Raw genomic sequence first — 525,895 nt, 5'->3', positions numbered from 1 at the left:
GTGTTATTGGATTTTGCCTGTAGTGATTTGAACATGAAGTAGCTCAAGTGCATTGTCCTGTTTGACCAGCCTTGAGGTATATTTTATTTTTGATGTAAATCGAGACACCTCCACCTTTAGTCACTGTCTGTGTAGTAGTTCATCTAAATGTGTGGAAGGCATTATAAATTTACACTGTGAGTGTGCTGTCCACAGCTTTGAACCATGTGTCAGTGACCGTACAGATGTCAGCATTCTCTAGGGTAAAGAGAGCTTCTAGGGAGTGGAGTTTTATGTTTAGACTCCTAGCATTGAGTAGTAATATTTTTAGATTTTCTTGGTTTTGAATTGCAGTGTCAGAAGTACTTTCAGTTTGGCATTGCCTAAAAAAGGCACTATGGGGGAAGACAATGTTTTAGCTAATATTCAAAAGCATAAATGGGAGAGGTGCAGACTATCCCTGGCAAAGCAGCATGGTTTGTTGACCACCTCTTTCCATGCTGACAAATATTTAACCCCCTTTAGAATGACACCCACCAGAAACTAAGCCAATTATTAAAGTCAGTCATCTTTTGTTCGTATTGTGGCATCCTCCTTGTAGAAGATAAAATGCTGCTCAGGGCTAGTGTCATACCAGCCTGAGACACATATTCTGAGAGCTCCATGGTGTCTTTCTCTTCATATAGTCTAGGAAGGCATGTCTGAGGTCATTTACACCCACATGGACTATGACTGAGTCATATTGGTACTTTTGGTCCATTGACATGAGTGCATGCACAATGTGGTAGATTCTAGCCCTTGATAAGAAACTGACTGTGACTATCTTCTTACTCACCTTGGTGAGAGGGACATCAGTGTATCTCATGATGGAATGTCCAATGATGGGAATGTTGGATTGTGTGGTGGCTTCCCTTATGGGTTTAGAAGTAGAGGCTCCATGAAATGAGGATGTATGTGTTGATGTGGGTGTTGTTTCGAAAGACTGTATTTGGGGCTGCTGAGGGTATTTATCATGTGTACTTCATATAGAAGGTCTTTGGAGTTTAGGAAGATTACATTTAAGTGCCTCAGCATATGTGGGTCTATATGTCTGCTTTGAATTGTGTGTGATGGGTGCAGCGTGTGTACTTCTGACAACCCTACTGACATTAGAAGTACTTTTATGTGACAGCTTTGCCTCCTGTGACATTGTGTAAATGTCTCTCACATACCATATCAGTTTGTTTGAAAATTAACTGTAAACATGAGGCAATCTCTACATTGCCTCAGGATGCCCATATCTACCAAGCTGGTAACAGAGATACTGGGAAATTCATATCCATGGCAACAGACCCTTTTTAATTGATTAGACAGTTGGTGTGAGAATATAAAGCAACATCAGGATTATCTGGTTTGCAAATCTGGGGATAGTCACTGCAAACTAGTTGTCCTGCATGCACCTAGGTATTGGTGAAACTTCAACAGTTCTTTTACAGGAAATATGTCAGTGCCTATACAGTGCCAAACCCTTGAGGGGGAACTAAAAACTAGACCCTGAAATTTTAGGAATGAAGTATTAAAGCAGATATTCTGAAGTTAGAAATAAATCAAGCAGTACTTAATAACAAATAATTAGCTTGTGAAGAATGATGAAAAGAGGGGAGTCACATGAATGGCTATTGCCTGACTACTACTAGTGCCAGTCTCACCACAGCTTCACTGTGCTGGGATACAATACTCCTTTGCTTCTTCTTTCACCAGTCTATCACCAGTCTACAGCCTTGTCCCAGATATTGTAAGGGTCTGTAGGCTTGTTGTAGCCTTTTCCTGGTAGATGCCTTGAATAGCAACCAGACTAATCAGACACTCACTGCCTAACCAGAAACAGTCAGAAATCAATGTACTCTGCTCATTCTCTCACCAGGAACACAATATAAGCACAGATTCAACACTGGCACCTGTGAAGCAGTTATTAGGCTTTCTGGTGATCAGATAAATAATGTCCCTGTTCTCCTTCTCTCATCAGGAGAAAGCAGATGCACCAATCCCAAGATGACTACTGAGAAGCAGAATATGGGTGCTTCAATAATTCATGGTCTTGTAATAGATGTTGCAGATTTTAAAGGTACGATGGAAAATTGGTTAATATCTGAAGCACTAAGCAGTTAGATATGAAAGTGGGGGTAACAAGCTTTTAAAAGAACAAGATAGATTGAAAGGGGATGGGCACTTTGTATTCTGGTTCTATGGAATACAGTGGGATGGCTAATAAATTTAAATAGTTGAAGGGGAGTGATTTCACAAAATGATAATTTTGTTCTTACAACAGCCAATGAAAGGGTAGAGGGAAGGAGATATGTGATCAAATTAACATAAGGGACAGGCAACTAGAAAGATAATTGAGTTTAAAATCACAAGAGCACCAGAGTAGGAGTATGGGAAAAATGTCTGCATGACTCACAAGAGACACAGCTGTGGTCTCTTTCCTAGTTTTAATATGCAATTAAAAGCAGAATACAAGTAAAATGCAGTGTAAAGAAAGTAATGGAACAGAGTTAAGCTGCAGTTGTGGGTGCTGCCAGGGAAGAATAATGTGTTCGCTGATTTGATGAAATGTGATTTCAGATTGCAAGCTATGTTGTAATCAGATTCTTGTGGTTGATTTGTTTGGAAGATAAAATGTGTTATAAGATTTCTTGGAATACTACAGTATCTTTCAAGGTTTATTCTGAATATGTCACATGGATTACCTAATGAAACGGCAAACAGTCAAATAAATGAACCAAAAAAGATAGATCAGAAAAGATCAAACACCAAAACAACAAATAAAATACAATTAAAAGTATTAAATCCAAGAGGTAAAGGCACCAGGAAAGGAGATAATCACAACGAAACTAATCAAAACACTCAACTTTATTAAAAATAAATAAACGTCATAAACGCTTAACTATAATCACCATGTTTTCATCTTTCGCGTAGCAAAGACTTCATCAGATGTAAAAAAAAACAGTAGTACACTTCATTAAATACCTTCCCTACCATCCCTAAATTATTCAATAAAGAATTTAATAATGAATAATCATACCATTGTTAACGTCATTACCCCAACTAGTGCAATTATGTCAAACTTCCAAACAACATAATGTTAAATGGTTTTTACAATCAGTCTCCCTAAAAAACTAATGCTTAAAATAAAATTTGTAAATAATTGCATATATAAAGATAGCTATAAGTAATAAAGAGAATACAATAAACATGAACATGATAGTTACTACATATCCCACAATTTAAATGTAGTGTAAAAACTCCATCTATTGGCTACACTAATTATAACAGATTAAATGAAAAATAAAATAGTGGAATCCAATAAATAATGTAACCATGATCTATAAAAGCTCATTAAAAACCTCTTTAAAAAGCTCTTTAAAAAAAACTCTTTAAAAATTGTTGCAACATAGTTATTACAAAAACCTAGTAAGTCTTATTTCCATAAATAGGACCTGAATGAATGAAACAAAAGAATCAATTGAAATTGTGAAACAGCTTTTCCTTATCCAAAGGTGATAGCCTTTTTGTTACTACAACTTAGCTGCTCTCATTTTAAGGAGGGGGGGGGTACAATGGAAATATTCTCATTAAGCCCGGGAGACATGTTAGCTTGTAACATAATTTGCCACCAGAGCTCTCTGTATTCGATCCTGTCTTCCCATGACCTCCCTCTTACATCTTGTTTCACCTCAAGGACAAAAAATAAAAACCTATCCTTAATGCATTCCTTAGAATGTTTATATAAAGCATTGTTTTCCTTCCCTATTTTATGTTATAATAGTGTTCATGCATTCTTTTCTTGAGCTTACATTCCATTTTACTGACATAAAATGCTTCACAGCCTTCAAACATGGCTAAGTAAACCAAACCAAAGGAATGACAGTTAAAATAATTCCTTCCTTCAATAATTTTACCCCTACTAGCTAAGAACACCCTCTCTTTGTTCAAAATATATGAACACTGGGAGCAAGCGCCACATTTAATATTCCTTTTCTTCTAGCATGTATAGTCTTTTTCATATTAATGTCCTTTTCTAAAAGCTCTTTTAAGTTTTGTGCCCTCTTGTATATAACTTTAACCAGCTCTTTAGGAATCTCTACAATGTCAGTTAACCCAATAAACCTTTCCCATTCCCTTTCAATAATATTCTTGACAATGTGTACCTTCCCACTAAATTCCGTAACAAGGCCTTTACTAAAAGTTTTTTCTTGGTTCATAACCATGTGCCTTCCAATGTCACCCCCATGGATGCTCTCGCCTAAAATTGGCCTAAATCTATCTTTTCTCCCTTCGACTACTTCTCGTTTGACATCCTGTATCAAGTTGAGGGGATATCCTCTTTCTGTAAATAGGCCTTCTAAAAATTCACATTCATCATTAAAGTCAGTGACCATAGAGGTCATTCTGCTAGCTCTCACATATTGTCCTTTTACAATGTTTCTTTTTTGAAGAAATGGATGGGCACTTGCATAATGCAGGTAAGAATTAGAAAATGTATCTTTCCTATGTATCTTAGATTTAAAGCCCCCATCACTTTTAAAAATAGCAACATCCAAGTATTGTAAGACATCATAGGAATAGCTATATGTAAACTTCAGAAAGTCTGTAGTATTTCCCAAGTAGCTATTAAATTCCTTCAATTTATCTAAACAGACTGTCCAAAGAATACATGTATCATCTAGGTACCTCTTGTATAATACCCAACAATTTATATATCTTGAGTGAAAAATAAATCTCTTTTCCCAAGTTGCCAAAACTATGTTGGCATAGGTGGCGGTGCAAGTAGCATTCATAGCCACCCCATGTATTTGTTGGAAAAATTCGCCTCCGAAGTAAATATAATTGTTTTTTAGTACTAAATCCATTAAATTTAAACATGCCATCTGCTCGCTATGCTGTAAGTTTTTATCCTTAAATAAAGATTCTTCAAAAAATTCCATATCCTTGTCGTGTGGACTACTAGTAAACAAATCTATTATATCTATTGTTACAAATATAATGTTGTTCCCATATAACTCCTGCTTTACATTCCTTAGAAAATCCCAAGAATCTTTTAAAATACCATTGTCACTCATCCATAACGTTTGTTAATTTTGCGTCTGCATATTTAGCTAAAGGTGCTATCTTGGACCCTTCTGTGGCTACAATGGGCCTAAGTGGTGGGTCATGTTTATTTTTGTGAACCTTAGCTATTCCAAAAATAGAGGGGATTTTAGGTCTGTCATTTTTCATATATTTATGGGTGCCCTGATCAATTAATCCCTCCATCAACATGTCACTTATGGCAATGTCTATCTTGTTATATGAAATATTTATTTTGTTCTTAGAAACTCTTGTATATTTACCTGTTATCACCTAAAATAGCATTCATTTTACCCTCATAAAGTTTTAGGTCCAAAATTACTGCTCACCCACCTTTATCAGGTTTCATAATCCTGATTTCCTTGTTTTTTCCAAGTTCTTCTAGTACGTTTTTCCCCAGTAGTTAAATTGGGCCTATATTTACCTTTTGAGAGCTCATTTCTAATCTTTTTCTCCAATGTAGCCTCAGAAGTTCTAGGTTGAGAGTGTAGAGGTGGGTTAAACTCACTTTTCCTTCCTACATTGTCCTTCTTAACCTTTGATTGTTGTGGTAAAACAAGGCCCAAGTTAATTTTTCACAAACAGCTTAAGATCCAGAATAACCTTTATAAGATCGCATTTCTTTTGTGGAATAAACTTGAGCCCTTTGGATAACAAACTAAAATGGTTGACTGTTAAATCCAAATTACTATAATTAAAAATATTAAAATTATTACACGTATATCTATACCCAGCTGAGAGTTGTAACAAACAACAAGCTATAAAGCAATCATGTAGACTCAATGTAGGTATTCCCTGCGAATTCAAAACCTATTAGAATACAGCTATGGAAACTTCTGTACACAGAAACGATGTTAGGGGCTGCAGTTTCTCTTATACATGTGTATGTGCAACAGGACCTAGTTTATGCTGCTGCTGCTGCTAATAGTTCTCAGCCAAGAAGGAAAATGGTATCTAGTCCCCATTTAGCTTCCCATGGTATGCAGGAGGTGGAAATGGTAGAGTTCTACAGGGTGGATACAGGCTCACTACAAGGACTTTGTCATCCGCAATTGAGACCAAGGGCAAATCAAGAGGAACCAATACCTGTGGAAACTAAGGTATGTGAAGCACTTAGAAGCACTTAGAATATTAGCTACAGGAACCTTTTTGAAACCAACAGGAGATATGATGGAGGTGTCACAGGCATCAGCATCCAGGATCCTACAACAATTCCTGAATGCTATGCTGCAACATGCCAGTAATTATATACAGTTTCCCCATACAACCAAGGACAGAGCAGCAACTATGCAGAATTTCTACCCTATAGGACACTTCCCTGAAGTTGGGTCTACCTGATAATATCGTAAGCTGACATTGTTGAAGATGGATTCATCGAGACAACATCCATAAAAACCCACTTCATCAACAGACTGGATGAATGAAATCCTTTCCAGGGTAAGTAACCTTTTGGCCGTGAAAGTGAACTTTGCCCTTTCCCAAACTGTAGTGTGAACTCGGAGTTGGTATATTTAACTGGGGGGTGTGGGGGGTTTTGAGTGTTCCAGTGTTGGGTTTGTGTGTGTTTGGGTGACTAAGCTGGAGTTTTGCGGGGAATTGTGTGTCATTTGACAGTCACACTGATTTGTACAGATGCTTGCGTTGAAAATGTATCAACAGTGTTATTATAACTGATTAAATGCGTATGTTTAAACAAATAATTCTGGGAGGGAAGATTGGGAGTTTTGGGGATTGTTCTGTAGCTTTCAGGTGCTGTGGCACATCTTAGCAAAGGTCTGAGTGTGTATTGTACCAGAGTTAGGTGATCAAATGTGATGTCAATCTATAACCAGCACCAAGAGGATAGAACTGCCACAACAGTTTGTTTTGTTTTCTTTGGAACCTGATATCAAAGATCAATGTCAGTTATCACAGTTCAGTTCAGTTAAGTTTAAGTAGAAGCTCATCACCTTGCCGTGTGGAAGTAAGCATCTCAGCATCCCATTTTGCTTTACTGTATTAATTAAGTTAGCTATGGAACAGTTATTCTTTAGACAGTCGGGAAATACCATGAGATTAGTTAATTACTGTTTTTCTGCATGTTTGTGAATCTGTCCAACTGTGTTATTTTATTTGTTCTGTGATTGAAACTCTGATGTTTATTGTACTTATTATTCTCACGTCTTCTATTTTATTTATTATTAAACATTTTTATACCTTTCATTGTCATTGGTCTTTTAGATTATACTTTTAACATTTTGAGAGTACTTGTACTTATTTTAGTGATGCCTTGGTCACTTGAAAAAGCCTTGCTGCTTTGGGTATACTCTACCATTTATATTAGTATTGATTTTACTCAGTATAATTGGATACCCTTGTAAGAGTCTTAGAGTGGCTGACTCTTGGCAGCATGGTTACCTTATAGTCTGGGCAGAAGTACCAACCTTTCCCAGGAGTGTGTGTGTGTGTGTGTGTGTGTGTGTGTGTGTGTGTGTGTGTGTGTGTGTGTGTGTGTGTGTGAAAATCAAATATGCAGGTGTGGGTCTGTCAGTTACATGGAACTGGGACACAGTGCTCCAAAGTGAGTCTTGTTTGGGATCTGGGGAGACAGTGAGTCCAGTCCCAGGTCTGGAGTATGTTCTCTGTGTGGTCTTGGGGGAAATTGTGATTGATGCAGACAGCTGCATTTGAAAATACTGTGTAACTCCATTCCTGTTCTTAGTGACCATCTCTCACTGGAGTCAGTGGTGAGGACTGAGGTTCTTTGATTACTGGTCTGGGGTAGAGAGACTGCCACAATGCTCCCCACCTAAGGGGGTAAAGCCTGCATTCTATGCACATATATGCAGGAACACTGATTACATGCAACATTCACAACTGTTACTTACCCATGTAATGGCTGTGTACTGCTAGCATCACACAGATTTAGCCTTGAAGTAAAATACTTGTAACTGTTGGACTATCAAGGTAAGTGTTGAAATTGGAATATGAAAATAAATGTCTAAGAACACAAATGAATGGCAGATCTTTTGACCCAACCCAGTTTGGTTTCATCAAGGGCAGGTCATGCCTACTCAACCTGGTGGACCTCTTTGAGAAGATCACCAAAGTGATCGATGAGGGCAAAATGGTTCACACTGCTTACCTTGACCTGGTCAAGGCATTCGACACAATACCCCACTCACACAGTGTTAACAAACTCAGCAGGCTAGGTACAAGCCTGTTTATCACCCGGTGGATAGCCAACTGACTCACAGACAGGACCCAGGAAGTTAAAATGTGGGAGTCTGCCTTTACAAAAATGTCAGTCACGAATAGAGTCCCTCAGGGGTCAGTCCTTTGACCAGTCCTTTTTGACATTTATTTCTCTGAAGTCAAGGCCAATGTCAGTGATCTCTGGCTGACTAAATTTGCAGGTGATTGAAAATTAGGAGCTGTCATTGAATCCCACATCAACACAAATGCTCTCCAGGAAGGGCTGACACAGGCAAACTACTATTGTCAGAGCCATGGACTAAAACTAAATGCCAAAAAATGCATAATAGTATCCTTTGAGAAGTCATCCAACCCTGGTAACTATCATATTGACAACAAGGCCCTTAGAGTTGACCCAGTAGTCATGAACTTGGGGACCCATATAGACTGTAATTTAGCCTTTGACCATCATGTGTGTACAGTAGTGAAGAAATCACTCTGTGTCGCACAACTTATAAACAAGGGTATGGCATCGAGGTCCAATGAAGCCATTGTTCCACTGTATTCAGAATTCATCAGCCCTAATATTGGGTACAATGCCCACTTTGGTATGTAACTAGCCAGGCATATCCAACAAATGGAACATCCACACAGGTTCCTCACTAAAAGAATACAGGGTGTTATTTAAATGCCCTGTGTAGACCACCTCAAGGCCCCATCACTTTATTCTGTCTCTTACAGGCTGTTGAGGGAAGATCTATGCCTGGCATACAGGATATTGTCAGACCCATTTTGGTGGACCTCCTGCATATCAGCAAAACAAACAGCACCAGAATTACCAATTCTAAAGACTTAAACCTTGTCTGTGATATAAATAGGACCTGCTGGAGAGACAGGAATGTATCTCAAAGACTACCCTGTCTCTGGAACAGGCTCCCCATCCAAGTGAAGCAGACTTCCTTTCTAACCCAATTCAAGTGTAATTTCGAAAATTGGATGGGAACAGGAAATGTATCCCTGGCTTGGCACTTGTGTCTTTAAATGACACAGGCAACTGTAAATGATCAATCTCCCAGGCCCCTGCTTACTCTTATCAAGGGTATCAGAACTTGTCTGAGATTTGGAATGCATGGCTAGGCTTAAAAAGGCCCTTGTGGTTGTTAACCTAGTAAATACCTATGAACCTATGAATCTATAAATTTCCCTGTGGCATTGTAAAGTCAGACTTGTGTTGTAGTACTTGTGCTAAGCACTGAGTTCTCTAGTTGGTGTGCTTAATTAGGTAGAGGTTCTAATCTCACTGCAGTCAACGTGTGTGTGTGTGTGTGTGTGTGTGTGTGTGTGTGTGTGTGTGTGTGTGTGTGTGTGTGTGTGTGTGTGGTCAGAAGAGCATAACTGTGTATCCTACTATCAGCAATACAGTCGTATGGAGTACAGATATTTTGACAGTTGCACATGCCTACACATCCATTTCATATAGGCCTCCCAACATCTTCTCTCAAACATGCAGTGATGATGTTGTCCACTATAAATTGATCTGCATTATAAAAGACAGACTTGTGTTGTGGTGCTTGCTTTAAGAACTGAGTTCTCTAGCTGGTGCACTTAGGGGTTCTAATCTCACTGAAGGCAACTGGTGTGTGTGTGTGTGTGTGTGTGTGTGTGTGTGTGTGTGTGTGTGTGTGTGTGTGTGTGTGTGTTTTTGTGTGTGTGTTCACTTGGTTGACATTCAAGAGACAATTTTAGACCAGCATGTGAAACACTCCTACTACCATCTTCTTCTCACCAGACACTGCTGATGTCATCAGCTATAAAATGTTGTCTGACACAGTAAAAGCCAGACTTGTGCTGCAGCACTTGCATTAAATACTGTGCTCTGTAAATAGGTAGGGTTTCTACTCTCACTGCAGTCATCCGGTGTGTGTGTTCACTTGCTTGACATTCAAGAGACATTTTAGACTACGTCTCACCAGACATTGCTGATGTCATCATCTATAAAGTGTTATCTGACACTCTAAAAGCCAGACTTGTGCTGTGGCACCTGTGTTAAGTACTGTGCTCTGTAGATAGTCAGGTAGGGGTTCTAGTCTCACCACAGTCAAATGGCTTGTGTTTGTGTGCAGCAATCAGTATGGTGATAATTTTAGAATGGCATTTGAATCCACAGCTATGTCAGACCCTCTTGAACATATTCTTGAACATACACTGATGATGTCATCCTGTATAAAGTGCACACTGACATTTTTCAAGTCAAACTTGTGCTGTGGTACTAATGTTAAGTACTATGTTCGCCATCTTCTATAACTAGCTTTTTAGGGGTTCTGATCTGACAGCAGGCAAGCTGAGTGTATACATTCAAACATTACTTTTGAGACAATTTTACATGGAGATGTGACTCCATATCCATGTCAGACGCTCCTCCCAAGATGTTCTTCTGAGCATACAGTAATGCTATCATACTCCATAAAGTGAAAAATGACAGTGTTAAACTCAGACATATGTGGTGTTGCTAGTGTTACATTGCATGCCATTAATCTTTTATACTTAACAGATGTAATGTTCAAATTAGTCTCAGTCTACTGCTGTGTGTACGTGTGTGGTTGGTGGTACATTGTGGTCATTGTATGCTATTTGCAATCACTATTCATTTCACTACCACTTAGGAGAACATTTATCATAGCCCCATGCATCCACATCCTCTTTTGTCCTATGGCCACATGACATCCTTCCTGCAGGGGGGTGGAGGATGTCCTTGTGTCAAGTATGCATGCACACATCATGACCCAGAGTCCTTCCATGAGCCTCTGCAAGTCATCTCCAGACCACTGCCAATTGTGTCATGGTGTGGTGCACATGCCCAATATGGACAGTGGTAGTATGTAATGCAATCCAATAAATACACATATATACACAATATGCTTACTATCTTCCATCATATAGATATAGAGAGTGTATCTTAAATGGTATAATAATGGCTAGGATTTTATGTGATGTTGGTCATTAGCCTAATAATGTCTTATGACCCTGTAAACAGTTGTCACATCAATGATGCTGTCATTGACATGGGTTATGTTGAGGTGTGGATGTACAGCATGGCTACAATAGGGTATTACAGTCTGTGACATGAGCTAATGTATTGATGGCCATTGCTACCATTTCATTTCATGCTCCTTCTATAACATCTGTAGTAATATGCCTCCTGAGAACTGTTGATATGGTATGATACACTTTTATGTATATTGTTGCCTTATTAGACATGTTGTAGTGGCACAGATCAACATTCTCCACAGTTCTCATTCCACCATCACAGTGACACTTGCAGTATGGCACAGGTGTGCATGTGACTACCTACCATCATTTAGTACTCTGTAACAGACATTAATGTAAACTCATATTGATTACATGTGTACGTAAGTCTTGTTTCATCCACATGATGTAATTCTGTGATATCCACAACAATATTATGTTTTGATTAGATTGCAGCCTTGTGGAATTCATGGTATGTGCAGCTGTGTTGCTGTTCCCAAGGATTATTGAGATGGCCAGCAGCACCATAGTGTGACTAGTAGTATGTGTGTTAGGAAATGTTCTGCACAAGCCACAGACAACCGATCTGTAATGTGTCCATATATGGTATGAGGATGCTCACAAACAGCTTTCACATGAAACACATATAGGCATATGTTGTGCAATTAATGTAATTACATGACATTAAAACAGCTGTTTGTAATGCACGACCAACATTGTATTTGGAAGTATTTTCACAAATTGTTTATTTCAAGAAATGTGAATGTTAAGGGGAATACACAATTAGACACAGAGCTATTTGTGGATGCCACAAGACATGCTCAACCAGAGGAAACAGACAGCCTGCTAGCTGACAGTTTGTCTCACACTTCACCCCTTTCTCACCTCTGGCCATCAGCCAAAGTATACATGCAAACATTACTCTGTTTTTATTCACAGGAGGGCAGCTCATCTATGCCCTCTCTATAGCTAATAGCACAGAATCAATGGGCCCTGACAACATCACAGGTTGCCTACAGTGTGCCTTAAAACCTGACCTAGCAGTTGGATCAGTAAAACATAGCCTCTGGACAGTCTATGTTCTCACAGAAGGATGTACAGCAACATGCATCCATCTGACCAGGGGGAACCATCACCTGATGAATGGAGTTATAGACCCATATTCCTGTCTCTCCTCATCTGTGAGGTAGACCAATGAATCATCATGGACCTTATCAAATAGGACACATATCCCAACTGTGTACTAAACTGATGTTTGATTTGTTAAGGCTACATCATGTCTGTTACATGTTTGATGTCTTCAAGAAGGTCACCAAGGACATGCATGAGGAAAACACTATCATCCTTCATAACCTGACCTGGCCAAGGCATCTGAAACAAATCTACGCTCAGATATTATAAAGAAACTGTCTCAAGTGGGCATGAAGACCTATGCCACCAAGTGGGTGGATAACTGGATCACATACATGACAGATAATGTCAAAGTGTGTGAAATCACCTCTCCCTAGAGCCCAGTGACCAGGCCCATACTTCAGGATTCTGTACTAGGCCTTTTCCATTCATTATTCAAGTTTCAGAAGTCAAAACTAACTTACACGTTGTTTGTCTAATGTGGAGGACTGCAAATTGTGGACAATAAATGAATCCAAGATTTGTGTTGGTATAATGCAGATAGTATTAACACACATAAAGTATTGTTGCCAGAGCCATAGAGACACAGTACATGAATAAAAATCATGGGGGGAGTACTTCCTTTATGAAAGCAAATACACAACCTAATTACAATATAGACAGCACACCTCTATGAGCAGACCAAGTGGTATGTCACCTGTGTACTCAGGTAGATGGCATGCGGGACCTCTATCAGCACGTGCCCACAGTGGTGACTAACTCCTTGTATGTAACACAACTCCTGATATGTGCAGGACATCCACATCATAGGACATTATAGTCCCATGGTTCTCAGCCGTCATCACACCAATAATTGATGTACCTTTTTGCATGTACCTCCCAACACATCTTCCAGGGATGAGTTACTCAAGTGTATCACATTTGCCACAATGAGCTCCCATCCATCTTATTAGCCATAACTAAGTATTCTTTTTAATGCATACATTAGGAGTTGACAGTGCAGAACCCCCTTCAAGGTGTTATACAAGATGCATGTGTGATAAGTGTTCCTGTGATGCACACAGTAAATACATAGCTGATTGACAACATTGATGGCATGAGTTACATTCATGAATGTGTGGATTGTGACATATATATGCCAAGCAAACCTGTCAGCTAGCCAGGATTACTCATAATTTAAACTACAGGTGTAACAGTATACCTCTTAACACCTCTGAAAGATGTTAAATTTTGAGGAAGGTGTGCTTGATACTGACAAATCATGACATTGTACAAGTATGCTTTTGAAGAACCATGTATAAAAACTCACAATCATATATTTATGTCAATAATACAGATTAATTGTGGTATTATTCTGATATTGTCCGTGATTGTGCATGCTTGTGTCTACTGTTGTCCATGAGCCTGTGGTTAGTGTCCCACTTGATTGAGACGTATACTGACATTACATTCATATTCAGACAACTTAATTTTCCCGGTTTACATGCATTTGGTCGTGCGACTAAAGGTCAATCTGTTGGAATTCTGAACCTAAATGTCGAATCTCGTACACGCGATTGCTCATAATGTCATGCACAACATCAAATTCGAAATTCCTAATCGCACAACCACCGCAACAAGCACTACCATGGGTCGAGGGGGGGGTATAGTAGCCTGGCCGGTGTTTGGTAATCTCGGGTTTGACATCCGCAGCTTCAACATTCCGTGATCCTGCGATTCTGCTTTCTACATGTTCGCATTCAGACATCGGCCGTTCGCTCAAATGCATGTATACCAATTTGCACATCTTCATAATATGCACCCACCCCTATTGAATATACTGTTCTTGATAAATGTTTTCTCCAGTAATCATGTCAGGATGCTTATATCACAGATAATCTAATCCATTGATATGTGACAGTCGCATAATATACAATAACTGCGTGGTGATATGACTATACCTACACAAGTTGTAAACAGCAGTACATACTGTATCATGTCAATATGCGATTACTGTTCATGCTACAACTGTCTTGTCTTTGAGGTGCATGTACACTGACATGCCCTCATCTGCTGTACATTACCATGTATCACCTGTCCTCTGCCCCTGTATTTATCTCTACAATTTATGTGTGTGGCCCTTTTCAATACACACACTTCACAGGAATAAGTATTTATAGTAAAGTCTATGTACCCTTGCTGATCACTAACAAAAGTATTATTCAGTATGTCTAAAACAGGTTTCCACAGTACTCTGTACTGACTATACTTTCTTATATTGTGTTAGAACTTTATACATTACTTTATAATAAACTCTGGTAGTCATTGCGGCTGTCTGGCCAATCCTGCAGAACTAGTCTGCCCACAGGTAAATGGGTTTATATGTTTGCAGGTGTTCATGGTGCTTTATGCAGTTTCCTGTCTGGCAACAATGTTGGTGGCCACGAAGCTGTGCTTGTATTTATGCAAGCACAATGCGCAGTATGTATATCCAATTAGCACTGCAGCTCATCGTGCAAACACATAAACTCCATGTAGGCTTCACACTAAACCTACGCAGAGCTTATTGACTTTCCATGAATGGCTTCTCTCTCTCTCTCTCTCTCTCTCTCTCTCTAACTCATTCCATCCAGTACAGCTGTTTTGAATGTGTACCTTTAACTCCCAGTGGCCATGGCTTCAGCCTTTAAAAAATGAAGTTATCACCTTACAATTCTAACAAATAATAATTGACATAGGTCAAATATCAATACAATAGTGTTTGCCATCATGTATGCTTCAAGATAAAATAGTCCGATACCTTGTATGTAGCATGGTTTTTAAATTATTAATGCAAATATGAACAAGCAATATTTGATGCCTAGAGGCACAATGGGAGTTAACTGCAGATGCACTTGGAGACATCTCTTGGATGTAATGAGTTAAGGAAATAAGAATTTCTAGTGCATGAGAGTAATGTCTCACAAGTTTGCATTTTTAATGAGGGGAGAGGGGGAGATGTAGAATCTCTCTTTCTTTGTTAGTATGTTAGCTTTAGTAAAGGGAACTGATTCTCACTTGGGGGTGGGTTGAAGCAGTGAGACATTTCCTTTATAAGCAGTGCTTGGTCTCTTAAAACTGTTATATAAGCTAAATATGCCTGTCAGCACACTTGATAAGGAGAATTAAGCCTCTGAAACGAGCCACTGTAATCAAACTTTTTTCTTCATTTCCTTAAAATTCTTTACCTAAAAGTATTTGTTTTGAAGTTTGCCTAATTGTATACAGTTTGTTTATGCAGCAGTACTTAGGTTGGCAATGTATTTCTTCATTGTGCAATTTGGAAGTACAGTGCAGGTTGGAACTATAGAGAAACTCTGTGAGAGCATGTTTGTCTATGGTAATGTGGAAGGGTAAGGGCAAGGGTGGATAGTTATAAAGAACATCAGCATGAATAAGTTCCCTAAATGGCTCATTAAGAAACATCATGAGGGAGTCAAAAGAGTGGCCAAAGTTAAAGGCATGGACTCTTAAAAGCACAGACAATAAATAAAATAAAATGGGGAGTTAAGGATTACCAGCATGGAATGTGAATGCATTGGTCCATAGCAATAAGCTAAGTGGAATTTTAACAGTTGTAAAGTAAATGTTGTTATGCTCCTAGAAACACATCTCATTAGAGAAGAACATGAAAGAATAATAAAAGGAGTATTTAAGATTGTATTTTTTCTTCAATACAGATTCAAAGTGATGGTTTTATTCCTTAAAGGTTCATGGGTTATAATAGATGAGGAGTTATTAGACAAATGTGGGAGACATGTTGCTGTACTGGGTGACTGATTATGAAATAGGATAACGTTAGTCTCAATAGATATTTATCTCCAAAAACTTCTAGCAGGTTAGTGTGTTGCTAAGGAGAACTGGAACATGCATCCTCCACAGCTGGCAAGATTCTGCTCTAGGACTCCATGTCAGGCCTGGAAGAGAGATGCCTTTTCTTTTCCTTGGACAGAAATGTTCCTGCATGCTTTTCCACCCTTTCTAATAATATCCAGGGTACCTTCTGAAGATTCAGAAGGAATCCACCAAGTTCATTGTGGTGACTCTCTTCTGATCCAGGCAGCCATGGTTTTGTCATTGTGGTGACTCCCTTCTGGCCCAGGCCACCATGGTTCTCCTTCTTTTGGAAATGATCAGGGTAATTACCACAAGCTTCATCACAGAGTGGACCTACTCACATAAGAATAGGGTGTTTGATACACATGGCTAGGCTTATATAGGCCCTAGGGCCAATAGCCTAGAACCTACCTATGAACCTATGAACACCAATCAACTTCAAGTGACTGCCTGGATGATAGGTTCTTAATTCCTTTTAGGCATCTGTTTACTGAGGATGTGCAAGTGCTAAAGGAGGCAAGAAAGCCTGCTACTAGAAAATCATATACTAGCAAATGGAAAAAGGTTTTCTCATTGGTTCCAGTAACATAACCAGCACCCATTCAGGGCTAGTTGTTCCCTGGTTTTACAATATTTGTGTGAGTTACTACTCTATGGCCTTTCTTACTTCTTTGTCAATGTTCATCTATCAGCCATTTCAGCGTGTCTGCTCATGGATCCTCTTCTTTCAGTACATTCTCATGTCAAAATGTTTGAGGTTCATAACTTGAAAAACAGTTTTACTGATTTCTCTGACTTCTGCAAGAAGGGTATCTGAGTTGCAAGTTCATTATGGTGAGTCAACACTATCTCATTTTCAACATGGACAGGGTTTTTGAGAGCTAATCCTTCTTTTATGCCTAAAGCGATATCCAAGTTTACTTTAAACAAAACTGTCCAGCTCCCTGTTTTCATAGACAATTCAAGTACTATCTTGACAGAACTAAATCATTCAGATATTCAGATCAGTTGTTCATTTCTTGTAAAGGTAAGATAACCTGTGTTGAAACAGACTCTTTCCAAATGGTTGTCTACTACTATTACCTTTTGTTATACTCACCACAGTAAAACTATTCCAGGCAGCGTCAAGGACCACACTACCAAGGCCTTGGCTTAATCTATGGATTTAGGGAAAGGGTTTGATTCTAAAAGTATTCTAGATGCTGCAACTTGGTCCTCTGTACATACTTTAAAAGCACTACAAACTTGATTCCTTCACTAGCTCTAGATCAGGCTGTGTAAGGACCATTCTCTAGGGACTCCTAGACTCATCCTTTTACCTACCAAAGTAGTAAGCTAGGGCAGTGTACCTATATCTCTATGGCTACTGCAGCAGTGATCAATAAGATGAACATAGTATGTTGTGCAAGTAAATTTACCATAACAGTAGATGTTCAAATTGATCAGTGTTCCAGTACCTGTTCCCTCCTCTATTCCCCTTGTTTTTGGTGTGTTGTTTATGCCACAGTGTGGTTATTCATTTTTGTTGTTCCTAGCATTGTCCTTTCAGGGCTCAGCCTCCCTCTCTGTTGGCATGAAAGCTGTGAAGGGTTGGTGCCCAAACTTGTCTTTAGTCAACTCAGCTTGAGCTGCCTGACAGTTTGGATGTGTGGAAGGTGCCCTGAAACTTTGGAAGATGACCATCTGTTATATCCTTGGCAGAATATAACCCATATAGCTAAGGCTACTACTGCAGTGATCATTCAAACATCTACTGTTATGGTAACTTTACTTGCATAACTGTACTTTCTTGTTTACATCTATGTGGACAGCTGCAGGGTGGCCTGTTAGAAAGAGGAGATAACACCTACTACAAATGCTCACATCCCACCTCCAACTCATCTTCTTTAATAAAAGTAAAAGGTGCCACAGCCACTTAAAACATCTTGGGCTAGCTTCAAATTTTTACCGTCAAGATGCCCTGTTTTGTTCAAATTGCTCAGAATATCACAGCCACAGTGCTTCTTTATGCCTTCCATGGCATTCTGTTATCTTCATTGTCCTTAACAACCAACAGCAGCACAGGGAAGACTTCACTGAAGGCAACATTTATACATGGATCTGTTCCTCTGGTGGTTCACTATTGCTTGTATATCCTTTGCTGCCATATACCCACCATAGTGTGCCTGCCCTGTGTGCCAGACTATGTGCTCATACAGTTCAGCAGTCCAGTGTAGAGGTAACATTTATACATGGATCTGTTCCCTGGTGGTTAACTATTGCTTGTATATCCTTTCCTGCCATATACCCACCACAGTGTGCCTGCCCTGTGTGTCAGACTATGTGCTCATACAGTTCAGCAGTCCGCTGTAGAGGTAACATTTATACATGGATCTGTTCCACTGGGGTTCACTATTACTTGTATATCCTTTGCTGCCATATACCCAGCATAGCCTGCCTGCCCTGTCTGCCAGACTATGTGTTCATACAGTTCAGCAGTCCAGTGTAGAGGTAACATTTATAGAGGGATCTGTTCCTCTGGGGGTTCACTATTGCTTGTATATCCTTTCCTGCCATATACCCAGCATAGCCTGCCTGCCCTGTGTGCCAGACTATGTGCTCATACAATCCAGCAGTCCAGTGGGTAACATTTACACATAGATCTGTTCCTCTTGGGGTTCACTATGGCTTATGTATCCTTTCCTGCCATAATCTCAACATAGCCTGCCTGCCCTGTGCACCACCACAATGTGATTTCACTGCATACCTTTTTTTACTTTTGTGTGGAGTGTTGCTGCACACAGACACCACTGTGCACTGTGGTTAGTTGTGCATTTGTCATATAACCCACTAGCTATATTGCTGTCCTGTGTCACTCCTGTCCTTGTCTTTGTTTAACTCATTGCATGTCCCAGCATGGGATCGTGCTGATTGGTCAGCTGGCTGAGTGCCACAGCTTGGTCACATTCACTGAATTAGCCTATAGAGACGCATGTTGTTTGCTTACAGCTGGCTCTACTTTTTTCTGTACATGTAGTGTATCTCATACTCATTTAACTGCTAAGATTGCTTTCATGCTTGCTTGCAGCACTCTGACCTATCACTTGATACTTTCACATTTCTTTTCACAGAAGACTGCAGTCAGTGCCTCTACCGCATTGCATTTTTATATTCTCCATTGATAGTTATGCTGGGGAGTGACACTGTACTTCTACAGCAGCATGTGCATGTATGATGCTGGTTACATGCAGAGATGAGAAGCTCTACTGAAAACTAATCAAGTCACAGCATTACAATGCTGACTTGTACAAGTGTGTACAGTCAGTGGACTCTTCAACAAACTGGTCATCACAGTGATAGTCCTTGATCAGTCAACTACTAAGTACCCCCTTCATTAGAAAAAGTGAGTTGCCCTAAGCTACTCTCCCCATAGACACCTAGGTACTGATGAACTGATACCAACACTGGTGGGGGAAGACACACTGGCAGCTGAGGTGTTCCTGCTATGACACCCCTTATAGCTTTGACCTAACTGGGCCATAAAGCAATACTCTGTATTGCCTTGGATTCCACTGCCTTAGGTCTCAGCTATCTAGGGTTGAAGCCCTGAGAGAGAGGGATGCTACTGTGAATCTCAGTGTCAACTCCCCCCTTCAGAACTCAGTACTAAAGCTTTGGCTCAAAGTCTCCATTTGCTCTGATGACATCAGTGTTGAAAGAGATAGGGAAGCATTCAGCATCAAAGTTGTCAGCAGCTCCAGTGACAACAAAGGTGCTCCAGTTCAAGTTGGATCCAATAACACTGGAATCAAAGGACAGACCAGTACAGATTCAGGAAGTAGAGGGGTATGATGGCTAGTGCTTGGTACCTTCCCAATGGATGGTACTAGGATAAACCAAGCTGGATTTGCATCCTCAAGAACTTTCTCATCATCTTGTCAACATTTACCTCCATGAGACTTCAAGACAAATGAGTATATGATGCCACAGATGGTGGTCTGGAGTATTTTCTTTCCTGAAGAATAGGGGAGTGCAATGTGGCCCCAAGGAGTATCTAGCTCTTGGAGAAGGAGATTGGACCTGAGGAGTCATTGGATCTGCTCTTCAAGCATTTTTCATGTTGGGTCTGAACTTAGCTGTTGGCTTCAGAGAGAGGTTTTTGACAGTCTTAACTGGAGATTTACTCTTTTTTAACCCTTTTATCCATATCCTTGTCTGCCTCCTTCTCTTTTTCTTCTCCTTATCCTTCGATTTAGGCCAGTCTTGTTTCTTGAAAGGGGATGCAGAAGAGGTTGAAGGAGTACCTCCTGTCTGTGCTGGAAGAAACCCCTTAAGAACTAACTTGTTTCTTCTCATCCGAAGGGCCCTGGAACTAAACACAGCATAGGCTGGTAAATTGGCTGGTAAATCTCTCTTTGACTGCTCTATTGCCAGAACCTGGAATTCACTTCCAACCCACTTAACTGCCACCACCTCTACTTCCCAAGTTAAAAAACTTCTTAAAACCCACTACACCAATAACTAGCTCTGCTCATGTTACTCCCCAGATTAGTCCATACCATTGCACTGTTGCTAGGATTCAGCTATGAATCAAAAGGTTCTCCCCAAGTCCAACTTGTAAAAATAACTAAATGGGAATTAGATTACTACCACATGTTAGACAATGTAAACCTTTACGATGTATATACTAATTTATTCTTAACATACATGGCTTTGTTTTCTTCTTTATGACTAATTCTTTCCCCTTTAAACTGCAGTAGGGCTGGGAGCCTTCTCCCAAGACCTACCTATCCTCAATTTCTTTTTTTTTTTTTTTGTAAACATGTTTTGTACTATGTTTCCATATTCGAGACTGTTTTTAGCTACTTTTTTCTGTATTAATATTTGGAGCTTTTCTCCCCAGGCGTCCACTGAAAATGGACCTGTGTCCAGTTGGACTTTCCCTGTCAACAAACGTAAAATAAAATAATAATAAAAATAAAAGGACTAGCAGTCCACATTCAAGTGTGCAGCGCCCAAGCAATGCACATACATGGAGGGTGGCTCCTGGGGTGGGAGTTGATATCCACCTTCGGAACACTTTTTGAATTTGGAGGATTCAGACATGGTGAGAACAGTGGAAAATCCTAGAGGAAAAAATGAGGATAATCCAAAACAGAGAGTCCTACTCACTAAATTAATATTACTATTACGGCTATTATTGTTATTATTATTATTATTATTATTTACCAAGACAGATTCTGGCCAAAAGGCTGGAAAAATGCAGAAGAAAAAGAAGAGGAGAGAAAAGCAGCAACTGCACCAATAAATTATATAAAGCTACGCCTAACAGGAAGTCTTGGGTGATGGACAGATTCGAAGGGTGTCTATGGTTCAGCTACCTTTGCTTTAAGGTCACTGAATTTTTGGCACATTTCTGAAGACTTCAGATGGATTTAATTAAGAAGTTGTCAAATATCCTCTCAGGATCTGTCCCTGAAGAAGTTCAGACATCTGTAGCTTCTCATTTGGCTACCCTGCAATCCATTTCTAATTATTCCATGAGGTTAGTTTTGCATGTAGCTGAAGAAACCTCAAGGACAGTAGATATCGGCATTTCCACTACGAAGTATGCCTGGATACGCTTATGTGGAGCCCTTCAAGTCATCATTTGTCAATACCCCCATTGACGGACATCTCAGTTTGGTGACAAAGTTAAGGACACACTATCCAGGTGTGAAAAGAATGGAAAGACCCTGTCTGCTGTGGGCATACATTTTTCAACCCCTCAAAGATCCTTTACTAGGAATTAATGAGATGGTAATAAGATGTGGTTTAAAAAGTCTCAGGGTCCATTCCAGGACAGACCTAGAGGAAGTTCCCCCAGAGGCAGAGGAGGGAACACGAATGGATGAGGATGACCCCATGGTAGAGGTGACCCACAAAACCAAGGCCCCAGAGATTCTTTCTCTGGCAAAGACTACTAGCACTTCTGAAAGGAGGTTGATTGTCCACCTCTGGAGGCAATCAGGGGTCAATTATCTCTGCACAAGAGAGCCTGGCTAGAATTAACAAATGATACTTGGCTGCAGAGGATTATATCCAGAGGTTACATAATTTCATTTTCCTTTCCTTCTCCAATATCAAGAAAAATCCTTGATGTTCTACCAGTCAGAAGGAACAAGCAGCAATTCAAATCCAAAGGCTGTTAAAAAACAGACTTATTAAAGAGGTCTTGCCAGACTAGTTATTTTTATTGCCAAAGAAAACAGGGGACTGCAGACCTATTTTGGATCTCAGCAACTTAAACAAGTCAGTTTGATGAACCAAGTTTCAGATGGTTATGCTTCAGTCCATTCTCCCATTTCTGGGCAAGGACAACTGCATGTGCTCCATTGACCTTCAGGATGCCAACTATTACATAAAGATGAACAGATGATCCAGAAGGTATTTACACTTATGGCTGGGAGCCACTCATTACCAGTTCAGAGTTCTGCCCTCTGGTCTCACCACAGCCCCAGGGTGTTTACTAAGTGTATGGCAGTTGTGGCAGCTCAGAGACTGTAAGGATTCCGGGTGTTTCCATATTTAGATGACTGGCTCATTTCCACTCCGACTAGGTATCAACTGATAAGGGCAAGACATCAGGTTCTTCAGACATGCTCTCTTCTGGGGATAACCATAAACTACAAGAAGTCTCAATTTCAACCAATTCAGATGCAGTCCATAGCAGCAATTGTCAGCAGCAACACAAAAGTCAACCATAGCTTTATTACAATTTTCAGGAGTTCATACTGTAAGATCGCAGGTCAGAAAGATAATCTGCAGTACACCAAGATTTCATGCCGTCTGGTCCTTCAGGCTGTAGGCTCAATAGCAATGGCAATAGCATTAGTATCTTTAGCCAGATTTTTACATGGGAATTCTTCAATGGATGCTAGGCACAATGGTCAATTCTTTACCAGTTCATGTCTTATCAGATTTGATTCACTCAGATATGCAACAGAGATCTCAGATGCTAGATTCAATCAGACCAGGTTCTACAATGCTGTTTATTTATTCCCCTTCAGCCCAAGGCCATAGTGACCATGGACACTTCCCAGTCAGGGTGGGGGGGGCATTTTCTGGGAAAAACAGTCCAAGGCACTTGGTACCCCAAACAGGCCAACATGCATATCAATGTCTAGAGATGAGAGCAGTGCTTTTTAGCACTTACCAGCAAGCTTTCCAGGATACTGTCTCTCTGGAAACAATTGCTATTAAACTGGACAACATGTCAGTAGTTTGGTACATCAACCAACAAGGGGGAACTAGATCTTACCTTGTGCCAGAAACTCTCACAGTGTGGCAATGGATGATCTCATCCAACTACTTTCTTATAGCAATGTACATGCCAGGGAAATCCCATGTGATAGCAGACAAACTGAGCAGGTGCATTCTTTTACCCCATAAATGGTCCCGCAACAAGAATGTCATGGAAGTGATTTTCCATCAATAGGGTCCAACCTTGCTGTAATATGTTTGCTTCTCCCTAAGAAACAACAAATGCAGCCAGCTACTTTAACCTAATCTGCCCATGGAGAAATCATGCTTCAAGGGATGCTCTACTTCACGACTGCCCCCAGTCTACTCTATGCTTCTCCACCCATTCTGCTAATTCCAAATTTCCTACAGAAAGCTGCTGGCCTCAATAAATTTGGTTCCAGAGTTGGCCTCACTTGCTTCATCTACCTTTGATTCTGGATCCGACTCTAGACCTCCTGTCTCACCTGACAGGCATGATTATTCCAAACATGACCAACCTCAGGCTGACTTCTGGCTTGTCCAGTTCCATTAATAGCCAGACAACCTATGCTTTCTTCTCCAGTCCATCAAATACCTTCTACCATAAAAGTCTATTCTAGCATATGGAAGAGGTTTGTTCACTGGGCTCATCAAAATAATATTGAACCTTTATCAGCCCCAATACCTACCGTATCCTTGAAATTTTTGACCCATCTCTTTAAAGAAGGCGCTTTGGTTTATCAACCATTAAAGTTCAATTATTGCCTTACATATCAAATTTTATATTGGTTTTGATGGTTCTTCTGTTGCCAGCCTCATAAATTGCATAGAAACCTTCATTGAAAGGTGCTCTCTTCTTCTGAGACCTCTTCCTCCATGGGATCTGAATCTGTAGTACTGCCAGGCGCTCTTACTCAATCACCCTTTGAACCAGCAGCCACATGTGACCTTACATATCTTTCACCAAGACAACAATTTTTCTGGTAGCTATCACCTCTGCCAGAGATGATAGAATTTCAGAGCTCAAGCTTTTGTCCTCTGAAAAAAAGAGCTTGTATCCTTGATTTTTCACAAGCATGGAGTTACATTACATACTAATGCATCCCTTCCTTCCTAAAAGGTAATTGTCAAAATCTAATATAAACCAGTCCATTAATTTGCCAATGTTCTTTCTAAATTTCTAACAAGGGTGAATACGTTACAATTATTGGGCGATCACAAGGCAATTACATTTCTATCTACCAAGAACAAAAGACATCAAAGCACGTGGTGTTTGTTTCATTTGTAGAAATCAAACTGGGAAAACCAGTTACTTGATGTTACCTTTATCTGAATGGTTGACTGATTGCATTTCATTTGTTTATAACTTCAAATTGGGCGTTACTCTGCACCAAAACCATTACAGGCCCATTCTATTAGATCTACAGCTGCATACCCTCAGCTTTCAATCCAAAATATCCATAGATGATATGTGTTCAGCAATGGCAGAGTTACTCCTCATACATTTATTACTTGTTACAAGCTGGATCTGGTCTCCAGAGGTAAAAGCATCCATTGGCTCAATGGCGCTCAGGAATATCCTCCCTTAGAGGTCCACCTTTGATTTTTAGGTAGCTGGGGACTATTGTCCCATCTATTGAGGATAGAATGAAATTGACAACATCAGAGGAAACAGACAGCCTGCTAGCTGACAGTTTGTCTCACACTTCACCCCTTTCTCACCTCTGGCCATCAGCCAAAGTATACATGCAAACATTACTCTGTTTTATTCACAGGAGGGCAGCTCATCTATGCCCTCTCTATAGCTAATAGCACAGAATCAATGGGCCCTGACAACATCACAGGTTGCCTACAGTGTGCCTTAAAACCTGACCTAGCAGTTGGATCAGTAAAACATAGCCTCTGGACAGTCTATGTTCTCACAGAAGGATGTACAGCAACATGCATCCATCTGACCAGGGGGAACCATCACCTGATGAATGGAGTTATAGACCCATATTCCTGTCTCTCCTCATCTGTGAGGTAGACCAATGAATCATCATGGACCTTATCAAATAGGACACATATCCCAACTGTGTACTAAACTGATGTTTGATTTGTTAAGGCTACATCATGTCTGTTACATGTTTGATGTCTTCAAGAAGGTCACCAAGGACATGCATGAGGAAAACACTATCATCCTTCATAACCTGACCTGGCCAAGGCATCTGAAACAAATCTACGCTCAGATATTATAAAGAAACTGTCTCAAGTGGGCATGAAGACCTATGCCACCAAGTGGGTGGATAACTGGATCACATACATGACAGATAATGTCAAAGTGTGTGAAATCACCTCTCCCTAGAGCCCAGTGACCAGGCCCATACTTCAGGATTCTGTACTAGGCCTTTTCCATTCATTATTCAAGTTTCAGAAGTCAAAACTAACTTACACGTTGTTTGTCTAATGTGGAGGACTGCAAATTGTGGACAATAAATGAATCCAAGATTTGTGTTGGTATAATGCAGATAGTATTAACACACATAAAGTATTGTTGCCAGAGCCATAGAGACACAGTACATGAATAAAATCATGGGGGGAGTACTTCCTTTATGAAAGCAAATACACAACCTAATTACAATATAGACAGCACACCTCTATGAGCAGACCAAGTGGTATGTCACCTGTGTACTCAGGTAGATGGCATGCGGGACCTCTATCAGCACGTGCCCACAGTGGTGACTAACTCCTTGTATGTAACACAACTCCTGATATGTGCAGGACATCCACATCATAGGACATTATAGTCCCATGGTTCTCAGCCGTCATCACACCAATAATTGATGTACCTTTTTGCATGTACCTCCCAACACATCTTCCAGGGATGAGTTACTCAAGTGTATCACATTTGCCACAATGAGCTCCCATCCATCTTATTAGCCATAACTAAGTATTCTTTTTAATGCATACATTAGGAGTTGACAGTGCAGAACCCCCTTCAAGGTGTTATACAAGATGCATGTGTGATAAGTGTTCCTGTGATGCACACAGTAAATACATAGCTGATTGACAACATTGATGGCATGAGTTACATTCATGAATGTGTGGATTGTGACATATATATGCCAAGCAAACCTGTCAGCTAGCCAGGATTACTCATAATTTAAACTACAGGTGTAACAGTATACCTCTTAACACCTCTGAAAGATGTTAAATTTTGAGGAAGGTGTGCTTGATACTGACAAATCATGACATTGTACAAGTATGCTTTTGAAGAACCATGTATAAAAACTCACAATCATATATTTATGTCAATAATACAGATTAATTGTGGTATTATTCTGATATTGTCCGTGATTGTGCATGCTTGTGTCTACTGTTGTCCATGAGCCTGTGGTTAGTGTCCCACTTGATTGAGACGTATACTGACATTACATTCATATTCAGACAACTTAATTTTCCCGGTTTACATGCATTTGGTCGTGCGACTAAAGGTCAATCTGTTGGAATTCTGAACCTAAATGTCGAATCTCGTACACGCGATTGCTCATAATGTCATGCACAACATCAAATTCGAAATTCCTAATCGCACAACCACGCAACAAGCACTACCATGGGTGGGGGGTATAGTAGCCTGGCCGGTGTTTGGTAATCTCGGGTTTGACATCCGCAGCTTCAACATTCCGTGATCCTGCGATTCTGCTTTCTACATGTTCGCATTCAGACATCGGCCGTTCGCTCAAATGCATGTATACCAATTTGCACATCTTCATAATATGCACCCACCCCTATTGAATATACTGTTCTTGATAAATGTTTTCTCCAGTAATCATGTCAGGATGCTTATATCACAGATAATCTAATCCATTGATATGTGACAGTCGCATAATATACAATAACTGCGTGGTGATATGACTATACCTACACAAGTTGTAAACAGCAGTACATACTGTATCATGTCAATATGCGATTACTGTTCATGCTACAACTGTCTTGTCTTTGAGGTGCATGTACACTGACATGCCCTCATCTGCTGTACATTACCATGTATCACCTGTCCTCTGCCCCTGTATTTATCTCTACAATTTATGTGTGTGGCCCTTTTCAATACACACACTTCACAGGAATAAGTATTTATAGTAAAGTCTATGTACCCTTGCTGATCACTAACAAAAGTATTATTCAGTATGTCTAAAACAGGTTTCCACAGTACTCTGTACTGACTATACTTTCTTATATTGTGTTAGAACTTTATACATTACTTTATAATAAACTCTGGTAGTCATTGCGGCTGTCTGGCCAATCCTGCAGAACTAGTCTGCCCACAGGTAAATGGGTTTATATGTTTGCAGGTGTTCATGGTGCTTTATGCAGTTTCCTGTCTGGCAACAATGTTGGTGGCCACGAAGCTGTGCTTGTATTTATGCAAGCACAATGCGCAGTATGTATATCCAATTAGCACTGCAGCTCATCGTGCAAACACATAAACTCCATGTAGGCTTCACACTAAACCTACGCAGAGCTTATTGACTTTCCATGAATGGCTTCTCTCTCTCTCTCTCTCTCTCTCTCTCTAACTCATTCCATCCAGTACAGCTGTTTTGAATGTGTACCTTTAACTCCCAGTGGCCATGGCTTCAGCCTTTAAAAAATGAAGTTATCACCTTACAATTCTAACAAATAATAATTGACATAGGTCAAATATCAATACAATAGTGTTTGCCATCATGTATGCTTCAAGATAAAATAGTCCGATACCTTGTATGTAGCATGGTTTTTAAATTATTAATGCAAATATGAACAAGCAATATTTGATGCCTAGAGGCACAATGGGAGTTAACTGCAGATGCACTTGGAGACATCTCTTGGATGTAATGAGTTAAGGAAATAAGAATTTCTAGTGCATGAGGTAATGTCTCACAAGTTTGCATTTTTAATGAGGGGAGAGGGGGAGATGTAGAATCTCTCTTTCTTTGTTAGTATGTTAGCTTTAGTAAAGGGAACTGATTCTCACTTGGGGGTGGGTTGAAGCAGTGAGACATTTCCTTTATAAGCAGTGCTTGGTCTCTTAAAACTGTTATATAAGCTAAATATGCCTGTCAGCACACTTGATAAGGAGAATTAAGCCTCTGAAACGAGCCACTGTAATCAAACTTTTTTCTTCATTTCCTTAAAATTCTTTACCTAAAAGTATTTGTTTTGAAGTTTGCCTAATTGTATACAGTTTGTTTATGCAGCAGTACTTAGGTTGGCAATGTATTTCTTCATTGTGCAATTTGGAAGTACAGTGCAGGTTGGAACTATAGAGAAACTCTGTGAGAGCATGTTTGTCTATGGTAATGTGGAAGGGTAAGGGCAAGGGTGGATAGTTATAAAGAACATCAGCATGAATAAGTTCCCTAAATGGCTCATTAAGAAACATCATGAGGGAGTCAAAAGAGTGGCCAAAGTTAAAGGCATGGACTCTTAAAAGCACAGACAATAAATAAAATAAAATGGGGAGTTAAGGATTACCAGCATGGAATGTGAATGCATTGGTCCATAGCAATAAGCTAAGTGGAATTTTAACAGTTGTAAAGTAAATGTTGTTATGCTCCTAGAAACACATCTCATTAGAGAAGAACATGAAAGAATAATAAAAGGAGTATTTAAGATTGTATTTTTTCTTCAATACAGATTCAAAGTGATGGTTTTATTCCTTAAAGGTTCATGGGTTATAATAGATGAGGAGTTATTAGACAAATGTGGGAGACATGTTGCTGTACTGGGTGACTGATTATGAAATAGGATAACGTTAGTCTCAATAGATATTTATCTCCAAAAACTTCTAGCAGGTTAGTGTGTTGCTAAGGAGAACTGGAACATGCATCCTCCACAGCTGGCAAGATTCTGCTCTAGGACTCCATGTCAGGCCTGGAAGAGAGATGCCTTTTCTTTTCCTTGGACAGAAATGTTCCTGCATGCTTTTCCACCCTTTCTAATAATATCCAGGGTACCTTCTGAAGATTCAGAAGGAATCCACCAAGTTCATTGTGGTGACTCTCTTCTGATCCAGGCAGCCATGGTTTTGTCATTGTGGTGACTCCCTTCTGGCCCAGGCCACCATGGTTCTCCCTTCTTTTGGAAATGATCAGGGGTAATTACCACAAGCTTCATCACAGAGTGGACCTACTCACATAAGAATAGGGTGTTTGATACACATGGCTAGGCTTATATAGGCCCTAGGGCCAATAGCCTAGAACCTACCTATGAACCTATGAACACCAATCAACTTCAAGTGACTGCCTGGATGATAGGTTCTTAATTCCTTTTAGGCATCTGTTTACTGAGGATGTGCAAGTGCTAAAGGAGGCAAGAAAGCCTGCTACTAGAAAATCATATACTAGCAAATGGAAAAAGGTTTTCTCATTGGTTCCAGTAACATAACCAGCACCCATTCAGGGCTAGTTGTTCCCTGGTTTTACAATATTTGTGTGAGTTACTACTCTATGGCCTTTCTTACTTCTTTGTCAATGTTCATCTATCAGCCATTTCAGCGTGTCTGCTCATGGATCCTCTTCTTTCAGTACATTCTCATGTCAAAATGTTTGAGGTTCATAACTTGAAAAACAGTTTTACTGATTTCTCTGACTTCTGCAAGAAGGGTATCTGAGTTACAAGTTCATTATGGTGAGTCAACACTATCTCATTTTCAACATGGACAGGGTTTTGAGAGCTAATCCTTCTTTTATGCCTAAAGCGATATCCAAGTTTACTTTAAACAAAACTGTCCAGCTCCCTGTTTTCATAGACAATTCAAGTACTATCTTGACAGAACTAAATCATTCAGATATTCAGATCAGTTGTTCATTTCTTGTAAAGGTAAGATAACCTGTGTTGAAACAGACTCTTTCCAAATGGTTGTCTACTACTATTACCTTTTGTTATACTCACCACAGTAAAACTATTCCAGGCAGCGTCAAGGACCACACTACCAAGGCCTTGGCTTAATCTATGGATTTAGGGAAAGGGTTTGATTCTAAAAGTATTCTAGATGCTGCAACTTGGTCCTCTGTACATACTTTTAAAAGCACTACAAACTTGATTCCTTCACTAGCTCTAGATCAGGCTGTGTAAGGACCATTCTCTAGGGACTCCTAGACTCATCCTTTTACCTACCAAAGTAGTAAGCTAGGGCAGTGTACCTATATCTCTATGGCTACTGCAGCAGTGATCAATAAGATGAACATAGTATGTTGTGCAAGTAAATTTACCATAACAGTAGATGTTCAAATTGATCAGTGTTCCAGTACCTGTTCCCTCCCTCTATTCCCCTTGTTTTTTTGGTGTGTTGTTTATGCCACAGTGTGGTTATTCATTTTTTGTTGTTCCTAGCATTGTCCTTTCAGGGCTCAGCCTCCCTCTCTCTGTTGGCATGAAAGCTGTGAAGGGTTGGTGCCCAAACTTGTCTTTTAGTCAACTCAGCTTGAGCTGCCTGACAGTTTGGATGTGTGGAAGGTGCCCTGAAACTTTGGAAGATGACCATCTGTTATATCCTTGGCAGAATATAACCCATATAGCTAAGGCTACTACTGCAGTGATCATTCAAACATCTACTGTTATGGTAACTTTACTTGCATAACTGTACTTTCTTGTTTACATCTATGTGGACAGCTGCAGGGTGGCCTGTTAGAAAGAGGAGATAACACCTACTACAAATGCTCACATCCCACCTCCAACTCATCTTCTTTAATAAAAGTAAAAGGTGCCACAGCCACTTAAAACATCTTGGGCTAGCTTCAAATTTTTACCGTCAAGATGCCCTGTTTTGTTCAAATTGCTCAGAATATCACAGCCACAGTGCTTCTTTATGCCTTCCATGGCATTCTGTTATCTTCATTGTCCTTAACAACCAACAGCAGCACAGGGAAGACTTCACTGAAGGCAACATTTATACATGGATCTGTTCCTCTGGTGGTTCACTATTGCTTGTATATCCTTTGCTGCCATATACCCACCATAGTGTGCCTGCCCTGTGTGCCAGACTATGTGCTCATACAGTTCAGCAGTCCAGTGTAGAGGTAACATTTATACATGGATCTGTTCCCCTGGTGGTTAACTATTGCTTGTATATCCTTTCCTGCCATATACCCACCACAGTGTGCCTGCCCTGTGTGTCAGACTATGTGCTCATACAGTTCAGCAGTCCGCTGTAGAGGTAACATTTATACATGGATCTGTTCCACTGGGGGTTCACTATTACTTGTATATCCTTTGCTGCCATATACCCAGCATAGCCTGCCTGCCCTGTCTGCCAGACTATGTGTTCATACAGTTCAGCAGTCCAGTGTAGAGGTAACATTTATAGAGGGATCTGTTCCTCTGGGGGTTCACTATTGCTTGTATATCCTTTCCTGCCATATACCCAGCATAGCCTGCCTGCCCTGTGTGCCAGACTATGTGCTCATACAATCCAGCAGTCCAGTGGGTAACATTTACACATAGATCTGTTCCTCTTGGGGTTCACTATGGCTTATGTATCCTTTCCTGCCATAATCTCAACATAGCCTGCCTGCCCTGTGCACCACCACAATGTGATTTCACTGCATACCTTTTTTTACTTTTGTGTGGAGTGTTGCTGCACACAGACACCACTGTGCACTGTGGTTAGTTGTGCATTTGTCATATAACCCACTAGCTATATTGCTGTCCTGTGTCACTCCTGTCCTTGTCTTTGTTTAACTCATTGCATGTCCCAGCATGGGATCGTGCTGATTAGTCAGCTGGCTGAGTGCCACAGCTTGGTCACATTCACTGAATTAGCCTATAGAGACGCATGTTGTTTGCTTACAGCTGGCTCTACTTTTTCTGTACATGTAGTGTATCTCATACTCATTTAACTGCTAAGATTGCTTTCATGCTTGCTTGCAGCACTCTGACCTATCACTTGATACTTTCACATTTCTTTTCACAGAAGACTGCAGTCAGTGCCTCTACCGCATTGCATTTTTATATTCTCCATTGATAGTTATGCTGGGGAGTGACACTGTACTTCTACAGCAGCATGTGCATGTATGATGCTGGTTACATGCAGAGATGAGAAGCTCTACTGAAAACTAATCAAGTCACAGCATTACAATGCTGACTTGGCCAAGTGTGTACAGTCAGTGGACTCTTCAACAAACTGGTCATCACAGTGATAGTCCTTGATCAGTCAACTACTAAGTACCCCCTTCATTAGAAAAAGTGAGTTGCCCTAAGCTACTCTCCCCATAGACACCTAGGTACTGATGAACTGATACCAACACTGGTGGGGGAAGACACACTGGCAGCTGAGGTGTTCCTGCTATGACACCTTATAGCTTTGACCTAACTGGGCCATAAAGCAATACTCTGTATTGCCTTGGATTCCACTGCCTTAGGTCTCAGCTATCTAGGGTTGAAGCCCTGAGAGAGAGGGATGCTACTGTGAATCTCAGTGTCAACTCCCCCCTTCAGAACTCAGTACTAAAGCTTTGGCTCAAAGTCTCCATTTGCTCTGATGACATCAGTGTTGAAAGAGATAGGGAAGCATTCAGCATCAAAGTTGTCAGCAGCTCCAGTGACAACAAAGGTGCTCCAGTTCAAGTTGGATCCAATAACACTGGAATCAAAGGACAGACCAGTACAGATTCAGGAAGTAGAGGGGTATGATGGCTAGTGCTTGGTACCTTCCCAATGGATGGTACTAGGATAAACCCAAGCTGGATTTGCATCCTCAAGAACTTTCTCATCATCTTGTCAACATTTACCTCCATGAGACTTCAAGACAAATGAGTATATGATGCCACAGATGGTGGTCTGGAGTATTTTCTTTCCTGAAGAATAGGGGAGTGCAATGTGGCCCCAAGGAGTATCTAGCTCTTGGAGAAGGAGATTGGACCTGAGGAGTCATTGGATCTGCTCTTCAAGCATTTTTCATGTTGGGTCTGAACTTAGCTGTTGGCTTCAGAGAGAGGTTTTTGACAGTCTTAACTGGAGATTTACTCTTTTTTAACCCTTTTATCCATATCCTTGTCTGCCTCCTTCTCTTTTTCTTCTCCTTATCCTTCGATTTAGGCCAGTCTTGTTTCTTGAAAGGGGATGCAGAAGAGGTTGAAGGAGTACCTCCTGTCTGTGCTGGAAGAAACCCCTTAAGAACTAACTTGTTTCTTCTCATCCGAAGGGCCCTGGAACTAAACACAGCATAGGCTGGTAAATTGGCTGGTAAATCTCTCTTTGACTGCTCTATTGCCAGAACCTGGAATTCACTTCCAACCCACTTAACTGCCACCACCTCTACTTCCCAAGTTAAAAACTTCTTAAAACCCACTACACCAATAACTAGCTCTGCTCATGTTACTCCCCAGATTAGTCCATACCATTGCACTGTTGCTAGGATTCAGCTATGAATCAAAAGGTTCTCCCCAAGTCCAACTTGTAAAAATAACTAAATGGGAATTAGATTACTACCACATGTTAGACAATGTAAACCTTTACGATGTATATACTAATTTATTCTTAACATACATGGCTTTGTTTTCTTCTTTATGACTAATTCTTTCCCCTTTAAACTGCAGTAGGGCTGGGAGCCTTCTCCCAAGACCTACCTATCCTCAATTTCTTTTTTTTTTTTTTGTAAACATGTTTTGTACTATGTTTCCATATTCGAGACTGTTTTTAGCTACTTTTTTCTGTATTAATATTTGGAGCTTTTCTCCCCAGGCGTCCACTGAAAATGGACCTGTGTCCAGTTGGACTTTCCCTGTCAACAAACGTAAAATAAAATAATAATAAAAATAAAAGGACTAGCAGTCCACATTCAAGTGTGCAGCGCCCAAGCAATGCACATACATGGAGGGTGGCTCCTGGGGTGGGAGTTGATATCCACCTTCGGAACACTTTTTGAATTTGGAGGATTCAGACATGGTGAGAACAGTGGAAAAATCCTAGAGGAAAAAAATGAGGATAATCCAAAACAGAGAGTCCTACTCACTAAATTAATATTACTATTACGGCTATTATTGTTATTATTATTATTATTATTATTATTTACCAAGACAGATTCTGGCCAAAAGGCTGGAAAAATGCAGAAGAAAAAGAAGAGGAGAGAAAAGCAGCAACTGCACCAATAAATTATATAAAGCTACGCCTAACAGGAAGTCTTGGGTGATGGACAGATTCGGGAAGGGTGTCTATGGTTCAGCTACCTTTGCTTTAAGGTCACTGAATTTTTTGGCACATTTCTGAAGACTTCAGATGGATTTAATTAAGAAGTTGTCAAATATCCTCTCAGGATCTGTCCCTGAAGAAGTTCAGACATCTGTAGCTTCTCATTTGGCTACCCTGCAATCCATTTCTAATTATTCCATGAGGTTAGTTTTGCATGTAGCTGAAGAAACCTCAAGGACAGTAGATATCGGCATTTCCACTACGAAGTATGCCTGGATACGCTTATGTGGAGCCCTTCAAGTCATCATTTGTCAATACCCCCATTGACGGACATCTCAGTTTGGTGACAAAGTTAAGGACACACTATCCAGGTGTGAAAAGAATGGAAAGACCCTGTCTGCTGTGGGCATACATTTTTCAACCCCTCAAAGATCCTTTACTAGGAATTAATGAGATGGTAATAAGATGTGGTTTAAAAAGTCTCAGGGTCCATTCCAGGACAGACCTAGAGGAAGTTCCCCCAGAGGCAGAGGAGGGAACACGAATGGATGAGGATGACCCCATGGTAGAGGTGACCCACAAAACCAAGGCCCCAGAGATTCTTTCTCTGGCAAAGACTACTAGCACTTCTGAAAGGAGGTTGATTGTCCACCTCTGGAGGCAATCAGGGGTCAATTATCTCTGCACAAGAGAGCCTGGCTAGAATTAACAAATGATACTTGGCTGCAGAGGATTATATCCAGAGGTTACATAATTTCATTTTCCTTTCCTTCTCCAATATCAAGAAAAATCCTTGATGTTCTACCAGTCAGAAGGAACAAGCAGCAATTCAAATCCAAAGGCTGTTAAAAACAGACTTATTAAAGAGGTCTTGCCAGACTAGTTATTTTTATTGCCAAAGAAAACAGGGGACTGCAGACCTATTTTGGATCTCAGCAACTTAAACAAGTCAGTTTGATGAACCAAGTTTCAGATGGTTATGCTTCAGTCCATTCTCCCATTTCTGGGCAAGGACAACTGCATGTGCTCCATTGACCTTCAGGATGCCAACTATTACATAAAGATGAACAGATGATCCAGAAGGTATTTACACTTATGGCTGGGAGCCACTCATTACCAGTTCAGAGTTCTGCCCTCTGGTCTCACCACAGCCCCCAGGGTGTTTACTAAGTGTATGGCAGTTGTGGCAGCTCAGAGACTGTAAGGATTCCGGGTGTTTCCATATTTAGATGACTGGCTCATTTCCACTCCGACTAGGTATCAACTGATAAGGGCAAGACATCAGGTTCTTCAGACATGCTCTCTTCTGGGGATAACCATAAACTACAAGAAGTCTCAATTTCAACCAATTCAGATGCAGTCCATAGCAGCAATTGTCAACACAAAGTCAACCATAGCTTTATTACAATTTTCAGGAGTTCATACTGTAAGATCGCAGGTCAGAAAGATAATCTGCAGTACCAAGATTTCATGCCGTCTGGTCCTTCAGGCTGTAGGCTCAATAGCAATGGCAATAGCATTAGTATCTTTAGCCAGATTTTACATGGGAATTCTTCAATGGATGCTAGGCACAATGGTCAATTCTTTACCAGTTCATGTCTTATCAGATTTGATTCACTCAGATATGCAACAGAGATCTCAGATGCTAGATTCAATCAGACCAGGTTCTACAATGCTGTTTATTTATTCCCCTTCAGCCCAAGGCCATAGTGACCATGGACACTTCCCAGTCAGGGTGGGGGGGGCATTTTCTGGGAAAAACAGTCCAAGGCACTTGGTACCCCAAACAGGCCAACTTGCATATCAATGTCCTAGAGATGAGAGCAGTGCTTTTAGCACTGCAAGCTTTCCAGGATACTGTCTCTCTGGAAACAATTGCTATTAAACTGGACAACATGTCAGTAGTTTGGTACATCAACCAACAAGGGGGAACTAGATCTTACCCCTTGTGCCAAGAAGCTCTCACAGTGTGGCAATGGGCAATCTCATCCAACCCCTTTCTTATAGCAATGCACATTCCATGGAAATCCAATGTGATAGCAGACAAACTGAGCAGGTGCATTCTTCTACCTCACGAATGGTCCCTCAACAGGAATGTCATGGAAGTGATTTTCCATCAATGGGTCCAGCCTTGCTGTAATATGTTTGCTTCTCCCCTAAACAACAAATGCAGCAGCTACTTTAACCTAATCTGCCCATGGAGAAATCGCCAAGGGATGCTCTACTTCACGACTGCCCCCAGTCTACTCTATGCTTCTCCACCCATTCTGCTAATTCCAAATTTCCTACAGAAAGCTGCTGGCCTCAATAAATTTGGTTCCAGAGTTGGCCTCACTTGCTTCATCTACCTTTGATTCTGGATCCGACTCTAGACCTCCTGTCTCACCTGACAGGCATGATTATTCCAAACATGACCAACCTCAGGCTGACTTCCTGGCTTCTCCAGTTCCATTAATAGCCAGACAACCTATGCTTTCTTCTCCAGTCCATCAAATACCTTCTACCATAAAAGTCTATTCTAGCATATGGAAGAGGTTTGTTCACTGGGCTCATCAAAATAATATTGAACCTTTATCAGCCCCAATACATAGTATCCTTGAAATTTTGACCCATCTCTTTAAAGAAGGCGCTGGTTTATCAACCATTAAAGTTCAATTAGTGCCCATATCAAATTTTTATATTGGTTTTGATGGTTCTTCTGTTGCAGCTCATAAATTGCATAAAACCTTCGTGAAAGGTGCTCTTCTTCTGAGACCTCTTCCTCCATGGGATCTGAATCTGGTACTGCAGACTCTTACTCAATCCCCCTTTGAACCAGCAGCTACATGTGACCTTACATATCTTTCCTGGAAGACAATTTTTTTTCTGGTAGCTATCACCTCTGCCAGATAAATTTCAGAGGCTCAAGCTTTGTCCTCTGAAAAAACATCCTTGATTTTTCACAAGCATGGAGTTACATTACATACTAATGCATCCTTCCTTCCTAAGGTGGTGTCAAAATCTAATATAAACCAGTCCATTAATTTGCCAATGTTCTTTCCTAAATTTCCTAACAAGGGTGAATACACGTTACAATTATTGGACGTCTACAGGCAATTACATTTCTATCTACCAAGAACAAAAGACATCAGAAAAACTGACCAATTGTTTGTTTCATTTGTAGAAATCAAACTGGGAAAACCAGTTGCCAGTGTTACCTTATCTAGATGGTTGACTGATTGCATTTCATTTGTTTATAACAAATTGGGCGTTACTCTACCAAAACCATTACAGGCCCATTCTACTAGATCTACAGCTACTTCCTCAGCTTTTTAATCCAAAATGTCCATATGATATATGTGCAGCAGCAACTTGAGTTACTCCTCATACATTTATTACTTGTTACAAGCTGGATCTGGTCTCCAGAGGTAAAGCATCATTTGGCTCAATGGCGCTCAGGAATATCCTCCCTTAGAGTCCACCTTTGATTTTAGGTAGCTGGGGACTGTGTCCCATCTGTTGAGGATAGAATGAAAATTGACAATTCACCATAACATTCCATCTGTGTTGTCCATTTTCATTCTTCCTCAACTCCCCTCCCACCAACCTCCGTCCTTGAATGCTTCTGAAAGAATGAATGGTTATAGGTCTTCTCTGACCTATATTTTTTATCTCCAGATATAGCCTTCTTCTCCTTCTTCTTCTTAGGATAATAATATTCCCATCCTACTAAAGTCAGCAAACAAGATCTGAGGTAATCGGGGTTGGTGTATTGTGGGTAAGTGAAGAGCTTGACAGTTCCTGGTGGCCACAAGCTTTAGCAATGGCCAAAATGGATCTGGGGGATCAGATCCAAACCCAACTGTTGAGGAAGAATGAAAATGGACAACACAGATGGAACATTATGGTGAGTACAAAACTTCTTTTTACTCTGTATACCCAGAGTGACACATCCACTAGCCAACCCTAATCAGACATTTTGTATTTCAACATATTTCTAAGAAAGATTTCAGGACTACAGGTCATAATACAGGTCAACTCTTTATTTGTAGCATGCAGTGTTTGTGTTAAAATGTTATGTTCACTCAGAAAAGAGGCTATTGTGAAGCATAAGCAGGTCCTTTGCCAGAGATGAAATGAAGCAATGAAAATCTTCTTTGCTGCATGACTTTATTCCTCTGACCCTGTCAAAATAAACCATGAAAAACAGTTAATATATTCTAAACATAAATATCTTTAATTTACATTTCTTCACAGTTAGCAAATACTCTTTAAGCAATGCAGAAAGAGCAAAAGCAATAAAATCATCATCATCATCATCCTTAACCCCCTTTTCCCCATTTTTTACATGGGGTTGGGGTGTTGAGTTAACTGTAGCCATGTCTCTTGATTCAGTGTTACACTCCTTCCTTCTTCAACACTCAGTGAAATAATACACTTTGCAAATACACTGGTTGAGTTAACCCTGGAAATTTGTTCATTCATCAGCTATTGCTTAGCCCATTAGCCTGTAGCTCTGACATTTATCATGTCTCTGCTGCAAACACTGACATTTAGTACCTCTCTGCTGTATACGTCTGTGTTAAAGCACGGTACAGTCTAGTTAGGTGATCCATCCATCCATCCATCCATCATCCATCCATCCATCCATCATCCATCCATCCAGCCAGCCACAACCCCTTTTTCCCAGTTTTGCACATGGGGACAGGGTGTCACTGAAACAGTGACAATCATCTAGAGCCAAGGTTTGTACCACTAGGTGGCTAGTCCTGCCGCAGTAGTTCTTCCACACCACTCGCTTGCACATATCATTCACTCACACCTACAGCCAATTTAGAGTGCATGTCTTTGAAATGTAGGAGGAAACCCACATGAACACAGGCAGGACATGCACACTCCACACAGAAGGCATCCCAGCGAAGAACCGAACCAGAGAACATCTTGCTATGAGGTGACAACACCTTGGAAATATTTGATAATACCATTTATGAGCTATCAACAAACGGACAGTGTGCAAACCTCAGCCATATTCATTGAATGCCTTTTCAGAACCTTCAAATGTGTTTATTTATGTGTCAATATACTTTGCAATTTGAAAAGTATGTGAATTTAGACTAATGTTGATCAGTTAAAAATTGACACCATAGAAATGTTAACACATTGTGCTAATGAGAACTCAACAAATGATATTCACCTTCAACAAATGTCTGACCTGGTAAAAATAAATGACAAAAAAACATTTTGTATCCACAAAACTGCACACCCAATGTTACATACACAAAAATGATAATCATGTTTATACATTTATGCAGGCTTAGCAGTGTAGAAGTATGAGCTTTAGTTTAACCTTAACACTGGGCTTAAACTCTGAAATGTAACAAAAGACACAGTTTACACCCAGAGCTGGAGAGAGTGACCAACAGACCAGAAGTACTTTTCCGAAATAGGGTATTAGAGCTAGTCATCATCCAAAAAAATACTTTATAATTTCCAAAACAGCTAAAACACAATGTAAAGCAACACATTTAAAAAAAAAATCAAATCACTCAACAAACCTATAGAAATGGTCTGGAAATTATCTGGTAACACAAATTGCTTTTTGCTGTAGCTAGAATCCCCTCTGTCTTCAAGCATCTTGTATAAGTCTGTATTAATGTTGTTGTGTCTTTCGGCTTTTCCCGGTTAGGGGTCGCCACAGCGGAACTCCGGTCCGCTAATGACTGGCAGTTGATTTTTACGTGCTGAGTTGCCAGCCCTAACGCACAACCTTCAACGAGGGTACGCCCATTCACGCATGTCTCCACGCAGAAGACGCTCTAGCTGAGAGTCGAACTGGACAGCGTCTTACTGTGAGGTGACAGAGCTACCGTATAAGTCTGTATTAATAAACTACTGAAACAAATAAAACATTGCTGCAGACTTAACCATCCGACTCTTATTTGACCCTAGACAAGTAACAGTAACTGGACTGGGATTTTCAGAGATTCATTTCTGTCTCTCTCTCTCTCTGATCCATGGAAACATCTCTGTCTCACCTTAAAGCTAACTAACCCATAAACTATTTGTAATGTTCCTATTAGCAGGGGAATTGAAGTAGCCTGCATTATTCTTTAAGACCATACAATCTTTGGACTAAAATGAAGTGTAGCAGGAAAATGATTTAGGAAGCAATGCCTGCTACTTAGAACCAGCTGCATCAGCCAATTACAAATTAATAACAATCTTTCAGTTGTAAAAACATAGCTGCTTAATCAAAACTGGGCTTCTGTTTTTGAATGCAGTTAGGAAGCAGTGGTTGACTGCAGAGTAATTTGTGACAGCTATAACCTTTATCAGTCCCATTTATACCTCTCATCTGCTGCGATTTAACATACTGCTATGATTTTGGCCCTTGGATCTGGCCTTTGCTTCTTATAAAGTCAAACTTATTTATAGGCACTGAAAGTGCTATAATTTAAAAAAAAAAACAGCACTATGATTTTTAAAGCTCAGAGGCTTGAGAGGTATGGTCCCATTCCTCTGTGATTGTAAGGGCTCTTTCATTAATTGCTGACAATAGGCTCAGATGTGTTTGCAAACATCCATGCTCAAAATTACATGAAATTATGCCAAAATATCCATGTCTTAATCTTCAAATCCATAGTAACAAATACTTTTGTTACTTGGAACTAAATGCCTTGGCTAATCACAAATTAGCAAAAAGCTGCATGCTTTAAAACATGTCTGCGTTCTGACACAAACAGACAACACATGTGCATGCACACACACACACACACACACACACACACACACACACAAACACGAACACACACACACGCATGCACGCACGCACGCACGTGCACACACACACACACACACACACACACACACACACACACACACACACACACACACACACACACACACACACACCAATCTTCAAGAAGGCAAGAAGGTGTAATTACTGTAAATGTGAAAGACAGGAGCTGTAAATCAAAGTTTTAACCTGAGAAAAGGTTGCCTTCTGCCTAGAAACCCTTTATTCATGCTATATTTTGTCTCTCTCCATGGCTAGAGTCAGCACTTAATCTTTAGATCTGTATGCAAAGTGCTTAAATATCTACCTTATCTGGACACTCTGACCTAAGCAGTGTATGTGAATGAGAAGCAGCAAATCCTGTTTAACACATTATGTCAGATGTCTTTCTGTATTACAAGTCATTCCCTTAAGGGCAACACTTATACAAACTTTTAAACAGCAATACCTGCAGAGAATTTGGGCCGCCTTCATTTCTGAGCTTCTAATTCTCCTCCTCCTCCAATGGTACTCTAATGTTAATTGGTGTTTCTTCAGCACTTTCTTGAGAAGAAAAACCATCACTGTTATGGAGAGCTGGCATTTGTTGTACTGGAGATTTGGGATTTACTACAATAGTTGTAGAAATGAAAGAATGATGGCATTCTTTGCCCACATCCTGTACGTGACAGCAGCTAGTCACCTGGCTGCTGTGTGTTACTGGAGAATCCTCGACATGATGGCAGTTACTCATGCAACTTCTGTGTTTTCTTCGAGAACCAGTATGAGGCCTAGGTGAGTACGATGTTTTCACAGTAGTTTGGTCTTGAGAAGTGCCAGCATGACTGTGGATTGCTGAAGAAGATTCTTGTTTCTGAGTAGTTATATCTTTTGGTTCACAGTCTTGTAATATGTGACGTGGTGCAGAAAACGTGCTCTGGCTGCCACATTCCTCAGAAGGCATTTCCTGGTAAACACTGACTGAGGGTAGATTGAACTTTCTTGCTAGGCCAGGTTGTGACTGTGTAGTATTTGGAAGTAGTGTTACCTCTGCACTGACATCTTCATAGTCACAATAAAGAGGTTGTGACACTTGTCTGAGTTTTCTTGATTCTTTGGCATGTTGTGTGGCTAAACAAAAAATAAACATATTCAGAAACTCAGGTTATTATTGGTGTTTCTGCTAGACTCCTATAACAAACAAGAAGTCTAAAAGAAACGTATATCTCAATACAGCTTTCTAATAAGGAGTTAAACATAAGAGAAAAAAGATAGCTCAAGAAACTTTTTTATTGTTTTTGTAGGCCACTGTCTGCTGACCATCAGGTTCCTGCTGTGGCCATGCCTGGTTATTCCTTCTCAGGGTGACATGCCAGTCAGAGTGTAGCCATTATCCTGGCAGTCATTAGGGGCTTTCCTTTTCCTTCTGGTCCCAAACCCTCCCCAGATGTGCCATGCTGCAACACATGACAGGAGCATGTAGCAGATCAGACCACCCCACATGTCAGGATAGGAAAGCTGACATCAGCCATTCATTGCCCCCTGGGTTCCACATCAGCTCTTCCAGGTTTCATTAGTTTACTCCTGGTCATCTGGGAAGTAGTCGAGGCATTTTATGCCAAGGAGTCTGCCTGCCGAAGGAACAGCTTTCGCATATTTTATTGGCATTTGCTATTTCCAAATTGCTATCTCTGTGGAACCCTAATTTGAAACTGTCTCATATAATGAAATCTGGGGGAAAATGTTTTGCTTCTCTGTTCACCACCACCACTTGCAGATTACTATATAATAGGTGCATTGACTATAATATTTCCTTCGTAACTGTACAAACAGGAAAAAAGCACAATGTGTGAGCCTCATGCAATGAAGAAGCAGTGGTCACATGGGATAGCCATATAGATGTTACAGATGAAGGAATAAGGGACATCTGTGTGGCACAAAGGGATGCAGCTGTTACTGCAGTTCCAGTGATCCACGCTCGAGTAGTGGACTTGACTGGCTAATGTCAGCTTAGCTTTATTTTGTGGACAGACCAAAAAAGGAACAACATTTTGGCCTGTCAATTGGTACAAATGCAATGCAACAATTCTGGCTGTATGAAGTATGCATGCATGTCCATGTGGGAAACAGAAAACTGGATACCTGAATGTGGAGTGCCTAAAGTTGTGAAGAAAATTGAGTGCCCAGAGAAAACTGACAGTGGCACAGAGAGGGCTTGAGTTCAGAGGAAACTGACTCAGGAAGCAACTCCAAATACAAAGTATCCAGAGATCTGGACATCCAAGCACTTAAGTGGCCCTTGGAGTAGAGAGGCAGTGGCCCCCTGGTACCAAGCCAAATTATGTTTTCAATACTCAGGTGATCAGCATTCCCTTAACTCTTAATAAAGTGGTAACATTTATATAATGGTGTTGTGATGCTGGTGATATGTTATATCTGTTGTTTGTGCCATCATTAAGCAAACCAACATTTCTTAAGAGAAAACTTTATGTTGTAAGAAACAATGAAAATGTGCTTTGCCTGATTATACTTACCAGCTGAAACTTGTGACTTAGTTAAGTATTCAACATCCACAGTCACTTCTACTTGATGATACAGGGTTTGATTCCTTGGCACAGGTGAAATATGACCACTCGTATCACTTACAAAGTGGTGATGGACAAGCTTTGCTTCAGGAGAAGCAGATTCTTTAGAAAAGTTGTTCTGTTCATCCTGTTCTTCTACAGTGTATTTAGATAGATACTCTTCAGTCTCATCTGGCTGTGGCACTTGGTCTGACTTGTCAGATGTTTCGTGGTCTACAGCTCTCACAGAAGGTACAGGGAGAGGTATTTCATAAGTGGTTGATGGTGATTGGGAGTGAACCCCTGTGGTCAGTTCTGCTTCTGGTTCTGCATTTAGAAGTAATACTTCAGAATGTTTAGTTTCCTGAGATAATACAGTGTCCAGTACAGACTTTACTATGGAAGCAGAAACATGTTCTACAGAAAATTTCTGTTGTTCGTGTCTAGCTTCAGAAACTGCCTCAACAAGTGGAACTTCTGTTTTGTTAGGAGTGATGTCTAATTCAGTCTCCTGAACATTGTAAGAAAGTGAAGGTACCACTGCAGTGGCTACTGGCTCTGCTACTGAAGGCCTTGAAAGATCTTGTTCAGCTTTGGTTACAGTTTCTTCAAGTGGAACTTCATAGGTGCCTAACGATTCTTGAAGCTTATTTACCTCCGTTTCTTCCTTTGTTGTCTTCAGTACTAATGTGGAACTTTCAGTTTTCCGAAGTAGTACAGAATCTAATATTGCTTGTTTTACATTTTCCTCAGAAGGCAGAGATGGATTTGTTGCATGAACTGAATGCAGAGAAAGGTGGTGAACTGAAAGGAATTGGCTAGCTGCTGTAACCTCACTGGGCCTTGGTGTTGAACTATAATCATCAGAAACTATACCACCATGTACAGAAGGAAACTGGATAGAGACTGTAGCCACAGTGGAAGCCAGTGGACTTTCCACACCTACTGATGTTTGCAGTGCTACTGTTTTCATTTCTGGTAGGGATGTTGGCATGGAAGTCACTGTTTAGAAGAGCATACAGAGCATTAGTTCACATGTTACTGGTTAAGCATTTACACACCTGTATTTATAGTTTATACTACTTTGGTTGTGGACAGATTTGTATCATCTACAATTCTATAGTTATAGACTTATGAAACTAGAATAAATCTTAAGGCAGTACTGTATGGATACAGTGACTTACCCTTACTTAACCCATTTTTCAAGTACCTGTATTTATAGTTTACACTACTTCAGTTCTGGATACATTTGTATCATCTACAATTCTATAGTTATAGACTTATGAAACTAGAATAAATCTTAAGCCGGTACTGTATGGCTACAGTGACTTACCCTTACTTAACCCTTTTTTTCAAGTACCTGTATTTATAGTTTACACTACTTCAATTCTAGACACATTTGTATCACCTACAACTCTATAGTTATAGACTTATGAAACTAGAATAAATCTTAAAGTGATACTGTATGGATACAGTGACTTACCCTTACTTAACCCTTTTTTCAAGTACCTGTATTTATAGTTTATACTACTTCAGTTCTGGATAAATTTGTATCATCTACAATTCTATAGTTATAGACTTATGAAACTAGAATAAATCTTAAAGTGATACTGTATGGATACAGTGACTTACCCTTACGTAACCTTTTTTTCAAGTACCTGTATTTATAGCTTATACTACTTCAGTTCTGGATACATTTATATCATCTACAATTTTATAGTTCTAGACTTATGAAACTAGAATAAATCTTAAGGCGATACTGTATGGATACAGTGACTTACCCTTATTTAACCCTTTTTTCAAGTACCTGTATTTATTGTTTATACTACTTCAGTTGTGGATACATTTGTATCATCTACAATTCTATAGTTATAGACTTATGAAACTAGAAAAAATCTTAAGCCGGTACTGTATGGATACAGTGACTTACCCTTACTTAACCCTTTTTTCAAGTACCTGTATTTATAGTTTATACTACTTCAGTTGTGGATACATTTGTATCATCTACAATTCTATAGTTATAGACTTATGAAACTAGAATAAATCTTAAGGCGGTACTGTATGGATACAGTGACTTACCCTTACTTAACCCTTTTTTTAAATACATTCATACTTGTGAGTCTGTGGTTAAATTAAAGCTAATCATTGCTTGAAAGTAATTGTCACTGGCCTTGCATATAGTGATGCATGTCTGCAGCAGTCTTAAATCAGTGAGCATTCCCAAAGAATTTGGCTCCATTTAATGTGTTATTATGTATGCCTTGCCAGATGAGGACAAAATGGTATTCTAGGTAGAATAACTAGGGCAGAATAGTAGTCTGGTTGGAATAAGTAAAAGAATCATTAAATCAGCATTTTATTAAATTCTCTACTGGTCTTTACAAAGTCAGCTTTGAGGCCTATGAAAATAATGACTAATTGAAGACTGCATTAATCCAGCGTATTGATTTTGGAATTTGTCATGGTTGTGAAAATTTCTACAGCCAAAGAAAGGCTAGTAATGAGATGCTGGGAACTGTGCTAATGCAAGATCAATTATTTACTGTTTTTATAAGCTTCAGCTATATAAAGCTCAGTAAATAATTTAATAAAGTGCTAATTCAGTAACTTAAGTCTTACTTAGTTATTTTAATTTGACTACCATTCTGACCTCCCCATCTGGAAACATATGAATAATATACACATTGAATAGATCTAAATTGTTTGGGAATGCCCGCTGGTTTAATGCTTAGACTGTTACACATATACATTACTTTATGCAATACACAAGAGGCCAGTGACAATTATTTTCATGTAGTAACTAGTTTTGATATCATCACATTTGGTTAAGTGAGGAGGGGTCTTGTATGGGTTTAGTATACTGATGTCAGCTAACACTTCTCCCGGACTCATGTTATAGTCTTTACTAAAAATACACTAACTTTACTGAGACTACATTACAAATACAGTTATATAACAACGTTGAGATGGAGTACCATGACTATGGTGCCTGACACTGGATGCTGTGTTAAAAGTAATTTACAGAACAATAAAGGGGTTGTTCAGTGACTGGAGAGGGAGAACATGTTTGTATAGCAGAAGCAAAATACTCTGAGGGGTAATGAATTTGCAAGTTAGAGTCAAGCTGCCATGATGCTCAGCATTTCTTACCCAAACAAACAAACAAACAAACAAACAAACAAACAGTGTAAAGTGAGGTAAGCAACAGCATGGAGGCAATACAAACCAAGCTGTGGAATTTTGATAGGAATGTTTGATATGTATATGAAAATACTCAAATTTGCCACCATTGGCATGTACAAACAAAGCAACAGCAACTTTGGCTATTATAGTTAGTTCCTATAGTTATAGGAAGACACTCCGTGCTTTGTCATGTGACAGGATGTGGTAAACAAAAATTACTGGAACCCTAGTATGTATGGAGCTGTAGCTTCTCAGCTGCTGGAAAGCTTCAGAGAACTCTAAAATTCCTTTCCTTCTGTGAATCCCAGAACATTGAGCACACTATTCCCAGAATTCCTGTGAATAATGAGAGGACATCATCTGTATCCCAGAGGGCCCTCATCTGTCAGTGTGCCTCAGTTCTGGAGGTCATAAGACAGGAACATCAATCCTATGGAGAGTGTATGTTGAGGAATATTAAACATATGGAGCTATGGAGAGTATGTGATAAAAAATTACAAGACCCAGTGCTTTAGGTTCCCTGTGCTCAAATGCCCACAAAGTAAAACCTGCATAGTGGGTTGAGAACAAAGTTGTACCAAGAAAAGAAAAAAAATGAACAATCGCTACTATTCAGTGAAACAAAGCCTGATGAAACAAGCCAAACCACAGTTAGTTAACCAGGCCTTCATCCAAAAAAAAAAACACTGATAACAAGCCGCGGTGGTGCAGCAGTAGCGTTGTCGCCTCACAGCAAGAGGTTCTCCCGTTCGATTCTCGGCTGAAGCACCTTCTGTGTGGAGTCTGCACATGTCCTCCCAGCGGACGAGTGCCATTCGAAAGACATGCGTGAAATGGGCCTCCCTTTGTTGAAGGTTGGGCGTCGAGCTGGCACCTCGGCACCATAAAAATCTACTGCCAATCATTAGCGGACCGGAGTTCTGCTGTGGCCACTCCTAACTGGGAAAAGCCGAAAGAAGAACTGATAACATTTACAGATTCTGACATGTTGTATGTTTATATAACAATGGCTACATTATTAGTTTATGTTGGTAACAGTGGTTACTAGTTTATAAAAATGGTTAATAGTTTAAAGCAACAACAACTTCAAATGAGTTCATCAAACTGAGCAGCATCTGATTTCCTGTAAATATTCTTGCCATTTTACACTGTAAAGAGCTAAAACTGAGCTACATTTTGTTATATTACCAGTGCCAATCTCTATAAACCACTGGCTTTCCTTACAATCAAAGCATCAGCATTTAAAATTAAGATTAAATAATTAACACTAATGCTTGAAAGGCAGTGTTGCCAAAACATGCAAGCAAGTGACCTGTAAGCACAATAGGTAGGATGTTTACCTCTCGTTAGGTAGTACTTCTTGTGTAGTTCATCCTCATTCAGGTATGGGTTTTCTGCAACAACATAAATATGTTAAAATCGTCAGTAAGGCAGGACTGCATATAACAATCAGCAATTATACTTTATATGTCTATACCTGTAAAATGTATAAATTAAATCAGAGCTATAACTTGGGCAGGGTAAGGGGGCAGCTGTTCCAGGCGCAAGCTGTCAGGGGCACAACTGGTACGTGCAGTATCATCCTAGATCAATGAACATCGATACTGCATATATGGCTCAGCCGACTACTAAAGCACTTGACATGAGGAGAGTGTGTGTGTGTGTGTGTGTGTGTGTGTGTGTGTGTGTGTGTGTGTGTGCGCGCATGCATGTGTGTCAGTTGCAGGAGTGAGATTTTTCTCATTTGCTTTTCAACTTTGAGTTGAGGTGGTGCTACTTTGGGATCTGCCCCAGGTGCCAGGTGAGCTAGCTATAGTTTTGCATTCGGACCTTATATGCAGAAGTATCATTACCAAAATTAGCAAATCCCACACAAGCACTGCTAGCCCTGTATAGAATTAACTATAAAACACTTTTGGCACATTAACAGCAGTAAGACTATTAGTTCTAGATTAAAAGTTGATGCACCAATGCAATTATTTTCAGAGTTCTCTGAAGGTGTTCATCAGGGTCTATATTACAACATTGAAATGTTGTAACATCAAACACCTAAACATCGACCTGTATTCATCGAAACTCATTTACGCGAATCGATGAATACTTACAGTGCAAAAAAAAAAAAAAAACTTGCCCCACAATCCAACGTAACTAACCTAACCTAAAACAAACCCACCCATGTGGGGGGCTTCACCCCCCCCCGATGTGGTGGGGCTAAGCAGCCCACACCCCCCTAACTAAATATACCAACTTTGAGATTGCACTACAGCAGAGAATAGGGCAACACCATGTAGTTGGCCAACTGCATCTTTGTCCTGGAAATATTCATCAAATTGCTTAAATGCTTTTCAATGAATATGGGTCGACCATCTGGTGTTCGATATTACGACATTTCGACGTCATAATATAGACCCATTCACCAAATGTAGAAAGGATTGAAGGAAGGATACCCCTAAAAATAAACAAATCTGACACACATTAAGTACTATCTGAACAGCTATCAGCTAATCACAGCAGATTTCTGTGAATCTATAGTTCATGCAAAAGAAACAATAATTGGTGATAATTTAACTGATCATTCAACATCCATTGACAATTAACCATCTCTGGCAGACTTCTCCTGGTATCTTAGCCCACTTCCAGAACCCAAGTTGGCTAAGGAGAAACCAGGGTTTGCTCCCTGTTAAATGAGGTTTTGGACTCTTTAAGTGCAGAGGTATTCTGTAGAATGGACTCTATCAGACTTAAAGGTAACAGGAATATAGCAGCTGGTAGTTCCCAAGGGCGTAACATCAGGCAGTTCGGGCAACGAACCATTCTTTTTTTCTAGCCTTCGAGGCATAAAGCAAACAAAGAGATGGCAAAAGCTTTTACCCTGATATCAATTATAGAACGTCTTCCAAAGCAATGAACTGAGTAATTTAACTTACAATACACTTGTTCCCACTGGGGTCTCTCAAGAAAATTCACATGTGGTTTAGAAGGCAAATGTCAGATGATGCATATTGTCTTAAGAGTTTAAAATGCTCCTTGATACAAGATTGTGAGTGTGTGCAAGTGGCCGTGCCATACTTCAGAAAGTCTTCCGTTCCCCTACCTGTCCACATTCTCGGGTACCATTCATATGTATAGGCTTGAAGTAGTTGGGCACAAGGTTCTCCTGGATGTCTCTTTCTTACCAATGTCATCCCTTTCCAGATATGGGTTAAGCAAGATGGATGTGCCACTGACCAGAGAAGAAACAACACTTCCAAAGCTCAGTTCTCATCTATGACCATAACCTCTTAAACTATGACCAAAACTGGTGACACATGACCTGGGTATAGCTTACATGGAAGCTGGGCACATGGTTGCTCTCAAACCTGGATGTATATTACATGGAAGCTGGTCCCATGGCTGCAGTCAGACCTGGGTGTAGATTACACAGAAGCTGGTCTCATGGCTGTTCTCAAACCTGGGTATAGCTTACATGGAAACTGGTCCCATAGTTGCTGTCAGACTCAGGTATAGATTACATGGAAGCTGGTCCCATGGCTGCTCGGAGACCTGGGTGTAGCTTACATGGAAGATGGTCTTGTGGCTGTTCTCAGACCTGGGTATAGCTTACATGGAAGCTGGTCCCATGGCTGTGGTCAGACCTGGGTGTAGATTACATGGAAGCTGGTCCCATGGCTGCTGTCAGACCTGGATACAGATTACATGGAAGCTGGTCCCATGGCTGCTCGCAGACTTGGGTGTAGCTTACATAGAAGCTGGTCCTGTGGCAGAAGTTAAGACAGAAAACACTGTGGTCCTCTTCCTCTTGGATCAGTTGCATATCATATATACTGTGTGTGTGGGGGGTGTTGGCTCTGCCCTGGGCACAAGCTGATAGGGGCAGTGATAGTATGCACTACCAGCATTGCTTTGTAAGCCATGAGGATGTCACAGCTTCATCAATGAATATTGATTCTGCATTTGTAGGTAGGGCTAAAGCACTGGCATGCTCAGTGTGATGTGATTTATGTCATCATTAAAACCATCATCAACCTCCTTTTTTCTCCCATCTTCTACATGGGGTCAGGGCATTGTGTCAGCTGTCACACTCTCTCTCGATTCAATGCCACTCTCCTACTTTCTTCAACACTCATGCCTGACTGTCACAGGTCTCATCTCACACAATCCATAGGTTCATAGGTAAGTACTAGGCTATTGGCCCTAGGGCCTGTATAAGCCTGGCCAAATGGTACCCTGGCTTTTGCCACCCAAGAAAATTATTTTCCTGTGCCCCTGTCAAGCAGAGCCACAGAAGTGATCCCCAGGGTGAATTTCCTATCTCCCATCCAATCATCAAGATTTTTCTTGAAGAGTGCTAATAAGGAGGTTTGTTTGATATACATAGGTAGTTTGTTCCAGACTATGGGAAGTCTCTGAGACAGGAATCTATCCCTCCAGCATGTTCTGTTTATTGTGGTGATAAGGTTTAGGTCCCTAGAGCGTGTAGCTCGGAGGGATTGGGATTTCTTTACCTGGAGCATGTCCAACAGCTCTGGGTTTGACATAGCTTTGTATGTTAGGCAGAGATCGCCTCTTTGCTGGACACCCTTGTTTCCTCTTGCCTTCTTCCTGTCTGGCCTAAATCTTCTTCACCAGATCATCTTCTGGTTTTCTGCACATGTCCCAAACCATCATACCACCATAATCTGCTCTCTTTGATCTTGTCTGCAATTGGAGCTACTTTGGCTTCTGTTCTTATGTCCTCATTTCTTCGTCTGTCCCACAGTGTGTATCCTACCACCCATGTCAGGCACTTCATCTCCATTACTTCTAGCTTCCTCAACTGCTCTCCCTTTACTACCCAGGTTTCTGTACCATACAATAGTACAGATCACACCACTGTTTTGTACACCTTACTTCTCAGCATCTTTGGCATTCTTCTATCATATACTACCCTGACACTCTGTGGTGAGGTGATTTATGTGTGGTGATTTCATTTTAAGCAAACTGCTTGTTACATTTTTAGAAAACATCTTGCCATACTTCTACAGTTTCAGAGCAAAAGGGTTGCCTTTTTCAAAATTTTCAATTTTTTATCTTTGGTTTTGAGAAGACGTTTCTTTCCACAACTTTGAATTGACACAAATGTCAGCTCAAGCACTGTGCAGGGCACCAGATGACCTAGCTATGGTTCTGACTTCAGTGTATAAGAACCAGTCTAAAAGCAGCCAAATGTAGTAAATCCCAGTAGAGCAGTGTGAGCATACCGTGTAGCGGGTGAGTACCAGAACCCTGAGTATAACATGTTACAGGTGAGTACTGGAACCCTGAACATAGCGTGTTATGGGTGAGTACTGGAACCCTGAGCATAATGTGTTACATGTGAGTACTGAAACCCTGTGCATAACATGCTATGAGTGAGTACCAGAACCCTGAACATAATGTGTTACAGGTGAGTACTGGAACTCTGAGCATAATGTGTTACGTGCAGTACTGGAAACCTGTTGATAACATGTTACAGGTGAGTACTGGAACCCTAGTATGTATGAAGCTGCAGCTTTCCAGCTGCTGGAAATCTTCAGGGAAGTCTGAAAAGAACTGCATCAATGCATCTGCTTTTAATATGGGTCTGGGAGAAGAGCAGATAGTCCTGCTGCTGGGAAGTTGTACTAAAATATGCCATCTTCTGATCTCCTCTACTGGGAAATTATAACTATGAATGTATATCATGTATACCTTCAGGTATAATGCAAACCCCTACATGACAGAGAGAGTCACTCAATTAATCAAATAATAACAGTTTCAAAAATGTTGTCAAGTTATTAACAAACCTGCTGTGTACTTCAGAAAATGAGAGAAATATACCACTGCAAATTCATTAATGCTTGGAGGATGTCGTGCAAAAATTGCTATGAGGAACCCCTTTAATTCTCTCTCTAGCTCATTTATCAGTCTAGGTGATGTTGTCATATTTTACTCTTCTTTCTTATGGACTATCTAAAAGAAAAGAGAAATTTGATCTTACAAATTCATTCAATAACAAGATTATTTCAGAGTGAGTTACAATGGATGTAGACACCTGGTTAAAAAATTAAACAGTACAACAGAGACACATACTGATTATTAAAAGTATTGTTTATTGATGTCAGTAAACAACTGACATAAAGTCATGATAACAGTATTGATGCATTTATCCCTGCCTTGAGCCCACTACTTAGTGGGAAAGACTCCAGCTCCCTTATGAGCCCGAAATGGATAAAAAGTAATAATAGAGTGAAACTAGAATAGCTTTTAAAATGCACTGATGACAGGCACAGCCATATTTCTAGTTCATCAGAGCCATAAAGGGCAATAAAAAGCCACAAATAAAGATCCATGATATAAAACAGTATGGTAACAATCTCAGAATTTCAAAGTCAATTACTTGAAGACAGGCTGAGCAGTGAGTTTTCAGCACTTGGTGACTGGGTGACCCCATGGGGTGATCTTTATGAGCACCTGGTGCCTGTGCGACCCACATAATCCAGCTGAAGTCAACCCAAAAACATTATGGGGAAAAGTCATGTGGACCATCATCTTCAAAGTGGCTGGGAAGCAGTAAAGTGGCAGCCAGAACTAATCCAGATTTAGATGGACTAGACTATAGATGTGGCATCTGGCTCTTGGGACATCTCACCTCACTGCTTGAGATGGAGCCATCACTTGTAAGAGAAGTCAAAAAGTACCTGCTAGAGTGAGTTTTTCACATCTCTTTGCACAGTATTGCTTCTTAAATCAAACATCTCAGACAGGATTGGGATCTTGCTTGCTCTGGAGCTGACCTTCAGAAAAGACTCCAGGTGGGTATAGGTATACTCACAGGCCCCTGTTGGGTGCCATTCAGCTGAAGTTTCTACCTGTAAATAAGGCAATCAGCTTAATATGACTGCAGGTTATGCATTGTACTGGGCCTTAATAAAGATGCTGAATATGATACCATCTATGGATTCAGTATTTTTACTTGGAGACTTCAGCACCCACATGAGGAGTGATGGGGAGGAATGGCTTGCCTGTTCTGAACCTGGATGGTTCCAACATAAGGATACCCTGCTCATAAGTGTACTTGGTACCAGTACACCTTTGGCAAAAAGTCTTTGCAGTCACGTTGTCACATCTGAGGCCACACATTCTGTCACCTGACTCAGAGATGCTCAGCTGTCAGCTCATTGATATTTGGTAGTAAGTTGGGTCCGATAACTGAAGAGTCGGTTGAAATGTCCTGGAAAATTCAAATGTGTAATGAAGGTATTCCAGAAATCCCTAGTTGATGCTTCTGTGGAAAAAGAGTTCAGTTCTCAACTCTAGAAGAGCTTCTGTCATACATCTGTGGAGGTCAGAGACATGAACGCACAGCACTTGTCATGAACCAAGAAAAATGCCCTGCATGCAATGCTAACAGGAGCACCCCTGAACTGAATACATAAGACCTGACAAACTAGGAAGGAAACTGTCTGTTGCAGTACTTATCAAGAAAAAGGAGCAAATGTCAGAGGAGTTTGGCCTAGCAAACTATCTGGTGACTCGGAATGGAAAGAAGGGATATCATCTACTGTGCTCAGCCATGGTGGAAAGAGAACATTGCTGAGAGGTAAAAAGAATGTTCTGCAGAGTTTATCAATCCAGAGGACATGTCTTGCTTTAAGAAGGCAGAAGCAGATAGTAGAAATGGATTGATTTCATTTGATGCCACAGTTCCCCTATTAATACAAAAGGTACTGGACTTTTCTGGGTTGCCACATTTAACATGCCTTTTTTGATATTAAATGGAAGATTTGGGAGCAGTATTTCTGTTCTGGCAAACTGCTCCTTCCAGAAGGGGGGCTTGCTCCAGTTTCAGATGGCTTCTATCTGAATTTCTCTGGAAAGTGTATGCCAAGACAATGCTAAGGAGGGTTTTTTCAACAGTCAAACCTCTGATTCATGAGCAGCAGAACAGATTTCATCCTGACCATGAAACAATGGGTCAGCTATTTGTCCTTGGACTGATATCTGAGGGGTCATGGGAGTTTGCCAGTACACTTTACATGTATTTTGTGGACTTGGGAAAGGCATATGACTGTGTACTCCATAAAGTGCCATATGATGTGTGAGAACAGTATAGGATCTCAGGGACACCATCCTTTGACATTTAGTCCTTGTACTTAATGACAGCGAGTTTGCCCTTCAGTTTGACATTAAGTTAAAGATGTTCAAGGTGAGTGTAACACTCTGCCAAGAATGCATCTTTTCAATGGTCTAAATTTTCACAGAATGTCCATATTTTTGTTCCATAGTTTTGGTCTGGTCCTCATAAAATTTTTAATTTTCTCGCATATCACAGAAGAATTAGATCACTACATATATTTGAGTTTTAGGCTTCATATCCTTCAAAAAATGCTCACTAACACAAATTCTGTTATTCTAGCAACTGTATAAGTTGATAAGAGCAATATTTAAAAGCTGTCCCTATTTTTGGGCCTTTGCCCACCCCACCCCAATTATTTTAGACTTTGTCCAGATTTCTTTTGATAAAAGACTAAGAGGTATGTAAAAAGTGTGCCTGGTCACATGTTCTGTTTCTGACTTAAACTAATATCGCAATGCCTTACCTTATCTCCAAGCAGGATAACACAAAAATAGAGGCCCCATTAAATCAAAGGATGTGATTATTTTAGCAGTGTATGATACAGAATACTGTAAAGCAGACTGCTTATCATGCATGCAGTTCTAATTAATGCTTCAGTTAGGAAAACAAAAAGACACAGAGTACCCAAGGCATACCTCTCAACTGTACACATTTTCACAGAATGTCCAGATTTTTGCCTCATATTTTTCATCTATTTTTCATAAAATTGTGGTTTTCTGGTTAATTTATGACAAATCATTCAAGATTGATGTTGGGAAATAATGACACACATTTGAGTTTCAGACTTCATACCCTTCAGAAAATTCATGCTAATGCAAAACCTTTTATTCTAACAACTAAGTTTGTAAGAGCAATATTTAAAAATGTCCCTATTTATGGGCCTTTGTCCCTCTTTTATTTATGGCTTTGTCTAGATTTCTTGCTCTAAGAGGATGAGAGGTATGCCGATGTGATATGATACCTTTTTGGACCAACATATGTTCTGAATTTAGGCAAGCTTTGAGACAGACAGGGAGCCTTCATAACGACTTATTAATGTTGTTAGATACAGTATTTAAATATCAGCCTGTCCAGTGCCTGGAAAGGGAAGTACATCAGGTCTTATCATCAGCTAGAAAGAAGCACTAGGAAAAAATACCGGTGTGAAAAAAGAAAGAAAAAAAATTGCAGCTGGGATGCTTAATATGACAACAACATTTCAGAGAAAGACACAGTGAGTGAGTATATCGCAAACATGGCCTTCTAAAGTTTTAGGCTTACACACACTCCCATGCAGCCACAAAAAACGCAAAAATAGAAGAGCTTAGAATTCGGTTGGCTTTTTATCAAATAAAAACAATCTTACCTGTAACGTTTCTAAGACCGCGCTCCATGTGTATCCAACAAGAACCAGTTTCAGTTTGTAAAGCTTTAAACTTCACATTCTTTATTAGGCTGACATCACAGAGCACCGGAACTGTGACGAAAAGTGAGCTCACAATGCAAGCCGGCAAAGCCAGTGACGTCAAACATTTGCGGCTGTCATTACCAGGAGAATGTCTCAATACCTGCTGGTAGGACAAACGGGCACAAGTCATGTCCAGGTGCTCCGATTGTGCACAAGTAAGGAATGCAAATTACCCAAGTGCAACACTACACTATCAGCTATTTGTATGTCTAAAATCAAATGCGCATTACTTTTCTCATTTCCTATTTTCAGTCTTTGACCCTAAATAAGTAATGTCAGCAGTTCATTCTCAGTGCAGATCTCATTGAAAATGTTCATTTTCACACAGAGACTGTACAATTGTAAGAGCCATGGGTTGTAGGAAACAGCACTGCTACCTGTTAGTACTGTTTCCACGTTGTAGCTCCTCACGTTGATCCGTGTATTTTCTGCAATGTCCTATATGTACTGCAAGGACAATCAGCTGCAGATGGGAAACAAATACCACAATCATTTCTTTTTTTTTGGCATTTCTGTTGGCAGCAGGTCAGTTTTTTGTTTGTGTGTTTTGGCATTGCTGCTGGTATCAGTTTAACAGCTCCATTTGTCTGAGAAGGAAGCAGATCTTTTTTCATAGATTAAAAACTACTAGACTAGCTGCCTTTGCATGACATTTTAAGCCTAGCTAATTTCCCTTTTGGTGCTTGAAATAACCATTCCCATTTGGTTATAGGTTGGCCTTACCCATCCCAATTATATATTAGCCTTAATGAGAATAACTGAGATCATACCATAGATAATTTGAGGAGAACCTATGTCTGGGATAAAGCATTTAGGGGCTGCCTCTGTCCGTTAGTAGTACGAGGGGAAGTCCTGGGATAAATTTTCTGTTTTCCATCCATAGATCCAAGTTGCACTTGAATATGGACAGGGATGAACTTTGGTTTATGTGGATGGGGGGGGGGGGGGTCTGTTCTAGAGCAGCCGTATCCTCTGTGAGATATACCTGTCCCTCCAGACCATTCTGTTGATGTTGCAGAAGAGGTTTAGATCCCTAGGCTGAGTATTTCTGATGGTATTTGACTTGCTCATGTGCAGTAAATCCATCAGTACTGATTCAGAAGATGCCTTGTGTCAGAAAAATATGTATTACTGTGTGTGCTTAATGCTAATTAGAAACTAAATGAGTTAATACGTTTTTCATTCTATTTTATATGCACTATTTTATATACAGCTTAGTTTTATATGAGACTAAAAGATGCTTTTGAATCTGCAGTGTGCTTTCTGAAATTTGCAAGATGCCCTCTGACGTAGTAACTGCTAGCACAGCAAAATTCATGTTTATGCCTTTTGGAAATGTATTTGAGAAGCAGGTGATTATCTGCTAGGTCAGGAAGCAATGAATGAACAATGTCATATCCTATAATGTAATGATTTTGAACAATTAGCTCTGTTCGAAGTATGAGAACACGCACAGCTGCAGAAGGAAGAGATAAAACAGACAAAGGACTGTTGGAGAAATGAACTGCAATCTCTACTTGCTTTGTGCTCAAATTAGCCATAGTACCTTGAATGGTAACATTGCATATATCTAACAGGTGGTAGCCAAGGCCACATTGTTTTTCTTAGGAAGTTTCTCACAAAAATTGATAGTACAAGCAGAATATTGTAAAAACAATCACTATGAAATGATGATGATAAAACTTGTGATTCACTACGTCAGCTTGGTAGGCAATGTCTTATTAGAAAATGTATTTCTCCCCGGGCCTCCGCTGAAAACAGGCTCTGTGGAACCTAGTCGGACATTCCCGGTCAACAAAATGTTAAATAAATAAAAAATAAATAAATAAAAATGCTTGCATTTCCTGATTCTAGTCAGACAAACTCTGTATTGGCATGTTTTTGTCTCCTTGCTGCAAGATTAAAGTGCCTTAACGTGAACCTACCGTGTATTGATCATTTTTAAAGTATATTCTTCCTTTGACAGATCGGTCCTTTGGACCGGAAACATATCTCTCACTCTAGCTCAGGTCAGAATTGGGCCCGGTGGCATGAACCCGTATGGAGAAGAAGCCACATCGGTTCTTCTGCTTTGAAAGACCTCCGACTGAATTGTCGTTCAAAAGAGGCCAGCCACTGTTTCTGATCTGCGATTGGAGGATGAGTCAACGTTCCGGTGGGATCAACACACGGAGGCTCAGGTAAGGAGGAATTTACCTTTTTTTCTGTTTTAGATCAGGGACTTGTTACAGTATTTTTGTTTTTGTCAGGGAGATTTGCAAGTGCAGATCAGGGACAAAAAAGATTGCTGTCTTGTCATAGATCAGAGAAACAGAATAGGTAGGCAGTTATTCTAGATAAACTGTGAAAGAAGGTATAAGTCATGGTACCACGTGATAAAAAGGGTTACGTAACAGTTTCTAACTTAGCTAAGGCAACATGGGAAATCAGTGCACAAAAAGTTCCCGAGACCCGCCCTTAACCGAAGACGCGAAATATATGCAATTACAGCATGCCGATAATGTTAGGTATTATACAAAATGGGTTAATAAATACAAATTTGATGGTAATTTAGATAAACCTTCACTTATTAAACTTGTTAGACAATAGTTAAAGAAATAGGTCCACGTAGGGTAAACGCTCCTAGCAAAAAGCAAAAGAAAATAACTCCAAAAGTAAAAATAACTAGGAGCAAAGCAATGAAGGGTTGGTATACTGCGATTGCAAGTTACATATATCCAAAGATGATCAAACTCAGTCCATAATCCTCCAATAAAATAAGTTTATTATGTGCACATTAAACACACGATGGTTAGCGCTTTCGCTTACAGCTTCATCAGACCAATTGAAAGCTCTCAACTGAAATGTTTAAATGTAACAAAAGGCGGGAACCAGTCATGGAAAACAAAGTCATTTAAAGACATATTCCAACATTTACAACATACATTAAAAACTAGCTCTTTACTTTAGCTGTTGGGATTTATATATTATAGATGACTTTGATTAGTCATGTTTTTATTTAGTTTTTAATGTAGGCAGTTGTTGCTTTGCTATTGAAGTTTGTGATGACTTGATGTTCATTATATGTCTTTGTACATATATTGTGGGATGTTATACATCCTTTTAAATATTTCTCCAGTCTTATGTGATGGATCACTATTTCCAATAGACTGGATATACATGTTTTAGCATTTTAAGTTTTAAACAGTCTATTTTGTAAATCGCAGTATACCAACCCTTCATTGCTTTGCTCCTAGTTATTTTTACTTTTGGAGTTATAAACTTGTTAGACAACTTAAAACAGACGCGGAAGGTCAGCTAAAAAAGCAACGACAATTAGGAGTCCCTCAGGCACACAGGTGGCTTGAGGAAGCAAACCGCAGGGAATAAAAGATTAAAAATTCAAAAGCAATGTTTTTCGATAAAGAAGACAATAACTTGGTAATAGCAACAGCCCCTCCACCCCTACCGCTTCCCTTACAAGAATATGAAGTGAGTGGACAAGCTGATCCACCACCACTATATCCAGCTATTCCTGCAAAACCAAAACCATTTGTCAGAGATCCTATCGAGACCAGGTCTCGAACACGCATTTTAAGAGGGGATATTGAATCGTATGAAATGAATAAAAATTCACAAGCTATGAGTGAAGAAGAGATATGTCCATTCATAGAAGTACCAAATCCACAAGCAGGATAGGCAGGACAGGACCCTACACTTCTAGTATATAGACCGTGGACACCGGAAGACATCCGGAAAGCCACAGAGGGAATTCCCCATCCAAAAGTTAATTTTAGAAGATTCTTAAAAGACTTACAGGGCATGAGGTTAAGTTACCATTTGAATGGAGAGGAAGTAGAGAAAGTAGTCAGACAAATCGTAGGTCCAGATTGGCACATGATCAGTGGCAACTGGAATCCCTGTGACGTAGAGTTTAGACCACTCCCACATAGTAATGCAGAACTGGATAACAGAGTGAAAGGTCTAACGGACCGAATCTCTGAGAAATGGAAGCCAAGGGCTGATTGGACTTGCATTAATCAATGCATACAACAAGAAGGTGAAACTGTTGATAGATATTATGCCAGATTGTTAGAATGTTTTAATAACCATTGTGGAATGCAAGTACCTGAAGACTAAACACATGATTCCCCATATGAGCAGCAGCTAAAGAATGCATTTTTGAAAGGCAGTATTGCACCCATTAGCAGCTTTATTACAAAGCACATGGTAGATCATCGTACAAGTAGATTACAGTCATTACTTGAATATGCAAGACATGCCGAAAGGCATTTTAATAGCAAAAAGAAAAAGAAAACTCAAGTATTTGCAGTAGAAGATGGATCAGAAGTCTTTGTAGTACAAACTGGGAAGAAGGGTAAGAAAAATGCCCAGGGAAACAAACAATCTGATAAACGATCAGAGGACTTTGAAGAGAGAAAGAAAAGGGGTGAATGTTTTAAATGTGGGAAAAGGGACATTTAGCAAGGGATTGCAGGCAAAATAAAAAGGTAACCACAGAAGACAAGGAGGGTGAGGATTGACTATATGGTAGTCAAGAATCACTGGAAAGGAATAAACAAGAAAAGACAAGTGCAAATGTGATAGAAGGGGTAGAGGATGTGACAGAAGAAATAGAGGATGTACATGAAATCACAAATAATGAAGAAAATGAAATTTTGGACTTAGCATTATTGAGTTTAGAGCTCTACTTAGCAGACACAAAACTGAAAGTTACACGTCTGGTAGAGGGGAGGGAAGTTAGATTCCTGTGTGACTCAGGGGCTTCACGGACCCTGATACATCCTTCCAAACTACCAGAAAATTCAGAATCACTTGACTACATATTAGTGAAAGCAGCTAATGGACAGCTGTATCGGGAGCCACTCTCCCACAACATAGCAATAACTGACCCAGTTTCAGGGATGACCCAGAAAAGCAAAATTGTTGTTTCTGCAAAACGCCCAGTGAATCTCTTGGGCAGAGACCTAATGCAGATATTTGGCATAGCCGTAGTTCCAACTATGCAGGGTATGGAAGCACAGCGACAAATGGATACATTTGTAGTGCGACCGGAGGGTGAAACATTTTATTGGTACAGCCAGGACTTGGTTACGACTGGTCCAGGGGCAGTAACCGAAGAACTGATGAACTTAGCCATCAGTAAATCCCCCTCCCTTGACACTGATAAACAGCATTTGTTGCATTGCACTCTATATTACTGTAGCAAGCCAGGACCTGATAAAGAATATGAGCAAGAACTGTTTAAAAACCATGCTAACAGATTAGTATTACGAAATTTGTACTGGGACACAGAAGGAAACAGTGTAGTGAGCTGTTCATTGCCCCAGGAATTCCTAGCACTTTACAAATCTAATTGATTACCACATGTGAGTTTAACTAAAGATAGAAATGTGAAGTGGGCAGACCTAGGAGAAAAAGTCACAAGGTGGGAAAAGCAGACAGAGTTAGAACTTTCTGAACAGGGAGTACAAAAGCAGAAACTAAATTGGATAACGCAGACACACCCAGCTGTACACTCACAGGCAAGTGAGGACAGCTGAGTAGCACTCTTATTAGAGGAAGAGGAAAAAGCCTTACAAGACATACCAGAGACTGTCTGGTCAACAGGGAAATCAGATGTAGGACTTATTCGTACAGCAGGACCAGTCACTATCACGCCAAAGTCAGCATTTAGACATCAAAAGAGACAGTATCCCTTGAGAAAGGATGCAGAAATGGGAATCAAACCTATAATAGCAGCCTTACATAAGGAAGGAGTCTTGATAGAATCTCCCGATTCACCATGCAATACACCCTTATTTCCTGTTAGAAAAGCAAATGGAGAATGGCGTATGGTCCAAGATTTACAAGCTATAAATGACGCAGTTATACCCAGGGCACCTACAGTGCCAGATCCACACACTTTATTAAATGATTTGAAACCTCAACAAAAGTATTTTTCTGTGGTAGATATTAGCAGTGCATTTTTCTCAATACCGATATACCCTGACAGCCAACATTGGTTTGCATTTACATTTCAGGGGAAAAGGTATACATATACGCGACTACCACAGGGATATTGTGAAAGTCCAACAATATTCGCACAGGAAATGGCAAGTAACCTGGCGGGATTTATCCCACCGAAAGGCAGTCAGATTTTACTTTATGTAGACGACATTCTGCTGGCAGCCCCCACCCAGCAAGAATGCAGAGAAGATACCATAGCATTGCTACAATTTTTAGCCACTCAAGGACACAAGGTAAACAAAAACAAACTGCAACTTTGGAAAAAACAGGTCAAATACCTGGGATATGTAACATCCAAAGAAGGCAGAATATTAGATGAAGACAGAAAAACAGCAATATTACAAGCACCTAAACCAACTACCAAAAAGGAAATGATGTCCTTCCTGGGTACTACTAACTTTTGTCGGAGTTGGATTCCAAACTATGCCTTGGAATCTGCTCCACTGACCAACTTGATATTCAAAAAGCCTATGGCAGCACAACATTTATTACAGTGGACACCAGAAGCAGAATCAGCTTTCTGCAAATTGAAACAACTGATAGCTTCTTCATTAGTTTTAGGATTACCTAACTATCATAAACTATTTTTCCAAACTGTAGATTGTAGGCAAGGTTATATGACATCAGTGTTAACACAACAGCATGGGGACAAACAACGCCCCATAGCTTACTATTCATCACAGCTGGACCCAGTGGCGCGATCCCTGCCCCACTGTGTACAAGCAATAGTCGCAGCTGCAATGGCAGTACAGGCTTCAGCCTCAGTAGTGTTGTTCCACCCTCTCACATTGAGAGTGCCTCATGCAGTCGCGATTATTTTACTGCAAGAAAAAGTAGCATATCTTTCTCCTGCTAGACATCTTTCCTGTATGACTATACTGTTGAGCCAACCTCATATGACAATTGAACAATGCACAACTTTGAATCCGTCAACCTTGCTCCCAACCCCTGCAGATGGCAAACCACACTGCTGTCTGCAGGAGATTGAGCAAAAGACACTACCTAGAAAAGATCTTACAGATGTTCTCTTGGATGATGCCGAGGTGACATATTATGTGGATGGCTCGTGCAGGAGGGGTCCTACAGGACAGAATCTATGCAGTCGTTTCTGATACTGAGATTTTAGAAGCAAAGTCTTTGCCGCATAACTTATCTGCACAAGCAGCAGAATTGATTGCTTTGACAAGGGCATGTACCTTGGCAAAAGGTAAATGAGTGAACATTTTTACTGACAGTCAGTATGCTTTTTCTACTGTACATGTTTTTGCACAGCAGTGGAAAAATAGAGGAATGATAACATCTACTGGTAAACCAATTAATCATGCGCAATTTATTTTAGACTTGTTAGACTTTATTCAGTTACCTAAGAAAGTAGCTATTTGTAAATGCATAGCTCATACCAAGCAACAGGATAGAATTTCAAAAGGTAATGCGAGGGCTGATACAGCTGCAAAACAAGCAGCTTCAGCTTCAGAAGTATTTCTTTTAAGTGAGGAATTACAACCATCTGAGATTTTAGACCTAGAAACGTTAAAAACAATGCAGACACTTACTACAAATGTAGAAAAACAAAAGTGGATAAAACGAGGAGCAATCCTTGAGAAGGGACTGTACATCTCCAAGGAAAGGAAACCAATTTTGCCATCTAACTTGTTTAGATATGCAGCTTTGTTGAGTCATGGGCAGTGCCATGTCTCAACAGGGGGGATGGTACAGTTAGTGAATCGAGTGTTTACGACGTATGGATTTACAAACTACACAAAAAAAATTTGTGCAGCATGCCATGTTTGTAACAAGTATCATGCACAAGGGGCATTAAAACCTAAGCAAGGGAGTTTCCCTACACCACCGTATCCATTCCATACTATTTGTATGGATTTTATAGAGCTGAATAAATGCGAAAATAAGAAGTACTACCTTGTCATTATAGATATGTTTTCCAAATGGGTGGAAGCTTTTCATACAAAAAATCCAGATGCAGCTACTGTTGCAAAAGTCCTCGTTAAAGAAATTATTCCTAGATTTGGCATACCAGAAAAGATTTATAGTGACAATGGCACACACTTTGTAAATCAAACTATACAACAACTTAGCTGTTATTTCGGGATTTCTCTGAAAAATCATTGCGCATACCACCCATAATCTGCAGGATTAGTAGAGAGGCACAATGGGGTTTTGAAAAACAAGCTTAGAAAATTGATTAGTGAAACACAAAAAAACTGGGTGCACTGTCTACCTCTGGCACTGTTGAGCATGAGAACTGTTCCAAATGCAAAAGGGTTAACTCCTTTTGAAATTCTGTTTGGGAGGGCATATTATACACCTCATTGGAAACCTCTCATGCCTGCAGAGCAGGAGGCTGACAGTTCACTTGCAGAGTATATGAGGTGATTTTTGAATAACAAACTTTTGCAGTTAAATTCTGTTTCAGATAAAGAACAAACCAGACCATCGGAAGCAGCAATAGTCCCAGGCATGTGGGTTTGGGTGAAGGTTGTGAAGAGAAAGAACTGGAGTTCTCCGAAGTGGAAGGACTGTACCGGGTACTACTGTCGACAACCACTGCAGTCAAGATCGCAGAGCAAGCGTCCTGAATTCATCTGACACACTGTAAACTGGTTAAGAACTTTGAACTGGACAAAAACCTTGTAACTGTTGTACAACGAGAACAAAATGACCAGGTATAGAGTAAACAGAGATGCAGAACAACCTCAGAAAATGTGCATGATTATTCTGATAGCTATACTGATAACATTGATCTTTTTGCTGTGGCCTTTCCTTTTCCCAGCCACAAGAGTTGAACTGAACAAACGTGATGCATTACTCATAGACTGGCATCCAAACTTTAACACTTACCAAGCAATTAAGTATGTGTATGCTGAGACTTTTAATGTTTCGAACTGCTGGATTTGCACAGCTATACCAATAGCATACAGGGGATTATTAATGACTGCTGTCCCCCTAGGGGTCAATGAGACCTGGGAAAACTTGATTTTTGATACTTCACCTGTGAAATCACAAGACAAAATAGCATTGTACCTACCTGTTACACAAAAAGGGATTGTATGTTTTTACAAGAATGACACTATTCAGGTGGGTTGGAGCAATTGCAATGTGACTGTTTCTTATAAATGTTATATTAAAGCCAGTAAGACTAAAACTATTTGTGATACAAATTATGATGCATATTTTGCGAAAATGCATAGAAATGTTGATGAGATACAACACAATCCTGTTCTTTTAAAGCAGCTTTCTATTATTGATAAGAAAATGTTTCATGCAGGGCAAGCTTATATCAATACTAAAGTAGAGAATTGTTATTTTGTTTGTGGGAAAAAAAGCATATAAATGGCTACCTGAGAATTGGTCCGGCAGTTGTTTTTTGGGTTACCTGGTTCTGGCCATACGACACACTGCAGCTTTGCCTCAGGGAAAAATTCAAAACATCAGAGAGGTCAGCAGTAAACCTAGAAGTCCAATCAAGAGACCCGAGAATCCAGTGGGACGAATCAAAGCAGGATGGAGAAACCATAACTCCGTAAAAAACAAAGATAAACTAACACACATGGACTTGAGTGACACCATTATATCATGGGCAGGCATAGCCCCTGCATATGTTGCAATGAAATCGATTTGGGAGCTGAGAAAACTGTCTAAACTTCTCGAAGTTATGAGCAATGCAACTTTTTCTGCTCTCGAATTAGTGACTGATGAACTGAATGCTATGAGAACTGCGGTGCTTCAGAACCGCATGGCTCTTGACTTCACCCTAGCGGCGAGAGGTGGTATGTGCACTTTAATCAAAGAATGCTGTTCGTATATTCCTGACAACCAGCACGAAATAAATGACCATCTTGAGGTGATCCAGCAAGTGTCGACCATGACCAAACCAGGCCCAAACCCTCTGACGGACTTTTTCCAGAATCTGTTTGGGGGGGGTGGGGTTCCATCCTAATGAATATCCTGATTGCCATTTGTGTAGGATTACTCCCATTTGGAGCATGCATTTGTTGTGGTATTCCCTGCATAAAAAAGTTAATCAAAGATTTTATACACATGTCAGTTTCTGAGACTTTGTATCAAAGTACTGAAATTGAAGAGTTGTTGAAAAGTGAAACACTTTCATAAGTTTAAACTGAATGACTCTCTTAACTGAAAATCCTGAATGGAAGAGGTTAGGAGAGGAAGCAAACTGTTTATTCTTTTGAAAAATAGAATTAAAAAGTATTAACAGGGGGGAAATGTCAGAAAAATATGTATTACTGTGTGTGCTTAATGCTAATTAGAAACTAAATGAGTTAACACGTTTTTCATTCTATTTTATATGCACTATTTTATATACAGCTTAGTTTTATATGAGACTAAAAGATGCTTTTGAAACTGCAGTGTGCTTTCTGAAACTTGCAATATGCCCTCTGACCTAGTAACTGCTAGCACAGCAAAATTCATGTTTATGCCTTTTGGAAATGTACTTGAGAAGCAGGTGATTATCTGCTAGGTCAGGAAGCAATGAATGAGCAATGCCATATCCTATAATGTAATGATTTTGAACAATTAGCTCTGTTCGAAGTATGAGAACATGCACAGCTGCAGAAGGAAGAGATAAAACAGACAAAGGACTGTTGGAGAAATGAACTGCAATCTATACTTGCTTTGCGCTCAAATTAGCCATAGTACCTTGAATGGTAACATTGCATATATCTAACCGGTGGTAGCCAAGGCCACTTTGTTTTTCTTAGGAAGTTTCTCACAAAAATTGATAGTACAAGCAGAATATTGTAAAAACAATCACTACGAAATGATGATGATAAAACTTGTGATTCACTACGTCAGCTTGGTAGGCAATGTCTTATTAGAAAATGTATAAAAATGCTTGCATTTCCTGATTCTAGTCAGACAAACTCTATTAGCACGTTTTTGTCTCCTTGCTGCAAGATTAAAGTGCCTTAAACTGAACCTACCATGTACTGATCATTTTTAAAGTATATTTTTCCTTTGACACCTTGTATCACAGACACAGGTCACCTCTTAGCAGTCTGTAGGATACAAAATATAGTGACAGGGCTTTAAGTCAGTCCATGTATGACTTGTTTAGGCCTTGTATCATTTTAGTAAGGTATCGCTGTGGGTGTCTGGTTGTTGCATGTGTCTGAACAGATACATACCAAAGGAGGCATTATATTCAATGACTGGCCTAATGAGGGCTGAGTAAAGGGGGACAATGACATCACTAGATCTAGACACAATTCCTTTGTTTATAAACTGTGCAATTTTGAAAATGAAGGACTTTATTACAATAGACATATGATGGTCAAAAGTCAGGTCATTGCCCAAATAAGTTCTCAAATCCTAAACAACTGGGTCAGCTCTTAGGGGCTTATTGTCAATTTCCCATTAAGTATTGCTTCATTCTGTTCATAGTGATAAGAATGCACACTTGCACACTTAAGCAATCCACTTTTTTTTTTAATGAGAGAGTTGGAATTGCCCTATTAGTATTTCATGTACGCACTAGAAATCTTTGCCTGAAAAGCAGATCTCAGTGCTTCACCGGCATGTTAAGGGGAGTTATTGCTCCCTATTTTCAGGGACAGATTTTCTCTTGCAGAGATTTCTATAATTACTTGCAGGACACCAGATACCTCTCTTTGCTATGGTAACTGCAAAGACTGCTGGCAGCAGCAATCCTGTCATTGCATTTTTAAGTATGAACTTATTAGAGGGGTTAGCTGGCTGCAGATCTCAGAAAATTCAAGTACTTTACTGGTGAATTATAATGTCTTTACTGTCTAGTACTGCCACCTTTTCAGATGCCCAAACTAGGATGATTTTACAGAAACTAAAATTCTGCAGGGCAGACTACACTGACAGCCAGTACAAATGACTGGAGTTCACTTTTTTGACTAAATGAAAGTGTATGCTGTAGAATGTGGGTTGTTTCTGTTGTTTTATATAATATTGTGGAAGGTCAGATTCAAAATAATTGATCTAATATTGCCCTTTTCATTCGTTCCTCAACTACTGAGGTCTCAGAGCCGATCTTGGATCTGATTTGGTTCATAGGTTCATAGATTAGTACTAGGCTAATTGTCCTTGTGAGTCATTTTTAAGCTTAGCCAATTATCCATTTTGAGACTCAAACCCTGCACTTTGTGTTTGTAAGGCAAACACCTTAACCATTAGACCACCCTCCTAACCCCTTGGTTTCAATTAGTATTGGTTGCAATTAGTAGTCTCTCAGATCAAACTGTAGAGCTCCTCCCACTACCCATAATGCCCTTATCAACCTGCAATATCATATCTCATTTGCTGCCATATCACTACAGATGTGGATCCTTCTCATAGAGCTTTAGGGTATATGTTATATTTTCAGTGAGTGCAGTTTCCTTGTGTTTTTCTTATAATCTTCATTTTTCTCATCACTTCTTCCTCCCTTACCTAGTTTTCATGAGTTTTTCTTTCACATTAGGGTTAAATATTAAATTGCTTTCCTTTCTCTTCTATATTTACTACCTAAGGTAGCTTTCAGTACCATTGTTGGTACTTTTTTCCCATCCCTTCTTTCTTCCTCTTTCTTTCTACCCTTTAGAGGGTATCCTGTTTACACTATCATTGATGCTTTGCTCTTTACATCATCATGGCTGATAAAATCACTGGTTTTAAGAAATGCACTTCCTGTGGCCACAAGATCCCAAACTCTGATGACCGCAGGGAATGCATCTATCGTGTGGGTGCTTCACACTTAAACACAGACTGCTCTATTTGTGCAAGATTTAATTCCAGGACTCTTAGTGACCATTGTAACAAACTGATTCTAAAGTGCTTGCTGCCATCTTCTTCTTCCTCTTCTTCTGCTCCAGGTACTTAACCCCCACCCTGCAAAACATCTAAGGCCTCTTTGGAGGTGAAGGAATCAAGAAAGTGGTCTCCAACTCACTCTTCTAAGTCAATTCCTTCTTCGGAGCCTCCTACTAAAGTTCAAAAGAAATCACATCTACCACCCTTGGATCTGAACTTAAAACACTTGGACTTAACATCCTCGAACCAACACCTTCACATTCTAATTCTCCAAGGACCCAGTCCCCAGAGTTCTCTCTCTGGAGCCTGTCTCTCCTCTGCTCCATTTTCCTTTCCTTCAGGACATCCCAAGGAGAGAGAGTCTGGACCCCAATCTACCATTTCCTCCATCAAGTCCTCCAGGAGCCTTTCTGAAGCCAAAGTGGATAGGATGATGAGGAAGTTCCTCATAGCTCAGATTCAGATGGGGGTTATCTTGGTTCCATCTCTCATTCGATCCATGAGCCTCCCTTCTGCTTCCCATACTGTGATTTGCCCTTCTCCAATTCAGTGGATGACTTTGGAGCCTTTGGATATGAGAATCCTGAGAGTGTTGGCATCGGATCTGTAGACAGCTAGGTCTTTGACTCAGACTGCTTCCTTGACTTGTCTGGCACTGCTTCCTTTGGACCAGGATGAGTCATGGAGCTGAAGCATCAACACTGGGTCTTGGGGGCTGGATTCCATGCTAAGGTTGTCAGAGCCTTCCCTGCCTCTTGAGGCTTTGGCATTAGGCATCTCAGATCCAACTTCCCCTTTGAGGCATGGGTCCTGGCAGGGTGAAGACATGGTGGCATCTGGACCTTTGGCTCCAAAGAGGCCAGCAACAGCTTTATCTGGTCCTTCTGCTTTTGAGGTGGTGGAGAATATCTTCTCTCATCCAAGAAACATAAATACTCTTCCTTCTCCAGATCCTACAGCCCTGCCTCCATTGGGTCTGAGTTCTGATACTCTCAGACCTATCTTACAGGGACATTCAGCTCCATCAAGTGTCCAGACAGTCCCCCTCAAGGACTTTCTTCTCTCTTCAGATGCCTCTCCAGACCATCCCACTGGGAAGGCTTCCCATAAGAGAATGTGCAAGAGGAGACACATAGACTCCCCTCAGGAGTCTGTCACTGAAGACACTGACTTTGATGAAAGGGAGGGGTCCCCCAGATCTCCACCAGATGATGTCTCCTTCAGAGACATCCTAGAAATTCTCAGCCAGAAAGGTGAATGGATCACTGATTCCCCTTCCCAGGAGGAGTCAGTGTTTCTAGAAATTTTTGGATCCAGCCCATCTACATCTTCGGTGACTCCCCAGGCTGATGAGATTATATTGCCAGGAGTGGAAGGAACCAGACACTGTAGAACCTATTCCCCATCATCTTGATAAGTTTTTTGCCCTCCCTAAGTACAGGTAACATTGACGCAAGGTAGTTCCTGTTGATGCCATGATTATGGCAACAGTCACAAAGAAGGAGCTGACAGAGCAGTACTCCGTCCATCCCACTACCAGTGAGTTCAGGGCATTGGGCAGATTTGGGAAGTGCATTTTTGCTTTACTGTCTCTGAACTACTTGACATATTTTACTAGGCTGCAGCAGGATTTGATTAAAGAGCTTTCCAAATCCCTCTTTGAGTCCATGTCCTTGGAGGACTACAAGAAATCTTCTTCACAACTGGCCACTCTTCTATCCATCTCTAATATGTCCATGAGGTTAATTTCCCATGCTGCTGAGGGTACCTCATAGGTGGCAGGTTCAGGCAGCCATTAGAAGACATGCCCGGATACACATGTACGACTTTGTGGAACCTTTCAAGTCTTCATTCATGAATGCTCCTTTTGATGGATAGACTTTGTTTGCCCCACTGTTAAAGAATCACTTTCCTGGAGTGAACAGGATGGAGATACCTTGTCTATTGTAGGGATACATTTTTCTATTCTTCAGTGATCCTTTTTCTGTGAATCAACAAGGAGATAAGAAAATGTAATTCCATAAGTCTCAGGGTCCTTTCCAAGAGTAATGTGGGGATGTCTCTCCCAGAAGCAGAGGGGGGAGCTCTAATGGAAGAAGCCATCCTCCCAGCAGGGGAGGCCCACATAACCAGTTTTCTGAGACTCCTTTTTGGATAAACCCTTTCAACACTCCTGAAAGGGTGCCTGAGGGGTGATTGTCTCTGTACCCAGACTCCTGGACATCAATAGCAAAAGATTCTTGGGTACTAAAAATCATATCCAGAGGTTATTTCATACCATTTTCACAGATTCCTCCCAAATAAAAGGAAAAGGCTTCCTATCATTCCATCCAGTCAGAGGGAGGCAGCTCTAGAAATTCAAAAGTTGCTAGACAAAGAGCCATCCAAGAGGTACCACCAGACCAGAAATGATTTGGAACTTACTCAAGATTCTTTTTAGTGCCAAAGAAAACAGGGGACCTGAGATCAATTCTGGACCTAATCAAAATGAATCAATTTGTAAAAAAATCAAAGTTCTGAATGGTCTTGGTTCAGTCCATTCTGTTGTTTCTACAAAAGAATGATTGGATGTGCTCTATCAATCTGCAGGATGCATACTACCACATCAGGATACACAGGTGATCCTGATGATTTCTACACTTTTGACTAGAGGCCAGTCACTACCCATTCAGAGCCCTGCTCACTGATTTCAACACAGTCCTCGAGGTGTTTACCAAATGTATGTCTCATTTGAGACTGCTAGGATTCTATTTCCATACCTAGACAACTGGCTCCTCACTACCTCAGCCAGATATATTCTAGAGAAATCCAGGGACTACTTGCTCCAGTTATGTCAATCTCTAGATATCTCAGTCAACATCTGCAAGTCTCATCTTTAACCCACTCAGAACCTGGAGAGCATAAGTGTTAATTTTAACACAGTCAGTTAGATAGCCCCCCTTCCATCACACTAAGTACAGACCATCAGGTGTCAAGTGGAGCAAATTATCATGCACCTTTCTCCCTCAGCCAGACTTATTCTTCAGGCCCTAGGATCAATGGCAGCAGCCATAACTTTGGTTACTATAGCCCATTTCTATATGCATATTCTATAATCGACTCTAGCTGTTCAATGGTCAATTCTTCACCAATCAAACTTACATGAGTATGCAAAGACCACCTACATTAGTGGATTCAGTCAGACGAAGTTTCCCAAGTCTGCCTTCTTGTTCTTCCCACCCCAATAGCCGTGGTAACCATGGATGCCTCCCAAATGGGGTGAGGGGGGCATTTCATAGGATGAACGGTCCAAGGCATGTGGTTCACAGAAGAGACCAATTCACACATCAGTGTCCTAGAGATAAGAGTGGTCCTCCTAGTGTTGCAGGCCTTCCAGGATGTCCTTGCTATTGGAATGATTGCAATACAAGCCAACAACATGTTTGTGGTTTGGTACATCAGCAAACAAGAGGGGGACTGAGCTTATCCCCTTTGTTGAGAGGAATGAGAGTGTGGCAGTGGGTGATCTACTCCAACTGCTTTCTTCTGGTAACACAGATACCAGGGAAATCCAAAGTGCTAGTGGCCAAACTCAGCAGGTCCATTCTGGTGCCTTATGAGTGGTGTTTCAATCAATCAGTGACAGAGAGGATTTTTCAGTGATGGGATTGACCTTGCTGCATTCTCTTTGCATCTCCCCATAACAAGTACAGCAGGTCCTTTGCCTTAATCCTCCATCCAGGGAAGTCACTGAGAGATGCACTAGTCCACATTTTGGCCCTCCAGTCTCCTTTATGCTTATCCCTGATATCTCTAATTTCCAAATTCTTAGAGAAGGCACTACAGTTCAAAAGCATGGTTATCCTCATTGCCCCCCTTTGGCCTCATCAAGTATGGTTCCCTTTCTTTTGGTCTCACTTTTCTATAGCCACCCTGAATACCGGACCCCAGTGCAGACCTTCTCTCTCATCCCACAAAGATGTTCCACCAGGACATTCCAGGCATCAAGCTGACTATACTGTTTCTCCAATTCCACTGATAGACAGCTCTGGCTTTCCTCCCCAGTCTGACAGATACTACTATCTTCTTTCAAGGCCTCTGCCAGGAAGATCTGCAAAAGTAAATAGAAAAGATTTTCTGTTTGGGCTCCCCAGAGAGAACTGTATCCCTTTACTATTCCTGCTTCTGCTGTCCTAGAGTTTTTAGCATCTGTTTTTCAAGAAGAAGCTATTTTCTCTACTATCAAAGTGTAATTGGCAGCAATAACTAATTTTCATTCAGGTGAAAATGCTTCTTCATTAGCTATTTCAAAATTGTGCAAAGCTTCACTTAAAGGTACCTTTTTGGTTATGCTACCACTGAAGGACACCACTCCACCATGGGATTTGACAGTTGTACTGCAAGATTTAACTCAGAGCCCTTTCAAACCATCAGCTAAATCAGATTTAAAAAATTTATCCTGGAAAAACGCCTTTCTAGTGGCCATTACTTCTGTGAGATGAGTTTCCAAACTCCAGACTTTCTCTTCCAAATCTCCATTTCTCATCTTCCACAAAGACATGGTGACCATATGGACCAATCTGTCTTTCTTGCCTAAAATAGCCTCAGATGATTATTAATCAAACCATTAATTTGCCTGCTTTCTTTCCCAGCCTTGCTAACAAAGATGAATACATGCTTCATCTTTTGGATGTACATAGACAACTCCATTTTTGCCTCTATAGAATGAAGGATTTCCTAAAGTTAGAGCAATTGTTTATTGCTTTTCCCCAGATAAAGTGGGTTCACCAGTTTCTAAAATTACCTTAATGAAATGGTTGACTGATTGCATTTTCTTTGTTTACAGTCAGTGAGGTCTGTCCCTACCTAGATCTCATAAAGCACAATCTACCCGATCTGTGGCTACATTATCAGTGTTCTGGTCTTGAAATTCTATTGATGACATTTGTGCAGCAGCTAACTTGTGTAATGCTCATAACTTTGTTGCTCATTACAAATTGGATTTGACTTTCAGAAACAGGGATGCCTGTAATTCTGCAATACTCTATAATATCCTTCCGTGAGGGCCACCCAAGGTTCATGTAGCTGGGGATTCTGACCCAAAAGTTGAAGAATGAATGAAAAGGACAACATCAGATATTAAAGTTATGTACTCACCATAACTATGCATCTATGTTGTCCATTTTCATTCTTCCTCAACTTCCCACTCCCCTTCCTCTTTTCATTTAGCTCCTGATATGACCTTATGGTTGTTGTGGATTTGAGCCCCAGTCTTCTAGTACTAGCCTTACCTTTGTCTTAACCCAGGTTTAATTATATCTGTGGCTTATGAGGAAGCAAACTCAGTCTGAGGTATTGCAAGGTTGACTGGGGCATTATGAGTAGTGGAAGGAACTCAAAAGTTGGATCTGAGAGTCTAGTAAATGTGACTGAGTCGGATCTGATGTCAGATCCAAGACCCCAATAGTTGAGGAAGAATGAAAATGGACAACACAGATGCATAGTTATGGTGAGTCCCTTTACTATTCCCTTTTTCTGGTACAAAGGGTGGGCACGAGTGTAAAAAATATATGAGTTCGAGAAAGTTTCTTTTCTATATACTGTTAAAGTAAAGCTACCCTCCTCCTTTCTAATAGTGATGTCTAAATAATTAATCTGTTCGTAGTCTATTTTATAGGTGAATTTTAAAAAGGAGGAGGATCTGGAGATATAATTAAAAAATTCCAAGAATCTTTCCTCTGTATCTACCCAAAATAGACAAATATCATCCAGGTAGCGTTTGTAAAAATTCCAGCATTTTTGCATACTCTGACCTCAGTATATGTTTCTCCTCCAAATGGGGAAAGCATAATATTGGCAGAGATGGGGGCACAGCTATCCCCAGTCGCTACACCCTGGAGTTGCTAAAAGAATTCACCTTCATAAAGTGTATAAAGTTGTTTCTTAAAACTACATCCATAAGTGTTAAAATCATGTAAAAGTCATTGCTACTAAACTTCTTGTACTTAACCAAAGCTTCCTAAAACCAACCCATACCTTCTCCATGTGGTATTGAGGTAAACAGATCGACTATATCAATAATAATAAAAATAACTTTGTCACTATGTAGGTTTGGTTTTATCCTTTTCAATAAATCCTAAGAATCTTTTAGTACACTAGCTCCCATCGAAGATATTTCTTTCAATTTGGAATCCAAAAGCTTTGTAAGTGGGGCAGTTACAGAGCCTTTAGAAGCCACTATGGGTCTCAAAGGGGGGTCTAGTATGTTTTTATCTACCTTCGGGATTCCAAATATGGAGGGAACCCTTGGCTTTTCTAAATGAAGATAACTGAACGTGTTAATATCAGTCGTCCCTTCCAACAATAAATCATTAAAAATAATAAATATTTTTTTTTGTTAGCAATATTAATTTCATTTAGAGAAACTCTTGTATATTTTGTACCCTTGTTTAATATTTCCATCATTTTTGCCTCATATATTATGTTGTCCATAAAAACTGTACCACCCCCTTTCTCAGGTCTCATTATTCTTAAAAGGTTATTGTTTCTAAGTTCATTTAATATTAATCTGTCTTCTCTCAAAAGGTTGGGTATTACCTTATTCTGTTCTGCACCCAATCTTAACACTTTTTCCAGTAAAGTCCCAAAATATTTTAGCTGTGGATTAAGAGATGGGTTAAAGTTACTCTTCCTTTTAAGTATACTGTCAGTCATTAAAGTTTTTCCCTGTCCTTGAAAAAAATAACTCCAAATTCTTTTTTCTTAAAAATAATTTTAAATCAATAATAAGCTTACTTACATCAGCTTTCTTTTGAGGGATAAATTTAAACCCTTTTGAAAATAATCTAAAATGTGTCTCATTTAATATTGTACTACTATAATTAAAAATGTGATAACCTTTAAAACTAAATTTGCATCCTTCATTTACAATGCTATCTTGTCCTGAAAAACCATAGTTTATCTGTTCCATTGTATTCCCCTTCCCTTTGTTGTAGTTGTAATGTATTGGTTGCCTGTTTTTCAATCTCTCCGACCTTCGGAGAGGGTCATATATATCATAGGAAGGTTTTCTTGTAGCATGACCTACATTATGCTCTTGCCCCTTATAATTAATATACTGCCTCCCTTCTCCTTCGAATAAGTCATTCCAGTTTCAATATTCCTAAATTCTGGGGTAATTGTTTTGCTCCAAAATGAAAAAAAGCCAGCACCCTGGAGAATCTAATATAATGATTTATTTAAACTGTTTCAACTAGACCGGTTTCAGCACAAGGCTTTCCTCAGTAGTACATAAAGATAACTGGGTCAGAGTCTTATATAGCTTCAACCAATTAGATTCATGACATCATTTCCTGTAGTTGATAAAGCAAAAAGAAGTTATAATAAATTATCACAGATAATCACATATAAATATTGATATACATCTATTGCAAAAAATATATGCAGTTAATATTTGTGTATATAGCATGATAATGCAAATTCAAATAATAGTTATAAGTAGCATAAAAATAAAATAGACATGATGATGGAGTTACTAGAAAGGAATAGTGAATGAAAAAGGTTAATATGCAGTAAGATACCATAAGAAATGGCAAAAAATAGTTGAACTGACTATTACATAATGCAAAGTCATAATTTATCATTTAGTCCTGGGGGAAAAAGTCCCCCAAGTTTTATTATCCACCTCTTCTCTTTTTTGTTAAGAATGTCATGCCACCCCACCTTGAAGGTTCGGTCACCAATAATCCGATCAATGATGGTAAATGAAAATTTGGCAGTGGAATGTTTGGTTGTGTGTCTGTATAGTGCATTGGTTATTCTCTGGTTCCTGATATCCCCTAAATGTTCCGAAATTCTGATGCGAAACTGCCTTGATGTTTGGCCAATGTAAAAGGCCTGACAGGTGCATGTGGCTAGGTAGACTATCCAGTCTGAACTGCAATTGCCAAAGAATTCAATATTAAATATTTGTCCTGTATTCTTACTGGTGAAGCTAGTGGTTTTGAAAATGTAGTTGCAAAAGCTACAGTGACCACAAGGGTAAATGCCAATTAATTTGTCTCCTGTGAGTGTCCTTTGTGTAAGATTATCATTCCTTGCGTTTATTCTTTTATAATGAGAAAAGTGAGAGCACAGGGATTTACCCTTTCTATATGAAAAATAGCATCGCTCACCTAAATAATCCTCCAAAAGGGGGTGCGAATTGAGTATGTTCCAATGGTTATTGATGATATTGATCAGATTCCTGCTATTCCGGCCATAGGTCATAACGAATCTGCATAGGTTGGAACCATTATCTCTTTTTCTTTTGTTATATTTTAAAAGAGAATCTCTAGGTTCGATATTACTGGATTGAATGGCTGAATGGATGATTTGTGGTGAATATCCTCTGGACAAAAATCTGTTTGTTAAGTCAGTTTGATGTTTGGTAAGGTCTTCCTGTGAGGAACATATTCTTTTTATCCTCAGAAACTGAGATTTTGGAATATTTTTGGTAATATGTTTGGGATGAAAGCTATCCGCATGTAAAAGAGTATTGAATTGTGGGAATTTTCTGTAGACAGATGTTTGAAGTGTATTATCTAATTGTCTTCTTAAATGAACGTCCAAAAAATGAATTTCATTCAAGTGATGTTCCTCCATAAATTCAATACCCCAGATATTTCCGTTCAAATATTCCATAAATTCCTGGAGGTATTCATTGCCTCCTTTCCAAACCAACCAACAATCGTCCAGGTATCTCCTCCATATATCGATTTCTGGTAGGTATATGTTGTGCATTGGATTGTATATGATGGTTTCTTCTATGTAGCCCATGAAAAGGTCTGCATAGATGGGTGCAAAAGATGCACCCATGGCTGTCCCTTGAAGTTGCCAATAGCAATCCTGTTGGAATTAGAACACATTTTTAGTCAAGATGTGTTCAGCCATACATACTAAAAGCATGTTCATTCCTGGCGGATATAGATTTGATTTGTTAAGCCAAAATTCCAATGCCATAAGACCTGCCCAATGAGGAATGCTAGTATATAAGGATGATACATCCTAGGTACACATGAGCCAATCCGGATCCAGCTGTGATTCTGTAACTATCTGCAAGAATTCAGTGGTGTCCTGTATTCTTGCACGAATCTGTGTGAGTAATGGTTTCAACTTCTCAGTTAGAAAGGCCGAAAGGGGTTCCGTAAGTGAACCAATGCCAGAAACAATTGGTCTACCGGGCGGTTGTTGTATGGATTTATGAATTTTTGGTAAGAGATATAAGTATTGTTTTCCAGGCTCTTTAACTGTCAGATGTGTTTTAATTTTCTCTGAAATTATACCAGCCTCAACTGCCTCTTCCAAAAATTGGTTTATTTCAGTTTGAAAACAAGGTGTAGGATCAATGTCCATCTTCATGTAGTGGTGATGATTGGATAACTGTCTGTAACCTTCACTTAGATAGTGATCATTGTCCATTACAACAACCGCACCCCCTTTATCTGCAGGAATAATGACAATATCAGTGTTGTTTTTAAGTTGTGTAAGAGCCAATTGTTCCTGTTGTGAAAGATTATTCCTCATAATATCTGTAGAACTAAAATGAAAATGTATATCCTTGATGACAGCCTGTTGAAAAACAGCAACATGTTTGTCCATAGGAGGTGTGAAAGAAGACTTATGAAATCTGAAATCAGATGATCTTTGAGTGTCATTGTTTTTGTCCTGTTGTTGGAAAAATATTCTGAGGTTAATCTTTCTACAAAATTCTAAAGTGTCAGATACCAAGGAGCTTTCATCAATAAAGAAACCAGGAATAAAACCGAGGCCTTTATTCAATAAAGCATGTTGTTCATCAGATAAAACATGTTTTGAGATGTTAAGTACATTAGTATGTTGTTCATTTACTTTACTTTTATTTGTTTTGCTCTCTGTATTCATTTAAATCTCTGTTTATTTTTCTCATTTTTCTACTTTATAAATTTTTACATTTCCCTTCTATCTTTTCCAAAATCTCATAATATCTAAATTCCTCATTGTCAATTGTAAACATCAAATGACTAATAATATTCTGGTTAACATATTCCAACTTACTAAGCACCTCATCAATCTCTTTTTAATTCTCCCTGACGATAGCTTTTACTATTTCAATCCCACATCTGTCAAAAATTTGTATTAATTCTTTATGAAAATCAGACCCTTCCTTAACCTTGTTAGGATATTTATAAACTCTTAATCCTTTTGGCACAATAGTTAGTTTAACACAGTCCCTGAGGTATGCATTCTATAAATCTAACATTTTATATTTGTACAACAAATCATCTAATTTAATCAAATTATTCGCATACATATCACTGTCTGAAGCAGTTTCATTCTGTACCATGTCATTAAACAAATATTTTCTGGAAATAACAGCTTTAAAGTCATGTTTGTATGCTGTAAACCAGTAATAAAACAGTCACCTTGTCCGTTGTTTGTTTTAGAACGCCCTGGATTAACACCTACACTTCCGTAATTCATTTTGCCCATGTTTTCCATTAAAATACTTGGAAAACCCTCACATTCAGCTTCATTGCCAATATTATGCTGTCCTGAAGGTATTTCCTTTCTATGGCCGTCGTTATGTCCATTCTGCACTCTATTTTCACCATTAGCAAACATTTCCTGGTTCCCAGGCAAGCTGAAAGCCAACAAAATCACTGATTGGCAGGCTGGAGTGAGTAAGTCAATTAATTGTGTCAATTGGCCAATCATTTTCCTGATCTGGCCCATTTCTCTACCTTTTTCTCTTCTATCACTCACAGTATCAGGTGCTCCCTCCATGTTCCCTAAATCAACGAACAAAACCAGAATGTGAAGAAATAAAAGTGCTCAAACCAACAGACACCAAAAATATTAAAAGAGCACTTGGGAAGGCCACACCAAACCTTGAGCTAAAATCCTTTAATAAATCCACAATAAAAGCTGGTAATGTGGCAAATGAACGCACATAAATGCTCACACTTCAAAATGCGCTTTTGTCAGAATAAAGATTTCCTCAGATGTATGCATACCTCATAATTGTGCCTTAGTTTATACTCAAAACAACAGAATGCAACCAATAGTATAAATGGGTCAATTAATCAATTGATGCATATGTTAAAACACTATAAAAATAAATATTTCTTATATTTTGTAATAAATAATCCTAAGTTTGATTGTCAGACATCAAACACCAGTATGACAGGAGGGGAGACTGGCATAGGACCCCAACTTCTGACATGAAATAGGAGCAGTTAGGTAAAAAACTCTTATTACAGCTGGTAGAGGTGGCAGGAGCAATGACTGCTGAGGACACCAATCACTGAGAAGCTGGGATAAGGAGGCTTGTACAGGACACCAATCACTGTTAAGCTGGAATGGGGAGACATACAAAAGACAGAAGCCACTGATAGGCTGGAATGGGGAGACTAACACAACAAACCAATCGCTGATAGACTGAAATAGGAAGGCTGACACAATTCACTGATCATTGATAGGCTGGAAACTGTACAAACTCTGAATCACAGTCCCCACTCTTAAAAGAATGAAGCTTCTGCTCAAACCACTGACATGGAGTCTTGTCCACTGTATATCTTCTTGTCTGCTTCTGATGATCTTCCTTCCACCCTCATATTCTACCAGCCTGCCTTGCTGCTCCTTCATATTCCTTAACTGGGTACATTTCCTCTTTTGTTGTTACTACTATTTAGTCCCAACTCTGCTTCCTTCCAGGGATTTTGCTTCCTATATGCATTGTTTTGCATTTCTATGCATTACTTTTGGATTATCACATAGATCTTTGATTATTTTTCTAATCTTGATGAGTCTTCTTGCATTTTTTCTCATCAACCTCTCCATCTGCTCCAGTGCAGAATATTGTGTCTTCACTAAAAAAGCAAACCTTTCATTCCAGTCCTTCCTACAGTTTATTTTGTATAACAGAGAAAAGGATCACCCCAGGACTGACCTCTTTGGTACCCTTCCTACAGTTCGTTTACTTATGTATTTATTTATTTATTTATTTATTTATTTATTTTGAAGACACTGAAAAAGAATAATCACAGAACTGATTTCTTTGGTATCCCACTGGTCATAAATTGGCTCCAGTAGTAAATCCTATGGAAAACCAAAGGTCATAGACCATGTTCAGTACTGACTTCTGCAGTACATCACTGGTCACAGACTGACCCCAGTAACAATTTTCTGTGTACCCTACTAGTCATGGACAGATTCTCTGATAGCCTACTGGTTATAAACAGCCGTAATCCTGATTCCTATAGTGGCTCACTACTCAAGGTCCAGTCCCTCACTGACTAATCCTGTGGCCACTGACTGGCCACACACAATATTAACTCCTGCGGTACCCCACTAGTCACATACTGTTCCTAGTACTGATTCTTTTGGTACCCTACTGATGACAGATTGATCCCTGTGGTACCCCAGTAGTCAAAGACCAACCCAATACTGCCTTCTCTGGTGCCCACTAGTCATGGACTGGCCCTGGTGTTTCCTGTGGTGCTCTACTGATCACAAATCAGACCCATTGCTGATAGTGTAGTACCTCACTGATCAACATTCTTTTATATAACTGGATTCTATTTATTATGACCTTTTACAGGTCTGATACTTACATAGTGAGCCATCATCTTCTTTCGGCTGTTCCCATTAGGGGTTGCCACAGCGGATCATCTGTTTCCATTTCTTTCTGTCCTCTGCATCTTGCTCTGTCACACCAACCACCTGCATGTCCTCTCTCACCACATCCATAAACCTTATCTTAGGCCTTCCTCTTTTCCTTTTACCTGGTAGCTTCATCCTTAGCATCTTTTTCCCAATATACTCAGCATCCCTCCTCAGCACATGTCCAAACCAACGTAATCTTGCCTCTCTGGCTTTGTCTCCAAACCTTCCAACCTGGGCTGAACCTCTAATATACTTATTCCTAATCCTGTCCACCCTCATCACACCCTCTGCAAATCTTAATATCTTTAACTCTGCCACATCCAGCTCTAACTCCTGCCTTTTTGTCAATGCCACTGTCTCCAACCCATATAACATAGCTGGTCTCACTACCCTCTTGCAGACCATCCCTTTCACTCTTACTGGTACTCGTCTGTCACAAATCACTCCTGACACTCTTCTCCACCCACTCCATCCTGCCTGTACTCTCATCTTCACCTCTCTTCCACACTCACCATTACTCTGAACTATTGATCCCAAGTATTTAAACTCATCCACCTTCGCCACCTCTACTCCTTGCATCCTCACCATTTCTCTATCCTCCCTCTCATTCACACACATATATTCTATCTTAGCCCTGCTGACCTTCATTCCTCTTCTCTCTACAGCATATCTCCATCTCTCCAGGATCTCCTCCACCTGTTCCCTACTCTCACTACAGATCACAATGCCATCTGCAAACATCATAGTTCACGGGGACTCCTGTCTGATCTTGTCTGTCAACCTGTCCATCACCATTGCAAATAAGAAAGGATTCAGAGCTAATCCTTGATGTAATTCCACCTCCACCTTAAATGCATCCATCACTCCCACCACAGCCATCACCGCTGTCACACTACCCTTGTACATATCCTGTACCACTCATATACTTCTCTGACACTCCCAACTTCCTCATACAATACCACAACTCCTCTCTAGGCATCCTGTCATATGCTTTATCTAAGTCTACAAAAACACAATGTGACTCCTTCTGACCTTCTCTGTACTTCTCCATCAACAATCTCAGAGCAAACATTGCATCTATAGTGCTCTTTCCCGGAAACCATACTGCTGATCACTAATCATCACATCCCTTCTTAACCTAGCTTCCACTACTCTTTCCCATAACTTCATGCTGTGGCTGATCAATTTATAATCCCTCTGTAGTTACTACAGCTCTGCACATCACCCTTATTCTTAAAAATCTGTACCAAAACACTTTTTCCTCCATTCCTCAGGCATCCTGTCACTTTTCAAAATTTCATTAAACAATCTGGTTAAAAACTCCACTGCCATTTCTCCTAAACACCTCCATGCTTCAACAGGTATGTCATCTGGACCAACAGCCTTTCCATTCTTCATCCTCTTCATAGCTATTCTTACTTCCTCCTTAATAATCCATTGCATTTCATGATTCACTATCAGCACATCATCCAACCTTCTCTCCCTCTCATTCTCTTCATTCATCAACCCCTCAAAGTACTCCTTCCATCTGCTCAACACACTCTCCTCACTTGTGAGTATGTTTCCCTCATTATCCTTTATTACCTTTACCTGCTGCACATCTTTCCTAGCTCGGTCCCCCTGTTTAGCAAATCAGTACAGGTCCTTTTCTCCCTCCTTAGTGTCCACCCTTTCATACAACTCTTCATACGCCTTATCCTTAGCCTTCACCACCTCTCTCTTTGCCACGCACTTCATCTCCTTATACTCCTGTCTACTTTCTTCATCTCTCTGACAATCCCACTTCTTCTTTACCAACCTCTTTCTCTGTATACTCTCCTGTATTTCCTCATTCCACCACCAGGTCTCCTTGTCATAGTGAGTATTCAGAGAAAACATAGTGACATGCTATTTTATGTCAGCCAGGCAAAAATAATGTTTAAGATCTAGTAATGATGAACATTTAAAGTGAGACTGTATAAACTGTTTAATATGTAAAATGAATGGTCATTTGAGTAAAATTTGTACTAAATTGTGGTGTACGTCTGTATGCATACTGCAGCCATTTCTTTTCAGAATGTCAGAAATATGTACGTTTATAAGATTTAGATGTGGATATTAAAGCTTTACTGACAGAAAAGAAAAGGATTAAAGTGAAGAAATACTAAATATAGAAGACTTAATGCCAGGTCCTTCTATAGATTTTCGCTGATGTTTCAGAACAGTATGATAAGCAATTTCTGCCATTAACAGATGGCTAACGTCTTTCAGAAAATGGATGCAGTGTAGAATAAAATGAGGGAAAATCTTCAGAGATTAGTAATAAGTTTTCAAAGTTAAAGTACATAGGGTGTGAAAAAAGATGGTGAATAATGATACTTTAAATAAACAAAGTAAAGGAGAGGAAACTAGGGGTCTTCAAGAGGAGGATTTGTGTGGTAGAAAGGTTCATAGGTTCATACTAGGCTAACTGCCTTTGTGGGCCATTTTAAGCCTAGCCATTTACCCCATTTGAGAATCAAACCTTGTACCTTGTGTTTGTAAAATAAACACCTTAACCATTATGCCAACTTCCCACCCACAATTATGCCAAGAAGAGGAAGAAAAAGCAACAATAAAGAGATGATATATATATATATATATATATATAGAGAGAGAGACAGAGAGACAGAGAGAGAGAGAGAGAGAGACAGAGAGAGAGAAGGGATGCAGCATGTAATAGAAGGAAGCGGGAAGGTTTGGCTTTTGGGATTACATGAACAATTAAATCCAAATATGTTTATTTTTGCTGGATATACAGGTAGATAAAATGAGTTAAATGGATTAAGACAAGTGAGTTACCTAAGCAGTTAAATCCATGTTTATTTATTTATTTATTTAGTAGATATAACTGTTCTGGAAGTTTGAAATGGAACGGAGAAGGATAGGGGTTGTTATAAGGTTCACTGGTTTATATGCACATCATAGAAAAGGGCAGGATTATGGACAACCTTTCTTTGTTGCCACTATTACACTTTTTAGGGTGATGGATTTAATTGTAAAGGAGAGAAATATTGTCATAAGTGAACAGAAAATGTGACTATTTGAGTAAATAATTGCAAATATTTTAGGGAGAATTAAGCCGTACTCATTAGCCACATGTTTGTTTCTAAACAATGGGTTATGGTAAAAGGAAGAATAGAATGTAGTGTTGGATTAAAAGTTGATTTGTCCTGATTTCTGAAAATAGATAATAAAACAGGCAAAGGTACTTATCAAATTTAAAACTAATAAAACTATCAAAATCAAAACTTAATAGAATAGTTGTGTTTATTAAGTAGAGATTAACTGTTTGGGATTTGTATGTATTGAGCTTTTATGGTGGAAGTGGTAAGCAAGGTTCAAGGTCAATGTTTAAGGAATGAACTGGTGATTTCAAAAAAACAGGTACAAGTGTTCAGAGAAAAGAAGCCAAAGTACATGTAAAATAACAAGCACACATGTAAATGTAAATGTAGATGAAAAGATGTCCATGTAAAATGACAAACTAAAGTAAGAAATAGAGGCAAATTAAAGTTCAGACTGATTTGGCTGTGACAGTGAATTTGGAAGACAAGCTCACAAGATGGAAAGACAAATGGTGAACATTGAGAAAAGTAAATACCACAGTGCTTTCATGGAGGCTGAAGGAAGAGGTTAAGAGGGATAGAAGTGAGGGTGATGAAAGATGACCAGATGGTGGTGATAAAGGGTGAGATAGCTTTTTGCCATGTTTTATATGGCAATGCATCAGAAGAACCATGATAAATAGGGCATATTGGCATTTATCAGGAGATCACACTATACATTGGATATGTGACACACTGTCATTATTTAGTGACATTTTGGAATCTGTCACTGATTTGTCAGAAAAATAAAATAAAAAAATAAAATAAAAATATGTCATCAGATTAAGCACTGTTTACACCATTTCATATTTTAAATATTGGAATAACCTTGATTCATTGTTAGAAAATATTGATTAAAAAAACATTGGTCGAAGTTATATAAGTCCAGATTTGAAAATATTGTATTAGATTATTTACTTTCATTCATTGTATCAGCTGTTACTCCTTTCTTTGTCTTGACTTGTATATGTGTATCTTAAAATTCAGTAACAATGTTTAAAAAATGAATTTCCAAGATAACTGCATACTGATCAAAAACTTAATTTCAGCTTTCACTGTGTGAAAAAAGAAACTGAGAAATATGAGCTTGCCAGCTTGAGTAAAATTCAGTTACTGGCTAGTAAGTACATTGGCTGGATACCAGCAAAGAAGAAATTTTGAGACCCTGAAAGAAAATTACCTAGAAAAGGTTAAGAGAAAACACTCATTATAGGTTCATAGGAGGTTACCAGGCTAATGGGTGATGGGAGGGGGAAATTCTTAGGAAAGACAGCCCAAGGCACATGGTCCCAACATGCATATCAATGTCCTAAAAATTACAGCAGTTCTCCTAGCATTGCAGACCTTCCAAGATTACCTCCCTTCAGGGACTATTTCAGTTCAAATGGACAATATGTCAGTGGTATGGTACATCAACAAACAAGGAGGAACCAGATCTTTCTCCTTATGTCGAGACATTCTGAGAGTGTGGCAGTGAGCGAGCTCATCCAATTGATTTCTGATAGCAATGCATATTCCAGGAAAATCCAACATGATAGACAAGTTGAACAGGCCCATTTTATTGCCTCACTAGTGGTCTCTCCACATGAGAGTTGTGGAAAAGATATTCCACGAATGGGGCCAGCCTTGCTGCAACATCTTTGCATCTCCCCTCAACAACAAGTGTAGCAAGTTCTTTGCCCTGATCCCCGACTGAGGGAATCACCAAGAGATGATCTCCTCCACAGTTGGCTCCCCCCGGTCTCCTCTGTGCTTACCCCAACCCCTCTAATCCCCAAGTTTCTCCAGAAAGCATCTCAAATGAAGATCGCCCCTTATTGGCCTCATCAGATTTGATTCAATTTTCTTTGTCCTCATTTACTTAACCCTCCATGGATTCTGGATCCAATTCCAGACCTCCGGACTCACCTGACATGATTCACCTAGATATTTTAGGCCTAAAGTTGACTACATGGTTTTTCCACTTCCATTGATAGCTAGACAAAACAGGCTCTCCTCCCCGTCCATCACATTTTTTTGTCTTCCCATAAAGCTTCCACTAGGAAGATTTACAGAAGTAAATGGAAAAGATTGTTTTTTGGGGGGGGCACAACAGAAAACATTGACCTTTTCAGCACCAGTACCTAAAGTTCTTAAGTTTTTGGCTCCAATTTTTAATGAAAAGGCTAGTTCCTCAACTATTAAAGTACAACCACCTGCCATTTCTTATTTTCATATAAGAGTAAACAATTCCACATTAGCTTCTTCAAAACCTTGTAAGGCCTTTATAAGGAGAACTTTTCTTCTGAGACTCCCTTTTAAAGATCATACTCCACCATGGGATTTGAATTTATTTTTATAAGCTTTGACTCAGTCTCCATTTGAACCATCAATAAAGTGTGAACTAAAATTTTAACTGGGAAAACTATCTTTTTAGTAGCCATAACCTCTGCTAGAAGAATCTCAGAACTTCAAGCCTTATCTTCGAAGCCTCATTTAATTTTCCATAAAGATAGGCTATCATAATGAACCAACCCATCCTTCCTTCCTAACATAGTGTCAGAATCCAACATTAATCAAGCTATCAGTCTTCTAGTTGTCTTTCCAAATTTTTTGAACAAAGGGGAATACATGTTACACTTATTGGATGTTCACAGACAGTCATGTTTCTATTTGCAAAGAACAAAAAAATTCAGAAAATCAGATCAATTATTTGTCTCCTTTTCAGAATCAAAACTGGGCAAGCCAGTTACCAAAGTAACTTTAGCCAAGTACCTAACTGATTACATTTCCTTTGTCTACAGCAAATTGGGTTTATATTTGCCAAAACTTTAGAGAGCTCATTCAACCGGGTCCATGGCAACTTCATCAGTATTTTTATCCATATTTTCCATGGATGATAGTTGTGTTGCTGCAACTTGGGCTAATCCTCATACTGTTATCACTCATTACAAGTTGGATCTGGTCTCTGGGGGAGACTTTGATTTTGACTTCTGTCTTTGGCTCAACAGTGCTCAGGAATAGCTTTCCTTAGAATCCACCAGGGCTTCACGTAGGTGGGGACTCTGTCCCACTTGTTAAGGAACAAATAGAAACTGACAACATCAGATAAAGAATTTATGTACTTACCATAACATTCCATCTGTGTTATCAATCTTCATTCCTCATCAACTCCCCTCCCTCTAACCCCCTACCATTTTGTTTGTGACTTCAGGAAGAACGAGAAGATGCTAAGGGAACCAATGTTCCTGCCTTTGAGCTCCAGATGTTGGTTTCTCTTATCATAGTTGTTCCTTGGTTCTTTATTAGCAATAAGGTCAGCAAACAAGATCTGAGATATGGAGGGGGACTAGAGCATGATGGGTAAGGGAGGAGCTTGAGAGTTTTCAGTATCCACAAGCTGTAAAAAGCATCCAAGTTGGATCCTAGGATCGGATTTGAACCCAGCTTTTGAGGAAGAAGGAAAATGGACAACAGAGAATTTATGGTGAGTACATAACTTCTTTTTATATATATTAACTAACAAAAATTTAGATTATACTCTCTCTCTCTCTCTCTATATATATATATATATATATATATAGATATAGATATAGATATAGATATCATATAAGCTTTATGTCATTCCACAGTTATATTTCCATTATGTGGTAAAATGCTGCTTTAATTCATGTTGAAATGGATGGCTTTTTCAGATGAATCTCAGACTAAAGGAAAGAGGTATTGTAGGGAAAAGGTACAATCATAGAGGCCATCCTCCAAGGATCAGTACTTGGGTTATTCTTTTTTCACTTTACATTAGCGATGTATGCCTTGATGTTTCCAGATTGCACAGTAATAGTGTAAGCAGACAAAATCAAGCATGTATTTTTCCTTTTTTGCAAAAAGCACCTCACACTGACTATTAAGCTCTGTCCTCTTGCCTCCTCCATGAATCTATCCCCCCTGACCAGAACTTTATAGCCTATTCACTAATGGAAGTTAGGGTTGAGCTAGCCAAGTCTCTTTGTATTGAGTGAGACTGGGGTTTTCTTTTTGAAGACCTTGGGCTCCTCTGCCCATGTGTGGTCAAACAAAAGGGATTGGCATCAATGTGCCCTCACAATGTGTATCCATACCTCCATGTACAATGCATCAACTGGCATTACCATCGCTTACAGACTGCATCCTCCGTGTGTGTGTCCCACTCTCCATCAGGATTTTAACCAATGAGTGTGTGCACAGATCCCTGTGCATACCCCAGGAAGAGACAAGCAGGCTAAATCTAATTCGTTTTCACCCCCCCCCCCCAACACACATACACACACACACACACACACACACACACACACACACACACACACACACACACACACACACCAGGTCCAGCAGCTTCCTGAACCAAACTCAGGTCATCTGCATCATAGTCGGGCCTTTTTCTTATTATGCCAATAGACCTGGCAGTCAGAATTCTTACAGGTCTAACATTGGCTATCTACTTATAAACCTATTTATTTACTCAAACGTTTTGAGGTTCTAATAGATCCCATTCCTAAGCCAAGGTATGATTAGACTTCATGAAATTAACATTGTTCCAGTCTTTGATGTTAGTTATGAGTGCTGTTCTCAGGACCTGCAACTTACCAAGAATTGCCTCCTTTACCAGTTCATATGTGATTACATCTATTGGTCACTTAAGTATGATTGTAAATTCTTTTTTTATTAGTCCTGTTATGCCCACTACTACAGGACCTGTCTGGGTATCTTTCTTCCATGTTGCTCTTGTCTGTTTGAAAACCCTGATATTTTATGATGTTGTATCTTTCTCTGTATGTAAGATACTATAATCAATGGATGTAGCAATTCAAGTGATCAATGCTACTTTTGTCTTTTTTTCCTAGACTACTATATCTGGCTTTCTTGCATCTGTTTTTTAATTGTTGATAATGGGAGATCTCGTGTGATATAAATTTTGTAATTGTTGATAATGCTTTGTGGTTCATGTTTCCATCTACATGTTCATCATTCATACTGCCTTGTGCCGTATGGATGTTGTGTCTGCAGAAACTCACACTGGCAACTTTCTAGAGCTCAGACTCCCCTCCTCTGACTCTCTGTGATAGGGGATTGGCTAAGCCCCTCCCATCAGGGGTAACCTTTTACTGCCAGATGTATGAATCACACAGTTGAATATCCCCAGCAGCCTACATTGGTAGATTTCAGTAACCCGACACAGATAAGATCCCTTTGGGAACTTCCTTTCACTTTATTATTATATACTTATTCCTTTCTGTTTTATTTTATATATATATATATATATATATATATATATATATATATATATATATATATATATATATATCTACCTGAGAAGACCGACAAGCCAAAACAACGACATTGAGATAACCAACACCAGAAGCAAATACCCGACAAGTGGAAATCCCATCACCGAAAACACTGACATGTAAAATATGTGTGCTTGCATTCGAGCGTGACTGTGTAAGTGTGCAATAGTGACGGACTTTAGGGTTAGGGTATGGGTAAGGTAAGTGTGCGATAGTGATGAACTTTAGGGTTAGAGTGCGGGTAAGATAAGTATGTGATAGTGACGGACTTTAGGGTTAGGGTGCGGGTAAGGTAAGTATACAATAGTGACGGACTTTAGGGTTAGGGTGCGGGTAAGGTAAGTGTGCGATAGTGACGGACCTTAGGGTTAGGGTTTGGGTTAAGATTAGTGCATAGATAGTTGTGTATGTAAGGTTTAGTGTAGATTTATGAGGTTTTGGACGTGCTTGTGTTGTGTGTGTGTTTTTTGGAACAGCGAATTCTTTTTGTTTTGTTAACTGTCAGGATTGTGCTTTGTCGGGCATGTCAACTTTCGTGTTTTTGCACTTTCATTCTTGTGGTGTCGGTGACCTCATTGTCAGCCTTTTGAGCTTTCGGTCTTATCAGGTAGACCCATATATATATATATATATATATATATATGTGTGTGTGTATATATATATATATATATATATATATATGTATATATATCTATATATATATATATATATATATATATATATGGGATCCAAACACATGCTCGACTAGCATATGTCTGAATCACAAAACATTGAACACACATAGAAGAAAGTGCTTAACATCAACACGCACTTCCATGTATGTGTGCATGTTTCATAGATCGGACTACAGTGCTGGTAAGGAAAAATTCCCTTTTCCCCACTGTAGTACGATCTCGAAGTGAGAATAATAAAGTAGGGGGGTGCATGGGTGCAAAGCCCCTGTGCAGAAATGTAGATTTTTTTTTTTTTGAACTACACATACATGGAAGCACTTTTCGATGTTAAGCACTTTCGTGTATGTGTGTTCGATGTTTTGTGATTCGGACATATGCTAGTCGAGCATGTGTCCTAGACCCATATATATGAAGCCAAACATGGGGAAGGGTCTTAATAACAAACTTTCCATCAAGCCGGTATTGGTGAATAGGCCCTTAGCAAGATAGGTTTTAATCAGGTATAGTTTTGATATTAGTTTATTTTAATAAATGTATTTATTATTTGATATTTTAGTTTGAGTCTCACAAAGGATAATTGGCTAGGCTTAAAAATGGCTCATAAGGGCAGTTAGCTTAGTACTAACTATGAACCTATGAACTGTATTAATATATTTGTACAATGGACTTTGAACTGTATTATATAATTTTATATATTCTTTATTCTGTTCTTTCTATATTAAGTATTTATAGAATCAAGGGCTTTTAATAGCTCCCTAATTGCTTCTACTTGCTGATTGGCTGTTCAGTCTTTTAAAATTACTGAAGTTTGGAGGTTTATTTGTCTAATGAAGCAGCTTTAGCTGCGAAAGCGCTCACTGTTTGTTTTTGGATTAAATCTTTAAATTTTACTGCTGTGTTCTGCTGCCTCCTTCGTTCTTAATATATATATAAATTACACACACACACACATATATATATGTAAATATATATATATATATATATATATATATATATATATATATATATATATGTATATATATATATATATATATATATATATATATATATATATATATATATCACTTACCCAACATCCCACATAACCGACATGCAAAACACAGAGCCGACAACACTGACATTGCACTACACCGACATCACACATACCTAACACACACAATACCATCACGTCAAAACCCCGACACACCTCCATAAAACATACATGGAACAACACACACAAACAACATTCAAAAGAAAAAACACAACACTCAACATAAAACTACCTAGTTCCCCTCACTCACACCCTGCCCACCATCTACATTAAACTAAACCCTTACCACTAAAACAAAACATACAATACAAATAAAAAGTCTAAAGCACTTACCTTCACATTTCATGTTCTTGCAGGGGGCTACATTCTCTTGCACCCCCATACTCCCTATAACTTAAATATATCAACTCTGAGATTGCCCAAAAATCTCCACAAGAGCGATTTTCCTGTTCCACTCATGTTGGACGGTTGAACATTCGAAAGTCAGCATTCTGCCGTGTCGATCATCTGACACGTCCAGCTTTTTGGCTCTGTGTTTCATGTGTCGGTCTACTGAGATTTCGGTAATCTCAAGTAGACTCATATATATATATATATATATATATATATATATATATATATGTGTGTTGTTGTTGTCTTTTGGCTTTTCCCAGTTAGGGATCGTCACAGCGGAACTTTGGTCTGCTAATGATTGGCAGTAGATTTTCACGGTGCCGAGTTGACAGCTCGACGCCCAACCTTCAACAAAGGCACGCCCATTCACGCATGTCTTTCGGAATGCCACTCGACCCGCAGGGAGTACATGCAGACTCCACACAGAAGGCACTCCCTGCACACTATCTGAGAATTGAACGGGAGAACCTCTTGCTGTGAGGCAACAACGCTACCGCTGCACCATCGCGTATATATATATATATATATATATATATATATATATATATATATATATATATATATAGGTTTACTATGAGACTATCGAAGTACAGAACAAAATCTATTCAGCTCTTCGATTCAGATTTGCGACATGCAGCATGTTAACTAGGACAAATTGTCAAAGTGCATATAGCAAAATATTAAAATTCACACTTTCAACATTCTGGGTTACATGTCTCTACTGCATATCGCATAATGTAATGTTTTTGCAGGGGGGGCTTTGCCCCCCTGCACCGCCCATGTGTGGGGCTGTGCCCTCCACACCACCTGCAAATAATGTATTCCAACTCTGAGATTGCACTACAGTGAGGAAAGGAATATTTCCCTATCCCCACTATACCGAGAGCTGCAGTCATAACTCAGATTACATATGTGTGAATACGCAGTGGCATTCACTAAACTGCATACTCGCAATAGTGCAGGTCAGCACAAACGGGAATCAACCAACTGTGGTTCGACATTCCCATTTTCGTTAAACCTGTCCTCATAATTTTTAAAGTAAACCTATATATATCTATATCTATCTATAGATATATATATATATATATATATATATATATATATATATATATATATATATATATATATTGGTCTATTTCAAATAATCGAAGTTTCAGAACTTCGAACATCATATGGTTGATGACCATATGATCAAAGTTTTGAAACTTTGAACATTCTGAATGGAGATCGCCATACAGCACAGAATGGGAAATTTACCATTTACCTTGCTGTAGTGTTATTTCAGACTTGGTATATTTAATTAGCAGGGGGTGTGGGGGTGCATGGGGGCTTGACCCCCCTGCAAAAATGTAAAAGAATTTTTTTTTGTTTTTATTTTTTTATTTCATTTGGTGGTTGTTGTTTCAAATGTTTGATCATATGGTCATCAACCATACGATGTTCGAACTTCTGAAACTTTGATCATCTGAAGAAGACCCATATATATATTTATATATATATATATATATATATATATATATATAGATATATAGATAGATATATTTATATATAAAACATTAATCCACAGGAAAACTTGTGCATATTGAGCATCAAAGTTGATGGCTGAGCCTCCTTAAAACCAAGAAAAAATAACTAAATTGTAAATAATCTTAGCTGAGACATCAATGTAATCAAGCAAGCCCTTACAACTTGTTTAGAAATTAGTACTTTTTTATTGAAAAGTAAAAATATATTAGATAGATGAGGTCTTTCGTCCTTAACAGAGCTTCATCAGATCTAACTTCAGTTTACTTCTTCATCATTATCAACCCCCTTTTCCCATTTTCTACATGGGGTCATGGTACTATGCTAATTGTCGCCATCTCTTTTGATTCAGTACCACACTCCTGCTTTCTTAGACACTCACGCTTGACTGTCGCAGATCTTTTGTCACACAGTCCATCTACCTCTTTGCTGGATATCCTCATTTCCTCTTACCTTCTTCCTGTCTCTCCCAAATCTTCCTCACCAGATTGTCTTCTGCTCTTCTGCATATGCGTCCAAACCAAGATAATCAGTTCTCTTTGATCTTTTCTGCAATTGGAGCTACTTTGACCTCTGTGGTTATGTCCTCATTTTTTCATCTGTCCCACAGTGTGCATCCTACCACCCTTCTCAGGCACTTCGTTTCCATCACCTCCAGCTTCCTCATCTGCTCTGCCTTTACTGCCCAGGTTTCTGTACCATACGGCAGTACTGGTCACACCACTGTCTTGTACATCATTCATTACACCTGAAACTCCATTCCATTTGGCTGCAGCCCCTCTGATTCTAGCTTTAACCTCTTCATTCATAAGTTCATAGATGAGTACTAGGCTAATGGCCATGGGGACTTTACAACCCTAGCCCATAGAAGTGCCCTGGAATTGTGCTACCTGTCATTAGTTCTCAGGGCCTCTATGAAGTTGAGCCACTGGAGTGATCCCTGGGGTGAACTTTCTATTTCTCATCCACTCATCAAGATTTCTCTTGAAGAGGGCTAGTGAGATGCTCTGCTTGACATGTATGGGAAGTCTATTCCAGAGCATGGTCAGTCTCTGGGCTATGGACCTGTCCCTCCAGCATGTTCTGTTGATTGTGGTAATGAGGTTGAGGTCTCTGGAGTGTGTGGTGTAGAGGGATTGGGATTTCTTTAGGTGCAGCATTCCTAACAGAGCTGGGTCAGACATGGCTTTGCAAGTCAAGCAGAGATCGCCTCTTAGTAGATGATATGAGACAGAGAATAGCTGAGGGTTTTTGAATCTGTCCATGTAGGACATGTATTTAAGGCCTAGGATCCTCTTCGTGAGGTAGTTTTGTGGCCTCTCCAACTGTTGCAGGTGTCTAGTGAGGTACATGCCAAATGGGGCATTATACTCTATGAGTGGTCTAGTGAGGGAAGAGTAGAGAGAAATGATGACCTCTTTCTTCCTGGATACAAAACCCTTGGTAATGAGATGTGCTACATAAAAGGACTTTCTAACCACAGTGGCAATGTGGTGGTCGAAGGAGAGGTTATTGTCAACCTGTGTCCCCAGATTTGTTATAATGCCTTCAATGTTCAGTGGGTTCCCATCGATGAGGTAATTAGTGGGAACTGAGTTTTTCCCAAAGGGGATGATAACGCATTTTTTGGCAATAAGTTTAAAGCCATGGTTTTGACACCAGTCAGTGGTCTCAGTGAGGCCTTTCTGTAGAATGTCTGCATCATTTGGGGAGTTAATAATGGCTCCCAGCTTGCAGTCATCTGTGAATTTGGTCAGCCAGAATCCCTCCATGTTGGCCTGGACTTCTGAGAAGTAGATGCCAAACAGGCAAGGACCCAGGATCTTCACACTGTGGGTTCTATCTGTGAGCCAGTTTGCAACCCACCTAAGGATATAGGGATTGAAGCCTAGTTGCTAAGTTTATCAATAATTCCTGAGTGAGAAATGGTATCAGAGGCCTTGGTCAGATCAAGATAGGCTGTATGAACTGCCTTACCTTCATCCACCGCTTTGGTGAATGACTCAAAGAAGTCAACCAGGTTGACCAGGCATGATCTACCTTTCACAAAACCAAATTGCGTGGGATATATATTTTGCAGATTCCCTGTATCCTTGTTAATTAGGTCCATGATGATGTGCTCCATAGTGTCACATATCAGACTCATCAGACTAATGGGGCGATGATTTACAGGGTCTGTAGTCACTCCTCCTTTATAGAGAAGGATGACTGTAGCAGTGTGCCATTTGGTAGGGACAAAACCTGAGGTGAGGCTGTGAGTGAACAGACCACAGATGTGGTGCCAGTTCACTTTATAATTCATGCAGAACACAGCCAAGGATATTGTCAGGTCCCACGGAAGCTGTATTCTTGGCCTTAGACAATGCAGCTTTAACCTGTGCTGCAATAATGCTGGGTGCCTGGTATTCCTTTAGTGGGGGAGAGAGGGGTAAGGTTGGCACTGAATCTGTCAGCCATTATGTTGGCAATATCTGTTGACTCAGTATAGGAGGTACCATTGTGCAGTAACTCAGAGCAAATCTGGGTATTGCTGTGGAGATTCTTGATATAACTATAGAAGGCTTTGTGGTTGCTTTTAGTGTCTGCAGCATTTCTGCCTTCATAACTGGCTTTGGAGGCTTTGATGAGGGATCTCAACTTTTTGTTGAGGCAAATAAGGGAATTTTTCCAGTCTTGGGACTTCACCTTTTTCTGCAACAGTTTCTTCCTTCTGTTGTAGAGTTTATTAATGGCAGGGGAGAACCAGACTGGCTTCCTGTTTTTGGAGGAGAGCATCTTGGGTCTGTTGGGTATGGCTAGTTCCATGCATTTATGTATGTGTTCATACAGTGCATTGTTGTATGATTCGGCAGTTATGCATTTATTTTCCATCGGCATAGGTGCCGTGAAGTTAGCCACCTCTGTTTTTAGGATTCCAAAGTCAGCTTTGGAGAAGTTTTTCATGGTGGATACCTTTGCGGCGGGTGTGGGTGAGATTTGGATTTCCATGGTGATTAGTTTGTGGTCAGATCTAAACAGGGAGGTAATGACTATTGGTATAGAGCAACGGTTGCCCATATTAGTAATAACCAGGTCAAGGATGCTACTTCCTCTAGTGGGGGTAAGAATGAGCTGGTCCAGGGCATTGGAACTGATGAATGCCAGGAAGTGTTGGACCAGGGTATTGGTGCATGAATAGTTTTCCAAGCTGATGAAGGGGTAGTTGAAGTCACCTAGTATGAGAGTGTTGGGTTGGATCTTAACAGTTTCCAGGGTGCTTAGGAATGTGGAGTGAGAGTCTTGGGACATGGTTGGGAAACTATAGCAGGCAACAACCTGAATTACCATCTTACCCAATGTTAGTTGTACCTGGAGTATCTCAGATGCGTTATGCTGGGCTACTAGTCCTGAGGTGTGCATATCCTTTATGAATATGGAGACACCACTTCCTGTGGAGCTTTGATCCATGTTCTGGGGCCAAAAGGTGTGGAATGAGTTATAGCCTGGTAGTGCAGAGGTGCTTCCTGCTGCTTTAATTCAGATCTCCGTTACAGCACAAATATCAATGTTCTCCATTTTGAGAAGTGCTTCAAGCGAATGCATCTTGAGATTTATACTTCAGTGACTTTCAATACAGAAAATTGTATGTGCACTAATAATTGGGCTTAAAACTGTGCACTAACAAATTACCCTACATTTAATAATAATTTTGAATTGAACTGAAAAAAAAATATGGAGCATATTGCATTTGATTTGACATCAATTAATGACTTTTTTGTTGCTGAGTTTTAACAGATAAGTCTAAAACTGAAGGTAGGTACTTTGTGAACTTCAAGCCCAAGCAAGCAGCACTAACTTCATCTGTTAGTCAGTTTCTTTTGTCTGTTTTAATGTTTAATGCCAAGAATAAGGTCTCACAAAAGTATGTTGTGATGCCTGTGCCCTGGCCCAGCAATCAAGGAACCTCAATCCTCACCACTAACACCAGAGAGGGAGTCTCATATAAGAGGAAAGGATAACAAATGCACACAGTAAAGTGAAATTTCTCTTAAGAGCACACAGAGATCAAAGTCAGTCTGGGGCTGGTTGCTCCCTTGCTCTCCAGGTCCCCAATAAGACTCCCCACTGGGACAGCTATAGGGTCCAGATCTCAGCCTAACTGGCAAGCTAACCTCCAGTACCCTCTCTGTCCAACCAGTGCTTCATGTTCCTGTCCAAGTAGCTCACACACACACACACACACACACACACACACACACACACACACACACACACACACACACACACACACACACTTTGAGATAAGTATTTATACAACTTCACAGACACTCCTGGGAAAGGCTGACACAGCTTTTCCAGCTGTGCCCCTATGCCCAGACTATTAGGTAGTAATTCCTGCCACCACCAGCTAATAATTATCAGATACCCAAAGGCCCTTAAAAGGGTGTCCAATTATGCCTGTGCAATATTATTATCCAATAGTAGTGTGACTAAGCAATCAAGGCTTATTGGAAGGACTTAGTACAGGATCACTTATAAGCATGCAATGTACTCTAGAGCTTAACTTATCTCTACATAAACCAGCCACAGTTGAAAAGGGTTTAAAATATTTAATAATAAATACTACAAACACAAGACAATACTACTACACCACAGTGCTATTCAAAAGTTTAGAGATCACACAGAAACGTAAAATAATTTCGTAGTACAGTTCTGACATAATAGAAAAACACTTAGTCTAATCTTTATAGTTCTAGCTATTTCTAGAAGAAAACACACTTCTAAGATAACGTACTTAAGACAACAGGCAGTGCTGTAGGTTGGATATCTAGACAAAAATGTTCAATAATCTCTGGTTCTCACTGTTTAAATTGAAACTGCAGTTCTGCTAAATGTTACATCATCTTTTACACCTTCATGGTCCCCAGGCCACACAGGAAACTGCATTTACACTCTTTTACACTTAGAGCAATAAAGGACATTCCACATGTAAATTCCAGTCATTAACTTTAGCCTTAAAACAATAGGCAGGAAGCCTTCATCTAGCCGGACCAAAGCCAAATTGTAAAACATCAAAGGCAGTGATGAAATAATTTTAATTTCAAAAGAAAGATTTGAAATGCTTGACTTAGTTTTCCTTACAGCAGATGGCAATGTTGCCACATTGTTAAAACAGCATGTCTTTACATTTAAGACACAAGCCTGTATTTTACATTTATATTTACGAATGCCAGAATTATGTATCAAATTCTATTTAGCTAGGCTAGCAGCCTTCACATCTCTCCCCCCAGAGACCTCAAGCTAGTTTTTCAAGTGACCCTTGATAAATGCTACATGAGAGGGTTAGGTCTATCTGGGTGTACCTCACCCCATTCCCTGTCTTGAGAGCCCATATGCATTAGCATTGCTAATCCCACTGCTGTGCTGCACCTAACTATCATATGCTTCCAACCCCAGGCTCCATCTTAGCAACTTGGCATTTTGCTGGCTGGCTCTGTTTAACCATATTAGGGGGTTGTGATCTGTCATTACAGTGAATTTTTTTCCATACAGATAAGGCTGAAGTTTCTGCAGTGCCCACACTATGGCTAGACATTCCTTTTCTACAGCTGCATAGCATTCCTCCCTGGGTTGGAGCCTACGACTGAGATAAACCACTGCTTGCTCTTCCCCCACTGAAGAAATCTGGCTAAGTACAGCCCACACCCCATGGTTCAAAGCATCCACTTGCACAACAAATTATTTGCTGTAATCTGGACTGGCTAACACAGGGGGTCCTTCCAAAGCTTCTTTAAGCTTCTGGAATGCCTGCTCACATGCTGGGGTCCACACTACCTTACCTGGCCTGTTCTTCCTTGTCAGGTCTGTGAGGGGAGCAGCTATGGTACTATAACTAGGGACGAACTTTCTGTAGTACCCTGCTGTCCTTAAGAATGCCCTCATCTGCTTTTTAGTAACAGGTGCAGGCCATGCCTGAATGGCTTCCATGTTGGTAGGTTCTGGCCTTATCTTACCACTTCCCACTCTAGCTCCTAGGTAGGAGACGTCTGCCATACCCACCTGACATTTGCTCAGCTTAATGATCAACCCTGCCCTCTGTAGTCTGTGCAACATCTCTTTAACATGCTGAAGGTGCTCTGGCCAGGAATGGCTGTAGATGGCAATATCATCTAGGTAAGCAAGAGCAAACCCTCCTGCTAGGATATTATCTACCAGCCTCTGGAAAGTCGCTGGGGCATTCTTCATCCCAAAGCGCATCTTTGTGAACTCATACAAGCCAAAAGGAGTCACAAAGGCTGACTTCTCTCTAGCACTGGGAGTCAAGGGCACCTGCCAGTAACCCTTGGTAAGATCAATGGTTGTAAGATACTTAGCCTCACCCAGCTGCTCTAGGGCCTCATCTGTCCTAGGCATGGGGTAAGCATCTGACTCTGTGTGACTATTTAATTTCCTGCAATCCACACATAACCTGGTGCTGCCATCATTCTTTGGCACCAGTACCACTGGGGAGGCCCAGGGACTGTTGGACTCTTGAATCACTCCTAGTTCCAACATCTCCTGTACCTCTTCCCTCAGAGTTTGTCTGACACTCTCAAGCACCCTATAAGGGGCCTAACTGATAGGTCTTTGGTGTCTTGTATACACCTGGTGCTGCACCAGGTGGGTCCCCAAATACCTGCAACACTGCTCAGATTTCTCAATCCTGGGTAGGAGATAGTTGCTGGGATATTGCTACCCCTTCAACTGAGGTGTCAGCCCGAGCCTCACTGAGGAGATCAGTCCCCAGATCTCTCTCAGACTCCTCCTGCAATCCACTGCAAATGCTCAGCACAAGGGCCTCCCTATCATGGTAAGGTTTCATCATGTTAACATGGTAGAATTTGTGCCCCTGCCATCTGCCTAGCAGTTCCATCATGTAGTTAACATCACTTACCTTTCTTACCACCTGGTAGGGTCCCTCCCAAGCTGCTTGCAGCTTATTGTGTCTGACAGGAGTGATAACCATTACCTGCTGCCCCACAGCATACTCTCTAGCTTGAGCATTTCTGTCATACCACACCTTTTTCTGTTGTTGGGCTTCTGCCAGGTTCTCCTGGGCCAAGCCTGTGAGTTCCCTGAGCCTTGTCCTGAGGTTTAGAACATATGCCACAACAGACACCTTGTGAGACTCACACTAACCTTCCCACTTATCTCGAATTAAAGCTAGAGGTCCCCTCACCCTATGCCCATAAAGCAACTCAAAGGGTGAAAAATCTGTGGATTCATGGGGAACCTCTCTGTAAGCAAACAACAGATGGGGCAAATATTTGTCCCACTCCCTCTTAAACTGATCTGCAAATGCCCGTAACATGGACTTGAATGTAGAGTTTAACCTCTCAACAAGGCTATTAGTCTGGGGATGGTAGGGGGTGGTGTTCGTGTGCTTCACCCTAAAAGACTTCCACAGACAAGCCAGCAGGTCTGACATGAAATTGGCACCTTGGTCAGTCAGTATTTCTTTTGGGAAATCCACCCTACTGAAAATCTCTAACAAAGCCTTTTCCACCTTCTCTGCCTCAATGGAGGACAAGGCCACTGCCTCAGGGTATTGTGCAGCATAATTCACTACCACTAGGATATACTTTTTCCCTGTGGAACTTGGGGTACTCAGAGGACCCACAATATCCATAGCTACCCTCTAAAATGGCTCCTCACTCACAGGCAAAGGCATCAAAGGAGCTCTTACCTTGTCTCCTGCCTTGCCTACCTTTTGGCACTGCTCACAGGTCCTGCAGTACCCTGTTACATCTCTGGAAATTCCAGGCCAATAGAAGTTGTGCATAATATGCCTCTTTGTATGTTTTATGCCCATATGACCTGCAAAGGGAATATCATGGGCTATGGTTAGAAGTGCCAGATGGTAGGCTCTAGGCACTACCAACTGCTGTAGTCTCACACCTTCTTGCCCTCCTTCAGGGGTCCACTCTCTGTACAGTAACCCTTTGTCCCAGTATACAGAATCCCCCGTCCCTTGAGAATCAGGTGCTGGCCTAGCTACCTGCCTCAGGCCTTGCAATGTAGGGTCTGAGAGCTGAGCCTTTCTCAACTCTCTCCTTGTAACCCTTCCCAGCTTCCCTTCCACAGAAAGTCTGGCATCCTCTGAAAGTGGTGCCTCACTGTCAGTCTGGGTACTACTACTCACCTCTACCTTTGCAGTTACCCTGTCCAAGGGAACATCAGTACCCACAAGCAGCTGTGGCTCACATACAGTCTCATTGCTACAGTGTAGCTCACACCCTGAAGTAACGACCTCACCAGTCCTTGCTGAAAGTATGCAGTCAGTCTGGGTCTCCCCCAGGCTACCAGACCCACATGCTTGTCTCCAAGCCTTACTGCATGTAACTGCATAAGTACATGGTACTGCCTCATCCAAATCCTTCCCTCTCCAGACATCTGCAGGATGGTAGTTTAGTACCCCTGTTGTCTCAAGACAACCCACTAGTGGGATTTTGTCTTTCCCACTTACTGGCTCCCTCACCTTTGGTTTCCCACCTTGCATCCATGGACACCTGTATGCCACATGGCCCCACTGTTTGCATTCAAAACATTTAACCCTAGCTTCTGGATGTGTACCTGAACTAGTGGCTTCCACTGCTACTGGCAGATTCTGTTGGGGCAGTCTGTGCTGCCCACCATGGGTTTCTTTAGACCCATGAGCAGTACTAGGGGTCCCCTTCCTGTGCAGGCCTGCCCTGCTTGCCAGGTATAGGTCTCCCTTCTTCCCCAACTCATCTGAAGTAGCACATTGTCTATCAGCTAACCAGATCCTCATGTCCTCAGGTAAAGTGCTAAGGGCTTGTTCCTTCATCAAAAGGTCTTCCAGCCCTTCAAAAGTGGTGACCTGACATCCACTCACCCAGCCATGAAAATAAGTGCTCAGTTCAGCAACATATTCACACGCACGTTCATCTGCCTTGCGTCTATGCTCACAAAACTTTTTCATATACATTTCAGGTGTTAGCGTAAAACATTCTAAAAGACATTTTTTACAGCAGTATAATCAAAACAGACAGAGTCAGGCATTTTTGACAAAAAAGTTACAGCTTTCCCATGGAGTAAGGGGGTCAGGAACCGTACCCAGAGCCTTTGGTCAACACTATACTGTTTGCATACCCTCTCAAACATATGAATGAAACTATCAAAATTATCCCCCTCTTTAAATTGTGGAAGAAATTTACTGACCTGTTGTGCTTCTGGGGTCCAGTTACTCCCTTCCCCATTACCTCCATGACTCTGGCGAAGAGTCAGTATTTCTCTCTCATGCCTCCTCTGACACTCCTTTTCTTTGGCTTCTATCTCCAAATGTCTGGCCTCCAACTCAAGTCTCCTAAGCTCCAGTTGGATATTTAAGTCCACTGCAGAAAGGTTGAGATGTCCATTCTCTGAGGATATTGCATCTCCACTGCCAGTCTGATTGTCCTTCGCAGAAAGGTTGAGCTGTCCATTCTCTGAGGATATTGTATCTCCACTGTCAGTCTGATTGTCCTCTTGGATGCTGTTTTCTGATGCAGCTCTAACCAAGACTGCAATCAGGTCTGCCTTAATCAGATTTCCATGCACCAGTCCATTAGCCTGGCACATCTCCACCAGCTGGCTCCTTGTCAGCTTTCCATACTTCTCTGCTGACATGCTGCCTGCTCACCCTGAGTAACTAAGCTAACAAAAGAAATAAAACAATTGTGATCTGAACTCTGAATATTCACTGCATGGTGGATTTAGAGTACAAAACACCTTCAGAGATCACTGTACATAAGCTACAGGATTCACTCTACCCACACCACTACAAGCCAGTTAGTATTTGCGAACTAATTAATATGTGATGTGGATATTGTACCACTGCCAAACACATGTGATGCCCGTGCCCTGGCCCAGCAATCAAGGAGCCTCAATCCTCACCACTAACACCAGAGAGGGCATCTCATATAAGAGGAAAGGATAACAAATACACACAGTAAAGTGCAATTTCCCTTAAGAGCACACAGAGATCACAGTCAGTCTGGGGCTGGTTGCTCCCTTGCTCTCCAGGTCCCCAATAATACTCCCCACTGGCACAGCTATAGGGTCCAGATCTCAGCCTAGCTGGCAAGCTAACCTCCAGTACCATCTCTGTCCAACCAGTGCTTCATGTCCCTGCCCAAGTAGCAGACACACACACACACACACACACACACACACACACACACACACACACACACACACACACACACACACACACATTTTGAGATAAGTATTTATACAACTTCACAGGCACTCCTGGGAAATGCTGACACAGCTTCTCCAGCTGCACCCCTATGCCCAGACTATTCGGTAGTAATTACTGCCACCACCAGCTCATAATTATCAGCTACCCAAAGGCCCTTAAAAGGGTGTCCAATTATTACTGTGCAATATTCTTATCCAATAGTAGTGTAACTTAAGCAATCAAGGATTATCGGAAGGACTTAGTACAAGATCACTTATAAGCATGCAATGTACTCTAGAGTTTAAATTATTTCTACATAAACCAGCCATAGTTGAAAAGGGTTTAAAAATATTTATTAATAAATACTAAAAACACAAGACAACACTACTACACCACAGTGCTATTAAAGAGTTCAGAGATCACACAGAAACTTAAAATAATTCAGTAGTACAGTTCTGACATAATAGAAAAACACTTAGTCTAATCTTTATAGTCCTAGCTATTTCTACAAGAAAGCACACCTCTAAGATAACTTACTTAAGACAACAGGCAGTGCTGTAGGTTGGATATTAAGACAAAAATGCTCCATAATCTCTGGTTCTCACTGTTTAAATTGAAACTGCAGTTCTGCTAAACATTACATCATCCTTTACACCTTCCTGATTCCCAGGCCACACAGAAACTGCATTTACATTCTTTTACACTTAGAGCAATAAAGAACATTCCACATGTAAATTCTGGTCATTAACTTTAGCCTTAAAACAATAGGCAGGAAGCCTTCATCTAGCCGGACCAAAGCTGAATTGTAAAACATCAAAGGCAGTGATGAAATAATTTTAATTTCAAAAGAAAGATTTGAAATGCTTGACTTAGTTTTCCTTACAGCAGATGGCAATGTTGCCACATTGTTGAAACAGCATTTCTTTACATTTAAGACACAAGCCTGTATTTTACATTTATATTTACAAATGCCAGAATTATGTATCAAATTCTATTTGGCTGGGCTGGCAGCCTTCAGCCATCTCTACCCAATCTTCACATCTGTAGAGGAAAAATTGTGAGTAAAGCCATTGATAAATTTTTAAGGGTGCTAAAAGTTTCAGGTATTTGGCTTGAAGCACTCAAAATTTTTTGTTTGTAGTGGCACTCTTCATTCTTCAGGTGGTTTCTTTCCAGATCCTCACGTTTAGACCTCAGGTCAACAAACACTTGTGTCCAGATGCTGGCCTGGTGCTCTGCTAACTGCAGCTCTAATCCTTTAATTTGTATCCATTACAAATCATTTAACTACATAATACTGTAGACAACTACGTCTGGATACTTAATTATTTTAATTGCCTGTTCTAAACATTTGAACTGATTAAGTCTTCCACCAAACTGATCAATTATTGAGTTTAAAATGTGCTGGCACTTTATATGCAAGGGCTCCATTTCAATTTGCACATCCGAGTTGACATCCTGGAAATATTTTTTTAGTCAAGGAAAATACCTATAAGTTTTAGTTACCACATCTCATTTAAAAATTTGAAGTTTATTTTCAAAGACTTTTATGTATCCAAACATAACATCAATACTTTTGCCAAAACCTTGTAACTTTAAGTTCATTTCATTCATATGAACTGAGAGGTCTGTAAAAACCATCAGTGTGCTGACCCATGTACAATCACTGAGCTGAAGAAACTGTTCCAAATTCTTATTCTGAACATATAACTTAATTTCTTCGTGGCACTTCACAAATCTTTCAAGGACTTTTCCTCGTCTCAGCCACCTCACATTGTTATGCATCAGCAGTCTGCTGTAAGTTGATTTAACTTCCTGCAATAGTGCAGACATTTATCACTATTAAATTCACTATTTTTGTTGCAACTGTCATTACATTAGGTAGTTCTGTGTATCCTACAGTGAAAAACTTAAAAACTTAAACTGATAAAGTTGAAAATAACAACTCGCCACGAGTACTAGAAAAGGTTTAATGGACATCCACAAAACGTAGCGCTTTCACCCGTCCACATACGGGTTTCATCAGAGTTTAGTTAATTTAGTTAATTGCAAGTTAACTGTGGACGGGTGAAAGCGCTAAGTTTTGTGGATGTCCATTAAACCTTTTCTAGTACTCATGGCGAGTTATTTTCAACTTTATCAGTTCTGTGTATCCTGCCTTGGCACACAACACCTCCTGGTGGGTAATGCAATGAAATGGCACAAGTGGATGCCCAATAGCTTCCATAAACAGTTACACAAACCCAAAGTTTTTTCCCACCATATTTGGTGACCAATCTGTTGTCACAGACACAATTTTAGACTTATCAATGCTTAGGTCACAGAACATTTTTAGAACAATTTTGCATATTTCGTTTCCTGATGTACTGATTGGCACTGTTTCCCACTTTACCAGCTCTTCTCTCATTGTCTGACTATTGCAAAATCCAGCAATGATGGCCAACCAAGCCAAAGAGGTGACATCAGTAGTTTTTTTCAAGACAAATCAAAAAATATTTGCAATTATTTAAGTCTCCTTTTAATTGATGTACTTCAGAGATCATTGTCATCACTCTATCTTTAATGGTATTTCTGATGAGAAGTAAATCAGAAATACGCTTAATAATAACATCTTTATTTTGCATATCTTGGGAAAAAAGCTGTACATTTTAGAAGAGTTCTTTTAATAAATTCTCCTGCACTGAGGGACTTCCCATGCTGAGCTATGGAGTCAGCAATGCTGAAAGTTGCTAATGTTAAATTTGTAAGGCCTCTTAAACATTTAAGTAAGTTATTTGATTGACACTCATTAAGGTGTAGCTGCTGAGAAATGTATTCCTTTCTTTCATCCTCACTTGTTTTCCAAAAGCCAGAGATGATTTGTTTCAAAATGTCTTTTTGCATTCCATGTTCTGCTTCTGCTGTTCCATGACATAATAATCACAATGATTTTGCTCTTTCTGTCAATAACCATACTTCTCAGTCCATGCATATTGAAAGCTTCTACCACTTCCTTTATCATTCATTCGGGATTTTTTAATTTGAGGTTCCCCCACAACAGGGCTAGAACATCAAAGAAATAAAAATTTACAACTTCTATAATTTTCTTAGTTTTCACAATTTCAGAATCCATTCCTCCTGACGTTTCATCATTCATGACATCTTCAGAGGAATTGCAAACGCTATGATTCTTATTTGTGTATAGTATCACATTTACATTCAGTAAATAGTACAATTTATTATTTTAATTTCATAAAGTTCTTGGCCATAAATTATACTGGCCAAGGTCTGTTGTTTTTGCTTTAACTTTTAACCTGGGAGGACAAATGTTAAAAGAACATTTTTCCTTCACAGCTGTACTGCTAAATAACTCAATTTGCTCATTTATGGAGGGATTGCTTTTTTTAAGCAAAGTGCCTCATACATTTCCAACCAGACCCTATCAGAATGTAAATTATTACACACATCCAGCAAGGTGGCTACTGTCCTCCTGCACTCCCTGTTATACACAATTTTAAGTTCCACTGCCTTATATTCTTACTGTGTTTGGGCTGTGAAGCCCCTGACAGCCATTAAACTCTCTAGATTTTTAATCTCTTTTTCTGTTAAAAAGAACTTGTTTATCACAAACATTTATTTTGTGAAAAATAAGTGGCATGAAATTATAATTATGTCTGCCATCGTCACACTGGGGGAGCGATTTGGTAGTGTGCATCCTTGTGTATCCTAAGACGAACACTCACCAAAATTATACCCATTTTGAATGCAGACAGGAAATCCAAGTGAAACAGCTACCATTCCCAAGCTGCCTTTCACTTTTCTCTTTCTCATACTGACAAATACATCACTTAATTCAAATAAATTGGAAAAAATAAAATAAACAAATAATCATTAGCTAGAGTACAAAATAAAATGATCCTCAATTAATATACAATAAAATAAGTCTATAAATCTAATTATTGTCATTATTAAGTGTAAACAGTCACCAGTTTTAGGAGGAATTAAGTGGGACATTTGAGAGGAATGTAAAACATCACATGCTTAGAAATGCAGATTACTTGCCCTTTGCAGAAGTGTAACCATGAAGAGAAAAGAATGTCAGCACTGCCCTCTGCAGACTCTCGAGACAGTACACCGAAATAGTCTTTGAGGTGAATAACTTCCTTACCTCTGTAGCGATGTTGTTGAACTGGCTCCTGGCACAAAATAATTCAATGCACTTCACACAAGCAACAAATGCAAAAGCTGATTTCAAACAAATGCACTTATTTGGAGACTTCAGTTGTAGATATCACGCTTGTGTCTTGAAAATGAGCTTTTGGTGCAGCGACTAAAGGTCAACTGAAATGTGCGGCTGCTGTGATGACAGATGATGTGCTGATGCAGATGGTTAGAATCAATTTTAAGCTCAGGGTGGTGCAGGGTCTCATGTTTCTTATATTTTTGTTTGTTTAATTTCTTTGGTAACTCGAGTATTGGTGAATGATGGCGTGTCACTCAAAACATCGTGGCATATCACCTTTGACACGTGCGTCATAGGTTTGCCATCACTGCACTAGCTACATTGGATGGGTATAGGGCAGATAAGCTATAACATAGTATCTACCAGTTAGGGGTAGATATGCAGTATAGGTATGATAGATGAGGCCTGTCCTACGTTAGCTTGGCCAAACTACATATAGCATACATTTATGACCTCAGCTCGAATGAATTGACAATGAACTATGTGTTAAAGCATATGGAAATAATCGTGTCATATAAAATGTAGTTAGATCTGATGAAGCTCTGTTAAAGGTGAAAGCACTCATCTATTTAATATATATTTTTTATTTTTCAATAAAGCAGTACTGATTTCTAAACAAGTTATAAGCGCTTGCTTGATTACTTTCATGTCTCAGCTGAGACTGGCTATAATTTGGGATTCTTTTTTCTTGGTTTTAAAGAGGCTCAGCCAGCAACTTCAATGCTTATGAAGCACAAGTTTTCCCAGTGGTTTAATGATTTCCTTAAGGATGGGAGGTGCCTTACCACTGTTTGCACCTCACTACAAGGATCTAAGGATCTGTTCATTTGTTTAAAAAAAATATATATATAAAAATATATACATATATATATATATATAGAGAGAGAGAGAGATGGGTCCACTTTGTAATTCTGAAATACTGAAATCTCAAATTTCAGTATTTTGAAACCACAAAGCTGAAAACCCCACCACAACTCATAAACTCGAAATCACACAACCGCGAAATTGAAAATCCCGCACCTACTCTACACATGCAGTACACATAAAAACATACACAGACCCCCCCAATCCACAATCAAACAAATACATCTAAACTACATGTAAGCAGTGAGGCAAGTCCCCCTGCACCCCTATGTGGGGGGCTGTGCTCCACACCCACCTACTTATATATTCTAACTCTGAGATCACACAAACAGAAACACAAATGAAACTCACATACACACATCTCACAGTCCCTCAAACACACACATAACAGTCACAGCACACACTTACACACACTAAACCCCTGACCAACATACTTACACACACACACACACACACACACACACACAAACACACACACACACACACACACACACACACACACACTTACCAAAACTAAACCAAAAAAATCCAAACACCGCACCGCCGGAAGCAGAAATTCAAAATATCCATGCTTCGGTATTTTGAATTTTGCACTTCTGCCAGTTTCAGAAATGTGAGTCCACGGCTTTGTAAGTTTGAAATACTGAAATTCGAGATTTCAGTATTTCAAATTTAGAAAGTGGACCCATATGTATATATACACTACTGTTAATTCTTTTCACAATTCTGACTTATTATTGTGTTGTCTGTAGCTTAATACTGCTTCTAAGTAGATGTGGGGCTTTTCTAAAATATTTTATAACTTCTTTTGGGAAACCAAAGTTCACTGGTATCAGATGAACATTAGGTCTCTTGTTTTGGTGGATTATCTGCTTCATTTTAAAGTTGTGACAGGAAAATATTGCATATTTTAACTTTTTTCTTCATTTTATGATATGTTCTAAATGTATAGCACTGTTATAGCAATTTTTATCATTAAATCACAATTATATTGCACCACTTTATTTGCACTTTCTGTACAGGTTTTTTTTTTCATTTCTGACAATCTAAAACAAAAAAGTGAGAAGGTCACACAGAACAACCGATCAGAAAAACTAAATGAAAACTCCAGCCAAGCTAGAGTTCACTTCAACTGAGTGACCTCTCAAACCTCCTGAATCAGGGACACATGGGATATATACAAATAACCCTTATGAACATCAGGTGTTTCAGCTATATGGTGATTCTGAGTGCCCATGACTTATAGGTTCATAGGTAGATACTAGGATATTGGCCCAAGGGCCTAAATAAGCCCAGCCAGCAAGTTTCTCTTGCTTATGCCACCCAAGAAAATTAATTTCCTGTGCCCCTGTCAGGCAGAGCCACAGAAGTGATCCCAGGGTGTATTCCCTATTTCCCATCCACTCATCAAGATTTTTCTTGAAGAGTGGTATTGAGAAACTTATTTATTTTTAAGTCGTTTCAATGGACAACTTCAGGCCAATAAAGCCAAACCACACTAGCTGTGGATATGCATATTTCAGCCTTGTTATAACCTCATTAGCACAGCACAAGCAGAGTGTTTGACTAAGTATATGAAATACAGGGCTGTTATACCCAGCTGATGTCCATTACCATTAGGGTGAATGTAAAATATCCCAACTCACAAACTAAAACAAAAAGTGAGAAGGTCACACAGAAAAAATATCAGAAAAACTAAATGAAAACTCCAGCCAAGCTAGAACTTCCACTGAGTGACCTCTCAAACCTCCTGAATCAGAGACACATGGGATATATGCAAATGCCCCTAATGAATATCAGATGTTTCAGCTATAGGTCAATTCTGTGTGCCCATGACTTATTTAATTTTAAGTTGTTTCAATAGACAACTTCAGGCCAATAAAGCCAAATCCCACTAGCTGTGGATATGCATATCACAGCCTTGTTATGACTTCAGCAACACAGCACAAGCAGAGTGTTTGACTAAGCATAAGAAACACATGACTGTTATACCCAGCTGATGTCCATTACCATTAGGGTGACTGTAAAATATCCCCACTCACAAACTAAAACAAAAAGTGAGAAGGTCACACAGAAGAAAAATCAGAAAAACCAAATGAAAACTCCAGCCAAGCTAGAACTTCCACTGAGTGACCTCTTAAACCTCCTGAATCAGAGGCACATGGGATATATACCAATAACCCTTATGAACATCAGGGGTTTCAGCTATATGGTGAGTCTGAGTGTCCATGACTTATTTATTTTTAAGTTGTTTCAATGAAAAGCTTCAGGCCAATAAAGCCAAACCCCACTAGCTGTGGATATGTATATTTTGCCTGTGTTATGACCACATCAGCACAGCACAAGCAGAGTGTTTGACTAAGCATTAGTAACACAGGGCTGTTATACACAGCTGATGTCCATTACAATTAGGGTGACTGCAAAATATCCCAACTAACAAACTAAAACAAAAAGCGAGAAGGTCACACAGAAATAACAATCAGAAAAACTAAATAAAAACTCCAGTCAAGCTAGAACTTCCACTGAGTGACCTCTCAAACCCCCTTAAATATAAATAAGTAATGGGCACTCAGAATCGCCATATAGCTGAAACACCTGATGTTCATAAGGGTCATTTGTATATATCCCATGTGCCTCTGATTCCAATTTCCGTTCCTGTTCATCTGGTCCTTTTCTTTACATTCCTTCTTTTCATATGTGTCTACTTCTGGCCGGTTTCCATTTCCACTTTGTTCCTAAATGTTTCTGCTAAACTAAGCAAATATGTCTCCTAGACTTTTTCTCTTCATGCTTTAGAACTTTCACTTGTTTTAGCTCTGTTGATGTCAGCAAATATGTATGCACAGTTGCAGATATACACATGTAGTCAATTTTGTGGAGGTTTATAACTCCTTCAGAATGAGGGATATGCAATCTTGGTATGCACAAGCTTTTATATATCATTTGATAAGCATGAAGCATTTTTTTTGTTTTTTTGTCCAATTGATTCAATACTTTTTGGGCCAGTCAGCCATATCAAAGCTGTAAGTTAGAACAGGAAGAGCAAATGTATTTATGGCTTAGATTTCACTCCTAGATGTCAAGGCAATTTTCACTATTAACTTAAGTATTCCTTACTAAGCTTTGATGTTCAGTATATTCATCATTGATGCAGAAGGTTATATCCTGATAAGGATAAACAGTTGGCCAAATTCCAGAGCTTAAGGGCACCTTTCACAAGTCAAAACCATTATCTAGCTTAGACAGAGATGAAAAGAGAAGTTTGGGTACAAAGTCCTTCAGAGCTTTCCTGCTGCTAAAGAGCATTCCTGTCGCTGGTGTTTGAGGCTTGAGAGTCAGCTAATACTATTTCATTGCTGGATAGGTAAGTTTCCTTCATGGAAAAAACTTTCTATTTTTTACTATTATGATAAAAGTGAACTTTTTCTGTGAAATTAATAATTATAAGCTGGGAAAAAGTTTATACAGTGTTGTATGACTTCTAGTAATATTTTAACAGGAGTGTGACTTTTTACTTTTGTGGGAAAAAGTCATTATAACTAACTTAAGACTATTTTTCTCTGGCAAAGGTTGTGTTATTTTACTTTTGAGGGTTGGAGTAAATGTTTAAGATGTTTTTCACTGTGTTATTTGGAGCAAACTTTAACTTTCTAATACATACCTGTTTCAATTATTACTGTTGCCAGGCTTCCTGGGAATCAGGCACCTTTTTTGGCTTTACCATAAAACAACTTACTATTTCCTCAGTTCTCCCTTCTTCCAGCAACAAAAAAGTGCCAATCATCCTTTGCCACTTCAGCAGGATTCCAAAGTGCCTCAGCTGCAGATGTGTGACTTTGGTTTGGCCATTTTTAGTTATTCACACCATTCATCTTTTTGTTTGGCTCCCTCTGGTGTTGTTCCTACAGCCACCATGGACCTGGGGTTAGACACTTTAGAGTGCCCTTGGTGGGCAAGGGAAAAACACTTTTGTTGGTCTTTGGAGAAGTAGCAAGAAATACATTTCTGCCTAGTCAGACTAGAATGCCTGTGTATAAGGAGGTCTTGTCTAAAGCAGGTCTGCCTCTTCAGAAATTCTTATTGAAAAGAAGCAAAAAATTAGACATATGTCTTCTCCTGTCTCAGTTACTTTGGACAGGAGTAATATATTGTGCTTAGCTCTGGATTTAGTTCATGCTCTAGACCTGTCCAGGTCTGGAATTTCTGGTAAAAGGAAATGGGATTCTTCATTTCTGTGGAGGTTCAAGATTTTGAAACATAAAATGATTGTGAAGGGGTAACTTCAGTTTTTTTCTTCTCAGATTTCTGATTCTGAGGAAAGTGTGGTTTCTGACAGTACCTTGAAGGATTTTCTTTTTTCTGAAACAATTTCCAGAATGAAATCAGGTGTTTCAGTGTGAGCATAATGATCTTTTACTATCTCTTAACATTGTTGTGTCATTCGGCTTTTCCCGGTTAGGGGTCGCCACAGCGAAATTCAGGTCCGCTAATGATTGGCAGTTGATTTTTACGTGCCGAGTTACCAGCCCTGATGCACAACATTCAATGAATGTACGCCCATTCACGCATGTCTCCAGGCAGATGACGCTCTAGCTGAGAATTGAACCGGAGAGCGTCTTACTGCAAGGCGACAATGCTACCGCAGCACCACACTATATCTTAACAAATATTATAATTTATTACCTAAATCTAACCCAATTCTTCCTGTTCTTCTAGCATTGCAGGATGTGTTTATTGTGCCTAACAACCAGCCTGCTGCCTCAAAGAAAGATAATAGATTGTATATTGACTGCTAACAGATTGTAACCCCAGATCAGACCCAGCAGTGATATCTCTAGTAAACCTATCTGTTGCTAAATATCTAGTTAATACCAATCCCTCCCCTTCTGAATGGGAAAGTTTTTGATAGATTAGGGAAAGTGTATTTGTCTGCTACATGTATAATTAGAATTCTCAATTGTCAAGTTTATTTATTTTTTTTTTATTTTTTAACATCAAGTTGTAGAACAAAAGAACTAGAAACTAATAATAAACATCAGCAATCAGGTTAAAAAGGACAACATAGTATAGGTTAAAAGCCCAGAGCAGTCTCCTAAATACATAAAATAGCTTGACTATCTAACACAGCAAAGTGCAGGGCATTCACCTGTTGCACAAATAATTTCACTATGTATAACACATCAGCTATTCTTGAAAAATACATTAGAATATAGACAATGAAACTATTAGGATTAAGCTACAAACTGAGCCTTTTAACTAAATGATATACATTTCAATAGTGTAGAATGAAGCTACAAACAGAGCCATATGTTAAAGTTTATGCTTACCTCTTTTGAGAATATGAGAAACATTATGACATATTTACTCTACTATTTAAAATGTGCTATATGTTATGATTCAGCTTATGCCACTTTCAGGACTGCTGCTACTATAACTGTTATGAAGACGTTTGCCCGGTTGCACTCTGAAAAACTTCTCAAGATGTTAAACTTGAAATTTTGAATTATCCCTTAGAAACAGAGGTAGTCTTTCGACCATCTGTTAAAAAGGTCCTTAAAAAGTGTGATGACAAATGCAAGCTGATTCAAGGTTGGCTAATTTTTCAGCCTTCCTTCTTTGCCAAGGAGTTTAATGCTACCTCTACAACCTTTTACAAAAACACAAAATAAGCAGGCACAACAAGCTTCTCTATTAAGCAGACTTTTAAAAAGCAGTGGTAGGGAGGAGTCAAAAGAAAGGAGGAGACCCACCTCTAAATGAAGGACAGGCTAGTAAGTCTAAATAACTATTTTCAGAATCCCTACCCTTCTCACCATGACAAATCCTTAATCCTTCCCAAAAATCTGAACCTCCACTGCAATCTTTGACAACAGAGAGTTTTAGACAAATGGGTTTTGAAAGTTTTCGTGGATGCATATGGTAGTGGGAATCTCTTCCTCCCTTTCAAGATATTCCTCCTCATCCACCTGATCAAGCTTCTCTTTTTCCCCGTCTTTCAGCATCTGCCAACTCGAAGGGAGAGATAGAAGCTGCCCCTCCTCCACAGACAGGAGAATATTTTTATTCAAGAATGTTTCTGATGCCAAACAAAGCTTTATGGAGACCAGTTCTAGAGCTTTCCTTTTAAAACAAATTTGTGACTGCCCCCAAGTTCGTAATGTTATCTTCTCACAACATGTTATCTCATTCACCATTTTTATTTGTTGACCCTAGATTTAAAAAATTCTTGCCATCACATTCCTGTAGCTCCACATTTTAGATGTTTCTTAATGTTTTCTGTGTCTGAATCACACTTTCAGTTCTCTGCATTACCCATTGAGATAGCCAAGGTTCCAAGGGTATTTACAAAGTGTCTAGGTCCAGTGATAGTTTACTGCAGACTACAAGGTATTCATATGTTTCTTATTTAGATGATGTGCATATATTTACTGTCTTTTTTGAAAGTGCCAGGAATCTCTTACTTGGGTGAGAGACCTCCTGCACAAAGTGGGGTTTCAGGTGAGCATTCAAAAGTCTTGTTTAATCCATTCATGTAAGACTGTTTTCTTGGGGTGTCTCCTAGATACCTCAGTTTTAAGAGCTTTTCTTCCACAGGAAAAAAGTAGATCTAAATCTAGATTTATTGATTTATTTGCATTTGTTTACTGGGAGGTCTACTTGGCCAGGGTGAGCCAGATTCATTAGAGGCCCAGGAAGAAAAGCTCCAAAAACAAACATAATAAAGCTACAGAATCAAAATAAATAAATCAAGCAGTGATGGTACAGAGCACATTGCAAAATACATAATACAATAAAATAGATAAACTCTAACATCTGTATTATTTATTCCGGAGGTGTTTTCCCACTCACACAAACATCTCAGAAAGACAATTTCTCAGGATTCTAGTTCTCATGGCATCTATGACTGTCATCATTCCTCTAGAAAGAATCCACATAAGAAAAATTCAGTGGTAACTAAAATCAGAATTGTCCAAACATCAACTTCCCCTGCCATACCAGATTCTAGTTTGGGGGTTAATGAGAAGGGAAATGTTTTGGTGAATGTAGAATAATGTGTGTTGTACCTTTAAGAAGCATTTCCAAGGACTGAACATGCATATAAATTGTAAGCACATGCTAGCTTCAGTGCCATTTTGATAAGTGCAGCCAGAGTGTGGACATGTATATGTATGTTAGCTAGTTTGTATATAAGCTAAAGTTATTTAGCCTCATTTCTTTTGTATTTGTATATAATAAAGCTGCTTGAATAAAAACTCACAATGTTCGTCTACTTCATCCTGACTAGATGAGTGACATAGTGTCAGAACTGTGATTCGAGAGATTGCTTTTCAGAGCCATGAGGTGATTTATTTATAAAAAAGATGAAACAGAGCATTATAAGGGCACAGAATGTATTACTAAGCAAATGGATAGCACAGAAATGTTTATCGAGCAAACAGGTAGCATAAAAAGTATATTCATTAAACAAAATGTTCGAAATTAAGCTATTTGACAAAAATGATTATCAGAAAAGCATAAAAAGGGCTCAGAGTTACCTCGGTATTGCAAAATGAGCATGTTTAAAGTAAAATGAGCATGTTTAGAGTTAAAATGAGCACACAAAAGTATAATGGGCATGAAAAAAGATTAAATGAGCAAAACAAAAATAACAAAGGGCAAAAAGGGCACATTAATCATAAATAAAGCAAGGGGACTGCATGTTTTTTGGCAAATTACTGTGTTTTGGCATAATTACTATTTTGCATTGTATTCACGACATAACTAGAGTTGTTCAAAGTATCTCCAAGTGTGTAAAAGTGCTTACAGTGCATGCTTATTACTGTGCATTTATTCTGAAGAGTTTGTGTATAAAGTGAAACTATTTCATAGAGTGCAGTTGAAATACAGCCATTTTGAAAAGTTTCTTGTGATGGGTGTGTCTATTTGCAGAAGAGCTGCCAGTACAGTAAGTTATTTAGCAAAGTACAGCCATTTTGGGGAAAGTTTCAGTGTGCTGTGTACTGTTTATTCACAAAGTGCAATTACTTTGAAATGTTCTTACTTTGAGCTTCTTCTGCCCAGTTTATTCACAAGGTGCAGTTATATGAAATGTTTCTTACACTGATAGGTGATTTCTTACAGTACAGTGATTTCAAGAGTATTACAGTACCCAGGGGACTTATTTTGCAAAGTTCAGTTATTCATACGAGGCTTATTGTGCTATTGGGTGTAGTTGCAAGTACTGGCATAAATTTCTGGCATATATGTATATGTGTGCATGTCCGTACAGTTACAAGGGGACTTGGTCACATTGTGTTTAGTATAATTTGTTGGCATGGCAGACAGATTTCAAAAACCATCACCACTTGTATTTGATCAGAATATTGCAGAGAACTGTTGAATATTTGAGCAAGAATATGATATATTTGTACAATTAGCTTATTCTGACAAAGATGCATGCACCAGAGCATTCATTTTGTTAAACCTAACTGGGTCAGAGACTATTGAAAGAGATTATCTACTTGATCTACATTTGTCGTACTGTGACTATTGAAAGAGGGCATTCATTTGCATATGTACCAGCAGTATATGAAGGTGAAGTGGCAAATCATCATATTGTTGTACAGGCTGAATCAAGGGAGACCCCAAGTGTTTGAAGCACAAATTTAGAGAAATGTGCAACCCCCAGACTAATGTTACATTAGAGAGGCATTTGTTTTACACAAGAGATCAAAGCCACGAGAAACTTTTGCAGCTTATATTACTGACCTGAGAAACAAAGCTAAAACAATTTGGTTTGGTGACTTAAAAGATAAGTTAATAAAGGACAGACTTGTGTGTGGTATTAATGGTGCTGCAGTGAGAAAGATTTTGCTTCATGACAGTGATTTAATGTTGAGTCATTCTAAGGGGATCCAATGTCTGTCTGCCTGGGATGACATGCTTGACAAGCCACGCTGCTTCGCAAGGGACGGCTTACACCTGTCACCCCTGGGCTTCCGGATATTGGCAAAGGCTCTTGCCACCCCCATAGTGCCTTTTTTAGGCAAGGCTCAAATGATAAACCTACCACCCTAGAAAACAAAAATGGAGAAAAACTAAGGGTAATACTGCTCAACGCCAGAAGTCTAAACCTCAAGATGCACGCCCTCGAGCCCTCCTCAGTATGGAGAACATCGATGTATGTGCTGTGACTGAAACCTGGTTCAAGGCTCCTGAGAGCACCCCAGCACTATCAGGTTATACCTCATATCATGCGTTCCGGCCCCAAAATCCGGACCGAACCACAAAAGGAGGGGGAGTATCCATATTCATAAAGGATACCCACACCTCCATGTTAGTGGCAACGCACGAAGCATCAGAGACCATCCAGGTGCAATTAACCATAGGTAAAACTGCCCTACAGTTTGTAACATGCTACAGACCACCTTCTCAAACTCAGGAAACTCACACAGCCTTCCTGAAGACACTGGAGAGTATGAATGTCTCTCCAAACACCATCATATTGGGTGACTTCAACTACCCAAACATAGACTGGGAACATTACTCAAGCCCCAACACCCTAGCCCAAAGGTTCCTTGAGTTCATAAACTCAAATGCTATGGAACAACTAGTCACCATTCCCACAAGAGGAGAAAATATACTAGACCTGATCATCACAAACATGGGGACAAAATGCTCCATACCGAAGTATATCCCTCATTGGTGAGATCAGACCATAAATTAATCTCACTGGAGATCCACATCCCGCCCCCACCCCAGCAAAAGACCACAGTGAAGAACTTCTCAAAAGCAAACTTCACACTTCTTAAGACTGGAGTGGTATCCTTCAAGGCCCCCGAGCCAGTGGAAACCACAACCCACGCTGCTGAAACCCTTACAAATGCCTTCTACAAGCACCTCCAGGAATGTATGGATCAAGCAATCCCTAATAAAATCAAGACCCTTTCCACCAAAGGCAGGCGCCCGGTCTGGTGGACTCCAGCCATAAACAAACTCTACAACAAGAGGAGAAAGCTACTACATGACAGAGCAAAATCCCTAAATGGGAAGGCATCTCTGATCAATACTAGCAAAAAACTACGATCACTCATAAAATCATCCAAGACCAACTTTGAGAGAAAAATCGTTAATGACACAAAAGACAATCATAAAGCCTTCTTTAGCTATGTTAGAAACCTGGGTGGAAACTCCCAGATATGCTCAGAATTAGTCCAAAATGATAAAACAATCACTGAACCCACAGACATTGCCAACATACTGGCAGACAGGTTCAGTGCAAATTTCTCCCCTCCCTCCCCCCCAAAAGGAGAAATATCTATCCCACCAGAGTCTAACCTCCCAAACATCTCAGATGCCCAGGTGAGAGCTGCTCTCTAAAGCAAAAACACAGCATCAATGGGACCGGATGGTGTCCCGGCTGTGTGCTACCTAACTCAATGAGGAACTAAACCCACACATAAGGCTGCTGTTTAATCTTAGCCTTACTACAGGATGCACCCAAAGAATGGCGACGGCAACTGTGGTCCCACTCCACAAAGGCGGTGCTTCTACAGACCCTGAAATTACCGCCCCATAAGCTTGACGAGCCTTGTCTGCAAAGCTATGGAGAGGATCATAATGGAACTCATAAATAAAGACATTGGGGACCTACAGACACTGGATCCTACCCAATTTGGCTTTGTCAAGGGCAGATCCTGCCTCTTGAACTTGGTCAACTTTTCAAACAGTCACTAAGGCCATTGATGAGGGTAAGGCAGTTCACACAGCCTACCTTGACCTAGCAAAAGCGTTCACACAATACCCCACTCGGGCATCATAGAAAAGCTCACCAGCTTAGATGTAAACCCATATGTCACAAGATGGGTTGCAAACTGGCTCAAGGACAGAACACACAGGGTTAGAGTTGCTGGTGCCATGTCAGACTCTAAGCCGGTCACGAGCGGTGTCCCACAGGGCTCAGTCCTGGGCCCCTCTTGTTCGGCATTTATTTTTCTGAAGTGCAGGCAAACATAGGGGATTGTGGCTGACAAAATTTGCAGATGACTGCAAACTGGGCACCATAATTGACACTCCATCAGACACAGACATCCTCCAGAAAGGTCTCATAGAAATGGATAACTGGTGCCAGAGCCATGGCCTTAAGCTAAATGCCAAAAATGTATAGTCATACCCTTTGGGAAAAACAAGGTAACCCCTAATTACCACATAGGTGGTAATCCATTAAACACGGAAGAAGTTATCAGGGACCTGGGGACCCAAGTTGACAGTAACCTCTCTTTGACACTCACATTGCCAAAGTGGTTAGGAAGACCTTCTACATTGCCCACCTGATCATGAAGGGATTCACATCCAGATCAGGAGAGGTCATTGTACCCTGTACTCTTCACTTATCAGACCAATGATTGAGTACAACGCCCCATTCGAATGTACCTTACCCGACACCTGCAGCAGTTGGAAAGACCCCAAAAGTTCCTCACCAAAAGGATAAAGGGGCTCAAACATATGTCATACGATGCCCGACTGAAGAAACTCCAGCTCTATTCAGTCACATACCGTCTGCTCAGAGGTGATCTGTGCCTGACATACAAGGCCATGTCCAACCCGAATTAATGGACATGCTCCACCTCAAAAATCCAAATCCACCAGAGCCACGAGAGCAAGAGACTTAAACCTCAACACGGATATAAATAGGACGTGCTGGAGGGACAGATTCATCACCCAGAGACTCCCTACACTGTGGAACAGAATCCCAGTCCATGTGAGGCAGAGCCCCTCACTGACTCTGTTCAAGAGAAATCTTGACGAGTGGATGGGAGATCGTAGGTTTACCCTGGGAATCATCTCTGTATCACTGCTGGACACAGGCACAGCAAACTAATGGGTATAGTATTCTCATCCTAAGGGGTGGTGAAAGCCACACACACTCTGGCTAGGCTTATAAATGCCCTAGGGCAGATAGCCTAGTATGAACCTATGAACCTATGAACCTATAAAACTATTGAGATTTGTCAAATCCATGAAGTTACAGAAATTCACACAAATATGCTTGCAAGTGATAAGAGCATGGTTTCAGTAGGCAACAGAGCAAATGTAGACAGCATGCAGCATGTGACTAACAGAAGCTGGCCTAAGCACATGGCAGCTGCAACCCCTGCAGATTTTTTCAGGTAAATCCCGTAGTCTTCTAGCAAATTCTATGACTCGCTCAGTAAAGAGAGCATGCTCAGTCCAGTACAAGGGTGAGTCAGCAAAACCCAAATCAATCTTTATTGTTAACTGTCACAACTGTGGTGCCAATCATGAGACTAAAAGAGAAAAATGCTTAGCATTTGGTCAACAATGCCAAAAGTATAAAAAAATGGAACCATTTTCAAAAGATCTGCAGATCAAGTAAACCTCACACAGTTATAAAAAAGGGTCGCTTGAAAAAGCTAGTTGACCATATGTAATGCTGCAAACCTACTTTCTACATAGATGGTGTATCAGTAATTGGTGAAAAGATTGATGCAATAGATTTATTGGCAAATAATTAAGTATTTTGTACTGTCCAAATCAATGGTAAATTCACCAAGCTCAAAGTGGACACTAGTTCAAAGTGTAATGTTATGTCAGCAGACACATTTGCTAAGGTGAGAGCTGGTGAACAACTAAATGTGCCCAGTTGTGCAAAACTTGTTGCTTAAGGAGGTGAAGAAATTCAGACTGAAGGCTCAGTAGTGCTTTCATGTTATGTGGCCAAGACCTGTTATAGATTATTATTCTATGTAGTTCAAATACCTGTGCAGTCAATACTGGGTCTCAGAGACAGTTTGAGAATGAATTCTGCTTTCTTTTAGCAAAGAAGTTCATCAAATAAGCGCAGTTGTATATTCCATGACGTTAGACCCTGAAGTCAGTCCAGTGGTCAGACCAGCAAGAAAAATTCCAATAGCTATGCAGGATAAAGTGAAAGCTCAATTGGATAAAATGGCGCAGCAAGGTGTAATTTGTCCAGTTACAGAACTTACTGAATGGGTTTCATCCATGGTAGCCACTCACAAAAAAGGCTCAGATGAAATCAGAATATGTATTGACCCAAGAGATTTGAACAAAGAATTAAAGAGACCACAGCATCCTATGCATACAGTTGAAGAGGTCACTGCTCTAATACCGAATGACATTGTTTTTTCAGTTTTGGATGCAAAAAGTTCAATTTGGCAAGTGATGCTTGATTTCAAATCTTCATTACTGACTACATTCAGTACCCAGTTTGGAAGGTAAATATTCCTCAGGATGCCATTTGGAATAAATTCTGCATGTGAAGTCTTCCAGCATGCAATGAAGCAACTTTTTTCAGGTTATCCTTGTGCCATAATAGTAGATGATTTATTGTCTGAAGGCAATTGAGAAGCAGAGCATGACAGAAATCTTAAGAGAGTTCTAGACAGTGTACATGAAGTGAACTTAAAGCTCAATCCTCTAAAGTGCAAATTCAGACTACCAGAAGTTACATGTGTAGGTCATTTATTTACCAGAACTGGCTTGAGACCAGACCCATCCAAGCAAGCAGCCATTCTTGAGATACCAGCACTGGATAATGTTCAAGCTCTATAATGTTTTCTTGGTGTGGTCAGCTATTTAGGCAAGTTTATACCAGACTTCAGTCAGTTGACAGCAGCTTTGAGAGAGCTAACATGCAAAAATGTTACATGATCTTAGTTAGAAGAACACCAGAAAGCATTTGAAGACCTTAAGCAGAAAATTTCTACCCAACCTACATTAAGATACTATGATATCACCAAACCAGTAACTCTTTCCTGTGATGCTTCGAAATTTGGTCTCAGCACAGCTATTCTTCAGAAAGACAGACTAGTAGCCTATGCATCTAGAACACTTACCTAAACTGAGATGCAATATGCACAAATCGTGAAAGAACTTTTGGTAATAGTATCTGCATGTCCAAGTTTCATGATTATATCTATGGTCGGGGTATTCAGATTGAAAGGTGGCTGGAGGAAGTAAACCGTAGGGAACAAAAAAACAAAGATTCAAAAGCAATGTTTTTAAATAGGGAGGATAATAACTTAGTAATAGCATTAGCACCTCCACCTCCCTTACCAGAATATGAAGCAAGTGAACAGATTAGTCCACCCCCACTATATCCTGCAGTCACTGAAGATAGAGATATTGTGAAATTAAAACTGACTAAAATTAGAGATCCCATCAGGACCAGCTCCCGAACAAAGGTAGGTAATTCAGAAGAAGGTATCGAGTTATGGCAAATAATTAAGAATTCACAATCTATAGGTGAAGAAGAAGAAATATGCCCGCTTATAGAAGTACCCAATCCTCAGGCAGGTCAAGACAATCAGGACCCAACTATCTTAGTGTATAGACCTTGGACTCTGGAAGATATCTGGAAAACTACTGAGGGAATTCCCCATCCAAAGGTTAATTTCAGAAAATTCTCAGAAGATTTACAAGGAATGAGGTTGAGTTATAACCTAAATGGAGAAGAAATAGAAAAAGTAGTTAGACAAACTGTAGGGCCAGATTGGTACATAATTAGTGGGAATTGGAATCCCCGTGACGCTGCACAAAGATCCCTCCCACATAGCAGCGCAGAATTAGACACCAGAGTAAAAGGTCTTACAGACCGCATCTCTGAAAAATGTAAACCTAGGGCAGACTGGACTTGCATTAATCAATGCATCCAACAAGAAGGTGAAACAATTGATCGGTATTATGCCAGATTGTTAGAATGTTTTAATAACCACTGTAGAATGCAGGTTCCTGAAGATCAAACACAAGATTCCCCATATGAACAGCAGTTAAAGAATGCATTTTTAAAAGGCAGTAGCACGCCTATAAGCAGTTTTATTACAAAACACATGGTAGACCATCGTACAAGCAGGTTACAATCATTACCTGAATATGCTAGGCATGCCGAAAGGCATTTTAATAGCAAAAAGAAAAAGAAAGCTCAAGTATTTTCTGTGGAAGATGGAGCAGAAGTTTATGTAGTACAGTCTGGGAAAAAAGGCAAGAATCAGTGATCAGAGGACTTTGAAGGGCGGAAAAAAAGGGGAGAATGTTTTAAATGCGGTAAAAAGGGACATTTGGCAAGGGAGTGCAAGAAAAACAAGAAGGCAACAATGGAAGACAAGGAGGGTGAGGACTGACTATATGGTAGTTAAGAATCACTAGAAGGGTCTAGCGAAGAAAGGACAAATGAGAATGTGATAGAGGGAGTAGAGGAAGGGCAGGAAGTTGGCAACAATGAAGAAAATGAAATATTAGACCTAGCTTTATTGAGCTTGGAGCTCTATTTAGCAGACACGAAACCAGAAGTTACACTCTTGGTAGAAGGGAAGGAGGTCAAATTTTTGTGTGACTCAGGGGCATCACGAACCCTGATACACCCCTCCAAACTACCAGAAAACACAGAGTCACCTGATCACATACTGGTCAAAGCAGCTAATGGACAGCTGTATCGGGAGCCCCTCTCCCATAACATTGCAATAACTGATCCAGTTTCAGGATTGACACAAAGAAGCAAAATTGTAGTTTCTGCAAAATGCCCAGTAAACCTCTTGGGCAGAGACCTCATGCAACTATTTGGTATAGCAGTAGTCCCAACCATGCAGGGTATGGAAGCACAGCGACAGATTAACACCTTTATAGTGCAATCGGAGGGTGAAATGTTTTATTGGTACAGCCAGGACTTGGTTATGACTGGTCCAGGGACTGTGACCAAAGAGTTAATGAACCTAGCCATCAGCAAGTTTCCCTCCCTTGACATTGATAAGCAAAACCTGTTGCACTGTACCCTGTATTATTGCAACATACCAGGACCTGATAAGGAATATGAGCAAGAGTTATTTAAGAATCATGCAAACAGATTGATATTGCGTAACCTGTACTGGGACACAGAAGGGAACAGTGCAGCCAGCTGTTCATTGCCCCAGGAGTTCTCTGCACTTTATAAATCTAATTGATTACCACATGTTAGCTTAACCAAAAACAGAAATATAGAATGGGCAGACCTAGGAGAAAAAGTCACGAGATGGGAGAAACAGACAGAACTAGAACTGTCAGAACAAGGAATACAAGTACAAAAGTTGAATTGGATAACTCAGACCAACCCAGCTGTGCACTTGCAGTCTGGCAAGGACAGCTGATTGACACTCCTATTAAAGGAGGAAGAGAATGCCTTACAAGACATACCAGAGACTCTCTGGTCAACAGGGAAATCAGATGTAGGACTCATTCGTACAGCGGGACCAGTTACTATCATGTCAAAGTCAGCATTCAGACCACAAAAAAGACAGTATCCCTTAAGAAAAGATGCAGAGGCAGGGATAAAATCTATTATAGCAGCCTTACTTAAAGGAGGGATACTAGTAGAATCTCCCGATTCACCATGTAACACATCCTTATTTCCAGTTAAAAAGGCCAATGGAGAATGGCGTATGGTCCAGGATTTACAAGCCATAAATGATGCAGTAATACCAAGGGCACCCACGGTGCCAGACCCACACACCCTGTTGAATGATTTAAAACCTCAACAAAAATATTTTTCTGTGGTAGACATCAGCAACGCGTTCTTTTCGATACCGATACACCCTGACAGCCAGTATTGGTTTGCATTTACATTTCAGGGGAAAAGGTATACATATACGCGACTACCACAGGGATATTGTGAAAGTCCAACGATATTCTCACAATAAATGGTAAGCAACTTGGTGGGATTCACCCCACCGAGAAGCAGTCAGATTTTACTTTATGTTGATGACATCTTGCTGGCGGCCCCCACCCAGCAGGATTGTAGAGAAGATACCATAGCACTTCTATGATTTTTAGCCACTGAGGGGCATAAGGTAAATAAAAATAAACTACAGCTTTGGAAAAAACAGGTCAAATACCTAGGATATGTAATATCCAAGGAAGATAGAATGTTAGATGAGGACAGAAAAATAGCAATTTTGCAAGCACCAAAACCCACTACCAAGAAGGAAATGATGTCCTTCCTGGGTACAACTAATTTTTGCCGGAGTTGGATTCCAAACTATGCCTTGGAATCTGCACCTCTGACTGACTTTATATATAAGAAGCCTATGGCAGTGCAGGATTTGTTACAGTGGACACCAGAGGCAGAATCTGCCTTCTGTAAACTAAAGCAGCTAATAGCGTCCTCATTAGTTCTGGGATTGCCAAACTACCATAAACGTTTTTTCCAAACTGTAGATTGCAAGCAGGGTTACATGACATCAGTGTTAACACAACAGCATGGGGATAAGCAACGCCCCATTGCTTACTACTCATCACAACTAGACCCAGTGGCACGGTCCTTACCCCACTGTGTACAAGCAGTTGTTGCAGCTGCAATGGAGTACAGGCTTCAGCTTCAGTAGTCTTGTTCCACCCTCTCACTTTGAGAGTACCTCATGCAGTCGCGATTATTTTACTACAAGAAAAGATGGCATATCTTTCCCCTACTAGGCATCTTTCCTGTATGACTATATTATTGAGCCAACCTCATATGACACTTGAGCGATGCACGACTTTAAATCCTTCTACTCTGCTCCAGACTCCTGCAGATAGCACACCACACTGCTGTCTGCAGGTAATTGAGCAAAAGACACTACCTAGAAAAGATCTCATGGATGTCCCCTTGGATGATGCCGAGGTGACATACTACGTGGATGGCTCTTGCAAAAGGGGTCCTGCAGGACAGAACCTAGTAGGATATGCAGTAGTTTCTGATACTGAGATTATAGAAGCAAAACCCTTACCACACAACTTATCTGCACAGGCAGCAGAATTGATTGCCCTGACACGGGCATGTACCTTAGCAAAGGGTAAATGTGTAAACATTTTTACTGATAGCCAGTACGCTTTTTCTACTGTACATGTTTTTGTGCAACAGTGGAAAAACCGGGGAATGATAACATCTACTGGCAAACCTATAAATCATGTGCAGCTTATTTTAGATCTTTTAGAATCTATTCAGTTACCTCAGAAAGTAGCCATTTGTAAATGCACAACTCACACCAGGCAACAAGATAGAATTTCAAAAGGTAATGCAAGAGCTGATACAGCTGCAAAACAAGCAGCCACAGAAGTATTTCTTTTAAATGAGGAATTACAACCCACTGAAACTTTAGATCTAGATATGTTAAAAACAATGCAGACACTCACTACGCAAGCTGAAAAATAGCGATGGATAAAACGAGGAGCAATCCTCGAAAAAGGGGCTGTACATCTCTAGAGAGGGAAAATTGATACTACCCTCTACTTTGTTCCGCTATGCAGCATTGTTGAGCCATGGGGCAGTGCCATGTCTCAACAGGGGGGATGGTACAGCTGGTGAACCAGGTGTTCACAACATACGGATTTACAAACTACTCTAAAAAATTTTGTTTGATGTGTCAGATTTGTAACAAACATCATGCACAGGGGAGATAAAGCCCAAACAAGGGAGTTTCCCCACACCACCATATCCATTTCACACTATTTGTATGGATTTCATAGAATTGAACAAATGTGAAAATAAGAAGTATTGTCTTGTCATTGTAGATATGTTTTCCAGATGGGTGGAAGCCTTTCCAACCAAAAATCCAGATGCAGCTACGGTAGCAAAAGTACTTGTCAAGGAAATCATTCCTAGGTTTGGTATTCCGAAAAGAATCTATACTATAGTGACAATGGTACACACTTTGTAAATCAAACCATACAGCAGTTGAGTAAGCATTTTGGTATTTCTTTAAAAAATCATTGTGCATACCATCCGCAATCTGCAGGGCTAGTTGAAAGGCATAATGGTATACTAAAAAAACAAATTGAGAAAATTAATAGCTGAGACAGGAAAAACCTGGTTGTACTGTTTACCCCTGGCACTGTTGAGCATGAGAACTGTCCCTACAGCAAAAGGATTGACTCCTTTTGAAAAACTATTTGGAAGGGCTTATTATACACCCCATTGGAAACTTTTCATGTCATCAGACCAGGAAGCTGATTTTACACTAGCTGAATATATGAAAAAGTTGTTGAGTTCTAAACATCTGTTGCAGTCAAATTCTGTTTCAGATAGGAAACAAACCGAAACATCAGAAGTGGCAGTGACGCCAGGAGACTGGGTGTGGATCAAAATTATCAAGAGAAAAAATTGGGCTTTGCCAAGGTGAGAAGGTCCCTACCAGGTGCTTCTTTCGACACCCACTGCAGTCAAGATAGCAGAACGAGCTTCGTGGATACACCTGATGCACTGCAAGCTGGTTAAGAACTTTGAGTTGGACAAAAATCTTACCTCTCCTTCAGGGCCCTCAGCACAAAGTCTGGCTACAAAGGGGGTCAGATCAATAGGACTGATCTGTCTCAACCCCAGTGAAGAAACCATCAGTGCTGAAGGTCCTATTAGGGCAGAGAGTAAGAGCACGTGTCCAAAGTAAAAATGATGGAATCCAGTAAGATCCAAATACACCTACTTGGAAGAGTCGGAGAAAACAGAAATGCAGAACAGCCATTTCCACAAAAATATTGCATAACCATCCTGTTGACTGTACTAGTGACAATAATCTTTTTGTTGTGGCCATTCCTTTTCTCAGCCACACAAATTGAACTGAACAAGCGTGCAGAGTGGTACCCAAACTTTAACACTTACCAGGCAATCAAATATGTGTATGCTGAAACCTTCAATGTTTCGAATTGCTGGATTTGCACAGCTTCACCAACAGCATATGGAGGTTACTGTTAACTTCAGTTCCCCTAGGAGCCAACAAGACCTGGGAAAACCTAATCCATGATACATCAGATGTCACATCACAAGATAAAGTAGCATTGCACTTGTCTGTTCGACAGACGGGAACTGTGTGTTTTTATAAGAATGATACAGTCAAGGTGGGTTGGAGCAATTGCAGTGTGACTTTTCCCTATATATGCTACACTAAACCTGAAAACATCGGATCCTATTGCAACACGACCTATGATTCATTTGTTGAACTGATGCATAGGACAATTGGTGAAGTAAAACATAATGCTGACCTCTATAAGGAACTGTCCATAATTGACAAAAAAATGTTTCATGCAGAGTCAGGGTATAGTAAAGTTACTACTAAAGTAGAAGATTGTTACTTTATATGCGGTAGAAAAACATATAAATGGCTACCTGAGAATTGGACCAGCAGTTGTTTAGTACCTGGTTCCGGCCATATGACACACAGCAGTTTTACCTCAAGGGAAAATTCGGAATGTTCGAGAAATCAAGAAGCCTGTCAATCCAGTGGGGCAAATCGATGCACGCTGGAAAAAACATCATGCTGTGGGCAATGGACTGTCACACTTGGACTTGAGTGATACAGTTATATCGTGGGCTGGTGTACTGCCAGCATATGGAGCAACGAAATCAATCTGGGAACTGAGAAAATTGTCTAAGCTTCTCGAAATAATGAGCAATGAAACCTTTCCTGTCCTAGAATTGGTGACTGATGAACTGACTGCCATGAGAACAGTGGTGCTTCAAAATCGCATGGCTGTTGACTACACCCTAGCGGTGAAAGGAGGTACGTGTGCTTTAATCCAGAAGGAGTGCTGTTCGTATATTCTTGACCACAAACACGAGATAGATAACCATCTTGAGGTGATTCAGCAGGTGTCAGCCATGACCAAACCAGGACCAAATCCATTGATAGACTTTTTCCAGAAATTGTTTGGGGGTTGGGGCAGCATCCTGATGAACATTCTGATTGCCATCTGTGTAGGAATAATCCTACTGGTGGTATGTGTGTGCTGCGGCATCCCCTGCATAAAAAGACTGATTAAAAATTTTATAGACATTTCAGTTTCAGAAACCTTATACCAAGATGCTGAACTTGAAGAATTGCTAAAAAACTGAAAATGCTTTCATGAGCTTAAACTAAATAACTCTCTTAACTGCAAATCCTGAGCAGGAAGAGGTTAGGGGAAGAGAAAACTGTTTATGCTTATCTTGAAAGTAGAATAAAAGTATTAAAAGGGGGAAATGTTAGAAAAATATATAATAGTAATATGCATGCTTAGTGCATTCGAGGTTTGAAAGGGTTAATACATTTATTTTGTTCACACTGCATGAATCTGCACAGCTATTAGAAACTTAACAATAGATATTTCATTTCTGCTAATGTCATGAAACTTAACAAAGAGACATTTCATTTCTGCTTATACCATGAGAAAATATGCAGCTGCTAGAAGCTTTGATAAAGAAAACAATAGATGCTTGAAAGTATAAACCATAGCCAGCATTACTTGTACTAAAGCTAGAAATGTACCTTGAATCTAGACAAAATGTAACACATGTATTAGAACTGTACAATTGAAGAACTGAAAAGTTAAGGTGGGCTAAAATAAGCCCAAGGCCAGGTTGTTTTTTCTCAAAATGTTTCTGCAAGACAGCAAATAATCCAACCATGTCAGCAATAAGTCTGGTAACAATTCCTGTGAAACATACAGAAAGCTGTGTCCAACCACGTCAGCAATAGAATAGTAACATTTTCTGTGTGACATGAAGATAACTGTATAAGAATAACATACTGATCATCGAAGAGCCAGACAAATCCTGTACCTACATGCTTTGTCTCCTTACTGCAAGTAATAAAGGGTGCCTTGCTTGAACATAATGTGCATTGGTCTTTGAAGTTTTTTCCTTTTACAAGTATGCAGTAGGACTAAACTGCATTTGCAAAAAGAACCACTTCATCTAAGTCAAGTTCCTGAACTACCTTGGTCAACAGTAGCCACTGATATATTTGATTGGAACAATCAGCATAATTTATTATTGGTAGACTCTTATTTAAAATGTTTTGAGATCAATTTACTATCCAACCCTATGTCCACTACTGTTATTTCCAAGCTGAAACATCATTTCAGTCCATGGTAGTCCACACAACATTATCTCTGACAATGGTACCCAATCTACCAGTCAGTTGTTTCAGAAATTTGCAATAGAATGGGACTTATTACATGTTACTAGAAGTCCAGAATATCCGCCATCAAATGGACTAGCTGAACGTGCAGTGCAGAGTACAAAGCAATTACTAGAGAAATCAAAGTATGACAATACCAATGTCTTTTTGAATTTACTCAATCTCAGAAACATACCCTGTGGCAATATACTTGGCTTGCCTGCTCAGAGACTTCTTTCTAGGCAAACCAGAACAACATTGTCTATAAGTTCCAGTTTATTAAGCCCTAAAGCTAAAAGCAACAAAGAAATAAAGCCCAATTATTCAAAAAGCATTCTTTCCAGAAGTCCAGTTATGACAAATCAAGCAAATTTCTTTGTCCATTGAAAGAAGGAGAGACAGTGAGGATGCAAACAACAAAAGGTTTTGACCGGCTTGGTCAAGTGATAAGTATATGTGCAGAGCCGAGATCCTATTTTGTAAAATCAGAGGGTATGGAGTACAGGAGAAATTGCAGGCATCTATTCCTGTATCAGAATCATTATTGCAGCATTGTTCCTGTGATACAGACTCTAGATCTCAGAGCAATAAAGACAATGTTCCTGTTCCAGAATGTGTCTTGACTCCTACTTTTGTTTCTGAAGAAGTTCCTGATGTCCCAAAGGTTGAATATTCAGCAGAAACAATCCCATTTGCTAAACCTAACTCTAATCTCTATGTTACATAATTTGGTTGCATACCCAGACCTAGTGTGAAATACGCATCAACTTGGACATGATTGCATATATGTATCTAGTTCTGTATAATTGCATGATAAAAAAGTATCTGTATCTATTACATGTCATTTAATGTCGTCAATATTGCATGACTCATTTCTCAAAGAGGGAGAATATAGAATAACATGTGTTGTACCTTTAAGAAGCATTTCCAAGGACCAAACGTGTATATAAATAGCAAGCACGTGCTAGCTTTAGTGCTATTTTGAGAAGTGCAGCTAGCTGTGAACATGTATATGTATGTTAGCTAGTTTGTATATAAGTTAGTTACTTAGCCTAATTTCATATGTGTTTGTATATAATAAAGCTGCTTAAAAAAGAACCCACAGTGCTCATCTACTTCATCCTGACTAGATAAGCGGCAGTGAAGAAACCAATTTTCTCTGAATCCAGGTCCCCCATATTCTCTTCTAACTCCAGCACAGTCTTGTTTGAGGAGCAATGTCCATGGGGATAAAGATGCAGGGTCTTTAGAACAGAAAGACTGACCAAAGCACATCAGTGTAAATGAGATGTTGGTACTCATAAATGCTGTCAATCTCGCAATTGTCTTTGGCCCCTGGGACCATTACAAGTGGCTACAGATAACACTACAGTGAATTTCCGGCCCCAAAATCCGGACAATACCAAGAAAGGAGGGGGGGGTATCCATATTCATCAAAGACACCCACACCTCAAGACTGGTGGCAACGCACGATGCATCAGAGACCATCCAGGTGCAATTAACCATAGGCAAGACTGCTCTGCAAATTGTAGCATGTTACAGGCCACCCTCACAAACTCAGGAACCTCACATGGCCTTCCTGAAAACACTAGAGGGGATAAATGTATCACCAAACACCATCATACTAGGTGACTTCAATTACCCTAATATAGACTGGGAACACTACTCAAGCCCAAACACCCTAGCCCAAAAGTTCCTGGAATTCATAAACTCAAATGCCATGGAACAACTAGTCACCATCCCCACAAGAGGAGAAAACATACTTGATCTCATCATCACGAACATGGGAGCACAATGTTCAACACCGAAGTATACCCTCACTGGTGAGATCAGATCACAAACTAATCTCGCTGGAGGTCCTCATCACCCCCACCTGAAATAAAAAGACCACAGTAAAGAACTTCTCAAAAGCCGACTTCACACTTCTAAAGACTAGTGTGGTCTCCTTTAAGGCTCCCGAGCCGGCGGAAAACAGTACTCAAGCCGCTGAATCACTTACAAATGCCTTCTACCAGCACCTGCAGGACTGCATGGATAAGGCAATCCCAAGCAAAACAAAGACTCTTTGTACCAAAGGCAAGCGTCCAGTCTGGTGGACCCCAGCCATAAACAAACTCTACAACAAAAGGAGGAAGCTACTACAAGATAGAGCAAAATCCTTAAAAGGTAAGACACCCTTGATCACTATAAGTAAAAAACTAAGAGCTCTCATAAAATCAACCAAAGCAAATTTTGAGAGAAAAATAGCTAAAGACTCAAAAGACAATTATAAGGCCTTCTTTAGCTATGTTAGAAACCTGGGAGGAAACTCCCAGATATGCTCAGAACTAGTTCAAAATGATGTGAAGATTACTGATCCTACAGACATTGCCAACATACTGGCTGACAGGTTCAGTGCAAACTTCTCCCCCCCTCCCCCCCAAAAGGAGAGATATCTATACCAAGCAATTGCAGCCCCCCAAACATCTCCAACGCCCAAGTGAGAACTGCTCTCCAAAGCAAAAACACAGCATCCATGGGACCTGATGGTGTCCCCGGCTGTGTGCTCCACGAACTCAACGAGGAATTAAACCCACAGCTAGGACAGCTGTTTAATCATAGTCTTACCTCTGGATACACTCCAGGAGTGGCGACTGCAACTGTGGTCCCACTTCACAAAGGCGGTGCCTCCACCGACCCTGGAAATTACCGCCCATTAGCTTGACAAGCCTTATCTGCAAAGCCATGGAGAGGATCATAATGGACCTCATAAATAAAGACATAGGGAATTTGCAGACTTTGGATCCATCCCAGTTTGGCTTTGTCAAAGGCAGATCATGCCTTCTAAACCTGGTTGACTTTTTCAAAACAGTCACCAAAGCCATTGATGAGGGAAAGGCAGTCCATACAGCCTACCTCGATCTGGCGAAGGTCTTCGATACAATACCCCACTCGGGTATCATTGAAAAACTCATCAGCTTAAATGTTAACCCATACATCACAAGATGGGTTGCAAACTGGCTGAGTGACAGAACCCACAGGGTCAGAGTTGCTGGCGCCATGTCAGACTCAAAGCCTGTCACAAGTGGTGTACCACAGGGCACAGTCCTGGGCCCACTCTTGTTTGGCATCTACTTTTCCGAAGTACAAGCAAACACAGGAGGGTTATGGCTGACAAAGTTTGCAGATGACTGCAAACTGGGCGCCATAGTAGAAAACACATCTGACACAGATATCCTTCAGAAGGGTCTCACAGAAACGGATAACTGGTGCCAGAGCCATGGCCTAAAGTTAAATGCCAAAAAATACATAGTCATACCCTTTGGGAAAAACAAGGTTACCCCTAGCTACCAAATAGGTGGCAATCCACTGAGCACAGAAGAAGTTATCAGGGACCTGGGGACCCAGGTTGATAGTAGTCTGTCATTCGACACCCATGTAGCTAAAGTAGTTAGGAAGACCTTCTACATTGCCCACCTTATCATGAAGGGATTCTCATCTAGATCAAGGGAGGTCATAGTCTCCCTCTATTCATCACTCATCAGACCAATGATTGAGTACAATGCCCCATTCGGAATGTATCTGACCCGACACTTGCAGCAGCTGGAGAGGCCACAAAAGTTCCTCACCAAAAGGATAAAGGGTCTCAAACATCTGTCCTATGCTGCCCGACTGAAAGAACTCCATCTCTATTCAGTCGCCACGCTTGCTCAGAGGTGACCTTTGCCTAACATACAAGGCCATGTCAAACCCAGATTTGATGAATATGCTTCACCTCAAAAATCTAGATCCATCAGAGCCACAAGGGCGGGAGACTTAAACCTCGACACGGCTATTAATAGGACGTGCTGGAGGGATAGATTCATCACCCAAAGACTCCCTATGCTGTGGAATAAAATCCCGGTATATGTGAGGCAGAGCACCTCGCTGGCCTTGTTCAAGAGAAATCTTGACCAATGGATGGGAGATCGCAGATATACCCCAGGGATTACCTCAGTGTCACTGCTCAACAGAGGCACAGCAAAATAATGGGTATAGTTCCCCATACTAAAGGGGTGGTGTAAGCCACAAAACTATGGGCTAGGCTTGTAAATGCCCTCGGGCAGATAGCCTAGTATGAACCTATGAACCTAAGTGATACATAAATAAATATGGGAAAACAGATTCTTTCACTACAGACTAATCATGGAAGTCTGGGATATACATTTTCAACATAACTGCATTCTATAAGCTTCTTACTTTTTGTCAGAGCAAACTTTTGTGGCAGACAAGCTGAACAGGACCAAGACAGACACTCCCAAATGAAAAACGATCTTCCAGAAATTGATCCAGATGTAGAAAACATATCAGATAGATCTTTTGCCTCCAAGCACAGCAATCAGTTGGAAACATTCTGCTCCAGGACTCCATGCAAACAAGCCTGAAAAACAGATATTTTTTTCTTTTCCTTGGACAGGAATACTCCTGCATGCTTTCCTACCCTTTCAACTACTATCCAAGATCATTTTGAAAATTCAGTTCCAAAGATTATTGTGTTGACTCCCTTCTGGCCCAGGCAACACTTTTATAAATGCCCAAGGGCACTTACCACAAGCTTCCTCACAGACTGCATCTACTCACAAAAGACAGGAGGTGTTTGATGCATCACATCTCCAAACAAATGCAACAAACTGTCTGAATGATAGACTGTTAATACTATGTATGCTCCTATTTTCTGAGGACATGCAGCAGGTATTGAAGGAGACAAGAAAACCTGTTGCTAGAAAATCATATATTACCAAATGGAAAGGATGTTCTAGTTGGTGCCAAGACAAGATTCTGGACCATTTTAAGATTAGTGTTTCTCTAGTTCTACATTATTCATGTAAGTTATTATCCTCTGGCCTGTCTTACTCCCATCAAGGTACATCTGTCTGCCATTTCAACATGTTTGTCCATGGATCCCCCTCTTTCAGTGAGAAAATGTTTTGAATGGGGTGCTACATACCAAGCCTCCTAGTGGCTCTCCCTGGGAATTTAATTTTATCTTGGAAAGATTAACTCTTGCTCCATTTGAAACAGCTCATCAGACTGATGTGAGGTTTTTAACATTGAAAACAGTTTTGTTGATTGCTCTGACTTCTGTAAGAAGCGTGTCTGAGTTGCAAGCTGTTACGCTACATCAGCCTTATCTTATTTTCCACAAAGGTAGTGTTTCCTTAAGAAATATCCTTCATCTATGCCTAAAGTTGTATCAGTGTTTACCTTGAGCCAAGCTATCCATCTCCCCAGCTACATTGCAGAACATAGAAAAATGAAAGAAAGAATGTTCCATATGTTTGATGTCCACAGACAACTCAGATGTTATCTTTGCAGAACAAAAACTTTCAGGAACTCTGATCAGATGTCCATTTCTTGTCAAAATAAGAAGAAAGGGCAACCTGTGTCAAAGGAGAATATTTCAAAGTGGTTGTGTCATGATTTTACTTTTGGTTATACCCACCACGATAAGTCAATTCCAGGCAGGACCAAGGCTTGTCTTAATCTTTGTTTTTTTTTTTTTGGAAATGGCTGTAATCTAGTATTCTAGAAGAAACAACTTGGTCATCTGTACATATCTTTAGAAAGCACTAAAAACTAGATTTCCTCTCCATGTATAGGTCAGGCTTTTGTTAGGACCATTGTCCAGGGTTTCTTGGACTCTCATCCTTCCTCCTCCCTGCCAGACTAAGCTAAGGTAGTTTTCCCATATAGCTAAGGCTACTGCAGCAGTGATCAATACAATGGATTTTGTACAGTTATACAAGTAAACTTACCATAATAGTAGATGTTCAGAGGTTCATAGGTAAGTACTAGGTTAGCTGTCCTTGTCGGACATTTTAAACCTAGCCAATTTCCCTCAAAGGTTAGACTCAAACCATTGATTGGAAGGATATATGCTAGATCGGACGTGAAAATTAAAGTGTGTGGGGTCCTCTCTGATAATTTCTGCTTGAGCAGAGGAACCAGGCAGGGGTGTCCTCTTTTCCCTTTGTTATTTGCATTATATTTAGAACCATTGGCAAAGGAAATAAGGGAATAAATTCAAGGATATAATTTGTATGGTAGTCAGGAAAAGTTGAGTCTATTTGCAGATGATATTATTCTATACTTGATAAAACCAGAAAGAGACATTACAGTGTTGTGGAACATTTTGAGACAATTTCAAATATTTTCAGGATACAACATTAATAAAGCTAAAACAAAGGCAATAGCAGTAAGTTATGTACCCACATATGAATTGGTTCAGCAATATCCATATTTATGGAAACATAAGATGAAGTATTTAGGAATATGGATTAAAAATGATTCTGGTGTGCAGCTAAGGATATTTGGGAAGAGACTAAACAAAACTTAATACAAAAACTGAGAAAATGGAAGCTTTGTTATATGGATACTGATAGTAAGATACAAGCAGTTAAAGTGTCTTCATCCCATTAGTCTTTTACACAGGTCAGGCATATTTTTATCAACCAGAGGAGAAGTTGTGGATAACAATTAATAAAGAGCTGAAGGACTTTATCTGGGAGGGGAAGGCAGCATAATTAAAGTGGGATAAGTTGAATCTTAGAATAGAACAGGACAGATTGAGATTACCTGATTTGAAGGGGTATTTCAGATCTACACAGTTGAGGCTCCTATACATAGCATAAGCAGAAGACTGTAATTCAAAGTGAAAAGGGCTGATAATGAATCAGGGATAAGCTCAAGAAACAAGGAGAGACTGTGATTTTGGATGCAGGCCTTTAAGGAGAATAACAATAATCATACAGAATATTATATCTATAAAGTAACAGAAAGTATCCTAAGAACTAAGCCAACATGGGAATGGAGAAATGAGATTCTGCTAATAGTGATCACAGGAATTAGGGATACAGACAACAGGCAAAACAGGGATAAATTTATTGGAGAAAACTAGCAAAAGAACCAAGGTATTCAGAGCAAATAACTAGAGAGAGGAATGATAGAATGGGAAGACACTAAGAATTTATTTGAACTGCAAGTTAGAGATTGCCTTCCATATCAAGGATTGATATCAAAGCATAAACAAAGAGAAAGAAATAGGGTGTCCTAAACAAAAGACCAGCACTTGTAGAGCTTTTAGTAGAATCTAGAAGAGTAGCTGCCATTAAAAAGGAATAATTAATAGAGCATATAAAGTATTGTATAATAACTATAAGAATCAATCAGAGGCGGTTAGAAAGTCTTGGTAAAAGAGACTGGATAAGCAATTCACACAGAAACAATGGGATTATATATGTATGTCTCACAAATATGCAACAAAACTCTAGAAGATTTATGATTTTTACTTGGAAATGTTTACATGGATATTTTTATACCCCAAGTAGACTCCAGAGAATTTTTCCTCAGGTAGACAGTAAATGTTGGAGGTGTGATGGGGAAGAAATAGGTAATTGGGAACATATTTTCTGGGAGTGTGGTGAGTTGGTGAACTTAAGGATTCTCTGTGGGATGCACTGTCAGAGATGCTGGGTGAGCAGATTGGTGTGATGAGGGAGATGATCTTTCTGAGCTACGATGCAGAATCAGAATTTTCTAGACATGGTAAGGCCTTGCTGTCTCTAATTATGGTAGCTGCCAAAACAGCATTTACTAGAAAATGGAAATCAAAATCTAAACAAGCTATACTAGAAGTAGTGAATATAGTAACAAAGATAAAAGAACTGGAATTGAGATCTTTAGAAAGGGGTAGGAGCAAACTACATAGGGAAAATGGGAATTGTGGGAACAATACATACAGGGAAGGAATGAGGTTTTAAAAAGACAGGACTTAAGCTATGTAATGTTTGACTGAAAATGATTGGGTAGATTGCAAGTGATATATAATGCTTGCAACTGGGAGTGTGTCAATATGGGTTGTGATGTAAAATGTTTGAAACTAGAATTGTGTCAGTGTGGTTTGTTTTCATTTATATAAATGCATGATTGCTTATGTCGTAAGTGATGGTTTAATAAAGATGTTTCTTTTTTTTTTTTTGAAAAAAAAGGTTCAGGAATTGAATAATTTATGTAATGTTGTTTAGGTTATATGATATATAACAATATATGTAAAGTATAATGTTTGTAAACGTTAGCATGTTATACAGTTTGATTACTTTTATTTAAATGTAAATTTGCCTATATCACAAGTGATAATTCAATAAAGGTGTTTAAAAAACAGGTGACAATCAAACCCTGTATGTTGTATCTGAGAGGAATGCACCTTAACCATTAAACCATCCCCAACCCCTAAGAGAATCATCCGGATTTGAACCCTGGCCCACCTGTGTTCTGAGCATGAACTCACTGCTCTTACACCGATGTTTGAATGATCACTGCTGCAGTAGCCACAGACTCCTTGTATCCCTTTTTGTATGCTTTTGCTGCCAAGGTGAGGGATTTTATGTTTATTTTCCTTATTATTGACTTTTTAAAGGCTCTAGCCTCCCTCTCTCATGTTTTCAGGAAAGTTCTGAGGGACTTTGCCCCCAAATCACTCTTTTCTGTAGGCATGCTGAAGGTGACTAATGGTTTGGATGAGTGGAAGGTACCCTTAAGTTTTGGAAGCTGGCAAGTTGTTATATCCTTAGCAGAGTATAACCCATATAGCTAAGACTACTGCAGCAGTGATCATTCGAACATCTACTAATATTAAGTTTAATCACACAATTGAACTTTCTCATGTGTTCATATTTTATTGATAACCTTTCATTTATTCCCAAATATTTATACACTCATTGAGCAGGCTGATATTTTCTTAATAATGCAGCTTTCCTTTTATAAATGCTGCTTTTGCACATTTATCAAGATGAAAAAAGAAATTGGGAGATAGTGGATAGTAATTCTGCCATTTTTTGTAAATTCAGTTATTAGCTAATAAGTATGTGGCCTGCATACCAGCAAAAAGAAAAGTTAGCCTGACAGAAACTAGAAAAGTTGAAGAAAAAACACAATGACTGGCAAAAACTCTGCAGCTGTTCAGCAAAAAGCAGTTCAAGCTCCTGGTTTGGTCGAAGATATGGCTTCTAGTAATTTAGATGAAAAAATAAATCAAATGTATTCAGAGCCAATAAAATAAATGAAATATTATAGGAGTATATCTACTCAGATAACAAACGGCTGAAAAATGGAAGACGCTTTAAACAGTTATTCAGATAAACTGACAAAACTGCAAAAATCAGAGGTCAAAATGAAGAAAAATACTGAATATGAAACTTTTCAAGCACAGCTGTTTCAAAAAACGTTAGAGTTAGAGGACAGAGCACACACAGAAAACCTGAGATTTTCTGCTGTAACAGAGAAACTGAAAGAAAAAGACTATACTGACTTTATGAAGGCACAGATAAACAACTGAACTGGTATTCCACAGCATGATTTGTTAATTGAAAGGGCACATTGTGTGTATGCTCCAAACCTGGACACTAGAAAGTAGCCAAGACCTGTATTAGTAAAGATGCAATCATACCAGCAAAAAAACTTAATTCTGACAAAACTGTGGCAGAATGGAAAAGTATTAAAACTGGAGACAGTAGAGTGCTTGTGGAAAAAAGATTATTCACTGTACACCAGACAGAAGAGGAGCAAATTTACCCCAGCAATCAGGGAAAGTCAAGAGGCAGGTGTGAGATTCAAGCTGCTGTACCCAGCAGTCTTCAGAATATTTTTGCTTGGAGGATCAAATACATTTTTGATGCAGAATAGGCTAAGGAGAAAACACAAATGTTTGTCCAACAAAAAGTGAGCCATCAAACAGAAGGGGACTCTGCTTCTCATTCTTCTGACAATAAAGATCATATAGAGACTTTGCCAGTGAAATATTTTCCAATATTCCAAAGGAAAATGTTTGATAGATAGAAAGGAAGCATAGACTATAAGAATCAGGAATTCCTTGAACTTGAACCAGAGTCTGGGATTGGGAGATGGAGATGAACAGGAATAATACCAGCAACACTGAAACTAGTTAATAAATGCAAGATTATAAAGCATCAATCACATTTGTGAAATATGGCTTTACAAGAAAAAGTGGCTGAGAAAGATAGGACTTGTTGACTTTGTTAAATTTGTATGTGAACTGAAAATCATATATCTCGCTTCATGTCATTGATGTTCAGAAGGACTCTTAAAAGAAAACAAAAGTAACTGTAAGTAAACAATGTTTGTTCTTAAAAGTATATGTATAAAGTGTTTCATTCTATAAATTATATTTTATATAGAAAAGCAGGTTTGCATAGTATGTAGTCACAGGTATCTAGAATGAAGGGGCAAGGGTATGTCTTTTCAGTGATTCCTGTATGTAATAAAGATACTAACATAAACAAGTACTTTCTAAAGAAATGTAGGCATTACAAAGTAAAAAGAGAAGAAAGACTGGACAAAAAGCATATTTAAGTTAATATACTGTAATCTAAGTTTGCTGGGGTGGGGATGTTGTGTTAAAATGCACTGATTATAATATAGGTAGATCTGACATGTTTTCTCTTACTTTTGCATAAGTGAATCTATGGAATAATGCCCTTGGCTTAATCTAAAATACATTTTTGTGTGTAAACATGTAGGTTTGAAAAATAAGAAAACATGGTGAATACACTCTCTTCCCTTTAGCAAATAATGTATAGAGTGAGTTGAGAAGTCTGCAGCTGATGACAGTTTTACATTCTGTTCTTTTGTTTCCATGGAAACAAGCTGATTATAGGTGCAGGCAATAAATCTATAGAGTTCTGAACATTGTTTGCTGAGAGAAATCTAAAATTAAAAGTACAAGGGTAAGCAGTTAAGTAAGAAATACAGTTTTAAATTATTGGAAGAGAATGAAAGATAGCAGCTTCCCAAGCAGTAAAAATACTCACTGTATAGTTTAGTTTTATTTAAATATACCCAGTGCACTTTTTCTTAAGGCTAAAAGTTAATGTTTTCTGAAAGCGTACAAGCAGTTTTTTACATCTGGGAGAGGAATAATGATAAGAAAAGGACAGATGGCAATTAGTGTAAGTGAGAACACAGGTGGTAACATGCATTTTAGCATGGATAACCTTAATTTTAGGTTAGGTAATGCCTGTAGTTGCACCTGTTAATTGTCCCAACTCAACAGGTACCTATAGTTGCATATCAGGAGAGTTGAACATCATTATTTGAAAATGTACATAGTTTTGTGTGTTTTGTTTTAATTAATAGGTTATGGGGTGTTCTGGGGGTAGTGTTTTTTTTTTTGAGGGCCATGAAAAATGTGACATAGGTTCAAATGGAGATGACAAGAAACAAATGTATGAAAGATTAGCCTGCCAGACATTAGTGGGTACATATAATACAAAAGTTGGAAATAAACATTTTAAAAAGCTGGCATGTATAATAGGTTGGAATAATAACTTCTTTTCCTAGTGGCTGACCTATCCATATTAATTTGGAATGTAAAGAGCCTCACAAGTATATACAAAAAGTTAAGAGTATTGAATTATATTAAGAAATGAGACTGCAAATATCAATGCTGCAAGAGACACATATGGAAAAATGAGCATTTGAATTTGATAAAGAAAGGATTTAGGATGGATATTCAGCAGAATATCATGGATAAAGGAAAATGGGAGTGAGTGTACTAATTACTGGAGGAGCTTCAATACTGATAGAAGAGAAAAAAAGATAATGATAGATTTGTGGCAGTAAAGGGATACTGGCAATGGAGGGGGATTACAATGGCATGTATTTATATTCCACCTAAAACTGCAATTATGGCACTTAAGAAAGTTTTGTGAGAAATAATCAGCTTTCAGCAAAGAATATTGCATATATGAGGGGACTAGAAATTGATTTGCAACAGTGAGGAGGTATCTGAGGGACCCAGATGGGACAGTATAACAAAAGAGGGTAGATTTCTGAAGAAATTTATGAAAATATTTGGTTTGGAAAACATGACTTCAGTAGTAGGAACTCAGAGATAATTTATACATTATTCCTCAAGGTACAATAATAGATCTAGTCTAGAAATAAATTACATTTTCACAGGAACAATTTCATTTAATTGTAAGCTTCTGCACATATCTAATAAGTATTTCAGCTCATGTGGTAATAAAAACAAAGATAAAATGCAGGACAATGAAGTACAGTTGAGACAGTGGTATTCCCCACTTACCTGGGGGAAAAGAGAGGAACGTAAAGAATGAGTGGTGGAAATTATTTGAGAGTATTAGGGAAGAAAGACATTTCTTCAGCAGTTATAGTTAGCGAGCATAGGGTAAAGTGAAAGTGGAGTGTGAAAATAGGTAGAAATAAAAGAAAAAGAAATATGGTTAAGAAGAAACAGGAATTATTTAGAAGGGCTGACAAAGATTAAACTATTGCAAAATAAGGGGAATCTCAAATAATAAGAACAGTACTAAAGAGAAAATAAGGAGTATAAAGATAATATACACTAGTTTAAAAATACTGGTGTTAAGCAGCCATTTTTGATAATAACTCCAGAGCACAAAAACTTTTAGAAAAAAATGCAAAACATTCAGGTACTCTCACAGCCTACCTTAATATCGTACCACCACTTATATCTACAACAATATCCACCAACTTTGCTGATTCCTGCAACCGGGCTCATATAGCCTATCACTCAGCTATTACACCTCCTAAACCTAGTCTCTGATCAATTCCTATATCTGCTTTGCAGCCACTGCATGAAGTGCCCTATATAAATTTTGCTAGCTGAAAACTACTCATATGGAATGCTCTCATGTATATACTCTGTATTACTTGTATAATATATTTGATTTGAGAATGATTACTTATGTACTGTGTGTTTCCCCAACTGTATAAGCTACCAATAATATGCACTAAATGTCTTTATTAATGTAGATTCTGTATTGTATGTGAAAGGTCTTATATATGGAGTTTTTCTCCCCAGGACTCCACTAAAAATGGAAACTTATGGGCTGGCCCAGCTGGACCATCCTGGGAAAAAATGCAAATAAATAAAATAAATAACTTAGGCAACAGAAAGTAGAAGGGGTTGTTGTCAACCTTAGGAAGCCTATAACAAGAAAAATAACCACATATCCTGTAGAGGTATTTGAGATATTTTTGGAATTTTTTTGAAAATATGTATAAAGCAGAGAACTACTAAAATTAAGAGCAGAAATTGAAATATTTATGGAAGATTTAATCATGCCAAGGTTAGATGTAGATAAGTCGCAACAATTAACAGTTAAGATAGGAGAACAAGAGATAAAAACAGTGACATAAAATCAATCTGCAGGAAAGTCTCCAGGATCAGATGGTATTCTTGTGAAAGTCTAGAAGCTAGGAGGAAAGAAAGTGATAAAGATCAGGAAAGGTTTTGTTCAATGGTATTTTAAAAGTAGGAGAAGCACCAACATCCTATGGCTGTAATACCTAAAGTCAATAAATACCTATCAGACCCAGCTTCATATAGGGGCATTTCACTTTTAAACTATGATTATAGTGTGTTTACATCTGCAATAGCTAAAAATGACAAATATGTTGCCAGAATTGATAGATATAAATCAGTGTGGTTTTGTGAAGGGGAGGCACACATTTGACAACATTAATAGAACAATGATGATCTGGAGGGATCCAAAAATAAAAAAGAATATATGTGATGTATAATGTTTGCAACTGGGAATATGTTAATTTGGGTTGTTTCCTTTTATATACGTAAATATATGCCTGGAGACCTTCCTGAAGCTTGATTATACATCATTGTTTTTATCTCATCACCTCCTATAACTGTTAGGTGTTAAGCCTTGTGTACCTCTACCCTTGGCATAATTAAATCTTCCATAAATATTTCCATTAGTATTCTTTCCTAATTTCCACATCTTCCTGTTGTATACACATTTTTTATATTTTTTCCAGAATAACTCTAAAACATCTACAGGAACTCTGCTTATTTTTGTTGTTATAGGTTCCCTATGTTTGGCAATAACCCTTTCAACATTCTATTACTTAAGTCATTGTGATAAAAGTTTTTGTGATCTGGAGCTGTTATCAAAAAATAGTTGCTTAACTGCAACCTTTCTAAACGTATGCATATTATCCAGATACTCCCTTACTTTCTCTTTAGCACTCAGCATTTGCTCCTCCTAAGGTTCTGTGAGATTCCCCTTATTTTGCAATACTTTATCCTTTGTCAGCCTCTCTAAGTAATTTCTATTACTTCTTAACCATATATCTTTCACTTTTATTTCAATCCCATTTTTAAATTCCATTTTCATTTTCATCCAGTCACAAGCTATAACGTCTGAAGACATTTCTATCTTTCTTAACAACTCTTTTTTTTACTTCATTACCCTGCATTTTTATCTAAGTTTTTATTGGTGTGTATTGTAAAATAGTTACTGGATGTGTGTCAAAGCTTTCAATTAAATTAATATGTTCCTGTGAAATATACTTTCTATCTAGTCTAGCCCAGTCATTGTACTTTGTGTAATAATATGCTAATTCTGTCTAAGTTCCTACTATGGAATTCATATCTTCCATACCAAATATTTTCATAAGTTCTTCAGAAATATACATCCTTTTGTTATAATGTCCCCCCTAGGTCCCTTGATACATCTTCACTATTTCAAATCAAATTCCAGTCCCCACCTATAAATAATAATCCCTGCTGAAAGCTGATTATTTCTCTCAAAATGTTCTTAAAAAACTTTATTAAATGTTAAAACTATTTCAAATCAAAATATAACATCTGACACAACATAGCAATATAAAACTATATACAAGATCCATCACAAAAATGTACATTAAACAAAACCATTAATACTTTTCCTTCCAATAAATCTCTAAGGTTTTGCCATGCTAAATATTTATGTATGATATTGATGTTTTCCAATAAACAGTTTGCAATTCTTTGTACATACAGTCTTAGCTCGGCAAACAAATTCAGTAAAAGGGAGGATATTTTTACTTTTCCAATTCTCTGTAATAATTTTACTGGCAATAACCAGAATTGATCAAAGGAGAAGCATTTGTGTATTTGGTATGGAATCTGTAATTGGGACATTAAATACAATCAAGGAATTTGTAACAGTACAATTGTCTGACCACAATGCTTTTTCAAAATTTCTGACTCTAACCAAAATGAAATAATAATTTTACATTTTATAACCACATGAAGCCAGTTTGTATCTAGAACCTCATGACATCTCCAACATTTTATTTTCTCTGTTTTATAAATTAAGGCAATCTTAACAGGAGTTAAAACAATTCTATGCAAGTACTGCCAAATCAAAATTCTCCAATAAAATGATGTAGTATTACCTACAAATTTCAAAGATAATTTTTATTTATATCTGAAAAAAAATCATTTTTTTGTTGAATAATTCTAATATGATAATTCAAAGAATATATGTTCAGTTCTTAAAATCCTATAAATTATTAATAAATAAAATTTATTTTTGGTGACAGCACTATTAATTTTGAAGAAAAATTCAAAAAAATTAGGGGTGGGTTTTGTATTCATACTTAACAGTAATTTTATTTTATTACTAATAAATTCCTTAAAGATTTGTATACTTAACCAATTATTTTACCTATATTATATCTAGCAAAAATGTAGCCAGCTGAATGTAATTTAGTACTATCTAGAAATTGATACCAACATTTTAAACAATTTTCTTTACGATCAAGCATTTTACTTAGATTAAATGATTCCAGACATCCATTACTATAGGCTCTAGGAAACATTAGAAAGAACATGTCTTTGTTAAAATAATTAGTGTCAATAACTCTCATGAATGTATTCATAATATAATTAACAAAAGGAAGAGAAATGGAATTATTTTTGGCCTTCATATAAAATTCTTTAAGAACCTAATATATTATATTGAGGCCAGAATGTAAATTAGTATTTATTTCAAGTTTATAGTTTGAAACTAAAAGTATTTCTTGTAAAAGTTTCCAATTTGAAATATGGGAAGAATTTAGCCAATGACTTATTATATTTACAATGGCCAACATAGCATATTATTCAATATTAGCAAAACCAATACCACCTCTTCCTAACTGTTTACATGTCAGTCAAAAGCTATTCTTGTTTTTTGGGGATACCACAAAAACTTAAAGTATTTAAGAATTTTTTGGATGAAAGTAAAATCAATTACTGTATATAGAAAACATTTTTGGTAAAAGTATAATTTTAATCAAGATAAGTCAGTCTTCCATTGTAAAAACATTTTATTCCAATTATCCATTAGTTGTAGTATTGTATCTATTAAGTTTTTATAAATTATTGAAACCAAATCTTTCCGACTCGATTTTATAATAATTCCCAAATATTTAAGTTACATATTGTCCCAATGAAATTCCTTGTAATTTTTAAGAAAGTATTTATTTTTATTAATAAGCAGTGTCGCTGTTTATTATTAAAACGTAAACATGAATTCTTCTCAAAATATTTTATTGAATTTAGAACATGTTCTAATGAAGATTTACTGTCACCACTTGTTAATAAGATGTCATAAAAATATAACTGAATTTTAGAAATATATCTATCAATGGAAACCCCCTTTATCTTTGTATTACTTCTAATAAAATTAGCAAAAGCAAACAACAAAGGAGACAAAGGGTGTCCTTGTTTTGCACCTTTTAATATTTTAAAGGAGCTAGATAAAAAGGATCCAATTTTAACAAAAGACAAATAGTTCTTATACAACTTCATTAGTAAATCTATAAATTGTAAATAGAAATTATATTCATTGAGCACTTTAAATAAATAAAACAAATTAATGGAATCAAAAGCTTTATCCAAATCTAAGCTTATAATCAAAAGTTTTTTCTTATTTTTATTAGCAACATATATTAATGAAAATAGTCTTATGTTATCATGTACTCTTCTATTTAAAATAAAACCAGCTTGATCATCTTCAATTAAACCTGGTATCATATGATTTAATATTTTCACCAGTATAGACATATAAATTGTATAATCAATGTTTAAAAGAAAAAAATGGGGTGATAGGAGGAGCATAGTTTTGGATCTTTATTCCATTTCAAAATAGGTGAAATCAATGAAAACGTCCAAAAAGAAGGAGTGTTTTACATATTTCTAACATCCTTGAATGCTTTTAACAGAATTTTAGTATATTATCAAGTATTATTTTATATAACTCAGAAATTATGCATTCAAGACAAGAGGCCTTATTATTCTTTAGATTTTTAATTTGTTCTTTTAGTTCCCTGAAAGATAATGATTTATCTAATGTTAAATTCTGCTCTTTATAGGTTCATACGTTGGTACTAGGCCATCAGTCCTAGAGCCTATGCAAGCCTAGCCATAACAATTTCCAATTCCCTGGATATTTCTTCTCACAATATTTACTTCTCCGGGCCCCTGTCTAGCAGGGTGACTGACATGATCCCGGGGTGAATTTCCTATCTCCCATCCAATCATCAAGGTTCCTTTTGAAGAGGGCCAATGAGGCGCTCTGCTTGACATTTATGGGCAGTCTATTCCAGAGTATGGGGAGTCTCTGGGTCAAGAACCTATCCCTCCAGCATGTTTTGTTCATTGTGATGACAAGGTTTAGATCCCTGGAGAATGTGGCTCTGAGGGATTGGGATTTCTTTAAGTGGAGCATGTCCAACAGCTCAGGTTTTGACATGGCCTTGTATGTTAAGCAGAGATTGCCTCTGAGTAGACAATATGCCACAGAGTATAGCTGGAGTTTTTTTAGACGGTCAGTATATGGCATCTGCTTTAGGCCTGTGATTCTTTTAGTGAGGTATTTATGTGGCCTTTCCAGCTGTTGCAGATGTCTTGTGAGGTACATACCAAACGGAGAATTATACTCTATAATGGGTCTAATGAGCGATGAGTGCAGTGGGACAATGACCTCCTTTTTTCTGGATGAAAAGCCCTTAGTGATGAGGTGTGCCACATAGAAGGATTTCCTGACTGTTGTGGTGATGTGGTTATCAAAAGTGAGACCACTGTCCACCTGTGTCCCTAAGTCTCTCATCACACTTTCGATGTTTAGCATCTGCCACCTATGTGGTAATTCATGGGTACATGTTTTTTCCAAAGGGGATAACTATACATTTCTTGGCATTAAGCTTGAGCCCAAGGCTCTGGTACCAGGCATCTGTTTCTGTAAGGCCTTTTTGTAGAATATCCACATCATTTTGGGATTCAATAATGGCTCCCAGTTTCCAGTCATCTGCAAACTTTGTTAGCCAGAGTCCCTTAGTGTTGGCCTGTACTTCAGAGAAGTAGATGCCAAACAAGAGTGATCCCAGGACTGAACCCTGAGGTACTCCACTTGTCCCTTATCTGGAGCTGGATTTGGAGTCGGCTACATTTACAGTCTGGGTTCTGTCAGTAAGCCAGTTGGCAACCCATCAAGTGACATAGGGATTTATGTCCAGTTTAGTAAGTTTATCTATAATTCCAGAGTGGGGGATGGTGTTGAAGGCCTTGGCGAGGTCCAGATAGGCTGTGTGGACCACCTTACCCTTGTCCACAGCTCTAGAGACTGATTCGAAGAAGTCAATCAGATTCAGGAGACAAGATCGGCCCTTCACAAACCCAAACTGGGTGGGGTCCAGTGTTTGAAGGTTGCCAATGTCTTTGTTTATAAGTTCCATGATAATGCGTTCCATGCCCTTGCAGATCAGGCTTGTCAGACTGATGGGATGGTAGTTCCCGGGATCCAAGGCGGATCCTCCCTTGTGGAGTGGGATAACTGTAGCTGTGTGCCACTCAGTGGGCACAAAGCCTGAGGCGAGGCTATGATTAAACATGACACTTAGGTGAGGTGCCAGTTCATTTTGTAGTTCATGTAGTACATAGCCTGGGAAGTCATCTGGTCCCATCAATGCTGTATTCTTAGCTTTGGAGAGTGCGGTTTCTACCTGTGTGGCCGTGATTATCGGAATTTGGCAATCTTTTGGTATTGAGATGGGCCCTTTAGGGGTGAGAAGGGGGTGAAGTTGGCACTAAATTGATCTGCCAAGATATTGGCAATATCCTTGGGATCAGTATATTTAATGCCATTCTGTTGTAGCTCAGAGCTGATCTGAGCATTGCCATTTAGATTCTTGACATAACTATAGAATGCCTTGTGGTTGTCTTTGGAATCTTTGGCAATTTTATTTTCGTAATTAGCTTTTGAGGATTTTATGAGGGATCTCAGATTCTTACTGAGGCTGGTGAGGGAGTTTTTTGCATCCTGGGGTTTTCCTCTTTTCTGCAACAGTTTCTTCCTTCTGTTGTATAGTTTGTTTATAGCAGGGGACCACCAGATTGGCTTCCTTTTTTTGGAGAAGAGCATTTTTTTCTATTTGGGATGGCACGATTCATGCACAAGTGGATGTGCTCGTACAGTGCCTTAGTGTAGGATTCTGCAGTCAAACTTCCAGATCCTGTCTGCGTGGGTGTTGTGAAGTTTGTCACTTCTGACTTCAGTAGCATGAAGTTGGCTTTGGAGAAGTTTTTTAAGGAGGTTTCCTTACTGGGGGGTGGGGGTGGGATGTGGATGCCAAAGGTGATTTGCTTATGGTCAGACCTGACCAATGAGGGGGTGACCACTGGTGTGGAGCATCTATCTCCCATGTTGGTAATGACCAGGTCCAGGATATTGGTTCCCCTGGTGGGACAATGGATTAGTTGATCCAGGGTGTTGGAATTTATGAATTCCATGAACCGTTGGAAAAGGAGTTGGTACCTGAGTAGTTTTCCCAATTAATGGCAGGGTAGTTGAAACCACCCAGTATTAGGGTGTTTGGTTGTATATTAATATTTTCCAGTATGTTTAGAAAGGTGTAGTGAGAATTTTGGGGTGTAGTGAGAATTTTGGGGCATGGTGGGTGATCTGTAGCAAGCAACAATTTGGATTGCAGTCTTACCTAGTATTAGTTGCACCTGGAGAATTTCAGATGCATTGTGTTGGGCAACTATCCTGGAGGTGTGAATATCCTTGGTGAATATGTACACTCCTCCACCTTTAGTGTTTCGGTTTTGGTTTTGTGACTGAAAAGTGTGGTAAGAATTGTAGCCTGGTATTGCAGGGGTTCTCTCTGGAGCCTTGAACCAGGTCTCATTTACTGCACAGATATCGATGTTCTCCATTTTTAGGAGTGCCTCGAGAAAGTGCATTTTGAGGTTTAGTGAACCAAATTCACCAAACTCCAGAAAAAAGGAGGCGGGAGACTCGACTGCAAAAACCACCTCAGTTTTTAATATAAGGATGACAATCCACACAACACAAACACGAAACACGAATAAAAATGTTGTTGATCCCAAAATCATGAACGCCTTCCTAATACATGCGTTTTCGTCCAAATGGACTTCATCAGATTACATTTTAAACTAAACCATACTTCTTTTATATCCATTCAAAAAAGCGTTAACCAATCAATTGTCAATGTGCTTTTAAAATCATCAAATAAGCCTCAAGTCTAATTAATAATTCATTATGTTGCTCTCGTTTTAATAATTCACTTAGCAGTTCATATAAACTTCATAAAAATCATCATTAAAAAAATATATGTTATTAAAAACTGTTTCTTCATATTAAAATAAAATAATCTATTTAATTTAAAATGTAATCTGATGAAGTCCATTTGGACGAAAACGCATGTATTAGGAAGGCGTTCATGATTTTGGGATCAACAACATTTTTATTCGTGTTTCGTGTTTGTGTTGTGTGGATTGTCATCCTTATATTAAAAACTGAGGTGGTTTTTGCAGTCGAGTCTCCCGCCTCCTTTTTTCTGGATTTTGAGGTTTAGACTTCTAGCATTGAGTAGCATTACTTTCAGATTTTGCATTCTTGTATCTGTTACGGTGGTGGTTTTATCCTTTGAACCTTGCCTAAAAAAGGCACTATAGAGGTGGCAAGAGCTTTAGCCAGTAACCTGAATCCCAGGGGTGACAGGTGCAGACCATCTCTGGCAAAGCATCATGGTTTGTCGATCATGTCTTCCCAGGCAGACAAATACTGGATCCCCTTTGAATGACACCAGGCGCTTAGCCAACTGTTGAAGTCAATCATTTTGTCCTTATACTGTGGTATCATTCTGAGTGAAGGCAGGATGCTACTCAGGGCTAGGGTCATACTTGGCTGGGTCACATGATCCAAGAGCTCTTCATTGTCGCTTTTCATGTAGTCCAGGCAGGTACGTCTCAAGTCATTCACTCCAGCATGGACAATGACAGAGTCGTATTTGTACTTGTTGTGGAGTGACTTGAGTGCATGTGTTATGTGGTGGATCCTGGCACCTGACAGACAGCTGACTGTAATTTTCTCCTTGTTCAGCCTGGTGAGTGGGACATCAGTGTGCCTGACTATAGAGTCACCTATGACTAAAGTGTTGGGTACATTGTCTTGCCTTCGGGGCTATTGTTGTGTGGCACACTGGTGTTGTGAGCTATATGTCACTTTGGTTGTGACTGGTGTTTGTGTTTCGGCTTCGAAGGTCCTTGTTGCTTGGACAGGTTAATGTTAAGGGCCTCTGCATATGTAAGTTTAGTGTTGCTATGTGTGGGTGTTGATGGGGTAGGTTTTGAAGGGCTATGAGTTGCTTGAGGTGTAATGCAGGTGTTAACCTTCTCTTCTTGACTGTCTAGCACAACCTTGGCCGTAGAGAGCTTAGCTTCCAGTTTGGCTATGTAAGTGCATCTCTCGCAGGTTGTAGTGTTGGGTGGTAGGAGGAGAGGATTGTCTGTGTACATGAGGCAGTTGTTGCACTGCCCCAGTATGCCCAGATTCACCAGGTGGACAGGAGAAATCACCAGAAGCTGACCCTTGGACATGCCTGTTTAGGTGCTTTTTTGTAAAGTTTAACAACTGTTTTCTCTTACCTTTGTAAGGTACTCTGCAATTATAGGCTGTTTAGTGTCTATGATTAATTTCTCCTTATTGACAAGGAGAGCTGAGTGCTTGAATCAGTTTCCGGCTTCCTAGTGCATTCCAGCAGGTTCTAGAGCAAGTGCTAGTCACAGGGGTTCAGATTTTAGTGCTACTACTGAGAAAGCAACTAGTTCTAAGGGAAAATTTGAAGAGCAGACTTTCTGGCACCTGGAATAGTTTAACTGTAGCCTCGCAGTGCTGCATGATGTGAAAAATGTGCAAACACATGCGTTTTTAAGCCAGAAAGTTGAAAGGGATAGAAATCAGCCCAAAAAGGCTAATAAAATTACAATTTCAGAGCTGGAAACCACTCCTCTAGCGTTAGATAGGCAGTACAATGCTCACCAGTCCCACTGGTAGGCAGTAGGACTTCCCTCTACCACAGCAAGGTCTGGATAGCTCTGAGCACAGAAAATAAAGTCCTGAGACAAGCAAAGCCTGGGATATGGACTGGTTAGAAAAGGTGGGAAACGAGCAAACAAGATAGTATTTTTTTTGTTGAAACAGGCTAAACAATGCAATAATACAGTAAATAAATACAGAAAAGGCTAACACATGAGTGTGTAGTCCTAAACAGTAAATGCAATTAAAACTCTACAAAATTAGCAATTTAAAACTTTTTAAATGAAGCAAGGCAAGTACACAACTGAAAAATGATTTAAGAGGCAGTAACACAGCAGAAAAAGTAGCTAGCCTACATATACAGAGAAGTCTATATATGCAGAAAAGCAGCTAAAACACACAAACACTTCAGATGCAGTGCAACCTAGAGCACTAGGCAATTACAGTTATATTAAATGCTCTAAAATATACTCTATATTTCCAAAATGTTTGAGAAGCACAGTCAGAACCAAGGAGATTCAGGCAAATTTTTCTTTTTTTTTAAAGGGAAAAAGGAGAAACAGAAGGCCTTATCAAATGTTCTCTCTGTATTAGGCAGAATGTGCTAATGACACTAGACTGGAAGGCGTGTCCCAGATCAGATTTACAGTAGGGGCAGGCATCTGCAAAGCCACCAAGTATAACAGCAAGACACCAACAGGGAGGGACGGTGGGGACAACAATACTAAAGCTATTATCCTACAGAGAATAAGCACTACAGAAAGCCACAAAATGAAAGTTTTTAACTTATGTTTTATATTTTCATTTAGAAAACTGTCAGTTTAATCACCATTATCTAAAGGTGATTTACTATTATTAATTAATTCATAATATTTTCTAAAACTTCCAAATATATCTTTTAAACCAGCAGCCTTCTTAAAGTTATTCTTAACTATACATGTAATCTATTTAATATGATTTATATTATTTAATCTGTTGATCTAATAGCTAATCTATGCAAGTTTTTGGGGGTTAATAGAATACAATTGTAATTTAAAATTTTTCATGTTTATTGAAATTGTATGATACAATACTTCTACATATTTCTGATGTAAGGCTTTCAATTCAGAATTTGCAATCTTATCATTGGATTTTAAGTTTAGTTTTAATTTATGTGTTTTGATGTAAAACATCTCTTTAACCCTCAACTTTCTTTTATAAAGATACCAACTCAATTCTGCCATATAAATAGGCTTTTAACATCTCCTACAAATAACATCAGTAACTTCACCAGTATTATCAAACTCCATAAATAAATGTAATTCATTTTAAAACATTCCTTAAATCCTTTAATTTTAGTCATATAAGCATAAATTATTTGACAGAGAACTTAACTGTTAGATATGTTATCAGGCAAAGGACAACAAATTATTACTACTTCATCAATTTTAGAATATAACTGCCTAGAAACAAAAATGTTGTCAATATTTGTTTGGGTGCCAAATCTAAATGAGTTATGTATGTTGTTAAGAGATTTTGACAATTTTAAATCATATATGCCTCATAAATTCATTGAATTTATAAAGTTGTCTAAATGTTTAGCAGCTGTAGATATTCTAGGTTTTTTATCTTTAGTAGTATATTTTCCTAATAAACTGCAATTAAAATCACCAGCCAATAAATGTTCCCTTTTTGAATATAAGGCTATAATATCTAAATAATTTTTAACCCCCTTAGAACCAATTCCAGGAATCCAGTAAACATTAACAAACATGTAATAAGTTTAATTAATTTCAGCTACTACCAATCCCAGCATATCATTCTTATCAGAATATCAGAATAAGTATTTAATTACCTTAGGCATAATGAATGACTTCTTCCAAAGTATAAGAATGCCTCTCTTTTTTATTAAAATGTGATCCCACAAGTATTGCATAATCTCTAAGTTAACAAATGAGTTAACACATGTTTCTTGTATAAAAAAACAATGTGAGCTTTATTTACTTTTAAATATTTGATTAAACTACTTCTTTTCATAGTATTATTAAGACCATTAACTTTTAATGAGATACGTTTATATACTGGCATCTTTAAAATAAAACTTTATTTATTTTTTTATTTTTATTGTTATTTTACATTTGTTGACCGGGCTAGTCTAACTGGATATATGTCCATTTTCAGTAGAGGCCCAGGGAGAAAAGCTCCACTACGACATTGTTCTAAAGAAACCAAAAAAATACTACATAGGAGTAACATATTTTAAAAATTAAAATTGATACAAAAAACAACTCAAAGAAAGCTAAAGTTATGGTTTTGAATCAAGGATCTACATCCAATTTTAACAAAATTTGTTATGGAAAAGTTCATTAAACTAACCATTAACATACCAATTATAAAAATATTACTCCCCCTAACATGGAATAAAATATTCCTGGTTTGATGAAGTAATCATGCAAACCACTCACAACTATCATCCTAGCACTACCCAATCTCAATCCATTGCTACTACGTCTAAGAATAAACTAAACATCAATACATATTAGCATATAAAGCTCAGACATATTTTATATATATATATATATATATATATATATATATATATATATATATATATATATATATATATATATATATATATATATATATATATATATAGATATAGATATATATTTTTCAAAAGTAAACTTCAATATAATATATCAGTTCTATCACTATCAAGCATATACCAACCCCTGGTTAATAACTATTACACCTACATAAATATCTATTTTAAGCAATATCAAAACTATATTAAACATTTGCCATTAACGTCAATGTAATTTAATAAGACTTTCTTACTAACCTAAAATGCATGTTCAGTTATTTAAAATTTTACTGAACTAAAATAATTAAATATCATGTTTTATATATATATATATATATATATATATATATATATATATATATATATATATATATATATATATATATATATATATATATATATATATATATACATACATACATATATATATATATATATATATATATATATATATATATATATATATATATATATATATATATACATAATTAATATGTTGTGTCTTTCGGCTTTTCCCGGTTAGGGGTCGCCACAGCGGTTCCGCTAATGATTGGCAGTTGATTTTTACGTGCCGAGTTGCCAGCCCTGACGCACAACCTTCAACGAAGGTACGCCCATTCACGCATGTCTACACGCAGAAGACACTCTAGCTGAGAATCGAACTGGACAGTGTCTTACTGTGAAGCGACAACACTACCGCAGCACCGCCACCGCGGACTCCTATATTAATTACTAAAAGAAAAGAAAATGTTTTATTACTTAAATCTTTCCACCTCTGCCACACCTGTAAGACTGCCTTAAAAATAGCGTTACATACAAATTATAAATGTACTAATTAAATTATAGTGTTTGATATTAAAATCACAGCACACCATGAGTACCAAATTTTAATCATTACTAGCCTTAAAAGTAAAACTATAATATAGTACTCAGAATCTATTGTTGCACTCTTATTGCAGCTAATGAATTTTATGATGTAATGTATTACAATGAGTATAATGTTTCACTTTAGCTAAAGCTTGTAATAAATTACAAAGGTGATGACAGTACTATTACTGTTCCCATAACTATTATTTAACCTGGCTATATATTACACTAATATGCTGCTACAGTTTTGAAATAAGGCTTCCCCTATTAAATTGCATGAAAATGTCAGTGTAAAATTTAATATCACATGTTCAAAAGCTATAAAAGACGCCATATGAGAATGTTAGTAATAAGGTATTATATAATAAATGCGTTCCTATCAGTTCATCGAAACTTCAGCAGTTTGAACACCATATGTTTGAACTATGAAGTTCGAAAACTGATTATCGCGAAGCCGCAGAACACTGAATTCTTTCCCAGGGAAAGAATTTGGTGGGCCATTTCTGTGGCTTCACGATTTTCAGCACTGTGGTGGAAAGGTGCGGGTCGGGTTCAAGTAAGTCTGCGATTGTGCAGACGTTAGGGTTAGTGCACGGGTTAGGTGAGTTAGCGTTAGGGCGCAGGTGAGGTGGGTGTGCAATAGTGACAGATTTTAGGGTTAGGGCAGGATTGGTGAGTTACGGTTAGGGCGAGGGTGAGTTGGGTGTGCGATACTGACATACTTTAAGGTTAGGGAGGGATAGGTGAGTTAGGGTTAGGGCACAGGTCAGGTGAGTGTGCGATAGTGATGGACCTTAGGGTTAGGGTTTGGGTTAAGGTAAGTGGATAGATAGTATATGTACAGTTTAGTGTAGGGTTAGATGTAGGATTTTAAGTGTATGTGTTTGGATTGCTGTTTTATTGGTGTGCTTGTGTTGTGTGTGTGTTTCTTGTAACAGCAATTTTTTTTTCCCTGGGAAAAAAATCGCTGCTCTAAGCCTTCGATGGTTTTGCACTTCGAGGTTAGAAGTTCAAACATATGGTGTTTGAACTTATGCCATTTCGTCGAAGTGATATAGACCCTAATAAACATCTTAAATAACCAAGATGTTACATGACACCAGTTGACATATAACAATGTTAGTAATAAGGTGCTATATAATAAACATCTTAAATAACCAAGATATTACATGACACCAGTTGACATATAACAAACCTATAAATTTGAATAAAAAAAACATTTTTCACAAAACATGTAGGTACTCTAGATAGGATGATAACAAATGTGATAACATCCTTAATGCAGTTCTATACTATCAGACTAAATCGAATCAACATTTCACTGAAAAGCTGAAATCATAAAGATGTTATAATTGATTAATTAGCCAAAAGGTTTCTGAAGCAAACTAAAGAAATCCAAGTCTTTTGGGAAACCTGACACTCCATCTGCACTGTAAACCAGTGCCCATCGATAAGGAAAACAGATAATACATGCTGAGATGTACTAAAATTACATAACTTTACGGACTGAGCTGTATCTATTCAATATTAAGTTCACCATATTGTTAATAAAGTGGTACATGGTTGCTATTTGGTCCATTTTTCCATCTGCTCTTGGGTAAGTGTCCTGCCTTCTGATAAAATTCAATAAAACTTGGTTATTCAAAAGAAAGTCAGCAATAGCAGCAATAGAACATGTCCTGTGTCATCAACACCAACCAACCCAGAACACCACATGAACAATCTTCCCTGATATCAACACAAACTCCATGCCAGTCATGTTTTCATATAACCTGCAACTAAGTCCTGCTGCATACACACACTAACCCCTATACGTTTTTATGACACTATCCACAAGGAAAACAAAACCAAAACAAAAAGTCAAAACACTTCACTGCATATACCAGCCGGGAAAGCCAACAATGAACAATACGTTAAAAGAATCCAGACTTGACACCTGGAGGGGAATCACCTTAAGCAAAATAGCAATACACACCTCCAAAAGAAAACCAGCAAAAATCTCCCAAGCAATTGTAATATGGGACCCATCAATAGCCATTATGTCATACTACACCACCAGGAATCAGAAGGCAATCCAACACGCAAACAATCCTTGTTAAATGCCAAAAGACAATGAACAGCATGCAGGAGCAACCAACAGCCATCACAACAAGGGACATACAAAACAGAGAATCGCTCAGGCGACATATAGATCCCATGACTGCCTATGCACATAAACTGAGAATGTCAAGAAAACACAACACAACTACCAGTTAAACATGAAGAGCTCAGCACTGCATAAGTCTCTTCTCCACAAAACATCACATGCCCTCCATATACCCTAACAGCTTATTTATAGTTACCTTTTTCCTCTATTATTTATCTTGCACTCTTCCCCTGGCCAAAACCCCGACCCATGCTCCCAACTGCAATGAAGAAAACCACCCTGCCATTTAGACTGCAAGTCATACCTCTCAACTTCTTAGCACAAAAAATCTGAAGAAAGCCAAAAGCAATGGGGGGAAGAAAGCCCCCAGAATAGGGACAAATCTCAAATAGTGCTTTCATAATCCCAGAAAGTTGCTAAAATAAAAGGCATTGTGTTAGCATGCATTTTCTGAAAGATGTGATGTCTGAGACCCAAATGCTTGTCATCATTTAATGAATTCAGGTCTCATTTATTTACCACAAAAAATCCCCAAAAACACAAATTCCATGATGAACAGACCAAAAATAAAGGCAAACATCTGGACACTCCATGAGAATCTGTACAGTTAAGAGGTATGCTGCAAGTTCAGACTGCCTACATAAAACGGATCAGAAAAAAAGCCTTTCCCTACCTTCACAACACATGCAATTCCCACAAATTCATCTCATCCTAGATTATTAACAATTTTGTAATGTTTTATTCAGGCTTAGCAAACCATGCAACATGTGTATGTTTCTGTGAAGTGAGAGCATGGGCAACCCTGCAACCCCTCTCCATGAATGCAAATAAGGAAATGAATGAAAAAAGGATGTAGGAACATACAAGTGAAATGTATCTCATCCTGCCAAGTCTGGAACCCAAGGGCCATAAAAACAAGTACAACACCTTTCAAGGAGATAACCAACCAGAGCCAGGAAAGCAGCTGTCAGTGTGCAAATCCACTAGCCTCCAAAGATGAAAGACTCTGTCTGTCTGTGTAAGATAGAACCAATGCAATTTAATATATTTACATTCAGTCCCTATCAGTCCCTATAGGAGAAGAGCGGCTACCCAAAATAAGTACTTGTAATTAAATGAAGGATTAATCCAAACCTTACAATTTCTAACAATATTCTACAAGTATTCACTTGTGAACTAAGAGGCACAGTTCTTACAGCTTGGTTCAATGTTTGGATGTGTATTCTTCCTATTCCCTCACAGATGAGAGCTGAAAGGTTACAAAACACTTCCTGTTTCATGATGAATATGAAACAGGCTGCTGCAGTGAGTACAGACAGTCTCATGGCTGCTTTCAAACTGTATTTTTCATAAAATCAATTGGCAAGGCAGGAAAACACAACAATAACAGCCTTTTAACTTGAAATGCAGCTTCTGACCACACAAGATGAGCCATGAATTAAGAAACATTATTAAAGCAACTTAGAAGCTACCCCATTTTCAAAAACAGTTGTTGAATCTTTCGGCTTTTCCCGATTAGGGGTCGCCACAGCGGAACCCCGGTCCACTAATGACTGGCAGCAGATTTTTACTTACCGAGTTGCCAGCCCTGACCTACAACCTTCAATGAAGGCACGCCCATTCACGTATGTCTCCACACAGAAGACGCTCTAGCTAAGAATTGAACAGGACAACGTCTTACTGTGAGGCGACAATGGTACCGCAGCACCACCACCACAGTCCCATTTTCAAAAACAGTGAACAAAAAAAAAGATAGAAAATTATTTAATACACTACAACCCACCAACTACCCCAATAAAATACTAAATAAACTAATGTCATTTTATTGTGTCCCCATAAATATGGGTATTGCTGGACCAATTCATGTGTAAGTACATAGTTTACAGCTAGAGTCTTTGTTTCACTGTCATTCATTTTATATCCTGAAAAGATATGAAACTGTCTCAATATGTTCAACAACACTGAAATTATCTTTTCTGGTATTATCAGATACAAAATAATATTGTCTACAAACAAAGCTGACTTTTCTTGATTACCATACTAATTATATCCCTGAATTTCTGAGTTCCTTATTTTCTTTGCCAATGGCTCTAAATATAAAGTAAATAGCAAATGAGAAAGAGAGCACCCCTGCCTGGTTTGTCTATTCAGACACAACTTGTCAGAAAGGAACTCTCTTGTTTTAATTTGTGCCTCAAATCCCTCATATAGCCACCTAGTTAACCATATTATTGTATCAGGGAATGCAAATTCTTCCACTGCCAACTCATAAAATCCAAGCTTACTCTGTTGAATGCTTTCTCTGCATCAAGACCCACAAACAACAGTGGCATTTCCTTATGCTCTGCTTCCATCTGAATCATCATTATTCTATTAATCTTGTCAAATGTTTGCCTCTCCTCCACAAAACCACATTAATCTGTAGCTATCAATTTTGGAAACACCTTTTCCATTCATTTAGCCATTATAGACATAATCACTTTATAATCTTGGTTTAAGCATGAAATTTGTTTATATGAAACCAGATCTGATTATTCTTTACCATCTTTAGGCATTACAACAACCATAGCTTTCTTCCAGGATGCGGGTGCTTCCCCTCCTGTTAAAATACCATTAAACAAAACCTTCCAGATCTTTATCACTTTCTTCCCTCCTGACTTCCAGACTTCCACAGGAATACCATCTCTTCCTGGAGATTTTCCTGCAGATTGATTTGTCGCCTTTTTATTTCATCTTCTCCTATCTTAACTGTTAACTGTTGAGCCTCACATACCCCTAAACTTGGCATACTTACGTTTTCCATAAATATTTCCATTTGTGTTCTTCTTCTTGATTTCCACATTTTCTTTCTGTTTTATGGAAATTTACATAACGTTTCCAAAATACCTCTACAGGATCTCTGGTTATTTTCTTGTTATAGGCACCTTAATTTTGGCAACAACCCTTTCTACTTTCTTTTGCCTAACTCATTGAGTTCAAAGTTTTTGTTCTCTCAGTTATTATAAAAAAAGACAGTTACTTAACAGTAATCTTTCTAAACTCATGCATATTATCCAGATACTCCCTTATTTTCTCTTTAGACCTCTGCAGTTGTGCCTCTTCTTTTTCTGTCAGACCCCCCTTATTCTGCAATACTTTAACCTTTGTCATCCCCTCTAAATGATTCCAGTTATGTCATAACCATATTTATTTTTTCTTTTATTTCTATCCTATTTTAAACTCCACTTTCACTATTGCACTCATTAGTTATAACTTCTGAAAAAAATTCTGTCTTCCCTACTAACTCCCAAAACTTTCCAATACTCATTTCTTAAAGTCCCCTCTTTTTAACATGTAGGAGGGAAGCACCAGTGTCTCATTTTTACTTCATTACCCTGCATTCTTATCTTAGTTGCTATTGGCGCATGATCTGAAATAGTTATTTGGATATCGAAGCTTTCAATTAAATACACATGTTTTAGTGGAATGTCATTTATCTCTAGTCTAGCCCAGTTATTGTACCTTGGGCAATAACAGGTAAACTCTCTCCAAATTCATACCATTGAATTCAAGTCTTCCATACCAAATATTTTCATAAACATCTTCAGAAATACACCCTATTTTGTTATATTTACCCTTTTAGGTCCCAAAGATAAATCCATTCTCCACCTATATATAATATTTTCTGCTGAGAGCTGATTATTTCTCTCAAAATGTTCTTAAGCTCCACAATAGCAGTTTTAGGTGGAATATAAATACATGCCCGCATAACCCTCCTTCCTTGCCAGTAGCCCCTTAGTACTACAAAGTTACCATCATTATCTTTTCCAGCATACAAGAACCACTCTTTCCCCCACCCCTTCCAGCATCTTATCAACAAATAATACCATAATTGAACACATAACCCATAGCAAACTCCTAGGGGTAGAAATTGACAACAACAGGCTTTACCAGAAAGGCTCATCCAGACACTGCTACACTTTGCTGTGAAGGAAAGGTTAGTTTGCTTTTATTTGTTGTATTTTGTATTGCTTTATTGCCTTTTTATATTTTGAATGCTGTGGTTTGTTTTCTTTACCTTGTGTTTTACTTGCATTCTGCTTTAACTGCATATTAAAACTTCAAAAGAGACCACAGCCCTGTCTCTTCTGAGTCACGCAGAAATTAGAACTGATCAAGTAAGGACTCATTCATAAGATAGAAGAGGTCACTTAAGGTTAATCATTTGTAAACTGAGGGGGTGGAGCTAGGAACTAAACCTTTTATTTAAGGGGTAAAATAAAACATTTCAGAGCTTTACCAGAAATGCTCATCCAGACTCTGCTACACTTTGCTGTGAAGGAAAGGTTTGTTTGCTTTTATTTGTTGCATTTTTTATTACTTTGTTGCCTTTTTATATTTTGAATACTGTGGTTTGTTTTCTTTACCTTGGGTTTTACTTGCATTCTGCTTTAACTGCATATTAAAACTTCAAAAGAGACCACAGCTCTGTCTCTTCTGAGTCAGGCAGAAATTAGAACTGATCAATTAAGGACTCATTCATAAGATAGAAGAGGTCACTTAAGGTTAATCATTTGTGAACTGATGGGGTCGAGCTAGGAACTACATCTTCTATTTAAGGGGTAAAATAAAACATTTCAGAACTTTACCAAAAAGACTCATCCAGACTCTGCTACACTTTGCTGTGAAGGAAAAGTTAGTTTGCTTTTATTTCTTGTATTTTGTATTACTTTACTGCCTTTTTATATTTTGAATACTGTGGTTTGTTTTCTTTACCTTGTGTTTTACTTGCATCCTGCTTTAACTGCATATTAAAACTTCAAAAGGGACCACACCTCTGTCTCTTCTGAGTCAGGCAGAAATTAGAACTGATCAATTAAGGACTCATTCATAAGATAGAAAAGGTCATTTAAGGTTAATCATTTGTGAACTGAGGGGGTGCAGCTATGAACTAAATCTTCTATTTAAGGGGTAAATTAAAACATTTCAGAGATTTACCAGAAAGGCTCATCCAGACACTGCTACATTTTGCTGTGAAGGAAAGGTTAGTTTGCTTTTATTTCTTGTATTTTGCATTACTTTACTGCCTTTTTATATTTTGAATAATGTGGTTTGTTTTCTTTACCTTGTGTTTTACTTGCATTCTGTTTTAACTGCATATTAAAACTTCAAAGAGACCACAGCTCTGTCTCTTCTGAATCAGGCAGAAAGGGGTAAAATAAAACATTTTAGAGCTTTACCAGAAAGGCTCATCCAGACTCTGTTACATTTTGCTGTGAAGGAAAGGTTAGTTTGCTTTTATTTGTTGTATTTTGCATTACTTTACTGCCTTTTTATATTTTGAATAATGTGATTTGTTTTCTTTACCTTGTGTTTTACTTGCATTCTGCTTTAACTGCATATTAAAACTTCAAAAGAGACCACAGCTCGGTCTCTTCTGAATCAGGCAGAAATTTATTCCCACCCCCCCACCCCCAGTTACAGTTGTCTTGTTAAATGCCACTGTCTTTCTAGTTGCCTGCCTCTTATGTTAATCTGACCGTATATCTCATTTTCTCTTTGCTATCACTGGCTTGTGTGAGTAATCACAAAATCATCATTTTTGAAATCCCTCCCCTTCAACTATTTAAATTTATTGACCATCCTACTGTCTTCCATAGTACCAGAATACAAAAGTGACCACCCCTTTCAATCCATCTTGCTGTTTTAAAAATAGTAACTCTCCACTAAACCTTAACTTTTTAAACAGGTAAAACTTAAGTTACCTACTTTCACATCTAACTTCTCTAGTCCACACTGCAGTGTGCATTTTTTTTCATCTTATATTTAAGCATCCCTGTGACTAGCACTTGCTCTAATACCTGCTGGAAAGCACTAGGAAGCCTTAAACTGATGCAAACACTCAACTCTCCTTATTAATAAGGACAAATTAATCATAGGCACTAAACAGCCTATAATTACAAAGTACCTTGCTAAGGTAAGGGAAAACAGCTTTTGTACTTTACAAAAAAAAAAAAAAAAAAAAAAGCACCAAACCAGGCATGTTCAAGGGTCAGCTTCTGGTGATTTCTCCTGTCCATCTGGTGAATCTGGGCATACTGGGGCAATGCAGCAATTGCCTCATGTACACAGACAACCCTGTCCTCCTACCACCCAACACTACAACCTGTGAGAGGTGCACTTACATAGCCAAAATGGAAGCAAAGCTCTCTCCACCCAAGATTGTGCTAGGCAGTCAAGAGGAGAAGGTTAACACCCACACTACACCTCAAGCAACACATAGCCCTTCTAAACCCACACCACCAACACCCACCTATAGCAACACTAAATTCACATATGCAGAGGCCCTTAACTGTAACCTGCCCAAGCAACAAGGACCTCAGAAGCTGAAATGCAAACAAACACCAGTCACAACCAAAGTGTCACATAGCTCACAATACCAGTGTGCCACCCAGCAAAAGCCCCTAAGGCAAGACAATGTACCTAACACTTTAGTCATAGGTGACTCTATAGTCCGGCACACTGATGTCCCACTCACCAGGTTGAACAAGGAGAAAATGACAGTCATCTGCCTGTCAGGTGCCAGAATCCACCACATAATGCATGCACTCAAGTCACTCCACAACAAGTACAAATATGACTCTGTCATTGTCCACGTTGGAGTGAATGACTTGAGACGCACCTCCCTGGACAACATGAAAAGAGACATGGAAGAGCTCTCAGATCATGTGGCCCAGGCAGGTATGACCCTAGCCCTGAGTAGCATCCTGCCTTCACCCAGAATGACACCACAATATAAGGAGAAAATGATTGACTTCAACAATTGGCTAAGCTTCTGGTGTCATTCAAAGGAGATCAAGTATCTGTCTGCCTGGGACGACGTGATCGACAGATCACAATGCTTTTCCAGAGATGGTCTGCACCTGTCGCCCCTGGGATTCAGGTTACTGGCTAAGGCTCTTGCCAACCCTATAGTGCCTTTTTTAGGCAAAGTTCAAAGGACCAAACCACCACCGTAACAGGTACAAGCATGCAAAATCTGAAGGTAATGCTACTCAATGCTACAAGTCTAAACCTCAAAATGCACTCTCTCGAGGCACTCCTAAAAATGGAGAACAACGATATCTGTGCAGTAACTGACACCTGGTTTAAGGTTCCAGAGAGCACCCCTGCAATATCAGGCTACAATTATTACCACACTTTTTGGCCACAAAACCAAGACCGAAACACTAAAGGTGGAGGAGTGTCAGTATTCACCAAGGATATTCACACCACCAGGCTAGTTGCCCAACACAATGCATCTGAAATTCTCCAGGTGCAACTAACACTAGGTAAGACTGCAATTCAAATTGTAGCTTGCTACAGATCCCCCACCATGCCCCAAGATTCTCACTACACCTTTCTAAACATACTGGAAAATATTAAGATAGAACCAAACACCCTAATACTAGGTGATTTTAACTACACTGCCATTAACTGGGAAAACTACTCGTGTACCAACACCTTTGCCCAACGGTTCTTGGGATTCATAAATGTCAACGCCCTGGATCAACTAATCCATTGTCTCACCAGGGGCTCCAATATCCTAGACCTGGTCATTACCAACATGGAAAATTGATGCTCCACACCTATGGTCACCCACTCATTAGTCAGGTCTGACCATAGGCTAATCACCCTTAACATCCACATCCCACCCCACTCCCAGTAAGGAAACCTCCATAAAAAACTTCTCCAAAGCCAACTTCATGCTACTCAAGTCAGTAGTGACAAACTTCATGACACCCATACAGACAGGAACTGAAAGTTCAACTGCTGAATCCTACACTAAGGCACTGTACGAGCACATCCACTCATGCATGAATCGTGCCATCACAAATAGAACCAAGATGCTCTCATCCTAAAAAAGGAAGCCAATCTGGTGGTCCCCTGCCATAAACAAACTTTACAACAAAAGGAAAAAACTGTTGCAGAAAAGAGGAAAATCCCAGGATGCAAAAAACTCCCTTACCAGCCTCAGTAAGAAACTGAGATCCCTCATAAAATCCTCCAAAGCTAGTTACAAAAATAAAATTGCCAAAGATCCCAAAGACAACCACAATGCATTCTATAACTATATCAAGAATCTAAATGTCAATGATCAGATCTGCTCTGAGCTAAAACAGAATGGCATTACATATACTGATCCCAAGGATATTGCCAATATCCTGGCAGATAGATTCAGTGCCAACTTCACCCCCCCTCTCACCCCTAAATGGCCCATCTCAATACCAAAAGATTGCCAAATTCCAGTAATAATGGCCACACAGGTAAAAAATGCACTCTCCAAAGCTAAGAATACAGCATCCGTGGAACCAGATGACATCCCGGGCTGTGTACTACATGAACTACAATATGAACTGGCACCTTACCTAGGTGTCATGTTTAATCATAGCCTCACCTCAGGTTTTGTGCCTACTGAGTGGCGCAGAGCTACAGTTATCCCACTCCACAAGGGGGGATCCACCTTGGATCCTGGAAACTACCATCCCATCAGTCTGACGAGCCTTATCTGCAAGGCCATGGAGCGTATTATCATGGAACTTATAAACAAAGACATTGGCAACCTTCAAACACTGGACCCCACCCAGTTTGGGTTCGTGTAGGGCTGATCTTGTCTCCTGAACCTGATTGACTTCTTCGAATCAGTCTCCAGAGCCATGGACGAGGGTAAGGCAGTCCACACAGCCTATCTGGACCTTGCCAAGGCCTTTGATACCATTCACCACTCTGAAATCATAGATAGACTTACTAATCTGAGCATTAATCCCTACGTCACTCGTAAAAGTAGCAGACTCCAAATCCAGCTCCAGACAAGTGACAAGTGGAGTACCTCAGGGTTCAGTCCTGGGACCGCTCTTGTTTGGCATCTACTTCTCTGAAGTACAGGCCAACACTAATGGACTCTGGCTATCAAAGTTTGCAGATGACTGCAAACTGGGAGCCATTACTGAATCCCCAAATGATGTGGATACTCTACAAAAGGGCCTTACAGAAACATATGCTTGGTGCCAGAGCCATGGGCTCAAGCTGAATGCCAAGAAATGTATAATTATCCCCTTTGGGAAAAAAACATGTACCCATGAATTACCACATAGGTGGCAGTACACTAAACACCAGAAGTGTGATAAGAGACTTAGGGACACAGGTGGACAGTGGTCTCACCTTCGATAACCACATCACCACAACAGTCAGGAAATCCTTCTATGTGGCATACCTCATCACTAAGGGCTTTTCATCCAGAAAAAGGGAAGTCATTGTCCCACTGTACTCATCCCTCATTAGACCCATTATAATATACAATGGCCCATTTGGTATGTACCTCTCAAGACATCTGCAACAACTGGAAAGGCCACAGAAATACCTCACTAAAAGAATCACAGGCCTAAAGCAGATGCCCTACGCTGACCACCTTAAAAAACTCCAGCTATACTCTGTCACATATCGTCTAGTCAGAGGCGATCTCTGCTTAACATACAAGGCCATGTCAAACCCAGAGCTGTTAGACATACTACACTTAAAGAAATCCCAATCCCTCAGAGCCACATACTCCAGGGATCTAAACCTTGTCATCACAATAAACAAAACATACTGGAGGGATAGTTTCCTGACCCAGAGACTCCACAGACTCTGAAATACACTGCCCATACATGTCAAGCACAACATCTCTTTGTCCCTCTTTAAAAGGAACCTTGACAATTGGACGGGAGAAAGGAAATTCACCCCAGGGATCACGTCAGTCGCCTTGTTAGACAGTGGTCCAGGGAAGTAAATAGTGTGGGTTGAAACGGCCAGGGAATTGTTATGGCTAGGCTTGTATAGGCCCTAGGGCTGATAGACTAGTACCAACCTATGAACCACAAAAGTGTAGATGAGATGTCTTTAAACAAAGTTGGTTTCTGGGATTTAAACGTAACCATAGCCTAATCTATTAAGTAAACAGTTTAATGGATTAAGACCAAACAAAACAGCAATGGTGAGAATGCCGATTTAATTTCTCCAAATGGTTAGTTTTTTTTTTTTTTTTTTGAATTAAAGGTCTTGAAATAGTAATGCTTCAGTCTTTGATGTTAGCCAAGAGTGCTCTTCTAAGCACACACAATGTTCCCAGAATTGCCTCCTTCTGCAATTCCTACAGATTTACATGTATTTTTAACATATTTAAGTATGATTGTAAATTAATTTTCAATAGTCATGTTGCTTCTGCTACCGCTGGATATATTTCTTCCATATTGCTCTCATTTCTGCTTGCAAATCCTGGTATTTTCAGATACTGTGTCTCAGATTAATTTCTCCAAGCCTTTTGGATTTCTAATACCAGGACAGGAATGAACCCCATTCCTAGGTCAATAGTATAATTAAAGTTCATAAAATTAGTATTGTTTTAGTATTTCATGTTAGCCAAAAGTGCTCTTCTGAGCACCCTCAATGTGCCCAGAATTGCCTCATTCTGCAATTTATACAGAGTTACACATACTGGTAGCATTTCTAAGCATGACTGTGGATTAATTTTTAGACTCATTACTCCTAGTACCATTGGAACTGTCTGGGTAACTTTCTTCCACATTGCTCTTGTTTCTGCCTCCAAATCCTGCATAAGATTGCCACTCTGTTGTCTCTGCCAAAAGGTATGGTGATGCTTCCGACTTGTACATGCATGACCCACACAGTAAGTCATTTATCCAGGTCAATTACTTTAGACATTTAACCTGGAGGACTATTTTAGATATCTAGGCGTGTGGATGGATTCAACACTCATACTCCAGTTTCCCACAGAGATGACTTAGTTATAATGAAAAGACATTCAAGACTTCATACATGATAGCTAGATGTCTTTCATTTCAGGGGAAAAAAGCAATCAAGAGTAGTGGTTTTGATTGCATCAGTGGACTATGGTTGGCCACCCATTGCTTTGAATAACCCACATAAAGATTTGAACAATGTTACCTTAAATAAATTTTTCAGGCCTATCTCCTTATCTGAAACAAATGGATATCACTACTCCTTATCACAGAAAGCTAGACAGCTGTCATTTACAGCAAAGGTTACATTCTTCTTAGTTAACTTTATTTATGGGCTCATAAGAGTAGATCATTTTCTTTCATTTACCAACATATTTCACTTCTGTTGCAGACATATTGCCTAAGATCACACAACCAGGGTGCGTTGACGTTATGTCGACTAGCTTCAAGTTGACAGAAAAGGCAGAGATCACTTCAAAATATAACTCCATTTGGCTGAAATCATATAGACAGTCACATTAAGAATTAAACAATTTTCATGGCATTGCATAAACGCCAGCTTAACACCCAAAAAAGAATACAAATGCAGTTGGTACAGGCGAAATTGTTAGGAACATCTTTCTCACACTATCTAGAAATTTAAGGGTATTTCTTCACGTGTAAGTCAGACATAACACTTGATATTCTTCACTCTCACTGCTGCAATACTCTATTGGGAGTGTCCTGCTAAGGACGCAGCACCCAGCCAGCTTGCAAAACTCTAACTCCTCCCCTCCTCACTCACCCTGGCTGCTGATAGGCTGCACCATTTTTAAAGGGAAGTATAGCAGCAACCAGAGTGAGGTAAATCTTCAGGATTTTACTGCCCACCTTGAAGTGAAGCACTGATCCTCTTATAAATATATTCATTGAATATTTTGTGGTATTTTTTCTGACCCACCTTAATTAAAAAAAAGAACAGCTATTTATGGTATTCCACATTAAGAATATTCTTCTGTCAGGGATTGTATGTGCTTCTCTGTTTACTTGGTTTATTTTTCAATTTTGTGTGGAAAACTGTAATTTTATAAAAGTATTAAGTATTTGGGCTGTGCTTTGACAGTTGGAATGTGTGTTTTTCTCACTTGTTTCTGTTTTTAACAGAATCAGAATGTTTTCACATTTCTGATGTAATAAATGTTCTGTGATATTTCTGACTTCAAGTTTAAGGTCTGGTGTCACAATTTTCAGTGTACTGCTTGTGTTCACTAGTCTGCAGTCATTTTTGTGTCTTTGGGGAAGGGAAGGGAAGTGTGCTGTTGTGCTTACTAGTGAATACATCTGATGTTGTCAATTTTCATTTTATCCTTGATGTATGAGTTCAGTTCTGATATCAGAACAGACTCAGCCATAACTACAGCTTGTGCAAGACAAAAACATTCAAACTTCACCTCTACCCACAATTCCTATCTCCCAATTACTTCAGATCTCATTTGCCACTTTTCTGGACAGACGCATTTTGTCAGAGCTCTTGAGTTTCTATTGTTTCTTAGGTAAAACTTTCTGATTTCATCCAGTTTTCTCTAACTTTTCTCTCCATTGTTTCCTTACCCTGTTCCTGTACCCTTTAGCTATCATTCGCCTTTTCTTTCATGAGCTTTAGTGTACTTCTTTGCTATCATTGTTGATAGTCTCTTTCTGTGCACTTTGGTGTACTTCATAAACTATCATTATTGACACTTTTCCTTTCCTTTCCTCTCCCATAAAAAAAAAAAAATCTGTCTCTGTCCTTCCTTCTCAACCTGATGTGTTTCCCTCCTCTCATTGCATGAGTGTATGCATGTGTGTGTGTGTCTGCCTTTCAACCTGTGTTTGGCTCCTTCTGGCTTTAAAAAAATGCCAGAAGTGCAGCCACAAGATTCCTTCATCTGATTTATACTTACTTTGTATATATTGTTTGGATCCTGTACATTTGCATTAGGACTGCAGTATCTGCCACGGGTTCAGCCACACAGCCCTTGTTACGAGAAGAAACTCATTTTGAAGGGTTTGATCCCCTCTGCCTTTGGAGAGGCCATATCTCTGATAAATAAGAGTAAGACAGATATTTCTTCCCCTTCTTCCTCATCTTCCTTGGAGAAGGGTAAAAAAGAAGAGTTTGTTGTTCCCGACTTCCCCATTGGCATTGACATCTAAGAAAATGAAATCCTCATTTCTGAAAGGCACCTTGGAACTGGAGGTCTCTGCCCCTAAGTGTTTGGTTCCAGCAATATCCCTGGCACCCACCACAGCTGCTATTACAAAACCTTTGATGCCGAAGATTTTGGTGCAGGAGAGTTTACTTGCTACTTCTTTGGCAGCACTGACTATGTTGGTGCAGACTGTGGAAGTTGAACAATGGGAAGTTTTACCTAGGACTATTTACTCCCTGTCTATTGACTCAGTTGTGGGTGAGCTACCAGAAGTTTTTCTTCAGAGACCAAAATCTTCCTCCCTGTAATCAATCCATTCCAGCATAAGACTAACAGAGCTGGATGTGGAGAGACTTGTGAATAAAATTTTGTGGGCGAGAGGACTTACAGGACTCCCTTTGGCTCCGACTCCCTTTTGGTCCAGGAACTGAGCATTCATTCACCCCTTTAAACACTCCTCCTCTGATCTCCTCTAAGGCCTCGGAGCTTACACTTCTGAGTCTTCTGGCACCAACTATATCAGTTCCTGAGATCTCCCTTTCTTCAGAACCAGTCGTTATCCTGAGATCTTTGGAGATTTTGGAACCGGAAACCTCCCAGAGCCATATCTGCCCTATCAGTTCCAAGGGGCAGGAGTCAACTCCAACATTTTTTGGAGCCATCCCTGCACCTCAGAGTATTGGCTTGGGTCAGTTCAGCCCCAGCTTCTATCTTGGGCAGTTTCTTTTGAGCAAGGGGTGACCTCCATTCTGAGGCAGTCTATTTCAGTTCTGGGCTCCCTCGCCTCTTTGGGGAGTCCATCCTTTGAGGAATGGAGAGGGCCCTGTCTCTTGCAGTGACTTAGTCATCCTTTTCCTCCTCAAAACAGATACTCTCCTCTGGCTCTGTTATTCGATCTGTCTCTCCATTGGGGCAGTGAGCGCTGAAGTCTCAGGTTTCTCAGACACAGATTCTGTCATCTTCTGACACCTCTCCAACTTATCCCCCTGAGGAGGTCCCTCAGAAGAAGAAGTGCAATAGGAAACACTAAGATTCCCCACAAGAAACGGCCACTGAAGATACTGATTTTTATGAGGGGGAAGAGTTCCCAAGGTCACCTCCTGAAGCTGTCTCCTTTGGAGACATCCTAGAACTTTTGAAACACAGGGATGACTGGAAGTCCCAAAACCCTTCCTTAGAGGAATCATTTTACCTGCAGGATTTGGTGCTTACCTGTCTACCTCTTGGGTGACTCTGCTTCACTGACAAACTCATCTAGGTGATTTCTCAGTGGGCATGGAAGGCTCCAAGCACCACTGAACCCATCCCTAAGAGACCAGACAAAATTTTATCTGCACCTGAGGATAAGCAGTTCTAGGCTGAAGATTTAGCAGTGGATGCCATAGTTGTAGTGGGCACCATGAAAAAGGAACTCGCTGAGGATAGTTCATCTATTCATCCACCCAACAGGTAGTCTCAGGTGATGGATAGATTTGGAAAGCGAGTTTATGCATCATCTACCTTCACCCTAAGGTCTTTGAATTTCCTGGCACATTTCACATGACTTCAAAGGGATCTGATCAAGGAGTTGTCAGATACCCCATCGGGAGCTATTACTGAGGGACAACAAGATAAAGTATCCTCCCAGTTAGCCACCCTGGAGTCTGTATCTAATTTGTCCACCAGGCTCATTCGCACACACAGCTGAGAGGACTCCAGAACAGTGGGTTAAGGTGCAAGCATAAGGAGACACACCTGGATGCACCTATTCTTTTTAGTGTCAAAAAAGACAGAGGACTGGAGACCAATTTTGGATCTGAGTGTGTTGAACAGATCAGTTTGACAAACAAAATTCTGGATGGCCACGGTACAGTCTATTCTGCCATTTTTGGGAAAATATGTCTGTCTGTGTTTGATAGATCTTCAGGATGCGTATTACCATATAAAAATGGAAAAGCACTCCAGGAAGTTCCTCTGTTTCCAGCTGGGAGCCAATCATTACCAATTCAGAATGCTGCCCTTTGGCCTCACCATGGCCCCCACTTGAGACTGCAGGGAATCCGGGTGTTTCTGTACTTGGATGACTGTCTCATTACTCCTCCGACCATGCATCACTTGATAGAAGCAGGGGATTACATTCTCAACACCTGTACATACCTAGGAATTACTGTAAATCATAAAAAATCTAAATTGACTCCAACTCAGAGTTCATAGTTTATAGTGACAGTTTTAAATACACAACAACCATAGCATCCCTTCCTTTGGCAATATTTCCAAGGTTCAGAAGATAGTCCACAGAAAGAGGGTTCCTGCTCAACTAATTCTGCAAGCTCTAGATTTGATGGCAGTGTCAATAACTCTAGCTCCCCTAGTCAAGTTTCACATAAGAATCTTACTATGGCTGCTAACATCTCAGTGGTCTATGCTACACCAACCCATGTTGGACCAGATTCTGATCACCAATCACTGCAAGAACGATCTACTTTGGTGGACTCCTCCCAAAGAAATTATCCTCAGCTGCCCCTTTGTCCTTCCAGAGCCCATGGCCATAGTGACTATGGATGCCTCCTAGAAGGGGTGGGGGGACTTTCAGTGCAAGACTGTCCAAGGCACTTGTTCCCCCTTAGAGGCCAACTTGCATATCAATGTTCTGGAGCCAAGAATGATGCTTCTAGCATTGCAGGCCTTTCAAACAGCTCTCCCTTGAGGAACAATTGCAATTCAAACAGACACTATGTCTGTAGTTTGCTACATCAACAAACAGGGAGGAACCAAGTCTTAACCTGTTTGTCAAGAAGCACTCAGAGTGTGGCAGTGGGCAAGGTCCTCCATCCTCCTTCTGATAGCAATGCATATTCCAGGGAGTTAAAGTGTGATTGAAGACAAACTGAGCAGATAGATGTGTCCTTCAGCCTCATGAGTGGTCTCTCAATCCAGAAATGGCAGAAAAGATTTTTCATCAGTAGGGCCAACCTTGCTGTGGCCTGTTTGCCCTTCCCCTAAACACCCAAGTGCAGCAATTACTTCACCCTGATTTCCCCTCCAGAGAAGTCACCAAGGGAAGCTGTTATCCACAATTCATCCCCCAGTTTACTGTATGCCTTTCCCGCAATAGCTCTAATTCCAAAATTCCTACAGAAAGCAATCAGGTTGAAAAGCAAAACAATTCTTATTGCCCCCTTTTGGCCTCAACTGATATGGTTCCCCCTTCTTTGGCCTTATCTGATCCAGCAACCTTGGACTCTGGACCCAGCACTAGGCCTTCTGTCCCATTCAGACAGACTAGTTTACCCCAGACATTTTGAACCTCAAGTTGAAAGTGTGGTTATTCCAATTCCATTAGTTGCCAGGCATCTAAACCTTTCCTCTGCGGTAGGCCAAATCCTCCTAGCTTCTCATAATCCTTCCACCAATAAACTATATACTAGTAAAGGGAAGAGATTCACCATTTGGGCTCATAAAAAAGATATTGACTCCTTCTCTGCTTCTATAGAAAATATTTTAGACTTCTTAGCCTCTCTTTTTAATACAGGAGCTTCTCCTTCTACCATCAGAATACAACTAGCAGCATTTCAAATTGCCATGATGGTTTGGAAGAATGTTCCTTAGCTTCGCATAGACTTTGTAAGTCCTTTTTAAAAGGGACACTTTTGTTGAAACTTCCTTTCAAAGACCCTATACCACCTTGGGATCTAAACCTAGTGTTGCAAACCGTTGTACATTCTTCCTTTGAACCTTCGGCAGACTGTGATCTGAGGTCTTTGTCATGGAAAACATTGTTTTTGGTGGCTATAACCTCTGCTAGAAGGATTTCAGAAATTCAGGCCTTATCATGTAAACCACCTTATCCAATTTTTCATAAAGACAGAGTTTCTTTACAAACAAACCTCTCCTTCCTACCCAAGGTAGTCTCAGAGTCTAATATCAATCAAGCTATCAATTTACTGGTATTCTTTCCAAATTTTTCCAATAGAGGTAAATACTCCTTGCATTTGCTAGATGTTCACAGACAATTGTGCTTCTATATTCACAGGACAAATGACATGAGAAAATCTGACCAATTATTTGTCTACTTTCCCAGTGCAAGGTTTGATAAGTCAGTCAGCAAGGTGACTCTAGCCAGATGGTTAAAGGACTGTATTCTCTTTATCTGTGTTAAGAAGAACATTGCTTTGCCTAGACCAGTGAAAGTGCATTTTACAAGATCTCTAGCCACTTCAGCAGTTTTCCAGTCCATAGCTTCAATGGATGATATATGTGCAGCAGCTACTTGGGCTTCTCCCCATACATTTATTACTCATTACAAATTGGATTTGGTCTCTAGGTGAAGTGCATCCTTTGATTCAATGGAGCTCAGGAATATCCTTCCTTGAATCCTCCCAAGATCTAAGTAGCAGGGGACTCTGTCTCATATGTCAAGCATAATATGAAACTTGATATCAGATAAAGAATTTATGTACCCACCATAATATTCCATCTCTGTTGTTCATTTGTTATTTATCCTCAACTCCCCTCCCTCCATCCCCGGCCTTCTGAGAACTTTGTGGCACAATGGATAATGTACCTTTAAGTTATTGTGACTTTTAAAGCATAGCAGATATGGCTTTCCTCGAGGCTTGCTTTAATATTATCCATATATTTTCTGCAAACTCGATCTGAGGTAATTGGAAGAGAGGGGCTGTGGGTAGAGATGAAGCTCAAGAGTTTTTGGCTTGCAAGAACTGTAGTAATAGCGAGTCAGCTCCAATATAAGAACTGAACCCATACATCAAGAATAAATGAAAATGGACAACACAGATGGAAAGTTATGGTGAGTACAAAACATCTTTTTAGTGCCTCACAGTGTTACCAAGCTTACTGCTTCAGCAACCAGGTTTAGTCTCTGACTACAGTATGAATAATATTGCCAGTCCTGCTTCTTCCACTCTGCTTGTACCTAAAAAGAAAAAAAACAAATCAAATTATTGTCTCAGCATACAGACAGTGACTCTGGCATGGCCAAAATTAGTTCCATAGACCACTCTCCTAATATCCTGACTCCATCTGGTGCAGCTGTAATGGCCACTATGGATCAGGCATTAGAAACATCATCTGGGACTGTTCCAATACCTGTTGCAGATATTCCTGTTTAGGTACTGGAGTTATCTGGGGAAACAGAATTCTTGCCATGGATCATAGACTGTCCCCTGACCACTCTCCCAGTAGGGATATTCCTATATAAAAGAAGAAGCATAAACTCAGTTACAGGGCAGATAATCAGGTTATTTCTGGGTTTGTCAAATGTTATATCTTTGGATAAGAATGTTTTGCAGTTAGTCAATTTTGGGGACTGTTTGCATTTTCATAGTTGTGTATATTTGGCCAGAGAACATAATGTTTTTTCAGAGGGTGAGGATTCTGATAGAGGCAGGGGTGATTTTCCAAAGGAATCCATCACCCAGAACTCTGACACTTCAGATAGTGAACCTGAAGTTAAACCTAGACAAGTGTTTTTCCTTTGCCAAGACTGTTGCTAGACTCAGGGATGTTTTTGCTTGGGAGCAAACAAAGCCCCCCCCCCCCCCCAGAACTGGACAGATTTTATAATGTATTAGAGGATGGGGTTCCTAATTCCTCACATTCTGCCAGCTCTAGAAAATATTTTTAAAGCTGCCTGCAAGGCTCCCGACTCACTGGCTGCAGTTACAAAGAAAACGTATAAGCAGTATAGGATTTCTTCAGATTATAAATGTATTTATTCTCAACTGTCAGTTGACCTCCTACAATAATTCCTGCAGTAACAGCTAACAAGAAACATTTGGCTTCCTGTAACCCAGTACCCTCTGATAACAAGGGCAAGTAGTTAGACAAACAAGGTAAGACACTGGTTGTCTCTACTATATTAACTTTTAGGATCATGAATTATCAGGACTATATGTAGAAGTGTGTGCTGAAATATCCTTAAAGTTTGGAATCATTTGCTGCTCCATTAGCTCAAGAAGGCAGGGCATGCTTAAATCAAGTTGTTTCTAACAACTCAATTTTCTAAACATGTTCTGAGAAGTCTGTATGATAGTGCTGACACTGTGTTTAGACCTTCTGCTTCTTCTGTGGTGTTGAGATTTGTTTGATTGCATAATCAAAATTTTTGTATTTGTGATTTGAAGTCTGACATTCTTAATTTTCACTTAGTCCAGATGTGGTAATTTGGACTTGCAACTACAGAGATCCCTAAACAGTGGGACGACAGAGGTAAATTTATGCATGGAGTTTCTAAGATCATTCAAATATCCAGGTTCATACCTTTCATTCTCTAAGTTCAAGAATTCTGGACAAAGCTAAAAATAATGGGGGGACAAAGGTGCAAAAATATGGACATATTTTAAATATTGTTCTTATAAACTTAGAAAGATGATAGAATAAAATATTTTGCATTAACATGTATTTTCTGAAGGAAATGAAGGCTGAAACACAAATTCTGTCATTATTTAGTGACTTCTGTCCTCAATAATTTTCCAGAAAACCTTACATTTTATGATGAACAAAACAAAAATATAAGGCAAAAATCTAACATTCTGCAAAAATCTGAACAGTTGAGAGGTATGTTTAGGTTCTTCCCTAACAAAGTGCCTTCTTAAATTTGAGGACAGAACAAACAGAAATCCCAGCCAGGATATTTTTGGTATCAAAGAAGGAGCATATGTGGAGACTTGGGTTATGTGAAAGTAGCAAAATTCAAGATGTTGACCCTTTAACCAGTGCTTGCACTGTTTCCATTCTGCTGTCTTATGGTAACACTAGATCTCAAAGATGCTTGCCAGTACATGCTCTTTGTTCAAAGTTTCAGGAAATTTCTAAGGTTTGCTGTATCTGCATCACATTTTCGATAGTCTACATTACCCTTTGGGGTCTCCACTGCACCTCAAGTTTTCACAAAATGCCTAGCCCCAGTGGTGGCTCACTGCAGATTGCAGGGCACCCACATTTTCCTTATTTAGACAACTCGTTTATTTTTGCAGATGTTTGAAGTCCTTAACAAAGTTGTCCAACGTCCTGTCACATTTGGAATTTTACTTGAACCTACAAAAGTCTTGTCCTATGCTTGTCTCACACCCTCTCACAAAATAGTCTTGTTGGGAGTCTGATAGATACACTCAGGAAAAAGGCCTTTTTTTTTTCAAAAGAAAATATGATAGCTTTTCCAGCAAATCTTTCTTAAATTTTTCTCAACAACCTCAAGCCCTTGCAAGACAATTTCTCAGGATTTTAGGCCTCACAGCATCCACAATCTTCATGATACCAGTTGCTAGATTACACATGAGAAAAATCCAATGGTAGCTAAAAAATTCTTGGACCTAGCACCTACACCTCTTGGACTTTCAGATTCCTGTGCTGGAATATGTGAGGTAAGAAATGCAGTGGTGGGGGGATCAAATGGCTCTCCACCCAGAACTTCCTTTCTGTGTTCCAACCCCAGTTCAACCTGTTCAGATGGACTCTCCTTATAATGCCTGGGGTATAGTTTTTTATGGGAGTAAAAATGCAAGGTCTATAGGATTCTTTGGACAACCCAAAGCAGATATAGTTTCTAGCAGTGATTCTTGTTTTGAAACTCAACACTATCTATGGGTTCTGGACCCTTTACAGGTGGTTAGAGACAATGCCACAGTGATGTAATATCTCAACAAAGAAGGGGGTACAATGTCATACCCTCTTTGCTGGCTGTGAGTTGATGCTTCAACCTTCTCTGATTCTTCAGTCCTCCTACATTCCATCAGAGCAAAACATTGTTGCAGACAGACTCAGTATTTCCTGGACAGACCATCATGAATGAAGATTTAATACAGTCTTGTTCTGGGACTTGATTCAGATGTGGGGAATACTTCAAGAAGACCTGTTCACCTCCTTGCAAAACAGACAACCAGACAAATTACTTTTGAGACATCCTTGCAGCCAAGCATGGAAATCAGATGGTCTGTCATTCTCCTGGTTAGGAATACTCCTGTATGCTTTTTCACCCTTTCCAATGATTTCCAAGGTATTTCTAAAGATTCAGAAAGAATTTCCAAAAATCATAGTGGTGACTCCTTTTTGGCCCTGGCAAAACTGGTTCTCCCTCCTTGTGGAATTTACCAAGGGCAATTACCACACACTTCCTCACAAACTGGATCTACTCACACAGCACAAGGGGATTTTTATACATGCTGATGTCAATCAACTATAGCTGACAGCATGGATGATTCAATTGTAATACCTTTTAAGTACACTTTTCATGAGAACATGCAGCAGGTAGTAAAGGAACCAGTAAAATCTGCTACTAATAAGTCTTATGTTGGCATATGGAAGAGATTTTCTAGTTGGTATCTTGCCAATCAAAAGGATTTTAAAAGGGAAATAGCATCTCTGGTCCTCAAATATATGTGCGAGCAGCTTAAAGATGGTATGTCTTTTCCTTCCATCAAGATGCATCTTGCAGCTATTGTTTTCAAATTCAGAGTTTTTAAATGGTCCATAACTTTTTTAAAAATAGTAAATGTCATAATAAAGCAAGGAAACCACATTTCAGTTTTACTTACAATAGCAGTCTCCATTAAATGATAATGCTCAATATTTTGTCTGTAAATGTCAATCGGTTGAACAACCCCATGAAAAGGAGTAGTGTTAACAAATATTTGATGCTACATAAAGCAGATCTTGCATTCATTCAAGAATTTCACTTAGTAATAGAAGACCTACAAATTAACATTTAAAGATTATAAGATTTTGATAAGTTCATACTTCAACCACAAGAGAAGAGGTGCCCTAATTTCACACAAACAAAATCAATGAGAATTCCAGAAATAGTTGACTCATACTCAAGCAATGATGGTACGCTTGCTTTAGTTACATTAAAACTAGATAAAAAGATGTACACTATCTGTAACACCTATTGGATACCAGGCATTGGGTGTAAAACATTTAGACACTATGACATGAAAGTCTAAAGGTGAGTTACTATTAGCAAGTGATTTTAATTGTATCTTGTCCTCCACTGATACTACAAGTTCTAAGCCCTTCAAGATGTCCCTTGTAGCCAAACACTTGAACAATATAAAAGACAGAAACCTAATTGACATTGATTGTATAAAAATATTGTTTTCCCTGAAATATTCTCATTACTCTTACAGATTTGGCATGCAGACCAACATAGACAAAGTCTATGTAACCAGTTCCTTATTGGCCAAAATTGACAATGTAGTGATGCCATCATGCCCTTTGTCTGACCATAATGCTATCACCTTCAGTGTAACACTTAATACTGACCCTTTAAACTTCAGCCAAAGACTACCTGCTTATCTAGTAACAGTACAAGGATTCAAAGCATGGGTTCTTAATGAAATAAAACTTTACCTAGATGTTAATAATAATGGATAGGTTTCAGGTATGATTCTATGGGACACTTTAAAGGTAGTCTTACATGGTAAAGTCAAACGTTGGCATAGAAATAAAAGTAAAACAATGAGATAAAAAAATAGTAGACATACAAAAAGAAATTGATGAACTAAAACTTACAATAAATGACAAATATGCAGTAGCTGACAAACATAAACTGAATAAGGAATATCAGGATATTATGCAGCTTAAAATATCAATAAATCTGGAAAAAATCAGATTACAATTTTACTCAATTAACCCCAAGAGTCTGCATAGGATTGTGATTAGATCTAAACATTTAAATGAAAAAAAACATATAAAAGAAATAATATACACTAGAAATAATCAGACCATTAAAGTTACAGATTTAAAAAACATATTACTGTGTTTTAAAAAAACATTATGAGAATATTAATAATAATTCATATACAAGGGATAAAAGTATAGACAACTTTGTTACAAATAATAGTCTAAAGAAATTATCTAAACATAATTTTAATAACACAGATAAACCATTTTCCTATAAAGAATTAAAGGAACAAATTAAAAAGTTTAAGACAAAAAAGGCACCAGGGCTGGATGGTTTAATTCCAGAATTTGACAAACTTTTATCTGATAATATCTTGAACATCTTACTCAATACATTTCAAGAAGTTAAAACTACAGCAAACATCCCTCCCTCATGGAAATATTCTATCATTTCTCCCATCTTAAAACCAAATAACGAACCTAACCTTTGTACATCATACAGACCAATATCTTTGCTTAACATCAATTACAAGATATTCATATCCATCTTAGCAGACAGATTAAACAATATTCTTCCAGAATTAATTCATGAAGACCAAACTGGGTTCATCAAGAACATTAAGGTACAAGACAATGTAATCAGATTACTTTCCGTAAATACTTAGAAACAAGAAAAAAATGAACTTTCTTTCTTAAGCCTTGACAAAGATAAAGCTTTCAACTCCCTAAGTTGGTCATGTCTGTTTAAAGCTCTGCAGAAATACAATTCTCCTCAAATGTTGCAGTATTAATTAAAAAAACTATATGAAAAGTCCAAATCCTATGTAAAAATTGGATCTTATTTATCCAGCCCATTTGAAATATTAAGGGGTACTAAACAGGGGTGCTTCCTCTCCCCATTACTCTTTGCCCTGGCCATTGAGCCTCTTGCAAATTGTATTAGGAATAATGACAATGTTAAAGGATATAAAGTGTCAGACAAATTATTTCCCAAGATGCAACGGTTTGCTGATGATCTACTTATAGCATCTAATGATACTGAAAATTCAGTAGATCACTTATTACATAATCTAAACTTCTTTGCAAACATCTCTGGTATGAAATTCAATCACAACAAAACTCAGACACTTCTAGTGAATAAAAATGTTACTATGAAACTTAGATAAAAAAGAAATATAAACTGGTGTGGCACACACATAAAATATTTAGGTCTCATTATTGAATCTAATTATAAAAAATCACTCACATCTAATTATTAAAAACTTATAAACTAAATTACAAATCTAACTGATAGTTGTAACAGATTGTTCTTCACATTTAAAGACAGACAAACCTTAATCAAAATGATACTGTTCCTTAAAATCTTATTAATTGGCCAAGCTTTAATAATTCCACCATCTGCCAAAATTAAAAAGAAAATAAATAATATATTACTCATCTTCCTTTGCTATCCCCAAAAACAAGAATTTCTCTTCTGTGGCACATCTTAAGCTGGGATGAAGGAGGCATAGGGTTCCAGAATACTGATTTTTACTTAAATTCTGCATTTATTGACATAGTGGGTGAGAGGGGCAACAGCCCCAGGTGCAAAGTGTTGGAGGGAGCGATCAGCCAATCCCAATTGCTGTTTAATGTAGTACAGGCTTTATGCATTTGCGGTCAAACCTAAGTGCTGTAGCACTCTATCTGTGGTCTAAACTACTTGCTACATTGTAGCAAACAGTTTGCTACAGTTTAAAAGTCATTTTTTTTTTTTTAACTAAAACCTGAACTCTGTGGTGCTGTATGCAGGCTGGGCATAAACTGAAGCAACTGCTTGCTACAGTTTAAAAGAAAAATATTTATTTTTTAGTAATATGTGCTACAGGAGGGTTGGGACAGAGCATAGAAATGGAACCTGAATGCCTGGGGGTTGGGGGGAGGGGCATTCATCTGACCACCTGGTTGGTGTGCCAGTAGAAGCAACGTCCATTGTTTTTGCTGGAGGAGTGCATAGATCTAACTGTCATAAGCCAATCACTTAGGCAGATTACACTGGAGTGCTTTCTTTTCTCTTCAATTGAGGAGCTGAGGAGTGAGGAGTTGGTTCATAGCACATGTCACACTAATTGAACCAGCTATGCTTCTCTTGTGTGTGTGGTGTGTGTGTGTTTATAAATGATCCTGTCATCAAATCTGAATCAAATGTTTCAAAGAGCAAACAAAAAAGCAATTATTTTAGAGCAAATCTAAAATGATTGATCAAATTCTAAAAAAAAAATGTTGTAGGGGGACAAGCCCCCTTGCACTACACATGTGGGGGGTTGTGTCCCCACACACACCCTACTAATCATATATATAACTAAGACTGAACAGAAGTGGAGCAAAGGCAAATTCCCAGACCCCACTCAAATGAGAACTTGCTTAGAAAGCAACCAGCAGGCTGAAAAAAAGTTAAAAAGAGGGTTTACTTTTATGGACTGCAATTATATATAAATATATATATATACATATAAAACACACACTCACACACAGATATAAGCCCATGCGAGCATATACATATATATGTGATTCCTCAATTTGGTTAACACAGCAAAATGTCGATAGGTGGTTAATCAACCACTTTTGGTTGACATTTGCAGATAACCAACAGGTGTGTTGGATTAATAATTCCTGTGTGGGAGAATATTCCCTTTCTTCAGGGACTGTGCGATCTTGGAGTTAGTATTTATAATTAGCAGGAAGTATGGAGGTGCAGGGGGCTTTCCCACTGGCATAATTTTTTTTTTTTTGCATGTGTTGAGAAATACCTTCAATGCATGAATATTTACATGTTGCTGGTGTCTGGGTTTTTTGACCACATTTAGTAGACTTATATATATATATATATATATATGCGTGTGTGTATGTATGTATGTGTATATATATATATATATATATATATATATATATACATGCACACACACATCTACTTCTAAAGCTGGAAGTTTCAAAACTTCGAACTTCAAATGGGCAAAACCAGAAGATCGAAGTTTTGAAACTTTGAAAACGAAATAAAAAAATTTTTTTTTTTTTTTTTTTTATGTTTGCCCCCTGCACACCCCCTGCTAAATAAATATAGCAACTCTGGGATCACTCTACAGTGAGGAAATTGGTAAATATCTGTTCTGTGCTGTATATTGATCTCTATTCAAAATGTTTGAAGTTTCAAAACTTCGATATAATGGTCTTGGCCATTTGAAGTTCAAAGTTTTGAAACTTAAAGCTTCTGATGGGGATCTATATACATAATATCACAGTCCATCAAGCATTAAAATGTGAGTTTATGCCAAAATTTCAAAATCAAACATCCAAATGACTGAAAAAGAAAACAAATAATTTATTTCTGATTGCTTAAGCCAAACCCTACAGAAAAAAAATTGAACAGTGATAATGTTAGGGAAAGGGAATTTTTGTAAGGTAAGGTATAAGGCTGGCGTTAGGAGCAGGGTTAGGGATAAGGTTATCACACATTCTGCCTGACCTTACTAATGTATTCTAATCATAACCTTAATGCTGCTCCTATCCCTAACTCCAGCACTATACCTTAGGTAATGAAAAACTCCACTAATCAAGACACCCAGACACAAACCATACACAACACCATGCAATCGTACCATTTTTTTTTTTTAATGTAAGATAGGCAATTTATTCATCAAGGGTTGCAGGCACTTAATTTGTAAATGAAATGCTGAAATATAAAGCTGTTTGCCAGTAGCAACTTCTCATTACTTATAAATTTCTTTAAAGTGGAAATACTCAGAATGACTTACTTCTGCAAAAATGATGCATAGTGACTGATATCAATGGATTGTAATGATAGCAATTTGAGTGGCTTTTTATGTTTGAAATGTTCAGAAATGGGCAGTTTTGTCATTATTGGTTCATACATTTTGTTTCATTGCTTACTGGAAAAATGTTCAAAACTACAAATTTAAAACACACTCTAACAAATGGTGCTGTATAATACAATGAATATAATTTAATACAGTCAGGAAGGTGAATCAAAAAACACCTGCATGTATGCATGGTCCTAAAAGTGTGTGGAAGGGGCCTATGGTTTGAAAACTGACAAAAGGTAAACTTAATTCGCTACTGGTCAGATGCATTTTTTTTTGCATGTAGGTTTCAATGCCATTTCAATGAATGTGAGTTTCCAGGACAGAGAACACTACTGTTAATGGCAAGTCTGTTTTCATTGTGAGACTGCAAATTTTTGTTTTGCAAATGTCTATCAGTATCTGTGTTATAAAATTTGAAATAAAATGTTTAAATTAAATCCAAACATCTGTAATCAATGTAGAATTAAAGAAGAAAATAATGACAGGTTTGAAGAGTGTTTATGGTAAATGGGGAGAAGCAGCCAAGTAATAGAACACTGGAATGGCTGCAGGACAGGCTGGGGGGCAGGTAGGTGTGTGTGTGTGTGTATGCTTGTGCCATGCCAATGGTAAGTAAAACAATTTTTGTTTTTTACAATATTCTATGAAACTCTTCATAATATAAATTGAATGTTTTCTAGTAAAGCATTTCTAGTTGTTCTTGAATGCGATAAAGATACTAAAGCAAACAGATACCTTTTTTCTCTTTCTTTCTTTCTTCTTTTTTCTGTATAAAGAAATGTAGACATTACAATGCTAGAAGAGAATAAAGTCTAAACAAAAGATGCTTAAGTTAATAGGCTGTAAGCTTGCATTGCTGAGGTGGGGGGTGAGGTGCAAAAGTACACAGATCATAATATATGCAGAGCTGATATGTTTTCCCTTACTTTTGCATAGGTGAATGTCCAGATTAAGACCCTTAGCTTAATCTAATAAATTTTAAGTGGAAACAAGTAAATATGAGAACACCAAATAAAACAAAATGCTGTTCTTTAGCAGTAAATGTTTTAGCTTGTCTTTTAGGCTGCAGCAGACAATTACATTTTTTTCTCTTGCATTTCCATGGAGATGAGCTAATAAAAGGGCAAAAAAGGCATAACAATGTTTTTTCAAGGCTAAAGTTAATCCCCATGATTTAATAAAATCTGTATAGGCACCATGTAGAGTCTACATGGAATGTGCCCATGTACACAGCCACGCTTCCCCTTGGCAGCGCACCATGCATATTAATGATGGCGTACTGCTGAGGGAGAGCATAGGAACAGGGATACTGAATCCATGTAGGGAGAAGTGTAGATGCTATTTGTGGTTGTGGATGCCTGGTCAGATGTTATGTACAGGGAGTGGCTCCCTGTAATGCTCACCACTACTGCTGAAATTCTGTGAATTGTTGTAAATGTATATTTTTATTAATTTCCCCCCTTTTTGTATGTTTGCATGGTGGGTTATGGCGCGGAGTGCAGCATTGCCAAGCTGTGTGCACATATAGACAGCTGACACCTGCTACACATCTAAAAATAGAAGCCAGATGTAATTTATCATAATTACATACATTTTTGAGACGGGGTGAGCAGGAGTCTAGGATCTTTACTGAGCTCCTAGTAAAGAATTATGAACCCAGGCTAATGCAGGGCAGTTTCCAGGGCTTGAAATGTAAGAAGGAGGCCTGGGACTGGATAGCCAGGGAACTTACCAGTGCTACTGGTATCCCCCACAGTGGTGAGCAGTGTCACCACCATTATGATGACGTGAAGAGGAGAAAGAGGGGAACCTTGGTCACCTGGGTCCAAAAGGCAAGAGATGGGCATGCCTCACAAATATGTAAGTATGTCTTCCACTGTTTTACCAAAATGCAAGCTGGATGGCTGCAGAACTGGTATACATAATGTAGTGCTTCTCTCCCAACAGCTGCAACTGATAGGATTTGCAATGTTGAGTCTCATGCTGGGCGCCTGGCCAGGTTGTGCCATGAATGTGGTAAGTACAGATTTATTATGCCAAATGTAGTGCAATAAGCAAGAAAGACTAAAGCATTTACTGCAATAAAGTTTACACAATAAAAACTGTAGTGCAATAAATGAGCAAGAAGAGCTGTAGTGCAATAAATGAACAGTAACAGCTGTATTTAAACAACACCAATAACAGTAAGCAAAATGGTGTATAGCAAGATTGTGTTGTCATAACCATTGCAGTAGAGCTGTATGCATTGCTTGTCTATGGTAAGGTTGCTGCAGTCAAGCGTAACATTGTAATAGCTTAGAATGCAAAACTAATATCAGTCATATAATGCTCTCTGTTCCTCCTACTCCAGGTAATAAAGGTATATGGGTGAGGTAGCCAACTCTATGGGCAGGTATTGTGTGTGAACTTCACAGTAATTTACCAGAAATTCCAATAAAGTGTTAAGCAGCAGTGTTGATTCCTAAATAAATCTGTCTTGATATATGCAGTATGGCTGTATTCCATACATGTGTGTTCTACTGTCATTGCAGTCAAGTATAACACTGCAATAGTTCTAGAACGCAAAACAAATATCCTGCAACATGTATTGCTCAACTCATAGTATGGTTCAAGGTTGTCTACAGGCCAATATCAATCACATAATGCTCTTATTTTCTCCCACTCCAGGAACAATTTGTATATGGTTGAGGTAGCCCATTTTATGAGCAGATATTGTGTTTAGATTTCACAGACACTTATCAGCAATACCAATAATGTGTTAAGCAGCCTTGTTGATTCCCAAATATATCTGTCTAAATATCTCCAGTCCAGCTGTATTCCTTGCATGTCTACAGTCAATTGTTACATTATTTGCAGATACCCTTGCAGTCACAGCTATTGGGGTCTATTCCTATGCCTGTCAACTAAGGCATGACGGCTGTCAGGTTTGTGTACTGTACACAAACATGCCTCTCAAGTGTCATGACTTCTCAATATTAAAACTGCCTAATCTGTCTGTTACAGGTGTACCAGAAAAATAATTACCTGGAATGCAATGTATTACCAAATCCACTTACAGAATACCTTGGTAATTACATAAGTCCACATTATATGAAACTGTTCTGTGTAGTTGTGTACCTGCATTTGTTATTGTTTGGCCCATACTGGACATGCTAACAGCTTGAGAGGTATGTACATGCTACATCAGCTACAGGAGAACTGTACTCAAAACTGACACTACACACCTGTAGAGTATTTATTATTGGTGTTTTCAGAGATATAATCCGGATTGTCAGTAATGGAATGTTTCTCTGTCTCTCCCCCATCCCTTATCTTCATTTATTTATTATTGTTATTTATTATTATGATTTAACGTTAACATATTTTGTTAAACTAACTATATTTTGGTAAACTGTGATTTATTATTGCTATGTGTTACTATGATTCAATATTAACATATATTTTAACTGTTTTGTTGGCATTATGGTTTAATTCTTAATGGCATGCTCTTAACATACTGACTGTTCTGTTACTTAATGTTGTGTTACATATAATATACATTAAAATGTATTTGGATTAATAACTATGATGTTCCATTCTGTTAATACTAACAATGGTTTGGTTATTACTAACCTTAACTTATTGTTATACCTCATTTACCCCAGCACGTCAAGGTAGGCCGGTTCTGGCTGATCCGACTGCCTTGCCTCCTCCATCTCTGGCACTGGGTCCCAGCACGTCTGAGACCCAGACTGGTGGTGCCCTCTCTGCTGCCCCTGCACTACCTACTGCATTGGGTAGTACCACCCCATGGGATGGGAACAGACCCCCCCTCTGGGAGTCATGGTGGAGGGGAAGTTGTCACCTGGGCTGAGCTGCTAGTTTTGGTGTGCAGGATAGTCTACTGTGGGTTTGACTGCCATCTGCACTGGATTGAAGACATGCTGGCCAATCTGGTGGGGCCGAAGTGCACAGTTGCTGTGCAAGAAATGGATAGCTATGGTTCTTTCTAATACCTGTCCTGCACATCCCTACCTGCCTTTCACTATGTTTCCCCCCCTGCTTGCACCTTATTTCACGACTTTCCTATTTCTCCATTTTTCTTTTCTTTCTATTTTTAGCACAACACTGTGTGACGCACCGTGTCTTGCAGCTTCACTAAGTTCAGCTAAATAGAGCTATATTGACTATATGTGTTTTTTTTTAAATTGTAATACACACTTACAAACAAAATAAACACGTCTCATATTTCGAACCCAAGACCTTTGCACCTGCAGACCACTGCATTAACCTACCACACCACACAACTCTTAATTAAAGCAGGTGGTTTAAACAAAACATAGTAATTGCCAGTTAGTTCTTAAGCCTGTTTCAGCAGAGCTGTACCTCATGCTGCTCCATGTAAACTTGATTAAAAAGTAATGGAAAAATAGGAGTGTACCTTGGCCTCTAGTGCAATAGTACATTACTAGAAAGCCAAAGACATAATGGATGTAAGTGAGGCCTGTGATAGCAGGTAAACATGTCCTTTATTAGCAACATGTAGAAAGACACCTGCTAAGGCATTAATGGCAAAATACATGACCAACTGGGACCCTGGTGCAGAAATACAGCCATATAAGCCATGCACATACTGATGGATGTAGAAAATGTATGTCACAGCCTGTATGTGTGCACATATATCTTGCAAATACAGCTGCTGTAGCAGTGACTCAGTAGCTCAGTTTGTTAAATGCCTTGCAAACAGTACATTTTTCCACACACAGTCCTGAGTTCAAATCCAGTGATGTGTAGCAGTGGAAGTACAGTATTGTGAAGCCAGCAATTAATAACTGAGTCATGCACTCTTTATCCTCACAATACATATCAAATGAAATGTCTGCTTTTCAGTGATGGAAGTCACAGGCTGCAGATGGAGAAGCACTTCACACATCCCTATAGCAAAAGTATAAGTGCATAAAGTATCACATCATGTATTAATATGCATTCACAGAAAAATTCAACACAGGTACTGTAAATGAGGGCCACTAATATCAGAGTGCACCACACAATCCTTTCAAACTCACAGTGCCAATTAGCATAGCTGCATGACTAACATACACATTTGAAGTTCCTGCTTGTAATAAGAACTGCCCTCATACATGCTTCAAATTACTACCAGACTGTAACACATGATCGGACAGTCACCCATATGGTGAACATATTGTTATATTTATCCCCCATGTTGCTCAAGGATACAACAAATGTGTTGCCTAGTACTCTGTTAGTGACACCATTGCCTAACATACTTATCTTAAACACATGCCTTAATTGGACTGGAAAGGATACCCTTAACCTGGGTCTGCCTCTTCAACAAAGCTGACACAGCTCCCACAGTTACTCCTAGAGTTTGTTGCCCTCCAAAGTGTTCACACTCTCTGACTATCCTATGCCTATTTTCCTGCAGCAGCAGCTGCAGCTTGTAGCACACCCATCTCTATGTAAAAGTTGCTGCTACAGTTCTACCCTCTGCAATGAAGAATTCTCCTCGCCTCAGTACTGTACAGCACAACATATCAGAAAGGGCCCCTAATCTACATGAAGACCTTATATATTGTACTGTGGTTGCACATAATTGGCTGATGATAGTACAAATCAGCTGTGTTGGCTGCAATTACCATTTCAGAACCACAGAGTGGTTAAGAGGCAATAATCTGCTGATGAGAAGCATGTTAAAAAGGCAAGTAGCTGGCTATGGGGAAACGGTCTGTACAAGACTTTCCTCACACAGAATATGCGTATGCAAAATATTAATTATCAGCAGAGGAATACTGCAGTCCATCAGGTATGTAACCTTTTTGTTTACATCAGGATGCAGATGTGTGAACACACTTACAGGGAAAAGGGATCACACTGATAAGCTGACATGTCAATGATCTCCAGATTTGTTACACCTACAGAGGGTGTGTAATACCTCAAATGTGGAATACATACTGTCAGTGTGGCACACTAGGCTCATAGGACTCCCCATTTATAGTGGTTGTAATTGCACACTGCTGTGTGTTTGGCACAGGTGTTTTGACATATTATCGGGGGGGGGTTGGCCCTTGGGGACACACTACAATAGACTCCAGTGTCAGCCATACCATTATACAGCAGTATCTGTCATGGAACACACAGGAATACCTGATTATCGATAGTATTCTAGTTGTATCCACATGCTTAGTATGTTTGCACACTGTGGAATATGACGTGTGATCCAGCAATGGATATTGCCACCCATTCTTTCCTTGCTCTATCTCTACATAGTGTACTTACATGTATGTGATCCTAATATGGGTTCCCATGTTGTTGTCTTTCAGGAAACATGTATACACGACACCGTGCAGCTTTCATAGATGCAGAGAAGTTGATACTGGAAGGGCTCCGGCAGTACCATGAAGTCCTACTGTCCAGGGAAGGCACAACAGGGAACAGCGGGAGGCACTGTGGGCTGACCTTGTCTATGATAGCAATGCCACAGGTCATCAGAACAGGACATATGAGTAAGTTCGACACCGAGCAATGGACATGATCAATACTGCACACAGAAGAGTGGCAGATGTAGCCAAGGATTGTGGTGCCACTGGTGGAGGGCCTGCAATGGAACAACCACTCTCTGCCACAGAGGAATTCCTGGCAAATCTACACACACAAGACAGCTCCCAGGCATCCATCACACCCTACATCGTGTATGTGGGTGCCACAGTTTCCATGGCAGAGGAACATGCAGGTAAGCTCAGGTTGATCAGCACTGCTATACTTGGCATTCAGTGTGCCAGAGCGTACATAGTCTTATGTGAGTGTCAGGTATGTCTTCTTTGGGGGGAAGGGTTTAACTGCAGTTTGACTGTCATGCACAGATTTTGAGCACTATAACAATTAACATAGTAACTACTATAATGTGAGACATATGGATGTATTACCATGCGGTGGTACTGATATTGCCTCTCCCTCTACTTTTCATGGGTCCATCAGATATTGCACATGCCTGTGGTCCTGCCCCTGATAAGCATATCACTGTTTTGTTATTGATGTATGTTTACAGCATTGTATTCCCTTGACTGTCATCCCAGGCCTGCTGCCTGCATTGCTGTACTGTTGGCATGATTGCCAAATGCACACATATTATCTGACTGTACACGTTAGACTCATACTTATGCCTTGTAGGTGTGATCACACTGATAGATGTGACAGTATTGTCAGGAAACTACAGTGTCATATGTGTCAGCTGTGCAAAGTCTAAACTAATGTCAACAGTGTACCTCACTGTTGCTGATGAGACTGCAGTGTAATGAGAGTTTATTTACAAGTAACTACAGCTGTTGGTGGGAAGTTTTCTTTCCTCAAGTCCTACTACACGAGGTTGGATTTTCAAGCTGTCGGTCATAATGATGACAGTGTATACAGCCTCACATATATAACAACATAGTACTGCAGAGCATAATAATGCAGGTGTACTGCTTTTCCCTTTCTTACCACAGGTGACTGAAAGGGTTGGGGTCTGTCCCCTACACAACCTGATGTCAGTGTCTCCTCAGACTCTGATGATGATGGTGGCCACAGTGAGGCACAGGTGGGGGTTTCAGGGGCTGAATCTGTCCCAGAGGTTGACATCCCTTTTCTGCCCTCATTGTCACTGCACACAGTTAGTATGCCCACACATACCCAGTCTCCAGAGGCCACAGATATTGATCAATCAGAGGGTGGGGACATTGAACAGGAACGTATGGCAACTATGACTCCAGAGTGTAGACACTGGCCACAGCCAAGAGCTGGTGAGGTTCCACACAGGCAGATTGGTAGGAGTGCTTGTAGGAGGTCTGCTCTCCATCCACCACCTGTTGCAGGTGTCACATCATGGGTTACTCGGCACATGTTTTGGGCTGTCATGGAGGCACAGGTATGTTCTGAATGGAACTCCAGATGTATGCTTATGGTTATGAATGTAGCACAGTCTAACATCGTGACTGCCCCTACAGCATTGGTGACACCCTGGATTGGTTCACTGATGCAGTGGACAGAATGTGTGCTGAGTATCTGTCTGGGACCCCACATTGCCTGTGCTGGAATGTCTGTTTGGAGTTGAGCATCAAGACTCATGGACGTAGGTCAGCAACCCCATCTGCTGAGAGTCCATATGGCTGTGCACAATCATACCCCCGTAGTGGCAGTACATCCTGTGCTACAGAGGGGAGTATGCTGTCCACACCAAGATGTGACAGGCCATGGGCTTGTGGTCCTGGGTGGTCCTGTAAAGAACACAGTCCCAGCACACAGCAATCACTGTCAGGTACTAGCACTGTTTCTGACCTTGGACATGGAGGTGTCAGTGCAACTCCTGGCAGAGCCAGCTCCCGTGTTCAGGGCTGGAGATGGTGAACTGTCAGCTCTACCATCTACAGTCCATAGCTGTCCAACATACACACATGTATGGCTAGCAATGAGCTTGATTGTGTACATGCACACACTCACACATGACTGTCAAATGCAGGTAACCTACAGACATACATCACCTTTCCATGGTCCATCTTACCTGCTTCTCTTCCTGACTCACACACATGCTGTCAGCTATTTGGGTCAGCCTATGCCTCCTGCACCCCCACACAACACCCTGTGCAAGTGATGATACCTGTGCCACATCCTTGTCATCCACACCACCAATGGAGAGAAATTAAGCTATGTGTCTGATGCACGGGGTGACTATATTAGTTAACATGTACTTGTGTAATGCAGTGCTGTTTTGCCGTGCCATTTGTAATGGTTATTGACAGATACTGTATGCTGGCAATTCTCATGAGTACGCCACATACTGTTGCTTACCTTATGTTGTATGATGTTGTAATGGCTGTACACTTACAAAATGAAAGGTGTGTCATGGACGTGTTTCTGTTTCAGGAGTCTGTTGGGAGAAACTGTGGGTACACAGTGGCAATATAGCAGCACAGGATGACATGTCAACATGGCAGATATATGTCTTCAGCAAGGTACAGCAGTATAACTGCATGGCTACATAGGTTCATATGTGTATAACAGGTTAACAAGGACAATGGTGTCATTCAGTGTACTCATGCATCCCTAATCTGTGAAAAGGTCTGATACCCTTGATAAGTGTCACCAAGGTTCTAGGAACTAAGACATCTACAAGCTGTGGAGCTGGAGATGACCCATCTACAGCTATCCTGTGTCCAGTACAGACAGTGGTCTGACACCAGTTATGATTGTTGTCTTCTGCATCCCACTGTTGACCTCAGCATGAGGTGTGTCACAACAGATGTGTGCTTCACATGCATGGGGGGATTCATGTAGGGTGTACGGGCTGTGTTACATACCTGTCTCTCCAGCATGTACTGTGTATGCCACAGTGATGTTGTAGGTGTGTAGAGCAGGTAATAAACATGTTAGTCCTTTCATGGATATGCAGAGGGTACAACATGGGATCTGACACCTCCCTCTCTGGAGCCATACACATCCCCTCCAAAGCATTTAGGTGACAGACTACACATGTATGGTTTTGACACGGACTCCATAGGATATGTTATCTACACTGTGTATTGGTGTACCATGGAACCTGTGTGGCTGCAACAGTTGTACGATATGCCTGTGTAGTGACATAGCAAGGGTGCCATTGCACACAATGATAGGTGTGATTACTGTCGCATGCAGTATACCAGTGACAGTCTGGGATTTCCATCCCATACCTGTCTGTATAGGTTGTACAACAGTGACTGCATCCCCACATCTGACCGACCATTGAAAAGGAAAGGCTACATTCCTCTCGGTGCCCATAACTCCATGTGTAATGGCTCAACTGTGTGCAGTGTGAAGACACTACAATATTTTCCAGGAGTGGATGTCTTCCCAAAGGATAGCATTGTGCAGTCCTTGACATGTAGTCTTTGTCAGTGGCTCAGACTACAACAGAATGTGTGTGTTAGGTCATCCTGGATAACTGATGGTTCTATGTGGGACATGGTGACAGCTCCTAATATGCAATCACCTGCTAATGTACTCAGTGAGAGGTCACTGACAGTGGCTGTGACTGTGTAGAGGGAATGGCTAGAAGGGGTATGCCAATAATAAAGAATGAAATATGAATGAATAAAGAAATAAAGACACTTGCCTATCCACCAGTTGCCATAACACTATATATATATATATATATATATATATATATATATATATATATATAATGTACACAGTTTCCAGCAAGGCCTGCTGGCCTACTATTGTCAAACACCTCCTTCTCAGACCATGATTGGTGGAGTGAGACATAATTCCATAATCCATTGCATAGTATAACAGGTAACTGGCTCCACCAGTTACAGTTGGTAGGTATGCTTTGGCCTTCAGCAAAAGTAACAGTGTGTGGTCCAGTGTCAGTCGGTGTACAACAGTGTTAGTGCTCATATCCATGCTAACTCCTCTCATGGCATTGCAGGTGACACTGCCTGGAACTACATGGAAGTTGTCCTCTGTGCACATACTTATTGCAGTTACCTCCAGAATGTTGTAAGAAGAGAGTCATGCAAGGCTGTACAGAGCACAATCAAACATATTAGGGAAGTGTAATATGTATACATTGTTTTACTTAGTCGTGCTGTGGTTCATTTGCCTAAAGGTTAGTCCAGGTCCGTACCTATGATGGCCTGGAACACTGCCGTGATATCCCCACACAGGGAACCACAGTATTGCACCATGTGTTTACCACTATGGGTGTCCACCACAGCCCCCCCAATGTGAGGTCCACCCTGGTGGGATCTGCCCACATATCAGTCTCCTTAAAACTACCAGCACAAACCCCTCCCTTGCAGACAATATAGACATATTTATTATTATTTACCTCCAATTACCTCCAGAATGTTGCAAGAAGAGAGTCATGCAAGGCTGTACAGAGCACAATCAAACACATTAGGAAAGTGTAATATGTATACATTGTTTTACTTAGTCATGCTGTGGCTCATTTGCCTAAAGGTTAGTCCAGGTCCATACCTATGATGCCCTGGAACACTGCCGTGATATCCCCACACAGGGAACCACGGTATTGCACCATGTGTTTACCACGATGGGTGTCCACCACAGCCCCCCCCCCAATGTGAGGTCCACCCTGGTGGGATCTGCCCTGATATCAGTCTCCTTAAAACTACCAGCACAAACCCCTCCCTTGCAGACAATATAGACATATTTATTATTATTTATTGACATTTGTTAACCAGGTAGGTTCAGCTGGGCCAGAGGTCCATTTTCAGCAGAAACCTGAGGAGAAAAGCTCCAGTTAAAAAAAAAAAAAAAATGAAGGATTACAAAGGTAACAAAATATAAAGTAGCAAAACCAAGTGACACTCCCAAAACATATTAGTACTTATTTGATCATAATCAAACATATTTACATTACCCTAAGAAATAAATCACAATGAAATAGATGAACTATTTTTGATATATGTACAAACAAGTTATATACATGTGATCAGATTTATTGCCTAGGCTTCCTAGGAAGGTATATTTGCTTACAGGAGCTCAGAGTGAAGAAGCACCATTAAACATATATGTCAACAAAGCCATGTATTACCTTCTGTGGGATGATTGCCATAGCTTTACTGCACTTCCCCCTACAGATGGAACAGGCAAGTATGCAGAGCTCTACACCAATGCATTTTGTCAGCAGCATCACAACTGCATGAACTCGGCAAACCATGACAGGAAACACATAGGCTCATTATGGCACAGCAAACCTGACTGGTGGACATCTGCCATTAGCAGGCTGTACAATAACAGGTGGACAGTGCTGTGTGACAGTTGGGGTGAATGTGTTCTCCCTAACATGGAGGTACAACCTCCTCAGCTAAAAGATGCACATAGTGTTGTTGTTATGTTGTGTAGACACAATAAATGACAAAATTAGCCACCCACACAATGCAGAACCACAAGGCACAGTGTAGTGGCATGTGTGACCTCAAAGGACAGGCCCAGATTGTTGGTGAAGTCATACATAATGCTGCTACATATGATGGGTCCTTATTCATACCTAACCTGTAGTCCCACACTGTCTGTGTCAACTATGCTCCCCTGTCCCCACCACATGTGAGACATGACATTCCTACAACCTCTCCCATAACTTCCATATTTACAGAGCAGTTCGTAACTGGCCTCTCAATGGAGGATACACAGCATCTATTGCACATGTTAACATTCCAGGCTACATCCCACATGTGATCTGGCAAGGATTACCAACTCCATTGAGAAAACCTTTCAATCATACTGAAACCACTGGCTCCATCCCAGCTGAGTGGACAACAGGAACTGTTATATCCCTGCACAGAGGTGGTGCATCCATGGACCAATATAACCATAGACCTCTTTGTCTAAGTATCCATGTCTGTATGCTTGTATGGGGCAATCATCATGGAGCTGATCAGCTCACATATCTATCATCAACACACAGCTGACTGTACACAGCTTATATATGTGACGGGGTAGCATGACTGTTACACATAGTAGACATGTCCAAGGCAGTCATCCAGGACCTGGGTGAGGTACCATATGTCAGGACATATGACCCCCTAGATAGAGCCAAGCCATCTGGCTATATCCCACACTCAGGCATCATTTACAAAGCACACACTTAAGCATCCATGATACTGTCATTTTAGGGGTCACTAAGTGTCCTATTGATGGCACACATATGCAACATAGGGACATCCACCTCCAATAGTTGATCTGTATGCAGTAATGTTCATCAGGGTGCAGTTCTGGGTCCTTCACTGCTTGGAAACCATTTAAGCACAATATATGTGACTACTGACTGTGGCTAAGGCTCTTACATTATTTCCAGTTGTTAAACAGCTATGTTCTGTTACCACATGTGAAACATTAATTTCAGAGTTACAACAGCAGTCAAATCAGTTGACAGAATCTCCTGTACAGCTTGTTATACCCTTTAGACAAAAGTGGAATAAAGCCACTGCACAGCACAAACCAGATAATGACAGGGACAAGGTTTATCGTGAACTGACAAAATAATTTAATAAACTTCTAAAACACAGACAAAATGAATTCAGAAAGTTTAGACAACATATACAACCACTTTTTCAGAACTGCATAAGAGCTTTAGAGTCAGAACAGGTTGCTAAGAAATATCAGGCAGCCCGTGCAGTACAGCTTGTTATACCCTTTAGACAAAAGTGGAATAAAGCCACTGCACAGCACAAACCAGATAATGACAGGGACAAGGTTTATTGTGAACTGACAAAATAATTTAATAAACTTCTAAAACACAGACAAAATGAATTCAGAAAGTTTAGACAACATATACAACCACTTTTTCAGAACTGCATAAGAGCTTTAGAGTCAGCAGAACAGGTTGCTAAGAAATATCAGACAGCCCGTGCAGAAGACAAATATGGTTAGTAAAGAGTTAAAGAAAGAAATTCCAGACCTTACACAGCATAAAAACTAAGCTGACAGTAAACAATTTACAGCACACTACTCCACATTTAGAAAATGGTTAGCATACACAACAGGATCTAATGTATGGACAGATGCCTTACTGAAATGCTTTTGAATTGTTATTCCCAAATGTTTTAAAACTTTCATTCAGTTAAAGCAAGACAGTTCTCAGTTAAACAGTGAAGTAGGACGTATGACAGCCATTGTCATGGCATATACACAAGGGCTGCCTCTCATAGCTAAGCTGTTAGATCATTTCAAAATCACCTTTTCAGATAAATTAATAAATTAGTGTTCCAGATAATCTGTCAAAAGGTAAAAAAAAGAAAAACAGAATGGTTCTAGTGCATAAAAATCAAATGAGAATAGTTAAAAGCAGTAAAGACATGAAGTCACAAACGTGACATGCATGTATTTTCTTTTCACCTAAAGTGCATCTGTTTAAACTACAGAAGAGCATAAGGCAGATAACAGCAGATGTAAATAAGGTAAATATCTTTGGTTTTAAATGTGTGTTAATTACGCCAATATCTCTTGTTTTTTTATAATTTTTGTAATTGTATAATAGCACCAAACATAGCAGAAACTCCAGCAGAACAAGTATACAAAAGTGATATTGCTAATATAAAGTTATACTGGGTGCATAATACTACAAATTTTATTTATTTAACCATGAAAATCTGACTTGGAACAAAGCCAATTTTCAGCAGAGGACAGGGGTGAAATGTTCAAGATGCACATCTTTGTAATGTGGGAGAAAACCATAACATCCGGACAAAATCCACACGAACACAGGGATGACATGCAGACTTTGCACAGAAGGCACACCCCAGCTGAGGATCGAACTTGAGAACCTTTTGCTGTGAGGTGACAATGCAACCACTGTACCACTGCACCATCCATAAAACCCAAGGTAACTTCTCTTGTCCTGAGGGACATACACCACAGAGTGTCACAGTCTGGGTAGCAGCCAGAGGGCAGGCATACATTCAACTCTCACAGTGTGAAGCAAATATAGCTTTACAAAACAATACTGCAATGAGATGCTGCATACTACATGACGAAAGAGCACTCTATCAGTTTTACACTGACTCTGTAAACAGTACTGCAAAAGGGACTAAAATAAAGGTACAAGAGGGAAATGTACTCATCTGTATTAATGATTCAGAAATCATTGGAAGACTGCCTTGCCTTTTTGGTATCAGAACCTTTAATAATAATTCCACAGCCAAGTTTGATCAAGTAATCAGGGTACCATCAACATGTATGGTAGTGAGACAAAAATACCAGAAAACAGTAATACATTTTAATGTTTCAGTAAATGTTTAATTAACAGGTTTCAGTTTAATATTAATATCACTAAGTTTGTAAACTGGACTAAGTGTACATTACAGTCCATGTATGTACAAATGCAGAAAAATTCTGTGCAAGCGAAACTAACGGAAAACAATAAATATGCTTGGCATATGCTGTACAGCAAATAGTTTAATATGTGAAAAAACATTCTCCAGTGTATAAACCATGTTTTCTACAGCGCTTTGTAAATCTGTGTAAACAGACAATTATGTCATCAAGTTTAAAAATGTTCAGAGAGACTGCTCCTCAATTTGTTTGTATTGTATAAGTTTTTCTAAGCAAACACCCTTTGTGGGATGTCTTAGTAATATCACTTATTTAGTGTAGCATAACAAAAGCTTACTTGTTTAAGTAGTCTGTTTTTATATTCTTTGTATGAGGTAATTAACAAAAGTAAACAGTTAATTCAACAAAAATAAGTTAATCAAGTTAGCAAAAAAGACAGAAGCAAACACAGCCCATAATTAGTGAAATATTTTACAGGATGGTCTGCAAAAGAAAAGGTTGTTAAAGTTGATTATACACCCAATTCTAGTAGTAATCTTTGATATACTAACTGTGTAAAACTGTGTTTTGACTTGTTGTATCAAAAAGAAAACAAAGTTTTGTTTCCTAATGTGTTTTCTATAAATTATGGTGAAAATTATGATCTGACCAAAGAATACATACCAATGTAATAAACCGTTTTGTGTGTTTTAAAAAAGGGAGAACTGTTAGATATATATTTAGACACTTATAATAGTGCATGTATGCTTCTGCTTGTTAAACTATATAGTAAAATATAGTCACTTAGATGCATGTACATTTCTGTTAGCATGTATACATTAAAGAGTTAAACTTCTCAACTAAAAAAATAGAAAATAAAAGGCATCCAACTCTGTGTAATACTAACATTCTGTGCCTGGTACAAGTTACAAGGAGAATTGCAGAATGGAAACCCAGGTGCAGGAATGAACAACTCCCTGCCTGTTGGAAACAGAAACTATTTCCTAACAGGAATGACTCCCTAAATGTTTAAGGTTGCCACATAATTCACCTTGAAAAAAAAAACAAAATGCAACTTAGCAATAAACTGAACATCAGGCAAATACCAAACTACTGACTTTAAAAGTTTCCAACAGACTGCATTACATCAAGCAAATTCCAAAGACTGCTTTCATAAAAAAGTATATAAAAAAGAACAGTGACTGAATGGTGTTAGATCTGATTTTTGTTAGATTTGATACATGTAGGAACACGTTTGTTCTGAGGTAACTGGAGAATGAAAAGCTATAATTCATACAGGGTTCCTATTAGATGACCGAAGACACATTCTTTCGAATGCGCCTTGGTCGAACTTGAAAAGACGAAAAGGCAAAATGATGAAGTGGCATATAAGCAAATTCTTTCCCTGGGAAAGAAATCGCTTGGCCGCGTCCATTAATTTGCCATTTTCATCACTGTAGTGCAATCTCGGAATTGGTATATTTAAGTACGGGGGAGTGGGGGACACAGACCCCCACATCAGGGGGTTTGGAGGGGTGAAGCCCCCCCACTTTATGTTATGTTTTAAGTGTGTTTTTTTTTTTTTTTTTTTTTGGAACAGCGATTTTTTTCCCTTGGAAAAAAAATCGCTGTTCTAAGCATTCCAGTTTGTAAGCTTTCGCTTACATGGGGTCAATAAATCATCTTTCGTTTTTCTAAGCATTTGATGATTTAATATAGACCCTTCATACATGCATTGAAAAGCTAAACTTGGTACATTAAAAGCTGTAAACTGTGTCATTTGTTACATAGACAAGTTATTTTATTAACTGTGCAAAAGTTAATACAGTGCTGAAAAAGTGCATTAATCAGATTTTGGTTTCAGCGAGCACCAGCATCCTTTGTCATAAATAACTTTTCACCACTGTGACTAATGATGATCACCTAGCAGCAGTAATAAGGGGCCCTATGCAGCAGGCTTGTGTACAGCATATGGATGCACAAGTAAAGAAGTGTTGTCTATCTCATATGCACAGGTAAAGAAGTATTGTCTAACTCAGAACTATGAACCATGAGCATGCATGCCATGATATCTGTGGGCTATGCTGTGTGGTGCATGGTCTGTTGCTGTTCATCCGACATTCATTCTCATCTTTAAATAATTGTCTTTTTATTTCAGAATAGGTACTCATATTGTTGTTTGTAAAAGTCATGCCTGAGTGCTCACTGACTCCAGTTTTGTGATGCTGTAGGGCATCATATAAGTAATAATCACATTTTTAACTGTTTTGTACAATAAATTCTAGTGAGATGGTTTACCTAAGCATGCACATACTGACTGCCCTCAAATGGTACAATTAATAACACAGTTAATTCAGTATCTAACAGGAGTTCATACTTTGTATTTGAATAAAAACATATATATTTTTTATATTGTGCACTGTTGTCTCAGTATAAGTATGTTGTCTGTTGAGGTACTGTACCTCCAATTATTTTATTTTTGCATACACAATAATTTGTGATGTCAAAGGCAAAAAAATATTACCACTTGTGTAGTGGTGAGGGTGAAGTATCAGCAGTGTTTGCTTACATGGAGAGATACTCATTTAATGTGTAATTTCTGTGTTTCCATGAAAACTAACTGCCAGCTGTAAGAATGGTAAGGCATACAGTATCAGTGTTAATGACGACAATCTTATGTTATGGCATACAGATTTATTTCCATAGTTCCTTGAGGTTTTAAGCAGTACCATTACTTCAGTGAAATGTATACAGTTGAAAAGAGTCCTAAGCACCCATCCCCCCTTTTTAAATAACTTATTCTTTCTTGAGTTAAATATTGGCCTATGTTTGTGAAGGTCAAATTATAGGTAACAGAAATGTCTCACTTGAATCACACTAGGTCAGAATCAAATGTGTCATATACATCTCCTAAAGATAGGCTAAGAGAGAGTGGAAGTGATTTTGAAATGGGGCTGTCATGAGAGCTGGATGGTGAGTTGGCCTGATGTCATGACCTACTTGATGCAGGTCATCTTACAGACACCAGTCTGACATTACTGTGGGAATATGATTGGATCTCGAATGAGAGGTTCTGCTAGGTATAGATTAAACATGCCCTACATGAAATCTTTTGTGCTTATTCCCCCCAACTAATTATAATACATTCTTGAGAAGCACTTGTAGTGTTACATGATCTGCCCCATGTGTCTGGACAGTACGCTGTCCTCTTCCCTTTCCAAGAGTGACTCCTTTTAGAGTCTGGTAAGCCCTGACTAGTGTACAAATGGAGGCAGCCATAGATGCTTGGTGTGCCACCATATGATGTATCAGTATGATCATGACATTAACCCTACTCTCTCCCAATTCCATGTAATGCTGAATACCCTGGAGGGCTCTGACCATTTTTTGCTGACTCTCTCTAGCAGTGCTGTGTCCCCTAACAAAGATACAGCACATTTGTTACTGGGCAGCCACTGCTTTATGTGTTTCCTGTGGTAGCTGCAATAAATTCTGCACCTGGCTCCCCTTTGTAAAGGTATTACCTCTGAATGTCTGCCATTATGAAGAATGTGTTTGTCTGGGTATGGAGATACTAGTGTAGAGGTGTATGTGTTGTCCTCCTGCACAATTGTGAGTATAATATCAGAATATGGTTGACTTTGTGTTGCACTGTCATTTCCTGCAGAGTTACTAACATGTTGGGTGTGAGACCCTACCAATTAGCTTGCACATTGTGTGCCACTTTCCTTAGGCATCACAAATATAACATAATCTTCAACAGCTATTCTGCTGCTAATATCCTACAAATGTATTGGTATTCTGGAACTATTTGCTTCTGCTGCTGTCTCTTTAAAAATTATTTGAAATAATTACTAATAAAGACGTAGCATACACTACAGTATGCTTATTAAGGTAGTATGGGGGTTACTTACCATGCACACTGCCTTCATATGAGGACACTTACCGTGCACACTGCCTTGTCATTTTTTGCAAATGTTAAAGGTTCACCAATTGATAGTAATTGTGTGTTTAATGTAATCATTCCATGTCAGCATTCACTTCTCTATATCAATAAATGTTATTGCTTTTAAACCAACCTTCCTGAGCAGACAAGTGTTGCTGCTAAAGATTTTGGTAACAGCCAGTGTCCATACCACCTCTAATTACTCCAGTACCATCATCTTCTGTGTCATAGTTGTCGCTCGTCTGGTCAGGATAAAACAGATGAATATCTGTGGGTTCTGTTCAAGCATCTTTATTATGTACAAACACATCAGGATTGAGGCTTAATAACTTTAACTTAGACAAACATAAAAAAACTAGCTATCACACTCATACATGCTCACTCTCTGGCTGCACTCTCAAACTGGCACTGAAGCTTGCAGTGCTTGCTACTTATGTGCACGTGCTGTCCTTGAAATGCTTCTTAAAAGTACAACACACACACACACACACACTGTTCTACATCCTCTCTCTTTGAGAAATGAGTCATGCATTATTAAGGACATTAATTGACATGCAATTGATACAAAATAATTCTTTGACATGCAATTATACAGAACTAAATACATATAGACAATTTTGTCCAGGTTTCTGTGTATTTCACACTAGGTCTGGACCAAATCATGTGACACAGAAATTAGAACTAGGTCTTGTAAGTGGGACTGCTCTGCTGAATCTTCAACTTTGGGGACATCAGGAATGGAAGTAGGACTTAAGACACATTCTGAAACAGGAACATTGTCTGGATTGCTTTGAGATTTAGAGTCTGTATCATAGGAACAATGCTGCGATATAGATTCAGGTACAGGAAGATGTATGCCATTTCCCCTGTACTCCACACCCTCAGATTCCACAAAGTAGGATCTCTGCTCTGCACATATACTTGTTACTTGACCAATCCAGTCAGTTTGTATCCTCACTGTCTCACCTTCTTTCAATTGACGAAGAAATCTGCTCGATTTATCATAGGTGGACTTCTGGAAAGAACACTTTCTGAATAGTTGGGCTTTGATTGTTCTGTTCTTTGTTTTAGGCCTCAACAAACTGGAACTGATAGGCAACGTTTTTCTGGTTTGCCTAGATAGGAGTATCTGAGCAGGCGAGCCAAGTATATCATCACAGGGTATGTTTCTGAGATTGAGTAAATTCAAAAAGACATTGGTATTTACCCCGCTTTGACTTCTCTAGTAATTGCTTTGCACTCTGTACTGCATGTTCAGCTAGTCCATTTGACTGTGGATATTCTGGATTATTAGTAACATCTACCATGTCCCATACTTTTGCAAATTTCTGAAACAACTGACTGGTTAATTGGGTACTATTGTCAGAAATAATTTTGTGTGGACAACCATGGACTGAGAAATGATGTTTCAACTTGGTGATAGCAGTGGACGTTAGGTTAGGTAGTAAACCGATCTCAAACCAGTTCGAATAAGAGTCTACCAACACTAAATAATGCTGATTGTCCCACTTGACTATATCAGTGGCTACTGTTGACCAAGGTAGTTCAAGAACTTGACTGAGCTGAAGTGGTTCTTTTTGCAAATGCGGTTTAGTACTATGTTTAGTACTATTGCATACTGAACAAGAAGAAAGTACTTTATCAATATCTTTTGTTACAGAAGGCCAAAATACTAGTCCTCTCACCCTTCTTTAGTAGATTCAGAACCTGGGTGACCATGATGCAACATCTGGATGTATTCACGTTGTAAGGAAGCAGGAACAACAATATTAGGACCTTTGGAAATAATGCCATGTTCCATCAACATCTCATCTCTCTAAGGAAAATAAGTTTGCACTTCAGGTGCTATACTAGATTGATTTAACTGCCATCCAACATTAATGCAATGGTTGAGCTTTTGCAAAACTGGATCAGTCTTTGTATGATCTCTCAGCTCATCAAGTCTCATGGTAGACACATTACACGTTTCCATGACATCAAAGTCAAAATTCTCTGCATTAAGCTGTTCCATTGTATTTCTGGGTGATCTGGATAAGGTGTCAGCCAGATAAAGATGTTGCCTTTTGGTATAGACCATTTTGAAGTTGTACTTTTGCAGTTTGAGCATCATTCTTTGTAATCTCACTGGAGTGGAATGCATAGCCTTCTTTAAAATAGTGACTAGAGATTGGTGATCAGTTTCAATCTGAAAAGCTTAACTATAAATATAATCATGAAAATTTGAACATGCAAATACTATCGCTAAAAGTTCTCTCTCAATTTGAGCATAGTGCATTTCAGTTTGGGTAAGAGTTCTAGAAGCATAGGCTACTGGTCTGCCTTCTTGAACAATAACTGCACCAAGACCAAATTTTGAAGCATCAAAGGAAAGAGTGACTGTTGACATCATAGTATCTTAATGTAGGTGGGGGTGGCAATTTTCTGCTTAAGGTCTTCAAGTGCTCTCTGGTGCTGTTCCAAGACCATGTAACATTTTGCAGAGCTGTCAACTCTGCTATAAACTTGCCTAAATAGTTGACCATATCAAGAAAATGTTGTAGAGATTGAACATTATCCAGTGCTGGCACCTCTAGAATGGCTGCTTGCTTGGATGGGTCTGCTCACAAGCCAGTGCTAGTAAATAAATGACCTACATATGTAACTTGTGGTAGTCTGAATTTGCACTTCAGAGGACTGAGCTTCAAATTCATTTCATGTGCTCTGTCTAGAACTTTCCTAAGGTTTCTGTGATGATCTGCTTCACCACTGCCTCCAACCAATAAATCATCTACTATTATGGTACAAGGATAACCTGAAAACATTTGTTCCATTGCATGCTGAAAGACTTCACTTGCACAGTTTATTCCAAATGGCATCCTAAGGAATTTATATCTTTCAAATGGGGTAATGAAAGTAGTCAGTATTGAAGATTTGCGATCAAGCATCACTTGCCAAAATGAACTTTTTGCATCCAAGACAGAAAAAACAGTGGCATTCAGTATTAGGGCTGAGACTTCCTCTATTGTACAGATAGAATGATGTGGTCTCTAATGCTTTGTTCAAATCTCTTGGATCAATGCATATTCTGATTTTGTATGAGCCTTTTTTATGGGCTGCTACCACGGACAACACCCATTCAGTTGGTTCTGTAACTGGACAAATTACACCTTGCTGCTCCATTTTATCCAACTGCGCTTTGACTTTATCCTGCATAGATATTTGAACTTTTCTTGCTGGTCTAACCACTGGACTGACTTCTGGGTCTAACTTCATAGAATACACAACTGGAAGTTTGCCTAACTTGTCATCGAAAACATCAACATACTCTGAGAAAATAGCTTCAGTAAAATTGGAACCGAGACATGTTTATATGATGAACTTTTGGTAAAGAAAAGCAGATTCATTCCCAGACTGTCTCTGAGACCCAACAATAACTGCACAGGTCTTTGAACTACATCGAATAGTAAGCTGCAGCAGTTTCTAGCCAAATAACATGAAAGCACTACTGAGCCTTCAGTTTGAATTTCTTCACCTCCATAAACAACAAGTTCGTCACAACTGGCCACATTAAGTTGCTCACCAACTCCCACCTTAGCAAATGTGTCTGTTGTTGTAACAGTACACATTGAACCAGTGTCTACTTTGAGCTCAGAGGATTTACCATTGATCTGGACAGTACAAAACACTTCATTCTTTGCCAACAAATCTACTGCATCAACCTTTTCACCAATTACTGATACAGCATCTACATAGAAAGTAGAGCTGCAGCTCTCTCTATGATCAACTTGCTATTTTAAGAGACTCTTCTTTATAACTGTGTGAGGTTTACTTGATTTGCAAAATTTTTGAAAATGGTTTCATTTTTTACACTTGTGGCATTGCTAACCAAATGCTAAGCACTTTTCTCTTTTAGACTCATGACTGGCACCAGAATTGCGACAGTTAACAATAAAGCTTGATTTGGGTTTTGCTGACTCACCCTTGTACTGCACTGAGCATGTCCTTCTCACTGAACTAGCCTTAGTACTTGCTGGAAAAACTATAGGTTTTACCTGCCACACCCACAAGGGTTACAGCTGCCATGTGCTTAAGCCTGCTTCTGCTAGACACATGTTGCATGCTGTCTACATTTGCTCTGGAGCCTGCTGAAACCATGCTCTTATTACTTACAAGCATACTTGTGTGCCTATCTGTAACTTCATGGATTTGACAAATCTCAATAGCTTTGCTCAGCATTAAATCACTGCCATGAAGCAAAATCTTTCTCACTGCAGCACTTCTAATACCACACACAAGCCTGTCCTGTACTAACTCATCTTTTAAGCCACCAAACCTACATGTTTTAGCTTTGTTTCTCAGGTCAGTAATATAAGCTGCAAAAGTTTCTCCTTGCTTTTGATCTCTTCTGTAAAACAAATGCCTCGCTAATGTAGCATTTGTCTGGGGGTTGCACATTTCCCTGAATTTGTGTTTCAAAGACTCAAGGTCCTCTCTTGATTCAGGCTGTACAGCAATATGACAGTTTTCCCCTTCTCCTTCATATACTGCTGGTGCACACATAAATGAATGCTCTCTATCAATGGCCTCTGACCCAGCTAGATTTAGCAAATTGAATGCTCTGGTGCATGCATCTTTGTCAGAATAAGCTGCTTGTATAAAAATATCATACTCTTGCTCAAATATTCTCCAATTTTCAGCAATATTCTGATCAAATACAAGTGGACCTGATCTGCAAAATGCATTTATGCGAGTACTTGTAACTATGCCCAATAGCACAACAAGCCTTTGAATAACTGAACTTTGTGAAATAAGTCTCTCGGGAACAAGAACGCTCTTGAAATCACTGTACTGTAAGAAATCACCTCTTATTAGTGTAAGAAACATTTCAAAATAAATTCATTGTGCAAATAAACTGGGTAGAAGAAGCTCAGAGTAAAAAACATTTAGAAATAACTGTACTTTGTGAATAAACAATACACAGCACACTGAAACTTTCCCAAAATGGCTGTACTTTGTTAAATAACTCTGTACAGTTCAAGAAACACTCTAATGGTGGCATTCTGTGAATAGACACACCCAGCACAAGAAACCTTTTGAAATGGCTGTATTTTGATTGCACTTTATGAAATAATTGCACTTTGCACATAAACTCTTCAGACTAAATGCAGTAATAAGCACACACTGTAAGCATTTTTACACACGTTGAGATACTTTGAATAACTCCAGTTATGCCCTGAACAGCTTCAATCAATGTGAAACAGTAGTTTATACCAAAACACAGTAATTTGCCAAAAAACATGCAGTTGCCTTGATTTATGCTTAATGTGTCCTTTTTGACCTTATTATATTCGTTTTACTTGTTTAATCTCTTTTCATGCCCATTATATTTTTCTTGTGCTTGTTTTACTTTAAACATGCCCATTTTACTTTAAACATTTATTTATTTTATTTTACATTTGTTAACCGTGCTAGTCCAACTGGATACATGTCCATTTTCAGTGGAGGCCCGAGGAGAAAAGCTCCACTATCTAATGCATAATAACAAAAATACATTCAAAGTACATAGGTAATTTAAGACACAACTAAAACAGGGATTTAAAATTACATAGGGAATTAAGACACAAGTAAAACAGGCATATAGGCTTTCCTTTCAGTAAGTTCAAAAAGGTGAATACAGAGACTATCAAATTTCTACAGTACAGGTAAAAGTACATAGGTAATTTGAGATTCAACTAAAACAGGCATTCATAATTACATAGGGAATTTAAGACTCAACTAAAACCATTTTACTTTAAACATGCTCGTTTTACTTTAAACTTTTTGTTCCTCTCACTTGCTTAATAATGCATTAAGCAACTTTGTAATGCTCCGTTTTATCTTTTTGATAAAATAAATCATTCATGCAAGTTTTCATTAGCTTTAGTGCATGCTTGTTTTACTTTAAACATGCCCATTTTACATTAAACATGCTTGTTTTACTTTAAACATGCTCGTTTTACTTTGTTTTACTTTAAACATGCCCATTTTACTTTAAACATGCTCGTTTTAAACATGCCCATTTTACTTTAAACATGCTCGTGTTACTTTAAACATGCCCGTTTTACTTTAAACATGCCCGTTTTACTTTAAACATGCCCATTTTTCTTTAAACATGCTCGTTTTACTTTAAACTTTTTGTTCCTCTCACTTGCTTAATAATGCATTAAGCGACTTTGTAATGCTCCGTTTTATCTTTTTGATAAAATAAATCATTCATGCAAGTTTTCATTAGCTTTAGTGCATTTCTGGCCCTTTTTTGTAGTCAGTTCACTTAGTTTACCTTCCCTGTTAACTCTGCATCTCATACCTTTGAAAACCATTCCCTCTATACATCCACACAACAGGCCACCCTAATAGAATACGTAGATGATTCTACTCATTTGCACATCTGACAACATAGTACATCTCCAAAAAATTACTCAAGAAGCATTAACAGCAACTGAAACATGTCCTCATAACTCACAACTCATGCTCAAGCCAAAAAAAGACCAGACTATACTTTTTTACACAAATTTCTCTCTCATAAAAAAGCAAAATTTAAAAGTCCTCTCTCTTGATAATGCAACCATTGAAGTCACTTCTCATAGCAAACTATTAGAGGTGATAGTGGATGATAATCTTACAATTGAACTGCATATACAAAACTGCATAAGAAAAACTCATCAAAAACTGAGGATGCTTTCCAAAGCCAAAACTTTTCTCGCAGATGCAACTAAAACTACACTTGCTACTACTTATCTCCTCCCCACACTTCTTTATGGTGTTCCCATCCTTACTAACCTCCAGGCTTCACAAAAAATAAAACTTCAACAATGCTGTAACAAAGTTGCTAAATTTTTAGCAAATACCCCTTCAGAACCCACCACTGTAAAGCACTAAAAAGCCTAAATTTATTTATTTTTTATTTATTTGCAGTTTATTAACCGTGATAGACCATTGGGCCAAGATGAGCCCTTTTTCAATGGAGGCCCGGGAAGAAAAGCTCCAAGTAAATACATGCATAAACAACAAAAACAAAGATCAGCAATAATTAATAATAATTATATAAAAATTAAAAACAGGATACTGCAACAGCAACAATCTGCACACAAGGAACATGCTTGGTCCTTGGGCTGGGTTTCCCTCTGTCTCTCAACAAGCCCCAAATAAGACTCCCCACTGACAGCTGTACAGCTGAGTCATCAGCCGAGTGTTCCAAGTCAAGTCCTCCTGCACCTCTCTATGAAACCAGTGCTCTGTGTCCCAGTTCCAAGTAGCTGACACATACACTCTGAGATTTTATTTTCGCGCACACACACACACACACACACCACACCCACACCTTGGAAAGGATGGCACAAATGTACCTGCTGTGCTCCTCTGCCCACACTATAACATATATACTGCCACCAGAACACCCCAAAGCCAGCTACTCTAAGACTCTTACAAGGGTACCCAATTATACTGATAATATTAATGCAAATGGTAGTGTTTGACCAATGCACCAAATAAATATACGTATTCTCATGGGTTAAAATATTCTCTAAAAGGCCAGCCATAATGAAAATTGTAAGTATATGTAATAATAAATAATAAAAAATGGAAATACTAAATATCCATTTACAGTAAACGCCAGAGTTTCAATCACAGGAAATATTAAAAATAAGACAGATGGAAAGGCTCACACAGATATAGAAAAACAATACTTAACCAATCTCACTATATTTTTCTTACTGATCTAAAGAATTATTACCCCCTAGTTCACTTACTAGAGCAAGGCAAGATGATGTAGATGAGTGGTCCTTCTTTGTCAGGTTTCACAAACAGACTGCCGAGAACTAAGTGACATTTCTCACTAATATCTAAATATCATTTTAGTGCTGGCCACAGAATGACATCACATCTGGCCATCTGACTCTGTTTCCCACACTACCCCGTTTACTAGAATCTTGAGCCACGATCTTAAACATATAGACGTTTGTTAAGATGTGTTACTGAATCTGGAAGCCATAAAACCATGTTAAAAACTTCCACCCTTACAGAGTAGCAATTAGTTCACCTCTAAGGACAACACAGCAGGATTACTAGTCCTGGTTTTCACAGACATCTTGTCTCTGGCTGTAATCTGAACTGTAAGATACAATTTTTATGGCCTACACCAGGCAATTTAATTTCAGACTATTTTTTTTCAAAGTTAGCTGGACTCAGATTAACCTCTTCTCATCCAGTATCCTCTGTTACAATATATTCATTTCAACAGTTACAATACAGTCTAATACACAGGTATATTTCGGCTCTATCTAGCAGGACCCACTATTGGTACATTTTTGACACAACCGCTTTACAAATACATTTCACCATGAACACCTGCACAAATCAGTTTATACAAATCACATATATTTCTTTACAAAACCCCAGCTAGCAATGCTGGCATATGTTACACATCCACTGCCTTACTTCTCCTGGCATAGCTGGCAATACCTCACATCATCACAAGCCTCCAATATTTTGCTAAGAGGTGCAAAAGATCCTTTCCAAAGGCAACAACCTTATATCTTACTCTGTCATGTGAGCGTGTATGGTGGGCTATGGGTTTATCGAATGCTAGTGCTCCTGTTGGAGAGCTGGAGGCTTGCTGGAAAAAGAAACCTCTTCTGACTGCAGAGAACTGTTCTGAAGATGAGTGTTGAACAGGGGAACTAGACTGAGATGTAAAAGTACCATGCTGACTTGGTGTACACTGGGCAGTTTTCCAAAATGTAGGGGTCTGAGAAACAGCAGAATCTTGTACAGGGGCCACCCTGACTAGTAAATATGGGGGTGGGGTGCAATAGCTACCGGAGGATTATCATTCTCTTCTGAAGTCTCTCTCTCTTTTTTTTTTTGGCAATCCCCAGTTTTTTTCCAAACCTGCCACTATAGGATAAAGGAATCCCTTTTTACTGGTCTGTACTGCCTTTTTTAACTTCTTTCACCTGTTGTAGCAACTTTTTATTAGTAGTTTGTAATCCCACACCAAAAATAAACCAACCAAGCAGATGAAGGCTGCCTTAAACCAGACAATAAATCCAATAAAAAATAGATAAGGCAGCTAAACATGGCTTAAAATCATCTACTTATTAAAAGACAAGTGCTTTCATACACACACACACTGCACTTCATCAGACCATAAAATAAAATCAAAACCAAACCATTTAAGAAATGCATTCAATAAAACAATTAAATTATTAAAAACAACAGCTTCAATAAATTTAGGGACAAGCCTTCAAAACAGGCTTTAAAGGCACACATCTATTCAAGCCTGGTCCTCTATGTGCTAGGAAATTAACTATCCATTTAGTCTCAGCCAGTTCTAACTTATTTTTCAAATCTCCCCCTCTTTTATCTATAACAATCAACTGTAAAGCAAGGAACACAAAACCATGTCCAGTATTATCATGCACGTGTTTATATAATGCACTGGTAAGGTCCTTTCTTTGTATATAAGCTAGATGCTCTAAAATATGGTCTTAAAAGAATGTGTGGTTTTTCCTATATAGACAATCAGAAAAACTCTCCTGCATGTAGGAAAACTGCATGGCAACAAATTATAAATCCACAAAACAAATGAATGCCAGCAGATGAGTAGGATCCAATAAATAATTTATTACAAAATAAATGACATCATATCAGACCGGTTTCGGCTGGCAAAAAATAGCACAGCCTTCTTCAGTGATGAAAAAAATAATCAAAAATGATGCATTTATATAGTAGCTAAACTACATCCTATTGGTGCAATTATAATTGCTCATTAAGTCCAGGTGTGAATAATGCTCCTAATATGGTAATCCATTTCTTTTCTTTAGTATCAAGCAAAGAATGCCATCCTGTCTTATTAAATCTATTGTCCCGTATTATATCAATAACTGTAAAAGAAAATTTGGCATTGGGATGTTTCAGACAATGTTTGAACAGAGCATTATTTGTTTTTTTTGTTCTAATATTGCTCATATGTTCTGAAATACGAAATCTTAAAGGCCTAGAAGTCTGGCCAACGTAAAAAGCACCACAGCTACATGTTACAAGGTAAACAAGCCATTCACTACTGCAGTTTGCAAAAAATGATCTCATAAACCCTCGGACAATTCCTGCTAGTAAACTCTTTTGTCTTGGCTATCTTGTCACAATTACTGCAATGTCCACAGGGAAAACATCCTACCACTCGTTCCCCGGTTAATGTTGTTTGAACAAAAGATGTATTGTCAGTATGATGTGTATGCTTGTAAAGATTAAAATGGGAAGCCAAATTTCTCCCTTTTCGAAAAGAGAACAAACATTTGTCAGATAATACCCCCGATAACTTGGGAATATTAGACAAAATATTCCAATTGGTATTTATACTATGCATTAAAACATTAGTATTCCTGGCATAAGTAGTCACAAACCTGATTGGCTGTGTGACACTGTTGTCCTTATTTTTATATTTCAAAAACTCTTCCCTGGAGCGTGTATTGACCCAATTGCTTGCTTTGATGACATGTCCCATAGGATAACCTCTATCACGGAATCTATTGATGAGATCAAGTCTATCTTTTTCAAAATCCTCTGGCTGAGAACAAATTCTTCTGGAACGAATAAATTGTGATTTGGGTATGTTTTTGGCAATGTGCGGAGAATGAAAGCTGGAGGCGTGAAGGACAGTGTTGTATTTGGGATATTTCCTAAATACTTGAGTAGCCAAAGTACCATCTTTCTGTCTATTTATTAGTACATCAAGAAAGGTAATTGTTTCAACATGATAGTTAATAGTAAATTGCAAACCCCATATGTTGTTAAGGTATGAAACAAATTCCATTAAGTACTCAGCATCTGCCCTCCACACCATCCAGCAATCATCCAAGTACCTCCTCCAAATATCAATTTCAGGGAGGTAAATATTATGGCTAACATCATATATGATATATTCTTCAATATAAGCCATAAAAAGGTCAGCATAAATGGGAGCAAAGGATGTTCCCATAGCCGTACCCTTCACCTGCCAAAAACATACATCTTCATAAAAAAACACATTCTGTGTTAAAACCAATTCAGCCATATGGACAAGAAAGGTATTGAAATCATCATCATAAATGCAAGCAATATTGAGCCAATAAGCTAAAGCATCCAGCCCCACTTGATGTGGTATATTCGTATAAAGGGCACTTATCCAGTGTACACATCAGCCAATCAGGTTCCAATTGGACATCAGAAATAATCTGTAAAAATTCAGTTGTATCCTGTAAACATGAACGAACATGTGTCAACAAAGGTTTAAGATGTTTAGTCAAATACAAAGATAATGGTTCAGTTAAATATCCACGGTCGGAAACAATAGGTCTTCCGGGCGGGTTGGTGGGGTGCTTATGAATTTTAGGAAGAAAATAAATGTATTGGTTGGTTGAATCAGAAATAGTTAACTGTTGTAAAGTGAAATCAGTAATGAGGCCAGTATCCCTAGCACAACAAAGAAAATCATCAATGTGTTGTTTAAATCTGTGTATAGGGCTGAGACACATTTTGACATAATATTTGTTATCTGATAACTGCCTCATGGCCTCATTATTGTAATCAATCCAATTCATGACAACCACTGCCCCACCTTTATCGGCAGAGATAATAACCAAATCCTTGTTTTGTGACAATTCATCCATAGCTTGTTTTTCATTTAAAGATAAATTATTAGATTTCAACCGAAACTCCGAACCATGGAAATGTAAATCTTTGAGAACCATGTTTTGAAACAATTGCACAACAGGATGCATAGGAGGCATATACTTAGACTTGTGATAAATAAATTTGTCCTCATCTGAAAAACCATCAACACCAAACTGTAATTTTAGATTTAATACTCTACAAAAAGCCAAAACATCCTGGACCAACCGGTCCTCAGAAACAACAAAACCAGGAATGAATGTAAGACCTTTGTTTAATATAGCAATATGAGTGGGGGACAAAACAAAATCAGATAGATTCAAAACATTTGAGTTGTCATTACTTATTTCTATGTCACCATTTGTAATAAGCTCTGAATATTCTGAACGTTTTTTATGTTTCCTGCCTCCACATTTGTATTTCCCCCTAAAGGGAAGGAACCTTGGGTTCGCTTGGGAATCGGAGAATCCAATGCTGGCTGCATATCACTGTCAGTATGTGATGAAACCTCATCAGTAGAGGAACCATTGGTGTTTGGTCTATTATGTAATATATAGTTAAAAACAAACACCGCTGAGCAAAACAATGGAGGATTGCAGTCTCATTTAAATCACAAGTAGCTCCTAAATCCAATAGCCAATGATGTAAATAATCCAAGTGCAGGCGAGGTATGTAAAAAGCAGGTTTATTAATAAAAAGAGGTGAGCGCTTTCGCATGAGCTTCTTCAGACCTATACAACTAAACTGTCTGTAAACATCAGTTTAAAAAGCCAAAATGGCGCCAAAATCCTGTCCATTATTTAAAGGTACATGGCTCATTAAAAATATCATGTAAAAAAGTCATATATAAAATTCCTATACACCATCATAAAACAGTACGGCATTTCAAAACAAAGCCATTCATATTCATATCCATTATTGGAATAAATGAATCAAAAGTATGTGTGACAGATGGGGGGGGGGGGAATTTTTTTAATAACATAACTATCAAAACATTGACAGAGCATCTATGCATATAAAGGTTCAAAAAGACCCTACTGGCCACAAAGTAAAAAACTCTTCATAGCCTCTTAACATCTTTTGGACAATAACCTTCTTGATTTCAGCAAAGGTCGCAGGGGAACCCTTCCATTGAGACCTGGGGTGATATCTGCCCTAAACTTAATAATCCAATGGATTTCCCTGGTCTCTGTATAATTGTTAATGTCCCCTCTCCTGTATGTCCTTGAGATCTGTTCCAAGATCCTGAACTTAAACGATGCTCTTGACCTTTGTCATTAGTATGTTTGGATAGTGCATTATGTGTAGTACCTCTCCTTGTGTGGTATACATGCTCACGAATCCTATCCCTCAGTGTCCTATTGGTCTTGCCTACATAGTAGGCTGGACAGACTGTGCAGCAGGCTAGGTAAACTACATCTCTGGACATACAATTGCCCTCGTCCTGATGTAGTAAATACCGAACCATATGGATATCGGAAGACAGGGTCGGTTTCTATATATGAACAAAATTGCATTTGTCATGTGGTCATGTAGGGACCCAACAAAGCAGGTGGATCATTATGGACCCTTGGGTAGCAGAGCAAACTCTTTAAGTTCTTTTTATTCCGTAAACGAATCTAGGTCAGTACCTGTAAGGCTCTTAATAGTTGGGTCAACTGATAAACGTGCCAATGCTTAGAGAAAATATCTTTAAGTGTACCTACATCCCTGGTGTAAAAATGGGAAATGCAATTCCATTGTCCATATTTGAACCGCCCTCTTGGCTATCAAGCCATCACTGGCCTCTCCAGATATTTCAACAGCACCATCTGAGAAATATGGTTTCGCTCTGTCTATCCTCAGATCTGCAATGCCGCCATCCCTCTGGAGATATCTAAGTGGTCATAGCCACGTTCCTCAATTGCTGCTAAGGTCTCCTAATTCACTTGCCAGATGACTGTCTAGGGTGTATATCTAGACATCCGCATTGATTGTCCCTTCACTATGTTCTTGTATACATAGCCAGGATGCATGCTCGACGATGCAGCAGTGTATTCCTATAGCAGGTCTTGCGATAGACACCCGTGTTGACTATCCCACAGGGTAATTTATCAACAAAGACATCTAAAAGGAATAGTGGTCTTCGACCAATCCATAGTAAACTTCAGAAAGGTGACAGACATGTTGATCTGTGTAAAGGACTCTAATTGTATTGTAGAGCCACTCCACAGAAGAGATCATCCACAAACGCCTATAGAATGGTACTGACTCCTGAAACAAACTATTCTGAAACAAAAGCTATGTTCCCACTCTGCCATCACCAAGTTGGCGTAGCTATTGGCAGGAAGTGCCCATAGCTACGCCATCCTTCTGCAGAAATCTTGTCATGGAAACAAAGATTGGATTCTAAAATAATAGCCAACAACATAAGAATCAAATCAACATCATACTTCAGAGGAGGTCGGTTCTCCTCAGATATGCACCTACCATTGCTCTACCTTCCTCATTGGGTATAACCGTAAATAAGGACTGAACGTCCATGGTGACCCATATGAGGTCTTCAATTCAGAACAAGTGTTGATATATTGGTAGAAATCCAACAAAACTGTCTGGTATCCTTAAGAATGAACCCATTGGCATCAACCAATGGTCTGAGTTGTGCCTCAACAAAAAGTGACAGGTTCAGTTGACCACCCTCTCCCTGCAACTATGGGTCTAAGAGGTGGACGTAGTGAATCCTTATGGATCTTTGGGAGACCCTGAATGGTAGGTAATAGATGAACCACATTGAAAAATTCATATAGAGAGGTATCAATAACACCATTATCAAAAGACCAAATAATATGGAGTATGCTCTCAATGATGCTGTCCACCCTATCATTGGTAATAGGAACATAAAACTTGTCATCAGCCAACATTAGTAGCATATCATTATTATACCTGTCCATGTCAAAACTACAATCCCACCTCCTTTGTCTGGTCGGATAATAATCTCCCTGTTGTTACGTAGGGAGTCCAAGGCCCACGTTGTATAAGGCTGAGGTTATATTTCCTTCTCCTGTTGCCAGATTCTGACCCATTCAACCTATATATCTCATCTTCTACCAGTTTGCTATATGCCGCAACCAGAGGGTGTATCGGAGGGAGGAATGTACTAAACACAGTGGTATTAGCCTTCATCTCTGTGCTGTTGAAGAAAACCTTCAGGGACAAATTCCTGACAAAAAGCTTAAAGTCTCTTAAAGTCTCTCAGATCTACTATCTGAGGTTGGAATAAAAGTGAGACCCTTAGAGAGGACTTGTGACTCATGTTCAGTCAAAGCATGACTAGACAAATTGAACACGAGTCCTAATGCTTCCCCTCCCACATTTTCTTGATTGTCCGGTTGGATGGACGATCCGGCGAAAGTTTCCTCTTGTACCTCCCCTTGGCATTCTGGAACGACTTCTCCTCGTTCGTAGGCACCCTGATGGGAAAAGGGTGTCTGCCATCCCTCTGAAGGGGAGAATGGTGAAAAGTGGCTCATGCCTGGACAACGATCACACTGGCTCCAACAGCAACATTGCAGGTACCGTTGCCAACGCTGTACCCATCGGAACGGACTCTGTGCTGGAGCCGACAGCTACCACCGACTTGGACCAACTGTCCCGCCTCTTGAACCAGTCGTTAGGAGGAAAGTTTCCTCCTATGCATCGAGTAGAGATCCTGATGGACGGGATCCCATTTCCCCCTTGGATTCCACTTTTCACCATTCTCCCCTTCAGAGGGATGGCAGACACCCTTTTCCCATCAGGGTGCCTACGAATGAGGAGAAGTCGTTCCAGAATGCCAAGGGGAGGTACAAGAGGAAACTTTCGCCGGATCGTCCATCCAACCGGACAATCAAGAAAATGTGGGAGGGGAAGCATTAGGACTCGTGTTCAATTTGTCTAGTCATGCTTTGACTGAACATGAGTCACAAGTCCTCTCTAAGGGTCTCACTTTTATTCCAACCTCAGATAGTAGATACGAAGAGACTTTAAGAGACTTTAAGCTTTTTGTCAGAATTTGTCCCTGAAGGTTTTCTTCAACAGCACAGAGATGAAGGCTAATACCACTGTGTTTAGGACACCTAGTACATTCCTCCCTCCGATACACCCTCTGGTTGCTGCATATAGCAAACTGGTAGAAGATGAGATATATAGGTTGAATGGGTCAGAATCTGGCAACAGGAGAAGGAAATATAACCTCAGCCTTATACAACGAGGGCCTTGGACTCCCTACGAACAACAGGGAGATTATTATCCACCAGACAAAGGAGGTGGGATTGTAGTTTTGACATGGACAGGTATAATAATGATATGCTACTAATGTTGGCTGATGACAAGTTTTATGTTCCTATTACCAATGATAGGGTGGACAGCATCATTGAGAGCATACGCCCATATTATTTGGTCTTTTGATAATGGTGTTATTGATACCTCTCTATATGAATTTTTCAATGTGGTTCATCCCCTATTACCTACCATTCAGGGTCTCCCAAAGATCCATAAGGATTCACTACGCCCACCTCTTAGACCCATAGTTGCAGGGAGAGGGTGGTCAACTGAACCTGTCACTTTTTGTTGAGGCACAACTCAGACCATTGGTTGATGCCAATGGGTTCATTCTAAGGATACCAGACAGTTTTTGTTGGATTTCTACCAATATATCAACACTTGTTCTGAATTGAAGACCTCATATGGGTCACCATGGACGCTCAGTCCTTATTTACGGTTATACCCAATGAGGAAGGTAGAGCAATGGTAGGTGCATATCTGAGGAGAACCGACCTCCTCTGAAGTATGATGTTGATTTGATTCTTATGTTGTTGGCTATTATTTTAGAATCCAATCTTTTGTTTCCATGACAAGATTTTTCAGAAGGATGGCGTAGCTATGGGCACTTCCTGTGCCAATAGCTACGCCAACTTGGTGATGGCAGAGTGGGAACATAGCTTTTGTTTCAGAATAGTTTGTTTCAGGAGTCAGTACCATTCTATAGGCGCTTTGTGGATGATCTCTTCCTTGTGTGGAGTGGCTCTACAATACAATTAGAGTCCTTTACACAGATCAACATGTCTGTCACCTTTCTGAAGTTTACTATGGATTGGTCAAGACCACTATTCCTTTTTAGATGTCTTTGTTGATAAATTACCCTGTGGGATAGTCAACACGGGTGTCTATCGCAAGACCTGCTATAGGAATACACTGCTGCATCGCTCGAGCATGCATCCTGGCTATGTATACAAGAACATAGTGAAGGGACAATCAATGCGGATGTCTAGATATACACCCCTAGACAGTCATCTGGCAAGTGAATTAGAGACCTTAGCAGCAATTGAGGGAACGTGGCTATGACCACTTAGATATCTCCAGAGGGATGGCGGCATTGCAGATCGGAGGATAGACAGAGCAAACCATATTTCTCAGATGGTGCTGTTGAAATATACGGAGAGGCCAGTGATGGCTTGGATAGCCAAGAGGGCGGTTCAAATATGGACAATGGAACTGCATTTCCCATTTTTACACCAGGGATGTAGGTACACTTAAAGATATTTTCTAAGCATTGGCACGCTTTTATCAGTTGACCCAACTATTAAGAGCCTTACAGGTACTCGACCTAGATTCGCATCGAATAAAAAGAACTTAAAGAGTTTGCTCTGCTACCCAAGGGTCCATAATGATCCACCTGCTTTGTTGGGTCCCTACATGACCACATGCATAAATGCAATTTTGTTCATATATAGAAACCGACCCTGTCTTCCGATATCCATATGGTTCGGTATTTACTACATCAGGACGAGGGGCAATTGTATGTCCAGAGATGTAGTTTACCTAGCCTGCTGCACAGTCTGTCCAGCCTACTATGTAGGCAAGACCAATAGGACACTGAGGGATAGGATTCGTGAGCATGTATACCACACAAGGAGAGGTACTACACATAATGCACTATCCAAACATACTAATGACAAAGGTCAAGAGCATCGCTTTAAGTTCAGGATCTTGGAACAGATCTCAAGGACATACAGGAGAGGGACATTAACAATTATACAGAGACCAGGGAAATCCATTGGATTATTAAGTTTAGGGCAGATATCACCCCAGGTCTCAATGGAAGGGTTCCCTGCACTTTGCTGAAATCAAGAAGGTTATTGTCCAAAAGATGTTAAGAGGCTATGAAGATTTTTTACTTTGTGGCCAGTAGGGTCTTTTTGAACCTTTATATGCATAGATGCTCTGTCAATGTTTTGATAGTTATGTTATTAAAAAAAAAAAATTCCCCCCCCCCCATCTGTCACACATACTTTTGATTCATTTATTCCAATAATGGATATGAATATGAATGGCTTTGTTTTGAAATGCCGTACTGTTTTATGATGGTGTATAGGAATTTTATATATGACTTTTTTACATGATATTTTTAATGAGCCATGTACCTTTAAATAATGGACAGGATTTTGGCGCCATTTTGGCTTTTTAAACTGATGTTTACAGACAGTTTAGTTGTATAGGTCTGAAGAAGCTCATGAAAGCGCCACCTCTTTTATTAATAAACCTGCTTTTTACATACCTCGCCTGCACTTGGATTATTTACATCATTGGCTATTGGATTTAGGAGCTACTTGTGATTTAAATGAGACTGCAATCCTCCATTGTTTTGCTCAGCGGTGTTTGTTTTTAACTATTTATCTTTGAGCTTGTTGTTCCGTTGAGCATTCACTCCACTGGTCCTCTTTATTCATTATTATGTAATATAGACCTGGGTTGCTTCCTTTTTGGTGTCTTGACCGGATGGGGATTAAAATGAACATGTTTGGAGGGAACACTAAATGGGTTAGCTCCCTGATAATCATTTTCATCCCGTTTGAATTTCCTAATTTTTCTTGATTTCAACTGTACCTCCAAATTGGTTAAATCATTCGTAATTTTGGTAAAATATTTTTGAAAAAACATTTCCCCTTCATATTTCTGCACTTCATTACTCAAATTCGTAACTGCATTAATTTCAGAATCAATGATTCTGTCATAGTATTTATCCAATGCCTCAACGAAAGACATAGTGGCTTGCTGTTGAATCATATACCACTGGTTAGTGAGTTCTTCATCTGGTTGACCAACATGTGGTTGTATACGAATCCGTAACCCCCTAGGCGTAATCCCTTTAGCCATATAGGCCTTAAAAAGTTTGGAATGCCAAACATTAGATCTTATTAGCTTCAAATGCTTATATAGATTATCAAATGCCAAACCACAGAGTGTTTCAGGCCCTAGGGAATCACTGGAAGAACTACCACTTGGACATACACCAAAAGCAGTCAAATCTGCTCTATCTGCAGATAATCCACTGACCAATTTCGAAAGATCCATGATGAAATTAATACAATTAGACAATAATGGCTAATATTCAATTCCCATGTCAATAAAAGGGAACAATAATAGCTAAAACTGAAAAAAATGACTATTTCAGTGCTACATTCCCTGAAATAAACAGCCAACAACCAAAATGTAATTACTGGAGCTCAACCAACCTGTAAGATAAAAATGAATCTCAGCATAATATAATTTGGGTAATGAAGGCAGAATATTGATCCCTAACAATATATAACACCAAGATATGTTAGAGAAATCAGGAAGCCAACCTCATAATAAATGGTCACTTATGGTTGTAAACACATCTGCTAAAACTAACAACCATCAAAAACAAAGATCTAATATTGGACAGCCCACCAGACACAAAGGGAACTATATAGTCTATATATTAAAAATTGTGAATATAAAGACAGCACATACCCTGCTGATAATCATAGAATAATAATCAAGACATCCCAAATTGCAAAATAATTCCTGAATTGAAGTAATATAACTCAAGGATACTACAACCTAATACAATACAAAAAATGTAGTGTGAAATAACTGAAAGTTATCTGATAAAAGCAATCAAAACATTTCAGTCATATAAACAAACCCCTGCCTGTATCACTTCAAATCCAGAAAAAGAAAAAAATCAGCTGAAAATGCATCATACACTGGATCTAAAATAATTGTTGATTATGCATATGGACATATAGTTATATAATAATCATAACACTAAAATAGTTGTTGTTGCAATATAACCATAAAATAATTGAAAAAAAGTCAATTATTAATAATAGCAAATGTCCAAATACCGCTGTTCACAAACTATAACCTAATGAAATCAACAGGCTTAGGGATATACTTGGCGCCAAAACTAGTGAGAAGCATTTACCGCACCAACTGATGTCTCAAACTCACAATTTAACAATGATGTCCTAATTACATGTAAGACCATAAGTCCCAAAAAATTACAAATGCCCAAAAGAAATCCTCAGTTTACCCTTGAAAACAGCTCCTATCTTTAGAAACTGAAATAAGGCAATATATGGTGAAGGCATAAACAGCCTGAATCAGACTAATGCCCATAGAAAACTAAATAACTTTCAACTAATGGACTCGTATACAAATAAACATTGATTGTGCATTACTAAACATGTTATAAAATTGTTATGATATAAAAATATATAAATTTACAAAAAACAGTCAAATGACTAGTTATAAATGTATAAGTCCAGAAAACAATGTCCATGGACCGTAGTTTAAATGTTGCAAGGCATATAAGTCGATCAAAATCTTGCTGGGCACATAATCTTATCAAGAAATACCCATAAAGCTGACAAATATTTGCCAATGCGCAACCTGCTGACGGTGCCCACAAAAACACAAGTCCCCAATAATTCAGATCCCAAAGATGTTGAAACCCTTTGACCAAAAAAACCAAAGAGTTCTGAAATGGGCTCATGATAGGGCTATTAAAGCAAAATTCCCATCACACAAGTTATTCCAAAGCACAGTACCAATAAACAGCAAATAGCGTTGGGGTAATTCCACCTAAATAAAAAACGCCCAAACAGTTGAGTTATATACCAGACCAAAGTCCACAGTTATAGTATGCACAAAATCGCGAGTTTCCAATAGTTCAATATTTCAAATTCCCAAGTTATTAAAGCCCATACGCAAAAGACGATTTCAAAATGGGCTCATAATTAGGCTGTTACAAAAAAAACTTTTGTCTCCCAAATTGTTCTGAGGCACCGTAAAAACAAAAGTAGACCGTAAAATGATACTGCCTTGACAATTGTATCAGAAACGCCCAACCAGTTAAATTACATGCCAAACCCAGGCCAACAGTTGTAATCCAAAAGCGTGGATGAAAAACGTCAAGCCAGGCCAACAGTCCCAAGCGAGTCCAAAATCCCGCACAAATTTGTGTGAACAATCAGGCACTCGAAATGCACTCAGTAAAAGGGCAACTCACCCGGATTCTTAGACATAAAACATTGTTCGATAGCATAGATGGAAGACGCCAGGCCAACCCTTCTGTGTAACAGCCAGAAGATAACATAAATAGTCCCAAACAAGTCCAAAATCCCTCACCAACTACTTGAACGACCAGGCACTCCAATTGCACTCTATTAAAAGAGCTGCTCACCCGAAAACATGGATGTAGAAGCTAAATTCACAAACAGAGATGGCTGCTAAAGAAAAATGCAGCCAGCATCGGATCCATGGTCCCCAGCAGGAAGGTGAAACAAGTAGCCAATCAGAAAAAACTCTCCTGCACGTAGGAAAACTGCATGGCAACAAATTATAAATCCACAAAACAAATGAATGCCAGCAGATGAGTAGGATCCAATAAATAATTTATTACAAAAAGAATGACATCATATCAGACCGGTTTCGGCTGGCAAAAAATAGCACAGCCTTCTTCAGTGATGAAAAAAATAATCAAAAATGATGCATTTATATAGTAGCTAAACTACATCCTATTGGTGCAATTATAATTGCTCATTAAGTCCAGGTGTGAATAATGCTCCTAATATGGTAATCTATTTCTTTTCTTTAGTATCAAGCAAAGAGTGCCATCCTGTCTTATTAAATCTATTGTCCCTTATTATATCAATAACCGTAAAAGAAAATTTGGCATTGGGATGTTTCAGACAATGTGTGAACAGAGCATTATTTGTTTTTTTTTGTTCTAATATTGCTCATATGTTCTGAAATATGAAATCTTAAAGGCCTAGAATATATATATATATATATATATATATATATATATATATATATATATATATATATATTCCTATATAGAAACATATGCAATCTTTGCACCACAGCAGATCAACCAAAAAAGTAGTAGTACAATCTGCATAGAATTTTGGTTCAAACCTATACCCATTAATAGGGTGCAGAATTTCTCATTTGAGATAAAAAATACAAGCTCTACACCTCCTACATAGGTATGTGCCCACCCTATCCAACCTTATCGTATATTTGGTTTATACTGTAAAGTCGAACGCTTCCTTATCAAATCCCTAAACATCAACCCATCCTTATCGAACCGCGAAAACATCGATCATTCAGAAGAGCAAAACCAGAAACGTTGAATCATCATGATTGGCCTTCAGTGGTATAGCTCCATAAGGTAAGTGTGCAACAGTTATGGACCTTAGAGTTAGGGTGAGGGTTAAGGTAAGTGCATAGATGGTAATGTATGTTAGATTTAGTGTAGGGTTTGGTTAAGCGTATGTGAGTGAATTATTTAGTTTGTTTGGGTTTAGCTTTTTAAGGTAAGTGTGCGACAGTTACGGACCTTAGGGTTAGGGTGCAGGTTAAATGCATACATGGTGGTATATGCAAGATTTAGTGTAGGGTTAGAAGTTGGGTTTAGTTTAGGGTTAGAGGCAGGGTTTTGGTTAGTGTATGTATGTGGTTTATTTAGTTTGTTTGTGTAGGTAGTATGTAGGGGTGGTGGGGTGGGACAAGTATGACAGTTTGACTTTTTGAATTTCGCGGTTTAGGGCTTTCAGTGTTTATGCGGTTCAATGAGGATGGGTCAACGTTTAGGGATTTTATCAGGCAAGCGTTCCAGTTTATAATATAGACCCCGTATATTAACTCTGACATGTAGCATAGCATAAGTCCCTTTTCAAAATTCACTTGTTCTTAAACCTAAAAGATGGACATGGACAAACCAATCCCCTAATATCACCATCAGCCAATAACATAGGCCAATTATCCCTAAGAATGTTGCAAACCTTACTTATATTGCTCATATAAGTCAAAGCAACCCTATTCCTACTCGACTTATGAGGCTTCTTATTGCTGTTGAGAATATTATGTACCACTTGTCTAGCTGAGTAGAAGGGCTTAGCCCTACCCTTATGGGCAACATTAAGATCACCCCATGCTCGAAAACACCTCATCACTACAATAGCCTCTAGCCTTAAGGTCACCCTGCAAGTATCCTACCACTCGGATGAATGCCCCATCATTAGTATGTAGCCTAGACATTCCATATGTCTGGCCCTTAATAACGTTATGAAAAATGTGGCTAGGGTGCATACTGGTACAGTGCAAAAGATTATTTCTACAACAAGGTTTCCTATAAAGTAAAGTTTCTACAGAACCAGTAGATGTCTTAATGACCTGCACATCCAAAAAAATATATCTTCTCAAATACCACATTTTTGGTAAATTTCAAATAAGAAGTAGTCGTATTCAAATAAAGCATAAATTCCTCCAAATCATACAATGAGCCTCCCGTAAAAGAAAAATGTCATCCACAAACCTTTTATATAATTTAACATAAGGGCTGAATCTATTTATACCAAGCACATATTCTTCTTCCCATTGTACCATCACAAGATTGGCGTAGCTATTAGCACAAGCCATGCCCATAGTTACGCCAATCTTCTGCCAATAAAAGCAGTCAGTAAACATAAAGATATTTTCAAGAATTGTTTCCAGTAAAAAGGAAATCAACACTACCATATCCGATGAATAGCAACTGTACTTTAAAAGAAACATCCTAACAACTTCTATACCCTCAAAATTGGGTCTAACCATAAATAATGTCAACACATCCAAAGTAACAAACCAAAAGTCAGAAATATCCATGTGGCCTACTGCTTCATACAAATCCCGTAAAAATGTTCAGTGTCTTTAAGCACAGAGGGGAACTTTAACAACCACTGGCCCAAGTTTATCCTGTACACAAATAGATAAGGGCTCAGTCAACCAGCCCCTCCCAGACATTATATGTTTAAATGTGGGTCTGTGGAAACCCTTATGAATTTTGGGGAGGCTATGTATGTAAGGAATGAGAAGAAAATAGATGACAAAATAAACGTACAGATCATAATTGAACATTCTACACATAAGAGCATCACATAAGTCATTATAAACTTTCTTAACCATTCTATCAACATCTGCTCTTGAAACAACTTCAAACATTAAATGATCATTTAACATTTCAATCATGATTTCATTATAGTATAATCTGTCTAGCATAACCGCTCCACCCTTATCTGCAGGACAGATTTGTATAGACTCATTAGTTTTCAGTTCATTAAGTGCCTTTCTTTCCTCAGGCACTAAATTACAAATTTTTTTATGAAATCTGGTGTCATCTGTCCCCAAAAGATCTATCTCACACAATTTAACAAATGATTCCAATGAGGGAACCAGAGCAGGGGAGAATACACGTGTTTTTTTTTTTAACTGGCAGCACCCAAAGGCTCTTCAACATTCACATTACCATACATTTTATTTAATATAATGTTCCTAGCAAAACATTGTAGATCTAACACAACATCACTATACACTGAAGGGCTCAAAGGAATAAATGACAAGGCCTTATTTAAAAGTCTTACTTGCACTTGTGTCAGAGTCTGTGATGATAAATCGACTACTAATGTCTCATTTGATCCAGCAGCTTCGGAAAAATCTTTCTCCCTCAATCCGGCGACATGTTTTTCCTCTTCCTCCCTTGACTCCGATACCACCCCTCCTTGGGTGTTTCTATACATCTGATAGTAACTGGAAGCCCCGGAAAAGGGTTAGCTGAACCTGCTGATGCTGAATTAAACTCTTTGCATCTTGCTCCAAACACGTGTTGACATTCAGGGCTATTATTCGCACACAGAGAAGCTGCACCAGCAGCAGTTACCGCATGATCCTCAGCAACAGCTTCATTGGCAGAAACAGTCTGATTAGGGGAGGGACCTTTACAACTCACACTTCCTTGTCTCTGTGAGGCCACTGAGATGTTTTTACGGGGGCCAAACAAAAAATATACCCTTTTCTAAAGTCTGTATAATCCATATGCAGTTTGTTCAATTTTTTGTTCCTTCAATCTGATTTCATACATCTAAACTGCATTATAAACTTCATCAATCCCCCAATCAAGCATTTCACAGGCAAATTTGATCTTGAACTCATTAAGTGTCTGCTCAATCTCTGAAAGTAACTCAAGCTTAGAGGACTTAAAATATTCAATAAGTAAGCACATGTAATTGAAACTGAGCTCTAAGTTAAGTGCTTGCCATCTCCACAACAATTCAGGATATGCCTCTCCATGCACAGGCATTTTAACCACATGGAGCCCTCTGGGAACTACTCTATGGTGCAGGTAAGCCTCCATATAAAACCTCTGCCATTGTAACTTTTTAACTTTAAACAACTTACTTTCTATTAGCTTAAGTGTAGAGAACAGTCCTTCCTGATCAAGGCATCCATCTTTGAACACATCATTGTCCTCAGCCAAATCAGCTCCGAGCAAAGGATTAACAGAGGCAGTCAATAAACCCAACAGCCAGTCATGCAATTTAAGATTACCATGAATCGCTGGGCTATAGCTCAGTTCAATATCAAGCCCTTCACCCATGCTCCACTCAGTTATGTCCAAAACGTTAGCAAACACCAAAAATAAACCAACCAATAAAAAAAAAAAAAAAAAAAAAAACAGATAAGGCAGCCAAACATGGCTTAAAATCATCTACTTATTAAAAGGTAAGTGCTTTCATAAACACACACTGCACTTCATCAGATCATAAAATAAAATCAAAACCAAACAATTTAAATAATACATTCAATACAACAATAATGAAATTAAATTTTTAAAAATAACAGCTTTAATGAATTGAGGGACGAGCCTTCAAAACAGGCTTTAAAGGCACACATCCATTCAAGCCTGATGCTCTATGTGCTAGGAATCTAACTATCCATTTAGCCTCAGCCAATTCTAACTTATTTTCCAAATCTCTCCCTCTCTTATCTATAACAATCAACTGTAAAGCAGTAAACACAAAACTATGTCCAGTACTATCATGCACGTGTTTATATAATGCACTGGTAAGGTCCTTCCTTCGTATATAACCTAGATTCTCTAAAATACTTCCTTTAAAAGAACATGTTGTTTTCCCTATACAGAAACGCATACAATCTTTGCACCAGGCCAGATAAACCAAAAAAGAAGTCTGAAGTCTCTCGCTCTTTTTTTGGCCATTCCCATTTTTTTTTCCAAACCTGCCATATTAGTATAAAGGGATCCCTTTTTACCGATCTGTACTGCTTTTTTAAGTTCTTTCATGTGTTGTAGCAACTTTTTATTAATGGTTTGTAATCCCCTTAATGCTGATTTATTTTCCCTTTTAAAAGAGCTTCAGTATACCAAGAATAAAATATTGCCCATTATTTTCCACTTACCTTGTTTTTCTTTTTTTAAAGGCCACAAAAGTGCCTCATGAAGAGGAACCTAGGCCTTAAACACATGTCCAACTCAGACAGACTCAAAAAACTCCAGCTATTCTCTGTCTCATATCATCTACTAAGAGGTGATCTCCGCTTGACTTACAAAGCCATGTGTGACCCAGTTCTGTTAGAAATGCTACATCTAAAGAAATCCCAATCCCTCCACACCACACACTCCAGAGACCTCAACCTCATTACCACAATCAACAAAACATGCTGGAGGGCCAGGTTCATAACCCAGAGACTGCCCATGCTCTGGAATAGACTTCCCATACATGTCAAACAGAGCACCCCACTGGGCCTCTTCAAGAGAAATCTTGATGAGTGGATGGGAAATAAAAATTTCACCCTGGGGATCACTCCAGTGGCTCTATTTGATAGAGGCACGGGCAACTAACGTTGGGTGGCATGATGCCAGGGCACTTCTATAGGCTAGGCTTGTAAAGGCTCCAAGGCCATTAACCTAGTATGATCCTATGAATCTATTAAATACCTTTCAAATTCTCTAATTTATTTTTACCATAAGTTCCATTTAATGGAACTACTTTTACCAGAGCAATTTTTAGTAAACTGAAAACACTTATTCAAATATTTACAACTTTTCTTTTCAGAATTATGATATATAAAATATGCAGGTGTTTTCTTTACAGGGATTTGATCCTACCTGCTTGACATTGTCCCCATTTTTTCTGTTAAGACTTACCTTGTAGATCCTGATAATTTAGAAAACAAAAATGATTACATTAATTCACACACAATTCAGGGTGGAAAAGGTAGAGCTTCTGTTTTTGTGTGATAACAGGAAAGGTTTTCATCAGCCTTTTCCCACAGCACCCCCTTGCTTTTGTCCCACCACAATCAGAATAACGGGGTGGATAGGTACTGTGCTCAGAACTGACCACTCGTTTGGACCCTCTTATGGTACTTTTCCACAGTCACACCTACGTCTCAACATGCTATGGGTTCATAACCTTGATTACCCGTACACCTACACCTATGTCAGAACATGGCATAGGCTAATGAACTTGATTTATCCACAGGCACACCTATGTCCTAGCATGAAATAGGCTCTTGAACTTGATATAGCTACACTTATAACTATGTCCCAGCATGCTACAGGCTTATGAATTTGATTTACCTTTAACTTAACCCTTTTCACTCGTATATTAAACAATACAAAACATCTCCCATGCATCTTACCTTTTAGTCTTTACTGCCCTCAACCCAAGGCATCTTCATGTGTTAATTTTTTTCTTTTGTTGTATGCGCATACACATTAATAAACGTTTCCTTATTTTCTATGGGGTCCTCCTATTATTAATTTACGTATACCTAACAAGCAAACTCAGTCATTCAACAGAACAGTTATTCACTCTTTCCTCTTGTTTAACTACAATTATCTGAGAGAGAAAAAAAAAAACATTTTTCAAAAATCCATTTCCCAATTTTCAGTCTAACATGTTTGCACACCCTGAATAGTTAGGTATGTGAATATCTGACTATTCCATACAAAGCAGCATGGAATTTACAGAAGAATTTTCTGTGTTGGGTCCTTGTAATTTATTCCAGACTGCCCTGCAGCAATACCAAAGTTCACAATCCATGTCATGGCACCAAATATTAAAGTTCAGAAATAAATAAGAGATTTTTATCTTTTAGTCGAGTCAAGAATAATACTTCAGGATGTGCAAAATACTTGTTTATTCCATAAACAGCACTGGGAGACTGCCTACTAAAAATTTCAGATCAGTCTCCAAGAGTAAAAGAAAATACTTCATTTATATACTTTTTCTTATCAATTTTATGCATGCAGAACTTTGATGTAACATAACTTTTAACAAAGAATACGGTTTGAATATTTTAGGTCCTAGTGATCCTCGCTTAGAGCTTCAAGTGAATACTTGACAATATGCCTTTTCAAACATAGACCACCTGTGCATAAGATTTATTGGCTTGCAACTTTAACATTTGGTACCAGTGCACACTATCTCACAGACATCCTTATAAAGACTCATCCCCCAGCCTGAGAAGGCCAACTGACACTTTTAAAGGGAGAGTGTCAAGATTATCTGCTACTGGCTTTGTTTTGGTTTAGCTGTCAGGTCATGTGATCTTAATGTTTACATTCAGGCAGCTCTTGATCTTATCAGGTTTCATTACCTTAGGGGATGGGTAAATTGCACCAGGAAATCCTAAGTTTCCTGTGTGTGCTCCTTTTATTTGCAGCCCATACTGACAGAAAAGTTTTATCACTTCTCTTCGAAATGCAGAGAAGCAGTACTTATAAGGCCTACCACTGTGTTTTCATTGTATCTAAATGGTTTATTCTTTAACTTGGCATGCAGACACAGCTGTGTACTTTTCACTATTTTGTGCAACTATCTAAAAAATATATGGCTAATGTTCTACACCAGGTTGATCAAATAGCTCCTTAATTTGTAACTGTAACAGCATTTGTGCCACAATTATCTGATATTGTCTTGCTGTTATATTTTAATCAATTGAAATTTCTTGCCTGTTTCACCTATACCTTACACTACTGTTATCACTGTACAGTCCCCTAACTTTTCTTTCTCCCTTTTGTTTCTTCTCCATCCATGTGCCACACTTTACTAATAAACACATACGTTTCTATCTCCTACTTTCCCTCTCTTGTAATTCCCCCTCCTCTCTCAATCCTGTACTATAAGATATGTATACTAAGTACATTATAATAAACAAAAAATATTTAACTATCAAGCAGAGTCATACCGATCTGAATCATATAACTGTAAAGCCCACTTGTCTCATGTATATAGTCTTTAGTAATATGTAATGTCTGTAATTAATGTGCAAATATGTTTCATCTAATATATGTAAAAATTGTGTGCTATTATTCTGTATTCTTTCTTGTATGTGAAAATGTTCATTGTTGCTCTGTAATAAGCTAGTGTAATATGCTAATTGTCTTTGAACCTTTTCTCCCCAGACTTCCACTGAATATGGGCACCCACCTAGTTACTTTCCAGTAATCAAATAAATAAACAAACATAGTTTGTAGCTGTTTGTATTTACTGTTCAAGAGAACAAGTACACAGGTTTCTTTTTGTAATCTGGTCTGGGACAATGTTCATTTACTTATCTAACTGCCCACTGAGGTTCTTTTTACATAAATGTCCAGACTAGCACCATGGTCATACTGGATATGTCAGTCCTTTTTTGTCGATGAATAATTCTGAAGTAACAGCTCAGTTGCAATGTTTTTGCCTACTTTTCCTCAGAAATAAAACAGACCAATACCTCATATGCACATATTATTCATCTGTGAATGATTAGTGTTACTTCTGGGTTGGACTAAGGAAGATAGCAGAACCAGAATGAGATGTAATTTTTAGGCAATGCAGTACACATCCATTAGAAAGGGATAGAGTGCAGGGACAAGTATGCCCCTTTCACAGTCTGTTGCTATGGGGGGTCTTACTGTTGTTAGTTATTTTGAAAAGGCCCAATTATAGGCATATCTCTCAACCTAGTAATGCAAGAAATTTGCAGAAAACCTAAAATAATGGGGTAACCAATGACGCAAGTATGGACAGGTTTTAAATATTGCTCTTATAAACTTAGAACAACAGGACTTGTATTACCACACACTGTTCGAAAGAAATAGTCTGAAAATAGAATGTATGTTATTATTTAGCATTTCTGGTCCTCAGTGATTTCCCAGAATAACGCAATTTTGATGATGAAGAGACCAAAAACACGGGGCATAAATATAGACATTCTGCAAAACAACAGACAGTTGAGAGATATGATTATTCGAGATGCCCTTAGGTGAGTAGTACAGGAAGCATTAGTGCTGATGGAGAAGGAACATTTCTGAATGCTAAAAAAACAAAAAACTCTGTTACATTATAAGCACTCAACAGCTAAGCCAAAGGGGCCACAATCAGATGACTGTAATGCGCATTAGATAGGATGCCACCCAAGTGCAAAGCACAGTCTTCTGTTTATGTACAGCCAAGGTCCATACCAGCCGAAAGGCCATTGTGGTGCAGTGCACAGATTTACACACAGGTAAATAAACTGGGCATGGTACACAGACACCGCAGGTGTGGTATGACAGTAGTAGCATCATAGGTACTGCCCAGAAAGAACATTCATCTTTAGACATATCATAACAAGTGCCACCACTATCACCACCACCCTTATCTCCCATGCATAGGTTATACCAACCAATAGACTTGACAAAGCCTATGTATGTGGTCCAAAAATCCCACTAAAGAAAATAAATCCAGTAAGGTATCCTTTCATACAATAAATGCATCTGAATAAAAAACAGCATGCACTTATTCTATATATGGTTTGTGCTTCCCTAACCTCTACCTTCTACACAATGAGATCCTCAGGGTACTGTCACTGCTAGTCATTATAACAGTGTCTACAATGTTTCTCTGTCCTTGGTATGCCAGTGGCTGAGAACACATCAGCCAGCTCCCACTGGCCATCAGATTAATGAAAGGAACCTTCACTTGTGGTTCTACTACCCTTTTCCCATTATGGGGGTGAAAATACATTATGATTTCTTTCTACTTCATCCAATACAAGGTGGTCTCCTTTGTACTCTAGCTTAAGTGGGCACTGCAAAGTAAACATTAATAAAACTGTGACCAGTCGCTGTCATTTGAGATAGTATATGGAAACCACACTCTCAGTTGTACTTAGTGCAACATGTAGGTGCAAAAAGGTGAGCTGTGCATACAAGTACAGCTTTTATATGTGTGGTATGTGGCAGTATCAGCCTGCACTTCATGTAGAAGATGCACAGCAGCAGCATAAAGATAATTTCGCTCATTCCTGCCAGCTGTCTCCATATGCATTCCTATCACTCAAGTGGGCACTAAGCAGGCAGATTGTGTCTTTGCACAACTCTGTATAAGAAATCTCACACCAATGGATTATTGATTCCTGAGCTATGAGGAAAATGGACTTTTCAGATGACATCCCCCCTCAGGAGGTCACATTGCTCTAACATTGTGCACTGAACTGTATTTGTTACACTCCCTGCCAATGTGATTCTTGTTGCTGAAGGATTTCTATCATATGCTTGCATTCCTGTGTGTATAGAGTGTACTTGAATGTGCTATGTGATCAAATATTACTCAGGCAACAAAGCTGTCTGAAGTATCTTCTCAGCCTGCCTCTATATATGCTTATACCTTCTAGAAAATGTATTCCCTTTAACTCTACTGTTGCACTCTTAAGACCAGTATCCATCACCAATGTTAGGAAAGGTAACCAGTATCTTCCCTATACATCAGTGTTGGCACTATGGTATTGGCATGTCTCTGCTTTTTTTTTTTTTTTTTTTTTTTACATGTGCCATTGTTCAACATGCACAAACAGGTGCTATCACACCACCCACCACCACGCCTGTGCTTCATCAGTAATCCCTGTTTGAAGTCCTGCATATATCCATTGTGTTCACAGATGGTAATATTGTTGATGGAAAACCACATATGTGACTTTTTCCTCCTTTTGAGGAAAATAATCCATTTTGTCACACTCTGCTGCAATGACCACCACCATTCCTGCCAAGACTGCTACAGTTGTCTAATCCTGGTTAGGGTGCACATTTGGGGTGGATGTGTGTATGTGTGGGCACCATTACATTGTTCAACGTTATTGCCAGTGCCACAGTGTTTACACTGGCAGGTCACCACTTCTTTTAATCAAGTGATGGTATCCAGCCATAAGTGCTCATGATACCTCAACAACTAAGTCCAACAAAGTACAGTCCAGCAATCAAACATCCCTGGCTGTGGATGTCCCTTGCCCTACATCTGAATGTAGCCATAGTGGCAGCAGGTACAGGCCATCACTGTACATGGGGGTTACAACACTCCTGAGTATACCATCCTTTTGAAAAGAGATGTTAAACTGAGGGACCCATCTGCCCGAGCTGGTGATAGTTCAAGTGGATGTAAAATATCCCATGACACCTATTCAAAAGAGTAGGGCAGGGTCCCTGATGCCCTGGCCAAATTTCCTGTAATAGTAGTATAAGTTCCACCACTGGTCTCCCCTGGAAAGAAACTACTAGCATAATGGGATTAACCTAGTTAACAAAGGATAAATAACTAAATGTAGTAGCACTGACACCAGACTGTCCATGTCATGTAGTAGCCCCAATATGTCTTCCCAGAAAATTGTATCTTATGCAGAACCCACAGATCACCATAGCAGCCCTCCATCATATATGTGTTGATTGACAGATATCTCTCTGTCCCTTGCCATGCATGCACATGATAACTTTACCAAGCATTGCCAAACTCCGCATCTTCTACAGCTTGCATTTTTTGTCTGCTGTAGCATTGACTAGATTCAGACCTGCTGAATCTGGTTAAATTGAGCTCTAAACCAGGCTATCTTGTTGGAGAGCACCCCACACCCTTGTGGCAGGATAGTGCAGTTAGGACTCACCTGATTGAAAGTTGCTGGGACAGGACTCCGTTTTAAGCTTTTTTATTGGTTAAATTATTTAATTCAGTTTGCTCACTGTTGCTACTTATGTTTATGCAGGTTTGAACTTGTTTTAATACAGTTCCGCAGAGTTAGGCAACCAGCCACTGCTCTGCTGTATTCATCTGTTTATACATAGTGCACCCTCCGTGCAGTGGGAGCAACCATTGGCAGTTATAGACATAAAAACTTCAGTAGATAAAATTTCCTTTAGCAGCTGCCCATGATCCTGCCAAGATGTCTTTAAATGGTGTTTAGCTGCTCAAAGAGCACATCAGCTGCACTTCTGCCCCTTAAACAGCTCCAAAACCACACAATCTACAATAGTCTCATCCATTTACAGAACCCCCACTAGTATAAACCCTTTATAGAGCACCTCATTAGTATAAACCCCATCCAGAGCACCCAGTTATACCACACCCTCCATTTTCTCTCCTCACTGTGAAAATAGGATTTAACTAGCATTATGGATGGTCAGTTTCCCTCCATTTCTCATACCAGCCTGATTGACATGGGTATCCTATGGCAGTGTAGCAACTGCCTCATGTATACTGAAAACCCTCTACTCCTAAATCACCCAAGTAGAATTTGAGAGAGCTGAATCTACAGTAAGAGACCCCTGAGGCAAAACACATCTAAAACAAACGTTTTAGTTGCAGGTGACTTTACTGTGAGACACACAGATGTCCCACTCCCCAGGCTGAACAAGGAGAAGGTTACAGTCAGCTGTCTATGGGGTGTCAGGATCCATAAGATCACACATGCACTCAAGTCTCTCAACAAGTACAGTTATGACTCTGTCATAATTCATCTCGGTGTGAATGACTTGAGATGTACCTCACTGGGCTATATGAAGAGAGACAAATGAATGTGCATGTCCCAGGTAGGTATGACCCTAGCCTTGAGCAGCATTCTACCCTCACCTAGGATGTTACTACATTATAAACAAAAAATGATTGACATCAACAACTGACTTAGTTCTGGTGTCATTCTAAGGAGATCCAGTTCCTGTCAGCCTGGGACGACATGCTTGATAGATCATGCTGCTTTGACAGAGATGTTCTTCACCTGTCACCGCTAGGCTTTCAGTTACTGGATAAGACACTCCCCCCCCCCATAGTGCCTCTTTTAGGCAAGGTCTCAAGAACAAAATTTCCGACTTGAAAATATCACTCACAAATAAAAGGTTATGCTGCTAAAAGCTAGGAGTTTAAATCAGAAGCTGCACTCTCTGAAAGCACTCCTTTCCCTGGAGGGTGTGGACATCTGCACAGTCACAGAAAATTGGTTCAGGGCCTGAAAGAGTACCCCACCCTTGCAAGGCTACAATGCCTACCACACTTTCAGATCAAAATGAACATGTGAAAACTAAAGGAGAAGTATCTATCTTCATCAAAGATAAACATACGTCTAGACTGGTTAGAAAGGAAAACTCCATGGAGTTACTCCCAGTTCATCTAACTATGGATAAGACCCTCCCCCTTTCAAGTCATCATTCGCTATAGGCCCTCTTTAATGAACCAACATGTTCATGTTGCTTATTTGGACCGACTTGACTCACTCAAATTACAACCAAATACTCTAGTCATGACCAGATGACTTAGTGGTTAAGATCTTCACCTCCCATGCACAAGGTGCATGGTTCAAGCCTAACCTCCGAGCAATGCCTGTTCGGAGTTTGCATGTTCACCCTGTGCATCCATAGGGTTTCTACCATGTCTGAAAAACATGCTGAGTGTTTCCATCTCAAACTCACCAATGAAGGGAGCTGTGGGCAGCAGCAGAGACACTACATGGTGCCCTATGGGGGGGGGGGAGAGTTGTACAAACCAACTGCTTTGGGCATCTACTGTGGTGTGCAGTATGCTCAAGATAAGAGAACATGGATCACAGACAGTGTGCCATGGCAGGGTTAGCCACTTGGTGTAAAATATGGCTCTAGGTGATTCGGTCATGTTGACTAATATCGCCAAAAAATGGGCATGGGTAGTTCCCGGTGATAAGTGGGCTGAGGATCCAGCATACTTTGACCTGCACCTGGGAGCATTGCTAATGGTGGAAGAGGTATATGTGCCCCTATTGGCCAGTTGTGTGCCCACCATAAAGCCAGCAGCCCTGGGTCAATAAGCTACTGACAGGCCAGTGTCTAGTTGCCCAGCCTGGGTTACCTGGGATAGCTGTGTTGAGCGAAAGGTGGACGTAAAACCAACCAACCTGCCAAACATGAACTGAGAATTGTTACACTTAATGTAGGTTCACTGACAGGATGCAGCTTGGAAGTGGATGACGTGATGTCAGGTGCCAGGATCTGACACATAATGCATGCACTCAGGTTGCTCAACAACAGGTACAAATATGACTCTGCCATTGTACATGTGGGTGTGAATGACCTGAGACATACCTCCCTGGACTACATGAAAAGAAACATGAAGGAGCTCTCAGATTATGTAGCCCAGGCGGGTATGACCCTAGCCCTGAGCAGTATCCTACCATTACCCAGAATGATACCACCGTACAAGCAGAAAATTATTGAGTTCAACAATTGGCTATGTTTCTGGTGTCATTCTAAGGGGATCCAGTATGTCTGCCAGGGATGACATAGTTTCATAGGTAGGTACTAGACTATTGGCCCTAGGGCATATATCAGCCTAGCCAAAAAGGTATGCTGGCTTTCGCCACCCAAGAAAATTATTTTCCTGTGCCCCTGTTGAGCAGAGCCACAGAGGCGATCCCTGGGATGAATTTCCTATTAACCTTCCAATCATCATGATTTTTCTTGAAGAGTGCTAATGAGCAACTTTGATATAGATAAGTAGTTTGTTCCAGAGTATGAGAAGTCTCTGGGACAGGAATCTATCCCTCCAGCATGTTCTGTTTATTGTGGTGACAAGGTTTAGGTCCCTAGAGTGTGTAGCTTGTAGGGATTGCGATTTCTTTAAGTGGACCATGTCCAACAGCTCTGGGTTTGACATAGCTTTGTATGTTAGGCAGAGATCATCTCTGAGTAGGCTATATGCAATGGAGTAAAGCTGAAGTTTTTTGAGATGGCCTGTGTAGGGCATCTGTTTCAGGCCAGCAATCCTCTTTGTAAGGTATTTCTGCAGCCTTTCCAGTTGTAAATGTCTTGTGAGGTACATACCAAAAGAGGCATTGCACTCTATAATGGGTCTAATGGGTGATGAGTAGAGGGGAACAATTACCTCTTTTTTCCTGGATGAGAAACTTTTTGTGATGAGGTGTGTCACATACAAGGATTTCCTGACTACTGTGGCGATGTGATCATCAAAGGAGAGACTACTGTCCACCTGTGTCACAAGGTCTCTTATCACACTTTTAGTGTTAAGTAGGCTACCACCTATGTGGCAGTTCATGGGTACAGAGTTTTTACCAAAAGGGATGACAATGCACTTTTTGTCATTAAGCTTGAGGCCATGGCTTTGACACCAGGCATCTGTCTCAGTGAGGCCCTTTTACAGGATGTCCACATCGTTAGGAGTTTCGATTATGGCTCCTAGTCTGCAGTGATTGACAGACCTCGATGCATTGCCAGAGATGCCCTGCATCTGTCACCCCTGGGCTTCCGGATAATACTGGTCAAGCTATTTCCACCCCTATAGTGCCTTTTTTTAGGCAGTGTTCCAAAAACCAAATTACCACCATAACAGCTATAAACAAATGCAATTTGAGGGTAATGTTGCTCAATGCTAGAAGTCTAAGTCTCAAAATGCACTCACTTGAAGCACTCTTTAAAATGGAGAACATCAACATTTGTGCCTTAACAGAGACCTGGTTCAAGGCTGCAGAAAGCACCTCTGCACTAGCAGACTATAATTCATTCCACACCTTTCGGCCCCAGAACTTAGATCTAAGCTCCAAAGGCAGTGGTGTCTCCATATTCATAAAGGATGTGAACACCTCCAGACTAGTAGCCCAAAATAACACATCAGAGATACATCAGGTGCAGCTAACATTTGGTAAGATAGCAATTCAGGTCATAGCCTGCTATACACATCCCCAACCATGTCCCAAGACTCGCACTCCATGTTCCTAAGCACCCTGGAGAATATTAGGTTCCAACCTAACACTGTCTTACTAGGCAACTTCAACTACCCCTCCATTAACTGGGTAAACTACTCATGTACCAATACACTTGTCCAACGTTTCCTGGAGTTCATTAATTCCAATGCCCTGGACCAGTTTGTTCTTACCCCCACTAGAGGTAGCAACATCCTGGACCTGGTCATTACTAACATGGACGACCGTTGCTCTACACCAACAGTCAGCTCCTCCCTGGTTAGATCCGACCACAAACTAATCACCTTGGAAATACACATCCCCCACCATCACAGCAAAGGTAACCACCATGAAAAACTTCTCTACAGCTAACTTTGGTCTCCTAAAAACAGAGGTGGCTAACTTCACGGCACCCATGCAAATGAAGAATAGTTGTGTGACTGCAGAATCATACACCAATCCACTGTACGAACACATATGCAAATGCATAGATCTCGCCATACACAACAGAACCAAGGCACACTCTTCCAAAGAAAGGAAGCCAATCTGGTAGTCCCCTGCAATACATTCTACAACAGAAGGAGGAAACTGATGCAGAATAAAGTGAAGTTCCAAGACTGGAAAAACTCTCTACCTCAACAAAAAATTGAGATCCCTCATCAAATCCTCTAAAGCTAGCTATGAAAACAGAATTGCAGCAGATAGTAAAGACAACCACAAGGCCTTCTTAATTATGTAAAGAATTTCAACGGCAATACCCAGATTTGCTCTGAGATACTGCACAATGGTACCTCCTATATCAAGCCAACAGATATTGCCAGTATACTGGCTGACAGATTCAGTGCCAACTTTACCCCCCCCTCCCCAAAGGACCAATCACAATACCAGTAGATTTCCAGGCACCCAGTATTACTGCTGCACAGGTTAAAACAGCCCCAAGGCCAAAAATACAGCTTCTATGGAACCTGACAATATCCCTGGTTGTGTTCTACATGACCTACAGTGTGAACTGGCACCTCACCTGTGTGACCTGCTCAATCACAGCCTCACCTCAGGCTTTGTCCCTGCCGAATGGTGCACTGCTACAGTCATCCCTCTCCACAAAGGAGGAGTGACTACAGACCCTGTGAACTATCTCCCCATTAGCCTGATGAGTCTGATATGCAAAGCTATGGAACGCATCATCATGGACCTAATAAACAAGGATATAGGGAATCTCCAAACTTTGGATCCCACACAGTTTGGTTTTGTGAAGGGTAGATCATGCCTGCTCAACTTGGTCGACTTCTTTGAGTCAGTCACCAGAGCTGTGGATGAAGGTAAGGTGGTTCATACAGCCTACCTTGATCTGGCCAAGGCTTTTGATACCATTCCCCACTCCGGAGTCATAGAAAAACTCACTAAGCTTGGCATCAACCCCTATATCACTAGGTGGGTTGCAAACTGGCTCACAGATAGAACCCACAGTATGAAAATAGCTGACTCCAAGTCAGACTGCCAATTAGTCACAAGTAGAGTCCCACAGGGTTTGGTCCTAGGTCCTCTCCTGTTTGGTATCTACTTCTCTGAAATCCAGGCCAACATGAAGGGACTCTGGCTGACAAAGTTCACAGACGATTGCAAGGTGGGAGCTATTATTAACTCCCCATGTGATGTTGACATCCTAGAGAATGGCCTCAGTGTGACTGACTGGTGTCAGACCCATGACCTTAACCTCAAGGCCAAAAAATGTGTCGTCATCCCCTTTGGGAAAAACCCAGTTCCCATGAATTACCACATTGATAGTAGTCCACTGAACACAGAAGGTGTTATATGAGATCTGGGAACACAGGTTGACAGCAACCTCTCTTTTGATCACCACATTGCCACTGTGGTCAGAAAGTCCTTCTATGTGCCACATCTCATTACTAAGGGTTTTGCATCCAGGAAGAAAGAGGTCATTGTCTCCCTCTACTCTTCCCTCATTAGGCCAATCATTGAGTACAATGCCCCATTTGGCATGTACCTTACTAGACACCTGCAACATCTGGAGAGGCCGCAAAAGTACCTCACAATGAGGATCCTAGGCCTTTAACACTTATCCTACATGGACAGACTCAAAAAACTCCAACTATTCTCAGTCTCATATCGCCTACTTAGAGGCGAACTCTGCTTGACTTACAAAGCCATGTCTGACCCAGCTCTGTTAGAAATGCTACATCTAAAGAAATCTCAATCCCTCCACACCACACAGTCCAGAGATCTCAACCTCATTACCACAATTAACAGAACATGCTGGAGGACAGGTTCATAACCCAGAGACTGCCCATGCTATGGAACAGACTTCCCATACATGTCAAGCAGAGCACCTCGCTGACCCTCTTCAAGAGAAATCTTGATGAGTGGATGGGAAACAGAAAATTCACCCTGGAGATAACATCAGTGGCTCTACTAGACAGAGGCACTGGGAACTACGGTTGGGTGGCACAATGCTGGGGTAGTCCTATGGCTAGGCTTGTAAAGGGCCCAGGACCATTAGCCTAGTACACACCTATGAACCTAGGATACGGAGGAGGCTGGACATCCTATGTATCCAAGAGACGAGATGGAAGGGCACTGCAGAAAAGCCACTTGGCTTTGGATCCAGAATTTACTACTCAGGTGGAGGGCAGGCTAGAAATGGCATAGGAATTGTCATGAGAGAGAGGCTTCAGAAGGCAGTAAGGAATATCATTTATCATCAGAATTAATGACAGACTAATGGCAGTCAGACTCCAGTGTAATGACAGGACAGTATTCATAATCTCAGCCTGTGCCCCACAGCAGGGTTGTGAGAGTGAAATAAAGAGTGCATTCAGACAGCAGTTGCAAGACCTACTAGATAAAGCAGGAGAACATGAATTGGTGTTGATAATGGGTGACTTGAATGCACATATCGGGAGAGACAGAACAGGATATGAGGACTGCCTGGGTCCACATGGGTTGGGCAACAGGAATAAAGAAGGAGAAGCCATTCTTGACTTCTGTCTGGCAAATGGCTTGATAGTAGCCAACACATGCTTCAGAAAAAGAGACAGTCACAAGATCACATACAAGAGTAGTCAACATGGAACTCAGGTAGATTGCCTCCTAGTAAGAAAAAGTCACTAGGGTAGAATCCATGATTGCAAAGTCATTCCAATGAAACAGTCAGCCCACAGCATAAACCACTAGTTGCCACAATCAGCTGCAATCAGTGGTCAGAGAGGGCTCTAACGTCAAGAGAGACCAGGCTGAAGACCTGGAAGTTGACTGGAGAGAAAGTACAACATTTCAAGTAATTACTCAGGGCTCTAGCACCCCAAGAAGAGGAGGAAATAGGTGGAGTTGAAGAAGATTGGCAGCACCTAAAACAGTATGTGTTAGGACTACAGAAAAGATATGTGACCGAGCCAGGTATGGAAATAAGGTACATAAGTAAAGCTGGTGGTGGAATGCAGAAGTCCAGGAAGTCGTCAAAAGAAAGAAAGAGTGCAGGAAGAAGTAGGAGGTAGAAAAGACTGACCAGGCTAGGAAGGACTACTGGTTGGCTAATAAAGAAGCTAAGAAAGAAGTTGCAATAGCAAAGAATAGGGCATTGGAGGCACTGTACTAGCTTCTAGAAAGTGATTCAGTAAGGGGCACAAAAACTATGTCAGGTTGCAAGGCAAAGACAGAAAGATAAACAAGATAGTCAGACACCCTTCATAAGGGATGCCAGCAACAACCTGCTCACCAGTCCAGAGGGCATCAAAGGTATTTCCTACAGCTTCTGAATGAAGAAAACCCCACAGAAGCTGTTGCCCCAGAAACAGCCTACGATGAGAGAAGAAGAGGAGCCCACCCTAGAAGATGTAATAACAGCACTAAGGAAGATGAAGTCAGGGAAAGCAGCAGGCTCAAGACGAGGTCACAGCAGATATGATAAAGATGCTGGGTGAGATAAAGGAGAAATGGCTCCTGAGGGTACTAATAGCAGTGTGGAGAGAAAGGTGTATCCTAGGCAACTGGAGAATAAGCATACTCATGCCAGTGTACAAGAACAAAGGGAACATCCACAACTGTGGGCAGTGCAGAGGCATCAAACTCCTATCACATTGCATGAAAGTTCTGGAGAGGGTGATTGATAAACAGATTTGCAGCACATAAGAATGTAAGCTGGGAGATGAGCAGTTTGAATTCAGATCAGGATGCAGCACAATTGACCCGATGTTTGCATCGAAACAGATACTTGAGAAGAAGCTAGAGATGATGAGACAGTCCAACTGGGCATTCCTAGACTTGGAGAAAGCATGTGACAAGGTCCCAAGAAAGCTGATCTGGGCAGTACTGCAGTGGTTTGAAGTCCCAGAAACATTGGTAGAATTAGTGCAGGTTATGTACAAGGACTCAATGACTCAAGTATGAAAGTGTTTGGCCTCACAGAGGGGTTCCCAGTGGGAGTGGGTGTACATCAGGTTTCAGATCCGAGCCCACTGCTGTTCATACTGGTGATGGACTACATTAGCAAACAGGTTGGAGGGGGGATCAACAAAGCTACTGTATGCAGATGATGTGGCAGTGCAGGCAGACACTGAGTTAGAACTTCAGCAAAGGATAGGAGAATGGAATGCAAAAAGACAGTGATAATGGCAGCAAATTGGGGAAATCAGAAGAAGCTAAGAATAGAGATAGAAGGGAAGATACTGGAACAGGTAAACAGCTTCAAGTATCTGGGAGGGGTAGTTGAGGAGAAGGGTAGTCTGAATGAAGAGGTCAAAGCTAGAATCAGAGGGGCTGCAGCCAACCGGCATAGAGTATTAGGTGTAATCTATGACAGAAGAATGCCAAAGAAGCTGAAAAGTAAGGTGTAAAAGACAGTGGTGCGGCCAGTACTACTGTATGGTACAGAAACATGGGCAGTAAAAGCAGAACAGCTGAAGAAGCTGGAGGTAATGGAAATGAAGTGCCTGAGAAGGGTGGTAGGATGCACAATGTGGAACAGATGAAAGAAATGAGGACATAAGAGCAGAAGCCAAAGTAGCTCCAATAGCAAAAAAAGATCAAAGAGAACAGATTATGATGGTTTGGGCACATGTGTAGAAAAGCAGAAGACAATCTAGTGAGGAAGATTTGGGACACACAGGAAGAAGGTAAGAGGAAGTGAGGATGTCCAGCAAAGAGGTGGATGGATTGTATGAAAGAAGATCTGCGACAGTCAGGCATGAGTTTTGAAGGAGGCAGGAGTGTAGTACTGAATCAGGAGAGTTGGCGACAGTTAACACGATACCCCGATCCCATGTAGAAAAAAAATGGGGAAAATTGGGGCTGATGATGATGACTCTAGTCATGGGGGATTTTAACTATCCCTCCATTGACTGGGAAACTTATACTAGTACCAACTTGCTCACACAAAGGTTCCTGGACTTTAACACTGATGTCCTGGAACAAATAGTATGCAGCCCCACATGGGGCTGAAATATTCCCAACCTGGTTCTCAACAACATGGGCGACCATTGCACCACCATAAGTATAGGAAACTCACTGGTTAAATCTGATCATAAATCAGTCACATTTGAAGTAGCTATAACACCTGAACCCCCTCTTAGGTGAAATCAGGCTAAAAAGTTCAGCAAAGCTAATCATACCCTCCTAAAGGCTAACATAAATCATTTCCTAGCTCCTGTTCCCATGGAGGGCATTAACAACTATACTAAGGTATGTACAAAAGCACTGTATAGACATTTACAGAAATGTATCGACACAGCTGTACCTGACAGAATCGCAACAAGATCCTCAAGAAAAAAAACAAGCCTTCCTGTGGACATGTAGCATTAAAAAGTTATACAACAACAGGAAGAAGTTGATGTCTAAGAAGAAAAGAGAGTGGTCCCAGCACTGGAAAAACACCCTCCTCTGCTTGAACAAATAAAAAAGATGACTTGTAAAGTCCTCTAAGGGCAACTTTGAAAAAAAATGTAGCAACCTTAGCTAAGGATAACCATATGTCCATAACTTAAAAAGAAGGACCCAGATGTGTACTGAACTAGCGGTGGATAGCATCACACAAATTGATCCTGCATAAACAGCTAACCTATTAGCTGACAGGTTTGGCAAAACATTTAACCCCCACCTCTTCCAAACATTCCAGAAAGCATTCCTTCTACATCTCCCCCACCTTGCATCTCCAAAGAGTAAGTCATTTATGCTCTTCTCCAAGGCCAAAAGCACAGCTTCTGTGAGACTAGATGGCATCTCAGGTTGCATTTTAAATGGTCTAAAACATGAGTTAGCAACTCCATTAGGTACTCTCTTCAACTACAGCCTGAGTATTGGCTTTGTCCTTGTTGAATGGAAAACAGCAACCATCATAGTCTTTCATAAAGGGGATACAGCAGCGGACCTGGGGAACTACAGACCCATAAGCTTATCTGTAAGGTCATGAAACTAATCATCATGGACCTTATAAATAAGGATGCAGGTGACCTCCAAACTTTCGATCCGACACAGTTTGGTTTTGCCAAGGGCAGGTCATGCCTGTTAAACCTGGTGGACTTCTTTGAAAATATCACGAGATCCATAAACGAATGCAAATCTGTGCCTACAGCCTACCTTGGCTTAGCCAAGGCCTTTGACACAATCACACATTCAAGCATCATTGATAAACTCTACCAATTTGAAATTAATCCTTACGTCATGTGGGCTGCTAACTGGCTCACTGACAGATCACACTCAGTCAAAGCTGGGAACTTTACCTCAACCAGCAGACCTGTCACCAGTGGGGATTCTACATGGGTCAGTGCTGGGCCCCCTATCATTTGCAATATACTTCTCAGAAGTTCAGACCAAAACAGAGGGACTGTGGCTGACTAAGTTTGCTGATGATTACAAATTAGGTGCAATCATCGAGTCCCCAAACAATGTCAATATACTTCAAGAGGGACTTGCACAAACCAGTGACTGGTACCAAAGCCATGGACTCAAACTCAATGCTAAAAATGCATTATCATCCCCTTCGGTAAAAACAGTATCCATGCAGACTATCATATAAGTAATAATACCCTATGTAACAACTCTGTAGTGAGAGACTTGGGAACACAAGCTGACTGTAGACTAAACTTTGACCACCATGTGTCTACTGTGGTAAGGAAGGCATTCTACATCGCATACCTCATTAGCAAGAGCAAAAGAGGTCATGACACACCTGTACTTGACCCTCATCAGGCCAGTAATTGAGTACAATGCTCCCTTTGGTATGCACCTTACCAGGCACCTGCAGCAACTTGAAAGATCTCAGAGATTTCTAACCAAGAAAATTCAGGGTCTCCAATACAACTGCACTGACTCAGCCATACCTGACAGAAATAAAACAAACTCCGCAAGGATGAGCAAACCTGTCTGGTGGACAACTGCCATTAAAAGGTTTTAAGGAAGAGGAAGAAATTGCTCTCTAAGAGTTAGAGGGAGCAAGCCCTAAACTGGAAACACTCCCTTTTCAGCGTAAACAAGCAAATAAGACTTCCTATGAATTTCTCCAAAGCAAACTACAAATTCAAATTAGCTTTCTCAAATAAGGATAACTACAAGGTGTTCTTTAGCCAACAGATTCTGTGAAAACTTCACTCCCCTGCCCCTACCACACTTACCCCAAGACATTCCTACAACCTGTCCTCTACCTTGTACCTCTAAAGAGTAGATCATGAATGCCCTCTACAAGGTCAAAAACACAGCATCCATGGGACCTGATAAAATCCCAGGCTGTGTCCTACATGGGCTCAAACAAGAACTAGCAATGCCATTGGGTACTATTTTCAATCGTATTCTAAGCACTGGCTTCATCCCAGCTGAATGGAAAAAGGCCACCATTATCCCCTTGCACAAAAGTGGTGTTTCCACTGACCCCAGGAACTACAGACCTATTAGCCTGACTAGCCTTATCTGCAAGGCCATGGACAGAATCATTATGGACCTTATCAACAAAGATATTGGTAATCTACAAACACTTAACCCTACTCAATATAGGTTTGTCAAAGTGAGATCATACCTGCTAAACATGGTGGACTTCGAGACTGTCACCAAGGCCCTCGATGAGGGGAAGTCTGTGCATACAGCCTACCTAGACTTAGCCAAGGCTTTTGACACTTTCCTCCACTCAGGCATAATTGACAAACTCACCCAGCTAGGTATCAACCTGTATATCATTATATGGGTCGTTAACCGACTCACTGATAGAACCCATATAGTCAAAATAGGGGAATCCAACTCCAACAACAGACCTGTAACCAGTGGTGTTCCACAGGGATCAGTCCTGGGACCTATACTGTTTGAAATATATTTCTCCAAAGTACAAGCTAAAACTAAAGGTCTGTGACTGACAGTTTGCTGATGACTGCAAACTGGGAGTGGTCATAGAATCTCCAAATTATGTCAACATCCTACAAGATGGTCTTAAACAAATGACTGTTGCCAAAGTCATGGCCTTAAACTCAATGCAAAAATGTATTATTTATTTTGATAATAGCAATGTTCCTGCTAACTACCACATGAATAACAACACCCTAAGTAGCCACCCAATGGTGAGATACCTGGGTACACAGGTTGACAGCAAGCTTACCTTTGATCACCATGTCTCCACAGTGGTAAGAAGGGCATTCTATATTGCTCATCTCATAAGTAAGGGCATTGTCTCAACAAAAAAAAAAAAAAAAAAAAAAGAAGTTATAACCTCCCTGTAGTCTTTCCTCATCAGGCCAATAACTGAGCATAATGCCCCTTTTGGTATGTACCTTTTCAAGCACCTGAAGCAATTGGAAAGACCACAAAGTTTCCTCACAAGGAAAATTCAAGGTCTTCAGCATCTGTCATAAGAGGATTGTCTGAAATCACTCTGACTTTATTCTGTTTCATACAGACTACTCAGAGGTCATCTCTGCCTTGCATATAAAGCAATCTTTGAACCTGCTTTATTGGAAATGCTGCATATCCACAAGTCAAATGGTACAAAGGTTACTCACTCTAAAGGCCTTGACCTGGTATGTGACATAATGGACTTTAGCAGAGTTCCGGTTCCTTTCTTCAAGGTCGTGGATTATTCTTTGCTTGTCTTTGGTTTTTTGTGCATTACTTCACATTAATAGAACCTGCTGGAGGGACAGATTTGTCTCCCAGAGGTTACCACACCTTTGGAACAGACTCCCACACCATGTCAAGCAGAGTACCTCATTGACATTCTTCAAACGCAATCTAGAAGATTGGATGGTTAACCATAAATTCACCCCAGAGGTTCCACCTATGTCCCTCTTGGACAGGGGTGATAGGCGGTGATTGTGGAAATAAGAGTAAAACTTGGCTAGGCTTGTAAGGGCCCTAGGGTCATTAGCCTAGTAACCTCCTATGATCCTATGTCATGCACTTTCAGACTGTAGTCACTGTTACTGTACTCAGTGTACAGACTACTAAAGTTGTGCCTGGATAAAGAGCAATCTTGGATCCAAATGTAATGGAAATGTTGCAAGTCAAATGGGATAAGGGTCACCCTCTCCAGGGACCTTAATCTGGACTGCGACATAAATAGAACCTGATGGTGCGATAGATATGTCTTTTAGAGGTTGTGATTCCTCTGGAATAGTCTACCAATTCACATCAAACAAAGCCCCTCTATGACCCTGTTTAAGTGTAGACTGCATGACTGGATGTGAAAAGTACAGTTGTGTACACTTACCATAAATGTAGATGTTTGAGTGTTTTCACTGTTGTGGTCATTACATTTGGGTAATCTGCTGGCAGGTTGCCCTCAGTCAGCCTGAATAACAAAGTCTTGGGTCCTGCATCGGTTGCTGTCTCTTCTTCAATAACGTCAGGTCATCAGGGGTATAAAACATGCAGCCGACGCCATTTTAATCAGTTTTTCTTGCCCCAGATGTCAGGTGCCCCCCAAATGGGGAGCAAATATATATATATATATATATATATATATATATATATATATATATATATATATATATATATATATATATATATATATATATATATACACACACACATATATATATATATATATATATATATATATATATATATATATATATATATATATATATATATATATATATATATATATATATATATATATATATATATATATATATATATATATATATACACACATACACACATATATATAAATGTATTTTAGAACACAACAAAATTTACCTCCAACTAAAAGCAAATACACCACAAAGGCTTTTGAGCATAGTGAAGGAAAGAAGAGGTATAATAATACAGAAGAAAGGGGGCTGGCGGGTGGGTAACCCGGACTGCAACAGTGAATACACTCGAACATCTACATTTATGGTAAGTGTACACAACTGTACTATGTTCTTCGTGTTTCACTGTTGCAGTCACTACATTTGGGTAGAATCCCAAAGCTATAGTTGGGAGGATAGAATTAAACAGCATTAGGAGCAGTTATAAGGCCAGCAGTCGCAAAGCCTGCCCTGGATTTAGAAAAGAGAGGTAAATGGTAATGTTTTGTGAAAGAATGAACTGAGCTCCAAGTAGCAGCTTCTAGAATGTCAATGGTAGGAACATCTCTGGGAAAGGCTGAAGAAGTAGAAGCAGCCCTGGTGGAATGGGATCTGATACCCTTGGGGACAGGTTTACCATGGTGCATGTAGCAGAAACAAATACAATGGCTTATCCATTTTGAAATAGTCTGCTTTGATATAGCCTTCCCCTCTGTTCCTGCAGCAAATGCCATCAGAAGTTGCTCAGACTTCCTTAGAGATTCTGTCCTGTTTAAGTAGAATTTTAGTTGTCTGTGTACATCCAATGAATGCAGAATCCGCTCCCCCGTGTTCTGCGGATTTGGGAAAAAAGTTGGCAGGTGAATGGTCTGGTTAAGCCACACTGGATACCACCTTAAGCATAGGTTGGTACTAGGCTATCGGCCCTAGGGCCTATGCAAGCCTAGCCATAACAATTCCCTGGATATTTCTTCCCACAATATTTACTTCTCTGGACACCTGTCTAGCAGGGTGACTGACATGATCCCCGGGGTGAATTTCCTTTCTTCCATCCAATCATCAAGGTTCCTTTTGAAGAGGGCCAATGAGGTGCTCTGCTTGACATGTATGGGCAGTCTATTCCAGAGTATGGGGAGCCTCTGGGTCAGGAACCTATCCTTCCAGCATGTTTTGTTCATTGTGATGACAAGGTTTAGATCCCTGGAGCGTGTTGCTCTGAGGGATTGGGATTTCTTTAAGTGGAGCATGTCCAACAGCTCAGGGTTTTACATGGCCTTGTATGTTAAGCAGAGATCGCCTCTGAGTAGACGATATGCCACAGAGTATAGCTGGAGATTTTTTTAGACGGTCAGCATATGGCATCTGCTTTAGGCCTGTGATTCTTTTAGTGAGGTATTTCTATGGCCTTTCCAGCTGCTGCAGATGTCTTGTGAGGTACATACCAAACAGGGCATTATACTCTATAATGGGTCTAATGAGGGATGAGTACAGTGGGACAATGACCTCCTTTTTTCTAGATGAAAAGCCCTTAGTGATGAGATGTGCCACATAGAAGGATTTCCTGACTGTTGTGGAGATGTGGTTATCGAAAGTGAGACCACTTTCCACCTGTGTCCCTAAGTCTCTCATCACACTTTCAATGTTTAGTATAAAAGGAGGATTGGTCCTGATGGCCACCCTGTCCAGGTAAAAGATAATGAAAGGCTCCACTACCATGAGAGCCTGTAGTTCTGAAATCCTTCTAGCTGAAGTGACTGCTAAAAGGAAGGCGGTCTTCCAAGAAAGAAATTTTATGTCTGCAGTAGAAGCTGGTTCAAAAGGAGGTAGGGTGAGTTTTTCCAGCACAAAATTGAGATCCCATGGAGGAGTCAGTGCTCTCCTGGGAGGTCTTAAAATTTGGGCCCTCTGAGGTACTGCTTTAGCAGGGGATGAGAAAAGAGAGGAGGCTCTGTGTTGTAATGAGCGGAGATGGCAGAGGCATGGATTTTTATAGAAGAAAAAGATAGGCCCTTGTGAAGCATCTCAGTTAAATATTGCAAATTCTGAGGAATATTGGGCATTGCTGTGTTTATTCCTTGTGCTTGGTTCCAAGCACAGAATCTTTTCCATTTATCAGCATAAGATTTTCTAGTACTAGGCCTTCTAGCCTCCAAAATGACATCCATCACAGGTTTACTGAGAGATGTGATTGGTGAAATTAGTTGATTAGCCATGTTTCAAAATTCAGAGTTTGGACCTGAATGTGCAGAATTTGATAGTTCTGCTGAGACAATAGATGAGGTGTCTGAGGCAAGTACCATGGAGGAAGGTGTGACATATCCCTAAGAAGCGGGTACCAGTGTCAGCGAGGCCAGTCCAGAGCAATCAGAATCATTTTTGTTTTTTCCTGTCTGACTTTTAGTAAAACCTTGGTGAGCAGAGGGGGAAAGGCATTGACTGATAGGTTTTTCCAGCTGAAGGATGGAGCATCCACTTTCCAAGCTTTTTTGTGATGAGTTCTTGTGCAGAATTTGTCCAATTGGTAGTTTTGGGGAGAGGCAAATAGATCTATGTCTGGGCTCCCCCATTTTTGTGTTAACATGCTGAAGATTTGTGGATCCAGTTTCCATTCGTGTAGGTCCATAAGATTTCTGCTTAGGTCGTCTACCAGAGTATTTTGCTTTCCTGGCAGGGATTGAGCTTGAAGATGTATTTGGTAAGTCAAGGCTGTGTTCCACAAGGCCATGGCTAGTCTGCAAAGGGGGTAGGAGTGGGTAACCCCCTGCTTGTTTATGTACCACATAGCTGTGGTATTGTCAGTCTTTATCAGTAGTTGTCCTGGATGAAGGAAGTCCTTGAAGGCTGTCAGAGCATTCTGTACAGCTAGCATTTCTTTCTGGTTGATATGTAGGTGCATTTGATTTGGGCTCCATTCACCCTGAATGCATCTCCCTGCCAGATGGGCTCCTCAAGCATAGTCTGATGCATCTGTAGTCGGGGTTTGGGTGGCAGGGGGTAGAATGAATGACAGTCCCTTGTTTTGGTGACATGCCTCTGCCCACCAAAGGAACTCCTGTTGCAGGCAAGGAATGAGAGGAATAATTGTTTCCAGGCTGTGACAATGTTGACTCCATAAGCTTTTTAGGTACCATTGTAGTTTCCTCATATGCAGTCTTGCATATGGAATTAGTAGAATGCAGGATGCCATGAACCCCAAAGCCTGCAGAATTTGTCTTGCAGATATCTGGGTTTTTGTTGCCACTTGTTTAAAGTATGTTGTCAATTGAATTTGTTTGTCTGGCATGAAGTAAGCCATCTGGGCAGTTGTATTCAAGCTTGCATCCAGGAATGTAATTATTTGAGAGGGTACCAGTTGTGATTTCTTTTAATTTATGGAGTACCCTAGGCATGTGAGAAGCCTTTTCACAAAAGCCAGATGTTGAGGAAGAGTGTCCTCATCCTCTGCCTGAATTAGACAATCGTCCAGATATGGATAAATTTGAATGTTTCTTTGTCTGCAAAATGCAATTACTGGTGGCAGGCACTTTGTGAAGACCCGGGGCACAGTAGATAAGCCAAAGGGCAGTGCAGAGAACTGGTAATGCAAATAGCCTGCTTTGAAGCGGAGGTATCCTCTGCAAGATTCCCCGATTGGGATATGCAGGTAAGCCTCTTAAGTCTAGAGTTACCAACCAGGTAATCTTGCCTAGCATAGGCAGTAGCTTTTGTAGAGTCAGCATCTTGAATTTTGGAATGTCCAGAAAAGTATATAGAATGGATAAGTCCAGAATTGGACGCCATGATTTGTCTTTTCTGGGTATCAGGAAAAGTCTTTAATAAAAAACTTGTCCTTTTTCCTTTTCTGGTACTGGTTGAATAGCCCCCATATCCATGAGGGACACGACTTGTTTCTGGGCCTCTGCCTACTGATTTAGGGGCAAATCTGGTCATCTGTTTGGAATTGGCAACATGTGGAAATGAAATCTGTACCCCTTGGAAACTATATTTAAGACCCACTTGTTGTGGGTAATTAGATACCACTTTTGAGCATGAAGGGCTAGTTTTCCCCCAAAGGGGCTGCCAAAAGATAAGTGCTTGGAAATGGCAGAGGAAAGTCATTGAGACAGTTTACCGTAGGGTGGTGCTTTGCTACTTCCAGATTTGGAGGTGGAGGCACCCTATTGTTTTGTCTTGCAAGATCATTGTGACTGAAACCTGGAGCCTTTGGAGTGTCTGGATTTGACCTGAGTGGCTCTGTTGTGCACTGGAAAGGACCAATTCTTAGTAGGCCAGTGCCTACTGAACCTGGGTGACTGCACTTGCAAGAAATATTTTACAGTTTGCATAGATTTAGCTTTGTCTTCCATCTTTTTTAAAACCTCTTCTACCTTATTACCAAACAGACTGTCCTGCTGTAAGGGAGCATCCAATTTAGCTTTAACATGACCAGGCAGATTTTGCTCCTTGAGCCAAGCATGTCTCCTTATCACAGATCCAGTTACAGCGGCCCTGGAAGAGGCCTCCAAGGAATCAAAACCACATTGCAAAGTATACTTTTCAACTTGTTCAGCTGAATGCAATAAATTCTGTATCTCTTTATTTTCCACACAATCAGAAATCAACATAATTTTCTTTTCAGTAAGCCCATGACATGCTGTTGATATTTAAGCATGTGAAATTGACAGTTTAAAGCCCTGATTTCCAGGGTTGCAGACGTATAAAGCTTCTTACCCCATCTATCCAGTGCCCTGGAGTCTCTATAAGAAGGGTTAGGATTTTTGGCTGTAGAAGCCTTAACACTCTTGGGACCCTGAGAAATAGTTTCAGGGTCAGCAGTAGAATTTTTGAAAAGAAATTTTGGGAGTCAGGAACCCTGTAATATCTGTCTGGCTTACTAGGAGCCAGAGGCAGGGAATCAGGAGCCATGCTGGATTCTGAGAAAACATCATCAACAATGTCTAAAACAGGAGGTATAGCCAAAGGCCTATACTGAAGAAGAAGAAGAAGAAGAAAATCCCTAAGCCTCTTTTTGGATTCTGAAAAGTCCTGACTCTCCCAGTGAAAATGTTCCCTTAAGGTATGCAAAGTCTCTCAAAAAGAAAAATCCTCAGCAGGAGACGCAGAAGGGATGGATTCCTCTGCATCAGAGTCCTCATAAGGGGAATAGAAAATTCCTGATCAGGAGAAATAGAAACCTGATCTGAAGATTCATAATCAGTGCCTTGCCTAGGCCTCTTAGCAGGAGGGGGTTGGGGACTTCTGATCAAGGTAATTAAATTCTCAGCCATCTTGATCATTTGTTTTTTAGGCATAGGGTTCTGAGCACATGGCTCATGCATCATTTTTGTAGACATAGAAGTAGGTTTTGGCCTTGTTTTTGATGATGGCGTTGGTCTAATATACAAATGTTTAGGCCTGAAAACACCCTCAGAAGCCGGTGCCAGCTCAGAGGCTCCGGACCCATCCAAGGGAGAGACATCCGCGGGTTCAATATTTGAAGAATCCCGCGGCATACTGGACTCCGAATGGGTTTCGGTAGAGGCCTGTGACTTGAAAGTAGCAGGCAACAGGGGCTGCAAAAGTGCCTCACTGAGTACCGGCAACTGGCTTAGGAGAAGCTTTGTCATCGGTTTTGGACCTAGACGGTCTGTCTTTGTCTTTCTTTGCGTTTTTTGTGAATTCCCATAGTCGGATTGCTAACCAACGAAATTTCAGGATAGTTAAATCTTGAACCAAAATACTTAGAAGCAAAAATATACCAACGCTTAATAGTGCGTTGGTTAAATTAGCACAAAACCGACAGCAAGGCACGTTGTGATCAGGGCCTAGGCAAGGAATACAGTACAAATGAAAATCCTTATGAGGTATTTGCTTCCCACAAGTAATACAATTATTCACTTTTACTGACATCGGTAAGGAGCAAGAAAAAGTTTCCCCAACAGGGTACTTAGCTTTAGTTTGAAGACTTCGGTTCTGAAACTCAAAAATGAAAATTTTAGGAGTTGGCCGACCAGCACTTGCAAACTGCTACTGCTTTGGGCACCACACAGCAAGAAAGACTGATTAAAATAGCGTCAGCTGCATGTTTTATACCCCTGACGACCTGACGTCATTGAAGAGGAGACATCAACTGATGCAGGACCCAAGACTTTGTTATTCAGGCCGACTGAGGGCAACCTGCCAGCAGATTACCCAAATGTAATGACTGCAACAGTGAAACACTAAGAACATCCATAAATTCCTGCCAGGGATTTCACCTATGATCCTCCTAGAAATGGGCAGTAATTGCTAACTATGATCTTGAGTTTAGGTAAGATCCTTTTTATTGGGTTTCTCTAGTATTATATTGGGTACACACAGCTAGGCCTATAAAGACCTTCAGGTCAATAGCCCATTAACCACCTATATAAAATCATATTATATAAATACACAAATAAGCAAATGCTCACCCAACATTCATAACAGTGAGATAAAATGGTAGGCTGTCAAATAAATGCAAAGCTTAAGAAAACCAGCTTGTCAGAAATAAAGTACCTGTCCTAACATATTCAGCAAATGGGCCTGCAGTGAAACTTTTTTAAAAGGTAGAACAATCTCAGTTACATACTGAAATAACTGCATACTCAAAGGGCAGTAAAAACTGTCAACCCATAAAAATGGAACTTGGAGTACAATGCATGGTTCAACATGAAATATAAAATATTATAACAGAAAGTATACTAAATACACAGCCCCTGCTTATTTAATCATTCAGTTGTACACAATGACTCTCCCAAACATAAAAATGGACACAACTGTAATGCCCACCAGTTAAGCACATCTACCAGCCACCTTCCATTCTCTCTACAAAAAGCTAGCACTACCCAAGCAACTTGCCTCAACTATACCCAATCTTAGAAGTTCCGAATTATTCTTTTAACAAAACCTGCTAAACCTAATTTATTCACGTGCCACAAAAGCTTCCACTGTGACTGAGTGTTCTCAACTGAGCTGAAGTCCAGAGGAGAGAAAAAGATCTCACCTCATACAGAGGTATACAAATCCCCCTAATAAAAAAAATAAAATATCCAAGGTTCACAACAGGTTTCACCCAGCCAAGAATAAAATCAGTACTTTGTGAATAATGCATTAAGCCCTGTTTAATAAATTCAAATAAATAAATGAATACATTTGAAAATGCCCACCATTAAGCTTCTTGATAAACCAAAACAAAGTAGTTAAAGTGAATATGGCTATTTTCACCTCAAATGGGACCTATTGTTTAATTTCCTGGTCCACAACCACAAACTATTAACAAGTACCAAGTGATGATGAAAGTAATCGTATAATATTTCAAATGCAAACTAATTTAGTCAAACTCCCTTTACCACACACAAAAGGGATGAGTACAATGTGTAGTTATTTTGTTTTATAATTTGAGTCAACTTTTTAAGAAACTTGACTTTGTATGAAGATTATAATTTCCAAATAAGTTAAATAATAAAAAGCAGTCCATATAGTTTGGAGTTACCTGATTGTAAACCTGTAACAGATACGGAAGAGGTATGGAAAACTTACAGTGAAAATCTGAGTAACAACAAATATCAGCTGTTCTGATGGAGAGCTGTAGCAACAGAATCTGGAGTGATGGGAAATGCAGTCATTTGAATTACTATCATCACAGTGCAAGAATGAAAACCTCATGGCATATCTGATGTGTTTGGTTGGGTTGAGCATACAACCTGGTATCACTTGATTGCCCAAAGTACAGATGCATAGCATGTAGGTATTGGTTATCTTTCTAGTAACCATGCAAGAATTTCATAGTTTTGCAGTGCACTGACCAGGATGTATACAGTATATATTTATAAAATTCATACATGACATTTTTGGGCCATCTATACAGCATCCACACACACAAATGCAGTGATCAGAAATGTTTCAAAACAGTCTGAAGTAGGCATACAGTTCAGCAAGAAACACTAATTTCTTAAATATGTGTACTTTACTAGTAATCACAATTCTTTTAGGTTTTATGAAAATGTGCATATGAGGTAACATGAAAGAAATATCTTATTAATGAGACTTAACACCTTAAAGGAGTAAGCAAGCTCAAATGCTAATAAGCCTAGTACTTATTGTACAGCAGGAACTTCTCATTGTTACATTTGTTAATGCCTGTTATGTACTTCACAGATAAAGATTCTAGTTGTCTACTGATGTACTATGTTCTTCATCTGTAAATATGTTGTAAGTAATTTCTATGTTAAATTGTTAATCACTATGTAATCCAATGTAACTACTGTCTGTTTATTTTACTGTGGAGCTTTTCTCCCCGGGCCTCCACTGAAAATGGACCCATGTCCAGTCGGACACTCCCGGTCAACAAATTTAAATAAAATAAATAAAATAAACAGCAGTAGTATAAGTGCCCATCAGAGGGTCATTTGTACTGCCAGCAGCTGTATTACCGCTCCCTTTTGCTTGCCTTCAGTTGTTCATTCTTTGTAAACTAACCCTTTCCCAGAATATAGAATTATCCTGCCCCTTGAGAATCAGCAGCCTTCCTGGCTATCTTTCTAAAATCCTGTAATGTAGGCTCCAAGAGCTGAGCCTGCCACATCTCTTCCTTTGAGACATTCTCTGGTTCCCCCTCTAAAGGAAATCTGGTTTGTTCTGACAGTGGTGTCTCATATCCAGGCTTGCTGCAACTACTTAACTCTCCCCTTGATAATCTCATCCAAGGAAAACCAAAAACCTCCAACAGATGGGGTTTATCTTCAGGCTCTTTATTACTGCCTAGCCTCCTGCACAATAGCAAAGGGTGCCACATTACAGACAACAGTGATCAAGAAAGTAGACATATATGCATGTAGCAACTTGTCTCTCAGCACCACACTAAAACAGTTAAAAAAACAGCACTAGTAAAATACACAAATTAAAGAAAACCAAAGGGCAGTGAGACATGACACAGCTCTCCATGCATATCACAAATGGAGTAAATGACACTTACAAAAACAAGTGAGTGATAAATAAATAACGTCTTTTTTGCATTTGGCAAGTCCCCCTGCATCCCACAACCCTGATACTTATACCAACTTCAAGACTGCTCTACAGTGGTGAAAGGGTAAACTCCCCTTTCCCCACTGTTCAGTCTCACACTAAAACAAAGCCTGCAGTGTTTGATCAGTTGATTTTCACTCAACTGTTCTGGCTTTTTTTGGTTTGATGATGTACCATTCAACCACCTCAATGACACCCCATAAATGTAGGTAAGACTCTGGTTTTAAGTGAAATCCTTCCGTATTCTCAAACGATACCTTTGCTCAAAAAAAGATTGGCCTTAACAGTTGGCTATACAGTTGGTGTCATTTGGGGGGGGGGTGCAGTGAGTCAGCATGGGAAGAAATACTAGACTATCTGTATTAATTTATCAGGTATGGCTTACACCTCACTTCCCAGGGCTTCTGCATACTAGCTAACACCTTTGCCTATCCTTTAGTGCTTTTTAGTCCAGATAATGGATCTCCTAGCCTAACAAAAACAAAACAAGTATCAGACAGTCTCTACTCAAAGCCAAGAGTCTAAATAATGACCTGCCTGATCTTGAGGCCCTGCTGCATTTGGAGCACATACATGTTTGTGTGTTATTACACAAACTTGGTTTAAAAGTACAAAAAGCACGCCCTCCATTCCAAGGTTTTGCATCTATCATACTTTTCATCCCAATGGTAACTGTGGTGAAGTATCTATTATTAATGGGGGACACACCACTTCTAGGCTAGCATTGCCACCTATCAATTTTTACGTTGGATAGTCCTTACTTGGGTAGTTGTATCCTGTGGTAAAACATAATGGACCGGATTTACGAAAGCTTGCATGGAGTTGTAGAGTAAGATGTCAGACAGCCAATATGTCTGCCGAGCGATCCAGCAACAGCCAGCAGGGGCGTGCAGGACAGCTTCTAAAGCTACTCTTGCACGGACAGCGTCATGGTATGCAAATTACCTCATTTGCTGCTGAAAGCTATGCAAATGAGGTAAATTTGCAATCCAGGAAACAATAACCTATCCGTGGAAGAGTAGTGTTATTTGCAGAAATGTACTCCACTGGTAACGGAGTACCGTTCTGCAAATTGCTAAACGGAGCTATGACAGCTCCAAATAAAGGATGCATCCAGTTGAGGAAGCATGCCAATGGCCAAATATAAGGCCATTGACATTTTTAAATGTTTAAAATTATTAAAATATAATTTTTTTTTCCCCGATCGCCGATGTTTAAGCATAGCGCAGCGCAAACGTGCGGAGCTTAAAAAAATAATAAAATAATTTAAAAATAGCCACAAATAGGCATTTTCACTAAAAAGCTTATCCTGCCATGCAGGTGAATGACAGGCTGAAGACAACATGGCCACTGAGTACTGGTTGCTAAGGGGGGAAGCTCAGTGTGAGAGATGTAACCAAGCATTAGTAGGCAATCCTGTGCAAATGAAGATAAGGATAGTGAATTCCAATTTTCCCCAGCATGTGAGCCATGTCCCAAGAGTTAAGTGTAGGGGTAGGTGAGTAGTAGAGTAGAAGATAGGTGACATCATGAGGGGGCATGTCAGAAAGGCTGTATGCTTATTGGAGCACAGTGTCCTGTGTTTGCCCTGAGTTGCTCAGGATTACAAGAGGCGTGTCTACAGTTGTCCTTTTTGAAAACAAGAAACCAAAGGTGTACGCCGTGAATATATCTGAAATTTCTTGCAAACGGGCATACAGCGTGTGCACGCGTGTGTACCAGTGTGCACGTGTTTGCGCGGCAGTGCCCTGGGCAGAAACAGAAAGGGAAAAGGAAGGAAAAGAAGTAGTAGGAAGTTAACCAAGGAGAACTAGCAGAGCTGCTAGGTGAAATATATCAGAATCAGCCAATTACACAGGCAACAGATTATCCCAGCCCAGCACTTTAAACTCTGCAAACAGCATTCTTCCCTGTTTTTTTTCCCCAAGAACTCTGCAACACTGCAGTATACAAAGAGGGAAAGCTTAAAAACTTTAAAGTCAGACAAAATGTTAGGGGCTGCTCTTGCTATCATAAACCAACATGTGCAAGATGCTGAGGGTGGTGATGTTGAGAATGCTGCTGAGCAACCCACAGTGAGGAGACGGAGAAGAGTGTACAGACCCAGAGTAACCTACCAGGGGCTACATGAGCTGGAGATAGTGGAGCGCTATAGGGTGGACAGAGACCTCCTGCAGCAAATTGTTGAGCTGTGCCGGCCACGCCTCACACACAGAACCAAGAGAGGGGAACCCATCCCAGTGGATACCAAGGTATGTGTTGGCCTAAGAATACTAGCTACAGGTACCTTCCAAAGACCAACTGGTGATATGATGGGGATTTCACAGGCATCAGCATGCAGGGTACTGCACCAGTTCCTGGATGCCATGTCAGTGAGCACATATATTTCCCCAATTCCAGTGAGGCACTGGCCAGCAATATGCATCTTTTCCACCAAATAGCAGAATACCCTGAGGTAGTGGGTGCAATAGACTGCACGCACATACACATCAAAGTACCACCCATTGAGCAGGGTAGGATCTACATCAACCACAAGGGCTTCCCCTCCATCAACTGCCAAGTCGTGTGCGATGCCCAGGGCATAATATTGAATGTGTGTGCTGGCTGCCCTGGAAGTTATCACGAGTCCCACATCTGGCATCTGACGCAGCTGTACCAAAGATTTGCCAATGGGGACATCCCTGATGGTCACCTAGTGGGGGATGTTGGATACGCACTGGAGCCGTGGCTTATGACACCCATCAGAAATGCACACACGCCCGAACAAGAACTCCATAATGAGGCACACGCACAAACAAGAAACATTATTGAGCGTGTGTTTGGGATGCTCAAGTCACGGTTCCAGTGCCTGGACACATCTGGTGGAGCCTTGCAGTACTCAGGAACTACATGTACCCAAATTGTCATGGTATGTGCCATGCTACACAATATGATCCTGCGAAAACAGCTGCAGCAGGAACAGCATGGGGCAGGGCCAAACAGCCCCTCACCACTGCCAAGGCCTGCACAGGCACAGCGTGACTCGGAGGACGAACAACCTGAGCCTGCCCCAGTAGGCAGAAGGAGGTGTGCCCAGTATGCCCTGGCCTTGGCAAAGAGGCAATGCATACCACATACACTGACTCAGTAGGAACCCTGGAAATGACACCTCTCTCTGACTCGCACATACAGTAAAAGGGATGTCTAACTTGACACTACCTGTTTTCAAACATGTATAGGGAGTGTACTACGTTCATCCAACATAGGCAGCCCTGCAGCACCACCTGAGGCATGAGTGCCCTATTTTAAGCAATATAAAGCACTGCTAAGCACATTTTACCAGTACTGAGCAAATTTAAATACAATTGCGCGTAGCTGCACACTGCGCTAACCAGCGCAACGTCGGGCAACGTTGAACAATGTTGGGCAAAGTCGGGTAAACATACTCACACCTGCTTTACTGTTCCTTAAGCAGTCTGGTCTGCCCAGCAGGAAAATAAAAAGAAGTGACAGGGCTCGAACTCAGGATACTGTGCACTATAGTCACAGTACTGAACCACTAAGCCATGACAGCATTTCACTGGCACAGACACAACTTATAAAATACAAAATGCACACCAAGTCACAAGTTGTAGTAAGCACCAAAACAGTTGTCACGATAAAAATCCACTATTGATTCAAGGTTGGCATAAACACTTTAATAAAATTGAAGCGCTTTTCGTCTACTACAGTTAGTAGACTTCCTCAGAACATAACAAGTAAACACTGTTAACACTCTTTAAATACCCTCTAAGGTGTCAGCTGATGCTAATTAAAGCAAGTTCATCCCCTATTACTTAAACAATAAAAATCCAATAAAAAAAACATTCAAAATAGTAGTATATAGATCCACTAAATGCATAATTAAAACAATAAAAAATTGTTTGATGAGATTTAATGTCTCATAACACAACCTATATAACGAACCCTTTTTTAAAATACAACTGGTATAACATGTCACAGATTAAACTGAGTTTATAGTGTTAACTTCATATTACTTGGCATTAACTTAACTACTTCATTTTAACGTCTCAGGTTTCTAAGTTTTAAAAGGCAATTGATTGAACATAAATCATTAAGCCCTGGAAATGCATAAGAATGCAATCTTATCTGCCACATCAGTTCCTTTTCTTCTAGCATTAAATTAAGGGGAACAATTTGCCCATTATTTAGTACTTGGTCGATTACTATGAACTTAAAGTGATGTTCTTTGTAAAGTGACTCATGTTTTGCTAACGCATTCTCTAATTTCCCTTTCTTTATTGCATATAGATGTTCATAAATTCTGTCCTGTAATCTACGTTCGGTCTTCCCAACGTAGAATCCAGGACATTGTTGACACATAGCTAAATACACCACCATACGGGAATTACAGTTAGTTCTATATTTCAAAAAATAAGTTCTCTCAGCTATAGTGAATTTATTTGTCTCCAAAATAGTGCTACATCTATTGCAATTTTGACATTTGAAAGTACCTGGAGTTTTAACAAACCTAGGAACAGGTTTTTCAAGTAACTTTTTCAAGTTATTACCTTTCCTAAAAGTAATTTCTGGTCTAGACCCCAATTTGTTATACATCAAGGGGTCCGTTTTGAATATCTCCCAGTTTTTTCGAATAAGGTCAACTATCATGTAACTGTCAATATTAAATGTCAATATAAGTCTAGGGTAAGTATCTCTAATACCAGGTTCCTTGTCAGGTGTCTCATTGTTGGATAACTCCAGTAAATTTAGTCGAGTATTAAAGTTATCTCCATCAGTTCCAGATGTTAACTCAATTTTATTGAGTAAAGGTTTGAATAACCCTGTGTTTCTTTTAACAGATACTTCCTCTATTAGTGAGTCAATCAATAGTGATGGATACTCACTAATAGAGGAAGTATCTGTTAAAAGAAACACAGGGTTATTTAAACCTTTACTCAATAAAATTGAGTTAACATCTGGAACTGATGAAGGAGATAACTTTAATACTAGACTAAATTTACTGGAGTTATCCAACAATGAGACACCTGACAAGGAACCTGGTATTAGAGATACTTACCCTAGACTTATATTGACATTTAATATTGACAGTTACATGATAGTTTACCTTATTCGAAAAAACTGGGAGATATTCAAAACGGACCCCTTGATGTATAACAAATTGGGGTCTAGACCAGAAATTACTTTTAGGAAAGGTAATAACTTGAAAAAGTTACTTGAAAAACCTGTTCCTAGGTTTGTTAAAACTCCAGGTACTTTCAAATGTCAAAATTGCAATAGATGTAGCACTATTTTGGAGACAAATAAATTCACTATAGCTGAGAGAACTTATTTTTTGAAATATAGAACTAACTGTAATTCCCGTATGGTGGTGTATTTAGCTATGTCAACAATGTCCTGGATTCTACGCTGGGAAGACCGAACGAGATTGCAGGACAGAATTTATGAACATCTATATGCAATAAAGAAAGGGAAATTAGAGAATGCGTTAGCAAAACATGAGTCACTTTACAAAGAACATCACTTTAAGTTCATAGTAATCGACCGTACTAAATAATGGGCAAATTGTTCCCCTAATTTAATGCTAGAAGAAAAGGAACTGATGTGAGATAAGATTGCATTCTTATGCATTTCCAGGGCTTAATGATTTATGTTCAATCAATTGCCTTTTAAAACTTAGAAACCTGAGACGTTAAAATGAAGTAGTTAGTTAATGCCAAGTAATATGAAGTTAACACTATAAACTCAGTTTAATCTGTGACATGTTATACCAGTTGTATTTTAAAAAAGGGTTCGTTATATAGGTTGTGTTATGAGACATTAAATCTCATCAAACAATTTTTTTATTGTTTTAATTATGCATTTAGTGGATCTATATACTACTATTTTGAATGTTTTTATTGATTTTATTGTTTAAGTAATAGGGGATGAACTTGCTTTAATTAGCATCAGCTGACACCTTAGAGGGTATTTAAAGAGTGTTAACAGTGTTTACTTGTTATGTTCTGAGGAAGTCTACTAACTGTAGTAGACGAAAAGCGCTTCAATTTTATTGAAGTGTTTATGCCAACCTTGAATCAATAGTGGATTTTTATCGTGACAACTGTTTTGGTGCTTACTACAACTTGTGACTTGGTGTGCATTTTGTATTTTACCAGTTTCCTGTTTCTTTACAGACACAACTTAACTCACTCACACATACCAGTTTGGGGGGGGGGGGGTCACATACCTAACAGTCACAGCCAGAAGGACAAATGTAGACAAACGCAAACACAAACAAATGCTGTATCATGCCCTCTGAAGAGGCATATGAGTAACCTCCCCCAGGCCTATGCAGACAGATAACAGCAGGCCAGGCAGTGTGATGTGGGTTGGGTAGGCTATGAAGTCACAAATTAATATGCGTGTAATTGGAAGCTAAGGCCTGTAGTGCAGTGGTATGCCTCAAGCCAGTACGATAGGCAACAGTACAGACTGAAATGGGTACCTGACATATCAGTGCAGGCTTAGCAAATGTGTATAAGTGTCAGGTGAACCCTTCATCCTATGTACACCCACAGTAACATAGGTTCATAGGTTTATACTAGGCTATCTGCCCTGAGGCATTTATAAACCTAGCCCAAAGTTTTGTGGCTTACGCCACCCCTTATATGAAAAAATACTGTGCCCATTAGTTTGTTGTGCCTCTGTCCAGCAGTGACACAGAGATGATTCCCGGGGTAAACCTACGATCTCCCATCCACAGGTCAAGATTTCTCTTGAACAGAGCCAGCGAGGTGCTCTGCCTCACATGGACCGGGATTTTATTCCACAGCATAGGGAGTCTCTGAGTAATAAATCTATCCCTCCAGCACGTCCTATTTATATCTGTGCTAAGGTTTAAGTCGCTTGCTCTAGTGGTTTTGGTGGATTTGGATTTTTTGAGGTGGAGCATGTCCATTAATTCTGGGTTGGACATGGCATTGTATGTCAGGCACATGTCACCTCTGAGCAGACGGTATGCGACTGAATAGAGCTGGAGTTTCTTCAATCTGGCAGCATATGACAGATTTTGGAGTCCCTTTATCCTTTTGGTGAGGAACTTTTGGGGTCTCTCCAATTGCTGCAGATGTCGGGTGAGATACATCCCGAATGGGGCATTGTACTCGATCATTGGTCTGATAAGTGAAGAGTACAGGGGAACAATGACCTCACTAGATCTGGATGTAAATCCCTTCATGGTCAGGTGGGCAATGTAGAAGGTCTTTCTAACCACTTTAGCAACGTGAGTGTCAAAAGAAAGGCCACTGTCAACCTGGGTCCCCAGGTCCCTGATAACCTCTTCTGTGCTTAGTGGATTGCCACCTATATGGTAGCTTGGGGTTCCCTTGCTTTTCCCGAAGGGTATGACTATACATTTTTTGGCGTTTAACTTCAGGCCATGGCTCTGGCACCAGCTATCTGTTTCCGTGAGTCCCTTCTGAAGGATATCCGTGTCCGATGCACTTTCCACTATGGCGCCCAGTTTGCAGTCGTCTGCAAACTTTGTCAGCCAAAGTCCTCCCATGTTGGCCTGTACTTCTGAGAAGTAGATGCTGAACAATAGGGGGCCAAGGACTGAGCAATGTGGGACACCACTTGTGACCGGCTTGGAGTCTGACATAGCGCCAGCAACTCTAACCCTGTGGGTTCTGTCCTTAAGCCAGTTTGCAACCCATCTTGTGACATATGGGTTTACATTTAAGCTGGTAAGTTTTTCTACAATACCCAAGTGGGGTATTGTGTCGAAAGCCTTTGCAAGGTCTAGGTAGGCTGTATGGACTGCCTTTCCCTCATCAATGGCCTTGGTGACTGTTTCGAAGAAGTCGACCAAGTTCAAAAGGCATGATCTGCCCTTGACAAAGCCAAACTGGTTCGGGTCCAATGTCTGCAAGTCCCCTATATCTTTGTTTATGAGCTCCATTATGATCCTCTCCATAGCTTTGCAGACTAGTGTGCCCCCCTGGGTAGAAATGTACAAATAATAGCTGTCCCCACTGTATGTAGAATGACTCATGGAAGCCCTGCAGGCACACTGTGCTTCCTGTCGATGTATAACACAAAGGTGAGCCCTGAAGTAAAAACCAACTTGATTTTCACACACACATATAGTATATATGCTCATACTGGGCATGCTCACACACACACTAATTTAGCAAATTTCAGTCAGCAACATACTGAAAGGTCATACTGGGCATGCTCACACACTTAGGCCATGTCTGAGTACAGCAGTGGGCCACACATATCTGGCAGTTGCAGTTCTTACTCCAGACACTTGTCACTATTCACCAATCCTGCCTTGTGCACACACACTCATATGAAAACAGACCCATATAATATATTGGACAACTGTCATAATCAAACTATGTACTCCAAGTACTTACGTTGTTCAAAGAAAGTGAAAAACCAAAGAAGATCAATAATACTCCAATCAGGATCATCAAGAAACAATGAGCACTCCTAACATTATCCAAGCCATGGTCAAAGAGTCCATAGAGAACCATGAAGCTGTCTTTCGCTATGTCATAAATATCAGTGTAAACTCATATATGTTCTGAGTCAGTGCAAACTGTTAATGAATACATGTACATGACTGATATTGCCAACATCTTGTCAGACAGGTTCATACATATTTACCCCCTTCTCACTGACAAAAGGGCTCATTATCATACCTGGAGATTGAGAAAACCCAGAAATCACATATACAATGGTTAAACAGCTTTTTCTAAACCTAAAAACACTGCGTGTATGGGATAACATGGTTTCCCTGGCTGTGTCATATGTGAACTCCAAAACAAACAGACCCTGCACCTGAACAGTCTGTTGAGACTCACCGTCTGTACAGGATATGAAACTGTTGAATCGGTTACAGCAATGTTTGGCACACTCCACGAGTGTTGGTGCACAACAGACCATGGGTACTATTGTCTTTTAAGCCTAATAAGCCTGATGTGCAAGGCCATGGAGTCCATCATTATGGAACTAATAAACAGAGCTATTGAGAGCCTACAAACACCCAACCCTACCCATTTTGGTTTGGTCAGGGGCAGATCATGGTTCCTAAACCTGTTAGACAGTTTTCAAGGCAGTCACCCAGGACATGCATCAATGAAATGAGCTACATACGGCCTACATAGACATTGAAAAGCCCTTTTCCAACATCCCACACACATGTTGTATCCACAAAATCAACAACCTGTGCATAAATACATATGTCATCTGATGGATTGCCAACTGGGGCACAGATAGATCCCACAAGGTAAGAATTGTGGTCTCCTGTTCAAACTGGTAACAACTGCTGTCCCCCATGGCTCAGTCCTGGGACCTCTCCTGTCTGGTGTATACTTTTCAGACATACAGTCAAACATGAGGGCTATGTTTAGCAAGGTTTGTGGATGACTGCAAAAAGGCTGTCATAATCGATGTTTGGGACAACAGAGACATCCTTAAAAAGGGTCTCAGTCAGACAGATGTGGTGTCAAACTTATGGGCTCAAGCTACAGTCATACAAATACCACATAGGTGCCAACACCCTAAATATGGAGGTAATAATATCTATGGAAACATGTGGATAGTCATCACTACTTCCAGAAACACATTCACAAAGTGGTTAGAAAATTATGCTACATGTTCCCACAAACTGCCAAGGTCTTTGCATGTAGGTCAAAGGAGGTTCCCTCTACTCATCAGTCATCAGACCCATCATAGAGTACCACAACACACTTGCGATGAATCTGACTAGGCGCCTTCAGCAGCTGGAGAGACCACTGACGTACCTCAACAAGAGCATTACTGGCCTCAAACAGTTGCCCCATGCAACAAGTCTGAATTTAACTCAATCTGTACTCTGTTGCATACTGTCTACTCAGGTGATCTCTGCCCAACAGGCAGGTCCATGTCCAATGCAGAACGGATGTACATGTGCTATCTGAAGTAACCCAAGCTCACCGTACTACATGCTCTAGGGATATCATCATCACAACAATAAATAGAACATGTTGGAGGGAAACATTAATAACTCACATACTTCCCTTTCTTTGGAGCAGGCTCCCTCCCAACCTACATTAAGCAGAGTCCCTCACTGACATTCTTCCAGAGGAGCCTTGATGAGTGTATGTGAAACTGAACTGTCACACCATGGATCACTTCATCAGCTCTACTACACAGAGGCCTAGGGAACTAACTCCATGGGTGGTGATAGCTGCACACTCTGACCATACTAATATATGATTTCAGGCAGATAGCCTATTACCTACCTATGTACATATATATATATATATATATATATATATATATATATATATATATATATATATATATATGTAGGGGGAACACAGTATAATAAGCCAAAGATGGATGGGCAGAGATGTGTGTAACAGGGTGACCATGACAGGGAGCCATCCAAGACTGTCCCACCCAACACACATCCCAATGGCACAAAAGACATGAGGTGCACATCTCACCCAGTGTACATAACAGCCACCAGTATCTGTAAGCATTACAGTGTATGTGGTCCATGTGCCTGCTGTACAACATGACAGTACAATGATGTACATATCTACTATCTGTAGATATGTACCTGTCATATAGTCTACTACATACCTATGAACCTATCTTCAATAAGGCATATGTTAGCCTAGGCAAGTTGTGCAGGTTTCATCACCCCATTGGGTAGTCTCCCAAGCCCTCGTTCTAATAGTTAGTACCCTAAGCCCCTTTCTAGTGGGGCTGCTGATGTGATGCCTGGCGTGAATTGTCCGTTTCCCATCCACTCATCAAGGTTCCTATTGAAGAGTGTCAGCAAGGGGCTCTGTCTGATGTACATTGGGACTCTGTTCCACAGTAAGGCAAGTGTCTGGGATGGTACTCTAGCCCACCAGCATATTGTATTCATTGTTATGATGAGGTTCATATCCCTGGAGTGTGTAGGGTGACTCAATTTTGTTATCTGTAGATGGAGCATGCTCAGCAGTTATGTGTTGAACATGGCTCTGTATGTTAGGCAGAGTGTGCCTCTGAGTAGGCGGTACGCAATGAAGAATAGATTTAGTTTTACCAGTTGTGTTGCATAACACAACTGTTTGAGGCCAGTAATCCTCTTGGTGATGTACCTCTGTGGTCTCTACAGCTGCTGGATATGTGTAGTCAAGTACATCCAAAATGGTGCATTGTACTCAATGATGGGTCTGATGACTTAAGAGTAGAGGGCCACCGCTACCTCTTTGGATCCTGATGCAAACCCTTTGTTGATTAGGTGGGCCACATAGGATTTCCCAATCACTTTGGCAACATGGTTGTCAAAGGAAAGATGACTATCTACTTGTGTCCCAAGATCCCTTATTATCTTGTCAGTTTTAAGGGAGTAACACCTATGTGGTAGTTTGTGTTTACTTTGTTTTCACCAAAGGGGATCACTATGCATTCCTCCACATTGAGCTTGAGGCCATGATTCTGACACCACACATCTGTCTCACAGAGTCCCTTCTGGAGAATATTTGTGTCATCCGGGGAATCTATTATGGCAAACACTTTACAGTTCCCGGCAAACTTAGTCAACCACAACCCTCCTGTGTTGGCATGTACATTTGAGAAGTCTATACCAAACAGGAGGGACCCCAGGACTGAACCCTGGGGGCCACCAGTTGTTACCGGTGTAGACTCTAACATGTAGCCAGCAACTCTTAGTTTGTGGAATCTATCTGGGAGCCAGTTTGCAATCCATCTTGTGATGTATGGATTCATGCCCAGGTTGGTGAGTTCATCTAGGATACCTGACTGGGGAATGGTGTCAAAGGCTGTAATTAGGTATAGGTAGGCTGTGTTGGGCTTATTTCAATCTGTAGCCTGGGTAATGGTCTCAAAGAAATCCACCCAGTCCAGGAGATGTGATCTGCATATGATGAAGCCAAACTGGGTGTGCTCAACTGTGTGAAGGTTCACAACCTCTTTATTGTTGACTTCCATTATGATTGGCTCCATTGCCTTAAAGAACGGACTCATCAGGCTCATAGAGCATGAATGCCAAGGGGTTTTTGTGGCCCCACCCCTGTGGAGTGTGACGAATGTTGCTGTGCAAAGTTCTATGGGTACATATCCTGTACAGAGCATGTAGAGAGAGAGGTGTAGGCATCCTTGATGAATATGGATACATCCCCACCCTATGTGCTATGATCCAGGTCCTGATGCTGGAAGGTATAGAATGAGTAGTATCCTGGTAGTGCTGGTGTGCTCTCCGGAGCCTTGAACTAGGTTTCTGTTACTGCACAGATATCAATATTATCCATACTGAGATGTGCCTCGAGTGTGTGCATCTGGAGGCTGAGATTTCTGGTAATGAGTAGCATTTAGCTAACTTTGTGGTTATTTGTGTTGGTTATGGGGTTTGGTTTGTCCTGAGAGACAGGAGTTCCACACCTGAAGTCAACGGCTCATTGGTCCCATCTGACCATAAGCTAATTACCCTACATATCCACATTCTGGACCCAACCCCCATTAAGGAAACCATGTTAAAAAATGTCTCCAAAGCCAACTTCATGCTTCTTAAGACAGAAGTGCTGAACTTCAGGACACCCATGCAGATGGACAATACTGTTAAGACTACTGAATCCTTCACAATTGCACTTTATAAGCACTTACATGAGTGTATGCATCATGCTATCCCAAACAGAACTAAGACGCTATCCTCCAAGAAAAGGAAGCCAATCTGGTGGTCCCCTGCCATAAACAAACTGTACAACAGAAGGAAGAAACGGTTGCAAAAAAGCATAAAATCCCATGAGTGGAGGAGCTCCCTGGTCAGCCTCAGGAAGAAGCTGCGATCCCTGATAAAATCCTCCAAAGCTAGTTACGAAAACAAAGTCAACACTGATTCTAAAGACAACCACAAAGCATTCTATAGCTATGTCAAGAATCTCAATGGCAACACTCAGATCTGCTCTGAGTTACAGCAGAATGACACTAAATATACAGACCCAACTGATATTGCCAACAGCAGATAGGATCAGTGCTAACTTTACCCCCCCCCCCTCTCACCCATGAAAGAGCACATCGCTATACCGGAAGAATGCAAGTTACTGTCATCATGGCTGCATAGGTAAAAATCACTCTCCAAAGCCAGGAACACAGCATCCATGGGACCAGATTACATCCCAGGCTGCGTTCTACATGAACTACAGAATGAACTGGCACCACACCTACATACCATGTTCAATCATAGCCTCACCTCAGGCTTTGTGCCTGCTGAATGGCGCACAATGATGGTTATCCCACTACACAAGGGGGGAGCCATCACGGACCCAGGGATCTAGCGCCCCATTAGCCTGATGAGCCTGGTCTGCAAGGCCATGGAATGTATCATCGTGGAACTTATAAACAAAGACAATGGTAATCTCCAAACTCTGGACCACAACCATTTTGGGTTTGTAAAAGTAAGATCATGTCTCCTAAACCTGATAGACTTCTTTGAAGCAGTCACCAAAGCCGTAGACAAGGGTAAGGTGGTTCACACAGCCTATCTAGATCTTGCCACAGCTTTCGACACCATCCTCCACTCTGGAATTATGGATAAACCCACTAAACTAGGTCTAAATCCCTATGTCACAAGAGGGGTTGCCAACTGGCTGACTGACACAACCCACACTGTGAAAGTAGCAGACTCCAAGTCCGACTTCAGACCAGTGACAAGTGGAGTACCACAGGGTTCAGTCCTGCATCCTGTCCTGTTTGGTATCTACTTCCCTGAAGTACAGGTTAACATGGAAGGTCTCTGGCTAATGAAGTTCCCAGAGGACTGCAAACTAGGAGCCATAATTGAGACTACTAACGATGTGGACATCCTACAAAAGGGCCTCACTGAGACAGATGCTTGGTGTCAAAAGCCATGGCCTCAAGCTCAATGCCAAAAAGTGCACTGTCATCCCCTTTGGTAAAAACACTGTACCCATGAACTACAACATAGGTGGCAGTATACTTAACACTGGAAGTGTGATACGATACCTTGGGACACAGGTGGACAGTAGACTCTCCTTTGATAATCACATTGCCACAGTAGTCAGGAAATCCTTCTACATTGCACACCTCATCACAAAAGGTGTCTCATGCAGAATAAAATAGGTCATTGTTCCCCTCTACTCATCACTCATTAGATCCATTATAGAGTACAATGCCCCTTTTGTTATGTACCTCACAGGACATCTACAACAACTGGAAAGCCTGCAGAAATACCTCAGAAAGAGGATTAGTGGCCTCAAATACATGCCATACACAGACCGTCTCAAAACGCTACAGCTTTACTCTGTGACATATTGCCTACTCAGAGGTGATCTCTGCTAACATACAAAGCTATGTCAAACACAGAGCTCTTGGACATGCTCCACTTAAAGAAATCCCAATCCCTCCGAACGTCGGCCCCAAAACCCAGACTGAAATACTAAAGGAGGGGCTGTATCCATTTTCATAAAGGATACCCACACCTCCAGGTAAGTGGCACAGCACGAGGCCTTGGAGACCATGCAAGTGCAACTAACATTGGGCAAAGCTGCTTATCAGATCGTAGCCTGCTATAGATCACATACCTTGTCTCAGGACCCTCACTCAGTATTCCTTGGAACACTGGGAAATATAAAGGTCCTACCAAACACCATGCTATGAGGAGATTTCAACTACACAAATACTGACTGGGAGAATTACTCGAGTACAAAGTCCTTTGCCCAATGCTTCCTAGAGTTTATAAACTCAAACGGCCTGGAACAGCTGGTCACCATGCCCACTAGAGGTGACAACATACTGGACCTGATCATCACCAACATGGGGGATCAGTGTTCCACACCAGAGGTAAACCTCTCACTGGTAATATCAGATCATGAAGTAATCACACTGGGCATCCACACTGCGAGCTCCCCCCCCCCCTCAACAAAACTACTGTGAAAAACTTTTCAAAAGCAAACTTCACACTTCAAGACCGAAGTGGAAAGTTTCAAAGCCCCCTTGCTACAGGATAATGCTATGCATACATGCTAATGCAGAATCCTTTACAAGTGCATTCTATGAGCATCTACAGGGATGCATGGATTGAGCCATCCCAATTAAAACCAAGACTCACTCCTCCAAAAAGAAGAAACCAATCTGTTGGTCCTTGCCCATAAATAAGCTATACAACAGAAGGAGGAAACTAACACATGATAGAGCAAAATTAAGGAAAGGCATCACTGATCATTATTAGCAAGAAACTACGATCGCTCATAAAATAATCCAAGTCCAGTTTCTAAAGAAAAATTGCCAAGGAATCTAAAGATAACCACAAAGCCTTCTTTAGCTATATCAAATATTTAGGTGGCAACTCTCAGATATGCTTTCAGCTACTACAAAATGGCAAAAAATACACTGAACCAACTGACATTGCCAACATCCTGGTGGGCAAGTTCAGTGCAAACTTCACCCCCCCCCTCACCCCCAAATGGGACCGTGTCCATCCCAGAAGAATGTAGAGCCCCAGACTTCATGGACATGAAGTTAAAAACAGCCCTCTCCAAAGCTAAGAACACAGCATCAATGGGACTGGATGGGGTCCCAGGCTGCGTCTTACATGAGCTCCAAAAGGAACTAAACTCTCACCTACATTTACTGTTCACACTCAACCTTACCACAGGCTATGTACCCAAAGAATGGTGTACAGCAACAGTTATCCCGCTCCGCAAAGGTGGTGCCACAACATAACCTGGGAACTATCGTCCTATAAGCCTGACCAGCCTGGTCTGCAAAGCTATGGAGCGAATTATCATGGAACTCATAAAAAGAGACATCGGGAACCTCCAGATACTGGACCCTACCCAATTTGGCTTTGTTAAAGGCAGATCCTGCCTCCTAAACCTAGTTGACTTCTTTGAAACAGTTACCAAGGCCATAGATGAAGGGAAGGTAGTCCACACAGCCTACCTGGACTTCATTAAGGCCTTTGACACCATTCCCCACTCTAGCATCATAGACAAGCTTACCAGTTTGAACATTAACCCCTATGTCACGAGATGGTTGGCCAACTGGCTCATGGATAGAGCACACATGGTCAGAGTTGCAGGTACCATGTCCGACTCTAAACCAGTCACAAGTGGCATCCCACAGGTCTCGGTCCTGGGACCCCTCCTGTTCAGTATATACATCTCTGAGGTACAGGCAAGCATGGGGAACTATGGCTGACCAAGTTCCCAGATGACTGTAAACTGGGGGGCCATAATCGACTCTCTGGATGACACAGACATCCTCCAGAAAGGTCTTACAGAGACAGATACCTGGTGTCAAAACCATGGCCTCAAGCTGAATGGCAAAAAATGCATAGTCATCCCCTTAGAAAAAACAAAGTGCCCACAAATTACCACATAGATGGTAATTCACTAGGTATGGAAAATGTAATTAGGGACCTGGGGACCCAGGTAGATAGTAACCTCTCCTTTGATAATCACATTGGCAAAGTGGTTAGTTATTCCTTCTATGTAGCCCACCTAATCATGAAAGGGTTCACCTTTAGATCAAGAGAGGTCATTGTTCCCCTCTACTCATCACTCATTAGGCCCATAATAGAGTACAATGCCCCATTTGGTATGCACCTTAATTGACACATGCAACAGCTGGTAAGACCACAGAAGTACTTCATCAAGAAGATCGTGGGCCTCAAAGAAATGCCCTATGCAGCTCAACTAAAGAAACTCCAGCTCTACTCGGTTGCTTACTGCCTGTTCAGATGTGATCTATTCCCGGCGTATAAGGCCATGTCCAACCCGGAATTAATGGACATGCTCCACCTCAAGAAAAACAAATCTCTTAGAGCCACATGCTCCAGTGAATTAAACCTCAGCAAAGCAATAAACAGGATATGCTGGAGGGATAGATTCCTGTCCCAGAGACTTCCCTCACTCTGGAATAGAATCCCAGTTGATGTTAGGCAGAGCCCCTTGCAGACTCTCTTCAAGAGGAATCTTGATGAGTAGATGGGAAATTGTAAATTTACCCCTGGGATCACTTCAGTGGCCCTGCTAGACAGAGGCCCAGGAAACTAATTTAAAAGGGAGGCAAAAGCCAACACATTCTGGCTAGGCTTATAAATGCCCTTGGGCAGATAGCCTTGTACCTACCTATGAACTTACACGCTCTAGGGACCTAAACCTGGTCACCACAATAAACAGAACATGCCGGAGGGATAGATTCCTGTCCCACAGACTTCACATACTCCAGAATAAACTACCTATCTATATCAAACAAAGCTCCTCATTAGCACTCTTCAAGGAAAATCTTGATTACTGGATGGGAAATAGGAACTTCAACCTGTGGATCACTTCTGTGTCTCTGCACGACAGTGGCACAGGAAAATAAATTTCTTGGGTGGCAAAAGCCAGGTACCTTTTTGGCTGGCCTTGTATAGGCCCCAGGGCCGATAGACTAGTACCTACCTATGAACCTTTGAGCCTTGCCTAAAAAAGGTAATACGGGGACAGCACAAACCTTGGCCAGTATTCAGAAGCATAGGGGTGACAGGCGCAAACTATCTGTAGTGAAGCAACAAGGCTTGTCTATCATGTCATCACAGGCAGACAGAGACTGGATCCCCTTTGAATGACACCAGAAGCTCAGCCAATTGTTGAAGTTTATCATATTTCTGTTATATTGCAGTATCACGTAAGTGAAGGTAAGATGCTACTCAAGGTTTGACCCTGTGTGTGCCAGCATGTGGTGCATCAACCCATATATGATATGGCCATGGCCTATGCATACAATACACTCGCAATACACCTAGTATGATAAGCCTGCTGAAGTTAGCAAATGTGAAAAAAATCTTTGTGTAAACTGTCAGCAAGAAATGTCTGTATTGCACCCTGTAACTCCATATTGCTTGCTGAAGTGTAACGACATACTTAGTTTGGATTAAGAACACCACACTTGCCAACTGTGTGCGTCTCCCTGGGGAGAAGCAACCTTTTTGGAGACTACTCAAACACCTGAAAAATGTATACTCGTCTTTGTCAAGTCCGATGATGTCACCATCCTATAAATATACCTGTGGAAAGGTGAAATCCCAGTAATGTGTATAATGCATCGTGTAAATGTGTACTGCTGTAGTATCATAATGTTGTTAGGTGGGGTTTGAATCCTGCACTTGCCAACTGTGTGCATCTCCATGGGGAGGAGCAACTTTATTGGAGACTACTCAAACACCTTAAAAGTGGTATACTCATCTTTGTCAAGTCCGATGATGTCACCATCCTACAAATATACCCGTGGAAAGATGAAATCTCAGTAATGTGTATAGCGCATCGTGTAAATGCATACTGCTGTAGTATCATAATGTAGTTAGGTAGGGGTTTGAATCCTGCACTTGCCAACTGTGTGTGTATGTGTATCTCCCTGGGGAGGAGCAACCTTTTTGGAGATTACTCAAACACCTTAAAAGTGGTATACTCATCTTTGTCAAGTCCGATGATGTCACCATCCTACAAATATACCTGTGGAAGGATGAAATCCCAGTAACGTGTATAGCGTGTCATGTAAATGCGTACTGCTGTAGTATCATAATGTAGGGGTTTGAATCCTGCACTTGCCAACTGTGTGTGTCTCCCTGGGGATGAGCAACCTTTTTGGAGACAACTCAAACACCTTAAAAGTGGTATACTCATCTTTGTCAAGTCCGATGATGTCACCATCCTACAAATATACCCGTGGAAAGATGAAATCTCAGTAATGTGTATAGCACGTCATGTAAATGCGTACTGCTGTAGTATCATAATGTAGTTAGGAAAGAGTTTGAATCTCACACTTGCTGACTGAGTGTGTGACACCGTTTGCCAGTGTGGAGTGAGTTTTGATTTTTATAGTATATGACATCACAATGACAACTGTATGTGCATTACACATGTAAGGTAGCTCTGGGGCAAATCCATATACATATATGTGACCTCAAGTATTTCATAGGTGGGTACTCTGCTTTCTACATGAATGCATGTGTTATCCTTGCCAGAGCGTGCTGGCACTTTCCAGACCTTAGGTCACTTCTGTATGCTTGTGACAAGCTTAGCCACTGCACTGATCCCTGGGCTATGGCTTCCGTTTCACATCCACTCATCACAGTTTCTATTGAAGAGTGTGAGTGAGGGTTTATGCTTGAGGTATATCTGAAACCTGTTCCAAAGCAAGCAAAGTCTGGCAAAGATGACTAATCATTATAGGTGTGCAACAACCTCTGTGGATCTGCATGCAAACCCTTTATTGCTTATGTGCTCCACAGAGGGATTTCCAAAACCCTTTGGTAATGTGATTATCAAAGGAGAGAGGACTTAACACATGACTCTATGTATACATTAGTACCTGTTCCACATTTTGGGGGCTACTACCTATGTGGTACTCTGGGGATACTTTGTTTTCTAAAAGTGGATAACTATGCTTTCTTAGGCTTATAGCTTTACAGCATGAGTTTGACACCAGGTATCTATCTGTATGATACCCTTTCAGAGGATGTGTGTGTCATCTGGAGAATAAAGTATAGCCCACAGTATGCATTTTCATCAAACGTGGGCAGACATATCCCTACTGTGTTTGCTTGTACCTAAGAAAGCTACATGCCAAAGAGGAGTGGTCCCAGGACTGAGTGCAGGTGAATACCACTTGTTACTGGCATAGAATAGTACATGGAGGCTGCAAATGTTACTGTGTGTCCTACATCTGTGCATCAGTTGTCAAGCCATCATCTAACAATCGTTTATGGTCAGTCTGTTGAGGTTATGTCTAATACCAGTATGTGGGATGGGTATGATTTGCTGGTGAGCTATAGCTTGGCTGTGTTGACCTCCTCTCCCTCACCTATAGCCTTGTTGACTGGCTTGAAGTCTACTATGTGTAGGAGCCATGATCTGGCCTTTAGAGAACCTAAGTAGGTATGGCGCAGTGTTTGCAGGTTCATAATGTCTCTGTTAATAAGTTCCATAATGCTGTACTCCACAGCCTTCCAGATAACATTGGTCTGGCTTATATGGTGAGAGTTTCCAGGACCTGTTGTAGTTCTACCCTTAATCAATTTATGTCAACATTTGCACTGGGTGTAACGAGGGTGTGGACAGGTTAAAGAATAAGTATATTAGAGGGTCAGGCCAGGTTTGAAGGTTAGTAGACCATGCCAGATAGGCAGGATTAAGTTGGTTTGTACATGTGCTGAGGAGGGATGCAGAGTATATTGTGAAATAGATGCCAAGGATGAAGCTGCCAGGTAACATGAAAAGAGGAATGCCTAAGATGAGGTTTATGGCTGTGGTGAGAGAGGACATGTAGGTAGATGGTGTGACAGCACAAGATTCAGAGGGCAGGAAGACATGGAAACAGATTATGTACTGTGGCGACCTCTAATGGGAGCATCTGAAAGGAGAAGAAGATGTTGTAGCTCAACTCTTGTGGACTGTGAACACCATTACCGTATGTCATTCCACATGTATGTAACCTGTACAGAGGCTCCATCTGGACAGAGCGTTTAGGTGAGTGGTGACTTCATATGTCAGCTTGTGTATGACAAAGCCAGGGACACTGTCCAGTACCACTACCACTGTGGTGTGGACCTTATTAAAGAGATGTTTTAACTAGAGTGTCTGTTAATCATCAGGTATTACATTCTGCAGGTCTGGAAATGTGGCCCTTGTATAGCGACAGGGTGGCGAAATCCGCATTTAAACTGTCTGACAAGGAATTGGCAATGTCAGTCAGATAAGTGTACTTTCTGACCATTTACATTAACTGTGACCCAATCTGAGATTTCCCCTGCAGATTATGAACAACAGTAAAGACAGCTTTAGTGTTGTCTTTGGAATTCTTGCCATTTTGTATTTTGAAGCTTGCCTTGTATGTTTATTGAGGGATTGAATTTTCTAAATGACACTGACCAGAGAGGTTATCCCTTCTTGGTATGTAACTCTTTTTTGGTATAACATCACACCTTCTATTATATATTTAGTTTATGGCAGGGGTCCATGAGACTAATGCACTTTTACTGTATAAGTGAGAATTTCTTGTGTTTGTGATAGCACAGCCCATGCAACCCTGTAGGTGAACAGTGTGCATTAATACAGGATTATGCAGCTGGGACACTGTTAACCTTAGTAATGCAAACCAATGACAGATAGGAACAACAGCATCACCCACAGCACAGTGTCAACTCGCGTCATACACACACATGCGTACTCAAGTTCCAAAACATGTGCAGTACAATGCATACTGGCCACCAATAGAAACTATGGAGTGTTAACTCTGGCCAATACAGGGCATGTCACCTTGCCCATGTGTCCAATATGCATGTACATGCAAACAGTGCACCTCCACCATGTTCACAAATGTACACCTGCAAACTTGTGCTGTACACACCCCACACTTACTGTCCACTGTATAACACATGCTGACACAACTAGACACATCAGCCAAGTGGCACATGGGCAAACAAAACACAACTGGAAAAAACACTGGTGGAAACAATACAGCATTGCTGATTACAGCTTTAATGCATCATATCTGCTCGGCTACACCTTCAAGGATATAATTACAATTTACTGCTGATAACATGCCACACATTCAACCATTGCTATACTTTATCAAAGTCACCCTGTGCATCAGCACCATGTTAGCCTGTTCCTGCATCAATGTTCCAGATGACAGGAGGTGGCACAGGTTTCATCATATGCACAGGGTGTGTTGTTGGTTTGCCAGAGGCCTACACTGAGCCATACAATCAACATGTGTGTATGTGAGTGTGTGTGTGAGTGCCATGAGTACTGTTATGGGCCAATGTTGATGTAATGTGTGCGGGTATGTGTTTGCCCTAGGTTTCTGGTTTACGTGTGTGTGTGTGTGTGTGTGTGTGTCTGCATGCACACAGTTCCACCATGTGGCTGCCATATATGGGGATTTGTGGGACAGCTACAGACTGTACCTGGCAGGCTTTACAGATCACCATCTCTGGCCATGGATACGGAATCTGTGCCTGGCAGGGGTGCTACAGACAGTATCAGGTACTAATCCAGACTGGGTACTATCCTCAGAGGATGACATATGTCCACTGGATCCATGACACTGCTGGGACTGGCCAGAGCCATGTGCACGTTGTCTTCTAGGATGGTCTATGGAAAGCCCCCCCAACATTGCTGGGGCTGGTACTGGCACTACGGGAGTCGCTGTGACTTGCTGGATGTCCACGGTGACCTCCAGCTGCTGATGTTGCTGGCATACGTCCACGTCGATGTCTCAACCGTCCCGCACTGTCCTGACACATGGACATGACATTGTGTAGGGCATCCAATGTCTCACCCCAACGTCTATCAATGACCTCAGTGTAATTACGTATGGCACCTGCTAGGTCATGGATACTGTGGTGGTGGTGCTGCAGTAGCATTGTCACCTCACAGTAAGACATTGTCCTGTTCGATTCTCAGCTAAAGCGTCTTCTGTGTGGAGACATGCATGAATGGGTGTACCTTCGTTGAAGGTTGTGCGCCACAGCTGGCAACTCAGCATGTAAAAATCTACTGCCAATCATTAGCGGACTGGAGTTCCATTGTGGCAACACCTAACCGGGAAAAGCTGAAAGACACAACAACAACAACCTGCTAGGTCATGGATACTGTCATTTACAGAGGTGTTATGAGCTCTCTGTGCCCTTAGTCCCTGTCTGGTGTACCGCTCCATTTGTGCCTGTGCTTCTATGACAGCCTGGAACATGTGTGCGGTTGAAAGAGTTGTGGCACGTCTGCCAGGGGCATGATGACCAGCACTGCTCTGACGAGAACCCCTGGGCATCTACCTATGTGGTACCATTCCAGACATCTGGCTATGGCTGCTGTGTCCTGATACATGTGCCATAGATACCACACTGTCCTGGCCAGTGCCAACCATACACTGTCCCTCAGCTAAGGGCAATGGTGATGATGGATGTATAGACAGTATGACTGTGTGCATGGATGGGGTGGGGACTTATGTACTGTCAACTGGTGGCCCAACAACAGACCCTGACAAACCTGCCTGTGCCTCAACACACCTATCCTCATGATCACTGTCTGTCTCAGTGACATCAGGTTCCCTGCTGTACTGAACCAGCCCCACCTCAGCACTTGTGAGAGAAAATCAGGAAACACACTAAGACCTGAACATGATGTCAGACCACATGCAGACATACACATGCACACACACAAATATACTCCTCCCTAAAGCAGACACACACACACACACACACACACACACACACACACACACACACACACAACACCAGCAATCTCAGAACATACACAATAGCAGGTGATGGTGGGGTACAGTATCACAAGCAAAACAGTCATATCACACATGTCAGCATGCAGGACAGGTGTTGCTCAACAGCATGCAGTGCAAGTGTAGATAGTCCTTGTTACTAACACTATACATGGCTTTGATGCATGTGATTTGTTATTAGGCGATTGGCCTCCCCCTGGAACGTGATTTGTTATTAGGTGATTGGCCTCCCCCTGAAACACAATGCATACATCGCCACAACATTGCTGTGCAAGTATTCAAAACTCTGTAATGTATTGAGCACCATAACTCACATGTCTACATACCATGGCTGGATGTATATCTGTGTGTCAGATAGGTATCCAATGCAGATTACAGCCTCTGTGTCTTTAAAATAATTGTGGACACAGTTTTAGCACATGCATGATGAGTATTCACACAACTTCATCAGTGGTGCATGTATAATTGATGGAATACCATTCGTCCACATACCCAATGTACAGTAGTTATGGTGAGTGTAGATCATATTGTGGACATGCCAGTGTCATCCATGACATGGCATGCTAAAACACAACTGCATATTTAAACATCACACATACCCAATGTGTGTCATATGACCTAGTCACTCAATAGCATCACAAGACATATATGTGCCAGTTGTGCAAATGGTGATTGGTATGCATATTGTTTAGAGGTGCATGTTTGCACACACACAACATTGAGGTGTATAGCAATGAAAGCTATGTGTAGTACTGTGGTTACAATAACTGGATGGGGTATAGTACCATAGGCCATTATCATGAAGCATCATTTGGTCACTCAAGGCTACAAATGTTTCCCAAACCAGCACTAATAATGCTGTACCGGAACTGTACTACCTTGGCTACATTCACCATTGCACAACCAGTTCTTACATGGGTTTGTAAGGAGGCCAGTAAGCAGCATTCCCTGACATGAATGTGTAGTGTGTTGCAGAGTGTTTGAATGTCCCATGATAGGCCTCTACCCCTCAGGTATATTATGTGTAATATGTGGATGGGATTTTTGATACTGGAGTGTGTCTTTACAGAGGGTTTGTGAATCCTTTATGTGTAGTATGTTAAAATGCTCGGTGTATGACATAGTTGTGTATGTTATGTGCATGTTCAGTATCAACTTTGCCTATCCAATGGTCACTACAGTGTAGCCACATTTGTTTGAGATGATCTGGGTATTGCACGTGTTTGAGACAGCTAATTACATTAGTGGGATGTGCGTGGTCTTACACCAAACATGCACAGCATGCATTATGGGTAGGTGTGTTACATGTGTACATGGCCTACACCTTAACTATGACATGCACTTTTTATTTACAATAATAAATGTAGAACACACTCACCAGCATCTGTCCACTGCCTTGATGTAATCCCAGAGGGACCTACATAGAGATGAGACAGTTTGTCAGTGGCCACAACTGTGGCATTGCTACTGTGTGTTTGCAATCTTACAGTAGAACAACAGTTTACATTCACAGGCATACAGATTATGTTGCAAATGATCAGTATTGCACAACAGGCTCCACATCTTCTAACTACACACTCCGCATCTCACATATGCATGATCTACCAATACAGATAGCAGTAATCTACAGATATGCCATGTTACCTGCATGCTCCATGTGTGGTTGCTGGGTGGCTCCAACCTCCATCATGGTGTATGTCTGCTACTGCTGTTGTTGTTGGGCAGGTGCCACGAGCAGCTCCTCCACTCTGGTGGGAGGGGGGGGTGGATATTAACACCACCTCCTGTTGCAAGCTGTTGTCTCCGCACATCAGAAGCACGCTGACAGACATGTCTGAGTAGATCACTGCAGTGGTGGCGTACCTGCTCATATGTCCAGTTATGCAGGCCTACCTCATTTACCCTCTGAACAACATCTTGCCACATTGCAGTATGCTCCTGCTGGTTCTGGCTGGTTCGTGAGAGCATTAGACTGTAGTGCTGAATCATACAGCTAGTAATGATCTCGTCTTCAGCACTACTATAGCTGGGATTTCTGTGATGTGCCATGATCCCTGGAAGACAAAGAAAAAAATATGCCTGAGAAAGTCATATGGCACATTCAACATTATACAGTACAGATATCACTGAACTGCCATATATAGCAACCTATTAGCTAACTGAGAGTAAAACACTTTAACTACCACTTATCACTGCTCACCCCACAACTGCTTGAATGTGTCTGGCTCACTCTATCTAATGTACCATGTTCTGCACAGCAACCAAATAAAATCACTATATAAGACTATACAAGAGTACCTGGCACACTATATGCAACACAATGCACCACCTAGCCACAGCAGATATACATCAAGCTGATGTGTAAAGAAATATGTCATCCATCACAATGAGTGTAAGGGCTAGTAAATGTATTACTATTATACCACACAACTTGTTAATGGCAAACCCGTGGCCAAAATATGTGCACAATTGGGAATATGGGTCGCATACTACTGTAGTCCACTATAAATGTTGCTAGATACGCAGTTATATGTTTTACCACACAAATGACAGAGCACATGTTACAGACATACCCACACACACATCAGACATAATTACAGGACACAAAGGTATGGCAACCCAGATAAGCTTTACGTGTGTACTATACAGTACTGTGTGTCAGTACTTACAAAACATTAATCTTGGGGAATGTAATCTGTGATGAATACAGGGACCACACAAAACAGTGGATGCAAGCAATGTGGACATACACCATACTTTGCTGTACAGGCCCAGAGCTTCAAGTAGTACTACGGTACACACAGGATTTGGATTCAACATCAGTACCAATCAATAATCATATATGTAGTGCTTTAGCCTCCAATGACACACCCCAGTTAAAACCAAGGGACTTAATCACACTGTATGCCATAGCACTTTTTCTGCCTAGCAACAGAATAGACAGCCTTTGCTGGGATCAAAGCAAGGACCCATAATAACATGACATAAACAGTTTCCCACTAAGCTATCACACAAATACATATCTTTGACATATTCACAAACACATAGACCATTACAGTCAGTCAACAGTACAGAGAATCTATTGCAACAAGTAGACGTAGGTGTGAATGAGTATTTTTGACGCTCTCTCTCTCTCTATATATATATATATATATATATATATATATATATACACACACACACATCCATTGGTGTACATATACATATATATGTAGGCACATATACATTTCACCTTTCGTAGTGGGAATATCAATTATACAAAGGATGTGAGGTGTACAGTAATGTAATAATGTTGCACAGTCTTGTGATAAATGCACTGAAAGTGTTCACAGCCCAGGTAGCTTTAGCAGGCCTCACTGGCGTCAACATTGCAAACTGAACAAACCACCCACACTGTTTAACCACCACATGTCATATACCAGCACTGTATGCTGTCTTGTTCATCACACACTAAAACCTATGCGCGTACTAACCTTCACCAACATATATATCTCCACCCTTCACAAATAGTTGCAATATGTCCCCTGCTGTATGCACATATACAGATGTGATTATATATGACACATATATATTTTGGCATGTACACACAAGGTCCACAGTGTTGTAAGTCCCTGGACCTCCCAGCTGAACTGTTGGGCCTTGCTGCTACACAAACAGGTGTCACATGTGAACACACAACATTAGAGGGGTATATATAGCTACAAATGTTAGATACGCATACTAGACTGCCACATCAGTTGCCAATGCCAAGCTACACTTTAATATGACTATCATGCATGTGTTGCTCTGTCACACCCATGTTTATATAATGGTAGCCCTAATTCCCCCAACAGCCATTGGCCACACTACTGTACAGAACACAGATAATATGGATCAGACTTTTAACATTTAATGCTGAGCTACACATTTCACAGTTATGTACCACTGCCCACAGGTACACACAGGATTGTCCATAGCAGTAGTTAAGCAGGACATCTGTGCACAGATAAGTACTGCTGCCACATATGAATGGTTCACATTATGTAGACTACTCTTCAAAAACATCTACTACATGCCAGTAAATACATGTGTCACATACCTTTCCTTTGTATGATTTGGTATTATTTATTTTTCCTTTTCTCTGTCTCTCTCTGCCAGTCTCTGCAATAGAGTAATTGAGTTTGTTGGCAGCAATTGCAGCTTGCTTTTATAGGTATTTGCACATGAGCATGTGATGGCCTCTGCACCAATTAGTGGCCACCATTTGCTAATTGCATGCAGCCTACTGTGTAGCAATTGCAGTAATCACTGTCACAGCAACCCAGTACTATAAATTGCTAACTCAGGTAGGCGTGGCCCTTTCAGCTTTCCAAGATGCAGATCATCCTTGTTTGCTGTGGACATCATTGTTTAAGGCAGAAGGTTGGTATAGTTCTTATATCAGAAGCCAGGGGTGTAGCCAATGATTTACATTTTGTACTCGGACCTAAATGTTGCTGCTTCCAGTACACACTCGTCAGTGTAGAAATGTACTCACCCCTCAAAATGCTAACCCAAGATACATGGGAATATGTACTTTATTTTCAAATTTTACAATTAACTGCCATACAAAGCTTATTACTGAGATGTATTCCTTTGGCACAAGAATTGTTTGAGAACTGCTATACTGTGAATATTCATTTACTCAGTTCTAAATAGCTTGTGCTTTTTCAGTGTTGACATTAGCACAAGCTGCTCAAGAAAACTGGACACATTTCAGTACTGTGAGTATGCTTACCTACATCCTTGGTAGACCCTGCACACACAGGTATATTCTACATTTGGGTAGGGGTGCAGAAGTACAGAGAGCGTACATATTATTGTGTGAATTGTATCTTGCTGGACTTACATGGTTGCTGTGTACATGTTAGTTTATCAAGGCATGTAGTCTGTCTGTGTAATTCCCAACTGTGGACCTATCCACATGGTAGCCAGAGATTAGCCTGTTATTCTTTGTCTGTGCACCACACAGGTCTTTTCAGCACTAGAGCAATGGCATTGTTACAGTTGGTTGCTACCAGTACATGGCTACATCCTTTTGTATTTCAGTGTTGTATTCCTACATAAGGGTATGCTTCCAGAACTCCTTCCAAAGCTATTTGCACAGTGTGTAACAGCAGAAAGGCTGCTATGCCTCTTTGTTTCTGCCTCTGCCAGACCTCTCAAACACTCAGGTACATATTTGAACAGACTCAGGGAAAAGTAGAGAAAAAGTCAGGGACACCTTTAAAATATTAGTGCCATTAAGTTGAGACTTTGAGAGAACCAGAGCATATGGACACCTTTTCTGAAGTAAAAAGTGTCTAACTCTTAATTATTGTCATTACTCATTACATGTAATTCACCACCTTTCTGGCCAAAGTCAGTAGTTTTCAGAGGGATTCAGAGGGATAGAGCTAAATTTTGTTTCAAACTCATGAACATCCCTGAAAATTAGGGGCAGTTGGGAGGTATGGCCTCTGCCCTAAACAGATATGCCAGTGTTTGTCCTGCTGTGATACTGTGTGGGGGTTGTAAAGTGATGGTGTAACATTATTTCCTGCTAGAATGGCTGCTTCTCTTACCACAGTCATGTAATGTAATCCCACAACAACTGTTGGTAAAGATCCACAGAACAAGTTGTGTGGTATGGCATTCCTATTTTTCCTTGACATTCACTCATTCTGATGCATGATATATTTATTTTAGCACCAACTTGTTGTATATCTACAATGGCTTAGTGGTACTTCATGCAGTGTAGTGTTTACAAGGTCCTGGGTTCAAGACTGACAAGGTGTTTTATTTTGCTGCTGAGCAGAATAAGGGCCCTCACATACAGAGTGACTAAGGCACTTTTAAGCAGATGTAAGCAGGTTTGTGCAATGCTTAGCTAAGCGCAAACAAGAGCACACTCATACAAACCCGCTAACTACTGCTTAATAGTGCTTAATCCCGCTAACCCTCACACTCATTTCTTTGAAAGAAAAGAATTTGGGGAGATAGGAAAGTACTGAAAAAGGGGCACAAAGAGGAAAAGACAGTAGGGAAAATAGCTTGGGATGTGCAGGACAGGTGTAGGGAAGGTCCACAGCTGCCCATTTCTTTAACAGCAACAGTTGTGCATATGGAATACATTTGGAGGTAAATATGAAACCTTCAACCCCTGAGAGAGGGGTGAGGGCAACAAAGTATGTTGTAATGCCAATTAAATTACATTTTATGTGTCCAGGGGACATGTGTGCAAAACGGGCAGCTATGTATGGGGCGTAATTTTTTTTTTTTTTTGGGAGCAGATTGCCCTTTTTTCAGGTGAGAGTGGAATGTGGGGTAGGGAAAGTAGGTATATTTGGGGGAGGTAGGTTGGGGAGGTAAACAGGCAAGACAAACAAGACACATACAGGGGCAGAATATGACACGTGGTGGTTGAACACCATTGACGGGTAGGGATGTTTGGAAATCGCAAGCCCATGAGCCCACAGATGGCAACAGTGGAACTGAGGTCCCCACCCATGGGCAGTCACCACTGCACCTTCACAGCCCAGAGGGTGGCTGTGCTGGGTCTGTGTAGGAGGGGCAGGCTGACTCGGGAGTTGTGCCACTCATGCCTCAAGCTGGCATAGAGGTTCTGCAACAGAATGCTCCATCTCTCTACGCACCACAGCCCGGACCGTTCGAAGGGTGATAGGTGGCCCTCCTCTGCCCACGCTTGCAGGGGGGGCCAAGTCCCATCCCCTGCAGCGCTTCCACCCGAAGGTGGCACAGGGCCAACGGAGGAGGAGGTCCCAGGCTGGGCACCGGACCTGCTGGTGCCAGGTGCCATGGCCAGCTGAGGTGGGACAGGCGGGTCCGCTAGGACCGGCCTTCCAATACGAACTATGTTTTGGAGAATTTAATCAAGATATAGGTTAGTAACAGTCAACAGCATTCCCAGTTAGTTATAATAGCATGCAGAAGTATTCCCATTGACCCAACATACCAGAGTTTCAACAGTTGAAAAGCAAGCATAACACATGCATATATAGAACAATAGTGGACAACAGCATGCAGATTTAATTGATGGCAACAGGCCACCAATATTGTGGTATTTGAACAGGGCACATGCATATAAATGAATGCAAATATTTATAAACCAATAGGACATGCCCCAACAAATGTTTTGAGATTAGACATACCCATTGAGGTGTGGAATTGCATTTTTATGCACATACAGTAGGGTGGAAAAGATAGCTCAATTAACAACTTATATATCCTTCTAGTTTACACTACACTACATTCCTATTAACTGCAGTTATATGTCCCTTATATGTATTATTACACTACCCAATGTCCTTCTATTGTGCAATTGGATTTTGTTAGATCATTATATATATATGAGCTGTATCTGACATACAAACTGTCCAGGATGCAGATGTTACTGCTACATATTTTGAGAGTTGCTCACACACACTACTGCTGTGAGCTCTACTTTCATATAATTATCTAGATATGTTCAGGTCATTATATGTTAACATCTCCCTACATTTCTGGCAGCACACTGACATTTCTGGGGAACACAATACCAAGCTACTCATGTGCCAGATTAACCTGTACAAGCTAGGCATGAACCAACAGTTAAGGGCTTTAAATATGCATAAAAGCTACTGGCACTCCCTTCATCCACTTTATATGGGCCTACCCAAGTGTGGGTTAACCAACACTGCTTAATACAACAGTACTATTTCTAAAATGCAACAGTACAACAACATATCAAAGAAAATCACACAGACCAGGAATTATACCTTTATTAAAGAATAATTACTAACCTGCCTGGTGATGCAGCCTTTGCAGCCTATTTCATGGGCTTGATGATTCATAGCCCGGACACCTGCAGCTGTGAAGTATATGCAGTGATAATGAGACATACCTATCCATAGTATAGGCAAGAATAGCAATTCTTAAATACTTAATACAATGGCTACTTATTCAGTACTTGGGCATTTGCCATCCCATGGGCCTCTTGGATCCACTGGTCCAGTTGATCCTCCTTGTGTCGCGTCAGGTCAGAGTAATGGTGCCTGACCTGCTCACCAGTCTGAGTAATGCCAGTGGCACTGGTGAGATCACGAGCTAGACAGTTCCAGGCCTCCGTTTTGTACGGAGTGCCCTGGTAGTGGCCCCGCAGGAGTCTTTCCTCATGATTGTGGACAAGGAGCCAAACCATTACTTTGGTCTCCTCAATGCCCCAATGTTGCAACCGAAATAGAGTGCCTTCTCCAATGCCGCCATGCTGACTGCAGAAGGGAGCTACAACCAGTTATGGCAAGTATCCCCGCCTGTGGAGCTTAAATATGCCTCATTTCCTGCACTTATTTGTGATTGGCCGGTTTGGAAAAAAACTCAGCTGTAGGCTCACCTGCTTAGCTGATGTTAGCAATATGTAATACTCCTTTGATATATATGTGTCTGTTGAAAGTGCATGGTTATGAAATGCTGTCATGGCTTAGTGGTTATGTACTGTGCCTATAGTGCACAGTATCCCGAGTTCGAGCCTTGTCAATGTTTTTTATTTTCCTATTGGCCAGACCTCAATGGTTAAGGTACAGTGAAGGAGGTGTGGCCGTGTTTAGCCAACTTTGCTCAGCGTTGCTCGACGTTGCCCGACATTGCTCTGGTTAGCACGGTGCACGGCTATGCACAAACATGTTCTGTTTGCGCTAGTTTGAGCAATGCGCAGCTCCACACAAAGACATTCTGCTAGTTAATGCAGTGCTCAGCTACGAGCAATTAAATATAAATATGCTCAATACTGGTAAAATATGCTTAGCATAGCTTAAAATAAGTTACTCATGCATCCGTATGAATAACCATTTCACCTTCCTTTAGATATATATATATATATATATATATATATATATATAAAATTCATTCACTACTACATATAACATTTCAATACTTTTTACAAAACTTTAAATAATACATGTCAGGAAATATTTTTGTATACAGATTTCCAACAGAAAATGAAAAGTGTAGTGGTGGAACTCGAACTGGGAATGCCTCGTCTTTGTGCGAAGGCTCTAACCACTACGCTATCGCTATTTCACTTCTAAGCAATAGTCAAACACGCGCAAATACAGGCAGCTATATTGGAAATGAAAAAAAAAAATTTTGTTTTACTTTTTATATTTGTACGGGGTTTACTATATGGGGGAGTTTAGTGTTAGAATGTACACATGTGAGCGGACTTGCTCATGTAACTAGACATTTTCTGTGTTTCAAACTTGCAGGGGCATGGATTTTTGGACTGATCGGCAGTCCAACACGCCCCCTACACTCGTCCACACTCAGTGTTAGTTTTAGAGTTGAGGCAGCGTGCCCTCATTAATATGCATGGTGCGCTGACATCTTACTCAGACTGGCTCTTCCGTGTAAGACTAAATTAGTCTTACATGGAAGATTAGTGAATCCTGGGGAATAAATGTCAAATGTTCTAAACTTTCATGACAAAAAGTGTTTCCCATGCTATCTCTAATAGATGCATAAAAACAACTACTTTGTATATGAGAAACCTAATATGTTATGAAGCAGCAGAAACAAATTTTGCAAGTTAAAGCTTTTAAATTTGCAAAATAAAAAAAAGTGAAGCTCAGTACTTTACAGTGTGTTTCCTGCAAGTCTCAAATTTAGAGAAACAATGTATCACTTTGGCCATTTGAAAATGTGGAACTCTTGAGACCCAGAAACTAAACTGACTGAGATGCAAATCACACTAAACAAGATGAAGTGTCAGATCATTACATTTTACAGGACTCCATCTATGCTTCCAGAAAATTGTGCAAGGTTCCTTAGACACACTGGATGGAGTCAATATCAATAACAATTACATTACCATAGGCTAGCATAGTATCTGTGTACTGTACGAGTAGTTACACAAGCAACTCGATGTGCACTTTGACAAGTGTATTGGCCTGGCAGTCCCAACCAAATCCAAACAAAATGGCAGGTTTAGAAGTAAATCAGCCTGGTTAACATTAAAAAAGATACTGAAGGAACTAAAACCATAATCAGGAAAACAAACGCATCCCAAGACCTAAGACTAGAATCAGAAGCTAAAGACAATTACAAATCCTTCTTTACTTATGTCAAGAAACTTGGGAATAACAACCAACATTGCTTAAAAGTTATCCAACATGGCACTAGCTACTCAGATCCAGTAGAGATAGCAGACATAATAGCAAATAACTGCAGTGCATATTTCATGCCCAAGACAACTGTACAAAACCTGTGTACCCCACAGAATCTCACTCACCTGATCATGATGAAAGAATACTTGTTAAAGGTACTCTTCAAAACAAAAAAAAAATCATCATCCATGGAGCCTGATGATATACCCAGTTGCCTGATAAACAGTAACAAATGTGCATTAGGTGAATTCCGACAGTGCTTAGCCACTAATGTTGCCCCTGATGTTCAACCCATCACAGACTTTGGAAACTACAGACCCATTAGCCTGATATGGCTCATCTACAAAGCAGTGTAACATATAACTGACCTAATTAACTATGATATAAAAAAAAATCTTAAAAGGCTTGACCCAAGAAATTCAGCTTTAAGGGTAGATCTTGTCTAATGAATATGGTCAACTTCTTTGAAAGAGTAATACATTCTGTGGACACTGGACATGCTGTCCATACAGCATACCTCAGCCAGACTAAGCCTTTTGACATAATACCACATGGTAACACAATAAACAAGTTGAATGAGCTCAAAACTCACACTTATGCAATTAGGTAAATAGAAAATAGGTTGAGGGATAGAACCCTCCTAGTGAGGCTGACAAGTACATTCTCAGTAAGCATGAAGGTGTCCAGTTGTGTTCTGCAACACTCCCTGCTAGGACCCCCACTATTCAGCATCTACTTCACAGATCTCCAAATTACAAATGAGGATCTCTGGCTTTCCAGTTTTGAAATTGACTGCAAACTTGGTGTCATCCTCAAGCCCCCCTCTGATATGCAAAAGCTCCAGCTAGAACTCACACATGTCAACAGCTGGTGCTCAAAAATGGGTTAGAACTAAATGCCCAAAAGTGCAACATCCTTACAGTTGGTAAACAATCCCTTCATCCATCTATGAAATGACAGACATTGGAACACGAGTCCACTGCCTTTGTCCATCACGTTGCAGATGTGGTTAAGAAATCTTTTTACCTGTCCAAGTATGAGTTATGCATTTCTTGGGTCATGGCTGGTGGCCTACAGCTTGCAAGAATATGATATGGGGCTTTACCTGTGGAAATATGAACATGGAGAAGCTCAAACACACCATCCTGTTTGACTAGTCTTGAGGTACTTTTGTTGTTAATATAGACTGAGTTACCTCCACCTTTGGTCCTTGCCTGAGCAGTAGCTGTCCTGAATGTGTGGAAGGCATTTTAGGTCCAAAAAACAACAATCAGCAACAAAAGGACCAAAAATACAGTGAACCAAGTCTCAGAAAAACAGTCCAAGAAGGAAAGCAAATACTCAGACTTGGAAATACCTGTAGGGTGATATTGAAGTGTATTAACCCACCAGTTAGTTTGCGCAGGAATGGGCATGGCCCATTTGACTGACAAGGCAGCAGGCAGAGTTTCAATATGTAAATACACCATGACTGACACTGAATCCATGCACACAATGAACTCCATCTCATCAAAATGATTACTTTCTCCTTTTTCAGGGGGGCAAGCCCTTCTGCGCCCCCACTGAACAAGTGTTGTGTAACGGTGCTGGCAATGCAAACAGTTTCAGCCGTTAATAACAGTATCATTTAGAGAAACAGTATTGTGGTGTGAACTCTGTTTGACTGACTGAAATGTGATGTACTACAGGAATTTTAGTTTTATGCCCCTATTAAAACATTTCTTATTTGGTAGTGAATGTCTACAATAAAACACTGGGTTGCTTTCGGCACAGACACTGAACATTATTTACATTGCAATGTGTTAGGTGGGGTTTGCTACTGCACATCTGGTGGGTTAATACACTTCAATATCATCCACCCGTAACATCTTTAAAGTTTAATAGCAAATTTGACATGCAGAGAATACAGCTTGCAGGTTGAGCTCTTCTTCAGTGCACAGGTATAACAATTAAGAGAAAAATTACATACAAAAAAAGATTATAGTCACATGATATAGTCAACCAATGGCCTCACAAAACTAATTAAAAGTATTAGTAGACATAAAAATCCTGCAACTGAGTCAGTAAAACCTTAAATACATAATTTGTAAATACAATCATTACAATAGAGCAAATATATATCAATATTCCTTCAAAACCTTTATTGAAAAAGAAAAAAAGAAAAAAAATGATTGAATTTGTAAAATTATAGTATACAATTAGTCTCTTAATTTAAGTGTCATACCTCTGCACTGAAGAAGGGTTCAACCTGAAAGCTGTACACTCTGCACATGAAATTTGCTATTAAACTTTTAAGAAGCTACAACTATTTCCAAGTCTGGGTATTTGTTTTGTTTTTTGGAAGGTGTTTGTTTCTTGAAAGGCATCTTAGCCCCGCATGGTGGTCTCCACTGCTTTAAACCATGTCTCAGTACCTGCACAGATAACATATTCTCCAGGGTGAGGAGAGCCTGGAGGGAGTGGAGTTTCTTGCTTAGGCTCCTGACATTGAGCAGTAACAAACTTAGATTCCCTTCAGTTGATTTTGTTATGCAGACTGGATGACATTTCCAAACAAGAGGTATTATCTGTGAGACACCAATCCATCCAGCATATTATATTTATTTTGCAAAAGAGATTGAGATCCATGAGCAGATGTTTATGATATAATTGAAAAAGCAAATGTGTAATAGATCTGACAAAACAGCGTCTGTTGATGCTCTATATGCAAGGTTGAGGTTGTCTCTTAATAGGCTGTGTGATAATAAGAAGAGGGACAAGATTTTGAGATGGCCTGCATAGACTTTACAGTTCTGGCCTTTGATTTTCTTAGTGAGAAAACACTACCGTTATTCTAGTTGTGACAAGTGTTTGGAGGGGTACATCACGAAAGGGGCATTATAGTCAGACAAGCCTAATGAGTGCTAAGTACAGTAGAACAAATATATCCCTGGATCTGTACTCATTACCTTTAGATGTAAGCTGTGAAGTGAAAAAGGACTTCCTTACAACAGTGGATATCTGATGATCAAAGGACAGTGCATTGTTGACAGAGGATCCCAGGAGTATGGATCTACAATTGTGGGACTGTACAGTATCTGCTGACCTCACAGAACCCAAATGGGGTGAAAGTTTTGAAACATGAAGGGAATACATCTGATTTCCCTGCTTAGTCCTGCAGAAGCATATCAACATCAAGCAAGAATGGAAATCAAACCAAAAGTAGATAAAAAAATCAGGCGACAACTGAATGTGCCAAAAAACAAAAGAAAGAATATAAGTTCAAGAATCAGCTAAGAAGGCAAGAAATGTGGAAAATGCATAAATATAGTTGTAAGTATAGAAAACTTCTTGAAGAACCTCATGTTGATCAGGATCAACAGGAGGAATGATTAAGGAGAGACGAATTTAAACCAAAATATGAAAGGTTAATATTGGTGGCCCAAGACAGTCGGTTACACACATGTTGGTTTACAAAGTCCATTGAACATGTGGGAGAAACACACAAATGTAGGTTTTGTAAAACAGAATTGGAAACAGTCACACACCTCATTGCTGGGTGTGACATACTAATGGCAGAAGGACTGTACACTGAAAGCCATAATAATGTGGCAAGACTGTTGCACTGGGGATTGTGTAAACATTATGGTATTGAAAAAGCTGAAAGACAGTGGAAGCATCAGCCTCACAGCATCATAGAAAATTATAAAGTCTACATCACATAGAATCATCCATTACCAACAGTTCAAAAGACAGATGCGAGAAAAAGTACAGTTTTGTACCTACCATAAATGTAGATGTTCGAAGATCCACATTGCTGCAGTCCTTACATATGGGGTAGTCCGCTGTCCTCGGTCGGCCCGAATACCAAAGTATTAGGCTGACGTCGGTCATGGGCACTCAGATCTGACATCAGAGCGTCAGGGTATTAAAGCGCATGACCGACGTCATATCCTCAGTCTTTTCTTGCCCCAGATGTCAGAAGGCCCTAAAAAGAAAGGCCACAGCCAAAAATAGAATACTTCCCAAAAGGCATGTACAAATAACAGCTACCACCCAAACCATACAACCATTCCAAACTACAGACAGGAAGGAGGGAGGGTAATTGGACTGCAGCAATGTGGATCTTCGAACATCTACATTTATGGTAGGTACAAAACTGTACTATGTTCTTCATCTCACATTGCTGCAGTCCTTACATATGGGTAGAATCCCAAAGCAAAGGTAAAGGGAGGCTGGCAAAATCATAAAGCATTGGGAGCTGCCAAAATGCCCTGTAAGATTGCAGTGGCAAACCCAGCCCTAGATTTGGAATAAAGAGGAAGGTGGTAATGTTTAGAAAAAGTATGCACTGAACTCCAAGTAGCTGCTTCCAAAATATCCTTAGTAGCTACTCCCCTTAAAAAAGCTGTAGAAGTGGCAGTAGCCCTAGTGGAGTGAGGCCTGATTCCAGCCGGAATCTCCTTACCATGGTGAGAATAACAAAAAGCAATACAAAAGCCAATCCACTTAGAAATAGTTTGTTTTGAAACAGGTTTCCCCTGAGAACCCAAAGCAAAAGAAACAAACAACTGCTGAGACTGTCTGAACCCTTTAGTCCTGCTCAAATAATAACGCAACTGCCTGTGAATATCCAAAGTGTGCAAAATTTTCTCCCCTTTATTTTGGGGATCTGCATAAAAAGTAGGCAAATTAATTGATTGGTTCAAGGCCACATTTGAAACCACTTTAGGCATAAAAGTAGGATTAGTACGCAGAGATACCCTATCCTTATGAAAAATTAGGAAGGGTTCAACTGCCATAAGAGCCTGTAATTCAGAAACCCTTCTAGCAGACGTAATGGCCAACAAAAAAGCAGTCTTCCAAGACAAAAACTTTAACTCAGCAGTAGCTGCAGGTTCAAAAGGAGGTAAAGTAAGTTTTTCCAACACAAAATTGAGATCCCAGGCAGGAGTAGGAGCTCTACGTGGGGTCTTATGTTCTTTGCCCCTCTAAGAAATTGCTTAAACAAAGGATGAGAGAATAATGGAGGGTCACAGTCATAGTGAGCAGAAATGGCTGCAGCATGCACTTTTATAGAGGAGAAAGACAAACCCTTGTCTAATAATTCTGTAAGATATTGAAGAGAAACACTTAAATCAGGCCTGGAAACATCAAAACCCTTTGTTTTGCTCCAAATTAAAAATCTCCTCCATTTATCAGCATACACTTTCCTTGTACTAGGCCTTCTGGCCTCCAAAATAACATTCAAAACTTGTTGTGGAAGCTGCGACCCTCCAGGTTCTAAAACAGAATATGCCAGGCTGTTAGATGCAGGGACTGAATCCTGACATTGAGGAAATGATTGCCCTCCTGTGACAAAAGGTGCAGAATCGAAGGCAAAGGCCATGGAGGCTCCCGTACTAAACTCCTCAGCAGAGGGTACCAGTGCTGTCGAGGCCAATCTGGAGCTATTAGAATCATGGAGGGCTTGTCTTGTCTGACCTTCAAGAGTACCTTGGGGAGGAGAGGCAGAGGCGGAAAGGCATAGACGTGAAGATTGCTCCAACTGAATGATAGAGCATCCACTTTCCAAGCTGTGGGATGGGAAACATTTTTGTGCAAAACTTTGGCAACTGGAAATTTAGTGGAGAAGCGAACAGATCTATGTCTGGAGTTCCCCATATCACTGTCAATTTTCGAAATACATGAGGATCCAATTTCCACTCGTGGGGATCCACTATCTGTCTGCTCAAAACATCTGCTAAGGAGTTCTGTGCTCCTGGTAGAAACCTTGCCTGAAGATTGAGGTGTGAGAGCAGTCTCCCACAAAATCATTGCTTGCCTGCAAAGAGGGTACGAATGGGTTCCCCCTTGCTTGTTGATGTACCACATGACAGTTGTGTTGTCTGTTTGAATCAACACTTGCCCTGGGTGAAGTAAATCCTTGAAAGCCATCAATGCAAATTGGACTGCTAACATCTCCTTCAAGTTGATATGTAAATGTTGAAGTCTGGCAGGCCACGTGTCTTGAACCCATTTTCCATTGAGGTGTGCTCCCCAAGCCTTGTCCGAGGCATCTGTCGTTAAAATCTGACTCGCCTCTGGTCGGGTCACAGAGAGTCCCTTGTTTAGGTGACATTCCTGAGCCCACCACAAAAATTCCTTTTGAATGCAAGGTATTATTTGAATGACAGTGTCCAGATCTTGGCAGTGTTGTGTCCATACATTTTTGAGATACCATTGTAGCTTCCTCATATGCAGTTTGGCATTGGGAAGCGCCAGAATACAAGATGCCATGAACCCCAAGGCTTGAAGGACTGTCCTTGCAGTCAGCCTGGACCGTAGAGACAATTGATGGAAGTAAAGAGAAAGGTTCTTTTGCTTGTCCGGGGTCAAAAAAGCCATCTGGGAAGCTGTATTCAGTCTCACACCCGGAAAGCACATTTCCTGAGAGGGTACTAGACTGGACTTTGTTTCATTCACAGAATACCCTAGGCACCTTAATACTGCCATCACATACTGTAGATGATGAAGTTCGTACTTGTCTTGAGCAAGAATCAGGCAATCGTCCAAATAAGGATAAATCTGTATTCCTCTTAACCGTAAGAAGGCTATCACTGGAGCCAGAACCTTTGTGAATACCCTGGGCGCAGTAGATAAGCCAAAGGGCAATGCAGAGAACTGATAATGTAAAGTCCCAGCCCGAAAACGCAGGTACCTCCTGCAACTGGGCCTGATAGGAACATGAAGATAAGCCTCTTTGAGATCCAGAGTTACCATCCAGTGATCTTTGCCCAACAGAGGTAGAAGTTGTTGCAACGTCAACATTTTGAATTTTGGAATGTCCAGGTATGTGTTGAGGATAGATAAATCCAAAATCGGCCTCCAAGTGTTTCCTTTCTTTGGTACTAGAAACAGGCGAGAATAAAATCCTAGGCCCACTTCTGACAGAGGGACCTGCTGTATAGCCCCCATTTGAAGAAGTAAAGAAATCTACTTGTGAGCCTCTACCCTTTGCTGAGGAGGAACGTCTGGCATTCCTTTGAAAGGAGGCAATGTATGGAAATAAAACTTGTAGCCTCGGTCTATAATGTCCAACACCCATTTGTCCTGGGAGACTAAAAGCCAGTTTTGCTTGAAGAGTGCCAACTTTCCTCCCAAAGGAGCTGCCAGACAGGAAGAATCTGGCAGCTGAAAATGCAGGTCATTGGGCCTGTTTACGAAAGGACTGGCCCCTGCCCTCACCTGTAGATTGTGCAGGTGAACTCCATGTTCTAGGCCTGAAAGTACTCTGAGCTCTGCCCCTACCACGTCTAGATCTACCCCTAGACTGTGAATCAGAAGAAGGATAAGCCCATCCCTTAGTAGGCCAATTCCTGCTAAACTTAGGAGGCTGCACTGTAAAAAATCTTTAACAGTCTGCATAGACTTAGCCTTGTCTTCCATTTTCTTCAAGACAGACTCCACAGGAGAACCAAACAAAACTTCAGACTGTAAAGGAGCATCCAAAATTCTAGTTTTAACATGCTCTGACAAATTCTGATCCTTAAGCCAGGCGTGCCTGCGAATAACTGAACCAGTGGCAGCCACCCTGGAAGAAGCCTGTAAAGCATCGAAACCACACTGCAAAGAATGCTTACCCACCTGTTCAGAGGCATGTACCAAATCCTGTAATTCTTTACACTCTATGCCCTCTGCCAAAGCATCCACTTTAGATTTTAGCTGAGTAAGGAGAAAATTCTGATACTTCAACATATGAAACTGGCAATTCAAATCCCTCATTGCTAAAGTGGAAGAGGTATACACTTTCTTACCCCATCTATCCAAAGCTCTAGCATCTTTATCCATAGGGACTGGATTCTTTACAACAGAAGCCCTGACACCCTTAGGTCCCTGGCTAATAGTTTCTGGGTCAGCCCTTGGGCTCTTATACAGATATTTATGAGCCTCAGGTACCCTGTAATACCTGTCTGGCTTAACTGGCGCAGGAGGCAGAGAGTCTGGATTAAGGGAAGCCTCGGAGAAAACATCCTGAACAACATCCAAAACAGGAGGTATAGCCAAGGGCCTATGTTGTGGTAAAAACAAAAATTCCCTAAGCCTCTTTCGGGAATCTGAGAAATCCTGACCTTCCCATTTAAAATGCTCCCTCATAGAATGCAGGGTTTCTGAAAAAGAAAAATCCTCTGGAGGAGAAGCAGACGGAGTGGAATCCTCTGCGTCTGAATCAGAATAAGGAGGAAAATCCTGAAGGTCTTCAGCCGAAGACTCTGAATAATCTGAAGCCTGCTCCAAACTTTCCACCTCTGGCTCCACCCTAGGTCTCTTATCAGGAGGGGGCATAGAACCTCTGATTAAAGAAATTAAATCTTCTGCCATTTTAAGCATGTGTTTTTTAGGCACAGAACCTGCAGAACTAGGACTGACACCCGTGGAAGGCAAACTAGGCCTGCCTTTGGAAGGAGCCTTAGAGACAGAAGGAGAAGGCCTAACCACCTTAGGCAAGGAAGGGAGAACAGCTACCTGAGAGGCCCCCTCAGCCTGACCTGACTCCTGAGAGGCCACATCCTGCAAAATTAAAGCCTCCCCCTGAGACTCAACTGAAACTTCGGCTGGATCCACAGATTCCACCGTAGTTTCTAAAGAACTGGCGTCCGGAACGGACGACTCATCTTGCCTGGACTTTAAAGATTTTTCTTTGCGCTTCTTCACGGTAGCGGGCGTCGGAGGATCCGACGGCATATTATAATTACACCGCTTACCGAAGGCAAGCCTAGCGCAATCTAACCTACGTTTAATGGTGCGCTTATTAAACCTAGCACAAAAGCGACACCCGACTACGCCGTGCTCAGGTCCCAAACAAGGAATACAAAGAGAGTGGTAATCCCTATGCGGTATCTGTTTCCCACAAGAAATACAATTATTCACTTTTTCTGACATCCGGAATTAACTGAGGCAAGAAAAAACAAAAATATTCCCCAACGGGGTACTTAGCCCAACTTGGTTTCGGTCTGAAACTCAGAATACGAAAATTTCAGAACGCCGAACGGCACTTGCAAACGCTGCTTCTGCATCAGACCATGCGGCAAAAAAGACTGAGGATATGACGTCGGTCATGCGCTTTAATACCCTGACGCTCTGATGTCAGATCTGAGCGCCCATGACCGACGTCAGCCTAATACTTTGGTATTCGGGCCGACCGAGGACAGCGGACTACCCCATATGTAAGGACTGCAGCAATGTGAGATGAAGAACATCCAGATATAGTGGTCCATGAAAAGAAGACAAAAGTAGCATGTCTTGCATAGAGAGAGACACAATGTCATAAAATATCAGGATTTGAATGCAGAAATGAGAGCTATGTGGAAGAAAGATACCCAGACAGTTCCAATAGTAGTAGGAGCAACGGGGTCTTATAAAAAAGAATCTACAGTTGTATTTAGATATGTTACCAGTACATGTTAACTCCATACTAATTGCAGGAGGAGTTAATACCTAGTAACATTAGGCTTTGTGCTCACTGAATGGCACACAGCAACAGTTATCCCAATCCACAAAGGAGGAGCTACCACTGATCCCGGGAACTATTGCCCTATTGGCCTGACCAGCCTGGTCTGTAAGGCCATGGAACGTATCATCATGGAACTCATAAGCAAAGACATTGGTAACCTCCAAACTCTGGACCCCACCCAATTCAGGTTTGTGAAAGGCAAATCATGCCTCCTGAACCTGATCGACTTCTTTGAGGCAGTCACCAAAGCCATAGATAAGTGTAAGGTGGTTCACACAGCCTATCTTGACCTCACCAAGGCTTTCAACGCCATCCCCCATTCTGGAATTATAGGTATAAATCCAGCTGTCTCACTGACAGAACCCACACTGTAAAAGTTGCAGACTCCAACTCTGACTTCAAACCAGTGACAAGTGGAGCACCACAGGGTTCAGTCCTGGGAACTCTCCTGTTTGGTATCTAGTTCTCTGAAGTACAGGCTAACACAGAAGGCCTTTGGCTAATGAAGAACGCAGATGACTGCAAACTAGGGGCCATAGTAGAGTCCCCAAATGATGTGGACATCCTACTGAGACAAATGCCTGGTGTCAGAGGCATGGCCTCAAGCTCAATGCCAAAAAGTACACTGTCATCCCCTTTGGTAAAAACTCAGTACCCATGACCTTACCACATAGGTGGCAGTCTACTTAATGCCGAATGTGTGAGAAGAGACCTTGGAATCCAGGTGGACACTAGTCTCTCCTTTGATAATCACATCGCCACATTAGTCAGGAAATGCTTCTACGTGGCACACCATCACAAAAGGGATCTTATCCAGGAAAAAAGGGGTCATTGCTCCCCTCTACTCGACACTCATTAGACCCATTATAGAGTAAAATGCCCGTTTTGGAATGTATTTCACAAGACATCTGCAGCAGCTGGAAAGGCCACAGAAGTACCTCACAAAGAGGATTACTGGCCTCAAACAGATGCCCTACACTGACAGTCTCAAAAAAACTCCAGCTTTACTCCGTAGTATATCGCCTACTCCGAGGTGATCTCTGCCTAACATATAAAGCTATGTCAAATCCAGATCTGCTGGACATGCTACACCTAAAGAAATCCCAATCCCTCTGAGCTACACGCTCTAGGGACCTAAACCTTGTCACCACAATAAACAGGACATGCTGGAGGGATAGATTCCTGTCCCAGAGACCTCCCATACTCTGGAACAAGCTACCCATTTATGTCAACCAAAGTTCCTCATTAGCACTCAAGAAAAATCTTAATGAGTGGATGGGAAATAAGAAATACAGCCCGGGGATCACTTTTGTGGCGCTGCTCGACAGGGGCAGGAAAATAACTTTCTTGGGTGGCATAAGCCAGGGAACCTTGTTGGTTAGGCTTACTTAGGCCCTTGGGCCGATAGCCTAGTACCTACCTATGAACATTACAGGTGTTGCGAAGAGCACTTCTGACTTGTAAAGACTGAAACAATACCATTTTCTTGAACTTTAATCGTACTTTCACTTAGGAATGGGGCCCATTCATGTCATGGTAATAGAAAGACAGAATCCAAGATTCCTAACTATGGGATCAATTTTCAGGGTTATGTTGTCAATGTGATACTTTCAAGAGAACTCATGCTTCCCAAAGGGTCTGATAACACCATGGAACAATTTTGCCAACTGATTGTAAGGGTTGTTCTGTTTGTAAATATTTTGATAAAGGTGTTTTTTTTTTATAACTAGATAGAAGCATGGTATATTTTTCCAAGTAACATTTTTAGCCCTGGTGGTTTAATAATGAATTATTAATCAAATATTTATTATGTATTGAAGTTATGATTTTTTAATATTCCTTACTGCTGTAACTTTAAGGAAGAAATTAATGTTTTAATTGATTAATTTACAGTGTTCTCCCATTGGCTGTATATGCTTCCATTTATTTCTTTATAAAGAAGAGATTTTTGTGCAATTTCGAACCTTGGACAGCAGTGAAATAAAGTTTAAGGTTGCCATTTTGTGTAATATTATGATTATTACTTTTTGGTGTTTATGTTTAGTCTGGTTTGAACACCAGCTCTTTGACTGGGGCAGTCCCTCTTGGAGGACTTTGCTGTCCTCTGGGGAGTTGATGAAGACACCAAGTTTGAAGTCATCAGCAAACTTGTTATCTGCAAATCCTTAACATTAGCTTTGTTAAAGAGGAGCAGTCTAAGGATTGAACCTTAGGGTACACCATTAGTGAAAGGTCATTTGGAGGAGGTATAGCTTCCCACCCTAACTTCCTTGGTTATAATTTTCTACCAATGAGTTAAATAGTGATTGACATTTAGCTGGGAAAGTTTATCTTCTATACTTGAGTATAGGATGGTGTCAAACTCCTTTGCAAGATCTAGATATGCAATACAGTGTAAACTGTTTTACCCCCATCCATTGCTTCAGTAACTTTTTTGAAAACATTGACTAGTTTAAGTAGGAAGGACCTGCCCTTGACAAATCTGAACTGTGTTGGGTCAAGATTATGTAGATTACCTATATCCATACATATTAATTTCATAATGGTGTTTTCCATAGCCTTACATATGAGACTGGTCAGGCTTATGGGTCTTTTGAAGTTTCACCTTTGTGCAAGGGAATGACGGTTGCTGTCCTACATTAATCTGGCATGAAGTCTGTTTGGAGGCTGATATTGAACAGTTTCTGTATGGGATTTGACAAGTCATGTTTCAGGCATAAGTGGACTGACTGCAGGGCACTATTTTGGAAAAATAAAGGTTTCTAGGTTTGATATGACATATATAAAGAAACAACTGCTATTTAAAGAATCAATTTATATTTTAAAATTTTATACTCTGTCCCCTAGAGAGTTAAATGAGGAGTGTAATTGGAGAATGCTTATTTAAATATTTGAGTGTGAAGTATTATAAAATACTTCACACAATTAAATATTTAAAGCAAGTGGTTTGTATTTTGTTTTACTCCTTGAAAGCTTTGGCCGAGATGTCAGAGTTTGAGTAAACCTGTTTTAGATTACTGACTGGTCGTTCTTTTATAAGTGGACTATTTGGCTATACTTTAGAAACACAGCGTCTTTACACCCAGGTGATGTCCATAACTTTAAGGTGCTTGCAAAATATCCCAACGAACATCCAAACCAAAGACTAAAAAAGTCACACAGACAAGCCAATTAGTAAAGAATACAAGAAAAACATATCAAAGCTAGAATTTTCACTGTTGTTGGTGTGTCTTTCGGCTTTTCCCGGTTAGGGGTCGCCACAGCAGAACTCCGGTCCGCTAATGATAGGCAGTAGATTTTTACATGCCAGGTTGCCAGCCCTGAAGCACAACCTTCAATGAAGGTACCCCATTCACACATGTCTCCACACAAAAGACGCTCTAGCTGAGAATCGAACAGGACGTCTTACTGTGAGGCGACAATGCTACCGCAGCACTATTACAGCAGATTTCTCTCAGCACAGATTCACATGAGAGTACTTCCAGCTGTTACCATTATCTTGCCAAAAGCTGTTAACAGCGAATACGGCAAGCTCAAACTTTAAACCGCAAAAACCCACTAATGTGAATGGCCAGGTCACCATTTTTTTTTCCTAGGGAAAAAAAATGGTGGACCAACTAAACACCACAGTCCATTTAAATTATTACAAAGTGGGGGGCTTTCCTTAGGGAAAAAATTGGTGACCTGGCCATTCGTGTTAGTGAGTTTTTGTGGTATGAAGTTCACTGTTGTTGTATTCGCTGGAAACAGCTTTTGGCAAGATAATACAGAGTACTGTTCTACCTATTTTGTCTCCTTCTCCAATCTGGTCTTTGGTTTCAAATCACTTGGATCCAAGAATTACAGAGCTGTTCATGCTGGATCTGAAGAGTGCCGTATCTTCCACTCCAATACCACCTTTGAGTGGATCAGGGGTGTCGAAGCCATACCTTTGTTTCTGGATCCGAGGTATTGGGAGTTGACTCCAAAGTTGGAGCCATCTCTGCCCCTCGGAGCTACAGCATTGGATAGCTCAGCTCTGAATCCTGCCATGAGTGAGCTGCCTTCAGGTCAGATGCTGCCAATGGTCTGGAAGTGCGTCTTCTCATCACCATCATCCTCCTTCTCTCCGGGATATTCTGCTTCTGAGGTAGTGGAGAGAGTTTTCTCTGCTTCTAGAGTAGAATTATTCCTCCCCCTTAGATCTTTCATCCCAAACCCATCTGTCTTTTTGTCGACCCTCAACATTCTACTCCACAAGGATGGTCAGTTCAAAGTCTCTTGGCTATCCAGCAGGGTATACTCATATCTTCTGATACTTCTCTGGAACAACCCACTGAGGAAGTCCCTAAGAAGAGAAAGTGCAAAAGGAGGCACTTAGACTCCTCTCAAGGGTCAATCACAGAAGATAATGATTTTGATGAGACAGAAGGGTCCCCAAGATCACCACCTAATGACATCTCCTTTAGAGACATCCTGGAGATCCTCAAACAAATGGGTGGCTGGTCTACTGACAACCCTTCCCAAGATGAAGTCTTTGGAGCTGGCCCATCTGCCTCCTGGGTAACTCCACCCATTGATAAGCTCATTGATTTGATCTTTCAGTGGGCATGGAAGGAACCTGACTGATCTATAAGAGACCAGACAGAATCCTGGCACCATCCAAAGCTAAGGAATTCTGGAGTAAATGAGTACCAGTAGATGCCAAGGTTGTAGAAGTGACCACAAAAAAGGAGCTCGCAGAAAACAGTTTATCTGTTCATCCCCCTAAATGGGAGTCTAGGGTGCCAAACAGATTCAGGAAGCACGTATATGCTTCAACGATTTTTGCACTTAGGTCAATGAATTACTTGACACACTTCACCAGATTTCAGAGAGATTTGATTAAAGAACTCTCCAAATCCTTCTCCGGGACCATTACTCCTGAGGTAGAGACCTCTACTGCCTCACGGTTGGCTACACTACACTCCATTTTAAATTCACCCATGAGGCTCATTTTACATGCAGCTGAAGGTACCTCAAGGTTGGCAGGTTAAGGCACTTCCATTGACAGACATGTCTGGATGCACCTGTGTGATTTTGGGGAACCTTTCAAGTCCTCCATTGTCAATGCTCTTTTTGATGAAACGTCTTTGTTTGGCTCCAAGGTAAAGATGCACTATCCAGGTGTAAGCAAGATGGAAAGACCCTGTGTGCAGTGGGCATACATTTTTTGACTCCTCAAAAGACCTTTTCTAGGAATCAAAATGGTGGTCAAAAATTGTGGTTCAGAAAGTCCCAGGCTCCTTTCCATGATCCACATGAAGAAAGTTTCCCCAGGGCCAGAGGGTGGAACTCTAATGAAGACACCACCCACATGACAGAGGAGTACTGCAGAACCAAGGATCTAGGGACACATTCTCTGACAGATCCTACCAGTGCTCTTGAAAAGAGGCCCAATTGTCCACGTCTAGACGCAGTTGGGGGTTATCTGTCCATGCACCAGAGAGCATTGCTATAGATTACAGAAGATACATGGGTGCAGAGGATTTCCAGAGGCTATATAATGCCATCAACAAAATTCCCAATGTTCCACCCAGTCAGAGGAAAGCAGCAGCACAAGAAATAAAAAAAGCTGCTAGAAAAAAAGAATAGCACAGTTGTGTACACTTACCATAAATGTAGATGTTCGAGTGTATTCACTGTTGCAGTCATTACATTTGGGTAATCCTGCTGGCAGGTTGCCCTCAGTCGGCCTGAATTCCAAAGACTTGGGTCCTGCGTTGGTTGCTGCCGCCCCTTCCCGGACGTCAGGTCATCAGGGATATAAAAGATGCAGCTGACGCCATTTTCTTCAGTTTTTCTTGCCCCAGATGTCAGGTGCCCCCAAAAGGGTAGGTTATATACATATATATATATATATATATATATATATATATATATAAAAACATACATGCACCAAAATAAACTTTATCCTCATCTTCAAGCAAATACACCACATAGGTTGTATAGATCAGAGAAGTAAAAATAAGTTCCAGCGGAAATAAGGTGGTGGGGGGTGGGTAATCTGGACTGCAACAGTGAATACACTCGAACATCTACATTTATGGTAAGTGTACACAACTGTAGTATGTTATTAGTGTTTCTGTTTCACTGTTGCAGTCATTACATTTGGGTAGAGTCCCAAAGCTATGGTTGGGGGGCTGGTGCTAAACAACATTAGGAGCGGCTATGAGGCCCTGCAGAACTGCAGTGACAAAGCCTGCCCTGGATTTAGAGTAAAGTGCCAGGAATAAACTGCTAGGAATAACAATAGACAACAATCTTAACTTTGACACTCATATAAACACCACAATAAAAGTGGTTAACAAAAAACTAGGATCCCTTTACAGGATTAAACCCTATCTTACACCTGAAGCTAGGACCACTATAGCCAGAACTCACCTAATCTCCACTCTCCTCTATGCTTCTCCTATATACACCAATCTCTCTAAAAACAGCCTCAATAAACTAGCAACATCCTATAACAATATTGCAAGATTTGCAACAGGCTCTCCTTTTAGAACCCATCACTGTCTAAATCTACATCTAAACTGGCTAGAACTACATAACCAGCTCCAACTTCACCAGCTTACAATAATCCACAAGACCCTGTATCAACCTAGCAACACCTCAATACTCTCTACCCTAATTACACCTTATAATAAGCTCAAAAATCTACGCTCCTCAAACAAACTACTGATCAATACTATTAAATCCAACAACTCAGCAGGTGAATCCTTATTCTCAAACTCTGTTGGAAAAATATGGAATAAACTACCCTCAGAAATCACCTCAGTCTTCTCTCTCTCTTTTTAAAAAGAACCTAAAACTATACCTCAATAAACACTAGCTATGCTCCTGTACTAACCCAGACTAATTATTTTCCTATCCTCTATACCTCACCCTACATCCTTTCTTTTCTTCCATTTACGTATTCTTTAAAATACTATTATACAACATATATGCATCTTACACCTGATCATGAAATCACTAAGTGTTTTGCAATTTGTATGTACCTGTGTGGGGGGGGGGGGATAAAAAAAATTATTATAATTGGCTTTTGTAATAATTGCTGTTTTATAATATCTGGAATAACTTCTGTTTTAACTATGTATGATTTCTTGGAGCTTTTCTCCCCGGGCCTCTACTGAAAATGGACATGTATCCAGCTAGACTAGCCCGGTCAACAAATGTAAAATAAAATAAAATAAAGTGGCAGATTGTAATGCTTTGTAAAGGTGTGCACTGAACTTCAAGTAGCAGCCTCTAAAATATCTTTGGTTGGTATTCCCCTGAGAAAGGCTGCAGAAGTGGCTGCAGCTCGGGTTGAATGTGGCCTAATGCCCTTAGGCACTGGCTTGCCATGCTGTGAGTAGCAGAAACGAATGCAGTGGTCTATACACTTTGAAAAAGTCTGCTTGGAGATGGTCTTTCCTTGTGGTCCTGCAGCATATGCTACTAGTAATTGTTCTGTCTTTCTGAAAACTTTAGCTTTGTCCAAATGGAATCTAAGTCGTCTGTGTACATGCAAAGAATGCAGAATTTTCTCCCCCTTGTTCTGTGGATTTGGATAAAAAGTTGGCAAATGAATAGTTTGGTTAAGGGCTACATTGGACACCACCTTAGGTATAAATGTACGGTTTGTCCTCAGACAGGCCCAGTCTAGATGAAAAATGATAAAAGGTTCCACTATCTTGCAGAAGTTATTGCTAGGAGCAGAGCTGTTTTCCAAGGTAAAAACTTTATATATGCAGTAGCAGCTGGCTCAAAAGGAGGTAAGGTGAGTTTTTGCAAGACATAATTGAGGTCCCATGCAGGTATTGGTGTTCTCCTTGGAGGCCTTACATTTTTGGCTCCTCTGAGGTACTGCCTTAATATAGGATAAGAAAAGAGTGGTGGCTCTGTATTGTAATGAGCCGAAATGGCAGAGGCATGAATTTTAATTGATGAAAAAGATAGGCCTTTGTCCATTATCTCAGTTAAGTATTGCAAAATCTGAGGAATATTTGGTACAGCTGTATCAGTTCCTTGAGCTTGGTTCCAGGCACAAAATCTCTTCCATTTTCCAGCATAGGATTTTCTAGTACTAGGCCTTCTGGCTTCCAAAATGACATCCATCACAGCTTTACTGAGAGGTGTGCTTTGTATGGCTACATTATCCGCCATGCTGCCAGGTTTAGAGTCCTGAGTAGGCTGTGCATAATCGGATTGTTTTGTTAGGACAGTAGATGAGGTATTTGAGGTAAGGTCTAGGCTGGACATTGAGACAAGTTCCTTAAGATCGGATACCAGTACTGGCGGGGCCAGTCTGGGGCAATCAGAATCATTTTTGGTTTCTCCGGTCTGGCCTTTAGGAGTACCTTGGGGAGGAGAGGCAGTGGAGGAAAGGCATATACTTATAGGTTTTTCCAGTTGACAATTGTGGGACTGTACAGTATCTGCTGACCTCACAGAACCCAAATGGAGTGAAAGTTTTGAAACATGAAGGGAATAAATCTGACTTCCCTGCTTAGTCCAGCAGAAGCATATCAACATCAAGCAAGAATGGAAATCAAACCAAAAGTAGATAAAAAAAATCAGGCTACAACTGAATGTGCCAAAAAACGAAAGAAAGAATATAAGTTCAAGAATCAGATAAGAAGGCAAAAAATGTGGAAAATGCATAAATATAGTTGTAGGTATAGAAAAATTCTCGAAGAACCTCATGTTGATCAGGATCAACAGCAGGAATGATTAAGGAGAGGCTAATTTAAACCAAAATATGAAAGGTTAATATTGGTGGCCTAAGACAGTCGGTTACACACATGTTAAGTCCACTGAACATGTGGGAGAAACACACAAATGTAAGTTTTGTATAACAGAACTGGAAACAGTCACACACCTCATTGCTGGGTGTGACATACTAATGGCAGAAGGACTGTACACTGAAAGGCATAATAATGTGGCAAGACTGTTGCACTGGGGATTGTGTAAACATTATGGTATTGAAGAAGCTGAAAGACACTGGAAGCATCAGCCTCACAGCATCATAGAAAATTATAAAGTCTACATCACATAGGATCACCCATTACCAACAGTTCAAAAGATAGATGTGAGAAAACCAGATATAGTGGTCCATGAAAAGAAGACAAAAGTAGCACGTCTTGCATACAGAGACACACAATGTCATAAAATATCAGGATTCGAATGCAGAAATGAGAGCTATGTGGAAGAAAGATACCCAGACAGTTCCAACAGTAGTAGGAGCAACGGGGTCTTATAAAAAATAATCTACAGTTGTATTTAGATATGTTACCAATACATGTTAACTCCATACGAACTGCAGGAGGAGTCATTACTGGGCACATTAGGCTTTGTGCTCACTGAATGGCGCACAGCAACAGTTATCCCAATCCACAAAGGGGGAGCTACCACTGATCCCGGGAACTATTGCCCTATTGGCCTGATCAGCCTGGTCTGTAAGGCCATGGAATGTATTATCAGGGAACTCATAAGCAAAGACATTGGTAACCTCCAAACTCTGGACCCCACCCAATTCAGGTTTGTGAAAGGCAAATCATGCCTCCTGAACCTGATCGACTTCTTTGAGGCAGTCACCAAAGCCATAGATAAGTGTAAGGTGGTTCACACAGCCTATCTTGACCTCGCCAAGGCTTTCGACACCATCCCCCATTCTGGAATTATAGCTAAACTCACTAAACTAGGTATAAATCCAACTGTCTCACTGACAGAACCCACACTGTAAAAGTTGCAGACTCCAACTCTGACTTCAAACCAGTGACAAGTAGAGCACCACAGGGTTCAGTCCTGGGAACTCTCCTGTTTGGTATCTACTTCTCTGAAGTACAGGCTAACACAGAAGGCCTTTGGCTAATGAAGTACGCAGATGACTGCAAACTAGGAGCCATAGTCGAGTCCCCAAATGATGTGGACATCCTACAGAAGGGCCTCACTGAGACAGATGCCTGGTGTCACAGCCATGGCCTCAAGTTCAATGCCAAAATGTGCACTGTCATCCCCTTTGGTAAAAACTCAGTACCCATGACCTTACCACATAGGCGGCAGTCTACTTAATGCCGAATGTGTGAGAAGAGACCTTGGAATCCAGGTGGACACTAGTCTCTCCTTTGATAATCACATCACCACAGTAGTCAGGAAATGCTTCTACGTGGCACACCATCACAAAAGTGATCTCATCCAGGAAAAAAGGGGTCATTGTTCCCCTCTACTGAACACTCATTAGACCCATTATAGAGTACATTGCCCGTTTTGGAATGTATTTCACAAGACATCTGCAGCAGCTGGAAAGGCCACAGAAGTACCTCACAAAGAGGATTACTGGCCTCAAACAGATGCCCTACACCGAGTCTCAAAAAACTCCAGCTTTACTCCATAGTATATCGCCTACTCCGAGGTGATCTCTGCCTAACATATAAAGCTATGTCAAATCCAGATCTGCTGGACATGCTACACCTAAAGAAATCCCAATCCCTCTGAGCTACACGCTCTAGGGACCTAAACCTTGTCACCACAATAAACAGAACATGCTGGAGGGATAGATTCCTGTCCCAGAGACCTCCCATACTCTGGAACAAGCTACCCATTTATGTCAAGCAAAGTTCCTCATTAGCACTCTTCAAGAAAAATCTTGATGAGTGGACGGGAAATACGAAATACAGCCTGGGGATCACTTCTGTGGCTCTGCTCGACAGCGACACAGGAAAATAACTTTCTTGGGTGGCATAAGCCAGGGAACCTTGTTGGTTAGGCTTACTTAGGCCCTTGGGCCGATAGCCTAGTACCTACCTATGAACATTACAGGTGTTGCGAAGAGCACTTCTGACTTGCAAAGATTGAAACAATACTATTTTCATGAACTTTAATCGTACTTTCACTTGGGAATGGGGCCCATTCATGTCATGGTAATAGAAAGACAGAATCCAAGATTCTTAACTAATGGATCAATTTTCAGGGTTATGTTGTCAATGTGATACTTTCAAGAGAACTCATGCTTCCCAAAGGGTCTGATAACACCATGAAAGAGTTTTGCCAACTGATTGTAAGGGTTGTTCTATTTGTAAATATTTTGATAAAAGGTGTTTTTTTTTTTAAACAAGATAGAGGCATGGTATATTTTTCCAAGTAACATTTTTAGCCCTGGTGGTTTAATAATGAATTATTAATTAAATATTTATTATGAACATTTTGAACTATGTATTGAAGTTATGATTTTTTAATATTCCTTATTGCTGTAACTTTAAGGAAGTAATTAATGTTTTAACGGATTTATTTACAGTGTTCTCCCATTGGCTGTATATGCTTCCATTTATTTCTTTATAAAGAAGAGATTTTTGTTTATTGCAATTTGGAATCTTGGACAGCAGTCAGCAAAGGCACTAGTTCTTTGTGAAATAAAGTTTAAGGTTGCCATTTTGTGTAATATTATGATTATATACTTTTTGGTGTTAATGTTTAGTCTGGTTTGAACAGCAGCTCTTTGACTGGGGCAGTCCCTCTTGGAGGACCTTGCTGTCCTCTGGGGAGTTTATGAAGACACCAAGTTTGAAGTCATCAGCAAACTTATCTGCAAATCCTTAACATTAGCTTTGTTAAAGATGAGTAGTCTAAGGATTGAACCTTAGGGTACACCATCAGTGAAAGGTCATTTGGAGGAGGTATAGCTTCCCACCCTAACTTCCTTGGTTATAATTTGCTACCAATGAGTTAAATAGTGATTGACATTTAGCTGGGAAAGTTTATCTTCTATACTTGAGTATAGGATGGTGTCAAACCCCTTTGCAAGATCTAGATATGCAATACAGTGTAAACTGCCCCCCCCCCCATCCATTGCTTCAGTAACTTTTTTGAAAATGTTGACTAGTTTAAGTAGGAAGGAGGACCTGCCCTTGACAAATCTGAACTGGGTTGGGTCAAGATTATGTAGATTACCTACATCCGTACATATTAATTTCATAATGGTCTTTTCCATAGCCTTACATATGAGACTGGTCAGGCTTATGGGTCTTTTGAAGTTTCACCTTTGTGCAAGGGAATGACTGTTGCTGTCCTACATTAATCTGGCATGAAGTCTGTTTGGAGGCTGATATTGAACAGTTTCTGTATGGGATTTGACAAGTCATGTTTCAGGCATAAGTGGACTGACTGCAGGGCACTATTTTGGAAAAATAAAGGTTTCTAAGTTTGATATGACATATATAAACAATTGCTATTTAAAGAATCAATTTATATTTTAAAATTTTATACTCTGTCCCCTAGAGAGTTAAATGAGTGTAATTGGAGAATGCTTATTTAAATATTTTGAGTGTGAAGTATTATAAATTACTTCACACTAAATCAAATATTTAAATATTTAAGGCAAGTGGTTTGTATTTTGTTTTACTCCTTGAAAGCTTTGGCCGAGATGTCAGAGTTTGAGTAAACCTGTTTTAGATTACTGACTGCTCATTCTTTTATAAGTGGACTATTTGGCTATACTTTAGAAACACAGCGTCTTTACACCCAGGAGACGTCCATAACTAAGGTGCTTGCAAAATATTCCAACGAACATCCAAACCAAAGAGTAAAAAAGTCACCCAGACAAGCCAATTAGTAAAGAATACAAGAAAAACCTATCAAAGCTAAAATTTTCACTGTTGCTGTTGTGTCTTTTGGCTTTTCCGAGTTAGGGGTCACCACAGCGGAACTCCGGTCCGCCAATGATTGGCAGTAGATTTTTACGTGCCGAGTTCCCAGCCCTGACACACAACCTTCAACAAAGGTACGCCCATTCACACATGTCTCCACACAAAAGACGCTCTAGCTGAGAATCGAACAGGACAACGTCTTACTGTGAGGTGACAATGCTACCGTAGCACTATTACAGGAGATTTCTGTCAACACAGATTCACATGAGAGTTCTTCCAGCTGTTACCCATTTGGATAGAAGGGTCTATATTATCTTGCCAAAAGCTGTTAACAGCGAATATGGCAAGCTCAAACCTTAAACCGCAAAAACCCACTAATGTGAATGGCCAGGTCACCATTTTTTTTTTCCTAGGGAAAAAAATTGGTGGACCAACTAAACACCACAGACCATTTAAATTATTACAAAGTGGGGGGGCTTTCCCTAGGAAAAAAAATTGGTGACCTGGCCATTCGTGTTAGTGGGTTTTTGTGGTTTGAAGTTCGCTCTTGCTGTATTCGCTAAACAGCTTTTGGCAAGATAATACAGACCCAGATAGAAGACCTTTACTAGTACTGTTCTACCTATTTTGTCTCCTTCTCCAATCTGGTCTTTGGTTTCAAATCACTTGGATCCAAGAATTACAGAGCTGTTCATGCTGGATCTGAAGAGTGCCGTATCTTCCACTCCAATACCACCTTTGAGTGGATCAGGGGTGTCGAAGCCATACCTTTGTTTCTGGATCCGAGGTATTGGGAGTTGACTCCAAAGTTGGAGCCATCTCTGCCCCTCGGAGCTACAGCATTGAACAGCTCAGCTCTGAATCTTGCCATGAGCGAGCTGCCTTCAGGTCAGATGCTGCCAATGGTCTGGAAGTGTGTCTTATCACCATCATCCTCCTCCTCCTCCTCTCCAGGGTAATTCTGCTTCCGAGGTAGTGGAGAGAGTCTTCTCTGCTTCTAGAGTAGAATTATTCCTTCCCTTAGATCTTTCATCCCAAACCCATCTGTCTTTTTGTCTTGACCCTCAACATTCTACTCCACAAGGGCAGTCAGTTCAAAGTCTCTTGGCTATCCAGCAGGGTATACTCATATCTTCTGATACTTCTCTGGAACAACCCACTGAGGAAGTCCCTAAGAAGAGAAAGTGCAAAAGGAGGCACTTGAGCTCTCAAGGGTCAGTCACAGAAGATAATGATTTTGATGAGACAGAAGGGTCCCCAAGATCACCACCTAATGACATCTCCTTTGGAGACATCCTGGACATCCTCAAACAAATGGTTGGCTGGTCTACTGACAACCCTTCCCAAGGTGAAGTCTTTGGAGCTGGCCCATCTACCTCCTGGGTGACTCCACCCATTGATAAGCTCATTGATTTGATCTTTCAGTGGGCATGGAAGGAACCTGACTGATCTATAAGAGACCAGACAGAATCCTGGCATCACCCAAAGCTAAGGAATTCTGGAGTAAATGAGTACCAGTAAATGCCATGGTTGTAGAAGTGACCACAAAAAAAGAGCTCGCAGAAAAGAGTTTCTGTTCATTCCCCTAAATGGGAGTCTAGGGTGCCAAACAGATTCAGGAAGCACGTATATGCTTCAACGACTTTTGCACTTAGGTCATTGAATTACTTGACATTTCACCAGACTTCAGAGGGATTTGATTAAAGAACTCTCCAAATCCTTCTTCGGGACCATTACTCCTGAGGTAGAGACCTCTACTGCCTCACAGTTGACTACACTACACTCCATTTTAAATTCACCCATGAGGCTCATTTTACATGCAGCTGAAGGTACCTCAAGGGTGGCAGGTTAAGGCACTTCCATTGACAGACATGTCTGGATGCACCTGTGTGATTTTGCGGAACCTTTCAAGTCCTCCATTGTCAATGCTTTTTTGATAAAACTTCTTTGTTTGGCTCCAAGGTAAAGATGCACTATCCAGATGTAAGCAAGATGGCAAGACCCTGTGTGCAGTGGGCATACATTTTTAGACTCCTCAAAAGACCTTCTCTAGGAATCAAAATGGTGGTCAAAAACTGTGGTTCAGAAAGTCCCAAGGTCTTTCCATGATCCACATGGAAAAAGTTTTCCCAGGGCCAGAGGGTGGAAATCTAATGAAGACACCACCCACATGACAGAGGAGTACTGCAGAACCAAGGATCTAGGGACACATTCACTGACGGATCCTACCAGTGCTCCTGAAAAAAGGCCCAATGGTCCACTTCTAGACGCAGTTGGGGGTTATCTGTCCATGCACCAGAGAGTCTTGCTATAGATTACAAAAGATACATGGGTACAGAGGATTTCCAGAAGCTATATAATGCCATCAACAAAATTCCCAATGTTCTACCCAGTCAGAGGAAAGCAGCAGCACAAGAAATAAAAACTGCTAGAAAAAAAGAATAGTACAGTTGTGTACACTTACTATAAATGTAGATGTTCGAGTGTTTTACTGTTGCAGTCATTACATTTGGGTAATCCTGCTGGCAGGTTGCCCTCAGTCTGTCTGAATTCTAAAGTCTTGGGTCCTACGTTGGTTGCTGCCACCCCTTCCATGACATCAGGTCGTCAGGGGTATAAAAGATACAGCCGACACCATTTTCTTCAGTTTTTCTTGCCCCAGATGTCAGGTGCCCCCAAAAGGGTAGGCTAAATATATATATAAAACATATGTGCACCAAAATAAACTTTATCCTCATCTACAAGCAAATATACCACATAGGTTGTATAGATCAGAGAAGTAAAGATAAGTTCCAGCAGAAATAAGGGGGGTGGCGGATGGGTAATCTGGACTGCAACAGTGAATACACTCAAACATCTAAATTTATGGTAAGTGTACACAACTGTACTATGTTATTAGTGTTTCACTGTTGCAGTCATTACAGCCATGAGAGTCTGTAGCTCTGACACTTGTCTTGCAGAAGTTATTGCTAGGAGCGGAGCTGTTTTCCAAGACAAAAACTTTATATCTGCAGTAGCAGCTGGCTCAGAAGGAGGTAAGGTGAGTTTTTCCAAGACATAATTGAGGTCCCATGCAGGTATTGGCGATCTCCTTAGAGGCCTTAAATTTTTGGATCCTCTAAGGTACTGCCTTAATATACGATGAGAAAAGAGTGGTGGCTCTGTATTGTAATGATTTGAAATGGCAGAGGCATGAATTTTAATTGATGAAAAAGATAGGCCTTTGTCCAGTATCTCAGTTAAGTATTGCAAAATCTGAGGAATATTTGGTACAGCTGTATCAGTTCCTTGAGCTTGGTTCCAGGCACAAAATCTCTTCCATTTTCCAGCATAGGATTTTCTAGTACTAGGCCTTCTGGCTTCCAAAATGACATCCATCACAGCTTTACTGAGAGGTGTGCTTTGTATGGATACATTATCTGCCATGCTGCCAGGTTTAGAGTCATGAGCTGGCTGCGCATAATCTGATTGTTTTGCTGGGACAGTAGATGAGGTATTTGAGGCAAGGTCTAGGCTGGGCATTGAGACAAGTTCCTTAAGATCGGATACCAGTACTGGCGGGGCCAGTCTGGGGCAATCAAAATCATTTTTGGTTTCTCCTGTCTGGCCTTTAGGAGTACCTTGGGGGGGGGGGCAGTGGAGGACAGGCATATACTGATAGGTTTTTCCAGTTGAAAGATAAGGCGTCCACTTTCCATGTTTGTCTGTGATAAGTCCTTGTGCAGAATCTTTTTAGTTGATAGTTGTGAGGGGAGGCAAATAGATCTATGTCTGGGTGTCCCCATTTCATTGTTATCATGCTGAAGACTTGTGGATCCAGGTGCCACTTGTGGGGATCCATGAGGTTTCTGCTTAGTTTGTCTGCCAGAGTATTTTTCCTTTCCTGGCAGAAATTGTGCCTGCAGATGTACTTGGTAAGTCAATACTGTGTCCCATAAAGCTATGGGTAGTCTGCAAAGGGGGTAAGAATGCATGCCCCCCTGCTTATGTACCACATGACCGTGGTGTTGTCTGTCTTTATCAGTAGTTGTCCCTGATGAATTAGGTCCTTGAAGGCTGTCAGGGCATTTTGAACAGCTAGTATCTCTTTTTGATTGATATGTAGATGCATTTGGTTTGTGGACAAGGTGCCTTGAATGCCTCTTCCTGCCATGTGGGCCCCCCAGGAATAATTTGATGCATCTGTTGTTAGGTTCTGCCTGGCTGGGGGTAGTGAGAATGACTGTCCCTTGATTTGGTGACACGCCTTTGCCCACCATCAAAACTCCTGTTGCAGGCAGGGAATGAGAGTAATCATTGTTTCCAGGGTGTGGCAATGTTGTGTCCAGACACTTTTTTAGGTACCATTGAAGTTTCCTCATATGCAGTCTTGCATATGGGATTAGTAGGATGCAGGATGCCATGAAGCCCAAAGCCTGCAGAATTTTTCTTGCAGATAACTAGGCCTTTGTTGCCATTCCTTTGAAATAGGTAGTCAGTTGCCTTTGTTTGTCTGGCGTGAGATAAGTCATCTGGGCAGTTGTGTTTAAGCTTGCACCCAGGAATATTATCTCTTGAGAGGGTACTAGTTTTGATTTCTTTTCATTGACTGTGTACCCTAGGCATGTTAAAAGTCTTTTCACAAATGCCAGATGCTGTAGTAGAATGTTTTTGTTCTCTGCTTGAATGAGGCAGTCGTCCAAGTAAGGATATATTTGTATTCCTCTTTGCAGAAAGAAATTACTGGTGCCAGACACTTTGTGAAAGACTGAGCGCAGTAGATAAGCCAAAGGGCAGTGCAGAGAATTGGTAATGCTTTGAGCCAGCCTTGAATCTGAGGTATCTTCTGCATGATGGTCTGACTGGGACATGCAGGTATGCCTCTTTTAGGTCTAAAGTCACGAGCCAAGCCTTTCTGCCCAGCATAAGCAGAAGCTGCTGCAAGGTCAACATCTTGAATTTTGGTATATTCAGGAAAGTGTTTAGAATAGATAAGATCCAGTATTGGTCTCCATGCTTTGTCCTTTCTGGGTACCAAGAACAGTCTTGAGTAAAATCCTTGTCCCTGCTCTTCCTGTGGCACTTGTTGAATAGCCCCCATGTCCATGAGGGATGAAACTTGTTTTTGAGCCTCTGCCCATTGATTTTTTGGCAGGTCTGGCCAACCGTTTGCCCTTGGCAGGGTATGGAAGTGAAACTTGTAGTCTTGTGACACTATGTCTAGAACCCATTTGTCCTGGGTTATAATGTGCCAATTTTGAGAAAAAATTTGCTATTTGTCCCCCTAAGGGTGCTGCCAGAAGATAAGTGCTTGGTGCAGGCAGGAGGAAGTCATTGGGACTGTTTTCTGTATGGTTGTGATTTGTCTTCTCCACTTTTGGAGGTAGAAGCACCCAATTGCTTAGACCTGTAAGAACTTTGCAGCTGGGATCTGCCTCTAGGGCATCTGGATCTGCCCCTTTGAGGTCTGTCTGACACTAGAAAGGACCAATTCTTTGTAGGTCAGTGTCTGCTAAACCTAGGTGACTGTATCTGTAAAAAATCTTTGACCGTTTGCATAGATTTAGCTTTGTCCTCCATTTTCTTTAACACCTCTTCTGACTCAACACCAAACAAGGTATCATGCTATAATGGTGCATCTAATAATTTAGCTTTGACATGACCAGACAGATTTTGTTCCTTTAACCAAGCATGCCTCCTAATTACAGGACCCGTAACAGTGGCCCTGCAGGAGGCCTCCAAAGTATCAAAAAGTACAGTTTTGTACCTACCATAAATGTAGATGTCCGAACTGGATAGCATCTGCAGTCATAACAACTGGGTTGTCCTGTCGTCAGGCAGCCCTTCGGTCGGCCGGATTCCAAAGTCCGGGTCCGGCTTCGGCTGATGTCGCACTTCACCCGTCATCTCTGCTGGTCTTCGGGTATAAAGGCATCAGCCGACGCCATTTTCCTCAGTGTTTCTTGCCCCAGATGCCAGTTGCCCTCTTGGAAGGCTAAATTTTGGGTAAATGCCAATGTTTCCAAAAAGATAGAAGGCAAACACAAAAAATAAGCATGTATGTACATATATACAAACAAATACACCATAGGAGACTCCCCCCCACCAACTAGCTATTAGGAGGGTAAATACCCTAGGAGTACCACAGAGGGGAAGGAGGGAGGGTAATCCTGACTGCAGATGCTATCCAGTTCGGACATCTACATTTATGGTAGGTACAAAACTGTACTATGTCCTTCATGGATGCATCTGCAGTCATAACAACTGGGTAGAATACCATAGCCAACTAGGGGAGGAGGAAGAATAGATTATGGTGTGGTTAGGATCCCTTGCAGTACAGCAGTGGCAAACCCTGCTCGGGATATGGAATACAGAGGTAAATTATAATGCTTGGCAAATGTATGCACGGAGGTCCAAGTAGCCGCCTCAATAATGTCCTTGGTTGCCACTCGTAAGAAGGCTGTGGTAGTGGCTGTTGCCCTTGTAGAATGAGGCCTTATGTTCTGTGGAATTGGTTTTCCATGGAAGGAGTAACAGAATCGTATGCAATTTCCTATCCATTTGGAGATTGTCTGTTTGGAAATAGCTTTTCCTTCCCTTCCTGTTGCATAGGCTACAAAAAGCTGGTCAGTTTTTCTGTTACTTTTTGTTCTGTCCAGATAGTAGCGTAGCTGTCTATGTACATCCAAGGTATGCAGCATTCTTTCCCCTCTGTTTTGTGGGTTGGGGAAGAAGGTAGGTAGGTGGATTGCCTGGTTTAAAGACACTCTGGATACCACCTTAGGCATAAATGTAGGATTAGTCCTCATGGACACTCTATCTTGGTGAAAGATTAGGAAGGGTTGTACTGCCATTAGGGCCTGAAGTTCAGAAACCCTCCTTGCTGAGGTTATTGCCAGTAGGAAAGCAGTTTTCCACGATAGATGCTGCAGGTCTGCTGTTGCTGCTGGTTCAAAAGGTGCAGTGTCAACTTTTCTAGCACAAAGTTCAAATCCCAAGCTGGCAGTGGTGGTTTCCTAGGAGGTTTTACATTCTTGATCCCTCTGAGGAACTGCCTGAGTAAAGGATGTGAAAAGACAGGTGGATCAAAGCTGTATTCTGCTGAAATAGCTGATGCATGTATCTTGATGGAGGAATAGGACAGGCCTGTATGTAGAAGCTCTGCCAAATACTCCAGAATGTTAGCAATATCTATATTCGACACATCTTTTCCTCTTTCAGCACTCCAAATGACAAACCTTTTCCATTTTCCTGCATAGTTCCTTCTTGTTGAAGGTCTGCGGGCTTCAAGGATAATGTCTTTAACCCTTTGGGAAAGTTCTGGATTTGTTGCTGCTATGTGATGTTCCATGCAGTCAGTTGCAACGTGTTTAGGTTTGGATGCATGATGCTGTAGTTGTTCTGAGTTAACATCAAAGGCATCAGGGGTATTGACCACATTTTGTCCCGAGACATGCTCCTCAGCAATGGGTACCAGTGTTGTCTTGGCCAGTTTGGAGCTATCAGGGTTATCCTTGGACGTTCCTCCTTGATTTTTAGTAATACCTTGTGTATCAAGGGAAGAGGTGGGAATGCATATGCTGTCAGACCTTTCCAGCTGAAGGAGAGCGAATCCACTTTCCATGCAAGTGGGTGGAATGTCCTTGTGCAGAATTTTTTGAGCTGGTGATTGAGAGGGGAAGCGAATAGATCTATCTGTGGCATTCGTCATTTCTTTGAGATGGTCTTGAAGATGTCCGGGTGTAGCATCCATTCGTGAGCATCCGAGGTGGTTCTGCTTAACATGTCTGCTAGAGTATTCTCCTTTCCCGGTACAAATATTGCCTGTAACTGGATGTTGTAGCTGAGTGCCAGGTTCCAAAGGTCCAAAGTCATTCTGCATAGGGGGTATGAATGAGTGCCTCCCTGTTTGTTGATGTACCACATGACTGTGGTGTTGTCTGTCCTTATCATCAAATGGCCTTCTTTGAGAAATGGTCTGAATTTTTGGATTGCCAGTTTGACTGCCAGCATTTCTTTTAGGTTGATGTGCAGGTGAAGCTGGTCCTGCGTCCACAATCCTTGTACGCATTTGTCCAGCATGTGAGCCCCCCATCCTAGGTCTGAGGCGTCTGTTGTGATGGTTTGGCTTGCTTGATAGTTGTGAAAGGGTAGGCCTGGGTTTGACTGGCATGCTTGAGCCCACCATAGGAACTCCTGTTTTAGGCATGGGATTAGTGGAATTTCTGCTTCTAGGCTGTGCCTGTGTTGTGACCATAAATTCTTTAGGTACCACTGTAGTTTTCTCATATGTAGTCTTGCATGTGGAACCAAGATTATGCATGATGCCATGAAGCCCAAGGCCTGCAGAACTTTTCTTGCTGTTAGCTTGTTCTGTCTTGTTAGTGCCAAGAAGTATAGAGGGAGTTCTTTTTGTTTTTCTGCAGTTAGGAATGCCATTTGTTTTACTGTGTCCAATTCCGCGCCCAAGAATGTCCTTGTTTGGGATGGTATCAGCCTTGACTTTTGTAAATTGACTGTGTATCCCAGTGCTTGTAGCAAGTAAATGACCCTTTATAAATCTGTTGTCAGCTTGCTTTTGTTGTCCCCTTGTAGCAGGCAGTCGTCCAGGTATGGATAGATTTGGATTCCCTGTAGTCTGCAGTGGGCGATTACTGATGCCAGGCATTTTGTGAATACTCTGGGCGCAGTAGATAAGCCAAAGGGCAATGCTGAGAATTGATAGTGCTCTGATCCTGCAAGAAATCTGAGGTATCTTCTGCAAATTGGTCGAATGGGGTCGTGCAGGTATGCCTCCTTGAGATCTAGAGTTACCAGCCAACACTCCTTGCCCAGCATGGGAAGAAGTTGCTGTAGGGTCAGCATTTTGAATTTTGGGACAATGATGTATGTATTTAAGGTGAACAGGTCGAGAATAGGTCTCCAACTTTTTTCCTTTCTTGGAACTAGGAATAGTCTGGAGTAGAATCCTTTGTCTTGTTCTGTTCTTGGTACTCTTTCCACAGCTCTCATCTTTGTTAATTGCATTATCTGCTGTACAGCTTCTGTTTTTTGATTTGGAGGCAGGTTTGGCATTCCTCTTTTGACTGGTAAAGTGTGGAAGTGGAACCGGTAACCTTGGTCTATGGTTTGCAAAATCCACTTGTCTTTTGTGATATAGTGCCAGTTCTTGGAAAATAAGGTTAATTTTCCGCCTAATGGTGCTGCTATTTGTTCCCTGGTAGGCGGAGTTAGAATCAAGTCACTGTGATTGTGCTGTTGTAGTGGTAGTGGCTGTGCCTCTGTTATTACCTTGCCACTGTCGTCCTCTGTAGGCACCCCCTCTGGATTGATTTCTGCCTCTGGAACGTCTATTCCTGCCCCTTTGGGATCTAGTGGAGTCAGGAAAGGACCAATTTTTGGCAGGCCAGTTCCTGCTAAACCTTGGGGGCTGAACCTGCAAGAAATCTTTAACCGCTTGTACAGATTTTGCCTTTTCTTCCATTTTCTTCATTACCTGCTGGGCAGGTGTACCAAACAAACTGGCCTTATCCATAGGAGCATCTAATAACTTAGCTTTAACATGATCCGGTAAGACCTGTTCCTTCAGCCATGCATGTCTTCTTATCACTGTGCCAGTCATGGCTGATCTAAATGAAGCCTCCAGTGCATCATAGCCACATTTTAAGGAATGGTTACTAACCTGTTGGATGTTATTTACCATTTCTAATACATATTTCTTATCTATAGAGTCATCAGAGGATAGCTTTTTAGTTAACTGATCAAGCATAAACTCTTGGTATTGTATCATGTGAAACTGACAGTTTAAAGCTCTAGCTGAGAGAGTAGCTGAGGTGTAAACATTTTTGCCCCATCTGTCTAAAGACCTGGCTTCCCTTTCAGAAGGAATAGGGTTTTTTGCTGTTGTCGAGGCTACTGCCTTAGGCCCCTGGGATATAGTTTCGGGGTCTGCAAGTGGGGCCTTGTATAGGTGATGATGAGTGTCTGGTACCCTGTAAAATCTATCTGGTTTGGCAGGGGCTGGAGGTAAGGAATCTGGTGCAGTGCAGACATCATTAAATGCATCGTCCACAACAGAGAGGACAGGAGGTATAGCTAAGGGCCTGTGTTGTGGAAGGTGCAGAAAAGTCCTAAGTCTTTTTCTGGAATCTGAGAAATCCTGTTCCTGTCATTGGAATTGTTCTCGCATGGCATGTAAGGTTTCCCCAAAGGAGAATTCTTCTGGTGGAGAAGCAGCTGGAATGGATTCTTCAGCATCTGAGTCTTCATAATTGGAGAAAGGAGCCTCTGGCTGGTCTGTAATATCTGAGTCATCCGCAGAATCATCAGAGGACACAGGCTCTGCCCTAGGTCTCTTTTCTGGGGGCTGAGAGACCCTGTCTGGGTGAGATTGAGATCCCCTAATTAAAGATATTAAATCTTCTGCCAGAGTAAGCATTTGTGAACTAGAAGTGGGCCTGGTTGAGGGGGGTTTAACAGGCACTGATTTAGTAGATTTGGCTGCTTTAGCCCTGGCAAAGGCCTTAATAGACATGGCTGCAGGAGGCCTAGCAGCACCACGTGCTGGGGTAGAGACATCCAAAGGGATGGTGTCTGATAAGTCACTAGTAACCACTGTTGTAGGTAAAAATTCTGAGGCCGATTCAAGTAAGGTAGCAGGAGCCTCAGTAGTAGTCATTGATTCAGCTGTACTTTGATCAGTTTTCTCGGTTTCGCCGAAACCGAGACACTCGCGTTTGCTTAACCATGGTTTCGCCGAAACCGTGGACCGCGATGTCGGTCTTTCTTTGCGTTTTTAACAATTTGGGTAGTCGGAGGATCCGGCGGCATAATGTACGCAAAATCTGAGCCGAAAAACTGTTCAGCAAACTCCGACCGACGCCTAAGCGTTCGTCGGTTGAATGAGGCGCAGGCCGAACAGGCTGCTACGTCGTGGTCTGGGCCTAAACAAGGCAAACAGTAAGAGTGGAAATCTTTATGAGGTATTTGTTTCCCACAAGTTAAACAGTTATTGACTTTTTCTGACATCGGCTGAGGCAAGAAAGAGTCCCCAACGGGTACTTAGCTTTAGAAGTCTTCAAGTAGTATTCGGTAGTAGTAATCTCTGGATCTGACCGACCGGCACTTGCGAACAGCTTCTGCTTGGCCACGCGGCAAGAAAGACTGAGGAAAATGGCGTCGGCTGATGCCTTTATACCCGAAGACCAGCAGAGATGACGTCGGGTGAAGTGCGACATCAGCCGAAGCCGGACCCGGACTTTGGAATCCGGCCGACCGAAGGGCTGCCTGACAACAGGACAACCCAGTTGTTATGACTGCAGATGCATCCATGAAGGACTTCCACATTGCAAAGTATGCTTTCCAACTTGTTCAGCTGCATGCAATAAATCCTGCATTTCTTTGTTTTCTGCACATTCAGAATTTATCAACAATTTCTGTTTAAGTAGTGTCATGACATATTGCTGATGTTTGAGCATATGAAACTGGCAGTTTAAGGCCCTTATAGCCAATGTAGCAGATGTGTAAATCTTTTTTCCCCATCTATCCAGTGCCCTAGAATCTCTATTAGAGGGGGGTGGGTTTTTTTGCAGTGGAAGCCTTAACCCCTTTGGGACCCTGACAAATAGTTTCTGGATCTGCAGCAGGGTTTTTGAAAAGGAATTTATGAGAGAACCCTGTAGTATCTGTCAGGCTTAACAGGAGCTGGAGGTAAGGAGTCAGGGGTCAGACTAGACTCTAAAAATACATCATCTACAATGTCTAACACAGGTGGAATAGCTAGAGGCCTGCATTGAGGTAGTAAAAGGAAGTCCCTGAGCCTCTTCTTAGATTCTGAAAAATCTTGGATCTCCCAGTGGAAATGCTCCCTCATGGTATGCAAGGTTCCCCCAAAAGAGTAGTCCTCAGGAGGAGAAGCTGAAGGAATAGATTCTTCAGCATCAGAATCCTCATAGGGGAAGTGAATATTCCTGATCAGAAGAGGAATCAGAGGAAATGGAAACCTGATCTGAAGATTCATAGTCTGTCTCTTGCCTAGGCCTCTTATCAGGAGGGGGATGGGAACCCCTGATCAAGGTAATTAAGTCTTCGGCCATTTTGAGCATTTGTTTTTTGGGCACGGAGGCCTGTCCATGTGGCTGGTGAACTTGTTTCTTTGCCTTTAAAGGTGCTTTAGTCTTTGCCTTTGAAGCTGAAGTCAGTTTAATGTATAATTGTTTAGGTCTGAATACACCCTCAGAAGCCGATGCCTACTCAGCGGCTCCGGACCGATCTGAGGGAATACTTTCCGAGGCTCCAATATCTTGAGTTTCCAGAGGCCTGACCGACTCCACGTGGGAGTCGGTAGCAGCCTGTGACTCTAAAGTAGTGGGCATCAGGGGCTGCGAAAGCATCTCACTGAGAACCTGCTACTGGCTTAGGAGAAGCTTCATCGGTTTTGGACCTCGGTAGCCTCTCTTTCTTTGTGAAGTCAGATGGTAATCTGACAACATTGCATAATTAAATATGCGCCCAAAATAGCGTAATGCAAAATTGTACTGATGCTTAATAGTGCACTGGTTAAATCTAGCACAAAACTGACAACTTGAAATGACGTGGTCAGGGCCTAGGCAAGGAATAAAGTAAGAATGAAAGTCCTTATGAGGTATTTGCTTCCCACAAGAAATACAATTAACTTTTTCTGACATCGGTCTGGAGCAAGAAAAAAGTTTCCCCAACAGGGTACTTAGCTTTTAATGAAGACTTCAGATCCGAAACTCGAACACGAAAATCTCAGGAGTCGGACGACCGGCACTTGCGAACTGCTTTTGCTTCGGGCACCACGCGGCAAGAAAGACTGAAGAAAATGGCATCGGCTGACATCAGGGAAGGGGCAACCGCAACTGACGCAGGACCCAAGACTTTGGAATTCAGGCCGACTGAGGGCAACCTGCCAGCAGGATTACCCAAATGTAATGACTGCAACAGTGAAACACGAAGAACATCATCCAAGAGGTTCCCCAGACCAGAGAGAATCTGGAACCTACTCAAAATTCTTTTTAGTGCCAAAAAAAAAAGGGGGGGGGGACTGGAAACCAATTTTAAATGTCAGTAATCTGAACAAATCAATACAGTACACAAAGTTCTGGATGGTCAAGGTACAGTCCATTTTGCCTTTCCTATACCAGGACAGCTGGGTGTGCACAACAGATCATCAGAATGCATACTATCAAATAAAATTGAACAGTTGATGAAGACACCTACACTTCTGTCTGGGAGCCGGTCATTATAAATTCAGAGCTCTGCCCTTCGGCCTCACCATAGCCTCCAAGGTGTTCACCAAATGCAAAGAAATAGTAGCAGCCAACTTTGAGACTGCATGAATTCTGGATGTCTCCTTACTTAGACTGACTCAAACATCTCCAACCAGGCACTTGCTGATAAAAGCACGAGATTATGTACTCCAGCTGTGCTCTCACCTGAGAATTACCATCAATCACAAGAAATCCCAACTAGAATCTTCTCAAGTGTTAGAGTTCATAGGAGCTAAGTTTTATCAGTGACAGCCTCCCTTCCCTTACCAAGGGTACAGACTATTCAATTTCAAGTGAAAAGGATAATTCAAAATTCTTCACTGCTGCTCGATATGATTCTTCAAGCTTTAAAGTCAATGTCTGCTGTGATAGTTTTGGTTCCATTATCAAGAAATCATATGAGAATTATTCAATGGACTAGTGAATCAGTGGTCTATTCTACACCAGCCTTTCTCCATCCAGGTCAGAATAACTCAAACATGCAAAAATGATCTCTTGTGGTGGATTCAAATCCACATCAGATTTTACAAGGCTGTCCCCTTCATCCTTCCACAGCCCAAGGACATAGTAACTATAGACTCTGAGAATGTAGCACTGGGCAATCTCATCCAATCAATTTCATTCTGGGGAAATCCAAAGTGATAGCAAACCGATTAAGTAGGTCCATCCTACTGCCTCACAAGTGGTCTCTCAACCTGACAGTTGCATAAACGATAGTCTGCCAATGGCATCAACTTTGCTGCAACCTCTTTGCATCTCCCCTCAACAAGTGCGGCAGTTTCTTAGCTCTGATCTGCCCACCTAGAGAATCACCAGGAGATGCTGTCCTCAGTGATTGGCCCACCCTCCACCGGTCTCCTCTATGCTTACCCCACAACTCAGCTAATTCCCAAGTTTTTCCAAAAAGCATCTCAATTGAAAAGCACAGTCATCCTCATTGCCCCATATTGGCCTTTTCAGATTTGGTTCCTCTTTCTTTGGCCTCATCTAGTTCTCCCACCATGGATTCTGGATCCAGTTCCAGACCTCCTGTCTAACCCAACAGACCTGATTTATCTGGAAATTTTAAACATAAAGTTGACTGCATGATTTCTCCACTTCTATTGATAGCTATACAACCAAGGCTGTCCTCCCGTCTATCACATTCTTTTGTCTTACCATAAATGTTCCACTAGGAAGATTCACAATAGTAAATGGGAAAGATTTGTTTTTTGGGCACAACAGGAAGACAATGACCACTTTTCAGCATCAGTACCTAAAGTCCTTGACCTTTTGACTACATTTTTTTAATGATGGGGCTTGCTCAATGACTATTAAAGTACAACTAGCTACCATTTCTAATTTTCATGTAGGAATAAACAGTTCCACCTTAGCTTCCTCAAAACTCTGCACGGCCTTTATAGAAGGAACCTTTCTTCTGAGACCCCCTTTTAAAGCTCCAACTCTACCATGAGATTTGAATTTAGTTTTACAAGCTTTGAATCAATCTCCATTTGAACCATCAGCAAAATGAGAACTCAAATTTTTAACCTGGAAACACTTTTCAGTAATTATAACTTCTGCTAGAAGAGAGTCTTAGAACTCCAAGCTTTGTCTTCTAAGTCTCCACATTTAATTTTTCATAAAGATAGGGTATCATTACGAACCAATCCATCTTTCCTTCCTAATGTGGTGTCAGAATCCAACAGCAACCAAATCTATCAATAAGCTTCCTTTCCAAATATCTTGAACAAAGGATAATACACATTATACTTACTGGATGTTCGCAGACAGTTACATTTCTTTCTGCATAGAATGGAAAAGTTCATAAAATCAGATCAATTATTTGTCTAATTTTCGTAATCAAAATTGGGTAAGCCAGTTACCCAAGTAACTTTAGCCAAGTGGCTAAATGATTGCATTTCCTTTGTCTACAAAAAATTGGGCTTATCTTTGCCAAAGCCTTTGAGAACTCATTCAATTAGGTCAATGGCGACTTTATTAGTATTTTTATCCAGATTTTCCATGGACAATATTTGTGCTGCTGCTACTTAAACTAACCCTCATACATTTATTACTCATTTCATGTTGGACCAGTCTCTAGGGAAGAACAGCCTTCAGTTTAACAGTGCTCAGGAATATCCTTCCTTGGAGTCCACCCAGGATTCAGGTAGCTGGGGACGTTGTTCCACTTATTAAAGAATGAATGAAAATGGACATCAAAGAAGCTATGTACTCACTACAACATTACATCTCTGCTGTCCATTTTTATTCATCAACTTCCCTCCCTCCAACCCCTCTACTATTTTATTTGTGACTTCTGGAAGAATGATAAGGTGCTAAGGAGACCAGTGTTCCTGCCTTTGATCTCCACATATTGGTTTCTCATTTAACTGTTGTCCCTTACTTTCTAATTAGCAAAAAGGTCTATAAACAAGATTTGAGGTATGGGTGGGGGACTATAGCATTATTGGTAAGGGAGTAGCTCGAGATCTTTCAGTATCCATGAGCTGTAAAAAAGTGGCAGAGTCAGATCCAAAGGTCGTATCCAAACCCACTTGTTAAAAAAGAATGAAAATGAACAATGTAGCTGGAACATTATGATGATTACATAACTTTTTTTTGGCAGTTATGCAGGCCTCCACACCCCCTACAAATATTATATACAAACTCTGAGACTGCACAATACCAGGAAATGGGCATATTCCCCAACCATGAAAACCGTGCAGTCTCAGTTGATGAAAACAGCAGTTCCAAATAAATCGGGAAGACGAATGGTTGTTAGGATACATAAATCATATCTGGAAATAGTATCAATCCCCCTAAAAGGAAAGGCAACCATCTTCTGTGTACTCCACTGGTGCTAGATTGCAATAAACAACATGATATACACACATACTTGAGTCCCTTTGAGAACATCAATACACCATAATGTCGACTGAAACCAGAACATTCACTGCTGACATCACGGAGTTGAAACCTGAAAGACTGAACTTCTAGAAGTATACAACACTGTATTGCTGCTGCACAAATAGACAGGTCTCTGCAATCAAAAGTCTCAGGGTAGGGGAATATGCCCTTTACTAGGGGATTATGTGAGCTTAGAGTTATAATTACCTGTGTATTTGTATATAAAGAGAGAGCATGCTTTTCCATCCCATTCCAAAAATCACATTCTGTGCATCCTGTTGCTGTCAAACTGGGGCAAAAGTGAAAGAGCAGACAGCCACAGTAAAATGTATCAATTCATTGTTGTCAGGCATATACACATAGCATGTCTTCCTACTTTACTCCCAAACAATAGCCACCTGTATACAACTCTGATGTTTGAAAGTGAACCAACAATAATGTACTCCAAGTTGTGGCTACTAAGACAGTACACTTCCCTAGACAAACTACAGCAAGCTTCTTTGAAAATATCTGCAGTATGCAAGGGAAACAATGTAAAGGAATAATAACCAAATGGTCTAAATTCCCCTGCAAGCTATAGCAACCTTCAGTGCACACCAGTAAGCAGACCCTTTTTGTACTAGACAGGGCTCCTATTAAGCCTGTGTTAAAATCCAATTATGCAACCAAGGCTGTGGAGGCTGCCGGATCCCTAGAAGCTCTAAGAGTACAGATGTATGATGCATTTTATACCTTACATCTGAAAGATAATTACTTGTTGTCTATTCTTTCTTTACTGCTCCCCAAAAATGTCAGTTATGTAAATGTCACTTCTGTGTGAGTTCATAGGGTAAAAAAAATGACAGCTTAAACACACACACACACACACACACACACTCCCATTACTCATATACCTAAAGGAAAATTAGAGGAATAATGCACCTGTAGTGCATTTCTTGAGTGCTGTAGAAAACCAGGGCATTACATATGTGGAGGATGTGCAGGTTCCATACTAAAGAAAACAAAACCAAAAACTAAACCACAGACCCAAGAGCTGCGAAATATTAAAGCTACCCTTTCCACTATTGTGTTAATGATAATTTGTATTTGTTTTGCTTTAGTTTACTGGGTTTAGTCATAAAATCCTTTTTCAGCGGAGGCCTAGAAGAATGGTCCCAGATATTACAAACATTTTAAACATGAATTCAGTAATATACATTAACAAACATCAAGTAATATACATTCACAATCACACATATATTTGCTAATTAGATTATAATGATGGGACATAAAGGAAACTATTACAGTGTAAAATATACTTATGCATTCAGTAGATGCAGAACACGAACTTGACAGTCAAGAGGAGAAGGTAAACACTTGCAACACACCACATTCATCACAGAGTCCCACTAAATCTACACCACCAAAATCCACACATAGAAACACAAAACCATTCACGGAGGCTCTCAATAATAATCTGCTCAAGCAACAGAGACCTCTAAAGCAGAAACACAAGCAACCTCCTCACCTCAACACAACCCAAATGACACACAGCCCACAGACTCAGTATGCCACTCAACCAAAGCCCATAAGTCAAAACAACGTATCCAACACACTAGTCATAGGTGACTCTATAGCCAGACACACTGATGTCCCACTCATCAGGCTAAGTAAGGAGAAGGTTACTGTCAGCTGCCTGTCGGGTGCCAGGATCCGCCACATAACCCATGCACTCAGGTCACTCCACAACAAATATGACTCTGTCATTGTCCATTTGGTGTGAACAACCTGAGACATACCTCCCTGAACTACATGGAAGAGCTCTCCAATCTTGTAGCCCAGGCAGGTATGACCCTAACCCTGAGCAGCATTCTGCCATTGCCCAGAATGATACCGCAGTACAAGGACAAAATGATTGACGTCAACAATTGGCTAAGCTTCTGGTGTAATTCTAAGGGGATCCAGTATCTGTCTGCCTGGGATGACATGGTCGACAGACCACGATGCTTTGCAAGAGATGGCCTACACCTGTCGCCCTTGGGATTCTGGATTTAGGCAAAGGCTCTTGCTGCCCCATAGTGCCTTTTTTTAGGCAAGGTTCAAATGACAAATTCACCACCTAACAGGAACAGGCAAGCAAAAACTGAGGGCAATGCTACTCAATGCTAGAAGTCTAAAATCTCAAAATACAGTCACCCGAGGTACTCCTTCAAATGGAAAACATTGATATCTGTGCAGTTACTGAGACCTGGTTCAAGGCTCCAGACAGCACCCCTGGCACTAGCAGGCTATAACTCATACCACACTTTTCGACCATGTAACCTGGACCGGAACACCAAAGGTGGAGGTGTGTCCATATTCATTAAGGATATCCACACCTCCAGGCTAGATGCTCAGCATAATGCATCTGAGGTTATCCAAGTGCAACTAACTCTGGGCAAAACTGCAATCCAAATTGTAGCTTGCTACAGATCCCCATCATGCCCCAGGATTCCCACTCCTCTTTTCTTGATATACTGGAAAATATTAGGGTTCAACCAAACACCCTAATAAAGGACTATTTCAACTACCCCACCATTAACTGGGAAAAATACTCATGTACCAACTCCTTCACTCAACCCTTTCTGGAATTCATAAATTCCAATGCCCTGGATCAACTTATCCACACACCCACCAGGGGCAACAATATCCTAGACCTGGTCATTACCAACATAAGTGACCAGTGTTCCACACCTGAAGTCAACTCCTCATTGTTCTGATCCGACCATAAGCTAATCACCTTAGATAATCCATGTCCTGCCCCCACCCCCCATTAAGAAAGCCACAGTAAAAAATTTCTCCCATGCCAACTTCATGTTTCTTAAGACAGAAGTGGCAAACTTCATGACACCCATGCAGATGGACAATACAGGTATGATTGCTGAATTCTACACAAATGCACTTGATAAGCACTTACACGAGTACATGGATTGTGCTATCCCAAACAGAACCAAGATGCTATCCTCCAAAAAATGGAAGCCAATCTGGTGGTCCCCTGCCATAAACAAACTGTACAACAAAAGAAAAAAAATGTTGCAAATGAGAGTAAAATCCCATCAGTGGAGGAGCTCCCTGGTCAGCCTCAGTAAGAAGCTGAGATTCCTTACAAGATCCTCCAAAGCTAGCTACGAAAACAAAAATCGCCACTAAATCCAAAGACAGCCACAAAGCATTCTATAGCTATGTCAAGAATCTCAATGGCAACACCGAGATCTGCTCTGAGTTACAGCACAATGGCATGAAAATTACAACTTTACCCCCCCTCTCACCCCCTAAAGGGCCCATATCTATACAGGAAGAATGCAGAGTTCCTGTAATCACAACTACGCAGGAAAAAGCTGCTCTCTCTAAAGCCAAAAACACAGCATCCATGGGACCGGACAACATCCCAAGCTGCGTTTTACATGAACTTCACAACAAACTGGCTCCCCACCTAAGCACCATGTTCAATCATAGCCTCACATCAGGCTTTGTGTCCACTGAATGGCGCACAGCAACAGTTATCCCAATCCACAAAGGGGGAGCCATCACTGATCCCAGGAACTACCACCCTATTAGCCTGATGAGCCTGGTATGCAAGACCATGGAACATAGCATCATGGAATTCACAAACAAAGACACTGGCAACCTCCAAACTCTGGACCCCACCCAGTTCGGGTTTGTGAAAGGCAGATCATGCCTCCTGAACCTGATCGACTTCTTTGAGGCAGTCACCAAAGCCGTAGATGAGAGGAAGGTGGTTCACACAGCCTATCATGACCTAGCCAAGGCATTCGACACCATCACCCATTCTGGAATTGTAGCTAAACTCACTAAACTAGGTATAAATCCCCAAGTCACAAGATGGGTTGCCAACTGTCTCACTGACAGAATCCACACTGTAAAAGTTGCAGACTCCAAATCTGACTTCAGACCAGTGACAAGTGGAGTACCACAGAATTCAGTCCTGGGACCTCTCCTGTTTGGTATCTACTTCAATGAAGTACAGGCCAACACAGAAGGCCTCTGGCTAACGAAGCTTGCAGATGATTGCAAACTAGGAGCCATAGTAGAGTCCTCAAAGGATGTGGACATCCTACAGAAGGGCCTCACTGAGACAGATGCCCGGTGTCAGAGCCATGGCCTCAAGCTCAGTACCAAAAAGTGCACTGTAATCCCCTTTGGTAAAAACTCTGTAGCCATGAACTACCTCATAGGCAGCAGTCTACTAACAATGAATGTGTGATAAAAGACCTTGGGACTCAGGTGGACAGTAGTCTCTCCTTTGACAATCACATCCCCACAGTAGTCAGGAAGTCCTTCTACATAGCACACCTCATCAAAAAAGAGTTCTCATCCAGGAAAAAAAAAAAGAGGTAATTGTTCCCCTCTAGTCATTACTCATTAGACCCATTATAGAGTACAATGCCTCTTTTGGTATGTACCTTACAAGACATCTACAACAACTGGAAAGGCTGCAGAAATACCTCACAAAGAGGATTACCAGCCTGAAACAGATGCCCTATGCAGACAGTCTCAAAAAACTCCAGCTTTACTCCGTCACATATCACCTACTCAGAGATGATCTCTGCCTAACATATAAAGCTATGTTAAACCCAGAGCTGTTGGACATGCTACACCTAAAGAAATCCCAATCCCTCCGAGCTACATGCTCTAGGGACCTAAACCTTGTCACTACAATAAACAGGACATGCTGGAGGGATAGATTCCTGTCCCAGAGACTTCCCATACTCTGGAACAAGCTACCCATCTATGTCAAGCAAAGTTCCTCATTAGCACTCTTCAAGAAAAATCTTAATGAGTGGATGGGAAATAGGAAATACAGCCTGGGGATCACTTCTGTGACTCTGCTCAACAGTGGCACAGGAAAATAACTTTATTGGGTGGCATAAGCCAGGGAACCTTGTTGGCTAGGCTTACTTAGGCCCTTGGGCTGATAGCCTAGTACCTACCTATGAACTAAGCATTTGAAAACGAGTATTAATGGGTTTTGCCAGCCATTTTTTGTGATTAGTGATTCGAAATTCAAAGAAAAGGAATTAAGGGGTAAATAACTTGATAGGACAGGAAATGTTAATATTGTAGTTGAAAGGTCGGGCGATTATAAATTCGAAAAAATCTTAGTGAGGGAAGGAACTCATTAGGATAGAGAATGTTAATACTGCACTTAAGAGGTGTTATTAGCTGGTTTTACACATGTGCTTCCTAGAACATCAAAAATATCCACTTATTTTTTACAATGTTGATGTCTAACCATGACAAAAAATGAAAGAAATTATGGACAGATTGCTACTTTTAAATATAGTACAACATCCCCAATATACAAACCCGTACTAGTATACACCACAGCAATGAATATTTTACACTGGTTTCAGCAAATACAGTGCATTGTCTGACACTGCTCCTGTCAAGATGGACCAGTTACTGTTACCAGTGATGAAACAAAAAACAGCAGCATCAGGTAAATTGGACAACAGCATTCAATGATGGGCTTAGTTCATACCCATCAATTTCATCCAGTTTATTAGCTGTGTATTTCTCAGATGTCCAACCTGATTCTGAAGAAAACAGCTATAGTAAAATCTTCAAACTTGCTTTACAAAAATTGACACTAGTCCTGCAGAGACACAAATGACTGTTTAAGTTACTCATTTTTATCCATAAACATTTCCATGTACATCATTTGTAGCCTGTTTGCTAATGTTGTACAGTACATCTCAAATGTCAGTGTGTGGTAAAAATAAAATAATGGTTCCAGTACTATATTTCAAGCTTGTGTCACTGGATATATTGTAAGTACAGTGTCCCAGACTACTTTACATAAATGCACACTAGCCTTGCAAAGCCAAATTGACTGTTTAAACTGAGCAAGTGACAAAATGCTCAGTCATTTTATACAAATCAGCTGAAAACTGTTCAGTTCTGCAGCAAGGCTTAGTAACTGTCCCAATGGCTACCTTTTGCATTAACAGATGACTAATGCTACTACTGCTACACTACAAACAAACAAGGACACATGGACCATACCAGTCAATTCTGTACCATTTCCAGTTTGTCATCTTGCTGTCAACCCTACCTCTGAACACTGTCCTTAAACCAGATTCTATCTTTATAATGTAGAATACTGATTCTCATAATGAAGAGTACATGTAGAATATGTGAAACACTGTTTCAAGGAGAAAATTCACAACATTGTTAAAAACTGTTACTTACTGCATACAAAAGGCTATTTTGACAACTTAATATGATTCTTAACAATTTACCGTGAATATTTGTCTAAACACATAGGGTTTATTACGCATTTCTTTTCAGTGTAACAGAGCATGAAATATGGCATTGATAAGGCTCATGTGCAGTCTAAAAAGCCTCATTAATTCTTTTAGCAACCATCTCCGACAAAGCTGACTGCTTCTTCAAATATCTTGCACAAAATCTACATAATGCTTAAGCATCAGAATATAGCCATTATCTGTAAAACTTACTGCAAAATTCAAGTCAGCTATGGCAAATCACGACAGTCATTTATAGCCCCACTGTCACCAACCACAAAAAAAGCAGAATTCTTTAAAAATAGTAATTTATAAAAAAGGCTGCACTAACCTCTTGTCCAACTTCATTATGACCGTGAGTTCCAAAACTTAGCTAAATTCTTTGTAAAGCGAGACATGTATCAATTTAATAAAACAGCATACCCACCCTCAAACAATTAAGTCAAGCCTTATCTCACCACAGGATGCACCTAGACAGTACCTGAATCTACTACTTTGTGATTAATGCACGAATAGATTACACTGGTTAACACATTCAAATAAATATATACAGTGAAATGAATAAGAAATTTTAAACAGCTTCACATTTAAACCTCTCACTCAATGAAAAGAAAATCACTACCAAGCCAGAAAGCAATGCAGTTAGCACCTCATCAACTTGAATATGGCTATTTTTTACCTCTGCTGGTACCCATTGTTTAATCCAGTATGTCCAAGATCAAAAACACCACACATAGCCAAGGATGACTGTAGCAATTTTAGAATAATTAACATGGAAACCAATTGATTCAGGCTTCTCTTACCACAAACTGAGAATTGTGTAATTATTTTATATGCTTAGTCAACCTTTTAGTTAATGTAACAAACTGTAAGAAATTGTGAATTTTCAGTGGAGATTGATATTTGCAGAAAATAATGAACCTATGTATACAGTTGTAAGTGCCCTATTTATATGCCTGTAACAGACTTCGAACAGCTATGAAAAAATAATGTTACTGTAAATCTGGGGAACCACAAATATCAACTGCCCAAGAGGAGAGTTGTAAAAACAGAGGTTGGCATGAGAGGAAACCCATTATTTTAAAGATGTACTTCCCCTGCAAGAACCAAAACCTCTAAATGTATGACAACATAGGATCATAGGAAGTTACTAGGCTGTTGGAGCAGAGGCCCTTACAAGCCAAGCCAAGCCAAGCCAAGAATTAGCCCATGTTCCGACAAGTCAGCACCTGATGCCCCTGTCCAACTGAGACTCAGATGAAATCCCAGGGGTGTATTTTCTGTTCCCCATTCCAATTATCCAGGTTGGACTAATAAGGTACTCTGCTTGACGTGGAGAGGAAGTCTATTCCACAAAAAAGTTATGAAAGGGAGTCTACTCCACAGATGGTTAAGCTTACAGAAAATGGCATCTCAAGATGGTCTGAAACACAAAAGCAAAAAAAACACATTAAAGTATTTTGACCGATATACTTAGGTTCATAGGTTCATAGGTTCATACTAGGCTATCTGCCCAAGGGCATTTATAAGCCTAGCCCATAGTTATGTGGCTTTCGCCACCCCTTTAGTTTGAATAAAAACTATGCCTATCATTTTTCTGTGCCTCTGTCAAGCAGTGACACTGAAGTAATCCCTGGGGTATATCTGCGATCTCCCATCCATTGGTCAAGATTCCTCTTGAACAAGGCCAGCGAGGTGCTCTGCCTCACATGTACCGGGATTTTGTTCCACAGCATAGGGAGTCTCTGGGTGATGAATCTGTCCCTCCAGCACGTTCTATTTATAACCGTGTCAAGGTTTAAGTCTCCGCCCTTGTGGTTCTGAGGGATCTAGATTTTTGAGGTGAAGCATATTCATCAAATCTGGGTTTGACATGGCCTTATATGTCAGGCACAGGTCACCTCTGAGCAAGCGGTATGAGACTGAATAAAGCTGGAGTTCTTTCAGTCGGGCAGCATAAGACATATTTTTGAGACCCTTTATCCTTTTGGTGAGGAACTTTTGGGGCCTTTCAAGCTGCATCAGGTGTCTGGTCAGATACATTCGAACGGGCATTGTACTCAATCATAGGTCTAATGAGTGATGAGTACAGGGGACGATGACCTCCCTTGATCTAGATGTGAATCCCTTCATGATCAGGTGGGCGATATAGAAGGTTTTCCTAACTACTTTAGCAACATGAGTGTCAAACGAAAGACTACTGTCAACTTGGGTCCCCAGATCCCTGATGACTTTTCTGTGCTCAGTGGATTGTCACCTATATGGTAGCTAGGGGTAACCTTGTTTTTCCCGAAGGGTATGACTATGCATTTTTGGCGTTTAACTTCAGGCCATGGCTCTGGCACCAGTTATCCGCTTCTGTGAGGCCCTTCTGGAGGATATCTGTGTCAGATGTGTTTTCGACTATGGCCCAGTTTGCAGTCATCTGCAAACTTTGTCAGCCATAACCCTCCTGTGTTTGCTTGTACTTCAGAAAAGTAGATGCCGAACAAGAGTGGACCCAGGACTGAGCCCTGTGGGACACCACTTGTGACAGGCTTTGAGTCTGACATGGCTCCAGCAACTCTGACCCTGTGGGTTCTGTCGCTAGCCAGTTTGCAACCCATCTTGTGATGTATGGGTTTACATTCAAGCTGATGAGTTTTTCGATGATACCTGAGTGGGGTATTGTGTCGAAGGCCTTTGCCAGGTCGAGGTAGGCTGTATGGACTGCCTTTCCTCATCAATGGCCTTGGTGACTGTCTCGAAAAAGTCAACCAAGTTTAAGAGGCAGGATCTGCCTTTGACAAAGCCAAACTGGGTTGGATCCAAAGTCTGCAAGTTCCCTATGTCTTTATTTATGAGTTCCATTATGATCCTCTCCATGGCTTTGCAGATAAGGCTTGTCAAGCTAATGGGGCGGTAATTTCCAGGGTCTGTGGAGGCACCGCCCTTATGAAGTGGGACCACAGTCGCCGTGCGCCACTCCTTGGGTACGTATCCTGAGGTGAGGCTAAGATTAAACAGCTGTCCTAACTGTGGGTTTAATTCCTCGTTGAGTTCATGAAGCACACAGCCGGGGACACCATCCGGTCCCATGGATGCTGTGTTTTTGCCTTAGTGAGGGCAGTTCTCACCTGGGCGTTGGAGATGTTTGGGGCTACAATCCTCTGGAATAGATATCTCTCCTTTTGGGGAGGGGGAGAAGTTTGCACTGAACCTGTCAGCCAGTATGTTAGCAATGTGTGTAGGTTCAGTAATTTTCACATCATTTTGAACTAATTCTGAGCATATCTGGGAGTTTCCTCCTAGGTTTCTAACATAGCTAAAGAAGGCCTTATGATTGTCTTTAGAGTCCTTGGCGATTTTTCTCTCAAAATTTGCCTTGGATGATTTTATGAGAGCTCTTAGTTTTTACTTATAATGATCAAAGGTGTCTTACCTTTCAAGGATTTTGCTCTATCTTGTAGTAGCTTCCTCCTTTTGTTGTAGAGCTTGTTTATGGCTGGGGTCCACCAGACTGGACGCTTGCCTTTGGTACAGAGAGTCTTAGTTTTGTTTGGGATTGCCTGATCCATGCAGTCCTGTAGGTGCTGGTAGAAGGCATTTGTAAGTGATTCAGCGGTTTGAGTAATGTTTACCACTGGCTCAGGGGCCTTAAAGGAGACCACACTAGTTTTTAGAAGTGTGAAATCGGCTTTTGAGAAGTTTTTCACTGTGGTCTTTTTGTTTCAGGTGGGGCGGGATGAGGACCTCCAGCGAGATTAGTTTATGATCTGATCTCACCAGTGAGGGGTATACTTCGGTGTTGAACATTTTGATCCCATGTTCGTGATGATGAGATCAAGTATGTTTTCACCTCTTGTGGGGATGGTGACTAGTTGTTCCATGGCATTTGAGTTTATGAACTCCAGGAATCTTTGGGTTAGAGTGTTCGGGCTTGAGTAGTGTTCCCAGTCTATATTAGGGTAGTTGAAGTCACCTAGTATGATGGTGTTTGGAGATACATTTATCCCTCCAATGTTTTCAGGAAGGCCATGTGAGGTTCCTGAGTTTGAGAGGGTGGCCTGTAACATGCTACAAATTGCAGAGCAGTCTTGCCTATGGTTAATTGCACCTGGATGGTCTCAGATGCATCGTGCGTTGCCACCAACCTTGAGGTGTGGGTGTCCTTTATGAATATGGACACCCTCCTTTCTTGGTGTTGTCCGGATTTTGGGGCCGGAACGTATGATATGAGGTGAAACCTGTTAGTGCTGGGGTGCTCTCAGGAGCCTTGAACCAGGTTTCTGTCACAGCACAGACATCGATGTTCTCCATATTGAGAAGGGCCTCGAGTGCGTGCATCTTGAGATTGAGACTTCTGGCATTGAGCAGCATTACCCTTAGTTTTTTCCTTTTGGTGTTCTAGGGTGGTAGGTTTAGAATTTGAGCCTTGCCTAAAAAGGCACTATGGGGTGGCAAGAGCCTTTGCCAATATCCGGAAGCCCAGGGTGACAGGTGCAAGCCGTCCCTTGCGAAGCAGCGTGGCTTGTCCAGCATGTCATCCCAGGCAGACAGACATTGATCCCCTTTGAATGACACCAGAATTTAAGCCAATTATTAAAGCTGATCATCTTATCACTGTATTGTGGCATCATTCTAGGTGAAGGTAGGATACTGCTCAAGGTCAGGGTCATACCTGCCTGGGCTACATAATCAGAGAGCTCCTCGTCGTCCCTTTTCATGTAGTCCAAGGAGGTGCGTCTCAGGTCGTTGACACCAGCGTGGACAATGACTGAGTCGTACTTGTACCTGCTGTTGAGAGACCTGAGTGCTTGCGTTATGTGGCGGATTACTGTGACCTTCTCCTTACTCAGTCTGGTGAGCGGGACGCCAGTGTGTCTGACTATGGAATCACCAATGACAAGTGTGTCTGGCATTTTGTTTGGCCTTAAGGGCTGTGACTGTTTGACACTCTGACTGTGTGGTCTATGTGTTGCATGTGTTGGGTCGTGAGGTGGTATTTGTTTGGGTGTCTGCTTTGGTGGCCTCTGCTGTTTTGGTAAATTTTTGACCAGAGCCTCCGAGTATGTCTTTGTGTGAGTATGTGTATGATTTGAAGTTGTGATGGTACCATGTGTGACTGGGTATGTATTGTGTGTGGTTGCCTTCTCCTCCTGTCTGGTCTTGCCAGTCCTATGTTGAGAGAGCTCAGCCTCCAGTTTGGCCGTATAGTTGCATCTCTCGCATGTATTTGTGTTTTGTGGGAGAAGGAGAGGATTGTCTGTGTACATGAGGCAATTGTAACATTGCCTCAATATTCCCAGGTTCACCAGTTGAGCTGGAGAGGACACTAGCAACTGATCCCTCGACATACTAGAAGTAGTAGATAAAGAACTTTCAAAGGACTCCGGGGAAGTGGGTTTTGGGCTGGTGGGGTACTATCTATAATAAGAGTGCTTTATCAAGGTGCAAGTACTGTAGGAGTAAGTGCTAGGCTTTACAGATAGAGAATAGTCTACTTGGGAATCAAGTAGAGATGAACTTTTCAGTTATAGGATATGCTGGTTAGATCAGCAGTACAGTTTAGCGTGTTTTATAGCAGGGGGCTGAAGGGAGCTAGGAATTGGCCCAAAACGACCAATGGACTACTAGTTTCTGGCTGAAACTTCACCAAATCGGAGAAAAAGGCCGCTCAGTGCTTCCCACTCCCACTGGTAAGCAAAGAAACTTCCCTCCTTCCTAATAAGGCAATGGATCAGTAACAGGAACTAAAAACAAAGCCCAGGGATCAGCAACTCTGAAACTGGACTACTCTAGTTCAGTAAAGTGGGAAAACAAGAGATTTTTTTTTATTACAGAGATAAGGAAAAAAACAGACAGTAAATGCTATAAATGCTATAAATCGGCTAGCGCACTTTAGTGTGTAGCCTACAGAAACAATTTGCAACAATTAGTAACTTAAAGTGCAATAAACAGTGTAAAATGCAGAAATCACTTAAAGTAGCAGTAAAACAGGCGAAATGCAGTCGCTAGCTTAATAACAGTGGGAAAGCCACAAAAAATACTTATATCTGGTAGAAAGTCACTCTTTTAGCTCTCTGCTGCTTGGATCACTCTGCAGGCCACCACGAGGATCTGTGCAGAGTTGGTACAAGCTGGAAAACACGTGTTTAGCGTGTTTTATAGCAGGGGGCTGAAAGGAGCTAGAATTGGCCCAAAACGACCAATAGACTACTAGTTTCTGGCTGAAACTTCACCAATTCGGACAAAAGGGCTGCTCAGTGCCTCCCACTCCCACTGGTAAGCAAAGAAACTTCCCTCCTTCCTAATAAGGCAATGGATCAGTAACAGGAACTAAAAACAAAGCCCAGGGATCAGCAACTCTGAAACTGGACTACTCTAGTTCAGTAAGGTGGGAAAACAAGAGATTTTTTTTTTTTTTTTTTTTTTTTACAGAGACAAGGAAAAAAACAGACAGTAAATGCTATAAATGCTTTTAAGTGGCTAGCACACTTGACTGTGTTAGCCTACAGGTAAAATTAAGCAACAAATAACTTTTTAAGAGTGCAAAACAGTTAATCAACACAAAAACAGTTTAAATAGAATGCAGAGCTGTATAAACAGGCTAAGATGCAGTCGCTAAGCAGTAAATATTCAAAAAGCCAGAAAAAAATACTTAAATCGGTTATAGCAAATACAGTTATAACAAATGCTCTGAAATATACTGTATATTTCCAATATGTTTGAGAAGGACAGTCAGAACACAAGAAGGTTCAGGCGAAGAAGAAAAAAAAGTTTTGTTTTACTTTTGAAAAGGTAAAAGGAGGAACAGAAGGCCTTATCAAATGTTCTCTCTGTATTAAGAAGAATGAGCTAATGACACTAGACTGGGAGGTGTGTCACAGTAGGGGCGGGCAACTGCAAAGCCACCAAATAGCCTAAGACAACAAGCTATGACAGTTTTTAAACAGAAAAAGATTTCTGAAGATTCTGAATAGACAAAGTGCTTTATATATATTAAATTATAAAAACAGTAATCTGTTAAAATAATCAAAAAATACTTATATTTTGTAGCTCAGTTGCGGTCAAACAACTTCTCCAGCCTGCACCAAAGACCAGAACAACAACTTTTTTACAAGAACACAAAAGAACCAGCGCCCACTAGCCAAGAGATAATTACACAGAGTAAATGTTTCAGTTTATACAATAGCCTAAGACAACAAGCTATGACAGTTTTTAAACAGAAAAAGATTTCTGAAGATTCTGAATAGACAAAGTGCTTTATATATATTAAATTATAAAAACAGTAATCTGTTAAAATAATCAAAAATACTTATATTTTGTAGCTCAGTTGCGGTCAAACAACTTCTCCAGCCTGCACCAAAGACCAGAACAACAACTTTTTTTTACAAGAACACAAAAGAACCAGCCCCTACTAGCCAAGAGATAATTACACAGAGTAAATGTTTCAGTTTATACAATAGCCTAAGACAACAAGCTATGACAGTTTTTAAACAGAAAAAGATTTCTGAAGATTCTGAATAGACAAAGTGCTTTATATATATTAAATTATAAAAACAGTAATCTGTTAAAATAATCAAAAAATACTTATATTTTGTAGCTCAGTTGCAGTCAAACAACTTCTCCAGCCTTTATATAGTGGTCATGTAAACATGTCATGGTCTTGCAATGCACTCACCAGTGCACATACCGTTTATAAAAATACTATGTACATACCTTTTATCAGAGTCTTCTAGGCACACCCTAAAAGATCTCAGCCTTCAGCACAGACAAAGCAGCACATATTCATTCTCCACTCCCACATACTGCAAGTCCATGCAGGTCACCCAAAAGTTACCATAAAGCAGGCCTAACTATGGCATGCCACTAACTCTGTTTCCACACAGGGATGTGACTTTGTTATATGTCATAGGAGTTGCAAATCAACTGAGCTGCAAGAACATTTCAGCTTAGCCAGTACTCACCCTTAAGCCTTTCTTCCCTTTTCAAGAAGAGCCAGGCCATTTATACCAGGGGTGGATTTATGAAGACCCAAACAGTTATCTTTTTTTAAGGCAGACATTATGTCACTGTTTAACTTGGAGTGTTATAATCTATCCCTCAACCATGTTTGTTTATTTGTTGGAGTGGATTTAGATCTATGGCTCTAGTATTAGCTGCGCTGATTGATTTATATATGTATAAAAGAGTTTCTGGATTACTGGATCAATTATAGCCAGCAAAGCCTCCATACTCCACTTTAGTAACACTCAATAACCCTGCCCTTAACTCTATCCTGCATCTTAAACTTAAAAAAGATCTTAACCAAAACACTATCACTACAGAAGACAGTTAGGATTCTCATCACACACGTGCACATAGGTAGACACACACACACACACACACACACACACACACCCCTCTTACCTCAAAAACTTTGTTTGACAGTACCAGTATTGCTAATAAGTTATGAAGGAAGCGATCTGTACAAAATGTTACAGTACTAATTCTTCAGTCAGTAGGGCGGCCACAGTGGTGCAGCGGTTAGCGTTGCCCTCTCACAGCAAGAGGTTCTCCAGTTCCATTCTCAGCTGGGGTGCCTTCTGTGCGGAGTTTGCATGTCCTCCCTGAGGTTGCGTGGGTTTCCTCCGAGTGCTCCGGTTTCCTCCCACATCCCAAAGACATGCTCTATGTGGATTGGACACACTAAATTGGCCCTAGGTGTGAGTGCGTGTGTGTGCCTTCTGTGGAAGGTTGGGTGCCGGGCTGGCAACTCGACACTGTAAAAATCCACTGCCAATCATGAGCGGACAGGTGATCCGCGGTGGCGACCCCTAACCAGGAAAAAGCTGAAAGAAGAAGAAGAACAATTCTTCAGTCAGTACTGAATTTAACTCTTCATGTACAAACATGTTTTTAATACAGCCATGTTACTTTGTATACACACACACACCCACACACACACAGACACCCACACACACAGACACCCACACACACAGACACCCACACACACAGACACCCACACACACTTGTACAAACACCACAGAAAGACAACCAAAGTAATTCAATTCTGCAATTTTTGGAATGTGACTAAATCGGAACCAAAGCCATATTGCATCTGTTTTCCATAGGGAATGAAAACAGTTTGGGAAAGTTCAAGCATGTTCAAAATTAAGGAAGAGAGGGCAGAGAAGGGGTGTGGTTAATGACGTCACACTGTGGGTGGTCTTAACCTGGCAGACAGAGTGGAACGCTCTGAAAGCAAAAACAAAGTATTTACACAAAAAAGCAGCAGAAGAGTGCAGATTTAGTGACACAGGCCCCCTGTACATTAGTTAAAGTACACATTGGTGACAAAAAATAAAAAAGTGTTTTGAAAGCTGCAACATTGATACTCTCCCTTTAAACATAACATCCCTCAACTCCTTCAGCACCGACTTTGCCTTCAACTATCTGTACAGACAGGATACTATTGTAAGACATTTGAAATATAAAGCTGCTACTTATGTAAGACACTAGAAATATAAAGCCATTCCTTATGTGAAACTATATCTTACATAATCATGCATCTATGTTTCATTATGCTTCATAAACATATTATAAACACTTTATTTGACCCAAAAAAGAAAAAAAAATACAAGTTAATATGAATTTTGTAAAAAATAAACACAAGACTTAATAACCTTCCATAACAGCACTGATCACAAATGCCCAATTTCGGTCTCAGCCTAGGGAAGACAGAATTGCAGTACAAATTAACTGACTTGCGAACAGAAGTAGGAGGGCATTTGCAGTGTTAAGCAGTTCCTGGAGATTATGTTATTCTACCATTCATGTGTCTTTTTTCTTCTCCTGTTTTTGACTTTCATAGGCAGGATATCAAGGTGGAGTTGTGGTTTGAAGAGTACCCAGTTTTGAGGATACAAGGGCTGCATCTCCATTGCTTGTGGATGTTGTCCTCAAGTGAGTGTGATCTCCAAAGTCATAACTTTCTGTCTCTCTCTCTCTCTCAGAAAGGAGAAGATTGCCCTCTGCAGGTGTGTTGGGGGCAACTACCTAAAGTGGTGGAATTCAAATATTTTGGGGTCTTATTCTCAACAAAGTGTAGAAGGGCTTGGAAGATTGATCATTAGCTGAGTGCAACAGTGGTAGTACTACAGGCACTGTACTGAACTGTGGAGGTTAAGTGACAACTGAGTCTCAGAACAAAGATCTTATTTTACTGGTATGGTCGTTGTGATGTACTTGCACTGGCCCAGTAATCAAGAAGCCTCAATCCTCACCACTAACACCATTGATGGGCATGCACCTTGGGAGGATAACAAGCACACACAAACAGTAAAGTATGATTTCCCTTAACAGCACAAAGAGATCACAGTCAGTCTGGGGCTGGTTTCTCCCTTTCTCTCCAGATCTCCCCACTGGCACAGCTATAAGGTACAGATATCAGCCTAGTGGTGAAGCTAAAACATCCTGCACCCTTTCTGTCCAGCCAGTGCTTTGTGTCCCTGCCCAAGTAGCTGACACACACACACACACACACACACACACACACACACACACACACACACACACACACACACACACACTTTAAGACACGAGCTATATACAAACACACAGGCACTTCTGGGGAAGGCTGGCACAGGTTCTCCAGCTGTCCCCCCCTTTCCACCCAGTCTATAACGTAGTACTGACTGCCACCAACCACTAATATCAGCTACCATAAGGCCCTTCCCAAAGGGTGACCAATTTTACTGTGCAAGATTACTGCTATCCAAATAGTAAGTGTGACCAGATCTTTTAAGGCTATTGGAGTGGCTTAGGCAGTATCACCAAATACATGCAAGTACTCTAGAGCTTAAATTATCTCTACACAAAACAGCCACAGCTGAAAGATTTAAAAAGATTTAATAATAAAAACACATCTTATTACTTCAACACAATGACATTACAGAGTTCAGAGATCACAGGAAAATGCTTAAAATAATACTGTAGAATAGTCTGACAAATATAGAAAACAGCTAGTCCAATCTTACTATTTTCTATCTATTTCTAAGAGAAATACGAAAGTCTAAGATCCTACTTACATACAGAGCAAGCAAGTGCTGGTGAGTGGATGTTCTTTGGACAAAATCCAAAATGCTTATTTCTCTCTCTCTCTCTCTGAGAAAGTCTTAAATTGATAACACAGTACTGCTGAGTCATTTTACATTGCATCATTCTTGACACTTCCCTGGTTCCCAGGCTGCCAGAAACTCAAAATTTACATTTCCTAGAAAGCTTGCACCTGGCTAGGAATCCACAGCAATAAAAGACATTATACATGTAAAACCTTGCAATTAACTCTGGTCTCAAAAAACAACAGAAAGAATTTGCTGACAGCCTGTCTCCGAATTTTGAGATCAAACACAGTTGTAATTCTTTACTTAGCACAGTTGAATCCTGAAAGGAAGAAATTCTGGATACAGCTAGCAAACATGACACTCCCTCTGTGACAGAATGAGGAGCTCAGCAAACTGAAATAATCTTGGAGCATAGCCACTGAACCTGACGACTGACATGAACCAGTTAAGGTAGAATGGACAGAAAGTGAGGTTAGTACTCTGTGTACATCCTACAGGAAGTGTACCAGTCATGCCCCACTGGAAGAAGGACAAGGAAAAGGCCCAGGACACTGGAAGAAGGACAAGGGAAAGGGCCAGGATACAGTGGAAAATATTTCTATCAGTTGTTCTAGGAATGCCTTGTCATTGTCTAAGACAATTGAATACAATTGCTGGGGAAAGATAACTGTAGTCTGCTCTACTCAGCCTTGTACCATTACACCCCTCACCAGGACGAGTGGTTTGGAAAATGGATGAATGTATTATAGGCTTAATTTTGTCCAGAGAAGGCTGCAAAACAAAACAAAAAAAAAAAAACATTAAAATACACAAAACACGATTTTCTCACTAGAATTTACTGACATTTCTTCCGCACAAAAACATCAGCACTGATTAGAAGTTGCTCCATGGGCTGACATAAAGCATAACAAATACTTCTGTACTGATTAGTAATTAAAGAAATTAAATTATATGTTGCTCATACCTCTAACCTTCTTTACTCAAGAATCACAGACAGAACCAAAAAAGAATGAAGGACAGAGGCCCGAAGTCAGAAGCAATTCATTTACTTAAATTTTATCCTCAGTGTGCATAGCTCTCAGCCTTCTACCTTCAGAACATGAAACAAATAAGGAAAATGTGGAACACGTATTACTTACTTAATTTATTTCTACTTGTTAATTGGCGTACTCCGACTGGACCATGCAAGACCCTTTTTCAGCCCAAAGAGAAAATCTCCAGTAAATTTACACAAAAACATTTGTAATTAATAGAGAATACAGCATATGAGTTACATATATAAAAAAATAAAAATTATTGAGTGAAAATTTTGCATTTATCAATAAAAAGGAGATAAATTTTGTAGCATCTGACAGACAGAAACAGAGAAAGAAATAAAGTTTGTAGGTATAAGAGAAGGGCGGTGGTAGTAGAGACTGCAATATAGGGCGAGTAGATGAATGGTACGACATGGGAAAGTGTAGACTGTGAGGTTAGCAGTGGGCAACATAAAACAAGATAGGGAAATAGGATGAGAAGTACAGAAGGTGGGATGAGAAAGGGGGGAAGAAGGGTATAGATGAGTATAAGAGAGGGAGATAAGAAGCAGGAGAGAAAAGGATTAAAAATTATGAAGTGGGGAAAAGAAAATGTTGGAGGGAAGGAAGGAAGTGGGAAAAAGTGTAGAATTATATGTGGAGGTTTAAAGGAAGAAGGATGTGGCAAAAGGTAACAGGTGAGTTTTAATGTGTAATAAAATTACACTGTGCTTCCATTCAAAGAGAGGCAGAATTGAAGTAGATACTGAATTAATGAACGAATGTGGGATGGTAATGAGAAAGTGAGCTTAGCAAGGAGTACAAGTGCAAGTCAAAGAGATATGTAGGTAATCTTTTAATTTCTTTTTAAAAAAATCTGAAAAATATTATTTGCCTAACTGATAAAGGGACGGAGTTCCATGTCTTAGATGTATATAAGGAAAAAAGCAAGTCACCAGAAGAGTTGTGAGATTTTTTATTTTTTTTTTACCACAAGTAGATTTGTATATGTAGAGGAAAGAGATCTCGAAGGACTGCAAAATTACAGTAGTGTTTTAAGAAAGGGGCATTCATTGGAACTATGGAGCAGCTTATGTGCAAGTTTTAACTGTGTGAGGTTAAGGATATTTGGGACTTTAATCCAGTTAATTGAGTACTAAATACTGCTTGCTAAACAGTTTTAGGAGGAGAGGGTCGTCTTAGTAGTAAAACTGGAAATTTTGTTACAGCATTTTTCTCATTTTTCTTTGAGTTGAGCTGATGTTTGTAAGAATAGGTGAATCACAGAGTTATGTAGGCAGTAGATGAAAAGAGTTAATATGTATGTGTGTTTGGGTTGTAAAGAACTTAAGAGTCTATATAAAATGCCTATTTTTTTATGTTTTTATTATATTTTAAATATGGTTATCAAATTTTAGTAGAACATCTAGGGTCACACCTAACAGTTTGATTAGTGAGACAACTTAGAGTTGAATATTTTTAGTAGCTGCAATTGTGAAATTAAATCTGCATGGGACTTTGGGGTAAAGGGCATTAGTTTGGTTTTGTTAGCAATAGGCCACATATGCATATTTACAGCTTATTAATCTCAATAAATACTTACCATGGATATCAGTTTATGTGAAAGACCTTTTCAATGTAGAACTGTGAGAACCATGACTTTTTAAGACTCAGAATGAGGAATGTTCCACATGATGAGGTATACTTGAGAGGCATGTCAACATGCAATCTCTGATGAATACAAAAGTAGGGAACTCTTACATTTGGCATTACTGACCGACTAATCCTCTATAATTTACAAGAAGGGCAAAAATATGAGGCAAATTCAGCAACATTTTGCAAAGTGACAACTGAAAGCTACAACATTTCTTCTAACATTATGCAGGGAATTGAATCTGCAAGATCTTAAGAGATATAAACCAATAACTTGCCTTCCGGCAATAAATAAAGTGTATGTTGAAAATGATGCAGATAGGTTTGTAGATGTCTAGAAAAAAATTCAGTCATGGCAATAAGACAAAACGGTAATAAATGAAAGTCATATGCCACAAAGGTTCATCTACTGTTAAGCAAAGCTATAACTGGTAATTTCAAAAAGGGGATAAAATCTAAGTATGGCATAGACAGATTACAAAATCAATTGACAGAATCCCACACTGATGAATTATACAATGCTTATATGTGTCTATGATATAACCTACACTGATCAATTACATTGTAGTGATTGTGAAACAGTAAGAAACTAGTTTACATCTGAGGCATGATAAAGGGTACAGTATTACCAGTTATAAAAAAATATGATTCAGTTGGACAATAAAAATGTTTCATACTTATTGTGACATTCCATCTCTGGGCCAGTAATCAAGGAGCCTGAATCCTCAACACTGACATTGGAGAGGGACATTCACTTGGAAAAAAAAATAGATACACACAGTATTTCCACATGCAGCTCTCTGCATCAAGCACAATTTCACTTAAGAGCACACAGGGAGCACACTTACTCTGGGCTCTCGCTCTCTCTGTGTCTCCAATACGGCTCCCCATTGGCACAGTTACAGAGCTAAGATCTCAGCCGAGTGCCCTAGCCTAGTCCTCCACCACTCTCTCTGTGAAACTAGTGCTCTGTGCCCTGCTCCAAGCACCTGACACACGCACACACACTCTGAGATTTCATTTTCACACACACACACACACACACACACACACACACACACACACACAGCTGGGAAAGGCTGGCACATATTTACTAACTATGCTACCTGCTGCCCAGACTATAAGGTAGTTACATTGCTACCAAACACTCCAAAGCCAGCTACTCTAAGGCTGTTACAAGGGTTTATACTGAGAAAAATTAATATTAATACAAATTACAGTGTTCGACTAATCTAGTAAAGCTTTCAGGAGTGGCCGCAGAGTCACAAAATAGATACAAGTACTCTCAAAGTTTAACATGTTCATTAAAGGACTATCCACAATGAAAGGTTTAAATATATTTAATAATAAATAATAAAAAAATACAATGAAATACGGGACATCCATAAAAACACCAGACTTTCAATCATAGAGAATATTAAAATAATACAGATGAATAGATTCACACAGATACAGAAAAATGAGAAGTTATGTACCTACCATAACATTCCATGTTAGTCGTCTTCTCTCGCCTTCTTTCTTGCTTGATGGGTTCGGAGCCGACTTGGCACTTTGCTAAGCTCGAGAGTCACTTTTACCAGCTCGAGGCAGCCCCATATCCCATGATGCAAGGTGGTAAGTACCCAGATCTCGTTTGTTGTCTATAGGCAATAACACCTAGCATAAAAAACTTCCCAAAAGGAAGAAAGAAGGCAGAGAAAAAGCCTGAAGGATGGGTTAGGAAGACCAGAACTGTATGGTCTTAAGAAGCATTCTTCCATGTAGTGAGAAAAAGGTCTGTCCAGGCCAGGGGGAAGGAGGGAGGGTCGCAAGAAAGAAGGCGAGAGAAGACAACTAACATGGAACGTTATGGTAGGTACATAACTTCTCAATGTTAAGTTGTCAATCTCGCCTTCATTCTTGCTTGATGGGACCGCGTCCCTAGCACCTCTATCCTGGGTGGCTCAATGGAACAGACTCTTGAGAACTGTAGAGCCAAAACAGGCTCTGTCCCTGGAGGCCAAATCCAATTTGTAATGAGAAACAAAGGTATGAGGAGTGGCCCAAGTGGCTGCTGCACAAATAGTGTCTAATGGAAGTCTATCTTGAAAAGCTGTGGAAGTGGCTAAGCTTCTGGTTGAATGCGCTTTAGGTTTCGAGCACAGCTGTTTTCCCCTGAGCTGATAGATTTCAGAGATGACAGAAGAAAGCCATCTAGATAAGGTCACTTTTGAGATGGGAAGGCCTTTTTTGTTATCAGCATAAGAAATAAAGAGCTGATCGGATTTCCTGAATTGTTTTGTTCTGTCCAAATAATATCTGAGTTGGCGGTGAACATCAAGATAATGTAATTTTGTTCGATCTGTTTGAGTAGTTTGGGAAAAATACAGGAAGGTCAATAGACTGATTCAAATTACTCTTTGAGGCGACCTTAGGCAAAAAGGTCGGATTAGTTCTCAATGATACTCTATCTTTGTGGAAGACCAAATAGGGGGGACGAACAGAGAGAGCATGAAGTTCAGATACTCTCCTAGCCGTAATAGCAACCAGGAATAGAGTTTTCCATGAAAGAAATTTCAGGGAACATGAAACAGCTGGCTCAAAGGGAGGAAGAATCAAGGATGTCAGCACTAAATTTAGGTCCCATTGAGGAGGAGGACTCCTGACTGGAGGTTTCAGGAGAAAAATTCCTTTTAAGAAGGCTCTACAAAGCCTGTGGGACATAATGTTGTGATCTGCGAACCCGACATGAAAGTTCGAGATAGCAGCCAGCTGAACTTTGACCGTGGAAGAAGAAGAGCCCGCGTGAAAGGATGTCGCTAGTTTATTCAGGTTGCTTTTGCATAAGTTAGTATAGATAGGGGAGGCGTAGAGAAGGGTGGAAATGAGGTGGGTCTGAGCAATGGAAATCTTAGCTGAGGCTGTGAGAAAGGGCTTGATCCTATAAAGGAATCCAAGTTTTCTATTAACTGATTTAATAGTTGCATTAATGTGTGTGTGTTAAAGTTGAGAATGTAGTTTGTTGGTGGTGTCGGGAGCAATTTCTGTGCCATTATTTGATGTAACTATGAAATTTATAAGGGGGGATTTCTGTGTGGGAGTAAAAAGTAATAATTTTGTTTTTTTGGGGTTGAGGAGGAGACATCTTTGATGGAACGGGTTTTCTACTTGGGTAAAGACTGTGTGTATTGGAGTGGAGTTCTGCTGGAGATGATGCGGCACATATCAGAGCCGAATCATCGGCATATTGTATGCATGTAGCTTGGGGAAGGGAAGTTTTCAGATCATTAATGAAAATAGTAAAAAGGAGTGGTCCAAGAATTGATCCTGGTGGAACTCTAAGGGTGACTGGAAGCTGAGAGGATAGTTTATTGTCCCACAGGACTGCTTGTTTTCTAGGTAGGATTGGAATCATTGTACTAATTTAGAATCAAGAGAAAGTGATTTAAGTATCCCTGTCAATAGTTGGTGGTTAACCATATCAAAGGCCTTGGAGATGTCTATGAAAAGAGCAGAAGATAGCAGGTTAGTATTCCTATTTTTATTAGTGCAGTCTGTAAAGGATAGAAGAGCAGTTGTAGTACTATGGTAAGGTCTGAATCCATGTTGTCAGTCCACCAGTAGGTCATTTTGGAGGAGATGATGCAGTAATTGATGGTGGATACATCCCTTATGCAAAGGGATAATATGTGAGACTTTCCAGATGGATGGGACACAGGATTTCAAAATGGTTCTGTTTATTAAGATAGAAATAGGGTAGGCAAGTACACCAGCTGCAATTTGCAGGTATTCAGCTGGGAGGAGGTCAGCTGATGGTGTACATGGTTTAAGTTTGAGAAGTAGGGAGTGTATGAGAGATGTTGGAACAGGCTGGAGTTTAAATGTCTGGGGCAAGTTGGTTAGTGAGGACAGTTTGGTGGTGGTGACAGGTGGTAAGGTATTTGCTAGTGATTGCACTGTTTCAGAGAAAAAAAAATTATTAAAGGTGTCAGCAATTTGGTTGGGAGAAGTTTGAGTTACGTTTGAGGGGGTGGGTGTTTTGGACTGTCCTGGGTGGAGTAGTTTAGTGATTCCTGACCAGAACTTTTGTGGGTTTTGCTGTTGGGTCTGTTGGAATTTGAGGTAGTAGTTCTTTTTGTCAAGGAATATAATTTTTTTTGTGGTATTACGAAGTTTTCTAAAGTTAAGGTGGTCAATAGGGTTTTTAGTTTTTCTCCATTTGGACCAGAGTTTATTTCTTAGTCGAATGTTAAGCCTTGTGTCCTTAGAGAGCCAGTGAGCTGGTTTGTTTTTAATTCTAACAGTGCAGGTGGGAGCATGGAGGTCTAGGATTTGCAAAAATTTTTTGTTAAAGAAAGAAACTGCATCGTCAAGAGGTAGGTATTTTAGGGGTGACCAATTGCAGGCTTTGAGCTCAGCTTGGAAGTTATCTGGGTTGAAGTATATCTTGTTTATGGTAGTTCTAAATGCTATTTGATTGTGAAAGTGGGTCTTTTGCTAGTAATGAAAGTAGGAGAGTGGTCACTTATGTCATCGAGGAGTATACACCTGTTTATAGGCATGGGGGTTACTATTAACTAGTATCCGATCTAATATGGTTTATTTCTTGCTAGGTTTGTGGGTTCTGGTAAGGAAGCTAATGGTTTGCTAGAAGCCAAAGAGGTTTATATGAGTAGATGTGTTGGCAATGGTACACCCGTTTCAATCAATACTGAAATCATCAAGGAGTATGGTTTCTTGTGGTAGGGACATGGAAAGCCAGTTAAGGGTATTTTCAAGGGTACTGATGTTACTACCTGGGGGGATACATGAGCAAATAATGTACATAGCTTTTTTGTATTAATTTGGAGTTTAGAATTTCAGCATTATTACGTGATGGTGGATGGGTATCTAGTGCTGTGACCTTCAATTCAGATTTCAACAGTATTGCTACCCCACCACCCTTTTTATTTAGACGGTCATGTCTGAGAATATTATAGCCTGGTAGGACAATGTCATTGTCTTTAGTTGTGGGTTTAAGCCAAGTTTCAGTAAGGCATAAGATGTCAAAGGAATAGGTGTCTAATAAGGCATGTAGCTGGGTTATTTTATTATTAACACTATGTATATTTAGGTGACCTATAAGTAGAGAGTCTTGGCTTTTTGGGAGCGAGACAGGAGTAGAAATATTTGCTGGAGAAGAATTTATGGTGGTATAGTTAGGACCAGGGTTTGGGTGGATGTCACCATGTAGCAGTAAACAATTATGAGGGATAAATGATAGTTTGATAAGTTTACAGAGAGAAGGGTCTGCTTTTCTCAATTGGTGATATTTAATATGGGTTAGTCTATGAAACTATGGTAGAAGGTAGGATGAAGAAGATGTTATGCTACTGTGTGTTACAGATTTTATAGGAGTGAGTGGGCTTGATTGTCTTAGGGGGTGTTGAAATGTAGCAAAGGTTAGGGATTCATAACAAGTTAGGTCATGAGATAGATAGAAAGGTTAGCCCAATGGATAGGAGAAGAATGTTACGGTGTGTTGACCAGCAGTTGCTATACATAGTGAGGGGTATAGGGAAGAGGAGATTAAGATAATTGGCAGAATTGAAGACCAGTTACGTGGTGGGGCTGAGAGAGGGACAGTTAGCTGTTGAACAGACTGGGTTAACAAAAGGAGCCAAAACTTGCTAACTGATAAGAGCAATGGAGGTGATTGATTGGTTGCTGTGGGTTGGGGGGGTGTGGCTAGGGAAGTATAAGGTCAGGTGCACTGGGGATGGGTGGAATTTGGGGGTAGGGGAGCGCAGCGAGCCCACAGGGCGAAAGGAGCGGGTAGACCCAAGAAAAGAAAGTCAGCAGGACAGACAGTGTTAAAAACTATCTGTAAGGTGAAGGTAAGAATTCAGGGTGGTAATCAGGTTGGTTAGAGGTGTGCTTAGGGGACGGTGTTGAGAGAATAGGATGAAAGTCAGAGGTAGGCAGGACTACTTAACAAGCAGTTTGAGAAAAAAAGAAGGTGAAAAAGAAACCAGATATACGTTATGGTGAGAGATTTTGATGAAGTGAGGTTATAGGTGGGTAAAGACTGCTATCTAGTAGCCAAAATAAAATATGTGGGTTGAGGAAATCACTCTAGGGGTTAGAAAGGTAAAGGAAAGGATGAGATGGGACGAGGTAGATATGGGGACTTTGGCTGCAGGCGTCTCAGGCCGGAGTTCTATCCTAGCTCCTAGTAAGTGTTAAGAGTAGCGGTACATTCAAATTAAATTAGGATTAGTTCCATACAACATACTTTCTTGAAATTCCTTTCTTGTCACTTCAGGGAGAAGGTAGGACTTTCCTGTTGGGGAAGTAAGTCAATCTGGGAGAAAAACAGATTATGTGACTGTTCTTGCTTGTCCTGGAGAGCAGGGCCAGTAGGCAGAGCAGAGTAGGTAGAGAGGCAGAAAAACTGGAGAAAAATAATGAGAGGAGATAATTGTAATTAAAATGCAGGTATAAGCAAACAGAGCTTAACATGTTAATCAGCTATTAAGGAGCATACACATATAACTGATAAGGCGAGCAGAGAATCTAGGTATAAACAACACATAAGCTTCAGTTATCAAACTCTAAACAAGTAGTCCTTAAAATCACTTTACACTATGCATAGCAATTGTAACAGACGCTATTAAATATACAAAGTTCTCCACCTGGCTAAGTATCACAGAAAAAAAACTAGCTTTACACAGTTAAATACCCAAAAATTCAGCAAACTATACAGTAATAGCACTAACAAAACAAATGGGTTGAGTATAAGCAAATAAGTATTCTAAAACTGGGGTGAAGGGGGGATTCTTCAGTCCCTATGAGCAAAAGTGGCGGTGTACAATCCTCCCGAAAGGAGTAAAATGCTAAAATGCCGTTATTGCAGCTGGTAAGCAGAAGAGCACAGCCTAGTTAGCCACAACATGGCTGGGATGGATTTATCATTGCAAAATTAACTTTAAACAGAGATCTTTAACAACCTTCCTTACCATTTGAAGGGTCCCTCCCAAGCTACCTGCAGCTTACTGTGTCTGACAGCAATGAGAAACATAACTTGCTGTCCCACAGCATACTCTCAGGCTTGGCACTGCTGTCATACCAGACCTTTTTGTGCTGTTGGGCTCCTGCCAGGTTCTCCTGGGCCAAGCCCATGAGCTCGCTAAGCACTATCCTGAGATTTAGGACATATGCCACAACAGACTTCTTGTGGTATTCACACTCATACTCCCACTCATCGCGAATCAAATCTAAAGGCCCCCTCACCCTATGCCCATACAACAACTCAAAGGGTGAAAAAACTGTGGATTTCTGGGGTACCTGTATGCAAACAGCAGATGGGGCAAATATCTGTCCAACTCACTCTTAAACTGGTCTGCAAATGCCCGTAGTATGGTCTTTAGTGTAGAGGTTAACCTCTCCACAAGACTATTAGTCTGGGGGTGGTCTTTGGGTGCTTCACCCCACAGTGCTCCCCCAGACAAGCCAGAAGTTCTGACATGAAAATGGCACCTCTGTCAGTCAGTATTTTGCTCTGGAAAGTTACCCTGTTGAAAATCTCTAACAAATCATTTGCCTCCATCACTGCCTCGATAGAGGACAGAACCACCACCTCATTATCTTGTAGCATAATCTACTACCACCAGGATATAACTGTACCATATGGAACTTGGGGTACTCAGAGGCCCCACAACACCCACAGCTACTCTCTGAAATGGCTCCTCAATCAAGGGCAAAGGCATCAAAGGAGCCTTGACCTTGTCCCTTGCCTTGCCTACTTTTTGGCACTGCTCACAGGTCCTGCAGTACCCGGTTACATCCCTGATAATCCCAGGCCAATACACATTCTGCATAATACATCTCTTGGTATGCTTTATGCCCATATAACCTACACAAGGAATGTCTTGGACTATGGCTAGAAGTGCCAGATGGTAGGGTCTGGACACTACCAACTTCTGTATTACCTTCCCCTCTAGCCCTCCCTCAGGGTTCCACCCTCTATACATTAACCCTTTGTTCCACTATACAGACTCTCCTTTTCTTTGAGTACCAGGTACCTCCCTAGTTACCTCCCTCAAGCTTCTTAGTGCAGGGTACGAGAACTAAGCCTGTCTCAACTCTATCTTTGTGACCCGTCCCAGCTCCCTTTCCACAGGAAGCCTGGTATCCTCGGACAGCAGTGCCTCACTGCTAGCTTGGATGCTACCACTCACCTCTTCTCTTGCAGTCACTCTGTCCAAGGGAACATCAGTACCTATTAGCCACTGTTGTTCACCTTTAGGCTCACTGCTACAGGTTAGCCTGCTCCCTGAAATAGCCACCTCACCAAACTTGCCTTTAGGTGTTAGGTCCTCTGGGTCTTCCCAAAGCTACCAAACCCACATGCCTGTCTCTAAGCCTGACTGCATGTAACTGCATGCACAGAAGGTAATGCATTATCAAAATCATCCCCTATCAAAACATCTGCACGGATATCATTAAACACACCTACTTGCTTCCTTGTCCACTCTCCCAGTCAAGGTGAACCCTGGTCAAAGGCATTTGGAATGGGGTCCCTACTAAAACACTGACTGCAGTGGACTACCCAAGCAAGTACTGCTTCTCTTTAACCACTGCAAGCTAGACAATATTTATGTCATAGGCTGTGTATCTCTCTTGGCAGTGACCTCTTTTTCATCCACTAAGATAGGACATAAACTCTGGTGGTACCCCTGTTGTCGCCAGACAATCTACCACTGGCATATTGCTATTCCCACTTGCTGGCTCTCCCACCTATTGTTCACATCTGGCTTCCATGGACATCTATATGATATGTGGCCCCACTGGTTGCACTTAAAACACTTAACCCTTTATCCTGGCCGTGTACTTGAACTAGTGTTTTTCCTGTTAGTGGTGGACTCTGTTGGGGTGGTTTAGGTTGCCCACCATGGGTTCCCTTATACGCATGTGCAGTACTAGGTATCCCTTTTTTCTGCAGTGATACCCTGCTTGTTAAGTAGGGATCCCCTTTTCTCTCCTGCTCATCTGCAGAGTTACACTCCCAGTTTGCCAACCAGATTCTCATGTCCTCAGGCAGAGTGCTAAGGGCTTGTTCCCTCACCAAACAGTCTGCCAGCCCTTCAAAAAGTGGTGACATGACACCCTCTCATCCACGTATGAAAATAAGAACTTAGCTCAGCAATACAATCACATACCCTTTATCCCTTGCATCTATGGTCATGAAACTTTTTTCTGTACGCGTCATGTGTTAACTTGAAACTTTCCAGTAAACAGGTTCATAGATAAGTACTAGGCTAATTGCCCTTGTGGGCCATTTTAAGCCTAGCCAATTACCCATGTGAGAATCAAACCCTGTACCTTGTATTTGTAGGGTAACCATCTTAACCATTATGCCAACCCCACCCCAAATAATTTAAACAATCACTATCAGACAATTTAGAAACAGCAGTTACGCTTTACCATGGAGTAAGGGGGTCAGTAACCGTACCCAGAGCCCTTGGTCAGCATTATGCTGTTTACATACTCTTTCAAATATGTGAATAAAACCAAACCATCAAAATTATCACCCTCTGGAAACTGTGGAAGAAATTTACTGACCTTTATTGCTTCTCGGGTTTGGTTATTCCCTTTTCCATTACCTCTATGACCCTGTTGAAGAGTCAGCATCTCCCTCTTGTGTTGACGCTGCTTCTCATTTTCTTCAGCCACCAAACACTGCAGTCTCTCTGCTGATTCTAATTCATAATGTTTGGCCTCCAGGTCAAGTCTCTTTAACTCTAGAAGGGTTTTTAAGTCCTCTGAGGAAAAGGTAAACTGTCCTGTTTCTGAAGGCTGCAAATTGCCATCACCAGACTGGTAATCCTCCTGGTCGCTGATCTGAGCTGCAACTAATGCTGAAATTATTTCCTCTTTAATCATGCTGGCATGCACCAACCCTTTGGCTTCACACACCTTGGTGAACTAGTTTTTTGTCATCTTGCCCTAATCCTCTTCTGACATCTTTACCTGCTTCCCCCTGACTAAATTAAACTAACAACAAATAAATAAAAACTGTAGTGATAATGAAACTGAATGTTTACCTTGTAGCTGCTGAGAGTATGCGCACCTTCAATGACACCTGCCTACAGGCTACAGAAGCTCAATTAATATCCACACCACTGTTCAACAATATGTGACATCCCCTCACTCAGCCAGTAATCAAGGAGCCTGAATCATCACCACTGACACTGGAGAGGTACGTTCACTTGGAACAAAAATAGATGCAGTATTTCCACATGCAGCTTTCAGCATCAAGTACAATTTCCCTTAAGAGCACACAGGGATCACACTCAGTCTGGGTTTCTCTCTCTCTCTCTCTCTCCCCAAGTCCCCAATAAGACTCCCCAATGGCACAGCTATACAGATGAGTCCTCAGTGCCTGAGACAAGACCTCCTCCACTCTCTCTCTGCTTCCCTGCTCCAAGAAGCAGAAACACACACACACACACACACACACACACACACACACACACACTTCTCTCTTTGAGATTTGATTTACATACACACCTGGGAAAGGCTGGCACATATTTGCTAGATATGACCCTTCTGCTCAGACTATAAGGTAGTTACACTGCTACCAGACACTCCAAAGCCAGCTACTCTAAGGCTCTTACAAGGGAACCAATTATGCTGGGTGAAATTAATATTAATACAAATTATAGTGTTTGACCAATGCAGTAAGGCTTTCAGGAGTGGCCACATAGTCACCTAATAGATATAAGTACTCTCAAAGTTTAAAATATTTTCTAAGGGACCAGCCACAATGAAACGTTTAAATATTTTTAATAATAAATGAGCATGAAATATGAATATTTATTTACAATGAACTCCAGAACTTCAGTCACAGGAAATATTAAAATAACACAGATGAACAAATTCACACAGATACAGAAAAACAGTACTTAACTAATCTCACTAAATTTTACTGACTGATCTAATGAATTACTATTCCCTGGTCACTTACTAGAAAAAGGAAACATCTGGTCATCTGACTTTGGTTCCCATACTACACCCTTTACAAGAAGCTGTCAGAATTTAGCACAGCTGTGTTAATAATACCACACACAGCACTTTGCCAAGATCTGTTGCAGCTTCTGGAAGTCATAAAACAATTTCAAACTTCTACCCTTCCAGAGTAGCAATTAGTTAACTGCTAAAGACAATACAGAAGGCTTCCTAGTACAGACTTCTTGTCTCTGGCTGCATTGAGACCTGTGAGATACAATCTTTATGGCTTATACCAAGTAATTTAATTACAGACTAGTTTTCAAAGTTATCTGGACTGAGATTAACCTTTTCTCTTCCAGTATCCTCTGTTACAATATATACATTTAATCAGTCATAATACAGTCTGACAGAGGTGCATATCCTGTCCAGCAGGGCACACTGTTGGTACATTCTTAACACTAGCAGCTTTACAAATCAGTTTGATATACAAATGACATATAATTCTTTACAAAACTCCAGCTAGTTACACTGGCATATGTTACACATCCACTGCCCTACTTCTCCTACCATAGCTGGCAATACCTCACATTGTCACACTTCAAAAAAGATATATAAAAAAGCGCACACCAACATTATATATCCCTTATTCTGAAGGAAGTATTACCATCCTTGAATTTGACTATATATAATGGTCTGCAGTTATGGGACCACATACATATTTGTTGACCTCATCGGATTGAAACACAGTGAAAGTTCTAGAATAAATCTACAATGACATCTTTGCTTACTTTAGCAAAAGCATTTTGGAGAGGATTGGGAATGGAAATCAAACCAAAAGTTTAACTTGGAGGAGGGTTGGCATAATGGTTAAGATCTTAACCTCACAGATAGAACTTTGACTCTGAGTCTTGTTATTGGCTAGTCTTGTAATAGTCTATAAATTGATAGCCTACTATTTACCTATGATCCTATTAAGTAGACAAAAATCAGACAGCAACTGAAATTGCCAGAAAACAAAAGAAAGAATATAAAGAAATGGACCAAGAGAAAAGAAGACTATAAATTCTCAATTACAGTGATAAATATAGAGCACTCCTGGAATAACTATGTTGATCAAGATTTGTTGCATACACACTGAGCAGAGTGGATGAGAGGTGTTGTCTCCAACTCTTAGCTGAGATATACAAGTATCCTGTTTTTTTTTTCGATTACTTACTGTTTCTAGCAATTTATATATAGCACTTTTATTGTAATATGCATGGGTAATGGATTTGTTTGCAGTTAAAAGCATTCTGTATCTTTACAAATCTTTATCTGTTTAAACACTTTCATTTTGTGGCTTTCTGTAGTGCTTTGTAGGCTGATAGCTTTAGTATTTGTCCTAGTTCTGAATTGTTGGCTCTGTGCTTGTTGTTTATACAGTGATTGTTCAAAGCACATGAACAGGCCATCATGAATTAGCTGACACCCTTCTTTACCTTGGCTAGATTGTATTAATTGGCTGCAGGCTAGTGGAGGCTGGTTCTTTTGTGTTTTGTATAAAAAAAAAAAGTTGTTCTTCTGGTATTTAAGCCCTAACTTTGAGAGAGTTTCTGTCTATACACACTGAGCATACACATGAGCAGAGTGGATGAGAGGTGTTGACTCCAACTCTTAGATTAGCTATATAAGTATCCTGTTTTTTTTCGATTACTTATCGTTTCTAGGAATTTATATATAGCACTTTTATTGTACTCTGCATGGGTAACTGATTTGTTTGCAGTTAAAAGCAATCTGTATCTTTACAAATCTTTATCTGTTTAAAAACTTTCATTTTTTGGCTTTCTGTAGTGCTTTGTAGGCTAATAGCTTTAGTATTTGTCCTAGTTCTGAATTGTTGGCTCTGTGCTTGTTGTTTATACAGTGACTGTTCAAAGCACATGAACAGGCCAGCATTCTGTATCTTTACAAATCTTTATCTGTTTAAAAACTTTCATTTTGTGGCTTTCTGTAGTGCTTTGTAGGCTAATAGCTTTAGTGCCCCCACCTGCTCTCCCTGTTGGTGTCTTGGTGTTATACTTGGTGGCTTTGCAGTTGCCCACCACTACTGTAGATCTGATCTGGGACACTCCTCCCAGTCTAGTGTCATTAGCTCTTTCTACCTAATACAGAGAGAACATTTGATAAGGCATTCTGTTTCTCCTTTTTCCCTTTAAAATAATAATAATAATAATAATAATAATAATAATATTATTTGTTTTGCCTGAATTTCCATATGTTCTGAATGTGCTTCTCAAACATTTTGGAAATATAGAGTATATTTTAGAGCATTTATTATAACTGTAATTGCCTTAATATTGCTATAACTCAAGTGCTCTAGGTTGCACTGCATCTGAAGTGTTTGTTTTAGCTGCTTTTCTGTATATGTAGACTTCTCTGTATATGTAGACTAGCTATTTATTCTGCTGTGTTACTGCCTCTTAAATCGCTTTCCAGTTGTGCACTTGCCTTGCTTCATTTAAAAAGTTTTAAATTGCTAATTTTGTTGAGTTTTAATTGCATTTACTGTTTAGGAATACAAACTCAAGTGTGTTAGCCTTTTCTGTGTTTATTTACTGTATTATTGCATTGTTTAGCCTGTTTCAACAAAAAAATATATATACTATCTTGTTTGCTCGTTTCCCACCTTTTCCAGCCAGTCCACATCCCAGGCTTTGCTTGTCTCTGGACTTTATTTTCTGTGCTCAGAGCTATCCAGACCTTGCTGTGGTAGAGGGAAGTCCTACTGCCTACCAGTGGGACTGGTGAGCATTGTACTGCCTATCTAACGCTAGAGGAGTGGTTTCTAGCTCTGAAATTGAAATTTTATTAGCCTTTTTGGGCTGATTTCTATCCCTTTCAACTTTCTGGCTTAAAAATTTCTGGCTTAAAAATGTGTGTTTGCACATTTTTCACATTGTGCAGCACTACGTGGCTACAGTTAAGCTATTCCAGGTGCCAGAAAGTCTGCTCTTCAAATGTTCCCTTAAAACCTGGTTTCTCAGTAGTAGCACTAAAATCTGAACCCCTGTGACTAGCACTTGCTCTAGAACTTGCTGGAAAGCACTAGGAAGCCTGAAACTGATAAAAGCACTCAGCTCTCCTTGTCAATAAGGAGAAATTAATCATAGGCACTAAACAGCCTACAATTGCAAAGTACCTTGCAAAGGTAAGGGAAAACAGCTCTTAAACGTTACAAAAAAGCACATAAACAGGTATGTCCAAGGGTCAGCTTCCGGTCATTTATCCTGTCCACCTGGTGAATTTCGGCATACTGGGGCAATGCAGCAACTGCGTCATGTACACAGACAATCATCTCCTCCTACCACCCAACACTACAACCTGCGAAAGATGCACTTGCATAGCTAAACTGGAAGCAAAGCTCTCTCTGGTCAAGATTGTGCTAGACAGTCAAGAGGAGAAGGCTAACACCTGCATTACACCTCTAGCAACTCATAGCCCTTCAAAACCCACACCATCAACACCCACACATAGCAACACTAAACCCACATATGCGGAGGCCCTTAACATTAACCTGCCCAAGCAACAAGGACCTCCGAAGCCGAAACGCAAACACCAGTCACTACCAAAGTGATACATAGCTCACAACACCAGTGTGCCACCCAACAACAGCCCCTAAGGCAAGACAATGTACCCATCACTTTAGTCATAGTTGACTCTATAGTCAGGCACACTGATGTCCCACTCACCAGGCTAAACAAGGAGAAAATTACAGTTAGCTGCCTGTCGGATGTCAGGATCCACCACATAACGCACGCACTCAAGTCACTCTACAACAAGTATAAATACGACTCTGTCATTGTCCATGCTGGAGTGAATGACTTGAGATGTACCTCCCTGGACTACATGAAAAGAGACATGGAAGAGATCTTCATGTGACCCAGGCAGGTATGACCCCAACCCTGAGTAGCATCATGCCTTCGCCCAGAATACCACAGTGCAAGGACAAAATGACTGACTTCAGCAATTGGCTAAGCTTCTGGTGTCATTCAAAGGGGATCCAGTATTTGTCTGCCTGGGAAGACATGATCGACAAACCACGATGCTTTGCCAGAGATGGTCTGCACCTGTCCTCCTGGGATTCAGGTTACTGGCTAAAGCTCTTGCCACCCCTATAGTGCTTTTTTTAGGCAAGGTTTAAAGAATAAAACCACCACCGTAACAGATACAAGCATGCAAAATCTGAAGGTAATGCTGCTCAATGCTAGAAGTCTAAACCTCAAAATGCACTCTCTCGAGGCACTCCTAAAAATGGAGAACATTGGTATCTGTGCAGTGACTGAGACCTGGTTCAAGGCTCCAGAGTCCAACCCTGCAATACCAGGCTACAACTCTTACCACACTTTTCGGCCACAAAACCAAGACCGAAACACTAAAGGTGGAAGAGTGGCCATATTCACCAAGGATATTCACACCTCCAGGCTAGTTGCCCAACACAATGCATCTGAAATTCTCCAGGTGCAACTAACACTAGGTAAGACTGCAATCCAAATTGTAGCTTGCTACAGATCCCCCACCATACCCCAAGATTCTCACTATACCTTCCTAAACATACTGGAAAATATTAAGATACAACCAAACACCCTAATACTGGGTGATTTCAACTACCCTGCCATTAATTGGGAAAACTACTCGGGTACCAACTCCTTTTCCCAACGGTTCTTGGAATTCATAAATTCCAACACCCTGGATCAGCTAATCCATTGTCCCACCAGGGGCTCCAATATCCTAGACCTGGTCATTACCAACATGGAAGATAGATGCTCCACACCAGTGGTCACCCCCTCATTGGTCAGGTCTGACCATAAGCAAATCACCCTTGACATCCATAACCCACCCCCACCCCCCAGTAAGGAAACCTCCTTAAAAAAACTTCTCCAAAGCCAACTTCATGCTACTGAAGTCAGAAGTGACAAACTTCACGACACCCACGCAGACGGGATCTGGAAGTTCGACTGCAGAATCCTACACTAAGGCACTGTACGAGCTGCATGAATCGTGCCATCCCAAATAGAACCAAGATGCTCTTCTCCAAAAAAAGGAAGCCAATCTGGCGGTCCCCTGCTATAAACAAACTATACAACAGAAGGAAGAAACTGTTGCAGAAAAGAGGAAAATCCCAGAATGCAAAAATCTCCCTCACCATCCTCAGTAAGAAGCTGAGATCCCTCATAAAATCCTCAAAAGCTAGTTACGAAAATAAAATTGCCAAAGATTCCAAAGACAACCACAAGGCATTCTAAAGTTATGTCAAGAATCTAAATGGAAATGCTCAGATCTGCTCTGAGCTACAACAGAATGGCATTAAATATACTGATCCCAAGGATATTGCCAATATCCTGACAGATCAATTTAGTGCCAACTTCACCCCCTCGCACCCCCTAAAGGGCCCATCTCAATACCAAAAGATTGCCAAATTCCGATAATCACAGCCACACAGGTAGAAACAGCACTCTCCAAAGCTAGGAATACAGCATCCATGGGGCCAGATGACATCCCAGGCTGTGTACTACATGAACTACAAAATGAACTGGCACCCCCACCTAAGTGTTATGTTTAATCATAGCCTCACCTCAAGCTTCGTGCTCACTGAGTGGCGAACAGCTACAGTTATCCCGATCACAAGGGAGGATCCGTTTTGGATCCCAGGAACTACCGTCAAATCGGTCTGACAAGCCTGATCTGCAAGGGCATGGAATGCATTATCGTAAAACTTATAAACAGGGACATTGGCAACCTTCAAACACTGGACCCCACCCAGTTTGGGTTTGTGAAGGGCCGATCTTGCCTCCTGAATTTGATTGACTTCTTCGAATCGGTCCCCAGAGCTGTGGACGAGGGTAAGGCGGTCCACACAGCCTATCTGGACCTCACCAAGGCCTTCGACACCACCCCCCACTCTGGAATCATAGATAAACTTACTAAGCTGGGCATAAATCCCTACATCACTCGATGGGTTGCCAACTGGCTTACTGACAGAACCCAGACTGTAAAAGTAGCAGACTCCAAATCTAGCTCCAGACAAGTGGAGTACCTCAGGGTTCAGTCCTGGGACCACTTTTGTTTGGCATCTACTCCTCTAAAGTACAGGCCAACACTACGGGACTCTGGCTAATAAAGTTTGCAGATGACTGCAAACTGGGAGCCATTATTGAATCCCCAAATTATGTGGATATTCTACAAAAGGGCCTTACAGAAACAGATGCCTGATGCCACAGCCATGGGCTCAAGCTTAATGCCAAGAAATTTACAGTTATCCCCTTTGGAAAAAAACATGCACCCATGAACTACCACATAGGTGGCAGGACACTAAACATCGAAAGTGTGATGTTAGACTTAGGGACACAAGTGGACAGTGGTCTCACTTTCGATAACCACATCACCACAACAGTCAGGAAATCCTTCTATGTGGCACACTTCATCACTAAGGGCTTTTCATCAAGAAAAAAGGAAGTCATTGTCCCACTGTACTCATCCCTCATTAGACCCATTAGAGTATAATGCCCCATTTGGTATGTACCTCACAAGACAGCTGCAAAGACCACAGAAATACCTCACTAAAAGAATCACAGGCCTAAAGCAGATGCTATATGCTGACCGTCTAAAAATCTCCAGCTATACTCTGTGGCATATCGTCTACTCAGAGGTGATCTCTGCTTAACATACAAGGCCGTGTCAAACCCTGAGCTGTTGGACATTCTCCACTTAAAGAAATCCCAATCCCTCAGAGCCACATGCTCCAGGGATCTAAACCTTATCACAATGAACAAAACATGCTGGAGGGATAGGTTCCTGACCCAGAGACTCCCCATACTCTAGACTGCCCATACATGTCAAGCAGAGCGCCTCATTGGCCCTCTTCAAAAGGAACCTTGATGATTGGATGGGAGATAGGAAATTCACCCGGGGATCATGTCAGTTGCCCTGCTAGACAGGGGCCCAGAGAAGTAAATATTGCGGGAAGAAATTTCCAGGGGATTGTTATGGCTAGGCTTGCATAGGCCTTAGGGCCGATAGCCTAGTACCAACCTATGAACCTATGAATTAAGAAGAGGTGAATTTGACAACTCAAGATGGAGAACTACATACGTGTAGGTTGCCAAAGTCTATAGAAAAGGGTGGATTATATAGACAAATGAAACTTCAGCAAAACAGAAATGGAAACAGTTGTATATCTCTGTGCTGGTTGCAATACATTCATAACTGACGGTATACATACTGACAGATACAACAATATGGCAAAATGTTGCATTGTTGTTCAAATACTATAACATACAAATAGCTGAGAAGCGGTGTTGATAATGAGAAAGTTCAGATCAAATGATATTACTCAATACCAGCAGTTAAGAAAAAACAGATACAGGAAAAAAACAGATACAGCAGTCCAAGAAAAAAAGACAAAAAGCAGCATTAATCATTGATATAAATACACCCATAGATGAACTGGTTTATTACAAAAAGCAATACATTTAATACAAGATATATCACATAGTAAAACTGACAATTACAAAGCATACGGTAGGTTATTATGTAAAATAGTATTTTCCTACACAGTATTTTGTCTTGGAAGGAACAAGTTGAGGTAGCAAATACATTTACAGTTTGTTAGTTTAGTACAGAAACTGTAGAAAATGAAGTTATGTCTTACCATAATGTTCCATCTGTGTTGTATATCTTCATTCATTCCTTACTGACAGGACTTCGGTTCTGTCCTCGGAACAGACCCGGCAATATACAAGCTTGTGCCAGCCAAAAACTCTCGAGCCAAGTCCTACCCATTGGAGTCTATATCATAGAGTCAAACCGTGAGAAGTTTGAATGCGAAAATATTGAACTGCAAACTCCAAAATGCAAATAGTTTGAAAACTCAAAACTTCGACAAACGGAACTACGAACAGCAACGGTCGGCCAGCTTAAGCACTAAACTTTAAACTTGAAAGTTTGAAATCTGACAATGTTGAATTGCAAAGAAAAAAAAACACGCCACACAAAACAAAACAAAAAAAACTCCTCTATGCAGGGGGGCAAGCTCCCCCCTGCACCCTCCACAACCCTCGCTACTTAAATATACCACCTCTGAGATCACACTACAGTGCAGTAAAGGGAAATCTTCCCTTCCTGCACTCTATGGCGATCTCTGTTCTACGTTTCATACAGTTCAGTAACAACGCATCGTGATATCTATATAACTTAATGTATATTATGGAGCACTTTTATGTGCATACACATTGTTTATACTTATAACACTTTACATCATTATTCATTACCCTATTTCATGCATATGCATGCTTTCACAATAACGCTAAACATCAGTGAGTATGGACAGGCCAACTATAACCATTCAGAGTGCCGATCTTCGGAGTTTTGAGTTTTCGAACTATTCACATTTCGGAGTTTGCATTTCGATATTTTCATATTCGAACTTATCACACTTCATAAGTAGACACTACCCACAGTGCCCCTCTTCTCCTTCTCTTCAGATCGGGTTTTCCCACCCAGTATAAGAAAGTGGAAATAATAGAGATAGTTGAGAAATTGGAGGCCTTATCTGAGCAAATACCTTATCAGGCAGACAGGACCAAATGATCCACCAGGAGTCATTAGGCAGGAGGGCGGAAGGTGGGGCGTAAGGAATGAATGAAGATCTACAACACAGATGGAACGTTATAGTAAGACATAACTTCTTTATCTGATGTTGTAAATCTTCATTCGTTCCTTACTGATATGACAGAGTCCCCAGCTAGTTGCGTTCTGGGTGGCCCTATGGAAGAATATTCCTGAGCACCACTGAGCCAAAAGATGCTCTTCCCCTGGAGACCATATCCAATTTGTAATAAGTGATAAAGGTATGGGGGTTTGCCCAAGTGGCCGCTGCGCAAATGTCATCCATAGAAGCTCTGGAAGGAAATGCCACTGATGTGGCCATTGATCTGGTGGAATGAGCCTTGATTCTAGAAGGCAAAGATAATCTGTTCTACTGATAGACAAAGGTAATGCAAGCTCTTAACCATTTTGACAAGGTGACTTTGGAGACAGCTATCCCCAATCTGGGACCTGAAAAGACTATGAACTGCTGGTCCAACTTTCTGAAGGGTTTAGTTCTGTCCAAGTAAAAATGAAGCTGTCTATACACATCCAACATGTGTAACTGGTATTCACCTCTGTTGGAAAATACTGGAAAAAAGACTGGTAAATCAATGGACTGGTTGAGACTTGAATTCAAGATAACTTTGGCCAAAAAGGAAGGGTTAGTATGAAGCAATACTCTTTGTGGAAAATCAAGTAAGGTTGGTTGACACACAAGGCCTGTAATTTTGATACCCTCCTGGCTGAGGTGATAGCCACAAGGAATAAGGTTTTCCAGGATAAAAACTTTATGTCACGTGAGACAGAAGGTTCAAAGGGTAGGCAGGTCAAATCTTGTAGAACTAAAATCAAATTCCATGGTTCAGCTAGGGTTCTAATAGGTCGTTTGAGATGTACAATTCCTTTCATGAACGTTTTGCAAAGATGATGAGACATTAATGAGGAATCATTGAAACCATTATGGAAATTGGCGATAGCCACCAGGTGGACTTCAATAGAAGAGACTGAGGCTGCATGAAGAAGGGTCAACAGGTATTCTAAAACTTTATGAACCAGCATTGAAAAGGGGTCTAAGTTCTTGTTCTTTAGCCCAAATTGTAAATCTGACCCATTTGCTGTGATAAACTTTTCTGGTGATGGGATTATGGGAAGCCAGAAGAATCTTTCAGACTGGAGAAGATAAGTGTATTTGCCTGGCAATCAATGGAAGTGGATAGATGTAGATACCAAGCTGTCAGCTTGAGACTGTGAAGGTTAGGATGAACCAGTCCCTGTGGGTGAGATAGGAGTCCCGGGGGATGGGTCCAGGGTCCACGGGCAGTGAACCAAATGAGACCAAAGGAAGGGGAACCAAATTTGGTGGGGGCAGCAAGGAGCAATAAGGATGACTTTGATTTTCAGCCGTTGAGCTTTCTTCAGGAAATGCAATACGAGTGGAACTGGTGGAAAGGCATACAGTAGACCAGGGGGCCAATCGTAAATCATAGCATCTCTTGGTGACTCCCCCTGTGGGGGAATTAGGGCAAAGAAGATACTGCATTTGTGGTTGAAGGGGGAGGCAAATAGGTTGCAGCAAGGCTGGCCCCAACGACAAAAAATTTGAGTCACTACTACAGGGTTGAGAGACCACTTGTGAGGTATCAGAATGTTCCTGCTCAGTTTGTCTACAATCAGATTGGAATTCCCAGGAATGTGCATTGCTAATAGAAAGTGGTTGGAAGCAATCGCCCATTGCCACACTCTTAGGGCTTCCCGGCATAGGGGATAGGATCTTGTTCCACCTTGCTTGTTGATGTATCCGACTACTGACATATTGTTGGATTGGATGGCAATTGTCCTGGACAGGAGGGTTGTTTGGTATGCTTCCAACGCTAAGAGTACCGCCCTCAGTTATAGGACACTGATATGCAATTTGACCTCTATGGGGGATTAAGTGCCTTGGACGATCCTTCCCAGAAAATGACCCCTCCCATCCCATCAGGGATGCATCCCTGGTCACTGTGGCTTTGGGTTGGGGGGGTGAAAAGGGTCGACTCCATAATTCCTCCTATAGCTTCATCCACCAACTTAAATACTGCTTGCATCGAGTTGTTATGCGAATTGAGTGAGACATTGGATGTGCTAGAAGAGACCACTGAGAAGACAGGGGCCATTGCAGTAGCCTCATATGGAACCTTGCTAGAGGGACCAGTGGAATTGTAGCCGCCATGGAGCCCAGCAGTTGTAGAATCTGCCTGGCTGGGACTAGGTCTTGAGAAAGCATTATCTGAAGTTGAGCTCTCAGTTTTAGTAGCCTGTGAAGAGGCAGGGCAACTTGTCAACAGACTGTGTCAAACATTGCCCCAATGAACTCAAAGGTTTGAGTCGGCACCAGGTTTTCCTAAGTTTATAGCGATTCCCAGTCTTTCTACCAGGCCTTGAGTGTACAATATGGTTTGAAGCAGTAGACTCCTGGATGGAGCAATGAGGAGCCAATCATCTAGGTATGGAAACACATGGAATCCTTGTAGTCTGAGGTGAGCTACTACCACTGCCATGCATTTGCTGAACACTCTGGTGGCTGTGGAGAGACCAAAGGGCAGTACTAGAAATTGGTAATGATTGGCTCCCAGCTGGAAGCGGAGGTATCTGCTGGACCATGTGTCCATATTTATGTGGTAATATGTATCCTGAAGATCTATACAGCACATCCAGTCGTTCTTCTCCAGGAATGGGAGAATGGACTGAACCGTGACCATCTGGAATTTTTCTTGTCTGATAAACTTGTTTAGAATACTGAGATCCAAAACTTGTCTCCAGTCCCCTGTCTTTTTTGGCACTAAAAAGAATCTCGAGTACTAATTTACTGGAAAGGCTCACCCAGATTCTGCTACAGTTTGATGTGAGGGAAAGGTTAGTTTGCTTTTTATTTGTTGTGTTTTGTATTACTTTATTGCCTTTTTCTATTTTGTATACTGTGATTTGTTTTCTTTACACTGTGTTTTACTTGTATTCTGCTATTAACTGCATACTAAAACTTGAAAAGAGACCACAGCTCTGTCTCTTGTGAGTCAGACAGATTTTTTTTCCCACCTGGTTACTGTTGTGTTCTTAAACACCACTGTCTTTCTAGCTGCCTGCCCCTTATGTTAATTTGACCATATATCTCATTTCCTCTCTGCTTTTGCTGGCTGGTGTGAGTAAGCACAAAATTATTATTTTGTGAAATCACTCCCCTTCAACTATATTGGCTAACCTACTGAATCCCATAGTACTACAATACAAAAGTGACCACCCCCTTTCAATCTATCTTGCTGTTTTAAAAATGTTGACTCTCCACTAAAAAACTTAACTTTTAGACAGGTAAAACTACGTACTTTCACATCTAACTCCTCTAGTACACACTGCAGTGTTTAGGATAAACCATTTTTTTTCATCTTACCTTTAAGCATATATTGCAAGACCACCAGTTATTGTACAGCCCACATTCTGCCTCTCAGTAGTCATCTTGGAATTAGTGCTTCTGTTTTCTCCTGGTGACAGAACGAGTGCAGTTAACATTATTTTCTGGAGACTGCTGATCACCAGAAAGCTTAATAACTGCTTTAAAGGTGACAGCTTAGCATCTGTGCTTATATTCTGATCCTGATGAGATTAGAAGCAGAGTGCATTGATTCCGGACTCTTTCTGGTTGGAGAGTGAGTGTCTGTGCTTAACATACCTTATTGGTCTGGTTGCTATTCGAGACATCTACCAGAAAAAGGCTACAAGCCTGCAGACCCTTGTGACATCTGGGACAAGACTGTGAATCACGAAACAGGCCATAGCCTGCTTCTCTTCTTGGGACTGGAGCTAAAACTAGCTAGTTTTAGCTAGAACTAGCCAGTTTTTTTAGTTTCAGCACTCAAAACTGTTTCCTTGTGCTCAGCACTCGTTGTAAGCACTAACACTACAAATTACTACTGCACTCGACTTTCCTCACTTGTCAAGAGGAAAACAGTTCTTAGTACTTAAATTAATAAGCACCTATCCATGCATGTCCATGGGTCAGCTCCCAGTCTTTTCTCCTGTCCACCTGATGAATCTGGGCATCTTGGGGCAATGTAGCAATTGCCTCATGTACACTGACAACCCTCTCCTCCTACCACTAAACACTAACCTGTGAGAGATGCACTTATATAGCCAAACTGGAAGCCAAGCTCTCTCCAGCCAAGACTGGACTAGACAGTCAAGAGGAGAAGGTTAATACCTGCACCACACCACACTCAACACATAGTTCTTCAAAACCCACACTACCAAAACCCGCACATAGAAACACAAAGCACACACCCACATTCACGGAGGCTCTCAATAAATATCTGCCCAAGTAACAGAGACCTCCCATGCTGAAATGCAGACAACCACCACTCCTCAACACAACCCAAATGACACATTTGGGCCACTCAACCTCAGCCCATAAGGCAAAACAACGTACTGAACACACTAGTCACAGGTGACTCTATAGTCAGGGACACTGAAATCCCACTCACCAGGCTAAACAAGTAGAAAGTTACTGTCAGCTGCCTGTCGGGTGTCAGGATCCACCACATAATGCACACACTCAGGTCACTCCACAACAAGTATAAATATGACTGTTATTGTCCACATTGGTATGAATGACCTGAGACGTACTTCCCTGGACTTTATGAAAACAGACATGGAGGAGCTCTCAGATCTTGCAGCCCAGGCAGGTATGACCCTAGCCCTGAGTAGCATCCTGCCATCGCCCAGAATGATACTACAGTACAAAAACAAAACGACTGACTTCAACAATTGGCTAAGCTTCTGGTGTCATTCTAAGGGGATCCAGTATCTGTCTGCCTGGAATGACATGGACGATAGACCACGATGCTTTGCCACAGATGGCCTGCACCTGTCGCCCCTGGGATTCCGGATACTGGCTAAGGCACTTGCCACCACTATAATGCCCGTTTTAGGCAAGGTTCAAATGCTAAATTCACCACCGTAACCGGTACAAGCAAGCAAACCCTGAGGGTAATGCTACTCAATGCTAGAAGTCTAAACCTCAAAATGCACTCACTCGAGGCACTCCTTAAAATGGAGAACATTGACATCTGTGCAGCGACAGAGACCTAGTTCAAGGCTCCAGAGAGCATCCCTGCATTACCAGGCTATAATTCATACCACACCTTTCGGCCACCTAACCTGGACCGAAACACTAAAGGCGGAGGCGTGTCCATATTAATTAAGAATATCCACACCTCCTGGCTAGTTGCTCAACATAATGCATACAAAATTATCAAGTGCAACTAACACTGGGCAAGACTGCAATCCAGGTTGTAGCTCGTTACAGATCTCCCACCATGCCCCAGCATTCCCACTCTTCATTTCTCAAGATACTGGAAAATATTAAGGTACACCCAATACCTTAATTATGGGCAATTTCAACTACCCCACCATCAAACTGGGAAAACTACTCATGTACCAACTCATTCACTCAACATTTTCTGGAATTCATAAATTCCAACGCCTTGAATAAGCTTGTCCACACCCCCACTAGAGGCAGCAATATCCTGAACCTGGTCATTACCAATATGGGTAACCGGTGTTCCACACCAGAGGTCAACTCCTCGCTGGTCAGATCTGACCACAAGCTTATCACTCTAGACATCCATATCTCACCCCCAACCCCCCATTAAGGAAACCACCAACAAAAACTACTCCAAAGCCAACTTCATGCTTCTTAAGACAGAAGAGGCAAACTTCATGACACCCATGCAGATGGAAAATAGAGGTACGACTGCTGAATCTTACACAAATGCACTGTATAAGCACATACACGACTGCATGGATTGTGCCATCCCCAACAGAACCAAGACGCTATCCTCCAAAAAAAGGAAGCTAATCCGGTGGTCCCCTGCCATGAATAAACTCTACAACACAAGGAAGAAGCTGTTGCAAAAAATCCCAAGATTGGAGGAACGCCCTGGTCAGCCTCGGCAAGAAGCTGAGATCCCTCATAAAATCCTCCAAAGGCAGTTATGAAAATAAAATCAACACCTATTCTGAAGACAACCACAAAGCATTCTACAGCTATGTCAAGAATCCCAATGGCAACACTCAGATCTGCTCTGAGCTACAGCACAATGGCACTAAATATACAGAACCAACCAAATATTGCCAACATCGGCAGACAGGTTCAGTGCTAACTTTACCCCCTCCGACCCTACAAAGGGCCCATCTTAATACCGGAAGAATGCAAAGCTCCTGTAATCACGGATAAAAAAGTAAAGACTGCACTCTCCAAAGCCAAGAACACAGCATCCTTGGGACCAGCCAACATCCCAGGCTGCATACTGCATGAACTACAGAACAAACTGGCACCCCACCTAAGTACCATGTTCAATCATAGCCTCACCTCAGGCTATGTGCCTACTGAATGGCGCACAGCGACGGTTATCCCACTCCACAAAAGGGGTGCCACCACGGACCCCGGAGATTACCACCCCATTAGCCTGACAAGCCTGGTCTGCAAGGCCACTGAACGTATCATCTTGGAGCTTATAAACAAAGACATAGGTAACCTCCAAACCCTGGACCCCACTCAGTTTGTATTTGTAAAACTTAGATCATGTCTACCAAACCTGTTCTTTGAAGCAGTCACTAGAGCCGTAGATGAGGGCAAGGTAGTGCACACAGCCTATCTTGACCTCGCTAAGGCTTTCAATACCATCCCCCACTCTGGAACTATAGACAAACTCACTAAACTGGGCATAAATCCCTATGTCACAAGATGGGTGGCCAACTGGCTCACTGACAGAATCCACACAGTAAGAGAAGCCGACTCCAAGTCCGACTTCAGACCAGTGATGAGCGGAGTACCACAGGGTTCGGGGTCCTGGGTCCTCTCTTGTTCTGCACCTACTTCTCTGAAGTGCAGGCCAACACAGAAGGTCTTTGGCTAACAAAGTTCGCACAGGACTGCAAACTGGGAGCTATAATAGAATCCCCTAACAATGTAGTCATTCTACAAAAGGGCCTCACAGAGGCTGATGCTTGGTGTCAAAGTCACGGCCTCAAGCTCAATGTCAAGAAATGCACTGTCATCCCCTTTGGGAAAAACTCGGTACCCATGAACTACCACACAGGCGGTAGCTCACTAAACACTGAAAGTGTGATAAGAGACCTCGGAACACAGGTGGACAGTAGTCTCTCCTTTGATAACCACAACACCACAGTAATCAGGAAATCCTTCTATGTGGCACACCTCATCACAAATGGGCTCTCCTCTAGAAAAAAAGAGGTCATTGTTCCTCTCTACTCATCCCTCATCAGACTCATTATAGAGTACAATGCCCCGTTTCACGACACCTACAACAATTGAAAAGGCCACAGAAATACCTCACTAAGAGGATTACTGGCCTCAAACAGATGCCATACACAGACTGTCTCAAAAAAATCCACCTCTACTCCGTCACATATTGCCTACTCAGAGGGGATCTCTGCCTAACATACAAAGCTATGTCAAACCCAGAGCTGTTGGACATACTACACTTAAAGAAATCCCAATCTCTCCAAACCACACGCTCCAAGAACCTAAACCTTGTCACCACAATGAAAAGAACATGCTGGAGGGATAGATTCCTGTCCCAGAGACTTCCCATACTCTTGAATAAACTATCCATTCATGCCAAGCAAAGCTCCTCATTGGCCCACTTTAAGAAAAATCTTGACGACTGGATGGGAAATAAAAAATTCACCTTGGGGATCACTTCTATGACACTGCTTGACAGGGGCACAAGAAAATAATTTTCTTGGGTGGCAAAGGCCAGGGAACCATTTTGGCTAGGGTTATAAAGGCCCCAGGGCCGATAGTCATACTTCTCAACCTGGAAACATCAAAAATCTGGACAAGGCTAATGCAAAATATGTACAAATCTGTACACTGATTAACATAAAAATTGCATACATAATTATGTAACCCCACCCACTTCAATGGAATTGTGGGATACCAACTTTCAAATGCAAACTGAAGAACAGACAACCAAAATATGGCACCACAGTCCATCTGCAGCTATCCCAATGTCTCATTTACCATAAACACTAATGTGTGCATACTGATTTACTTCTACAATAATTATTTGGATTTTATTTTTACATTTTACAGCCCAATGTACAAACACCAATAGACATCTGCTAAACAACATTGTCTCACAATGAAAATAGACTTGGCATTAAAACTTCTCTGCCCTTGAAACCCACACCACATCCAAAGAAAATGCATCTGGCCAGTGGTGGATAAAGATTACCTGGGGATGTTTTCAAATCAATGGCCCCTTGCACACAAATAATAAGGGAGGCGGGTTGATTTTTATGAATAAAGATGATTATAACAAAAGAATGGGAACCCTCTTAGCTAAAGAAGCTTATGTTAAGGTATCCAGGAATTAACTTAACGGTGCCTATCAATGAGTTAGAGGGTTCATTAATGATCTTTTTATTGATAGGTGTATTGATGCTGATTTATATAATTATCTTTGTATCACCCATCCCCTTACACCTGTTATTTTTGTGTTGCCAAAAATCCATAAGGATTTGTTAAATTCTCCATTCCGTCCTATTATTGATGGTAGGCAATCCATCACATATTGGTGTGCTAGGTTTATTGACACTGAATTGAAAGAGGCCCTACTTGATGAATCCCAGATTTGCAAGGATTTGTGGGCTTTCCTGGAAGCTATAAATAACCTTCCTTTTCCCAAAGACTAACTTTTTTACGATCAATGTCCGTGATTTGTATACAGTTATATCTCAGGACATTGGCTGTGAATGGGCAAGGGAATTCCTGCTTGAAAAACATGTTGATAGTTCAAGTATTGATCTTGTTATTTACTTATTGGAGTTGGTGCTTAGTAATAATTTAGTAATAATTACTTTATTTTTGATAAAGAATTTTATTTACAGAAAACGGGTGTTGCCATGGGTTCTCCTTGTGGGGCCACCTTTGCTAATACTGCGATGGCCTATTGGGAAAAGCACTTTTTATTTAAGGATAGTGTTTTCCAGCAAAGAGTAACATGGTACACCCGTTATCTGGATGATATTTTCATCCTTTGGAAGGGCGATCGGACTTCGGCTGACTCCTTTATTGAACACATCACACATTATACTAATTTTTTTAAAATTTACTTGGGATTTCCGGGTAGATAAAATTCCCTATTTGGATGTTGAATTAATTAAGGATTTTCCTAATGGAAGGTTTATTTCTAGGATATTTAGGAAGTCAACTTATTCGAACACCTTCCTTCATTCTAGTTGTCACCCCTATTTTCAGGAAAGGGCGGTTGTTAAAGGCCAACTTGTCCAGGCAGCAAGAATGGTGTCCTTGGAGGGTGACTTTATGGATGAATGTACCCTACTGAGAGAGATGTTTGTCAAGCGTGGGTATCCTGGTAGGTTATTGGAAGATCTGATTTGTGAAGTTCACTCTAAAAGAGTAATTGGTTGTTTTGGACCATTTCTAGCTCTTTTGTAGTTCCCTGTTTAAAATCCGCGTTTGCACGGCTTTGCACGGTTGTGCGCATAGCGCAGCGCCGGTTAAACTTTTCTGGCTCTGCCAAGTCTGCTCTTCAACGCAGCGCCGGTTAAACTTTTCTGGCTCTGCCAAGTCTGCTCTTCAAATTTTCCCTTAAGGAAGCTCTACTCTTAGTATAATCAGACTACTCACTATATTATAAGCCTAGCACTTGTTCTCAATACTTCTCTACTAAGTAAGCACTCTCGTACTAAGTAAAGCACTACATCTACCTACCACCCCTGTGAATATCCACTTCCCTTAAAGGTACAGCACTCCCTTATACTGTTCTAGCATGTCGAATGGTAGATTACTGGCATCCTCTCCAGTTCAGCTGGTCAATATGGGTATCTTGAGACAATGCTACAATTGTCTCATGTACACAGACAACCCTCTCCTCCTCCCAACAAACACAAATACATGTGAGAGATGCAACTATATAGCCAAACTGGAGGCTGAACTCTCTCAACTCAGGGCTGGCATGACCAGACAGGAGGAGATGGTAACCACACACACAACAATCCCAGTCCCACATAGACCTACCACAACTGCAAACCAAACACATAAAAACACAAAGACATACTCGGAGGCTCTAATAAAAAACTTACCAAAACAACAGAGGCTCCCAAAGCAGACATCCAAAAATCCACCACCTCAAAACAAAACACATGCAACACATACTTCAATAAATCAGTGTGTCAACCAATCACAGCCCTTAAGGCCAAACACCATGCCTGATACACTAGTAATAGGTGACTCTACAGTCAGACACACTGATGTCCCGCTGACCAGGCTGAACAAGGAGAGGGTGACTGTGACCTGTCTATCGGGAGCTAGGATCCGCCACATAACACACGCACTCAAGTCACTCCAAAGCAAGTACAAATAGGACTCCGTCATTGTCCATGCTGGCGTGAATGACCTGAGACGTACCTCCCTGGACTACATGAAAAGAGACGTAGAGGGGCTCTCTGATTATGTAGCCCAGGCTGGTATGACCCTGACCCTGAGCAGCATCTTGCCCTCACCAAGAATGATGCCACAATACAAAGACAAGATGATCAGCTTTAATAATTGGCTCAAGTACTGGTGTCATTCTAAGGGGATCCAATGTCTGTCTGCCTGGGATGACATGTTGGACAAGTCACGCTGCTTACACCTGTCACCACTGGGCTTCCGGATATTGGCAAAGGCTCTTGCCACCCCCATAGTGCCTTTTTTAGGCAAGGCTCAAAAGACAAACCCACCTCCTTAGAAAACAAAAATGGAAAAAACTAAGGGTAATGCTGTTCAACGCCAGAAGTCTAAATCTCAAGATGCAGGCACTCTATGCACTCCTCACCATGGAGAACATCAACGTCTGTGCAGTAACTGAAACCTGGTTCAAGGCTCCTGAGAGCACCCCAGTGCTACCAGGCTATACCTCATATCATGCTTTTTGGCCCCAAAACCCGGGCCAAACCACAAAGGGAGGGGGAGTGTCCATATTCATCAAGGACACCCACACCTCCAGGTAAGTAGCAACACATGAAGCATCAGAGACCATACAGGTGCAACTAACCATAGGCAAAACTGCTATACAACTGGTAGCATGTTACAGACCACCCTTCCAATCTCAAAAACCCCACTCAGCCTTCCTGAAGACATTGGAGGATATGAATGTATCACAAAATACCATCATACTTGGAGACTTCAACTACCCAAACATAGATTGGGTACATTATTCTAGCCCTAATACCCTAGCCCAAAGGTTCCTGGAATTCATAAATTCAAATGCACTGGAACAACTAGTCACCTCTCCCACTAGGGGAGATAATATACTAGACTTGATCATCACAAACATGGGGACAAAATGCTCCACACCGGAAGTATACCCCTCACTAGTGAGACCTGACCACAAACTAATCACCCTGGATATACATATCCCACCTCCATCCCCAGCATAAAAGACCACAGTGAAAATCTTCTCAAAAGCAGACTTCACTCTTCTTAAGACTGAGATGGTATCCTTTAAGCCCACTGTGCCAGTGGATACCACATCCCTCAATGCCGAATCCTTCACAAATGCTTTCTATGGACATCTTCAAGAATGCATGGATCATGCAATCCCAAATAAATCCAAGTCCCTCTCCACCAAAGGCAAGCGTCCTGTCTGGTGGACCTCAGCCATTAACAAATTGTATAACAAAAGAAGGAAGCTACTGCATGTCAGAGCAAAATCCCATTTAGGGAAGACATCTCTGATCAACATTAGCAGAAAACTATGTTCTCTCATAAAAACATCCAAGGCCAACTTTGAGAGAAAAATCACTAAGGACACTAAAGATAACCACAAAGCCTTCTTCAGCTATGTTAGAAACCTGGGCGGAAACCCTCAGATATGCTCAGAGTTAGTTCACAACAACAAAAAATACACTGAACCCACAGATATTGCCAACATTCTGGCTGACAGGTTCAGTGCAAATTTCTCCCCTCCCTCACCCCCAAAAGAAGAAATACCAGCTGAATGTAATCTCCCTGTCATCTCAGATGTCCAAGTGAGAACCACCCTAAACAAAGCATCAATGGGACCTGACGGTATCCAGGGTTGCGTGAACTCCAAGAGGAGCTAAACCCACACATAAAAATGCTATTTAACCTTAGCCTTACTTCAGGATATGTACCTGAACACTGGCGTACAGCAACAGTGGTCCCACTCCACAAAGGGGGTACCTCTACAGACCCTGGGAACTACCGCCCCATAAGCTTAACCAGCCTGGTCTGCAAAGCTATGGAAAGAATCGTTATGGAACTCATAAACAGAGACATAGGGGACCTACAGACACTTGACCCCACCCAGTTCGGCTTTGTAAAGTGCAGATCCTGCCTTTTGAACCTGGTTGACTTTTTCAAAACAGTCACTAGAGCCATTGATGAGGGCAAAGCCATCCATACAGCCTACCTGGACTTGGCAAAGGCCTTTGACACAATACCCCACTCAGGCATCATAGATAAGCTCAACAGCTTAAACGTAAACCCTTATGTCACTAGATGGGTTGCAAACTGGCTAAAAGACAGAACCCATAAAGTTAAAAATCGCTGGAGCAATGTCAGACTCAAAGCCAGTCACAAGTGGTGTCCCACAGGGATCTGTCCTGGGACCCCTCTTGTTCGGCATTTATTTCTCAGATGTTAAAGCAAACATGGGAGGGTTGTGGCTGACAAAGTTTGCAGATGACTGCAAACTAGGCGCCATAGTCGATACACCAGCGGACACATACATCCTACAAAAAGGCCTCACAGAAATGGACAACTGGTGCCGGAGTCACGGCCTTAAACTAAATGCCAAAAAATGTATAGTCATCCCCTTTGGGAAAAACAAAGTACCCACAAATTATCACATAGACAGCAACCCACGGAGTACGGAAAAAGTAATCGGAGACCTAGGGACCCAAGTTGACAGCGACCTCTCATTTGACACCCACGTTGCCAAAGTGGTTAGAAAAACATTCTACCTTGCACACCTCATCATGAAGGGATTCACATCCAGATCCAAGGATGTCATTGTACCCCTATACTCCTCCCTCATCAGATCCATGATTGAGTACAATGCCCCATTTGGCATGTACCTCACCCGGCATTTGCAACAGCTGGAGAGACCACAAAAGTACCTCACCAAGAGGATCAAGGGTCTCCAACATATGTCGTATTCTGCCAGACTAAAGAAACTTCAGCTCTATTCAGTAGCATACCGCCTGCTCAGAGGTGATCTCTGCCTGACGTACAAGGCCATGTCCAATCAGGATCTGATGGACATGCTCCACCTCAAAAAATCCAAATCCATCAGGACCACGACAGCTAAAGACTTAAACCTCGGCACAAGTATGAATAGGACATGCTGGAGGGATAAATTCATAACCCAGAGGCTTCCCATGCTTTGGAACAAGATTCCAGTTCGTATTAGGCAGAGCCGCTCACTGACTCTTTTCAAGAGAAATCTTGATGAGTGGATGAGAGATCGTAAGTTTACCCCAGGGGTCACATCTGTGTCACTGCTAGACAGGGGCACAGTAAACTAATTCTATTATATAAGGGGACCTTCATTGTGTCACTACTAGACAGAGGCACAGTATTCTAAATTTATTCTGTACATTTTTGTACCATTTCATGGGGTGGCAAAAGCCACATCACTACGGCTAGGCTTACAAATGCCCCAGGGCAGATAGCCTAGTACTATACTATGAAACTATGAAGAGTGAGTGGAATTTTTAAATCCTTGTTAGCTAAAGGTGAAGTTATGGATGTGATGAATTTAGGGAATGATGTTGGCACTCTGGACATAAGGCTCTTGAGAAATGAGGGGGGTAAACCCATGGATGGTTATGATGATTTAGTACCTGATTCTAATCACCCTTCCATCTTCCTTAATCAAGGGTTGGATAAATTGAGTTTTGTTACTACTTTCTCACTAGATGCCCCTTTATTGAAATCTATTCTTTTTAAGAATTGGTGTTTTCTTTTGGAGGACAATGTTGTTAAAAATAGTGTGGGTGATTCGCCCTGTGTAGTATTCAGAAAGGGAAGGAATTTAAAAGGTATTCTGGAGAATGGGACTCAAACCATATTTACCACACTGTGGCATGGAAAAAGGTGGGGCTTGCCGTTGGTGTAAATATATTAATGTTAGGAATTCCTTTGTAATACATAATAAAAAATATTACATTAAGGGTAGGTTTGATTGTAATTCAAGAGGGGTTGTGTATTTCAGTTCTTGCTCTGTATGTTCTGCGTTTTATGTTTATTCTACTGGTAAAATTAATTTGAATAATGCCCTAGGTAGGCATAGTAAGGATTATCCTACACATGGATTTGTCTTTCTGGTCATTGATAAAATTGATGACAATGTTAGGGGTAGACCAATGTCTTTGAAGTTAGATGAGAAAGAATTAATCTGGCAAATGAAACTGAATCCCCAGGTTCCCCCAGGCCTTAATGACTTGGTTTCTATCAAAAGCATTTTAAGAATGAGGGCTCTTAATAGGTAATAATAATTAACAATTATTTGTGTGTGTATATATATATATATATATATATATATATATATATATATATATATATATATACACACACACATATATATATATTTACATATATGTGTGTTTTTATTATTTTTTCTTTACCATGTATAGGTCCCGTGGACATGTTTTATGCAGTTGTATTTTTATTTTATTTGGTTACAGCCCTTTAAATGGGGGCTTGTCTTTCTGTAATAGGTGGTGATGTCATTTATTTTGATATTTAAAGCTTTGTAATAACTTTATAACCTTTGTCTGACGAAGTTTGCTGATTTCAAGTAAACAAAAGCTCTTACAATAATAATATTTTTGGACTTAAAGTGTTTTTTCCTTCTTTGCCAGTTTTTAGTTTGTTTATTTACCTTGTTTTGGAGCCCCTTGCACACAAAACAAGAAACATACATGTGTACTTTGATATACTTTCCTGACTTTATTAAATTATATTCCTTGTATAATACTGCACACTTGTTACAGCGCATTTTACATTTGTTTGAACATTTTTCCAGTAGGCTGTAGGCAATGAAACAACATGCAGGAACCAATAATGACAAAACTGCCCAATTCAGAACATTTCCATCATAAAAGTCTACTTCCACACCCACACTACAAATAAATGACAGTAGTGTAAGCCATAGGCATCTTGGCTTGCACAGCTTCTCGCACTTATTTTCAATTTTAGTTTTTTTTTTTTTTTGGGGGGGGGGGGCAAAAACCAGGGATACATTTTAAACATTGCTTGTATAATTTTGGAAAGTTGCTAGAATAAAATGTTTGTGTCACCACCATGCATTTCACTGTCAACTCTTGGAACACAGGACCCTGTCACTACTGTTAAAGCAACATACCATTATGCCAAATCAGCAGTTTCCTAAGAGATAGGAAAACTGAAACTTAAATGGCTATCATCAGTTCTCACTTCTCGTCATAGCTCTCACAACCTCTTGGCACAAAAAACCTGGACAAAGCAAATAATGGGGGAATACAAATTCAGTTCTCACTTCTCACAACCTCTTAGCACAAAAAAAAAACCTGGACAAAGCGAATAATGGGGGAATACAAATTCAGTTCTCACCTCTCAGCAAAGAGAAAAAACCTGGACAAAGCCAATAATGGGGGATACAGCCCCAAAATAGGGACAAATTTCAAATACGGATATTATAAACTTAGAAAACTGCTAGAATAAAAGGGTTTGTGTTATCATTTATTTTTATAAAGAATATGAAGTCTGAAATTCAAACGCCTGTCATTATTTAATGAATTCAATCCTTCACAGATTTTTATGAGGAACAGATCAAAAATATGAGGCAAAGATTACAAGTGGTGGTGGCTAGGGACTTTAGGCTCTGAAGGGAAATGCTGTAAATAATAACTATTCACAGCCTGGTAAACTGATATTAAAAGTTCTATTTTCTACAGAGAATGGTGTTGACATTTTCTGCATTAAACTGAAAAGCACACTCAAAACCTCAAAAAGTAGGTCAAAAATGATAATTCTTAAAAAAACTCATGACAGGATAAATTGTTACACTTATAGTAGCAAAACAGAAAGATCAATTAAAGCAAAAGGAACAATGATTTTTGAATGCAGGTAGCTGTAAAGGTTATGCTGTTTGACTTACTCAAAACTTTGGGTTTACTGTATTTACAGAGCACAATAAGAATGTGGTTCCCTGAAAAACAGTTTTTTTTCTGTAAAACCAAGCAGAATCGCAATTTTGTTTCTAAGTGTATGCCTAGGCTACATTACTTCAATCACCCAATAAAGCAATGCACCAAGTACAAAAGTTTAACTTGACTATATGCCATCAGGGCATAGCCCTGCAAACATACCACTGGCAACATTACACACCTACAGCAGCAGATCGCTTATATTATGGTCTGCAGTACAGCTACTTGTGCAAGATACGCACTGTGCGAAGAAGCATGAAAAGAGATGAAGGCAGTTACAGAAACTGATTCAGCAGCAGCAGAAGGAGGATTTAGTGAACTGTGTTGAAAGATCCTACATTAACCCTTTAGAATACAGCCTTGTGGTATATAAAAAATATCCTATACCAAAGACGGGCGTGAATTATTCTACCATATATTGCTAAAAACTACTTTTTCTCAAAGGCTATCATGAACAGAACAACATAGCACATAAAATCTACCTATTCTAGGTACAACACAAAATAAAAAATACCATTGCTTCATCAATGAGAAGTGGTTAAATATTGATACCATATATGGAATGACAGACTGCTGGTGCAAAAGCACGGAACAGGAACGTGTAAATAACACATGGAAATCAAACTTGATTACAAAAACATGGAAATCAAACGTAATGATTACAAAATCATGGAAATCAAACGCAATGATTACAAAAACATGGAAATCAAATGTAATGATTACAAAAACATAGAAATCAAACGTAATGATTACAACCACGTACTTTATCGACTCCATTCGGAAAAGCACGAAATGCATTGCTCATTATGCGGCTGTCATAATACATTCTACATGTAGTTTTATAACAGTCTTATAACAAAGTTCAACAGGAATTACTCTATGTTTGCACGGTCCTCCTCCGTGAGGACATTTACAGCATTGTTTTTATAACTAAATAGTCCAAACCACCTGACTGAATGCTTCACTCCAGTCCTTCATTAAAAAAGTAAATACACACACACACACTTGTCTTACCCGTCATGAGCCATCTAAATCCTTAATATCCAAACTATTCGCTGTTTCTAAATCCTTTCCGTTTCGCCAAACCGTTTGCTGTTCCCACTTGCAAAAGCATCTGAATAGCAAGCCCCAACCAGAAATGCGAGCTCCTTTAGCTCATTTCCGACAGGCGGGTAGCACTGACGGAGCTGACGTCATCGCGGATGTGATGACTTCAGTTAAAGTGCAAAAACTTAAAAAAACAAAGGAAATAAATCAGAAATGAATGGGTGCCACTCGGGAATTGTGGCACCCCATTATTTGGACCCCAAAAACTCTGTAAAAAACGAGTAATTCGGGATGGTTGGGAGGTATGCCGATAGCCTACTACCCACCTATAAACCTGTTAGTAAAAAACGGATCCTATTTGCTCTGGTGGGACTACTTGGATGACTTTTTTCTAGCAGCTTTTGAACTTCTAGTGCTGCTTCATCCCTTTGACTGGGTGGGACATCGGGAATTCACCTTAGAGGCTTGGGATAAAGGTAAACGGAATATGGTATCCTATGGTCATAATCCTCTGCACCCAGGATTGATTGCCTTGCCAAGTTGTGCAGGGAAACATGTCCACTGACTGTTTACAGAGGAAAGCAACCGGGCTGCTCTTGAGGAGCTCTGATAGGACTAACCACAGAAGGAATCTCTGGAACCCTAGTTTAACATCCCCCATCTGCCACGATAGGGGCGTCTCCCAGATGAGATCCCCCCTCTGCCCCGGGAGGATTGCTCGCCATGTGTGTCGCAGAAAGGTCCTTGGGATTTCTTGAACCACATCTTTCCACCCCTTGGATTCCTGAAGAAGGGTCGTTAAGGATCTGAAAAATGTACTCCCACAGAAGATTGGGTCTTTCAGTCTCTCTTACACCCGGCTAATGTGTCCATAACTTTAGGGCCAAATAAGGAAGACTCATCAACAGGAGAGTTGACGAAGGAAGACTTGAAGGGGGTCGGCGTAGTCACATAAGCGCATACAGACATGACGTCTCATGACAATGCCTGAAGCAGGATTGGGATTTCTTTAGTGGAGCAAGTCCAACAGCTCAATGTTTGACATGGCCTTGTATGTTAAGCAGTATTCACCTCTGAGTAGATGATATGCCACAGTATAGCTGGAGTTTTTTAGATGGTCAGTACAGGGCATCTGCTTTAGGCCTGTGATTCTTTCAGTAAGACATTTCTGTGGCCTTTCCAGCTGTTGCAGATGCCGTGTGAGGTACATACCAAACGAGGCGCTGTACTCTTACAATGGGTCTAATGAGGGATGAGTACAGTGGGGCAATGACCTCCTTTTTTCTGGATGAAAAGCTCTTAGTGATGAGGTGTGCCACATAGGATTTCCTGACTGTTGTGGCGATGTGGTTATCGAAGATGAGACCACTGTCCACCTGTATCCCCAAGTCTCTCATCACACTTTCGGTGTTTAGTGTACTGCCACCGATGTGGTAATTCATGGGTACATGTTTTTTCCCAAAGGGGATAACTATACATTTCTTGGCATTAAGCTTGAGCCCATGGCTCTGGCATCAAGCATCTGTTTCTGTAAGGCCCTTTTGCAGAATATCCACATCATTTGGGGATTCAATAATGGCTCCCAGTTTGGAGTCATCTGTGAACTTTGTTAGCCAGAGCCCCTTAGTGTTGGCCTGTACTTCAGAGAAGTAGATACCAAACAAGAGCGGTCCCAGGACTGAACTCTGAAGTACTCCACTTGTCTGGAGCTGGACTTAGATTTGGCTACTTTTACCGTCTGGGTTCTGTCAGTAAGCCAGTTGGCAACCCATTGAGTATTGTAGGGATTTATGCCCAGCTTAGTAAGTTTATCTATGATTCCAGAGTGGGGAATGGTGTTGAAGGGCTTGGCGAGGTTCAGATAGGCTGTGTGGATCGCCTTCCCCTCGTCCACAGCTCTGGAGACTGATCGACTTCTTTGAATCAGGTTCAGGAGACAAGATCGGCCCTTCACGAACCCAAACTGGGTGGGATCCAGTGTTTGAAGGTTGCCAATATCTTTGCCACTCTTGTTTGGCATCTCCTTCTCTGAAGTACAGGCCAACACAAAGGGACTCTGGCTAACAAAGTTCACACATGACTGCAAACTGGGAGCCATTATTGAATCCCCAAATTATGTGGATATTCTACAAAAGGGCCTTACAGAAACAGATGCCTGGTACCAGAGCCATGGGCTCAAGCTTAATGCAAGGAAATGTATAGTTATCCACTTTGGAAAAAACATGTGCCCATGAATTACCACATAGGTGGCAGTACACTAAACATCGAAAGTGTGATGAGAGACTTAGGGACACAGATGGACAGTGGTCTCACTTTCGATAACCACATCGTCACAACAGTCAGGAAATCCTTCTATGTGGCACACCTCATCACGAAGGGCTTTTCATCCAAAAAAAAAAAAGGAGGTAATTGTCCCACTATACTCATCCCTCATTATAGAGTATAATGCCCAGTTTGGTATGTACCTCACAAGACATCTGCAACAGCTGGAAGGGCTACAGAAATACCTCACTAAAAGAATCACAGGCCTAGAGCAGATGCCATATGCTGATGTCTAAAATAATTCCAGCTATACTCTGTGGCATATCGTCTACTCAGAGGCGATCTCTGCTTAACATACAAGGCCATGTCAAACCCTGAGCTGTTGGGCATGCTCCACTTAAAGAAATCTCTATCCCTCAGAGCCACACACTCCAGGGATCTAAACCTTGTCATCACAATGACCAAAACATGCTGGAGAGATAGGTTCCTGACCCACAGACTCTCCATACTCTGGAATAGACTGCCCATATGTCAAGCAGAGCGCCTCCTTGGCCCTCTTCAAAAGGAACCTTGATGATTGGATGGGAAATTCATCCCAGGGATTATGTTAGTCGCCCTGCTATACAGGGGTCCAGAGAAGTAAATATTGTGGAAAGAAATATCCAGGGAATTGTTATGGCTAGACTTGTACAGGCCCTAGGGCCGATAGCCTAGTACCAACCTATGAGCCTTATTGTGAGGCCTTCTTCTGAATATTACGGCACAACGACAGACTATTCGCCTTTCAGATTTCATATCATTCCGCTCTGACAAACCATGTGATTTGGCAACTTTCTGTGTTGCTATGAGCAATATTTCACATCTGACCTTACTGCGGCGAAGAGCAATAGTTATATTCTGACCTTTTTGTGTGGCTTTCATCAACTCTGAATACTACAGCACAATGTAAGCTGCTCTGGAAACAATGTCTCCATGACGTCACATGCAATTCTGCATTCCGTGTCAATCATAGCAGGTTTGCGTACGGAAACTCCGGCCGAGGCCTGTCAATTACTCAGGCCACGCCCACTCCGGCGCGAACCGCAGGTTGGCTTTCGTAACGACAATATAACCCATTTCCTGAAATAAATTATGTATTCAACTCTTAATTAGTATCGTTATTTATAAAGTATAATTCATCACATTTTGTCCAAAAGGTACCAGTGTTAACAGGGGAAGAGCTAAAACTGGGTCAAACTCACGAACAGTTGAAAGGTAAGAGTAAACATGACATTTATTTGCTGCATTTCGTACCTTGACTTCCACTCTTATCACAGTACTATGTATGACAAACCCAAAACGTTAGGAGACATTAAAAACAGAAAGTGCGCACACTCATGAGTCGGGACGGCCGATTATACCTGCTAGCCAACAAAACTACGCCCAATCACCGCACGGAAACAACCGCAATGTATTTCAACCATGGCACCATATAATGCGCGCAGTCATTTATAAAGCCTTAATTTTTGTCTTACCTGTGTCATTCATATAAAACTACCTAATTAACTTCCTTCATTACCACAATAAAAACCTATAAAGCAAGTACAAAACAGACAAGTTAACTAAACAATCAAGAGAAAACGCAAACCCCTTTGTTTACTTCATCATAATCGTTTTCACAAAGGGGCGGAGTGGCTTTGTATTTGGTTCTCCAATTGGTTGACAGTAAAGGAGGAGGAGGGAGAGCAAGCAAGCTTTTCTTGCCTGCTGCTTGTGTATACTGCCATTTTACGTCGGCGAACTAATAGGGTGTGGAGCTTACTTGATTGTACAGTGTTTTTTCATATCTTTTCAGAATTCTATTTGTGTGACAGATAATCATTGTGAGTATACAGGGAGTAAACGGCTTTGCTCCATTAAAGAGATACGTCATTTTGAATTATTTGTTTTACTGTTGCGTTGTAAGTGCTTGAACGAATATTTCTGCTTACGTCGTGTATTGTCGTTCCACGTTTTAAAACAGACGGCTACTTCTAATTTCGAAAACCTGAGATAACTGTAATGGCAATAATCTGCGTAATTTTTGTGACCTGTCAAACTGTATATTATGGTTAAAGTTGTTTCTCGGGTATAATGTTTTGCTGCTAGCATATTTTAGTCAGAATTAGAATATTTCCGGAAAAATGGTTAAGTATACGTTGTAATTATTAGCCCTTATCCTCCTGTTGGTTTTAGTTTTGTAATAGCTCTAGTATGACTATATCTGCAATTGGGTGGGGGAGTCCGACGGTGAGATTGCGCAGTGGGTGTTGCAACCTTCTAGGTCTTTTTTGTGCGTGCGCCATTTTTTTTTTTTTTTTTAATTTTAGTTAAAATACTCTCGTTTCGCTGTTAATGCGTAGAAGTACGTAATAAGTGATAAGCTGGCGTTGTGGTTAGTAGGCAAGGGCTTTTAGATTTGAGGGAGGTAAATGGCTAACGTTATGGCGGGTGTGCGATACGGCCACGGAGACGCTGGAAAACCAAAATAGCAGCCATTTTGGGTCTTGCAGCAGATACTTTTGTCGGCCATTTTGTTTACGGAGAGCTAGTGTATACTTGAATACGTGAACGTAGTATTAATTCGTTCACATTTTAACTAGGGCTAGTCTTACAGCTAGTAGGTACTATTTTGCAGTGTAGGCAAGTTGTAACGTAAAGGAGTAGAGCTTTTGTTAGTGGGGGCTATAATGCTTGCAACACCAGCTGCGTGTAGGTGTTGTTTTCCAGATTGAAGGTTTTGTTTGTGCAGGTGCGCATTATTTCCAATTACCGCCGAGGCAGGTGTGGTTGTAAAGGTCAGTTTTTGCATTTTTGCGCACCAAATGGTTAAGAACTGATTTCCCGCTCCTGTATTGGGGTTGCAGAAACTGTTTAACGCTAAACGTGCGTTTTCATGCAACTACTTTTTTGGCGACGGGGTGACCATTGGTCCGCGCCTGGTGTAAACACCGTTAGAAAAAAATATATTGGAATAGTGAGGAACACGGATTTGAGACAAAGTTGTGTACCTTTTTACTGATTATTTCAGTGGCTTAGAAAAGTTGAGAACTGGTCCAAATTTAAGGCAATGGCTTGCGCAAGTGTCGTAATGTTCTGACAACAGTTATTGCATTCTAGTGTAGTGTTGGTCGTTATTGAAGTAATACGTCTGAGACTTTTTAACGCGGAATTCCGTCGAGCTCTTGGATCACGCGAGTTGCCGGCAATAGCTTTTATTCAGTAAAGCCACACCCAGACAGGGAAAGCTGGGGGGGGGGGTCGTGTCTTAGAGCATGTTTTTTTTTTCTGCTAACCTGCGTTACAAGTATTCTTCGCGGGCGATATTAGTGTTTTAACCCATCCTATGCACAAATAGTTACTGACAGCGATGTCAGTACACCGCCCACATTTTGATTGAAAGCTACCAAGTCATAGGTAGGAAATAATACGATTTACTGAACGTTTGATCCCCCACTGCAGGTTAAGCAGCAATTTTATTTACCGTTACAGTTTACTCTCTCGTGCTGTGAAAAGTTACATTCAGCCAATGCCGAGAAAAGGGTATGGAAGGGTGTCGGTGCAGCTAAAGCCAAATGCTGTGAAAACGTTCAGTATTTTGCATGATTAACCTGGATGTCCTAAAACTCTTGCTTTCTCACCACCACTGCTCTGGTGTTTTAAGTAGCTGTTTTTATTTGGAGCAGTTGAGTCTGTGCATGTCAGCTTTTGCCCCCCCCCCCATTATTTATGGTTTGTCCAGATTTCTTACTCTAAAAGGTTGAGAGGTGTGAATGCCAATTCCCAATGTGATTGTATGCAGTAATAAATGCATTCAGTTTTTGTATGTAATTTTGTTGTATACATTCGGAGTAATAGAATATATGTTCATTGTTTTCTACACATGTACTGATCAAGTACTTTATAAGTTGTCATTGTGTAAGCAGTTCTTGGATGGTGGCAGGTAGGCAGACAATTGCCCATACATAATATTAACTGTTGCTTTAGTTTGAGACTAATAACCATTTACTTTTTATGAGGTTGCTCTTCCCTCCCCCTTGTTATCGGTATGAAAGCTGTTTAGTGAAATAAACAGATGTTCCAAACCTCCTCAATTGACCAGATTTTCGCAGAATATCCATATTTCTGTTCATTACATTTATGATTTTCTGGCAAATTGATAATTGGAAGTCACAAAATACACATTTGAGTGTCTGATTTCATATCTTTCAGAAAATCTATACTAATTTAAAACTTGTAGCAAATTCTAATTACATGACATGGAATTAGTGTGCATTCCGTGGCAAAACGCAATTGTTGCCCTCCGGCATGTCAATCAATGTGGCCATAAAATGATCCCTGTTGGGAATCTGGAAATAACTGAAATCGAAACATTTAGAAATTTTAAGTCATCGAAAAAAATTTGGAAATTGTGCTGTGCTGAAGTTTTATTCTTATGAAATAAAATATTTGGGAGAATTATAGATGCCAACACGGAGATAAATTTTAAACAATAGATGAAACTGAGAATATAAACAAATGAGGTAAGATATCTGGAATAATAACATGGGGAAGAGTAAGATGTGAAAAAGCAAAAATAATGAAGGGCTGTTTCTCCATTTAAACAGCATTTAAGATATCCCAGAGACATAGAAAAAGGCAGTATTCGCGATAATGCAAAAGAATGGGAAGAACTCCGGCTGGACATATTTCTGTATCAAATTGTGTTTACAAGGTGTTAGAGACACTTATTGGAAAACAGACTAGCAAGAATTTGTGTGACTTTCAGGCTGCAAATAAAGTAACAAGAATGATAGAAAATCAGTGGCTTAATTGAGATAAGCAGACAATTTCAATCAAAAGGTAGGTGGTGTACTAACATCGCTGTCACAGGTGGGGTTTAGGTGTGGCTTACTACTGCGCATCAGGTGGGTAGAGTTAGCATGTTACTGGTTTTATAGTAAGTGTGCAAGAGGTGTGGAACGGGTTTGCTTTGTGTAGACTTTGATGTCTCACTTGTTTGTATATCCATTTCTGTTCCTGTAGATGCATAAATCAAGGAGGACACCATCTTCAGAATGGGAGGACAAGGACAGTTTAGATGGCCTGAAGTGTACTCGGAAGCGAAAGAGACGATCCCACAGTAGCAGGAGGGAGAATAAGCGCAGAATGCATTGTGACAATGTTTCCGACAGGTAAGACACTTACTGTTGAATGTTTAATAATTCTGCATCTTGTGTAAGAGTTAAAAACTTGGGAGTATCATCTTGAGGAATTTTTGCTACGTATACTAAAGACTCTTGTGTATGGTGCACTTTGCCGCCTTGGCTATTTTTCATGCTCCGTTCTGAACACAGTTCTGATGCACTTTTGACAACTCTGGTGTCCTTTCACTGTGTATTGATGAGTTTTTTGTGGGGGTTCTTTCGCAATGGTATAACATGGTACCAGTAAGTCTGCAGTCTTTCCATTTGTAACCAGACAGGTGTGTTCTTTAAGCCGCATCTAATGTCCCTGGTCCTTCAAACTCCACTGGTCTTAAAATATGACTGGGTCATGTATTCTTTGGTGTAATTTTGTACGTGTCTTTTTACAAGAGTGTGGTGTCCATTGGGTTGATATTTAAGGAGACTTGAACAAAGGGAGAACTCCTAGATGTCTGTTCTCAGCCTCCATTCTTTAAAATGTGTAGTATTTTATATATTGTCTGGATTACATTAGCCAGTAAAAGTTAAATATATATATATATATATATCTTGTGTTTAATAAAATTTTATACAACGTGGGGGCACATCCCCCGAGCTTGTAGCAAATGCCCTCACCATTTCACAATCTGGTGGGGACATGCCCCATGTTGGTGCGCTTGTTTTCCTGTGTGGAATATGTTTGGGTAACGGTGCTTCTTATTGGCAAATCTCAAAATAGGTGACTGCTTTAGCTGTAATGCTTCACACTTTATTTGTGTGCAAAATAAGTAGCCTCACCAGCGACCTTGACAATGTCAAACTAAATGCTGATGCTTATTTCATTTATTTGCACGTGCTCTTAAAAGATTTCTTGACAATGCTGACAAGTTGCTGGTATCCCCTTTGTCAAATTTTTCTCAAGGTATGGCAGTAACAGTGGTTAAACTGTGGTATGCTCAGAACTGGTGCAAAACTGTGGTTTGCTCAGAACTGGTGCAAAAGTTATGTAACTGTTGCTGGTGCTGTTTAAAAATATGGTTTTGTATTACAACATTATCCTGCCAGATATGCAGACTGCCCAAAACTCCACCCACTCTAAGCATAACATTTAAAGGGCTTTGAATAAACATCAGACAATCGGCTGCAAACTGAATATACAAGGCATTGCAGTTAATTCAATAAAACCCTTTTCACCCTTATTTCCTGGTTACCAGCATTATGACATCAGTCCAAAGCTTTGTATTTTATTACCTATTCAACCAACACAAAAAATACTGCACTTATAAAAATCAGTAAACTATTATACTTAAAATTACAATTCTTTAAAGGGTGAGTGGTGTGAACACACACAGCCTATCTGCCCTAGGGCATTTATAAGCCTAGCCAGAATGCGTTTGGCTTTCGCCACCCATGTTAAATTTATTTTGCTATGCCCTTTTTCGAGGTTAGTATACTGTACCTCTCTGGGTAAACCTACAATCTCCCATCCACTCATCAGGATTCCTCTTGAAGAGAGTCAATTAGGGACTCTGCCTAACCTGGACTGGGATTTTATTCCAGAGTGAATGGAGCCTCTGGGTTATGAATCTGTCTCTCCAGCATGTCCTATTTATTTCAGTGCTGAGGTTCAAGTCTCTCCAGCGTGTAGCTCGATGGTATTTGGATTTTCTGAGGTGCAGCATGTCCATTAATTCCGGGTTGGACATGGCTTTATACGTCAGGCACAGATCGCCTCTGAACAGGAAGTATGCCACTGAGTAGAGCTGGAGTTTCTTCGGGCAGCATATGGCATCTGTTTGAGCCCTTTGATCCTCTTGGTGAGGTACTTTTGGGGTCTTCCCTGTTGCTGCAGGTGTCTGGTAAGGTACATCCCAAAGGGGGCATTGTACTCAATTATGGGCCTGATGAGGGATGAGTAAAGAGGCACGATGACCTCCCCTGATCTAGATGTGAATCCCTTCATGATTAGGTGGGCTAACCACTTTGGCCACATGGTTGTCAAATGAGAGATTGCCATCAAACTTGGGTCCCCAGGTCCCTAATGACTTCTTCTGTACTTAATTTATTACCACCTATGTGGTAATTTGTGGGCACTTTTTCCCAAAGGGGATGATTATACACTTTTTGGTGTTTAGCTTGAGGCCATGGCTCTGGCACCAATTGTCTGTTTCTGAGGCCCTTTTGTAGGATGCTTGTGTCAGCTGAAGAGTCTGTTATGGCGCCCAGTTTGCAGTCATCTGCAAACTTGGTCAGTCACAGTCCTTCCGTGTTGGCCTGTACCTCTGAGAAATATATACCGAACAAGAGGTCCCAGGACTGAGCCTTGTGAGACGCCGCTTGTAACTGGTTTGGAGTCTGACATGGCTCCAGCAATTCTAACCATGTGGGTTCTGTCCTTGAGCCAGTTTGCAATCCATCTAGTGACATAGGGGTTTATATTTAAGCTGGTGAGCTTATCTATAATGCCCGAATGGGGTATTGTACCGAAGGCTTTTGCGTGGTCCAAGTAGGCTGTGTGGACCCACCTTCCCCTAGTCAATGGCCTTGGTGACTGTTTCAAAGAAATCAACCAGGTTTAAGAGGCAGGATCTGCCCTTAAAGCCGAACTGGGTAGGATCCAGTGTTTGTAGGTCCCCAATATCTTTATTTACGAGGTCCATGATCCTTTCTGTGGCTTTGCAGACCAAGCTAGTCAGGCTTATGGGGCGATGAGGCACCACCTTTATGGAGAGGGACCACTGTTGCTGTACGGCACATCCTGTAGTAAGGCTGAGCTTGAACAGTAGTTTTATGCTTGGGTTTAGCTTTTCTTGGAGTTCAGCAGCCTGACACGCCATCTGGTCCCACTGATGCTGTGTTTTTTGCTTTGGAGAGGGTGGGACGGCTCTCACCTGAGCATCTGAGATGGGGGGCAGCACTCTGCCGGGATACATATTTGCCCTTTTGGTGGGGGGGGGGGTTGCGCTGATGTCTGTGGGTTCGGTGTATTTTTTTGTCATTTTGGAGTAATTCTGAGCATATCTGGGAATTCCAGGTTCCTAACATAACTAAAAGCCTTGTGATTATCCTTGGTGTCCTGTGCAATTTTTCTCTCTAAGCTGGCCTTGGACAATTTTATGAGTGCCCATAGTTTTTTGCTAATACTGATCAGTGGGGCCTTCCTTTTTTGGGATTTTGCTCTATCGTTTAGTAGCTTCCTCCTATTATATAGTTTGTTTATGGCTGGGGTCCACCAGACAGGAAGTCTGCCTTTGGAGGGTTGGGTCTTGGTTTTATTTGGGATTGCATGATCCATGCATTCCTGAAGGTGTTCATAGAATGTGTTTATAAAGGATTCTGCGGTATGGGCCGCATTTTCCACAGGCCCGGGGGCTTTGAAGGATTCCACCTCTGTTTTGAGGAATGTGAAATTTTGCTTTTTAGAAGCTTTTCACTGTGGTTTTCTGGGAAGGGGGTGGGGTCGGGATGTGATTATCCAGTGAGATTAGTTTATGGTCTGATCTTACCAGTGAGGGATACACTTCTGGTCTGGAGCATAGTCCACGTGTTGGTGATCAGGTCCAGTATGTTTTCCCTCTTGGAGTGGTAACAAGTTGTTATAGCATTTGAGTTTATAAATTCTAGGAACCTTTGGGCTAGGGTGTTGGAGCTAGAGTAATGCTCCCAGTCTGTTTGGGTAGTTGCCCAATATAATGGTGTTTGGAGAGACCTTCATATTTTCCAGTGTTCTCAGGAATGCTGAGTGGGGTTCCTGTGTTTGGGAGGGTGGTCTGTAGCAGGCTATAAACTGGAAGGCAGTTTTACCCACTGTTAGTTGCACATGGATAGTCTCTGATGCTTCATGCTGTGCCACCAACCTGGATGTGTGGGTATCTTTGACGAATATTGATACTCCCCCTCCTTTTGTGGTTCGGTCCAAGTTTTAGGGCTGAAAAGCATGGTATGAGGTATAACCTGGTAGTGCTGGGGTGCTCTCGGGAGCCTTGAACTGGGTTTCTGTTACTGCATAGATATCTGTTCTCCATGCTAAGGAGAGTTTCGAGTGCATGCATCTTGAGGTTTAGACTTCTGGCGTTGAGTAGCATTACTCTTAGTTTCTTATCCCTTGTGATACCTATGGAGATGGGTTTGTCTTTTGAGCCTTGCCTAAAAAAGGCACTATGGGAGTAGCAAGAGTCTTTGCCAGTATCCAAAAGCCCAGGGGTGACAGGTGCAAGCCATCCCTAGTGAAGCATCGTGGCTTGTTGAGCATGTCATCCCAGGCTGTCGGGCATTGGATCCCCTTTGAATGACACCAATACTTAAGCCAATTGTTGTAATTGATCATCTTGTCTTCATGTTGTGGCATCATTCTTGGTGAGGGTAAGATGCTACTCAAGGTCAGGGTCATACCGGCCTGGGCTACATGCTCAGAGCTCTTCTATGTCTCTTTTCATGTAGTCCAGGGAGGTATGTCTCGGGTCATTCACACCAGCATGGACAATGACTGAGTCATATGTGTACTTGCCTTGGAGTGACCTGAGTGCTTGTGTTATGTGGTGGATCCTAGCGCCAGACAGGCAGCTCACAGTGACCTTCTCCTTGTTCAGCCTGGTGAGCAGGACGTGTGCCTGACAATAGTCACCTATTACAAGTGTATCAGGTGTGTTTAGCCTTAAGGGCTGTGACTTTTTGGCACACTGGCTTTGAGCTATGTGTTTTGTTTTGGGTTAGCAGTTGCTTGGGTGTCTGCTTTGGGGGTCTCTGCTGCTTAGGCAGATTTTTATTTAGAGCCTCTGAGCATGGTTTTGTGTGTTTGTGTTTGGTTTGTTGTCTGTGAGACTGGAATTGTAGTGAGTGTGGTTTCCTTCTCCTGACTGATTACGCCAGTACTGAGTTGAGAGAGCTTAGCCTCCAGTTTGGCTATATGGTTGCATCTCTCACATTTGTTGGGAGGAGGAGAGGGTTGTCTGTGTACATGAGGCAGTTGTAACATTGCCTCAAGATTCCCAGATTCACCAGCTGGACCGGAGAGGAGATTGACAACTGACCTTTGGACATGCTAGAATAGTATCGGGACTTCCTTTATAATTGAAAAATAAGGGCCAATGGGGAACAAGGTACTCAAGGGGAGTTTGTGAGGGTGTAGTGCACTTAATTTTTTAGAGCTGACTTATATAATTGCTTTAGTGAGCAAGTGCCAGGTAACTTAAATGCAATGTGCTACAGGTAACTTAAATGCAAAAACGACAAACCGTAACTTTCAAGTGAAACAAGTACAGTAAGCAATGCAGATATCACTAGGGATCCACAGAAGTGCTAAAAGGCTGCGTTTTAGACTGAATTAGTGTTTCAGGGAAATGAACAACAAGCATACAAATAAAGCTAGATTCAGCAGGCCTGGATCTAGTCTGTGCTACAGCAAACGAGGTGTACCAATTTCAGTAAGAAACAGTTCAAATATGCAGGCACTATAAGCTTTAACCAGAAATTCCCAGCTCAGAAGGACAGAGTCCAGCCTCTCCTCCCACAAGAGTGCAGAACACGAATCCTCTTAATGTAAAATAACTGGCCTCAAGCCCAAGTGATTAAACCAGAATTAATACACTTTTAGAATAACAGACACTGAGCTCTCAATTAGTAGTTCCCAACTTAGAAGGATGTAAGCTACCTGTTCTGCCACTACAGTGCAGACCACAAACATCCTAATTACTGCACCAAATCCTAGTAAGATAGGGGTGCAGGGGTTATGGTTCAGGTTTTGGCATTTTAAGTAAGTCACTGTTGGTAAGATAGGGGTGCAGGGGTTATGGTTTTGGCTTAAGTAATTCACTGTTGCCGTTTAGTGTTTTTCATCCTCCCGGAAACCTTGGTGGTGTAATGTTCCGATACAAAGCAGTGTTTCATACTAACTGTAGGTTAGGAATTACATTGCAAAGTGTGTCACTGTAAATTACTTCATGTTAATATGTGCAACAATGAATTTTCACTTTTAGTGGATAATCTGCATGATTTGTCACTCGGCCCAGTTTTCCATGCAACATCACACGGGCTCTGTCAGTCATGTAGGCCATGCCCATTCCTGCATAAAAACCGCAGTGGGGTAAATGTCTAATACAAATTCTAGAATTGACAGTAGGCTACCTCTGTGAGGTCATTGGGGGGGGGTAGATTGAAGTGTGGGTAGAAAAAGAACTTGATGCAGGCTTGCATTTGCATACCAGTGACCTGGAGTAGATATACGTTCTTAGATAGGTACTAGGCTATCGGCCCAAGGGCCTACGTAAGCCTAGCCAACAAGGTTCCCTGGCTTACGCCACCCAAGAAAGCTATTTCCCTATGTCTCTGTCAAGCAGACACAAGTGATCCCCAGCGTGTATTTCCTATCCCATCCACTCAAGATTTTTCTTGAGTGCTAATGAACTCTCCATAGATGAGTAGCCTGTTCCAGGGTATGGAAAGTCTCTGGGGCAGGAATTTATCTACAGCATGTCCTATTTATTGTGGTGACTAGGTTTAGGTCCCTAGAGCGTGTAGCTCGGAGGGATTGGGATTTCTTTAGGTGTAGCATGTCCATCAGCTCTGGGTTTGACATAGCTTTATATGTTAGGCAGAGATCACCTCTGAGTAGGCGATATTTTGAGGCAGTCAGTGTGGGGCATTTGTTTTGAGGCCAGTAATCCTTTGTGAGTTACTTCTGGGGCCTTTCTAGCTGCTGCAGATATCTTTTGCGGTACATTCCAAAAGGGGTGTTTTTAATGGGTCTGAGTTTGAGTAGAGGGGAACAGGCCCCCCCCCCCCCAGATGACAATCCTTTATGAGGTGTGCCACATAGGACTACATCCTGACTACTGTCCACCTGGGTCCCAAGGTCTCATCACACATTCGTTAAAGTAGATTGCTGCCTATGTGGTAGTTCATGGGTACAGATAGCCTATCTGCCCAAGGGCATTTATAAGCCTAGCCCATAGTTATGTGGCTTTCGCCACCCCTTTAGTTTGAATAAAAACTATGCCTATCATTTTGCTGTGCCTCTGTCAAGCAGTGACACTGAAGTAATCCCTGGGGTATATCTGCAGTCTCCCATCCATTGGTCAAGATTCCTCTTGAACAAGGCCAGAGAGGTGCTCTGCCTCACATGTACCGGGATTTTGTTCCACAGCATAGGGAGTCTCTGGGTGATGAATCTGTCCCTCCAGCACGTTCTATTTATAACAGTGTCAAGGTTTGTCTCCCGCCCTTGTGGTTCTGAGGGATCTAGATTTTTTTGAGGTGAAGCATATTCATCAAATCTGGGTTTGACATGGCCTTGTATGTCAGGCACAGGTCACCTCTGAGCAAGCGGTATGAGACTGAATAGTGCTGGAGTTCTTTCAGTCAGGCAGCATAAGACATATTTTGAGACCCTTTATCCTTTTGGTGAGGAACTTTTGGGGCCTTTCAAGCTGCAGCAGGTGTCTGGGTCAGATACATTCCGAACGGGGCATTGTACTCCATCATAGGTCTAATGAGTGATGAGTACAGGGGGACGATGACCTCCCTTGATCTAGATGTGAATCCCTTCATGATCAGGTGGGCGATATAGAAGGTTTTCCTAACAACTTTAGCAACATGAGTGTCAAACGAAAGGCTACTGTCAACCTGGGTCCCCAGATCCCTGATGACTTTTTCTGTGCTCAGTGGATTGCCACCTATATGGTAGCTAGGGGTAACCTTGTTTTTCCCGAAGGGTATGACTATGCATTTTTTTGGCATTTAACTTCAGGCCATGGCTCTGGCACCAGTTATCCGTTTCTGCGAGGCCCTTCTGGAGGATGTGTCAGATGTGTTTTCGACTATGGCGCCCAGTTTGCAGTCATCTGCGAAAGTCAGCCATAACCCTCCTGTGTTTGCTTCTACTTCAGAAAAGTAGATGCCTAAAAGAGTGGACCCAGGACTGAGCCCTGTGGGACACCACTTGTGACTGGCTTTGAGTCTGACATGGCTCCAGCAACTCTGACCCTGTGGGTTCTGTCACTTAGCCAGTTTGCAACCCATCTTGTGATTTACCAAAGGGGGTGACACTGCAGTTTTTGGCATTGAGCTTGAGGCCATGCACACCAGGCATCTGTCTCAGCGAGGCCCTTCTGTAGGATGTCCACATCATTTGGGGACTTGACTATTTCTCCTTGTTTGCAGTCATCTGCAAACGTAGTTACCAGAGGCCTTCTGTGTTAGCCTGTACTTCAGAGAAGTAGATACCTAGGTCAGATTTGGAGTCTGCGACTTGCAGTGTGGGTTTGATCAGTGAGCCAGTTGGCAGCCTATCTTGTGACTTAGGGGGTTATACCTAGCTTAGTGAGTTCAGCTATAATTCCAGATTGGGGGATGGTGTCAAAAGCCTTGGCTAGGTCAAGATAGGCTGTAATAACAACCTTGCCCTCTTCTATGGCTTTGGCGACTGCCTCAAAGAAGTCCGGTTCAGGAGGCATTATCTGGGTTTTACAAACCCGAAATGGGTGGGTTCCAGAGTTTGGATGTCTGTATTAAATTAAATTTAAAATCTCATCTCAAAATAATATGCACTAGTAGCCCACAAGATAAGTGTTTGAGTTAACTTTCACTTCAAGTACTGTACTGAAAATACATACATTTTCCCTGTAAATGTTTCCTACACAGTTTGGGGTGGGACTACCTGTGCTGCTGTCTCCGGCTGTTAGGACTGTTATGGACATTGGAATGCCTATGTTTTGAGCATTGTTGTCTGACATGCACACAAACTCCCCCGGCATGCTTTATCTACCACTGTATTTGGAGCAGTATGTGAGATGGGCCAGACTCCGTGGTTTGCCAGATAGGCCGCTTGCTTTATCCCTGGTAAAGTGAGCTGCCTGTAGTATGATTACTCCTCCCTGCACTTTTCATCTGTTCAGGGAACTGTCATAGTGATTGGATTTAGTATGGGGTATCTTGCTGGCAAGTGTGATCCTGGTTGGGAGACTTAATGGACAGCAGGATGGCCTGTTTTTGGGGGGGGTTCTAGTATTTGTCATGCATTTTGGAGGGAGGGGGTCTGGTATTTGGGAAGAGAACCTCTTTAAAAGCATGATCATCACTTCCCTTCCAGGATACAGAGAAGCTGATGATGCCATGTGTGGTGTTGGTGTGGCATACTAGCCTGTCCAAGATGCGAATGTTGGTGAAACCCAAGTTCCACTCCAATTTTTAAAAGTGGAATCGCCTGACTATAAGGATCCTTTGCACTGTTTGCACATTGTCTTGTTGCTGATTATTTGATAGTGTAGTACATGAGGATATTGTGAGACTTGTACTGGGGAAGCTCCTTTTATCATATGTTAAAAGGAGAACCGCACCCACAGACTTTAATAAAACATGTTTTATTTTATCATGGTTCTCTGGTTAGGCATTTCCTACATTTTAACTCCAGGACTATTTACATATTTTTAAATATTGTATAATTTGAGTCTGACCACATGGGGTCTGGCATCTTGATGCAGTGTCCCATAATGCACTGCTTAGCTCGAGCAATTGGCATGTATGCCTATTTCTTCCCGAAGCTGCTGTCACTGCATTAAGTTTACATGCATTCGTAAAACAGTGCAAATGCCACAGAACAGACTTTCAAAAAGTGCTTTTTACTGCTGCTGCTTTTTAGAATGGCTAGACTGCAGTGCTTTGTGAAGCATTGAGGTGTCTAACATCCCTAGCAGCTGTCAGTGTGCTAAGGGTAATTGAGCTGGTACCACCTGTGGTATGACGGGACATGAGTCCCAAGTCTCCTGCTGTGGGCTGTTTCCCTTTCTGTATGGGTAAGGAAAGGATCAGGCAGCTGTCACCACCCAGCATGGGTGGGCTTTTAAGAAGGTTGTGGAAATGTCAGTTTGGGAAAGGACCTGGCCGGAAAACTACCTGTATATGTGTTTATGACCTCAATGAATTGGAGGCTGTAGCAAGCTTTGACAGGACAATTTGAAAGTGAAACCACCACAGTACAGTAAAGTACTGTTCTAGTGGAGAAAAATATTTTACCCGCTATAGTCCTGGCGGAGACAGTAAACTGAGAAAAGAGAGTCTGAGCATTTAATAACAAAATCCCATTGTTTTCCTTGGTAATAATGGATGATACTGCTACAGGGTCTTCTCTGATCTGAAATTGTATGTGTGGCACCTATTTGCATAAAATCTGCATAATATAGCAGTTTATTTTGTTTCCAGAGGGATTGTGAAAAAAAGTGTTAGGCTTCGTGAACCATAGCATTATAAAAGTATTGATACCACTGGTACATACTGGTATGTAGTTGGGTTTTCTTCAGTGAACAAATTTCAAATTTATGTATAATTGAAGAGAATTTAGAAAATTATTAGAATGTAATTTACGTAGCTAAATGGTAGCTTAGATGCGTTGTGTCTTGCAGAATTGTTTGCATTACTTCTGGGTAGTTTCTACTCAGAAGTCTTGTATTCTTTGCTTTTTGCTGCCAGACCTGCTCAATTGTGTTTTATTTCCTGGCACTCGGCAATTTTATTCTGGTCTAATTTTTCTGCCATTGTTAGGTTTACCACACAAGTTGTGTGGCCAAAACTTTTGTTGTAAGGTGGTACATTTCCCTGGAGCCTTATCTGGGAATGGGCTGATGGGGGCAGGGGGGTGCTATTTGCCTCATGAGCGCAAAGTCTTTCTTTTTCTCCATGTTATTAAAGTGGCCCTTTGTGGCAGTTAGCAAGTTAGCATCTGTCAATCCTTATTCTGTGGCCATGCCAGTTGTCAGTGGATTGTCTCAATGGATTTTGTCTTGGGGGTGACTAGGCTGTCAGATCTCTGGATGGCTTTACTCTCTGTAGGTCTAATCTACTCCTGAGATAAGTACACAGCGTTTTGCTAGCTTGACAGTATTTTCCTAAAACTGAACTGCCAGATCGTTTTCTTGAGGGGGTGAATTACTTCTAAAAAGATGTGTGAAGTGTAATTTGCTGTGTTCAAACACACTATCCCTGGTTGTGTTCTACAGAATGAACCGGCACGTCACCTGTGTTCAGTGACATCCTCGCCTCAGGCTTTGTCCCTACCGAATGGTGCACTGCTATAGTTCTTCTTCTCCAGAAAGGAGGAGCACCTACTGGGGAACTATCGCCCCATTAGCCTGACTAATCTGATACAAAGCTATGGCCCTAATAAATATATAGGGAATCCCCAATCTCTGGATCCCACCCAGTTTGGTTTTGTGAAGGGTAGATTGTGTCTGCTCAACTTGGTCAACTTGAGTCAAGTCACCAGAGCTATGGGTGAAGGCTTGGTGGTTCATAGAGCCTACCTTTATCTGGCCAAGGCTTTTGATACCGTTCCTCACTTGGGATTCCTATAAAAACTCACTAAGCTTGTCATCGACCCCTAGGTTGGTTGCAAACTGGCTCATAGAACTCACGGTGTGAAAGTAGCTGACTCGTCAGACTGCTGAGGGAATCCCACAGGGTTTGGTCCTGGTCATTTTCTGTTTGGTATGTACTTCTCTGTAGTCCGGGCCAACATGAAGGAACTGACAGTCTGCAAACAATTGCAAGTTGCTGCTGTCCACTCCCAAAGTGATGTTGGCATCCTACAGAATGGCCTCACTGAACAGCGACTGGTGTCAGAACCATGGCCTTAAGTTCAATGCCAAAAAGTGTAGTCACCCTCTTTGGGAAAAATCTGTCCCTTGAATTACCACATTGATGGTAGTCCACTGAACACTAGACTTTATAAGAGATCTGTGAACTATCTGTTTAGATCACCACATTGCCACTGTGGTCAAAGTCCTATCTCATTAAGGGTTTTGCATCCAGGAAGAAAGGTCATTGTCTCCTCTACTCTTCCCTCATTAGGCCAATCGTAGGGTACAATGCCCCTTTTGGCATGTACCTCACTAGGCACCTGCAACAACTGGAGAGGCAGCAAAAAATACCACAGTGGATCCTAGGCCTTGACACTTGTCCTATATGGACAGACTCACTCCCAACTATTGTCTCATCACCTACTTAGAGGTGATCTCTGCTGGACTTGCAAAGCCATGTCTAACCCAGCTCTGTTAGAAGTACTACAGCTAAAGAAATCCCAATCCCTTTGCGCCACATGCTCCAGAGACCTCAGCCTCATTACCACAATTAACAGAACATGCCGGAGAGGGACAGGTTCATAACCCAGAGACTGCCCATACTAGGGAACAGACTTCCCATACATGTCAAGCGGAGCACCTGACTGACCTGTTCAAGAGAAGTCTTTAAGTGGAGTGGATGGGAAACAGAAAATTCACCCTGTGGATAACACCAGTGGCTCTACTAAACAGAGGCACTGGGAGCTAAGGTCAGGTGGCACTATGCCAGGGTAATCCTATGGCTAGGCATGTAAAGACCCCAGGGCCATTAGTCTAGTACATAGGTCAGCACTCATTGGTGTCTAGCACCTTTATTTTCTGTTAATGCAGCAGTTGCAGGATTCACTCCCTAGTAAACCCATTCAAGTTCTTTTATCTTCGGGTATTTTATTGAATTTAAAACAGCAAATTCACAATTTCTTTTCTATTAAATTATTAGCTTGGAGACGATTTGCAACATGTACAAAGGGCCAAAGTAAAATTGCAGTTAAGTTTTGTTTAAATCTCTGTTCAGAACATTTATAATTTTTTACCGGTCATTGTTCTGAGTAGTAATGCTGGAAAAGCTTCAATAAATTACCCTTTCTCTTTTAGTGGTTGGCTATGTTGGGTCTCTATTTTTAAAAGGGTAGTAGATTAAGGCACATACTTGGTATGAAAGATTTGTCGTATTGATTTTTAGCTTCTCTTGTCTTTTGTACCATCAACCGATGGATTAGTTAATTCTTGCAGTTTGGTAACCGGTGCTCCTGTTTGTGTGCTGTTGGGGTGGAACTGAAAGGTGCAACAGATAGTGCTAAAGGCTTGCACTTTCACATGCAACTTTCTGTTGACTTGGTTTTAATGAATGTAACATGCATAAAATTTGTTTTGTGGTTTCATTGTTTAGACAGTTGTATGCTGTTCTCAGCCTTGCATTTTTGGGTGACCAATTTTATTGGCTCAGGTGTCAGATTGTTTGATTATTCTGACATTTGTTGTGCTCTTCCCTCCAAAATTTTAATTCTTTTGAAGACATTCAGCCTGTTGTACACATTGGTAATTTTTAGATGTATTCGTTACTTGGAACCCAAGTCCATGAATGGCTATAGAGACTACAGTGACAGGAGTCATGCTGTTGAGTACTGTCAGAATGGCTACTACCACAGAGATCATAGCAGGCAACATCACCGAGACTATAAGGATACCACTAAGTCTTCTGCACGAAGTAGAATCAGCAGATGTAAAAGAAAGCACAGGAGACACCATGGTCACTCAAGTCATTCAGACTCGGTATGCACGAGTTTTGGGATTTAAAACTTTATAGCTGACATTAATGTACAATATATGTAATTATTCACATCTGCATGCATTTGACATAGTATTCTGTGATTTACCCTGTGGATTGTCCAGGAGGAAGAGGCTCACCTTTGTATTACTAGGCCACTGCTTGAGGTGCAGTAAAACGTGGTGGGGGGGCTTTTAAAAACCAGCTATTGCAGCTTTTGCTGTAAAATTATTTTAACTAATTACATTTTGGCATTGCGAGTAGGCCTCAAGTTGTAGAAACTGGCTGATTGTCAACCTCCTGAGCTATCCTGGGCATTAGTGGTCTCTCCTTGAAATTTGGGTGTAGCTGATTCTTGAGGTGAAAATTATGTGACTTGTACATTTCTAATTGAAATTTTGAGGGTTTAGAGTAAATTTGCTGGAAGTCGTCCCCCACCCCCCCATATATAACTTTAATGGGGTGTGTAGGCTCATTTTGTTTTTACTTGTGTTGTAACTATTTTCCCTTAAGATTGTCAAATTTCTTTGTCCAGCATGAATGTATCCTGGTTTGGTTCTGTTGTATGTTGCTATGGCTTGGACATCTGCAGCATAGTTGGCAACTATTAATGCCTTTAACCTGCAATAGTCTCTACATTAAGTAGTTTGCTGTATAGTGTTTGTGAGGAGTTATTTTGCACTGAAAATGCAGTTGACATGGTAGTTTTGAGGGTGACTGGAAGGAACGGTGTACAAGGCTTCCAGCATAGAGGGGTATCTTAAAAGGCCTTGGTTTCTTAGGAGTGGTACGAGTTATATTTTTTCAGATCACATGCCTGATAGCTAGATCAGGATTTGAGCTCCTTCTGACTCAGTGCTGTGGGAAATAAGTGAATGTTGTGCAAGGGCTGTACCTAACCTTTGGGCAAGTCATGTTTCATAATCCAATACTTTGCTTGTTGGCTAAATTTTCATGTCATTCCTTGCATCCTTTTGTGGGGGGTTTGTGCTCCAGCCGTTACCCTTTAGTTTATCCCTGCATTGCAGCTGTAGGGTAGGTGGTTGGGAGTAAAGCCTTGCTGTGCCTATGGGATGTGTAAGTGGGTGCCTGTTAGTAGGATTTAGTGGTGAAAGCTTTTTCACCCTTGATAGTGTGGTTGAAATGGGGGGGGGGGGGGATATGTGAGTTCCATGACCTGGTAAAATATGCTTACCAACTGAGTTTTGGCAGGCTTCATAAAAAATAGTTTGAAAGCTGCGAGTGTTTGGGGGGGGGTTATGAGCTTGAATATCAGCATTCAGTTGGTGTTTGCCTTGGATGTTGGGTTTTTATGCAGGGAGAGCAGTTGTGTATAGAGTCCATTATTGGGGAAGCACAGATTATAGAGTAGCTGTCTTTGCCATGCAATTTTTATGTATGAAATGTGTTTTTTTTTTTTACATTTTTAGTGTTAATGGATGTAGAATTGCATCAAGTGTCTTAATTTTAACATTGCCTGATTTTTCTGAAAAAAATCTTACCGAAAATTTGTTCCTTGCCATGTTTTTCTTAATCTGCCCTGTGAATTTCTGGGGGATGAATTTGAATTTGGTCCTGCCAACCTTCGTGGCCTGGCGTGTATCTGAATGCCTGAATATCGCCCTGCTGAATGAATGGCGTGTTCTGCCCTTGAATTCACACTGGTTTTTTGATTGCTGGATGATGTTGGTGCCGCCCTGTTACCGTTTCCAGAGGAACCACTACAAGAAAAGAGCCGGGAGTGTTGATGATGATGAGGGTCACCTGGTCTATCAGAGTGGAGACGTGCTAAAAGCAAGATGTATAGAATATTTTCGTAACACTTATATTTGCTTTTTTGTTTTTACAGGCAGATTGTTTAGGTTAATACAGTGGAGGCTTTATATTGTTACTGGGGCGTTAATTAACACTTTTTCAGAATAAGCTAGAAAGTATAGTGGTTTAATGGAGATGACTGGATAATTTTTAAAATTAAGGCAATTTTGCATTTTCTGTTTTTTTTTTTCTTTTCTTTTCTTTTTTTTTTTTTCATGGGAAAAGATTTTAAGTGCACTTGTTTTTTTCCAATTAGATGAAATCGTTTGCACTTTGGGAGAAGGCGCTTTTGGCAAGGTTGCAGAATGCATCGATCATGCTAAGTAAGTACCATTTACCTGTAACTTGAGACTACTGCCAACAGAACACGTGAACAAGGTTGCTGTCAGAGGAGGGGTTAATAAGTATTTTGATACTGTGTGTAGAGTGCATACTTATCCCCATTATGGGTCTGCTTTGAGGATGTAATTTGTCATTTAAATATAGATACACTTTGGATTTTTATAGTTGTACTGGGGTTCCATATATGTGGAGAACTAGATGTGATCTTTGTCACCACCCACCCCAAACTTGCACATCCCCTAATTAACACAATCAGAATAGAAACACCCTTATTACTCTGTCCAATTCTGCCTATTCCGAAGACATAACCAACCCCTCCCCATCTACTGCTCCACCACAACCTCTTTCTCCCCACTTCACGATACTAAATATCTTCTCCATAAACTCTCTTCCATAAACTCTCATCACTGTTCTATCTCCTGTCCCCACCACCGTACAACTCTAGCGCTTTATATATATATATATATATATATATATATATATATATATATATATATATATATATATATATATATATATATATATATATATATATATATATATATATATATATATATATATATATATATATATATATATATATATATATATATATATATATATATATATAAACGTGCCCTTCACTAAAACATTCACAATTTCCATGCCGCTGTTCTTCATACCTCCTTTTCAAGTCTCTAACCCCCCTCTATCTCAAAATTAAGTCCATCTCTCCAAAGCTTGACAGTCTCATCACCATGACTCCTGTCAACCAGGTGTAATTGTTAAATGTTGAAACCTGGCTAAAACCCATATGTCAAAGACACTGAATTTCTTCCATCTGGCTTTCAAACAATATGTTTAGACAGGACTCCAGAAGACAGTCATTCTCTTCCCCATCTCACTCATTCTTGTTCCATTTACTAACCCAATGCCACATTTTTCAAATGCAGAAATTAATTCCTAAATATAAACAAAAATAAACTTTGCATCGTAGCTCTCTATGTATCCCTGGTTAATAACATGCCCATATTAGAGGATATTCTAGCCTGTACTTCTCATACTAGACAATGTCTGTATTGACTGGCTTACGATGTCCGTATTAACTGGCTTAACTCCAGCCACCCTTCAAACATTAATCTCCTCTTCTACTTCACACAACTTGTACACTCCACCACCCCAAACAAAGGCAGTCTCCACCCCTTCCAAAATATCCTCAGCAGGAATACTGCCAAATACTTGGTGACCATCTCCCAGTTTTTATCATCTGCACAACCCCGCCTAATCCTAGCCAGCGTCCATATAAACAAACAAGGAACCCACTCATTTTAACGTTATAACCTTCAGCATTCTAAAAATCTTAACTGACATCTGCTAAAAATCCTCCCACTGGATGAAGCTGTTGAATAATTCCTTGACTAATATTCTAAATATCTTTGCACCTCCTGTGGTTAGAGTAAAAATGTAACCATGCCCTTTGGCTCTCTAAATGCATGCACGCTGGAGGCAAAATTTGGAGGTAATGGAGAACTTGGCAGCTGTGTTTAAAAAAAAAAAAAAAAATGCAACTGACCAGTACTTACAAACTGAAGACTGTCCTGCTCCCTTAGATTTGGGGGAGCAGACACTACTACAGATCCATAAACCTACTGTCATGCAATACCAAAAAAATTAGAATGCCTTGCCTCTAACCATTAGACTAATTCAATCCCCGACCCCCCTCATTTTAAATTTTCTCTATTACCACTGTTCTATTATGCTGGAAATCTACTTGCACTAAGCCCTCATCCTGTTCCCCTAGTTGCCTGTACTTAACAACCCCATTGTAGTTAGAATTCTAACAAATATGCCCTGTACAAATGTATGCCCTGTACTTTTATATTAAATTGTAACTTTATGATAATTGTGTTGTACAATTTGTACTTCATACTCCTGTATTTTGCCCAGTTCTCCACTGAAGTGCGTTCTGTTGGCCCAGTGGACTATCCTGGTAAAAGTAAATTAGTATTCTTGCTTGTGCCTACCATGAAATTGCAGTACAACACTAGCCGTAACAATTCCCTGGATATTTCTTCCCACCGAGTTTACTTCTGAGGGGTTAGGAATGTAGGGAGTTAGGTTGGCAGTGAGAGAGGGCAGTAGGAAGGCTTTCAGATGAGCTTGTGGGCAGTGGCAAGTTTAAGAGCTTGGGTAACTGGGTGGTTTGTGCCATTGCAGGGTAATTTTTTTAAGTTGGTAGCAAATTTGCAAATTTATCGTAATTTCCTACCCTTGTGGATTTTTCATTGGTGGCCAAGTTAGTTTTCTGGAGAGGACAGAAGATGCTAACACAAGTTTTGTTCTTTTGTTATGATTGTCTCACTGTTTGTTTTTTAAGTTCAATGTGATGTGTGCCTTGGACTGGGTTCTGTGACTCTCACTTGGGTGAATTTTCTGTACAGAATATTGCATGTATGTTTGACCTTTTGAGGTGTGCAGGTGGTTTTAACTTGGAAGCCTTCCCAGTATACTAACCACCTGCCCTTAAATAGTCTGATCTGATGTGTTGGCCTCTTGTTCCTCAACCCCATGGGTTTGTATCTGATCCAGCTCTCGAGCTCCCTGTAATTACTTAAATCATCGGTATGTCGGAAACTAACCATTTAAGAAATGCACTACTTGTGGGCAAAAAATTCCTAATCAGATGGTAAAAAGTGTTATGTATGTATGCATCAGTTTGTATATGTACATGTGTGTGAATTGGAGCTGGTTGTTAGAACGTGTATTGCAAGCCCGACCTTCACATCACAGCTTTTGCCGATTGGCAAAAAATCTTTTTTTTTTTTTTTTTAAGGTTGTGTTTTTGCTACAACTACTACCTCCCCCCAAAACCAATAAGTCTGTTCTTTTGGAGCATAGAACATTCCCACCGAAGCCCCCCCCCCCTCCCCCGGTCATCTTGGAGCTGCTTTCCAAGACCAGAAAACTTTGGGCCAGATCTGAAGATTTTTGGATCCTGTCAACATTTGTCAGCCCTGCAGTGCCATTTTCAAAATATGTAACTTACTCCCATGTTCTTGTTTCTCCCTTCCCGTGTTAATGTTTTTTCCCTTCACTGGTCTGTCCAGGTGTTGAGTCACAGGATCCAAAATCCCCAAGATCTGTCTGATCTGGGGAAAATATATCTGATTCTGAATATATCCCTGATTAGTTTCAGTCTGGAAAAGTGGCAGCATTAGGGGCCTGGATCAACTTGGATGTTGGATCCATTCCTAGAGTTTCAGCCCTGGATAGTTTGGAGGGGAAGAAAATGACTGGTCTCGGGAAGAAAGAATTGGAGGCTTCTATGTCTTGGACTTGCCCTCTTCTAGCCTCTCTATGTATAGTTCCCCTTCCTATGGTGGTTGGTGGTCTTGTATTTTTCCATGGCTACAAAGGCCATCTCTGGATCCAGTCTGGGATCTAACCGTGTCCAACCCCTCTAACTTCATGTGGTCACACACACACACACACACACACACACACACACACACTTCCAGCAGTGGTTAGTCAAGACTGTCTCTTCCTGTATGTACCATTATCGTGGCTTCACAAGTCTACAAGAGCAAGTGAAAGATGCTCCCTTTGGGCTTTGACATCTGTTTGCTGCTCTCCTTTTTAGCGATAAAGGAGTTTTTCTACGATTTTCAACTTCAGATAGCTGTTGCTAGTCTTTACACTGAAGACAAGTTATTCTTGGCTTCATCCAAATTATGCAGAGCATTCCTAAAGGGTATTCTCAGACCAATAAAAGGATCTTTCACCTCTGTGGGATCTTAAGTTAGTTGTGCTACAAAGTAACTTGAAAAACTTAACCTTCAGCTAAATCCAGTTTTAAAATCTTTTTCATGGAAAATCGGTGTTGGGTCATTATCCTGCCAAGAGGATATACTAATCTTTGCCCTGAATGTAACATTTCCTTCTATACCAGTCTACAAATTTTTTGAGCAAAAAGTGGTACGTACTTCTCCTTGATGTACACACGAACAAGTGCTTTTCACAGGACAAAACAGAAAAATCAGACCAACTTTTTTCTTCACCAAAAAGACTGGAATACCCAGTTTCTAAATTCTCGCTCACTCAACTTGTGTACTTGCCATAAGTAGGCACCTTCTCAGCTTCCTCTTATCCACCCCAGACCTTCAGTTTCTCGTCTGTGTTCGGTTCTTGTAGCTATGAGATTAATGGTGACATATCTGAGGCAATTGAAATGGACTAAGGCATTGTGTAGAGGGAGGAGCTTCAGGGTTGGATCCGAAGTCTGCAGTATGTAGTAAAGTTGGATCTGAGGATTGGGTCCAAACCCATGGGTTGAGGATGAAAATAGGAAACGTGTGCCTAATTATAGTGAGTACGTAGCTTGCTTTTTATTTCCGTGCTTGGGACACTGAGTTTTAACCCTGGTTCGTTGGTTTGAAAGATTGAGTGTTCGTTATGATAATGGTAACTTTTGTAAAGGAATTTATCTGTTGTATTTTCCCCCTTCAGTGGAGGTGCACGAGTTGCAGTAAAAATTATAAAGAATGTTGATCGCTACAGAGAAGCTGCATACTCTGAAGTAAAAGTCTTGGAACATGTAAATCGTATGGATCCTAGCAATAAGTAAGTGCACACTTAGATTTACGGTTCGGCTGTTGAGATGAAAGCTTTAGTATGTGAATGTAATTTTCTCCCCCTCCTTTTCTTTTTTAGGTTGTGTGTACACATGGTGGAGTGGTTTGACCATCATGGACATGTCTGTATAGTCTTTGAACTGCTGGGATTGAGTACCTACGACTTCATAAAAGAGAACAATTTCATGCCATTAAATTTGCACCATATTAAACACATTGCGTATCAGATCTGCAGCGCAATTGCACGTAAGTTCCAAGCTTAAATGCACTGAGATAGCTTATATTGATAACTGACTTGTTTCCGGGTGTCTGAGGTGTCTGAACAGAGCCTCTGATTTGCAGTACAGAATTTTGTGCTTTTAAAACTTGTAATAACCAGAGGTGGGGAACTGAACTTGGAGAGGTGTGCAGGATTTTATGGGTCTATATTAGAGCATTCGAAGTTTTAAAACTTCGAATGTTCTAATATCGACCCCTATTCAGCAAAAGATGAAAATATTGAAGCAACAGAGAACCAAATTTTTTAACTAGGGAAATGTTTCTGTTGCTTCGGTGTTTTCAGCACTGTGGTGGAACGTTGGGGTCTGGTTCAGGTAAGTGTGCAATTGAGTGCGGGTTAGGTTAGTTAGGGTGAGGAGTGTGCGATGGTGTCAGACCTTAGGGTTTGGGTTAAGGTTAGTGGGGGGGGGGTGTAATAGTTTAGTATAGGGTTAGGTGTAAGATTGTGTGTTGGAACAGCAAATTTTTTCCCTAGGAACTGTTCAAGTCATGGGTGATGCAATTCCCCTGTGACCTTTTAACTTCATTGCCTGTCTGATGTACTTGCTGTATGTGCTCTTTCAATGCCTGTGCTTCCCCATACTTGTGCACAGACTTCATTCAGCTTGTTTTTGTTTTCATGCTGTTATCTGTAAAGGTTATGGTCTTTCTTGAAAGGAAGCCTTTTTAATTCAACATTGGCCATGTGGTGGTTGGCGGTCCTTATGGTAGTTGTAGCAGAACATTTCTGAATAGTGAAAAAGATTGGACAACTTGAGTTGACTGGTTTCAGTTGAATCAGGGTCCCTCTTAAGTGGGAGCTAATTTTACTGTAGTTGGGTTTTTGAGTGCTCACTGTTGCCTTGTCCTAAATTTGTTTTTCTTTCCCTTTTTGTAGTCTTGCATCGGAATAAACTTACGCATACAGATTTAAAGCCTGAAAACATTTTGTTTGTGAACTCTGACTATACTGTGGAGTACAACCCCAAAGCAGTAAGTGTCCTTTACAGTCAATGTAGTTTCAATTACTTGGTTCAAAAATGGTTATTGGGTAAATTTCTTTGGGAGTGGGTTGTGAACCCCTTTTGCAACCAAGTTTGTTAAAATCAGGTTTTAACAGCATGGTATGTGAAGAAGCTGAATAGCGTAGTGTAAATAGGATCGCAATTCAGTGAGTCAGTTCTCATTTGGTCTACTGCATGGAGTTTGTCCTCTCTCACTGTACCTTTGTAGTCTTTCTCTGGATTACTTCTAACTTTGCATTCAGTCCTGTTCTGAAGATTTTTAGAGCAATCTCTCCCTCCCCTTTATCGATTCAGTATTTCTTGCACATGAAAAGTTGTGGTGTACACAAGTGTGGCTGCTTTTGTGGTCCACACTTAGTAGTTGCATTGTGTGCAGTTCAGAGAAGGAATGGTACTTGCTAAAAGCTTATGGCTAGGAGGCACATATAAATTTTCCATTGTAAACTAATGTTGCTCCTAGTTGTCATCACCTGCTTTTGCAGTCTTACGACATGATTTTTTTTGTTTGTTTTTAGAAGCGTGATGAAAGAACATTAAAGGATACAAGTGTGAAAGTAGTAGATTTTGGGAGTGCTACATATGATGATGAGTATCATAGTAGCTTGGTTTCAACGAGACATTATAGAGCTCCTGAAGTAATTCTTGGTAAGATAATCTACTAAATTTGAGAAAAATGGTTTTAATTTTGTTGCCTGCACTGTTAAAGTAATGCTTTCCTTGGGTTAGATTTATTTTTGAATTTGCAGAAGGTGGTGTATATCCTGTGCTTGGGTCTCCATTGATTTCACTTAGTTGAATAACTTAACTTTTAAGTGTTCGTGCCATATAATGGATTTTTATTCCCCACAACTATTTAGTTTAGAAAAGTATACTTGTGCTTGGTGGGTTTACCAGATTGAAAATTGCCTTTTCAGGGGCAACTTCTGTGAACCAATGACTTTGAAGAGGGTGCCAAAACAGTCAAACCATATAACAGAAGAGGGTGGAGATTTGCATGTTTTAGGAGTTCAGTGTGTAGGCTTTGTAAGCCTTGCTGTTCCACCCAAACCTGTGTGTCACCTTGTCTGTCTGGAGTAGTATGTTATTTTGGAAGTGGGCTAAGGGTTTTGCAAGAGGCTGTTGGGCAGTATCTTACTGTGTGGCCCAGATGAACCTGGGCTAAATTTAGTATTTCACATCCTTAGTTTAAGGTTAAAGGGATTGAACTGCACTCCACATGAAAGGACCTTGCACTGTGTGAGAATCCTTTGAGGTGCATATTTGTCGCATGTATAGTTTAAATCTTGTGTCTAGCGTTTCTAGTACTGTTTATTTTGGGAAATTGGGGGGGGGTGGCGGCATTGCACCAGGGCTGGATTTGAGGATGCCTTGTATGCCAGTCCTGTAGGCTTTGGCTTTACTATTTCAGTAGGATTGTTTTTATGCACCAGCCTCTCTGGTGAGGAACCTTGGTGGGCAGTGACCTTTGTCAGTGATGATGCAACTTCCTTGGGTGTGGATTCCATTTTTTTTACTTAAGATAGTAATGTGTTTTTTTTTTGTGTGTGTGTAGGGCACTAATGCTGTCCATTTGTTTTAAGGCTCTGACTTCTGAGCGGTAGATGCCAAACTGGAATGGGTTGAGCACTGATCCATGGGGTGCTCTTCTGATGACTGGTCAGTTGTTGGTGTCATTTTTCTGTAATCCAGATGTCAATCCAGCAGGTTGTGCAGGGATTTGGGTTTCTAGCTACATTTATGATCCAACACACTGTTGCTTTTGACAAACCTTAGCCAGGTTTGTCTTGGTGGCAGTCTACAGAGTTTGCCAGGTTAAGTAGGCAAGAATTTCCCTTGACAAAGCCAAACTGGGACTGAGGGGTCTGGTTTCTAGTGTCTGCTCTCCCTTTGTGAGGGGGCTTACATTCACTTGACACACCGGCCCAGGAGGCTGCTGTTTTGTGATACAGCCCAGAATATTGTGGGGCCCTTCAAGGTGGTGTTGGGGCTTTTAGCAAATCCTGCAAAGACCTGCTCCTTGTTTTATAGTCTGGATGTTATACAGCAAGGGGATTTCAAAGGGGAGTGGAGAGTGAAGTTTAAGCTGAATGCCTGCCCACTCCAATAAATGTTTCCGTTTACCACCCAAGCACACTCTGACTTAATGAAGACCTTGTGGTTGTACTTGGCCTTGTAGTTTTCTTGGAGGTAGCTTTCCATAACTTTTTTTCACTTTTGTTGTATGCCCTGGCTGGTATTCACCCAATATGGTTCTTTTGGTGTTTTATATGGGCATGCTTCTGGTAGATACAGCAGTCTCTATGCAGCTATTCACATGTATGTGGTTTCTTTCATAGGTTACTATAATTTGTGGGTTGGATTGGGGAGGCATTCAACTTTGGCAAAGTCTGTCTAAAGTAGAATATCCTTTGCTTTAACTCATTACAGCAGAGTGTCTCCAGGCATCTCACTGTCACTGTGTCTCTAGGTGTCAAATATTGCCTGTTCATATTTGCATTAATTCCAAAACCATATTTACATACAAGGCATCAGAAAATTTTGTCTTTAAGCATAGATTATGGCAAACACTATTATCTGTCAATGTGTTTGTTATATAAGGTGTATTTTTTAAATGCTGAAGCCATGCCCACTGGGAGTTAAAGGTAGGGAATGACTTGTAAAGGAATTGATTATCTTGGAGACATTTGTGACCTGACTTCATTAGTAAAGACGTGGTGGAGGGGTGAAAGTGCAGGAAATGTCCCTGCCAGTTTGTGGCAGTGTATGTTTGCCATTCTCTCAAGGGGTAGGTCCCCCTTGAATAGGGTATTTGGATGGTGATCTTCTGCAGTAGCTGTAGGTAGGATTGCTGCATGTTGGCAGGGAAGCAGTAGCCTCACTAGTAGCTAGATTGCAGGGATTCATTCAGAGCAGTTGGATTATCCAATTTGCTCAGAAGGCAGTCTTGCTCTGCAAGTATTGTTACACCATGTAGTGGTGTGATCTGCCTTTCTGTAAATACATGTAACGTTTATGTCCATAGGAAGGATAACTTGTCAGCTTTTGCCACTGGATAATGGCTAACGTCAGTGGGGGGAGCGGACACTAGTGCTCATTATGTCTGAGGTTTTATAATGGGCCACACAACTGGATTTCTCATTTCTGGGAAACTGGTCTGAGGTATCTTGCTTGTGAATAAATATTGGCTGTTGCTAGTTGGGAGTTGTATAGACAGTGTGTGGTATATAAATGTCTTTTGGCTTGCTTATCTAGGTAGTTTAACACTTTGAATTTTTCTCTCCCTGCAGCCATTGGATGGTCCCAGCCTTGTGATGTATGGAGTATAGGTTGCATACTTATCGAGTACTATCTGGGATTGACTTTATTTCAGGTAAGTTTGCAAAAGTTAAACTACTGCTCTTAAAACATCGTCTTTGGTTTGCATTGCAGTTGCCTTTGAAGTCTTTCCAAGTACATGGGCATAGGCAAGAACAGACTTGTGGTAAATCATTACGTAGTCTGCAGTCAGGTCTGTGGAAAGGGGGGGAGGTGGACGTGGTCTGGTTGGATGTGCTAACTTGCTTGTTTTCACTCGGGCAAAACTCTGAAAACATTGGAATAAATTATGCAACTCCTCCCACTTGACTAGTTTTTTTTATCTTTGAGTAATGTAGAAGTTTTTTTGTAACTTGCTCTTCTGTACTTGGTAATATCACTTGTTACATGCTAATTCAGGTGAAGAACTGACTGTTTGTTTTTAAAGATATTCAGGGCAGGAAGTGATGCCTCTCTGTCTGTCCTCTGTCCCCATCCCCTTCTGGTGCGGTTCATCTAGTACAAGGGGATTCTCTGTTTTTGATTTTGATCCTTCAAGCCCATTAATGCTTTTTTTTTTTTATTTTAAAGAATGTCTCCTGGCCACAGTAAAAGCTGCAGAGATTATCAATTTGGTTCTATCCTCTCAGTAGCTTTCACATTTTTTTTTCTTTGGTGCTATTACAACTGTCCTGTCTCCTTTGATTTTTGTCCCCTTGTGCCTTCAGTTGTGCAACGGCCCTTTACCAGTTGGTTAAGTGCGTTTAGTACAATTTGTGTGTATAGTAACAAATATAACCCCATTTATCCTGTTTGTGGTCTTGTCCCACTGTCTTTCAGACCCTGCTATAGGAATGCCTAGTTGGGACTCCTGTCATTGCATGCAGTGTAGCATCCTGAGCTGAATCCGGAGTGCTAATATCCCATCTTGCTTTCTACTATAAACGTTAATCATCTGGAACTTTCACTTGTTTGGTCTTATGTCCATGGGCACCCTGTGGCTTTATGTTGGTGACCCCCAGTTTTACTTGGGATGATTCTGCAGTTCCCTCCATTGCTCTTTACTTCTGTGTGGAAGTAACATCGAGGTTGCATGTTAGCCATGTCTCTCCATTCCAGTTGTGCATACATGCAATCCTTTTATCTTTAGTCTGTTCCAATATAAACATTCTGATTCTCCATAGCACAGTTTTATTATCCCCCCCCCCCCCATAACCCTATGCAAAGTCTAATGCTGGTGGTGATCCTGTCGAATAAACACCATTCCCATTTTTGGGGGGACTCCCCCTTTTACTGCAGATAGATATCTGCAGCAGAAATTCTTAACTTGGTTCTAGATCTGTCTTTTTAAACTGTAGTGACTTGTAGTAGTAGTAGTAGTAGTAGTAGTAGCTGAAGTTCTGTAGACCAATGTATGGTCTGTATGCTGGAAAAAAGTCTTACCACAACTTTCCATCTGTGTTACTGTTAAGACTTTAGTTCTGTCCTTGGAACTGACGCTGCCATTGCCAAACTCGTGCCAGCCAAAAACTTCAGCCAAGTCCAAACACACAATGCCTCTCAGTCTCTCCAGATCAAGTTTGCCCACCCATAAACTATAAGGTTGTTAACCAGAGAAGGCTTGCTCTGAGCAGATACCCTAAGTAATAAGGTAATCCAAAGTCCACCAGGAGTTTAGTCTGGGAAGGAGGGGTGGGAAGTAATGAATGAATATCTACAACGCAGATGGAACGTTATGGTAAGATGCAACTTTATCTGATGCAAGTCTTCATTCCTCACTTAGGACGGAGTCCCCCAGCTACTTCTAATCCTGGGTGGCCCCAAGGAATGATATTCTGAGCACCATAGAACCAAAGGATGCTCTCTCCCTGGAGGCCAAATCAGTTGTGATGAATGTATGAGGGCTTGCCCACGTGGCTGTTGCACAGATATTGTCCAGAGGCTCTGTTCCAGATTATCGATCTAGTGCAATGAGCCTTTAGTTTAAACCTGATTTTGTTGGTAGATGAAAGTAATGGTGTTTGAGCCAGCAAAATAAGGTGATTTGGGACATGGGCTTACCCAGCCTGGCTCCTGCAAATGCTACAAACCAATCTGTCTGCCTAAGATTTTATCTTGTCCACGTAAGTTGCCTGTGAATATGAAGTATGTAGGAGGTACTCCCCTTTATTTGAATGATGGGGAAAGAAAAACAGGTAGGTCAATAGATTGGTTGATGGAGAAACCAGAAATTACATTGGACAAAGCAAAAAAGAGGGACTAGTAAGGAGAGAAACTCTATCCTTTTGGAAAATAGTGAGTCTCAACACTCAAGGCTTGCAACTCTCACTCCTCTGAGGTAAGGGCTACTAGAAGTGGGGTTTTCCAGGATAATTTCATCTCCTGAATCAGGCTCGAAGGGAGGACTCGTTAATGACTGAAGCACCAACGTAAAGTCTCTGTTCTTTAGGGGGCTTGACAGGAGGTTTAATATGTAGTACTCCTTTCGTGGAGGTTTTGCACAGTTAGTGCAACATAACTGATGAATTATCGATTCCATAGTGAATTTGCGGTAGCTGATCTATGCTGAAGCTTCAGCATGCAACAGCATAGTGAGATACTCTAGGATCTTTTTGAATGGGCATAGAGAGAGGATCCATGTTTTGTTCTTTGGCCCATATAGAGAACCTAGTCCACTTGCTGAAAATTTGTTTGGTTTGTGCGAAGCCAGGAGTGTCTCTTAACAGGGGATGAAATATTGGGTAGTCTGGACATCATTTGAAGTGGAGAGACAAAGCTGTGAGCTTGAGGCTGTGGAGCTTGGTGAATCAATACCTGGGGGTGAGTCAGATGTTCTTTTGAGATTGATCCAGGATCCATGGGCTGTGTATCAGGTGAGGCTATAGGAAAGGGAACCAGACTTGTCTGAGGCAATGATCACACTGCTTCTCAAACTGAGTTTTCTGTAGAAATTTTTGGATGAGGGTGAGTGTACAGTAGACCCTGGGGGTCAATCGTGCGTCTGAGCATCCCTATGTGACTCCCCCTGAGGGGGAATCTGGGCAAAGTAGCCTCTGCATTTGTTTAGGGGTGAAGCAAACAGGATCGCAGCAAGGCCTGCCCCAGCGACAGGATTTGAGCTGCTATACTTGGGTTGAGGGTCACTTGTGAGGCATCCATATGTTTCTGCTCAGATTGTACCAAGGAAATTTGGAGCTCCCAGGAATGTGCGTTGCTGTGAGTGGCTGGAAGCCATCAGCCAATGCTGTATTCTCATGGCTTCCCGACACAGGCTTGGTTCCGCTTTGTTTGATATACCAGACAACTGACATGTCCCATTGAATTGCAATAGTCTGGAAGGAGGGGAGGTGTGGAATGCTGGCAACGGTAAGATAACTGCCCTCAGTTCAGGACATTTATGTTCAATTTGGCCTCTGGGGGAACAAGTGCCTTGGACTGTTCCTTTCCTGGAAATGCCCCCCACCGTAACGGGGAACTGGCTGTGGTCACAGTGACCCTAAGCTGGGAACCGGCTGTGGTCATAAAGATGTATCTGGCTTCATCCACCATAGCATTTCTCTCTACCACATGATACGTCTTACAAATCTTGGGTGGGTTAAGATCGACCATTGTGATGAAAGGAGCCACTGTAATAGTCTCACATGCAGCATAGTCAGAGGTACTAGGGTAATGGCTGCTGCCATAGAGCAGCATCGTCCGAGGTACTAGGGTAATGGCTGCTGCCATAAAGCCTAAAAGTTTTAGTACAAGGCGTGCGGGTACAAGTGTCTGTAGGAGGGGGACTTGAATCTGATTTCTTATTTTTGAAAGCCTGTGAGGAGGAAGGGAAGCTTGGTAGGACGTTTAAAATCACTCATAACCCTAATTTGTTTAACATTTGATTTCTCCCAAGTTATCGTGATACCTAGGTGAAGTGCAAGGCCGTGCGTGTAAGACTGATGATGAGAAGGCTCCTGGTGTTGGGTGTGAGGGGCCAATCTTCTAGATATGGAAACACCCGGAATCCTTGGTAGTTGGAGATGAGCTACCACGACTGCCATACATTTGATAAACGCTCTGGGGGCTGTCGAGACCAAAGGGGCAGTACTGTAAACTGGTAGTGATTGGCTCCCCAGTCAGAAGCGAAGAAATCTTGAGTGTTCATCTTTATGTGGTAATGCACATCCTGTCCTTCCCCAGAAATGGGAGAATGGACTGCACTGTGACCATCCAAAATTTTTGAGGTTTGCTAAAACGTTTGAGATTTGTTTTGACAGGTCTGGGAGTAAGATCGAATGGGATATGGTAGCCTCTGGCTATTCTCTGCACCCATGAATCTGTTATGCATTGCCAGGCTTGTTGGTGCAGAGAATGACGTCCCCTGATGAAGCCGAGGAAAGTGGTCGGGCCGCCGCTCAGGAGCGCAGGTAGGGTCTGCCTGAGTGAGTCCCTGGCACCCTGGTTGCATGGATCAGTGTCATGGAAAGATCCCTGTGACGTCTTGAACCAGTTTTCTTCCCCTGTGTTTCCTAGACTAGGGTATGTGGGAGGTGGAAAAACATATGCCCCTGGCAGAGTAGGTCTTTCTTTTGGTCTCGCTGCATGTTAAGTCTCAACTTCTGAGCCAGAGAGGGAAGATTGGTCGTGTAGGTTGGTCGACGTGTAGGGAAGCTTGGTCAACAGGCACATTGACAAGGAAGGTTAAGGATCCGCAGAGTCACATGCATGCTGTCTCATTACTATGCCTGATACAGCTGCTCGAGCTGCTCCCTCTGAGTGAGAAATAGTACCCTGCCAAAGAGGCAGACACTTATTAGGTCGCTTCCCCAGTCTGTCCATCACCCAAGACTCCCTGTTTGGGGTCTGCATGGTCTGGCATCCAGGGGGACTGGTTCTGTGTTCGGGGCCTTCCAGGCATGTTGCACGATAAGCTTAGAGCTCCTCTGCAGGTGGGGTCACCCAGGAAGTAGATGGCCGGGCATGAAAAGCCTGCAAGAACACAGATTCCTCTGAAAAGGGTTAGAGTCCTCCCTCTGTTGGAGAATCTCTAATGTCTCTAAGAGGTCTTCTGGAGGGGACCCTTCTAGCTTATCGCAATCTGTGTGGTCTGTGGTGGATTTCTCAGGGGAATAGAGATGCTTCTGCAGTGACTCCTCAATGGGGTCTTCTGAAGAGGACTGTGGAGGAAGGGTTCCCTTCGGGAGGTCTTGCAACTCCTGTGCCTGAGATCCCAGAGTGGGAGTCGGGGCAGCTGCATGCTAGGGGGGGGGGTGGTTCTGATCCCTATGCCAGTGGTACTAACATTTGGAAAGCGGGCCCACCAGAGGAGGGATGGGAGCCTGGAACAGAGGACTACTTCAGAGCCAGGGTTACACCCTGCCCAACAAGCCCACCTCTGAACGAGGAGCACAGAGGAGTGGTAGCTGCCGGAGCAGAAACTTTAGACTGCCACTTAAAAAATTTGCACTAAACTAGGAGTAATGGTGCTGACACCCCAATCCCTGCTCTGAGGATGTGGCAGTATTCCTGGTGCCACGGGTGAAATCGGAACTGATGGATATTGGAACCGAAGTCTCAACCGTGGGAGCTGTCCCTAATGCTCTACCTTCCTCCTCCCTTCCTTAACTTTGTGAATCAACCCAAATGTGCTGCAACAGTGAAACATGAACATAGTACAGTTGTGTGCACTTACCATAAATATAGATGTTAGTGTATTCACTGTTGCAGTCCTGGTTACCCTCCCTTCAGCCCCCTGACTTCTCTTGGCTCTAACTTTCTTGTTTGGTGTATTTACATTTTCTGGTGTATTGCTTTTTGTTAGAGGTGTAACATATTGCTTCCCATTATGGGGGTACTTGACATCTCTGGCAAGAAAAACTGAAATAGTGTCTGCTGCATGTTTTATACCCCTGACGTCATGGAAGAAGACTGCATCCGATGCAGGAATCTTAAGACTCTGGTATTCAGGCAGGCTGAGGGCTACCTGCCTGATGACCCAAATGTGATGACTGCAACAGTGAATACACTTGACATCTACACAAGCGTACACAACTGTACTTTTTCATGCTATTTGTTAAAGAGTACAAACAATGGTACTAAAAATACCCCAAGTAGTAAAGGGAAGGACCTACCAAAGGTAGGCGAGACTGTACCAACGATGGTACGAAAAGAATTGCCGAAGGTAGATGGAAGAAAGTGTAAAAGTAAAGACTACGAGAGAGGCTTAAACTAACAAAGGTTATGTAGGTAAACCATAAAAATAGTTCACTCTAGAGGCTAGGCACGTCTGACAAATGCAGCAAATGAGATCGGAAGACTGAGGGGCATTGTGGGTAGGACTTAGCTGAGAGTTTGGCTGGCACGAGCTTGGTAATGGCTGTCTGTTCCGAGGCTGGAACTTAATATTTACAACATCCGATAATTCCTTTTTAAATGTAATTAAGTTGTATGCATAGCTATTGTTTGTCTTAACCCAGCCCTCTGAGGCAAGTATACCCTAGGTTAAGTATCGCCAGTGGTGAATTATTTGAGCTGGCAGATGTGTGAACTTGCATGCTACCATTAAGTTTTCAATTTGTTTTGTTCCCAATTTTTAGACTCATGATAGTAAAGAACATTTGGCCATGATGGAGCGAATTCTTGGACCATTACCATCTGACATGATTTCAGAATCAAGGCAAGTATCTGAAGAGCCTTGGTATAATTGTGAAATATACCTATTAAGCACAACTTTATAATGGTTGTATGTAAACATTCTTTGCAAGTAGGTAGACTTGAAATGGTAAATTGTGGTGGTAAAATTTATAGCCAACTTCCAAGACTGAGTTTGAGGTGCTTTGAATGACCCTTGCTTGCTAATTAAAGTCAAAATAAACTAAATGGGTCCAATGTTATCCATAATCCTAATATTTGTATGTATATCTTGCAGTTTGGGGGGGGGGGGGGGTTACTTGCCAGGAATTAAAATTGCATTTAGATTGGATCATTAGCAGTTGCTAAATGAACACAGCTGTCTACAGCCTTGAGTAAAACTTGAGGGAAGTTGTGTGGGCAGGAAACTACTGGTGAGGAAGCCTAAAGGTGTTGGAAATGTTTCCTGTCTTGGGACTTCATTTTTCTGGTTGTTCAGCTCTTATTTGCTCGATGTGGTGATAGGTTAACTGTCAGCACCGCAGTTTTCAGCTTCCAGGATTTTATTCTTCCCTGGTTCTGAAAGTGTTCTTTTGCATGAAAATAATAGCGTATGTCGAGCCCAGCTGGTTCTTCTGACTTGTAAAGTCATTTGCCTTCCTGGTAGTTGCCATGCCTTGTTAGGTTACAAGGGCAGCTGTGTGAGCAAGTGTCCAACCCTGTCTTGGAGCAAAATAATGATACTGCTTTACAGGGTTACTTCAAGTTGGAATGGAGGGGGGCACTGCCTTCTCTTGTACACTGATCTTGTTATAGCAGGTCTGTCTACCTGGGATGTCCCACAACTAATATGAGAAATTTTGCTGCATCATTGTTCTGTTTAGCGTAGGCAGTCAATCAAAACTGCTATCTAATTTTAATAAATGTCTGCCTACGGCTGTAAGTGCCTTTAAATGCAGCACTGCAAATTCTGTTCTTGCAGTAATCAAAATGTAATTGGGGGGGGGGGGTTAAACCTAGGAAGCGGGTTACACACTAGCATCTGTGAAAAGTATATTTGACCATGTATAACACATTGTGGTACGAAGAATAAGACATTTAAAAGCCCACTTCAGTGAGGGTAAAAAGGCGGATAAGAATTGTGATTAGGGGATAATTGTCCTGGGGAAGGGATTAAAACTGCTTTTAGGCTTTGCATGTAGTTTAATACCTGGTATCTTACCAGCAGTTTTGAACTGTCAAAAGAATTACACCCCTGCAGAGCTAATGGTTCACTATCTTTTGTGGTGTGTGTGCAGGTGGCAAAAGTTAATGTCTTTGAAGCTAACGGGGGATGGGTATGTAGTGCAAGTACACTACAGTTTTTTTCATATTGGTTGTATTTTAAACACTGCACTTTTTACAGGAAACCCAAATACTTTAAGCATGGAAAATTGAATTGGGATGAACACAGTTCTTCGGGTCGTTACGTTAGGAAACGCTGTAAACCGCTTAAAGTAAGTGTCTCTCTCTTTTCTTTTTTATGCAATTTTATTTTCAACCTTCATGAATCTTAATTTGCTGTCTCTGTTTTAGCATTATATGATGAGTCATGATCCTGAGCATATGAAGTTTTTTGACCTCATCCAAAAAATGTTGGAATACGACTCTTCAAACAGGATTACCCTTGAGGAAGCACTGAAACATCCTTTCTTCGATTCGTTACAAAAGACAGAAAAGCTTCATAGTGAACTTTAAAGATTATAGCAGATTTGTTGGACTGTATCAGTCGTAAAATTATTGTACGATTTGTACATCTGATTTTGTACAGTGTACATTTGAAGTAATTTATTTTCTATAGTGTGTATTTAATAAATATTTTTGTAAGTCTTTCCTCTTTTTTTGGGTGAAAGTTGACAACCCATTTTTTTCCTCTGCAGGTTGAAGGTAATCTGAATCTTTTGATACGTGGCAACTGTCAAAATGCATGCTTAGTCCTTGGTAATCGCTTTAATTGTCTGGTCCAAAACTTGTTGCACACCATCTACTAGTGTTTGAGGGAAGATGCACTGATGGTAATGCACTAAAAGAGCACAGCTGATGTACTAAAACAAGTAAAATGTTAGTCTCAATTTGTGAAAGTGTTAGGGGCAGTATAGAATAGTGGGATGCTGCTAGGCTTGGTAATCAAATGGCTGCCATTTGTAGATTTTTGCACATAAGAGACACAAATTGCTTGGGGTGAACTTTTTCCCTCTGTTTAAACATGCATCCATTCGGGTCGTGCTATATACATACAGGGTTATGAAGATTTCATTGTAAAGCATACATTATGATAAATAGCATCGATATTTGATCTGTCTAGTGCAACTGTAGATGCTGAATATTTGTGTTAGTAATTCTCAACTTTTGGGTAACTTGGGCAGAGCTGCATAACCTCAAAGCTCACATCTGAAATGCTGCTGACAGCACAAGTCTTGCTTTGGTAGTTAACTGAGTTCATAAGTTTGTACATTACAAAGCTAATTCACTACCTTTTTGTTTTTGGCTTAAATCCAGTTTAATTTATCCTGAACAGCTTTCTATTTAAAGTTCTCTTGTAACACTTGGAAGTTTCAGAGGTGAATATTTGAACTGTAAGGTGATAACTAAATTTTTAAAGGTTTAAGTTGCACAGACTTGGGAGTTATGGTAGAGGGAATGAGTCAAAATGTAATTTTGTTTTTGGACCTCTCAGCAATACTACTACCCCACCTTATTCAATTTCTTGTCTATTATAGCCTTGCCTATAACTTGTAAAATGGTTGCACTGAATCATTTTCTAGTTCAGTTTTGTGGTGACAGACTAAAATTAGTTGAATAGTTGTGTGTGATGCGATCTTGAAGCTTGTGTTTCAGAGATGGCCACCAAGGAATTCACTTAAATTGAGATTCAGATTTAATGTCAGTTTCCCTTAACACAAGGACTGATTGGCAAGACGTGATCAGTTGTTTATGGAGTGTCTGCCCTGTCTACAGCCAGTTACAGAACTGTAGAATCATAGGTTCATACTGTAGAATCATAGGTTCATACTAGGCTATCTGCCCAAGGGCATTTACAAGCCTAGCCCATAGTTTTGTGGCTTACGCCACCCCTTTAGTATGGGGAACTATACCCATTATTTTGCTGTGCCTCTGTCGAGCAGTGACACTGAGGTAATCCCTGGGGTATATCTGCGATCTCCCATCCATTGGTCAAGATTTCTCTTGAACAAGGCCAGCGAGGTGCTCTGCCTCACATATACCGGGATTTTGTTCCACCGCATAGGGAGTCTTTGGGTGATGAATCTATCCCTCCAGCACGTCCTATTAATAGCCGAGGTTTAAGTCTCCCGCCCTTGTGGCTCTGATGGATCTAGATTTTTTGAGGTGAAGCATATTCATCAAATCTGGGTTTGACATGGCCTTGTATGTTAGGCAAAGGTCACCTCTGAGCAAGCGGTAAGCGACTGAATAGAGCTGGAGTTCTTTCAGTCGGGCAGCATAGGACAGATTTTTGAGACCCTTTATCCTTTTGGTGAGGAACTTTTGTGGCCTCTCCAGCTGCTGCAAGTGTCGGGTCAGATACATTCCGAATGGGGCATTGTACTCAATCATTGGTCTGATGAGTAGAGGGAGACAATGACCTCCCTTGATCTAGATGAGAATCCCTTCATGATGAGGTGGGCAATGTAGAAGGTCTTCCTAACTACTTTAGCTACATGGGTGTCGAATGACAGACTACTATCAACCTGGGTCCCCAGGTCCCTGATAACTTCTTCTGTGCTCAGTGGATTGCCACCTATTTGGTAGCTAGGGGTAACCTTGTTTTTCCCGAAGGGTATGACGCTGCATTTTTTGGCATTTAACTTTAGGCCATGGCTCTGGCACCAGTTATCAGTTTCTGTGAGACCCTTCTGAAGGATATCTGTGTCAGATGTGTTTTCTACTATGGCGCCCAGTTTGCAGTCATCTGCAAACTTTGTCAGCCATAACCCTCCTGTGTTTGCTTGTACTTCGGAGAAGTAGATGCCAAACAAGAGTGGGCCTAGGACTGAGCCCTGTGGGACACCACTTGTGACAGGCTTTGAGTCTGACATGGCGCCAGCAACTCTGACCCTGTGGGTTCTGTCACTCAGCCAGTTTGCAACCCATCTTGTGATGTATGGGTTAATATTTAAGCTGATGAGTTTTTCAATGATACCCGAGTGGGGTATTGTATCGAAGGCCTTCGCCAGATCGAGGTAGGCTGTATGGACTGCCTTTCCCTCATCAATGGCTTTGGTGACTGTTTCGAAAAGGTCAACCAAGTTTAAAAGGCATGATCTGCCTTTGACAAAGCCAAACTGGGTTGGATCCAAAGTCTGCAAATTCCATATGTCTTTATTTATGAGGTCCATTATGATCCTCTCCATGGCTTTGCAGATAAGGCTTGTCAAGCTAATGGGCCGGTAATTTCCAGGGTCTGTGGAGGCACCGCCTTTGTGAAGTGGGACCACAGTTGCAGTGCGCCACTCCCTGGGTACGTATCCAGAGGTAAGGCTCTGATTAAACAGCTGTCCTAGCTGTGGGTTTAATTCCTCATTGAGTTCGTGGAGCACACAGCCGGGGACACCATCAGGTCCCATGGATGCTGTGTTTTTTTGCTTTGGAGAGAGCAGTTCTCACTTGGGCGTTGGAGATGTTTGGGGGGCTGCAATCATTTGGTATAGATCTCTCCTTTTGGGGGGGAGGGGGGGGAGAAGTTTGCACTGAACCTGTCAGCCAGTATGTTGGCAATGTCTGTAGGATCAGTAATCTTCACATCATTTTGAACTAGTTCTGAGCATATCTGGGAGTTTGCTCCCAGGTTTCTAACATAGCTAAAGAAGGCCTTATGATTGTCTTGAGTCTTTAGCTATTTTTCTCTCAATTTGCTTTGGATGATTTTATGAGAGCTCTTAGTTTTTTACTTATAGTGATCAAGGGTGTCTTACCTTTTAAGGATTTTGCTCTATCTTGTAGTAGCTTCCTCCTTTTGTTGAGCTTGTTTATGGCTGGGGTCCACCAGACTGGACGCTTGCCTTTGGTACAGAGAGTTTTTGTTTTGCTTGGGATTGCCTTATCCATGCAGTCCTGCAGGTGCTGGTAGAAGGCATTTGTAAGTGATTCAGCGGCATGTGTACTGTTTTCCGCCGGGGCCTTAAAGCAGACCACACTAGTGTTCAGAAGTCTGAAGTCGGCTTTCGAGAAGTTCTTTACTGTGGTCTTTTTATTTCAGGTGGGGGTGGGATGAGGACCTCCAGCGAGATTAGTTTGTGATCTGATCTCACCAGTGAGGGGTATACTTCCGGTGTTGAACATTGTGCTCCCATGTTCCTGATGATGAGGTCAAGTATGTTATCTCCTCTTGTGGGGATGGTAACTAGTTGTTCCATGGCATTTGAGTTTATGATTTCCAGGAACTTTTGGGCTAGGGTGTTTGGGCTTGAGTAGTGTTCCCAGTCTATATTAGGGTAGTTGAAGTCACCTAGTATGATGGTGTTTGGTGATACATTTATCCCCTCTAGTGTTTTCAGGAAGGCCATGTGAGGTTCCTGAGTTTGTGAGGGTGGCCTGTAACATGCTACAATTTGCAGAGCAGTCTTGCCTATGGTTAATTGCACCTGGATGGTCTCCGATGCATTGTGCGTTGCAACCAGTCTTGAGGTGTGGGAGTCCTTGATTAATATGGATACACCCCCTCCTTTCTTGGTATTGTCCGGATTTTGGGGCCGGAACGCATGATATGAGGTAAAACCTGATAGTGCTGGGGTGCTCTCAGGAGCCTTGAACCAGGTTTCTGTCACCGCACAGACATCGATGTTCTCCATACTGAGAAGGGCCTCGAGTGCGTGCATTTTGAGATTCAGACTTCTGGCATTGAGCAGCATTACCCTTAGTTTTTTTCCTTTTGTGTTCTAGGGTGGTAGGTTTAGAATTTGAGCCTTGCCTAAAAAAGGCACTATGGGGGTGGCAAGAGCCTTTGCCAATATCCGGAATCCCAGGGGTGACAGGTGCAAGCCGTCATTTGCGAAGCAGCGTGGCTTGTCCAGCATGTCATCCCAGGCAGACAGACACTGGATCCCCTTTGAATGACACCAGTGTTTAAGCCAATTGTTAAAGCTGATCATCTTATCTCTGTATTGTGGCATCATTCTTGGTGAAGGTAGGATACTGCTCAAGGTCAGGGTCATACCTGCCTGGACTACATAATCAGAGAGCTCCTCGATGTCTCTCTTCATGTAGTCCAAGGAGGTACGTCTCAGGTCGTTTACACCAGCGTGGACAATGACCGAGTCGTATTTGTACCTGCTGTTGAGACCTGAGTGCTTGCGTTATGTGGCGGATTCTAGCACCAGACAGGCAGCTTACTGTGACCTTCTCCTTACTCAGTCTGGTGAGCGGGACGTCAGTGTGTCTGACTATGGAGTCACCAATGACTAGTGTGTCTGGCATTTTGTTTGGCCTTAAGGGCTGTGACTGTGACACTCTGACTGTGAGGTCTATGTGTTGCAGGTGATGTGTTCTGAGGTGGTGGTTGTTTGGGTGTCTGCTTTGGTGGCCTCTGCTGTTTTGGTAGATTTTTGATCAGAGCCTCCGAGTATGTCTGTGTTTGTGTGTGATTTTAGGTTGTGATGGTACTATGTGAGACTGGGTCTATAGTGTGTGTGTGTGGTAACCTTCTCCTCCTGACTGGTCTTGCCAGTCCTATGTTGAGAGAGCTCAGCCTCCAGTTTGGCTGTATAGTTGCATCTCTCGCATGTATTTGTGTTTTGTGGGAGGAGGAGAGGGTTGTCTTGTGTACATGAGGCAATTGTAACATTGCCTCAATATTCCCAGGTTCACCAGCTGAGCAGGAGAGGACACTAGCAACTGATCCCTCTACATGCTAGAAGGAATAGACAAAAAAAACACTAGAAGATTCCGGGGGACGTGGATGACCGAGAAATGGGGGTTTGCCTTTTTGGGGTACTATGACAAGAGCACCGTATCAAGGTAATAAGTACTGTAGGAGCAAGTGCTAGGCTTAACAGAGAATGGTCTACTTGGAGTCAAGTAGAGATGATCTTTTTAGTTATAGTATACGCTGATTAGATCAGTAGTATAGTTCGAGGAAGGTAGCTTTAAGGGAAAATTTGAAGAGTGGACTCCCCAAAAGCTAGTCTTAGTGCTGTGAAGCACATGCAGATGTCTTCAGCCTTTAAAAGAAGTTTGCCCACACTGTATTCTGGTGACCTTTGTTTAGACACATGGCAGTGCAAAGTGTCATCCAACAGTTCCTGTTTACTTCCTGACATAGTTATGCCAACCAGCACTCTGCTTAGCGTTTGTGAAACTTAAGTGTAATCTGGAGTCTGTGCATTACAAATTGTGTTCTTTGACTCAAGTTTGTTCAATAGTTCTTGATATGCACACATCACAAACCAGTATTTAGGCTGTATACTGAATGATTGGAACCAGGCAAATTGTGGATTCAGGTTAGTGAAGAGTGCAGCTCATGGTTGTCCACTGTGAATCCTTGCGCTTTGATTCCAGTGAGGTGTAAGTTGACAAACTGTAGGTCCTTTTTGAGATGCATTTCTGTGTTTTGACCAAGTGAAATTTTCAGAAGTAATGTTGAAGCAGTTTACTAAATGGTCTCAATTGCTTTGGCTCCAGTGTTTACTAGGAGTGGACCTGGATAGAGATGCTACAAATTGGAAGAAATTTGGGCATGGTTTTAAGATTAAGTATAAGAATCCTTCTGCATAAAGTTTATTGGCTTGTGCTGCTAATGAAAAGTTGAGCTGTGAGCTTGAGGTTGCCCAGGTTTGGGGGTTGTAATCCCGCAGGATGAGGAATTAGATCCGGAATGGGATCTAAGATCCAAGGAGGAACTACACTGAGGTAAGGGAACCAGATCTGGCATAGCCAAAATGGGGCTATGAGGATTATCTTGCTCCCCAACCGATGGGCTTTCTGCTGGAACTTCGTCATGAGTGGAAGCGGTTGGTGGAGATCGCCCATTCTATAACTCTCACGGCCTCTCTGCAAAGGGGATAAGATCTGGTTCCTTCCAGTTTGTTGTCTGACTGAATTGCAATAGTTCATGGAGGAGGAAGGTATTGTAGGGCTTGCAACACCAAAAGCACCGACCTCATCTCCAGGACATTGATATGCATAACTGTCTCTGAGGAAGCCCACATGCCCTGGACAGTTCTGCCCATAGCATGCCCCCCACCCAAGGTGAGAAGTCTATGGTCAACGTGGCTTGGGGCTGAGGCATGACTGTCTGCCCTTTTGCAGCTCGAGTTTAGCCACCAGAGAAGGGAGTCCTGCTCAAAGGAATCTGTGTTCAAGGGGTGCAGCAAAAGTAACCATTGGGCCTGAATTCCATTGAAGGATGCTCATGCGCAGCCGTGCAAAGGGTGACCGATGGCTGCCACCATGGAGCCCAAAGCTCTCTGGACTAATTCTGGTGGGGCTGGGGGCTGGAGAATTGCCGAAACATGAGACAAACCGCAACCTGTCTGTTAGAAAGGCCTTGGAATGGCGTGTATCTATCTTGGCCCCTATAAATTCCAGAACCTGCACAGGATGAAGGAATGATTTTTGAAGGTTTACAGGAACCAAGCAGAGCTGATGCCTGGTGGAGGCGGTGAGGAGCCAGTCGTCCAGGTACAGAAATACCTGAATGCACTGAAGTCTCAGGTGGGCTGCAACCACTGCCATGACCTTGGAACACCCTGAGGGCTGAGGGGGCTGAACAGAAAAGCCCTGAACTGAAAGTGATTGGCTCCCAGCCGAAAGCGGAGGAACCTCCTGGATAGTCTGTCAGAATGTGATAGTAAGCATCCTTGAGATCTATGGAGCACATCCAGTTATTCTCCCGTAGGAAGGGACAAATAGATTGCAGTGACCATCCAGAATTTCTTTTTGGGAATGAACAGGCTTAGAGAGATGAGAGGTCTAGTATAGGCCTCAGTTCCCCCGTCATCTTTAGCACTAAAAAGAACCTGAAGTAATTTCCCAGTCCAGACTGGCCTGGGTGGACGTGCTGGATGGCTTTCTTCTAATAGCTCAAATTTCTAAAGCTGCTGCCTCCCTTTGAGTGGGTGGGACATCAAGGAGGCGCTTCATAGGAGGGGGAAGACTCAGAAAAGGAATGGAATAACTTCTGGATATAATTCGGAGCACCCACCAGTCCGTAGTAATAGACTCCTAAGTTTGGAGGTGCTCTGACAGATGCCCCCCTGACTGCCTCCAGAGAGGGACAGCTGGCTAAACCCTCAGGGCTGTTGTGTGGGCCTCAGAGTGGTTCTTGGGATCTGAGATTCCTCTACCCCCCCCCCCCCTGCGCCTGCATCCACCTTGCCTCTGCCTCTGAAGAATAAGGGTCCGAAGCGTGACGGGACTGCTGTGATTTCCGGAACCATATCTTTTATCCCCTCTGGTTCCTTGAAGGACCGTTGGGGATTAGAGAAGCGGATCCCAATGGCAGACTGTCTTCCTGTCCTCCTTACTTTGGACCAGCGTGTCATGGGCAGTCTTGCCAAAGAGCATAGTACCGTCAAAGGGCACATTGGCAAAGAATGCCTTAAAGAGGCAAAATCGTAAAGGTGGAGCCAGGCATGGTGCTGCAGAGCGATGCCTGCTTAGCTGGCTCTAGCTGCTCCCTCCATGGCATGGGAGTGTAGCTGCATAGATGTGTTGGGAATAGATTTCAGAGTGGCCATGCGAGTCAAGTGTGCGTTTGTCCTCTGCCACCATGGACTTTGGGGGGGGGGGCTCCAGCATATTCCTTAGTCTCACTGGAGTCTGATTAATATGTGCCATGTAGTTCAGTGCCTTCAGAGAAGGTAGCTGAAGCAAACATCTACTTTCCATTGTCCAAAATTCCTTATTTGGAGCATGGACCAAGGAACTCCTCTGCGCTAGTTCCTTCTTGGTGGCAGCCACCACAATTTCATCTACTGGAGAACAGTTAGACCAAGACCAAGCCAGCCTATCAGAAGGGCTAAGTATCTCGTCTGGCCTTCTGGGAATTAGCTCCATGGTGTCTGGCTCCTTCCAAGCCCTGGTGGTTAAGTCCATCAGGGTATCGGCTGGGGGTGGGGGGGGTGCACCCAATGGTCCTGCATCGAACGCATCCAGAAACACTCATCTGAGGAAGGTTTTTGGGCAAACCACCCTCCTCTGACTTGCAGCATTTCCATGATGTCCCAAAAGGAGACCTCCTCAGGGGTGACCTTGGGGAACCTTTCCTTTCCTCCAATTCTGTGTCCTCTGTGAGGGACTGGGGGGGGGGTCTCCTTTTGCACTTCCGTGTGTGAGGAACCTCCTCAGTGGGGGTATCTGAGGAGGGCTCACCCACGGGGTCTTGTTCCTCTTAAGGGAACCAACTGGAGCACCAGTGCAGGCTGTCCCTTTGGCCGGATGACTAAGGATAGGCCCAAATGCGCAGGGGTGATGGATGGATCTGCAGCCCGGACTGGGTATCTGGAAGTCCTCAACAGCACACTCTCCACTACATCAAATGCCGAGGGTGAACCAGTCTCCCCTGGCTCCGAGAGCAGCCCCCACGGCACCAATGCCAGGATTGGTGTCTGAGCCGAAGCAGTCAAACCTTAGAGGAAAGTGTGCTCTGACCTAAGTGGTGCTGAAGACTGCACCCCCCCCCCCCTGGATCTGATGCTCTGCTCTTGACCCCCCTAGAGCTAGGAAGCTGCAACTGCGACCGGTACCTTGGAGGGAGAGGAGGAAGAATCCATGGGCAACAATCCCGCCAGGATTAGCTTGTTCCTCCTATCCCTGATAGCCTGGGTGTTGAAAGCTGCACTGACCTGGCAGCTGGTGAATAAATGGGCCACCCCCAGGCAAATGCACTGTGTGGCCATTGACTGGGGACAGCTTATGACCACACTCAGTGCGTTTAGAAAAAATGGCTTTAGGCCCTTCAACCATAGCACTACACACACACTAGGAGGGTTTAAAAATGAATTTGAAGAAAAATTAACTCAAATATGTAAGTATACTAGGCGGTAAAGGGTGCTAAACCATACACACAACACAAATTCCTGAAGAAAGACTATTTTGAAAGTTTTATAAAACTACAAATTTCTCACCCACGCCAAGAACTCGTCTCTAGAAGCTGCTGTAAGCCGCGGCAAACTAGATCTAAGGATGGGGGTTTGTAGCAGGGGATTATGGGTAGGGGAGGAGCTAGGAACTCGGATCTTTAGGTAAAGCTGCCAGCTGGGATCAGAGGACGGATCTGATAGCCACAGGTTTCAGATCAAATGAAGCTAGCCACTTCAGATCTACAGTCACTACTTGGTTCCTGTTAATTAGAATGGGCTAGGCTTGTATTTTTACCAGTGATTCAAAACATTTGACAAGGCACAGAGCAGTGAGTGATCTGGCATGTTGGGGCATGGAGGGGGGGAGGTGAGGGGTTGCAACATGGATTGCAGATGTTCGTGTTTCACTGTTTCAGTCATTGCGTTCGGTAATCTGTTTGCAGATTGCCCTTAGTCGGCCTGATTGACAGTCTTGGGTCCTGCGTCTGTTGCTGTCCCTTCATGGTCAGGGGTATAAAACATGTAGCCGACACCATTACATCAGTCTTTCTTGCCGCACAGTGCCCGAAGCAGTTTGCAAGTGCTTGTTGGCAGACTCCTAAAAATTTTGCATTTCAGACCCGAAGTCTCAACTCAAAGCCAAGTACCCCATTGGGGAAACATTTTATCTTGCTCCTTACCAATGTCAGTAAAAGTTAATAATTGTAGCTCAAAAATGTTTTCATTTGTACTGTATTCCTTGCCCTAGGCCCTGACCACTATGTACCTTGCTGTCCGTGTTGTGCTTTATTCAGTGCAATCTTGTCATCTGGTACACTTTTGATTCAACATATTTTGGTTCTTGGTTTAATTATCCAGCAATTGTCAGCATGGAATACTGAAAACTGCTTGTCTTTCTTTCAGTTTTGAGGTCCAAAACTGCCGACAATGCTTTTAAGCCTGTCACCAGTTCGCCGGTACCTAGTGAAGGTCCCAGGGATACAGATTTAATTTCCATGTGCTGCCAACTCCTGGGTGGCCATATCTGCCCCCAAATCAGTGGGCAGAGGCTCAGAAACTAGTACTTTGCCTCCTAAACATGGGGGCTATTCAACTAATACCAGAAGAGGAAAAGGGACAAGGTTTCTATTCCAGACTTCCTGGTACCCAGAAAAGACAAAATCATGGCATGTCTAAGCACCTTTCTGGACTTTCTAAACTTCAAGATGCTGACTCTTCATACTTCTATGCTAGACAAGGATGCCTGGTTGGCAACTCTACTGAAAGAGGCTTGCCTGCATATCCCAGGCAGGGAGTCTTGCAGAAGATTCCTACGCGTCAAAGCAGGTTGCATGCATTATCAGTTTTCTGCACTGCCTTTTTGGCTTGTCTTGTGCCCAAGGTATTTACAAAGTGCCTGGCTCCAGTAATTGTTTTGCAGGCAAAGAAGTGTTCAAATTATGTCCATAGCTGGACGATTGTCTAATTCATTTAGGCAGAAAACCAGGCCATTCTTCTAAAACATCTGACATTTGTACTAACCTGCCAAGGGTACACCATAAATGAAAAATCTCAACTGGTACCCTCTCAAATTACATTCCTGGATGCAAGCTTGAATACAACTGCCCAGATGGCTTTCCTTACACCTGAAAAGCAAATTAATTTGGTGACTTGCTTCAAATGGATGGCCACAAAAACCCTGCTATCTGCAAGGCAAGTACTGCAAGCCTTGGTGTTCATGGCCTCATGCATTCTTCTAATTCCATATGCAAGACTGCATATGAGGAAACTTCAGTGGTACTTACACAAGTTTTATTTGCAGCCTGGAAACTTTTTTTTTCTATCCTACCTTGCATGTGTGTAGAGTTCCTAGGCAGATGCCTGCCGCCACTAAAACAAGGCACTGCTACACACCACTCCCTGCTCCCAAATCCTGACTCATCAGGTTATGTATAGGTGGGCTCATTGGCACAGAAGTGCATGCAGGGCAAATGGAGCCCAAATCAAATGCATCTTCATATCCATCAAAAAAAATACTAGCTATACAAACCTGTCAAGCCTTAAAAAGCCACCTTCATCCTGGACAATTGATAGACCTACAACACCACAGTTATGTAGTACATAAGCTGGGGGGGTGCACATTTGGTTATACGGTACATAAGTGGGGGGTACACATTCCTACCCCTTCTGCAGACTAGGCATGGTGTTGTGGAACACTGTCTTGAGCTACCACGTACAACTACAAGCTCAGTTCCTGCCAGGAAAGCTGAATGTTCTGGCAGACTAAGCAGAAATCTCATGGACCCAAACTGGATTTTCAACATGTTGACATGCAAATGGGGGAGCACAGACAGATCTTTTTGCCTCACTCCAGAACTACCAGTTGGACAAATTTTGCACAAGAACTCACAAAAAAAGCATGGAAAGTGGATGCTCTGTCCTTGAGCTATGCCTTTCTGCCTCTGCTATCCAAAGTTCTTGGAGTCAAACAGGCAAACAAATGATTGCTCCAGACTGGCCTTGCCAACACTGGTACCCACTCCTGTGTAGTACATTTTGCTGTGGCACCTGCCTCAGACACCTTCCCCTCGGCAAGAGAACCAAGTTATGCACATCTTGCAGCCTGGTTAATCGCTTAAATTCACCCTTGGCATCCCTCAGCAAACCTGTGATGGATGTCATTTTGAAGATGAGAAGACCTTGTACTAGAAAATCTTATGCTGACAAATAGAAAAGATTCTGTCCCTGGAATCTTGTCTCAAAGGGTGGGCACAGCAGTGCCCAATTTTCACAAAGGCCTGGCTTTTCTTCATAAAAATCCATGCCTCTGCCATTTCAGCACAGACCCCCCCCCCCCTCTTCTTTCATCCTCTTCTAAAGCAGTATTTAAGAGTGGCCAAAAACTTGACCACCCAGGAGAGCTCCAACCCCTGCCTGGGACCTTAACTTTGTATTGGAGAAACTTGCTCTACCTCCTTTCGAGCCAGCTGCAGACTTAAAATTGCTTTCCTGGAAAATGGCCTTCCTTCTAGCAATCACTTCAGCTAGAAGGATATCTGAATTACAGGCCCTTATGGCAGTGGAGCCTTTCATAATCTCATGCGAACAAGGTGTCACTCAGGACCAATCAATCTTCCATACGCAAGGTGATATCCAGTGTGGCTCTTAATCAGTCCATTCGTTTGCCAACTTTCTTTCCCAGTCCACTGAACAAGGGAGAGTGGGTTCTGCATTCATTGGATGTACACAAACAACTTGGATTCTATTTGGACAGGACTAAATCTCTGAACTGCTGGTAGCATTTGCTGCAGGGGCAGAGGGGAAGGCTATTTTCAAAGCATTCAATTTATAAATGGATTAGCTATTGTATTCATTTCTGTTATAAGCACCATGGTAAACCTGTCCCTCTGGATCAGATTTCATTTTACCAGGGCTGCATCTACTTCAGCAGCCTTTCTCGGGGGTGTTCCTACCAGGAATATTCTAAAAGTTGCTACCTGGTGTTCAGTTCATACTTTCACCAAGCATTATCACCAATTTTCTCTACATCCAAAGCTGGCTTTGTCACTGCTGTTTTGCAGAGCCTTATAGCTGGTATTATTGCTGTATAAATCCATCCTCAGCTTTGGGAATCTACCCAAATGTAATGACTGCACCAGTGAAACACAATACAGTTGTGTAATTGCCATAAATGTAGATGTTTGAGTTTATTCACTGTTGCTGTCCTGGTTACCCTCCTCCCAGCCCTGTTTATCTTCTACTATACCTCTTACTATGCTTAAAAGCTTTTTTTTTTGGTGTATTTGCTTTTGGTTAGAGGTCTATATGTGTATATAGATCGATCTATTGCTCCCTATTTGGTGGGCACCTGATATCTGGGGCAAGAAAAACTTTATGTAATGTTAGCTGCATGTTTTATACCCCTGATGTCATGGAAGAAGGGCTGTCGTAGGACCCAAGACTTGATCAGGCTGACTTGAGGGTAACCTGCCAGCAGATTACCCAAATGTAATGACTGCAACAGTGAATACACCAAGTGTATGCAACACTACTTTTTGCTTTTGCATTCATTTTACCATAATGAGTTTGAGTATTTGTGCGCTCTAGCTGCTGGGTGTTTGTTGTATTGAGTAGCAAGTCTGACATTTAAGTGGAGGACCATTTTTTTTAAAATGATCAGCTTTCTTTTCTTCCTATTTACTGTACCTGCTATGAACAGTACGGTACTTAAAATTCTAAATTGACTGATGTAATGGGATCCTATCTTGCCTACACTCCGAACTGATTGGTTCGGAGCCGATCCCTCGGCTCCGACTCGGCCACTATATAGTAGAACGAAGTCTCTAATTGGCTGGGCTACCCATTATCCCAGAATGCACCACGCCTGCTTCCCCAGATCTTGTTTGCCGCTTTTCAAGCTAGACGTGGTCTCGACTTGGCTGGAGCAAAGTGTTTTTTTTTGTATACTTTTTGGTCTTTTGACCTAGGGGTTTCTTCACTAATTTAACTAACTGCTGTTTTAACAGCTTTACGTGGGTGTGAAAAGTTTTTGGTGTGATTGGTATTTTATACTTGCCGGGCAAGGCCTGTTTGTTAGAGGGCCCTTGCCCTTATTTGTGAGTTAATGTGCTTATTTGTGAGCCAATGTGTTGAATTTTGTCTACTTGTTTTACTTGATCGAGCCCGTTTAAGTTGGAGGTTTTCTGCCCGATTCGTGTTCTCTATCTCGGGCCAGTCCTGTTTTGAGTCAAGGGCTTGTGCCCTCCTTTAAGGTTACTTTTTGTGGTAAAAATTGTGATAGGGTGTCTAAAGAGCAGAAGTCTGGCTTTAAAAGGTGCACCAAGTGCAATTACAAAATGTCTATTACTGATAGCCATGCTGTTTGTTTATTGTTTAGGACCGAAACATTTACAGGAAACGTAGTGTTTGTCATGCTTTTTCCTCTAGGGTCCTTCAAGAACGTAAAAATAAGTTTATACTTAAGGGCCTTATTAAGCTCTCCTTTGAGGAAGCTTTGGCTTCTCCTTCCTCTCCAGCTTCTAAAAAGAGAAGGTAGACTCCGACCAATCTGTCGGAACCGACTTCCAAGAAGCATAGGTCGACCTCTTCTTCCTAGGCTCTAATGGCTTTGGAGCCTCGGGTGGAAGGGTCTGCCTCGATACCGCTTTTCCCCGGCTCCATTGGTGTCGGAGCCACAGGTTGGAGGATCGAGAGGCGAATCATCTGCTTTGGCTCAGTTGGTCTCGGAGCCGTTGGAGGTGTGCAGCTCAGACTCTTCCCCCTCGGTGCAGATACTTATACATACGGTTCCAGATCCGGTGCCGATAGTGTTGGAGCCATTTCGGAGCCGGTCCCCTGGTCTCTAGTAGCAGAGAGAGAAGTCGTCTCGGCCCCCATCTATTTCCTCTAAATCCTCCAGGTTGTCTGACTCAGATTTGGACAGAGTTTTCCAGAGGCTTTTCCAGTCCCCGGTTTTTGCAAAAATGGTCTCTGCTCCAGAGCCGATTCCCACTTCGACACATCCGATTCCTCCTCTGAGCCGTTGGAGTCTGTGATGGTAGAGCAGAGTCGTCCAGTCGGAACAGACTCCCTCTGAGCCTCTTGGTTCCGACCATCATTCCTACCCTGTTCTCTGCATCAGGGTTCTGTACTGGGACTTCCTCTGTCTGGGCCGAGGGGAACACTTTGTAAGTGGTAGCTTCGGTGCCTAGTCTTCCCCTCGGACCGTCTGCCGCAGGGATTCCCGGTGCCGTCGGGGTCTCAGCTGGTATTCTCCGTAGAGTCTGGAGGTCCTGCTTTTGAGGCCATGAGGAGTGTGCTGGCCATGTCCTTGCCGGCTCAGCAAGTCTCTACCTCACCGTCCCTAGACTTGGGAACTGGTGCTTCTGGTGTGCTTCATTCCCACTACAGTGGGGCCCCAGGGCCTGAGGATACCCCCTTGGGGGTTCCCTTCTCCCTGGAGGTCCTTCTGAATCCACTTCGGATGAACCTCCAAGGAAGAAATTGTGCAAGAGGAAGCACATTGACTCCCAGGATGAGTATCACTTCAGATACTGACCTCTATGATGTGGAGGGGTTCCCAAAATCATCCTCGGATGACGTCTCATTCTTGGATATCCTCGAGATCCTGAGACAGGGGCGATTGGCAGTCCAAAACACCTTCCGCAGAGGAATCAGTCTTCCGCCTCCTGGGTGTCTCCACCCTAAGATGAATTGCTAGATTTAGTTTCTCGAAGGGTGTGGGAACACCCTGATTGTGTGGAACCGGTGCCCGCCAGGCCTAATAAGTTCCTCTCAGCCCCTCCTCAAAAGGAATTTTTGATCAAAGGAATTGCAGTAGATGCGATGGTGGTGGCATCTGCCACTCAGGAGGATGTGGCAGAGGCTTCAACGTCTATTCACCCTCCTAATAAGGATTCCGGGAGCATGGATAGGTACGGGAAGCGTTACCCTTTCTTCAGCAGTCTTTACCCTGCGGTCGCTGAATTACCTTTGTCATTTCTCCACGCTCCAAAGGGACCTCCTCAAAGAGGAGTGTCTCTTATGGGTAACCTTCCTGAGGTGTTAGCTCAAACTGTTGGCGCCCAGATGACTACCCTATCTTCGATAGTCAACTCGTCCATGAGGCTCATCTCATATGCGGCCGAAGGGGCGAGTAGAGCAGCGGGGAACAGGCATGGCTCTTAGAAGACACGCCTGGTTGCGCTTGTGTCCCTTTGCGGAGGCTTTTAAGTCTTCCTTCACAGACACCCCTTTTGATGGGTCCTCTCTGTTTGGACCCAAGGTGAAGGACACACTGACTCTGTGCGAGCAGGAGGGCAAGACCTTGACTGCCGTGGGAGCCCGTTTTTCCGCTCCTTCTAGACCTTACCCCAAGGCCCAGAGAGGAGGGAAAATGTGGTTCAGGAAATCTCAAAGTTCTTTCCCTACTCCGAGTGATTTTCCCCCCTCTAGAGGCAGGGGGGGGTGGGAATTCAGGAAGACGCCACCCCAGAGGCCCCCGTAACTTTGGAGACTGCGAATCCTTTCGTGGTTCATCCTACGCTCCCCGTCCCTGAGACCTGGCCCGACTGCGCATCTCTGGAGCCAGTCGGGGGTCGTTTTGCGGAACACCCACAGGCTTGGGAATCTATCACCAAGGATCAGTGGGTGCTCTGAACCATAACCGGAGGCTATCTCATCCCTTTCACCAAGAATCCCCCCTCTTCCTATCAGGAAAATCCCGGATGTGCCACCCAGTCAGCGGGATCAAGCAGCGGTCGAGGTTTCAAAGCTGCTAGGAAAAAGAGTCACCCAGCCTGTCCCCGACTACCAGATCGGATCAGGAACTTACTCAAGACTATTTTTGGTGCCAAAAAAGACAGGGGACTTGAGGCCCATTTTGGACCTCAGCTCATTGAATCGCTTTGTAAAAAAATCCAAATTCCGAATGGTCACCCTTCAGTCCATTCTCCCGTTATTGGAGAAGGATGTCTGGATGTGCTCCATAGATCTCAAGGACGCTTACTATCACATTCTGTTAAGTCGAGTCCAGGAGTCATTTACGCTTCCGCCTGGGAACCAGTCCTTTCCAGTTCCGAGCACTGCCCTTTGGTCTCACCACAGCCCCCAGGGTGTTCTCAAAGTGTCTGGCAGTGGTGACAGCTCACTTGAGAAGTCTAGGATTCCAAATGTTTCCCTATCTAGACGACTGGCTCCTTACTGCCACCTCCAAGCATCTATTAGTTTGGGCGCTTATGACCACAGTCAGTTTGGGTCATTCACTAGGAATCACGTTCAGTTGGGAAAAATCTGTGCTGCAGCCGTCTCAGCGTATTACATTTATAGGTGCAGAGTTGGACACAAGAAGAATGTGGGCGTTCTTGCCTGTAGAAAGAATTCAGGTCCTGCAGTCTCTGGTTCAAACCCTGTTACCCAGATCACGAGTTCAGGCCAGACTTATTCTGCAGTTATTGGGCACGATGGCCTCGACTATTCTACTAGTCCCCTTAGCCAGGCTGCACATGCGGGTGCTGCAATGGCTACTGTCTGTTCAATGGTCCTTTCAGGAACTTCCCCTGAACCATTTGGTCCAGATTACCAAAATTTGCCGTTGGGACCTACGTTGGTGGCTGCTTCGGTCCAACCTGGACCAGGGGCGGCCCTTTGCCCTTCAGCCTCCTGTCGCCACGGTGACCATGGGCGCCTCCCAGACAGGGTGGGGGGGGTCATTATCTGGACAGGTCTGTCCAAGGCACGTGGCAGGCTCACGAAACGCACTTACATATCAATATCCTGGAAATGAGAGCGGTGCTACTGGTGTTGCAAGCACTTCATCATGCTCTTCCATGGGGTACTATTGCGATCCTATCCGAAATGTCGGTAGTCTGGTACATAAACAAGCAAGGTGGAACCAGGTCCTACCCTCTTTGCAGAGAGGCCATGAGAGTGTGGCATTGCGCGATTTCTACCCAGCATTTCCTAGTGGCAACGCACATTCCAGGGAAATCCAATGTGATTGCAGACAGGCTGAGCAGAACTCTCCTGTTACCCCACGAGTGGTCCCTCAATGACAGGGTGGCTGCAAACATCTTCGCCAAGTGGGGCCTCCCGTGTTGCGACTTGTTTGCCAGTCCTCAGAATGCGAAATGCAGGGACTTCACTCTGACTCTCTCTCAGGGGCAGATTTCCAGGGACGCTCTAGCTCACAGTTGGCCCCCCGGTCTACTTTACGCCTTCCCTCCGGTTCCCCTTCTCCCTAAGGTGATACAGAAGGCGATTTATCTAGGGAGCGACATGATTTTGATCGCTCCACACTGGCCTCGTCAGGTTTGGTTCCCCTTCCTTCTGAGGTATGCGGTGGAGGGCCCATGGTTTCTGGACCTAGTGCCTGACCTGTTGACTCATCAGTTGGGACAGTCTCGCCCATCCCTCAGATCCTTGAGGTTGGCCGCTTGGTTACTCCACTTCCAACCTTAGTCAGAGATGAGACTCTTTTCTCCAGACGTCATCCACATTTTGTCCTCTTCTCACAAACCTTCCACTAATAAACTGTATTCCAGCAAGTGGAAGAGGTTTCCTCTTTGGGTCCAGCAACGAGGTATAGATCCCCTTACCGCCCCAGTACCTCGGGTTTTAGAATTCCTGGCTTCTTTGTTTTTTTTGGGCTCTTCAGTTTCCACAATTAAAGTCCAACTGGCGGCTATCTCTAATTTTCATGTCTCCTTTGAGCCTTCCTTAATGGCAAACAGGCTTTGCAAATCTTTCCTTAAAGGAGTGTGGCTCCTTTGGCTCCCAATAGCCCATCCTGTGCCCCCTTGGGATCTGAATATGGTTCTAGCTTCTTTAACTGCCCGCCCCTTTGAACCAGCAGCTACTTGTGATTTAAAATTTCTATCTTGGAAAACCGCTTTTTTGGTGGCAATAACCTCTGCCAAGTGGGTCTCAGAGCTTCAGCCTCTCTGTTCTAATCCTCCTTATTTGACTTTTCACAAAGACAGAATGTCTCAAATTAAATCAGTCTTTCTTGCCCAAGGTAGCATCCCCCTTGTGCATTCCACAATCCTTGGAGCTCCCGGTGGTTTTTCCCAAATTCTCCAATGGCGCAGAATATATTTTCCATCAGTTGGATGTTCACAGACAACTGCGTTTTTATTTAAGTAGGACCAATCAGACACGAAAGTCAGGTCAGCTGTTTGTGTCCTTTGCGGAAAATAGGTTGGGTCAGCCGGTGGCTAAAACCACCATAGCCAAATGGATTAAAGATTGCATCTCCATCTATTCACAGTCCGGCAAAGAGCTACCATTCCCAGTCAAGGCTCATTCTACCAGGGCAATGGCTACTTCTGTAGCATTTCACTCCAAATTATCACTAGATATCTGTGCGGCTGCTACCTGGACTTCTCCGCACACCTTTATTTCTCATTACAAAATAGATGTGGCTTCTCAAGGTAGAGCTTCCTTTGGTTCCACAGTTCTCAGGTGTGTTTTCTAATGAGCCACCCGGGATTTAGGTGCTAGGGACGCTGTCCCATCAGTTATGAATGTAGGCGAGATAAGATCCCATTACATCTTTTAGTTATGTGCTTACCATAACTTTGGATGTATGGGATCCATCTCGCCTACATTCATACGTACCCGCCCTCCTTCCCCCTTCCCATTGGACTTAGAGGAAATGTTGCTACTTACTGAGTTTTTTTTCTGGAAGGACTTTAGTTTGTTACAGTTGTTGGTATGTTTCTGTGCCTGGATGTAGGTATTTAAAAGCGAACAAACAAGATCTGGGGAAGCAGGCGTGGTGCATTCTGGGATAAGGGGTAGCCCAGTCAATTAGAGACTTTGTTCTACTATATAGTGGCTGAGTCGGAGCCGAGGGATCGGCTCCGAACCCATCAGTTATGAATGTAGGTGAGATGGATCCCATACATCCGAAGTTATGGTAAGTACATAACTAAAAGTTTCCAGTATACCAGTGCTATAGTGGTTTCATTGACAAGTGTCCCACCCTGGAAAAGCTTGCTGCAGTCTCCAATTAATGTCATTAAGGCCACTGAGTGCAGGTATTCAGGGTTTTTTTTTTCCTCTCCTGAAGCTGACCACTGTCCTAAAGACCCATCTGCTACCTGTACAGAAAGTAAAGGCTAGAACAAGGAAACTGAGTAAATGGTTCATTGAAGTCTCCTGTGGCAAGCTGACAGGTGCAATAGGCAACCGCTCAAATTGCCCTTAGTACTTTTGACTCCTCCCCATCTGTCAAAGTAGTAAAATTCAGGCTTCACAAAAGACTAGTTTAGCCATTCTAAAAAGGAAGCAGTAGTTGTCTTTCAACTTTTCCCGGTTAGGGGCTGCCACAGCAGAACTCTAGTCTGCTAATGACTGACAGATTTTTATGTTCCGAGTTGCCATCCCTGACTCACAACCTTCAACGAAGGTACATCCATTCACGCATGTCTTCACATAGATGCTCTAGCTGAGAATCGAACAGGACAACATCCAACTGTGAGGTGACAATGCTACCGCACCATCACCATTTTGAAAGTCTGTTCTGTGACATTTGCACTGTTCATAGGTAGGTCCTAGGCTATTGGCCCAGGGCCTACGTCTAGTCAATAAGGATGTTCATTGTGTTTCACTGTTGCAGTCATTACTCTTGGGTTATCCTACTGGCAGGCTACCTGCAGTCGGCCTGAATTCCAAAGTTCTGGTCCGGCGTCTGTTGCTGTTGCCTCTTTCCTGATGTCAGTGTGCCAGAGGTGTAAAAGATGCAGCAGACGCCATTTTCTTCAGTCTTTCTTGTCGCTTGGTGCCCAAAGCAGAAGCAGTTTGCAAGTGCCAGTCGGCTGACTTCTGAGATTTTCTTGTTGCAGATCTGAAGTCTTCATTTAAAGCTAAGTACCCCATTGGGGAAACTTTTTTTCTTGTTCCAGACCAATGTCAGAAAAAGTTAATTGTATTTCTTGTAGGAAGCAAATACCTCATAAGGACTTCCATTTTTATTGTATTACTTGCTTAGGTACCTGATCACAGTGTAGCTAATTGCAGATTTTGTGCAAGATTTAACCAACGTGCTATTAAGCGTCTGTACAATTTTGCTTTTCCCAGAGATGTCCGACAGCCATCCGACTACCGCATTTCACAAAAAAACGCAAGGAAAAGGACAGGTGTCTGAGGTCCAAAACTGACAAGGCTTCTAAGCCAGTGCTGGTTCTCGGTGAAGTGCTTTCACAGCCCCTAAATGCCCGCTAGCTCAGAGCCGCAGGCTGCTTCAGACTCTCGTGTGGTGCAGACTAGGCCTCTGGAAACTCAAGTTATTGGACACTTGGGAAAATATTCCCTCTGATGGGTCCGGAGCCACTGAGCAGGTATCTGTTTCGGAGGGTGTTTTCAGGCCTACACAGTTGTATATAAAACTGACTACAGCTCCAAAGGCAGACTAAAGCCCCACTAAAGACAAGTACATGGACAGTCCTCCATGCCTAAAAAGAGATGCTCAAAATGGCCGAAAACTTAATTTACTTTGATCAGGGCTTCCCATCCCCCTCCTGAGAAGAGGCCTAGGCAAGAGTCAGAAGATGAATTTTCAGATCGGGTTTCCATTTTTTTCTGGTGGTGGTTCTGACCAAGAATTCTCCCTCCCCGTGAGGATTCCGATGCTGAAGAATCTATCCCTTCAGCCTCTCCTCCTGAGGATTTTTCTTTTGGGGGAAATCCTGCATACTATGAGGGAGCACTTCTGCTGGGAAAGCCAGGACTGTTCAGAATCTAAGAAAAGGCTTAGAGATTTTCTTTTACTACCTCAGTACAGGCCTTTTGCTATCCCTCCTGTTTTAGACATTGTATTTTCAGAGTTGGGCCCGACTCCCTACCCCCCCCCCCCCTGCACTTACTACAGGGTTCCAGATTCACATAAATTTCTTTATAAAAACCCTGCGGCTGATCCAGGAACTATTTCTCAGGGTCCCAAAGGGGTCAAGGCTTCCACTGCAAAAAAAAACCTTTTCCCTCTGATAGGGATTCAAGGGCACTGGACAGATGGGGGGAGGGTTACACTTCTGCTACCTTGGCTGTGAGGGCTTTAAATTGTCAATTTCAAATGCTTAAATATCAGCAATACTTGTCGCTGCTTAAACAGAAAATGTTAAATTCTGAATGTGCAGAAAACAAATGCAGGAATTATTGCATGCAACTGAACAAGTGGGAAAGCATACTTTGCAATGTGGTTTTGATTCTCTGGAGGCCTCTTGCAGGGCTGCTGTTATGGGTTCTGTCATTAGGTGACATGGAACAATCTGACTGAGCATGTTAAAGCAAAATTATTAGATGCTCCATTACAGCATGATACTTTGATGTTAAAGTAGAAGAGGTGTTGAAGACAATGGAGGACAAAATGACATCTATGCAGACAGTTAAGGATTTCTTCCAGGTGCAGCCACTCAGGAACTGGCCTACACAGAATTGGTCCTTTCCAGTGTCAAGACAGGCCACAAAGAGGTAGATACAGACGCCCCAGAGGCAGATTCCAGCCCCAAGGCTCATACAGGCCTAAACAATGGGGTGCTTCTACCTCCAAAAGCGGCGAAGACAAATCACAGCCATACATGAAACAGTCCCAATGACTTTCCTCTGCCAGAACCAAGCACTTTTCTTTTGGCAGCCCCCTTAGGGGGAAAACTAGCACTTTTTCACAAAATTGGCACTTACCCTGCCAAGGGCAAAAGGTATGCCAGACCTGCCACACAATCAATGGGCAGAGGCACAAAAGCAAGTTTCATCCCTCATAGACATGAGGGCCATTCAATGAGTACAACAGGAGCAGGGACAAGTATTTTACTCGAGACTTTTCTTGGTACCCAGAAAGGACAAAGCCTGGAGACCAATACTGGACTTGTCTATTCTAAAGACATTTCTGGATGTTCCAAAAGTCTAAATGTTGACTCTGCAACAGCTACTGCCCATGCTGGGCAAGAAGGCTCTGCTTGTAACTTTGTGACATGCAGGTATGCCTCGGGTTCAGTTGGACAATCTTGCAGAAGATACCTCAGTTTCATAGCTGGCTCAATGCGCACTACCCTTTGGCTTATCCACTGCGCCCAGGGTCTTTACAAAATGCCTGGTACCAGTAATTGCATTTTGCAGACAGAGGAATTCAAATATATCCTTACTTGGATGAATGCCTTATTCAAGCAGAGAACAGACATTCTACTAAAGCATCTGGTGTTTGTAAAAATATTACTAATTTGCCTAGGGTACACAGCAAATGAAAAAAATCAAAGTAGTACCCTCTCAAGAGAGAATATTCCTGGGTGCAAGCTTAAATACAACTGCCCAGATGGCTTATCTCCCTCCAGACAAACAAAGGCAACTGACTTCTTACTTCATAATGTTGGCAACAAAGACCGTTATCTGCAAGAAAAATTCTGCAGGCTTTGGGCTTCATGGTATCCTGCATTCTGCCAATTCCATATGCCAGACTGCATGTGAGGAAACTACAATGGTATCTATTTGGACTCAACGTTGCCCCAGCCTGGAAACATTAATTACCCTCATTCCCTGCCTGCAACAGGAGTTTCGATGGTGAGCACAGTCCTGCCACCACAACAAGGGACAGCCATTCACTTTACCCACAGACAGGCAGACATTAACAACGGATGCATCAGATTATACCTGGGGGGCCCACATGGCAGGAAAATGTATTCAGGGCACATGGCCCGCAAGCCAGATGCATCTTCATCTCTCTCAAAAAAGAGATGCTAGCTGTTCAGAATGCCCTGACAGCTTTCAAGGATCTACTACTTCCAGGGCAACTACTGATAAAGATTGACAATACTACAATCATGTGGTACATAAGCAAGTAGGGAGGCACACATTCCTATCCCCTCTGCAGACGTGCCATGATTTTGTGGGACACAACATTGACTTGTCAAGTTCACCTGTAAGCACAATTTCTGCCAGGAAAAATAAATGCTCTGGCAGACTAAGCAGAAACCTCATGGATCCCCACGAGTGGAAACTGGATCCAGAAGTCTTCAGCATGATGGCAAGGAAATTGGGATGCCCGGACATGGATCTAGTTGCTTCCCCTCAACTGCCAACTACAGAGATTCTGCACAAGGACTTATCGCAAGCCAGCATGGAAAGTGGATGCCCTATCCTTAGCTGGAAAAACCTAACAGTATGTCTTTCCTCCACTGCCTCTCCTTCCCAAGGTACTCCTACAGGTCAGACAAGAGAAGCCAAAAATAATACCGATTGCCCCAGACTGGCCATGCCAGCACTGGTACCCAATCATAAAGAGTTTGTCTCAAGGTCTAGCCTGGATATTGCCTCAAACGTCTCACTGACTCAACAAAACAATCTGATCCTGCACAGCCAATTCAGACCCTAACTCTGGCAGTACAGTGGATAATGTAGCCATTCAGAACACTCCCTCTCCAAAGCTGTAATGGATGTTATATTGGAGGGCAGGAGGCCCAGTACCAGAAAATCTTATGCAGAAAAATAAGAGATTCTGTGCTTGGAACCAGAAGCGAGGAATTGACACGTTTGTACCAAATATTCCTCAGATTTTACAATACCTTACTGAGATGCTGAATAAAGTTCTATCCTTTTCATCAATTAAGATAACATGCTTTGGCCATTCCAGCCTATTACAATACAGAACCACCTATCTTTCCCCATCCTTTGATAAGGCAGTACCTTGTAGGGGCCAAAAACATTAAGACCCCCAAGGAGATCACCAATACCTGCATGGGACCTCAATTATGTCTTGGAAATACAACTGCCTCCTTTTGAGCCAGCCGATATAAAATTCTTATAATGGAAAACCGCTCTGCTCCTAGCAATAACCTCTGCAAGAAGAGTCTGAGTTACAGGCACTCATGGCTGTGGAACCTTTTATCATTTTCCATCTAGACAGGGTTTCTCTGATGACGAACCTTACATTTATGCCTAAGGTGGTGTCTAGTGTGGCCCTTAACCAAACCATTTACTTGCCTACCTTTTATCCATACTCAACAAGGGTGAGAGACTTCATAGTTTAGTACTAGGCTATCTGCACTGGGGCATTTGTAAGCCTAGCCATAGTGATGTGACTTTCGCCACCCCATGAAATGGTACAAAAATGTACAGAATAGATTTAGAATACTGTGCCTCTGTCTAGTAGTGACACAGTGAAGGTCCCCTTATATAATAGAATTAGTTTACTGTACTCCTGTCTAGTAGTGACACAGAAGTGACCCCTGGGGGTAAACTTGTAATCTCCCATCCACTCATCAAGATTTCTCTTGGAGAGTTAGTGAGGGGCTCTGCCTAACATGAACTGGGATTCTGTTCCATAGCATGGGAAGCCTCTGGGGGTTATGAATCTATCCCTCTAGCATGTCCTATTCATACTTGTGCAGAGGTTTAAGTCTTTAGCTCTCGTGGTTCTGATGGATTTGGATTTTTTGAGGTGGAGCATGTCCATCAGTTCCTGATTGGACATGGCCTTGTACGTCAGACACAGAGCACCTCTGAGCAGGCGGTATGCTACTGAATAAAGCTGGAGTTTCTTTAGTCTGGCAGAATAAGACATATGTTGGAGACCCTTGATCCTCTTGGTGAGGTACTTTTGTGGTCTCCAGCTGTTGCAAATGCCGGGTGAGGTACATACCAAATGGGGGGCATTGTACTCAGTCATGGGTCTGATGAGGGAGGAGTATAGGGGTACAATGACATCCTTGGATCTGGATGTGAATCCCTTCATGATAAGGTGTGCAAGGTAGGATGTCTTTCTAACCACTTTGGCAACGTGGGTGTCAAATGAGAGGTCACTGTTGACTTGGGTCCCTAGGTCTCTGATTACTTTTTCCGTACTCAGTGGGTTGCTGTCTGTGATAATTTGTATTACCCAAAGGGGATGACTATACATTTTTTGGCATTTAGTTTAAGGCCATGACTCGGGCACCAGTCGTCCGTTTCTGTGAGGCCTTTTTGTAGGATGTACGTGTCCGCTGGTGTATCGACTATGGTGCCTAGTTTGCAGTCATCTGCGAACTTTGTCAGCCACAACCCTCCCATGTTTGCTTTAACATCTGAGAAATAAATGCCAAACAAGAGGGGTCCCAGGACAGATCCCTGTGGGTCACCACTTGTGACTGGCTTTGAGTCTGACATTGCTCCAGCGATTTTAACTTTATGGGTTCTGTCCTTTAGCCAGTTTGCAAACCATCTAGTGATGCAAGGGTTTACATTTAAGCTGTTGAGCTCATCTATGATGCCTGAGTGGGGTATTGTGTTGAAGGCCTTAGCCAAGGCCAGGTAGGCTGTATGGACTGCTTTGCCTTCATCAATGGCTCTAGTGACTGTTTCGAAAGTCAACCAGGTTCAAAAGGCAGGCTCAGCCCTTTACAAAGCTGAACTGGGTGGGATCAAGTGTCTGTAGGTCCACAATGTCTCTGTTTGAGTTCCATAATGATTCTTTCCATAGCTTTGCAGACAAGGCTGGTTAAACTTATGGGGGGGTTCCCAGGGTCTGTAGAGGTACCCCCTTTGTGGAGTGGGACCACTGTTGCTGTACGTCAGTGTTCAGGTACACACAGCATTTTTATGTGTGGGTTTAGCTTCTCTTGGAGTTCACGTAGCATGCAACCCGGGATACCGTCGGGTCCCATTGATGCTGTGTTTTTAGCTTTGCTGAGGGCGGCTCTCACCTGGACATCTGAGATGACAGGGAGATTACATTCAGCTGGGATAAGTATTTCTTCTTTTGGGGTGAGGGAGGAGAGAAATTTGCACTGAACCTGTCAGCCAGAATGTTGGCAATATCTGTGGGTTCAGTGTATTTTTTGTTGTTGTGAACTAACTCTGAGCATATCTGAGGGTTTCCGCCCAGGTTTCTAACATAGCTGAAGAAGGCTTTGTGGTTATCTTTAGTGTCCTTAGCGATTTTTCTCTCAAAGTTGGCCTTGGATGTTTTTATGCGAGAACGTAGTTTTCTGCTAGTGTTGATCAGAGATGTCTTCCCTTTATGGGATTTTGCTCTGTCATGCAGTAGCTTCCTTCTTTTGTTATACAATTTGTTAATGGCTGAGGTCCACCAGACAGGACGCTTGCCTTTGGTGGAGAGGGTCTTGGATTTATTTGGGATTGCATGATCCATGCATTCTTTGAGATGTCCATAGAAAGTATTTGTGAAGGATTCAGCATTGTGGGATGTGGTATACACTGACCCAGTGGGCTTAAAGGATACCATCTCAGTCTTAAGAGTGAAGTCTGTTTTAGAGAAATTTTTCACTTCTGCATTCTTTGGACATAAGACAGCTATGCTTCTACTTGGACAGAACTAAAGCTTTCAGAAAGACTGAACAACTTTTATTGGCATGCTGCAGGATCACAAGGAAAGGCGATCTCAAAACAGACTATTTCAAAATGGATAGGCCATTGCATTCGTTTCTGCTACTCACAACATGGCAAATTGGTGCCTAAGGGCATTAGGCCACATTCAACCAGAGCAGCAGCCACTTCAGCAGCCTTCCTCAGAGGAGTACCAACCAAAGACATCTTAGAGGCTGCAACTCTGAGTTCAGGGCACACTTTTACAAAGCACTACCACTTGCCTCTCTACTCTAAATCCAGAGCAGGCTTTGCCACTGCAGTTCTGCAGGGCCTTTTAGCCCCACCTAATCCTATTTAGCCCAGCCACCCATCCTCAGCTTTGGGGTTCAACCCAAGAGTAATGACTGCAACAGTGAAACACGATGAACATAGTACAGTTGTGTACCTACCATAAATGTAGATGTTCGAGTGTATTCACTGTTGCAGTCCAGGTTACCTTCCCACCATCCCCCTTTCTTTTGCTGGGTCTTATCTGTACTACTCTATTCTATACAACCCATGTGGTGTATTTGCTTATAGATGAAGGAAATGTTTACTTTAGTGCATGCATGTTTATTGGCATAATCTATTTAGCCTACTCTTTTGGGGGCATCTGACATCTGGGGCAAGAAAAACTGAAGAAAATGGCGTTGGCTGCATCTTATACCCCTGGCGCACTGACGTCAGGGAAGAGGCGACAGCAACCGACACCGGACCAGGACTTTGGAATTCAGACCAACTGCGGGTAGCCAAGGCAGGATAACCCAAGGATAATGACTGCAACAGTGAATACACTCTAACATCTACATTTATGGCAGGTACACAACTGTACTTTCTGTGGCTTATGCCAACCAAGAAAAGTTATTTCCCAGTGTCCCTGTCAAGCTGAGCCACAGATGTGATCCCCTGGATATGTAGTTCCTATTCAGTCAGGTTTTTTCTTGAGTGCTAATGAGGAACTTTGCTTGACATAGATGGGTAGCTTGTTCCAGAGTATGGGAAGTCGCTTGGACAAATCTATCCCTCCAGCATGTCCTGTTCATTGTGGTGACAAGGTTTAGGTCCCTGGGCTGTGTAGCTCGGAGGAATTCGGATTTTCTTAGGTGTAGAGAATGTCCAACAGCTCTGGGTTTGATTTAACTTTATCTTTTGGGCAGAGATCACCTCAGAGTAGGTGATATGCTACAAAGTAAAGCTGGAGTATTTTCAGACTCTGTGTAGGGCCTCTGTTTTGAAGCCAGTAATCCTTTTTGTGAGGTACTTCTGTGGCCTTTCCAGTTGCTGCAGGTCTCGTGAGGTACATTCGAAAAGGGGCATCATACTCTTTAATGGGTCTGAGTGTTGAGTAGAGGGGAACAATGACTTTTTTCTCCCTGGGTGAGAACCCTTTTGTGATGAGGTGTGCTATGTAGAGGGATTTCCTGACTACTGTGGCGATGTGATTTATCAAAGGAGAGACTACTGTCCACCTGGGTCCAGGTCTCTTCACACATTTGGCATTAAGTAGACTGCCTATGTGGTAGTTCAGGAGTACAATTTGTACCAAAGGGGATGACCACTTTTTGGCATTGAGCTTGAGGCCATGGCTCCTGACACCAGTATTAGTGGGGTCCTTCTGTAGGATGTCCACTATGGCTCCTAGTTTGCAGTCATTTGTGAACTACATTAGCCAAAGGCCTTCTGTGTTCTACTGTACAGAGAAGTAGATACTGGGGAGGTGCTATGACTGAACCCTGTGGTACTCCACTTGTCACTGGTTTGAAGTCCGATTTGGAGTCTGCAACTTTTAGTGTGGGTTCTGTCCGTGAGCCAGTTGGCAAGCCAGCTTATGACTTAGGGATTTATACCTAGTTTAGTGAGTTTTACCTATAATTTCAGAATGGGGGATGATGTCTAGAGCCTTGGGGAGGTCAAGATAGGTTGTGTGACCCACTTACTCTCGTCTACAGCTTTTGGTGGCTGCTGCAAAGAAGTCTAGCAGGTTTAGGAGGCATGATCTGCCTTTCACAAACCCGAACTGGGTGGGGTCCAGAGTTTGGAGGTTACCAATGTCCGAGTTCCATGATATGATCCATGGCCTTAAACCTGGCTAATAAGGTGATAGTTCCCTGGATCAATGTTGGCTCCCCCTTTGTGGAATGGGTTAACTGTTGCTGTGTGCCATTCAGTGGCGCACAGCCTAACGTGAGGCTATGACTGAACATGATGCTTGGGTGGGGAGCCAGTTCATATGAAATGCAGCCTGAGATGTTGTCTGGTCCCATGGATGCTGTGTTTTTGGATTTATTGCGTGCAGCTTTTACCTGTGTAGTTGTGATTGTAGGGACTCTGCATTCTTCCTGTATAGATATGGGATACATAGAGATGGGGGGTAAAGTTAGTATTGAACCTATCTGCCAGGATGTTGGCAATATCAGTTGGTTCTGTAATTTTTGTGACATTGTGCTGTAACTTGGAGCAGATCTGGGTGTTGCCATTGAGATTCTTGACATAGCTATAGAATGCTTTGTGGTTGTCCCTATAATCTTGAGATTTTGTAGCTAGCTTTGGAAGATCGTATAAGGGATCTCAGCTTTTTATGAGACTGACCAGGGAGCTTCTGCACTCGTGGGATTTTACTCTCTTGCAACAGTTTATTCCTTCTGTTGTAAAATTTGTTTAAGGCTTTGGACCACCAGATTGCCATCCCCCCTTTTTTTTTTTTTTTTTTTTGGAGGGTAGCATCTTGTTTCCGTTTGGGATAAGCACTATCCATGCACTTGTGCAAGTGTTTATATTGTGTAGAATTTGGCAGTTGTAACTGCCCATCTGCATGGGTGTCATGAAATTTGCCACTTAAGCATGAAGTTGGCTTTGGAGAAATTTTTTTATCATGGTTTTCTTAATGGGGGTGGGATGTGGATATCTAGGGCTATTAGCTTATGGTTGGAGCTGTCTTCAGGTGTGGAACACCGGTCACTCATTGGTAATGACTAGATCTAGGATATTGTTGCCCCTGGTGGGGGTAAGTTGATCCCGGGCATTGGAAGTTATGAATTTCAGAAAGTGTTGAGCGAAGGAGTTGGTACATGAGTAGTTTTCCCAGTTAATGGTGGGGCAGTTGAAATTGCCTGTTATTAGTTGAACCGTAATATTTTCTAGTATATCAAAAGGAGTGGGAATCTTGGGGCATGGTAAAGAATCTGTAGCAAGCTACAATTTGGATTGCAGTTTTGCCTAGAGTGTGTTGCACTTGGATAACCTCTGATGCATTATGCTGAGCAACTAGCCTGGAGGTGTGGATATCCTTGATGAATATGGACACACCTCTGCCTTTGGTACTCCGGTCCAGGTTAGATGGCTGAAAAGTATGGTATGAGTTTTAGCCTGGTACTGTGCTCTGGAGCCTTGAACCAGGTCTCAGTCACTACACAGAAATCTGTGCTCTCTGTTTTAAGGAGCGCCTCAGAGTGCATTTTGAGATTTAGACTTGTAGCATTACCCTCAGTTTTTGCTTGCTTGTTCTTTTTGCGGTGGTGAATTTGCCATTTGAACCTTGCCTAATAGCACTATAGGGGTGGCAAGAGCCTTGGGCAGTATCTGGAATCCCAGGCAAAGCATCATGGTCTGTCAAATGTCCCAGGAAGAATGCTGGATCCACTTAGAATGACACCAGAATCTTGGCCAACAAAGTTTAACTAATTGTTGGTCTATCATTTTGTCCTTGTACTGTGGTCTCATTTTGGGCTATGGCTGGTTGCTGCTCAGGGCTAGGGTCATAGCTGCCTGGCTACAAGATCAGAGAGCTCTTCCATGTAGTCCAGGGAGGTATGTCTTGGGTCATTCATACCAACATGGATAGTCATATTTGTACCTGTGGAGTGACCTGAGTGTGTGGGTTATGTGGTGGATCCTGGCAGCTGACAGTAACCTTCTTGCTTAGCCTGGTGAGTGTGGCATCAGTGTGCCTGACTAAGTCACCTATGACTAGTATGTTGGGTACATTTTGCCTTGTGGCCTGTGGTTGAGTTGCCCACAATCTGTGGGCTGTTATTTGAGTTGTGTTTGGGGGGAGGGTGTGGAGGAGGGTTTGGAGGTTGCTTACATTTCTGCTTTGGAGGTCTCTGTCCAGATTATTGGAGGGCCTCTGTGAATGTTTTGTGTGTGGATTTTGTGGAATAGATGTTTGTGTTTCACTGTTGCAGTCATTACATTTGGGTAATCTGCTGGCAGATTGCCTTCAGTTGGCCTGATTAACAAAGTTTTGGGTCCTTTGTTGGTTGCTGTTCCTTCTTCCATGATGTCAGGGGTATAAAACATGCAGCTGATGCCATTACATCAGTCTTTCTTGCTGTGTGGTGCCTGAAGCAGAAGCAGTTCGCAAGTGCCGGTTGGCCGACTCCTGAAGTTTTCGAGTTTCAGTGCAGAAGTCTTCAACTAAAAGCTAAGTACCCCGTTGGGGAAACTTTTTCTTGCTCCTTACCGATGTCAGTAAAAGTTAATAATTCCAGATAGTAAATTGTATTACTTGTGGGAAGCAAATTACCTCATAAGGATTTTCATTTGTACTTTATTCCTTGCCTAGGCCCAGACCATGAAGTACCTTGCTGTCGGTTTTGTGCTTTAATCAGTGAACTATCCGTCGTTGGTACACTTTTGCTTCTAAATATTTCAGTTCTCTGTTTATCCAGAAATGACGTCTTGTTAGCCATCCAACTACCGGAATACTGAAAAAATGCAAAGAAACAGGCCGTTGAGGTCCAAAACTGCTGACAACGCTTCTCTTGAGCCAGTTCGCCGGTACTCAGCGAGGTGCTTTTGCAGCCCCTGATACCTGCCGTTTCTGATTTGCAGACTTCTACCGAGACCCATTCAGAGTCTGGTATGCAGCAAAATGCTTCACATATGGAGCCCGTGGAGGTCTCTACCTTGGATGGGTCTGGAGCCAATGTGCAGTCACCGGCTTCTGAGGGTGTATTCAGACTTGCATATTAAACAGACTCCTAACTTCAATACTAAGGCCTAAATCTTGATCTGTGTCTAAAAATCTGATGCCCAGGCCACATGTTCAGGCCCCTATGCCTAAAAAACAAATGATCAAAATGGCTGAAGATTTAATTACTCTAATCAGGGGGTAGTCAAACCCCCCCCCCTCCTCCAAGAGGGAGCTAATGTGCAGGCACCGGCTTCTGAGGGTGTATTCAGACTTTCATATTAAACCGACTCCTAACTTCAATACTAAGGCCTAAATCTTGATCTTTGTCTAAAAACCTGATGCCCAGGCCACATGTTCAGGCCCCTATACCTAAAAAACAAATGATCAAAATGGCTGAAGATTTAATTACTCTAATCAGGGGTAGTCACCCCCCCCCCCCTCCAAGAGGCATAGGATTGGACTTCACTATGAATCTTCTGAACAGGACTGTGTTTCTTCTAATGATCTGGATTTGTCCAGACCTACTTATGAGGACTTTGATTCAGAGAATTCCATTCCCTCTGCTTCTCCACCTGAGGATTAGACATACCTGGGGGGGGGGGGCATTTCCACTGGGAAAGTCAGGATTCCTCTGAATCTGAAGAGGCTTTGGGATTTCCTTCTTCCTCAGCATAGGCCTTTGGCTATACTTCTTGTACTAGACGTGTTTTCGAAATCCAGTATGGCCCCTGATTCCTTATCTCCAGCCCCTAGTAAACCAGACGGGTACTACAGGGTTCCTGAGTCCCACATTCCTTTTCAAAAAGCCTGTTGAGGACCCTGAATCCATTTCTTAGGGGTCCAAGTGTATTAAATCTTCTACTGCTAAAATTCCTACCCCTTCTGATAGTGACTCCAGGGTGCTGGCTAGATGGGGTGAAAAGGTTTATACTTCTGCAACCTTAGCAGTCAGGGCTTTAAACTGTTCCATATGCTAAAATATTAACAGAGTATTATGGGACTACTTAAACAGAAAATGATTTCTGATTGTGTGAATAAAGATTTGCAGGATTTATTGCATTCAGCTGAACAAGTTGGCAAACATACTTTGTAATGTGGTTTTGATTCTTTAGAGGCATCTTGTAGGGCTGCTGTTACTGGGTCTGTGCTTAGAAGGCATGCTTGGCTTAAAGAGCAATCTCTGCATGATAATGTTAAAAGCAAAACTATTGGATGCTCCTTTGCAGTAGGACCGCCTGTTTAGCAATAAGGCTGAAGCTCTAAAAAAGATGATTTCTTACAAGTACAACCTCCTAGATTTAGTAGGCACTGGCCCTTTCCAGTGCCACTCCAGCCAATCTTACAAGTACACCCTCCTAGATTTAGTAGGCACTGGCCTACTAAGAACTGGTCCTTTCTAGCTCCTTCCAGAGCCACTCCAGCCAAAGCCAGACATTCCAAAAGCACCAGGTTTCATTCCAAAGGGACTTTCAGAACTAAGCAATTTGGTGCTTCCACTTCCAAATCTGGAAATAACAAGGCACCACCCTATGGTAAACAGTCTCAGTGACTTCCCTTTAAAATTGCCAAGCACTTAACCTCTTAGCCCCCCCCCCCCCTTTGGGGGGGGGACTGGCTCTTCTTTCAAGAAACTGGCAACTTATAACCCAGGACAAATGGGTTTTAAATATCGTGTCCCAGGGATACAGATTTCATTTCCATATGCTGCCACCTCTAAATGGGTGTGGCCAGACCTGCCCCCAAATCGGTGGGCAGAGGCTCAGAAACAAGTACTTTCCCTCCTAAACATGGGGGGATATTCAGCTAGTACCAGAAGAAGAAAAGGGACAAGGTTTCTATTCCAGACTTTTCCTGGTACCCAGAAAAGACAAATCATGGCATCCAATTCTGGACCTGTCTGCTCTATAAACACCTTTCTGGACATTCCAAAATTCAAGATGCTGACTTCACCAGTTACTTCCTTTGCTAGGTAATGATGCCTGATTGGCAACTCTAGATTTAAGAGGCTTGCCTTCATATCCCAATCAGGGATTATTGCAGAAGATGCCTACGCTTCAAAGCAGGCTGCATGTGTTATCAGTTCTCTGCCTTTTGGCTTGTCTTCTGCATCCAGGGTGTTTAAAAAGTGCCTGGCTCCAGTAATTGCTTTTTACAGGCAAAGAAATACTCAAAATATATCCATACCTGGACGACTGTATAATTCAGGCAGAAAACCAGGCCATTCTTCTAAAACATCTGGCATTTGTAAAGAGTTCAAACTTGTCTAGGGTACACCATAAACTAAAAGAAATCACAACTGGTACCCTCTCAAAAAATTACATTCCTGGGTGCAAACTTGAATACAACTGGTCAGATAGCTTTCCTTCTGCCAGAAAAGCACATTCATTTGGTGACTTACTTCAAACAGGTGGCCACAAAAACCTTGCTATCTGCAAGGCAAATACTGTAAGCCTTGGGGTTTATGGCCTCTTGCATTCTTCTAATTTCATATGCAAGACTGCATATGTGGAATTTTCAGTGGTACTTAAAAAGTTTATGGAGTCATTGTTCACAGCCTGGAAACAATGAATGTTAGGTAGTCCAATCTCACCTTCATTTTTACATATGGGTTCGGAGCCGATCCTCTGCTCTGACTCAAGACGATTTTCAAGCTTGAAGACTTATGGTTGGCATGTGGCTAATCAGGTATCCCATGGTGCACCAGTGCAATCCCCAGATCTCGTCTGTTGCGTCGATGAGTTTGGATGTGCTTCTCTTGTCTTTTGCAATTTTTTCATTAAAAAGTGGTGTTTGCATATTTACTGTTTAGTGGATGTCTTTACCTTAATTGTACTGTGGTCTTGTTTGACCTTAGTAGAAATATCCTGTGTACCAGTAGTTAGGCGCAGTTGCGTTTTTTTGCCTAGTTTGTTAGTTTTGGAGGGTTTGCCATTCTTGATCAACAGGGGCTCCTGTTGATTAGTTTACTGTTAATTGTTTTTTTGTTAATTTGTGGTCTTTGGCGGTCATCGGTTAAAGTCTTATGATTGCAGTTGCAAATTTTATTTCCTGTTTATTGAACACGTGTGTGGTGTATACTCAGTCTGTTTGACTTAGAAGACCCAGTTCTTTCACAGGGCTAGGCCCGTTTAACTTGGAGGACCTAGTCCTCATGTAATTCTTCTGTAGGGCTAGGCCCGTTTTAGTTAGAGGACCTAGACCTCAGTTATTCTTTCTCTTTTGGTTTTGCTTGTGTGTCTGCAATGTCTAAGGATAGCAAGGAGCATAAACCCTCTGGGTTCAAAAATACATGAAATGCTCCCAGAAAATGGCTTTGACGGATGGCCACAGTAGCTGTGTCTACTGCTTGGGAGCCATCCATTTGCAGGAATTATGTTTGTTCTGTCATGCTTTCTCTTTTAGAGTGTTGCAGGAGAAAAGGAACAAGCTGATACTCTGGGGGGGGGGGTCTTCTGACGCCAACCTTTGAGAAAGCCTTATCTGGTTCGACTGCTGCTGCTTCAAAGTCCAGATCTGACTCCAAATCAAAAGGTTCAAAAAGGCCTTCTTGGGCACCAGCTGGTGTCTCAAAGTTGCCTTCCAAATTAACAAAATCTGTCTCCTCGACTCTTCAGTCTTTGGAGCCGAAGGAGAGCACCATGGTTTCAGAGTCGGTCACAGGTGCCGACTGCTAAACTTTTGGAAATAGTTGACTCTTCTGCTCAGAGCCGGTCTGTAGAATCTCAGTCGGTCTCCTTGCTGAACAAATCTCCAGTCCCTGTTAGGTCGAGATTCCCAACTTTATCTTATAGGTTTATAGGTTGATACTAGGCTATCTGCCCTAGGGCATTTATAAGCCTAGCCAGAGTGTGTTTGGCTTTCACCACCCTTTTAGATAATTTGACTGTGCCTCTGTATAGTAGGTCACAGAAGATGGCCCTTTTAAGGTTAGTTTACTGTGCCTCTGTCTAGCAGGGACACAGAAGAGATCCCTGGGGTAAACCTACGATCTCCCATCCACTCGTCAAGATTTCTCTTGAAGAGGGTCATTGACGGGCTCTGCCTAACATGGATTGGGATTTTGTTCCAGAGTGAGGGGTGCCTCTGGGATATGAATCTGTCCCTCCAGCATGTTCTATTTATTTCTGTGCTGAGGTTTAAGTCTCTGGAGCGTGTAGTTCTAAGGGATTTGGATTTCCTAAGGTGGAGCATGTCCATTAAATCTGGGTTGGACATCTTCCAGGAGTCTTTTGGAAGAAGATGTGGAGAGGGTAGTACTGAGACTCCAGAAGTGGTTGCTCTGCCTAGATTTTTGTTGGCTCAGACCCAGTCTGCTCCAGAGCCACTCAAACCAGTTTTGCCCTCATCCGTGATTCCTCCTCCTAGCCATGTTGTCTTTTCAGAGCTGGAGTGCTTGTTACCAATGGAGGAACCCTCCGTTCCGGCTCCCCTTGCTGTTGCATTGGAGCAGAGTTTGGCTCCGACACGCTCAGCTCCATCTGTCGTGTCCAACAGGGACTGAAGCTCTTCTGTCGGCGTTGATGGGGAGGGTTTGAATGTATCTTCGTCGGTTCCGAGCCTTCCTCTTGGTGCTTCCGCAAGGGTGAGCTTGGAACCTGCATCTCTCGGAGTTGATGGCTCGTGCTCTGGTGCCCTCCTTTGTCTCTTTGGAGCGGGGAGGTTTTTTGGAGCCGGAGAGGTCGGCTTTTGAGGTGATGAGTGTGCTGTCTCAATCTATGGTCCTTGCCAGTGGTACATGCTTCCCCCCAGGGCTCCCACTTCAGTCTCAGTACCTACTCTCTCCGGAGACAGCAGAGACCCGCAGCCTCAGGAGCCACCGGCTGGTGGCACCCACTCTTCTAGGGCCTCCCCAGAAGGTCATTTCGAGGACCCTTCTCGAAAGACGGTATGCAAGAGGAAGCATATCGACTCCCAGGATGAGTCTCTAACATTGGACACTGCCCTCAAGGAGTCTGAGGGGTCCCCCGAGTCATCCTCTGATGTCTCCTTTGTAGACATCCTGGAGATCCTTAAACAGAGCTGCGACTGGCCCACTGTCAATCCTTTTGATGAGGAGTCTGTGTACCTGAAGGCTTTCGGGTCTCAACCCTCTGCCTCTTGGGAGTGTCCACCTTTCGATGAACTAATGGACCTGGTTAGTCGGAAGGTGTGGGATACTCCTGATGCCATGGAGCCAGTTCCTAGAAGACCAAATAAGTTCCTGTCTGCCCCTCCTGGAAAATAATTCTTGTCTAAGGAAGTTCCCGTAGATGCCATGGTGGTGCCAGTGGCCACAAAGAAGGAGTTGGCAGAGACTTCTTCCTCTGTTCATCTGCCAAACAAGGAGTCTCGACAGATTTGGGAAGCATGTATTTAGTTCAGCAGCTTTCACACTTCGATCTCTGAACTATCTTACCCATTTCACGAGATTGCAGAGGGATCTCCTCAAGAAGTTAGGAGATTCCATACAGGGCGCTTGTCCTGAGGGAGTCCCTGATAGGATCTCTGTTCAGTTGTCCACCCTAAATTCGGTAGTTAGCTCCTCCATGTGACTCATCTCCCACGCAGCTGATGGAGTGAGCAGAGCTGCCCTTAGGCACCACTCCTAGATGCGCTTGTTTAATTTTGCGGAGCCTTTTAAGTCCACCTTCATCAGTGGACCGTTTGATGGTTCCTCCTTGTTTGGACACAAGGTGAAAGAAACACTCAGTGTGAGCAGGAAGGAAATACGGTCTGCTGTGGGACTCAGTGTTACTGTTTCCTCTCGACCATACCCCAAAGGGGAGGTAAAATGTGGTTCAAGAAGTCCCAGAGGGCCTTTCTGGACACGCAGTGAATCCTCCTTCAGAGGAGGAGGAAATGGTAGACGTCGCGCTAGGGGCAGGGGCAGTCTGCAATACCAGCAAGGCCATGATTCCTCTCGAAGACAGCCTTATCAGCGCTCCTGATGTGGGGCCTGACTGCGTTTCTCTGGGGCCAGTCGGGGGTCGCATCTCTTTGTATTCAGAAGCTTGGCTAAATATAACGCAAGACAAGTGGGTAAAAAGAGTTGTTACCAGAGGCTATATCCTACCCTTTTCCTTTCCACCATTTCTTTCCAAAAAGATTCCGGATGTTCCATCCAATCACAGGGATCAGGCAACTGTGGAGATCAACAGGTTGTTCTCAAAGAGAGTCATCCAGGCCATCCCAGCAGACCAGACAGGATCCGGAACTTACTCCAGGTTCTTTTTATTCCAAAAACGAACCGGAGACTGGAGGCCAATTTTGGACCTCAGCAGAGTAAACGAATCCATGAAGGCCAAGTTTCGGATGGTCACACTGCAGTCGATACTCCCGTTGTTAGGGAAAGACTATTGGATATGCTCTCTGGGTCTCCAAGACGCCTTCTACCATATAAAAATGGACAAGGTGTCAAGGAGATATCTGCGCTTCCGACTGGGTGCCAGCCATTATCAGTTTTGTGCTCTGCCCTCTGGTCTCACCACAGCTCCCAGGGTGTTCATCAAATGCATGGCAGTAGTGACAGCTCATCTGAGACGTCAGGGATTCCAGGTGTTTCTGTATTTGGACGACTGGCTCCTGACCACCCCCACCAGGCATCTACTCCTCCAAAACAGGGATGCCATCATTCAGCTTTGTGCTCAACTAGGTTTCTCCAAAAAATGGGGAAAAATCTGTATTACTGCCCACGCAATCTGTGATTTTTATAGGTGCAGATGTAGACACACTGGATATGACAGTTCGTCTCCCCGCCGAAAGAGCACAAAACCTCATCTCAAGTTCAGCATCATCTTCTGCTTCGGAAAGTCAAAGCAAAATGGATTCTTCAACTTCTTGGAATGATGGCCTCAACCTTTCTGTTAGCCAGGTTGCACATGAGAATCCTTCAATGGCTCCTGTTCTCCCAGTGGTCATTCCAATATCTACCGCTGAGTCACCCTATCCTGCTGACGGAATCATGCAAAAAGGACCTTCATTGGTGGATAGCCCCCAACAACTTGTTCACAGGAGCTCCCTTTGTGCCTGCCCAACCCGTTGCCACTGTCACCATGGATGCCTCCCAGGTTGGGTGGGGGAGGCATTATCTTGGCAGGACTGACCATGGCACATGGCAAGAACACGAGACTCATCTGCATAATCAACGTTCTGGAGAAGAGAGCGGTGCTTTTGGCATTGCAAGCACTTCAGGACCTTTCTCCAGGGATGATTGTGATACAATCGGACAGCATGTCTGTTGTGTGGTATATCAACAAACAGAGCGGTACCAGATCTTACCCACTCTGTTTAGAGGCCATGCGAGTTTGGGAATGGGCTATTTCTTCCCAGTGTTTTCTGGTGGCAACACAAATTCTGGGGACAACCAATGTGGTAGCTGACAAGCTAAGCTGGGCAATCTTACTACCTCACGAGTGGTCTCTGAAACGGGAAATAGTGGAACAGATTTTCCGAAAATGGGGACAACCTTGCTGTGACCTTTTTGCCAGTCCAGTCAATGCCAAATGCAGCAGTTATTTTTCCCTAATTCCCCCTCTGGGGGAAACACCCAGAGACGCTCTGGTCCACGATTGGCTCACGGGACTTCTGTATGCCTTTCCTCCATTCCCTCTTATCCCCAAAGTGATGCAGAAAGCCAATCGGCTGGGAAGCAAGTTGATCCTCATTGGCCTCGTCAGGTCTGGTTCTCCTGGACGATCCTTGGATTCTGGACCCAGTTCCAGATCTATTGACCCACATGGGTTCACTACACCCCTCTCTCCACACCCTCAAATTGACAGCTTGACTGCTCCAATTCCACCTCTAGTCAGGCTTTATGATGTTTCTTCATCATTGTCCCATATTCTCTTATCCTCGCATAAACCCTCAACCAGAAGACTGTATGACAGTAAATGGAAAAGGTTTTCTATTTGGGCACAGAAAATGAAAGTGGATCCTTACACCGCTCCCATTCCTGTGATTCTGGAATTCCTTTCAGAGCTTTTTCAGCAGGGATCTACCGTGGCCACCATCAAAGTACAATTGGCAGCAATCTCTCATTTTTATTTAGGGTCTCCAAATGTCAACCTTATGTCTCATAAGCTATGCAAGACTTTCTTGAGAGGAGCCACTTTACTGAGTCCACCATTACAAGATCATGTGGCTTCTTGGGACTTAATATTTTGTGTTGTCCAAACTAACATCCCCTCCCTTTGAAAAATTTAGTATTGTCCAAACTAACATCCCCTCCCTTTGAACCCGTCTCATTCATCTTCCTTAAAATGTTTGTCTTGGAAGACTGTGTTTTTAGTAGCTATTACATCAGCCAGATGTGTATCTGAACTACAAGCTCTGTCTATTAAGCCACATTATTTAGTTTTTCATAAAGACAGGGTGTCTTTATGTACCAATCCTTCGTTTGTTCCCAAAGTTTGTTCTACTGCCACATTGAATAAGTTCATTGAGCTTCCAGTTTTTTTTCACAATCATTGCAATACAGCTGAATATTGTTTCCGCCAGCTGAATATTCATAGACAGCTACGTTTTTATTTGCAACGGACCAAAGAATTTCGGAAGTCAGACCAGTTAATTTATTTTTCCGACTCCAGATTGGGCTTACCAGTTTCTAAGGTGACATTGTCTAACTGGATTTCTGGTCGCATAGCCTTCATCTACAAATCGGAGGGCAGACCTTTACCCCACAGGATCAAGGTTCACTCTACCAGGTATCTGTCTCTCTCTCTGCAGCCTTTCAAGCCAGCGTACCACTTGATCATATCTGTGCAGCAGCTACGTGGGCTGCCCCTCACACCTTCATTACTCATAAGTTGTTTTTGGCTTCTAGTAGTAAAGCATCCTTTGGCTCAGGAGTATTTTCCAGTGAGCCACCCAAGAATAAGGTGCTAGGGACACTGTCCCATATGTTAAAATGAAGGTGAGATTGGACTACCTAACATAAAGAGGTTATGTACTCACCATAACGTTCCATGTTGGTAGTCAATCTCACCCTTCATTTTTACCAGCCTGCCCCAATCCTGGAAGTTCTGGAGGTAATACTTAAAAAAATTTCTTGGTTGGTGACCCTTATTAGTATTGGTTTGTTGGTTGGGGGGGGGGGGGTTCTGTTTCTAGCGTGCAGCAAACATAATCTGGGGATTGCATTGGTGCGCCATGGGATACCTGCTTAGCCATGAGCCAACTAGAAGTCTTCGAACTTGAAAATCAGCCGAGTCGGAGCCGAACCCATATGTAAAAATGAAGGATGAGATGGACTACCAACCTGGAACATTATGGTGAGTACATAACTTCTTTTTCCCTTCATACCTTGCCTGCACCTAGAGTTCCTATGGTGGGCAGAGGCCTGCCACCAAAACAAAGGACTGCCATTCACACCACCCCCTGCCACCCAAACCCTAACTACAGATGCATCAGACTATGCATGGGGGGCTCATCTGGTAGGGAAGTGCATTCAGGACAAATGGAGCCCAAATCAAATACACCTTCATATCGATCAAAAAGAAATGCTAGCTGCACAGAATGCACTAACAGCCTTCAAGGACTACCTTCATCCAGGACAATTACTGATAAAGATGGACAACACCACGGTTATGTGATACATAAACAAGCAGGGGGGTACACATTCCTATCCCCTCTGCAGATTAGCCATGGCATTGTGGAACACTGCCTTGAGCTACCAAGTACAACAACAAGCTCAATTCCTGCTGGGAAAGCTGAATATTCTGGCAGACGAACTAAGCAGAATTCTCATGGACCCACATGAATGGAAACTGGAACCACGTATTTTCAACATGTTGACACGCAAATGGGGGAGCCCAGACATTTTTGCCTCTTCCCAGAACTACCAGTTGGACAAATTTTGCACAAGAACTCAAAACAAAAAAGCCTGGAAACTGGATGCTCTGTCCTTCAGCTGGAAAAACCTATCAGTCTGTGCCTTTCCTCCTCTGCTCTCCAAAGTTCTACTAAAATTCAAACTGGACAAACCAAAAATGAGTTTGATTGCTCCAGACTGGCCTTGCCAACACTGATACCCACTCCTGCATAGTGTGTCATATTTCACTGTGGCACCTGCCTCAGACACCTTCCTTGCTGTCTCAGCAGGAGAACCAAATTCTGCACCCTCAGCTCCAAACATTGAATCTTGCAGCTTGGCTAATCACATCCATTCCCCCTTAGCAAACCTGTGATGAATGTCAGTTTGGAGGCGAGAAAACCTAGTACTAGATAATCTTATGCTGACAAATGGAAAAGATTCTGTGCCTGGAATCAATCTCAAGGGATGAGCACAGCAGTGCCCAATTTACCTCAGATTTTGCAATACTTAACTGAGATGCTTCACAAGGGCCTGTCTTTTTCTTCCATAAAAATCCATGCCTCAACCATTTCAGCTCATTACAACACGGACCCCCCCCCCCCTCTCATCCTCTGTTAAAGCAGTATCTCAGAGGGGCCAAAAAATTGAGACCACCCAGGAGAGCTACCACCCCTGCCTGGGACCTTAACTTTGTATATGAGAAACTCACTCTACCTCCTTTTGAGCCAGCTGCTACTGCAGACAATATTTATTTCCTGGAAAACAGCCTTCCTTTTAGCAATCACTTCAGCTAGAAGAATACCTGAATTACAGGCCCTTATGGCAGTGGAGTCTTTCATCATCTTTCATGCAGACAGGGTGTTGCTCAGGACCAATCCATCATTCATGCTCAAGGTGGTATCCAGTGTGGCTTTTAATCAGTCCATTCATTTGCCAACTTTCTTTCCCAATCTACAGAATAAGGGGGAGTGGATTCTGCATTCATTGGATGCACACCAACAACTTAGATTCTACTTGTACAGGACTAAATCTCGAAGAAAATCTGAACTGCTGGTAGCATTTGCTGCAGGGGCAGAGGGGGAAGGCTATTTCAAAGCAAACCATTTCTAAATGAATTAGCCATTGTATTCATTTCTGTTCTAAGCACCATGGAAAACCTATCCCCCAGGGGATCAGATCTCATTCCACCAGGGCTGCATCTACTTCAATAGCCTTTCTCAGAGGTGTTCCTACCAGGGATATTCTAGAAGCTGCTACCTGGAGTTCAGTTCATACTTTCACCAAGCATTATCACTTACCAATTTTCTCTAAATCCAGAGCTGGCTTTGCCACTGCTGTTTTGCAGGGCCTTATAGCTGGTCCTAATGCTGCATAAATCCATCCTCCCAACCATAGCTTTGGGAATCTATCCAAATGTAATGACTGCAACAGTGAAACACAAAGAACATAGTACAGTTGTGTACACTTACCATAAATGTAGATGTTTGAGTCCATTTACTGTTGTAGTCCTGGTTACCCTCCCTCCAGACCCATTTTTCTCTTACTATACCTCTACTTTCTTTTACTATGCTTAAAAGCCTTTTTGGTGTTTTTTGTTTGGAGGTATATTTTTGTGTTTCTAATTATATATATATATATTTTTTTTTTGCTCCCCATTTGGGGGGCACCTGGCATCTGGGGAAAGAAAAAACTGATGTAATGGCGTCGGGTGCATGTTTTATATCCCTGACGTCATGGAAGAAGGGACAGCAACTGACACAGGACCCAAGACTTAATCAGGCCGACTGAAGGCAGCCTGCCAGCAGATTACCCAAATGTAATGACTGCAACAGTGAATACACTCGAACATCTACATTTATGGTAAGTCTACACAACTGTACTGTTTAGTGGCACTATGAGTGGTGTGGTGCAACTGTTAACCTTCTCTTGACACTCATGTTCAGTCTTGGTTGGAGAGAGCTTTACCTCCTGTTTGGCTAGATAAGTGCATCTCTCGCAGGTTGTAGTGTTGGGAGGAAAGGGTTATCTGTGTACATAAGGCAATGGCTACATTGCCCCAAGATGCCCAGATTCATCAGATAGGAGAGGGCACTGCGAGCTGACCCTTGGACATGCCTGAATAAAACTTTTCCTCTAGACAAGTGAAGAAAGTGAGTACAAGAGCTGTTTTTCTCTAAGCAAGTGAGGAAAGTAAGTACAACAACTGTTTTCCTCTAGGCAACGAGGAAGGTTGAGAGCTGTAGTATTTTTGCAGCATATTTAGTGCTTACAATGATTTCTGAACAAGTGTTGAGCAGGTATAAGCAAGTTGAAGTGCTAGAACTAGTAGTCTGTATTTGAACTAAACTTGTTACAGGAAAGAAGTGCAAATAAATTCTGCACCCTCAGCTCCAAACATTGAATCTTGCAGTTGGCTAATCACATCCATTCCCCCTTAGCAAACCTGTGATGAATGTCAGTTTGGAGGCGAGAAGACCTAGTACTAGATAATCTTATGCTGACAAATAGAAAAGATTCTGTGCCTGGAATCAATCTCAAGGGATGAGCACAGCAGTGCTCAATTTACCTCAGATTTTGCAATACTTAACTGAGATGCTTCACAAGGGCCTGTCTTTTTCTTCCATAAAATCCACGCCTTAACCATTTCAGCTCATTACAACACAGACCCCGCCCCTCTCATCCTCTGCTAAAGCAGTATCTCAGAGGGGCCAAAAAATTGAGACCACCCAGGAGAGCTACCACCCCTGCCTGGGACCTTAACTTTGTATTTGAGAAACTCACTCTACCTCCTTCTGATCCAGCTGCTACTGCAGACAATATTTATTTCCTGGAAAACAGCCTTCCTTTTAGCAATCACTTCAGCTAGAAGAATACCTGAATTACAGGCCCTTATGGCAGTGGAGTCTTTCATCATCTTTCATGCAGACAGGGTGTCGCTCAGGACCAATCCATCATTCATGCTCAAGGTGGTATCCAGTGTGGCTTTTAATCAGTCCATTCATTTGCCAACTTTCTTTCCCAATCTACAAAACAAGGGAGAGTGGATTCTGCATTCATTGGATGTACACCGACAACTTAGATTCTACTTGTACAGGACTAAATCTCGAAGAAAATCTGAACTGCTGGTAGCATTTGCTGCAGGGGCAGAGGGGGAAGGCTATTTCAAAACAAACCATTTCTAAATGAATTAGCCATTGTATTCATTTCTGTTCTAAGCACCATGGAAAACCTATCCCCCAGGGGATCAGATCTCATTCCACCAGGGCTGCATCTACTTCAATAGCCTTTCTCAGAGGTGTTCCTACCAGGGATATTCTAGAAGCTGCTACCTGGAGTTCAGTTCATACTTTCACCAAGCATTATCACTTACCAATTTTCTCTAAATCCAGAGCTGGCTTTGCCACTGCTGTTTTGCAGGGCCTTATAGCTGGTCCTAATGCTGCATAAATCCATCTTCCCAACCATAGCTTTGGGAATCTATCCAAATGTAATGACTGCAACAGTGAAACACAAAGAACATAGTACAGCTGTGTACACTTACCATAAGTGTAGATATTCGAGTGTATTTGCTGTTGTAGTCCTGGTTACCCTCCCTCCAGACCCATTTTTCTCTTACTATACCTCTACTTTCTTTTACTATGCTTAAAAGCCTTTTTGGTGTTAGCTTTGGGAATCTATCCAAATGTAATGACTGCAACAGTGAAACACAAAGAACATAGTACAGTTGTGTACACTTACCATAAGTGTAGATATTCAAGTGTATTTACTGTTGTAGTCCTGGTTACCCTCCCTCCAGACCCATTTTTCTCTTACTATACCTCTACTTTCTTTTACTATGCTTAAAAGCCTTTTTGGTGTTTTTTGTTTGGAGGTATATTTTTGTGTTTCTAATTATGTATATATATATATATATATATATATCTTTTTTTTTTTTTTGCTCCCCATTTGGGGGGCACCTGGCATCTGGGGAAAGAAAAACTGATGTAATGGCGTCAGGTGCATGTTTTATATCCCTGACGTCATGGAAGAAGGGACAGCAACCGACACAGGACCCAAGACTTAATCAGGCCGACTGAGGGCAGCCTGCCAGCAGATTACCCTAATGTAATGACTGCAACAGTGAATACACTCGAACATCTACATTTATGGTAAGTCTACACAACTGTACTGTTTAGTGGCACTATGAGTGGTGTGGTGCAACTGTTAACCTTCTCTTGACACTCATGTTCAGTCTTGGTTGGAGAGAGCTTTACCTCCAGTTTGGCTAGATAAGTGCATCTCTCACAGGTTGTAGTGTTGGGAGGAAAGGGTTATCTGTGTACATAAGGCAATGGCTACATTGCCCCAAGATGCCCAGATTCATCAGATAGGAGAGGACACTGCGAGCTGACCCTTGGACATGCCTGAATAAAACTTTTTCTCTAGACAAGTGAAGAAAGTGAGTACAAGAGCTGTTTTTCTCTAAGCAAGTGAGGAAAGTAAGTACAACAACTGTTTTCCTCTAGGCAACGAGGAAGGTTGAGAGCTGTAGTATTTTGTAGCATATTTAGTACTTACAATGATTTCTGAACAAGTGTTGAGCAGGTATAAGCAAGTTGAAGTGCTAGAACTAGTAGTCTGTATTTGAACTAAACTTGTTACAGGAAAGAAGTGCAAATGTGGACTTTTAAATCAGAAAGTTGAGAGAGATGGAAAAACTGCCCAAATGGCCAAGAACTACAATTTCTGGGTGAGAATCGCTCTTTATGTGGTAGGCTGGCTAGTGCTTAACACTCTCAGTGAATAGCTAGAAGGCTTCCCTTCAACGGGCTCAGAAGCTTACATGTATAGCAAAATCTGTATCTGGACTAGACTAGGAATGGCAGGAAACAAGCGTACATTTTTTTGTTACAGTTGAGCAGAACATGGAGAGTCTAGCAAAATTTTTTTTTTTTTTGGTAAAGGTAAGGGAGAGAGCAGAAACAGAAGATATTCAAGGTTGGCAAACTAAGTGGTTTGGCCTTCTCAAATGTTCTCTCTGTATTGGGTAGAATGAGCTAATGACACTAGACTGGGAGGAGTGTCCCAGATGAAATTTACAGTAGGGGGTGGGCAACTGCAAAGCCACCAACTATAACTGCAAGGGAGGGGAACAATACTACTAGCTACACTCTTTTTAGACAGTAAACACTACAGAAATGTTTATCACAGCAGAAGAACAGCAGTAAACCACAAAATGAAAGGTTTTAAACATGAGACTCAACAGAATGCTTTTAACTGCAAACAAATCAGTAATGTGATGCACTCCTTGGCAGGAAATCATAACAAACAGCTGCTTAAGTTGAGAAAATGTCCCGTTAATACCTTTCACACAGTGAAACTAGCTAAAAAGCTTTACAGTGTGACAGTAAAAACCTTATCAGGACCTGTAAGGCAGACAATTTGTTTAATGGTGTGGATTAGTTAATATCAATAAAATACAGAAAGTATGCAGTAGGCAATAAGTGCTATATATAAACTGCTAGAAGCAATAGCTAGTAAAAATAAGCAAAAAAAGATACTTGTCAATGCCCCTCCTCCACTTTGGCTCAGTGTTTGTGTTTTAAGTAGTCATTGTGAAATGTTAATTGACAAAGGTGCATGTAAAATCAGTGCATTGACAGGAGATTTAGGAAAAAGAGGCCTGTGTGATGGAATTTTTTTATTATACAGATGTACTGCATTGTGGGATACCTAGAGGTAGACTAAAATCAGAATTACTTCAAGATGCTCCATGTGGTCAGACTTGGAAATTATGTTCATAGGTTGGTACTAGGCTATCAGCCCTAGGGCCTATGCAAGCCTAGCCATAACAATTCCCTAGCTATTTCTTCCCACATTATTTACTTTCCTGGACCCCTGACTAGCAGAGCGACTGACGTGATCCCTGGGATGAATTTCCTTTCTCCCATCCAATCGTCAAGGTTCCTCTTGAAGAGGTCCAAAGCGGCACTCTGCTTGACATGTACGGGCAATCTATTCCAGAGTCTGGGGAGTCTCTGGGTCAGGAACCTATCCCTCCAGCATGTTTTGTTTATTGTGATGACAAGGTTTAGATCCCTGGAGCGTGTAGCTCTGAGGGATTGGGATTTCTTTAAGTGTAGCATGTCCAACAGCTCTGGGTTTGACATGGCCTTGTATGTTAAGCAGAGATCGCCTCTGAGTAGACGATGTGCGACAGAGTATAGCTGGAGTTTTTTAAGGCGGTCAGCATAGGGCATCTGCTTTAGGCCTGTGATTCTTTTAGTGAGGTATTTCTGAGGCCTTTCCAGTTGTTGCAGATGTCTTGAGAGGTACATACCAAATGGGGCATTGTATTCTATAATGGGTCTAATGAGGGATGAGTACAGTGGGACAATGACCTCCTTTTTTCTGGATGAAAAGCCCTTCGTGATGAGGTGTGCCACATAGAAGGATTTCCTGACTGTTGTGGCGATGTGGTTATCGAAGGTGAGACCATTGTCCACCTGTGTCCCTAAGTCTCTTATCACACTTTCTGTGTTTAGTGTACTGCCACCTATATGGTAATTCATAGATACATGTTTTTTCCCAAAGGGGATAACAATACATTTCTTGGCATTGAGCTTGAGCCCATGGCTCTGGCACCAAGCATCTGTTTCTGTAAGGCCCTTTTGTAGAGTATTCACATCATTTGGGGATTCAATAATGGCTCCCAGTTTGCAGTCATCTGCAAACTTTGTTCGCCAGAGTCCCTTAGTGTTGACCTGTACTTCAGAGAAGTAGATGCCAAACAAGAGCGGCCTGGAGCTGGATTTGGAGTCGGCTACTTTTACAGTGTGGGTTCTATCAGTAAGCCATTTAGCAACCCATTGGGTGACATAGGGATTAATGCCCAACTTAGTAAGTTTATCTATGATTTCAGAGTGGGGGATGGTGTCAAAGGCCTTGGCAAGGTCTAGATAGGCTGTGTGGACCACCTTACCCTTGTCCATAGCTCTGGAGACTGATTCAAAGAAGTCAGTCAGTTTCAGGAGACAAGATCGGCCCTTCACAAACCCAAACTGGATGGGGTCCAGTGTTTGAAGGTTGCCAATGTCTTTGTTTATAAGTTCCATGATAATACACTCCATGGCCTTGCAGAAAAGGCTTGTCAGACTGATGGGACGGTAGTTTCCAGGATCCCCCCTTGTGGATAGGGATAACTGTAGCTCTGCGCCACTCAGTGGGCATGAAACCTGAGGTGAGGCTATAATTAAGCATGACACTTAGGTGAGGTGCCAGTTCATGTAGTACACAGCCCGGGATGTCATCTGGTCCCATGGATGCTGTATTCTTGGCTTTAGAGAGTGTGTTTTGTACCTGTGTGGCTGTTATTACTGGAATTTGGCAATCTTCCAGTATTGAGATGGGCCATTTAGGGGGTGAGAGGGGGTGAAGTTGGCACTGAATTGATCTGCCAGGATATTGGCAATATCCTTCGGATCAGTATATTTAATGCCATTCTGTTTTAGCTCAGAGCAGATCTGAGCATTGCCATTTAGATTCTTGACATAGTTATAGAATGCTTTGTGGTTGTCTTTGGAATCTTTGGAAATTTTATTTTCGTAACTAGCTTTGGAGGATTTTATGAGGCATCTCAGTTTCTTACTGAGGCAAGTAAGGGAGTTTTTTGCATCCTGGGATTTTCCTCTTTTCTGCAAAAGTTTCTTCCTTTTGTTGTAAAGTTTGTTTATGGCAGGGGACCACCAGTTTGTCTTCCTTTTTTTGGATGAGAGCATTTTGGTTCTATTTGGGATGGCACGATTCATGCATGAGTGGATGTGCTCGTACAGTGCCTTAGTTTAGGATTCAGCAGTTGAACTTTCAGTTCCCGTCTGCAGGGGTGTCATGAAGTTTGTCACTTCTGACATGAGTAGCATGAAGTTGGCTTTGGAGAGATTTTTTATGGTGGTTTCTTTGCTGGGGGGTGGGATGTGGATGTTAATGGTGATTAGCTTATGGTCAGACCTGACTAACGAGGGGGTGACCATAGGTATGGAACATTGATTTCCCATGTTGGTAATGACCAGGTCTAGGATATTGGAGCCCGTGGTGGGACTATGGATTAGTTGATCCAGGGTGTTGGAATTTATGAATTCCAAGAACCGTTGCACAAAGGTGTTGGGACATGAGTAGTTTTCCCAGTTAATGGCAGGGTAGTTAAAATCACCCAGTATTAGGGTGTTTGGTTCGATCTTAATATTTTCCAGTATGTTTAGAAAGGTGTAGTGAGAATCTTGGGGTATGGTGGGGGATCTGTAGCAAGCTACAATTTGGATTGCAGTCTTACCTAGTGTTAGTTGCACTTGGAGAATTTCAGACACATTGTGTTGGTCAACTAGCCTGGTGGTGTGAATATCCTTGGTGAATATTGACACTCCTCCACCTTTAGTGTTTCGGTCCTTTTTTGGTGGCCGAAAAGTGTGGTAAGAGTTGTAGCTTGGTATTGCAGGGGTGCTCTCTGGAGCCTTGAACCAGGTCTCAGTTACTGCACAGATATCGATGTTCTCCATTTTTAGGAGTGCCTCGAGAGAGTGCATTTTGAGGTTTAGACTTCTAGCATTGAGTAGCATTACCTTCAGATTTTGCATGCTTGTACCTGTTATGGTGGTGGTTTTGTCCTTTGAAGTTTGCCTAAAAAAGGCACTATAGGGGTGGCAAGAGCCTTAGCCTGAACCTGAATCCCAGGGACGACAGGTGCAGACCATCTCTGGCAAAGCATCGTGGTCTGTCAATCATGTCATCCCAGGCAGACAGATACTGGATCCCCTTTGAATGGCACCATAAGCTTAGCCAATTGTTAAAATATTTAAAAAGATCTACATATAGTCCTAGAGTGGTGGTAAAATGTAGGAAGCACCAAACCATGATGAAGTAAACATGTATGTTTCTCTAAGTTTATGGTAAAATTCTGTGAAGAATAGTGTTCTCCAGGGTGAATATTAACAGGAAGACCATGCCTTTCCAGAGGTGTCCCCTGTCCACATTTAAGCCTTAGCACTCTGTTCTGTAATGCCCACCCTGTTGAGCATTATTGCTTGCCAAAGCTAAGGTATGCACTGTTCCCTTCATGCCCACTCTGAGCATTATTGCTTGCCATAGATGACATTATTTTATACCTGACAAAACCAGAAAGGGACATTGCAGTGCTGTAGAACATATTGAGAGAATGTCAAACCTTTCTGGGATACAGAATTATTTATTTATTTTACATTTGTTAACTGGAAAAGTCCGAATTGGAACTTAGCCAATTTTCAGCAGAGTTCTGGGGAAAAACTCTCCAGACACATGTCTTTGAATGTGGGAAGAAACCAGTGCACACAGAGGAAACCCACACGAATGCAGGGAGGACATGCAGACTCTGCACAGAAGGCACTCCAGCTGAGAATCAAACCAGAAAACCTCTTGCTGTGAGGCAGCAACACTACTGCTGCACCACTGCACTGTCCAATTCCAATTAATGAAGCAAAAACAAAAGCAATACCAGTAAATTATGTACCCACATACAAATTGGTTCAGCAACATCCATACTTATGGGGACATGATAAAATGAAGTATTTAGGAGTATGGATTAAAAAATGATACCGGTGTAGCATCCAAGGATATGTGGGAAGAATCTAAACAAAAGATAATATAAAACTAAGAAAATGGAACCTCTGTTATATGGATATTGATAGTAAGATACAAGCAGATGAAATGTTTTTATTCCCTTTAGTCTTATATACAGGTCAGGCATATTTTTATCAACCAGAGGAGAAGTTGTGGATTGTAATTAATAAAGAATTCAAGGATTTTATCTGGGAGGAGAAGATGGCAAAACTCAAGTGGGACAAGCTTATTCTTCCAATAGAACAGGGTGGATTGGGATTACCCGATTTGAAGGGGTATTTCAGAGCAATACAGTTAAGGCTCCTATACATAGTACAAGCAGATAACTATAACTCAAAACGAAAAAAAAAAAAAAACAACAAAGGCAAGGGTTTACTCTAAAAAACCTTTTATAACAAATAAAGTTAGCGCTTTCGAACACTTCTAATAAGTGGACTTCTTCAGACAAAAAACAATGGTTACATATATATAAGAAACTCCCTCTATGACATCATCACTCCCATTAAAATTTAAAGATACCATGTTAGTAAAACATTAAAAGTTGGCATAAGCGTACATATAAATATAATAAATAAAAATATGTATCAAATCTGATAAAATATCAATCACAAATACATATAAGTGGGTACACAATTCTATATGAATTTATTACCTCTCTAAAGATTTCTTTTTCAATATACATTTAATACAGCAAAAATCATTTAGCCCTGGGTAAACAAAGGCATTAAGTCTGAGTAGCCAATAAAGTTATCTCCCTTCCAATAATAACTGCCATGGCCCTCCTCAGGGCCCCTTCTTGACCTGGTCAATTAAAAAATACAAAAAATAATGGCCATCATTTTCCAATACATGTTTTGCTAAAGCATTATTCAGGTTCTGTTTTGTAATACTATATTGGTGTTCATAGATCCGTTGTTTAGAATGTCTCTCGGTTTTACCGACATAGAAACCAGAGCACATCTGCCATTTAGCAACATAGACAACTCCAGAACTATCACAATTAAATTTCCCCTTAATTTTATAATTGCTGTTAATAAAAGAAAATGAACTAATAACAGCTATAAATTTACAAAAATTACATCTCCCACATTTCCACATGCCTGCATTAAAAGGAGGGGGACAATGTTTGTTCTCAAGGATAGTTTTTAAACTCCTACCTCTTCTAAAGATAATTCCCATTTTATTGGGTATTCTAGAGTGAATAAAGGAATCCTCCATTAAAGTGGGCCAATATTTCCCAATAATACCCATCACTGAATAGGCATCCAAGGAGAAAAAATCACTAGTATTATTCACCACTACATCATTCAGTGGTTGGTTACTGTCTAAATATTCATAGACAGTAACAGTAATAGCCTCTAAAGCATTAAGGATGGGCCTAAACCATCCATTGTTCCTCTTATTAATGACCTCGGTCATAATTTCATCCACAAGAGCAACAGGGTAGTCCCTTTTAATGAACATATTCTTCAAGGTCTCACATTCAACAATAAAATCTGTATCAAGACTAACCATTCTTGCAGCCCTCAAAATTTGCCCCTTTACTACACCTTTCTTCACGTGAAAGGGATGGGAGCTGCTAAAATGTAAGAATGAATTTGAGTAGGTTGGTTTGCGGTAGATATGTGCCAAATACCTATTGTGAATTGGATCTTTTTTTACTAAAACATCTAAATAAGAAATCATTTCAGTATTAAATTCAAAAGTAAACTTCAAAAATGATGAAGAACTAGACATAAAATCCACCTAAGTTACAGCTGTCTCATAACTGCCATCTAGAATAATGAAAATATCATCCAAAAATGAGTGTACCAGACCACCTTCTATTTGAACAAGTCAAATTCAAAAAGGATCTCTTTCTCCCAGTATGCCATGACACAATTGGCAAAGCTCCCCCCACAGGGAGAGCCCATGGCAACACCAGTCTTTTGGAGATGGTATTCTCCATTAAAAATGAGAAAAATGTTAGATAAAACTATATCCAAAAGATATTCAATTAAATAAATTTCATCACTCTGGGCACCTTTATGAAGAAAAAACTCCCTGACCCAACTAATACCAAGGGCCTGGGGTATCACAGAGTACAAATCTTTAACATCGATGGTTAGAAGAAGAAAATTCTCATTAAAGACAACATTAACCAAGGATCCCAGAAAATCACATGAATCACGGCAGATCTGTTTTTCAGTACTTAAATATTTTTTCAATTTAAGGTCCACACATTTTGCACACCCATAAGTTATGCAATTTCTTCCATACACAATAGGGCGGAAAGGGGGATTTTCTAAGTCCTTGTGGATTTTTGATAATCCAAATATGACAGGAGTAACAGGGGATATTATATTAAGATAGTTAAGCATATCGACACCAATCCTACCTTCAATGAACAGTTCATTGATAACGAACTGCACCCTTCGAATGGCTACATTAAACTTATTGAGAGACACTTTTTGATATGTATCTGTACTTAGAATCTGCAAAAGTCTATTGTCATAATCAATATTTTCCATAAAAAATAACCCACCACCTTTGTCATGTTTTAGGACCCGTATACTATGTGATTTTAACAAATTAATAGCATCATATTCGGATGCCCAAACATTTGGTTTCATAAATGAAGCAAATTGCTTATTAACAACACACCTAATATCTACTTCGCATAGCTTTTCAAGAACAGATAAAGCATTATGCAGAGGTGGATTGATGGTACTAGAGATCCTAAAATCATTGTTAAAAGCAAACATATTACCAAAAAGAATATTTAAATTCAACTTACGAATAAATAATTTCAGGTCTAATAAGGTATCAGCCAAGTCTGCTCTCCTCGAGGGTACAAAGGACAACCCCTTTGAGAGCAATTCAGTAAGTTCAAATGGTGGGTCAAAGGAAGTATAGTTAAATATTTTGAAGTCCTTCGTAGAGTTGGTCATAACCTGTAATTTAGGCTGAATCTGTTCCTCAGCCTCCTGAGAAATCACATTAACCACATGAATCACCGGTGACGTTTGTTGTTCTTCTTCTGGTAGTTCAAATGGTTCTGTTGGCAGCCTTTCTGAAAATTCTTCCGGTTTGCTTGTTGGCCATTCTGAAAATCCTGATCCCTTATGCTTGTAGCATTTTTATTTAATCGTTCGCTATGTCTCACTGCGGTGTCAGCATCTACTGCTCCACTTTCTTGGCCTTTGTTTATGGGTGGCCCATCAGAATCAATTGTGTCGACTTCAAAAGACACACCTCCTTGTTCATGAGCAACCATAGTTTGTCCAACATGAATAGGCACATTACTAATGGGAGGGAGGGGGTAGGCAGTGCCATTAGAATAGTCCCTCCTATCCTCCCACGTTTCCTCCTCTTATTTTCTTTTAATTTACTTATTGAATTTTCAGTACTTATGAAAATACAATTAAACTCGTATTTATAGCGAAGGAAATCTACATAATTTTTAATACATTTTTCTAAAGGCAAGAGTTCCGTTTTTAAATGTTCCATGATCTCATTATAATATTTAATGAGGATTTTCAAGTAGTCACAGCTCTGCTGATCAAATAGTTTTAACAGTTCTCGATGTAAAGCTGAATTACGAATCAAACCGGAAAGGTATTTCCATTGACGTAGTCCTTTGGATACCAGGCATTGTTTAATGCATTCATTTAGGTACAATACCTCATGCTGCAATTTTTTAAATGTAAAAAGTTTAAAATCAAACAGTTTAAGATTTTCAACAATGGTGTGACCATCTTCCCTGGTATTAAGACCAACAGCGCCATATGTTCAGTCACCACAAAATTGAACCGACTCATTCAAACAATCGATAAGGGAAGGGGTAGTGATGTTATTATCTCTTACTTGCACTGAATTGCCATTTCATTCCTGTTAATTAAGGAATTAGTGACCACATTAGAATATTCACGTACTTCACGCCTGGAACCAAGTGGAAATTACAAAGAACCAGAAGGAATGGCTGAAATCCCATTTGTACTAGCTTCAAGTCTTCATTGTCCACCTGGGAGGGAGTTAGTGCAGTCAATTTTAGCAGCCAAAACATCAACTTTAGATAAGAGTTGTTGAATTACCAAAGTTAAATTCCCAACGGTATTCACCTCATTAGGGGAATTCATGATGTCCTGAGAACATAGAGGTAAAGAATTAGAGGATGAACCATTTGCCATATCTCAAACTGTTGAAAACGAAAAACCCTGATAAACTAAAAAACAACAAAGGCAAGGGTTTACTCCAAAAAACCTTTTATAACAAATAAAGTTAGCACTTTCAAACACTTCTAATAAGTGAACTTCTTCAGACAAAAAACTGGTTACAAATGGTTACATATATGTAAGAAACTCCATCTATGACATCATCACTCCCATTAAAATTTAAAGATACCATGTTAGTAAAACATTAAAAGCTGGCATAAGCGTACATATAAATATAATAAATAAAAATGATATGTATCAAATCTGATACAATATCAATCACAAATACATATAAGTGGGTACACAATTCTATATGAATTAATTATTACCTGTCTAAAGATTTCTTTTTCAATATACATTTAATACAGCAAAAATAATTTAGTCTTGGGTAAACAAAGGCATTAAGTCTGAGTTGCCAATAAAGTTCTCTCCCTTCCAATAATAACTGCCATGGCCCTCCTTGGGGCCCCTTCTTGACCTGGTCAGTTGCAAAATACAAAAAATGATGGCCATCATTTTCCAATACATGTTTTGCTAAAGCATTATTCAGGTTCTGTTTTGTAATACTATATTGGTGTTCATAGATCCGTTGTTTAAAATGTCTCTCGGTTTTACCAACATAAAAACCAGAGCACATCTGCCATTTAGCAACATAGACAACTCCAGAACTATCACAATTAAATTTCCCCTTAATTTTTTAATTGCTGTTAGTAAAAGAAAATGAACTAATAACAGCTATAAATTTACAAAAATTACATCTCCCGCATTTCCACATGCCTGCATTAAAAGTAGGGGGACAATGTTTGTTCTCAAGAATAGTTTTTAAATTCCTACCTCTTCTAAAGATAATTCCCATTTTATTGGGTATTCTGGAGCGAATAAAGGAATCCTCCACTAAAGTGGGCAATATTTCCCAATAATATCCATCACTGAATAGGCATCCAAGGAGAAAGTGGTAGAAAATTTTAGGGGGAAGGACTCCAAATCACTAGTATTATTCATCACTACATCATCCAATGGATGGTTACTGTCTAAATATTCATCGACAGTAACAGTAATAGCCCCTAAAGCATTAAGGATGGGCCTAAAACATCCATTGTTCCTCTTATTAATGACCTTGGTCATTATTTCATCCACAAGAGCAACAGGGTAGTCCTTTTTAATGAACATATTCTTCAAGGTCTCACATTCAACAATAAAATCTGTATCAAGACTAACCATTCTTGCAGCCCTCACCATTTGTCCCCTTACTACACCTTTCTTCACATGAAAGGGATGGGAGCTGCTAAAATGTAAGAATGAATCTGAGTAGGTTGGTTTGCGGTAGATCTGTGCCAAATATCTATTGTGAATTGGATCTTTTTTTACTAAAACATCTAAATAAGAAATCATTTCAGTATTAAATTCAAAAGTAAACTTCAAAAATGATGAAGAACTAGACATAAAATCCACCTAAGTTACAGCTGTCTCATAACTGCCATCTAGAATAATGAAAATATCATCCAAAAAATGAGTGTACCAGACCACCTTCTATTTTAACAAGTCAAATTCAAAAAGGATCTCTTTCTCCCAGTATGCCATGACACAATTGGCAAAGCTCCCCCTACAGGGAGAGCCCATGGCAACACCAGTCTTTTGCAGATAGTGTTCTCCATTAAAAATGAGAAAATTGTTTGATAAAACTATATCCAAAAAATATTCAATTCAATCAATTTCATCACTCTGGACACCTTTTTGAATTAAAAACTCCCTGACCCAACTAATACCAAGGGCCTGGGGTATCACAGAGTACAAATCTTTAACATCGATGGTTAGAAGATGAAAATTCTCATTAAAGGCAACATTAACCAGGGATTCCAGAAAATCCCATGAATCACGGCAGATCTGTTTTTCAGTACTTAAATATTTTTCCAATTTAAGGTCCACACATTTTTCACACCCATAAGTTATGCAATTTCTTCCATCCACAATAGGGTGGAAAGGGGGATTTTTTAAGTCCTTGTGGATTTTTGGTAATCCAAATATGACAGGAGTAACGGGATATTATATTAAGATAGTTAAACATATCAACACCAATCCTACATTCAATGAACAGTTCATTGATAAAGAACTGCACCCTTCGAATGGCTACATTAAACTCATTGAAAGACACTTTTTGATATGTATCTGTACTTAGAATCTGCAAAAGTCTATTGTCATAATCAATATTTTTCATAAAAAGGAACCCACCACCTTTGATGGGTTTTAGGACCTGTATACTTTGTGATTTTAACAAATTAATAGCATCATATTCAGATGCCGAAACATTTGGTTTCACAAATGAAGCAAATTGCTTATTAACAACACGCCTAATATTTACTTCGCATAGCTTTTCAAAAACAGATAAAGCGTTATGCAGAGGTGAATTGATGGTACTAGAGATCCTAAAATCATTGTTAAAAGCAGAAATATGACCAAAAAGAATATTTAAATATAACTCAAAATGGAAAGAGATGATGAAGTACCGGGGGGGGGGGGTTCAAGTAACAGGGAGAGACTGTGATTTTGGATGCAAACCTTTAAGGAGAATAGCAATAATCATACAGAATTTTATATTCATAAAGTAGCAGAAGGTATTCTAAGAACTAAGGCAACATGGGAATGGAGAAAGGAGATTCTGCTGATAGGGGTGACTGCAATTAGGGATACAGACAATAGGCAAGAGGGGACTGGAGTATATTGGAGAAAACTGGAAAAGGAACCAAGGTATTGGAAGCAAATAACTAGAGAGGGAAAAGTAATAGAATGGGAAGAGGCCAAGAATTAATTTGGACTGCTGGTTAGAGATTGCCTTCCATATCAAGGATTGATATCAGAGTACAGGCAAAGAGAAAGACATGGGGGGTCCTAAGCGACAGACCAGCACTGCTATTGTTCTTAGTAAAATCTAGAACAGAAGTGGCCATTAAGAAAGGAATAATTAGTAGAGCATATAAAATATTGCATGATAACTATAAGAATCAATTGGAAGGCGTTAAGAAGAATTGGGAAGAGAGATTGGATAAGCAATTCACAAAGAAACAATAGGGAGATGTATGTATGTCTCCCAAATATGCAACAGAATCTAGAAGATTTAGTATCTTTGCCTGGAAGTGTTTATATAGACCAAGCAGGCTCCAAAGAATCTTTCCTCAGCTAGACAGTAAATGATGGATATGTGATGCGGAAGAAAGAGGTAACAGAAAATGTATTTTTGAGAGTGTAATGAGTTGGTTGACTTTAAAGATTCCCTGCAGACTGCTCTGTCAGAAATGCTGTGTGAGCAGGTTGGAGTGACTAGGGAAATATTTTTTGAGCTATGATACAGACTTGGAATTGCCTAGGCATAGCAAGGCCTTGCTGAGTCTAATTATGTTGGCTGCTAAAAAAACAATAACTAGAAAATGGAAATCAGAGTCTAAAACAACTTTACTAGAAGTAACAAAGATAGTAACAGTGATAAAACAATTGGAACTGCGATCTTTAGAAAAGGGTAGACGTAAATTACACAGGAAAAATGAGAAATGTGGGAGCACTACATGCAAAGGAGGAATGATGTTTAAAAGAAGGCAGGATCTGAATGACTTATGCAATAGTTGACGGACAATGACTGGATATATTAAAAGTGATGTATAATGTTTGCAACTGCAGTTGTGTTGGCACAGTTTGTAAGGTATAATATTTGCAACTGAGATTGTGCCACTATGATTTATTTTCATTTATATAACTGTAAAATTGTCTGTGTCAAACATGGTAATTTAATAAAGATGTTTCTTGTAAAAAAAAGAAGGTTGTAGAGAACACTTCAATCTCAGCTCTCACAGTTCTCCGAACCCTAGAACTCATGGTGGCAGCGATAACCTTAGTTCCACTGGCCAGGTTTTACATGTGGATCCTTCAACGGATGCTGGCTATTCAATAGTCAGTCTTTCATCAGTCATTGTCATACCAGATAAGAATTACCAACACTTGCAAAAGAGGTCTGTATCAGTAGATACAATCCAATCAACTGCTTCATGGCCATCCCTTCTACCCCCAACAGCACAAGGCCATAGTGACTGGGGATACTTCCCATATAGAATGGGGGACATTATCTGGAGAAGGCGGTCCAAGTTACTTGGTCCCTCAAAGAGGCCAATTTGCATATAAATGTTCTAGAGATCAGGACAGTGCTGTTGGCTTTGTGAGCATTTCAAGATGCTCTTCCCTGTGAGATGAGTTGGCGTTGTGAGCATTTCAAGATGCTCTTCCCTGTGAGATGAGTTGGCGTTGTGAGCATTTCAAGATGCTCTTCCCTGTGGGATGATTGTGATCTAAACTGACATGTCAGTCATCTGGTACATCAACAAACAAGGTGGAACCAAATCTTAACCATTGTGTCGAGAAGCTCTCAGGGTCTAGCAGTGGGCAATCTCTTCTGACCTCTTTCTTTTAGCAATGCACATTCTAGGGAGATCCAATGTGATTGTGGACAAATGAGCAAGTGCATTCTTCTTTCTACACAAGTGGTCCCTCAATGAGAAGGTGGTGGACAAGATTTGGTTTCCCTTCCTCTGGCTTCACCTGGTTCAATCACTGTGGAACCTAAATCCGACTCCGGACCTCTTGTCTCATCTGACGGGCATGTCACACCTGAATATACCTAACTTGCTTAGGTTCTCCAGTTCCACTAGTAGCTAATCTATGCTCTTGTCACTTGTCTGATGTATAATTTTATCTTCCCATAAACTCTAAACAAGAAAAACATATTTCAGTAAAAGGAAAAAAATTGCCCCTTGGACTCAGCAACACAATCTTGATCCCTTTTCAGCTTCTATCAATCAAATTTCAGATTTCCTTGCACACCTATTTCAAAACAGTGCTATTTCTTCAACTATTAAAGTACAGCTATGAGCAATTTCAAATTACCATACAGGTTTTAGTGGCACATCCATAGCTTCTCAAAAATTGAGCAAGGCCTTCTTAAAAGGAGCACTTCTTCTAAAGTCTCCTTTTAAAGACCCTATGCCTCCATGGGACTTAAATTTGGTGCTTCAGTCTCTCACACAACCTCCCTTTGAACCAGCGGCTACATGTGACCTGAAATATCTTACATGGAAGACAATTTTCTTGGTTGCCATTACTTCCGCAAGAAGAATTTCTGAGATCCAAGCATTATCTTCTAAACCTCCCTACTTGTTTTTTTTTACAAAGATAAAATGATGTTACATACTAACCTGTCCTTTCTTCCAAAGGTGGTGTCAGAATCCAACATCAATTGAGCTATCAGTCTAAGACTGTTTTTTTTCCCCCAAGTTTACCAGCAAAGGAGAATATATCTTACATTTACTGGATGTTCAAAGACAATTGTGATTCTATTTGAATAGAACAGAAAAAAAAAATTAGGAATGCTGACCAGCTGCTAATTTCCTTCTCTGAATCAACATTGAGAAAACCATTTTCCAAAGTTACCCTATCAAAGTGGTTGACAAATTGCATTTCCTTTGTCTATGCTAAATTGGTAGGTTTCGATTCACTGGATCAGATACAAGCCTGCTTGTTGAGGAAGAATGAAGATCAACAACACAGATTGAACATTATAATACGTACGTAACATCTTTTTCCTGAGAGGTATTAGAGATATTTCACAAATTTTATGGATATTTATATAAAGCAGAGAAATGTGGAAAAAAGAAATAAAGAAAGAGTACAAATGGAAATATTTATGAAAGACTTAAGTATGCCAAGGCTATTGGTAGATGAGACTCAACAATTGGCAGTTAAGATAGGAAGAAATGAGATAAAAATGGTGACATTTAAGCAACCTGCAAGAAAGTCTCCAGGAACAGATGGTATCACTGTGGTAGTTTGTAAGCAAGGAGAGAAGAAAGTGATACTGATCTGGAAGGTTTTGTTTAACAGTATTTTAAAAGGAGGGGAAGCACCAATATACTGGAGGAAAACTGCGGTGGCTATAATTCAAAAAAATGGTAAAGATCTATCCGACCCAGCTTTATATAGGCCCATTTCAATTTTAAACTATTATTATAAAGTAGTAAAAAAGCGCAACTGTGGTGGTGGGGCTGCGGTAGCATTGTCGCCTCACAGTTAGATGTTGCCCGTCCGATTCTCAGTTAGAGCATCTTCTGTGTGGCGACATGCGTGAATGGGCATTCCTTCGTTGAAGGTTGTGCGTTAGTCCCGGCAAGCCAGTACATAAAAATCTACTGCCAATCATCAGCGGACCGGAGTTCCGCTGTGGCGACCCCTAAACGGGAAAAGCCGAAAGACAATTATAAAGTAATAAAAACTAATAAGAAACAGCGGTTTTGGCACACTAAATCAGGCTGTACAGAAAAAAAAATTAATAATAAATTAAGTACACAAGCACTTTTGTCCTGCCACAATGCAGGACTTTGAAAAAGTGGCAGGATGAAAGTGCTTGTGTACTTAATTTATCATTAAAATTTTTTTATGTGCAGCCTGATTTAGTGTGCCAAAACCGCAGTTTCTTATTAGTTTTTGTTTTATATATTGTGGCTAATTCCGTTTTTATTGGCATTATTATAAAGTGTTTATAGTTATAATAGCTAAAAGAGTGGTAAAGGTGTCACCAAAATTGATCAATATGGATCATTGTAGTTTTGTGGCAGGAAGGCAAACATTTGACAAAATTAATAGAACAGTGATGAGCCAGAGGGAAGTGGAATACAAGAAAATACCTCTGTTGTTGGTGTATCTTGATGCAGAGGAAGCAGTCAACAGAGTAAGCTGTGATTTTAAGAGTGGGGCAGTGGAAGCATTTGCATTCCCTGATACAATAATAAGGTTAATTAGGAAGATATATGAGGGATCAGAGACAAAATTTAAAATGAGGAGGGGAGTCCTTGAGTACTTTTCTCCAAGTTGTGTCTGAAGAGAGAAAACAGGTAGGGAAGTGTTCTATTTCCTTTATTTGCTTTATATTTAGTTACTGGCAAAAAATATAAGGGACCCAGAAATTCAATGATATTACTGGTATGGTAATCAACAAAAGTTGGCTCTATTTGCAGATATTATTTTATACCCGATAAAACTAGAAATGGACATTTTGAGACAGTTTCAAATCTTTTCAGATATACAATTAATGAAGCTATAGTTGTAATTTATGTACCCATACATGAATTGGTTCAGCAATACCCATATTTATGGGGGCACCATAAAAGGAAATATTTAGGAGTATGGCTTAAGCATGACTCTGTTATGGCAGCTAAGGATATATGGGAAGAGACTAAATGATAATAGAAACTGAGAAACTGGACGTTCTTGTTTTTGGATATGAGATACACGTTTTCACTTTTATATACAGGTCAGGCATATTTTTATCAACAAGAGATTGTGTATAGTAATTAATAAAGTGTTAAAGGAATGTATCTGGGAGGGGAAGAGGGCAAGATTCAAGTGGGATAAGGTGATCCTTCCAATTGAGCAAGGCGCTTTAGGATTACTTGATTTGAAGAGATATTCTAGAGCTACACATTTAAGGCTCATATACATAAAATGCAGAAAGTTATATTTCAAAATGGAAAGTGGTGATGATGAGCGAGTAGGATTTTGGATACAGATCCTTAAGGAGAATAGCAACAACTATACTGAGTATTATATTTATAAAGTAGCAGAAAATGTTCTAAGAACTAAGGCAACATGAGAATGGAGAAGGGAGATTTTGCCAGTAGGGATGACTGCAATTACGTTTACTAAGAATAGGCAAGAGGAGGCTAGAATTTACTGGAGAAAACTGGCCAAGGAACCAAGGTACTTGCAGCAAATAATTAGAAAGGGAAAGGTAATACAATGTCAATTCAAAGTCAAAGTAAACATTATTGTCATTTAGAAGTACACACGTGTAGCCTAAATGAAATTTCGTGTATCAGCTCAATTCTTGAGATTACAAAGGATAGTGAAACAACACATACAAGTAGAGGAATAAACATAACTAATAAATGCAATACTACCCCAATACATGCAAGAAAGAGCAGAGACATTTACCAACACTCATATACAAAAAAATACCCTCCCCTGAGTTAAATTAATTACCCTATTTAAAGTAATACAAGGTACACTACAGATTGAAATACGCAAGTTATTTGTCTAATATTGCACTTAAGTGAGTTAAATAATACTGACTATGGATATAATAAATACATATTGCACTTACTTGGAATATATGTAAGTATATATTGCACAAATAAATAAAAATTGACTTATGTGTTCAGACCCCTGGGACTAGTGCCCAGGTTCAGAAGTCTAATCACTGTAGCGTAGAAACTGATACTAAAAGATGTTGTATTGATGGAAGACTGGAACCTGTTACCTTCTCTGCAACCCTCAACACTCTTTGTAGCACCTTCCTTTCTGTAACTGTGCAGCTTCCAAACCACACTGTGAAGCTGCACCTTCACCTGCAACTTTACAGTGTGGTTTGGAAGCTGCACAGTTACAGAAAGGAAGGTGCTAATCTCTTCATCTTGCTTACAGTCAGGTCAAGGTTGTTCCCCTCATACCAACTGATCAGAGATGCTACCTCCTCTCTGTACGCCCTTTCATCATCCTTTGTGATGAGCTCCACGACTGTGGTATCATCAGCAAACTTGATGATATGGTTATACTTGTGCTTAACGTAGCAATTGTGGATCAGGATGCTGAATAATGGACTGAGAACACATCCCTGTGCAAGCCCAGTGTTAACTGTGGTTCACTTTGATGTGTTCTTACCTGAATCACACCCTCTGTGGTCTCTCAATCATGAAATCCAGGATCCAGTTACAGAGATGTTTACTGATTCCCAAATGTGCCATCTTTTCTAACAGCTGCATTGGTACCACCGTATTAAATGCAGAGCTGAACTCTATGAACAGCATCCTCACATAGTTGTCTTTGCCCTCTAAATGCTCAAGGGAGATGTGTAGTGCTACTGATATGACATCAGCCGTAGATCGGTTAGCTTTGTACGCAAACTTCAGAGGGTCAAAATCAGGAGGTAGGCATGATGAAAAATGCTTTTTGATCAGCTGCTCAAAACATTTCATAACAGTGAATGTCAGAGCGAGTGGTCTGTTGTCGTTAGGGCTGGAGGGAGTGGTTTTCTTATGTAGTGGGATGATGTTAGTTTGCTTGTAGTATGAGGGTATTTTTGCCACGGCAAGAGAGTTGTTAAATATTTCCTTGAGCACTGTGCATAGTTGATCAGCACAGCCTTTTAACACTATGCCCAGTATGTTGTCTGGGCCAGCAGCCTTCCTGGGGCTCACTCTCCTTAGTGCTCTTCTTCCCCCCTCTGTGCTGAGGCTGAGTATTGCATTCTTCTCATCAGTGGCTAGCTTTAGTGCTACCTTGTTTCTTTCCTCAACTCTACCAAAGAAGATGCTTAAACTGTCCAGGAATTTGATGCTGAAGATGGGAAGAGCCAGGAAGACATTTGGACTGAAGGCTAGAAACTACCTTCCCTAGCAGGGATTAATATCACAGTATAGGCAAAAAGAAAGGAATACTGGAATCCTGCTCTGGTGGAGTTTTTAGCTGAATATCGAAGAGAAGCTGTTGTTAAGAAAGAAGTAATTAGTAGGGGTATAAAATATTGCACATTAACTATAGGAACCAGTCAGAGAAGATTAGAAAAGTCTGGGAAGAGAGATTGGATAAGCAATTCACAGTGAAACAATGGGAGGACATATGTATGTTTCCCAGATGTGCAACAAAATATAGAAAATTTAGGATTTTTGCTTGGAAATGTTTTTATAGGTATTTCTATACCCCAAGTAGACTCCAAAGAAATTTTCCTCAGGTCAATGACAAACATTGGAGATGTGATGGGAAGAAATAGGTAAGTGGGAACCTATGATGTCCTTCTTTTTCTACTGTTGCAGTATTCCTTATATGTGGGATAACTTGACCTAGGATAGCCTGATGTCCGGCCAGCATACCAAAGCCTTTACATCAACAGAGTGGCATATGTCAGCCATATGCTCCCCTTCAGGCTTAGGGAATAAATGTGACATGCACATGCTCAACCCACAGAACTTTTTACCACCAGTCCGAATACTACTTTTGAACTTCGGTCTAAGACATCTTTGCTGTGCAAGTTTTATTAAGCCATTTATAGATAAGTGCCCTGTTGGGGTTTCTTCTCTTTCTTTTCTTCTGTTTGTATAGAATGTTTATGTTATGCAGGAATGGGAAATGTCACTGTGGGAGGCAGATTCACCATAAAGATGGACATGACAAGTGCTGTTCTGTTTGGGTGATATTTACAACCATACTCAGTGTACCATTTGTCTGGCCTTTGTTCCCAAAACTCTTCACAGCCATCTGACCTCCTTATCCATTTATCTGGAGAACCAGTGACTTAAGTTTTTGACTAAGGGTACCATGGCCAACTCCTCCCAACCTGAGGTTCAGGCTCTTCTTAAAAAGAAAATTAAAAAGGCTTACTGTGATTCTGGTGCCACCCAGCCTCTGCTGGATGTCTCTCTCTCTCTCTGTCTCTCTCTCTCTCTCTCTCAGGGAGAATAACGACCTTGAAGAATGTTCTGTGCCTATGCTAGTTTCTTCTGCCATGACCAAGTCAGAGGTTGGCATGAAACCTGTTTCTTGCACGCCCTCTGAGGCTGTGCATACTTCTGCTATGAACATTGAGGGGGAACCATGGCTGTTAATTTCCAAAGGGCGTAGGGGGATTCCTCAGATTTTAGATCAGGAAGAAGTGCCTGGTACTTTTACAGAATCTAGACATGGCTCTGAACCATCTAGATTAGTCAAAGCTGACATTCCACTAAAAAAGAAACAGAACACTATGCATATTCCATACATTGCTAAAGATCCCCATAAAGAATGACATGACTTTACCTAGGGACAGTTTAATGCACTTATCACCTTGAAGCCACCTCAGGGCTTTTTAGTTCCGGCTACTTCTTGCTCTTTCACTCCTTCCAAGAAGCCTAGAAATTCTAATACCTCAGATGAGGAGTTGAATTCTAGGGATAAGTCCTTTGACTATTCCTCACAGATTCCTTGTCCCTTAGACTACAGATCAGATGAAGAGATTTTTTTATTCCCTGATTTCCAGCCTCCAGCCTCAAATAGGTCAGACCACTTCTATAGGGTTCATGAAGCTTTCAAATATCTCTACAAGTGTTCTTATTTAGACCATGCTATGATATCTGTTTCAACAGACAAGCCTTCTAAACCTCTGCCCTCCTCCAGACTCTTTTCTGTGGACAAAGGCAGTCAGGCTATGGACAGACTGTGGAAAAAAAATGTATACTTCTGATACCCTGGCCTTTAGGGCCATTAACTGTCAAATCCATATGACCAGGTATGATTTAGCTCTTGGATTTTGAAAAACTCATCTGACTTAGACATTAAGTCTGCTGCCTTTTCTTTGCTCAGCTCTACTTTCAAGTGGCTTGTCACTCTATTAAATGCAGCTATGATACAGCTGATGATATTAAGGCTAAGCTTTGGGATTCTCCCTTGAATAACCAGTATCTTTTTGGCATTGCTGCTGCAGAACTGCTTAAAACTTTACAATAACAAAGGGGTTATGCAAGACTTTAAACCAACAAGCCAAAGATTCAGCAACAGAAATAGAATCTCTTTAATAATTATTGATAAACTCACCAAACTAGGCATCAACCCTTATATTGTTAGGTGGGCTGCAAATTGGCTCACAGATAGAACATATAGTGTGAAATTAGTGGACTCCAAGTCAGAATGCCAACCAGTCACAAGGGGAGTTCCACAGGGATCAGTCCTGGGTCCTCTTCTGTTTGGCATCTACTTCTTAGAAGTCCAGGCCAACACAGAGGGACTCTGGCTGACCAAATTTGCAGATGACTGCAAGCTGGGAGCCATTATTAACTCCCCAAGTGATGCAGACATCCTACAGAAAGGCCTTACTGAGACCAATAACTGGTGTCGAAACCATGGCCTTAAGCATAATGCCAAAAAATGCCTCATCATCCCCTTTGGGAAAAACTCAGTTCCCACTACTTACCACATCGATGGGAGCCCACTGAACACTGAAGGTGTTATAAGAGATCTGGGGACACAGGTTGACAGCAACCTCTCCTTTGACTACCACATTGCCACTGTGGTCAGAAAGTCCTTCTATGTGCTCCAAACTTGTTTAAAACTTTACAAGACAAAAGTAAGGTTATGCAGGACCTTAAACCAACAAACCAAATGTACAACAACAGAAACTGATTATGTGTGAAAATAAAATATCTTTAATATATATTCAGTGCCAACATTGGACTAGGAGAACACAAACCATAAACCTGTTTCGCCGTCAACATGTCTCCATCAGCATGAATCTGCACATGTTCATGGAACCACCTTTAAATATGACATAATTACTAAAGTGATATTCATCGAGAAATCAAAAATCTCAAATCACAAATATAAACCAACACCATAAACTATAAATGACTTACCTATATTCATTTAAGACCAGGAGAAAGCAATGCCCTAAACGTACTATCCAAAAATCTTTCCTTTTTAATAAGTATATCTTGCCATCCCATTTTACTACTTTTAAATCTATCTATTCCTATAAATTTAAACTGAGCTCCAGTGGGCCTTTGGCTCAACTGTGCTCATGAATTTCTTTCCTTAGAGACCACCTGGGCCTTTTGGTAGCTGTGGACTCTGTCCCAAATATTGAGGATAGAATGAAAATTGAAAACATCAGATAAAAAAGTTATGCACTTACCATAACATTCATTGTCCATTTTCATTCTTCCTCAACTTCCCACCCTCCAACCCCTTCACCTCCATTTCATTAAGAATTTCTGGAAGAATGAGAGACTATAATGACACCACAGTCCTTAATATTAAGCTCCAGATATGGCCTTTCTCTCAGAGATCCTGGGTGAGTGGATTGGTGTGACAAGGGAGATGATTTTTCTGAGCTATGATACAGAATCAGAATTGCCTAGACATGTTAATGCCTTGCTGTGTCTAATTATGGTGGCTGCTAAAAAGCAATTACTAGAAAATGGAAATCAAAATCTAAATCGACTATATTATAAGTAGTCAATATAGTAACAGAGATAAAACAAATGGAATTTAGATCTTTAGAAAAGTGTAGGAGCTTTAGTAAGCATATAATGTTTGCAGTGGTGACATACAAGAGTGGAGGAAGATGCACACAGGTGGATTATATCTTATGTAGGAGGGCCAGTTTGAAGGAGATTGGAGACTGTAAAGTGGTGGCAGGGGAAAATGTAGTTAGGCAGCATAGGATGGTGGTTTGTAGGATGACATTGGTGATCAAGAATAGGAGGATGAGTGTGAGGGCAGCACCAAGGATCAAATGGTGGTAATTGAGAAAGGGTAATTGTGAGGTGATGTTCAGGGAAGAGTTAAGACAGGCACTGAGTGGCAATGAAGAGTTACCGAATAGCTGGGTAACTACAGCAGAGCTAGTAAGGGAGATGGCTAGAAAGGTGCTTGGTGTGACATCTGGAAAGAGGAAGGAGGACAAGAAGACCTGGTGGTGGAATGAAGAAGTAGAGGAGAGTATACAGAGAAGGAAGTTGGTGAAGAAGAAGTGGGATTGTCAAAGAGATGAAGAAAATAGACAAGAGTATAAGGAGATGAGGTGCATGGCAAAGAGAGAGTTGGCAAAGGCTAAGGATAAGGTGTATGAAGAGTTGTATAAAAGGTTGGACACTAAGGAGAGAGAAAAGGACCTGTACCAATTGGCTAGACAGAGGGACTGAGCTAGTAAAGATGTGTAGCAGGTAAGGGTGATAAAGGATGATGAGGGAAATGTACTCACAAGTGAGGAGAGTGTGTTGAGGAGATGTAAAGAGTACTTTGAGGGGGCTGATGAATGAAGAGAATCAGAGGGAAAGAAGGTTAGATGACGTGCGGATAGTGAATCATGAAGTGCAGTGGATTAGCAAGGAGGAAGTAAGGATAGCTATGAAGCGGATGAAAAATGGAAAGGCTGTTGGTCCAGATGACATACCTGTGGAAGCATGGAGGTATTTAGGTGAAATAGCAGTGGAGTTTTTAACTAGATTGTTTAATGAAATCTTGGAAAGTGAGAGGATGCCTGAGGAATGGAGAAAAAGTGTTTTGGTACCGATTTTTAAGAATAAGGGTGATGTGCAGTGCTGTAATAACTACAGAGGGATTACATTAATCAGTCACAGCATGAAGTTATGGGAAAGAGTAGTGGAAGCTAGGTTAAGAAGGGAGGCGATGATTAGTGATCAGCACTATGGTTTCATGCCAGGAAAGAGCACTACAGATGCGATGTTTGCTGTGAGGGTGTTGATGGAGAAGTACAGAGAAGGTCAGAAGGAGTTACATTGTGTCTTTGAGTATTTAGAAAAAGCATATGACAGGGTGCCTAGAGAGGAGTTGTGGTATTGTATGAGGAAGTCTGGAGTGTCAGAGAAGTATATAAGAGTGGTACAGGATATGTACAAGGGTAGTGTGACACCGGTGAGGTCTGAGGTGGGAGTGACAGATGCATTTAAGGTGGAGGTGGGATTACATTAAGGATCAGCTCTGAGCCCTTTCTTATTTGCAATGGTGATGGACAGGTTGACAGATGAGATCAGACAGGAGTCCCCGTGGACTATGGTGTTTGCAGATGACATTGTAATCTGTAGTGAGAGTAGGGAACAGGTGGAGGAGACCCTGGAGAGATGGAGATATGCTCTACAGAGAAGAGGAATGAAGGTCAGCAGGATTAAGACAGAATATATGTGTGTGAATGAGAGGGAGGATAGAGGAATGGTGAGGATGCAGGGAATAGAGGTGGCGAAGGTGGATGAGTTTTTAATACTTGTGATCAACAGTTCAGAGTAATAGTGAGTGTGGAAGAGAGGTGAAGAAGAGAGTACAGGCAGGATGGAGTGGGTGGAGAAGAGTGTCAGGAGTGATTTGTGACAGATTAGTACCAGTAAGAGTGAAAGGAAAGGTGTACAAGAGGGTAGTGAGACCAGCTATGTTATATGGGTTGGAGACAGTGGCATTGACAAAAAGGCAAGAGTCAAAGCTTGACGTGGCAGAGGTGAAGATGTTAAGATTTGCACTGGGTGTGACGAGGATGGACAGGATTAGGAATAAGTATATTAGAGGGTTAGCCCAGGTTGGAAGGTTATGAGAGAAAGCCAGAGAGGCAAGATTATGTTGGTTTGGAGATGTGCTTTGGAGGGATGCAGAGTATATTGGTAAAAAGATGCTAAGGATGAAGCTGCCAGGTAACAAGAAAATAGGAATGCCTAAGATAAGGTTTATGGATGTGGTGAAAGAGGACATGCAGGTGGTTGGTGTGACAGAGCAAGATGCAGAGGACAGGAAGAAATGGAAACAGTTGATCTGCTGTGGTGACCCCTAACGGGAGCAGACGAAAGAAGAAGAAGAAGAAGAAGAAAAGCGTAGGAGCAAACTACAGAGGAAAAACTGGGAATTGTGGAACAATACATACAGGGGAGGAATGAGGTTGAAAAGAAGGCAGGACTTAAATAAGCTATGTAATGTTTGGTTGAAAATGACTGGGTAGATTATAAGTGATGTATAATGTTTGCAGCTGGGAGTGTGTCAGTATGGTTTGAGATGTAAAATGCTTGCAACTAGGATTGTGTCAGTATGGCTCGTTTTCATTTATATAAATGTGTGATTCTTATGTTGCAAGTGATGGTTTAATAAAGATGTTTCTTGTTAAAAAGGGGGCAGGAATTGAATAAATGATGCAAGGTTGCTTAGGTTATATGATATATAGCAATATATGTGAAATATAATGTTTGTTAATGTTACTTTAATATAGTTTGATTACTTTTGTATAAATGTCAACTTGTTTAAGTCACAAGTAATAATAAAATAAATTCTCTGGTATTAGACCTATATAGCAAAGAAATTTGAGACTTAAAAACAGACTAATGTTCTTTATAATCTAACAAATTAGCTCTGCATTGCTCTTTAGCTAAATCATAAGCCCATTTAAAAATCTGTATGTTAGATCTCGTAATTGTCTTTCAAAATCTTCATTTATGGAACAAATCCTTTTGCCCTAATAAACTGTGATTTTGGAATATTTTTAATAATATGGCTAGGGTGACAACTTCTAGCATCTCAAGGGGAATTTTTATGAAAAGGTTTTTCTATAAGTGCAATACTTACAATGCTGTCGGAGGCCTTAGCCACCTGCACATCAAGAAAAGCCATCTTGTTTTGGATATATTCCTCACTAACACCAATCCCCATGTATTCTCATTTAAATATTGTAAAAATTCCCTCAAATCCACTAAATCAGAATTCCACACTAGCCAACAATCATCCGAAAAACCTACTCCAGATAGCCATGGCATAGAGAAATAAATTATGGCTGGTATCATAAATCAAAGAGTGCTCAACATATAACCGATGTTGTCATTTCCACCCGTCTTAACCAGTGGGTTAGCAGATCTGAGGCTGGCATCTCAGAACCCTTACCTCTGAAGTTCCAACTCCTTTCCTGCACTGCCCTGCACACCTAAATCTTCTGAGATCTCATTTACTGCTGCCAGGGTCAGATGCTTCTATACAAAAATCCAACAATAAGTACCTTTTCACTTTGTATTTGTATATTTCCTCCTCTCCTACTAGCTTAGGTATATTTTCTAGTTGTTTTAGGTTTAGAGATAATTCTCTCCAAGTTTTGAGTAGTGTGAGTCTAACATGAGTGTTGTGTGAATGTGCGTGTGATTGGTAGCCCTACTCCTGCCATTTTCCGTCAGCATAGCTGATTTTCTTCTGGATAGCCCTTACTTGTTTTCTGTCTTTTTTATTCCTATTGCAGTCTGTGGTAGTAGAGTTAGACTTACTTCTAGTGACATCAATGGGTAACATTATTTTCTGTAACAATTTCCTCTGCCTTTCATTGTTTGCTGTTTGTTAAAATACGAGGGACAAATACAATAAAGTAAACACAAAAAGAGTTTGGCGTATGGGCAGAAGTTGCCCTCAATACTGCCATGACCACTGGCACATTTATTGTCTGGGTGTGACCCATTTTAAATCAGATTGTCAGGCCTGGGCTACATTTGAAGCCAGGATTCTGGCTGATTGGTTGGGTAAAAGTGGTCTTAAGGGGCATGCTTTCTGCTTCTCCTGCCCAGACTGCCATGTTTCCTTCTCCTTCAAAGAAACTCTTAAAGAAGAAAAAGGACTAAGATAGAAAGGAGGACAGGAAAGAAAAAAAAAAAGAGAAGCAAGAACAAAGACTTAGAGGAGAAAAAAACATGGAAATGTTTTCCTAATTCTCCTGTGGAAGGTTTGCTGGATCCAAAGACTCCAAGACCCTCGGCTCCTCCAATTCTCAGTTTAGCTCTGGAATCATTATCACACTGCCACCAATATCTGGCCAAACATCTGTTATGGAATGTTCCAAGCCTCTGATCATCAGCAGCTCCAGTTTCAGGTCATCTCCATTTGCAATTTATTCCAATTCCAGAGCAATCTCCTCATCCAGTCCAGGCTTCTCCCTTCCAGTCCCAAAACATTCAGGCATTGCCTCAACCCAATAAGCCAGTTTTAACAAATTCCTCAAGGTCTGTGAGTTCCTGCAAAAGTGTTAAAAAGTCTGATCTAGATCAGCTCAAGCATACCTTTCTGAAGGCCCAGATGGACTTGGGAATCATTCCTTCACCCTCAGGGCAAAGGGTCAGGGGTTCTCTTTCATAAGCTCTGACACTTGTCATTGCTCCTTCAGGCCCACATCTCAGTGCTGGTGACCATGGTTCCTACACAAACCCCTCTTTGTCAGTGCCAACAGCTTGGCTATCTTTAGCACCACCACCTGCCTTGATATACTCTACTATGATCTTCTTGAAGCCAAGCACATCCCAGAGCTGTGGGTGTGGAGACAAGGGCCTGGAGTTGGATTTGTCCTGCCACTGGCTGCCTTGACTCTGGACAGCTCAGCTTTAGTCTTGATTTCAAACTCAGATGAGTCAGTGGCTGGTACCAGGGTGTCTCCTAGTGCCACTGATAAAAGAGAATCCCTGTCCAGCTTTCTGTCTTTGACATTATTGTTCAAAGTCATGTAAAGGATATTGTATCTTTCTCAGGCAGGAATTTCTGTACCTGTATCAGATTCATTCTGATGCTCCTGTTCATGTAAGGTGTCAGTATCTCATGAGCTGTCCCTGGGACATTCTGAACTGACAGGCTTGAAACAGCTTCAAGCCCGGGGCTCCCCTACATTCTCCTCATCCCCCCAGGAGGTGCACAGAAAGACCCAGAGCAAGATGAAACACATTCCCGCCGAGGAATGTCTCACTGAGGTTTCTGACTTTGATAAAGGGGATGGTCACCAATGTCCCCTGTGACGATGCCTCCTTTGGTGATCTTCTAGAATTGATGAGACAGCGAGGAGGATGGACCACTGAAGCACTGTCTCTTGAGGGGGTCAGTCTTTCTTGAAGCCTTCATTGTGGGCTCATCCACTTCTTGAGTGTTTCTTCCTCCAGATTCCCTCATCAATTTGGTGATCCGAAGGACAAGGAGAGAACCCAATTTGGTAGAGCCCATTTCCTATAAACCAGAAAAGGTATTGTTTCCCCAAAGGATAGCTAGTTTTGGAGCAATGTTCCCACAGTTGTTGCTATTGTCATTGCTGCAGACCCCAAAAAAGATCTCTGAGGTTAGCACATAAGTCCATCCTGTGAATATAGAGTTGTGGGCGTTGGACCAATTTGGGAAGCTTACATATGATTCTGCCACTTTTGCCTTCTGTGCTTTGAATTTTAAGGCACACGACTGGAGTTCAAAGGGACTTAGTTACCAAATTGTGTCTGGCATCACAGCCATCTTTGGTGGCCCATAAAACCTTGGTGACTCAGTTATCCACAATGCTGTTTATATCTAATGTGTCCATGAAGCCAATATCCAGTGCATCTAATGATATGGCACACAGGCACCAACATTGCTGTTCACTGTCATGTCTGGAGGTACATGTATAACTTTGTGGAATGCTTCAAGGCATACTTCCTTAATGCTCTTGTTGACAGAACCACTTGCATGGTCCCAAGGTTAAGGGCACACTGATTGGAAGTAAGCAGAAGAACAAGACTTTACCATGAAGGTTCACTTTTCTACTGCTCAGAGGACATTTTCCAGGGACTGAGTGGGGGGGGGACACTTCTATTACATAAATTACAACAGTTTTCCTAGGACACTAGACACAGGTGCTCTTGGTGCAGGGGGATCTTTAATGGACACTGCTCAAGGGGCCGGGGTGACCATACCTCTCAACCATACCAAATTACTTGTTTTTTACCAAGTTTTGGGGTCCAAATAATGGGGTGCCATGAGTCCCAAGTGGCACCCCTTAATTTCCAAATTTCCCAGCGTTTTTTATTTAAAATTTTTTTCTGGGTTTTTGAGCTGATGTCATCACGTGTGCAATGACGTCAGCTCTGTAAAATGGCCTGCCAGCCTGTTGGATTTGAGCTCAAGGGCTCAATGTGCATGCATTTCCGGCTGTTCCTTAGCTGTTAACAGGAACAGAACAAGCTGTAATGCTTTGCTGCTACCTACAGAGCTGCAATTTATGAGCTGCAGAGGTATTTATGGATGGAGTAAGCCAAAGGTATTTATGGCTGGAGGAAGCCAATGGTATTTATGGATAGAGAAAGCTGCCAGTTTGTTGTATTTATGGATGTAGCTGGGATTTGTCAGCTGCAGAGGTAGGAGGCTGCTGTTTTGGTATGTGTATGGACTGAGCTGAGATTTGTGAGCTGCAGAGGTAGGAAGCTGCTGTTTTGGTGTGTTTGTGTGTGTGTGTGTGTGTGTGTGTGTGTGTGTGTGTGTGTGTGTGTGTGTGTGTGTTGCTTGAACCTCTAACATTTTTAGGTTTACATGGCAGTCATTAGTGTGTGTGTGCTTTATAAAATAGGTCAAACAATATGTCTGCCTGTCTATACAATCAATCTATATGACTATTAAAATGAGAATGATCATGTGTGGCTTTCTGCAACATTTTTTCCCAGCATCTAAATTATTCCATTCTGTTTAATTCAAAGTGATATCTCTTGACAATGATACATATTTTCATGTTGCTTGTACAATTATTCCATATAGCATAACATTACTTATGTCAATGTGAGAGTCTTGTTGAAAGCTAAGTCATTGATTGGGTTTAAATATTATAAGAACTATTAAAATAAGTAGTCAAACAAGTGGCCATAATTGGTGTGTGAAATGCCCCAGCTGAATACACCTGGTTTCTAGAGGTGGTACTCAGGCACAAACCCTGTACCTTAGGTACAGGTGACAAGAGCCTAAAGTCTCTACCCACCACCACTTGTGAACATTTCCCAGATTTATGCCTCATATTTTTGTTCTGTTCCTCATAGAATCTGTGGTTTTCTGGATTTTTGTGGCAAATCAGTGAAGGGTTTAGTTCACTAAATAATGACAGGCATTTGAATTTCAGAATGTTCTTCGTTCCCCATTGCTGCAGTCCTTACTATTGGGTGTAGTCCGCTGTCCAGTCGGCCCGAATACCAGAGTATAAGGCTGTCGTCGGTCAGGGCGCATTAGACTGACGTCAGTACGTCAGGGTACTAATGCGCATGACCGACGTCATATCCTCAGTCTTTTTTGCCGCATGGTCCGATGCAGAAGCAGTTTTGCGAGTGCAGGTTGGCGTTCTGAAATATTTCCGAAACCGGAGTTTCAGACCGAAGCAGAGTTGGCTAAGTACCCCGTTGGGGAACATTTTGGTTTTTTCTTGCCTCAGTATTTAACCGGATGTCAGAAAAAGTGAATAACTGTATTTCTTGTGGGAAGCAGATACCTCATAGGGATTACCATACCTTGTGTATACCTTGTTTAGGGCCTGAGCACGACGTTGTTGGTTGCCGCTCTTGTGCTAGGTTTAACAAACGCACTATTAAGAGGAGGTTAGACTGTGCCAGGTTAGTGTTTGGGAAGCGTTGCAATTATAAAATGCCGTCGGATGCTCCGACGCCCGCTTCGCCCAAGAAGCGCAAGGACAAAACAGCGAAGCCTAGGGTTGATGAACCGGCAGTCCCGGACGTCGGTTCTTTAGAAGGCTCAGTGGAGCCAGAGGTTTTGCCAGGAGTTTCCATGGAGTCTCAGGCAGAAACTTTACTGTTACAGGATGTGCCTTCTCAGGAGGTAGGCCAGGCTGAGGGGGCTTCTCAGGTAACTGTTCTTCCCTCTCTTCCCAAGGTAGTTAGAGCCTCTCCTTCTGTTGCTAAAACTTCTTTGAGAGGTAGGCCAAGTTCAGCTTCAGTGGGGCTTCTCCTAGCATTTCGGGTTCTGTACCTAAGAAACATATGCTTAAAATGGCAGAAGATTTGATTACTATGATTAGAGGTTCTATGCCCCCTCCTGATAAGAGATCTAGGGTGGAACCGGAGTTTGATAGTTTTGAACAGTGTTCAGAGGCTTCTGAGTCTTCTGCGGAAGATTTGCAGGAGTATCCTACTTATTCTGATTCAGATGTGGATGATTCCACTCCTACAGCTTCTCCTCCTGAGGATTTCTCATTTTCAGAGACTCTGCATTCCATGAGGGAGCACTTTAAATGGGAAGGCCAGGATTACTCTGATTCCAGGAAAAGGCTTAGGGAATTCTTGTTTTACCCCAGCATAGGCCCTTAGCTATACCTCCTGTGTTGAATGTGGTGGAAGATGTTTTGCAGAGGCTTCCTGAACCCTGACTCTTTGCCTCCTGCTCCTGTTAAACCTGATAGGTATTATAGGGTGCCCAAGCTCATAAGTATTTGTTTAAGAGTCCTAGGGCGGACCCAGAAACTGTTTCTCAGGGGCCTAAAGGTGTTAAGGCCTCTGTGGTTAAAAATCCTGTTCCCACTGATAAAGAGGCTAGGGCTTTGGATAGGTGGGGAAAGAAAGTGTATACTTCTTCCACTCTAGCCATGAGAGCGTTGAATTGTCAGTTTCACATGCTAAAATATCAAAATTATCTCCTTTCACAATTGAAATCTAAGGTGGATGCTTTGGCGGAAGGTATTGAGTGTAAAGAGTTGCTGGATTTGGTTCATGTGTCTGAACAAGTGGGTAAGCATTCTTTGCAATGTGGTTTTGATGCTGTACAGGCCTCCTCGAGGGTGGCTGCCACTAGTTCTGTTCTTCGCAGGCATGCCTGGTTGAGGGATCAGAATTTAGCTGAGCATGTTAAGACAAGGATTTTGGATGCTCCTTTACAGTCTGATGTGTTGTTTGGTTCGCCTGTGGAAGCAGTTTTAAAGAAAATGGAGGACAAAGCTAAGTCTATGCAAACTGTTAAAGATTTTTGCAGGTGCAGCCACCGAAGTTTAGTAGAAATTGGCCTGCTAAGGGGTGGACATATCCTGCTTATGATTCCCAGTCTAGGGGTAGGTCTAGACGTGGTAGGGGCAGGGCTCAAGGTTCTTTTAGGCCTAGAACAGGAGTTCACCTGCTCAGACTTCTGGTGAGGGCAGGGGTCAGTCCTTTCGTAAACAGACCCAATGACCTGCTTTTCAGCTGCCAGTAGATTCTCGCCTGGCAGCTCCTTTGGGAGGAAGACTGTCTCTTTTCAAAGAAAATTGGGATTTAATTACTCAAGACAGATGGGTGTTGGATATCATTCACCACGGTTACAGATTTTATTTCCATACCATGCCCCCTTTCAAAGGCATGCCAGACGTTCCTCCTCCACAAAGAAAAGAGGCTCACAAGCAAGTTTCTCAGTTACTCCAGATGGGGCCATGCAGCCAGTCCCTGTATCAGAAAGGGGCCTAGGATTTTATTCTCGCCTGTTCCTAGTACCAAAGAAGGGGAACACGTGGAGACCAATTTTGGATTTATCTCTCCTCAACACTTATCTGGACATTCCCAAGTTCAAGATGTTGACGTTACAACAGCTTTTACCTCTGCTGGGCAAAGATCACTGGATGGTAACTTTAGATCTCAAGGAAGCTTACCTTCATGTGCCTATCAGGCTAAGTTGCAGGAAGTATCTGCGGTTTCGAGCTGGAAATTCTCATTATCAGTTCTCTGCATTGCCCTTTGGCTTATCTACTGCCCAGAGTATTCACAAAGGTTCTGGCTCCAGTGATAGCTTACTTCAGGCTACAAGGAATTCAAATCTATCCTTACTTGGACGACTGCCTGATTTTGGCTCAAGAAAAGGAAGACCTTCTACAGCATCTGGAATATGTTATAGCAGTGCTAAGATGCCTAGGGTATTCTGTGAACGAAATAAAGTCCAGTCTAGTACCCTCTCAAGACATGTGCTTTCTGGGTGTGAGACTGAATACAGCAGCCCAGATGGCCTTTTAACCCCGGACAAACAAAAGAGTCTATCACTTTACTTCCATCAACTATCTCATCAGTCCGTGCTGACTGCAAGGACAGTCCTTCAAGCATTAGGGTTCATGGCATCTTGTATTCTGGTGCTTCCCAATGCCAAACTGCATATGAGGAAGCTACAATGGTATCTCAAAATGTATGGACACAGCACTGCCAGGATTTGGACACTGTCATTCAAATAATACCTTGCCTTCAAAAAGAATTTTTGTGGTGGGCTCAGGAATGTCACCTAAACAAGGGACTCTCTGTGACCCGGCCAGAGGCGAGTCAGATTTTAACGACAGATGCCTCAGACATTGCTTGGGGAGCTCATCTAAATGGAAAGTGGATACAAGACAAGTGGCCTGCCAGACTACAGCATCTACATATCAACATGAAGGAGATGTTAGCAGTCCAGTTTGCATTAATGGCTTTCAAGGAGTTACTTCTTCCAGGGCAGGTGTTGATTCTAACAGACAACACAACTGTCATGTGGTACATCAACAAGCAAGGGGAACACATTCTTATCCTCTATGCAGGCAAGCAATGATTTTATGGGAGACTGCGCTAAGCTTGCAACTAACTCTTCAGGCAAGGTTTCTGCCAGGAGCACAGAACTCCTTAGCAGATGTGTTAAGCAGACAAATCATGGATCCCCACGAGTGGAAACTGGATCTTCATGTATTTCAGAAATTGACAGTGTCATGGGGAACTCCAGACATAGATCTGTTCGCTTCTCCACTAAACCACCAGCTGCCAAAGTATTGCACAAAGGGGTTTCATCACACAGCTTGGAAAGTGGATGCTCTGTCTTTCAGTTGGAAAAACCTTCATGTGTATGCCTTTCCACCTCTGCCTCTTCTTCCAAAGGTACTATTAAAGGTCAGACAAGACAGGCCAAGGATGATTTTGATAGCTCCAGATTGGCCTCGGCAACACTGGTACCCACTACTACGGAGTCTGGTAAAGAAGCCTCCATGGCCTTTACCTTTGATTCCTCATCTGTTATCTCAGAAGGACGGTCATCTGCTCAATGTCAAGCTTCACTCTCTTCATCTAACAGCCTGGCATATTCTGTGTTGAAACACAGCAGGTCTCAACTTCCTCAACAAGTTTTAAATGTGATTATGGAAGCTAGAAGACCTAGTACAAGGAAAGTGTACGCAGAAAAATGGAAGAGATTTTTATTTTGGAGTACAGCAAAGAATTTGGAGATTTCTGAGCCTAATTTGAGTGTGGCTCTTCAATATCTTACTGAGTTATTGGACAAAGGTTTGTCCTTCTCTTCCATTAAGATTCATGCTGCAGCAATTTCAGCTCACTATGATTGTGACCCACCATTGTTTTCGCATCCTTTGTTCAAGCAGTTTCTTAGAGGGGCAAAGAATATAAGACCCCCACGTAGAGCTCCTACTCCTGCTTGGGATCTCAATTTTGTGTTGGAAAAACTTACTCTACAACCTTTTGAGCCCGGCTACTGCTGAATTGAAATACTTGTCATGGAAGACTGCTTTTCTGTTGGCTATTACTTCTGCAAGAAGGGTGTCTGAGTTGCAGGCCCTTATGGCAGTAGAGCCCTTTTGATTTTCCATAAGGATAGGGTATCATTACGTACTAATCCTTCCTTTATGCCTAAGGTGGTTTCTAGTGTGGCTTTAAACCAAACTATTCATTTGCCTACTTTTTATGCAGACCCCAAAATAAAGGGGAAAAGATTTTGCACACTTTAGATGTACACAGGCAATTGCGTTATTATTTAAGCAGGACTAAGGATTTTAGGCAGTCTCAGCAGTTGTTTGTTTCTTTTGCTTTGAGTTCGCAGGGCAAGCCTGTGTCAAAACAAACTATTTCTAGGTGGATTGGCTTTTGCATTGCATTTTGTTATTCCCATCATGGCAAGGAGATTCCAGCTGGGATTAGGCCTCATTCCACTAGGGCTACTGCCACTTCAACAGCATTTCTAAGGGGTGGCAACTAAGGATATTTTGGAAGCAGCTACTTGGAGTTCAGTGCATACTTTCTCTAAGCATTATCACCTTCCTATCTACTCTAAGTCTAGGGCTGGTTTTGCCACAGCTGTTTTGCAAGGCATGTTGTCAGCTCCTGCTTCTTTATGATTTGCCAGCCTCCCTTACCTCTGCTTTGGGATTCTACCCAATAGTAAGGACTGCAGCAATGGGGAACGAAGAACATAGTACAGTTTTGTACCTACCATAAATGTAGATGTTCGAGGATCCCCATTGCTGCAGTCCAATTTACCCTCCCTCCTTCCCTCTGTGTTTAGGGGTGGTTGTGTAGGTGAGGTTACATGCTGATATTTTGTATATATTCTTGTATATATTGTACATATTTTTGGTGCAGGTATTTTGGGCCTTGTCTTTTTAGGGTCTTCTGACATCTGGGGCAAGAAAAGACTGAGGATATGACGTCGGTCATGCGCATTAGTACCCTGACGTACTGACGTCAGTCTAATGCGCCCTGACCGACGTCAGCCTTATACTCTGGTATTCGGGCCGACTGGACAGCGGACTACACCCAATAGTAAGGACTGCAGCAATGGGGATCCTCGAACATCTACATTTATGGTAGGTACAAAACTGTACTTTTCATATTCTTCAGAAAATAAACGGTAACACAAAACCTTTTATTCTACCAATTTTCTAAGTTTATAAGATCAGTATTAGAAATTTGTCCCTATTTTTGGGGCTGTGTTCCCTCCTTATTGGCTTTGTCCAGGTTTTTTTGTGCTAAGAGGTTGAGAGTAGCTATGGTGAGAAGTGAGAACTGAATTCTGTATTCCCCCATTATTAGCTTTGTCCATGTTGTTTGTGCTAAGAGGTTGAGAGCTATGGTGAGAAGTGAGAACTGAATTCACTAAATAATAGCCTTTTAAGTTTCAGTCTTCTTAAAGTTCCTATCTTTCAGGAAACTGCTGATTTGGCATAGTGGTATGTTGCTCTGAATGTAGTGCACAAGATCCTGGGTTCAAGCATTGGCAATGAAACACATGGTGGTAACACATTTTATTCTAGCAACTTTCCAAAAGTATACAAGTAATGTTTAAAATGTGTCTCTGGTTTTTGAGCCTTTGTCCCACCCCACACCCCCTCCAAATAAAATTTGGCTTTTTCCAGATTTCTTTTTTTTTTTCTCAATTTTGTTTTTATTTTTCAAATACATTTGAATGAATTCCATAGTATTTATACATAACATCTTAAATAACTATGTACACTATTTATATTAGCCTGGCACTATAACAGATCTTAATGTATACAGTTACTTTATAAGTATGTACAATTCATTATCAGAGTATCTGATCAATTATTGTATAGTGTCAATCAACAATAAGACTTTTCCCCAAGGGTTGTTGATAAATGGCTTTGGATAAATTCTTAGTTCATTAATTTTAATTTCCAAAATATTGTGGTCTCCAGTAGGCTGTAGAAGTCTTCCAATGTCAGTATTGTGTTTGTATTCCATCTTCTTGTTATACACTTCCTTGAAATTGCAAGTATAGTCCATACTAAATGCATGTTTGACCTATTCAAATGAGGACATTTGTTCACATTTAATAATACAAGAGCTTTTGTTAAATAAAATGATTCATTAAATAAAGCTTGTAGAAAGTTATGAATACCATTCCAAAATGGCTTAATTTTAAGACAATCAAAGAAAATGTGGTTCCAATCTGCATTGTGTACTTGCTCACATCTCCAACATATTCCTTTTATGGAAGAACTAGTTTTACTGATTCTGTCTGGGGTTAAGAATGCTCTGTGCAAGCATTTCCAATTAAAAACTTTCCAGTATTGTGCAAAGGATGTATATTTTATTGATAATAAGATATTTGTTTTAATATCTTTAGTTAACTGTATTGAGTGTCCTTTTGTTATATATTTCCAAAATGAGGTTTTGGGTGTTGTTTTATAGTTTATTTTGTAAAATTTTGAAATACTGTTTCCCATGTCAAAGTCATTATATATGATTACATATATGTATTTCGTAGGTTTAGCTATTTCTTTAAATGAAGAATTGCTAATTATTCTACTTAAATCTTGTGAATATGACAGAATACTCTGTAAAATTAGCCAGTCCTGTTGTGGAATTTTGTATGTTGTTTTTATTACTTGCATATCTAAAACTTTTAGTTCTTTGATACATTGGAGCCAACAAACAAATCCTTTCTGTTCCCAGGAATTAATAATTTCTCTATATATTTTATGTGGAAAGTTCTTTGTGACTATAAAGGGTGTTAAAAGATCAAACCAGATTTTTAAATCTATATTTGCATTAATAATTTTCCTAAATGAGTCAATGTAGTAATTAATCATATGAGTTTTGGTGGGTTTAGTTATGTTATATTGCATACTAATACATATGTGCCATGGCAAATTGTTTTTATCTATTATTTGAAATTCATTTTATAAATCAAATTCATTTATTGATATTACAGTTAGTAATTCTTTCCAATTTGCAGAGTAACTTGGACTTATCCAGTCTGAGATTGTTTTAGATACTGATGCTTTTGTATATGTTTCTATATCAGGAAAGTTTAATCCTCCCTGTTTCCACGGTCTGATATGATGTATTAAAGCTATTCTGTTTCTTTTGGGAAACCATAAACATTTTATTAGGCATGAATTTATTTATTTAAGTATATTCCTTTCTGGTAACAGTTGTATTGCCAAGGCTATATATAGGATCAAGGGCAGTAAAACCATTTTTATTAACTGTAATCAATCTTAAAATGTTAATATTATTTTGTTCCATTTTCTACAGAGATTTTAATTGTGTTGATGATATTATTGTAGTTTTTTTAGACTAATTCATTATTATCCCTGTATAACTCAATTCCTAGATAGTTTAAGGTAGAGTCTTGTTTCCCTATGATGTGACCCCCCTTAGTCTGCAGCTCTTTTTTTAAGTTAAAAATAAAAATGTTGATTTTGATTTATTGGAATGGAATCCCGAAGTCAGGTGAAATTTGTCAATTAATATATCTAATTCTTCTAATGTCTCTTTTGTATTAGATAATGTTAGTAATATGTCATCAGCAAATAGCATTACTTTAGAATTGTATTGTTCATAAACATTTATTCCTTTGATTTTTATATTGTTATGAATTGAATCTGCCAATATTTCAATAGCCAGAGCAAATAGAATTGGTGACATGGGGCATCCTTGTTTAGTGCCTTTTGTAATACGTATAGATTCAGTGGTAAAAGACCTAACTTGACATACGCTAAATTATTTGTATATATATTCTTTAGGAGATGAACAAATGCTGCAGGAAATTCAAATAGCATTATGATTTTGAATAAATAGTTCCAGTTTATGGAATCAAAGGCTTTCTCTATATTGAAGCCAATTATGAGTGTTTTTATTTTCTTTATTAACATACTCTATAAGAGAAATTATCCTTTTAATATTGTCATATGTGTGTCTATGATATATAAATCTATCTAGATTGATCATTATTTACTGTTTTGGATAGTGGTATTTTCATTCTGTTAGTTAATATGGCCATAAATATCTTATAGTCATTATTTAATAATGATATAGGTTTATATGAGGTACAGAGGTTTGGAGATTTGTTTTCCTTTAGTATTGGTGTGATTAAGGAATATCTCCAAGAGGGTTGTATTAAAGCTTGTGACTGAATTTCTAATAGGGTTTTCTGGAAGAGGGATAGTATCTTTGAGGGAAAATGTTTATATATGTCCATAATTATGCCATCTATACCTGGAGCTTTATTATTTTTACCCTCTTTTATTGTATCTGTAATTTCTTTGTAGGATATGGGTGCTTGCAGATCTAGTTTTAATTCTTCTGGTATTTTTTTAATATTAGAACATTTTTCATCTAGATGTAATTGATTGATATATATATTTTCTTTTTGGAAATGTTCCATATAGTGATTTCTATAGACATCAAGAATGTCACCCATATCCAAGACATTTTCCCCTTTCTTTTCATAGAAGATACTTTTAATGTTATTAGCTTTTTATTGTATTTTGATTCCTGTGGATAAATTATGTAGATATTTGGGAGAAGTGGCCAAGGTATTAATTTTTAGTTTTTCTAAAGCTAAACTAGTTTTATGTGTTAGAATTTCATTGTGTTTATTGTTTAATACTTCTTCTTTCTTTTTCATCTCCAAATGATTTTGATTTTTTTTTATAGCTTTTACTGACAAACGTTTGGATTGTAGATCTAATAATTCAAAAGCCCATTCTCTGATATTTTTTATACCAAGTTAGGGCTTTACCATATATGTAAGATTTTAATGAGTCCCATATCATTATTTTATTTATCTCTGTGTTGTAATTAATATCTAAGAAGAACTGTAATTCAGATAATAACGAGGGTTTGAACTCTATAATTTAGTTATATATGCTGGAATTCTGGAGTTAAAGATTAATGGTTTGTACCCATTTTTAAATTTTAGTATCAATGAATTGTGGTCTGAAAAGGGGCAGGGAGTGATTGAGAAATTAATGATTTTAGAGTGTAAGTCATGGGCAGCAAATATTTTAGCTATTCTAGTTTGGGTACCAAATCTGTGATCACAACACCAGTACAGGACAGGTGAACCACCATGAAGTCCAGAACACCAAAATAACCATGTAGTAACAAAGCAGGTTTACTACAAGGTTGAGCGCTTTCTTCCCTATTCAAGAGACTTCTTCAGAACAAAACAATTATAACACCCAGCCACATATATACCTCACACCAATTAAACAATTCTGTTATTACTACACTAATTGTACAACTCATCGTGACAGCTCAATTCTAACTTAAAAAGCATCACAAATAAAATAAACTTGTATAAATTTGAGACATCACTACTAAAAAATCATGACAAAAATACAAAAGTACCAAAAATATGTATATAGAAAACTCTTGACTTGAGAAAAAAAATAAAATTGACTTCTATCCTAAAATGTTATGCGATTTTTAAATACTACAAATACTAATCATCTCATTTATACCTGGATGCTGAGATGCATTTAAAAACAGTTGCCATTGTAATTCCAAAATATCTAAATGAACATCCAGGATTCGACCCTGCAGGACCTTTATTAACTGTTGAACCACCAGAAATTTAAACTTCTGCCCACCAAACTCCTGCAAATGTCTATAAAGGGCACTTGTGATTCTTTTGTTTTTAATGTCCCCCAAATGTTCTCCAATTCTAGCCTTGAATTTTCTGTTAGTTTTGCCTATGTAAAATACAGGACAATCTTGACATCTGGCAATATATAAATCACATTGCTACTGTTGCAATTGTAATGCCCATGAATATAAATCACCCTCCCATTTAACTTGAAACTTTCTCCAGTTTCAGTAATGAAAGAGAAATACAAACATGTGTTGCATTTATAATTCCCAACTTTTCTATTACAAACGTCATTGTCCAGACTTCTTTCTAAAATATTTTTAAGTGAGTTGAGCTTTTTAAAGACAAATCTGGGGACTTTACCCACTTTTTGTGGAATATTTGCATCAAACTGCAAAATTTCCCAATTGTTTTTAACAATGTCAGTAATTGTATTCATCTCACTATTATATGTGATTATCAAACTTGTACCACTGTGGGGTTTCTCTACTGGTGTCAACCTGCTCCAGGTTCGACATCCTCTGTTTCCCAAAATAGGTTTAAATATTCCAAGGTCGCGTTTATGTTTAACCTCAGAACTGATGTCAGTTAGTAAACCATTTGGGTACCCCCTCTATCTGAACATACGTGTAATAAATTCCAATTAATTTAAAATCTCCTCATCTAGACTAACCATTCTGGTAGCATGCACCATTTGTCCCTTAACGACAGATTTCTTCTGATGGTGCGGGTGCCAGCTGATATAGTCCAGATAAGAGTTAGAAAAGGTTGGTTTTCTATAAATCCTGGTTACAAACCTTTTGTTCACCAGATCCATCTGCAGGTCAACATCCAGATATTTAATTTTTAACCTGTCATATTTATGGGTGAATTTCAAAAAAGATACTGTTTCATTTATAAACAAATGTTCTTTTAATCTGCCCTTGGTTCCCTTCCAGATTAAGAAAAGGTCGTCCAAAGACCTAGTGTAATAGAATGTTTCTGGTGCAAAGGAACTTTTCATCAGATGTTCCTGTTCCCAAAATGACATAACTAGGTTTGCAAAAATGGGGGCGCAACTCGCCCCATTGCCATACCTTGGACCTGTTTGTAGTATTGTCCTTCAAAATAAAGGTAGTTACTCTTGAGAACTACCTCCATCAAGGTGACAAACTTATTCACTTCATCCTGATCAAAAATATTGTTTTTGTTGAGGTGGTGTTCTAACCAAACCAATCCCTCATCATCAGGTATTACCAAGAAAAGATTACAAATGTCAAGTAGTGACCATAATTAAATCAGGAGTAACATCTATCTCATTAAGTTTGTCCAAAAACTGCCAAGAGTCAGTAAACACCTCCAGACTTTTTTGCATATTTTTGTCCAAATACTTACTGATGAAACAAGTTTTGGATCTCTCAACATCCACAATAGGCCTGCATTTTGGATTTATTAGGCCTTTGTGGATTTTTGGAATTCCAAATATGTTGCACAACATGGGATGTTCGTTTTTCATATAGAAGTATTCCTTTTCATCTAACTGTCCCTGGTATAACATGTTGTCTAATAAAAGGTCTATCTTACGCTATGTCACCTTGATTTCATTTAAGGAACTTCCTTCATATGTACCATCCAAAAGTAAAGTGTTCATCCCGTCTAAATAATCCCCTTTGTCCATGATCACTACACCATTCCCCTTGTCCAGTTTCATAAACCGGACAGAGGAGTGGCTAGTTAAATTGACCAACAATTGTTGTTCTTCCCTGGTCAAATTACATGTCCTTTCCTTGTCTTTAATATAATGACTTCTATAAAAATGCCTAATCTCTTTTTCACAAACTTTTTCAAACAAGCCAATGACATTATTCAAAGGAGGATTAAAAGTTATCCTAAAGTCTTCATTAATGTTATTACAGATGTCTATACTGTTATTAAACCAAACTTTCAAGTTCAATTTTCTGGTATAACACTTCAAATTCACTACCCATTTTGCAGGGCAGTAAAACCATTTTTTATTAACTGTAGTCTATCTTCAAAAGTTAATATTATTTTGTTCCATTTTCCACAGAGATTTTAATTGTGTTGATGATATTATTGTAGTTTTTTTAGACTAATTCATTATTATCCTTGCATAACTCAATTCCTAGATATTTTAAGGTAGATTCTTGTTTCCCTATGATGTGATCCCCCTTAGTCTGCAGTTCTTTTTTTTTAAGTTAAAAATAAAAATTTTGATTTTGATTTATTGAAATGGAGTCCTGAAATCATGTGAAATTTGTCAATTAATATATCTAATTCTTCTAATGTCTCTTTTGTATCATGTTAGTAATATGTCATCAGCAAATAGCATTACTTTAGAATTGCATTGTTTATAAACATCTATTCCTTTGATTTTTATATTGTTATGAATTGAATCTGCCAGTATTTCAATAACCAGAGCAAATAGAATCGGTGACATGGGACATCCTTGTTTAGTGCCTTTTGTTATGTGTATAGATTCAGAGGTAAAAGGAACTAACTCGGCATACGCTAAATTATTTGTATATATATTCTTTAGGAGATGAACAAATGCTGTAGGAAATTCAAATAGCCTTAGGATTTTGAATAAATAGTCCCAATTTATGGAATCAAAGGCTTTCTCTATATCGAAGCCAATTATGAGTGTTTCTTTGTTTTCTTTATTAACATAACCTATAAGAGAAATTATCCTTTTAATATTGTCATATGTGTGTCTATGATATATAAATCCAGTTTGATCATTATTTACTGTTTTGGATAGTGGTATTTTCATTCTGTTAGTTAATATGGTCATAAATATCTTATAGTCATTATTTAATAATGATATAGGTTTATATGAGGTACAAAGGTTTGGGGATTCGTTTTCTTTTAGGATTGGTGTGATTAAGGAATATCTCCAAGAGGATGGCATTAAAGCTTGTGACTGAATTTCTAATAGGGTTTTATGGAAGAAGGATAGTATCTTTGAAGGAAAAAGTTTATGTATTTCCATAATTATGCCATCTATACCTGGAGCTTTATTATTGTTACCCTATTTTATTGTAGCTGCAATTTCTTTGTAGGATATGGGTGCTTGCAGATCTAGTTTTAATTTCATTTTTGGTATTTTTTTAATATTAGAACATTTTTCATCTAGATTTAATTGATTGATATGTATATTTTCTTTTTGGAAATGTTCCATATAGTGATTTTTATAGGCATCAAGAATAAGACATTTTCCCCTTTCTTTTCATGGAAGATACTTTTAATGTTATTAGCTTTTGATTGTATTTTGACTCTTGTGGATAAATTATGTAGATATTTGGGAGAAGTGGCCAAGGTATTAATTTTTAGTTTTTCTAAATCTAAACTAGTTTTATGTGTTAGAATTTTGTTGTATTTATTGTTTAATACTACTACTTTCTTTTTCATCTCCAAATTATTTTGACTTTTTTTCAGCTTTTACTGACAAAAGTTTGGATTGTAGATCTAATAATTCAGAATCCCATTCTCTGATTTTTTTTTATACCAAGTTAGGGTTTTACCATATATGTAAGCTTTTAATGAGTCCCATATCATTATTTTATTTATCTCTGTGGTGTAATTAATATCTAAGAAGAACTGTAATTCAGATAATAACGAGAGTTTGAACTCTTTAATTTTAGTTATATATGCTGGAATTCTGGAGATAAAGATTAATGGTTTGTACCCATTTTTAAGTTTTAGTATCAATGAATTGTGGTCTGAAAAGGGGCAGGGAGTGATTGAGAAATTAATGATTTTAGAGTGTAAGTCATGGGCAGCAAATATTTTATCTATTCTAGTTTGGGTACCAAATCTGTGATCTTGATGGGAAAACAACAAAGACTTATCTTCTTTAAATCTGAAAGTATCTACAAGATGAAATGATTCTACCCACTTGTTTAAAGCTTTTGATACAGCAGATGTACACAACGGTATTTTATTTGTAGCTTCAGAAATATCACATATGCAGTTAAAATCTCCTCCTAATATTAAGTTGCATTTATAATTATTGGAAATGAAATCCAAGTGTTTTTAACAGTTCCTGTTCCAATGCCTGGGAACTAGTATATATTGGCTAGGGTCCATATTCTGTTATTATATTTAACTATTACTAATGTCATAAGGCTTTCTTTATCTTCATACTTATAAATGATTTCTGGGTTAATCACATTTGTTTTCCATAAAATTGTTACCCCTTTTGTCTTTGTCTTATAAGTGGATTGTGCCAATATCATATATTCTTTACGATTCCATTTGTAATTGTCATTTGTTTTGAAATTAGTTTCTTGAAGGAAGACAAGTTGTGCTTTGTTCAGTTTTAAATATTTCAGTAGATTTGATCTCTTGCTAGGATTGTTTAAGCCATTGGTATTTAAAGGTAATAAAGTTAAATCCATTTTAGGTTATTTACACTATGTATTTTTTGTTTTTTGTGACTATTAAACATTTTCCTCTGATAACTATAAAGTATATGTTTGAGCTTTTAAGGGAAATTATCAGTTTTATACTTTGAGTGTTTACCAATAAAGTAATGTTTTGGTCAGGCATACTAAAAATTATTTTGTGAAATAACAAATTTAAATTAATAAATGTTAACAAAACTAAGATCCACCCTAGCCATAGAATGAAAATAATTCCTAATTTGATGGATAAACCTAAGTCCATCAGATTATCACTCATACCTTGACAATCCAGAACATCTGAGCTCCATAATTTGAATTATCATATGGAGAATATTTGTAATAGGAATAAGCAATATTTATATTATTTTGAACAGATATAGTACTATTGTAGATTAGACAGAATTCTAATACAATATAAATGTCTACTTATTGTTTTTTCCAGATTTCCTGTGCTGCAAAGTTGAGAGATACAGTTTGAGTTTTGAGTGGATTTTACAAGGAGCTGAGAGCTTCGGGGGAAGAGAAGTTTAGTGTTGCTTACGCTAATTCTGCTTGGATTGTTAATAGCATAACAGGTTAAATACTTGCTTTTGATGCAGAAGACTGTGGGTTCTACTCCCACAGTATGTAGATGCATTGCTGATACTGTACTGTGGTGTACTTTTAAAGTGGGTGGGTATAGCAAGTCAAGGGTGTAGCTACAGATAGAACAGAAGTGAGAAAATGTCATGCACAAGGGCATTTGTGTCTCAGTGGAGAGAGCAAAAATATTAACCCAAATTCAGGAACAGAAAATCATATTATGTGCTGCATTATAAGAAAACAAATGTTTATGTGGAAGTAGACTTTTATGATGGAAATGTTTTGAACTGGGCAATTTTTTCATTGGTTCATTTTGTTTCATTGCCCACTGGAAAAATGTTCAAACAATAAATTTAACATGCACTCTAACTTTAACAAGTGTGCTGTATTATACAAGGAATAGAATTTAATAAAGTCAAAACGGTGTATCAAAGAACACATGTATGTTTCTTGTTTTGTGTGCAAGGGGCCTATGATTTGAAAACAGCCCAAAGGTAATCTTTATCCACCACTGGCCAGATGCATTTTCTTTGGATGTGGTGTGGGTTTCAATGCTGTTTCAATGAATGTTGGTTTCAAGGGCAGAGAAGCTTTAATGCTATGTTTATTTTCATTGTGAGACAGTATTGCTTTGTTTAGCAGATGTCTATTAGTGTTTGTGCATTGTGCAATAAAATGTAAAAATAAAATCCAAATAATCAATGTAGAAGTAAAGCAGTATGCACATTAGTGTTTATGGTAAATGGGGCAAAATTGCCAGGTAATGGGACATTGGAATGGCTGCAGGGGGACTCTAGTGCCATATTTTGGTTGTCTGTTCTTCAGTTTGCATTTAAAAGTTGGTATCCCATAATTCCATTGGAGTGGGCGGGGTTACGTATATATATATATATATATATATATATATATATATATATATATATATATGCTAATTTTACATAATTATGTATTCTAATTTTATGCTAATCAGTGTGCAGATTTGTAACTATTTTTCATGGGTCTTGTCCAGATTGTTGATGTTTCCAGGTTGAGAGGTATGGGGTTGACCCACAAAACTAAGGCTTCAAAGGTCCTTTCTCTGGCATGCCTTTCCAGCACTCCTGAAAGTCTGCCCAAGTGCTGAACTCTGGAAGCAGTCTGGGAGGTGCTTGGCTGTCCACCCAGAAGGGGCTATCACATTGGATGCTAGGGTGCTGAGAGTCATTTCTAGAGGCTATATCATCCCCTTCCATTTTACCCAAAACCTGGAACAAAGATTCTTTTCTGATATGCCACCCCTTCGTTGAAGGAAAACAGCAGCAGAAATCCACAAGCTGCTCACAAGGTGAGTTGTCCAAGAGTTCCCACCAGAACAAAAAGGATCAGGAGTCTATTTAAGATTCTTTTTAGCACCAAAGAAAAACAAGGACTCCAAGCTTATCCTGGGCCTCTGCAAACCGAATCTCTGCATAAAACAGACCAAATTCTAGTTTCTGCAGGTGCAGTCCATTCTACCTCTACTAAGGAAGGATGATTGGATGTGCTTGATAGACATCAAGGATTCCAACTACCACATAAAGATACTGAAGCATTCCAGGAAGTTCCCGTACTTCAGGCTGGGAGACAATCAGTGCCAATTTTGATTTCTGCCCTTTAGTCTCATCACAGCTCCCCGAGTGTTCACCAAGTGCATGGTAGTGATAGCAGCTTGGCTCAGGCTGAATGGATCCCGGGTCTTTCCATATCTGGGATGATTGGCTCCTTACACTGACTTAAAAGGGCAACATCAATTTAGGCAAGTGACTTTCTGCTTCATCTGTGCCTGTCCTTAGGCATCACTGTCAACTTATAAAGAAATCTAGTATGGAACTTGTTCAAGCCCTAGAATTTAATGGATCTTATCTGGACACCACCAATCAGATTGCCAGACTACCCCCTCTTGAGGTTGATCTCAGTACATCTTTAGGCCGGTCAGATGCTGTCACTTCAGGGGCCACCAGCTTCCTTGGTCCTTCATCTGCTTGGTCTAATGGCTGAAGCAATCTGTCTTGTCCCTTTGGCCAAGTTCTTCATGAGGATTCTCTGGTGGACATTATTGGTCCAGTGGTCTACTGTAGGTCATCCTATGATCTTTCCTATTTCTCTGACTGAGATTGAACATTACCACATAACTTGGTGACTGATTTCAGATCAAGTTGTTTTATTTCTCAGCCCACGGACACAGTATCCATGGATGCTTCCCTCCTGGTGTATGGGGACATTTCATACTGAAAATGGTCCAAGGTGCTTGGTCCCTGTCATGTTCCATCTGACAGCAGTCCTTCTAGTGCTGCTGGCTTTTGAGGATCACCTCCCCAAGGGTGTGATCACTATCCAAACCAACAACATGGCCATAGCTTGATACTTAAAGAAATAGGAACCCAATCTTATTCCCTTTGTTGAGAGGCCATGAGGATGTGGCACTGGGAGATGCTCCCACAATGCATTTCTGATAAGAATGCAGATACCAGGGAAATTCAGCATTCTAGAAGACAATCTCAACAGGATGATTTTGTTGCCTCATGAGTGGTCCCTCAATCCATCAGTGAATGCTCAGATTTTCAGACACTAGGGCCAGCCTTGCTGCAACCTCTTCTCAACAAACTTCAACACCAAATGCAGCAACTTCTTTGCCCTGCTCCCTCCCAAAGGATAGTCCCCAGTGGACATTTTTCTGCATGCTTGGTCCCCCAATCTCCTATATGCTTACCCTCCAACCCCTTTGATAATATTTTTTTGCAGAAAGCAGATCATTGCACAGTGATAGTGATCCTCATTGTTCTGTTCTGACCCAGACATGTTTTGTTCCCCTTCCTGGGGCCTCGTCTGAAACACCCTCCTTGGGTTCTGGACCTGTTTGCAGATCTGATATCCAATCCATCAGGTCAGCCTCATCCAAATCGGAAATCCTTTAGGATGACCACTTGATTCCCCCAATTTCACTTCTGGCCAGAGATCCGAAGCTTTCAAAAAGAGATGTGCACATCCATTCCTCTTCTCAAAAGCCATCTACCAGAAAGGTATAGGCTAGCGAGTGGGGAAGATTTTCTCTCTGGGCTTATGAATAAGGGGCTGAATCCCTTAATGGCTCCTATAAATGCCATGTTAGATTTTCTAACTGTTCTTTTTCATTTTGGTTCTAGTTTTTCCACCATAAAGTTCAATCTTGAGGTTTCACATAGGTCAACTTCTGATTGCCTCTCTAAGACTGTCCAAAGCCTTTTTGAAAGGCCATGATGCTAGATCCATGTTGTAGTCTTCTGTCCATCTCAGCCACCCCCCCCCCCATTTCACTACAAATTTGCAGTTGCTAGTTGTGGCTGCTGGTGGACATTGCAAATTGGTCTGAGTTCTTTTGTGAAACGTTTTTGTCTATTCCTTGTCTTACATTACAGGGATTCTGTTGGTGTAAATCAGGTGTTATAGGGTAAACTCTGAGGAGATTTAGGCATGCAGGACATTTTAAAAGAGGAGGTGTTGCTTTGGTGCTGAAGATTCTGAGATTTTTTTCATTGGGTCCGATAACCCACAGGTTGAGATGGATAGAAGAAGATAACATGGATCTAGTTTTATGGTAAGTACATGATTTTCGTTTTTCTCTTGTCTCAATTATTCTGAACAGGAGTAATTTATTGAGCTTAGTTCAGGGATTATTGCAGGCTTTACTCTTCCTATATGGATATTTCTGTTAAAATATATAAATAAATACTGTGATTCTTCATTTTCTGAAAGATTCAAGAGATTGAAATAATTGTGAAGGGAGATAGTATATTTTGTCTCCACAGTATTCTGAAGAGATTGTGACTTCATTCAGTCCCTTTGAAGGATCCTCTTTTTCTGTAACTATTTCCAGATTGGAACATTTGTTTTGGAGGTGAAACAATAATGTTTCTTACTCCTTTATTAAGTATTGTGGTTTGTTGCAACTGGAATTCAGAGAACCTTCTTCTGTTTATCCTGTTCTTTTTGCTTTAGAGGATGTTTTTGTCTCAGCCTATTAACTTGCCTAACAGCCATCCTGCCGCCCCTTAGAAGGCAGATAGACTATACAAGTTCCTCATCCAAACAACTAGCAAAGATAGGAAAATCAAGGCTACTGGTTGAGACCCAAATACTTTATTCTCTAGCGCCTCTGTACAAGATCTTCAAGGAGTTACAAAATCCAGCTAAAAATGTGCTACCTTTTATACAAAAAACACAAACTCAGTCAATCAATAATACAAACAATTAAATAAAATACTTCCAATTAACCTCTCCATTTAGTCCCATAGGGACCATAGTATCATACTTGAGAATAAAAACAGATTCTTTGTATAACAGTTTTTCTTTCAAAAGAATTTCATCATCATTTTCAACTAATATTTGCTCTAAAATACAACCTTGAAGCATAGAAAAATCATTACCATGTACATCTCTAAAATGACATGCCAAAATATTGTCTTCCTTTTGCTTTTTTATGTCCCTAATTTGTTCCACTAGCCTCACTGTAAACCTTCTTTTTGTTTCACCAATATAAAAGAAACCACAAATGCATCTTGGGGAATAAATAACCCCCTTACTGTTACATGAAAAAGTCCCCTTGGTACATACTTGATTTTATTAATATAGTCAAAGGAACATATTATATGTTTGCAAACAGAACAACTGTTGCATTTATAAGTGCCCACGGATATTGGACAAACATTCAAATTAATTTTAGGTAAGACAAAATTCCCACGAAGAAGCATGTCCTTTAAGCTCCTTCCCTGTTTGTATGACATCATAAGATGCGTATTCAAAAATTTACTCAAGTCTCTATCTTTATGCAGAAAGTTCCAATAATATCTTACAGTACTACAAACTTCTTCACTTTGGATATTATATGTACTAACAAAATACATTTTTTCATTCTTGTTTCCACTGTTCTCTCTACCCCCAGCCCCAAACCTAGCATTAACATTATTTCTTGATTTTGACACAAAAAGTTTTTGTTTAGCCTCTTCTGTTGCTTTTTTACTATAACCTCTGTTATAAAACATAACGGAAGTATTATATATTTCTTCCAATAAATTTGTCTCAACATTGCATATTTTAGATAATCTTAGAAATTCACCATAAGCAAAGATGATCAAACATGGGGACATAGCAACTAGTGGCATACAGATACTGACTTCCATCTAAAAATTTCCTATGCACCCTAGTACAAATTTTGCCATTATCCAAACCCTTAAGTGTTAAATCTAAATAGGAGACCTGAGTTCCATATTGTAGCCCATCAAATGACAAATTAAATGTATTTTGTTGTAAATCAGCAACAAACTGCAAAATTTCATTTTTACCCCCTTCACATATAACAATGAAATCATCTATAAAATGAAAATATCATTTTACTTAATTTTCACAAAATTATA

The 525,895-nt window shown here is 40.8% G+C and overlaps 2 protein-coding genes across 9 annotated transcripts; one reads left to right on the top strand and one right to left on the bottom strand.

Moving 5' to 3' along the window:
* Positions 1 to 38,666: 38,666 nt before the first annotated feature.
* On the bottom strand, positions 38,667 to 392,796 carry LOC122799714 (mucin-3A-like). Of its 3 annotated transcripts, none has more exons than XM_044068953.1 (6): positions 392,634 to 392,796; positions 52,971 to 53,136; positions 48,507 to 48,560; positions 43,954 to 44,985; positions 41,889 to 42,550; positions 38,667 to 38,828 (listed from the first exon to the last, which is right to left on the bottom strand). In XM_044068953.1, exons 2-5 carry the CDS (start codon positions 53,107 to 53,109, stop codon positions 41,925 to 41,927), a joined length of 1,851 nt encoding a protein of 616 aa, XP_043924888.1. In that variant the 5' UTR covers positions 53,110 to 53,136; positions 392,634 to 392,796; the 3' UTR covers positions 38,667 to 38,828; positions 41,889 to 41,924. The 3 variants fall into 3 exon arrangements, with proteins under 3 accessions (XP_043924888.1, XP_043924889.1, XP_043924887.1); XM_044068954.1 differs by lacking the exon at positions 392,634 to 392,796 and adding an exon at positions 56,649 to 56,750; XM_044068952.1 differs by lacking the exons at positions 52,971 to 53,136; positions 392,634 to 392,796 and adding an exon at positions 56,649 to 57,343.
* On the top strand, positions 392,261 to 429,498 carry LOC122799716 (dual specificity protein kinase CLK4-like). 6 transcript variants are annotated; one of them, XM_044068958.1, is made up of 13 exons: positions 392,261 to 392,373; positions 396,163 to 396,311; positions 409,459 to 409,681; positions 411,390 to 411,477; positions 411,748 to 411,814; positions 416,319 to 416,432; positions 416,523 to 416,689; positions 417,600 to 417,694; positions 418,242 to 418,371; positions 421,014 to 421,096; positions 427,596 to 427,675; positions 429,035 to 429,125; positions 429,205 to 429,498. In XM_044068958.1, exons 2-13 carry the CDS (start codon positions 396,163 to 396,165, stop codon positions 429,364 to 429,366), a joined length of 1,449 nt encoding a protein of 482 aa, XP_043924893.1. In that variant the 5' UTR covers positions 392,261 to 392,373; the 3' UTR covers positions 429,367 to 429,498. The 6 variants fall into 6 exon arrangements, with proteins under 6 accessions (XP_043924893.1, XP_043924892.1, XP_043924895.1 ...); XM_044068957.1 differs by lacking the exon at positions 392,261 to 392,373 and adding an exon at positions 392,877 to 392,981; XM_044068956.1 differs by lacking the exons at positions 392,261 to 392,373; positions 396,163 to 396,311 and having other exon boundaries at positions 409,548 to 410,622; positions 410,972 to 411,477.
* The last annotated feature ends 96,397 nt before the right edge of the window (positions 429,499 to 525,895 follow it).

This window comes from Protopterus annectens, chromosome 4.part0 (genome assembly GCF_019279795.1).
Source record: "Protopterus annectens isolate FY-2018-M chromosome 4.part0, PAN1.0, whole genome shotgun sequence".
In the NCBI taxonomy this organism is placed as follows: Eukaryota; Metazoa; Chordata; order Ceratodontiformes; family Protopteridae; genus Protopterus; species Protopterus annectens.
The sequence above is the reverse complement of the archived record's forward strand: the minus strand, read 5'-3'. Positions and strand labels throughout refer to the sequence as shown.

Excerpts from the sequence above, each read along its gene's own strand:
- LOC122799716 (XM_044068956.1), top strand. The coding sequence starts at position 410,976 with ATGTTGGGTTTTTATGCAGGGAGAGCAGTTGTGTATAGAGTCCATTAT. Across the intron at positions 411,478-411,747 it reads AGACGTGCTAAAAGCAAGAT|ATGAAATCGTTTGCACTTTG; the intron begins GTATAGAATATT and ends TTTTCCAATTAG. Across the intron at positions 411,815-416,318 it reads GAATGCATCGATCATGCTAA|TGGAGGTGCACGAGTTGCAG; the intron begins GTAAGTACCATT and ends TTCCCCCTTCAG.
- LOC122799714 (XM_044068952.1), bottom strand. The coding sequence starts at position 56,880 with ATGACTTGTGCCCGTTTGTCCTACCAGCAGGTATTGAGACATTCTCCT. Across the intron at positions 48,561-56,648 it reads CGGTCTTAGAAACGTTACAG|AAAACCCATACCTGAATGAG; the intron begins GTAAGATTGTTT and ends ATGTTGTTGCAG. Across the intron at positions 44,986-48,506 it reads GAAGTACTACCTAACGAGAG|TGACTTCCATGCCAACATCC; the intron begins GTAAACATCCTA and ends TCTTCTAAACAG.